The 576,716-nt window shown below is 44.2% G+C and overlaps 1 protein-coding gene across 1 annotated transcript; it reads left to right on the forward strand.

Moving 5' to 3' along the window:
* The first annotated feature begins 40,650 nt into the window (after positions 1–40,650).
* On the forward strand, positions 40,651–311,861 carry BRINP1 (BMP/retinoic acid inducible neural specific 1). The gene is made up of 7 exons (XM_044268412.1): positions 40,651–40,856; positions 128,516–128,706; positions 191,805–191,974; positions 199,068–199,173; positions 219,303–219,539; positions 288,021–288,243; positions 310,721–311,861. The coding sequence occupies exons 1-7, from the start codon at positions 40,651–40,653 to the stop codon at positions 311,859–311,861; spliced, it is 2,274 nt and encodes a 757-aa protein (XP_044124347.1).
* Positions 311,862–576,716: the final 264,855 nt, after the last annotated feature.

The following is a 576,716-nucleotide window of genomic DNA, read 5'->3' on the forward strand; positions in this document are numbered from 1 at the left end:
TGCTTGGGTTTTGTACTTCCTCTTCTTTCAGCTCTATTTCTTCTAGTGCTGGTGGGCCCCCTTAAGGTCTGGTTTTCTCCACCTCCTGATGTTGTAGGTGTTATGACCTGTTTTGTTTCTTCCATTACAGACTATGGCTTCCCCTAAGGAGGATCAGCGGAAGGCTGGGGCCAAGAGGAAGCATTTGGCATGTTACGAATGTAACACACCCCTAGTTGACAGCTGTCCTTACTCCAGATGTGAGAGTTGTCGCACGGCATCCACGGAACCCACGATGCAGGAGATGTTCCAATGGACCAAGACATACGTGGATGATTCCATCAAGGGAGTAGTTCAGCTACTTAATGAGAGGCTACCAGGTCCCTCTCAGACTCCCATGGAGGTGGTCGCACCGGTCGAAAGACCTACCCCCTGTTCAGTGGGGTCTTCTTCTTCTGAGGAAGAAGAATCTACTTCTTGCTTTTTTCCTCCAGAAAAGACGCAGAAGTTACTCAAGTCCATCAGGTCGGGGGACCAGGATGTTGACATGGGGGAGTCCTCCGATCCCGCCGGTCGGACACAGCGTGTCTTTAGAGCGGATGAGACCCTCCTCTCTGTGATGCGCACAGAGTGGAAGAAGCCTGAGAAGGGTCCAGTGCTTAGCAGAAAATTCAGACTCATGTACCCGATGGCTAAACCCTTGGTGGAATCGTGGGGTTCCGTTCCCAAGGTGGACATGGCTATAGCCAAGTTGTCCCGGCGCACTCTAGTCCCTGCAGACGATGGGTCTAGCCTGCAGGACCCCCTAGACCGGAGGGCAGAGTGCACCCTTAGGAGGGGTTACGCGGCGGCCGCCGCCTCCGCATCTACTTCCATTGCGGCCACTGAGGTAGCCACCTATCTATGCTCTAGGCTTAATCAAATCCAGACGGATGTGGACCAGAGCGTATCAAGAGACGACATCCTGGCAGCCTTCAAGTCAGCCAACCTGGCTATGGACTTTTTAGTTGATTCCTCCCAGATGCAGCTAAAGCTGGCCGCCAAAACTATGGCCCTAGTTTCAGCTGCCCGCAGACCACTCTGGCTGAAACCGTGGATTGCGGATAACGCATCCAAGTTTAACCTTTGTGGGCTCCCCTTCGAACCAGATAGGTTATTCGGGTCCGAATTGGACAAAATAATGGAGGGGCTCTCCGATAAAAAAGGGAAGAGCCTCCCCCAGCAGCCCTTTCGGGGACGCCCCAGACAGGAAAAGAAGGGTGGAGGTCGTTCTGGGCAGCAGTCTAGGCGCAGAGATTGGGGGGGGCCATCTCGTAAATATCCGAGACGCCCCCGCAAACCCACCAGGGAGGCAAAACCCTCCTGACTATGGGCCTCCTCGAGGCTCTTGGATAAGCCCTGCTGCCCCTGCAGTGTCTCCTCTAGATTTTCCCGTACCCCTCCCCCAGATTCCCGTGGGGGGCCGTCTTACCCATTTCAAAGACTCTTGGAGCCGGTTGATTGCAGACCCCTGGGTCCAGGACATAGTTTCCGCCGGGTACCGGGTAGATCTTATCTCTCTCCCCCCAGAGAGATTCATCGCCACACGAAGCTCCGGGTCTGCCAAACAGGTGGTCCTAGAATCTTACATTCAGGACTATATTTCCAAGGGAGCCCTGGAGGAGGTACCGGCAGGGGAGAGGGGCCTAGGGATTTATTCACCAGTGTTCCTGGTTCCCAAGAAGACAGGAGATCTCCGGATGATCATCGATTTGAGATTCTTCAATCGATTTATAAGGAAAACAAGGTTTCGCATGGAAACCATAAGGTCAGTCAGCCATATCCTCAATTCTGGGGACGTCATGGCTACTCTGGACCTCAAGGATGCATACCTTCACATTCCGATCCATTCCGCTTCCCGGAAACTCCTCAGGATCGCGGTCCAGATCTCAGGGGTTTGCAGGCACTTTCAGTTCGCCGTGCTTCCCTTCGGAATCTCTTCTGCCCCCCTCATCTTCACCAAGGTGGTGGTTTCGGTGGTGGCAGCTTTGAGACTCCAAGGACTGACTATTATTCCTTATCTGGACGATTGGCTTTTCATAGCCTCTTCAGTTCCGATCCTTACCCACCATCTTCAGGTCGCAGTCTCCTTTCTCTTCCGCCTAGGCTGGATTATCAACTGGCAGAAGTCGAATGTGAGCCCATCGACTTCAATCCATTACTTAGGATTCGTGGTCGACTCTGTGGAGATGTCCCTCCGGTTGACTCCAGAAAGGAGAGCGCGGATTCAGGACCTGGCAAAGGTCCTTTATGTCCCTCGTCGAGTCTCTATCCGGACTCTCATGAAGATGCTGGGGCTCATGTCAGCGGCTGCGGATGCGGTCCCTTGGGCGTTATGGCACCTCCGTCCTCTTCAGTCGGAGGTCTTACACCTATGGAACGGCAGCCCTGCGGGGCTAGATTCCCTGTGCTCCCTGTCCGGTCAAACCCGAAATTCCCTCAGATGGTGGTTTCAGCTACCAGCAGGGAAGTCTATGACCCAACCAGCTTGGGTCATATTGACTACAGACGCGTCCCTTGTAGGCTGGGGCGCTCACCTGGACGGATCCCCAATTCAGGGATCTTGGTCTCCTCTGGAGCGGCATCTTTCCTCCAATCTTCGCGAGATGCGAGCTATCCGGCTAGCCCTCCTTCACTTTGCGCCTCAGATCCGGGGCAAAGCAGTGAAAGTCCAGTCAGACAATATGACTGCTGTCCTCTATATAAACAAACAGGGAGGCACAAGATCATTGCCCCTTCTGTCAGAGATCGGGGTAATTCTTCGGTGGGCAGAGCTGAACCTTTCCCATCTATCTGCCGTTCATATTCGAGGCTCCCTCAATATGATAGCGGACCGCTTAAGTCGAGGATTACCGACCATGGAGTGGTCTCTGCATCCGGAGATCTTCAGGCAGCTAGTTCACAGATGGGGTATGCCAGAAGTGGATCTCATGGCAACCAGGTTCAATGCCAAGGTGATGAGGTTCTGTTCCCTCTACAGGGAAGACAACCCCCTGGCGATAGATGCTCTGTCAATACCGTGGAGGTTCAGGCTGGCTTACATCTTCCCTCCCTTTTCCATGATACCGAGGGTATTGATGAAAATCCGTCAGGATCAGGCCTCGGTAATAGCCATCATACCGTTTTGGCCCAGAAGATCCTGGTTTACCCAGCTCATTCAGATGAGTCGGGGACAATACTGGAGACTCCCCCCGGAGCAGACCCTGGTGTCGTGGGACACTCACCTCTGCCCAGATCTGCACAGGTTCAACCTGACAGCCTGGAGGTTGATCAGTCCCTTCCCAACATAGAAGGGCTTTCCGAGTCGGTCCTGAGAACTTTGTCGCATTCCCGAGCAGAGTCTACAAAGAAGGCCTACTCCAGGATCATGAGAATCTTCGAGGCATGGTGTGATTCCAGACAGGTGGCGTCTGCAGATCCGCCCCTTCCTGCGATACTTCAATTTCTTCAGGATGGATTAGATAGAGGCCTATCTCCAGCTACCTTGAAGGTACAGGTTTATGCCATCTCGGCCTGTCTCAACAGGCCACATTCTCGGGACCCACTCATCAAACGCTTCCTGAAGGGAGCTGAAAGACTAAAGCCTACTATACTGAAACCTATCCCCCAGTGGGATCTTTCAGTAGTGCTCAGGGGGCTAGCATCTCCCCCCTTCGAGCCCTTGGAGGAGGTAAATTTTAAATTTCTGACTTTAAAGATGGTCTTTCTTCTGGCTATAGCTTCAGCCAAAAGAGTTTCTGAATTGCAGGCTTTTTCCGCAAATCACCCGTACATTATTTTTCTACAGGATAGAGTACTCCTGAAGTTTTTACCTTACTTCAGGCCTAAGGTGCCTACTTTCCAGAACATCAATCAGGTAATATCTTTACCAGTTTTGTTTACAGCCTCCTCCTCTGATACTCCAGCTAGAGACCCGCTGGATATTTCAAGATGCCTCCAGATCTATGTGGATAGATCTAGTGAGTTCAGGAAAGATGAGAATCTTCTTATCCTGTTTGCCGGTAAGTCTAAAGGCCGTAAAGCGTCTAAAGCCACCATTAGTCGCTGGATCAAGGAGGCCATTTTGGAAGCTTTCGTCTCCCAATCCTTAGATCCTCCCGAGTTTGTGAGGGCCCATTCTACTAGGGCGGTCTCCACCTCGGTTGCGGAGAGAAGACTCCTCCCCTTAGAGTTGATCTGTAAGGCGGCCTCCTGGAGCTCTGAGTCAACCTTCATCTCCCATTATAGGATAGATGCTAGGATGGCAGAGTTTTCGGCTTTTGGGCAGACTGTTCTTAGTTCTGCCAGGCATGAGGACCCTCCCTAGGGGATTCTTCTTGCTATCTCCCCATCTGTGCTGCTGTTGAGGACGTAAGGGAATCGTTAATTTCTAACGATAATTTGTTTTCCCTTAGTCCTAACAGCAGCACACAAATATCCCACCCTAAATACATTATGCTTGTTAAAAACACGGTGGGCTGGGGGGTGATCTCCTCCCTTTCAGGGAGCTGAAGATCGTTTATTGGTTCTTGGGCTCATTAAAATTCCGCCGGTCCTACCAGTCCACAGGGGCAGTTAACCCCATCTGTGCTGCTGTTAGGACTAAGGGAAAACAAATTATCGTTAGAAATTAACGATTTATAAATGTACCTGTAATTTTGTACTGTATTTCTTTTACCTTTATTGCTTGTATCTTCCATTGTAGGCTATGGTCACATGACCATATCCATGCGACTCTTTCTTATTTCATGTGATGTTTTGTCCATGAACTTGTCAAACTGGAAATAAGGACATTAATAGGGGAGCATTTATTTAACTCACTGGGTGGGAGGTAGTTATAAACTAGCTAGGCATTGTTAGCTGAAGTGATAGGGGAGTGTCTGTGTAACTAGCTGGGTGGAGGGAGCTATAAACTAACTGGATGCTGTTAGGGGCACTGCTGGAGCTTTGCCAGAGAAAGGAGAAGTGCAGCATACAGTTGTGGCCAAAAGTTTTGAGAATGACACAAATATTAGTTTTCACAAAGTTTGTTGCTAAACTGCTTTTAGATCTTTGTTTCAGTTGTTTCTGTGATGTAGTGAAATATAATTACATGCACTTCATACGTTTCAAAGGCTTTTATCGACAATTACATGACATTTATGCAAAGAGTCAGTATTTGCAGTGTTGGCCCTTCTTTTTCAGGACCTCTGCAATTCGACTGGGCATGCTTTCAATCAACTTCTGGGCGAATTCCTGACTGATAGCAACCCATTCTTTCATAATCACTTCTTGGAGTTTGTCAGAATTAGTGGGTTTTTGTTTGTCCACCCGCCTCTTGAGGATTGACCACAAGTTCTCAATGGGATTAAGATCTGGGGAGTTTCCAGGCCATGGACCCAAAATGTCAATGTTTTGGTCCCGAGCCACTTAGTTATCACTTTTGCCTTATGGCATGGTGCTCCATCGTGCTGGAAAATGCATTGTTCTTCACCAAACTGTTGTTGGATTGTTGGAAGAAGTTGCTGTTGGAGGGTGTTTTGGTACCATTCATTATTCATGGCTGTGTTTTTGGGCAGAATTGTGAGTGAGCCCACTCCCTTGGATGAGAAGCAAACCCACACATGAATGGTCTCAGGATGCTTTACTGTTGGCATGACACAGGACTGATGGTAGCGCTCATCTTTTCTTCTCCGGACAATACTTTTTCCTGATGCCCCAAACAATCGGGAAGAGGCTTCATCGGAGAATATGACTTTGCTCCAGTCCTCAGCAGTCCATTTACCATATTTTCTACAGAAGATCAATCTGTTTCTGATGTTTCTTTTGGAGAGAAGGGGCTTCTTTGCTGCCCTTCTTGATACCAGGCCATCTTCTAAAAGTCTTCGCCTCACTGTGTGTGCAGATGCGCTCACACCTGCCTGCTGCCATTCCTGAGCAAGCTCTGCACTGGTGGCACTCCGATCCCGCAGCTGAATCCTCTTTAGGAGACGATCCTGGCGCTTGCTGGACTTTCTTGGACGCCCTGAAGCCTTCTTAACAATAATTGAACCTCTTTCCTTGAAGTTCTTGATGATCCTATAAATTGTTGATTGAGGTTGCAATCTTAGTAGCCACAACATCCTTGCCTGTGAAGCCATTATTATGCAATGCAATGATGGCTGCACGCGTTCCTTTGCAGGTCACCATGGTTAACAATGGAAGAACAATGATTTCAAACATCACCCTCCTTTTAACAGGTCAAGTCTGCCATTTTAACCCAATCAGCCTGACATAATGATCTCCAGCCTTGTGCTCGTCAACATTCTCACCTGAGTTAACTAGACGATTACTGAAATGATCTCAGCTGTTTCTTTAATGACAGCAATGAAATGCAGTGGAAAGGTTTTTGGGGGATTAAGTTAATTTTCATGGCAAAGAAGGACTATGCAAGTCATCCGATCACTCTTCATAACATTCTGGAGTATATGTAAATTGCTATTATAAAAACTTAAGCAGCAACTTTTCCAATTTTCAATATTTATGTAATTCTCTAAACTTTTGGCCACAACTGTAGACAGATAAGAAGAGTCTAAGAGCCAGTGGAATAGTGTTAGTATAAGGCATCATGGGTTTGGTTGTTAAGAGCAACAGGAAGTGCTACATACATGATAGAAGCAAATCAGAGTGATTTGTGTACATGTGAAAGCAGGTCAGGAGAGTTATATACATGCGGTAAACATGGCAATCCTGAAAGACCCACTTAATAGCTTGTATGCTGTCTGTTCTTATGATTTGGAATGGAAAAACAAAATCATCAACTTTTATTGAGTCTTGTCTTGTCTTATCACATATCTTCCCACCTATGTTGAGGTAAAGAATGGTTAGACAGCTTAAGGAGCTTTTAAACTAGGATCTGGGGGGAAGGGTGGTTATACCAATATGGGGGAGGGGGTAGATAGCATAGATAGAGAGAGGAATATAGGAGGGGACAATGGGGATTTAGTAGGCACTGGGATTAGATAGGAAATCTATCTAACTGAGCATAACTGTATACCCATGGAAAACTGCTTTTGATAAAGCTCTTACAAACCAACAATATAAGTCAAGGTAACTGAAAAATCTCAGATATTCACATTCCAGGAACTTAATGTGGAAAATTAAATAGTACCATAAAATGTACTGTATGTACACAAATGGCAAAGGTCTAGCAACCAAAATGGGGGGGGGGGGGGGGAAGAGGGGGGGTTGGAGTATATGGTAATAGACGAATACATAGATGTAGTTGGTGTGGCTGAGACATTGCTGCACCCTTCAGACAACTGGACTGTTAATATTCAGGGTTTAATACTCTTTAGGAGAGACAGGGCCAATAAAAAAGGTGGTGGCATGTACTTGTATGTGAGGAATGATATGAAGATGAGTGTGAGAGGCAACTATGAGGATATTGAAACCTTATGGGTGGAATTACAAAGGGAAATTAACATCATGGAGAAGTTCCACTATATGACCAAACACAGTAATCTGCAGAGGCTGGGAGAGTGGTCATAATGGAAGATTTTAACTTTCCAGATATTGACTGTGGTCATGGTTCTGCCCTAACTTGTTGCAGGACCACTTTATGGGCCAGTTTGTAGAAGATCTGGTAAGTTCTAATGTTGCAAAGTGTGTGTAATGTTATTATTCATGAAACAATTGGTAATAATGACCACAAGATAATTACCGTATGTTTCTCAGGAACTAAAAAAAATCTGTCTGGGAAGGCAAAAACACTTACTGTAAAAAGGGAAAAAAATGACCAAAGAGGACATTTAAAAAATTCAAATCTGAGGGTCAGCTGTAGTCTTTGAAATTTACAAAGAGCCTAATAAAAGCTGTAAAAAAGAGAGAAAATCTGCAAGAATACAAAATGAACAGCCGGTGGACAAAAAGAGCAAAACCAATCCCCAAAAAATCTTTATATAAATTCTGGAAAACCAAGGGCAAGAGGTAGGTCCCTTAAATAATAGAAAACTGTGAGGGGTTCACGAAAGATAAGGAAATGGCAAAAGCTACTAAATGTGATTTATTTTTATTTTTTTAGCTCTGCATATACAAAAGAAGAGAAAAGAGCTGATATTGGTGGTGCTAGTGCTGTTAGTACATACAGTAAAATACTCAGTTGATTCAGTATTAGTGATGAGCGGCAGAGGCAATATTCGAATTCGCGATATTTCGCGAATATTTGGGCGAATATTCGCCATATATTCGAGAATTCGCGAATTCATGATCTCCAGGCATTATTTTCTTGATTGCGAAAATTCGCATAAAATTCGCATACAATTTTCGCATAAAAATTCGCATGAACTGGTATTTCCACAAAAATCGAATATTCGCAATTACGAATATATTTAGCGAAATTCGAAATATTTGCGAATTCTCGAAGTGCCGATATTCGCGATTAAAATTCGCAATTCGAATATTCGTGATCAACACTATTCAGTATGTGATATGGTGCAAGCTAATTAAAATAAGTTAAATGTGAACAATGCTCCAGGCCCAGATGGATTACACCAAAGAGTTCTTAAAGAACTCAGTTCAGTTATTGCTGTGCCCCTGTTCATAATTTTTAGACATACTATGGGGACTGGTACAGTACCAAGTGACTGGCACAAGGCAAATGCGGTGTCAATATTCAAAAAGGGCTCTAGGTTTTCCACAGGTAATTATAGACTAGTAAGCTTAACGTCTGTTGTGGGATAAATGTATGAAGGACAATTAAGGAACTATATAAAGGAATATGTAATATCATGTGTGATAACCAGCATGGGTTTACCAAGGAGAGAAGTTGACAGACTAACTGTTTTGTTTTTAAGAGAAGGTGAGTAGAAGCCTGGACAGACGGGCAGCTGTGGGTGTAGTGTTCTTGGATTTTACAAAGGCATTTCATACTGTCACTCATAGACGTTTAATAGGTAAACTAAGGTCTATAGGACTAGAAAGTATAGTTTGTAATTGGATTGAAAACTGGTTGAAGGACCGTGTCCTGAGAGTTATGGTCAAGGATTCCTATTCTGAATGGTCCCCGATTATAAGTGGTGTACTCCATGGCTCAGTACTGGATCCCCTATTATTTAATGTATTTAATAATTATATAGAAGATGGGATTAATAGCACTGTTTATATTTTTGTGGATGATAAACTATGTAGGACCATGTAGTTTATGGAAGATGTACATAAACTAAAAGCTGACTTTGGCAGGTTCAATATGGATAAATATAAAGCTATGCATCTTGGTAGTAGTAATCTCTGTCCATCATATGTCCTAGGGGATGTAACACTGGGGGAGTCACTTGTAGAGAAGTACTTGGGTGTACTTGTAGATTCATCATGTTTAAATCTGACGAGAGCATGCCCAGAAGGGTTTAGCCAGTGTTGAAAGGCAAGTGGATTTACAAAATATGTACAAAATAATAAAAATAAAAAATTAGAATTTTAGGAGCAAAACAGCAACAAAGCAGTTATATGACAAGACGCTGCATAAGTAATCATATTCTAAATAGTTGCAAGTCCAATTTATGTATCAGATAGCCAAGATAATTGTCTATAAAATGATGGCAATCTCACGTTCAAAGCTGTAGTGGATGTTGAGATATGGAGCCTGAAAGTCAAAAGTTCAAAACATTGTTACTAGAGTTGAGTGACTCGAAGCTGACGAAGTGGAATTTGTTCCAAATTTCAGGAAAAATTAGATTTGCACTGAAGCCAAATTTCCTCGCGATTCGTGGTAATGAATAGCATTTTTTCCTAAAATGGCTGCTGCACGCGTGAGGACATGGAGCAAGGAACTCTGGGATGGCGGGATCACCCATAATGCCTTGTATGCATCCAATCAGCAGCCAGCCAGTCCTGTGATGTCACAGCCATATAAATATCCTCAGCCATCTTGGATTCTGCCATTTTCCAGTGTACTTAGTGCAGGGAGAGACATCAGCAGGTGCTAGGGACAGTGCTAGAAAAAATTTAATTGTGCTAAAAAAAAAAAACGATTTACGAGTGCAGGGAAAGATTATTCAAGGTGTAGGGAAAGTAAATAGAGGAATCATTCCACAGCATTTATGTTGAACAGGGTTCTGTAGGGGAGGTTACAGCCTGGCTAATAGGAACAATCCTAATACACCTTGCTGCACTGACTGGGGATCCAAATTGCCATTATACATCTCTGTAATTCCAGCAAACCGTTCTTATTAGGGTGTAAGTGCTGTTTGATACATGCATTAACAGGGTTTATTACAAGGAAATATTTCCACGTCTTATTTGCCCTTGTTTGGTGCAGTTATATGTTCTAAAGTATTTTTTGTTTTGTATTAGTGGGAAAAAAGGGCTTATTAGCCATTGTGTGGCGAAGTGCTAAAATTACAGCCCTTCTTTTAGTAAAAGAAAACATATATTTGCCATTCAGCGGTGCAGTTATATGTTCTAAAGCCTTTTGTAGCGTGTATTAGTGGAAAAAGAAAAAATATATTTGCCGTTCAGCGGTGCAGTTATATGTTCTAAAGCCTTTTGTAGCGTGTATTAGTGGAAAAAGAAAAAAAATATTTGCCGTTCAGCGGTGCAGTTCTATGTCCTAAAGCCCTTTTTGTCTTGTAATAGTGGCAAAATAAAAATATATTTGCCATTCAGCGGTGCAGTTATGTTTTGAAGCCCTTTTTATCATGTAATAGTGGCAAAAAATGTATATATTTGCCGTTCAGCAGTGCAGTTATTTGTCCTAAAGCCCTTTTTGTCGTGTAATAGTGGCAAAATAAAAATATACTGTATTTGCCATTCAGCGGTGCAGTTATATGTTCTGAAGCCCTTTTTGTCATGTAATAGTGGCAAAATAAAAATATATTTGTTTTTCACCAGTGCAGTTATATGTTTCTAAAGCCTTTTGTGGCTTGTATTAGTGGAAAAAGACAAACTATATTTGCCGTTCAGCGGTGCAGTTATATATTTGAAAGCCCTTTTTGGCACGTAATAGTGGGGGGAAAGAAAAAGGGCTTATTAGCTGTTGTGTTGTGAAGTGAGAAAATTACAGCCCTTTTTGGTGTGTATTAGTGGCAAAAAAAAATAATTCAACGGTGAAGTTCCATTGTACTACAGCCATTTACAGGGTGTATTAATAGGATAGATACGTACGTCCTATTAGCCGTTCTGCAGTGAATTGTGATTGTTATATTATTATTTTTTGGGGGGGTATTAATAGGAAAAAGAATACTTCTTATCAGCCGGTCTGCAGTGAACCGACATTGTTATACTGCCATTATTGGGGTGTATTAATGATTAAAAATAAGTATGTGTTATTAGCCATTTTGCGTTGAATTTACATTGTCATTCAGTGGTGAAATTTGTTTGTGAAACAGCTTTTTGGGGGGAAAATTGATGGGTGACTTCCTTTTGCTGTACGGACCGAAATATGTCGCTTAGCCATTCGTTGGGAATTTTTTGGGGTGAAACGGCCTTTTTTGCGAATATTGATGGGTGATTGGAGATTTTCTTCTGTATGAACCGAATTATATTGATAAGCCATTCAGTGGTAATTATTTTTTGGTGAAACAGACTTTTTTGAGAATATTGGTCGGTAGCTGTAACTACATTCAAGGACAATATATGTCCTTTACGGCCCACTGGGTAAATGTAGTTCCTGCCCAGCCACACCAGCAACTATGCCAGGTGACGCCACTTCCGCCTCCACGTTCTCACGCCGTTGGTCCTGCAACAATGTCCTCATCCTGCACAATGTCCTCAGCCTCCACTGCAAGGACAATTGAATACTGATGGATTACTGACCAAATGCTGACCGAGTGAAGGTGGATGCTCAACAGACAGGATCCATTTTTTGTGGGTTATTGTTCTGACGGATCAGAGGAAGGGCAAAATAATCAGTGATGTCAACACAAACTCACTGCTGACACACTCTTCACTCTGTTTGGGGGCTGTACTTGTATAAGCGTTTAATAGAACAGGTTCTGTAGACATCAGTTGACAACGTTGTAAAAGGAGTGCGCTTCTTCTTGGCGCTAACATCGACATGAAAGGCTGAGTGCATACTTAAGTTATTTGGTCCATTTTGGCCCTGCGAAATAAGTGAAGTGTGCAGTGATTCTAAGAGCGACACGCCTGTCATCTGCATGTCACACTGACTCTCACAGTATAATTTCGCTAAAACAGCAGACTCCCTATGCGTGTTACTGCAAGGCACAGTGTTCTACACCACTATAAAGGCTCTCTGCAGCCAGAAAATATTAGTTTTTAATTAGAGTTGAGCGAACACCTGGATGTTCGGGTTCGAGAAGTTCGGCCGAACATCCCGGAAATGTTCGGGTTCGGGATCCGAACCCGATCCGAACTTCGTCCCGAACCCGAACCCCATTGAAGTCAATGGGGACCCGAACTTTTCGGCACTAAAACGGCTGTAAAACAGCCCAGGAAAGGGCTAGAGGGCTGCAAAAGGCAGCAACATGTAGGTAAATCCCCTGCAAACAAATGTGGATAGGGAAATTAATTAAAATAAAAATTAAATAAATAAAAATTAACCAAAATCAATTGGAGAGAGGTTCCATAGCAGAGAATCTGGCTTCCCGTCACCCACCACTGGAACAGTCCATTCTCAGATATTTAGGCCCCGGCACCCAGGCAGAGGAGAGAGGTCCCGTAACAGACAATCTGGCTTCATGTCAGCAGAGAATCAGTCTTCATGTCATAGCAGAGAATCAGGCTTCACGTCACCCACCACTGTAAGAGTCCATTTTCATAAATTTAGGCCCAGCACCCAGGCAGAGGAGAGAGGTCCCGTAACAGACAATCTGGCTTCATGTCAGCAGAGAATCAGTCTTCATATCATAGCAGAGAATCTGGCTTCCCGTTACCCACCACTGGAACAGTCCATTCTCAGATATTTAGGCCCCGGCACCCAGGCAGAGGAGAGAGGTCCCGTAACAGACAATCTGGCTTCATGTCAGCAGAGAATCAGTCTTCATGTCATAGCAGAGAATCAGGCTTCACGTCACCCACCACTGTAAGAGTCCATTTTCATAAATTTAGGCCCAGCACCCAGGCAGAGGAGAGAGGTCCCGTAACAGACAATCTGGCTTCATGTCAGCAGAGAATCAGTCTTCATATCATAGCAGAGAATCTGGCTTCCCGTTACCCACCACTGGAACAGTCCATTCTCAGATATTTAGGCCCCGGCACCCAGGCAGAGGAGAGAGGTCCCGTAACAGACAATCTGGCTTCATGTCAGCAGAGAATCAGTCTTCATATAATAGCAGAGAATCAGGCTTCACGTCAGCCACCACTGCAACAGTCCATTGTCATAAATTCAGGCCCAGCACCCAGGCAGAGGAGAGAGGTCCCGTAACAGACAATCTGGCTTCATGTCAGCAGAGAATCAGTCTGCATGTCATAGCAGAGAATGAGGCTTCACGTCACCCACCACTGCAACAGTCCATTTTCATAAATTTAGGCCCAGCACCCAGGCAGAGGAGAGAGGTCCCGTAACAGAGGATCTGGCTTCATGTCACCAGAGAATCAGTCTGCATGTCATAGCAGAGAATCAGGCTTCACGTCACCCACCACTGCAACAGTCCATTTTCATAAATTTAGGCCCAGCACCCAGGCAGAGGAGAGAGGTCCCGTAACAGAGGATCTGGCTTCATGTCACCAGAGAATCAGTCTGCATGTCATAGCAGAGAATCAGGCTTCACGTCAGCCACCACTGCAACAATCCATTGGCATATATTTAGGCCTAGCACACAGGCAGAGGAGAGAGGTCCCGTAACAGACAATCTGGCTTCATGTCAGCAGAGAATCAGTCTTCATATCATAGCAGAGAATCAGGCTTCACGTCAGCCACCAATGCAACAGTCCATTGTCAGATATTTAGGCCCAGCACCCAGGCAGAGGAGAGAGGTCCCGTAACAGAGGATCTGGCTTCATGTCAGCAGAGAATCAGTCTTCATGTCATAGCAGAGAATCAGGCTTCACGTCACCCACCACTGTAAGAGTCCATTTTCATAAATTTAGGCCCAGCACCCAGGCAGAGGAGAGAGGTCCCGTAACAGACGATCTGGCTTCATGTCAGCAGAGAATCAGTCTGCATGTCATAGCAGAGAATGAGGCTTCACGTCACCCACCACTGCAACAGTCCATTTTCATAAATTTAGGCCCAGCACCCAGGCAGAGGAGAGAGGTCCCGCAACAGAGGATCTGGCTTCATGTCAGCAGAGAATCAGTCTGCATGTCATAGCAGAGAATCAGGCTTCACGTCAGCCACCACTGCAACAGTCCATTGTCATAAATTCAGGCCCAGCACCCAGGCAGAGGAGAGAGGTCCCGTAACAGACAATCTGGCTTCATGTCACCAGAGAATCAGTCTGCATGTCATAGCAGAGAATGAGGCTTCACGTCAGCCACCACTGCAACAATCCATTGGCATATATTTAGGCCTAGCACACAGGCAGAGGAGAGGTTCATTCAACTTTGGGTAGCCTTGCAATATAATGGTAAAATGAAAATAAAAATAGGATTGAATGAGGAAGTGCCCTGGAGTCCAATAATATATGGTTATGGGGAGGTAGTTAATGTCTAATCTGGACAAGGGACGGACAGGTCCTGTGGGATCCATGCCTGGTTCATTTTTATGAACGTCAGCTTGTCCACATTGGCTGTAGACAGGCGGCTGCGTTTGTCTGTAATGACGCCCCCTGCCGTGCTGAATACACGTTCAGACAAAACGCTGGCTGCCGGGCAGGCCAGCACCTCCAAGGCATAAAAGGCTAGCTCTGGCCACGTGGACAATTTAGAGACCCAGAAGTTGAATGGGGCCGAACCATCAGTCAGTACGTGGAGGGGTGTGCACACGTACTGTTCCACCATGTTAGTGAAATGTTGCCTCCTGCTAACACGTTGCGTATCAGGTGGTGGTGCAGTTAGCTGTGGCGTGTTGACAAAAGTTTTCCACATCTCTGCCATGCTAACCCTGCCCTCAGAGGAGCTGGCCGTGACACAGCTGCCTTGGCGACCTCTTGCTCCTCCTCTGCCTTGGCCTTGGGCTTCCACTTGTTCCCCTGTGACATTTGGGAATGCTCTCAGTAGCGCGTCTACCAACGTGCGCTTGTACTCGCGCATCTTCCTATCACGCTCCAGTGCAGGAAGTAAGGTGGGCACATTGTCTTTGTAGCGTGGATCCAGCAGGGTGGCAACCCAGTAGTCCGCACAGGTTAAAATGTGGGCAACTCTGCTGTCGTTGCGCAGGCACTGCAGCATGTAGTCGCTCATGTGTGCCAGGCTGCCCAGGGGTAAGGACAAGCTGTCCTCTGTGGGAGGCGTATCGTCATCGTCCTGCCTTTCCCCCCAGCCACGCACCAGTGATGGACCCGAGCTGCGTTGGGTGCCACCCCGCTGTGACCATGCTTCATCCTCATCCTCCTCCACCTCCTCCTCATCCTCGTCCTCCTCGTCCTCCAGTAGTGGGCCCTGGCTGGCCACATTTGTACCTGGCCTCTGCTGTTGCCAAAAACCTCCCTCTGAGTCACTTCGAAGAGACTGGCCTGAAAGTGCTAAAAATGACCCCTCTTCCTCCTCCTCCTCCTCCTCCTCCTGGGCCACCTCCTCTTCCATCATCGCCCTAAGTGTTTTCTCAAGGAGACATAGAAGTGGTATTGTAACGCTGATAACGGTGTCATCGCCACTGGCCATGTTGGTGGAGTACTCGAAACAGCGCAACAGGGCACACAGGTCTCGCATGGAGGCCCAGTCATTGGTGGTGAAGTGGTGCTGTTCTGTAGTGCGACTGACCCGTGCGTGCTGCAGCTGAAACTCCACTATGGCCTGCTGCTGCTCGCACAGTCTGTCCAGCATGTGCAAGGTGGAGTTCCACCTGGTGGGCACGTCGCATATGAGGCGGTGAGCGGGAAGGCCGAAGTTACGCTGTAGCGCAGACAGGCGAGCAGCGGCAGGATGTGAACGCCGGAAGCGCGAACAGACGGCCCGCACTTTATGCAGCAGCTCTGACATGTCGGGGTAGTTGTGAATGAACTTCTGCACCACCAAATTCAGCACATGCGCCAAGCAAGGGATGTGCGTCAAATTGGCTAGTCCCAGAGCTGCAACGAGATTTCGCCCATTATCACACACCACCAGGCCGGGCTTGAGGCTCACCGGCAGCAACCACTCGTCAGTCTGTTGTTCAATACCCCGCCACAACTCCTGTGCGGTGTGGGGCCTGTCCCCCAAACATATGAGTTTCAGAATGGCCTGCTGACGTTTACCCCGGGCTGTGCTGAAGTTGGTGGTGAAGGTGTGTGGCTGACTGGATGAGCAGGTGGAAGAAGAGGAGGAGGAAGCCGAGAAGGAGGAGGTGGCAACAGGAGGCAAAGAATGTTGCCCTGCGATCCTTGGCGGCGGAAGGACGTGCGCCAAACAGCTCTCCGCCTGGGGCCCAGCTGCCACTACATTTACCCAGTGTGCAGTTAGGGAGATATAGCGTCCCTGGCCGTGCTTACTGGTCCACGTATCTGTGGTTAGGTGGACCTTGCTACAGATGGCGTTGCGCAGTGCACACTTGATTTTATCGGATACTTGGTTGTGCAGGGAAGGCACGGCTCTCTTGGAGAAGTAGTGCCGGCTGGGAACAACATACTGTGGGACAGCAAGCGACATGAGCTGTTTGAAGCTGTCTGTGTCCACCAGCCTAAATGACAGCATTTCATAGGCCAGTAGTTTAGAAATGCTGGCATTCAGGGCCAGGGATCGAGGGTGGCTAGGTGGGAATTTACGCTTTCTATCAAATGTTTGTGAGATGGAGAGCTGAACGCTGGCGTGTGACATGGTTGAGACGCTTGGTGACGGAGGTGGTGGTGGTGGTGTTGGTGGTACATCCCCTGTTTGCTGGGCGGCAGGTGCCAACGTTCCTCCAGAGGCGGAGGAAGAGGCCGAGGCGGCAGCAGCAGAATAGGCCGAGGCGGCAGCAGCAGAAGAGGTAGCAGGGGGAGCCTGAGTGACTTCCTTGGTTTTAAGGTGTTTACTCCACTGCAGTTCATGCTTTGCATGCAGGTGCCTGGTCATGCAGGTTGTGCTCAGGTTCAGAACGTTAATGCCTCGCTTCAGGCTCTGATGGCACAGCGTGCAAACCACTCGGGTCTTGTCGTCAGCACATTGTTTGAAGAAGTGCCATGCCAGGGAACTCCTTGAAGCTGCCTTTGGGGTGCTCGGTCCCAGATGGCGGCGGTCAGTAGCAGGCGGAGTCTCTTGGCGGCGGGTGTTCTGCTTTTGCCCACTGCTCCCTCTTTTGCTACGCTGTTGGCTCGGTCTCACCACTGCCTCTTCCTCCGAACTGTGAAAGTCAGTGGCACGACCTTCATTCCATGTGGGGTCTAGGACCTCATCGTCCCCTGCATCGTCTTCCACCCAGTCTTGATCCCTGACCTCCTGTTCAGTCTGCACACTGCAGAAAGACGCAGCAGTTGGCACCTGTGTTTCGTCATCATCAGAGACATGCTGAGGTGGTATTCCCATGTCCTCATCATCAGGAAACATAAGTGGTTGTGCGTCAGTGCATTCTATGTCTTTCACCGCTGGGGAAGGGCTAGGTGGATGCCCTTGGGAAACCCTGCCAGCGGAGTCTTCAAACAGCATAAGAGACTGCTGCATAACTTGAGGCTGAGACAGTTTCCCTGGTATGCATGGGGGTGATGTGACAGACTGATGGGGTTGGTTTTCAGGCGCCATCTGTGCGCTTTCTGCAGAAGACTGGGTGGGAGATAATGTGAACGTGCTGGATCCACTGTCGGCCACCCAATTGACTAATGCCTGTACCTGCTCAGGCCTTACCATCCTTAGAACGGCATTGGGCCCCACCATATATCGCTGTAAATTCTGGCGGCTACTGGGACCTGAGGTAGTTGGTACACTAGGACGTGTGGATGTGGCAGAACGGCCACGTCCTCTCCCAGCACCAGAGGGTCCACTAACACCACCACGACCATGTCCACGTCCGCGTCCCTTACTAGATGTTTTTCTCATTGTTATGGTTCACCACAACAACAAATATATTATTTGGCCCAATGTATTGTATTCAAATTCAGCGGGATATAAATTTGAGGCCTAGTATTTAGGCGCTGGGTGACCGGTATGGATTTAGTGACAGAATTAGACTTGGAAATGCACAGAAGCGTGTGTGTGAAGTTATTCTGAATGACCCTATGTGCACCTTGAATATTATATACCCTTTTTGGGATAGATTTCAAATAGCTCTGATATAGCAGGAACCACTAAATTATGAAATTGCTAAATTGGGAATTGTATTTCAACCCAGAACAAAAAATGTGCTTTGACGGACACTAAATATCTTGCCCAGCAACAACAGTACAGCGGTAACGAGAGATTTAGCAGGATATAAATTTGAGGCCTAGTATTTAGGCGCTGGGTGACAGGTATGGGTTTAGTGACAGAATTAGACTTGGAAATACACAGTAGCGGGTGTGTGTGAAGTTATTCTGAATGACCCAATGTGCACCTTGAATATTATATACCCTTTTAGGGATAGATTTCAAATAGCTCTGATATAGCAGAAACCACTAAATTATGAAATTGCTAAATTGGGAATTGTATTTCAACCCAGAACAAAAAATGTGCTTTGACGGACACTAAATATCTTGCCCAGCAACAACAGTACAGCGGTAACGAGAGATTTAGCAGGATATAAATTTGAGGCCTAGTATTTAGGCGCTGGGTGACAGGTATGGGTTTAGTGACAGAATTAGACTTGAAATACACAGTAGCGGGTGTGTGTGAAGTTATTCTGAATGACCCAATGTGCACCTTGAATATTATATACCCTTTTAGGGATAGATTTCAAATAGCTCTGATATAGCAGAAACCACTAAATTATGAAATTGCTAAATTGGGAATTGTACTTCAACCCAGAACAAAAAATGTGCTTTGACGGACACTAAATATCTTTCCAAGCAACAACAGTACAGCGGTAACGAGAGATTTAGCAGGATATAAATTTGAGGCCTAGTATTTAGGCGCTGGGTGACAGGTATGGGTTTAGTGACAGAATTAGACTTGGAAATACACAGTAGCGGGTGTGTGTGAAGTTATTCTGAATGACCCAATGTGCACCTTGAATATTATATACCCTTTTAGGGATAGATTTCAAATAGCTCTGATATAGCAGAAACCACTAAATTATGAAATTGCTAAATTGGGAATTGTACTTCAACCCAGAACAAAAAATGTGCTTTGACGGACACTAAATAACTTTCCCAGCTACAACAGGACAGCGGTAACGAGAGATTTAGCGGGATATAAATTTGAGGCCTAGTATTTAGGCGCTGGGTGACAGGTATGGGTTTAGTGACAGAATTAGACTTGGAAATACACAGTAGCGGGTGTGTGTGAAGTTATTCTGAATGACCCAATGTGCACCTTGAATATTATATACCCTTTTAGGGATAGATTTCAAATAGCTCTGATATAGCAGAAACCACTAAATTATGAAATTGCTAAATTGGGAATTGTACTTCAACCCAGAACAAAAAATGTGCTTTGACGGACACTAAATATCTTTCCAAGCAACAACAGTACAGCGGTAACGAGAGATTTAGCAGGATATAAATTTGAGGCCTAGTATTTAGGCGCTGGGTGACAGGTATGGGTTTAGTGACAGAATTAGACTTGGAAATACACAGTAGCGGGTGTGTGTGAAGTTATTCTGAATGACCCAATGTGCACCTTGAATATTATATACCCTTTTAGGGATAGATTTCAAATAGCTCTGATATAGCAGAAACCACTAAATTATGAAATTGCTAAATTGGGAATTGTACTTCAACCCAGAACAAAAAATGTGCTTTGACGGACACTAAATAACTTTCCCAGCTACAACAGGACAGCGGTAACGAGAGATTTAGCGGGATATAAATTTGAGGCCTAGTATTTAGGCGCTGGGTGACAGGTATGGGTTTAGTGACAGAATTAGACTTGGAAATACACAGTAGCGGGTGTGTGTGAAGTTATTCTGAATGACCCTATGTGCACCTTCAATATTATCTACCCTTTTAGGGATAGATTTCAAATAGCTCTGATATAGCAGAAACCACTAAATTATGAAATTGCTAAATTGGGAATTGTATTTCAACCCAGAACAAAAAATGTGCTTTGACGGACACTAAATAACTTTCCCAGCTACAACAGGACAGCGGTAACGAGAGATTTAGCAGGATATAAATTTGAGGCCTAGTATTTAGGCGCTGGGTGACAGGTATGGGTTTAGTGACAGAATTAGACTTGAAAATACACAGTAGCGGGTGTGTGTGAAGTTATTCTGAATGACCCAATGTGCACCTTGAATATTATATACCCTTTTAGGGATAGATTTCAAATAGCTCTGATATAGCAGAAACCACTAAATTATGAAATTGCTAAATTGGGAATTGTACTTCAACCCAGAACAAAAAATGTGCTTTGACGGACACTAAATAACTTTCCCAGCTACAACAGGACAGCGGTAACGAGAGATTTAGCGGGATATAAATTTGAGGCCTAGTATTTAGGCGCTGGGTGACCGGTATGGATTTAGTGACAGAATTAGACTGGGATATGGCCAAAAAATAACCACACTATTGCTGGTTAAATGCACTTGGTGACGGGCGCAGCTTGCCCCTGATGTAGTATATGGCCAAAAAATGAACAGACTATTGCTGGTTAAATGCACTTGGTGTCACAGCTTGACCAACCACACTACTGAGGGTTAAATGCACTTGGTGACGGGCGCAGCTTGCCCCTGATGTAGTATATGGCCAAAAAATAAACAGACTATTGCTGGTTAAATGCACTTGGTGTGACAGCTTCACCCTGATGTAGGCTTTAGCCAGAAAACAACCACACCATTGAGGGTTAAATGCACTTGGTGACAGGCGCAGCTTGCCCCTGATTTTGTATATGGCCAAAAAATGAACAGACTATTGCTGGTTAAATGCACTTGGTGTGACAGCTTCACCCTGATGTAGGCTTTAGCCAAAAAACAACCACACCATTGAGGGTTAAATGCACTTGGTGACAGGCGCAGCTTGCCCCTGATTTTGTATATGGCCAAAAAATGAACAGACTATTGCTGGTTAAATGCACTTGGTGTGACAGCTTCACCCTGATGTAGGCTTTAGCCAAAAAACAACCACACCATTGAGGGTTAAATGCACTTGGTGACAGGCGCAGCTTGCCCCTGATTTTGTATATGGCCAAAAAATGAACAGACTATTGCTGGTTAAATGCACTTGGTGTGACAGCTTCACCCTGATGTAGGCTTTAGCCAAAAAACAACCACACCATTGAGGGTTAAATGCACTTGGTGACAGGCGCAGCTTGCCCCTGATTTTGTATATGGCCAAAAAATGAACAGACTATTGCTGGTTAAATGCACTTGGTGTGACAGCTTCACCCTGATGTAGGCTTTAGCCAAAAAACAACCACACCATTGAGGGTTAAATGCACTTGGTCGCAGCTTGTGCTGGCGCACCACAAGACACAAAATGGCCGCCGATCACCCCAGAAAAATGTGACTGACAAACGGTCTGGGCAGCCTAAAAACAGTGAGCAATTGAGGATCAGCAGCTCAATGATCCACAGCTGCAGATCGATCAGTTAATCAAGTCCTTTGGAGGAGTTAATCTGCCTAATCTCGCCCTACTGTCGCAGCCGCAACCTCTCCCTACGCTAATCAGAGCAGAGTGACGGGCGGCGCTATGTGACTCCAGCTTAAATAGAGGCTGGGTCACATGGTGCTCTGGCCAATCACAGCCATGCCAATAGTAGGCATGGCTGTGATGGCCTCTTGGGGCAAGTAGTATGACGCTTGTTGATTGGCTGCTTTGCAGCCTTTCAAAAAGCGCCAAGAAAGCGTCACAAAAGCGCCAAGAAAGCGACGAACACCGAACCCGAACCCGGACTTTTACGAAAATGTCCGGGTTCGGGTCCGTGTCACGGACACCCCAAAATTCGGTACGAACCCGAACTATACAGTTCGAGTTCGCTCATCCCTATTTTTAATGCGATTCGCCACAAATAAATTTGGATCGGAACAAATTTTTTCACAGAATTCAGTGAACCGGCCGAATCAGATTTTTGATGAATGCCTGCTTACAGTAGTGGTTTTTATAAAATAATAAAGTAACACTCTCCCAACGCTACCTCTCTAAATAAAGGAGCTTATCGTTCCCCAGCTTGTCCTCTCTACTGCTTAACTTAGGAGGTGTGATGATGTCACTGCATTATGCCTGTCTGCTAGGGAAAGCAAAGGCTGGTGAATGGGGGAGCAAGGCGCTGATGGATCTCTGCTTCATCATTGTATTCATCTGTATATGTATCTTCAGATTCTGCAGAATGCCGATACAGTTGAAATCGGGACATGCTGCAGCCCTCCTGGAACTATAGGACAGTGGCTGAAATCCGGGACTGTCCCACCAGATACAGGACAGTAGCAATGCATGTTATCAGCCTTAGAACTGTGTAAACAACTGCATGAAACCACTTTGCAGGATGGACAACAGGATTAGTCTTTGATGGCTTCTTTGGTTCTGAGGAACATGAGGAAAAGTGAAAACCATGTATTAGTTAAGTAGAAAATTGCTGTCTAACTCCATATTAGGAACAAACCAGGCACTTTTTGAATGAACACGCCAAATAAATGTAGCTTTTTATAGTCTGCTTTATTAAAAAAATAAACATCTAACATCCATACACAATAATTTTTTTGTTGTCTGTCAATGCTAATGACTGAGGAGAGTATTCCATAACTTTACAGGTCTAGCACTTCTCAGCTGGCATATATTATCAGTGTTACAAGCCAAATATTACATTCCGATCAAAGTCTGAGCTGATTTTTATTCACTACTCAAATCAATAAAGTAACTATTGATAGCTTCTTGGTTAGAGCAGCCAAATCAATTAATGGTGTAAAGTGATATTCAGAAAGGGTGTATTTTTTTACCCTATAAGACGCACTGGTCCATAAGATGCACCTAGGTTTTAGAGGAGGACAATAAGAAAAAAATATTTTTCATTAGACCTCAGGTCAGACCACCATTCAGATTACCAATGTTAATCAGACCTCAGATGACAGCCACACTCAGACCCCCAATGTTAATAAGACCCCAATAAGACCTCATATTAGACCCCCAATCAGAGATCAGCTCAGACCCCAATGTGAATGAGCCCCAATCAGACCTCAGATAAGAGCCCCATACCTCTCATAAACCCCCATATGCCTCTCATTATCCTCCTATATCAGCCCCCATGCCTCACATCATCCACCATATCAGCCCCCATGCCTCTCATCAGCCCCCATATCAGCCACCTTTGCCATATTTCAGCCCCCATAATAGCCCCCATTGCCATATTTCAGCCCCAATGGCCATATTTCATCCCCCATTACCATAATTAAGCCTCATATCTGCCCCCATTGCCATATATCAGCTCCCATATCAGCCCCTATGGCCATATTTCAGCCCCAATTGCCACATTTCAGCCCCATTACCATATTTCGGCCCCCATTGCCATATTTCAGCCCCATATCAGCCCCCATGGCATATTTCAGCCCCCATATCTGCCCCCATTGCCATATTTCAGCCCCTGTTTCTTATCAGCCACAGAATACATAAAACAGCTGCAGCTCCTCATCTCCAACACTCTTCCTGCCACTGGCCGTGCTATGAACCAACACACACAGCGTGAGGTCACAGGGCGCCCTCACGCTGTGCGCAACCACAGTGCAGCCGACAGCCAAGGACCAGAAAGCGTTCAGTACAGAGCTTTCACCACTTCCCAGTCCTCCGATACTATTGAGCGCTTCCATAATGGAAGCACTCATTAGTATTCACCCCATAAGACGCAGGGACATTTTCCCCCTACTTGGGGGGGGGGGGGGGGATGCGTCTTATGGGGCGAAAAATATTGTAATTAATATTAAGGCCAATGTGTACATTTTATCAAATATATTCTTGCATTCTTAAAATGTAGCTTCTGATGGTTTAAGGTGAAGCAGTTTGACTTCATCTTTAAGGGTGTATAGGAGGTACAGGGTGACATTGTTTATTATATCATCATATAACGATTAATATCAAAAGATAATCCTGGACTGTAGTGTAGAAAACAGTCAACTGATGGCAAACCTACTTTTTATGTTTTCTCTTTAGCATTATGCTTGATATAGTTTTAATACATGTAATTCCTATGTGCATAAAGTAATGTTAAAAAAATCTAGCAGTGAGTAAAAAAAAATGAAGCTAATAAATTGCAAAATCATTATAATAACTTATTTCCATACATGCAAATGCACTGGAAATTCTACACATTCAATTCCAGTAACAATATTTATCCAGTTTGAGGTAATCCTTTATAGAAAGTAAAGAGAAAGGAATATTAGGCTGTTCAAAACCTTTAGTGGTACAACCATTTTTTCTGATAACTGCTTGACATCTGTGTTGCATGGAGTTGACCAACTTCTGGCACCTCTGAACAGGTATTCCAGTCCAGGACGATTAGACTACATTTCACAAGTCTTCTGCATTTTTGAGTTTTGCTTCATAAATTAAATTTTTTTATGTCACCCCACAAGTTCTCTATGGGGCTGAGTTTAAGGGATTTGGCTGGCCATTCCATTAACTCAATCCTGTTTGTCTGTAACCAAGATGTTGTTCGATTACTGGTGTGTTTTGGGTCATTGTCATGTTAACACCATTTCCAAGGGCATTTCTTCTTCTGCATAAGACAACATGATCTTCTCAAGTATTTTCATGTATTCAAACTGATCCATGATCCCTGGTATGCGATAAATAGGCCCAAAATATGTCATGATTTTTGCTATATCTGCCTTCATAGTTTACTGCGGCTTGAATTCAGTGCTCAGGGGCTGTCTGACATACTGTCTGAGGCCACTAGACCCCAAAAGAACCATTTGGCTTTCATCAGTCCACAAAATGTGGCGCCATTCCTCTTGGGAATAGTCAATGTGTTCCTTTGCAAAATTTTACCTATTTAGGATGTCCTTTTTCAGCAACAGGACTTTATATGGATTTCTTGCTGGTAACTTTAGTTCAAATAACATGGGGATAGGCGCTAAAACAAAATAATAATGTCTTTATTAATTGTCTGATTAAGAAATAAGGGGTATCAACCGTCAGTATAATGTGCAAAACTGACTTTAACAATTGTGAAAACACTGATACATACCAAATAGCACCACCATCTGGATTGCCAGTGTAATCTCACAAGCTACTAGCATAAGGGGCTCATTCAACCACAGGGTTCAAGATGTGTATCCCAGGGTGAAAGGTATCAAGGGGATGTATTGGTATGGGAATTTCACCAAACACCACTCCAAAACAGTGAGAGCCAGCGCGCAGACTCTCACTGCACTAATAATCACAGGTGCTGGACTATGGCAGAGCAATAGCATTCACTCCAGGTGGATTAAAGGAGCAATGGTTGCCCTGACATGTCCATTATTTGCAACAGCTCAACGCTGCGTTTCCATGCATTGGGAATGCATTTCATCAGGAGCTATGTGCACCAGGTTAATACTAGAGCCCAGAGCCTCAGTGTTGTTTTAATAACCGAGGTAATGGACAAACAAACAGTCAGTGATAGAGATCCCTGCCTAGCACCGTTTTCCTCTAGTGTGAGGTACGGAGCTTTACAAACAGTCACTATCCTGCCTGAGCTAGCAACCTCTAGGCTGAGGTGCTGCGTGCTAGTGTGCATGTAATCCGGCACTGTGATGGCCGCAAAGCGGCCCACAGAACACCGAGCTTTACAGGGTGAAACCCCGCCCTGTTAGACACGCCTCCGTCAATCAGCCAATCCGGCTAGGAGGCACGGCACAAGGCAAACTAAAGGCTGAAGGGTGGAGGAACAAGGTGAGTCACAGGGAAAGCGCAGCAAGCGCCACATAAACAAAGCAAGGAATTTACAAAGCGGCTTTGTATATTTATCGCAGCATGGACATCTTTATTGTAATTATACAGTAAAGGAGAGTCACTCCAAGAGAAGTGTGTAAAAACGGACAGACACATAGATTCATGTGTGTAGCCACTTGTATCAATGTAAAAACGGACAGACACATAGATTCATGTGTATAGCCACTTGTATCAATGATCACACACATGAATCCACTTCTCATAGTGCATTGTACAGTAACACAAAGAAATCAGCCTGGTCACTAGATGAACGGGACGTATGAGATCGCATCATTGAGGCCGGATGGTTTGATGGTATTCAGAGAAAAAATCCATCTCGCCTCTTTTTGCAACAATATGCGATCATAATCACCGCCCCTTGGTGACGGCTTCACAGAGTCGATCACTTGAAATTTGACCGAAGATGTATCCCCCCTGTGAAGGTCAAGAACATGACGAGCAATTGGCGTATCTTTGAGATTGGTAATATCCAAAATATGCTCCCCAATCCGTCTTCTTAGCTCTCTGATGGTTTTACCCACATATTTGATGCTGCATATACATGTCATTAAATACACAACACCAACTGACTTGCAATTGTGGAAAGACTTAATGAAGAACGTTTTATCCGCAGTGCTGTTAGTGAAGCTTTTGGATTTTTTAATGAACCCACAAAATTTACAGGATCCACAAGGAAACGTACCTGTAAGTGGGTTTCGCAGCCATGACTGCGGACGGGGGCTGATGTACAGACTATGTGTCAACATATCACGTAAATTATTGTTGCGGCGATAAGTGACTGAAGGGTTGGCTGAAATCATCCCACCAATATCCGGATCGGATTTCAAAATGTCCCAGTGCTCGTTAAGGACATGGCGCACCTCGTCATGGGCGCCGTCAAAAGTCCCAATGATCCTCACAATATTCTCACTATTGTCCCTCTTTTTCGGAGACAACAACCGATCCCTGTTAGTACTCATTGAGTGCTGGTAAGCCTGCTTTAGACACTGCTGAGGATAACCACGACACTGAAACCTCTGCTGGAGATCTTTAGCAGCCACCCTAAAATCACTGAGATGAGAACAATTCCTCCTAACCCTCAAGTATTGGCCCTTAGGGATTCCTCTCCTAAGGGCCACAGGGTGCGCACTGTCCCATTTCAAAAGGTTATTGGTAGCTGTGGGCTTTCTGAAAACGTTGGTACTAATATGCCCATCAGCAGACAATGAAATGGACAGATCCAGGAAGGAAATGTTCTTCAAATCCATTTCTGAGGTGAAAAAAAGTCCCACGGTGTTGTTGTTGAGGACCGCAACAAATTCACGGAACAATTCACTATCGCCCCCCCACAGGATCAGCACATCATCGATGTACCTGATCCAGAGGGGGACAACATCCGTGAATCGCTCCATATCTTCACAAAACACTACCTCCCTCTCCCACCAGCCCAGGTAGAGGTTCGCAAAAGTCGGGGCACAGGGACTGCCCATTGCGACCCCCCTGAGCTGGTGGAAGATAGAGCCATCAAACAAAAATACATTGTGTGTGAGTATGAAACTCAACAATTCCATTACAAAGGCATTATGGGCCCTATATTGTTCACCCCTCTGCTGAAGGAATGTTAGGATCGCTCCACAGCCCAATCCGTGAGGGATTGAGCTGTAGAGCGCCTCCACATCCAAACTGGCCAGATAGGTACCACTGTCACATTGGACACCATCCAAGCGTCCCAGCACATCCATAGTATCCCTTACATGTGAGGGCAAGCTGTTAACAAATGGACGCAGGATGGTATCAACATAAGTACTGATATTGGCTGTCAAACAATTGTTTCCAGACACTATCGGCCTCCCCTTTAGAGGTTCATACCCCTTATGAACTTTGGGGAGACAATAAAAGGCCGCAGTGACTGGGTGTGAAGGTAACAAAAAGGCCAATTCAGTCTTGTCAATGAGTTTCTTCTCAAGGGCTTGGTTCAAAATACAGGACAATTCCACCTTATAAGTTGGCGTGGGATCAGACGGAAGTAGTTCATATGTAAGCTTGTCCCTGAGCACGCTCATACACATATTACGATATTGTTCGTGCCCAAGGACAACAATATTTCCGCCTTTGTCTGATGATTTAATCACCACTTCTTTGTCCTGTTGCAATAACCACAAGGCCCCTCTTTCTTGGTCATTCAAATTGTCACTGTTAAGTCCATGCATGTCAATCTGACTCAACTTATTAGACACTATGGACACAAAAGTATCAATTGGGGTGCAATCACCAATAGGTGGCATTTTTGTTGAGGGTAATCTAAGCTTGGTGAACGGACCATCACCTGGATCCCTTTGTCCCTCAGCCAGAAGATCTGATAAGATTTGGACATCTGGCAAGTCTGATATATCAATTCCTAGCTCTTCGCATTTCCTGCGGTCATTATTGACAAAAAAATTTTTTCGCCACTTGAGCTTACGCGCAAATAAATTCAGGTCTTTGACCCACCCAAAACAATCAAACCTGCGCATCGGGACAAATGAAAGGCCCTTTTGTAGAACATGGGTCTCCATGGTAGTTAGAGTCCGTGAAGACAAGTTAATAACTTGTAACTCGTCCTTCATTGATCTAGATGGAAATAGGGAGGTAGTTTGGGACGTACAGGGGGATGTCAATGTTTGTTCCTCAGTAAGTATTGGGAAATCAGCGGGGTATCGTCTAAAAAACCCCCCCTACCGTATTGACCTCTACCTCCTCGTCCTCTTCTACTACCCCTACCTCTATTCCTACCACCATACGGTCTTCTAGCGGACTGGGACCTTGTTCGCTTATCACCAGTAGCGTCTGAATCTATTTCACCCTCTGAGGAAGAGACTTCGGTATCTAACTCAAGAGCATCCGAATGTTTGATGCTATAATCAAAGATTTTGCCCTCTTTAAAGTCTCTGATATCTCTATTGAAAAGGGAGTGTTTCTTTTCTTTTAACTGGGCAGTGTATTTTTCCACAGAAATTTGGAGGAGTGACTCCTTTTTATTAAAATCAGTGTGACTATTGAATTTTTTTGTTGCCTCAATAGCTTCCTTCAGGTCACTTTCCAGAGATGTCACAACACTCTTTTCCTCCTCCAATAGGAGTTTCATCAATCTCAGAGAGGAATCTACGGACTCCTTCTCCCACTTTTTCAGGAAGTCCGCAGATCTCAATCGGACTGATGGTGTGATAGGATTCCTCAGGCCACGTGGGACAATTTTATTCCCAATATACGTTTCCAAAGACTGCACCTCCCACCAAGATCTAACAAAATTTTTGTAGATCTTAGTGACTTGTTTGAAAGCAGAAGAGATGGTAATTGTCTGAGAGGCAAAAGATATGTCTCGCTCAGAAAACACCTCACTAGGATCTCCCATCCACTGTGCGGTGTCAATGCCGCTAGATAAAAAGCCTGCCATTCCTTGTATAATAATTAAATGGAATAAATTGAAATGATATATTGAATATACGCCTATAAATACAATAGAGCAAATAACATGGGGATAGGCGCTAAAACAAAATAATAATGTCTTTATTAATTGTCTGATTAAGAAATAAGGGGTATCAACCGTCAGTATAATGTGCAAAACTGACTTTAACAATTGTGAAAACACTGATACATACCAAATAGCACCACCATCTGGATTGCCAGTGTAATCTCACAAGCTACTAGCATAAGGGGCTCATTCAACCACAGGGTTCAAGATGTGTATCCCAGGGTGAAAGGTATCAAGGGGATGTATTGGTATGGGAATTTCACCAAACACCACTCCAAAACAGTGAGAGCCAGCGCGCAGACTCTCACTGCACTAATAATCACAGGTGCTGGACTATGGCAGAGCAATAGCATTCACTCCAGGTGGATTAAAGGAGCAATGGTTGCCCTGACATGTCCATTATTTGCAACAGCTCAACGCTGCGTTTCCATGCATTGGGAATGCATTTCATCAGGAGCTATGTGCACCAGGTTAATACTAGAGCCCAGAGCCTCAGTGTTGTTTTAATAACCGAGGTAATGGACAAACAAACAGTCAGTGATAGAGATCCCTGCCTAGCACCGTTTTCCTCTAGTGTGAGGTACGGAGCTTTACAAACAGTCACTATCCTGCCTGAGCTAGCAACCTCTAGGCTGAGGTGCTGCGTGCTAGTGTGCATGTAATCCGGCACTGTGATGGCCGCAAAGCGGCCCACAGAACACCGAGCTTTACAGGGTGAAACCCCGCCCTGTTAGACACGCCTCCGTCAATCAGCCAATCCGGCTAGGAGGCACGGCACAAGGCAAACTAAAGGCTGAAGGGTGGAGGAACAAGGTGAGTCACAGGGAAAGCGCAGCAAGCGCCACATAAACAAAGCAAGGAATTTACAAAGCGGCTTTGTATATTTATCGCAGCATGGACATCTTTATTGTAATATACAGTGAAGGAGAGTCACTCCAAGAGAAGTGTGTAAAAACGGACAGACACATAGATTCATGTGTGTAGCCACTTGTATCAATGTAAAAACGGACAGACACATAGATTCATGTGTATAGCCACTTGTATCAATGATCACACACATGAATCCACTTCTCATAGTGCATTGTACAGTAACACAAAGAAATCAGCCTGGTCACTAGATGAACGGGACGTATGAGATCGCATCATTGAGGCCGGATGGTTTGATGGTATTCAGAGAAAAAATCCATCTCGCCTCTTTTTGCAACAATATGCGATCATAATCACCGCCCCTTGGTGACGGCTTCACAGAGTCGATCACTTGAAATTTGACCGAAGATGTATCCCCCCTGTGAAGGTCAAGAACATGACGAGCAATTGGCGTATCTTTGAGATTGGTAATATCCAAAATATGCTCCCCAATCCGTCTTCTTAGCTCTCTGATGGTTTTACCCACATATTTGATGCTGCATATACATGTCATTAAATACACAACACCAACTGACTTGCAATTGTGGAAAGACTTAATGAAGAACGTTTTATCCGCAGTGCTGTTAGTGAAGCTTTTGGATTTTTTAATGAACCCACAAAATTTACAGGATCCACAAGGAAACGTACCTGTAAGTGGGTTTCGCAGCCATGACTGCGGACGGGGGCTGATGTACAGACTATGTGTCAACATATCACGTAAATTATTGTTGCGGCGATAAGTGACTGAAGGGTTGGCTGAAATCATCCCACCAATATCCGGATCGGATTTCAAAATGTCCCAGTGCTCGTTAAGGACATGGCGCACCTCGTCATGGGCGCCGTCAAAAGTCCCAATGATCCTCACAATATTCTCACTATTGTCCCTCTTTTTCGGAGACAACAACCGATCCCTGTTAGTACTCATTGAGTGCTGGTAAGCCTGCTTTAGACACTGCTGAGGATAACCACGACACTGAAACCTCTGCTGGAGATCTTTAGCAGCCACCCTAAAATCACTGAGATGAGAACAATTCCTCCTAACCCTCAAGTATTGGCCCTTAGGGATTCCTCTCCTAAGGGCCACAGGGTGCGCACTGTCCCATTTCAAAAGGTTATTGGTAGCTGTGGGCTTTCTGAAAACGTTGGTACTAATATGCCCATCAGCAGACAATGAAATGGACAGATCCAGGAAGGAAATGTTCTTCAAATCCATTTCTGAGGTGAAAAAAAGTCCCACGGTGTTGTTGTTGAGGACCGCAACAAATTCACGGAACAATTCACTATCGCCCCCCCACAGGATCAGCACATCATCGATGTACCTGATCCAGAGGGGGACAACATCCGTGAATCGCTCCATATCTTCACAAAACACTACCTCCCTCTCCCACCAGCCCAGGTAGAGGTTCGCAAAAGTCGGGGCACAGGGACTGCCCATTGCGACCCCCCTGAGCTGGTGGAAGATAGAGCCATCAAACAAAAATACATTGTGTGTGAGTATGAAACTCAACAATTCCATTACAAAGGCATTATGGGCCCTATATTGTTCACCCCTCTGCTGAAGGAATGTTAGGATCGCTCCACAGCCCAATCCGTGAGGGATTGAGCTGTAGAGCGCCTCCACATCCAAACTGGCCAGATAGGTACCACTGTCACATTGGACACCATCCAAGCGTCCCAGCACATCCATAGTATCCCTTACATGTGAGGGCAAGCTGTTAACAAATGGACGCAGGATGGTATCAACATAAGTACTGATATTGGCTGTCAAACAATTGTTTCCAGACACTATCGGCCTCCCCTTTAGAGGTTCATACCCCTTATGAACTTTGGGGAGACAATAAAAGGCCGCAGTGACTGGGTGTGAAGGTAACAAAAAGGCCAATTCAGTCTTGTCAATGAGTTTCTTCTCAAGGGCTTGGTTCAAAATACAGGACAATTCCACCTTATAAGTTGGCGTGGGATCAGACGGAAGTAGTTCATATGTAAGCTTGTCCCTGAGCACGCTCATACACATATTACGATATTGTTCGTGCCCAAGGACAACAATATTTCCGCCTTTGTCTGATGATTTAATCACCACTTCTTTGTCCTGTTGCAATAACCACAAGGCCCCTCTTTCTTGGTCATTCAAATTGTCACTGTTAAGTCCATGCATGTCAATCTGACTCAACTTATTAGACACTATGGACACAAAAGTATCAATTGGGGTGCAATCACCAATAGGTGGCATTTTTGTTGAGGGTAATCTAAGCTTGGTGAACGGACCATCACCTGGATCCCTTTGTCCCTCAGCCAGAAGATCTGATAAGATTTGGACATCTGGCAAGTCTGATATATCAATTCCTAGCTCTTCGCATTTCCTGCGGTCATTATTGACAAAAAAAATTTTTCGCCACTTGAGCTTACGCGCAAATAAATTCAGGTCTTTGACCCACCCAAAACAATCAAACCTGCGCATCGGGACAAATGAAAGGCCCTTTTGTAGAACATGGGTCTCCATGGTAGTTAGAGTCCATGAAGACAAGTTAATAACTTGTAACTCGTCCTTCATTGATCTAGATGGAAATAGGGAGGTAGTTTGGGACGTACAGGGGGATGTCAATGTTTGTTCCTCAGTAAGTATTGGGAAATCAGCGGGGTATCGTCTAAAAAACCCCCCCTACCGTATTGACCTCTACCTCCTCGTCCTCTTCTACTACCCCTACCTCTATTCCTACCACCATACGGTCTTCTAGCGGACTGGGACCTTGTTCGCTTATCACCAGTAGCGTCTGAATCTATTTCACCCTCTGAGGAAGAGACTTCGGTATCTAACTCAAGAGCATCCGAATGTTTGATGCTATAATCAAAGATTTTGCCCTCTTTAAAGTCTCTGATATCTCTATTGAAAAGGGAGTGTTTCTTTTCTTTTAACTGGGCAGTGTATTTTTCCACAGAAATTTGGAGGAGTGACTCCTTTTTATTAAAATCAGTGTGACTATTGAATTTTTTTGTTGCCTCAATAGCTTCCTTCAGGTCACTTTCCAGAGATGTCACAACACTCTTTTCCTCCTCCAATAGGAGTTTCATCAATCTCAGAGAGGAATCTACGGACTCCTTCTCCCACTTTTTCAGGAAGTCCGCAGATCTCAATCGGACTGATGGTGTGATAGGATTCCTCAGGCCACGTGGGACAATTTTATTCCCAATATACGTTTCCAAAGACTGCACCTCCCACCAAGATCTAACAAAATTTTTGTAGATCTTAGTGACTTGTTTGAAAGCAGAAGAGATGGTAATTGTCTGAGAGGCAAAAGATATGTCTCGCTCAGAAAACACCTCACTAGGATCTCCCATCCACTGTGCGGTGTCAATGCCGCTAGATAAAAAGCCTGCCATTCCTTGTATAATAATTAAATGGAATAAATTGAAATGATATATTGAATATACGCCTATAAATACAATAGAGCAAATAACATGGGGATAGGCGCTAAAACAAAATAATAATGTCTTTATTAATTGTCTGATTAAGAAATAAGGGGTATCAACCGTCAGTATAATGTGCAAAACTGACTTTAACAATTGTGAAAACACTGATACATACCAAATAGCACCACCATCTGGATTGCCAGTGTAATCTCACAAGCTACTAGCATAAGGGGCTCATTCAACCACAGGGTTCAAGATGTGTATCCCAGGGTGAAAGGTATCAAGGGGATGTATTGGTATGGGAATTTCACCAAACACCACTCCAAAACAGTGAGAGCCAGCGCGCAGACTCTCACTGCACTAATAATCACAGGTGCTGGACTATGGCAGAGCAATAGCATTCACTCCAGGTGGATTAAAGGAGCAATGGTTGCCCTGACATGTCCATTATTTGCAACAGCTCAACGCTGCGTTTCCATGCATTGGGAATGCATTTCATCAGGAGCTATGTGCACCAGGTTAATACTAGAGCCCAGAGCCTCAGTGTTGTTTTAATAACCGAGGTAATGGACAAACAAACAGTCAGTGATAGAGATCCCTGCCTAGCACCGTTTTCCTCTAGTGTGAGGTACGGAGCTTTACAAACAGTCACTATCCTGCCTGAGCTAGCAACCTCTAGGCTGAGGTGCTGCGTGCTAGTGTGCATGTAATCCGGCACTGTGATGGCCGCAAAGCGGCCCACAGAACACCGAGCTTTACAGGGTGAAACCCCGCCCTGTTAGACACGCCTCCGTCAATCAGCCAATCCGGCTAGGAGGCACGGCACAAGGCAAACTAAAGGCTGAAGGGTGGAGGAACAAGGTGAGTCACAGGGAAAGCGCAGCAAGCGCCACATAAACAAAGCAAGGAATTTACAAAGCGGCTTTGTATATTTATCGCAGCATGGACATCTTTATTGTAATATACAGTGAAGGAGAGTCACTCCAAGAGAAGTGTGTAAAAACGGACAGACACATAGATTCATGTGTGTAGCCACTTGTATCAATGTAAAAACGGACAGACACATAGATTCATGTGTATAGCCACTTGTATCAATGATCACACACATGAATCCACTTCTCATAGTGCATTGTACAGTAACACAAAGAAATCAGCCTGGTCACTAGATGAACGGGACGTATGAGATCGCATCATTGAGGCCGGATGGTTTGATGGTATTCAGAGAAAAAATCCATCTCGCCTCTTTTTGCAACAATATGCGATCATAATCACCGCCCCTTGGTGACGGCTTCACAGAGTCGATCACTTGAAATTTGACCGAAGATGTATCCCCCCTGTGAAGGTCAAGAACATGACGAGCAATTGGCGTATCTTTGAGATTGGTAATATCCAAAATATGCTCCCCAATCCGTCTTCTTAGCTCTCTGATGGTTTTACCCACATATTTGATGCTGCATATACATGTCATTAAATACACAACACCAACTGACTTGCAATTGTGGAAAGACTTAATGAAGAACGTTTTATCCGCAGTGCTGTTAGTGAAGCTTTTGGATTTTTTAATGAACCCACAAAATTTACAGGATCCACAAGGAAACGTACCTGTAAGTGGGTTTCGCAGCCATGACTGCGGACGGGGGCTGATGTACAGACTATGTGTCAACATATCACGTAAATTATTGTTGCGGCGATAAGTGACTGAAGGGTTGGCTGAAATCATCCCACCAATATCCGGATCGGATTTCAAAATGTCCCAGTGCTCGTTAAGGACATGGCGCACCTCGTCATGGGCGCCGTCAAAAGTCCCAATGATCCTCACAATATTCTCACTATTGTCCCTCTTTTTCGGAGACAACAACCGATCCCTGTTAGTACTCATTGAGTGCTGGTAAGCCTGCTTTAGACACTGCTGAGGATAACCACGACACTGAAACCTCTGCTGGAGATCTTTAGCAGCCACCCTAAAATCACTGAGATGAGAACAATTCCTCCTAACCCTCAAGTATTGGCCCTTAGGGATTCCTCTCCTAAGGGCCACAGGGTGCGCACTGTCCCATTTCAAAAGGTTATTGGTAGCTGTGGGCTTTCTGAAAACGTTGGTACTAATATGCCCATCAGCAGACAATGAAATGGACAGATCCAGGAAGGAAATGTTCTTCAAATCCATTTCTGAGGTGAAAAAAAGTCCCACGGTGTTGTTGTTGAGGACCGCAACAAATTCACGGAACAATTCACTATCGCCCCCCCACAGGATCAGCACATCATCGATGTACCTGATCCAGAGGGGGACAACATCCGTGAATCGCTCCATATCTTCACAAAACACTACCTCCCTCTCCCACCAGCCCAGGTAGAGGTTCGCAAAAGTCGGGGCACAGGGACTGCCCATTGCGACCCCCCTGAGCTGGTGGAAGATAGAGCCATCAAACAAAAATACATTGTGTGTGAGTATGAAACTCAACAATTCCATTACAAAGGCATTATGGGCCCTATATTGTTCACCCCTCTGCTGAAGGAATGTTAGGATCGCTCCACAGCCCAATCCGTGAGGGATTGAGCTGTAGAGCGCCTCCACATCCAAACTGGCCAGATAGGTACCACTGTCACATTGGACACCATCCAAGCGTCCCAGCACATCCATAGTATCCCTTACATGTGAGGGCAAGCTGTTAACAAATGGACGCAGGATGGTATCAACATAAGTACTGATATTGGCTGTCAAACAATTGTTTCCAGACACTATCGGCCTCCCCTTTAGAGGTTCATACCCCTTATAAGTTATGAACTTTGGGGAGACAATAAAAGGCCGCAGTGACTGGGTGTGAAGGTAACAAAAAGGCCAATTCAGTCTTGTCAATGAGTTTCTTCTCAAGGGCTTGGTTCAAAATACAGGACAATTCCACCTTATAAGTTGGCGTGGGATCAGACGGAAGTAGTTCATATGTAAGCTTGTCCCTGAGCACGCTCATACACATATTACGATATTGTTCGTGCCCAAGGACAACAATATTTCCGCCTTTGTCTGATGATTTAATCACCACTTCTTTGTCCTGTTGCAATAACCACAAGGCCCCTCTTTCTTGGTCATTCAAATTGTCACTGTTAAGTCCATGCATGTCAATCTGACTCAACTTATTAGACACTATGGACACAAAAGTATCAATTGGGGTGCAATCACCAATAGGTGGCATTTTTGTTGAGGGTAATCTAAGCTTGGTGAACGGACCATCACCTGGATCCCTTTGTCCCTCAGCCAGAAGATCTGATAAGATTTGGACATCTGGCAAGTCTGATATATCAATTCCTAGCTCTTCGCATTTCCTGCGGTCATTATTGACAAAAAATTTTCGCCACTTGAGCTTACGCGCAAATAAATTCAGGTCTTTGACCCACCCAAAACAATCAAACCTGCGCATCGGGACAAATGAAAGGCCCTTTTGTAGAACATGGGTCTCCATGGTAGTTAGAGTCCGTGAAGACAAGTTAATAACTTGTAACTCGTCCTTCATTGATCTAGATGGAAATAGGGAGGTAGTTTGGGACGTACAGGGGGATGTCAATGTTTGTTCCTCAGTAAGTATTGGGAAATATAGGTCCCATAATGCCTTTGTAATGGAATTGTTGAGTTTCATACTCACACACAATGTATTTTTGTTTGATGGCTCTATCTTCCACCAGCTCAGGGGGGTCGCAATGGGCAGTCCCTGTGCCCCGACTTTTGCGAACCTCTACCTGGGCTGGTGGGAGAGGGAGGTAGTGTTTTGTGAAGATATGGAGCGATTCACAGATGTTGTCCCCCTCTGGATCAGGTACATCGATGATGTGCTGATCCTGTGGGGGGGCGATAGTGAATTGTTGCGATAGTGAATTGTTCCGTGAATTTGTTGCGGTCCTCAACAACAACACCGTGGGACTTTTTTTCACCTCAGAAATGGATTTGAAGAACATTTCCTTCCTGGATCTGTCCATTTCATTGTCTGCTGATGGGCATATTAGTACCAATGTTTTCAGAAAGCCCACAGCTACCAATAACCTTTTGAAATGGGACAGTGCGCACCCTGTGGCCCTTAGGAGAGGAATCCCTAAGGGCCAATACTTGAGGGTTAGGAGGAATTGTTCTCATCTCAGTGATTTTAGGGTGGCTGCTAAAGATCTCCAGCAGAGGTTTCAGTGTCGTGGTTATCCTCAGCAGTGTCTAAAGCAGGCTTACCAGCACTCAATGAGTACTAACAGGGATCGGTTGTTGTCTCCGAAAAAGAGGGACAATAGTGAGAATATTGTGAGGATCATTGGGACTTTTGACGGCGCCCATGACGAGGTGCGCCATGTCCTTAACGAGCACTGGGACATTTTGAAATCCGATCCGGATATTGGTGGGATGATTTCAGCCAACCCTTCAGTCACTTATCGCCGCAACAATAATTTACGTGATATGTTGACACATAGTCTGTACATCAGCCCCCGTCCGCAGTCATGGCTGCGAAACCCACTTACAGGTACGTTTCCTTGTGGATCCTGTAAATTTTGTGGGTTCATTAAAAAATCCAAAAGCTTCACTAACAGCACTGCGGATAAAACGTTCTTCATTAAGTCTTTCCACAATTGCAAGTCAGTTGGTGTTGTGTATTTAATGACATGTATATGCAGCATCAAATATGTGGGTAAAACCATCAGAGAGCTAAGAAGACGGATTGGGGAGCATATTTTGGATATTACCAATCTCAAAGATACGCCAATTGCTCGTCATGTTCTTGACCTTCACAGGGGGGATACATCTTCGGTCAAATTTCAAGTGATCGACTCTGTGAAGCCGTCACCAAGGGGCGGTGATTATGATCGCATATTGTTGCAAAAAGAGGCGAGATGGATTTTTTCTCTGAATACCATCAAACCATCCGGCCTCAATGATGCGATCTCATACGTCCCGTTCATCTAGTGACCAGGCTGATTTCTTTGTGTTACTGTACAATGCACTATGAGAAGTGGATTCATGTGTGTGATCATTGATACAAGTGGCTATACACATGAATCTATGTGTCTGTCCGTTTTTACATTGATACAAGTGGCTACACACATGAATCTATGTGTCTGTCCGTTTTTACACACTTCTCTTGGAGTGACTCTCCTTCACTGTATATTACAATAAAGATGTCCATGCTGCGATAAATATACAAAGCCGCTTTGTAAATTCCTTGCTTTGTTTATGTGGCGCTTGCTGCGCTTTCCCTGTGACTCACCTTGTTCCTCCACCCTTCAGCCTTTAGTTTGCCTTGTGCCGTGCCTCCTAGCCGGATTGGCTGATTGACGGAGGCGTGTCTAACAGGGCGGGGTTTCACCCTGTAAAGCTCGGTGTTCTGTGGGCCGCTTTGCGGCCATCACAGTGCCGGATTACATGCACACTAGCACGCAGCACCTCAGCCTAGAGGTTGCTAGCTCAGGCAGGATAGTGACTGTTTGTAAAGCTCCGTACCTCACACTAGAGGAAAACGGTGCTAGGCAGGGATCTCTATCACTGACTGTTTGTTTGTCCATTACCTCGGTTATTAAAACAACACTGAGGCTCTGGGCTCTAGTATTAACCTGGTGCACATAGCTCCTGATGAAATGCATTCCCAATGCATGGAAACGCAGTGTTGAGCTGTTGCAAATAATGGACATGTCAGGGCAACCATTGCTCCTTTAATCCACCTGGAGTGAATGCTATTGCTCTGCCATAGTCCAGCACCTGTGATTATTAGTGCAGTGAGAGTCTGCGCGCTGGCTCTCACTGTTTTGGAGTGGTGTTTGGTGAAATTCCCATACCAATACATCCCCTTGATACCTTTCACCCTGGGATACACATCTTGAACCCTGTGGTTGAATGAGCCCCTTATGCTAGTAGCTTGTGAGATTACACTGGCAATCCAGATGGTGGTGCTATTTGGTATGTATCAGTGTTTTCACAATTGTTAAAGTCAGTTTTGCACATTATACTGACGGTTGATACCCCTTATTTCTTAATCAGACAATTAATAAAGACATTATTATTTTGTTTTAGCGCCTATCCCCATGTTATTTGCTCTATTGTATTTATAGGCGTATATTCAATATATCATTTCAATTTATTCCTGGTAACTTTAGTTCACTTAATCGTTGGCTGAGCCTTTGCCTTTTTGGCTATTTTTCGATCCATTTGAACAGCAGTTCCCTGCTTTCTTCCGCACCTTTCCGGTTTTGTTTGTCTCTTCAAGGCATTTGAGATTATTTTAGCTAAGCAGCCTATAATTTGCTGCATTTCCCTATGCTTTCCCTCTACAATCAACTTTTTAATGAAAGTATGTTTTTCATCAGAACAATGTCTGGAATGACCCATTTTCCCTAGTAATTTAAAAGTAAATGCGCTATAAACATGTAGAACATTTTCCATTCTTCAACAGTACCTTAAATAAAAGCCAAACGTGACACAATATACTGTACAGCAGAAATGAATGACTTCACCAATTTGGCTCTTCACTGCTATTATTTTGAGCACCCCACTTTCAATGCTTAATAATTCATTTACTTAGAATGAGGGACATGCATGTGCTAATTGTTGGGTGTTTTTTTTCTATTACTCTACTACACTCACAAGTACATTATTTGCTATGTAGAAATATCACTTCTTCCTAAAACAGTGATTTATCAGGTTAATGGTGTTTGACAGCTTTTTTTTAACACTACTGTATCGTTTATTGTTGCTTTAAGTTTTTGATTTGTGTCTGTATATATACAGCATCAATGAGAAAAATATGGGGTAGTGTGCAAATGAGTAGACAATGCAGCTGTAATAAATTGTTTATAATTCTCTTCTTTCTTCTAACAGGACTCCAGAAAATGGAGCAAGAATGAGAGGGGAGAAGCAGAGAGAGAAGCATGAGCTGGCGTCTAGTCAAGTTGCTCTCTTTCCTGTTTGTTTGGGAGCAGATCGCTGTACAGGAATCATTCCAATCCCAGGAACATGTCTCCAAAGAGTTTGACTGGCTCATCTCTGATCGAGGTCCATTTCACCATTCTAAGAGTTACCTGTCCTTTGTGGAGAGGCATCGGCAGGGCTACTCAACTAGATACAAGATTTACAGGTTAAAATTTCCACCTTTTCTATGAACACACTCTTGTCTTTAGGGGGGCAGAGTAAATTGAAAATGATGCATGTTGAATGTTGGTGGTCATACTTGAGGGAGTCACATGTTGGTTGGGCAGATCATATTAAGGGCTCGTTCACACGAACATGTGAAGCCTGTCCGGTCCGCAATGCACGGGCACCTTCCGTGGGGCAGGAGCATTGGGATCGCATACATATTCACTTGATTGGGTCCGCGATTCCTCCGTTACGCAAAAAGATAGAGCATGTTCTATCTTTTTGCGGTGCGGAGGCATGGAACGGAAACCCCAGAAAATGGAAACGAATGGGTCCGCATCCGTGATGCGGAATGACAACGGAACGGTGCCCGTGTATTGTGGATCTGCAAATGCAGTCTGCAATACGGGAACGGGACACCAACGTTCGTGTGAACAAGCCCTAAACTTGATACATGCAGTGGAGGATTGCTAGGAAACGCATGTGCTGAATGTTTTTTTTTTTTTAACAAATGAGTACTGAGATCCATGTCTTCAGTTTGTGTTTGTGACAAATAAATAGTAATCCAAAACAGGAGTCCAAATACTAGCTGGTAGAAGAGACCATGGAAGGGAAAGGACTTGTACAATGCGAAAAGAAATCCTCTGAAAATGGTGTCCCTTATTTGGAACTAAATAATTTTTGTCAAGCCATAACAGTCAGTGCAAACTCAGGTGTTTAAATAGCATACATAATTACTGTGTAAATTACATGATTATACAAAAAATTACATGATTATACAAAAAATGTTTATAAGAAATTTCTATATAACATACAGAAAATTGAATGTTTCACATGTTATATTACTTCATATCACATGAGGTGAGAACACATAATCTACATTTCAAATATAATTAATGATGCATGTATCAGAATAAATTGCAGTAAAATAAAATAAACATATACACAAAAGCGCCTTCTTAAATCTTTGTTAACTTTAACATTAAATGAATAAAGAAAAGTGAATCTTTATTACATATACATTGAGAACATATAAATATATGGATATTTAAATAGTAAAATACAACTCTGTGCCCCAACACAGTTGTAAAAACATGAATGAAGCCTTTGAACCTTTTTGAGCATGCATTCACCCAATCATTCCTATGTGTAAACACTATCTTGATCAGCCAACAAACCAGCAAACTTACTTGTTGGCTGATCTCATCTTTTATGTAAGCATAAAAGTGCCCCTTTTGCCAGTATGATATCTTTCTGTGTATACTGGACCGTCCTAGCGACAATCATGTTAACCAATGATCAAAAGTAGTGAACTATGTGGTCATTCATTCAAGTAGTATTTAACCTTTGTAAAAAATCCTAAAGGAGCTCCAATTGATTTGCTATATCGTTGTTCTGTGCTAGTTAGAGTGTTTATACTATGTCACATTTTCTGACCATTAACAATTGATAAGAATGTCAGTTGAATGGTTCTTGTTAAGTGTCCTTTACATGCAGCAATAATTGTTAGTATAGGGTAGGACAATCATTAATATCATTGTTCTTCACTTGTTGCCAGCACACCCTTTGTGTACCCAGGCCACTGTGCTGCTTACAAAAAATGATTTTTACCGGTGCATAAAAAAATCTTATAACTCGACAATTGTCTAATTGACTAATTTGTCAGGTGATTGTGGCATATTTACAGAGAGCAATGATCATGTGCCTAATCATCAGCCATTGTAAAACTGCTCTCACACCTTATAGTAAATCTTCATGGTAAGGTTACATAGTTACATAGTTAATATGGTTGAAAAAAGACATGAGTCCATCAAGTTCAACCAAGGGATAGGTGGAGACACGAATCCCAGAAGAAAGTGAGAAGGTATGACAAGCTATGGTAAATAACCAATGCCTGTTCATGCCCCCTGTTAGGGCATATGGATGTCATCCTTCATCCTTTTTATAGCTGAGGTTTCATATGTGGTAATATATTTTCTTTGTAGGCCCCTGGCCAAACGTGATAGGAAATGCGTAAAAAAGCCACCGAGAGATGTCTTTCAGCCTCAGTCAGAACTGTGCCGACTTTCTTTCTAATATTGCATCTGAAATGGAAAGAAAACAGAGGTATAATTAAATATCAGCAGAAAATACCGAAACTGAGAAACGAGTGGGGCTGAATGGGCTCATCATATTGCTCACTTGACTGTAAAAGATGAAGCCAACCTTATGTCATTTCTAATAGACATATCTAACCATTTTCACCAACGTGCCAAGTGAAAAGTAATATGCATCCTGTATATTAGAACAACTCTGTTTTATGGGGATACATTAAAATATTTAATTATGATAAAAAACAAAGTCTCATAGCTGGAAAAATAGAAAAGAAACGCATCCTGCATGCATTATTTTTACATGACATCTTTCCACGCATTGTCGCTTTTGATATTCTCTTTCATGAAGATGATGCGACTCGTAGGCTCCATCCAGCTATGATGCAGCTTGATAAAACTATGACTGGTTTGCATGTTTAAAGCAGATCTGTCACACGGAACATACTGCCCTATATACTGTACAGCAGGGGTCAAGTCCTGGGAAAAAAAGTGTGGGAACTCACCCAAGATCCACTGCAACCCCCCCCCCCCTCCAAAAAAAAAAAAAAAGCACAGAAAATCTAGCACGCTGTAATTTGTGTAGCTGCGGACTGAGCCAAATGTACACATTGTGATCAAAACACAATATCATAGTGCCATCCTCTCCCCCTGTCCCCTAATGTGCCAGTATCAAGTTCCTCTCTCCTACCCCCTTCATGTGCCAGTATCATGGCGCCAATAGCCCGCCTCCCCCGTGGCAGTAAAGTAACAGTCCGGTATTTAAAAAAAAAAAAAAACACTTTTAGAAAAGTTTGTCATGGGATTCAAACTCATGACCCCTACACATCAGATGCAAGGCATATGCCCTCACAGCTATGAAAGCTATCTAGCTAATAACTTAAAAAAAATATATATAAGACTTCTACTGTAGGTAACTTTGCCCACTGTGTATGGATGTAGCAGAGCTGGGTGTGTTGGGGCAGCTGTCATGTGTATGGTTGTACACTAGGTATCAGTACACTAGGTATCAGTAGGAGTCTTAAAAAAAAAAAAAACTTTTAGAAAAGTTTGTCCTGGGATTTGAACTCATGACCTCTACACATCAGAGGCAAGGCATTTACCCCCACAGCCATGAAAGCTGTCTAGGTAGTTGCTTAAAAAAAAAAAAAATAAGACTTCTACTTATACCTAGTGTACTGATACCTAGTGTACAACCATACACATGACAGCTGCCCCAACACACCCAGCTCTGCTACATCCATACACAGTGGGCAGCTGTCATGTGTATGGTTGTACACTAGGTATCAGTACACTAGGTATAAGTAGAAGTCTTATTTATTTATTTATTTTTTTTAAAGCAACTACCTAGACAGCTTTCATGGCTGTGAGGGTAAATGCCTTGCCTCTGATGTGTAGAGGTCGTGAGTTAGAATCCCAGGGACAAACTTTTCTTAAAGACATTCTAAATGATCTCCTATGTGTCAGCTGCGAAGTGACTGAACATACTCGCAGCGTATTAGGCCGACAGAAGAAGTGAAGGAGATGATGTCAGTAGGGGGCGGGGCGCCATGAGAGGAGTCACAGACAGCAGCAGCACCGCACAGACAGCTGTGAAGCCGCTTAGCCTGCCCTGCACAGTGCGCTTCACCCCCTGATTTCAGCCGCGTTGAAAGGGAACGGCGTTCCTGCCATGAAAAAAGTGCAGGAACGCCGTTCCCACGCGTTCCCCCTCCACTCGACCCCTGCTGTACAGGCAGAACAGCAGGAACTAAGCGGATGTGTGGGGTTGATTCAACATACCTTTTACATAAGGATGCTCATAGAATCGTTCTCTGCTGACTTACAGGAGTCAAATTGAGAAGTTACTGTATTTTGTGTTCAGAAAGAACTTAAGGGGCTTGTCTGGTTTACAAGACCCATCTTCAGAGAACCCTGCCTTCAGAAAGTTCTCTTTTTTGGGACTTCCACCAGTTATATGGAGCAGGGAGCAGCTGCAAAGTCTGTCTCTTGGAACATCAGGTTTTTTTTATGGTATCTCTGTACTACCTCATTTCCCCTCTGACAATCTCCACTGTAGGGGAAGTAGACACTTGCTGTGACGTTGTCTTGCAATTTACAGCTGATTTCTGGGAGTCCCAATCAATGTTAGAATGTGATCCACATAGTTTTTGGGGAACCCCTTCAAGAAAAATACAATGTGATAAGCTGAAACCCCCTTAAATGATGTACTAAAGTAATAGCATTTTATTAGAACACATCTGAGCTTATGAAGGTAGGTTTATGTAAAGGGGATATTAATTATTGATATTTATGCAAATCTCAATAATTAATATTCATAAATAGGCGTGAGTCATCTAGTGATAACTCTGCCTATTTATGCCTAAATCATATATATATATATATATATATATATATATATATATACCTAGCAAGGTTAACTAGCTAACTACCTCTGTTACCTATACACTCCACTGAACTACCTGTGGCTATTTCTGCAGCTCCTTACTACTACAAAAGACTACACACTGTGCTTAAATAAAAGGTATTTATTAACACACTACATGTTACAGTCTAATATTTGCTTTTATATATATATATATATATATATATATATATATATATATCAGAAAAGGAGATTTGGCGGCACCAGTCTGTTGGCTCAGGTGCTATGTCCAAAGGAATGAGCTTTCCACCTTCTAATATATGCAGAGAATCGGACAGCACTCCAAGACTTGAAAAAAGTAGAAATCTTTATTCACCCATGTGAAAAATAATTGCAACGTTTCAGCTCACAATCGAGCCTTTCTCAAGCAATGAAACACAAGACTGTGCATGTCTTATACAGCTTTTTCAAAAATCAGACAACCAATGAATTTTACAAATCAAGACATGTGACTGGTAAACATGTGAAAGTAGTTCACCTCATTAGATCATGTGAACAATTATTTATGCAAAGTACCATACTGCTGGATACACAGGGATGTGTCCATTAGTGTTGCATCCAAGCTTGTAACATTTAAATAATGTATACTACAAAGTGCATATGTGCATAAATAAAGTGCATAAAGATACAAAAGAATTAAATCATGTATTAATGTTTAAAATCATACACCACAGAGGCTGAGGGAAAACAGCGAAGGTCTGATCATGTTCGACAAAACCGCATGTTCATGTGAATACTGGCCAAAAACAGCCCTGTTAACTAATACTGTCAAAACCACAGCATGTCAAAGACAAACCTCCACCCACAGTGTGCGCTCGCAACTGCGCTCCAATATATCCTCGGCAGCCAGATATCATACTATTGCCGTGTGGGAGCTATTGCATACGCACAATGTGACATTATTAAAGGCATCGTCTTTGTAGCAAGGCGCTTGACACTGTATATGCTTCACTGTCAGGACCAATTAGAGAGGGATCCAACCTCCCGGGTAGATCAACCCCTCCAAAGTTATGGTCAGGTAAGGGGGACACCACATGCAAATGTAGTGCACCCCGAACCGTCCCATTATAACGGTCCATAGACAGTGTAATGGGGATCTCCCATATAAATCACTTGATAGCAGAAAATTGATTTTGACACATCGTGGATACAGTAACAGAAAAAATTCTATCCAGTTAAATTCATATACATAGAACATCGCAGGTTGTCGCATGTGTCCAGACTTCTATATTCACTGTTTCCGCATCAGTCTGTGTGGTGTCTAAAAAACAAATAAGAGAAAATTACTCATGTGCTTGTGAATCTTATCTAAATTCCATCATCACAACAGGTATCATGTCAGAAAGCATAAGAAGTGGGGTATCAGGCAAACAGTAATCTAGAAGCATCCAGGATTGTATTCCACATTTAACCCTTTAGGTTTTAGGCTATCTAAAGTGTAGATCCACCACATTTCTTTGTTTTTCAATATATTTATTCGATTGCCCCCTCTCCTGGGGGGAGGTACATGATCTACAATCCAGCATGTTAATTCACGTTCTGAATGTTTCTGCTCAGAAAAATGCTTTGGTACTGGTAAATCATGTCGTTTTTGGCGAATTGAAAATCTATGGTTATTTAACCTGGTTTTCAAATCAGTGGAGGTTTCTCCCACATACAGAATTTTACATGGGCAGGTTAACACATAGATTACAAAATTAGAATTGCACGTCAAATGAAAATTAATAGGATAAGTTTTACCAGTGGCAGGATGTAGAAAGCTGCGTCCCTTGCCTATGTATTTGCAATTTACGCAGCTTAAACATGGGAAGCTGCCCAATCCATATTTTGACAATTTCATTTGACGTGCTCGCTGCCTTGAGCCACAATCTGCTCTCACCAATTGGTCTTTCAGACTGCTAGCTCTCCGGTATGAAAACAGGGGAGGCAGTCTAAATTCTTGGATATCACTGAAAGTATTGCCCAGTATACTCCAGTGTTTTCTAATAATCTTGCTGATGGCTGCACTTTCCTCCGTATGAGTAGAGATAAAAGGAATCCGACGTTGGGGATTTTCCTTATCTTTCCTCACTAAGGTCAAATCTCTGTCCATCTCCAGAGCCTTATATTTATGTGTCTGTAGCAACTTTGGCGGATAACCCCTGTCTTTAAACTTCCTTGACATATCCTCAAGGGCCTCCGTCAAGTTGCTCTCCTCTGATGTTATTCTACGCACCCGCAAAAATTGCGAGTACGGTAAATGCCTAACCATATTTTTCGGGTGATTACTATCATACCTTAATATGGTATTCTTGTCAGTAGGTTTAGTGTATAGTTTAGTAAGGAACTTTTCCCCAGACCAGACAACCGTGGTATCAAGGAACTGTACCTCAGTGTGTGAAAAAATCAAAGTGAATTGGAGATCACTATCAATGCTATTCAAATACATATGGAAGTCAATTAATTCCTTCTCCGTGCCGGTCCAAATGAGGAAGACGTCATCGATATAACGCCACCACCGCAGAACATGTCTGAAGTGGTGTGAAACATAGATGACGTCTTCCTCAAATTTTCGCATAAAAATATTTGCGAACGTTGGGGCCACATTCGACCCCATCGCTACTCCCCTTAATTGCTTATAAAAGGAATCTTGAAACAGAAAATAGTTCCAATGTAGAACAATGCGCAAGAGAGATAAAATGAAATGTATAGCTGATTCTGTCATTGAGGAGAGTGCCAACATACATTCAACAGCCGTTATGCCCAACGTGTGGTCAATTGAGGTGTAGAGAGAGACTACATCGAAAGATGCAAGAATATATGTCTGCTCTCTATCCACCTCAATTGCGTTGAGTTTACACAAAAAATCGGTCGTGTCTTGAATGTATGAGACCGCCCCTGTCGCAAAATTGCGAAGTATCTTGTCCAAAAAAATGGCAATGTTGCTGAATATTGACTCAGAGCCAGATACTATCGGCCGGCCAGGGGGATCAACCAGAGATTTGTGGACCTTGGGAAGCACATACATCACTGGTGTGACTGGATGTGTCACCACAAGGTGCTCACAAAGATCCCGGTCGATCACCCCTGCCGCCAATGCATCAGTAAGACACTGTCCAATAATCCTGGCAATCTCAAATTTTGGGTCATAATTAATCAACAAATACACATTTGTGTCACCAAGCTGACGTTCTATTTCCGCAATATATTTATGTTTATCCAGGATGACTACCCCCCCACCCTTATCGGCAGGTTTAATTACCAAATGGGGATCATTCCTTAATTGATCTAAGGCGGCTATTTCAAATTTCGTCATGTTAGGACGGGTAAATCTATGAGTAACAGATGATTTCAGAGCGGACAAATCCTTTTTAACCACGTTCATAAAGGCCTCCAACGCAGGGTTGTCAACCACTGGTGTAAAGGTACTTTTCCCTGGTAGACTGAGTCTCCTCATGCAAAACTCGCTCGCAGGAGGGGAGTCAGTCAACACTTTATTGTGAAACCATATTTTTAATTTTATAGATCTAAAAAAACCACACATATCTGTCTCAAGATTAAACCAATTAACATGTGCATTTGGACAATATGATAATCCCTTAAAAAGTACACTCACTTGAAACGGTGTGAGTAACTTGGAAGATAAATTAATGACAGTCATTTCTTCCTTTGCTGCGGTTTGTTCTGTGGTCGTAGCTTGCTGTTCCGGGTTTTTATGCCGTCTGTGTCTACGTCCTCCTCTTCGGGTCCGGTTCCGTTTACAGGTGCTGTTTCCTTCCCTAAAAAAGGGGCGCGAGAAGATGTGGATGTGGACAACTGTGGCAATCTCTTCTTTCTTTTATTATCATTATAATTCACATTAGGATTTCTGGTATCCGTCTGCCAGGTATAAATATTCCCTTTCTTATAGTCGTCCAAATCTCTGTTCCATTTGGAACGCTTGATTTCCTCCGCCTCGACTTGGGTTTTTAGTAGCCATGCGGCTGATCTTTCAAAAAATGCAGTGGATTCTTCAGATGTCAGAAGAGTTTTCAAGCGTTCTTCTGTCTCACTAATTTCTACCGACAAGATGGAAAGTTCGGTTTGCAAAAACTGTATATTCAACAAAATAAAGTCCAGTGAGTATCTGGTGGAGAGTGCCTCAAACTTTTTGCAAAAAATAGAGTCATTTGTAAACAGATTGGGGCGTAGGTTGGATCTCATGCCCCGAGGTATGCGTTTGACTTTATAATATTCGCCCAATGTAGTCATATGAAGACGTAATGCAGTAGATTTCTTTGTTAAAGGGTCATACCTTTTCTTCAGCTCCTTAGTGGAAGGGATGTTTAGAAAGGCTGCATCTCCATCAATCCCACGTATAATGCTCTCGGCCTCCTCCTGTGTGAAGGTGGATCCACATGTTGGATCAAGTTCCATGGTGAAAAATTAGAATATAAAAAATTGTTGTATAAATAATTCGCTGTGCTCTGCCAAAGAAGCTGTATACGTATAGCAGAAAAGGAGATTTGGCGGCACCAGTCTGTTGGCTCAGGTGCTATGTCCAAAGGAATGAGCTTTCCACCTTCTAATATATGCAGAGAATCGGACAGCACTCCAAGACTTGAAAAAAGTAGAAATCTTTATTCACCCATGTGAAAAATAATTGCAACGTTTCAGCTCACAATCGAGCCTTTCTCAAGCAATGAAACACAAGACTGTGCATGTCTTATACAGCTTTTTCAAAAATCAGACAACCAATGAATTTTACAAATCAAGACATGTGACTGGTAAACATGTGAAAGTAGTTCACCTCATTAGATCATGTGAACAATTATTTATGCAAAGTACCATACTGCTGGATACACAGGGATGTGTCCATTAGTGTTGCATCCAAGCTTGTAACATTTAAATAATGTATACTACAAAGTGCATATGTGCATAAATAAAGTGCATAAAGATACAAAAGAATTAAATCATGTATTAATGTTTAAAATCATACACCACAGAGGCTGAGGGAAAACAGCGAAGGTCTGATCATGTTCGACAAAACCGCATGTTCATGTGAATACTGGCCAAAAACAGCCCTGTTAACTAATACTGTCAAAACCACAGCATGTCAAAGACAAACCTCCACCCACAGGCACTCTCCACCAGATACTCACTGGACTTTATTTTGTTGAATATACAGTTTTTGCAAACCGAACTTTCCATCTTGTCGGTAGAAATTAGTGAGACAGAAGAACGCTTGAAAACTCTTCTGACATCTGAAGAATCCACTGCATTTTTTGAAAGATCAGCCGCATGGCTACTAAAAACCCAAGTCGAGGCGGAGGAAATCAAGCGTTCCAAATGGAACAGAGATTTGGACGACTATAAGAAAGGGAATATTTATACCTGGCAGACGGATACCAGAAATCCTAATGTGAATTATAATGATAATAAAAGAAAGAAGAGATTGCCACAGTTGTCCACATCCACATCTTCTCGCGCCCCTTTTTTAGGGAAGGAAACAGCACCTGTAAACGGAACCGGACCCGAAGAGGAGGACGTAGACACAGACGGCATAAAAACCCGGAACAGCAAGCTACGACCACAGAACAAACCGCAGCAAAGGAAGAAATGACTGTCATTAATTTATCTTCCAAGTTACTCACACCGTTTCAAGTGAGTGTACTTTTTAAGGGATTATCATATTGTCCAAATGCACATGTTAATTGGTTTAATCTTGAGACAGATATGTGTGGTTTTTTTAGATCTATAAAATTAAAAATATGGTTTCACAATAAAGTGTTGACTGACTCCCCTCCTGCGAGCGAGTTTTGCATGAGGAGACTCAGTCTACCAGGGAAAAGTACCTTTACACCAGTGGTTGACAACCCTGCGTTGGAGGCCTTTATGAACGTGGTTAAAAAGGATTTGTCCGCTCTGAAATCATCTGTTACTCATAGATTTACCCGTCCTAACATGACGAAATTTGAAATAGCCGCCTTAGATCAATTAAGGAATGATCCCCATTTGGTAATTAAACCTGCCGATAAGGGTGGGGGGGTAGTCATCCTGGATAAACATAAATATATTGCGGAAATAGAACGTCAGCTTGGTGACACAAATGTGTATTTGTTGATTAATTATGACTAGGGATGAGCGAACTCGAACTGTATAGTTCGGGTTCGTACCGAATTTTGGGGTGTCCGTGACACGGACCCGAACCCGGACATTTTCGTAAAAGTCCGGGTTCGGGTTCGGTGTTCGTCGCTTTCTTCGCGCTTTTGTGACGCTTTCTTGGCGCTTTTTGAAAGGCTGCAAAGCAGCCAATCAACAAGCGTCATACTACTTGCCCCAAGAGGCCATCACAGCCATGCCTACTATTGGCATGGCTGTGATTGGCCAGAGCACCATGTGACCCAGCCTCTATTTAAGCTGGAGTCACATAGCGCCGCCCGTCACTCTGCTCTGATTAGCGTAGGGAGAGGTTGCGGCTGCGACAGTAGGGCGAGATTAGGCAGATTAACTCCTCCAAAGGACTTGATTAACTGATCGATCTGCAGCTGTGGATCATTGAGCTGCTGATCCTCAATTGCTCACTGTTTTTAGGCTGCCCAGACCGTTTGTCAGTCACATTTTTCTGGGGTGATCGGCGGCCATTTTGTGTCTTGTGGTGCGCCAGCACAAGCTGCGACCAAGTGCATTTAACCCTCAATGGTGTGGTTGTTTTTTGGCTAAAGCCTACATCAGGGTGAAGCTGTCACACCAAGTGCATTTAACCAGCAATAGTCTGTTCATTTTTTGGCCATATACAAAATCAGGGGCAAGCTGCGCCTGTCACCAAGTGCATTTAACCCTCAATGGTGTGGTTGTTTTTTGGCTAAAGCCTACATCAGGGTGAAGCTGTCACACCAAGTGCATTTAACCAGCAATAGTCTGTTCATTTTTTGGCCATATACTAAATCAGGGGCAAGCTGCGCCTGTCACCAAGTGCATTTAACCCTCAATGGTGTGGTTGTTTTTTGGCTAAAGCCTACATCAGGGTGAAGCTGTCACACCAAGTGCATTTAACCAGCAATAGTCTGTTTATTTTTTGGCCATATCCCAGTCTAATTCTGTCACTAAATCCATACCGGTCACCCAGCGCCTAAATACTAGGCCTCAAATTTATATCCCGCTAAATCTGTCCTTAGTGCTGTAGCTGGGCGAGTTATTTAGTGTCCGTTCAAGCACATTTCTTGTTCTGGGTTGAAATACAATTCCCAATTTAGCAATTTCATAATTTAGTGGTTTCTGCTATATCAGAGCTATTTGAAATCTATCCCTAAAAGGGTATATAATATTCAAGGTGCACATTGGGTCATTCAGAATAACTTCACACACACCCGCTACTGTGTATTTCCAAGTCTAATTCTGGCACTAAACCCATACCTGTCACCCAGCGCCTAAATACTAGGCCTCAAATTTATATCCCGCTAAATCTGTCCTTAGTGCTGTAGCTGGGCGAGTTATTTAGTGTCCGTTCAAGCACATTTCTTGTTCTGGGTTGAAATACAATTCCCAATTTAGCAATTTCATAATTTAGTGGTTTCTGCTATATCAGAGCTATTTGAAATCTATCCCTAAAAGGGTATATAATATTCAAGGTGCACATTGGGTCATTCAGAATAACTTCACACACACCCGCTACTGTGTATTTCCAAGTCTAATTCTGGCACTAAACCCATACCTGTCACCCAGCGCCTAAATACTAGGCCTCAAATTTATATCCCGCTAAATCTGTCCTTAGTGCTGTAGCTGGGCGAGTTATTTAGTGTCCGTTCAAGCACATTTCTTGTTCTGGGTTGAAATACAATTCCCAATTTAGCAATTTCATAATTTAGTGGTTTCTGCTATATCAGAGCTATTTGAAATCTATCCCTAAAAGGGTATATAATATTCAAGGTGCACATTGGGTCATTCAGAATAACTTCACACACACCCGCTACTGTGTATTTCCAAGTCTAATTCTGGCACTAAACCCATACCTGTCACCCAGCGCCTAAATACTAGGCCTCAAATTTATATCCCGCTAAATCTGTCCTTAGTGCTGTAGCTGGGCGAGTTATTTAGTGTCCGTTCAAGCACATTTCTTGTTCTGGGTTGAAATACAATTCCCAATTTAGCAATTTCATAATTTAGTGGTTTCTGCTATATCAGAGCTATTTGAAATCTATCCCTAAAAGGGTATATAATATTCAAGGTGCACATTGGGTCATTCAGAATAACTTCACACACACCCGCTACTGTGTATTTCCAAGTCTAATTCTGGCACTAAACCCATACCTGTCACCCAGCGCCTAAATACTAGGCCTCAAATTTATATCCCGCTAAATCTGTCCTTAGTGCTGTAGCTGGGCGAGTTATTTAGTGTCCGTTCAAGCACATTTCTTGTTCTGGGTTGAAATACAATTCCCAATTTAGCAATTTCATAATTTAGTGGTTTCTGCTATATCAGAGCTATTTGAAATCTATCCCTAAAAGGGTATATAATATTCAAGGTGCACATTGGGTCATTCAGAATAACTTCACACACACCCGCTACTGTGTATTTCCAAGTCTAATTCTGGCACTAAACCCATACCTGTCACCCAGCTCCTAAATACTAGGCCTCAAATTTATATCCAGCTAAATCTGTCCCTAGTGCTGTAGCTGGGCGAGTTATTTAGTGTCCGTTCAAGCACATTTCTTGTTCTGGGTTGAAATACAATTCCCAATTTAGCAATTTCATAATTTAGTGGTTTCTGCTATATCAGAGCTATTTGAAATCTATCCCTAAAAGGGTATATAATATTCAAGGTGCACATTGGGTCATTCAGAATAACTTCACACACACCCGCTACTGTGTATTTCCAAGTCTAATTCTGGCACTAAACCCATACCTGTCACCCAGCGCCTAAATACTAGGCCTCAAATTTATATCCCGCTAAATCTGTCCCTAGTGCTGTAGCTGGGCGAGTTATTTAGTGTCCGTTCAAGCACATTTCTTGTTCTGGGTTGAAATACAATTCCCAATTTAGCAATTTCATAATTTAGTGGTTTCTGCTATATCAGAGCTATTTGAAATCTATCCCTAAAAGGGTATATAATATTCAAGGTGCACATAGGGTCATTCAGAATAACTTCACACACCCGCTACTGTGCATTTCCAAATCTAATTCTGTCACTAAACCCATACCTGTCACCCAGCGCCTAAATACTAGGCCTCAAATTTATATCCCGCTAAATCTCTCGTTACCGCTGTCCTGTTGTGGCTGGGAAAGTTATTTAGTGTCCGTCAAAGCACATTTTTTGTTCTGGGTTGAAATACAATTCCCAATTTAGCAATTTCATAATTTAGTCGTTTCTGCTATATCAGAGCTATTTGAAATCTATCCCTAAAAGGGTAGATCATATTGAAGGTGCACATAGGGTCATTCAGAATAACTTCACACACACGCTTCTGTGCATTTCCAAGTCTAATTCTGTCACTAAATCCATACCGGTCACCCAGCGCCTAAATACTAGGCCTCAAATTTATATCCCGCTGAATTTGAATACAATACATTGGGCCAAATAATATATTTGTTGTTGTGGTGAACCATAACAATGAGAAAAACATCTAGTAAGGGACGCGGACGTGGACATGGTCGTGGTGGTGTTAGTGGACCCTCTGGTGCTGGGAGAGGACGTGGCCGTTCTGCCACATCCACACGTCCTAGTGTACCAACTACCTCAGGTCCCAGTAGCCGCCAGAATTTACAGCGATATATGGTGGGGCCCAATGCCGTTCTAAGGATGGTAAGGCCTGAGCAGGTACAGGCATTAGTCAATTGGGTGGCCGACAGTGGATCCAGCACGTTCACATTATCTCCCACCCAGTCTTCTGCAGAAAGCGCACAGATGGCGCCTGAAAACCAACCCCATCAGTCTGTCACATCACCCCCATGCATACCAGGGAAACTGTCTCAGCCTCAAGTTATGCAGCAGTCTCTTATGCTGTTTGAAGACTCCGCTGGCAGGGTTTCCCAAGGGCATCCACCTAGCCCTTCCCCAGCGGTGAAAGACATAGAATGCACTGACGCACAACCACTTATGTTTCCTGATGATGAGGACATGGGAATACCACCTCAGCATGTCTCTGATGATGACGAAACACAGGTGCCAACTGCTGCGTCTTTCTGCAGTGTGCAGACTGAACAGGAGGTCAGGGATCAAGACTGGGTGGAAGACGATGCAGGGGACGATGAGGTCCTAGACCCCACATGGAATGAAGGTCGTGCCACTGACTTTCACAGTTCGGAGGAAGAGGCAGTGGTGAGACCGAGCCAACAGCGTAGCAAAAGAGGGAGCAGTGGGCAAAAGCAGAACACCCGCCGCCAAGAGACTCCGCCTGCTACTGACCGCCGCCATCTGGGACCGAGCACCCCAAAGGCAGCTTCAAGGAGTTCCCTGGCATGGCACTTCTTCAAACAATGTGCTGACGACAAGACCCGAGTGGTTTGCACGCTGTGCCATCAGAGCCTGAAGCGAGGCATTAACGTTCTGAACCTGAGCACAACCTGCATGACCAGGCACCTGCATGCAAAGCATGAACTGCAGTGGAGTAAACACCTTAAAACCAAGGAAGTCACTCAGGCTCCCCCTGCTACCTCTTCTGCTGCTGCCGCCTCGGCCTATTCTGCTGCTGCCGCCTCGGCCTCTTCCTCCGCCTCTGGAGGAACGTTGGCACCTGCCGCCCAGCAAACAGGGGATGTACCACCAACACCACCACCACCACCTCCGTCACCAAGCGTCTCAACCATGTCACACGCCAGCGTTCAGCTCTCCATCTCACAAACATTTGATAGAAAGCGTAAATTCCCACCTAGCCACCCTCGATCCCTGGCCCTGAATGCCAGCATTTCTAAACTACTGGCCTATGAAATGCTGTCATTTAGGCTGGTGGACACAGACAGCTTCAAACAGCTCATGTCGCTTGCTGTCCCACAGTATGTTGTTCCCAGCCGGCACTACTTCTCCAAGAGAGCCGTGCCTTCCCTGCACAACCAAGTATCCGATAAAATCAAGTGTGCACTGCGCAACGCCATCTGTGGCAAGGTCCACCTAACCACAGATACGTGGACCAGTAAGCACGGCCAGGGACGCTATATCTCCCTAACTGCACACTGGGTAAATGTAGTGGCAGCTGGGCCCCAGGCGGAGAGCTGTTTGGCGCACGTCCTTCCGCCGCCAAGGATCGCAGGGCAACATTCTTTGCCTCCTGTTGCCACCTCCTCCTTCTCGGCTTCCTCCTCCTCTTCTTCCACCTGCTCATCCAGTCAGCCACACACCTTCACCACCAACTTCAGCACAGCCCGGGGTAAACGTCAGCAGGCCATTCTGAAACTCATATGTTTGGGGGACAGGCCCCACACCGCACAGGAGTTGTGGCGGGGTATAGAACAACAGACCGACGAGTGGTTGCTGCCGGTGAGCCTCAAGCCCGGCCTGGTGGTGTGTGATAATGGGCGAAATCTCGTTGCAGCTCTGGGACTAGCCAATTTGACGCACATCCCTTGCTTGGCGCATGTGCTGAATTTGGTGGTGCAGAAGTTCATTCACAACTACCCCGACATGTCAGAGCTGCTGCATAAAGTGCGGGCCGTCTGTTCGCGCTTCCGGCGTTCACATCCTGCTGCTGCTCGCCTGTCTGCGCTACAGCGTAACTTCGGCCTTCCCGCTCACCGCCTCATATGCGACGTGCCCACCAGGTGGAACTCCACCTTGCACATGCTGGACAGACTGTGCGAGCAGCAGCAGGCCATAGTGGAGTTTCAGCTGCAGCACGCACGGGTCAGTCGCACTACAGAACAGCACCACTTCACCACCAATGACTGGGCCTCCATGCGAGACCTGTGTGCCCTGTTGCGCTGTTTCGAGTACTCCACCAACATGGCCAGTGGCGATGACACCGTTATCAGCGTTACAATACCACTTCTATGTCTCCTTGAGAAAACACTTAGGGCGATGATGGAAGAGGAGGTGGCCCAGGAGGAGGAGGAGGAGGAGGAGGAAGAGGGGTCATTTTTAGCACTTTCAGGCCAGTCTCTTCGAAGTGACTCAGAGGGAGGTTTTTGGCAACAGCAGAGGCCAGGTACAAATGTGGCCAGCCAGGGCCCACTACTGGAGGACGAGGAGGACGAGGATGAGGAGGAGGTGGAGGAGGATGAGGATGAAGCATGGTCACAGCGGGGTGGCACCCAACGCAGCTCGGGTCCATCACTGGTGCGTGGCTGGGGGGAAAGGCAGGACGATGACGATACGCCTCCCACAGAGGACAGCTTGTCCTTACCCCTGGGCAGCCTGGCACACATGAGCGACTACATGCTGCAGTGCCTGCGCAACGACAGCAGAGTTGCCCACATTTTAACCTGTGCGGACTACTGGGTTGCCACCCTGCTGGATCCACGCTACAAAGACAATGTGCCCACCTTACTTCCTGCACTGGAGCGTGATAGGAAGATGCGCGAGTACAAGCGCACGTTGGTAGACGCGCTACTGAGAGCATTCCCAAATGTCACAGGGGAACAAGTGGAAGCCCAAGGCCAAGGCAGAGGAGGAGCAAGAGGTCGCCAAGGCAGCTGTGTCACGGCCAGCTCCTCTGAGGGCAGGGTTAGCATGGCAGAGATGTGGAAAACTTTTGTCAACACGCCACAGCTAACTGCACCACCACCTGATACGCAACGTGTTAGCAGGAGGCAACATTTCACTAACATGGTGGAACAGTACGTGTGCACACCCCTCCACGTACTGACTGATGGTTCGGCCCCATTCAACTTCTGGGTCTCTAAATTGTCCACGTGGCCAGAGCTAGCCTTTTATGCCTTGGAGGTGCTGGCCTGCCCGGCAGCCAGCGTTTTGTCTGAACGTGTATTCAGCACGGCAGGGGGCGTCATTACAGACAAACGCAGCCGCCTGTCTACAGCCAATGTGGACAAGCTGACGTTCATAAAAATGAACCAGGCATGGATCCCACAGGACCTGTCCGTCCCTTGTCCAGATTAGACATTAACTACCTCCCCATAACCATATATTATTGGACTCCAGGGCACTTCCTCATTCAATCCTATTTTTATTTTCATTTTACCATTATATTGCGAGGCTACCCAAAGTTGAATGAACCTCTCCTCTGCCTGTGTGCTAGGCCTAAATATATGCCAATGGACTGTTGCAGTGGTGGCTGACGTGAAGCCTCATTCTCTGCTATGACATGCAGACTGATTCTCTGCTGACATGAAGACAGATTCTCTGTTACGGGACCTCCCTCCTCTGCCTGGGTGCTGGGCCTAAATATATGCCAATGGACTGTTGCAGTGGTGGCTGACATGAAGCCTGATTCTCTGCTATGACATGCAGACTAATTCTCTGCTGACATGAAGCCAGATTGTCTGTTACGGGACCTCTCTCCTCTGCCTGGGTGCTGGGCCTAAATTTATGACAATGGACTGTTGCAGTGGTGGCTGACGTGAAGCCTGATTCTCTGCTATGACATGCAGACTGATTCTCTGCTGACATGAAGCCAGATTGTCTGTTACGGGACCTCTCTGCTCTGCCTGTGTGCTAGGCCTAAATATATGCCAATGGACTGTTGCAGTGGTGGCTGACGTGAAGCCTCATTCTCTGCTATGACATGCAGACTGATTCTCTGCTGACATGAAGCCAGATTGTCTGTTACGGGACCTCTCTGCTCTGCCTGTGTGCTAGGCCTAAATATATGCCAATGGACTGTTGCAGTGGTGGCTGACGTGAAGCCTGATTCTCTGCTATGACATGCAGACTGATTCTCTGCTGACATGAAGCCAGATTGTCTGTTACGGGACCTCTCTGCTCTGCCTGTGTGCTAGGCCTAAATATATGCCAATGGACTGTTGCAGTGGTGGGTGACGTGAAGCCTCATTCTCTGCTATGACATGCAGACTGATTCTCTGCTGACATGAAGACAGATTCTCTGTTACGGGACCTCCCTCCTCTGCCTGGGTGCTGGGCCTAAATATATGCCAATGGACTGTTGCAGTGGTGGCTGACATGAAGCCTGATTCTCTGCTATGACATGCAGACTAATTCTCTGCTGACATGAAGCCAGATTGTCTGTTACGGGACCTCTCTCCTCTGCCTGGGTGCTGGGCCTAAATTTATGACAATGGACTGTTGCAGTGGTGGCTGACGTGAAGCCTGATTCTCTGCTATGACATGCAGACTGATTCTCTGCTGACATGAAGCCAGATTGTCTGTTACGGGACCTCTCTGCTCTGCCTGTGTGCTAGGCCTAAATATATGCCAATGGACTGTTGCAGTGGTGGCTGACGTGAAGCCTCATTCTCTGCTATGACATGCAGACTGATTCTCTGCTGACATGAAGCCAGATTGTCTGTTACGGGACCTCTCTGCTCTGCCTGTGTGCTAGGCCTAAATATATGCCAATGGACTGTTGCAGTGGTGGGTGACGTGAAGCCTCATTCTCTGCTATGACATGCAGACTGATTCTCTGCTGACATGAAGCCAGATTCTCTGTTACGGGACCTCTCTCCTCTGCCTGTGTGTGTGCTGGGCCTAAATATATGCCAATGGACTGTTGCAGTGGTGGCTGACGTGAAGCCTGATTCTCTGCTATGACATGCAGACTGATTCTCTGCTGACATGAAGCCAGATTGTCTGTTACGGGACCTCTCTCCTCTGCCTGTGTGTGTGCTGGGCCTAAATATATGCCAATGGACTGTTGCAGTGGTGGCTGACGTGAAGCCTCATTCTCTGCTATGACATGCAGACTAATTCTCTGCTGACATGAAGACAGATTCTCTGTTACGGGACCTCTCTCCTCTGCCTGGGTGCCGGGGCCTAAATATCTGAGAATGGACTGTTCCAGTGGTGGGTGACGGGAAGCCAGATTCTCTGCTATGGAACCTCTCTCCAATTGATTTTGGTTAATTTTTATTTATTTAATTTTTATTTTAATTCATTTCCCTATCCACATTTGTTTGCAGGGGATTTACCTACATGTTGCTGCCTTTTGCAGCCCTCTAGCTCTTTCCTGGGCTGTTTTACAGCCTTTTTAGTGCCGAAAAGTTCGGGTCCCCATTGACTTCAATGGGGTTCGGGTTCGGGACGAAGTTCGGATCGGGTTCGGATCCCGAACCCGAACATTTCCGGGATGTTCGGCCGAACTTCTCGAACCCGAACATCCAGGTGTTCGCTCAACTCTAATTATGACCCAAAATTTGAGATTGCCAGGATTATTGGACAGTGTCTTACTGATGCATTGGCGGCAGGGGTGATCGACCGGGATCTTTGTGAGTACCTTGTGGTGACACATCCAGTCACACCAGTGATGTATGTGCTTCCCAAGGTCCACAAATCTCTGGTTGATCCCCCTGGCCGGCCGATAGTATCTGGCTCTGAGTCAATATTCAGCAACATTGCCATTTTTTTGGACAAGATACTTCGCAATTTTGCGACAGGGGCGGTCTCATACATTCAAGACACGACCGATTTTTTGTGTAAACTCAACGCAATTGAGGTGGATAGAGAGCAGACATATATTCTTGCATCTTTCGATGTAGTCTCTCTCTACACCTCAATTGACCACACGTTGGGCATAACGGCTGTTGAATGTATGTTGGCACTCTCCTCAATGACAGAATCAGCTATACATTTCATTTTATCTCTCTTGCGCATTGTTCTACATTGGAACTATTTTCTGTTTCAAGATTCCTTTTATAAGCAATTAAGGGGAGTAGCGATGGGGTCGAATGTGGCCCCAACGTTCGCAAATATTTTTATGCGAAAATTTGAGGAAGACGTCATCTATGTTTCACACCACTTCAGACATGTTCTGCGGTGGTGGCGTTATATCGATGACGTCTTCCTCATTTGGACCGGCACGGAGAAGGAATTAATTGACTTCCATATGTATTTGAATAGCATTGATAGTGATCTCCAATTCACTTTGATTTTTTCACACACTGAGGTACAGTTCCTTGATACCACGGTTGTCTGGTCTGGGGAAAAGTTCCTTACTAAACTATACACTAAACCTACTGACAAGAATACCATATTAAGGTATGATAGTAATCACCCGAAAAATATGGTTAGGCATTTACCGTACTCGCAATTTTTGCGGGTGCGTAGAATAACATCAGAGGAGAGCAACTTGACGGAGGCCCTTGAGGATATGTCAAGGAAGTTTAAAGACAGGGGTTATCCGCCAAAGTTGCTACAGACACATAAATATAAGGCTATGGAGATGGACAGAGATTTGACCTTAGTGAGGAAAGATAAGGAAAATCCCCAACGTCGGATTCCTTTTATCTCTACTCATACGGAGGAAAGTGCAGCCATCAGCAAGATTATTAGAAAACACTGGAGTATACTGGGCAATACTTTCAGTGATATCCAAGAATTTAGACTGCCTCCCCTGTTTTCATACCGGAGAGCTAGCAGTCTGAAAGACCAATTGGTGAGAGCAGATTGTGGCTCAAGGCAGCGAGCACGTCAAATGAAATTGTCAAAATATGGATTGGGCAGCTTCCCATGTTTAAGCTGCGTAAATTGCAAATACATAGGCAAGGGACGCAGCTTTCTACATCCTGCCACTGGTAAAACTTATCCTATTAATTTTCATTTGACGTGCAATTCTAATTTTGTAATCTATGTGTTAACCTGCCCATGTAAAATTCTGTATGTGGGAGAAACCTCCACTGATTTGAAAACCAGGTTAAATAACCATAGATTTTCAATTCGCCAAAAACGACATGATTTACCAGTACCAAAGCATTTTTCTGAGCAGAAACATTCAGAACGTGAATTAACATGCTGGATTGTAGATCATGTACCTCCCCCCAGGAGAGGGGGCAATCGAATAAAAATATTGAAAAACAAAGAAATGTGGTGGATCTACACTTTAGATAGCCTAAAACCTAAAGGGTTAAATGTGGAATACAATCCTGGATGCTTCTAGATTACTGTTTGCCTGATACCCCACTTCTTATGCTTTCTGACATGATCCCTGTTGTGATGATGGAATTTAGATAAGATTCACAAGCATATGAGTAATTTTCTCTTATTTGTTTTTTAGACACCACACAGACTGATGCGGAAACAGTGAATATAGAAGTCTGGACACATGCGACAACCTGCGATGTTCTATGTATATGAATTTAACTGGATAGAATTTTTTCTGTTACTGTATCCACGATGTGTCAAAATCAATTTTCTGCTATCAAGTGATTTATATGGGAGATCCCCATTACACTGTCTATGGACCGTTATAATGGGACGGTTCGGGGTGCACTACATTTGCATGTGGTGTCCCCCTTACCTGACCATAACTTTGGAGGGGTTGATCTACCCGGGAGGTTGGATCCCTCTCTAATTGGTCCTGACAGTGAAGCATATACAGTGTCAAGCGCCTTGCTACAAAGACGATGCCTTTAATAATGTCACATTGTGCGTATGCAATAGCTCCCACACGGCAATAGTATGATATCTGGCTGCCGAGGATATATTGGAGCGCAGTTGCGAGCGCACACTGTGGGTGGAGGTTTGTCTTTGACATGCTGTGGTTTTGACAGTATTAGTTAACAGGGCTGTTTTTGGCCAGTATTCACATGAACATGCGGTTTTGTCGAACATGATCAGACCTTCGCTGTTTTCCCTCAGCCTCTGTGGTGTATGATTTTAAACATTAATACATGATTTAATTCTTTTGTATCTTTATGCACTTTATTTATGCACATATGCACTTTGTAGTATACATTATTTAAATGTTACAAGCTTGGATGCAACACTAATGGACACATCCCTGTGTATCCAGCAGTATGGTACTTTGCATAAATAATTGTTCACATGATCTAATGAGGTGAACTACTTTCACATGTTTACCAGTCACATGTCTTGATTTGTAAAATTCATTGGTTGTCTGATTTTTGAAAAAGCTGTATAAGACATGCACAGTCTTGTGTTTCATTGCTTGAGAAAGGCTCGATTGTGAGCTGAAACGTTGCAATTATTTTTCACATGGGTGAATAAAGATTTCTACTTTTTTCAAGTCTTGGAGTGCTGTCCGATTCTCTGCATATATATATATATATATATATATATATATATATCTATATCAATGGAATAGACATATATAGTTATAGCAGCACACAGCAATATAAGTAAACACACTATAACAACACTCTAATACAGTCCTAACTACGCTAACACAGTCCCAAGTCCTCCCCAGGATCTAACTACAATTACAATAATACAAGTCTAATTATACGCTATATCTATATATATTTATAATCAATGGTTATAAATATATATACATATAGATGCACACACCACAGTACAGCAATAACACTACAGTAAAACACAATACAAACCTAACTACACTAGACAATACACAATTCCCAATTCCACCCGACACACTAGCTATACAATACACTTACATACATTTATTAGAAGCTACCCACCCGCCTGGCTACTCACTGTCCCTACAGGGTAGACAAAGGGTTAACACACACTCAGCTGCTGCTGGGGTCAGCAGGCAGCAGTGAAGGGGTAAAAGATAACAGGGCAGCTATAGGGATAACTGGGGCTGCCTCAAGGGTACAGGGCTGAGGGTAATGCTGCAGGAGGTCAGCAGCCAGGGTTAGGGGATGGTTGGTGGGGCAAGGGTAATGCAAGGGTTATCCAGTGCTGGAGGGAAAAGATTACTCAGCCATCTCCAGGGGCATGTGGCCTCTCTTCCTTCAGGGAGCTGTTCCCATGTGTCTCTGTTTGTAGTCCAGTTCCAAGAGAGCGTGCCTTTGTCCTGGCTTGTGCTAATATAGCCCAAAAGCAGCCCCCTCCTCCTTCAACAGGAGGGTGGTGACCTCATCGTGGGTGTGTGATGGAATCCTTGAACTGCCAGTTGCCTTCCCCTGAGGCTAGCTCAGGAATCAAAAGACTTCCTGCCCAAGGTGTAGATAAGAGCATCCCCCCAGATGCCACAACATAGCACCTCACACGCCTACGTCATAACAATCCCTAAATAGAACTAGACTGATATATACAGTACAGACCAAAAGTTTTCTTTATTTTCATGACTATGAAAATTGTAGATTCACACTGAAGGCATCAAAACTATGAATTAACACATGTGGACTTATATACATAACAAAAAAGTGTGAAACAACAGAAAATATGTCATATTCTAAGTTCTTCAAAGTAGCCACCTTTTGCTTTGATTACTGCTTTGCACACTCTTGGCGAGCTTCAAGAGGTAGTCACCTGAAATGGTCTTTCAACAGTCTTGAAGGAGTTCCCAGAGATGCTTAGCACTTGTTGGCCCTTTTGCCTTCACTCTGCGGTCCAGCTCACCCCAAACCATTTCGATTGGGTTCAGGTCCAGTGACTGTGGAGGCCAGGTCATCTGGCGCAGCACCCCATCACTCTCCTTCATGGTCAAATAGCCCTTACACAGCCTGGAGGTGTGTTTGGGGTCATTGTCCTGTTGAAAAAAAAATGATGGTCCAACTAAACACAAACCGGATGGAATAGCATGCCGCTGCAAGATGCTGTGGTTGCCATGTTGGTTCAGTATGCCTTCAATTTTGAATAAATCCTCAACAGTATCACCAGCAAAGCACCCCCACACCATCACACCTCCTCCTCCATGCTTCACGGTGGGAACCAGGCATGTAAAGTCCATCTGTTCACCTTTTCTGCGTCGCACAAAGACATGGTGGTTGGAACCAAAGATCTCAAATTTGGACTCATCAGACCAAAGCACAGATTTCCACTGGTCTGAAGTCAATTCCTTGTATTCTTTAGCCCAAACAAGTCTCTTTTGCTTGTTGCCTGTCCTTAGCAGTGGTTTCCTAGCAGATATTCTACCATGAAGGCCTGATTCACAAAGTCTCATCTTAACAGTTGTTCTAGAGATGTGTCTGCTGCTAGAACTCTGTGTGGCATTGACCTGGTCTCTAATTTGAGCTGCTGTTAACCTGCAATTTCTTTGTAGCGCTTGATGGTTTTTGTGACTGCACTTGGGGACACTTTCAAGTTTTCCCAATTTTTCGGACCGACTGACCTTCATTTCATAAAGTAATGATGGCCACTAATGATGTTTTTTTCTTGCCATAATACAAATTCTAACAGTCTATTCAGTAGGACTATCAGCTGTGTATCCACCTGACTTCTCCACAACGCAACTGATGGTCCCAACCCCATTTATAAGGCAAGAAATCCCACTTATTAAACCTGACAGGGCACACCTGTGAAGTGAAAACCATTTCAGGTGACTACCTCTTGAAGCTCATCAAGAGAATGCCAAGAGTGTGCAAAGCAGTAATCAAAGCAAAAGGTGGCTACTTTGAAGAACATAGAATATGACATATTTTCAGTTGTTTCACACTTTTTTGTTATGTATATAATTCCACATGTGTTAATTCATAGTTTTGATGCCTTCAGTGTGAATCTACAATTTTCATAGTCATGAAAATAAAGCAAACGCTTTGAATGAGAAGGTGTGTCCAAACTTTTGGTCTGTACTGTAGATGTTTGGGGCACATCTACCTGCATGTATATATACACAATATAATTCTGGGGCATAAATGGGCAGTAATAAGCCCACCTGCATATGGATATATTATACATAGAGATGTATGCTGACAAGGGGGCATACATACATCTCCATGTATACACCCATACCACCTGGACCGCCCCATGCAAAAGGGCCAATACATATGCATATATGTAAGGGCATATATATTTAAATCCAACACTTCCCTTAACAGTTTACCTATAACATACAGTACTAGCACTCAAGGCATTGACAGTGTTTTATCCGCACACTGAACCAGTATTAAAATCGTTAAAGGGGCACTCTGTCTCAGGAAATCCTTCCTGGGGCTTGTAATGCAAGGCAGCAAGGCCCGGAAATGCTGCATTCTGACAGCCCTCTGTGATGCTGGTAACATGTCCGCCATTTTGTGTTTGTACCAGGGGTCTAACTATGTTGCCACCCAGTACAGGTCCTTGATCTTTATGCTTTTTATACGGGTGTCCCTCTTCAAACACTAGAGCATGAAGGCCCCCATTTGGACTAAATTGGAAGTGGTGTAGCGCCCTGGCTCCTGCTCATCGCCCAGGAGAATGTCATCCTTGGTCTCTACCCCCCCCAGCCACGGACAACACCAGGAATCCCCAAAAGCCCCCCTGGGAATTCATTCAGCATTGCGTCTTTCTCATCTTCCAGCTCCTGCTCCTCAACGGCTTGATTAATAACACGACGCAATGCACGCTCCAGAAAGAAGGCGTAAGGTACAATGTCACTGATGGCACCCTGGCTGCGACTGACCAGTAGTGATAAGCGGCAGGGGCTATATTCAAATTTGCAATATTTCACAAATATTTTGTTGAATATTCGTCATATATTCGCAAATTTCGAGAATGTAAAAATTGTGTAATGCAAATTCGTAATGCGAACTACAGGCGTGGGTCACTTTGGTTAAATTTTTGAAGCTGCTAGAAGTTTCATGAGTTTCTCCTGAGACTGGAGAAAATAGTTGGCATGGCAGAACATTACAATAGCTTTTTATGCAGATAGAGTCAAGTGCTCGAATATATTTGCGATTGCTCTAATCGGCAGTGACTAGAATAATTTTTCGCAACTTACGTGCAACTTCACATTTAAGCAGGTCTGACAACAGATTAGTGATTGGTGCACTAAGTACTGTTGTGAACTTGAAATTGCTTCCTTCTAATTGGCCCACAAGCAAGAAGCAGAGAGGCATCATGTGTTCAGATGGAAAAAAATGCCAAATATTCGATATAACAAATATATAGCGCTATATTCGAAGTATTTGCGAATTCTCGAAGTAGCGATATTCACGATAAAAATGCGCTATTCCAATATTCGTGCTCAACACTATTGACCAGTTTGGTGATCTCATGAAATGGCCGCAGAAGTCTGCATGCGTCGCACATGAGCAGCCACTGGCGTGGGTCAAAAGAAGCCAAGCTCCCCAGAACCTGTCCCGCCGGGGTTGCACACCACTTTACCAACTGTAAAATTGAGCTGGGTTAGGCACTGATCGACCTTTGACCACAGAGCTGAAAGCAGTGCAGGACCTGTGTGGCTCTTGGCTTCCAGGCACAACAGCCGCAGCACAGCATTGCAACGTCTCAACTGGCACGTTGAATAGGTTCTGGGGAGCTTGGGGAGTGCAGGGGAAGAGGCGGTAGCAGTGCAAAAGGAGGAGTCAGCCGAGGAGGAGACGGAGGATGAAGTAGGAGGAAGAGAAGAAGAGGTCAGCCTGCAAGCAATCCATGGTGGTAACGCCAAATCCACACAGGTGCCACAGGTTACATGCTTGATGGTTGTCAGAAGTTTCATGTCTGTGGACAAATGTAGCTTGGCTCCGACACTGTGTGCCAGAGATATATTAATTTGCCGCTGAACGTGGCCATATAGTTCAGGGATGCTCTTTTGGGAGAAATATTTCCTTCTGTGGACCTTCCATTGTGGTGTGCCAATAGCCACAAATCTTCTAAAGGCCTCCGAGTCCACCAATTTATATGGCAGTAGTTGGCTGGCTAGCAGTTCAGACAAGCCAGCGGTCAGCCGTTGGGTAAGAGGATTATCCAGCGTCATCATTTTTTTACGCTCGAACATTTCGGCCATGAAAGCCTACCTTGTGCCAGATGAATGCGACGACGGCACGGTGGAAGGTGGAGTGGAGGACAAATGGGATCAGAGAGGAGAAGAAGAGGCAGAATGTGGAGTGTTGGGAGTGTGGCTTTGTGGGTTCTGACGGCATTGCTCCCACTGGGCTTAGTGATGGGAAGCCATGTGCCTTCTTAAGGCGGTCGTCCCTAGGATGAGTGTTGAGCTCACCCCGACTTATGCGCTGACAGCACAGGGTGCAGATGGAAACACCATTGTCATCAGCTGACACATTAAAAAAAAGCCCACACTGTGGAGCCATGTGCCGGCGTCCTGTGAGCGCAAGATTTGACCGTGCATGGTGAATGGCTCCCTCCAGATACAGAAGCAGTCTGCTTTTTGCCTCCTGTGCACTGAAAGTTCTTCCTGCTTCTCCTCCTTCTCCTCCCTATCTACTGCTCTGTCTCTCCTTGAACTCCCCTCCTCTTCCTCTCTTGTGGGCACCCATGTGACTTCCATCGACATGTCATCATCGTCACCTTCACCACCACTGACATTAGAGATCTCGGAGTAGGCAGCAACAGCGGGAACCACCCTACTTGGGCTGATCTGGGTACTGTCGCCAAACCGTTGGTTGGCGGCCTTTGCTACCTTTTCATCCGATGCCAAGAATGGCTGCGCATCGGTAAGGTCTGGGAATGTATTAGAAAATACTTCCTCTGACTCAAGAAGTGGAGGGGCTATGGTGGTGGTGATGTCTTTGAGGGTGCACAGAGCAGAGAGTGAAGAGTGTGCAGATGCAGAGGATGAAAACGAAAGGCTGAGTGAGCCACTCAACCAACTCTGGTGCGCTCTTTGAAGTTATAGTATGCGTCTTCTCCAACTTTCCACTTAGTCTCCGGCCTGGTGCACCTGCACGACCCCTACCATCCCTGTGGAACGGTCTGCCTCTGCCTGTCATTTTTTAAATGAACCTTTGCCTAAGTCTGTAGAGAAGAGCAGTATTGGTGGAAGAAGGTATATTGCAGCCCTCAATCAGTATTTGGTGGAAAAAGGTACATATCAATAGCACCCCTCAATTTGTATTTTGTGGAAGAAGTTATATGGCACACCTCAATCAGTATTTGGAAGAAACAGGTATATAGCACCCCTCAATCAGTATTGTGTGGAAGCAGGTGTATCACAGCCCTCAATCAGTATTTGGTGGAAGAAGGTATATAGCAATAGCACCCCTCAATTAGTTTTTGTGGAAGAAGGTATATGACACGCCTCAATCAGTATTTGGCTAAAACAGGTTTATAACAACCCTCAATCAGGATTTTGTGGAAGAAGGTATATCGCAGCCTTCAAGCAGTTTTTTTTTGTGTTATATCACACCCATTGCAATTAGTTACTCCAATAGTGTTTGTCCCTCTATCTAGCTGTGGTATCACAGCAGAACCGCACACAACTGCTGCACAGTACAAATACACTATAATATAATTTCTATGTTAGAAAGTATATTGTAAGTATATCACACCCCTCTACACCTATCAATAGCACACCAATACCAATCCTTAAAAGGACTTTTGTGGCCCTATTAGCTAGCATTTGGTGTCCCTAACTGCCCCTGCTCCAAAATGCAACCTCTCCCTACACTGGCAAAACACATAATGTAAAATAGTAGAATTAAATTAACTGGGCACTCTCAGGATATCTGAACCAATTGAAATTTATTAGCATATACTACAATAGCAATGAGAAACAGTATATATTGGCGGTGATGATAAAAACTAAATATCAATATATAAACCACACAACATGCAGTAAAATCATGTAAAACACCTGGAAAATAGAGATCTAAAACGTAATAATAAATTTGAGGAATAAAATTGGAATGCTCGATAGTAAAATGTTCATATGAATATTCAGCCGAATATTTATATGGAAAAGGCACCTCGGATAATGGTAGCAATAAACAGTGTCCTCTGATATTGTCCTATTCGATTTAGTTACAGGGGTATCCAAAACTACGGTCCCAATACGCAGTCCACTGAACCAACTTTAAGCGGCGTCCCGCTTATGACATCCACCAGCAGCGTCTCACTGGACTAAGAGTCATATGAATAAAAGTGCTGGATAAAATCGCTGGATAAAATCAAACGGTCTTACCGTCTCCCTTGATAGGTCAACGAAGGAAATAATATGGTCCTCTAAGTCTGTAGACTGATGGTTCGTCAGTAAGTTTACTCACTGGCAATTGTTTGGCACATGTATTCAGGCCTTCCCCATGGCCTCAGGCCTTACAGGTTATATTCCAAGTGAGCCATTCGTGTGACAGACGTTTCCTTCTTAGCGACAATCCAGGGCTACTGAGGAAGGGGTAATGTGATACCCCAAAACGCGTCTAGCTTAGACAGGACCCCAGAAACTTGGACCACTTGGGAAGCTGGAGAATCGACTGGATTGTCGCTAAGAAGGAATCGTCTGTCACACGAATGGCTCACTTGGAATATAACTTGTAAGGCCTGAGTCCATGGGGAAGGCCTGAATACATGTGCCAAACAATTACCAGTGTGTAAACTTACTGACGAACCATCGGTCTACAGACTCAGAGGACCATATTATTTCCTTCGTTGACCTATCAAGGGAGACGGTAAGACCGTTTGATTTTATCCAGCACTTTTATCCAGCACTTTTATTCATATGACTCTTAGTCCAGTGGGACGCTGCTGGTGGATGTCATAAGCGGGACGCCGCTTAAAGTTGGTTCAGTGGACTACGTATTGGGACCATACAGGTCCTTCTAAAAAAATTGCATATTATGATAAAGTTCGTTATTTTCTGTAACGTACTGATAAACATTAGACTTTCATATATTTTAGATTCATTACACACAACTGAAGTAGTTCAAGCTTTTTATTGTTTTAATATTGATGATTTTGGCATACAGCTCATGAAAACCCAAAATTCCTATCTCAAAAAATTAGCATATTTTATCCGACCATTAAAAGAAAAGTGTTTTTAATACAAAAAAAGTCAACCTTCAAATAATGTTCAGTTATGCACTCAATACTTGGTCGGGAATCCTTTTGCAGAAATGACTGCTTCAATGCGGCGTGGCATGGAGGCAATCAGCCTGTAGCACTGCTGAGGTGTTATGGAGGCCCAGGATGCTTCGATAGCGGCCTTAAGCTCATCCAGAGTGTTGGGTCTTGCGTCTCTCAACTTTCTCTTCCCAATATCCCACAGATTCTCTATGGGGTTCAGGTCAGGAGAGTTGGCAGGCCAATTGAGCACAGTAATACCATGGTTAGTAAACCATTTACCAGTGGTTTTGGCACTGTGAGCAGGTGCCAGGTCGTGCTGAAAAATGAAATCTTCATCTCCATAAAGCTGGACCAACACCAGCAGCTGACATGGCACCCCAGACCATCACTGACTGTGGGTACTTGACACTGGACTTCAGGCATTTTGGCATTTCCCTCTCCCCAGTCTTCCTCCAGACTCTGGCACCTTGATTTCCGAATGACATGCAAAATTTGCTTTCATCCGAAAAAAGTACTTTGGACCACTAAGCAACAGTCCAGTGCTGCTTCTCTGCAGAAGCCCAGGTCAGGCGCTTCTGCTGCTGTTTCTGGTTCAAAAGTGGCTTGACCTGGGGAATGCGGCACCTGTAGCCCATTTCCTGCACACGCCTGTACACGGTGGCTCTGGATGTTTCTACTCCAGACTCAGTCCACTGCTTCCGCGGGTCCCCCAAGGTCTGGAATCGGTCCTTCTCCACAATCTTCCTCAGGGTCCGGTCACCTCTTCTCGTTGTGCAGCGTTTTCTGTCACACTTTTTCCTTCCCACAGACTTCCCACTGAGGTGCCTTGATACAGCACTCTGGGAACAGCCTATTCGTTCAGAAATGTCTTTCTGTGTCTTACCCTCTTGCTTGAGGTTGTCAATGATGGCCTTCTGGACAGCAGTCAGGTCGGCAGTCTTACCCATGATTGCGGTTTTGAGTAATGAACCAGGCTGGGAGTTTTTAAAAGCCTCAGGAATCTTTTGCAGGTGTTTAGAGTTAATTAGTTGATTCAGATGATTAGGTTAATAGCTCGTTTAGAGAACCTTTTCATGATATGCTAATTTTTTTAGATAGGAATTTTGGGTTTTCATGAGCTGTATGCCAAAATCATCAATATTAAAACAATAAAAGGCTTGAACTACTTCAGTTGTGTGTAATGAATCTAAAATATATGAAAGTCTAATGTTTATCAGTACATTACAGAAAATAATGAACTTTATCACAATATGCAATTTTTTTTAGAAGGACCTGTAGTTTTGAATACCCCTGTAACGAAATCGAATAGGACAATATCAGAGGACACTGCTTATTGCTACCATTATCCGAGGTGCCTTTTCCATATAAATATTCGGCTGAATATTCATACAAACATTTTACTATGGAGCATTCCAATTTTATTCCTCGAATTTTATTACGTTTTAGATCTCTATTTTCCAGGTGTTTTACATGATTTTACTGCATGTTGTGTGGTTTATATATTGATATTTAGTTTTTATCATCACCGTCAATATATACTGTTGCTCATTGTTATTGTAGTATATGCTAATAAATTTCAATTGGTTCAGATATCCTGAGAGTGCCCAGTTAATTTAATTCTACTATATTTTCTCTGGGAGTAGACAGGGTGAGTCCACCCGACTGAGTGCACCTCTTGGGGCTGTAGTTACTCTTGTGCGTTACATTTATCTTTCTATTCCTACATAATGTAAAATGGCTGCCAGATCGGGTTCTGTTATAGGGTGTTCCTATGTGCTGAAATGTATTAATTGGCTGTCCAGTCCCACCTGATGGATATGTCATGGGTCAAAGTTCACTTTGGTGTAAAAAATGAAAAATAATTTTTTTTGCCTGCTTAGCATTAATTTCTACAAAAAACTAGGGGTCTAAAAGCTCAGTACACCCCTAGATGAATACCTTAGGGGGTCTAGTTTTTAAAATGGGGTCATTTATAGAGGTTTTCTATTGTTTTGGCAGCTCAATGCCATTACAAGTGTTCATTGGGGCCTAAAACATTTTCAAGTAAATTTTGTGTTCTGAAAGCCACTGGGTGCTCCTTTATGTTTGGGCCCTGCGGTGTGTCAAGACATAAGATTAGGGCCACAATGGGGATATTTCTGAAGACAGGATAAATGTGGTGAAACATTTTCGGGTCTACTTCTTTATTTTCATGTGCTTTGTAAAGAAAAAAAAAAAGTTTTTAAATTGACACTTTTTTCACCTTCTTAGCTGGGGGGGTCAATAAACTCATTACACTCATAGATGAATATGTTAAGGGGTCTAGTTTTCAAAATGGGGTCACTTTTGGGGGGTTATATTATTCTGACACTTATAAGCCTCTGCAAACTTGGCTTGTTGCAGAAGAAAATATGTACTTAAATTTTTTTTTAATTAATGTTAAAATGTTAGGTCTCCTAAACTGAAACAGAAAAAAAAGGTAAAGTTTTTTGTAAGTGCAGCCAAAATAAAGTAAAGATGTTGAAATATATTTCTGATAAAAATATTGAATAGTTTTTATGTATGTATGTGAAATATTGCAGTTGAAAATAGGCTAATTTCAAGTTTTTTAATAAAGATACGCATATTTTATCGGTAAAATTTTACCACCTAAGTAAAGTACAATATGTGACAACAAAACAATGTCAGAATTACTTTGATGTGCAAAACCTTTACAAAGTTATTCTCTGCTAAAGTGACACATGTCAGATTTCCAAAATCTAGCTTGGTCATTAAGGCCCAAACAGACTTGGCCACTAAGGGGTTAAATATTTTTTTATTCATATTAGGTATCCATATGACTGTAAATATCTGAAATTTTCAGGTACCGGTATTTTAGTTTGAAACATGAATGCTGGTAAAGTTATATTTCTATGTATTTCTATATTTCAGCAGCAAAAACAATTATACCAAATTCATAAATTACACCAAATATATATGTAATAAGTTCTCAGACAGTTACTTCAATGAAAAGATAAAAGGTATGGCTGTTAAAAAACGGAGAGGCAAAAACACAAAACATTACTGGTCATTAAAGGGGTTGTCTCACCAGTAAGTGGCATTTATTATGGAGAGAAAGTTAATACCAGACACTTATGAATGTATTGTTATTACCCATATTGTTTTCTTTGCTGGCTGGATTCATTTTTCTATCACATTATACACAGCTCATTTCCATAGTTACAGTATGACCACCCTGTGATCCAGCAGCGGTCGTCATACTTGCACACTATAGGAAAAAAGCACCAGCATATGTGCACAACCCGCTGTCCCGGCCACCAGAGAGGCCAGCGCACTTTCCTATAGTGTGCAGGCACGACCATCACTGATGGATTGCAAGCTGGTCATAACCATGGAAACGAGCATTGCATAATGTGATGGAAAAATGAATCCAGCCAGCAAAGGAGACAATATGGATAATAACAATGCATTAGTAAGTGCCTTGTATTAACTTTCTCTACATGATAAATGCTATTTGCTGAAGTGAGACAACCCCTTTAAGGCCGTTATCAGGCCTGGTCATTTACGGGTTAATAATTAAACAACTTAAAACAAAAGTCAAATAGTACTTAAAAGGTTTTCTCTTTTTCTCTTACCAGAGCAGAATTCATATATTATAGAATTACAGTTCACGGATTATATAACCGGTGACTTTGCAATCGAAGTTTAAATTGCTTTCACAACTATTAAAGTGTGTTCTACCTATTCGACATAGAAATGCTTTTTGCAAAAGCATATTCAGTATGTTAAAAACAAATCAAATTGAAAAGGAAGCTTTTTGAGAAAGTCAGCTGTAGGTCATTCCTTAGCTGAAACTTGAATGAATTGAATGGAATTAGAACAATGTACTGTAGGTGCTGTCATGACTCATGACCTAAAAAATTAATGTCTATAAGAACATAAATAGAAATTTGTTCTCACCAAATCAAAATCTATTCTTTTTAAGATCAGAATAAAAAAAGAGCAGTTAAGTAAGTCAGGAAATGTTCTTCATCAGACTGTGGCCTACTTTCAGGAGAAGAAGGTGGGCTGGTAATTAGTTCTATATTCAAAGTTCTGGAGAATGTTCGAAATCCTAATGAATACTAGCATTATAAAGGGAAGCAAACTAGGATTTCCAGGCTGTACCCAACAATTTCTAGTAGACTGGAATAAGGTTAAATCAAATGTATGGCTTATCTATCAAATCATGCTGTCAAACAGTTTTATACAAAGGGCAATTTAAAGGTCACAAAGCATAAAGTGCTCTGATAATTCCATTTTTGAACTAATTTTAAACATCATTCTCAATTTATTATTATTATTTGAGAAAATAGTGACTTTTTCTGGTGTTTAGGCAGATACTGTATGCTGAGTCTAGTCACTCAAGTCTCCTGGAAGTTACTTTTCAGGCAAGGACAAAACATATATTCAACTTATGGTGTTGTGCAGGGGCCTTGCATGTGCAGAGAGCCTCTGGTACGCTGGTGCAGAGGAGGGGAGTAGTAGTGGCCCTGATGAAGTACTGTTTCACTGTGTACCCCTTCAGGTCTTCGCTCTATGGGGCTTGGTGCAGTAAATAAGTGAATTCAAGGAACCAGGCAAAGAGTATAGAACAAAAAATGTATTACTTTACTGAGTGCCAAAAACAAATAGCAGCAGATCTAACAGCAGTCCGTACAAATTCCGATTTTTCCTGTCAGATAATGGTGTATGGTGGCAATGTGGCAGAAATCAGAAGTTGGTTAGCTGATAGTGTCTCTCTGCTGATTCCCTTAATTATGGCAGTACTCTGAAACCTGTCTCTGTAGGTGTCCAATGTTTGATGCAGGCTTCTAGCTTTTCCTGAACTGCTGTGATGGTATCTTAACATGTTTGCCCTCACCTTGCAGCGGAGTATATATAGCTTGTTTGCCTGATCACACCTGACAAAAATATCCCATAGTTTACAGATCTTCTGTGGCCTGGGACCCTGCAGACTCTCTTAAGTAGTAGTCCTCCCAGATGAGCTGACTCTTTGGTCCTCATGGCCTGGAGGAGTGGGAGCTGGATTACATGCTCTCTTACTCCTCACTCTCTTCCAGACTCTCCTCTAAATAACTCTACCCTTCCCTTGGCAGAAAGTCGTACTAGCCCACCCTTACCAGTAAGTCCCATTCCTTTTGCCAACTGCTGCCAACTGTACCCCATCTACTGGCATACAAAGTGTATAACAAGGCATTACAATACATTACACTACAAACCATTTACAATAATAGTATCCCCAGGTCTAGGGTTCTACACATCTACTCTTCCTCCACATATTGTCAGGAAGCCAAGTGGTATTTGTACATGGTACCTTCTGAGTAAGCAAATTACAGTTTACTATCAGGTCAATGGAAGGCAGTGAAATTATATTATAAACAGGTTAGAAATAAACACACTGTTGTAGAATTAAGAGATAAATATTGTCCCATTTATACAACAAGGCCAAGATAACCAGTGGCTTTCTATACAAATTTATGTAAGGAAGTAGGTACTTGCAGAAGTTCTGAAATTAAAAATATATATTTTTTTGTAACTTTCATTTTTATTGAAGATAATTGTTACAATTACAAAATACATAGACAATCGTTTGATATATTTTGTAGTAATAAAGTGGAACAAAAAGAATAAAAAAAAGTCAAATAAAATAAAATACGGTAGTTCTTACTATCTAAAAGTACAAAGTAGGGAATCAAGAATTGCTGGTCCAGGTAATCAAATGAAATGTTGCAAAGGAGATATTGCAATACAGAACTGTCTAACCATTCGTATCACATACTTCTTATGATGAATTGAAGTATGTATTGATTCTCCTAAAAAAAAGAGAGAGTTATATTTACATGATAAACATACATCCCATGTATTTTTGAAAGCCACAATGTTATCCAGCAAAGAAGCAATCATGAACTCATGCCAGCAATTATTGTTCACTCCTTGTATTACTCTAGCCATTGATGGTATGGCTGGAGTTCTCAAGTTATGTGCAATTTATTCACTCACTACAGTAAGCACATGGAGAATAATAGTTTTGTAGAATAAAGAAAATTGTCCGGAGTTGATGTTCAGTAATCCCAATGGGGCCTCAATAATTATTAGAAAACCACATATAAATGATAAAAGTCTCCCAATCCCTTTCCAGAACCTCAAAATACCCACCATATATGTAAAAAGGATCCAATTTCCCGACATCTCCAGCATGTACTGGGAACGTCGCTAAACAGGGATATCATTGTAGGCACCATAAACCATTGATATAGCAGTTTCCTAGATATTTCATTATGATTTGAGCATCTAGAGATCTTGGGAATTACAGCGTATGCTTCCTGCCATTCATTCTCTGAAAAAGTAGTTTTAAGAGCAGATTCCCATTTTGCTTTATATTTTGCAAGGGAATCAGGGCCTGAGTTTATAAGGATCCTATAACAGTAAGATATTCCCTTATGTGTGGTTAAGAGAGAAGTAAGGGTGATAGTGAAAATTTGTTCTTTAAACTCTCAAAGCTGACCAGTCGGTTGTCTGAGATTTGATCTGATAATTTATATATGCCTTTTGATCTCCAATTAGACAAATCAGTGTTCAGCATAATGGATTCAAGCAATTCAATACCTGCATCCAGAAAATTCATGGAAAACTGTTTGTCTTTAATGACAACTGTCCACCAAGAATCCACGATTGCTCCTATAGTCAGATGAAAGCTAATAAGTGGTATGTGGAATAATGTGGCAGCCTCTAATTTCGCAGATATACCTAGTCCGCCTAGACTGTATGTTTCAATGTTAACCCAGTGTTTAGCTGTATCTCGTAGCCAGAGAGGTTTTAATTTATCTAATATGACAGCTCTATAATAGTAGCTACAGTAATAGAAGGACATCCCATACCGCCCATCTTAACCTCCATATAAAGTATATCCGCACTAAACCTTGGGGGTTTATTGTTCCAAATAAATCTCATTAATAAAGGGGTCTTTGTTAGAAAGGAGTTAGATAGGCAAATTGGGATGTTTCTAAACATATATAATATTTTGGGAAATATTAACATTTTAACAGCTGTTATCTTTCCAAACCAAGAGATTTAACCAGTTCTAAAACTAGTCAGTTCCTTATTAAGTTCACCAAAAAGGGGTAAGTAGTTGGTCTTGAATAGCTTAGAGACAGGGTATGTGAGTTTTTTGCTTAAATATGAAAGAGCGGAAGTTTGCCATCCAAAAGAGTACCCAGATTTTAGTTGTGATACTGTCTTAGATGGAAAACCCAAATTCAGGATACCGTAGCTGATTTGGATTGATTCACTTTATTATAATACTTACTAAAGTTGGTGAGTACCTTGATAATAGCTGGGAGTGACTCTGCAGGTTATTGCATATGAGAATAATGTCATCCACACACAAGCCTATATGGTGCTCAGTTTGGCCTACTTGTATACTATTTATAGAGGGGTCAGCTCTTATTGTTTCAGCTATGGTTTCAATCATAAGGGCCAAAACACAAGGGGGATAAGGGGCAACCCTGCCTTGTATCATTTGTAATTGTGAAACTTTGAGATAAAAACCTGATGAAAAAACAGATGTGGATGGGCTGGAATAGAGTGCCATTACAGCAGAAAGAAAGGGGCAATTGATTCGAAATTTACAAAGCACCTCTGCCAAATAGCCCCAGTGGACTCTGACGAACACCTTTTCTGCATCTAAAGATGTTCCAGTCTGCTCCACATAGTGAATTAGATCTACAAATCTTCTGGTGCCATCAATTGTTTGTCTATGTTTTATAAAGCCCATCTGATGTTTTTTTTTATTAATCTTGGGAGGATGTTAAGCAATCTATTAGCCAATATTTGGGAGTAGATCTTCAGATCTCCATTTAGTAGGGATATTGGATGGAAATTTTCCACTTTATCTGGTGTTTTCCCTGGCTTGGGGAGAGTGACAATTAAAGCATGAAGCATTTCTCTCGGTATGTTGCCCATGTCCATTATATTTAGAGATGAGCAAATCGAAGCTGACGATGTCCAATTCGTTCTGAATTTCAGGAAAAATTTGATTCTGAATGAATCGCAATTTTTCCTAACATGACAGCTAGCAGGCTACAATGGCAGCTAAAATGGCGGCTACAAGTGTGAGGACATGGGGCAAGGGACTCTGGGAAGGCGAGATGACCCACAATGCCATGCATGCAGCCAATCAGCAGCCAGCCCGGTGATGTCACAGCCCCATAAATACGGCTGCCATCTTAGAGTCTGCCATTCACTATCGTACTTTGTTCAGGGACAGACGTGTATACAGGCGCTAGGGAAAATGAAAGAAAAACTAATTGTAAAAAAAATAAGGAAAGAAGCGATTTACTAGTGCAGGGAAAGGATAGTAAGAGGAATCATTTCACAGGCAGGGAGAGACATGTGCAGATGCTAAGAAGAGTCATAGGAAAATCCTCATTGTGAAAAAAAAACGATTTACAAGTGCAGGGAAACATTACTTGGGGATCCAGATAGTCTCATAATAAAGCTCTGTCATTCCAGCAATTAGTTATTGTTGTGCAAGTGTTATGTTGAAAAGACTTTAGTGGCTTTTGTCTGTGGAAAAAGATAAATATATACGTAGGTCACTTTTGCTGTTAACTGTGCTGATATCATTTAGTGGCCTATTTCAATACAATACGAGAAATATTTTATGCAGGTCATTTTTGTTGTTATTTGCGCTAAAAGCGTTTATTGCCATATTTATAGAGAAAAGGAGAAAAATAGACTTAGTTCATATTTGGTGTTATTTGCGCTAAGAGCGTTTCTTGTCATATTTCACTCCAATACGAGAAAAATAGACGCAGTTCACATTTGGTGTTATTTGCGCTAAAAGCCTTTATTGCCATATTTCAGTAGAAAAAGATAAAAATATACGCAGTTCACTATTTCTGTTATTTACTCAGAAATTGTTTAGTGGCCTATTTTAGTCCAATACGAGAAAAATATACGCAGGTCACATTTGCTTATATTTGTTCAAAAAAATTAAGTGGCTTATTTCAGTACAATATAAGAAAAAGTTCAGCTACAAGTATATCAGGCAGAGAAGTGGCAGGCCATGCACAGAGGAGTGGCAGAGGCATGAATGTTTCTGGCGTAAGCAGAGGTTGTAGCAGAGTAAGGGGTCATGGCAGCAGTAGTAGCAGTGAGAGACATGAGCTCCCGGTGTCATCTACCGGTCGTGTCTTGACCAGCAACCCAGCGGGTCTTGATTGGTTAACTCGGTCATCCACATCATCCCAAGTGACATCAGACACCCCCAACCAACAGTCTGTGAGTTTGTCAGACACAACCCTTAGTTGGCATGGCCCAGGAGCTGGCCCTATGCCCTCACCTATCCTCAACAGCTACTAGAGGACAGTCAGCAGCTACTGCTCAGCCAAAATCTGGAGGAGACATCCACTGCTTCCTCTGCTAGTCAGAAAAGTAGTGATGAGGAGAGTGGCACGGGAGCTTGTGATGCGAGTGGTCAGGCTCCTGACCCAGAGGCCATTGAGGAGGACATAAGTGATGTGCAGACACTAATTGATGATGATGAAGCCGATCGCAATTAGGAGACGGGCGCAGAAGGGGCTTTATTATCATCAGGAGAAGAGGGTGTCAGCTTGCCCATGAGGCAGCGGTGGAGCCAGCAAAGTAGTAGCATGGCTGGGAGTCAGCAGGGTGGAAACAGTGGGAGGTCGGGAGCCAAATGTGCCCAGGGTAGACCATCTGCTTCGCAGCAGCCTACCTGCCCGTTGGGGGGAAAATCACCTACTCTACGGTGTGGCAGTTTCTTTTCAAAGCGCCAGAGGAGGTGAACGTGGACATATGTCGCATCTGTGGGCAGAAAGTGAAGCGTGGCCAGAGTGCCAATGTTGGCACTGCGGCCCTGCGTCAACATATGCACCGTCGCCATACAGTGGCCTGGGAGAACTGTGGCTCCAATGTGGTGGTCTAGCCTGCCGCAGCAACCGCTATATCACCCAGGGGAACGCACCCAGTTTCAGCCATTCAAGGCTCCGGCACCTTAGCTGAAGGGAGCTGTCTGTCAATCCCATCTTCTGCTGGTCCAGATGCTCCTGCTCCTACTCTTCGTCAGTAATTCCATCAGCAATCGATCACCGAAGCGATTGCCAAGAGACAACAGTATGCGTGCATGCATCCAACGGCGCAGAAGCTGAACGCGCTCCTGTCCAAATTGCTGGTGCTTCAGTTCCTCCCATTCCAAGTGGTGTACTCTGCACTTTTCAGAGAACTGATGGCTTGTTCCGAGCCGAGATGTATAGTCCCAAGCCGTCATTTCTTTGCAAAAAAAGGCAGTACCATCCCTGCACAAATACTGTATGTACAACAGAAGGTGGGCCAGTCCTTGAGCCTGTCGGTGTCTGCCAAAGTGCACGGCAGCACCGACATGTGGAACTGTAACTACGGCCAGGGACAATACATGTCCTTTACGGCCCACTGGGTGACTGTGGTTCCTGCACAGCCACACCAGCAACTTGGACAGGTCACACCGCTTCCTCCTCCACGTTGCCACGCCGCTGGTCCTGCGACAATATCTGCCTCAGCCTCCTCATCCTCCACCATGTCCTCAGCCTCCACTGCAGGGACAAATCACAGTGCCCCTCCAGCATACCACATGTGCAGGGCTCGGCGGTGTCACGGTGTTCTGCACCTGGCTTGCCTTGGCGAACGGAGTACCAGAGTACGGAGAACGGAGCAACTGATCCACGTCCTTTATCAAGAAATCGAATCCTGGCTTTATCCTCAACAACTCAAAATGGGAACTATGGTGACTGACAACGAGAAGAACATTCTGTCGGCGCTGCGTCAAGGAATGCTGAGCCTTGCGCCCTGCATGGCATATGTGTTCAATCTGGTTGTCCAGCGGTTCCTGAAGTCTTCCACCCATCTGCAAGACATCCTAAAAATGGCCAGGAAACTGTGCATGCACTTCAGCCACTCGTATACCGCAAAGCACACCCTCCTTGAGTTGCAGCGACAGAACGGCATCCCCCAACATAGGCTGATCTGCGACGTTTCCACCTGTTGGAATTCCACCCTCCATATGTTGGACCGACTATATGAACAGAGAAAGGCCATCAATGATGATGAAAGCAGATAGGAGTACTCCCCTGTAACTTCGATGTCAGCCATTGGCAGCTCATGCGTGACACCTGCCGTTTGCTCAGGCCATTTGAGGACGCCACGTTATTTGTCAGTCGCCAGGACTACGGGATGAACGTCGTCATTCCACTGCGGAATCAGCTGACGAGGGTGTAAAAGGAGTGCACTTCTTCTTGGCGCTAACATCGACCTGTAAGGCTGAGTTCCTAGGTCTTAGGCTTGAGTTATTTGATCGGTTTTGGCCCCGTGTGACTGCCCAAATAAGTAAAGTGTGCAGTGATTCTAAGTGCAACGCCTGTCATCTGCATATCATACGGACTCACAGTATTATTTCACTACCAAAGCAGACTCCCTATGCATGTTACTGTAAGGCACAGTGTTCTACACCCATATACAGGTTCTATGCAGCCCGGAAATATATATATTTGGATCAAAGCAAATTTTTCAGGAAAATTCGGCGAACTGGCTGAATTGAATTTTTGGGAAATTTGCTCACCTCTAATTATAGTGTTAAACTCTAATAGTAAATGAGGAATAAGGAGGTGGTTCATTTTTTTAATAAAACTCAGGAGATTTATTTAAAGTTTCTGAATAACTGATCCGATTTCTAATGCCAAGATAGGGGCACTAAGGTATATTTTTTCTTTCATTGAGAGAGATGGTAAACTTAAAGCACTCAGAAAAGCTTGTATAGCTTTTTCATCTGGTTGAGGGATCTGAGAATAATGCTTCAGGTTATATAGCTCTGAATAGTACTCCGCAAAGGCATTGGTTATGCCCTGAGGATTAACTAGTTTGTTCCCTTTTTTATCTTAAGCTACTTTCACACTGACGTTTTAGTTTCCGTTTGTGAGAGCCGTTCAGGGATCTCACAAGCCGTCCAAAACGGATCAGTTTTGCCCTTAATGCATTCTGAATCGATAAGGATCCGTTCAGAATGCATCAGTTTGGCTCCGTTCCGCCTCCATTCCGCTTTAGTGTCCGTCTGACGAAACGGAGCCAAACGGATCCGTTCTGACACACAATGTAAGTAAATGGGGACGGATTTTCGCTATGTTAAATATAATACAAACCGATCAGTTCTGAACGGATGCATGCGGTTATATTATCTGAATGGATGCGTTTGTGCAGATCTATGACGGATCCGCACCAAACGCGAGTGTGAAAGTAGCCTTAAAGATAAGGGATTTTAGCTTTTGCCATTTTGTTTTTAAATTTACTGGCTAACAAGCGTCCCACTTTATTGCCCTGTTAATGAAAGAGCACCCTGTTCCTCCTATACAAATATTCATAGTGATCATGATACAATCTGTATAGCTTGGTTCGTAGGTCTTTGAGTTCACCTACTAAGGAGACATCTGAGGTTTGTTTTTAGATTCAAGCACTTTAATGCTTTTTAAAAGCTCCTCTATTTTTTTCCTTTTAGTTTTTTCTTCATAGCTGCCAATTGTATACACTTGCCTCTTATCACTGCTTTGTAGGCGCACAAGTTAGTAAGAAAAGATGTATCCTCATGGTGGTTAAAGGTAAAGAACTCAGATGTCTCTTTTTCCATTCTCGTGCATGCTTCCCTATCAGATAAGAAGGAGTTGTAAATTCTCTATGGAGATTGGGAAAAAAAGTTGAATTGCTCCTCTATTGATATGGATATTGGTACATGATCCGACCAGGTAATGCTTCCTATAGTTGATTTAGATACTCTCTGCAACAGTTTCTTGTCAACGATTGCCATATATATTTTGGAATATGCCTTATGAGGGTGAGAAAAAAGCTAGTAATCTCTTTCTGACGCATTTAAGATTTAGTGTTGATCGCAAAATTTGTGAAATATGAAAATGAATATTGCCTATGCTGCTCATCACTAGTGAGATTCTCCATGTCTCATAGAGATCTTCTTTATGGAGAATATTATATAAATCTGTGGGGTTTTTTTTTGTTAGGTTTAGATGGGAATTTATCTAATGTGGGAATTAATACCTTATTGAAGTCTCCTATGAGAATCAAAGCTACATTTCCCTCTCTCCAGAAAATACCCAAGAGGCGCCTAAAAAACCTACTCTGCTTTTTGTTTGGTGTGTACAGTGATATAATGCAATATGGTAGATTATTGATTAAGCAATTTAAAATAATGTAACGCCCGTTCTTATCAGAGTTGACATTGACCATAGAGAATGCTACTGAGTCTCTTATAGTTATTAATACTCCTTTTTTTTTTTTTACATGAGTTAGGTGTAGTATATAGTGATGAGCGGCAGGGGCAATATTCGAATTTGCGATATTAATATTCGCAAATTTGAATATTCGTTATATTCTACATTCATTTTTTTTTACTCGAAAATCGGCAAGGTAATGATCGCGTAATATGCAAATATTACATAATCAATACAAGCGTGGGTCAAAAACTAATATATAGCACTATAGAATATAGTGCTATATATTAGTTTTTAGAATATTCGTCATTTTTAACATCTGAACACTTGATTGGCCCAAAAGCAATTTAAGCAGGGAGGAATCATGAGTTCAGATGGAAAAAAATGACGAATATTCTAAAAAAAGAATATATAGCACTATATTCAATATAGTTTTTTTCAATCTGTACAGTTGTTCCACTTCGGCATACTCCTCCCTGAAAAGCGTCCCCATCACCATGGGAATGCCTGGGGGTTAGAATATACCATCGGATCTGAGTTTTCACGATCTCAGTGAGATTGTGAAAACTCAGATCCGATGGTACAGTGGATATAAAAAGTCTACACACCCCTGTTAAAATGGCAGGTTTCTGTGATGTAAAAAAAATGAGACACAGATCAGAACTTTTTCCACCTTTAATGTGACTTATAAACTGTACAACTCAATTGAAAAACCAACTGAAATCTTTTAGATAGAGGGAAGAAAAAATATAAAAATAAAAAAATATGGTTGCATAAGTGTGAACACCCTTAAACTAATACTTTTTTGAAGCACCTTTTGATTTTATTACAGCACTTTGCGAAAACACTCCAAATCTGTCGGATTGCAAGGGCATCTCCTGTACATAGCCCTCTTCAGATCACCCCACAGATTTTTAATCGTATTCAGGTCTGGGCCATTCCAAAACTTTAATCTTCTTCTGGTGAAGCCATTCCATTGTTGATCTGGATGTATGCTTTGGGTCGTTGTCATGCTGAAAGATGAAGTTCCTCTTCATGTTCAGCTTTCTAGCAGAAGCCTCAAGGTTTTGTGCCAATATTGACTGGTATTTGGAACTGTTCATAATTCACTCTAGCTTAACTAAGGCCCCAGTTCCAGCTGAAGAAAAATAGCCCCAAAGCATGATGATGCCAACACCATGCTTCACTGTGGGTATGGTGTTCTTTCGGTGATGTGCAGTGTTGTTTTTGGGCCAAACATATCTTTTGGAATTATGGCCAAAAAGTTCAACCTTGGTTTCATCAGACCATAACACCTTTTCCTACATGCTTTTGGGAGACCTCAGATGTGTTTTTGCAAAATGTAGCCTGCCTTGGATGTTTTTCTTCGTAAGAAAAGGCTTTCATCCTGCCACTCTACCCCATAACCCAGACATATGAAGAATACGGTAGATTGTTGTCACATGTGCCACACAGCCAGTACTTGCCAGATATTCCTACAGCTCCTTTAATGTTGCTGTAGGCCTCTTGGTAGCCTCCCAGACCAGTTTTCTTCTCGTCTTTTCATTAATTTTGGAGGGACGCCCAGTTATTGGTAATGTCACTGTTGTGCCATATTTTCTCCACTTGATGATGACAGTCTTCACTGTGTTCCATGGTATATCTAATGCCTTGGAAATTCTTTTGTACCCTTTTCCTGACTGATACCTTTTAACAATGAGATCCCTCTGATGCTTTGGAAGCTCTCTGTGGGCCATGGATTTTGCTGTGGGATGTGACTAAGAAAATTTCAGGAAAGACCAACTGGAGCAGCTGAACTTTATTTGGAGTTAATCAGAGGCACTTTAAATAATGGCAGGTGTATGCTGACTCCTATTTAACATGATTTTGAATGTTATTGCTTAATTCTGGACACAGCTACACCCCCAGTTATAAAAGGGTGTGCACAGTGGTGCAGTTTATAGGTCACATTAAAGGTGGAAAAAGTTCTGAAATGATTTATCTTTGTCTAATTTTTTTACATCACAGAAACCTGCCATTTTAACAGGGGTGTGTAGACTTTTTACATCCACTGTATATTCTAACCCACAGGCATTCCCATGGTGACAGGGACGCTTGTCAGGGAGGAGTATGCCGAAGTGGAGCAACTGTACAGATGGGGAAAAAAAATAAGTCAAATATTCTAAAAAACAAATATATTCGATATAGTGTTATATATTAGTTTTTTTTTAAATATTTGTCATTTTTTCCATCTAAAGTCATGATTCCTCCCTGCTTAAGTTGCTTGTGGGCCAATGACTCAATGGCCCACAAGCAGGAAGCAGTGAGGAATCATCTGTTCAGATGGGAAAAAAATTACGAATATTAGCTATAAAAAATATATAGCACTATATTCTAAATATTAGAAAATTCTTGAAATTGCGATATTCGAGATAAAAATTCTCTACACTAATAGTATGTATATGCATGAAATTTTTATTCTTTAGTCTATGGGAGTCCTTCTGGTGCAAATGGGTTTCTTGTGCACACATCACATCACACTTAAAGGGAGCCCCCCTGACTTGAGCAGTTCATGCTCCAATGCTCTCCTTTGCCCTGCGCTAAATCGTGCAGGGCAAAGGCATTTTCAAGAGTTCCGGTGACGTACTGGGCTCTCCATGGGGCTGTCAGGAAGCCCGTTGGTATTGATGGGCAGGCTTTAGTGCTGCCATTGCCAGTAAAACGTCTAGGGCAGCACTAAAGCATGCCCATCAGAGCCGGTGATGCCACCGAACACACTGCCTGGCGGAAGCTTCCGCCAGGCAGTGTATTATTGTAAACAAAAGAAACCGTGCCCTGCGGGATCTATCGCAGGGCAAGAGAGGGCATCGGAGCATAAGATGCTCCGATGCCAACCTCAGGGGTGCTGCCTGGGTGAAAATAAGGGTATGTTCGGGTTCAGCTCTTAACCCGGACAAAGATTTGGCCTTTTTTCACAAGAAGGACCTTTTAATTGGGCTATTCAGGCCCTTAACATTCAATGACGCTATAGTTACTACCATGTTTAATGATACAAATGGTTGGCATTAGTGTATCTCCTAAGCTAAGGGATAAACTTACATATCTCCCATACGTTCTATTAAAAAGCGAAAAGTATGCTGGACCAGTAATAACTAACAAAAACAATATGCAAATAGGTCCTAAACCATGACCTGTTTAAAACTTACAAAACATGTGTTTTTATCAAGCCACCCTGACTCATGTAGTTGGTCTAGTGGTGACATTGGGGGGTTAGATAAAATCTCTGAGTGTTGCCACCCAGGGATCCCACCTAGCCTACTTTAATCAGGCAATGAGAGAGAAGAGTAAACATTATGTGGTGCACAGAAAGAGAACAAAAGCATGTGTTAGACAACTTAGCTAGCAGTCCAAAGGACGTTTCATTCAGGTGGATCCTGGAATTCCAATTTCCGCCATCTTAATCTTTAACTCTTCAATCAGGTGAATGTTTTGGTGACTGTCCACTCTTGCTTTAGGGTTGGTGTTTTCTTGCTTGGCATTGGTGACTTTTCCATCGTTGAGGGAATTTGGAACTAATTGGCCATCAGTTTGGAAGCTGTTTGAGGGGAGTGTAGAGTATGAGATGATCCATTCCTGTATATTATCAGTTTGACTGGGTAACCTCATCTATACTGGTACGTTTTTCTTTCAGAATTTTCGTTACTGCAGAGAATTCTCGCCTTCTATTAAGAGTGGCAACCGACTGGTCTACAAACAAAGAAATGTCAGCATATTTTTCTGGTAAATCAGTAGCATTTCTGGCTGCAGCCAATATTTTTTCTTAAAAATTGCAAAAATGCAGCCTTGTTTTGGTTTGGGGGTTCTTTGTACCCTATCTTTGATCATGTCTCTTGGATCAGAGTCAGGTAGCAGGATGAACACAAAGTCGATTAGGAAGACCCTTAATTGATCAGTTTGTACTCTTTCAGGAATCCCCCTAAATCTAATATTGTTTTGGAGGGATCTATCCTCAAGATCCGCCAGTTTAAGCTTAACTGCCCCCATGTCATCCTACAACTCATTCTGCGCATCCACTAGTGAATTATTTGCATTATAAAATTTGTCCATGTTACCGTCTAAATGGGCTGTTCTGTCCCCTATGTCCTTTATTTCTTTATAGATATTTTGTACTGTTGTTTGAAAGTGAGCTTGAATAGAGCTGCGTAGCTCTTAGCCCTCATGCTGGTTTTAGTGATGGCAGTGCCAATATTTGCTAACTGCATTCGGTTGTTGAGCCTGTTGGTGGCTGCGTTAGGGGATGAGACTGACATGGTTGAAGGATAGCCAAATGGTGTACAGGATCTAGGTGAGCTTTGTGGCTTCTGGTAATCAGGATTCGCTGCTCTTGTAAGCGATGAGGCATGTGGCAAACTTTCTTCAGCAGCTGCGTCATCCTCTCTCTGTGTGGTGCGGGCGACATCTTGAGAATTTCTCGCCGGCTGAAAGAAGGACGTCATCTTTGTAGGTTCAGCCTTTTACTACCTCCCTTTTACTATCTCTGCAGGCCCGGGATGTTTAGCCAGCTGAGTAGGAGTCAAATCGCTAAATTAGCCGTCTTTTCTCTCTGCTTTGAGATGCTTTTAGAGTAGGCTAGTGGGGGGAAGATTCTCACACAGCCGTCCTGCTCGGCATCTGGCCACGCCCCACCAAAAATATGTTTAATTTATGAATGAGCAAATTAATTCAAAATTATTTAGATGTGTTACAAACTTCACAAAAATTCATCCTCTAAATGGATAAAAAGCTATTGTGCTTCGCTTCAGATAAATCATGTAAAAGAGGTGCCCATCGCCATTTTACTGTCAATTGTGGTAAAGAAAAATGTCTGAAAAAAACTATTACAGAGTCACCAGCAACTATTGTAATATCAAAGATGAAAAATAGGGCGAGCACTCAACACTTGGACCACAATAGCAGTGTGAATAAAATTTAACTAAATCACTATAGTATAACACGTGTATATTATACAATAAACTAAAAACTACAATTGACATATAAAATCTATAAGGTTAAAATAAATAATATAGAATTCCACAGAATAGAGTTGTTATAAATCAATCCCTTGTCTTCAAAAACGCTGGAATACAAATGTGTCTGGATCATATGATTTGTTAGTAGTATTGCACTTCAATGTCCAATGCGCACACTCAAGTTGTTAATGAGGTTACAAGTTCTTGCGCACTAGTCCAGTGTTAGTATAGTCTGGCAATTGACATAAGAACCATACAACTCCTGCTTGTATAGCAGCACGTACCTTGATGTCCTTAAGTACAGATTGTGCAAAATTGAATTATGGCGCTTGTTCAGGTAATGTGCCCGTCACATAAAATTCACAAACGGAGTCTTCCTACCTTCCCAATAGTAAGTTCAGTAGGCGCCTCTATGGACGTGAGAGGTAGGTAAGCGGCGTGGAACGCTTCCGGCGTCTCGCTTGTAGCTCCTATAGTTTGCTAGTCCCAGATCTCGCGGGATTTCGGGCGTGATCTGTGTCCGGACAGTGAATAGAGATAAGTATCAAATTCTATGCATGGCGTCCTGGATATCCGAATTTTCGTATATTACGATATTCTTAGCATGGCCATGCATAAGGTGCGGGGGTGCTTCTTTCACAGGTATGCAGCCCAGACGCGTTTCGGGAACTCTCTTTCCCTTCGTCAGTGGTACAGCATCACCTGTCTGCCTCCGCCTTTTATATCCTGGATGAGCACCAAATCCTGAATCACTGGATTCACTTCAAACATGGAATATCGCATGCATTTTTTATGTGCGTTTTCAATGCGGTTATTTTGCAAACATGCGTTTTTTCATAATATAGATTCCTTCCTACATTCTATACAGCTTGTATGAACCAAATTTGTTATTACAAGTTGCATATATGAATTATTGTTATTTTTCTGAATCTCCAGCATAAAATAATGCAGGTGAATTATAATCCACCTTACTTTATAGATATATATATATTTTTGACCTGATTGATCATTTATATCTCCATTATAGTATGGCATATCAATACAAATATAAAATGATACATATGAATATAAATATAACAATAAAAAATGGTCTATTTTGCACATCAGCATCAATATGGAATTATGATGCCGATATACACCTTTTATAATACACATAAAATTCTTAAAATTGTCAATATATAAAATATGTAAAAATGTGTAAAAATAAGATGGTTGAGAGCCAGACTCAAAATGCACAATCTGGTTTAGTTCGAGATATACAGATATTGGGGTTTAAACTGTATTGAATTTGCTCATGGTGTATAAGACTGGGGGCCCACGTCCGAGTCCACGACTTAGTGTCGATAAACGGCCTGACTGAGTCGCAAGTGTCGGAACGGGGGCACAGAGTCTATAAGAACCCAAAAATTTCCAGTTCGGCATTCAAACCCACTGGCAACATTGATCCAAACTGATATATGTGTCTGGATTCTGTCCTGGACATCTGTTTGATGAAGTTGCCCCCCCCGCCAGTGTCTATCTACCTTTTCCAGTGCCATAAACACCAGGCCAGAGGGATCTTTATTGTGTATGTCTTTATAATGTTTAGATAGACAATGTTTGTCGTACCCCTTTCTTATGTTGGCTATGTGTTCAGCCATCCTGGTTTTCATAGGACGTTTGGTTCTGCCTATGTACTGTCTCCTGCAAGGGCACTGAATCAGGTAGATAACTCCTGCCGTGTTGCAAGTTAAACAGTCCTTAATATCCCATATATAATTATTTTGTGTTGAAGAGATTGTGGTAGTCTTCCTAAATAAGGGATTGACCTTACATGCCATACATTTCCCACATTTAAAAAAACCTTTCAGATTCACCCAGGTGCCCAGAATTGTATTCTCATTTTTCGATATTTTTGATGTTTTGATCGATGGGGCTATTTTTAAACCTAAATTAGGTGCCTTGGTGAATACTAAAGCCGGCTTGGTTGGTAGGAGATGGCCTATCCTTTTATCGCTTAAAATATGGTGCCAGTGGGTTTTAATGATTTTTTGTAGCCGTTTATGCTTCATCCATTGTCCCATCTCTTCTTAATTGTTCCCTAATTAGCAGTAGGGGAACAATTAAGAAGAGATGGGACAATGGATGAAGCATGTATAGAATTTATCCTAGAAGGTATAAGCTATATTTTGACCCACAATTATTTTTACTTCGAGGGTGATTTTTACCTGCAGAAGTGTGGGACCGCCATGGGGACCAGATTCGCCCCCAGCTATGCAAATTTGTTTCTGGCAGAATGGGAACACAATACCATTGAGCCCAGGCTGGGGGTGGATCTGGTCCTATGGCGGAGATTTATAGATGATGTCATCTTCATTTGGAACAAAAGTAGAGAGGAATTGGATCTATTCCTGGAAGAAATAAATCAAAATCTGTTAAATCTGAGATTTACTGCAAATATTGTAGAGGAGACAGAATTTTTGGATTTGAAAATAGAAACAATAGAACAAAGATATATATGCAATACATTTTCAAAGCCCACATCTAAAAACAGTTTCATACAGTTTTCTAGCTGCCATTTGCCGATCTGGCTGATAAATTTCCCATATGGCCAGTTTCGAAGAAAAAAAAGAAACTGTATACAGGATCAAGACTTTGAGGTGGAAGCGGCCAAAATGAGGGATCAGTTTATAGAGAGGCAATATCCCGAAAAAGTGATTAATACAGCATTAGAGAAAACCAGGAAATTAGATAGAAGTACCTTCTTCACAAGCAAGGAATCAATGACTGCAACAATACAAGATAGTGAGGCTATTAATAACAAAATTATCCTCCCATTCAATAACAGTCATAAACGGCTACAAAAAATCATTAAAACCCACTGGCACCATATTTTAAGCGATAAAAGGATAGGCCATCTCCTACCAACCAAGCCGGCTTTAGTGTTCACCAAGGCACCTAATTTAGGTTTAAAAATGGCCCCATAGATCAAAACATCAAAAATATCAAAAAATGAGAATACAATTCTGGGCACCTGGGTGAATCTGAAAGGTTTCTTTAAATGTGGGAAATGTATGGCATGTAAGGTCAATCCCTTATCTAGGAAGACTACCACAATCTCTTCAACACAAAATAATTATATATGGGATATTAAGGACTGTTTAACTTGCAACACGGCAGGAGTTATCTACCTGATTCAGTGCCCTTGCAGGAGACAGTACATAGGTAGAACCAAACGTCCTATGAAAACCAGGATGGCTGAACACATAGCCAACATAAGAAAGGGGTATGACAAACATTGTCTATCTAAACATTATAAAGACATACACAATAAAGATCCCTCTGGCCTGGTGTTTATGGCACTGGAAAAGGTAGATAGACACTGGCGGGGGGGCAACTTCATCAAACAGATGTCCAGGACAGAATCCAGACACATATATCAGTTTGGATCAATGATGCCAGTGGGTTTGAATGCCGAACTGGAAATTTTTGGGTTCTTATAGACTGGGTGCCCCCGTTCCGACTCTTGCGACTCAGTCAGGCCGTTTATCGACACTAAGTCGTGGACTCAGACGTGGGCCCCCAGTCTTATACACCATGAGCAAATTCAATACAGTTTAAACATGCAAATTGTAATAACAAATTTGGTTCATACAAGCTGTATAGAATGTAAGAAGGAATCTATATTATGAAAAACGCATGTTTGCAAAATAACCGCATTGAAAACGCACATAAAAAACGCATGCGATATTCCATGTTTGAAGTGAATCCAGTGATTCAGGATTTGGTGCTCATCCAGGATATAAAAGGCGGAGGCAGACAGGTGATGCTGTACCACTGACGAAGGGAAAGAGAGTTCCCGAAACGCGTCTGGGCTGCATACCTGTGAAAGAAGCGCCTCCGCACCTTATGCATGGCCATGCTAAGAATATCGTAATATACGAAAATTCGGATATCCAGGACGCAGAGCATAGAATTTGATACTTATCGCTATTCACTGTCCGGACACAGGGCTATATCAGGGCTAGAAGCACCTAATCCAGAACCCTGCCTGAAGTGAGCCACCATCTTGAGTTTATACATTAACTATTGTAATATGATAGGCACATAATAGGGAAAAAATAGAAAGATATAATTGTGTAGATTTTAGGGAATATGATCAGAGGAATCTTTGAGGCAAAGTTTTGAGGGATTTGGTCACAGGAGAGTGGTCACACTTTGCTTCAAGCTGCTTGCTTGATATGAACAGAGAGAAAGCTTTTTTATTCAAAACTTCCCATTCTATAGTTCATTATTGTCAGCACAGCAAACCAATATCATTCTGCTGCAAATGCTGAGCAATTGCACTTATTTTTTTTATAGCATTATGTCCGTCCATGTTATTAAATGCATTGCATTATAGCAAAGGCATGTTATGGCAATAATGTCATTTTTATACCAGTGATATTAAACTCAGAGATCAAAGACATTTTACCACCAACACTGCATTGTTTTATAGCAAATTAATTTCACTGCAAACACTACATCGTTATATTGGTAGTAGCGGACACATTATTGCATGCTAGGAGTTGTAATTCTCTTCTCTTATATCTCCACCTATAATGTATTCAAATATCACATAATAGTATGGTTATGCTGGGGGTTGTAGTTCTCTCCTCTTATAGCTATATTATATAATAGCCTGGACATGTTGTGAATTCCAGTTCACTTCTCTTATACCTCCTCCTGTAATGTCCTCACATAATAGCATCATAATAATAATGACATCCCATAATAGCTTGGAAATGCTGGTATTTGTAGTCCCTGGATTCAAATGGAGCCATTTTAGCACCACACAGATATAAACCAAAAGGGGCCCAGCATGCATGTGGGACCTACACTTCCTGAATTTCATGGTCGCTGTCATGGCACATAACAGGTGAGTTTAGTGTTAGGACCCGTCTTATAGAGATCGCCTTGGCGTGCGGCAGATGGGCTCAAATGATTTTGTACAAAATGTATTTGCTAAGCATCTCTAATTTATTAGCATAGCATTTTCAATATAATATACCTTTGTACTTTATTTGGTTTCTATAGTGCTGTTGTTCATTGCTGCATTGTGCCTGCTTGGGTGAGAGGGATGTGCTCTGTTCATTGGGAGAAGGTGAGTAGGGTTTGCCGGGAAGTTGCTCTTAAAAATATTTGCTGTGAGTCGCAGTTTTTGCAAATTACGCCCTTGTCTGCCTCTATTATGGTCAGCTTGGGAATTGGTGATGCAGCTGATACTGTGGTTGCAGGATGAAACCGTACCAGACTTAAGCCAAGCTCAGCTGCTGCTAGCTCTGCTCATGTATCTCCCATCTGGCAGTTTTTCCCCACTGTTCTGGAAGACATTGCCATGTGCAAAATCTGCAATCTGATTTCAAGTTGTGGGCATTCAAACACAAACATTGACACCACAGCTCTACGGAACCCCATGAAGTGGCATCTCCAGTTGCTGTGGGAAGAAAGAAGTGGCCACCAGCTAGTATAACAAGAGTGTCCTCCTTCTCCTGTTGCCAGGCTGTATCCAGATACAGCACAGCGTCCTTGTGTTTGTCATCATCACTTGCTGCTTCGCCCGCTCAGATTCCTCCTACTCTGTTCCTTTGTCAGCCATCAATAAGTGATTGTGTGACCAGGAAACAAATCTACATGTCACTAGTGAACAAGCTTAACTCCCACCTGGCCAAGTTTCTGGCAGTGCAATCTGTGTTGTACCACTTAATGTATTCTACCGCCTTTAGGGAGCTGATGACATGCATTCAGCATTATTTATTCAAAAAAGCCATCACCACCTTGTACTCTCACATGCAAATCTTGTGTGACAAGGTGCACTCCATGGTGTAGCTGTTACGGACAGGGACAGTACATTTATTTCACAGTCCCCTGGGTCAATGTTTTTTGCTGTGAGGCATCACCACACTAAGAAGACCAGGCCCAACTAACACCTCCACATTTGTGTTAGTCTGGTTTACACATCAGCTGCTTATACACCACCTCCACTTCCTCCACCACCAACAGCAGGGCAGATCATCGCTCCCACTCCCGCTACCTCCTATCATATGTGTAAAGTGAAGCATTGCCATATGGTGTTAGAGCTGATTGGCCTAGGCAAGAGAAGCCACACAGTCGATCATTTGCTAGAGTGCATCAAGCAGCAAACATCCTGATGGCTGTCTCCCCACCAACACCAACTTGGCAAGGTGGTCAGCGACATTGGCAGGAGCATTGTGGCCACACTGCATTTAGGGAAAATAATACATGCTCCCTGGATAGCGCATGTGATAAATATAGTCATGCAACTCTTTGAAAAAGTAGTTTTGAACAAGGTGCTAGCCATGTCTAGCAGGCTATCCTCTAATTTCAGCCATTCTTACGTGGCAAGGATTTTGGACTTGCAACTACAGAGCAGTCTGCCGTTACACTACTTAAACCGCAATGTTCCAATTTACTGGAATTCCACTTTGCATATTTTTAAGCATCTGTACAAAGCAACGTAAAGCATGAATGATTTTATCAAGCACCAGAGAGCAGGGAGCATGTGTTGTTTTGAGATCAGGCAGTGGCAGCTTATCAGAGACACCTGTCACTTACTGAACCACTTCGAAGAGGCCACAAAATTTGTTAGTAGGGATAATTGTGACAAAATCAAAGTCATTCCCCTGATTTTTATCTAAGATCATATGGGCACACTGATGCAACAGGAGATGGCCAAAGAAGAACAGCTTATGCATTTTGCGGGCCACCCTGTAGCTGTTGGGGACCCACATGAAAAAAGTCCAATGAAGGAGGAGGGAAGGCAGGATGAGGAGCTGTCACCACAGGAGGAGTCGGTGGTGGTGGAGCAGAAGGATGATGATGATAACAACACTGTCCATGATGAACAATCATCTCAGTGGGGAGCAGAGCAGAGCAGAGAAAGAACTGCCAGAATGGGCAGCTGTATGTTTTCTTGCTTACATACTGACAGTAGTTTCAAATTAGAGGAATGTTTTTCTTTTGTTGAAAGGGATGCCACAATATTTTATTACAGGGAAACACTTTGTATTGAGCTTGCCACAGCTTTCGGCAAGCAGAAGCATGCCTCCTGCGTGTTTGAGGCCCCTTTTTGCACCCCACACAGTCACCAGCCTTCTGTCATCTCTGCTACCACATGCCCGTAGCCAGTTCAGTGTCATCAACATGATGGAGCAATTTTTTCATGTGCCATGCCAGGCTGAGTTGAATCAGCAAACGGAGACCTACTGCCTCAACATCCAGGTTTAGTCATACATGAACTCTGCATGACCTTTTTTCAGAGAATACTGTGCTCCTGTCATGGTCTTACCTTCTTGCTGTTCTCCTTCATTTGACATGTGCTGGCAGCCATCTTGGTTTCTGGGTTTCTTGTAGCCTCCCACCCTGCGGCTTCTCCTTCCCACTGGGAGGAGCTGGATGCCTAGCTCATATATATAGGAGGTCTGTGGCTTCAGTTCCTTGCTTGGTCCTCCTGTGTTCACATGCTTCTAAGACTGCAGCTGCTTCTGGTTCCTGATCCTGGCTTCGTCTGACTACCCTGCTGGTTCCTGATCCAGGCTTCGTCTGACTACCCTGCTGGTTCCTGATCCTGGCTTCGTCTGACTACCCTTCTGGTTCCTGACCTCTGGCTTCGCAAGACCCTGCTTCGGTTTAGCCATCCATTTGGACTTTTGCCTTACAGCTTGATTTTCAATAAAGCCTTCTTATTTCCACTTATCTCTTGTTGTACGTCTGGTTCATGGTTCCATGACATTAGGACCAAGCCATGAATTCTGACGGTACAGGGCCATCCTCGCTACCTACGCTGGTTGCCAGACTTGATCAGCAGGATCACCTGTTGGGTCGGTTCGCTGTGGCGTTGCAAACCCTGCTTGAACGCACGGCTCATTTAGCTTCCATTGCCGATGGGTCGGTTGTCGCTCCTGGGCCCGCTCCTACTGCCGCTCCGGTTGTTGCGCCAGAGTCTACCCCGACACCTGTTGCTGCGCCTGCGGTGTTTCGGGGTATGACCGGTTCTGCCCCCCTTCCACAGCGCTTTGGGGGAGAGCCAACTCAGTGCCGAGGTTTCCTTAACCAGGTGGGCATCTATTTCGAGTTGCTGCCACATGCCTTTCCTACTGAGAGATCAAAGGTGGGCTTCTTGATCTCGCTGCTCTCGGACAAGGCCTTGGCCTGGGCCAGCCCTTTATGGGAGAACAACAATCCGGTGGTTGCCGAGTTTTCCGGTTTTGTTGCTTCTCTTCGGAAGGTATTCGATGTACCGGCTCGTGCTGCCTCTGCTGCGAAGCTCCTTATGTCCATCAGACAGGGTTCACGATCCGTAGCTGAATACGCCATTGAGTTTCGTACCCTGGCAGCAGAGGTGGGCTGGAATAATGAGGCTCTGGTCGCTGCTTTCTCTCATGGTCTCTCGGATGCCTTGAAGGATGAGGTTGCAGCTAAGGACCTACCAGTGGAGCTCGAGTCTCTTATTTCTTTCCTGATTTTGATTGACACCAGACTCAGGGAGAGACCTTCCTTTAAGGAGAGCCTGCGGAGGCCTTCTAACAGATTGGCGCCTACGTTTGCTGTCCCACCCGTGCCTCCCTCTCCTCCCACGCCTCCTGGGGATGACTTGTCTGGGGGTGAACCCATGCAGCTGGGGTTTGCTCGCCTGTCCGAGGGGGAGAGGGTACTCCGGAGACGCGAGGGCCGATGCATGTACTGTGGTCATTTTCGGTTGGCATGCCCGAACCGTCCGGGAAACGCTCGCACCTGAGATCCTGTCGGGGGCAGATCTTGGGTGGAGTCTCCTCGTCCCCGGTTTCCCATGTTGACAAACCACTGATTACTGTTGTCCTCTCCTGGGTCGGGGGCTCGGTGACGACCCAGGCATTGGTGGACTCTGGTGCTGGTGGTTTGTTCATTGATAGTGTGTTCGCTGCCGCCAATTCCATTCCTCTGCAGCCTCGAGGTTCCCCACTGGCTCTTGAGGCGATAGACGGCAGACCCCTTCTGCCGCCACACGTGACTCAGGAGACCCTTCCAGTGGGGATGGCCATTGGTGCCGTTCACAGAGAGTCGGTCTGTCTCCAGGTTATTTCGTCTCCACACTACTCGGTGGTCTTGGGGTACCCCTGGCTCCAGAAGCATAATCCGACTTTCGATTGGAGATCGGCCGAGATCCTCTCGTGGTCACCGCAGTGTGGGGCTAGTTGCATCCATGGGCCTGTCAAGTTGCTGTGTACTTCCTCGGACTCTCTGTTGCCTCCTGAATACGAGGAGTACCAGGATGTATTCGATAAGGTGCGTGCGGTTGCCCTACCTCCGCACCGCCCATACGATTGTGCCATAGAGTTACAATCTGGTGCCGTTCCTCCTCGTGGCAAAGTCTATCCACTGTCGGTAGCGGAGAATGAGGCCATGGAGGAGTACGTGAGGGAGGCGCTTTCACGCGGACACATTCGCAAATCCTCGTCCCCGGCAGGGGCTGGATTTTTCTTTGTGAAAAAGAAGGGCGGTGAGTTGAGGCCTTGCATCGATTACAGGGGTCTCAATCGCATCACGATCAAGAACGCTTACCCGATACCCTTGATTTCCGAGCTGTTCGATCGCCTCAAAGGGGCCACGGTCTTTACCAAACTCGACCTGAGGGCGGCATATAACCTGGTAAGGATCAAGGCGGGCGATGAGTGGAAGACCGCGTTTAACACCAGGACCGGTCATTATGAATCCTTGGTTATGCCCTTTGGGTTGTGCAATGCGCCCGCAGTCTTCCAGGAATTCATCAACGATGTTTTCCGTGACCTGTTGCAGCAGTGTGTGGTGGTCTATTTGGATGACATCTTGGTATATTCTGAATCCATGGAGGCCCACATTCTGGATGTCAGACGAGTGTTGCAACGGTTACGAGAGAACAAGCTGTTCGGTAAGCTTGAGAAATGCGAATTTCACCGATCCCAGGTAACCTTCTTAGGTTACATCATTTCCGCTGAGGGGTTCTCCATGGATCCTGAGAAGGTTTCGGCTGTCTTACAGTGGCCCCAGCCCAGTGGTCTTCGTGCCCTGCAGAGCTTTTTGGGCTTCGCCAATTATTATCGGAAGTTCATCAGGGACTTTTCCATGCTAGCCAAGCCTCTCACGGATCTGACCAGGAAGGGCAGTAATCCCCAGGTCTGGCCGCTCGAGGCCATCCGAGCTTTTGAGGCTCTAAAGTCCGCCTTTGTGTCGGCTCCGATTCTGTCGCATCCCAACCCTGGGTTGCCTTTTGTCCTCGAGGTGGACGCGTCTGAGACGGGAGTAGGCGCCCTTCTGTCTCAGCGTAGAACACCAGAGGGTCCTCTGCTTCCTTGTGGGTTTTACTCCCGGAAACTGTCTTCCGCGGAGTGCAACTATCAGATTGGTGACAGGGAGTTATTGGCCATCGTGCAGGCCCTTAAAGAATGGAGGCACTTGCTCGAGGGCTCGGTGGTTCCGGTTCTCATCCTGACGGACCACAAGAATCTGACCTACCTCTCTGAGGCCAAGAGATTGACACCACGTCAGGCCAGGTGGGCTCTGTTCCAAGAACATCAGAGCGGATGCCTTATCACGGCAGTACTCCGAGCTGTCCGGGGAGGAGTCGATTCCGACTTCGGTCATACCTCCGAATCAGATCCTGGCCGCCATTCGTACCAGCCTGACCTCTCCCCTGGGTGAGCAGATTTTGGCGGCTCAATCTGGTGCTCCCTCTGGGAGACCCAACGGCAGATGTTTTGTGCCTGAGGAGTTGCGCACTCGGTTGTTGCGAACCTACCATAACTCCAAGGCCGCGGGGCATCCTGGAAAGAATCAGCTGTCCTGGGCTGTTTCACGTCTGTTCTGGTGGCCTTCTCTACGTTCCGACATCGCCGCATATGTAGCGGCATGCTCCGTTTGTGCCCAGAGTAAGTCCCCTCGGCACCTTCCGTTGGGCCTTTTGCAACCCATAGCCACCGGGGAGCGTCCATGGTCACACCTGGGGATGGATTTCATTGTGGACCTCCCTGCATCCCGAGGCCATACGGTCATTCTCATGATTGTGGATCGGTTTTCCAAAATGTGCCACTGTGTTCCTCTCAAGAAGTTACCCTCTGCACAAGAGTTGGCCTCGATTTTTGCCAGGGAGGTCTTCCGGTTGCACGGTTTGCCCAAGGAGATTGTGTCGGATCGAGGGAGTCAGTTTGTTTCCAGGTTCTGGCGCGCCTTTTGCTCCCAGTTGGGGATTCATCTCTCTTTCTCCTCGGCCTACCATCCTCAGTCCAATGGGGCCGCAGAACGATACAATCAGGCCTTGGAGCAATTCCTTCGTTGCTATGTCTCCGATCACCAAGACAATTGGGTTGACCTCCTGCCTTGGGCTGAGTTTGCCAGGAACACTTCCTCTGGGACGTCTCCCTTCATGGCCAATTATGGGTTCCAACCTGCCGTGTTACCGGAGGTATTCTCTCCCCAGGATATTCCGGCTGTGGAGGATCACCTTTCCGTCCTACGTGCTTCTTGGGTACAGATCCAGAGGTCCCTTGAGGTCTCTGCGCAGCGCCAGAGACTCCAGGCTGATCGCAGACGAGCGCCCGCTCCTTCCTACCAGGTCGGAGACCGCGTATGGTTGTCCACCCGCAACCTCAACCTTCGAGTGCCCACTCCCAAGCTGGCGCCTCGCTTTGTTGGTCCCTTCCGAGTGCTTCGCAGGGTAAACCCGGTAGCCTATGCCCTTGAGCTTCCTCCTGGCATGCGGATCTCCAACGTGTTTCATGTCTCCCTGTTGAAGCCACTGGTGTGTAATCGTTTCACTTCCTCGGTTCCTCGGCCTCGTCCGGTCCAAGTGGGCAATCGTGAGGAGTATGAGGTGAGCAATATCCTGGACTCACGCCTGGTCCGCGGTCGGGTGCAGTTTTTGGTCCATTGGCGTGGTTATGGTCCAGAGGAGCGTTCCTGGGTTCCCTCCGCAGATGTCCATGCTCCTGCCTTGCTCCGAGCCTTCCACGCACGCTTCCCTCAGAAACCGTTCTTTACTCCGCGGAGGAGGGGCCCTTGAGGGGGAGGTACTGTCATGGTCTTACCTTCTTGCTGTTCTCCTTCGTTTGACATGTGCTGGCGGCCATCTTGGTTTCTGGGTTTCTTGTAGCCTCCCACCCTGCGGCTTCTCCTTCCCACTGGGAGGAGCTGGATGCCTAGCTCATATATATAGGAGGTCTGTGGCTTCAGTTCCTTGCTTGGTCCTCCTGTGTTCACATGCTTCTAAGACTGCAGCTGCTTCTGGTTCCTGATCCTGGCTTCGTCTGACTACCCTGCTGGTTCCTGATCCAGGCTTCGTCTGACTACCCTGCTGGTTCCTGATCCTGGCTTCGTCTGACTACCCTTCTGGTTCCTGACCTCTGGCTTCGCAAGACCCTGCTTCGGTTTAGCCATCCGTTTGGACTTTTGCCTTACAGCTTGATTTTCAATAAAGCCTTCTTATTTCCACTTATCTCTTGTTGTACGTCTGGTTCATGGTTCCATGACAGCGCCTTGACCCCAAAGACTTCTTTGCAGGCAGACAGGAACAGAGGTCCAAACTGGCCCAGTATGCTTCCTCTGTTCTTTCTTGCCCAGCCTCCAGTGTCATCTCAGAGAGGGTTTTTAGAGCAACAGGGCGCATAGTGATACCCAAATGGACATAGTTGCCCTCTGACAGTGTATAAAACATGACCTTGGTCAAAATGGATGAGGCATGGTCCCTTGAGGATTTTCACACACCTCTAGCTGAGGCCAATGAATAAATCTGCCCTAGCTGACAGTGCCCCATCATACCTCCACTGCTGTCTACCTGTCTACTATCATGTTCTGTACTGTATGGCTGCAGCCACTGCCGCCATCATGCCACTGTCTGCCTGCCTACCATCATCTTTGTGTCACGACCATGTTTATGGCCGTGACTCCTTGAGAGCCGCATACAGTTGCCCGCGGTTTGGGTTGTTGTGTCAACCGCAGCTGGAGGCATAATGTTGTTTGCCTCAAGTGCGGTTGCCGCGGACAACAGGAGTGTGTGCGGTTGCCTTGGAGTTGTGTGCGTGTATGTATGCACTTTTGTATGTTTGGTGTGCACTCTGTTTTATGTGTGGTGTGCACTGACATCTTCCCTTCACTGTGGTTGCCCGTGGCAACGTTTGGTTGTATTGTGTACATGTGGTGGCAGTGTCCCGGCCTTCGGGCTGACTCCCAGGACATGGTTGCCACCCATGTTGTTGCCTGCGGCAACAGCCACAGTGTGTTCTTGGGTTGGACACTTTCCCTTTAAGTTTGTTTTTCCCTTCCCTGGTGCTGGAAGGGTTAACGCCCTTCCCAGTGTGTGTGTGAGTCACTGGGTGTGTCTGACTGTTGGGTGTGGCTTCTTGGCCTATATAGCCTCAGTGCTTAACACATGTCTGAGGGTTGCTTCAGCCATGCTTAGCTGGAGCAGCCTCCTGTGTTTTAAACCTGCCAGTGGGGGCCACCCTTGTGGTCATAAAGATTATGTCACATAAAGATTTATGTCACATTAAGTTTATCTCATGTTTATGTGTGATGTCTATGTGATGTTCAGTTGGGATTTTCCTTTTGTTGTTTGGTGCAGCTTATGGATCTGGATTCCTGTGTGTGGATATGTGTTTGCTGGGTTCATTTCATGTTCTGTGGACATTAGCTTGCCAGCACAGGGATCCAGTCAGCAAGGCTTTGGCAGGTAGGTGGAACTAGTTAAGTTCACCTGCCATATCCGTAAGACTGTTAGTTTTCCCCTTTTCCCTGCAGCTTGGCCAGTGAGACCCCTGTTCCTCCGTGTCCAGAAGGAACAGGCCATCTTACTCTGACTCCTAGTCCAGGGACCGGTCGGAGGGTGAGTTAGGGATCCGAGGTTCCTGAGCATGGGTCCTCCTACCTTAAAGGTCGGCCCATGCAGCTAGGAGTTAGGGTCAGGTTAGGGACGCTTTAGGAGGTGACGTGCTCCCTAATCCTGTCGTCCTGGCCGAGCAGCCTAACATCTTCTGGCATCGCATGGCTGAGGGTTTTCCCCATCTTCAGCCGTGACACTTTGGCAACCAAATGATTGCTGCTGCAGCCACTGGCACTACCTTCTGCTAATACCCTACTACCACTTCCATTACCTCTACTGCCGCTACCATTTCCAATACACAATATCCACTACTACTAGTACTACTACCCCTAAGCAGCCCTATACACATTTACTGCCTTGTCTGTTCCAGTGCTACTATTGCTGCCGCTACTATTGCGGCCACATGTCACTATTAAACTACCCTTTCTACATCCACACTGTATTGCTGCTGCTCCAAATGAAAAGAAACAACTTTTCCAGGCTCATTCAGAACAAGCCACTCTTCTGACCACATTAATGTGTATATAAATAGTTGCAGTGATATGCCTTGTTGATCCCAACAAGCCACTGTTTTGTTCCCATAATACCGTATGTGTTAATACTCCTACTGCCCCTGATAGGGGACAATTTTTGAAAGCCTTCTAATATGAAAAATTAAGCATAATACATGCAATGGTGCAGTGTGTTTATTAACAAACTGTTTGTTAACACCATCAAACATGCATTTGCCTATAGTTATATCTATCCATGCAACAATTCATAACAAGTTGGAGATAACACCTTTTATAAATAGTCTTAGGAGACTAGATGGTGTTATATATGTTAATTTTCTGGGCAATTGAACCAATCTCAATTTGCAACTAATCGAACCGAACTTTTAGAAAGTATTAGAAACAAAGCAAATTTCAAGTAATTTGCTCATCATTAGTTTAATTGTACAAATCATTTTCATTATATACACTCTCCACAATGGTATGCTAACACATAGTGCCTGCAAGTACATAGCAGATGATTGACATTATCATACTACTCAAAATTGTATGTTTAGTGTAATGTACAGTATTAGATGCTGCCATCCTATTTTGGCCAGGTTATTCTTTTTTACTGCCTCCGGTTAGCCTGTGGCCAGTACTTAAATTGCTTTTTTACAATGCAAAAATAGAATTTACAGAATTTTTATGTGTTCTGATCTCTTGTGGATATCTTTCTCCTCACTATGTATTATAAGTTCTCTGAATGAAGTTCCAAGAGAGACTACATCCTATTTATTGTGAAAACTGAAAACAACTTTTGAAGGACAGTGGACTTCATCCCCCTCTATATCCACTTAGAGAAGATGTGGCAAATGTATTGATGTCTGTTTAGTAAAATGCAAATAAACAATCAACTAGTGTTGATAGAGCACCAAAGTGCTTGTGTGCTCGAGTAGAACACTTTGCAATGCTCAGGTGTTCTACCGAGCACAATGGAAGAACCCCAGGCACCCTGTCATGGTCTTACCTTCTTGCTGTTCTCCTTCGTTTGACATGTGCTGGCGGCCATCTTGGTTTCTGGGTTTCTTGTAGCCTCCCACCCTGCGGCTTCTCCTTCCCACTGGGAGGAGCTGGATGCCTAGCTCATATATATAGGAGGTCTGTGGCTTCAGTTCCTTGCTTGGTCCTCCTGTGTTCACATGCTTCTAAGACTGCTGCTGCTTCTGGTTCCTGATCCTGGCTTCGTCTGACTACCCTGCTGGTTTCTGATCCAGGCTTCGTCTGACTACCCTGCTGGTTCCTGATCCTGGCTTCGTCTGACTACCCTTCTGGTTCCTGACCTCTGGCTTCGCAAGACCCTGCTTCGGTTTAGCTATCCGTTTGGACTTTTGCCTCACGGCTTGATTTTCAATAAAGCCTTCTTATTTCCACTTATCTCTTGTTGTACGTCTGGTTCATGGTTCCATGACATTAGGACCAAGCCATGAATTCTGACGGTACAGGGCCATCCTCGCTACCTACGCTGGTTGCCAGACTTGATCAGCAGGATCACCTGTTGGGTCGGTTCGCTGTGGCGTTGCAAACCCTGCTTGAACGCACGGCTCATTTAGCTTCCGTTGCCGATGGGTCGGTTGTCGCTCCTGGGCCCGCTCCTACTGCCGCTCCGGTTGTTGCGCCAGAGTCTACCCCGACACCTGTTGCTGCGCCTGCGGTGTTTCGGGGTATGACCGGTTCTGCCCCCCTTCCACAGCGCTTTGGGGGAGAGCCAACTCAGTGCCGAGGTTTCCTTAACCAGGTGGGCATTTATTTCGAGTTGCTGACACATGCCTTTCCTACTGAGAGATCAAAGGTGGGCTTCTTGATCTCGCTGCTCTCGGACAAGGCCTTGGCCTGGGCCAGCCCTTTATGGGAGAACAACAATCCGGTGGTTGCCGAGTTTTCCGGTTTTGTTGCTTCTCTTCGGAAGGTATTCGATGTGCCGGCTCGTGCTGCCTCTGCTGCGAAGCTCCTTATGTCCATCAGACAAGGTTCACGATCCGTAGCTGAATACGCCATTGAGTTTCGTACCCTGGCAGCAGAGGTGGGCTGGAATAATGAGGCTCTGGTCGCTGCTTTCTCTCATGGTCTCTCGGATGCCTTGAAGGATGAGGTTGCAGCTAAGGACCTACCAGTGGAGCTCGAGTCTCTTATTTCTTTCCTGATTTTGATTGACACCACACTCAGGGAGAGACCTTCCTTTAAGGAGAGCCTGCGGAGGTCTTCTAACAGATTGGCGCCTATGTTTGCTGTCCCACCCGTGCCTCCCTCTCCTCCCACGCCTCCTGGGGATGACTTGTCTGGGGGTGAACCCATGCAGCTGGGGTTTGCTCGCCTGTCCGAGGGCCGATGCATGTACTGTGGTCTCGGTGGGCATTTTCGGTTGGCATGCCCGAACCATCCGGGAAACGCTCGCACCTGAGATCCTGTCGGGGGCAGATCTTGGGTGGAGTCTCCTCGTCCCCGTTTTCCCGTGTTGACAAACCACTGATTACTGTTGTCCTCTCCTGGGTCGGGGGCTCGGTGACGACCCAGGCGTTGGTGGACTCTGGTGCTGGTGGTTTGTTCATTGATAGTGTGTTCGCTGCCGCCAATTCCATTCCTCTGCAGCCTCGAGGTTCCCCACTGGCTCTTGAGGCGATAGACGGCAGACCCCTTCTGCCGCCACACGTGACTCAGGAGACCCTTCCAGTGGGGATGGCCATTGGTGCCGTTCACAGAGAGTCGGTCTGTCTCCAGGTGATTTCGTCTCCACACTACTCGGTGGTCTTGGGGTACCCCTGGCTCCAGAAGCATAATCCGATTTTCGATTGGAGATCGGCCGAGATCCTCTCGTGGTCACCGCAGTGTGGGGCTAGTTGCATCCATGGGCCTGTCAAGTTGCTGTGTACTTCCTCGGACTCTCTGTTGCCTCCTGAATACGAGGAGTACCGGGATGTATTCGATAAGGTGCGTGCGGTTGCCCTACCTCCGCACCGCCCATACGATTGTGCCATAGAGTTACAATCTGGTGCCGTTCCTCCTCGTGGCAAAGTCTATCCACTGTCGGTAGCGGAGAATGAGGCCATGGAGGAGTACGCGAGGGAGGCGCTTTCACGCGGACACATTCGCAAATCCTCGTCCCCGGCAGGGGCTGGATTTTTCTTTGTGAAAAAGAAGGGCGGTGAGTTGAGGCCTTGCATCGATTACAGGGGTCTCAATCGCATCACGATCAAGAACGCTTACCCGATACCCTTGATTTCCGAGCTGTTCGATCGCCTCAAAGGGGCCACGGTCTTTACCAAACTCGACCTGAGGGCGGCATATAACCTGGTAAGGATCAAGGCGGGCGATGAGTGGAAGACCGCATTTAACACCAGGACCGGTCATTATGAATCCTTGGTTATGCCCTTTGGGTTGTGCAATGCGCCCGCAGTCTTCCAGGAATTCATCAACGATGTTTTCCGTGACCTGTTGCAGCAGTGTGTGGTGGTCTATTTGGATGACATCTTGGTATATTCTGAATCCATGGAGGCCCACATTCTGGATGTCAGACGAGTGTTGCAACGGTTACGAGAGAACAAGCTGTTCGGTAAGCTTGAGAAATGCGAGTTTCACCGATCCCAGGTAACCTTCTTAGGTTACATCATTTCCGCTGAGGGGTTCTCCATGGATCCTGAGAAGGTTTCGGCTGTCTTACAGTGGCCCCAGCCCAGTGGTCTTCGTGCCCTGCAGCGCTTTTTGGGCTTCGCCAATTATTATCGGAAGTTCATCAGGGACTTTTCCATGCTAGCCAAGCCTCTCACGGATCTGACCAGGAAGGGCAGTAATCCCCAGGTCTGGCTGCTCGAGGCCATCCGAGCTTTTGAGGCTCTAAAGTCCGCCTTTGTGTCGGCTCCGATTCTGTCGCATCCCAACCCTGGGTTGCCTTTTGTCCTCGAGGTGGACGTGTCTGAGACGGGAGTAGGCGCCCTTCTGTCTCAGCGTAGAACACCAGAGGGTCCTCTGCTTCCTTGTGGGTTTTACTCCCGGAAACTGTCTTCCGCGGAGTGCAACTATCAGATTGGTGACAGGGAGTTATTGGCCATCGTGCAGGCCCTTAAAGAATGGAGGCACTTGCTCGAGGGCTCGGTGGTTCCGGTTCTCATCCTGACGGACCACAAGAATCTGACCTACCTCTCTGAGGCCAAGAGATTGACACCACGTCAGGCCAGATGGGCGCTGTTCTTGTCACGTTTTAATTACGTGGTCTCCTACCTACCCGGTTCCAAGAACATCAGAGCGGATGCCTTATCACGGCAGTACTCCGAGCTGTCCGGGGAGGAGTTGATTCCGACTTCGGTCATACCTCCGAATCAGATCTTGGCCGCCATTCGCACCAGCCTGACCTCTCCCCTGGGTGAGCAGATTTTGGCGGCTCAATCTGGTGCTCCCTCTGGGAGACCCAACGGCAGATGTTTTGTGCCTGAGGAGTTGCGCACTCGGTTGTTGCGAACCTACCATAACTCCAAGGCCGCGGGGCATCCTGGAAAGAATCAGCTGTCCTGGGCTGTTTCACGTCTGTTCTGGTGGCCTTCTCTACGTTCCGACATCGCCGCATATGTAGCGGCATGCTCCGTTTGTGCCCAGAGTAAGTCCCCTCGGCACCTTCCGTTGGGCCTTTTGCAACCCATAGCCACCGGGGAGCGTCCATGGTCACACCTGGGGATGGATTTCATTGTGGACCTCCCTGCATCCCGAGGCCATACGGTCATTCTCATGATTGTGGATCGGTTTTCCAAAATGTGCCACTGTGTTCCTCTCAAGAAGTTACCCTCTGCACAAGAGTTGGCCTTGATTTTTGCCAGGGAGGTCTTCCGGTTGCACGGTTTGCCCAAGGAGATTGTGTCGGATCGGGGGAGTCAGTTTGTGTCCAGGTTCTGGCGCGCCTTTTGCTCCCAGTTGGGGATTCATCTCTCTTTCTCCTCGGCCTACCACCCTCAGTCCAATGGGGCCGCAGAACGATCCAATCAGGCCTTGGAGCAATTCCTTGCTATGCTTCGTTGCTATGTCTCCGATCACCAAGACAATTGGGTTGACCTCCTGCCTTGGGCTGAGTTTGCCAGGAACACGGCGGTGAACTCTTCCTCTGGGACGTCTCCCTTCATGGCCAATTATGGGTTCCAACCTGCCGTGTTACCGGAGGTATTCTCTCCCCAGGATATTCCGGCTGTGGAGGATCACCTTTCCGTCCTACGTGCTTCTTGGGTACAGATCCAGAGGTCCCTTGAGGTCTCTGCGCAGCGCCAGAGACTCCAGGCTGATCGCAGACGAGCGCCCGCTCCTTCCTACCAGGTCGGAGACCGCGTATGGTTGTCCACCCGCAACCTCAACCTTCGAGTGCCCACTCCCAAGCTGGCGCCTCGCTTTGTTGGTCCCTTCCGAGTGCTTCGCAGCGTAAACCTGGTAGCCTATGCCCTTGCGCTTCCTCCTGGCATGCGGATCTCCAACGTGTTTCATGTCTCCCTGTTGAAGCCACTGGTGTGTAATCGTTTCACTTCCTCGGTTCCTCGGCCTCGTCCGGTCCAAGTGGGCAATCGTGAGGAGTATGAGGTGAGCAATATCCTGGACTCACGCCTGGTCCGCGGTCGGGTGCAGTTTTAGGTCCATTGGCGTGGTTATGGTCCAGAGGAGCGTTCCTGGGTTCCCTCCGCAGATGTCCATGCTCCTGCCTTGCTCCGAGCCTTCCACGCACGCTTCCCTCAGAAACCGTTCTTCACTCCGCGGAGGAGGGGCCCTTGAGGGGGAGGTACTGTCATGGTCTTACCTTCTTGCTGTTCTCCTTCGTTTGACATGTGCTGGCGGCCATCTTGGTTTCTGGGTTTCTTGTAGCCTCCCACCCTGCGGCTTCTCCTTCCCACTGGGAGGAGCTGGATGCCTAGCTCATATATATAGGAGGTCTGTGGCTTCAGTTCCTTGCTTGGTCCTCCTGTGTTCACATGCTTCTAAGACTGCTGCTGCTTCTGGTTCCTGATCCTGGCTTCGTCTGACTACCCTGCTGGTTCCTGATCCTGGCTTCGTCTGACTACCCTTCTGGTTCCTGACCTCTGGCTTCGCAAGACCCTGCTTCGGTTTAGCCATCCGTTTGGACTTTTGCCTCACGGCTTGATTTTCAATAAAGCCTTCTTATTTCCACTTATCTCTTGTTGTACGTCTGGTTCATGGTTCCATGACACACCCCCTGCTCTGAGGAGGGGAAGGTTTCAGGACTCTAGTTTGACTAAGGAGTCCCTGCTCTGACTCCATATATAGCTATGTCAATATATGGAGTCACTGCTTGCGGACACCCCAGTGTATTTAAATATTCAGTCATATGACGTATGACGGCACAACTACACTGCTACATGCATGAGGGACAGGGGCCACTATTAAACGGACGGGCGCTGTGGAGTTCACTGTTAAAAAGGCTGGCACTGTGGAGGTCACTGTTAAAGGGGCAGGCACTGCGGAGGTCAATGTTAAAAGAGCGGGCACTGTGGAAGTCACTGTTAAAGGGCCGGGTTCTGTGGAGGTCACAGTCAAAGGGACGGCCATTATGAAGGTCAATAATAAAGGGGTGGTCAATGTTAAAGGGGCGGCCACTGTGGAAGTCACTGTTAAAGGGATGAGCTCTGTGGAGGTCACTGTTAAAAGGGCAGCCACTATGAAGGCCACTGTTAATGGGGTGGTCAATGTTAAAGGGGCGGCACTTTGAAGAGATATATATATATATATATATATATAAAGATATATATATCTTTTTTTCTAGTAATTACACATTTATTTTGTGCCATACATTTTTTTAAATTACAAAAAAAAAAATATAAATCTAATTTAACCTCTATTTATGAAATAGTTTGTGACGAAATTTGAACTCATAGCTTCTGTATCATAGCCCGGAACTTTAACCACTACTCTATAAAGCTGCATAGCCAGTCACAAAAAAAAAAAAAAAAAAAAAAATATATATATATATATATATATATATGTATACTTGTTCTTTTCTTTGGAGTGCCGCCCATTTTTCTGGACTATATATATATATATGAGACTTTTTCTACTGTATAGGTCTTAGTAGAAGTACAGTACAGTATAATTTTTTTTTTAAGTAACTGGCTATGTAGCCGTTATAGCTGAGTGGTTAAGTGCCTTGCCTCTAATACAGAAGGTTGTGAGTTCGATACCTGGCATTAACTTTTCTGAAGTACAGGCTAAATTAGATTTAAATACACTGAGGTGTCCCCAAGCACTGACTCCATATATGGACATAGCTATATACCGAGTCAGAGCAGGAACTCATAAGCCACAGACTCACACTGAGGGATTCCCAGTGATCTTCTGCATAGAAATAGAGACTAAATTAGATTTAAATACACTGACTCGATCGCACGTTGTGTTTGGCCAAACTCTGCGATGTGTCGAGCATAGCGATGCTTGAGCCGAACTGGTGTTCAGCTAAGCATGCTTGCTGAACACTACAATCAACCCCTAATAGTTTGCCGGATAATCAGTCAGTGTAAAAAGACCATGATTTGTGGAACTTTGTTGATTTTTGCAGTATATATCAGTAGACAAACAACAGACAAAGGTGCCCTTTAATATGAAAATAATATATAAACAAGAACAATTTTTTCTAAATTGCTTTCAAGTAAGGAAAACTAGGATCCAAGAATAACATTCATTTCTATTGTTTTTTCTACATAAGTCTACAGCAATTACACAACTAAAAATCATTGCATTGCATTATGTTTATTTTCCTTGCTCTTTAATGGTCAACTACTATTTAATAGAACATTTAACATAGTGACATAGTATATAAGGCCGAAAAAAGACATTTGTCCATACAGCTCGGCCTGTTATCCTGCAGGTTGATCCAGAGGAAGGCAAAAAAAAGGTAGAAGACAATTTTTCCCTTTTAAGGCTGGATTCACACGTCCGTGGAACATGGTCCATGTGATACCGGCCTGGATTTCTTCTGAGTGCAGGAGTGCACGGCGTCATTGGTTGCTATGACGCCATGCGCTGAATTACTCCCTGGATCAACGACCCATCTCTAGTAGCTATAGCCTGTAATAGTATTACACTCCAGAAATACATCCAGGCCCCTCTTGAATTCCTTTATTGTACTCACCATCACCACCTCCTCCGGCAGAGAGTTCCATAATCTCAATTTCTTAAAGAATCCTCTTCTATGTTTGTGTACAAACCTTCTTTCCTCCAGACGCAGAGGATGTCCCCTTGTCACAGTCCTGGGGATAAATAGATGATGGGAGAGACCCTTGATATATTTATACATAGTAATTAGTTCTCCCCTCAGTTGCCTTTCAGTCATGAATAATACTAATGTTGATAATCTTTCAGGGCACTGTAGTCCCCCCATTCCAGTTATTACTTTAGTTTCCCTCCTCTGTACCCTCTACAGCTCTGCTATGTCTGCCTTGTTCACAGGAGCCCAGAACTGTACACAGTGCTCCATGTGTGGTCTGACTTGTGATTTGTAAAGTGGTAGGGCTATGTTCTCATCACGGGCATCTATGCCCCTTTTCATGCAACCCATTATCTTATTGGCCTTGGCAGCAGCTGCCTGACACTGGTTTTTACAGCTCAATTTGCTGTTCACTAACATTCCTAGGTCCTTTTCCATGTCAGTGTTACCCAGTGTTTTACCATTCAGTATGTACGGGTGACTTGCATTATTCCTTCCCATGTGCATAACCTTACATTTGTCAGTGTTAAACCTCATCTGCCACTTCCCTGCTCAAGCTACCAATCTATCCAAGATCCATTTGTAGCAGTATACTGTCCTCTTCAGTTTCAATTACTTTACACAGTTTAGTGTCATCTGCAAAAATTGATATTTTACTGTGCAAACCTTCTACAAGATCATTAATAAATATATTAAAGAGAATAGGGCCCAATAGGTACCCCACTAGTGACAGTGACCTAATCTGTGTGTACCGTTAATAACCACCTTCTGTTTTCTATTACTTACCCACATACAGACATTTACTCCCAGTCCAAGCATTCTTACTTTATATACTAACCTTTTATGTGGTACAGTGTAAAATGCTTTGGAGAAGTCCAGAAATATTACATCCATTGATTCGCTGATGTCAAGTCTAGAACTTACCTCCTCATAGAAACTGATTAAATTAGTTTGACATGACCGATCCCTCATAAAGTCATGCTGATATGGCGTTATTTGCTTATTTTCCTTGAGGTAATCCAAGATAGCATCTCTTACAAAACCTTTAAACAGTTTACCCATGACAGATGTTAACGTTACTGGCCTATAGTTTCCGGGCTCATGTTTTTTTTACCCTTTTTGAATATTGGCACTATATTTGCTATGTACAAATCCTGTGGAACAGGAACACTCCCTGTCAGTATAGAGTCTGTAAATATCAGAAATAAGGGTCTGGCTATGACATTATTTAATTCTCTTAGGAGACAGGGGTGTATGCCATCTGGTCCTGGCGACTTGTCTATTTTAATATTTTTAAGACGCCACTGTTCTTCTTTCTGAGTCAGACAGGGCACTTTTAATGGGGAATTAACTTTTACATTCTGCATTTCATCTGGCAGTTTATTTTTCTTCAGTGAATACAGTGGAGAAAAAAAATGTTTAATAACTTTTCTTTCTCCTCATCGCTCTCTGCAACTCCCCCCTCATTACTCTGTGGAGGTCCTACACCTTCAGATTTATACCTTTTACCATTTATAAAATGAAAAAACATTTTAGGGTTAGTTTTGCTCTCTTTGGCAATTAATCTCTCAGTCTCTAGTTTGGCTGCTTTTATTTGTTTTTTACATATTCTAATTTTTTCCTTAGTTTTTCAGTGCTTCCTTGCTACCCTCCTGTTTTAGTGTATTAAATACTTTCTTTTTGTCATTCATTTCTTTCTTTACAGTTCTATTTATCCACATATTTTTTTTCTTGTTCCTTCACCTTTTATTCCCATAAGGTATGTACCTCTCACAATTTTTGAGGACTTTTTCCCAGTTAGTTAGGCCTATGGCTTCTCTATTTGGTTTGGGATTTAGACAGGATTAGCGGATGCAGTATAGAGGTGACAACAAGTTCTTTGGATTAAACAGTTCAGTGTTTTATTCACACTTTAGGCAAGTGACAAAACAAGCAGTCATAATAAAACAAAAAGTCACCCTGAGGTGTTGGTGGTAATTCACACCATGCGGCAATTCTACCTGAAAGAGTCCTTCACCATAGCAGCACCAACCTGTTTTCACGCCAAACAGGTAGCAAGTCTTCATCCAGACATGAGGCTCCCAGATCCCAACACAGAGTCCTGGCTTCTGAGCCCAACTGCCTATTTAAGGACAGCTAGGAGCTGCAAAAACATGGGCCGGCACTTAAAGTCCGGTATTTGACCTAACCTGGCTGTAAATCAGCCCAGCAGCACATGCTGGGAAAAAATACCTGTTTTCCCAGACAAAACCTCTCACTGTGTCACATTGGCTAAATTTAGCCTTTTTGAAGTTTGGTATTTTTGTTTCTCCCTGAAGAAACACTCTTTTGAATTATAATTGGAAGGTTATTACTTTATGGTCACTATTTCCCAGGTGTCCCCTGACCTGCACATCTGTTGTTCTGTCAGGTCTATTGGTTAATACTAAGTCTAAGTATGGTCGGGTCCTGAACCAGTTGGGAAAGGTAATTGTCTTTGGTTATTGCCAAGAACCTGTTTCCTTTATGAGATATACAAGTTTCAGATTCTCATTCTATATCTGGGTAGTTGAAGTCACTCATTGTAACGGATCTCCTGGCACCCCGACCGGGTACCTCCGTCAATAGATGCTCCTAGTGCTTTCCGAGGACTCCAAGCACTCCACTTGACACCGTATGCACTGCAGACCCCACGAACCGCCGAAGCTTGGTTGAGGTCTCACCGTCTCCTACCCACCCTGGACCTACGACAAGGCTCCAGTAGGTGAACCGCTCCTAAATCCCGAGAGCAGGAACAGCTCTTATAAGAGCTAGTAGTTATGCCAGGGGAGTATAGCAAATCTTCAGCGTATAGCAATCCCGCAGTGTTGATCAGTTATCTAAACACCAGCCTCAACATGATGAAGGATAAAACAGGCACTCTTCATTGAGGGCTACTCACCCGTATTTATGCAGGTCCCCATCTGGTGGACACGCCCCTAGGGGACCAGAAGGGAGACTGTGACACAGGACAGATATGCAGCAATTCAGGATACACAGACACAACACATCCTTACAATGCATTATGGTTTCCTCCTCTCTGCCCTGGAGACACCCAAGGAGCAATTCAATTATCTCTCAGGACAAAGGGAAATCGCCAATACACATGTGGAGACAACAGGACAGAAATCACTATTTAAACACACAATGGGACAATGGCACAATGGGACAATAGAAACACACCCAGCATATTCCTCCCCTCTGTCTAGGAGATAATTGAGTCAATTTCTGTATCTACTCAACTATCTCCTATGATGAAAAGTTACACTTCTTATAAATTGTTACAACTTTGTGAGTTTACATTGTACATACATATAACTTATATCAATTTAACCAGTATAACTTGGGGACAAACCTATCCAAAATTCACTTGAATAGGTTAAGGGGTTTAAAAGTTAGTAAAAGTATCTTAAAGGGCTGTAATCCTGAGGCAAGAGGCTGGTAAACAGGCCTCTCCAAAAGCCAGTGGGGAGGTTGGTTTCGCCACACTCATAATAACCACCTCATTATGATTTGCCGCCTCATCTATCTCATTTAGTAGCAGATTTAATGTGGACTCTTGTATATTAGGTGGTTTATAATAAATTCCTATTAGTAATTTATTTTATTTTTTTGCCTCCATGTATTTCTACCCACAGTGACTCCACATCTTCATGTCCCTCACGTATATAATCCCGGAGTGTGGGGCTTTAGACAGGATTTAACATAAAGGCAGACCCCTTCCCCTCTCCGGTTTTGGTGATCCTTTCTAAACAGACTGTAACCCTGTACATTAACAGCCCAGTCATAGCTATTATCTAGCCATGTCTCAGTTATTCCCACTATGTCATAGTCCTCCTCACACATCACTGATTCCAGTTCCCCAGTTTTATTAGCTTCTGGCATTAGTATACATTCATTTAAGAGGTTATGTATATTTTGTACCCTACACTTTTCCGTCTGAGCTGTTCTAGTCCCTCCTTCCATTTCTCCCCTAGTCCCATTACCTTGCTCCCGGTCTCTATCTGCACTATCTTCCCATACTATAACATAATTACCCTCCCCCCTAGTCCCTAGTTTAAACACTCCTCCAACCTTCTAGCCCCCTTCTCCCCAACACACCTGCCCCTTCCCCATTGAGGTGCAGCATATCCGTACGATAGAGCCTGTAACCAACAGAGAAGTTTCAGTTCTCCAGGAACCCAACACACTGTTTGACGATCCCGATCTTTGTGACAAATTGCCCTATCTGTACCCCTAATAATTGAGTCTCCCACTACCAGCACCTGTCTGGCCTGGCCTGCTCTTCTGGTCCTCTACTTACTGGAGCTGACCTTCCCCTGACTGGCAGAGGAAGTGTCTGGTTGAAGCAGTGCTCTCCCTGAACTGACTTCCCCCTCATCTGCCAACCGTGCAAAATTGTTGGGGTGTGTCAGATCAGGGCTAGCCTCCCTGGCACTCTTCCCTCTACCCGCTTTCTAACTGTTACCCAGCTAGCTACCTCTCTTTCCTGAGCCTCCTCTCCACCACCCTCCCCCACATGTACCCCATAGAGTGCTTGCTCAGTGAGCAACAAACTCTTTTCCAAATTGTCAACGCTTCTCAGTGTTGAAATTCGCCCGTTTAGATAATTAATGTGCGATTTCAAACAGGCATTTGCTAACATTTTGAACAAAGAATTTTTGAACAAAATCACTTTTATCCATCTGTTAGGTGGGCGACGGCGGCGGCCATTTTATGAGCACTGCATTGCATGCACCACCAGCACTGCATCTGAGCTTTTGTAACATTCAAATCCAAGCTTGAAATACTGAACTAATAATCTGGTTTTAAAAAAAACACCCTTTTTTTGGCAATATACAACATCTGGTGCATTTGCAGGATTAGTCAGTGTGCAATTCAAGCTAGAAATAGAGCCATAATTTTCTGGGTTTTTAAAACACCCTTTTTTGTGCAAAATACACTATTTTACAGCCCTAGCTGCAACTGCACGTTTGAAATTCAATCGTTTTATACAGCTTTTATATTCTGTTATAAAAAAAATAAACTTTTTTAAAAAAAAATCCTTAATATTGTTGCCCTTGCTGCATCTGTGATTGTTAAAAACAAGTTTTAAAAATTTAAATAATTTTCTGGCTTTGAAAAAACACAAATTTTGGGCATTATCCAACATCTGGATTATTCAGTGTGCAATTTAAACTAGAAATACAGCCATAATTTTCTAGGTTTTTAAAAACACACTTTTTTTGCCAAAATACACAATTTTACAGCCCTTGCAGCATCAGCTCGTGTGAAATTCAAGGGTTATATACTGCTGTCATATTCAGTTATTAAACAAACTCCCGTTTTGGTGAAAAAAAAGTTTATTTTGCAGCCTTTGCTGCATATGTCATTGTGAGATACACCATTTAGATACTGTGGTTATATTCAATAATTTGTAAAATTTTGTGGCATTCCCACCTGACAGCGGGGGCACAGTGGAAGCACAAGGCGAAGGAAGAGGTCACCAACGCAGCTGGGGCACCGTCAGCACCTCAGAAGGCAGGATTAGCATGGCCGAAATGTGGAAAAGTTTTGTCAGCACGCCACAACAACCAGCACCACCAGCTGATATGGAACGTCTTAGCAGGAGGAAGCATTTCACCAACATGGTGGAGCAGTATGTGTGCACACGGCTACATGTACTGAATGACGGGTCTGCCCCCTTCAACTTCTGGGTCTCCAAATTGGGCACATGGCTTGAGCTTGCCTTTTACCCCTTGGAGGTGCTGGCCTGCCCTGCAGCAAGTTTATTGCCTGAACGTGTGTTTAGCACGACTGGAGGGGGTTATCACTGGTTATATTTCCCAATGTTTTAGGGTGTACTCTAATTTAAAAAAATAAAAATAAATTTAAAACCAAAAAGCAGTGTAGGCTACCTCCTCCTCCTCCTCCACTGCCGCTTCCACCTACACCGCCACATCCACCGCCTCTTCAACCTCCTACTCCAAATGGACCTCGTCCTCCTAGATCAAGATTTTTTTGTTTTTACATATTTTATGTAATTTAAAGTCATTTCCCTATCCACTTTTGTTTGCAGAGCACTTGCCGTGCTCTTAACCACATTTTGACGACATTTGCAGCCCTCTAGCCCTTTCCATGACATTTTTACAGCCATTTTAGTGCTCAAAAGTTCAGGTCCCCATTGACTTCAATGGGGTTCGAGGTCAAGTTCGGTTCCCGAACTCGAACTTTTTGTGAAGTTCGGCCGAACCTGTTGAACCCGAACATCCAGGTGTCCGCTCAACTCTAGTCACCACTGGTCATGTCCCTAATCCTATACATCATGCCTGAACCTATGATAAGGCATCTGCACAGAATAGAACTTAATGACCTAGTTTATTAATTGTGCAGTAGAGATGGCCTTGCGGTTCGCCCGGCGGTCATTTCGTGGCGAACTTTGCATGTTCGCGATTCGCGATATGCGAACATATGGAGAAATTTGCGCCCACCATATTCTTTTGTATTGTGAAGAACTTTGACCCATGACACATCTATCAGGTGGTACAGGACAGCCAATTGAGACATTTCAGCACATGAACATACCCCCTACCTTATAAATAAACCTGATCTGGCCGCCATTTTACATTCAGTGTTTTGCCAGTGTAGGGAGAGGTTGCTGTGTGGAGCAGGGACAGACTGTTAGGGACACCAAATGCTAGCTAATAGGGCCACAAAAGTCATTTTAAGCACTAGTGTAGGTGTGTTATCGATATGTGTGATACACAGAGGGGTGCAATATACTTATAATATACTGTTATAATGAGTCAAAAACACATAGATCTATATAGTGAGAGTGATCACCTGGAAGTCAGGGGCCTAGGGGCTAGGGGCTTACTAGGGCCATTTTTATATAGGGTAAGGTTCCGGACAGGGTCGCTCTTATCAGGTCCGTGGTTAGGCTATCAGGGCCAGAATAGCACCCCCCTGTAGGGCAATATCAGGAACAGTTCTTTGCCCACCCTGTCCTTCAATACCACATCATCATCTAGCCCATGGATTTATGTTTTTTTGCTTTCCCTCCTGGATTTATCGATGTGCACTGGAACCCCCTGGATTGTTGTAGGACATATGGTTTCTGAATTGGTGCCGCCGAGCACCTGATTTTGTGCCGCTGAGTACTTGTTATTGCCTACCACATCTATGCTTTTTGCTTAACTTTAATAATTTAATTTATTTTTATTTTGAGGGATATCTTTTCCATTCACACGTTCGCAAAATGGGTCCGCATCCGTTCTGCAATTTTGCGGAATCGGTGCAGACCCATTAATTTTCGATGGGTCCGGAATGTGCTGTCCGCATCCGCATTTGCAGATCCGCACTTCTACATTTGTGCTTCCATTTCCGCAAAAGAATAGAACATGTCCTATTCTTGTCCACAATTGCAGACAAGATTAGGCATTTTCTATTATAGTGCCGGCGATGAGCGGTCCACAAATTGCGGAATGCACATTGCCGGTGTCCGTGTTTTGCGGATCCGGAAAACACTTACGGACGTGTGAATGGGCCCTCATAGTAAAATTATTAAAGGTTACATTTTATAGATTGAAGCAGGGTGTTATACCATAGTGCAGGGCTGGCCAACCTGCGCCTCTCCAGCTGTTGCAAAACTACAACTCCCAGCATGCTTAGACTGCTTACAACTATCAGCCTACAGCAGGACATGGTGGGAATTTTAGTTTTACAACAGCTGGAGAGCCGCAGGTTGGCCAGCCCTGCCATAGTGCATTTGGGTACTGTATAGCGCATTTGCGCATGCGCGTACGCAAAAATTATATTGCAGATATTTTGCACTCTTGGGTGTAATCCATCTGGACCCAGAGCCTTGTTCACATTTACCCTATTTAACTTCTCTTGGACCATATCTACAGTTAGCCAATTGAGTATACCTCGTTTATAGTACAGACCGACGCCAGTGATTTTGGCCTCAGTGCCGTGCTCAGCCAGGTCGACACTACGGGCCAGAAGCACCCCGTTTTTTACCTGAGTCGGAAGCTCCTGCCGAGGGAGGTGGCCTACTCCACGATGGAGAAGGAGTGCGGTTGCAGCCGCACTTGTATGGGTGCCGCTTCACTGTGGAGACCGACCACAACCCCCTCAGCTGGTTAAACACAGTGTAAGGCCTCATGCACACGACCGTTGTGTGCATCCGTGGCCGTTGTGCCGTTTTCCGTTTTTTTTCACGGACCCATTGACTTTCAATGGGTCCGTGGAAAAATCGGAAAATGCACCGTTTGGCAGCCGCATCCGTGAGCCGTGTTTCCTGGCCGTGAAAAAAATATGACCTGTCCTATTTTTTTCACGGCCAACGGTTCACGGGCCCATTCAAGTCAATGGGTCCGTGAAAGAACACGGATGCACACAAGATTGGCATCCGTGTCCGTGATCCGTGGCCGTAGGTTTTAGTTTCATACAGACGGATCCGAAGATCCGTCTGCATAAAAGCTTTTTCTGATCTAAGTTTTCACTTCGTGAAAACTCATTTCCGACAGTATATTCTAACACAGAAGCGTTCCCATGGTGATGGGGACGCTTCTAGTTAGAATACACTGCAAACTTTGTACAAGACTGCCCCCTGCTGCCTGGCAGCACCCGATCTCTTACAGGGGGATATGATAGTACAATTAACCCCATCATATCCCCCTGTAAGAGATCAGGGCTGCCAGGCAGCAGGGGGCAGACCCCCCCCCCCCCTCCCCAGTTTGAATATCATTGTGCGGCCCCCCCCCTCCCCTGTTGTTAACTCGTTGGTGGCCAGTGTGCGCACCCCCCTCCCTCCCTCCCTCTATTGTTTTAATACATTGGGGCCAGTGTGCGCGCCCCCCCCCCCAACCCCCCCCTCCCTCCCTCTATTGTTTTAATACATTGGGGCCAGTGTGCGCGCGCCCCCCCAACCCCCCCTCCCTCCCTCTATTGTTTTAATACATTGGGGCCAGTGTGCGCGCGCCCCCCCAACCCCCCCTCCCTCCCTCTATTGTTTTAATACATTGGGGCCAGTGTGCGCACCCCCCCAACCCCCAACCCCCCCTCCCTCCCTCTATTGTAATCATCATCGGTGGCAGCGGAGTAGAAGATTTTCATACTTACCTGCTTCTTGCTGCTGCGATGTCTGCGTCCGGCCGGGAGCTCCTCCTACTGGTAAGTGACAGGTCTGTGCGGCGCATTGCTGTCACTTACCAGTAGGAGGAGCTCCCGGCCGGACGCAGACATCGCAGCAGCAAGAAGCAGGTAAGTATGAAAATCTTCTACTCCGCTGCCACCGATGATGATTACAATAGAGGGAGGGAGGGGGGGGGGGGTTGGGGGGGTGCGCACACTGGCCCCAATGTATTAAAACAATAGAGAGAGGGAGGGAGGGGGGGTTGGGGGGGCGCGCGCACACTGGCCCCAATGTATTAAAACAATAGAGGGAGGGAGGGGGGGGGGTTGTGGGGGCGCGCGCACACTGGCCCCAATGTATTAAAATAATAGAGGGGGGGTTGGGGGGCGCGCGCACACTGGCCCCAATGTATTAAAACAATAGAGGGAGGGAGGGGGGTGCGCACACTGGCCACCAACGAGTTAACAACAGGGGAGGGGGGGCCCACTGGCCACCAATGAGTTAAAAACAGGGGGGGGGGGTCTGCCCCCTGCTGCCTGGCAGCACCTGCCAGGCAGCAGGGGGCAGTCATGTACACAGTTTTTTTGTATATTCTAACCTGAAGCGTCTCCATCACCATGGGAACGCCTCTGTGTTAGAATATACTGTCGGAAATGAGTTTCACGATGTAGCTCATATCCGACAGTATATTCTAACATAGAGGCGTTCCCATGGTGATGGGGACGCTACAAGTTAAAATATACCATCGGATTGGAGAAAACTCCAATCCGATGGTATAACAGAACTCCAGACTTTACATTGAAAGTCAATGGGGACGGATCCGTTTGAAATGGCACCATATTGTGTCAACTTCAAACGGATCCGTCCCTATTGACTTGCATTGTAATTCAGGACGGATCCGTTTGGCTCCGCACGGCCAGGCGGACGCCAAAACGACTTTTTTTTCATGTCCGTGGATCCTCCAAAAATCAAGGAAGACCCACGGACGAAAAAACGGTCACGGATCACGGACCCACGGACCCAGTTTTTGCGGGCCGTGAAAAAAAACTGTCGTGTGCATGAGGCCTAAGGAATGAATGGGAGATTGCTATGCTGGAGCCTCGCTCTCCAGCAGTATCACTTTACCACTTGCCACAAGAAGGGCCGTGACGGGGGGACACAGAAATGGCCCTATGTATTTCACGGCAGTCGGGGTAGGGTATTCTTCACAATGGGCAAGTTTTTTTGTTTTGTTGATTAGTTGTGCTCCAAAGTCACAACATAACTTTGATGCCACCGTCTGTATTGTTGGACTAAATAAATGCAAGTTGGACCTTTTGGAGCTTGGGAAGCTTTGTCATTGTCAACCCCATATATATACAGTATAGTTTAATCTACTTAATCCATGCATCTGCTTAGTGGTGGCTTTCTGGTAAAATCAGATCTTAGGAATGACAGTGTGGGTCAACCAAGAGGCATAACGAAAATGGGACCTACTAGTAGAGTGCATGAAGAATACATACCCTTTTCATGTCAACTACATGATACATTTGAAAATAGAAGAAATGCAAATAGCCAGTAGAAAGAATTGGGTACAGGGAGAAACTTTTATTATGAGGATAATTTTTAAAGCCCAATTTGCAGAAGTCTACATTGATGAGAGCGAGATTTATCAAATGTTGCATGATGTTTGATAAATTTGGTGCATCTTACCACTTCTGTCTTGAAATGTTACTCCAGATTGGGACAATTTTTGTGACTCCTGAAAAAATTGCAGTTACTAAATCTGGCTTAAATCAGCTCAACAGGCAAACTGTGAATAAAAATGCAAAATGTCTCAAATGTTTTGCTCAAATAATAATCCTAAATGTTACAAAGCCCTATATTTTTTGAAACTAGCCAGAATTCTATAACACAAGGCTTGAAACATTTCCTTCTATTTTATTTATCTAATGGCAAACCCTGCTCGTGTCAGTTATGAAATATATTGTATCATATTTAATATATGAAATTTGAATATAGAGCCATGCATAGATTCTCTGTGTTAAAGTCATAAATTCTGCAGTGGCAGTGAAAAACAAGTGCTTACAGTATACACAGACTACTAGTTATATGACTTTACCTCTATATGACATAAAAACACTAAAAATCATATATAGGGGCCAGCTAGAACTGTGAAAATATAAAAATAACTGGGAAAAAATCAGAAAAACAGTACAGTTGAATTTGCAAAGTACAAAGGATTAACTTGTCACAAATACACAGGAGGATTAATGCAGCCTCCACAGATATTACGCAGCTTTTGTTCTCCAATAGTCATGAGAAAGATTACCATGGAAACATTTAATAACACAAAACAAAGCAGTATGAAATGGCAACAAGTGTACAATTCAGATAAACATACCAAGGTCATGTACGGCGCTGGTCGGGTCTTTAAAGATGGCGCAGACACCCGTGGCTCATGTCCTCAACTGGCAGTAATGCCGATCACAGACATTTAACCCCCTTAGATGCCGTGGTCAATCCTGACCACGGCATCTGAGCGCGTGAAACACCGGAAATGCTTGCTTCCGGTGGCGCTCTGGCTCCCCTGTGCGGCGATTGGTGAAGCTGTAGCATGTGTGCAGCAGCGCCTGTCTTTGTTAATGCCAGGAGGCTGCTGCATAGTATTTCCTATAAAGCCCTTGCCTGTAATAGGGCTGCATAGGAAACAAGTGATTTTCTCATAGACTGCAATGCTTGTGCATTGGAGTCTACGAGAATAGCAATCTAATGATTGCATGTTATAATTCCCTATGGGAACTATAAAAAAAGTTTAAAATAAATAAATAAAAGTTTTTTAAAAAATAATAAAAAATAAAATAAAATTCAAACCACCCCCCTTTTTCCCAAAATAAAAATAAAAGAACTAAAATAAATAGAAATACACATCATGGGTGTCGCAATATGCGAAAACACCCATAGTATAAAAATATTAAAATATATTCCCCATACAGCAAACATCAAAATGGAAAAAAAAAAATTCCAAATGGCAGATTTGCTGTTTTTGGTCGCTTCATTCTCTAAAAAAAAAATAATAAAAAGTGATCAAAAAGTCATTTACACCCCAGAATGGTATCAATGAAAAGTTCAGATCAACCCGCAAAAAAATGAGCCCCCCAATCAGCTCCATATACATAATTACAAAAAAGTTATAGGGGTCAAAATATGGTGACAAAAAAGAAAACAGATTTTTTCGCACTTTTTAATTTTTTATCACTATCAAAACGCTAAAAAACTATACATATAAGGTATTGCCAGATTCGTACTGACCTGTAGAATAAAAGTAACCAGTCAGTTTTATCATACATCGAACGTCGTAAATTAAAACTGTGGTGGAATTGCTTTTTTTTGTCATTTCACCCCATTTGTAACTTTTTCCCGCTTCCCACTACATCATATGCAATATTAAATGGTGGCATTGGAAAGTAAAACTTGTCCTGCACAAATCAAGCCCTCCTATGGCTATGTGAACAGATAAATAAAAAAGTTATGGCTTTGGGAGGGCAGGGAGTGCAAAACGAAAATGCAAAAACAAAATAAAAAAATCCGGTCCTGAAAGGGTTAAACATAAGAGAAATTTACTTTCTTGCTTCACTGTGTGCATTTCCTGTCTTCACATTAGTAACAAGTGACCAATCCATGGAAGGTGTATGTTGGTCTACATTCACACTTTTTATTGGTACTGTTTGAAACGGCCTACATCACATTTAACATATGCAGCTGTATGCCAATATGCTGCTATTGACTCCCATTACAAAAAAATTAATGTTTTTTGCATACAGTTTTATTAAAAACCATTATCAATAATTTTAATATTGTTGAGGCAAAGACCAAGGGGATAATTTTTTGAACAGAAAGCCACCTAAAATAGGCATATTTCTGGTGCAGATTGCGGTGCAAAGGTCCTTTGTGCCACAATCTGCGCCTTTTTCCTGCTCACTCCAGGTCTTAAAAAAAATGGGCATGGCGTGGGTAAGGTAAGGGATCTCATTCATAATTCTCTGCACCTTTTTTAGGCATAGAAAATTGTCTAAATGTAGCACAGCTAGGAAGCTGTCTTACATTTAAAAGCCGCAGGGGATTCACCAAAGTTATGTAGAGGTTCTGCCAGTACAGGGCTTTATTAAGACCGGCATCTAAAACGCCATTTTCTGAAAGCCATTTTTTTTGTTTTTCTGTTGATGGTCTGCTCTGAGGGCTCATTTATTGCTGGATGAGCTGACATTTTATTGGTACCATTTTGAGGAACATAAAACTTTTTGATTGCTTGATACTGTATTATGCTTGTACCACAATACCTAATATATCTATTTTATTTTTTTAAGTAAAACCATTTGAAACAAAAATGTCTTTCTGTTGTCATTTTCTGAGATACATATTTTTTTTATTGTTCTGGCGATGGTCTGGTGTGGGAACTCGTTTTTTGCTGGATGAGGTGACGGTTTTGATTGATACCATTTTGGTGTACGTATGACTTTTAAAATCGCTTGATATTAGTTTTTTTGGGAGGTGAGGTGACCAAAAAAATGGATGTTCTACTATAGTTTTTATGGCATTTACACTGATGAGCAAAAGGGTAACAATATTTAGAATTTTTTGACTTTCAAGCGTTTCTCTTTAATTGCCTCACATAATGCCCTCATTGTTGAAGCATAGGTGTCTTCAGCAATTGTTGTATTGTGTGACATGAATTCTAGTAATAAAGCGCCTTCTGATTCACAAAAAAATGTTGCCATGATCTTTCCAGCTGATTGTTGCACAAAAAATGTCTGGAGTTGGTGACCACTTATGCTTCCATTGCATGGACTTTATGGCATATTTCCTCAGAAGATGCTTCAACAGGTCACCCTCAACAGGGCTCATCATCAATGTATTCCCTACTCCATTTAAACTGCTTGGCCCAAAACTTTATTTGGTAGTAGGAAGGTGCATCTTCACCATTTACAGCAGTTATCCTTTCATGGATTTCTTTAGGCTTCTTTTCTTCCTTTGTAAGGAATTTGATCACATAACAAAGCTCCAAATCCCTGACTTTCTTTGTAGACCTGCACTTGCCATCCTGACACTTCCAGTGCTTTCATCAGACTAAACTGCTACTGTGTGTGTTGCATGTCCAGTCATGTCTCAACCTACACAGACAAGCCCAGCTCTCTAAGGCCTCATGCACACGACCGTTGTTTTGGTTCGCATCCGAGCCGCAGTATTTGCAGCTTGGATGTGGACCAATTCACTTCAATAGGGCCGCAAAAGATGAGGACAGCACTCCGTGTTCTGTCCGCATCCATTGCTCCGTTCCGTGGTTCGCAAAAAAAAAAAAAAACCTTTCCTATTCTTGTCCGTTTTGCGGACAAGAATAGGCAATTATATTAATGGCTGTCCACGCCGTTCAGGAAATTTCGGAACACACACGGACGCCATCCGTGTTTTGCGGATCCGCAATTTGTGGACCGCAAAACACACAATGGTCATGTGCATGAGGCCTAAGGCTACTTTCACACTAACACTTTTTGCGGATCCATCATGGATCTGCAAAAATGCTTCCATTACAATAATACAACTGCATGCATCGGTCATGAACGGATCCGGTTTTATTATGTGTTATATAGCCATGACGGATCTGTCATGAACACCATTGAAAGTCAATGGGGGTGGATCAGTTTTCTATTGTGTCAGAGAAAACTGATCCATCCCCATTGACTTACATCGTGTGTCAGGACGGATCCATCTCACTCTGCACCACATCGTGGACAGAAAAACGATGCTTGCAGCGTTATTCTGTCCGCGATGGGAGCGCAACCAAATGGAACGGAATGCATTTTGGTGCATTCCGTTTTGTTAGGTTCAGTTTTGTCCACATTGACAATGAATGGGGACAAAACTAAAGCATTTTCATCCTCTCTTGAGATCCTATGACGGATCTCAATAGACGAATTGAAAACGCTACTGTGAAAGTAGCCTTAGACTGACAGAACATGCTGAGGTAGACAATTTATTGAACACCCTATATAAAGATATTCAAACACATCAGGATTCAAGATCAAACATTATATAGACATACCCTGTGAAACGGCTGTTACAAGTGTATACAGCCCAAAGCACTAACAACTCAACGTGCGTTTCACCTTGGTTAGCTCTGTTAATAGGTTTCACTCTCAAAGTTGCAATCTCACTCCAGTAGGAGGGAAACTGGAGTAACCTTTCTAGACAAGTGTTTTTGATTTTTAGGATAAGATAATTATTTATCAAGCAACCTGAGACATGTGATAAATGAGGCATAAAGTACAACACAAACTCTGACTTTGAAGCTGTGGAGCCTCTACTTTCAGATGAACTGACATGGCAGGTGGCTTCACAGACAATGGAGGAGAGCAGCTTCTGGGAGGATGGAAAGGACAGTAAGTAGTCCCTTCTCCCCCTATTGTGCTCGCTCCCTTCTCCAGAGGCTCCGCTGCCACTAATGAGAACAGGCCTCCACATATTGGCCACAGCATAATATTTAAATCATGCATTTCTAGGGGAATGCATGATTTTTCTAAAACACACTGACACCAACAACTGTTTTTACGCCATATTAACTCTGGACCACCAATGACTAAATTAACCACAATGCAGGCACCACAGACAGGGCTAGACAAGATGTCTATCCCTGTCAATCAAAGGCGAGGGAAAGTACACAGAGCACCAAGGGGCATAGCAGTAACTGTGCTCCAAGAGGTATGGCTACCAATACATTTTGTAATTTGGATAAATATAAAATGTTAAATAGCTTAAAGGGAACCTGTCATGTGGATATTTGATTATAATCGAACTAATTATATACAATTATTAACTACTAAAAAGTACCTTAGATGTATTCACTTACTGGTGTGACAGATGGTTACCTCATAATATACACACAAAGATGCCGCATACTAATGAGCTGATTTGAGTCCAGCGTGATGTCATTGAGTCCAGCGTATATTTAATTAACAGCTATAGCCACTCCCCTGCCCACCTGCTGCTGATTCCTATGGAAACAAACTGTCATTCAGCAGCAGGTGGGCGGGGAGAGTCAGGAGCTCATGAATATTTATGACTCATTATTATCAGCTGGAGCTTTTCAATACAAGATGTTGGCAGATTGACTGGGTCAATTAAAGAAAGTGACCCTTTCACTTATTTATGTTGCCCTTAGTTAGGACACCATAAAACTGGTGACAGGTTCCCTGTGCCTGGTTAATAGGGTTGATCACGCTGACAGATGCTCTTTAGGTGTGAAGTTAACATTAGATCTGTATAATGGTCTGAAAACAAGAATTACAACAATAATTACAACAGAAGAGTCTCATATACAGTAGTTAGAAACATACTTTTATTACTAATTTGAAAGACCTACCTGTTCAGATTGCTTGTTATTTTTACATCTTATTGAATTCCTATAAATTAAGCATTTTCTCACTCGCATTTTTAATGTATATTCTTTTAAAGAGAGTTTGCCCGCTGGAAGGTGAGGAACGTGGCAGTGGACCGTAAGGACCCTCTTAAAAGTATTCTGCCCTTGATGCCTGAATTCCAGCGAAGTTTGAGACTTCTTGGACGGAGGCCAAGTTCTCAACAAATTATAGAGACCATCATCAAGAAATACGGGACTCATCTTGTAGTCTCTGCCACTCTTGGAGGTAACAAACTTAAGTTTTTCTTCTAATGTGTACAAACCCATCTGTACAAAAAACGTATATTTGTCATGTACTTACTTATTGTATGACCTGTTCAGCTATGGGTGGTAGGAAATGCCCATGCTTTTTCCCCATCTATAAAAATTGCCCTGACACAAAGTGTTACCCTTAAGAACCTGTCAGATTCCAACTCAAATTTTTCCACAGAATGTTTTAACTAAATGTCAATATGAACATTATGTGCAAATGTATGCAAAGAGGCAAAGAGAAGGCAGATCAGGAAGTCTGCGTGCTGCAGCTATAGCTAATGTTGTGTCAGAGAGTGGGGGAATCATTTTAGCTACTTCTACTGTACAACCCAATAACATGTGGCATTTGTTTCCGTTGACTGTGATGTTAAAGACCTATAGTCTAGTGTACAGAGCATCTTGGAATTTGGGTGACCAGAGTGAAAGAACAAATATCCCATGTAGGCTGAATGCCCCTTATTAACATATCGAGATAACCGAAATGTGTGAATTCCTATGCACTGAGCTCGCCCTAGTGCAAGCAGCCAGCTTTGTAATAAAAGATAAGCCAGTTGTCTGGTGTGAATACATTGAGAAATACGGTGGTCACAATGAGTGTCATATTTATGAAGCACCTGTTCCACTTCCTAGGTGTCAGATAAATTGGGTGAGAGGAGGTAGACTTTTGTTTTACTATTTTTTTTCATTAAAATTTCTTCTGCTTAAAAGAAAAAAGTAAAATTTTCACAAATCTGGGGCTTGATAGTTGCACTTATATTGGGAAACTGGGTGGAGTAGGGGCACCTATACTTAATTTTTCTATAGGATAGTGATGGACGAACATCGGCCGGGACTTTTCGCAAACACGGCTGGCCCCATTGACTTTAGTGGCAGGCGAACCTGAAAAACCTTCAGGTCATATTTGCAGCCACCAAATACTTACTAGAAGTGCACAAATAGTCCCACAACATGGACAGTGGCATACCAGAAAGGAATCATTGGCAAAAATTCCCACAAAAAATATGTATTTTAGTCAGAGGCCATTTTTATGCGTCTTAAAGGGAAACTTTCAAAAATCTGCCCTGCTGGAGCCTAGAAAGATGTTATTTTAGGCCACGGGAGTACAGGCCCCAAAAATTAGGCATTTACCTGATATAAAATAAAATTGTAATGATGTTGCTGGAGGTACATTAGGCGGTCACTAGATACAAATTTTACTGTAGGCCAGTACAGGCCCCAAAAATTAGGCATTCACCTGACAGAAAAGAACTTGTGATGATGTGTCTGGAGGTACATTAGGCAGTTAGGATGCAAATTTTATTGTAGGCCACTGGAGTACAGGCTCCAAAAATTGGGCATTCACCTGACAGAAAATAATTTGTGATGATGTGGCTGGAGATACTTTAGGCGGTCATTGGATACAAATGTTACTGTAGGCCAGTACAAGCCCCACAAATTTGACATTCACCTGACAGAAAAGAAGTTGTGATGATGTGGCTGTAAGAACATTAGGCGGCCACTGGATACAAATTTTACTGTCGGTCAGTACAGGCCCCAAAATTTAGGCATTCACTAGTGTTGAGCGAGCATGCTTAGCCGAACTGCTGTTCGGCTCGAGCATCGCTATGCTCGGCACATAGCGGTACTCGGCCGAGTACCGCATGTGCTCGAGAGCCATGTTCGAGTCTCCTCCCCGCACGTTTCACGGCTGCTATGCAGCCAATTAACATGCAGGTAAGTGCTGCCCTCACTGTAATGCCAGTAGCCATGTTGGCTACTGGCATTACAGTGATTGGCTGGCCGGAACACGTCATTGGGTGCTATATAGCACCCGGTGACGCATGTTCGGCTCATTTGTAGTCAGGAAGAGCTGCGCTTAGAAAGGGACAGAGAGTGTAGGGAGTGTGATCACAATCTATTTAGTAGAAAAACATTTCAAAGACCCAAAAGTCCTTTTAATAAGGACTATTGTTTGTGGTGGCAGGCTGGCAGCAATATAATATAGCCATAATTTTTTTTCCCAGCCTTTTTAATACTTTTTCTATAGAGGGTGTCTGCGGTGACTTGTGACATCTGTCCAATACCTTCTGTGTGTCAGGGCCAGAGATAGGAAAAATATAAGTGAAAACTAGTATACTTTTTCCATAATTTTCAAAACTTTTTCTATAGAGGGTGTCTGCAGTGACTTGTGACATCTGTCCAATATCTGTGTGTCAGGGCCAGAAATAAGAAAAATATAAGTCTTAGTAGCCAAGAGTCTGGTCAACAGAATCCTCTCCCTGATGCTCCTTTCTCTCACCATGAAGAGTGTGGCCAAACAAGTGATCCCACACTCGGAATTTCCGAGGAGCTCTTTTCATCGCCATTACTTGATTTGGCCCTCTCGCCAAGCACGCTTGAAGAGGGACATGAGATCTTATGCCCTGATTCCCAACCTCTTGAGCATCCACAGTCACAAGAACATGACGGTGGGGAATGGCAATTACTGTTTAATGAGGTGGATGATAATGAGACACAGCTGCCAATGAGTCAACCACAATTACTGTCTCAAGAGGTTGATGGAGAGGATGAGACACAGTTGTCAATCACTGAGGTTGTGGTTAGGTTAAAAAAAATCAAGAGGATGATCAGAGTGAGGAAGTGGAAGAGGAGATGGGGGACGATGAGGTCACTGACCCAACCTGGGAAGGTGGAAAGCCAAGCGAGGACAGCAGTACAGAGGGGGAAGGATCTGCAGCACCGCAACAGGCTGGAAGAGGCAGTGGGGTGACAAAAGGGAGAAGGCGGGCCACACCAAACAGGCCCACAACTGTTCCACGGAGCACCCCCTTGCGTAAATCTCCCTTGCCAAGGTGTAGTTGTTCTGCAGTATGGAGATTTTTTGAGGAAAGTGCAGACGACAAAATAATAGTAGTTTGCAACCTATGCCACACCAAAATGAGCCGGGACATAAACACTAGCAACCTCACCACCACCAGCATGATCCGCCACATGGTATCCAAACACCGTAATAAGAAGAACTCCTGGGTCCACAATCTGTGTCTGCGGGTCACACCACTGCCTCCACTTCCCCTATGGTACGTGCTGGCCAATCGCCTGTTGAAGGCGCAGGCAAGGATGCCTCCTGCCCTGCACCTGGACCTTTGCAAGCACCATCAGCGACCACATCCACTTCCCTGTCCCAGCGCAGTGTCAAAATGTCCTTACCCCAGAGATTTGAATGCAATTGCAAATACCCAGCCATCCACCCACAGGTCATAGCACTAAATGCGCACCCTTGAAAATTATTGGCTCTGGAAATGTTGCCATTTAGGCTTGTGGACACTGAGGCCTTTCCGCAGCCTGATGTCAGCGGCCGTCCCGCGGTATTCCGTCCCCAGCCGCCACTTTTTTTCAAGGTGTGCCGTGCCAGCCTTAGACCAACATGTGTCCCGAAACATCACACGTGCCCTGACAAACTCAGTTACTGGGAGGGTCCACTTAACCACGGACACATGGAAAAGTGCATTTGGCCAGGGATGCTACATTTCCCTGACGGCACACTGGGTGAACATTGTGGAGGCCAGGTGAGAGTCATACCCTGGGATGGCACAGGTGTTACCGACGCCGAGGATTGCGACCCCTAATTCCATCAGGGTTTCGGCCAGCACCTACATTAGTGGCTCCAACCCCAAATTCTCCTACTCCGCCTCCTCCTCCACTTCCATCTCTGAATTATCTGCGTGCAACACCAGTAAGCCATCGGCCGGTAGCTGGAAGCAGTAGCACTGCAGTGGGGAAGCGTCAACAGGCCGTGCTGAAGCTGATATGCTTAGGGGACAAACAGCACACATCCGCAGAGCTGTTGCAGGGGATAAGAGACCAGACTGAGTTGTGGCTCTCACCACTTAACCTACAACCTGGCATGGTTGGGTGTGATAGGGCCGTAACTTGGTGGCAGATTTGGAGCTCGGCAAGCTCACACACATCCCATAACTAGCCCACATCTTAAACTTAATGGTTCAGCGGTTTCTCAAAACCTACCCCAATTTGCCTGAGCTATTGGTGAAGGTGCACCGCATGTGTGCACATTTTTGCAAGTCATCGACAGCTTCAGCCAGTCTGTCAATGCTGCAGCAGCACTTTAACTTGCCAGCTAACCCGCTGTTGTGCGACGTGAGCATGCGCTGGAACTCCACGTTCCACATTTTGGCCAGGCTTTGTGAGCAGCAGAGTGCAGTAGTGGAATACCAGCTGCAACATGGTCATCGCCTTTCCAGTCAGCTTCCGCTAATCCAAAGCGAGGAGTGGGCATGGATATCTGACCCCTGTGACATAAGGTGATAGTCAGACCACCATCCGTCCGTATTCTTAGCGCAAATTGGACGATGAAGAGGAGGAGGAGCAGGAGACGGTTGCCTCCGCTACAGAGTGTAGTACCCATGGAAGTTTAATTGCATCTGATCAGCGTGGGTGGACAGAAGAGGAGGAAGAGGATGAGAAGATTGAGAGTGATCCTCCTGATGACGACAGCGAAGTCTTGCCTGTTGGTACTCTGGCACACATGGCTGACTTCATGTTAGGCTGCCTTTCCTACGACCTGCGCGTTCTACGAATTTTTAGACAACTTGGATTATTGAATGTTCACCCTTCTCGACCACCATTACAAAGAGAACTTCTCATCTCTCATTCCTCAGGTGGAGAGCATGAGCAAAACGATGCAATATCAGGAGGTGCTTCAAACATTTCCATCTGACAACACTGGCAACAGAGTCCGTACTTCCTTGGGCAACCGAGGAGGGGAGACAAGGGGAAAACACAGCAGTTCCAACAGAAGCAGGGCAACACTCTCCAAGGCCTGGGACAGTTTCATAACAACCGGCCAGCACCCTCACACTGATGCGCAGCCTAGTGTCACAAGGAGGGAAAAGTTTTGGAAGATGGTGAAGGAGTACGTAGCAGACCATGTCAGCATCCTCAGTGATCCCACAGTGCCTTACAACTACTGGGTGTCCAAGCTGGACATGTGGCACGAATTGGTGCTCTACGCCTTGGAGGTGCTGGCCTGCCCTGCCGCCAGCGTTTTGCCTGAGCAGGTATTTAGTGCTGCTGGTGGCATTATAACAGATAAGCGTATCCGCCTGTCAACTGAAAATGCTGACAGGTTGACTCTTATAAAAATGAACAAGGCCTGGATTGCTCCAGACTTCTCGACTCCACCAGAGGAAAGCGGATGAACAAAGGCACTTTAAATGTGTTGTTTAATGTACTCAATACACTGTATTCCCATGCACCCTTTCCACCACAAAAAAAGGGTATATGTTTAAATCTTCCTTTTCTCATCCTCCTCCTCCTCTTCCATTATATCAACATGCTTATTCATCACATATAATGCCCTTGCATATATGCCTTTGCATATAATTTTTTAGAGGGTCAGCTCACCAGCAGGCCCTCACCTACATTTTTTTACATGGTGAGCTCACCTGAAGGCTTCCTGCCTTTCTTGGACCCTTGTGCTTTAAAGAGATTCTGTCATGAGATTTTAGCCTTATAAGCTAAACATATGCCCATGTCTGTACTAATAACATGAATCTTAAACTGGCTTTATTAAACCCGCATCAGGCTGAGCCCAGTGAGCTGGCGCTGGATCTGGCAGAGGGACGGGAGGATTGCGGAGGTGGCGCTGAGGTAAGGAAGGCGGCACTGTAGGCAGGTAGGGCGGCGATTAAGACTGGGAAGGAGGAGCTGGGCACCAGACGGCCGGGCACACTGTATTAACGGACGTCCCCTTGGGCACCTTAGGTAGGTGATTGACAGGTTATAAAAAACAGTTTTTTGGTCTAATAGAGCCACAAGCAGGTTTAATAAGGCCAGTTTAGGATTTATGTTATTAGTACGGACGTGGGCATATGTTTAGCTTATAGGGCTAAAATCTCATGACAAAATCCCTTTAATAACTTGTCCCACCCTCTCTGGGTGGTTCACAATTAGGGAAAAAAAAGGGGCAAGGCAAAAACAGCCAATCAGAATTCAGCCATATACCTCCATTGGATGTAATAGCCCTTTCTCAGGCTCCCTCTCTGGCATCGAACCCTGATTCCCCATTACCCGTGATCACCATGGTAGGCACAGAAAAGAACATCAAAAGTTGATAGGGCAGACATTCGAATGGATCATTGCCGTCACGGGGACGTGCAATCGCCCAGAGGTTATCTAGAGTCACCAGTGCGGCAGCAGGCCCTCGCCCCTAATGTTTTAGATGGTCAGATCAGCAAGCCCTTGCTCCAAATGTTTTTGAGGGTCAACACCAGGCCATCAATCATAATTTTTCAAGGGTGCGTATGATGCCCTCTTTATGTATAACAAAGGGTGTTTTGGAGTGCCTGTTCCTTGTAATTTTTGGCAGCCCTTTCACTTAGTGCATAGGCTTTATGAGTGTAGGAGTCCCACTACCTGAACTATTGTACCACAATGTGATTGAGGCCCTCCATTATGTGATATACAAGTTGTTTCGGAGTACCTCTTCCTTGTAATTTTTGGCAGCACTTGCACTTTAATACAAGGAAATATACAGGAAAGAATGTTTCTTAACAATTTTTCCTCTAAAACTGATTTTATCTTTGGTTTTGTGCATATAATTGTCAGTCTGTAAACGTGACATACTACTCAGACAACATGGTTCCCAGCAGTGACCTGGGAGTCCATGATGCAGCGAGACATCCTCCCCATGCTGTTCCCGATTAGTTTCCATCAATTTCTGACCTTTTCCTATGAACCAGGCACCCTCCCCTCTTCTGAGCAGGGGGTGCCTGGTTTAATGCTCGGGTTCTTCCATTGACTTCCATTATACTTGAGTGCTCGATAGAGCACCCGAGCATCCAGATGTGTTCGGCCTTAGCACCCGAGCACCTGAGCACTTTGGCGCTTGATCAACACTAGCATTCACCTGACAGAAAAGGTATTTTATGCCACAGTATATACATAAGACAAGGACCATTCTTTGTTCAGGGTGTTGGCAGATATGTGTGGGCTGACTTGAGGAAATTCAATTACATAAGGTTGTCACAGGTGTTGAACTCCTCAGAGATCCATGCCTTATTCGTTTTTTGGAAATGTGAGGTAGTCTACACTGTCGTAAGCTAGGCGAGTGCGCTTATTGGTCACGATCCCCCCTGCTGCGCTTAACGTCCTTTCGTAACGGACACTCGACTCAACGAGGGGCAAGCCATGGCAAATTGTACCAGCTATGGCCATGGGTCAAGCCTGGACACTCAGTAGTCCAGGGGTTCCTCGCTTTTCAGAGTGTCAACAGTGGCCATTAACCCGATGTAGTCGGACACCTATCGGTATCAGCGTTACCTGAGGCTGGATTCGGAGAGCGGCTGTCGATGGGTTGGCTGAAAGAATGATCTCATATCCAAAGTGAACAACCCATCTTCAAACCGCCCTCTTCTTGCAGACGCGGTAGGATTGGTACCCATACCTGTTTTGCTGTGGGTGGAAATTCATTTGCCAGCGCCACGCAAGAATGCAGCATCTCTCGCAGAAAGGCCTGGAAATGCTGCATTTTGACAGCCCTCTGTGATGGTAGTAACATGTCTGCCATTTTGTGTTTGTACCGGGGTCTAAGTATGTTGCCACTCAGTACTGGTCCTTGCCCTTTATGCTTTTTGTACGGGGTCCCTCTTCAAACATGTCTGTGGTCAGATGTATCTTGGCACCGACACTATGTGCCAGAGATATATTCAATTGTCGCTAAACGTCGCCATATAGCGCTGGGATGCCCTTCTGGGAGATATATTTCCTTCCGGGGACCTTCCATTGCGGTGTGCCAATGCCCACAAATTTTTTAAAGGCCTCTGAGCCTACCAGTTTATATGGCAGTAGTTGTCAGGCTAGCAGTTCCGACAAGCCAGCGGTCAGCCATTGGGCAAGAAGGTTATCTGGCGCCATCAACTTTTTACGCTCAAACATTTTGGCCATGGAAGCCTGCCTTCTTCCAGATGAAAGCGACGACGACACGGTGAAAGGTGGAGTGGGGGACAAATAGGAGGAGAGGGGAGAAGGAGAAGGGGCAGGACGTGGAGCACTGGGAGTGTGACTTTGTGGGTTCTGACTTTGTTGCTCCCACTGGTCTCAGTGATGGGACAGGCTGTAAATAGCAACACTATTGTCAGCAGCTGACATATTAATAAAAGCCCACACTGCAGAGCCATGTGCTGGTGTCCTGGGAGCTCCAGAAGTGACCGTGCATGGTGGATGGATTGCTCCAGATACATTTGCAGTCTGCTTTTTGCCTCCTGTGCCCTGCGAGCTCTGCCTGCTTCTCTTCTTTCTCCTCACTCTCTGCTGCTCCGTCTCTCCCTCTGAACTCCCCTCCTCTTCCTCTTGTGGGCACCCATATGACGTCCATCAAAACGTCATCATCGTTAACTTCACCACCACTGACATTTCAGATCTTAGAGTAGACAGCAACAGCGGGGACCTCCCTCCTTGGGCTGATCTGGGTACTGTTGTCACACCGCTGGGTGGCGGCCATTGCTACCGCATCTTCCTCATCCTATGTCAATAATGGCTGTGCATTGGTAAGGTCTGGAAATGGATGGGAAAATAATTCCTCTGACTCAAGTGGACGGGCTATTGTGGTGGTGGTGGTGGTGTCTTTGGGGGTGAATATAGCAGAGAGTGAGGAGGGTGCAGATACAGAGGATGAGGAGGGTGCAGAAGTGGAAGGCTGAATGTGCCACTCAACCAACTCTGGTGTATCCTTTGAAGTAATCGCACGTGCCTTCTCCAACTTCCCACTTAGGCTCCGGCCTAGTGCACCTGCCCAACCCCTACCAACCCTGTGGAACGGCCTGCCTCTTCCTCTGCCTGTTATTTTCAAAATTACTCTGTGCCTAAGTCCCTAGAAAAGAGCAGTATTTGTAGAAGCAGGTATATCTCACCCCTCAATCAATATTTAGTGGAAACTGGTATATCAAACCTCTTAATCAGTATTTTATGGAAGTAGGTATATTGCAGGTCTCAATCAATATTTTGTGGAAGCAGATATATTAAACCCCTTAATCTGTATTTTGTGGAAGCAGGTATCTCGCAGGCCTCAATCAATACTTTGTGGAAGTAGGTATATCAATCCCTTTAATCAGTATTTTATGTATTGTTCTGAGGTCACACAGCACTAGCTCATTAGAGACACATGTCGCACACTAAGGCCCTTCAAAAAAGGCCACCCACTTTGTCAATAGGGAGAACTGTGGCATCAACAATGCCATAGCCCCTGATATTTATCTTAGAGCAGACACTCACGCTGATGCAATGGATGGCAGGAGAAGAACAGCTCACAAATTTAGCTGGACGCCCTGTAGCTGTTGGGAACTGACATGAAAAAAAGTCCCATGGACGAGGAAGAGGAGGATTTGGATGAGAAGATGTCACTGGAGGAGGAGCAGGAAGAGTGCTCAAAAACTGTTATGTACCCCAAAATGGTACCAATGAAAATGTGTGCTGCTTTAGTACAGTGGATTGTGGGAAGTCACTTCCTGCTGAGTTGTAATAGAACAGAGTATTTTGGTAAGGGGTTAAACACACTGTTAACATTACCAACCATGTGTTTACCCATAGCTATATATGTCAGTATCACTCTGTGATTATTTGCTCTTCCTGTCATTGTGCTCAAGAATTTAAAAGGGGCTAGAGAAGGAGAGAAAGAGCAAAAGTTTGTTAAAAAAATAAAAAAAATAAAGGGATAATGAAAATATATAAAAACTGAGTACTAGAAGACTTTGGAATGTCATATACCAATTAGGGCTTCTTCACATCACCATTATGTATTCCGTTATGGCGTTAATAATAATGGAATCCATAAGATGGAAATAAAAACTGAAACCTTTAAAGGCATTCTGTTATGATCCGTTATAGTAGAAGTATATGGGCAAGCATAACAGATCCGTCTGGTTTCCATTATGCTGGACAGAAAACAGAGCTCTGTCCACAGAACTTTGTTTTCCGTCCAACATAACGGAAACCAGATGAATCCGTTATGCTTGCCCATATACTTCTATTATGACGGATCAAAACTGAATGCCTTTAAAGGTTTTCGTCTTGATTTTTGTCTTATGGATTCCGTTATAACCATGTTATAACGGAAAGCCATAATGGAATACATAACAGTGATGTGAACAAGCCCTTATCAGGGCAATTGGAAAATTGTAGCAACTTTGATTTGTGTAGAATAGATTAGTACACAAATCAAAATGTTTGAAAAATTTGATAAATTAGACAGAAAATGAATTTTCATGAAGTTTGCTTATCTCTAGTTAAGAGCATTACTTCTGTGTTCAGAATATAGGGACATTATTTATGTGTACTGTGGTGATGTGAATGCTAAAGTGAATAAGGATCCTGGAAGAGGGGTATATCTCACCCAGGTTCCTCAACTGGGTGAGATAAGTAAAGTTCCAGAGTGGTGCTGGCTTCAGCAAGGCATAGTTGCTGGAGCTATTTTGTTTAGTATTTAAGGCAGGCATCCTCAAACTGCGGCCCTCCAGCTGTTGCAAAACTACAACTCCCACAATGCCCTGCTGTAGGCTGCTACCTGTAGGCTGTTTGGGCATGCTGGGAGTTGTAGTTTTGAAACAGCTAGAGGGCCGCAGTTTGAGGATGCCTGATTTAAGGGCTGGATTTTACTTGAATTGGGAGCTAGGTTGGTAGTGGGATCTCTCAATCCACCCCTACCATTCCAGCATGAGGGATCCCCAGGTGTAATTACCTGGGATCATTGCTGGGGAGTAAAAGCCCATCCCAGACTGTCAGTCGGGGGAGCAGTTGCAAACAGAGGCCGGGTGAGGCTCTGGGTGTGTGATTTCAGCTGGGCTTGGCAGAGAAACCACGAGGCTGGGACAGAGCCTGGACTGACCGTGTTACAGCCTGGGGGGCTGGTATACGCTTGGCTGAGGAAGCCGGACCTGACACTGTATCTGAACAGCACTGTATAGGTGAATCAGGGATTGTATCATATGTTTAGTTAGAGCCCAGCCGGGCAGGTGTTTGTTTTGTATTATTTATGTTTTTCTGGAGCGAGATTAAAGCGCAAGTTTGGCCCTGTAACCCGGATGTTTGTGGAGATAATTGTGAGAGTGACCCCTGAAAGAGAGCTAATCCCTCACAGTACATTATACTGTATAAAAGGACCTTTGATGACATCACTGCGCTCATCACATGGTCCATCACATGATCCATCACCATGGTGATGGATCATGTGACGTACCATGTGATGAGTCCAGTGAGTCACCACAGGTCCTTTTCCTACTGCACAGCAAAGATGAAGACAGAAGAGAAGCCGGGCTGCGCGAACAAGTGGATTAACCACCTCTGGACCACCTAACGCAGATCTGCGGTCCGGAGGTGGCAGCTGTGTGCTCAACGACGCATATAAGCGTCATCTCGCGAGTGGATCGTTCGCTGGCAGGCTGGAGATGTGATTTTTTTAACCCCTAACAGGTATATTAGACGCTAATATACCTGCTACCTGGTCCAAACACCACACTACACTACACCCCCCCTGTCACTTATTAACCCCTTATGAACCCCTGATCACTTCATATACACTCCCTGATCACCTCCTCCCCCCCCCGTCATTGATCACCCCCCTGTCATTGATCACCCCCCTGTAAGGCTCCATTCAGACGTCCGTATGATTTTTACGGATCCACGGATACATGGATCGGATCTGCAAAACACATACGGACGTCTGAATGGAGCCTTACAGGGGGGTGATCAATGACAAGGGGGTGATCACCCATATAGACTTCCTGATCACCCCCCTGTCATTGATCACCCCCCTGTCATTGATCACCCCCCTGTAAGGCTCCATTCAGACGTCCATATGATTTTTACGGATCCACGGATACATGGATCGGATCAGCAAAACACATACGGACGTCTGAATGGAGACTTACAGGGGGGTGATCAATGACAGGGGGGTGATCAGGAAGTCTATATGGGTGATCACCCCCTTGTCATTGATCAACCCCCTGTAAGGCTCCATTCAGACGTCCGTATGCATTTTGCGGATCCAATCCATGTATCCGTGGATCCGTAAAAATCATACAGACATCTCAATGGAGCCTTACAGGGCAGTGATTAATTACCAGGCGGGTGATCAGGAAGTCTATATGGGTGATCACCCCCTTGTCATTGATCACACCCTGTAAGGCTCCATTCAGACATTTTTTTTGGCCCAAGTTAGCGGAAATTGTTTTGTTTTTTTCTTACTAAGTCTCATATTCCACTAACTTGTGTCAAAAAATTAAATCTCACATGTACTCACCATACCCCTCACGGAATCCAAATGCGTAACATTTTTTATATTCCAGACTTCTTCTCACGCTTTAGGGCCCCTAAATTGCCAGGGCAGTATAAATACCCCACATGTGACCCCATTTCGGAAAGAAGACACCCCAAGGTATTCCGTGAGGGGCATATTGAGTCCATGAAAGATTTAAATTTTTGTCCCAAGTTAGCGGAAAAGGGAGACTTTGTGAGAAAATACAAAATAAATCATTTTCCGCTAACTTGTGCCAAAAAAATAAATAAATCTAGGAACTCGCCATGCCCCTCACGGAATACCTTGGGGTGTCTTCTTTCCAAAATGGGGTCACATGTGAGGTATTTATACTGCCCTGACATTTTAGGGGCACATGGAGAGAAAATGCACCAAACAGATATAACACTGACTATGCTGGCAAGACATAAGTAAAGGTATTAAAAGCTGAGACTTTTGCCATTATATTCCAGGCATGGAGATATCGGAGCCCATCATGCACCACGTCACGGTTCTTAGCATGGCAAGGGGTCCTAACTGCTGCTCTAACTATGGTGTGAACACGGTCTAAAGGTGATATAGTTCAGCTCGCAGCCAAGCTCCCCCACAAATGCCCAGCATGGATACTGAGTAGTACTATGTGAATGGAACCAGGCCGCGAGCCACACCCACACCAGACCATGTGATGGAGGTTACCAGGTGCAAAAAAGTGTTAGAATGCCAAGTAGGGCAAACGCACTCAAATCTAACAAGTCAGAAGCAAAAAAACAAAAAAATATATAGTGGCAATTCTGGAGGAGCTGCCAAACCCCTGACACTGTGGCGTGTCTTCAATTGGGGGAGCAGCCCGACCGCATGTGGACCGCAATGATCGACTAACCCCAGCAAAATATGCATACAATGGAGGATATCGGCGCGGTCCACATGCACCACAAGAGCAAACTACACAGAATGTAGCAATCATATAATACACGGAGAGAAAATGCACCAAACAGATATAACACTGACTATGCTGGCAAGACATAAGTAAAGGTATTAAAAGCTGAGACTTTTGCCAATATATTCCAGTCATGGAGATATCGGAGCCCATCATGCACCACGTCACGGTTCTCAGCATGGCAAGGGGTCCTAACCGCTGCTCTAACTATGGTGTGAACACGGTCTAAAGGTGATATAGTTCAGCTCGCAGCCAAGCCCAGCATGGATACTGAGTAGTACTATGTGAATGGAACCAGGCCGCGAGCTTTTAATACCTTTACTTATGTCTTGCCAGCATAGTCAGTGTTATATCTGTTTGGTGCATTTTCTCTCCGTGTAGAATACCTTAGGGTGTCTCCTTTCCGAAATGGGGTCATTTGTGGGGTGTTTGTACTGTCTGGGCATTGTAGAACCTCAGGAAACATGACAGGTGCTCAGAAAGTCAGAGCTGCTTCAAAAAGCAGAAATTCACATTTTTGTACCATAGTTTGTAAACGCTATAACTTTTACCCAAACCATTTTTTTTACCCAAACATTTTTTTTTATCAAAGACATGTAAAACAATAAATTTAGCAAAAAATTGATATATGGATGTCGTTTTTTTTGCAAAATTTTACAACTGAAAGTGAAAAATGTCATTTTTTTGCAAAAAAATCGTTAAATTTCGATTAATAACAAAAAAAGTTAAAATGTCAGCAGCAATGAAATACCACCAAATGAAATCTCTATTAGTAAGAAGAAAAGGAGGTAAAATTCATTTGGGTGGTAAGTTGCATGACCGAGCAATAAACGGTGAAAGTAGTGTAGTTCCGAAGTGTAAAAAGTGGCCTGGTCATTAAGGGGGTTTCAGCTAGCGGGGTTGAAGTGGTTAAGGTGAGTTAATTATTTTATTAATTTTTTTAACCCCTCCAGCCCTATTGTACTAAGCATTCTGTATTAAGAATGCTATTATTTTCCCTTATAACCATGTTATAGGGGAAAATAATAATGATAGGGTCCCCATCCCGATCATCTCCTAGCAACCGTGCGTGAAAATCGCACCGCATCTGCACTTGCTGAACGATACCGAAATATACGATTTTTGTTACCCAGACCCGAACTTTGCCGGAAAAGTTTGAGTTCGGTGTTCAGGCATTTAATAAAGCTTGTTGAAAGGCTGCAGGGCAGCCAATCAACAAGCATTTAAGCTGTGTGCCCTTAGAAGCCATCACAGCCATGCCTGCCTTCATGGCTGTGCTTTGCCGGTGCATCATGTGACCCAGCCTCTATATAAGCTGGAGTCACGTGTAGCACCGTCCATCAGCTATGAGTAGTGAAGGGACAGAAAGCAGGCAGCTGAAGTGATGGAGAGTGTTAGTGCGATTTTTTTTTTTTGTGGGTGCAATACACCATCTTTGCACCCCTGACACAGAAAGATAATCATACATCTGGCTGTTAATTCTGTGGGTGACCTACAGCGATAAAAAAAAAAAAAATTGTGGGTGCAATGCAACATTGCACTTTGTATCCTTGACTCACAAATATAATAGTTAATCTGTCTGTTAGTTAGGTGCACGTCATATACCCATTTATTGAGTTAAGTACACCTGCACTGCATACGTGACAGGGAAATTTATATAGTTAATCTGTCTGTTAGTTCAGTGGGTGACCTCAAAGAATGAGGAGAGCATTAAATAAGGGACGTGGCCCTAGTCGTGGTGCTGCTGGGGTTGGTGGAGCTCCTGTTGCAGGGAGAGGACGTGGTCTATCTGTGCCAGCTGCACGCACAAATGAAACACCTTCCTCAGGTGCACGTAGGAGTCAGAACGTTCAGTGTTATTTTGTAGGCCCGAATACCAGTGTACGAATGGTGAGGCCAGAACAAGTAGAGGCGATAGTAGATTGGGTGGCTGACAGTGCCTCCAATTCCTTCACATTGTCTTCCACCCGGTCCCCTGCTGAAACCGCAGAGTTGGCATCTGCAGCCCATTGGCATCTGTCTTTCACCTCACCGCCTTGCAAATCAGCCAAGCAGTCTGAGCCCGAAGTCATGCAGCAGTCCCTCATGCTTTTTGATGACTCTGCTGGCAGGGTTTCCGAGGGCCGTCCACATAGCCCTGCCCCAGAAGTGAAAGAGATTTAGTGCACCGATGCCCAAACAATTATGTTTCAGGATGAGTACATGGCAGGACCACCGCAGCACATTTCTGAAGATGACAAAACACAGGTGTCAACTGCTCCGGCTTTGTGCAGTGTACAGACTGGCAAGGAGGGCAGGGGTGAAGAGTGGGTGAAATATGATGTGGAAGATGATGAGGTCATAGACCCCACATGGAGTCAAGGTGATGCGAGTGACGTGTGCAGTTCGGAGGAAGAAGTGGTGGTCACACAGCACCAGCCGCACAGCAAAAGAGGGAGCAGTGTGCAAAAGTAGAGTGGCCGTCCCCTAGCCAGTAAGCCTGCTACTGCCCACTGCACCCTGGGACTAAGCACACCAAAGCCACCGCACTCTGGCATTGCAGTTCTTCAGACAATGTGCTGATGACAAAACGCGAGTGGTTAGAGCCTGAAGTGAGGCATAAATGTTCTAAACCTGAGCACTACCTGCATGACCAGGCATCTAAATTCAAAACACGAGCTGCAGTGGAGTAAACACCTCAAAAACTACGAAAGATCTCAGGCTCCTCCTAATCCCTCTTCTGCTGCAGTCTCGGCCTCTTCCTTCCCCTCTAGAGTGACAGTGGCACCTGCCACCCCGCAAGCAGAGGATGTGGCAGCAACACCACTACGTCCGTCACTGTCACCAAGCATCTCCACAATGTCCAGTGGAAGCGTTCAGCTATCCATCTCCCAAAGACTGGAGAGGAAGAGGAAGTACCCCCCTACCCACCCGCGATCCCTGGATCTGAATGCCAGCATTTTAAAATGCCTGGCCTTTGAAATGCTGTCATTCCGTATGGTGGATATGGAGACTTTAAAAAAAACTTATGGCGATGGCTGTCCCACAGTACGTGGTTCCCAGCCACCACTACTTTTCCAGGCGAGCCATCCCCGTCCTACACAACCAAGTGGTGGACAAAATTAAGTCTGCACTGCGCAAAGCCAACTGTGGCAAGGTCCACATAAGCACCGATAAGTGGACCAGTAAGCACCGGCAGGGACATTATATCTCCCTAACTGCAAACTGGGTGAATGCAGGCGGCTGGGCCTGAAGCGGATAGCAGTTTGGTGCATGTCCTTCTGCCAGAGAGGATTGCAGGATGTTTCGCTTTGCCTCCTGTTGCCTCCTCCTCCTATACCGCCTCCTCATTTGGTCAGCGTATTACCTTCACCACCAACTTCAGCACAGCCAGGGGGAAATGACAGCAGGCTATTTTGAAACTTATCTGTTTGGCGGAAAAAACCCACACCGACCAGGAGCTGTGGACGGGCATGGAACAACAGACCGATGAGTGGTTGGTGCCAGTGAGCCTCAAGCCCAGCCTGGTGGTGTGTGATAATGGGCGAAATCTGGTACCAGCTCTGGACCTAGCTGGTTTGATGCACATCCCTTGCCTGGCGCATGTGCTGAAATTGGTGGTGCAGAGATTCCTGAAAAATTACCCCGATATGTCAGAGCTGTTGCAGAAAGTGAGATTAGTCTGTGTGCGCTTTCGGTGTTCTCACACTGCTGCTGCTCGCCTGTCTGTGCTGCAGCGTAACTTTGGCCTTCCCGCTCACCGCCTCATGTGCGACGTGCCCACAAAGTTGAACTCCACCTTGCACATGCTGAAGAAACTGTGCAAGCAGCAGCAGGCGATAGTGGAGTTTCAGCTGCAGCACGCACGGGTGAGTTGCTGTGCGGAACAGCACCACTTCACCACAAACGAGTGGGCCTCCATGCGGGACGTGTGTGCTGTGTTGCGCAATTTAGAGTACTCCACCAACATGGCCAGTGCCGATGACGCCGTCCTCAGTGTTACTATCCCACTTTTATGTCTTCTTGAACAAACGCTTTGGGCGATGATGGAAGAGGATGTGGCGAAGGAGGAAGAGGGATAATTTCCACGGTTTTCAGGCCAATCATTCACAAGTGGCTTGGAGGGTGGGTTTCTGCACCAACAGAGGCCAGGTACACAATTGTCCATCCACAGCATAGTTCTGGAGGATGAGGAGGATGATGAGGAAGAGGAACCGTGTTCACTACAGGGTGGCACCCAAAGCAGCTCATGGATATCACTGGAGAGTGGCTGGGGGGATACAGAGGACACAGACGATACACCTACCACAGAGGACAGCTTGTCGTTGCCTCTGGGCAGCCTGGCACACATGAGCGACTACATACTGCAGTGCCTGCGCAACGACCGCCGAGTTGCCCACATTCTAACCAGTGCTGATTACTGGGTGGCCACTCTGCTGGATCCCCACTACAAGGACAACGTGCCATCCTTAATTCCGTCACTGGAGCGTGATCGGAAGATGCGCGAGTACAAGTGCACGCTGGTAGACATGCTGCTGATGGCTTTCCCACCTGACACCGAAGGCTCAATGGAAAAGCAAAGCAAAGACAGAGGAGGAGGAAGAAGTCGCCAACACAGCTGGGGCACCGCCAGCACCTCTGAAGGGAGGGTGAGCATGGCCAAAATGTGGAAAAGCTTTGTCAGCACGCCACAGCAACCAGCACCACGAGCTGATATGGAATGTCTTAGCAGGAGGCAGCATTTCAGAAGCATTTCAGCAACATGGTGGAACAGTATGTGTGCACACGCCTACACGTACTGACTGATGGGTCTGCCCCTTTCAACTTCTGGGTCTCCAAATTAGGCACATGGCCTGAGCTTGCCCTTTACGCCTTGAAGGTGCTGGCCTGCCCTGCCCTGCGATCAGTGTATTGTCCGAACACGTGTTTAGCATGGCAGGGGGGTGATCACAGACAAGCGCAGCCGCCTGTCCACAGCCAATGTGAACAAGCTTACAGTCATTAAAATGAACCAGCCATGGATCCCACAGGACTTGTCCTTACCTTGTGCAGAATATACAAGTATACCGGCCTCACCCAGCCATTGTTATACTCCAGCACACTTTCTCTTTGTTTTCTTTTTTATCTTTCCCAATATTTTGGGGTCTTCCCAAATTTATAAAGATAAAAAAAAAAAAATACAAAAATTGTGTTGGCTCCTCCACCACCGCCACGTCCACCATCTCCTCAACCTCCTACTCCACTTTGACCTCTGCCTCCTAGTTCAAGATCATAATTGTTTACTTTTTTTTAAATTCTATGTTATTTTAATTCATTTTCCTATCCACATTTGTTTGCAGGGCAATTGTACTGCTCTTACACCTATTTTGCTTCCTTTTGCAGCCCTCTAGCCCTTTCTATGACTTTTTTAGAGCCATTTTAGTGCCCCAAAGTTCGGGTCCCTATTGACTTCAATGGAGTTAGGGTCAGGTTTGGGTCCCGAACCCAAACTTTGTGGCCAAGTTCGGGTGAACCCAAACTTCCAGATGTTCACTCAACCCTACTAGGGACCCAATGGGAAGCAGTGCATATTCTATCAGATTTCTTCCATCCCTTCTATCCCATAATATGAATTAAATATTGGATCCCTGCTATCCAATATTTGACTAATATTTTGAGAAGCATCATGTTTTGATGGTCCCTGCTGTTTCATCATTTATGTCAGTACTTCATTGTGTGCGCTACTTATAGACTAAAAGCTCAGGTTTTTAAAATCCACTGGATATAAGTGCATTTTTCTTGTAAAGATCAAGAACATGTATAGATTAGGAATGAATGGCCAAGGTCGCAGGAGCGCTGCTGTTTCTACGTTGCTTGACAAATAATTATCTTAACCATCTAATTGGCACACTGGCAGTGCTGGCCCTGCTGCTCAAAAGCTGACGGATAGAAAACGCCATTGTGCAGATGTTCTATGACTCACTTGAATATGCACACAGTGGAAATAAAGCTCATGTTTGCTGTCAACTTCTAATCCCAGTTTAATCCATTTCTAATGTGTTATGCAATATTTACCTTGTGTTTATATAAATTAGCAAAGTGTGGCTTTCTCCAATGTGGACCTGAGCTCATGATTCAAGACTTTATAGCAGGGATGCTATCATTAATGAGTATCACAATACTATTTACAGGGGTATCATCTGAGACAGTTATGGCATAAAAATCTGATAAGTGACAAATGCAGTTCAAGGACTCCCTCTGTTAGGAAAAAGAGTCCTCGTTCTCCCCTGTTCACACTCCATAGACCATGAATGCTTGTAATGTCTTTTTATTGTAGTTTATGCGAGTTGTTGAATCAAGTGAGTACAGTATTTCACTACTCCCATAAATTGCAATGAAGGAAGCCAGATTTACGTGTGGCTTTCCACTTCATCTACTCCTTTCTGGCTTGTAACAGAGTGGTTAGAGGACCCCTACTTTGTTCATATATGGGGGTCCCAGAGATGGCAACACCATCATTTGTTACTCTGCTCCCACGAAATGCACAATTTTTCTTTCTAACCTAGAAAACAAACATATATAAATATATATATATATATATATATATATATATATATTTAGAGAGAGAGAGAGAGAAGCAGTGAGGTCAACAGTCAGTGTGGAGTGTGTCTTCCCAGCTAAGTAACCAGATGGCGTTGCTAAGACACAAAATGGGCCACTTTAGAGCTATTTTTCTAATAGAAATGTACAATTTCAATAATTAAAGGTTATTACAAGAATAAGATCACTGACTCTATAGATTACAACCCAAAAAAAAAAAAGAATGGAGACTTTAAAAGCAGACTCTGTATTGGTTCTAACTTAGGTGAAAGCTCGCTTTTCTATTATACTTACAGACTCTTGGGGACATTTACTAAGCATGATGCACCAGAATTATGGCCAAATATATCAACAGTTTTCTCCCAAATTTTTACCATAATGGATGCATCACACCAGAAATGAGTTATAAATCTCAAAGTGGGCCGGGCTATCAAATTGGTGCATATTACACCTCATTTATCATCCTGTTATCGACAGAAATGGCTCAAATTGTTGGGGACAATTAAGCCACATCAATGGCAGAAAAATGCAACTTTTTGTCAAAAAGTCACATTTATGAAAAGAAAACCAACAGATCCTGGGAACAAGTGATAGGTAAGTATTAAAGCAGGGTGCATTTATTTTTATCCAATAGAAATGAGCGTAACAACAGGGTTTTGACATTCAACAAGACAATAACAAAAACGTCCTGAGTCTGAGACAAAAATCACAATTTACTAGTGGAAATGCTGAATATATAGTTCAAAAGTCGCAAATATGTTTCAAAAGTTGCAAGGGCGGTCTGGCAGGGTTGGCTGAAATGGCACATTTCTGTTTAAAAAACTCTCTTTTCATGATATTGGCATCTAAAGAAATAGTTGGATAATCAAGTTTACATTTAAAAAAGTCACATTTTAAAAGGGGCGTGCGATTTTTGATATACACTGCCCGTCCAAAAAAAAAAAAAATTGTTGTACCGCCTTTAGCTTTGATTATGGCATGCATTCGCTGTGACATTGTTTAGATAAGCTTCTGCAATGTCACAAGATTTATTTCCATCCAGTGTTGCATTAATCTTTCACCAAGATCTTGCATTGATGATGGTAGAGTCTGACTGCTCCGCAAAGCCTTCTCCAGCACATCCCAAAAATTCTCAATGGGGTTAAGGTCTGGACTCTGTGGTGGACAATCCATGTGTGAAAATGATGTCTCATGCTCCCTGAACCACTTTTTCACAATTTTGAGCCCGATGAATCCTGGCATTGTCATCTTGGAATATACCCGTGCCATCAGGGAAGAACAAATCCATTGATGGAATAACCTGGTCATTCAATGTGTTCAGGTAGTCAGCTGTCCTCATTCTTGGAGCACATACTGTTGTGACCAACTGCAGCAACCCCAGATCATAGCACTGCCCCCACAGGCTTGTACAGTAGGCACTAGGCATGATGGGTGCATCACTTCATCTGCCTCTCTTCTAACCCTGATGCGCCCATCACTCTGGAACAGGGTTAATCTGGACTCATCAGACCACATGACCTTCTTCCATTGCTCCAGAGTCCAATCTTTATGCTCCCTAGCAAATTGAAGCCTTTTTTTCTGGTTTGCCTCACTGATTAGTGGTTTTCTTACAGCTACACAGCTGTTCAGTCCCAATCTCTTGAGTTCCCTTCACATTGTGCATGTGGAAATGCTCTTGCTTTCACTATTAAACATAACCCTGAGTTTACAGTTTTTCTTCAATTTGATTTCATCAAATGTTTAAGTGATCGCCGATCACGATCATCAAGGATTTTTTCCTGCCACATTTCTTTGTCGAATACCATGGGTCCCCCACTATCCTTCTAGTTTTTAATAATGCGTTGGACAGTTCTTAACCTAATTTTAGTAGTTTCTGCAATCTCCTTAGATGTTTTCTCTGCCTGATGCATGCCAATCATTTGACCCTTCACAAACAGACTAACATGTTTTCCACGACCACGAGATGTGTCTTTCGACATAGTTGTTTAAGAAATGAGAAGCAACTGAAAGATAATTGCCCATGCAGTAATTATCCAATAGGAGGCTCATAACTATTGGCAACTTTTTTTTTTTTTGGGACAGGCAGTGTATGAGGTGAAACCAATCACCACTTTTAATTTGTAATGTTAGTATTTTTTTGGTGCAAATTATGCCATTATTGATAAATGTCCCCCTCTGTGTCTTCTAACAATACTTATCAAGTTAACTGACTGTACCTGACCATTTTAGACTTCCAGGTTCATCAGGTTATATTGTCTAAGTACACAAGGGGCAAATTTACTAATCCTGTAAAATGCATAAACTTAGACGGGTATTCTAAAACTGCACCAAAAGTTTTGACACGTGTCTAACCATTTGCTACCTATTAGCTGTCTTACTTTGTGACAGAATTTTGAGCCAAAATGTAACTCTTTTTCTGTAAGCCATGCCCCTTTCATGAACAAGACATAGTGAATTTTTCTAAAACTAGACTCACCAAATGTTGCCAAATTGCAACAAATTTGGGAGCTTTTTACGACAAGGTCTAGGTGCAATTGCATTAGGAAATGTGGACCAGTGTCTATATTGAAATTCACATGTATATAAATATAGCATCTCTGTTTTTTGTCTTCCATGTGTAATACATATTCCATGTGTACTGCTATTCAGAAAAGGAGATTTCCAGAGCCTCTTCTACCAATGGTCTTTGAAAACCACTGAGAGCAAAGATGGCATCCATGGTCTGTGGTTTTGCTCACTTGCCGAAACTTCAATGGGAAAGTTTGGATTGCACCCCCGTATGCAGTGTACGGATTCTGACTTCTACAATATGCGTTGCAGTGGGCACTGTACTGGTAGGAGCACACATTGCTGCTCTTGTCTCTGCCCTCTTCTCAGCTGAAACCTCTACAACAGAACATCAGTGCAGGATATCCTACGACAGGCTTTACCGGAGCAATAGCAGGCAGGAATAGCAATGTGCTATGCAGAAGCCGGGCACAGCACATCAGTGCAGGGTATTCTGTACCGATGTTGTATGGCAGAGGTTTCAGTGGAGTGGATGGCACAGGCAGGATCAGCTATTTTACATTACTCTCTACATTTCATAAGGCATGCCCCCTTGTTGGCCAACTTTTTTGTGCTGATGGAGGGTTATGTAAATATAGGGTCAATTAAAATATTCTGCACTTGCCATCTGCACTTGCTCCATTGTGAATTGAATGCAGGTGCAGTGTGTTTGAATGGAAACATGACCCTCCATCAGCAGCCATCTAATGAACAGTAGTCAGAACCTCTATATCATCAGTACAGAAGTTCTGCCCAACTAGGACACATGGCAAGAATCCACAAAGACTATGGGGGCCATTTATTAAGACTGGTGTTAAGAGTCTACATGTCCACCGCCTATCTAAATGTATGCCAGCTCCTTTGCTGGCGTCAATTTAGAACATTTTGTACACAAAAAACAGGCATAGAAAATGATAAATGAGACAGGCCTGCCTGCCCGTACTCTTCCCTGACCATGCCGTGTCCCCCTTTTTTTAGGCCTGGCATGAGTGGGGAATAGTCGCAGATTGGGGCACAATTAACCTTTGCACCGCAATCTGCACCAGATATATGCAAAAAATTGGTGTATATCTGATAATAAATAACCCCCTATAATAGTAAGTGCCATCTAGTGATCTAACATACATGTTGGTGAACAGTAGCTAGAAAGTGGCCAACCCCAGCTAGTTTCAAACCCCCCTCCCAGACACTCAGATACCCTCTGTCTCATTTTTTTTTTTTTTAAAGCCACTCTAGTGGATTAACTGGTATGTTTCGGGTCATTGTCATGCTAGAAGGTCTGCCTTTGGCTAAGCTTCAATAGCTTTACATTTTCTTCAAGCACCTTCCGGTGTAATCAAGCATTTATAGCCAGACCATCAAATTTCAAACACCATGCTTAACATTTCTTCTGGTAGTGCGGCTCAATATATGTTTTTTTTTTTTTTTTTTTAAATATTTATTAAGTAATAATAATTCCATACAAATTAATAGATCAAAATTATAGCTTCTATACCCTTAAACCCTTCCCCCCCCAATTTTCTCCCAAACTCCCACCCCTTTGCAATGCGTCTCCCACAGCCACAACAGAGAAAGAACGGAATGGGAATAGTGAGAAAATTGAAGTTGAAAAAAAAAAGAATTCCATTCTCCCTATACCTTAAACCATTTATCCTCAGAATTTCTTTGTTTGCATAAGATACTAGCAGAAGGACCTGGCTTTGCACGGGTATATTTAATCTATTTTATGTAATGTTTGTGTGTGTCGTTAATAAATATCAACAGTATCCCCCATAGCAGTAACCTCTACAGCACCCCGCCCCATTAACAGTGAACTCCACAGTTCCCCACCCCTTAACACTAACCCCCCCACAGTGCCCTGCCACTTTAAAATGGGCCCTCCACAGCAGCCCATCACCTTAACTTTGACCTTCACAGCAGCCCGCCCCTTTAACAGTGTGTTTTCGAAGCACCTGACCTCCTCAGGGGCACTCCACCTTAACAATGACCTCCACAGTACCCCACTGCCTTAACAGTGACATCACAGTACCCTGGCGCATTAACAGTGACCTCCAAAGCAGTTGCCCCTTTGATAGTGGCCCCTGCCCCCTTAACAGTGACCTCCACAGTGTCTGCCCCTTTAATAGTGACCTCCATAGCTCCCTGCCCCTTTAATAGTAACATCCACAGTGCTCGCCTCTTTAACATTGACCTCCACAGTGCCCGCCCCTTTAACAGTGACCTCCACAGTGCCCACCCCTTTAACAGTGACCTCCACGGTGCCTGCTGCTTTAACAGTGACCTCACCAGTGCCCGCCTCTTTATCAGTGACCTCCACAGTGCCCACCCGTTTAACAGTGACCTCCACATTGCCCACCCCTTTAACAGTGACCTCTATGGTGCCTGCTGCTTTAACAGTGACCTCCACAGCGCCCGCCCATTTAACAGTAACCTCCACAACGCCCTGCCCTTTTAATGCTAGGGCTATTTGACGACATGTGTCATGGAACATTTTGTCTCAACAATTTTTATAATGATAGGCTATGGTGTCGCACTGCGATTTATGTCTCACTAAGAACAAGGTATTGGATAAAAATAATGAACGCTTCAATATGAATTTTTGGATAAAATTTGGTGATAATCATAATGCCGTCAGAAACATATTGTCTCAACACTGGTACATATTGAAGAGGGACCCCCATCTGAAGAAATTATTACCAGCACAACCACGTCTAACTTTTAGGAGAGCTAAATCCCTCAAGAATATTTTGGCACCCAGCAGACTTAGATCTACCCCTTCACAGAAATTGAAGCTGACTGTAAGTGGGCTAGTTTCACGCCCAACAGATAAATAAAGACTGCCATAATGTAATTCAGATCAATGTTTTGGATTTTAAGCTCAATTGTCTTAACCCGAACAGCTTGAATGAAGTGTTCAAAATTAATTTTTAGCCCTTATGGCATATCATTGGTTTTAAATATGATATATAGGATTTATTATATTATGCAATATATATATTTATATATATATATATATATATATATATATATACATATATATTTTTTTTTATACATTATTTATCATAATTAAATATCTACTTTTATATCATTATATTTTATTTAATTTATAACTTTTCATAATTAATTATTTCTAATTAATATTTTTAAATATTTTTTATTCACTTTGATATTGTGAAATATATATATATATATATATATACACTTTTAGATATATATCGTTTTTTGGGGTATATTATGTTTTTTATTAATACATATATATCAATTAATATTTTTTGTGTGCAGTACACATTATATTTCTTTATTTATGTGCAATTCATTTGCCTTTTCCATTTTTTCCATAGTTGCATTCTGTACACTTTTTCTGGGGTTGTATACATTCCCCTTGAGTTTACTTGTTTTGTGTCCACTTCTCCATTGTATTATAGAATCCTTGCCCATATTTTTTTTCCTTGCTGAGTGCCTCTCTGCGCGCTACTGCGCTGCTGGCAGCCCCTAGGTGGTCACGTGACGCTCGCTCTCCCTAAGTCCTGAGCGTTCCTTCATGCCGGTGTTCTGGAATTTTCTGCTACCAGGAATTTTTTGCTACCCACGTTACTTCCGGTAGTGATGTGGGAGGTGTGTCTCTCACCTCGGCTTCTCATTGGCTCATCCGGGGGTTTGTCGGCGCAGGCGCGGAGGATTCACCCATAGCGTGAACGCGCCGAGGGTAGCAAAAAATTTCGTCCCACTGCACATGCGCGAAAAAGACGGCCGAAGGTAGCAGAAAATTCCGGCCCACTGCGCATGCGCAAAGAAGACTGACCGAAGGTAGCAGAAAATTTCGGCCCACTGCGCATGCGCAGTGGGCCATAATTTTCTGCTACCTTCGGCTCCTACTGCGCCTGCGCCGAGCCGTCTTTATTTAGCGAGCCGAAGGTAGCAGAACATTCTGGCCCACTATGCATGTGCGAAAAAAGACGGCTTGGCGCAGTGGCGCCTAGTCCAGTTAACAGTAAAGTTTAACAAAATGCAAATATCTAGACCTCTTCAGTAGAGTTGAGCGAACACCTGGATGTTCGGGTTCGAGAAGTTCGGCCGAACATCCCGGAAATGTTCGGGTTCGGGATCCGAACCCGATCCGAACTTCGTCCCGAACCCGAACCCCATTGAAGTCAATGGGGACCCGAACTTTTCGGCACTAAAAAGGCTGTAAAACAGCCCAGGAAAGAGCTAGAGGGCTGCAAAAGGCAGCAACATGTAGGTAAATCCCCTGCAAACAAATGTGGATAGGGAAATGAATTAAATTAAAAATTAAATAAATAAAAATTAACCAAAATCAATTGGAGAGAGGTTCCATAGCAGAGAATCTGGCTTCCCGTCACCCACCACTGGAACAGTCCATTCTCAGATATTTAGGCCCCGGCACCCAGGCAGAGGAGAGAGGTCCCGTAACAGAGAATCTGTCTTCATGTCAGCAGAGAATTAGTCTGCATGTCATAGCAGAGAATGAGGCTTCACGTCAGCCACCACTGCAACAGTCCATTGGCATATATTTAGGCCCAGCACACACACAGGCAGAGGAGAGAGGTCCCGTAACAGAGAATCTGTCTTCATGTCAGCAGAGAATTAGTCTGCATGTCATAGCAGAGAATGAGGCTTCACGTCAGCCACCACTGCAACAGTCCATTGGCATATATTTAGGCCCAGCACACACACAGGCAGAGGAGAGAGGTCCCGTAACAGAGAATCTGGCTTCATGTCAGCAGAGAATCAGTCTGCATGTCATAGCAGAGAATGAGGCTTCACGTCAGCCACCACTGCAACAGTCCATTGGCATATATTTAGGCCCAGCACACACACAGGCAGAGGAGAGAGGTCCCGTAACAGAGGATCTGGCTTCATGTCAGCAGAGAATCAGTCTGCATGTCATAGCAGAGAATCAGGCTTCACGTCAGCCACCACTGCAACAGTCCATTGTCATAAATTTAGGCCCAGCACCCAGGCAGAGGAGAGAGGTCCCGTAACAGACAATCTGGCTTCATGTCAGCAGAGAATTAGTCTGCATGTCATAGCAGAGAATGAGGCTTCACGTCAGCCACCACTGCAACAGTCCATTGGCATATATTTAGGCCTAGCACACAGGCAGAGGAGAGAGGTCCCGTAACAGACAATCTGGCTTCATGTCAGCAGAGAATCAGTCTGCATGTCATAGCAGAGAATGAGGCTTCACGTCACCCACCACTGCAACAGTCCATTGGCATATATTTAGGCCTAGCACACAGGCAGAGCAGAGAGGTCCCGTAACAGACAATCTGGCTTCATGACAGCAGAGAATCAGTCTGCATGTCATAGCAGAGAATGAGGCTTCACGTCACCCACCACTGCAACAGTCCATTGGCATATATTTAGGCCTAGCACACAGGCAGAGCAGAGAGGTCCCGTAACAGACAATCTGGCTTCATGACAGCAGAGAATCAGTCTGCATGTCATAGCAGAGAATGAGGCTTCACGTCACCCACCACTGCAACAGTCCATTGGCATATATTTAGGCCTAGCACACAGGCAGAGCAGAGAGGTCCCGTAACAGACGATCTGGCTTCATGTCAGCAGAGAATCAGTCTGCATGTCATAGCAGAGAATGAGGCTTCACGTCAGCCACCACTGCAACAGTCCATTGGCATATATTTAGGCCCAGCACCCAGGCAGAGGAGGGAGGTCCCGTAACAGAGAATCTGTCTTCATGTCAGCAGAGAATTAGTCTGCATGTCATAGTAGAGAATGAGGCTTCACGTCAGCCACCACTGCAACAGTCCATTGGCATATATTTAGGCCCAGCACACACACAGGCAGAGGAGAGAGGTCCCGTAACAGAGAATCTGTCTTCATGTCAGCAGAGAATTAGTCTGCATGTCATAGCAGAGAATCAGGCTTCACGTCACCCACCACTGCAACAGTCCATTGGCATATATTTAGGCCCAGCACCCAGGCAGAGGAGGGAGGTCCCGTAACAGAGAATCTGTCTTCATGTCAGCAGAGAATTAGTCTGCATGTCATAGCAGAGAATGAGGCTTCACGTCAGCCACCACTGCAACAGTCCATTGGCATATATTTAGGCCCAGCACACACACAGGCAGAGGAGAGAGGTCCCGTAACAGAGAATCTGTCTTCATGTCAGCAGAGAATTAGTCTGCATGTCATAGCAGAGAATGAGGCTTCACGTCAGCCACCACTGCAACAGTCCATTGGCATATATTTAGGCCCAGCACACACACAGGCAGAGGAGAGAGGTCCCGTAACAGACAATCTGGCTTCATGTCAGCAGAGAATTAGTCTGCATGTCATAGCAGAGAATGAGGCTTCACGTCACCCACCACTGCAACAGTCCATTGGCATATATTTAGGCCCAGCACCCAGGCAGAGGAGGGAGGTCCCGTAACAGAGAATCTGTCTTCATGTCAGCAGAGAATTAGTCTGCATGTCATAGCAGAGAATGAGGCTTCACGTCACCCACCACTGCAACAGTCCATTGGCATATATTTAGGCCTAGCACACAGGCAGAGCAGAGAGGTCCCGTAACAGACAATCTGGCTTCATGACAGCAGAGAATCAGTCTGCATGTCATAGCAGAGAATGAGGCTTCACGTCACCCACCACTGCAACAGTCCATTGGCATATATTTAGGCCTAGCACACAGGCAGAGCAGAGAGGTCCCGTAACAGACGATCTGGCTTCATGTCAGCAGAGAATCAGTCTGCATGTCATAGCAGAGAATGAGGCTTCACGTCAGCCACCACTGCAACAGTCCATTGGCATATATTTAGGCCCAGCACCCAGGCAGAGGAGGGAGGTCCCGTAACAGAGAATCTGTCTTCATGTCAGCAGAGAATTAGTCTGCATGTCATAGCAGAGAATGAGGCTTCACGTCAGCCACCACTGCAACAGTCCATTGGCATATATTTAGGCCCAGCACACACACAGGCAGAGGAGAGAGGTCCCGTAACAGAGAATCTGTCTTCATGTCAGCAGAGAATTAGTCTGCATGTCATAGCAGAGAATCAGGCTTCACGTCACCCACCACTGCAACAGTCCATTGGCATATATTTAGGCCCAGCACCCAGGCAGAGGAGGGAGGTCCCGTAACAGAGAATCTGTCTTCATGTCAGCAGAGAATTAGTCTGCATGTCATAGCAGAGAATGAGGCTTCACGTCAGCCACCACTGCAACAGTCCATTGGCATATATTTAGGCCCAGCACACACACAGGCAGAGGAGAGAGGTCCCGTAACAGAGAATCTGTCTTCATGTCAGCAGAGAATTAGTCTGCATGTCATAGCAGAGAATGAGGCTTCACGTCAGCCACCACTGCAACAGTCCATTGGCATATATTTAGGCCCAGCACACACACAGGCAGAGGAGAGAGGTCCCGTAACAGACAATCTGGCTTCATGTCAGCAGAGAATTAGTCTGCATGTCATAGCAGAGAATGAGGCTTCACGTCACCCACCACTGCAACAGTCCATTGGCATATATTTAGGCCCAGCACCCAGGCAGAGGAGGGAGGTCCCGTAACAGAGAATCTGTCTTCATGTCAGCAGAGAATTAGTCTGCATGTCATAGCAGAGAATGAGGCTTCACGTCAGCCACCACTGCAACAGTCCATTGGCATATATTTAGGCCCAGCACACACACAGGCAGAGGAGAGAGGTCCCGTAACAGAGGATCTGGCTTCATGTCAGCAGAGAATCAGTCTGCATGTCATAGCAGAGAATCAGGCTTCACGTCAGCCACCACTGCAACAGTCCATTGGCATATATTTAGGCCTAGCACACAGGCAGAGGAGAGAGGTCCCGTAACAGACAATCTGGCTTCATGTCAGCAGAGAATCAGTCTGCATGTCATAGCAGAGAATGAGGCTTCACGTCAGCCACCACTGCAACAGTCCATTGTCATAAATTTAGGCCCAGCACCCAGGCAGAGGAGAGAGGTCCCGTAACAGACAATCTGGCTTCATGTCAGCAGAGAATTAGTCTGCATGTCATAGCAGAGAATCAGGCTTCATGTCAGCCACCACTGCAACAGTCCATTGGCATATATTTAGGCCTAGCACACAGGCAGAGGAGAGGTTCATTCAACTTTGGGTAGCATCGCAATATAATGGTAAAATGAAAATAAAAATAGGATTGAATGAGGAAGTGCCCTGGAGTCCAATAATATATGGTTATGGGGAGGTAGTTAATGTCTAATCTGGACAAGGGACGGACAGGTCCTGTGGGATCCATGCCTGGTTCATTTTTATGAACGTCAGCTTGTCCACATTGGCTGTAGACAGGCGGCTGCGTTTGTCTGTAATGACGCCCCCTGCCGTGCTGAATACACGTTCAGACAAAACGCTGGCTGCCGGGCAGGCCAGCACCTCCAAGGCATAAAAGGCTAGCTCTGGCCACGTGGACAATTTAGAGACCCAGAAGTTGAATGGGGCCGAACCATCAGTCAGTACGTGGAGGGGTGTGCACACGTACTGTTCCACCATGTTAGTGAAATGTTGCCTCCTGCTAACACGTTGCGTATCAGGTGGTGGTGCAGTTAGCTGTGGCGTGTTGACAAAAGTTTTCCACATCTCTGCCATGCTAACCCTGCCCTCAGAGGAGCTGGCCGTGACACAGCTGCCTTGGCGACCTCTTGCTCCTCCTCTGCCTTGGCCTTGGGCTTCCACTTGTTCCCCTGTGACATTTGGGAATGCTCTCAGTAGCGCGTCTACCAACGTGCGCTTGTACTCGCGCATCTTCCTATCACGCTCCAGTGCAGGAAGTAAGGTGGGCACATTGTCTTTGTAGCGTGGATCCAGCAGGGTGGCAACCCAGTAGTCCGCACAGGTTAAAATGTGGGCAACTCTGCTGTCGTTGCGCAGGCACTGCAGCATGTAGTCGCTCATGTGTGCCAGGCTGCCCAGGGATAAGGACAAGCTGTCCTCTGTGGGAGGCGTATCGTCATCGTCCTGCCTTTCCCCCCAGCCACGCACCAGTGATGGACCCGAGCTGCGTTGGGTGCCACCCCGCTGTGACCATGCTTCATCCTCATCCTCCTCCACCTCCTCCTCATCCTCGTCCTCCTCGTCCTCCAGTAGTGGGCCCTGGCTGGCCACATTTGTACCTGGCCTCTGCTGTTGCCAAAAACCTCCCTCTGAGTCACTTCGAAGAGACTGGCCTGAAAGTGCTAAAAATGACCCCTCTTCCTCCTCCTCCTCCTCCTCCTGGGCCACCTCCTCTTCCATCATCGCCCTAAGTGTTTTCTCAAGGAGACATAGAAGTGGTATTGTAACGCTGATAACGGTGTCATCGCCACTGGCCATGTTGGTGGAGTACTCGAAACAGCGCAACAGGGCACACAGGTCTCGCATGGAGGCCCAGTCATTGGTGGTGAAGTGGTGCTGTTCTGTAGTGCGACTGACCCGTGCGTGCTGCAGCTGAAACTCCACTATGGCCTGCTGCTGCTCGCACAGTCTGTCCAGCATGTGCAAGGTGGAGTTCCACCTGGTGGGCACGTCGCATATGAGGCGGTGAGCGGGAAGGCCGAAGTTACGCTGTAGCGCAGACAGGCGAGCAGCAGCAGGATGTGAACGCCGGAAGCGCGAACAGACGGCCCGCACTTTATGCAGCAGCTCTGACATGTCGGGGTAGTTGTGAATGAACTTCTGCACCACCAAATTCAGCACATGCGCCAAGCAAGGGATGTGCGTCAAATTGGCTAGTCCCAGAGCTGCAACGAGATTTCGCCCATTATCACACACCACCAGGCCGGGCTTGAGGCTCACCGGCAGCAACCACTCGTCGGTCTGTTGTTCTATACCCCGCCACAACTCCTGTGCGGTGTGGGGCCTGTCCCCCAAACATATGAGTTTCAGAATGGCCTGCTGACGTTTACCCCGGGCTGTGCTGAAGTTGGTGGTGAAGGTGTGTGGCTGACTGGATGAGCAGGTGGAAGAAGAGGAGGAGGAAGCCGAGAAGGAGGAGGTGGCAACAGGAGGCAAAGAATGTTGCCCTGCGATCCTTGGCGGCGGAAGGACGTGCGCCAAACAGCTCTCCGCCTGGGGCCCAGCTGCCACTACATTTACCCAGTGTGCAGTTAGGGAGATATAGCGTCCCTGGCCGTGCTTACTGGTCCACGTATCTGTGGTTAGGTGGACCTTGCCACAGATGGCGTTGCGCAGTGCACACTTGATTTTATCGGATACTTGGTTGTGCAGGGAAGGCACGGCTCTCTTGGAGAAGTAGTGCCGGCTGGGAACAACATACTGTGGGACAGCAAGCGACATGAGCTGTTTGAAGCTGTCTGTGTCCACCAGCCTAAATGACAGCATTTCATAGGCCAGTAGTTTAGAAATGCTGGCATTCAGGGCCAGGGATCGAGGGTGGCTAGGTGGGAATTTACGCTTTCTATCAAATGTTTGTGAGATGGAGAGCTGAACGCTGGCGTGTGACATGGTTGAGACGCTTGGTGACGGAGGTGGTGGTGGTGGTGTTGGTGGTACATCCCCTGTTTGCTGGGCGGCAGGTGCCAACGTTCCTCCAGAGGCGGAGGAAGAGGCCGAGGCGGCAGCAGCAGAATAGGCCGAGGCGGCAGCAGCAGAAGAGGTAGCAGGGGGAGCCTGAGTGACTTCCTTGGTTTTAAGGTGTTTACTCCACTGCAGTTCATGCTTTGCATGCAGGTGCCTGGTCATGCAGGTTGTGCTCAGGTTCAGAACGTTAATGCCTCGCTTCAGGCTCTGATGGCACAGCGTGCAAACCACTCGGGTCTTGTCGTCAGCACATTGTTTGAAGAAGTGCCATGCCAGGGAACTCCTTGAAGCTGCCTTTGGGGTGCTCGGTCCCAGATGGCGGCGGTCAGTAGCAGGCGGAGTCTCTTGGCGGCGGGTGTTCTGCTTTTGCCCACTGCTCCCTCTTTTGCTACGCTGTTGGCTCGGTCTCACCACTGCCTCTTCCTCCGAACTGTGAAAGTCAGTGGCACGACCTTCATTCCATGTGGGGTCTAGGACCTCATCGTCCCCTGCATCGTCTTCCACCCAGTCTTGATCCCTGACCTCCTGTTCAGTCTGCACACTGCAGAAAGACGCAGCAGTTGGCACCTGTGTTTCGTCATCATCAGAGACATGCTGAGGTGGTATTCCCATGTCCTCATCATCAGGAAACATAAGTGGTTGTGCGTCAGTGCATTCTATGTCTTTCACCGCTGGGGAAGGGCTAGGTGGATGCCCTTGGGAAACCCTGCCAGCGGAGTCTTCAAACAGCATAAGAGACTGCTGCATAACTTGAGGCTGAGACAGTTTCCCTGGTATGCATGGGGGTGATGTGACAGACTGATGGGGTTGGTTTTCAGGCGCCATCTGTGCGCTTTCTGCAGAAGACTGGGTGGGAGATAATGTGAACGTGCTGGATCCACTGTCGGCCACCCAATTGACTAATGCCTGTACCTGCTCAGGCCTTACCATCCTTAGAACGGCATTGGGCCCCACCATATATCGCTGTAAATTCTGGCGGCTACTGGGACCTGAGGTAGTTGGTACACTAGGACGTGTGGATGTGGCAGAACGGCCACGTCCTCTCCCAGCACCAGAGGGTCCACTAACACCACCACGACCATGTCCACGTCCGCGTCCCTTACTAGATGTTTTTCTCATTGTTATGGTTCACCACAACAACAAATATATTATTTGGCCCAATGTATTGTATTCAAATTCAGCGGGATATAAATTTGAGGCCTAGTATTTAGGCGCTGGGTGACCGGTATGGATTTAGTGACAGAATTAGACTTGGAAATGCACAGAAGCGTGTGTGTGAAGTTATTCTGAATGACCCTATGTGCACCTTCAATATGATCTACCCTTTTAGGGATAGATTTCAAATAGCTCTGATATAGCAGAAACGACTAAATTATGAAATTGCTAAATTGGGAATTGTATTTCAACCCAGAACAAAAAATGTGCTTTGACGGACACTAAATAACTTTCCCAGCCACAACAGGACAGCGGTAACGAGAGATTTAGCGGGATATAAATTTGAGGCCTAGTATTTAGGCGCTGGGTGACAGGTATGGGTTTAGTGACAGAATTAGATTTGGAAATGCACAGTAGCGGGTGTGTGAAGTTATTCTGAATGACCCTATGTGCACCTTGAATATTATATACCCTTTTAGGGATAGATTTCAAATAGCTCTGATATAGCAGAAACCACTAAATTATGAAATTGCTAAATTGGGAATTGTATTTCAACCCAGAACAAGAAATGTGCTTGAACGGACACTAAATAACTCGCCCAGCTACAGCACTAAGGACAGATTTAGCGGGATATAAATTTGAGGCCTAGTATTTAGGCGCTGGGTGACAGGTATGGGTTTAGTGCCAGAATTAGACTTGGAAATACACAGTAGCGGGTGTGTGTGAAGTTATTCTGAATGACCCAATGTGCACCTTGAATATTATATACCCTTTTAGGGATAGATTTCAAATAGCTCTGATATAGCAGAAACCACTAAATTATGAAATTGCTAAATTGGGAATTGTATTTCAACCCAGAACAAGAAATGTGCTTGAACGGACACTAAATAACTCGCCCAGCTACAGCACTAAGGACAGATTTAGCGGGATATAAATTTGAGGCCTAGTATTTAGGCGCTGGGTGACAGGTATGGGTTTAGTGCCAGAATTAGACTTGGAAATACACAGTAGCGGGTGTGTGTGAAGTTATTCTGAATGACCCAATGTGCACCTTGAATATTATATACCCTTTTAGGGATAGATTTCAAATAGCTCTGATATAGCAGAAACCACTAAATTATGAAATTGCTAAATTGGGAATTGTATTTCAACCCAGAACAAGAAATGTGCTTGAACGGACACTAAATAACTCGCCCAGCTACAGCACTAAGGACAGATTTAGCGGGATATAAATTTGAGGCCTAGTATTTAGGCGCTGGGTGACAGGTATGGGTTTAGTGCCAGAATTAGACTTGGAAATACACAGTAGCGGGTGTGTGTGAAGTTATTCTGAATGACCCAATGTGCACCTTGAATATTATATACCCTTTTAGGGATAGATTTCAAATAGCTCTGATATAGCAGAAACCACTAAATTATGAAATTGCTAAATTGGGAATTGTATTTCAACCCAGAACAAGAAATGTGCTTGAACGGACACTAAATAACTCGCCCAGCTACAGCACTAAGGACAGATTTAGCGGGATATAAATTTGAGGCCTAGTATTTAGGCGCTGGGTGACAGGTATGGGTTTAGTGCCAGAATTAGACTTGGAAATACACAGTAGCGGGTGTGTGTGAAGTTATTCTGAATGACCCAATGTGCACCTTGAATATTATATACCCTTTTAGGGATAGATTTCAAATAGCTCTGATATAGCAGAAACCACTAAATTATGAAATTGCTAAATTGGGAATTGTATTTCAACCCAGAACAAGAAATGTGCTTGAACGGACACTAAATAACTCGCCCAGCTACAGCACTAAGGACAGATTTAGCGGGATATAAATTTGAGGCCTAGTATTTAGGCGCTGGGTGACAGGTATGGGTTTAGTGCCAGAATTAGACTTGGAAATACACAGTAGCGGGTGTGTGTGAAGTTATTCTGAATGACCCAATGTGCACCTTGAATATTATATACCCTTTTAGGGATAGATTTCAAATAGCTCTGATATAGCAGAAACCACTAAATTATGAAATTGCTAAATTGGGAATTGTATTTCAACCCAGAACAAGAAATGTGCTTGAACGGACACTAAATAACTCGCCCAGCTACAGCACTAAGGACAGATTTAGCGGGATATAAATTTGAGGCCTAGTATTTAGGCGCTGGGTGACAGGTATGGGTTTAGTGCCAGAATTAGACTTGGAAATACACAGTAGCGGGTGTGTGTGAAGTTATTCTGAATGACCCAATGTGCACCTTGAATATTATATACCCTTTTAGGGATAGATTTCAAATAGCTCTGATATAGCAGAAACCACTAAATTATGAAATTGCTAAATTGGGAATTGTATTTCAACCCAGAACAAGAAATGTGCTTGAACGGACACTAAATAACTCGCCCAGCTACAGCACTAAGGACAGATTTAGCGGGATATAAATTTGAGGCCTAGTATTTAGGCGCTGGGTGACAGGTATGGGTTTAGTGCCAGAATTAGACTTGGAAATACACAGTAGCGGGTGTGTGTGAAGTTATTCTGAATGACCCAATGTGCACCTTGAATATTATATACCCTTTTAGGGATAGATTTCAAATAGCTCTGATATAGCAGAAACCACTAAATTATGAAATTGCTAAATTGGGAATTGTATTTCAACCCAGAACAAGAAATGTGCTTGAACGGACACTAAATAACTCGCCCAGCTACAGCACTAAGGACAGATTTAGCGGGATATAAATTTGAGGCCTAGTATTTAGGCGCTGGGTGACAGGTATGGGTTTAGTGCCAGAATTAGACTTGGAAATACACAGTAGCGGGTGTGTGTGAAGTTATTCTGAATGACCCAATGTGCACCTTGAATATTATATACCCTTTTAGGGATAGATTTCAAATAGCTCTGATATAGCAGAAACCACTAAATTATGAAATTGCTAAATTGGGAATTGTATTTCAACCCAGAACAAGAAATGTGCTTGAACGGACACTAAATAACTCGCCCAGCTACAGCACTAGGGACAGATTTAGCTGGATATAAATTTGAGGCCTAGTATTTAGGCGCTGCGTGACAGGTATGGGTTTAGTGACAGAATTAGACTTGGAAATACACAGTAGCGGGTGTGTGTGAAGTTATTCTGAATGACCCAATGTGCACCTTGAATATTATATACCCTTTTAGGGATAGATTTCAAATAGCTCTGATATAGCAGAAACCACTAAATTATGAAATTGCTAAATTGGGAATTGTATTTCAACCCAGAACAAGAAATGTGCTTGAACGGACACTAAATAACTCGCCCAGCTACAGCACTAGGGACAGATTTAGCTGGATATAAATTTGAGGCCTAGTATTTAGGCGCTGGGTGACCGGTATGGATTTAGTGACAGAATTAGACTGGGATATGGCCAAAAAATAAACAGACTATTGCTGGTTAAATGCACTTGGTGTGACAGCTTCACCCTGATGTAGGCTTTAGCCAAAAAACAACCACACCATTGAGGGTTAAATGCACTTGGTGACAGGCGCAGCTTGCCCCTGATTTAGTATATGGCCAAAAAATGAACAGACTATTGCTGGTTAAATGCACTTGGTGTGACAGCTTCACCCTGATGTAGGCTTTAGCCAAAAAACAACCACACCATTGAGGGTTAAATGCACTTGGTGACAGGCGCAGCTTGCCCCTGATTTTGTATATGGCCAAAAAATGAACAGACTATTGCTGGTTAAATGCACTTGGTGTGACAGCTTCACCCTGATGTAGGCTTTAGCCAAAAAACAACCACACCATTGAGGGTTAAATGCACTTGGTCGCAGCTTGTGCTGGCGCACCACAAGACACAAAATGGCCGCCGATCACCCCAGAAAAATGTGACTGACAAACGGTCTGTGCAGCCTAAAAACAGTGAGCAATTGAGGATCAGCAGCTCAATGATCCACAGCTGCAGATCGATCAGTTAATCAAGTCCTTTGGAGGAGTTAATCTGCCTAATCTCGCCCTACTGTCGCAGCCGCAACCTCTCCCTACGCTAATCAGAGCAGAGTGACGGGCGGCGCTATGTGACTCCAGCTTAAATAGAGGCTGGGTCACATGGTGCTCTGGCCAATCACAGCCATGCCAATAGTAGGCATGGCTGTGATGGCCTCTTGGGGCAAGTAGTATGACGCTTGTTGATTGGCTGCTTTGCAGCCTTTCAAAAAGCGCCAAGAAAGCGTCACAAAAGCGCGAAGAAAGCGACGAACACCGAACCCGAACCCGGACTTTTACGAAAATGTCCGGGTTCGGGTCCGTGTCACGGACACCCCAAAATTCGGTACGAACCCGAACTATACAGTTCGAGTTCGCTCATCCCTACTCTTCAGCACCTCTGTGACGTTTACTTGACAGTATTTTTATTACCTGGACTGTGGCATGCCGGAGGGGGATCCATGGCAAAACTCCCATGGAAAATTACGTAGTTGACGCAGAGTGTGGTAAGTTGAATTCGCAAATCGATTAATATAACCAGCATTAATCGCATTGCGATTACAACTTAGATGTGAGTTCCTAATGGTTGTATTGTTAGAATTGACATATATAACGAATATAGCACTATATTCTCAATCTTCGTTATATTCTAGCAATACAACCATTAGGAACCCAGATCTAAGTGGAATTCGCAATGCGATTAATATAACCTGTATTAATCGCATTGCGATTACAACTTAGGTCTGAGTTCATAATGGTTGTATTGGTCGCACCGTCACGTGGTAAAGGGGGCAGGGTTTTGACTCACTGCAGCCTGGTGAGCGGTGGGGCGCCACGGCAGCTGCCCTGCAGGAGTCTCTGGTGCCGGGAGGAGGAGGTAGGTAGAGCGGCTCTGACTTTATAGACCAAATAATTGTAATAATACTCCAATAATAATAAGTTAATAACCTAACCCCATTCATAAATTACTGTGGATTATTATAGAGCTGCAGCCGCGCTACACACACACAGGACCCAACACCAAGCAATTGGATCAGTCGTGCCAGTTGTGTATACCCGGCTCCAAAGACTTGATAAAGGAGTATTTTTACTCCGAAACGCGTTGTCACCTGAACAAATAAATATTTATTAAAAAAGTCGTCGCTCGCAATTGTGGTTTTGCGCCAAAAGGTATAACAGTGTGTACAAGCTAGTACACAGTCCTTTCACAGTATTCTACATCACTCCTTTGGAGTGCTGGCAACTCCTAGGATTGAGAAGATACTGGCAGCATACCTCATCCGGATTGAACCCTTATTCCTAAATCCAATAACCAAAAATGACTACCCTATGAGCACCTTGTCTCCAGTTTATTTTGCCAAATTTGCAACAAGAAGAAATGGGAGTAAGACAAAACATTTTTTGAGCATTCAATTTTATAAAAACAACAAATAAACTGAAACATTTTAAGACCATACCTCCCAAAAAAAACTAAATCCCACCAAAACAGAAATCCAACTTCCAAACATGAACTCATTAATGAGTAGCTCCGCCGTTTTTGTTTATCACTTCCAAAATTAATTTTGTCATGCTTGATGCAAGCATTTCTATGAGGTGAGTGGGAACATTTCTCCAAGTGGTGAAGACGGCCGCACGAAGGCCATCTACTGTCTGGAACTGTTGTCCATTTTTGTAAACTTCCCTTGCCATCCATCCCCAAAGGTTCTCAATTGGATTTAGATCAGGGGAACACACAGGATGGGCCAAAAGAGTAATGTTATTCTCCTGGAAGAAGTCCCTTGTCCTGCGGGCTTTGTGTACTGTAGCGTCGTCCTGTTGAAAAACCCAGTTGTTACCACACAGACGAGGGCCCTCAGTCATGAGGAATGCTCTCTGCAACATCTGGACATAGCCAGCGGCCATTTGACACCCCAGCACTTCCTGAAGCTTCATTGTTCCACTGAAGGAAAAAGCACCCCAGACCATTATGGCACCCCCTCCACTGTGGCGCGTAGAAAACATCTCCGGTGGGATCTGCTTGTCATGCCAGTAACGTTGGAAACCATCAGGACCATCAAGGTAAAAAAAATTCTCATCAGAAAATAAAACTTTCTTCCACTTTTGAATGTCCCATGTTTGGTGCTCTCTTGCAAAGTACAAACAAGCAGTTCTGTGGCATTCAAGGATACAAGGTCTTTGAAGACATTTTTTATTTTTGAAGCCCTTCAATCTCAGATGCCGTCTGATGGTTATGGGGCTGCAGTCAGCACCAGTAAGGGCCTTAATTTGAGTCGAGGATCTTCTAGTGTCTTGACGGACAGCCAATTGGATCTTCCGGTTCAGTGCTGATGACATTTTTTGGGTTCTTCCACTTGACTTTTATATTCCATAACCCTCAGGATCATTTAAGAAATTCCAAATGACTGTCTTACTGCGTTCCACCTCAGCAGCGATGGCGAGCTGTGAGAGACCCTGCTTATGCAGTTCAACAACCCGACCACGTTTAAAAAGGGAAAGTTTTTTTGCCTTTGCCATTACAACGTGTGACTACCTGACAGAAAATGACAATGAATTCACATCTTTGCGCAGATTTGGCCTTTTAAAAACATGTGGTCCTAAAATTTGGATCAGTTGAAAAACAGCCTGTTTCAGTTTAATCGTTATTTTCAATTAATTGAATGCTCAAAAAATGTTTTGTCTCACTGTTATTTCTTCTTGTTGCATGTTAAAGCTCTACTTGGAACCTTGTTTAGATCCAACAATGTAAAATAAGATTTTTTGCCATTTTTCAAGTAGTCTTAAACTTTTTATCAGGACTGTGTGTATATATATATATATATATATATATAATATATATATATATATATATATATATATATATATATATACAGTATATATAATGATGCATGTATGTATGAATGCATAATCTGTGGGAAAGTACTACTGATGTTTTAGCCATAATATATTTACATATATTATGATATATTATATATTCAAAATATATAATATGCACATTTTTTATGGCTAAAAATTTGAATATGTTTAAATTAAGTTTAGCCTCGCATTCTGACGGGATTCAAACTCACAACCTTCTACATTATAGCCCAGAATGTTAACCACTACACTATAGAGTTGCATGACTAATGGCTTAAAAACAAAAATATAAGACTTCTGCTGTATGTGAATACTTACTAATAGTAAGTATTCCTATACAGCAGAAGTGTATATATATATATATATATATATATATATATATATATAGAAGAAAAAATCCTGAGGGAGCACCACCCTCAATGTGGGTGCAAAATCCACAAGGGCAGCGGCAAAGCCCCAATATTATAGTCAAAAAAAGATTGGACTGCACTCCGGATAAAAGTGAAAATATGTGAAGATTTATTCACCCATGGTATGGCAACTCTGCGACGTTTCGGCTCACAAGAGCCTTCTTCCAGCATAGAAACAGTGAAAATGACGACATATAAAGGCATGTCTAAGATGACTAACCAATCGTATTGTGGTTACAATCATGAATAAATTAAACACATGTGATACATATAAATAAAGTGCAAGTGCATGATTATATAAGTGCTTGAGAGATATACATCACAGGAACTTTCTCCCTGTGTGCTAATCATATATATAAATAATATATAAATTATACAGTGTGTACAAAGTAAGTAGTACATTGGATAGAGATCGTAGATATCGCACCTCTCGATGAAATGGCGTCCGCTTACAGCATCGTGTTTCCTTGAGCGTCTCTATTCATTCACTGCGCATGCCCAGGTTCGCGTCATCATCTCTGTCATACAGCTCTCGGGTGACGCATGCGCTATAGCCCAGTTGCATCAGAGGCACCATTTTAGCAAAGGGCAACATTGCCCAACTAGTATATAATACATAAGTGCCTACGGTGTGCAAAATGCTTTCCTATATGATATATTATATGTTAAGCCGCAGTAGGTGCATCCTACTAGATCAGTATGTAAGGAAGGAGCCAACTTTGTCAAGATGGATCCCACCCACTACGCGGCATGTGTCAGAGGGGGACACGTCAATGTACCCGACCGGCACCGCCAGCGTAATTACTGAAAAGTCGCAGCCATAAGAGGAATTCCTAGAGGAAAACATTTGCAAATAAAACAAAGAGAAAATATTTTTCTTTTATCTCTGGAGATACGCAGTGCGAATTTTTTTTTGATGTTGCAGCATAATTCCATTATCATCGAAGAGGGCCAGTTCCACGATCTCAATCCAAACTTCTTATAAAATTGCAAAATAGTTCTAAAAGGCAAAGAAAAATTAACAAATTAATAACAGAATTGAATACTCCGTATAATATACTTTTTCAGTATTATCACTGTTTCAAGGCACAAAAATACTAAGCAGAGGAGGAAGAACAACACATGCAGAGAAAATATGGTTCAGCTTCATTACAGGCTTTTTATCTAAATTCTGCATTGAGTCCTATTGGATGCAAGCTATCCAAGATATAAATCCATCTTAATTCTCGCTTTTTTAAGATAGTCAGACGGTCCCCACCTCTCCTGGGCATTGCAACATGATCGATTATCCAGCATCTTAGATCCCGTTCACCATGATGAAGGGATGCAAAATGTCTGGAAACCGGTAAATCGGTGCGGCTTTTCCTAATTGAATTTCTGTGATTATTTAACCTAACTTTCAGTTCAGTAGATGTTTCTCCTACATATAGTAGATTACATGGACATGATAAAACATAAATTACATATGATGACGCACAGGTCAAATGAAATTTAATAGGGTATTCTTTATTTGTAAATGGATGTACAAAAGATTTTGACTTGCAAATATAGCGACAGTTGACGCAGTTGAGACAAGGGAAGCATCCCAGTCCCGCCTGCGTCAACGGTCGCTGAATGACATGTCTTTTTGGACCTACATCTGCTTTAACCAGATAGTCTCTCAAATTTTTGTTTTTTCGATAAGATAACAGAGGAGGATTTTTAAATTCAGGGACATCTTTAATTCCTTTACTAAGAATATTCCAATTCCTTTTTAGAATTTGTCCTATCTCTACACTATGATTTGAATATGTAGACATGAATGGTATCCTCTGAGTTTTTGAAAGAGTAGATTGTACACATTCTGTATCACTATCAAGGATTTTATTTTTCTGTTCATTTAACAATTTACGTGGATAGCCACGTTCCCTGAATTTACCAACCATCATGTCTAGTGTGGTCGGCAATTCAGTGTGGTCAGATACAATGCGTTTTGCCCTCAAAAATTGGGATTGTGGAAGATGTTTGATAAGACTACGTGGGTGATTGCTTTCAAAGCGTAGAATTGTATTTCTGTCCGTCGATTTGACGAACAGACCCGTACTAATTCTACCTTCGTCTAGTTTAACATTAGTGTCTAAAAATGACAAATAGGTGGCAGAGTAGGATATAGTGTACTGAAGATCGGCATCCATACTATTCAAGTACTCATGAAATTGAATCAACTGTATTTCGGTGCCAGTCCATAGGAGGAAGACGTCATCTATGTATCTCCACCACCTATATATACAGGTGAAACTCCAAAAATTAGAATATTGTGCAAAGTTCATTTATTTCATTAATCCAACTTAAAAGGTGAAACTAACATATGAGAGACTCATTACATGCAAAGCGAGATATTTCAAGCCTTCATTTGTTATAATTTGGATGATTATGGCTTTTAGCTTATGAAACCCCAAAGTCTCAATTTTGAGGTACCCTTTGCTCAGGGGGTATGGAATAATTTGCTGACTAGAGTGTGACACTTTGAGCCTAGTATATTGAACCTTTTCATAAAATTCTAATTTTAAGCTGCATTAATGCAATTCCTTTTTATTTGCATTACTGAAATACCATATTTTTCGCCCTATAAGACGCACCGGCCCATAAGACGCACCTAGGTTTTTGGGGAGGAAAATAAGAAAAAAAAATGTTTTAACCAAAAGGTGTGCTTTTGGTGGGTTTGGAACTAATGGTGGTCTGTGGGTGGCACTATTACTGAGGATCTGTGAAGGACACCGTTATGGGGGGGGATCTGTGGATGACGGACACTGTTATGGGGGGGATCTGTGCATGACGGACACTGTTATGGGGGGATCTGTGCATGACGGACACTGTTATGGGGGGATCTGTGCATGACGGACACTGTTATGGGGGGGATCTGTGGATGACGGACACTGTTATGGGGGGGGATCTGTGGATGACTGACACACTGTTACAGGGGGGGATCTGTGGATGGCACTGTTACAGGGGGGGGTCTGTGGATGGCACTGTTACAGGGGGGGGGATCTGTGGATGGCACTGTTACAGGGGGGGATCTGTGGATGGCACTGTTACAGGGGGGGGATCTGTGGATGGCACTGTTACAGGGGGGAGATCTGTGGATGGCACTGTTACAGGGGGGATCTGTGGATGGCACTGTTATATATGTGCCATCCACAGACCCCCCCACCCCATAACAGTGCCATCCACAGCCCCCCAGCCCAAAACAGTGGCATCCACAGCCCCCCAGCCCATAACAGTGGCATCCACAGACCCCCCCCCCTTAACTGTGCCATCCACGGATCAGCTCGCCCGCCCACCTCCGCCCCCGTCTCTGCCGCCCCCAGTATACTAATATTACATGTCTTATTCGATTAAAATGTATTAGATATGCCCCCTCACTCCTATATTGCTAATCGTACCTTACATTCTATTCCTAGCTTCTGTAATGCAGGCCGGGCGGCCGGCGCGTCACTCGCTGACGTCACTTGCCTGCGCCGCCTGATTCATTCATAAAGTAGGCGGCGCAGGCACGTGACATCAGGGAGTTACGCTGCCGCCCGCCCGGCCTGCATTACAGCACCTAGGAATAGGATTTAAGGTACGATTAGCAATTTATGAGTGAGGGGGCATATCTAATATATTTTAATCGAATAAGACATTTAATATTAGTATATCGGAGCGGCGGGGCGGGGCTACAGTACATTGATTGCACCGCCCCGCCGCTATTCCCGGCCCCCAGCTCCTCCTCCAGTCCCTCCCCCGGCCCCCGCTCACGCTACATCGCATCCAGCGATGTTAAATTGTCCGCATTCGCCCCATAAGACGCAGGGGCATTTCCCCCCGATTTTTTGGGGGGAAAAAGTGCGTCTTATGGGGCAAAAAATACGGTAAATGGACTTTAGCACAATATTCAAATTTTTCGAGTTTCACGTGTGTGTGTGTGTGGGTGGGGGGGTGTATATATGTGTGTGTATGTGTATATATATATATATATATATATATATATAATTTTTTTTTAAGTAGTGTAGTGGTTAAGATTTTGGGCTGTAATGCAGAAGGTTGTGAGTTTGAATCCTGACAGAAACTTTTCAGAAATAGAGGCTAAATTTGATTTAAATACACTGGGGTGTCCCCAAGCACTGACTCCATATATGGCAGGGATGGACAACCTGTGTCTCTCCAGCTGTTGCAAAACTACAACTCCCAGCATGCCCAGACAGCCTACAGCTATCAGCCTATAGCAGGGCATGGTGGGAATTGTAGTTTCACAACAGCTGGAGAGCCGCAGGTTGGCCAGCCCTGATATATAGACATAGCTATATATGGAGTCAGTGCAGGGACTCCTAAGCACTGTTGAGTGGACACCTGGATGTTCAGGTTCGACGGGTTCGGACGAACTTCACAAAAAAGTTCCAGTTCGGAACCCGAACTTGACCCCGAACCCCATTGAAGTCAATAGGGACCCGAAATTGTGAGCACTAAAATGGCTGTAAAAATGTCATGGAAAGGGCTAGAGGGCTGAAAATTGCATCAAAATGTGGTTAAGAGCATGGCAAGTGCTCTGCCAACACATGTGGATAGGGAAATTAATTTAAATAATATAAAATACATAAAAATAAAAAATAATTATCTTTATCTAAGAGGACCAGGTCCATATGGAGTAGGAGGTTGAGGAGGCGGTGAATGTGGCGGTGGCGGTGTAGGTGGAAGTGGCGGTGGAGGAGGTAGCACACATTGCTTTTTAATTTAAAATTTATTTATATTTTTTTAAATTAGGGTACACCCCAAAACATTGGGAAATATAGCCCTCCAGTCGTGCTAAACACACGTTCAGGCAATACACTGGCTGCAGGGCAGGCCAGCACCTCCAAGGCGTAAAGGGCAAGCTTAGGCCATGTGCCCAATTTGGAGACCCAGAAGTTGAAGGGGCTGACCGCTGTCAGTTAGTTCGTGTAGGCATGTGCATACTTACTGCCCCACCATATCACACGTCCCCGTGATGTTCACAATCCAATTTGATATCTGCTCTATCAAGTTTGGATGTTCTTTTATGCGCCTACCATGGTGATCACGGGTGGCGGGGAATCAGGGTTCCAGACTGGAGAGGGAGCGTGAGAAAAAGAGACCAAATTTAAGGGAAATAAATTTATTTGAAAAATTTGGGATTGAGCAGAAATGTGGGAGAAGCTATTAAGCCCGCAATTGTGGGACAAATTTCAGAAGTTCAAATGTGGGCCAAAAGAGTCAAGCGGAAATGTGGGAAAAGCTATTAAGATGCAAATGTTGTACAAATTACAGAAGCCCAAATGTGAGCCAAAAGAGTCAAGCGGAAATGTGGGAGAAGCTATTTAGGTGCAAATGTTGGCCAAAAGAGTATAGCAGAAATGTGGGAAAAATTATTGAAGTGCAAATGTGGTACAAATTGTTTAAGTTTATACATTGAATCAAAGGAGGTGGCGCGCATCAATTAACCACCTCCCGACCGCCGTACGCGTATATGCGTCCGGGAGGTGGTTGCTTTATTCCTCCTGGACGCATATACGCGTCTTCTCGCGAGACGCAAGATTTCCTGTGAACGCGCGCGCACAGGCGCGCGCGCTCACAGGAACAGAAGGTAAGCGAGTGGATCTCCAGCCTGCCAGCGGCGATCGCTCGCTGGCAGGCTGGAGATCCGAATTTTTTAACCCCTAACAGGTATATTAGACGCTGTTTTCATAACAGCGTCTAATATACCTCCTACCTGGTCCTCTGGTGGTCCCTTTTGTTAGGATCGACCACCAGAGGACTCAGGTAGGTCAGTACAGTCCCACCAAACACCACACTACACTACACTACACCCCCCCCCCGTCACTTATTAACCCCTTATAAACCCCTGATCACCCCATATAAACTCCCTGATCACCCCCCTGTCATTGATCACCGCCCTGTCATTGATCACCCCCCTGTCAGGCTCCGTTCAGACGTCCGCATGATTTTTACGGATCCGATCCATGTATCCATGGATCCGTAAAAATCATGCGGACGTCTGAATGGAGCCTTACAGGGGGGTGATCAATGACAGGCGGGTGATCACCCATATACACTCCCTAAACACCCCCTGTCATTGATCACCGCCCTGTCAGGCTCCATTCAGATGTCCGCATGATTTTTACGGATCCGATCCATGTATCCATGGATCCGTAAAAATCATGCGGACGTCTGAATGGAGCCTTACAGGGGGGTGATCAATGACAGGCGGGTGATCACCCATATACACTCCCTGATCACCCCCTGTCATTGATCACCGCCCTGTCAGGCTCCATTCAGACGTCCGCATGATTTTTACGGATCCGATCCATGTATCCATGGATCCGTAAAAATCATGCGGACGTCTGAATGGAGCCTTACAGGGGGGTGATCAATGACAGGCGGGTGATCACCCATATACACTCCCTGATCACCCCCTGTCATTGATCACCCCCCTGTCATTGATCACCCCCCTGTAAGGCTCCATTCAGACGTCCGCATGATTTTTACGGATCCGATCCATGTATCCATGGATCCGTAAAAATCATGCGGACGTCTGAATGGAGCCTTACAGGGGGGTGATCAATGACAGGCGGGTGATCACCCATATACACTCCCTGATCACCCCCTGTCATTGATCACCCCCCTGTCATTGATCACCCCCCTGTCAGGCTCCATTCAGACGTCCGCATGATTTTTACGGATCCGATCCATGTATCCATGGATCCGTAAAAATCATGCGGACGTCTGAATGGAGCCTTACAGGGGGGGGTGATCAGTGACAGGGGGGTGATCACCCTGATTACCCTGATCACCCCCTGTCATTGATAACCCCCCTGTAAGGCTCCATTCAGACGTCCGCATGCGTTCTGTGGATCCGATCCATGTATCCATGGATCCGTAAAAAATCATGCGGATGTCTGAATGGAGCCTTACAGGGGGGGTGATCAGTGACAGGGGGGTGATCACCCTGATTACCCTGATCACCCCCTGTCATTGATAACCCCCCTGTAAGGCTCCATTCAGACGTCCGCATGCGTTCTGTGGATCCGATCCATGTATCCATGGATCCGTAAAAAATCATGCGGATGTCTGAATGGAGCCTTACAGGGGGGGTGATCAGTGACAGGGGGGTGATCACCCTGATTACCCTGATCACCCCCTGTCATTGATAACCCCCCTGTAAGGCTCCATTCAGACGTCCGCATGCGTTCTGTGGATCCGATCCATGTATCCATGGATCCGTAAAAAATCATGCAGATATCTGAATGGAGCCTTACAGGGGGGGTGATCAGTGACAGGGGGGTGATCACCCTGATTACCCTGATCACCCCCTGTCATTGATAACCCCCCTGTAAGGCTCCATTCAGACGTCCGCATGCGTTCTGTGGATCCATGTATCCATGGATCCGTAAAAATCATGCGGACGTCTGAATGGAGCCTTACAGGGGGGGTGATCAGTGACAGGGGGGTGATCACCCTGATTACCCTGATCACCCCCTGTCATTGATAACCCCCCTGTAAGGCTCCATTCAGACGTCCGCATGCGTTCTGTGGATCCGATCCATGTATCCATGGATCCGTAAAAATCATGCGGACGTCTGAATGGAGCCTTACAGGGGGGGTGATCAATGACAGGGGGGTGATCAGGGAGTCTATATGGGTGATCAACCCCCTGTCATTGATCACCCCCCTGTCATTGATCACTCCCCCCCCTGGTAAGGCTCCATTCAGCCATTTTTTTTGGCACAAGTTAGCGGACATTTTTTGTTTGTTTTTGTTTTTTCTTACAAAGTCTCATATTCCACTAACTTGTGTCAAAAAATAAAATCTCACATGGACGCACCATACCCCTCACGGAATCCAAATGCGTAAACATTTTTAGACATTTATATTCCAGACTTCTCACGCTTTAGGGCCCCTAAAAAGCCTGGGCAGTATAAATACCCCACATGTGACCCCATTTCGGAAAGAAGACACCCCAAGGTATTCCGTGAGGGGCATATTGAGTCCATGAAAGATTGAAATTTTTGTCCTAAGTTAGCGGAAAGTGAGACTTTGTGAGAAAAAAAACAAAAAAAATCAATATCCGCTAACTTATGCAAAAAAAAAAAAAATTCGAGGAACTCGCCATGCCCCTCATTGAATACCTCGGGGTGTCTTCTTTCCAAAGTGGGGTCACATGTGGGGTATTTATACTGCCCTGGCTTTTTAGGGGCCCGAAAGTGTGAGAAGAAGTCTGGGATCCAAATGTCTAAAAATGCCCTCCTAAAAGGAATTTGGGCCCCTTTGCGCATCTAGGCTGCAAAAAAGTGTCACACATGTGGTATCGCCGTACTCAGGAGAAGTTGGGGAATGTGTTTTGGGGTGTCATTTTACATATACCCATGCTGGGTGAGAAAAATATCTTGGTCAAATGCCAACTTTGTATAAAAAAATGGGAAAAGTTGTCTTTTGCCAAGATATTTCTCTCACCCAGCATGGGTATATGTAAAATGACCCCCCAAAACACATTGCCCAACTTCTCCTGAGTACGGCGATACCAGATGTGTGACACTTTTTTGCAGCCAAGGTGGGCAAAGGGGCACCTTTCGGATTTCGCAGGCCATTTTTTACACATTTTGATTTCAAGGTACTTCTTACACATTTGGGCCCCTAAATTGCCAGGGCAGTATAACTACGCCACAAGTGACCCCATTTTGGAAAGAAGACACCCCAAGGTATTCCGTGGGGGGCACGGCGAGTTCCTAGAATTTTTTATTTTTTGTCACAATTTAGCGGAAAATGATGATTTTTCTTTTTTTTTCTTTTTTCCTTACAAAGTCTCATATTCCACTAACTTGCGACAAAAAATAAAAAATTCTAGGAACTCGCCATGCCCCTCACGGAATACCTTGGGGTGTCTTCTTTCCAAAATGGGGTCACTTGTGGCGTAGTTATACTGCCCTGGCAATTTAGGGGCCCAAATGTGTGAGAAGAACTTTGCAATCAAAATGTGTAAAAAATGCCCTGCAAAATCCGAAAGGTGCACTTTGGAATATGTGCCCCTTTGCCCACCTTGGCAGCAAAAAAGTGTGACACATCTGGTATCGCCGTACTCAGGAGAAGTGTGGGCAATGTGTTTTGGGGTGTCATTTTACATATACCCATGCTGGGTGAGAAAAATTTCTTGGTCAAATGCCAACTTTGTATAAAAAAATTGGAAAAGTTGTCTTTTGCCAAGATATTTCTCTCACCCAGCATGGGTATATGTAAAATGACAGCCCAAAACACATTCCCCAACTTCTCCTGAGTACGGCGATACCAGATGTGTGACACTTTTTTGATGCCAAAGTGGGCAAAGGGGCACATATTCCAAAGTGCACCTTTCGGATTTCACCGGTCATTTTTTACAGATTTTGATTGCAAAGTACTTCTCACACATTTGGGCCCCTAAATTGCCAGGGCAGTATAACTACGCCACAAGTGACCCCATTTTGGAAAGAAGACACCCCAAGGTATTCCGTGAGGGGCATGGCGAGTTCCTAGAATTTTTTATTTTTTGTCGCAAGTTAGTGGAATATGAGACTTTGTAAGGAAAAAAGAGAAAAAAAAAAATCATCATTTTCCGCTAACTTGTGACAAAAAATAAAAAATTCTAGGAACTCACCATGCCCCTCACGGAATACCTTAGGGTGTCTTCTTTCCAAAATGGGGTCACTTGTGGCGTAGTTATACTGCCCTGGCAATTTAGGGGCCCAAATGTGTGAGAAGAACTTTGCAATCAAAATGTGTAAAAAATGCCCTGCAAAATCCGAAAGGTGCACTTTGGAATATGTGCCCCTTTGCCCACCTTGGCAGCAAAAAAGTGTGACACATCTGGTATCGCCGTACTCAGGAGAAGTTGGGGAATGTGTTTTGGGGTGTCATTTTACATATACCCATGCTGGGTGAGAAAAATATCTTGGTCAAATGCCAACTTTGTATAAAAAATTGGAAAAGTTGTCTTTTGCCAAGATATTTCTCTCACCCTGCATGGGTATATGTAAAATGACACCCCAAAACACATTGCCCAACTTCTCCTGAGTACGGCGATACCACATGTGTGACACTTTTTTGCTGCCAAGGTGGGCAAAGGGGCGCATATTCCAAAGTGCACCTTTCGGATTTCACCGGTCATTTCTTACACATTTTGATTGCAAAGTTCTTCTCACACATTTGGGCCCCTAAATTGCCAGGGCAGTATAACTACCCCACAAGTGACCCCATTTTGGAAAGAAGACACCCCAAGGTATTCTGTGAGGGGCATGGTGAGTTCCTAGAATTTTTTATTTTTTGTCGCAAGTTAGTGGAATATGAGACTTTGTAAGAAAAAAAAAAATATATAAAATCATCATCATTTTCCGCTAACTTGTGACAAAAAATAAAAAGTTCTATGAACTCACTATGCCCATCAGCGAATACCTTAGGGTGTCTACTTTCCGAAATGGGGTCATTTGTGGGGTTTTTCTACTGTTTGGGCATTGTAGAACCTCAGGAAACATGACAGGTGCTCAGAAAATCAGAGCCGTTTCAAAAAGCGGAAATTCACATTTTTGTACCATAGTTTGTAAATGCTATAACTTTTACCCAAACCATATTTTTTTTGCCCAAATATTTTTTTTTTATCAAAGACATGTAGAACTATAAATTTAGCGAAAAATTTATATATGGATGTCTTTTTTTTCGCAAAATTTCACAGCTGAAAGTGAAAAATGTCATTTTTTTGCAAAAAAATCGTTACATTTTGATTAATAACAAAAAAAGTAAAAATGTCAGCAGCAATAAAATACCACCAAATGAAAGCTCTATTAGTTAGAAGAAAAGGAGGTAAAATTCATTTGGGTGGTAAGTTGCATGACCGAGCGATAAACGGTGAAAGTAGTGTAGTGCCGAAGTGTAAAAAGTGGCCTGGTCATGAAGGGGGTTTCACCTAGCGGGGCTGAAGTGGTTAAAGAAGCATTTTCAGAAATTTTATTCCCTGTCACCTATGCAGAGCAGGGGTTTATTCACGTCTAAAATTGTATAATTTCAACCCAAGAATGTAACAGAAAAATTACAGAAATGTATTAACCTGTCTACTTGGTAGAGCAGGGGTCTATGACAGAAAACAATTGTTTATTGTCACCTGAAAATTGTAAAATAAAAATTATTGAAATTTATTAAGCTGTCAACTAGGTAGAGGAGGGGTATATTACACACAAAAATTTGTGAATTTGACCCTAAAATGTAACTGACAAATGTTATTTTTTTTTACCGGTCTACTAGGTATAACGGTGGTACTTCACACCCAAAAATTGCTGAATTTTACCAGAAAATGTAACTGACAATTTTTAAATATTTTTTGTAACTGGTCTACTAGAGTATAGCATGGTACTTCACACCTAAAAATTTTTGAATTTCACCAGAAAATTTAACTGACAATTATAATATATATATATTTTTCTACCGGTCTACTAGGTATAGCAGTGGAACTTCACACCCAAAAATTTTTGAATTTCAACTGAAAATGTAACGGACAAATTTTTATTTTTTTTAACCGGCCTACTAGGTATAGCAGTGGTACATCACACCAAAAATTTGTGAATTTCACCCGAAAATGTAAATGACAATTTTTTTGTTTAACCTGTCTACTAGGTATAGCAGTGGTACTATACACCCAAAAATTGGTGAATTTCATCAGAAAATGTTACTGACAATTTTCTTTTTTAACCTGTCTACTAGTTATAGCAGTGGTACTATACCCCAATAAATTGGTGAATTTAACCCGAAAATGTAACTGACAAAGTAGTGAAATGATATAAAATAAAATTCGTACAAATAAATTAAAATAAATTGATTTATGAGGTGGAGTTCCAAATGGAGTAGGAGTTTGAGGAGGTGGTGGACGAAGTGGTGTAGTTGGAAGCGGCGGTGGAAGAGAACGAGGTAGCCAACACAGGTTTTAATTTTTTTTTTTTTAGAATTAGGGTATACTCTAAAAGAGTGTGAAATCCAAATACAAGAATGAGCAATTGCGTTGCAGTATAGCAATGGCTGGTTAGTGCCGGTATACATGTCTATTCTGCACAAGGTATGGACAAGTTCTGAGGGATCCATGCCTGGTTCATTTTAATGAACACGATCTTGTCCACATTGGCTGTAGACAGGCAGCTGCGCTTGTCTGTGATGACGCCCCCTGCTGTGCTAAACACACGTTCAGATAATACACTGGCTGCAGGGCAGACCAGCACCTCCAAGGCATAAAGGGCAAGCTCAGGCCATGTGCCCAATTTGGAGACCCAGAAGTTGAAGGGGGCAGACCAGTCATTCAGTACGTGTAGGCATGTGCACACATACTGCTCCACCATGTTGGTGAAATGCTGCCTCCTGCTAAGATGTTCCAGCTGGTGGTGCTGGTTGTTGTGGCAGGCTGACAAAGCTTTTCCACATTTTGGCCATGCTAACCCTGCCTTCTGAGGTGCTGGTGGTGGCCCAGCTGCGTTGGCGACCTCTTCCTCATCCTCTGCCTTCGCTTGATCTTCCACTGTGCCCCCGCTGTCAGGTGGGAATGCCACCAGCAGCGCGTCTACCAGCGTGGGCTTGTACTCGCGCATCTTACGCACATGGTTCCTCCTCCTCCATCTCCTCCTCCTCATACTCCACCTCCGCATCCTCCAGAACTGTGCCCTGGCTGGACAATTGTGTACCTTGGGTTTGTGGGTGCAGGAACCGACTTTCGGAGCCACTTGGGAATGACTGACCGGAAACCCTATGAATTGATCCCTCTTCCTCCTCCTCCTCCTGTGCCACATCCTCTTCCATCATCGCCAGGAGCGTTTTTTCAAGGAGGCATAGAAGTAGGATAGTAACGCGGACAACGGCGTTATCGGCACTGGCCATGTTGGTGGAGTACTTGAAACAGCACAACAAGGAACACAGGTCTTGCATGGAGGCCCAGTCATTGGTGGTGAAGTGGTGCTGTTCCGCCGAGCGACTCACCCATGCGTGCTGCAGCTGAAACTCTACTATCGCCTGCTGCTGCTCGTACAGTCTGGCCAGCATGTGCAAGGTGGAGTTGTAGGCATGTCGCATAAGAGGCGGTGAGCGGGAAGGCCGAAGTTACGCTGCAGCACTGATAGCAGGGTGAGAACGCCGAAAGCGCGCACAGACAGCCCGCACTTTATGCAACAGCTCTGACATATCGGGGTAATTTTAAAGAAATCTCTGCACCACCAAATTCAGCACATGCGCCAGGCAAGGGATATGCGTTAAACCGGCTAGTCCCAGAGCTGCTACGAGATTTTGCCCATTATCGCACACCACCAGGCCAGGCTTGAGGCTCACTGGCACCAACCACTTATCAGTCTGTTGTTCAAGGCCCCTCCACAGCTCCTGCCTCGGTGTGGGGTTTGTCCCCCAAACAGAAAAGTTTTAAAACTGCCTGCTGTCGTTTACCCCTGGCTGTGCTGAAGTTGGTGGTGAAGGTGTTACGCTGACCGGATGAGGATCCGGTAGAGGATGAGGAAGCGGAGTAGGAGGATGAAGCAACAGGAGGCAAACTGAAGCGCCCTGGAATCCTCTGTGGTGGAAGGACATGCGCCAAACTGCTATCCGCCTCAGGCCCAGCCGCCACTGCATTTACCCAGTGTGCTGTTAGGGAGATATAACGTCCCTGACCGTGCTTACTGGTCCGCATATCCGTAGTGGGGTGCACCTTGCCCCAGATGGCGTTGCGCAGTGCACACCTGATTTTGTCCCCTACTTGGTTGTGCAGGGAAGGGATTGCTCTCCTGGAAAAGTAGTAGCGGCTGGGCACGACATACTGTGGGACAGCCACTGCCATAAGGCCTTTAAAACTATCCGTCTCCACCAGACGGAATGACAGCATTTCAAAGGCCAGTAATTTAGAAATGCTGACATTCAGCGCTAGGGATCGGGGGTGGATAGGGGGTACTTCCTCTTCCTCTACAGAGTTTGGGAGATGGACATGTGGAGATGCTTGGTGACCCAGATGTTGGTGTTGCTGGCAGATCCTCTGTTTGTGGGGTGGCAGGTGGCACTGTCACTCCAGAGGTGGATGAAGAGGCCAAGACTGCAGCACAAGAGGAAGCAGGAGGAGCCACATACCTTTCTTGGTTTTGAGGTGTCTACTCCACCACAGCTCGTGCTTTGCACTTAAATGCCTGGTCATGCAGGTGTGCTCAGGTTGAGAAAGTTTATGCCTCGCTTCAGGCTCTGATTGCACAGCGTGCAAACCACTCATGTCTTGTCGTTAGCACATTGTCTGAAGAACTGCCATGCCAGGGTACTCCTTGGAGCTGGCTTTGGTGTGCTCGGTCCCTCACTGCGGTTGGCAGTACGAGTCGTACTGTCTAGAGAACGACCGCTCCGCTTTTGCACCCTGCTTCCTCTTCTGCTGTGCTGGTGGCTCTGTGCGACCACCGCCTCTTCCTCCGAACTACATAGGTCACTCGCATGACCTTGATTCCATGTGGGATCGAGGACCTTATAGTCCTCCACATCATCTTCCACCCAGTCTTCACCCATGCCTTCCTTGTCGGTCTGCACACTTTCCCCTGGGGTTATTCGTCTACATACCTAAAAAAATGGTATACATATATATACCACGATGGGTGCATTTACTTTAATGAGTTGAACAAAATTCAAGTGATTCATCTTGATTTTTTTTCCATTGCTTTCTGGCTTTTTTGCTGGACAGTATTGCGCAGTCTATCTCACTGTTCTGTCCCGCCAAAATCTCAGAAAGGAACAGAAAACAAACCAATGTTCAAAGATGAATGCTTTGAATTCTGTTTAACTTATTAAAATTAACGTACCAGTCACAGTATTCATCTGAATAATGTTTTCAGGTATTCAGAGATATGTGCCCAATAAAAAGCCCAGCGGAAGGCTAAAACACAATGTGAACGGTCTCAAATACATAGCCATGACTCTACTGGTGCGCGAGTGCTGTCCTCCAACAGATATTTTGTAGCCACAAAATATTTTTTTTATATTGTATATCTACAAAGTAATATAACTAGAGTTGAGCGAACACCTGGATGTTCGGGTTCGAGAAGTTCGGCCGAACATCCCGGAAATGTTCGGGTTCGGGATCCGAACCCGATCCGAACTTCGTCCCGAACCCGAACCCCATTGAAGTCAATGGGGACCCGAACTTTTCGGCACTAAAAAGGCTGTAAAACAGCCCAGGAAAGAGCTAGAGGGCTGCAAAAGGCAGCAACATGTAGGTAAATCCCCTGCAAACAAATGTGGATAGGGAAATGAATAAAAATAAAAATTAAATAAATAAAAATTAACCAAAAGCAATTGTAGAGAGGTCCCATAGCAGAGAATCTGGCTTCACGTCACCCACCACTGTAAGAGTCCATTTTCATAAATTTAGGCCCAGCACCCAGGCAGAGGAGAGAGGTCCCGTAACAGAGAATCTGGCTTCATGTCAGCAGAGAATTAGTCTGCATGTCATAGCAGAGAATGAGGCTTCACGTCAGCCACCACTGCAACAGTCCATTGGCATATATTTAGGCCCAGCACACAGGCAGAGGAGAGAGGTCCCGTAACAGACAATCTGGCTTCATGTCAGCAGAGAATCATTCTGCATGTCATAGCAGAGAATCAGGCTTCACGTCACCCAACATTGGAACAGTCCATTGGCATATATTTAGGCCCCGGCACCCAGACACAGGAGAGGTTCATTCAACTTTGGGTAGCCTCGCAATATAATGGTAAAATGAAAATAAAAATAGGATTGAATGAGGAAGTGCCCTGGAGTCCAATAATATATGGTTAAGGGGAGGTAGTTAATGTCTAATCTGGACAAGGGACGGACAGATCCTGTGGGATCCATGCCTGGTTCATTTTTATGAACGTCAGCTTGTCCACATTGGCTGTAGACAGGCGGCTGCGTTTGTCTGTAATGACGCCCCCTGCCGTGCTGAATACACGTTCAGACAAAACGCTGGCCGCCGGGCAGGCCAGCACCTCCAAGGCATAAAAGGCTAGCTCTGGCCACGTGGACAATTTAGAGACCCAGAAGTTGAATGGGGCCGAACCATCAGTCAGTACGTGGAGGGGTGTGCACACGTACTGTTCCACCATGTTAGTGAAATGTTGCCTCCTGCTAACACGTTGCGTATCAGGTGGTGGTGCAGTTAGCTGTGGCGTGTTGACAAAAGTTTTCCACATCTCTGCCATGCTAACCCTGCCCTCAAAGGAGCTGGCATTGACACAGCTGCCTTGGCGACCTCTTGCTCCTCCTCTGCCTTGGCCTTGGGCTTCCACTTGTTCCCCTGTGACATTTGGGAATGCTCTCAGTAGCGCGTCTACCAACGTGCGCTTGTACTCGCGCATCTTCCTATCACGCTCCAGTGCAGGAAGTAAGGTGGGCACATTGTCTTTGTAGCGTGGATCCAGCAGGGTGGCAACCCAGTAGTCCGCACAGGTTAAAATGTGGGCAACTCTGCTGTCGTTGCGCAGGCACTGCAGCATCTAGTCGCTCATGTGTGCCAGGCTGCCCAGGGGTAAGGACAAGCTGTCCTCTGTGGGAGGCGTATCGTCATCGTCCTGCCTTTCCCCCCAGCCACGCACCAGTGATGGACCCGAGCTGCGTTGGGTGCCACCCCGCTGTGACCATGCTTCATCCTCATCCTCCTCCACCTCCTCCTCATCCTCGTCCTCCTCGTCCTCCAGTAGTGGGCCCTGTCTGGCCACATTTGTACCTGGCCTCTGCTGTTGCCAAAAACCTCCCTCTGAGTCACTTCGAAGAGACTGGCCTGAAAGTGCTAAAAATGACCCCTCTTCCTCCTCCTCCTCCTCCTCCTCCTCCTCCTGGGCCACCTCCTCTTCCATCATCGCCCTAAGTGTTTTCTCAAGGAGACATAGAAGTGGTATTGTAACGCTGATAACGGTGTCATCGCCACTGGCCATGTTGGTGGAGTACTCGAAACAGCGCAACAGGGCACACAGGTCTCGCATGGAGGCCCAGTCATTGGTGGTGAAGTGGTGCTGTTCTGTAGTGCGACTGACCCGTGCGTGCTGCAGCTGAAACTCCACTATGGCCTGCTGCTGCTCGCGCAGTCTGTCCAGCATGTGCAAGGTGGAGTTCCACCTGGTGGGCACGTCGCATATGAGGCGGTGAGCGGGAAGGCCGAAGTTACGCTGTAGCGCAGGCAGGCGAGCTGCAGCAGGATGTGAACGCCGGAAGCGCGAACAGACGGCCCGCACTTTATGCAGCAGCTCTGACATGTCGGGGTAGTTGTGAATGAACTTCTGCACCACCAAATTCAGCACATGCGCCAAGCAAGGGATGTGCGTCAAATTGGCTAGTCCCAGAGCTGCAACGAGATTTCGCCCATTATCGCACACCACCAGGCCGGGCTTGAGGCTCACCGGCAGCAACCACTCGTCGGTCTGTTGTTCTATACCCCGCCACAACTCCTGTGCGGTGTGGGGCCTGTCCCCCAAACATATGAGTTTCAGAATGGCCTGCTGACGTTTACCCCGGGCTGTGCTGAAGTTGGTGGTGAAGGTGTGTGGCTGACTGGATGAGCAGGTGGAAGAAGAGGAGGAGGAAGCCGAGAAGGAGGAGGTGGCAACAGGAGGCAAAGAATGTTGCCCTGCGATCCTTGGCGGCGGAAGGACGTGCGCCAAACAGCTCTCCGCCTGGGGCCCAGCTGCCACTACATTTACCCAGTGTGCAGTTAGGAAGATATAGCGTCCCTGGCCGTGCTTACTGGTCCACGTATCTGTGGTTAGGTGGACCTTGCCACAGATGGCGTTGCGCAGTGCACACTTGATTTTATCAGATACTTGGTTGTGCAGGGAAGGCACGGCTCTCTTGGAGAAGTAGTGGCGGCTGGGAACAACATACTGTGGGACAGCAAGCGACATGAGCTGTTTGAAGCTGTCTGTGTCCACCAGCCTAAATGACAGCATTTCATAGGCCAGTAGTTTAGAAATGCTGGCATTCAGGGCCAGGGATCGAGGGTGGCTAGGTGGGAATTTACGCTTTCTCTCAAATGTTTGTGAGATGGAGAGCTGAACGCTGCCGTGTGACATGGTTGAGACGCTTGGTGACGGAGGTGGTGGTGGTGGTGTTGGTGGTACATCCCCTGTTTGCTGGGCGGCAGGTGCCAACGTTCCTCCAGAGGCGGAGGAAGAGGCCGAGGCGGCAGCAGCAGAAGAGGCCGAGGCGGCAGCAGCAGAAGAGGTAGCAGGGGGAGCCTGAGTGACTTCCTTGGTTTTAAGGTGTTTACTCCACTGCAGTTCATGCTTTGCATGCAGGTGCCTGGTCATGCAGGTTGTGCTCAGGTTCAGAACGTTAATGCCTCGCTTAAGGCTCTGATGGCACAGCGTGCAAACCACTCGGGTCTTGTCGTCAGCACATTGTTTGAAGAAGTGCCATGCCAGGGAACTCCTTGAAGCTGCCTTTGGGGTGCTCGGTCCCAGATGGCGGCGGGCAGTAGCAGGCGGAGTCTCTTGGCGGCGGGTGTTCTGCTTTTGCCCACTGCTCCCTCTTTTGCTACGCTGTTGGCTCGGTCTCACCACTGCCTCTTCCTCCGAACTGTGAAAGTCAGTGGCACGACCTTCATTCCATGTGGGGTCTAGGACCTCATCATCCCCTGCATCGTCTTCCACCCAGTCTTGATCCCTGACCTCCTGTTCAGTCTGCACACTGCAGAAAGACGCAGCAGTTGGCACCTGTGTTTCGTCATCATCAGAGACATGCTGAGGTGGTATTCCCATGTCCTCATCATCAGGAAACATAAGTGGTTGTGCGTCAGTGCATTCTATATCTTTCACCGCTGGGGAAGGGCTAGGTGGATGCCCTTGGGAAACCCTGCCAGCGGAGTCTTCAAACAGCATAAGAGACTGCTGCATAACTTGAGGCTGAGACAGTTTCCCTGGTATGCATGGGGGTGATGTGACAGACTGATGGGGTTGGTTTTCAGGCGCCATCTGTGCGCTTTCTGCAGAAGACTGGGTGGGAGATAATGTGAACGTGCTGGATCCACTGTCGGCCACCCAATTGACTAATGCCTGTACCTGCTCAGGCCTTACCATCCTTAGAACGGCATTGGGCCCCACCATATATCGCTGTAAATTCTGGCGGCTACTGGGACCTGAGGTAGTTGGTACACTAGGATGTGTGGATGTGGCAGAACGGCCACGTCCTCTCCCAGCACCAGAGGGTCCACTAACACCACCACGACCATGTCCACGTCCGCGTCCCTTACTAGATGTTTTTCTCATTGTTATGGTTCACCACAACAACAAAAATATTATTTGGCCCAATGTATTGTATTCAAATTCAGCGGGATATAAATTTGAGGCCTAGTATTTAGGCGCTGGGTGACCGGTATGGATTTAGTGACAGAATTAGACTTGGAAATGCACAGTAGCGTGTGTGTGAAGTTATTCTGAATGACCCTATGTGCACCTTGAATATTATATACCCTTTTAGGGATAGATTTCAAATAGCTCTGATACAGCAGGAACCACTAAATTATGAAATTGCTAAATTGGGAATTGTACTTCAACCCAGAACAAAAAATGTGCTTTGACGGACACTAAATAACTTTCCCAGCCACAACAGGACAGCGGTAACGAGAGATTTAGCGGGATATAAATTTGAGGCCTAGTATTTAGGCGCTGGGTGACCGGTATGGATTTAGTGACAGAATTAGACTTGGAAATGCACAGTAGCGTGTGTGTGAAGTTATTCTGAATGACCCTATGTGCTCCTTGAATATTATATACCCTTTTAGGGATAGATTTCAAATAGCTCTGATATAGCAGAAACCACTAAATTATGAAATTGCTAAATTGGGAATTGTATTTCAACCCAGAACAAAAAATGTGCTTTGACGGACACTAAATAACTTTCCCAGCCACAACAGGACAGCGGTAACGAGAGATTTAGCGGGATATAAATTTGAGGCCTAGTATTTAGGCGCTGGGTGACCGGTATGGATTTAGTGACAGAATTAGACTTGGAAATGCACAGTAGCGTGTGTGTGAAGTTATTCTGAATGACCCTATGTGCACCTTGAATATTATATACCCTTTTAGGGATAGATTTCAAATAGCTCTGATATAGCAGGAACCACTAAATTATGAAATTGCTAAATTGGGAATTGTACTTCAACCCAGAACAAAAAATGTGCTTTGACGGACACTAAATAACTTTCCCAGCCACAACAGGACAGCGGTAACGAGAGATTTAGCGGGATATAAATTTGAGGCCTAGTATTTAGGCGCTGGGTGACCGGTATGGATTTAGTGACAGAATTAGACTGGGATATGGCCAAAAAATAACCACACTATTGCTGGTTAAATGCACTTGGTGACGGGCGCAGCTTGCCCCTGATGTAGTATATGGCCAAAAAATGAACAGACTATTGCTGGTTAAATGCACTTGGTGTCACAGCTTGACGAACCACACTACTGAGGGTTAAATGCACTTGGTGACGGGCGCAGCTTGCCCCTGATGTAGTATATGGCCAAAAAATGAACAGACTATTGCTGGTTAAATGCACTTGGTGACGGGCGCAGCTTGCCCCTGATTTAGTATATGGCCAAAAAATGAACAGACTATTGCTGGTTAAATGCACTTGGTGTGATAGCTTGACCAACCACACTACTGAGGGTTAAATGCACTTGGTGACGGGCGCAGCTTGCCCCTGATGTAGTATATGGCCAAAAAATAAACAGACTATTGCTGGTTAAATGCACTTGGTGTGACAGCTTCACCCTGATGTAGGCTTTAGCCAAAAAACAACCACACCATTGAGGGTTAAATGCACTTGGTGACAGGCGCAGCTTGCCCCTGATTTAGTATATGGCCAAAAAATGAACAGACTATTGCTGGTTAAATGCACTTGGTGTGACAGCTTCACCCTGATGTAGGCTTTAGCCAAAAAACAACCACACCATTGAGGGTTAAATGCACTTGGTCGCAGCTTGGATGCACTTGGTCGCAGCACCGCACAAGACACAAAATGGCCGCCGATCACCCCAGAAAAAAGTGACTGACAAACGGTCTGGGCAGCCTAAAAACAGTGAGTGAGCATTTGAATTTCAGCAGCTCAATGATGCACAGCTGCAGATCGATCGATTAATCAAGTGAAGTCCTTTGGAGGAGTTAATCTGCCTAATCTCGCCCTACTGTCGCAGCCGCAACCTCTCCCTATGCTAATCAGAGCAGAGTGACGGGCGGCGCTATGTGACTCCAGCTTAAATAGAGGCTGGGTCACATGGTGCTCTGGCCAATCACAGCCATGCCAATAGTAGGCATGGCTGTGACGGCCTCTTGGGGCAAGTAGTATGACGCTTGTTGATTGGCTGCTTTGCAGCCTTTCAAAAAGCGCCAAGAAAGCGTCACAAAAGCGCCAAGAAAGCGACGAACACCGAACCCGAACCCGGACTTTTACGAAAATGTCCGGGTTTGGGTCCGTGTCACGGACACCCCAAAATTCGGTACGAACCCGAACTATACAGTTCGAGTTCGCTCATCCCTAAATATAACGCTAAGCATTCAAGATGATTCTAATTTCCATTAATTGTATAATCCATTTTGTCACAAAGAAGTTAGTATCAGACAGAATGATTTAAGGGCATCTTAGAAAAGAACATTTTCTTTCGTTAACTGATTGAATTAAGTACATAAAACAGAATAAAATGATCATTTCTGTGCCTTAATTGCTTATTATGCATCGACTGCTGTGCTGCCATGTATAAAGGATAAAATGAAGGCATTATAACTAGAATCACAGATTGATGGCAGTTTAACCATAGTCACCGTTTTCTATTCTGTGCAGGTGAGGAGGCATTGACAATGTATATGGACAAGAGTCGCTTGGATCGTCATGCAGGGAATGGAAACCAGAGTGTAGAGTCTCTGCATCATTTGGCATCATCTTATTTTGTAGACAGGGATGGAACTATGAGAAAACTTCATGAGATTCAAATATCAACAGGAGCCATTAAGGTACTTTCAGGTTTGATTGCTGAAATATTTCAGTTTAAGTCTACAGCCACTCTTGAATGTAATATTTTGTTAACTTGAATGCTGTGCTGTTGTATTTCTTTTTTCAGAAAGGAATCCAAGTTCTTAGGCTAGTTTCACACTAGCTCTTGTTGGATTTCGGCAGGCTGTTCCGTTGCCGGAAGTGCCTGCCGGATCCGGAAATACGTATGCAAACGGATATCATTTATTTCTGGAACCGGATGCGGATCCATCTGACAAATGCATTGCAATACTGGATCCGTCTCTTTGGTGTAATTCGGAAAAACGGATCCGATATTTATCGTTTTCCCATATTTAAGGGTCTGCGCCTGTGCAGACCGGGAAACCAGATCCGTTTTTCCAGAACACTTGGTACCGTATCCAGCATTAATACATTTCAATGGAAATTAATTCCATTCAGAATGCATTGGGACAAAAGTTTAGCATTTTTTTCTGGTATTGAGCCCCTAGGCTGGAACTCAATACAGGAAAACTTTAATGCTAGTGTAAAAGTGCCCTAAGCCTAAGTATACATTTTAAACAAAATATCTTTCTGCAGACACCACTAGGGGGAGCTTACTGTAGAAGTTTATTGCATAATTTTGATATTTCTATTCGGCTTTTGGTGTGGCCTCATGGAGCAAAAAAAAAAATTGAAAATTTGGAGTTTTGCATCAGAAAAATACAACTGTACCATATACCATGTACATATATAAAAACAGTAATCAGCAGAAAATTTTAGACCTAAAAACGTGATATTAAAACCCCTTAAGGACTACAGAAAAAAAAAATGTTTTTGCATTTTTGTTTTTTCCTACCTCCCAAAAGCCATAGGCTTACTTTTTAATGTATTTTTAATTTACCATATCTCGTACTGGAAAATGGGAAAAAAAAATCTGTGTGGTTTGAAACACAATTCGTCAAGCTTTTGGGGATTTGTATTACAGTGTACTATATATTGACTTGATTGTGAAAGTCAATGGAATTGCAGTGATGCCAAATGTGCGTAGTTTTTATTTTGATTTATTACTTTAAAAAATAAAAACCTTTGAAAAATAAAAAATTTCTTTGCATCACCATTTTCTGACAACTATAAGTTTTTTATATTTCCATCTACAGAGTGAGGGCTTTTTTGTGTGTGTGTGTGTGTATTGTAGTTTTATTGGTATCATTTTGGGATATGTACAACTTTCTAATCACTTTTTATTCAAATATGGGGAGCAAGGGTAGTAGATGTGAGTGAAGTTATTGAAAATTCGATTTGGCTGCTTCGCCAAATTTCACAAATAAATTTACTTCATGACAAATTACTTCGTCACGAAGCACATTTCTTTGTGAGTAGCGGTTGCAATGACGGGGGAACGTTGATGGCGCTGCACCCCGTCATTGAACCCCTTAGATGCTGCGTTTATCGCCGATCGCGGCAACTGAGATTAACATTGAGGGCTTTCGGGGGTCAATCCGGTAAAAAAAAAACTTACCATATCTATTTGATTGCGTAGAGGCCTCCGTGGCCATCTTGATTGAAGAGATCGTGCAAAATCATGCGTGTAGGGATGAACGAAATTGTGGTTTCATGTTCGGCGTACAAGGTTTGGTAGCGGAATTCTTATATAACCTGAACCTTGTACTCCAAACGTGAAAATACAAGTTTGCTCAACACTACTCAAGCGTTGACGTCATAATGCTGGCTGGCATGGTGACATCATACGTCACTGCACAGTATCTTGAATCAAGATGGCCGCAGCAGTCTTTTCGTGCGTAAATGAATGAGATGAGTATTTTTCTGGAAATTTGAATAGAAGTCTACTTAGGATACTACGACTCGCTCAACACTAAAGGTAACAGAAAAATGGTGAATCATGAATTTTATATTCTATTTTTTATAATGGCATTTACCTCTGAGAAAAAAATATTTTGATACCTGTTGTGTTTATTTTTTACTTATTTTTATATGTAAAATTAAGAAAAGTGATTTAAATTGTTAATATTTTTTTCATTTTTTTACATTTTTACTGCAATATGTTTTCTGATCACTTTTACCATAGACTGCAAATGAATACTATTGCAGTCTATAGGATTTTCATAGGCTGCCTGTCAGGCCATGCCTCAGGCATGTCTTTTCAGGCAGCCTACTGTGACAGCACTGGGAGCCTTTACAAGGCTGCAAGCTGTCATATCAAATGATCGGAGCCCCCTCCTCTGTCTAAATATTTACAGTGGCATCTGAGGGGTTAAATGACTGACATTATGCATTAAGGGGTTAATTATATGACAACATAGATACTATATGTTGGAATTCCATGGAAATATGCTCTGTATTGCAAAGGGTGAAATCAGCAGAGAAAACTTGCAACAAAAACTGAGCCCACAGGTTAAGCTATGTATGGGCTGTGGAAATTCTCTCTAGTGTGTGGAAGAGATTTGTTAACATCTTATCCACTTTTCTACTACTTTAAACTGCTAAATATTTTCTGCTTGTAACCACATCACCACTGAAGCCAGTGATTGGCTGCAGTGGTGCATGTGATTATGCCCATAGCCAGCTGGATGTAAACAGCGCCAGGACCCGAAGATGGAAAGAGCAGAGGCAGCATGGAGGACTGGAACAACGTGAAGAAGGTAAGTATGAATTTTATTTCGCAGGAGGCAGATTGAGGCATTACTTGAAATATAATTATAACCAGGAAACCTCTTTAAAAGGGTTGTGCACTTTGCGAGGGGGGCGGCAAATCCCCCCTCTTGTTTCTCCACTTTGACACCACAGCAGCAATCACTGACTGAACTGTTCCCTTGCATTATGTCAAATGTAGATGTGATGCAAGGGAAGCAGGTCATTGATGTGGCCAGTGATTGGCTGCAGCGGTGTCAAAATGGAATGTGACATTCTGGGAGCCCAGCGGAGCAGCTGGGGCTGGGGTGAGGAGGGGGGTAGCGGAATAAGTAGGCTTCCCTTCTCAGGTCTGCCCAAGATGGGTTGTTTGCCCCCCTTCCACCCCAATGTGCACATACCCTTTAAGACCGGCCGTTTCGTGCATTGAGGACCACAATTTGTGGTCCCCAATGCACGGGTAACATCCATGCAGCGGCCGGAATAGATCAAGACCCATTCATCTTAAATGGGTCTGTGATCCGTCCACACTATAAAAAAAATAGAACATGTTCTCCTTTTTGCGGTCCATAGTGCTTCCGTGGGCTTCCGATCCCTGCTTGGGTCCACATCCGTGATGCGGGGTGCACACAGCCGATGCCCATGTATTAATACGGCCACAGGCGAGCAACGCGGCCGTGTGCATGAGGCCTAAGGCTGTGTTACTAGGGATGAGTTTATGAGCTGCTTGAAGTTGTGCAATACCATATCTAGTAAATGTACAAATCTATATGTTGTGCTATGTACGACATGTGATGTGTGAAATGAATATTATAATGTTGCATTGCCAGTGGTGTAACTAGAAATGACTGGGCCCCACAGAACATTTTTGAATAGGGCCCCCTCAGCAACCTCTTTGCATTCACCATTCTGCTATGTAACCCCCAATCCTGTGACTCTCAGACCAGGCCTGGCAACCTCTCCGTCTGTTTCCTATACACATATACTGTATGTCATTTCAATGTATACACTTTTACTATAAATAAGGACATTGTACAATATTGTTGGGTGAGTCCTAAGAAAAACTTCTAGTTCTCCTCCTGGGTGGGCTCCTTCTGAGGTCGGGCCCCAAAGCAACAGCTTCCCCTTCTACACCTTTAGCTACGCCCTGTGCATTGCCTTTAGGCTCAATTCCACAGCACATTGATTGTCAGGCTGCTTCACTGCTCATTTTGGGACTTTTATTCCTCCTTATTGTTTTTATGATGAGGATATTGATTTATCTTGCATTTGATGTCACATTATTGTTGTTTTCTGGCACTTTATGAATTCAACACTTTCTAGGCACTAGCACTTTGTGGGTTACTTTGGTGGAATTCAGCCTTAGGCCTCTTGCACACGACCATATGCCCTCCGAGACAGGCCTAAGGCTGAATTCCACCAAAGTATAAAGGACAGATATCACTTCTCCTCCTAGTTCCAAAACTGCATACAGAAACCTGACTCTGTGGCCATACCCTAAGGCGTCTTTCACACGACCGTGACAGATTGGCCCCGGAAGTTTCTTGCACCATTTGGCAAGCAATTTCAGTCAGTTTTGTCTGCGATTGCGTTCAGTTAAGCCCCTTTCACAAAAGTCAGTTTTCCGTGCGGGTGCAATGTGTTTTGATGCCTTTTTTTAACTCGCGTGATAAAAAACTAAAGGTTTACAAACAACGTTCACGTCACGCATTGCACCCGCGCAGAAAACTCGTTTGTGTGAAAGGGGCCTAATAATTTCTTTTATTGCTAGGGTCCTTCAAGAAAAACATGCAAAACAAAGAACTGTGCACAATCTGAAAGGGCTGTATGGACATGATTATGAGATGTCTGGAAAAAGCTTAGACTGACGAGTATTGACAGTACTGAGTCTGCAAAACGGAAGTTGTTGTGCAAAGAGTCCTTGGAGTGTCCTCTTGGATATTCGCTCTGTCATCTGTTCCTGTCACTCTGCTATTACAGTATCTTGACTATCTGTCCTTGCTAGTAATCCTTTTTTTTACGTCCATGCTGTGAAGATTCTGTAAGGTTACTTTCACATATGCGTTTTGGCATTCCAGTTTTGAGATCTGGCAGAGGATCTAAAAATGGGGTCAAAATGGTTCCATTTTGTCCCCATGCATTCTGAATGGAAAAAGATCCGTTCAGGATGCATCACGATGACTTCAGTTTCATCAGCATTTTGTTTTGTGACCGGACACAAAACCGCTGAAAGCTGCGGTTTTGTTTCCGCTCATCGAAACGGAATAAACCAGATCCGGCACTGAAAACAATGTAAATCGATGGTGACAGATCTGTTTTTTTAGGATCCTAAAAAAACAGATCCATCACCCATTGACTTTCAATGTATTTGGTGATGGATCCGGTTTGCCCCATTTCTATTTCACACAACCGCGTCCTAACAGAACAGATGTATACTGATGTGTAATCAAAAATGAACTGTTTTGGTCAGGTTTTTAGATCCTCTGCCAGATCTCAAAACCTGAAACCTAAACTCGTATGTGAAATTAGCCTAAATTTGGTTAAATCCATATTTAAAAAAACTAACAAAAAAACCCCATTGGCCATCATTTGAACAGATGTCAGATCTAATATGTGAGCTTGCCCATCTCTAGCCATCAAGATTTGTTTCCTGGTTTTAAAGAAAACCTATCACTTCTACTGACAAAACTACTTTCGTTCCACATGTAATAATTCTGGGGAATCTATGCTTATCACTCTGTGTTATGCCATTCCTCAGTTATTCTTGTTAGAAGTTTATAGGGGTTGGTGTTCCTGCTGCACTCCCAGTCTGTATGACACTCCAGCATTATGTTATACTGGTATACTACTATATGGTTGCCTTGTTTGTGGTTTGAACATTAGATATTGCATTACTAAATGTGCAATATGTAGGTTCCTTGGTGGACCTGGATCCGTTTGGATCAACCATATGGGCACTAATACTATTATTGTGTATTAGTTGGGTTTGGGCATTGTGTTCTTTATTATATAGTGTACTTTATACCGGTGCTTTGTGACGATATATGTCCCTGTTGTGTCATTTCTGACCTTGTGGGTTCAAGGGGAACATCTAGTGTAATAACACCTGTAACATTGCTGCAAATTTTTGTATAATTGCTTTATGTGTATTGTGAAATTTGTGCAATAAAATATGGCATTATATTATATGTGTGTTTTGATTTTGTTTATAGATTTAGTGCCATACATATCCAATTATTATTGGTCATTTAACTGTATTGAATCCGCAAAGTTTATGAATGCATTGCCAGCAGTTTGCAATAAAAATCCCATGTAGAGATCATGAAAATTGACTATGCTAATTAGGTCTTGCAAGTGCCCAGGGCGACGTTGTGGCTGCAAATGCCCAAGCCACTCGCCGATGTGCCCAGATAACCGCTCCCCTTTCAGTCTTCTGGCCCGCCCCGACCTCCTACTTAGTCATTCTTCTCCGGCTCAGAGACCGCATAGCGTAAGCGCTTAATCTCCAAGCCAGGGGAGGATGATGAAGTAGGAGGGCAGGGTGGGCCTGAGGACTGCAAGGGGAGCGGTTATCTGGGGTTATTGGTGAGGGGTCTGCGCACTTGCGGCCATAACCAAGTCCCTGGGCACTTGCAAGGCCTAATTAGCATAACTCTATAAAGTAATTTTTTCCTAATCTCTACATGGGACAGACACAATACAGGTACTCTTGTAATGGTGGCCAACTGTTCTATAACATGATAAGAGCAGAGCAGTCTAAAACACTCAAAGTAGGTGACAGACTCCCTTTAAGAATAGTGATGAGCGGCAGGGGCAATTTTCAAATTCACAATATTTTGCTAATATTTGGGTGAATATTCGTCATAAATTTGCGAATTCGTGATTATTTTCTTGATAGTGAAAATCGGCAAAAAATCTAGAATATTCACAATTACGAATATATAGCCCTATATTGTACATCTTCACGAATTCTCAAAGTGCCGATATTCGCTATAAAAATTTGGGTATCAGAATATTCGCGATCAACACTATCAGCTATGAACACATCTGAGGGATACAATGAAGGGGAGCAGTGCAATCGCAGCTCCCCGTCATTGCATCCACTACTTACAAAGAAATGCGCTTTGTGACAAAGTAATTCATCACAAAGCAAATTTTCTTGGTAAACTTCGACGAAGCAGCCGAATCTAATTTTTCAATACTTCGCTTATCTCTACTCACTTTAATGAGTAAAAACCAAACAACTGAGAAAATGAATCTCCTGCGGCAGCATACATTGAGCTTCAGTATCAGTGTTTGTCCTAACAGTTGACCACACACAGATTAAATATTTATGGAAAGATTTAGAAAAAGCAAGACATTTCTTTGAAAGAAGAAGCTATTGTTAGTGTATCAGAAAATGTAAAAAAAAAATACCGCTGTTATCCTACTGTATATTGTTACAATCATTTTGCGCTTTTATAGGTCACTGAAACTCGTACCGGACCATTGGGGTGTAGCAGCTATGACAATCTCGATTCAGTCAGTTCGGTGCTATTGCAGAGCACAGAAAGCAAACTCCATCTTCAGGGTGAGTATAGAAATGGTACCAGTATGAGTATGCATAAGATATACATTATTATTTATTGTATTATACATTATTTTGCGGGTTACCTACATTTGCCTCTTAAACATATTTATACAAGTGTGAATTGGTCTGGCAATCTCTATTTAAAATTTATAGTACCCAGGACCAGTCAACATTTACTGCATGTGGACCAGGTATAGCAGCTAAAAAAGGATAGAAGAGGCAATTAGGTGTCAAATGTAAACCAGTAAGTTTCTCATGCTTAGAGACTGTATTAATGCTTTCCATGAAAAACTGTTATATCACGATACTTATAAAGATAATATACAGTACGGTACTTAAAGAGGAGTTGAGAATTCTTGGTTCATGGAGAAAATTGGAAGTGAAGCTGTAACCAAGTGACAAGATAATCTTCTAGCAACCAGTCATTTTAATTTGATCAGTTCCTTTTCAAATTCCTACATATAGATGTAGTGAACATTAACTTGACATTGAATGTGTTACATACTGTGCATGCTCAGTGGAGGAGGCCGAATGATATGTATGGTCACATGCCCCTCCATTTGCTTCTGTCTTGTGGATAGGTGTACAACCCTGATAGGATTGATGGCTGGCCGAACAAGAGGGCGCAGGTTCACTAATAAAGAAAACAGGACACAACTTAAAGGGGTTGGCCACTTTCTGGCCGCTGTTGACCAATGTGTCTGTGAGATGATTATATGGCACTTAGTTACTAATATAGTCTTTGTTGAAATTCTGCACCATTTTCTATATTTCATAATTTATTCTCCCTTGTCTTTTTGCTGTCCACACAGAGGTCCTGTCCATAAGATGGCCACTGATTGAGGGTCATGTGACCAGGCAAATCACCTCCATGTGATGTCTCATCCATTCAGATAGCCTGCACTTGCCATCTGCACCTGTTCTGTTGGGAATTCAGTGCAAGTGCAGTGTGTTTGAATGGAGGAGACATCACGTGGAGGTAATTTGCCTGGTCACATGATTCTTCATCAGCAGCCATTTTATGGACAGGACCTCTGTGTGGACAGCAAGAAGACTTTGCAAACAAGGGAGCATACCTTATAAAATATAGAAGACGGTGCAGAATTTAAACATAGACTATATTAGTAAGTGTCTTATAATCATCTCACAAACACATTGGTCAACAGTAACCTAAAGGTGACCAACCCCTTTAAACAATTTTTATTGAAAACACATTTACAGATTCTTCTTTCCTTGCCTGTCCACTTAGTGACACGTTGACGTGTTATAATGTGTGTCCTAAGATGACCTGCTTTTTAAAACAGCATGATTCAGTAGTATTGTGTCACAAGGTTTCTATCCCACAGTATATGTTCATATGTGGCCACTGAGCGGATGTTTTGTGTATCACAGTCTTTCACAGATTTTTCTACCATGACGTGATATTGTATTGAAATGGTTTCAGGAGTCCTTAACCAAATTAGAGCAAAAGGGTGAACACCTTTGTATAAATATCTTGTGGGGATTCATGCTGGTATACAGGGTGTGTGGATGCAGTACAGAGGCAAATTACCAGTTCTTAAATCCAAATTCCGTGTTTATTCACACACAAAGCAAAACAAAGTGTCACTTTGCAGTCTTGGTGTTAATTCACACATAATGGAAAGTCCACATAGCAAGAAATCACCTTGTTGGCAGTTCTGCCTCCAGCAGTCCATTGCAGGCTTTTATGGGGCCCGTTTCCCTTACAGATGGGTCTCAGCCCTTGAGCACGGCACAAGCCTAAGGTCCCAGCTAGTGTTGATCGAGTACCATAGTGCTTAGGTGCTCAGGGGCTTGGTCCGAACACATCGGGATGCACCCAAGTATTTTAGAGGAAAAATTAATAGGAAACATTCTTTCCTGTATATTTACTTGTATATAAAGTGCAACTTCTGCCAAAAATTACAAGGAAGAGGCACTCCAATACAACCTGTATATCACATAAAGGAGGGCCTCATTCACATTGTGGTACAATTGTTCATGTAGTGGGACTCCTACACACATTTAGCCTATGCACTAAGTGAAAGGGCCGCCAAAAATTACAAGGAATCGGCACTCCAATACACCCTTTGTTACACATAAAGGAGGGCATCATACACATCCTTGAAAAATTATGATTGATGACTTGCTGGTGACCCTCAAAAATATTTGGAGCAAGGGCCTGCTGATCTGACCATCTAAAACAATATGGGCGAGGACCTGCTGCCGCTTTGGTGACTCTAAAAATCTGGGGACGATTGCACGTCCCCGTGATGGCGACGGTCTATTTGGATGCTTGCCCTATCAACTTTCATTGTAATTTTCAGCCCAAACCATGTAGACCATGGGTAACGGGGGAATCATAGTTAGATTCCGGAGAGGGAGCCTGAGAAACACCTTTGGCTACCACATCCAAGAAAGGCAGCATGCGTGCAAATTACCTATTAGGTATAATTAGGTGAGGGCCTGCAGGTGAGCTGACCCTGTAAAAGATTTTAGGTGCGGGCCTGCTGGTGAGCTGACCCTGTAAAAGATTGTAGGAGAAGGCCTGCTGGTGAGTTGACCCTCTAAAACATTATATGCGAAGGCCTTCAGGTGAGCTGACCCTGTAAAAGGTTTGAGGTGCGGGCATACTGGTGAGCTGACCCTGTAAAAGATTTTAAGTGCGGGCCTGCTGGTGAGCTGACCCTCAAAAAAATTATATGCAAGGGCCTGCAGCTGAGCTGACCCTCTAAAAAAAAATACATGCGAGGGCTTGCATGTGAGTTGACCCTCTAAAACATTATCTGCGAAGGTGCAGGCAGGGTGTCATGAAACTGTCCCAGGCTTTGGAGAGTGTTGCCCTGCCTCTGTTGGAAGTGCTGTGTGTTCCCCTTGTCTCCCCTCCTCAGTTGGCCAAGGAACTACGGAAATTTTTCAACAAGGATCTTCTGGTATTGCACCGTTTTACTCGTCCTCTCCACCAGAGAAATGAGAGATGAGAAGTTCTTTTTGGAGCGGGGGTCGAGAAGGGTAAACAACCAGTAATTCTTGTTGTCTAAAATGCGTATAACGCGCGGGTCACTGGTAAGGCAGTCTAACATGAAGTCAGCCATGTGTGCCAGAGTACCAACAGTCAAGACTTCGCTGTTTTCATTAGGAGGATCACTTTCAATCTCCTCATCCTCTTCTTCCCACCTACGCTGAACAGATAGAATTAAACTTCCATGGGTACTACTCTCTGTAGCGGAGGCAACCTTCTCCTGCTCCTCCTTCTCCTCCTCCTCTTCATCATCATCCTATTCGCGCTGAGAAGACGAACTGAGGGTATCACCCTGTGTAATGTCTTTCCCCATTTCCACCTCTTCCACATGCAAAGTGTCGTCCTTAATTGTGAGCAGTGAGCATTTGAGTAGACACAGAAGTGGGATGGTTATGCTAATAATAGCGTTTTTGCTGCTCATAATCTGTATTGATTCCTCAAAGTTTCTTAAAACCTCAGAGAGGTCAGACATCCATACCCACTTCTCACTTGAAATGCTGACGGAAGCTGATGACCATGTTACAGCTAATATTCCACTACTGCCCTCTGCTGCTCACAAAACCTGGCCGACATGTGGAATGTGGAGTTCCAGCGCATGCCCATGTCACACAACAGCCGGTGAGCTGGCAATTTTAAGCGCTGCTGTAGTGTTGACAGACCGGCTAAAGCTGTCGGTGACTAGCGGAAATGTGCACACCCGCGGAGCACCTTCACCAGTAGCTCAGGCAAATTGGGGTAGGAGAAACCGCTGAACCACAAGGTTGAACATGTGGTCTCAGCTTGCCGAACTCCAAAGCCGCCACCAAGTTACGGCCATCATCAGACTCAACCATGCCTGGTTCTAGGTTGAGTGGCGAGAGCCACAGCTCAGTCTGGTCTCTTATCCCCTTCCAAAGCTAAGGTACGACTCACTCCCGGCCTCCACAATGTTCGCCCAGTGTGCCGTCAGGGAAATGTAGCATTCCTGGCCGAATGCACTTGTCCATGTGTCCATGGATAAGTGGACCTTCCCAGTAACTGCGTTGGTCAGGGTTAAGGGCATTTGGATTCTGCGCTGGGACACTGAAGTGGATGTGGTCACTGATGGTGCTTGTGAAGGTCTAGGTGCAGGGTGGGAGGCATCCAGGCCTGCACCTTCGACAGGGGATTGGCAAACACATAACACAGGGGAAGAGGAGGCAGTGGTCTGACCCGCAGACACAGATTGTGGACCCAGGCGTTCGGCCCACCTATTAGGATGCTTTGATGCCATGTGGCGGATCATGCTGGTGGTGGTGAGGTTGCTAGTGTTCATGTCCCCGCTCATTTTTGTATGGCACAGGTTGCAAATTAAAATTATTTTGTTGTCCGCACTTTCCTCAAAAAAGCACCAGACTGCGGAACACCTACCCCTTGGCAAGGGAGATTTCCACAAGGGGGTGCTCCGGGGAACAGTTGCGGGCCCGCCTTCTCCCTTTTACCACCCCACTGCCTCTTCCAGCCTGTTGCGGTGCAGCAGATCCCTCTCCCTCTGTACTGCTGTCCTCGCTTGTCTTTCCATCTTCCCAGGTTGGGTCAGTGACTTCATCGTCCACCACTTTCTCTTCCACTTCCTCACTCTGCTCATCCTCCTGACTTTTTGACCTAACCACAACCTCAGTGATTAACAACTGTTTCTTATCCTCTTCCTCAACCTCTTGAGACAGTAATTGCGGTTGAGTTATTGGCAACTGTGTCTCATTATCATCATCATCCACCTCATTAAAAAGTAATGGCCTTTCTCCACCGTCATATTTTTATGACTGTGGATGCTCAATAGTTTGGGAATCAGGGCACAAGATCTGTCCCTCTTCAAGCGTGCTTGGCGAGAGGGCCAAATCAAGGACTGGCAAGAAAAGAGGTCCTCGGATTGTGGGATTACTTGTTTGGCCAGACTCTTCAAGGTGGGAGGAAGGAGGATCAGATTGAGGATTGTGTTGACCAGATTCTTGGCTACTGAGACTGGACTTGGTGGAAGACAGGGTGGAAGACTGTATGTCACAGATATTTTTTGGATGCGCACACTTTACACAGGAGATGTGATGCAGCTAATGTCACTGTCCACAGCGGACACCGTCTATGGAAAAAGTACATTGGATGTCAGATATTTTTGGGACGCGTACACTTTACACATGAGATGTGGCGCAGCTAATGTCACTGTCCACAGCGGAAACTGTCTACGGAAAAAGTACATTGGATGTCAAATATTTTTGGGATGCCCACACTTTACACAGGAGATGTGGCGCAGCCAATGTCACTGTCCGCAGCAGACACCATCAACGGAAAAAGTACACTGGATGTCAGATATTTTTGGGATGTGCACACTTTACACTGGAGATGTGGAGCAGCTAATGTCACTGTCCGCAGCGGACACCGTCTACGGAAAAAGTGCATTGGATTTCAATTTTTTTTGGATGCGCACACTTTACACAGGAGATGTGGCGCAGCTAATTTCTCTGTCCGCAGTGGACACCATCAACGGAAAAAGTACACTGGATGTCGCAGATATTTTTGGATGCGCACACTTTACACTGGAGATGTGGCGCAGCTAATGTCGCTGTCTGCAGAGGCCTAACTGTTGTATGCTATTTAGCGCAGGATGCGCTAAAAATAGATATTGCTGCCACACACAATAGTCCTTAGAAGGACTTTTGGGTCTGTAAAGTTTTAGCTATTTAGCGCAGGTTGCACTAAAAATATAGATTGCTGCTGCCACACACAATAGTCTTCAAAAGGACTTTTGTATCTCTGAAAAGTTTTGGTGGTAATAATATTCTTAAATCACTCCCTACACTGTCTGTCCCTTCCTCAGCACAGCTCTCCCTGACTAAGTATGAGCCGAACATGCGTCATCGGTGGCTATATAGCACCCGATGACGTGTTCCGGACAGCCAATCACTGTAATGCCATCAGCCAACATGGCTACGGCATTACAGAGAGGGCAGTTACTTATTTGCACGTTTACAGCCAAGAAACGTGCGTGGCGGAGACTCCGCATTGCTCTCGAGCACATGCGCTATTTGGACGGATACCGCAATGTGCCAAGCATCGAGATGCTCGAGCCGAACAGGTGTACGGCTGAGCATGCTTGATCATCACTAATAATTCCAGGGTGCCGTTCATATGAAAATACGCGAAGCAGTAAAAATGACAAGGACAATAAAGTTCTAAGAATCATCTAAGTATCATCTTGTTTTTTGTGTTGTTGCTTATTTATTTATTTTTTTATTACAAATTACTGTGCAGTCACAATTTCAATCACATCCAGGTACACATTTTCCAACTCATACAATCTAAACTATGTATAGTTGATTTATAATGTTGATTGGAATTAACATAATGTTTCCTACACATGGAAAGTGTGCATAATTCAGTCTGTAATTGCAACATTTGTGGGTACCTTTATAGAGGTGATTGTGATGATGGCACCAACATAAGCAGCATTATACATATATAAACATATTATTCTACATAAAAAGCATGAGCTTTGTGTCTTGGTGCTCACCTTGTATCAAGACTAAGAACATTTTTATCTTACTATGAATGTGACATGAAAAAAACCTTGAAAAAAAAATCAGGTTTATAAAAGTAAATGAATAATATATGGTATTTGTGATGTTTCAACTTTTGTATCACTAGTTTGAAGGAGAAAATAGTTGTTTAATTGTCAGAAGTATGAAAAAGGTTTGCACAGAAGGAATGTAGTTGTGAGAAAGACTAACATAATTAAACACTTGATGGACGTTTGAGGGCTGAATAGTGCTTTATTGTGGTATAGGCATATGCAGTTTGAAGTTTGAGGGCTGAATAGTGCTTTATTGTGGTACAGGCATATGCAGTTTCAAAAACATTTTAGGAGTACAGATGGAGTAGTTCTAAACTTGAGCATAATTTCACATCCCACCATGACATTACATACCAAATCCCATTGAAAACCATTGAAAAAGTCATTTAAGTCATTAAGAGTCAAGTTGGGGGTTGGTACATCTGTATAGAAGAAAAAGTTTTAAAATAAATTGAGTTCAAATAAAATGTTCTTAGATAGAATGAACACATTAAAGTGGTTGTCTGGCATGATATTTTTTTTTATATATATGAGGCAAAAAGCTTTAAAAGAAGCATTACTTACCTCACAGATCCCCTGCATCCCTCATTCCGCTGTTTATCAGGTCCCCACTGGTCTCTGCTTCCTGGTCCAGGCTTAACCCACATTGCAGGAGATGTCTGCTCAGTCAATCACTGACCACGGAGGTGATCCTCCTCAGCTACAGGTATTTCCTGCTTCTTGAGTCGGGACCAGGAAACAGTGAGCAATGGACACCTGGTAAGCATCAGAATAGTAGTGGTAGGGGATCATTGAGGTGAGTAATGTCTCTTTTTTAACATATAACAAATATAGGGGCACATTTATTAAGACCAGTGTTATGTAAAGGCACCGGTCTCTACATAACTTTTTCGGATCCACCTCCGCTTCTAAATGTAAGATAGCTTCCTCAAACAGATGTAGAAAATGGTAAATGATGGCATTACTCCTTCCCTATCCAAACCACGCCAACTTATTTAGACCTGGTGTGAGCGGGGAAAAGTAGCAGATTGTGGCGCAAAGGTTCTTTATACCACAATCTTCACCAGAAATACACCTGAATATACACCTATTTCTGTTTAATGAATTACCCCCAAAATACTTCCAGACAACCCTTTTAGAAAAATACTATTGTATGGAACCATGCACCAACAGACTTATATGGGGCTCTACTGTACCTCTGTATGCCATATAGAGTTTTTCCTATTTGGATTCTCAAAAAATCATGGCATGAGCCAATAGATGTCATATTATGGTACTGTTCTTACCTATGTGCATTGTGTCAAGAGCAGAACAACCCTGTAATACCCTGTGTTCCGCTCTCAAAAAACTTTGACTATGTGTTCTAAACGGACAGCTAAACACTTGTCCGAGACTCCAGTAAACAGAAGCCCACTGCTTTTGTTGTCTACCAAAGGAATCAAACTTTATTAAATTTTATTTTTGTGAAACTGAAATACAATACAATAACAACATATTAGTATACATAGAATAAACTAGTATAGCATAACTAACATATAGCACCACAGAAAGGCACGTACAGGTGATAATGTCTCAAGTCCCTTGGGAGAGAAGCAGACAGGCTGCATCCATAGAGAATAGCAATCTAAAATGGCTGAAGACACTTCCTAGACCAAGGGTCATTTCATGCCTAAGTGATTTTGTTAACCTGGTTAAAGGGCTTCTGTCACCCCCCAAAACTCATTTTTCAGTTTTGGGCATATTAAAATCTTTATTGGACGACTATTTCCTATATAGGGCTCTTACCTTGTTCTGTGGCTTGGTTTCACAAAAAATCGAGCTTTTAAAATATGTAAATTACTTCACTACCAGCAAGTAGGGCGTCTACTTGCTAGTAGCCACCACATCCTCCTTTCAAAAATACGCCCCCTCCTCCTGTTGATTGACAGGGCCAGCGAGCGCTCTCCTCCCCCGGCTGGCCCTGTCTGCAATTCAAATCCCACGCCTGCACCTTACGTGTCTCTTTTCGGCGCAGGCGCTCTGAGAGAAGGATGCTTGCTTCCTCAGCACTTCCTCAGTGCGCCTGCGCCGATGACGTCTTCTCTTTCGGGTTTAGAGGTGACATCATCGGTGCAGGCCAAGCCACAGAACAAGGTAAGAGCCCAATATAGGGAATAGTCATCCAATAAGGATTTTAATATGCCCAAAAATGAAAAATGAGTTTTGGGGGGTGAGTCCACAATATCAGTGTCTCTTGGCTGTGGTACTTCAAGCTGATAGCCCACATGAAGAAATAGCTTTGTCCATAAACCCATCTTCAGATTGGAAAAGCCACACTGGGCCAAACTATCTCCAATGCCAATTGTAATCCACAGGATGGAATTTAACTCATGGAGAATGTCATGCCTGAATGCTATCAGTGATAAGCTCTATGTTATGTATTGTGCCAGTAACATAATAGAAATACCTATTTAAAGGAGAACAATGACATCTGAAACTGGTCTGGAGTACACTTTAGCAGTCCCTTGTTTTGTGACTTTGACTTCAACCTTTCTGACATTACCATATTTACTTGCCAATGTATTTGTGACAATTCCAATAGTTGTTTCTGTTTTCTTGACTATCTTTCAACAACTCAACATCTCCAACTCTTGATGCTCGGCACATGGCGGTATTTAGCCGAATACCGCATGTGCACGAGCTTAATGCTCGAGTCTCCGCCACGCACGTTTATTGGCTGCTACGCAGCCAATAAATGTGCAAGTGAGTACTGCCCTCACTGTAATGCTGTAGCCATGTTGGATGATGGCATTACAGTGATTGGCTGGCCGGAAAGTGTGCACATCCCAAAAATATCTGTGACATCAAGAGTACTTTTTCCGTAGACGGTGTCCGCTGCGGACAGTGACATTAGCTGCGCCACATCTCCAGTGTAAAGTGTGCACATCCAAAAATATCTGTGACATACAATGTACTTTTTCCGTAGATGGTGTCTGCTGCAGACAGTGAAATTAGCTGCGCCACATCTTCACTGTAGAGTGTGCGCATCCGAAAAATATCTGACATACAGTGTACTTTTTCAATAGTTGTCTGCTGCTGACAGGGACATTAGCTGCGCTACATCTCCAGTGTAACGTGTGCGCTTCTAAAATTTATCTGTGACATACAATATAATTTTTCCATAGACGGTGTCTGCTCCGGACAGTGACATTACCAGGGCCACATCTGCAGTGTAACGTGTGCGCATCCAAAAATACAGTGTACTTTGTCAATAGACAGTGTCTGTCTGTTTCTGACAGTGATATTATTGGGGTCACATCTGCAGTGCACTTCAATAATTTATCTGTGACATACAGTGTACTTTTTTGCGTAGATGCTGCGTACAGTGACATTACCAGTGATATCTCTCCTGTATAACGTTTCCTCATCCCAAACACCTGTGATATTCCCTGTAATTTTTCATTAGCCGCTGATGACAGCATTGATATTATCTGCGGGATACCTCCTGTGTGATGTTTCCACATCCCAAATACCTTTTTAAATTTGTTTGCGCATACACTTTCAAATCCTACGCTAATGTACGTGTGACAGACTTTCAATCATATATAACATTTAATATGAAAAAGGCGAGCAATAAGGGAAGGGGCAGTGGCCGTGATGCTGATGGTGCACGCAGAGGGCTTGGTCCTGGGCGCAGTGAAACTGTGCCTGCTGCCAGAGCACAAGAAAAGCAGTCATACACGATACCTAGCTTCATGTCTCAGTTTGCAGGACAGTGAGGGACAACACTCTTGAAGTCAGACCAGAGCGACCAGGTGGTCGGTTGGGTTGCAGCAGATAATGCTTTCAGTCGGTTAAGGACCACCCTGTCTTCAACCAAGTCCAGTCTTGATACTCTTTCCTCCCACCATGGAGAGTCTGGCCAAACAAGTGATCCCACACTTGGATATTCCGAGGACCTCTTTTCCTCGCCATTCCTTGATTTGGCCCTCTCGCCAAGCACGCTTGAAGAGGGACGGATTCTGTGCCCTGATTCCCTAACTCTTGAACATCCACAGTCACAAGAAGATGATGGTGGGGAACAGCAATTACTCTTTCATGAGGTGGATGATGATGATGAGACACAGTTGCCAATAACTCAACAGCAATTACTGTCTCAAGAGGTTGAGGAAGAGGATGAGACACAATTGTCAATCACTGAGGTTGCGGTTAGGTGAACAAGTCAGGAGGATGAGCAGAGTGAGGAAGTGGAAGAGGAAGTGGTGGACGACGAAGTCACTGACCAAACCTGGGAAGGTGGAAAGCTGAGCAAGGACGGCAGTACAGAGGGGGAGGGATCTGCTGCACCGCAACAGGCTAGAAGAGGCAGTGGGGTGGCAAAAGGGAGAAGGCAGGCCACACCAAACAGGCCCACAACTGTTCCTTGGAGCACCCCCTTGCGGAAATCTCCCTTGCCAAGGGGTAGGTGTTCCGCAGTCTGGCGCTTTTTTTAGGAAAGTGCGGACGACAAAATAATTTTAATTTGCAACCTGTGCCATAAAAAAATAAGCAGGGGTGTGAACACTAGCAACCTCACCAGCATGATCTGCCACATGGCATTAAAACACCGTAATAGGTCAGCCAAATGCCTATCCCCTGTCCAAGACGCAAACCCAAATGCCCTCGCGCCCTGCAGCTGGACCTTTGCAAGCACCATCAATGACCACATCCACTTCTGTGTCCCAGTGCAGGGTCCAAATGTCTTTACCCCAGGCATTTGAACGCAAGAGCAAATACCCAGCCACCGATCCATAGGCCATAGCACTAAATGCGCAGCTTTCCAAATTACTGGCCCTGGAAATGTTGCCATTTTGGCATGTGGACACTAAGGCCCCTTTCACACAGGCGAGTTGCACCCATGCAGAATCCGGACCTATTCATTTCTATGTGTTGTGTGACATCACACGTGCCCTGACCAACGCAGTTACTGGGAAGGTCCACTTAACCATGAACACATGGACAAGTGCATTTTGCCAGGGACGCTACATTTCCTGATGGCACACTGGGTGAATGTTGTGGAGGCTGAGAGCAAGTCATACCCTGGGATGGCACAGGTGCTACTGAGGCCAAGGATTGCAGGGTTTCCACCAGCAATTACATTAGTAGCTCCAACCCCCACTTCTCCTCCTCTGCTTTATATTGGCATTATAGCAGATAAACGTATTCACCTGTCAACTAAAAAAGCTGACAGGTTGACTCTTATAAAAATGAACAAAACCTGGATTGACCATGACTTCTCAACTCCACCAGTGGAAAGCTGATGAACATAAAGACACTTTAAATGTGTTGTTTATAATGTAATGATTACACTCTATTCCCATGCACCCCTTCCACCACAAACAATGGTATATGGTTAAATCTTCCTTTTCTCATTCTCCTTCTCCTCTTCTATCAAATCAACTTGCTTATTTGTCGCATATATGCCCTTCACATATAATGTTTTACAGGGTCAGCTCAGCTGCAGGCCCTCGTATCTAATTTTTTAGAGGGTCAGCTCACCAGCAGGCCCTCACCTACACTGTTTTACAGGGTCAGCTCACCAGCAGGCCCTCACCTACAATGTTTTAAAGGTCAGCTCACTAGCAGGCCCTTGCATATAATATTTTAGAGGGCTAGCTCACCAGCAGGCCCTCGCATATAATGTTTTACAGCATCAGCTCACCAGCAGGCCTTCATCTACAATCTTTTACAGGGTCAGCTCACCTAAAGGCCTTCACATTTAATTTTTTAGAGGGTCAGCTCACCAGCAGGCCCTCACCTATAATGTTTTACTGGGCCAGCTCACCTGAAGGCCCTCGCATATCATTTTTAGAGGGTCAGCTCACCAGCAGGCCCTCGCATATAATTTTTTACAGGGTCAGCTCACTAGCAGGTTCTCACTTACAAACTTTTACAGGGTCAGCTCAGCTACAGGCCAACTCATATGTTTCACAGGGTCAACTCACCAGCAGGCCCTCACCTACATGTCCAGTCTCACTATCCAAGAGTCTGGTCAACACAATCCTCCCCGCCGGGGGTCATGTAACTAGGTATAACAGAGGAGTCTTGTTCGTTATCGGAATTAACCAGACTAACCGCTCCACCAACTAAGAACGTCCATGCACCACCACCAACAGAATTGAGAAAGAGCTATCAATCTGTCAATCCTTTCTGTGTCCGGGCTGGGTGAGGTTTCCCGTGTTGAGTCAAATTAAGCCACAGGCTCCACTCCTGGTGGTGCCTTTCTGTCAATTGCTTTAAGTTTCAGCTTTGCAACCATACTCCCCCCGGAACCCAAAGACTTTGGTTTTCTGGAAGCTGCTCAGCGGGTCATTGGAATAACACCACCAGATCGCCGGACGTCATTGTTTATGGTCGGAACTTTGATGGTATCTGATTGTCTTCGAACCTCCGACTTTCGTTTTTGATTAATGAAAACATTCTTGGCAAATGCTTTTGCTTTGGTTCGTCTTGCGCCGGTCCAATATTTTCACCTCTAGCGGCGTAATATGGATGCCCCCGGCCGTCCCTCTTAGTCACGCTTAAGTATTCAGTCGACCCGGCCTGCTTTAAACACTGTAAATTTTTACACTGATCAGGTATATAGCAGTCACTCTCCCATAATTTTTTAAATGGTCAGCTCAGCAGTAGTCCCTCAACCATAATGTTTTAGAGTGTCAGCTCAGCAGCAGGCCCTCGCACATAATTTTTTAGAGGATCAGCTCACCAGCAGGCCCTCACCTACAATCTTATACAGGGTCAGCTCACCTGCAGACCCTCACCTAATTATACCTAATAGGTAATTTGCGCGCATGTTGCCTTGCTTGGAGGTGGTAGCCGTAGCTATTTCTCAAGCTCCCTCTCTGGAATCAAACCCTGATTCCCCATTACCCATGGTCACCGTTGTTTCGGACCCAGGTTACCTAGAGTCACCATTGCAGCAGCAGGCCTTCGCTCATGTTTTAGATGGTCAGATCAGCAGGCCCTTGCTTCAAATGTTTTTGAAGGTCACCAGCAGGCCATCAATCATAATTTTTCAAGGCTGTGTATGATGCCCTCCTTTATGTGTAACAAAAGGTGTATTGGAATGCCGGTTCCTTGTGATTTTTGGTAGCCCTTTCACTTAGTGCATAGGCTTTATAAGTGTAGGAGGTTTTAGGGTTTCTTTAACAACAAAGCTGTTCTGGCATGGACTAAGAAGAGACGTGCGCCCATTCATTAGCACAAATGTCTTTAAAGTGTTGACACTGTCAGGCCGATGTGCTGCCCCCAGACAAACTTCTCCCACTATAACCCACTCTAGATCAAGTCTTTGAGCATAGGGGGCGTTAAAGGGTCCATTGATTTGTTGGCATAACTTATGTACCTGTAGAATGTCTCTTCCGAGAAGTAGAAGAATAGAGACACCTGTCTGGATAGCTGGAATGAGGTGAGATATTAAATTGAGATGAGGATGATGAAGGGCCACTTCTGGTGAATGGATCTCTAATTTATCATCTGGTATCATATTACACTCTATCAAAATGGGAAGTGAGAGATGGACTCTATTTTCAAGAGACTCAATAGTAAAGTCAGTAGCTCTTCTTCCTGAAGTTTTTATCACTGCTGCACATGTCTTTAGGGTGTATGGAACTGCACATGATGTAATGTTGAAGGCATCAAAAAAGTCTGACTTTGCAAGGGACCTGTTACTCTGTTCATCAAGAACCACATACATTTTAACTGCCATTTCCTTTTTCCCTGTGGGGTACACTGTTGCTAGGCAGATTTTGGAACATGAAGGTGGATTTTTACTGTCACCACAGATTTCGGTGCATTTGGACATTACTGGGGTAGATGATGTATGTTTTTGCTCCCTGCCCTCATCTTTTGGGGTTTACGTGACCTCTAGTGGTTGATGGAAAGTATCAGGGTATAAAGCTGTGATGTGTCTGTAACTGCCACATTCGGAGCAATGCGCTTATATTTTGCAGTATTTGGCTATATGCTTAGTGGATTCACAACATGCCATTTTGTCTAAGAAAGGCTAACCTTTCCTTGATAGGTTTACTTTTAAACCCTTTGCACTTTAGAGGATGGGGCATTTTTGGGTCCTCAGAGGGTACTGTTCTTTTATGGGTGATCACTGAAGTCCTATTGTAGGATCTAGGTTGCTTCCCTGCCTTTGGCAGTTGACTGCTGGTGATGTAGGAAAAGTTGGGATCATACCTGATCTTTGCTTGCTGCTGCACAAACCTAGAAAACACAAAGAAAGGGGGGGAAGGGAACATCTTGTTCTTCTTTGTATTTGGCTCCAGCACTCACCCATTTTTCTTGTAGGTTGTGAGTTAGTTTCTCCACTATAGACTTAGTACCGCTGCAGGTATCTAAGTGTGCAAGTCCTCTTAAAAAGCCTTCTTCTTTGGCACACTGGACTTCCCAAAGAATATCACCCAGCACTTGCAGTTTCAAATTGTCTTTTCTGTTTAGCTTAGGGAAAGACTCAAGTCTTTTCATTAGAGAACCTCCAATTGCCTCTGGTGATTCATATCTTTCCTCTAGTCTTTGCCAGGTCATATCAAGTCCTGCAGAAGGGCTAAATATGTGTATCCAGTGCATCTTTATTGCATGCTCTGCTGACTCAGTCCCAGGCCATTTTATCATCAGGTCTAGCATATCAGCTGCTGTTAAGTCTAAGTCTTTGACTGCATTCAGAAAAGAAGACTTCCATGTCCAGTAATTCTCGGGGCAGTCATCAAACTTGAGAAAGCCTTGGGTTTCTGTAGTAAGGATTCACCATACCTGTTCCTATATGTCTCTAAGGGTTCATCTTTTATTGTTCTGGTACTGCAGACCTTATGGGTATGTTTTCGTACACTCAGGGATTTTGCTGGTTCTGGTTTAAATTCAGCTGACTCTGGATTAGGGAACTGTTTTGTTGCATTGCTGTTTGAATGTTCTTGGACATACTCTTTTGTGCGTTCTACTGAGGAAAGGGGTTTCTCAGGCAAATCTGGGACTTTGTAGATAGACCCACTTCTAGACCGCTCAATATCAGCAGCTGCTGCAGTGGCGGCTGCACACTGACGCTGAAGAATATACAACCTTGCTTCCTGTTCTGATTTCTCTTTTTCTTTCTCTGCTCTTTTCTTCATAATGGCGGCATCTTTTTCAGCAAATTCTAGCTGAACACGAGCTGCCTCTGCTTTGGCACGATCCCTGACTAAAAGGGCACTTGCTGATGAAATCTGACTGGACCTTGCTGATCTAGACGAGTGTGAGCGTGTATCATCTTGCTGGACAGTTGGCATGCTCTCCCTGCCTTGATGTGTCTCGGGTAGCTGATCTTCAGCCTTATACTGTCTTCCTGAACTTAGACTCATTCTGTCTGTGCAGTGACTATTATCTCCAGGCTTGTTGAGTTACACCTTTTCACTGTTCCGCTCTCAAAACACTGACTATGTGTGGTTCTAAACGGACAGCTAAACACTTGTCCGAGACTCCAGTAAACAGAAGCCCACTGCTTGTGTTGTCTACCAAAGGAATTGAACTTTATTCCATTTTATTTTTGTGAAACTGAAATACAATACAATAACAACATATCAGTATACGTAGCATAAACTAGTATAGCATAACTAACTGCACCACAGAAAGGCACTTACAGGTGATGATGTCTCAAGCCCCTTGGGAGAGAAACACAGGCTGCATCCATAGAGAATAGCAATCTAAAATGGCTGAAGACACTTCCTAGACCAAGGGTCTTTTCCTGCCTAAGTGATTTTCTTAACCTGGTTAACGCTGCCATTCACTTTTGACACTAGATGGCAGTGATAAACTAAACCTATATAGATAACTAAAACCTAATTAACCTGTAAAGGCAGCACACCCTGCACAAGCCCTACACATGGATTTGCCATATACATGGGACTTCAGGTTCAGTTTCAGTCCTACAGATTTAAAGAAAGAAAGAAATATGTTCAGGTAATTATTCACCCCATCATATCTGCAAATCTTTGAGCATAAACAACAGAAGATCAAAATATCAAAAATTATTAAAATGGTGACATAAGACAAGACATTTAAAATCTATAGAAATACAATGGGACCATATTTACTAACATTAAGACAGACAGTCTAGCCTTGCACCAAAAATGTTGCACTGAAATTTTGACAGATATTCGCAAATCTTAAATTGCACCTGTCTACAGGATCATTACTAATCAGGCATATCACCAGGTAGGGTTGACCCTCTTGATTAAAATGATACTTGACTTGTCAGCATTTTTAACAGGAAAGGGGCATGGTTTTGAGGGCATGACTCAAAGAGCACCTGTCAGAAGGATTAACTCTCTTCACTCAGGCATGCTGCATGGTAGGGTTGATCCTGTTGATTATGACAATACCTAAAAATGGGTTGCGGCATTCCCGAGAAAAAATACTTGCATTCATTATGCAAATTAGGGCTTTAGTGCACCAAAGGGCTGGCCAGCATTGGAAAGCTGAGAAGCTGAGGTGCAGTATTTTTTTGGGGAATACTGCAACCAATTTTCACAACTCAGTTATTATCTTAATGAACAGGAGCAACCCTACCAGGCAGCATAAAAGTCCAAATGGATCCTTCAAGTAAATTCAATGATTCTTTATTTCTTCATTTAAAAAAATGTATAAAAAAGTAATCCTCCTGCATAAAATCAACGCGTCTCCACCATAAGACAGGTCTTCTTCATGGATTCATAGTATAAAGCAGGGATGGCCAACTTGCGGCTCTCCAGCTGTTGCAAAACTACAACTCCCAACATGCCCAGACTGTCTACATCTATCAGTCTACAGCAGGGCAAGGTGGGAATTGGAGTTTTACAACAGCTGGAGAGCCGCAGGTTGGCCATCCCTGGTATAAAGTATCAACCTGAAGAAGGGGAAGTATTCCCCGAAATGCGTTGTGTGAAGTGTTTGTGAAAATAATAAAGAAACGTTTACTGAAGACATCTGCTACCTCTGACTGGTTGGTTCGTTCGCGCCGAAGGATGGCTTTTGCTGACCAAGGCACACAAAGTATCTGAAAAATGCAATAAATGCATGTTACGCATATACGCCAGACTCTTGGTGCATGCTAAGCCACATTGCTGGCACATTTAGCTTAGGAAATCTCCCCTAATTATCAGTGCAGAGAAGAATATAAGATCAAAAAGATCTAGAGATGTCTAAATACAGTATAATAGACCTATTAGGAAATATATATAGTATATATCTGGTATATAGTTTATTTATCAAATCAATATACCGTACCAAAACAGTAATATATACGTATGCATTAAATAAGAGGGGAATAGAGGCACAACAAGTATTTAACCATGCAGCTTTGTCTTTTTTGTAGAATTGAATTATATACATATAGGTTAACACATGCTTAACTAGAAGTGTTAACTAAACTAATAGTGTTAAGCCGAGACCTTCAATTGCTGTTCAATGGCTTTAGTTTCATGATGAGTTAAGAAATTTGAGTTAAAAGAGTGAGTGTTACCCCTGCTACATGCAGTACATACCTCCATGGATATTTTTGCCTCTTTAAATCCATAGAATTAATACTTTATTTTTGGAGACGTCAACACTAACTTTAACTAGTTCTTACATTAGATTATTATTATTGCAAAGTTATGCCACTTTGTGCATGGCTTTGTACCATAATGCAATATGGTTCCATACTGGAGACATATCCAAGGGAATATGAAATATGTCTTTCCAATGTGACACAATTGACATAAAATATTAACCTAAGGACAAAAAGTGTGGCCCATAGAGAACTTTAAATTTCGTATAACCACCACTTAATGTAATAGAAATAAAATTAAATACAAGTAGTGGATATTTATGTACTGTCATTCTTTTAAGGTAGAACATAAACAGAATTGTATTCCTTAGTGCTCTCTTACTAGTCTTCAATTATATCAAAAGGGATCTTCCACCAAGTCAAAATCATTTTGAAAACTACAGCAATAAAAGTGTATATTACCACAAAGACAAATACACTGACATAATAAAATAATTATAAAAACTAAAACATTTAAGTGCTATATTATAAAATATGAGTTCAGTCACAGTACACTGGTGCTCAGAAAAGAGACATATATTATATTAGGCCTTGTATGGGGAACACATTTGGGTAGGTTAGAAATCATCAATATTGTCAGTCTAAATTCTGAAAATGTACTGGGCAAAACTGGGATAAGGAGCTTGCAGGCTTCTAAAGAGAATGTTGGCTAAGTGGGCTTTTGTGAACAGAATTCTGAAAAACAATCCAAAACTTGATGATGACCTTGTGTATAATAGATACACAACAAAATGCATTCTCTGTTAACCATTATAATTGGCGGCAAACCGAGAAAAAAATACGAGATAAATTGCTCCATACTACTCATTGTTTAATGGACATTACATTTATAAATCCTTCACAGTAGTAACCATGGGAATCTACAATGCTAATTCTTATTATAGTTGAATGGTTTCTCCATTAAAACATTGAATGAAATGATACTCACTTCTGTCCATTGGTCATTACATTAAAGAAAATGTACCCTCTGCTCTTGACCATCCATGATACATGGCCAAGTTTAAGCCATGCAGGATACATTTTAAGCTTTGATGAACATCATTACTAAACAAGCACTAAAAATATTGCTTATTTGCCTGTTTAACAACTGTCCAACAAATATTCATGGCCATAGCATATTTATGGGCCAGGTGATGGGGCGGCCGAATGTCAGGTACTCTGCTGGAAGACCTGGCGAGAAAACCAATTCTATCCACTATTCTAATATACACAGAACTCAATGAACACAGACAATGGGGTTAATCCCCAACAGAAATCTAAGGGTCAGCTTAAATTGACCCTGTGAACAGAGCTGAGTGAGGCTGGCACTGCTCCTTCATTATGTTAATAGGGGAAGGGGGGGTTCCCAGGAGTCTGAACCTTTCCAGTCATTTATTGAGGTACTTTTATGTCATTTATTTGAGTAGAGAGTCACAAAAACCTTTTCGGGTTGGCATCATAATTTATCTAATATGCATCAAGACTCATTTATTTCACCAATTCTCAGTATTTTGCTGTTTATCCATTTTTGTGTATATTATGTTTATGCTACACATATATTTAGAATGCTCTGTAACACCTTCTACTTGACAGTTTTCTCTTGGTACAAGCATTCTGTGCAGCACATTTTTCCACTCTGATTAAACTTCCAGTCCAGCACCTTTCACAACTTGATAATAGCCACCTTCTGTTTTTACCACTTATTTGTCAAAGCAAGTAGCTTGGGTTTGCTAAGGTCTGTAACGGAGGTTTCTTTTCGTGATAATTCATTCTGCAATATTTTGCAATTGATAAATAAGTGAGACTTTCAGGGGCATACTCTTATCATCCTGTGAAAAGGGGTAAGGTCTGCAGGTATGTGAATCTGTGAGCACTTCTATGATATCCTGTATGTGTATATGCCATATATTCCCCCAACACCTTTCTTTGTTTAATTTCCTCTATCATGTCATTGTCTTCAGGTCTACAGATCATTATGCCTCAGTACTTACAGGAGAAGTTTGTTCAGGCTGCATTGAGTTATATCATGTGTAATGGGGAAGGCGACTATGTGTGCAGGAACAGTCAGTGCTCCTGTTTGTGCTCTGAATCCTTCCCCCAGTGTAACTGTCCCTTCACTGACATCCAGATCATGGAGAACACGCTGAGCAACCAGGGCAAAGCCTGGGCACAGGCATACAAAGATTTTGAAAGCTCAGGTGAGGATTCACATTAGTCAATATCCATAATGTCCTTTGTGTAACAAATCATGTTGTATGTTTTTATCATTGCAGTTTATGATTGTTTTCACCTGACTCTGTGTATTTCAATCACATTACCATGATTTATGTGCCATATGAATCACTTTTTAACAATTTTTCTGTGTTGTATGTTTGCGTCTCAACTCTTGAAATGCATTATAGTAATATAATTGTGTCACATGGATCAATTATATCCAATACAGTTACAAGTTGCATGCATATATATATATTGTAGCTACAGATGTCTAATGGTTTGTGGTTTCAGTACTCTATTATTTTACAAACATCTCTGCAGTTTTCTTTATTATATTAGATTTTCTCTGGCTTTACTTGAAATCATAGCCGGTGTCTTTTTTCTAAGGATCTACCAGATTGGATATTGTTAGGGGATGATTTTACTCTACACGTTGACAATTACCTTGCCTGAGCCATTAGTTCTTCAATTGTTTTATTACAATATGTCATAGCATCACATCAACATGAACCTATTAAATAATCACATTAGAAAAACTATCTGTAAATCTGTAATGAACACAGAACCTATGGAGTGAACAAAATGGTCATAGGGTGGAGCAAACAAAAGCAGGAGCTCAAGGTTCTGTCCAAAGGAAGGAGAGTTGATGGACAGAAGGGGCAGAAATACCTAATGGCAGGTTTAGTTAGATCTTGGTGGGGTGGGGATGACATGATCTAGATGCTCCTTATTTATAGGAATTCTCCAGAGCACCCTGTGATGTTCATCTTGAACTCCAGGAGTATCAAGGATCCTACTGTTTCCAGGCATAATGTAAAGTTAGATTGTTGCATTGATAACTAATAAAATGTGGTCTGCTGTCTGAACAGTGAGAGGCAATGGAATTGAGAAGGTTGTCTCACAGTAATTTGCTGCAAGGGAGAACCAACTAGACGTAAACTAAAAGAGAAGTAAGTAGTGATTACATAGGATTCTATTACTAAGCATAAGCTTTTAGAAATGTTACATGTGCTACATTATTTCACTCACAATTTCTGTTGCTGGCTTGTAGGGATATACAGTATTTTCTTATCCCAATAAAGAAGTTTACCTTTCACAAGCTCAGTAGAGTTGAGATCTGATAATCATGCTGGAAAGTCCATTAAAAATAGTACTCTAGTTCCCACCTTACAAGCGCCAAAGAAGCTCCCATACCATTAAGCTGAGGCTACACTGCAATCTTGACCATGAGAACCAAAGATCATTGTGCAGGAGTGCAACCATTGAAGTGAAAGGAGTCACAGTGCAATTAATTTCTGTGACCTCAGACTCATTGGGCATCAGGTAACATCCGGCAATGCCGCAACCAGAGAGCTCAGGAAAGCAGTTCCCTGCTGGAAAATCCTGCCGGATCTCTTTAACACTAGTGTGAAACTAGCCTTAGATCACTAATCTCCTCTTTTCTGTCTGTAACACATAGCTATGCTCATAACCAGGGAGCTTGTCAGGATTCATGCTTCCCATCGTTTGAACAGGATGATTTTCCTGACAGGTTCCCCTTATCCTTTTTATTTGCCATTATGCCTACAATAAGTCCCTTTTAGCAGTCTGTCATTCAGACAGTGGAGCAGTTGCTGGTTTGCAATATGAATAATACATTATAAATCAGTCATTTCAGGTAATAATTATTTGTACCATTAGTTAAGTCTTAACTCCTTCTATCATCCACCTACAGTTACTGATCTGTAGCTATTTCAATTTTAATCACAGTTTGCTTGTTTTTTGCTAGGCATATACTGTACTGTAGCTTAGCAACTAATAAGACTGAACACACAATAATCTTCAAGAAACTTGATTATAAGGTTTCCCCTATGTGAGTTTCAGTTGGACTCTTAGAGACTATAATCAGCAAGCTCAATTTGTAATTTATATTCTTGGTTCCCAATATGTAATGCTTGGCAGTTAAAATTCCAGGTTGCAATATACAGTCCACTTGAGATGCATTTTCTGGACCTCCTAAATCCACTTGCAGGAGGTGTAAAGTTTTTCCTGGATGGCGTCCAGTTTCAGAGAAATTAATAATCCTAACTGGAGTATTGTAAGATGGATTTTAGCTTTTGGCTTACATCCACGGTTCAGGTACAATACCAGTTTTTGAGTAATATGTTAATTTCTGTGTATGTCCTATTAGCCTTAACAGCTACAATATTTGGAAAGTTGTTCAACGTTCATTTTTGCTTAAGTTTGATCTTAATATGTTTGTTTTCTACAACTCTCTGATAGCTACTACTTATCTGACATGTTGATATTAAAGCAGTTGGCCACTATCATTACTAGCTGCATATGTGCTAGGAACATCAATTGCATGTAGCTAGTAATAGGCATTATTAAACTATCCAGATGTCCAGATGTAAGGGGCTGTCTCACTTCAGCAAATCAAAGTGAAAAGCAGTCGGCACTCGACTTATTCTCAGTCCGCACGAGAAGGAAATGCTTCCAGACAATATATAATAATGAATCTCAGCAGACGTTCTCTCCTTTTTTCAATATGCTTGTTTTTATTCCATCAATTCAAAGTTTATAATATAAGGACACGTTGCGGCTCATATAGCCTTCATCAGCTCAATGTATAATACATTCTTACACACCTTTATAGCAAAACTAATCAGACACATGGAATGATGTCAGACGCCATTGGCGGCGCTTAGACACATGTCAATCAAATAGCAACATATATACAAACAATAATTAACACGATTAAATCAAATAGAGTAAAAGTAAACCGATTGACGATACCACTCAGGAGATCAGTCATCTGAGTTTCCAGTCTGCAAAAAGAAATATTCATTTAGTTACATGCATTGACGGGTAATGCTATTATAACTGGGTAATCTCATAATCTCTGTTCAACCCCCTGGGCTGTAATGTGCCCAGGGTGTGAATCCAGTAAGCTTCCCTGCGGAGCAACTCTTTTTTAATATCACCCGCTCTCCTAGGTCTTTTAACCTGTTCTATCACCTGAAATCGCAGCTGTGAAATTGAATGCCGAGAATCATGAAAATGTGCTGGTATCGGAAGCAACAAATTGCCAGTTCGTATCGTCGATTTATGTTTGCAAATGCGATCTCTCACAGTTTGCATAGTTTCCCCAATGTAAATTAAACCACAAGGGCATTTTATTAGATAAATAACATTAGTGGAGTCGCATGTAAAGTACCCTTGGACATGGAAAGCCCTACCTGCATATGGATGGTAGAAAGTTCCCCTTTGATAATATGTGAACATTGCGCACAATATATACAGGGGTATGTCCCCATCTTCAGATTTTTTTAAAAGATCTGTCACAAAACATCTCTCAGGGGGCCAATGTCTGCGTGAACTAGCTGATCACGAAAGGTCTTGTTGCGTTTGTTGCAGATCAATGGAGGGTTATTAAATTCCACAATTTGTGGATAGGATTTCTTTAACAACGGCCAGTGTTTACGAATAATGTAATCAAACCGCTTATTGAAAGGGTGAAATTTATGTGAGAAGACTATCCTAGGATTTTTCTCTTTTCTCTGATCCCTTACAGGGGTACTCACTGCCTCCTTTAGAATTTTCTCAGGATAGCCCCTCACTCTAAACCTCTCAACCATTTCACCTATTCTCTGTACCTGTGTCTCTGGATTAGATACTATCTGTCTCACTCGCTGGATCTGTGATTTTCGGAATCGCCTTTTTTGAAGGTAAAGGATGAGCACTATCAAAATTCAGTACACTATTCTTATCAGTTTCCTTCCTAAAAAGATCAGTATATATGAATCCATCCTCATCTTTGATCACCAAAGTATCCAAAACACTGACCTGCACCTGATCAAGGGTCATAGTAAATTTTAAACCATATACTGAGTTATTCAAATGCTCATGGAAGACCACGAGGGACTCGAGTGGCCCCACCCATATGGCACAAAAAATGATAATGCCGGATATTACTCTTGCCCAACGGCTGACCGCTGGCTTGTCGTAACTGCTATCCCGCCAACTACTGCCATATAAATTGGCGGACTTGAAGGCCTTTAGAAAATTTGTGGCCATTGGCACACTGCAATGGAAGGTCCCCGGAAGGAAATTTTTCTCCCAGAAGGGCATCCCTGAACTATATGGCCACGTTCAGCGGCAAGTTAATATATCTCTGGCACACAGTGTCGGTGCCAAGATACATCTGACCACAGACACATGGACTAGCAAACACGGTCAGGGAAAGTACATAAATTTTACTGCCCACTGGGTGAACCTTCTGACGGCCATCAAGCATGTAACCAGTGGCACCCATGTGGATTTGGTGTTACCACCACGGATTGCATGCAGGCCTGCCTCTTCTTTTCCTCCTTCTCCATCCTCCATCTCCTCCTCAGCTGACTTCTCCTTTTCCACTGCTACCACCTCTTCCGCTGCACCCCCCAAGCTCCCAGAACCTAATGAACGTGCCAGGTGAGACGTTACCATGCTATGCTGCGGCTGTTGTGCCTTGGAGCCAAGAGTCACACCGGTCCTGCACTGCTTTCAGCTCTGCGGTAACAGGCCGATCAGCGGCTAACCCCGCTCAATTTGACAGTTGGTAAAATCTGCTGAGCGCACAGAAACAGGGCAACATGACGCACGTGCGTGAATGGCGCATGTCCTGAACTTAGTCGTGCAGCGATTTGTTGCCAAATACCCCAGGGTCCAGGACGTCTTGCGGCAGGCTAGGAAAATGTCTGGCCATTTTAGAAGATCTTACACTGCCATGGCTTGCCTTGCTGACGTTCAACGGCATCACCACTTGCCCTTCCGATGTCTGATTTGTGACTGCCCGATGCGCTAGAACTCCACCTTGTATATGCTTTATAGGCTGCTCCTGTTAATGACTACCTGTACAAACTCTGAGGCAGGACAGGTTCTGGGGAGCTTGGTTTCTTTTCACAGCGCCAGTGGCTACTCATGCGCGACGCATGCAGACTTCTGCGGCCATTTGATGAGATCACTAAACTGGTAAGTCGCATTCAGGGCGCCATCAGTGACATTGTACCTTACGCCTTCTTTCTGGAGCGTGCATTGTGTCGTGTCATTGATCAAGCCGTCGAGGACCAGGAGCTGGAAGATGAGGAAGTAGCAATGCTGAATGAATTCCCAGGGGGGCTACTCCATCTGAGACAAGTCAGCAGGAGTCAGAAAAGGAGTCAGAGAAGGAAGGTGGCTGGGGGAGGAGGAGGAGCAATAAGAGCAGGTTTTAAACTTTTTGGGATCCCAGGTGTTGTCTGTGGCTGGGGGTTGGAGACAGAGGATGGCATTCTCCTGGGTATGAGCAGGAGCCAGGGCGTTCCACTGCTTCCAATTGAGTGCAAATGGGGGCCTTCATGCTCAAGTGTTTTAAGAGGGACCCCCGTATAAAATGCATAAAAGGCAAGGACCTGTACTGGGTGGCAACGTACTTAGACCCCTGGTACAAACACAAAATGGCGGGTACATTACCAGCATCAAAGAGGGCTGTCAGAATTCAGCATTTTCAGGCCTTGATGCAAGAGATGCTGCATTCTGCTGTTGCGGGCACTGACAGAGGAATTTCCACCCACAGCAAAACAGGTGCGGGTACCAATCCTACTGCTCCTGCAAGAAGAGGAAAATGTGTTGGTCACTTTAGATATGAGATCATTCTTGCAGCCAACCCATCAACAGCCTTCCTCCAAATCCAGCCTCAGGGAACGTCTAGACCGACAGGTGTCCAACTAGATCGGGTTAACGGCCGATGTGGACTCTCTGAGAAGTGAGAAACCCCTTGACTACTGGGTGTGCAGGCTTGATATGTGGCCAGAGCTGGCACAATTTGCGATGGAACTCTTGTCTTGCCTCTTGTTGAGTGTCCTGTCCGAAAGGATGTTCAGCGCAGCAGGGGGGATCATGACCGATAAGCACACTCACCTAGCTTATGACAGTTAGACATTCACATTTTTTAAAATGAATGAGGCATGGATCTCGGAAGAATTCAACACCTGTGATGACCATGTGTAATTGAATTCCCTAATGCCAGCCTACACATATCCGCCACCACCCAGAACAAAGAGAGGTTTTTGCCTTATGTATATACAGCGGCATAAAAGGACTTTTTTGTCAGATGAATGCCTAATTTTTTGGGCCTGTACTAGCCGACAGTTACATATTTATCCTGTGACCGCCTAATGTACCTCCAGCCACAGAATCCAAAGTTCTTTGCTGTCAGGTGAATGCCTATTGGCTAATTTTTGGGGCCTGTACTGGCCGACAGTTACAGATTTATCCTATGACTGCCTAATGTACTTCCAGCCATATAATCCAAAGTTCTTTGCTGTCAGGTGAATGCCTATTGCCTAATTTTTTGGGCCTATACTGGACGACATTTACATATTTATCCTGTGACCCCCTAATGCACCTCCAGCCACAGAATACACAGTTCTTTTCTGTCAGGTGAATGCCTATTGCCTAATTTTTGGGGCCTGTACTAGCCCACAGTTACATTTTTTATCTCTAGCCACATAATCACACCCATGTCTCACTCCTCTGCCTCTCATTATGGTGGTGTATGAACCACATTCACTATAAAGACCTTCTAATGTCACAGGGTCATGTGACTGTGCCCCCCACCCCGTACTGTGCCCCCTTATACCCTGCATTGTGCCCTCTTACCACACCCTGTGCAGTGCCCCTAGTTATTCCCTGTACTCTGCTCTCTTATACCCTTTTATCCGGTCACGGTATGGCGGTGTTATCCGGTCACTGTACTGCCACTTTAATTGCATTATTATTCGGGGATAGGCATAATATCTTTACATTATATAGATTCTAGTGTATTATATTGTGCCCTGTATTTCCCAGTAGAAAATGATCCTTAGGAAACACAGTCCTCATCCCTGACCACCAGGACCAGGTAGCGCTGTCAGTACATGGCGACCTCCCCTCTCCGCCACCCTGCTCCGCTGTGTACTGGTGCTTATTCTGACACTAGGGCTGGGTTCACATCCTATTTTTGCCATCCATTTAATGCATACCAAAAATGTATGCGTTAACAGATGCCTCAGACTGATGCCCTACAGTGGCGTCCATCCACTATACAGTTCCATGGTAGAAAAAAAAATGTACATTAACGTATGCATTATTTTAATTGACTCTGCAGGATACAAAAACGTGGAGTGCTGCATATTTATACATCAAACTGATAGGAAATAAAAAAAAATTTGGCTCCAGCAGGGCACATTTTTTGGAGTTTCCCTTTAAGATGCATAAAAATGGCCCCTGATTAAAATACATATTTTTTTTGTGGGAATTTTTGCCATTGATCCTCCTCTGGTGTATCACTGTCCAAGTTTGGGACTATTTGTGTACTTCTAGTAAGTGTTTGCTGGCTGCAAATATGACCTGAAGGTTTTTCAGGTTCGCCTGCCATTAAAGTGAATGAGGCCAGCTGCGAACACAAACAATGTTCGTCCATCACTAGTGGAGAGCAAGAAAACAGAGCAGAGAAGGCACTTGTACGAACACTGCCTTCTCTTCAAACACCTGATTGGTGGGGGTTCCGGATGCTGGACACCCGCCGATCTGATATTGATGACCTATTCTGAGGATTATGAAGCTGTCTCTGGTTCTTACTTCATTATTTAATATTTGCATCAATCTGTCACAAGGATCAGGGTTTCTTTTCTGCAGGCAGCATTTTATAGAGCAGAAGATGCTGAACAGATTGATATGCAGGTTTTTTTTTCCGGGAGAGCCTTGATCGCGCACGTCTTCTTTCTTCAGGACCTGCAAAAGGAACTGCGGTGACTTAACCGCAGGTTCTTTTGCAGGTCCTGAAGAAAGAAGACGTGTGCGATCAAGGCTGCGCGATCAAGGGATGAGGTGAGGTTTTTAATTATTTTTAACCCCTCAATGTCCATTTTATTTAGCATTCTGTCTTAAGAATGCTATTATTTTCTGTTATAACCATTCTGTTAAAACCAAACCCGAACTTCAGTGGAAAAGTCCGGGTTTGGGTTCTCTCAACCCTATTCATCAATTATTCCTGGTCTTTCTAAGCTTAGGAGTACTATCAATGATTGACAGTTATCATTGTATGCACACTGATACAGGAAAGGCTGCACACTGAAACATTGTCATGAATCTATTCCCCAAAAATGGATATCAGCATTGGAGTCTGTGAAAATTATACTAAGTTCCTATGGAGCCCTGCCACACACTCTCCATAGGAACTAATGTACTGCAGTCTCGTATCATTCAGGTGGAACCGAGGCTGCCACACACTACATACAGCTCCCCAGATCCTTGGCAGAGTGAGCCGGTGCACGGCCAGGAGCACGTGCTCCTGGTTTTTAATCTCACACATGAGATTAAAATCTGTGGTCACATTCAAAAATGGCATCTTAGGGGTTAAAAGTATGCGATCAATGTTATCGTCGATTGCATACATTAGTCCAGGGTGTCTGCTGTTTAGAACAGCAGGCACCCGGTGGCTATGATGCCCACTCTACTAGTGAGCAGACGCCATATTTAAAGTCCCGACCGCCGACATTTATAGTCAAAAGGCGGGAACAGTTTAATAACAACATCATATACTGTATATAGGATTTACATTATTGACCTATTAATAACATTGGCAACACTAGCGCCAGGAGTATTCAGCTGTTCAGAGATGGTCTTTTTGATAATACAGTGACCGTGCTTCACCATTATCTTCTTTCTTTTTTCCATGTGAGACTTACAGAAGGACACTAAAGCAAAGAGTATTTTGCTATGTTTAAACAGACTTAGTAAATGAATATAAAACTGCAGACACCTTTGATAGCAGTTAAGAAGTTTGCTTGAAGTAGAACTGCAAGACATTTGAACCTTTCACATCCTAAAGAACACCAATGGTGTTATCCAGGACACTTTGAAGTGTCATCAAATGAGCAAACTGATGCTTGTACAGTAACAGAGTTTTTTATGCTGAAAAAATAGATTTGTCCATCCAGTTCTCCCTGTTATCCTGCAACTAAAACTGTGAGGTAGAAGCAAATTTTACTCATTTTAGGGGGAAAAAAGTTACTTCCCGACTCCAATCAGGCAATCAGAATAACTCTACTGTCCCTCTCTAGTAACTATAACCTGTAATATTATTACACTCCAGAAATATATCCAGGCCCCTCTTGAATAGAGTTGAGCGAACACCTGGATGTTCGGGTTCGAGAAGTTCGGCCGAAGTTCCCGGAAATGTTCGGGTTCGGGATCCGAACCCGATCCGAACTTCGTCCCGAACCCGAACCCCATTGAAGTCAATGGGGACCCGAACTTTTCGGTACTAAAAAGGCTGTAAAACAGCCCAGGAAAGGGCTAGAGGACTGCAAAAGGCAGCAACATGTAGGTAAATCCCCTGCAAACAAATGTGGATAGGGAAATGAATTAAAATAAAAATTAAATAAATAAAAATTAACCAAAATCAGTTGGAGAGAGGTCCCATAGCAGAGAATCTGGCTTCACGTCACCCACCACTGGAACAGTCCATTCTCAGATATTTAGGCCCCGGCACCCAGGCAGAGGAGAGAGGTCCCGTAACAGAGAATCTGTCTTCATGTCAGCAGAGAATCAGTCTGCATGTCATAGCAGAGAATCAGGCTTCACGTCAGCCACCACTGCAACAGTCCATTGTCATAAATTTAGGCCCAGCACCCAGGCAGAGGAGAGAGGTCCCGTAACAGACAATCTGGCTTCATGTCAGCAGAGAATCAGTCTTCATGTCATAGCAGAGAATCAGGCTTCACGTCACCCACCACTGTAACAGTCCATTTTCATAAATTTAGGCCAAGCACCCAGGCAGAGGAGAGAGGTCCCGTAACAGACAATCTGGCTTCATGTCAGCAGAGAATCAGTCTGCATGTCATAGCAGAGAATCAGGCTTCACGTCAGCCACCACTGTAACAGTCCATTTTCATAAATTTAGGCCAAGCACCCAGGCAGAGGAGAGAGGTCCCGTAACAGAGAATCTGGCTTCATGTCAGCAGAGAATCAGTCTGCATGTCATAGCAGAGAATCAGGCTTCACGTCAGCCACCACTGCAACAGTCCATTTTCATAAATTTAGGCCCAGCACCCAGGCAGAGGAGAGAGGTCCCGTAACAGACAATCTGGCTTCATGTCAGCAGAGAATCAGTCTGCATGTCATAGCAGAGAATCAGGCTTCACGTCAGCCACCAATGCAACAGTCCATTGTCATAAATTTAGGCCAAGCACCCAGGCAGAGGAGAGAGGTCCCGTAACAGACAATCTGGCTTCATGTCAGCAGAGAATCAGTCTTCATATCATAGCAGAGAATCAGGCTTCACGTCAGCCACCAATGCAACAGTCCATTGTCAGATATTTAGGCCCAGCACCCAGGCAGAGGAGAGAGGTCCCGTAACAGACAATCAGGCTTCACGTCAGCCACCAGTGCAACAGTCCATTGGCATATATTTAGGCCCAGCACCCAGGCAGAGGAGAGAGGTCCCTTAACAGAGAATCTGGCTTCATGTCAGCAGAGAATCAGTCTGCATGTCATAGCAGAGAATCAGGCTTCACGTCACCCACCATTGTAAGAGTCCATTTTCATAAATTTAGGCCCAGCACCCAGATAGAGGAGAGAGGTCCCGTAACAGACAATCTGGCTTCATGTCAGCAGAGAATCAGTCTTCATGTCATAGCAGAGAATCAGGCTTCACGTCAGCCACCACTGCAACAGTCCATTGTCATAAATTTAGGCCCAGCACCCAGGCAGAGGAGCGAGGTCCCGTAACAGACAATCTGGCTTCATGTCAGCAGAGAATCAGTCTTCATGTCATAGCAGAGAATCAGGCTTCACGTCACCCACCACTGTAACAGTCCATTTTCATAAATTTAGGCCAAGCACCCAGGCAGAGGAGAGAGGTCCCGTAACAGACAATCTGGCTTCATGTCAGCAGAGAATCAGTCTGCATGTCATAGCAGAGAATCAGGCTTCACGTCAGCCACCAATGCAACAGTCCATTGTCAGATATTTAGGCCCAGCACCCAGGCAGAGGAGAGAGGTCCCGTAACAGACAATCAGGCTTCACGTCAGCCACCAGTGCAACAGTCCATTGGCATATATTTAGGCCCAGCACCCAGGCAGAGGAGAGAGGTCCCTTAACAGAGAATCTGGCTTCATGTCAGCAGAGAATCAGTCTGCATGTCATAGCAGAGAATCAGGCTTCACGTCACCCACCACTGTAAGAGTCCATTTTCATAAATTTAGGCCCAGCACCCAGGCAGAGGAGAGAGGTCCCGTAACAGACAATCTGGCTTCATGTCAGCAGAGAATCAGTCTGCATGTCATAGCAGAGAATCAGGCTTCACGTCAGCCACCACTGCAACAGTCCATTGTCATAAATTTAGGCCAAGCACCCAGGCAGAGGAGAGAGGTCCCGTAACAGACAATCTGGCTTCATGTCAGCAGAGAATCAGTCTTCATATCATAGCAGAGAATCAGGCTTCACGTCACCCAACATTGGAACAGTCCATTGGCATATATTTAGGCCCCGGCACCCAGACAGAGGAGAGGTTCATTCAAATTTGGGTAGCCTCGCAATATAATGGTAAAATGAAAATAAAAATAGGATTGAATGAGGAAGTGCCCTGGAGTACAATAATATATGGTTAAGGGGAGGTAGTTAATGTCTAATCTGGACAAGGGACGGACAGGTCCTGTGGGATCCATGCCTGGTTCATTTTTATGAACGTCAGCTTGTCCACATTGGCTGTAGACAGGCGGCTGCGTTTGTCTGTAATGACACCCCCTGCCGTGCTGAATACACGTTCAGACAAAACGCTGGCCGCCGGGCAGGCCAGCACCTCCAAGGCATAAAAGGCTAGCTCTGGCCACGTGGACAATTTAGAGACCCAGTAGTTGAATGGGGCCGAACCATCAGTCAGTACGTGGAGGGGTGTGCACACGTACTGTTCCACCATGTTAGTGAAATGTTGCCTCCTGCTAACACGTTGCGTATCAGGTGGTGGTGCAGTTAGCTGTGGCGTGTTGACAAAAATTTTCCACATCTCTGCCATGCTAACCCTGCCCTCAGAGGAGCTGGCCGTGACACAGCTGCCTTGGCGACCTCTTGCTCCTCCTCTGCCTTGGCCTTGGGCTTCCACTTGTTCCCCTATGACATTTGGGAATTCTCTCAGTAGCGCGTCTACCAACGCGTGCTTGTACTCGCGCATCTTCCTATCACGCTCCAGTGCAGGAAGTAAGGTGGGCACAATGTCTTTGTAGCGTGGATACAGCAGGGTGGCAACCCAGTAGTCCGCACACGTTAAAATGTGGGCAACTCTGCTGTCGTTGCGCAGGCACTGCAGCATGTAGTCGCTCATGTGTGCCAGGCTGCCCAGGGGTAAGGACAAGCTGTCCTCTGTGGGAGGCGTATCGTCATCGTCCTGCCTTTCCCCCCAGCCACGCACCAGTGATGGACCCGAGCTGCGTTGGGTGCCACCCCGCTGTGACCATGCTTCATCCTCATCCTCCTCCACCTCCTCCTTATCCTCCTCGTCCTCCAGTAGTGGGCCCTGGCTGGCCACATTTGTACCTGGCCTCTGCTGTTGCCAAAAACCTCCCTCTGAGTCACTTCGAAGAGACTGGCCTGAAAGTGATACAAATGACCCCTCTTCCTCCTCCTCCTCCTCCTCCTGGGCCACCTCCTCTTTTATCATCGCCCTAAGTGTTTTCTCAAGGAGACATAGAAGTGGTATTTTAACGCTGATAACGGCGTCATCGCCACTGGCCATGTTGGTGGAGTACTCGAAACAGCGCAACAGGGCACACAGGTCTCGCATGGTAAATTTGAGGCCTAGTATTTAGGCGCTGGGTGACCGGTATGGATTTACTGACAGAATTAGACTTGGAAATGCACAGTAGCGTGTGTGTGAAGTTATTCTGAATGACCCTATGTGCACCTTGAATATTATATACCCTTTTAGGGATAGATTTCAAATAGCTCTGATATAGCAGAAACCACTAAATTAGGAAATTGCTAAATTGGGAATTGTATTTCAACCCAGAACAAAAAATGTGCTTTGACGGACACTAAATAACTTGCCCAGCCAGAACAGTACAGCGGTAACGACAGATTTAGCGGGAAGTAAATTTGAGGCCTAGTATTTAGGCGCTGGGTGACCGGTATGGATTTACTGACAGAATTAGACTGGGATATGGCCAAAAAATAACCACACTATTGCTGGTTAAATGCACTTGGTGTGACAGCTTGACCAACCACACTACTGAGGGTTAAATGCACTTGGTGACAGGCGCAGCTTGCCCCTGATGTAGTATATGGCCAAAAAATGAACAGACTATTGCTGGTTAAATGCACTTGGTGTGACAGCTTGACCAACCACACTACTGAGGGTTAAATGCACTTGGTGACGGGCGCAGCTTGCCCCTGATGTAGTATATGGCCAAAAAATGAACAGACTATTGCTGGTTAAATGCACTTGGTGTGACAGCTTGACCAACCACACTACTGAGGGTTAAATGCACATTGGTGACGGGCGCAGCTTGCCCCTGATGTAGTATATGGCCAAAAAATGAACAGACTATTGCTGGTTAAATGCACTTGGTGTGACAGCTTCACCCTGATGTAGGCTTTAGCCAAAAAACAACCACACCATTGAGGGTTAAATGCACTTGGTGACAGGCGCAGCTTGCCCCTGATGTAGTATATGGCCAAAAAATAAACAGACTATTGCTGGTTAAATGCACTTGGTGTAGGCTTTAGCCAAAAAACAACCACACCATTGAGGGTTAAATGCACTTGGTGACAGGCGCAGCTTGCCCCTGATGTAGTATATGGCCAAAAAATGAACAGACTATCGCTGGTTAAATGCACTTGGTGTGACAGCTTCACCCTGATGTAGGCTTTAGCCAAAAAACAACCACACCATTGAGGGTTAAATGCACTTGGTCGCAGCTTGTGCTGGCGCACCACAAGACACAAAATGGCTGCTGATCACCCCAGAAAAAAGTGACTGACAAACGGTCTGGGCAGCCTAAAAACAGTGAGCAATTGAGTATCAGCAGCTCAATGATCCACAGCTGCAGATCAATCAATTAATCAAGTCCTTTGGAGGAGTTAATCTGCCTAATCTCGCCCTACTGTCGCAGCCGCAACCTATCCCTATGCTGATCAGAGCAGAGTGACGGGCGGCGCTATGTGACTCCAGCTTAAATAGAGGCTGGGTCACATGGTGCTCTGGCCAATCACAGCCATGCCAATAGTAGGCATGGCTGTGACGGCCTCTTGGGGCAAGTAGTATGACGCTTGTTGATTGGCTGCCTTTCAAAAAGCTTATCAAAGCTTTGCAGCCTTTCAAAAAGCGCCAAGAAAGCGTCACAAAAGCGCCAAGAAAGCGTCGAACACCGAACCCGAACCCGGACTTTTACGAAAATGGCCGGGTTCGGGTCCGTGTCACGGACACCCCAAAATTCGGTACGAACCCGAACTATACAGTTCGAGTTCGCTCATCCCTACTCTTGAACTCTTGTTTAGTGAACTCACCATCACACCTCCTCAGGCAGAGAGTTCAATAGTCTCACTGCTCTTACCGTAAAGAATCCTCTTCTATGTTTGTGTAGAACCCTTCTTTTCTCCAGACGCAGAGGATGTCCCCTCGTCACAGTCACAGTCCTGGGGATAAATAGATGATGGGAGAGATCTCAGTACTAACCCTAATATATTTATACATAGTTATTAGATCACCCCTTAGTCGTCTTTTTTCTAACGTGAATAACCCTAATCTTTCTGGGTACTGTGGATACTATAGTCCACCCATTCCAGTTATTACTTTGTAATGCTGAAATAGTACTTCTGTCCATCCAGTTCAGCCTGTTATCCTGCAAGATGATCCAGATGACAACAGCATCTGTGAGGATAAAAACCAGAACCAGTGTCTGAATCCTCTCTAGTGATTTGTAAAGTGGCTTGACTATGTTCTCATCACGGCCATCTATGCCTCTTTTGATACAACCCATTATCTTATTGGCCTTGGCAGCAGCTATTTGACACTGGTTTCTTGAGCCTAGTTTTCTGTTCCTTAAAATTCCTAATTCCTTTTCCATGTCAGTATTAACCAGTGTTTAACCATTTAGTATGTACGGGTGACTTGCATTATTCCTTCCCATGTGCATAACCTTACATTTATCAGTGTTAAACCTCATCTGACACTTTTGTACCTAAGTCTCCAATCTATCCAGATCCATTTGTAGCAGTATACTGTCCTCTTCTGTGTTAATTACTTTACACAGTTTAGCGTCATCAGTTTAGTGTCAAAAATTTATATTTTACTGTACAAGCCTTCTACAAGATCATTAATAAAAATATTGAAGAGACTAGGGCCCAATACTGACCCCCTGTGGTACCCCAGTAATGATGGTTACCCAATCGGAGTATGTACCATTAATAATCGCCCTCTGTTTTCTATCACTGAGACAGTTACTTACCCACATTCAGAAATTTTCTCCCAGTCCAAACATTCTCATTTTATATACTAACCTTTTATATTGCACAGTATCAAATACTTTGGAGAAGTCAGGATATACGACATCCATTGACTCACCCCAGTCAAGTCTAGAACTTACCTCCTCATGAAGCCATGCAGATACTGCATTATTCCTTTATTTTCATTGAGGTACTCCAATATAACATCTGTTAGAAAACATTCAAACAGTTTACCCACAACAAATGTTAAACTTACCGGTCTGTAGTTTCCGGTCTCTGTTTTTGCCCCCTTTTTGAATATTGGCACCACATTTACAGAACGCTAAAATTGTGGAACGGTCCCTGTCAATATAGAGCCCTTAAAAGGGTTATTCAATACTATAAACTCACAGGGAATATACTTACCCCACTTCCTGCGTCGCTCCTGGTCTGTCTTTGACATTACTTAATTATATTAGGATACGGAGATGTATGCCATATGGTCCGGCGATTTGTTTATTTTAACTGCTGAATTTTAACGTGGAATTTTCTCAGTTAATGCAATGGAAACAATATTTAATAGCTTTTCTACTCACTCTCTGCAGCTCCCCCTCATCACTCTGTAAAGGGTCAACACTTTTAGATTTTAACTTTTTACCATTTATATAATTGAAGAACATTTTAGGATTAGTCCTTTGGCTGCTTTTATGTGTCTTTTAAATATTCAATTTTTTCCTTATAATTTTTCAATGCTTCCTTCCTACTGTCCTGTTTTAGTGATTGAATAGTTTTTAGTTTTTTTTTTTCATTTATTGCATCCTTTACATTTCTATTTATACACATTTTTTTTTTTGTTCCTCATCCTTTTATTCCCATAAGGTATATACCTCTCACAATTAGAGTTTAGGTTGGTTTTAAAAATATAAAATTTTTGGCAGCATTTTTATTTTTGAAGCCATTGTCCAAGTTAGTGAGGCCAATGACCTCTCTTAGTTGGTCAAATTTAGCTTTTTTGAAGTTCAGTTTTTGTGCCTCCCTGAAGAAACACTCTTTTGAATGACAATTGGAAGGTTATTATTTTATAGTCACTATTTCCCAGGTGTCCACCAACCTGCACATTTGTTGTTCTCTCAGGTCAATTAATTAGTACTACGTCTAGTATGGCCGTCCCTGTAGTCAAGTTCTTAACCAGTTTGGAAAAGTAATAGTCTTTGGCTATTGCCAAGAACCTGTTTCTTTCATGAGATCTACAGCTTTCCGTTTCCCAGTCTATATCTGGGTAGTTGAAGTCCCCCATAATAATAACCTCATTATGATTTGCCTCCTCATCTATTTCCCTTAGTAGTAGATTTTCTGTGGACTCAGTTATATTAGGTGGCTTATAACAAACTCCTATCTATTTTATTATAGTTTTTGCCTTCTTGTGTTTCTACCCCCAGTGACTCCATATGTTAATTTCCCTCACTTATCTACTCATCTTTAGTCAGGACTTTACCTACAGGCAGACCCCTCCCCCTCTCCGGTTTTGACGATCCTTTCTAAACAGACTGTAATCCTGTATGTTAACTGCCCAGGCATAGCTATCATTCAGCCATGTCTCAGTTATTCCCACTATGTCATAGTCCTGCTCAGACATTACCACTTCCAGCAGGGGCGTAGCTAGAAATGACTGGGCCCCATAGCAAAAAAAATTTATGGGCCACCCCCCCCCCCCCTTTAAATAATGCAGCTCATATGGATTAGGGAAGATACTGAGATCTGGCTGTACCTACAACCGGATCTCAGCATCTTCCCTATTCACACATATACCTGCTCAAGCCTGGCAGGCGCAGCTGCATTATTTAATAGTGTGGTGTGGTAATGGTTAATGGCATTTTGGCGAAGAAACAGCCACCTAGGCTACTTTCACACTTGCGGCAGTGTGATCCGGTGGGCAGTTCCGTCATCGGAACTGCCCGCCGGATCCGCTGATTTTAATGTGACTGAAAGCATTTGTGAGACGGATCCAGATGCGGATCCATCTCACAAATGCATTGCAAGAACGGATCCGTTATTTTCACATTTTTACCGGTCTGCGCAGGCCGGAAGGACAGATCCGACACTAATACATTCCTATGGGGAAAAATGCCGTATCCGTCCTTGTGGGCCCTTGGGCAATAAAGTCTCAGTGGGCCCCCTTACATAGTGATAACTCTCTGAGTATAGATAATGTAGTAGATATCACCTGCAGCCCTATGTAACAACACAGATAACACAGTACTGGCTATCTAAGTACAGAAAATGTAGTAGTGTTACCTGCAGTCCTATGTAAAACTACAGATAACACTAGAGCTGATAATGTGGTAGTGTTACCTGCAGTCCTATGTAAAAACCACAGATAACGCTAGAGCTGATAATGTGGTAGTGTTACCTGCAGTCCTATGTAAAACCACAGATAACACTAGTGTAGATCGTGTGGTAGTGTTACCTGCAGTCCTATGTAAAACCACAGATAACACTAGTGTAGATCGTGTGGTAGTGTTACCTACGTCCTTAATGTGCCTCCCTGTGCCTCTCCCATGGGACTCCATGCTGGCGGCGCTGCCTCCTCTTCCATCTTCTTCTTGCCCCGCACAGAACGTCTGATGCAGCTGCGTCAAGACATAGGAACACTGTGGGCGTAGTGATGGTGACACACACAGGGAGAGACACACAGGGACAGACACACAGGTGACAGACACACACACACACACACAGGTGACAGACACACACACACACACAGGGACAGACACATACATATGGACAGACACTTATACGATGGTGAGATGGTCACAGCACCTGCTGTGTATGGGGCAGGCTCACCGCCGCAGTCCGCTCCACACATTGTCTCAGCACCGCATAGTGAGTGGAGCACAACACTGCCTGCATGGCCCGGCTTATTATAGGCCCGGCTTATCATCAGCTGGGCCATGCAGGCAGCCGCCTGAGACAGCGGTGAAAACCCAGTGACAGCTCAGGCTTCTTTCACATCACCGTTCAGCCTTTCCGCTCTCCTGCTCCATTTAGGACCAGGAGAATGGAAAGGACGGATTCGGCACATAACTGAGCCTAACCGATCCTAAGGACCCCATAGACTATAATGGGGTCCATTAGGTGTTCGCTCAGAAGAAGATTTTTGAAGCGGAGACAAAAGTCTTGCATGCACTACTTTTGTTTCTGCTCCAAAATCATGTTCTGAGCAGAAACCTAACAGACTTTATTATAGTCTATGGGGTCCGTAGGCTCCGTTATGTTCCGAATCTGTCCTTTCCATTCTCCTGCTCCTAAACTGAGCAGGAGAACGGAATGGCTGAACGGTGATGTGAACGAAGCCTCATATTGATCCTTTCTATACGGGCCCCCTTCTCTCTGTACAGGGAACACTGACAACTGTTGCGGTCTGCATCCTTTGCAGCCCGATTGAAATGAATGGGTCCGCAAACATTACGCAAAATTGTGGCACGGAGGCGGACCCAGTATTACGGTCGTGTGACTGGACCCTAAAGGTGGGTCATCAGCGATACCTGGTGGTGACAGCAGCGCTGAGTGACAGTAACTACTAAGGACACGCTCTAAAGATTTAGCATGACAGGTACTACTTCTCCATGCTAAATCTTACAACGTGTCCTAATTATAAGTAAATGGGACATCATGGGAGTGGAGTGGTGCTGGCTGAGACTCACTATTTGGCTAATGGAAAAAGCTCAGTCACTGTCACATGGATGAGCCTCAAGGGGTTAAAATTAAACAACTGGACAAAAGAAGGAGAAAAAAAAAGAAAAAAGGACCTTACTAGCTTACTAGTTTGAAGACAGGCCAGCAGCAAGCAGGACAGGAAGCAACTCTGCAGTGATGGTAGCCACACTGAGTGGTCACCCTCTGGTGATCACAGAAAAACGTGGGGCATGTCAGGAGCACAGAGGACTGCAGAAGGAGGAGGCAATGATCGGGCTATTTTCCTGGGGCCCCTCCTTCTGCAAGTCTCACTCAAGGCTGAGGCTCCCGAGCTCTTTTCCCTGGCTGTGTGAGGAGGCATAGGAGGAAATAATCTTTCCTGCCCTGTGGTGCTGGTGCCTGGCTCCGCCTTCGAGTGACATCACCACAGGTCCTCCACTCAGTCTTTACTATCCTCTCCGGGCTCCGCCTCCACACTAAACTCCGCCCCTCTTGTAATGGATCACATGACTGTGACCTCATCGCAGGTCCTTCATACTAGTGACTAGTCTACAGCAGACCAGCTCACAGAGTGGCTAACCCACAGGTACGCCCCCGTTGCGGCCCCCTTTCCACCGCCTACCTCATCATCTGCTTGTGAGGCAGTGCGCCCCGGGCCCCCCGCCTCCAGTCCTGACAGTGACTACTCCCCTCAGTAAGGCCCGAGCCGCGGACCGCCCAAGCCCCGCCCACTACACTGGGCGGGCGGGCCTGGCTGCCTGTCTGTGTTAATAAAAAAAAATAAATGAATGCAGTCCGGACGGGCCCCCAGTGGCGTAGGGCCCCATAGCCACTGCTATGGTTGCTATGGCGATCCCTACGCCACTGACTTCCAGTTCACCAGTTTTATTAGTCAGGCTTCTTGCATTAGTATGCAATATATAAAATGAACAGGTTTTTTGTTTATTTTTTACCCTATACCTTTCATTATGATATGTTCTAGACCCTCTTCTGATCCTCCCCCCATCTTTCACTCCTATAACGTAATTACTCTCCCCCGCAGTCCCTATTTTGAACACTCCTCCAAACTTCTAGCCCCCTTCTCACCCAGCACAGCTGCACCTTCCCCATTGAGGTGGAGCTGATCCCTACGATAGAGCCTGTAGCCAACAGAGAAGTCGACTCAGTTCTCCAGGAATCCAAACCCCTCCTTCCTACACCAGTTCTTGAGCCACTTAATCTCCCTAATCACCGGCTGCCTTTCTTTTGTGGCTCGTGGTGCATGTAGTATTTTGGAAAATACTACCTTTAAGGTCCTTGCCCTAAGATTGCAACCTAAATTCTTAAAATCATTTTAGGAATGCTCCACCTACCTCTAATAGTGTTGAGCGCAAATATTCGAATTCGAAAAATTAGTGAATATTTAGAATATAGTGCTAATATTCGTATTCGCAAATATTTTAATCGCAAATTTATCACAAATTTATAGCGAATATATTACAAGGCCAATTTTACGCAATCAAGTAAACAATGACTAGAGATCACGAATTCTCGAATTTGCTAATTTATGGCGAATTTGACATTGGCTCCAATGTGGCTCATAACCACTGGATCTTTGCCAGCCCCTTCAAGTAATATGCCAACCCGATCTGCAATATGTCTAAGTCAGGCATGTCTAAGTCAAGCACCAGGAAGACAACATAACGTTCTGTACCCCTAATAATTGAGTCTCCCACTAGCATCACCTGTTTGTCTGTCCTGCTCTTCTGACCCCCTGTTTACTGGAGCTGACATTCCCCTGACTGACAGAGGAAGCGTCTTGCTGTAGCAGTGCTATCCCTGAACTGACATCTCCCTCATCTGCCAACCTTGCAAAGTATAGGCTAATTTATTGTAAGAATTGTAATGGTGCAGGGAGGAAACGGTCAATTGGTGAACTATATGATTTAGCATGTCTAATGCATCTCTATTTGAATCATATTGGGCTTAATGTCTCAAAAATGTCTTACGAAAAATAATCAGATAAGAGTAAATGGTGGGTGTACATTTAGTTCAGTGCCCATTTTTAGATGGCAGTAAGTTAGCCATTATTTTTCGTTATTACTTGTACTGTACTTGTACTAAGTTAAAACTAACTATGAGTCCAAAACTTGGAACAGGTACAAATCTTTGCATTATACTTTTTTTTTTTTCTCTGTAGATGCATCTCCTGATTTTTCATTACAAATATTGAAGTACGGTAAAATGCTGCCGTATAAGGGGGATCACATCTGAATTCTGATTCACTGTTATGTGACTCAGGGGAGGCACGTACACAACTGAATTTAGCTCAGGGACTTGGGGCTCATGGAAGAAAATTTCCATAGTGCCAGCAATGGCACTTAATTAACCCCTTAAGGACCGGGCCATTTTTCACCTTAAAGGGCTTCTGTCACCCCACTAAACAGTTTTTTTTTTTGTGAACTTATAATCCCTATACAGCGATTTATCCATACATAATGTGATTAATCATTTTGGTTCAGTAGATTTTGCTAAAAACGTACTTTTATAATATGTAAATTCCATGTCTACCAGCAAGTAGGGCGGCTACTTGCTGGTAGCAGCCGTATCCTCCTATCATAATGACGCCCTCTCTGCATGTTTATTGACAGGGCCAGGGAACGGGATCGTTCTCTGCTGGCCCTGTTTGCATTCAAAATCTGGCGCCTGCGCCGTACGGGTCTTCAATCGGCGCAGGCGTATTGAGAGGCGGCCGCTCGTTCGGCCGCTCCATCCTCAATGTGCCTGCGCCGATGACGTCACATCTACACCCGGCGCAGGCGCATTGAGGATGGAGCGGCGGAGCGAGCGTCCGCCTCTTATTGCGCCTGCGCCGATTGAAGACAGGTACGGCGCAGGCGCGAGATTTTAAATGCAAACAGGGCCAGCAGAGAACGATCCCGTTCGCTGGCCCTGTCAATCAACATGCGGAGGGGGCGTCATTATGATAGGAAGATGCGGCTGCTACCAGCAAGTAGCCGCCCTACTTGCTGGTAGACAGGTAATTTACATATTATAAAAGTACGTTTTTAGCAAAATCAGCTGAAACAAAATGATTAATCACTCTATGTATGGATAAATCGCAGTATAGGGATTAGAAGTACACACAAAAAAAAGCAAAAAACAGTTTAGTGGGGTGACAGAAGCCCTTTAAAGACCAGACTGATTTTTGCAAATCTGACATGTGTTACTTTATGTGGTGATAACTTTAAAACACTTTTACTTATCCAAGCCAGTCTGAGAATGTTTTCTCATCACATATTGTACTTCATGACAGTGGTAAATTTGAATCAAAATAATTAATTAATAAAAAAAAAATACCAACTTTACCAAAAAATTTGAAAAATTTGCAACTTTCCAAATTTCAATTTCCAAATTTATTGCGCTGATTCTGTCGTTTACAGAAACACCCCATATGTGGTTGTAAACTGCTGTACGGGCACACGGCAGGGCACAGAAGGAAAGGAACACCATATGGTTTTTGAAGGGCAGATTTCACTGGGATAATTTTAACTTGCCATGTCACATTTGAAGACCCCTTGATGCACCCCTAGTAGAAACTACTAAAAAGTGACCCCATTTTGGAAACTTTGGGATAAGGTGGCAGTTTTATTGGTACTATTTTAGGGTACAGATGATTTTTGGTTGCTCTATATTCCAGTTTTTGTAAATTCAAGGTAACAAATAAATTGCTGTTTTGGCACTGTTTTTATGTTTTGTCATTTACAACAATCATCTGACAGGTTAGATCATGAGCTATTTTTATAGACCAGGTTGTCTATAAAATAAGTCAAATAAGACTTTTTTGGGTTGGTTGTTTCTGTTTTACATAATAAAGCATTTAAAAAAAATAAAAAAAATGGTGTCTCCATATTCTGAAAGCCATTGTTTTTTTTTGTTAGTTTTTTTTTGGGTGACTGTCTTATGAAGGAGCAAATTTATTTTCAGTATGAGATGGCGGTTTGATTGGTACAATCTTGGGGTGCACATGACTTTTTGATCGCTTGCTATTACTTTTTTGTGATGCAAGGTGACAAAATGGCTATCTGACATAATTATATATTTTTTTTTATGGTGTTCACTTGAGGGGTTAAATCATGTGATATTTTTATATAGAATGTTGTTAAGGACACGGAGATACCTAATATGTATACTTTTTTTATTATTTAAGTTTTATACACTAATATCATTTTTGAAATAAAAAAAAATCATATTTTAGTGTCACCATAGTCAGAGAACCAAAGTTTTTTTTTTTTGGGCTATTCTCTTAAATAGGGTATCATTTTTGCGGGATAGGATGACGGCTTGATTGGTACAATTTTGGGGTGCATATGACTCTTTGATCGCTTGCTATTACACTTTTTGTGATGTAAGGTGACAAAATGACTTTTTGACATCATATATATATATATTTTTTTTTTTTATGGTGTTCCCCTGAGGGGTTAAATCATGTGATATTTTTGTAGAGAAGGTTGTTACGGACGCAGCGATACCTAATATGTATACTTTTTTTATTTGAGTTTTATACACTAATATGATTTTTTAAACAAAAAAAAAATCTTGTTTTTGTGTCATCATAGTCTGAGAGCCATAGTTTTTTTTTTTTTTGGGCGATTCTCTTAGGCCCCTTTCACACAGGCGAGTATTCCGCGCGGGTGCAATGCGTGAGTTGAACGCATTTCACCCACACTGAATCCTGACCCATTCATTTATATGGGGCTGTCCACATGAGCTGTGATTTTCACGCATCACTTGTGCGTTGCGTGAAAATCGCAGCATGCTCTATATTCTGCGTTTTTCACGCAACTTAGGCCCCATAGAAATAAATGGGGCCGCGTGAAAATCGCAAGCATCCGCAAGCAAGTGCGGATGCGGTGCAAATTTCGAGCATGGTTGCTAGGTGACGATCGGGCTGGGGACCCGATCTGTATTATTTTCCCTTATAACATGGTTATAAGGGAAAATAATAGCATTCTGAATACAGAATGCAAAGTAAAATAGTGAGGGAGAGGTTACGGGTCTTCAATCGGCGCAGGCGTATTGAGAGGCGGCCGCTCGTTCGGCCGCTCCATCCTCAAAGTGCCTGCGCCGATGACGTCACATCTACACCCGGCGCAGGCGCATTGAGGATGGAGCGGCGGAGCGAGCGTCCGCCTCTTATTGCGCCTGCGCCGATTGAAGACAGGTACCGCGCAGGCGCGAGATTTTAAATGCAAACAGGGCCAGCAGAGAACGATCCCGTTCGCTGGCCCTGTCAATCAACATGCGGAGGGGGCGTCATTATGATAGGAAGATGCGGCTGCTACCAGCAAGTAGCCACCCTACTTGCTGGTAGACAGGTAATTTACATATTATAAAAGTAAGTTTTTAGCAAAATCAGCTGAAACAAAATGATTAATCACTCTATGTATGGATAAATCGCAGTATAGGGATTAGAAGTACACACAAAAAAAAGCAAAAAACAGTTTAGTGGGGTGACAGAAGCCCTTTAAAGACCAGACTGATTTTTGCAAATCTGATATGTGTTACTTTATGTGGTGATAACCTTAAAACACTTTTACTTATCCAAGCCATTCTGAGAATGTTTTCTCATCACATATTGTACTTCATGACAGTGGTAAATTTGAATCAAAATAATTAATTTATAAAAAAAAAAAACTTTACCAAAAAATTTGAAAAATTTGCAACTTTCCAAATTTCAATTTCTCTGCTTTTAAAATAGATAGTGGTACCTCATATAATAGTTATTACTTTACATTTCCCAAATGTCTACTTTATGTTTGGATCATTTTGTGAATCCCATTTTATTTTTTGGGGACATTAGAAGGCTTAGGCTACTTTCACACTAGCGTTCGAGCGGATCCGTTCTGAACGGATCCGCTCATATTAATGCAGACGGTGGCTCCGTTCAGAACAGATCCGTCTGCATTATAACTTGTGTGAAAGTAGCCTGAGCGGATCCGTTCAGACTTTACATTGAAAGTCAATGGGGGACGGATCCGCTTGAAGATTGAGCCATATGGTGTCATCTTCAAGCGGATCCGTCCCCATTGACTTCCATTATAAGTCGGAACGGATCCGCTCGCCTCCGCACGGCCAGGCGGACACCCGAACGCTGCTTGCAGCGTTCAGGTGTCCGCTCACTGAGCGGAGCGGAGGCTGAGCGCTGGCAGACGGATGCATTCTCAGTGAATCCGCATCCACTGAGAATGCATTAGGGCCAGACGGCTGCGTTCAGGGCCGCTTGTGAGCCCCTTCAAACGGAACTCATGAGCGGACACCTGAACGCAGGTGTGAAAGTAGCCTTATAAGTAAAGTTTAGAAGCAAATCTTGAAATTTTTCTGAAAGCTTCCAAAACCCACTTTTTAAGGACCAGTTCAGGTCTGAAGTCACTTTGTGAGGCTTACATGATAGAAACCACCCAAAAATGACCCAATTTTAGAAACTACACCCTCAAGGTATTGGAAACTGATTTTACAAACGTTGTTAACCCTTTTGGTGTTCCACAAGAATTAATGGAAAATGGAGATGTTATTACTTCGCAAAGACTTCAAGAGACTTTGCATAATAACTTCAGAAATTGATTTATACTGTAAAAAAAAACATTTCCCGAACTCGGGTTTGGTTCGGTCCTAAGTGGCAAGCACTGACATGTCCAAGTGGAGGAGGGCACCTACTTGATACTGGACATATCAAATAATTGGAGGAATAAACGTATTCGTGTCAATGTCATGAATGTTGAGCAACTCAAAGAGCATATTGTAAAGGTTGCACCTAGTGTTTGCTAGTATTTAGCAGTTAAATCCCTGCAAAATGTCTATAAAAAGGGCAAATGTTCATAGAAATAAAGCTTGCTCTTGTTCAATTTTCAAAGGTCATATGAAATTGTTTGCCACAAAACTCTTCTACATTGTTATGTCAAACAGCCCAACCATAGTTGGAAATATCTTTCTAAACAAAACTAGACCGAATATTTTGAACAAAATTATTGATTTATGCTGACAATTTACAGTGAATTAGGAAAGTATCACCCCCTGGTGCTTTTTCTGTTTTGTTCCATTACAATCTGGAATTAAAATTGATTTTTTAGATTTTATGCAATGAAAATGGCAAAATAGTTACAGTGGAATAAAAAAAAACATTGTTTAAAAATAAATAAACACAAACTGAAACATTGTTAGTACAAACTGGATTCCCAAAAAGTTGGGACACTAATATTTTATTCAGAATAGAACATAAATCACGGAACAAAAGTTTAAACTGAGAAAATGTACCATTTTAAGGGAAAAAATATGTTGAATCTGAATTTCATGGTGTCAACAAATCCCCAAAAAGTTGGGACAAGGCCATTTTCATCACTGTGTGGCATCTCCCCTTCTTCTTACAACACTCAACAGACGTCTGGGGACCGAGGAGACCAGTTTCTCAAGTTTAGAAATAGGAATGCTCTCCCATTCTTGTCTAATACAGGTCTCTAACTGTTCAATCGTCTTGGGCCTTCTTTGTTGCACCTTCCTCTTTATGATGCGCCAAATGTTCTCTATAGGTGAAAGATCTGGACTGCAGACTGGCCATTTCAGTACCCGGGTCCTTCTCCTACGCAGCCATGATGTTGTGATTGATGCAGAATGTGGTCTGGCATTATCTTGTTGAAAAATGCAGGGTCTTCCCTGAAAGAGATGACGTCTGGATGGGAGCATATGTTGTTCTAGAACCTGAATATATTTTTCTGCATTGATGGTGCCTTTCCAGACATGCAAGCTGCCCATGCCACACGCACTCATGCAACCCCATACCATCAGAGATGCAGGCTTCTGAACTGAGCGTTGATAACAACTTGGGTTGTCCTTGTCCTCTTTGGTCCGGATGACATGGCGTCCCAGATTTCCAAAAAGAACTTTGAATCGTGACTCGTCTGACCACAGAACAGTCTTCCATTTTGCCACACTCCATTTTAAATGATCCCTGGCCCAGTGAAAACGCCTGAGCTTGTGGATCTTGCTTAGAAATGGCTTCTTCTTTGCACTGTAGAGTTTCAGCTGGCAACGGCGGATGGGACGGTGGATTGTGTTCACTGACAATGGTTTCTGGAAGTATTCCTGAGCCCATTCTGTGATTTCCTTTACAGTAGCCATCCTGTTTGTGGTGCAGTGTCTTTTAAGGGCCCGGAGATCACGGGCATCCAGTATGGTTTTACGGCCTTGACCCTTACGCACAGAGATTGTTCCAGATTCTCTGAATCTTTGGATGATGTTATGCACAGTTGATGATGATAGATGCAAAGTCTTTGCAATTTTTCGCTGGGTAACACCTTTCTGATATTGCTCCACTATCTTTCTGCGCAACATTGTGGGAATTGGTGATCCTCTACCCATCTTGGCTTCTGAGAGACACTGCCACTCTGAGAAGCTCTTTTTATACCCAATCATGTTGCCAATTGACCTAATTAGTGTTAATTGGTCTTCCAGCTCTTCGTTATGCTCAAATTGACTTTTTCCAGCCTCTTATTGCTACTTGTCCCAACTTTTTGGGGATTTGTTGACACCGTGAAAATTTTAATCAACGTATTTTTCCTTTAAAATGATACATTTACTCGGATTAAACGTTTGATCTGTCATCTACGTTCTATTACAAATAAAATATTGACATTTGCCATCTCCACATCATTGCATTCAGTTTTTATTCACAATTTGTTTAGTGTCCCAACTTTTTTGGAATCCGGTTTGTAAAAACAATGGAGAAAAATTATATTTTCCAAAATTATCTAAAATAAGCGTTTGTAGAAATTGAGTAGGATTCTTGTCCTCAGCTCCCTCTGGTAACCTCAAGATTCTCACATTGCATCTTCTTGACCTGTCCTCCAGGTCTACCACTTTTTTCTGAGGGTATTAAGATCCATCTTTAAGGTAGATATCTAAGTTTTTTTTTTTTTTATTCATTCTGTATAGCACCCATGGAGTTCTCAACATTATTAACTTTGTATCTGAATCCTTGATACGTCCTCCCTGATCAGGACTACATCATTCTGAATTGATCAAAGTTGGATTGAAATGTCCTGTATTAGATCCCCATTTTGCTTTATTGCCAGCAATATTTCTTTAACTGGGAGGAATTAGATAATTCTTCTTCCTCCACTCTCTCTATACCCTGGGATTGAGCGGATTCTTTTATTACTTTCTCCTCCATAGCGTCAAAATTATTATTTCTTCTAGAGCTAATGTCCTGGGGCTCTTTGTGTCCTGCTCTCGTAGTGACCTTTTGAGACTTCAGGAAATGGTCTATTTTTGCCCCTTCCAGGGATCTGATTTTTGCCCACAAAAGTCCTCCGCTGAGCGCCTATTTTGCTTAGGACCCATATATATATATTTTCCTTCTTCTTTACTCCCTTTTTTCTTCTCTTTTTTTTTTTCTTTCCTCTTCACTTTTCTTTTTTTCTTCTCCCCCCCCCCCCCTTCTCTTCCTTCTTTCTTTTCTTCTTTCCCCCTAGATAGGATGTTTATATTATCTAAATAATCTGTTATATTAAGGGGAAAAAAACCAAAGTAGGGAAAAACTGTCCAAAGAGAAAAAAAAAAACTCAAGGCAAGATAACCAGCAGAGAAAAAAAAAAAGCAAAAAGGAGCTACAGCAAACGGTCAAACCAAACAGAACACTTGTGAGTTAGCTTGCTAGTTTGTTGCAATTAATTATGAGTTCTTAGTTATAAGATGTTAATTTGTTGTAAACTCATGAACAATGAGAGGAGGAAAGCAGATTTAAAACAGAGCGATCTCACCAATCTTCTGAGAAAGCAGCAGCAGGGCCCAGCAAAGGACACGAGTCGCGGGAGAGCAGGAAACAGGGCAGAGGGAAGACGCTGGCAGAGGAGCCCACGTGGCAGCAAGCAAAGTGGAGGGAATTGGAGCCGCAACTCAAGCGGCACTAAACTCAGCCGGCATGGTTTCAGAACAGACCCCGACAATTAGAAGGAGGACCGCTTCATCGGGGAGGAGGTCCGGTCCGAAACTCTGAAGCTTGGGAGCAGCTCAACACCGGGTGGGAAAGAGAGCAGGAGACGCGATAAAACGGTGGAGTGGAACAGGAGGGGAGGTAGAGGGCGCAACAAGATTGAGGATATAGATCTGGAAGTCAGATCAGAAAAGTTACATCTGGGTTATATATAAAAAAGAGTCCCTGTGACTGTTAGGGACAGGACTTTACAGGATAATTTTCTGAGTGGACAAGTTACTGCACTAAAATGTGTTAACAGTCAACATGTTCATGCAGCCATTTCTGAATAATGGACAGCCCCTTAAAGTCGTTATCCCATGATTAAAGTTAAAAATGAAAATCAGACATCATATAGTACATGACAATCTCCAACAATGCTAGAACCAGCCTTGTAGTTAACATGGATGCAGGGATGGCTACCTTGGCTTCTCCAAGTCACTATTCCAGTGACAAAACTGCCTGCCGGAATCTTCTGCCGCAAGTGTGAAAGTACCCCAAGTATGATGTTTTTTGTTTTTTTACACTATTCGGGTAATATCGATTTCTTACTATGAATCATGAAGAAATTTGGCTTCGCGGTTAATCGAATTTATCCTGAAATTCGGATCGAAGTTTACTTCATGGACTTCGATTCGCTCAACACTAGTCATTATCTGTATTAAAAACTAATTCTGAAAACTAAATTTTAACAAAGACCACTGACCCATGCAGAATAGACTAATACTATATGATTATGGAGATCATTTCTCAACAATCATCTCAATATCAACATAGGCACAATTACAGCGAAAGGTATCATCTTTATTATAAGGTAAAAGTAGATGACACAGAATCTACAATTGACAATTGGTGATGGTCACATCTTGGATCCTCTACAGGGTCCCGATGCAAAATAATAAAACAAAGTCAACATTCACCTTATCGATCTCTTGGTCTCTTTTTGATATCTCCTTGATATGTGTCAACACGCAGGAAATGACCACTCACCAATCAATGGCTGAAGATTGGCTAAGTAGGCATTTCCTGCCTATTAAGAGGGACCAAGAAGCAGAGATCAGCAGGGGACCATGAAAAGTTGGAATGAGCGTAACACCAGCATGGTGAGCGTTTATAAAGAAAATAAATGGTTGAATATCTCCTGTAAGGTTTTAGGTCACGGTTACAGGTATTATATTTTTAATAAGATAAAAAGTAGATATACAGAATGACAAAGATGCTGTTTACAAGTAATGGATTTTCTATAGCACAGAAGAATGTTGTGAACATAGTTTCTAACACTTTCTGAGTAGAAATATGTTAAAATGAACTTAATTCTTGAAATACTGTAAACTATTTTAACACATGGCTTCCCCTAATTGTAATGAGGCTTAGATTGTTCACTAATGAAAACCAAATAAGATTCCAGAAATAATTTCTTTGTATTGCTCATTATCCTTATTGAATGAAATTTTTGACGTAAGTTGCTAACAGATTGCAGTTTTCTTTCCAAAGATTCTTACACAGCATTAATTAGGTTTTATATGCAATTGTAACTGTACGAGTGAATTTGATCTGCCCTTAATGCATTTATTCATTTTTAAATAACTCTCACTAGTAAAATAATGCCACGGTTCGACTAGATGCTAAAATATCACCAATTATGGTTAGTTAACACTTGATTAAAGTTCTCTGAATGTGAAAACTTATCAAAATATATTGTTTATTTGTTTTTAAATGTTTTGTGAAATGTGAGTGCAAATGATAAAGCATTGCAGAAATTGGTATTCTTTATTCTGCAATTTTATTTTGGTTCTACTCATATAAAAAGAATTGTAATGCAAATTTGAAACTACTGTCTTTATAATCACCTTTAGGCCTCATTGCCAGCGGTGGCCCGTATTGTGGCCCGCAAACAGCATGTCCGCAATATGCAGGCACTAGTCGTGTGCTCCCCGCATCACGGATGCAGACCCATTCACTTGAAAGGGGTCCGTAATCCAGAGCTGCGGTGCGGAACAGAGGCACTGAACCCCACAGAAGCACTACACAGCACTACGCAGTTCTGTCCGTGCCTCCTCACCACAAAAAAAAATAGAACTTGTTCTATTTTTTTTATGGTGCGGACGGATCACAGACCCAGCCAAGTTGAATGGGTCTGGATCTGTCGTAGCTGCCGCACGGATGGGGCCCGTGCATTGGGGACCAGAAATTGCGGGCCCCTAATGCACGGAACGGCCGCACAACGGCCGTATGCAAGAGGACTTAAGCTGAATTCGCACAGCTAGAACTCACCTATTTTCTAGATTACTTTAGGGTTCTCTTTTTGATTCAGTAGCTAATGTATATCTATAGTTCTTGCAATTCAAATATACTGTATTAAACCATACCTAATCACTTGTGTAGATTTTCCATACCTGTCTAACCAAGACCAGGGATCAGCAACCTCTGGCACTCCAGCTATTCTGAAACTACAACTCCTAGAATCCTCCTTACACTTCCGTGGGAGTTACAAGAACAGCAGAGTAAGGGCTCATGCACACAACCATATGTGTTTTGCAATCTGCAAAACACGGATCCGCAAAAATACAACGTCTGTGTGCATTCCATATTTTGCAAAACAGCTGGCCCCTAATAAAACAGTCCTATCCTTGTCCATAATAGGACATGTTCTATTATTTTGCGGAATGGACATATGTAAACGTAATGCAGAGTAACTTCCTTTTATTTTTGCAGACCCATTGAAATGACTAGTTACGCATATGGTCCTAAAAAAAAAATGAATGGACACAGAAAGAAAATACATTTGTGTACATGGGCCTTAAGTGTGCATGCTGGGTTGTATTTTCATAGCAGCATAAGTGCTAAAGTTTGCTGATCCCTGCTCTAGATAATTTGATGATAACTTCAGTGCCTCTTTAGATAATCTTGTTTAACTTTAAACTATCTACTGATTGACTTACTTTGCCCCCAAAATTTGCAACAAAATTTCTGTACAATTTTGATACAGGTTCGCTCATTTAGGCGTTGACCTAGAGATATGCAAACCAGTCAAGATTCGCTTTAGGTCTGGTTTGCCGAATTTACACAAACCAGTGTACTTATTGTATTTTTCGCTTTATAAGATGCCGTGCTTCTCTCTATTTTACACACCACACACAAGTCTTCTTAGGAGTCCTAGACTTCCCCTTCACTTCCCCTGTCAATAAGTTGGATTGATAGGTGTCTGACTGTCCCAGATTGATTTTTCATTGTCCCTGACTCCTAAGGATCTCAGGGCACTGTGAAGTTTTTATTTTCTATTATATAATAATGGTGTGGTGCTCCAGACATATATTTCAAGAATATGCAATTTAATTAGATAAAAACAGTAAAAACAATCTGACTGATTAAATTGTATATTTTTATATATATGTCTGGAGAACCCCACCATGATATATTTTAACCTTTTTTTTATCTGCAGGCACCAGATAGGTGCAAGTGTTCGACATTATTTCTTTTATATGTTGTTTATGTTGATCCAACTTTAATCGGGTGAGCCATTCATTTTATCTATTTCTAGCTGCTTTATTTTCTTTTGTAGCTCCAAATTATCAGAATTCCATTGTAGGTCCAAATTATCCCTACCACCAAATTTGTCTGCTCTGCCCTGGACCTAGCCATTGATATTAGACATATAGCAGCATTGCACATTAGACAATTTCACCTATAGTATATACCCTCTTTGTATTCTATGGTTTAGATTAATAATACCTCAGAAGAACAATACAAGAAAAATTAACCATTACATTATTTATTTAACATAAAAAAGGCAAAAGTGCAAAACCTATTTGTGAAAAAGTTGGTATATCCTAACTGCTTTCACAGGAATTGAGTGGGGAAGGAGCAACCATGCGCTACTAATGAAATGCCCTTGATTAATTGATCATCAGCAAGTGGGACCACTAGAGATGAGAGATGAGTGAAGTTTTGTAAAAATTTGATTTAGCCACTTCGAAGTTCCCCAAGAAGATTGATTAATTCCAAATTAATTTGTCACGAATCGCTATATATCAGGTATACTCAAGCCACCCTGCCTTATGGTACAGCCAAGTGATGTGGGTGGGTTGTGGCCATGCTGCGATGAGGAAGCATGTGGCTACTTAGTTCGTAGCTGCCTTTCATTTAATAATGAAGACCACACTGTATAATCAGTCTTCATTGTTAATGGCCGTGCAGCACCTTTATTGCACCTTTAAACAGGGTCTGTTGCTTGTATGGGATTTGTCTGGTTCGGTGGGGGCACAATATGCAAATTATTGCTGTTCTGGCCTGCAATCTCCTGCAGGTTGACTGCAAATGCAGAATATTAATCAGCTCCGGCATACCTACTTCTCCAACCCCAGCGCTCTCCTGCCCTACAGGAACAGACTGGATGGTATTGGTTGGCATGCTGGCAGTGGAATAATAAAGGCTTTTATCTTATTGGTATTGAATTACATATCTTAGGTTATGGCTGAAGTAGGAATATTCTTCTGTTAATCATTTTCAGCAACACTGTCCATAGCACATGAGTGCTTGCCACATCTCTCCCTATGCTCAGCTCACAGGACAATGGCGGAGACCTATGCAGGATTAGTGTTTTATAGGGCTGTTACATCACAGGGGATGGATATCTGTGAATTGGCTGGCTGCACAGCATTGTGGGTGTTCTTGTGTTCCTGGGCTGGTCTCCTTTACACTTAGTTTTGCTTTCTAAAATGTGCAGCTGCCATTTTAGTAAAACTGATTTGTTACTGCGAAATGCAAGGAAATTCAGATTAGTTTAGAATTGTTCTCCTAAACTTTGGACCGAATTCTACTTCGGATGCTTTGTTTCGTCCAACACTCGTGACCACCTCTATAAAAGCAGAAGTTTTGTCAGTGTGCCAGCCCTGTCATTCAAGCATGTGTTAACACAATGCCAAGGATGAAAGATGTCAGTAATGATACTAGAGAAACAATTGCCTATGCTCATCAATCTGGGAAAGGTTATAAGGTCATTTCCAAACAATTTAAAATCTATCAGTCTACATTTACAAAATAAGGCATGTTTGGAAGGGTTGCCAGTAGGAATCTTCTTCTTTCTAAAAACATGGCAGCACACCTTAAGTTTTCAAAGTTGCATCTGAACAAACCACATCAAAACAGGCAATATGAATACACAGCACATCATTGATCAAAATAAATATTTTATTAATTTCATATCAAATAACATTTAAAATCTAGTAGCAGTGCATTACATATAATTTAAAAAAAAGAACCACAATGGATATGTCGGGTTTGGAAAAGTACCCAGAATTGCATAGTGCAAACCCTTTCATATAAAGATCTATATAGGGGGAATAATCTGATTATTACAACAAATAACATCAAACAAAGTGCCTAACCCCGATGCGCATTTTGCATATCACTTCCTCAGGGGATGAATACACTGTGTGCTCACTAGCTATATATACCCTACTCATCACTATAAAATAAAATAAAAATGTGGGAATAACTTACTCAAATGCAAGCACATGTGCTTCCTGGATGTCCATGGCGTGTATTTCACTCTGGAACGCATGACATCACATCCTTTCCATTGCAAGGGACCTCCCACACCCTAGCCTGCTTATTTTCTCAATATCATACAGAGAAATCCAACATATCAAAACCTCAGAGGGGATTAAAACCAGACAAAAAGGAAGATTCTTTCACCTTTCTTATAATAGAAGCAGCGATTGCTTTGTGCTCACCACAGAGGAACGCACCTCAGCGCTCCTGGATATCCAGTATGAGCTCCACCCTGGAATGCACCGCGTCGCCACCAATCTATACAGAGAAGCAGCAATCTCATTGTACCTTCCACTGTGAAATGCACACCAACAAACCCGGACATCCGGCATGTGTGCCACGCCAGAACGCACCACGTTGCCGCCAACCTATACAACAATAACCCAAGCCATTTTATATCAAGTGCATGTACCAAAGATATCCTCTATACAAATAATAATGCGTGCCAAACAGTGGCTAAGTAACATATGGAAGCAGCCCAGCGAGCCCAGAGTAGGGTCTACAATCACCAGGCTCGGTTTCGGAATTTTAACTCGGGAGATCGGGTTTTGGTTCTGGTGCCGACGGTGGACAGTAAGTTCCTGGCTAGGTGGCAGGGTCCCTATTAAGTGCTTGAAAAAGTTGGGGAGGTAACCTACAGGGTATACCAGCCAGGGCGGAGAAAGACGGAGCAGGTGTACCATTTAAACTTATAAATTACTGAAACCGTAGAAAGATAGGTAAACCTGTACTAAAGACAGCCTGCGGCCGGGTTTTCTAGGGGAAGCGTCCCACAGTCTGATACGAGGGAAGCAGTTGCCACAGTAAAGATTGCTGACAACCTTTCCTCTAAACAAACTCAGGAGGCCAGGTAGTTAGTAGTGTTAGCAGAAATACGGATGTGTTTTCGGACCTCCCTGGACACACTTCTATCATCTGACATGACATTGTCACTGAGCCTCAGGCCAGAATCCGGTTGAAACCATACCGGGTACCTGAGTCACGGCGACAAGCCATCTATCACGACCGGCGTGCCTATCACATACGTGACACAGAGGGAGGGAAAGAGGAAGGACCTGTCCAAAGGAGAGGGAAAGGTGGTGACCCCTATCTCACCTTGAGGCTGGCACCTGACTGCCCTGACGTCCCTAGACGGGTTCCTCACCCGTACGCCGATCACGTGCCTAAAACCCTGGCTTTCCCTAAGATGAGCCCTAGATAGTGAATAGGGCGGTGGGAACACTAGTCCGCACCACTAGCTCTAAAGGAAAACACCAAGGGGAGGACAGACAATACAGACTAAACATATAATCCCAGGTGGGCGACAACAGAAGACAACAAAAAGCCCAACAGGGATCCGGAGGATTACACTCTGGAACAACAACCAGGATTCACAGCTCCAGTGGGTCAGTATAGAAGTCCAGGCAGGAAGCTCTATATCTGGCAACCAGAGAAGTGAGAGAGGAGAATATAAGGAGGTTGGGAGTGACAGACAAGAAAAAGCTGAGGAGGAGAAGCTACGGATCCCTGAGTGAGACAAAAAGGATTGCAAGGCAAACACAGAAAACTATCATTAAGAAACAACGTGATCTTTAGACATAGAGCGCGCAGCCACCCGCTGCGACTTCCTGACCCCGGGTATAACGGAGTCAGACGTGGCTCTTGACACCCTCGTGACACCATCTGAAGAAGTGTAGCTGATGTTACAGATAGGTGTCATCGAGGAGTCAAAAAGAGAATGGGCCAGTCTGATAGTCTTAATACCCAAGCGGGACAGGATGTTACCATTCTGTAACGATTTCTACAAACGTAATGAGGTTTCCAATTTTGACGGATATCCCATGCCCCGAGTGGTTCAGCTTATTGAGTAGTTAGACCAAGCCCGGTATTTTTCTATTTTGGAGCTCACCAAAGGGTACTGGCAGGTACCCTTGATGGAGGCTGCCAAGGATAAAATGGCTTTCATAACACCAGAGGGGCTGTATTAGTACAAGGTATTACCCTTTGGTCTACATGGCGCTCCTACCACGTTTCAAAGGCTAATGGACATTGTACTCCGTCCACATCATCGGTATGCTTCGGCGTACCTGGACGATATCGTTATTTACAGCACCGACTGGGAAAGTCACCTACCTAAAGTTCAGGCTGTAGTTTAGGCTGGCTTAACCGATAACCCAAAAAAGTGCGCGATAGGGTTAGAAGAGACCAAGTACCTGGTGTATGTGATTGGGTGCGGAATTATCAAACCTCAGGTGAACAAAATTAAGGCAATTAGGAATTGGACCCGACCTGTCACTACTCGGCAAGTAAAGTCGTTCCTGGGAATGGTGGTATACTATATGAAATTTGCCCCCCACTTTGCTACAGTAGCCGCACCATTTACAGGCCTTTTGAAGGGACGCAAGTCAGTGACGGTCCACTGCAATGAGCAGGCGGAAAAGGCTTTCTTCGCTTTGAAGTCGGCCCTGTGTGGGTCCCCGGTTTTGGCGCTAAGGTAGGTGACTCCCCGGTTTTGGCGCTTTGGCACTAAGGTGACTTTGTTTATATTGTGTTAACCTGCCAAGTGTGACTAAACACTAAACTGTTTAAGTTAAAGACTTTGTTGTTGCCTGTACACTGCGTCTGCTAACCTGCCTAACAGAGTGAATCCCCACAATATATATATATACATATTGTAAGAGATCGTTTACTCTTAGGGGGTCACCAACACAGATTACTTCACCAGACAAGGGTAGACTTGTGCTTTATTTTGGACACTTCAGCAAAAACAGGTAATGAAGTTGCAGCTTCAATTCATCACGTGTGACATCCACACAAAATAATAAACACTTGACCGTCTAAGCTCTGATTAAAACACATGACGTGTTTCTCTGACTCACCTATACATCACAGTTCACACACTGTCTCAGGTGCAGCTTTCTGAGCCCAATAGTCCAGCAGCCTCCAAGCTGTAGCAAATAAGAGTCCCTTTAGGACTCTTATTTGCTACCTGGTGACACTTGTGCTGCAGGCATCACTGTGTCCCCCAAACTTAACGCTATCTCCCAGCCTCGTGGCCCCTCAGCCTAGCCTGGCTGAGACCACACACACAGAGCCTCTGCAGGTCTCTGTTCTAAATTATTCTCTCACTGACTGACATTCTTGGAGGTGTTTTATCCTAGCCTGATTAGAGCAGGCTTCACCTGGGGATCCCTTCCTGCTAGGGAAAAACCTGCCCTGGAATGGGGGTGGATTGGGAGGTCCCACTACAAAACCTGCCATCCCAATCCAAATAAAACCCCGCTCTGAATAAATAAACAAAATAGCTCCAGCAACTATATTTACTGAAGCCAGCGTCATTATGGATTTCACCCACGTCAGACAGTTGAGGAACCTGGGAGAGATATACTCCACTTCCGGGACTTCCCCATGCATTTTACTGTTCACATCGCCACTATATATATATATATATATATATATATATATATATATCACGGTAATCAGTACATATTGACTTTTTATGGTTTTTATGATTGATTATATATAATAACTGTTTGGAACGCATTATTATTTGTATTGAGGATATCTTTGGTACATGCACTTGATATAAAATGGCTCGGGTTATTGTTGTATAGGTTGGCGGCGGCGATGCAGTGCGTTCCTGCGTGGCATGCATGCCGGATGTCTGAGTGTGCTGAGGTGCGTTACTCTGTGGTGAGCACTGCTTCTATTATAAGGAAGGTGAAAGAATCTTCCTTTTTGTCTGGTGTTAACTCCGTCTGAGGTTTTGATATGTCGGATTTGTCAGTATCATATTGAATAAATAAACAGGCTAGGGTGTGGGAGGTCCCTTGCAATGGAAAGGATGTGATGTCATGCGTTTCAGAGTGAAACAATGGGTTTCCTTTTTGGTATATGATGTATCCATTGTGGTTCTTTTCTTTTTTTTCTGTATATGTAATGCACTGCTACTAGATTTGAAATGTTATTTGATATGAAATTAATAAAAAAAACTGGGATCAATTATGTGCTGTGTATTCATAATGCCTGTTTTGGTGTGGAGATTCTAATTAGTTATACACAGCAATTATTTGGTTTGGAGAGGATCTGAACAAACCACAAGACTTTTGGAATAATATTATTTGAACAAACAAGATAAAAATGGAGGTGTCTGACTCTAATCTCATGTTTGGAGAAATTCAAACACAGCATATGACCATGAACTCTTCTGTGTACCAAAGTATTCTAGAGTCAAATGTCATGCCATCTATCCAACAGCTAAAGTTTGTCCAAAATTAGGTCATGCAAAAGAGGAAAATGATCTCCAACACACTGTTATGTTGGTATCACTTGCCTTCTGCCATTCTGTTCCTCTGGGCAGGCATGGGCACCTAGCCACTCACCCTCCTGCTGCTGCCACTGTCCAATAACCTGGCCCCTATGGTCCTCCTCTGCCCTTCAGCAGCAGGTCTGGCCGCCGGTCTGTGCTGTACTACTAGGCCTCTGGTGTTTTCCCGTAAATCACATGCATATGCACTCCCCGGCTTTTTAAAGGCAAGTGCAGGTAAGCCCTAATATGTTCACTAGTGTGCTAGCTTCTGCTATAGGTGATCTGTTTCATTTGTCTGCCTGTGTACCAATTTCTGCCAGATTCCTGACTCTGACTCTCCACAGACTGACTTAACCTGTACCTGATTACTATTTTGTCCCTCCACTGCCTGCCTTGACCTCAGACCTGTTTCACATATTTGCATGAACTCTGCCTGTCCTGACCTTGACCTGTTACTGACTACAAGTTTTACTGATCCACCAATTCCCTGCACCGGTGTCTCTGACCCCCATTGACCAGCTGTTAACCACACTGTGACTATTTTAAGAGGAAGTCACCTGGTGGCTCCCCTGCAGTGAAGTCTAGATCTCTGAACAGGTGTTTAAGGGTAAATAGCAAGGGACTGGCAGGATAACGCCCTTAGGTTTAGTCCAAAGACAAAATGTTTGGTTGACACAGTTTTTCCACACCCACTGATCATCGCATAGACCAGAAAATCTACAAGAGAATGGCTGAAAAAGAAGAGAATCAACGTGTTGAAATGGCCTTGTCAAAGTCCAGACCTTAACCCAATTGAAATGATGTAGTGAGATCTTAAGAGTGCTATTCATAAGTTAATGCCCAAAAATGTCATTAAACTGATTCAGCATTGTAAAGAGGAGTGAGGCTAATGTAAATAGGCCACCATTCCTCCAAAATGAAAGTGACTGATAAAGTCACACAGAAAATTATAACTTCTAATTATTGTGGCTAAAGGTTGTTCTGCAAGCTATTGATTCATGAGGTGAATTCCATTTTTCACACATGGCTTTAAGATTTTTCACACATGGCTTAATTTTAAGACCTTCTAAGAATCAGATGTTTTTTGTTATGTCCTGTCTGTGGCGTAGCATGGGGGGGCAGGGGGGCCGTTGCCCCGGGCGCCAAATTGCAGGGGGAGCGAGGCAGCAGGCAGTAAAATGAGAGCAATGGAAGCCTATGGCTCGTGTCCCCTCTGTTGTGCCTGATAGAGGCAGTTGAACGGTGGAGGAGAACACAATTACCTCACTGTGACCTCCTGCGTTGGGTCTCGTGAGATTATGTGCAGGAGGGCACGGTGATTTGTTTGTGCCCAATCCGGAACGCCCGAACACAGGCCACAAGCGATGACGAAGTGAGGAAAAGAGGTGAGTATTTATTCATTTTTTTTATGTATGCAGCCTAAGGCAGGCAGCACTGGGGGCACTATGAAGGTAGTGAGGATTACTATATATATATTTATATATATATATATAGAGAGAGAGAGAGAGAGAGGGCATAATAATAAAGAGGGGGCCAATACTTCATATACAGAAGGGGCCAATACTTCATATACAGAGGGGGCCAATACTTCATATACAGAAGGGGCCAATACTTCATATACAGAAGGGGCCAATACGTCATATACAGAGGGGGCCAATACATAATATACAGAGGGGGGCGATACTTCTAAGGGTACTCCGGCACTAGTTCGGCCGTGAAGAGGCGGCCGAACAAGCTGCTTTATAAAGGGGAGGTCCCTTCTTTTTACAGGGTTTGACCCTCCCTCCTCCTTATTTTAGTAAATATTTAATAAAGTCGTAGTTTTAGCGTCTCCAATTCAGTCCGTGATTGTCTTCTCATCATTGAGATGTATTATTGATCCAATTTCTTGGCCCATGAATGTTGATTCCACATAGATGTCTACAGAACCTGTTCTATTAAATGGAGTGGAGAGGGTGTCAGCAGTAAGTTTGTGTTGACATCACTGATTATTTTGCCCTTCCTCTGATCCGTCAGAACAATAACCCCCAAAAACAGATCCTGTATGTTGAGTATCTGCCTTCACTCGGTCAGCATTTGGTCAGTAATCCATCAGTATTGCTAATGCAAAAAAAAACTGGCGTGGATCCAACACAGAGATGACACGTGAATGGAATATTTGTATGTCTTCTGTGTTTTGTACCCACTCCTGCTTTTGGCTACCAAATCACAAGACAATTCTGATGGGACCATACAGGCCTTACAGCTGCTACACTGACAGGATCCTGTCACGGATGAAGTTAGCAGATAGCTGAAACATATAAATAAATGAGGGACTGGCTTGATCCCAAACTAAGGAGCTTATAGGTGAGCCCTATAAAACCCTAAGGGCTCTCCCTGACTGCTATGCACATGCAAGGGTCTGTATGGTAGACAATTGCATGCCCGCGTACCTAATACTGTGTGACACCTGAAAACCCTATAATAGTGAGGGGACACGACCACCGGCTCCCTGCACTTAATACGGACAGAATCAGGGTCACCTAGAATCAAGCCAGAAAGGAAACACAATAAAGTAAATGACTTATCTGAACAAACAGCAGAAGCAGCCTCCAGCAGTGAACACCTCATCCAGGAAGTAGTATAAACCGCAAAGTTAGGCTGTATGGGAGGGATTATAAAGGAAGACAATTAGTCGAAATAAGTGACACCTGGCAGAAGGAAAGGAGATGAGAAAGTGAAACCAAAACAAAGAACATCATACAAGAGGTAGAGAAGAACGTCTGCCAGATCTTCTCACAGAACAGGCACAGATCCGTTTTGCGTCTGTTTTTTATTTCCTTCTGACAGATCAGAAGAGTCAAATAAATGATGATGTCAGCCAGGCTGAAAGGCAAAATAGTGGCCCAGTCATGAAATGGGGAGGGTGGGAACAGCATGAGAAGTCCACAGAGTGGCCCTATGACATAGTGGTGAGGTGGAAGCAGCATGAGGAGACCGCAGAGTGGCCCAATGACCGAGTCTGGAGGTGGCGGCAGCATCAGGAGGCCACAGAGTGGCAAGGTGACATAGTGTGGAGGTTGCAGCAGCATGAGGAGACCACAGAGTGGCAAGGTGACATAGTGTGGAGGTCACATCAGCATCAGGAGGCCACAGAGAGGCAAGGTGACAGAGTGGAGGTGGAAGCAGCATATGGAGACCACAGAGTGACCCGGTGACAGAGTGGTAAGGTGGGTGGCAATACAAGTACCAGCTGAAGATGGTGGGTGAAAGAAGGAGCACTTGGCATCAGATGTGTGGCATCGGGCGGGTGGCAGCATCAAAATAGTAGCTGAAGCAGGTAGCCAGAAGAAACCGGTCTCTTTTGTCAAAGTGTAGGTGTTGCACCCTGGATGATCTAGTCGGATGCATCGCGCATCGGTGGGTGGAAATCCTGGCTGATCCATGCCTGATTCATCTTGACAAAGCTCAGTCTCTCCACATTTTGTGGAGAGTTCTTCTTGGGGTAACTATGGCCCCCGCCGCACTAAACACCCACTCTGATGCCACACTACTGGCCGGGCAGGATAGTTTTTCCAGGGCAAACTCTGCCAGTTGCGGCCACAAATCCAGTTTGGCTGCCCAGTAGTCCAGCGGATCTTCAATGTGGGGTGGCAGGGTGCTGTCCAAGTATGCCACCACCTGCTGGTTTAGGTCCTGCTCCAGGTCTAGCAGCTGCTGGAGAGTAGTTTCTTCACTAGGCAGGTGAAGAAAGCTGCTCATCAGCGACTCTAAACTCACGTTGCTGCTGATGGAGCTCGAACTGCTCCTACCCCCCACCCTGCCACAGCAGTCATGGCAAAGGAAGGTAAGAGCAGAGGGCACTCACGGTCAGACCTGCGAGAGAATGGACAATGGCGAAGATAGGCAGCGGCCAACTGACTACATAGGATGTCGCTATAGTAGTTGAGTTTGTCCTCCCTCTCAGTGGGTGTAATGAAGGCCTCCATTTTGGACCTGTAGCGAGGGTCCAACAAGGTGGATAGCCAGAAGTCATCCCTCTGCTGAATGGTGACAATTCGGCTGTCACTACTCAAGCAAGTGAGCATGCATCGGGCCATTTGTGCAAGTGACTTGGAGGGACTCCCTGCCTCCATCTCCACTGCATACTGCCACAGTTTGTCTGGGTGCTCTGCCTCCTCTTCCTCATCGCCCTGTAGCTCCTTTGGCTGATCCTGCTCCTCCTCTCCTGTGACCTTTGTATAAAAACCACCTGACCAGTCAGATTTACCAGCACCTGTTCCAGGACATTAAGCAGTGGAATGACGTTGTTCATCCTGTAGTCCTGGCGACTGAAAAATAACGTGGCCTCCTCAAAGGGCCTGAGCAAATTGCAGGTGTGACACGCATGAGCTGACACTGGCTGACATCGAAGTTACGCAGGGAATACTCCTGTCTGCTTGGATCATCAAGAAATCGTTTATGGCCTTTCTCAGGTCGTATAGTTGGTCTAAAATTTGGAGGGTGGAATACTAACGGGTGGAAACGTCGCATGTCAGCCTATGTTGGGGGATGCCGTTCTTCAGCTCAAGGAGGGTGCGTATTGCAGTGTACTAGTGGCTGAAGTGCATGCAAAGTTTCCTGGCCATTTTTAGTATGTCTTGCGGATGGGTGGAAGACTTCAGAAACAGTTTGGCAACCAGATTGAACACATGTGCCATGCAGGGAGCATGGCTCAGCCCTCCTTGACGCAGCACCGACACCATGTACTTCCCTTTTTCGGTCATCATGGTTACGATTGTGAGTTGTAGCAAAGAAAGCCAGGATTTGATCTCTTGATGAAGGACAGGGAGCAGTTCCTCCCCTGTGTGACTCCGTTTGCCCAGGCAAATGAGGTGCAGAACAGCATGACACCACCATGCCGGGCACATGTGGTATGCTGGTGGGGAACTGTGAATTGTCCCTGCAGTGGAGGCTGAGGAAAAGGTGGAGGATGAGGAGGCAGAGGCGGACATTGTTGCAGGACCAAAGGCGTGAGAACGTGGAGGCGGAAACGACATCACCTGGCCAAGTTGCTGGTGTGGTTGTGCAGGAAACACATTTACCCAGTGGGCCATGAAGGACATGTATAGTCCCTGACCGTAGTTACAGCTCCACATGTCGGCGCTGTCGTGCACTTTGGCAGTCACTGACAAGCTCAAGAACTGGCCCACCTTCTGCTCTACATGTGTGTGCAGGGCTGGTACTGCCTTTTTGGCAAAGAAATGACAACTTGGGACTCTCCACCTCAGCTCCGCACAAGCCATTAGTATTCTGAAAGTTGCAGAGTCCACCACTTGGAAAGGTAGGGACTGAAGCACCAGCAACTTGGACAGGAGCACATTCAGCTTCTGCACCGTTGGATGAGTGCACGCACACTGTTGTCTCTTGGCAATTACTTTGGTGATCGATTGCTGACGGAATGATCGACAGGGAGTAGGAGGGTGAGGAGCAGGAGCATCAGGACCAGCAGATGATGGGAAGGATGGACAGCTCCCTTCGGCTGAGGTGGTGGAGCCTTGACTTGCTGAAATTGCGTGTGTGCCACTGGGTGATGCAGCTGTTGCTGCAGCAGGCTGGACCACCACATCGGAGCCACGGTTCTCCCAGGCCACTTTATGGTAATGCTGCATATGTTGACGCAGGGCCGTGGTGCCAACATTTACACCCTGGCCATGCTTCACCTTCTGCCCATAGATCCTACATATGGCCATGTTCACCTCCTCCGGATGCTTAAAAAGCTGCCACACCGCCGAGTAGGTGATTTTACCCCCAACACTAGGCAGTGACTGACTGCTACCGCAGCTGCCTCTGTGAACCCGTGCACCGCTACTTCCCGGGTGGGTAGGCTCCCGCGAAGCGGATGGTTTACCCCGGGCACATTTAGCTCCCGACCTCCCTCTGCTACCACCATGCTGACTCCCTGCCACGCTAGCGACTTGGTGTCTCCACTGCTGCCTCCCGATGATGATAAAGCCCCTTCATCACACGGCTCCCAAGTGCGATCAGCTACATCACCATCATCGGGTACTGTCTGCTAGTCACTGATGCCCTCCTTAACCGTCTCTGGGTCAGGAACCTGACCGCTCGCAACACCAGCTCCCACGCCACTCTCCTCATAACTACTTACCCGCCTAGTGGAGGAAGCGGCGGATGTCTCCTCCACATCTTGGCTTGCCAGTAGCTTTTTACTGTCTTCTAGTAGCTCTTCCTCACTGTATACTGTAGTAGAGCTGAGCTCCCAGCATACAATACTTCTTTGGCTGAGGGAACAGAAAAGGACAGAGGCAGGTTGAGGACAGGTGAGGGCACAGGGCCTGGTCCTGGGCCATTCAAACTAAGGGTTGTGTCTGACGAACCCACTGACTTTTGCCTGGGGGTGTCTAATGTCACTTGCAACAAAGTCGAAGATAGAGTCAACCATTCAAGAACTGCTGTGTTGCTGGTCAAGACACCACCGTTAGCTGAAACTGGGAGCTCAGGCCTCTCAAAGTGACCCATGCTGCCATGGCTCCTTACTCTGCTGTGACCTCTGCCTGCGCCAGAAACATTTAGGCCTCTGCCACTCTCCTGTGCAGGGTCTGACATTTCTCTGTCTGACATACTGTTAGATCAAATAAATAAATAAAAAGGAAATTAAAACACCCCAACAAAGTCTGTAATTTTTTCACTTTACCACACAACAGCAAAAAGCCCTTTTCACACTAATACACACAAAAAAGGGCTTTAGAACCTCTGAACGGCAAATATATTTTTCTTTTGCCACTAATACAGTTGTGTTCAAAATAATAGCAGTCAGACATCACTAACCTGCTCAATCACTGTTTTTGGTAGAAATTATATGTTCCACATGGCAAATAATTTGCTAGCAGGTGGAAGACGTGGAAGAAAGCGAAAAACTGCCATTTGAATGGATAGAAGATTAGCCAAAATGGGAAGGACTCAGCCAACAATTATCTCCAGGAAGATCAAAGAAGGTCTACAGTTACCTGTGAGTACTGTTAGGTCTCTTTTACACGGGCGTCATGTTTTTGGGCCTGATAAGATGCGGGTGCGTCGCGGGAAAATGCACGATTTTTCCGCGCGAGTGCAAAACATTGTAATGAGTTTTTCTTCACAGAAGTTCGGGTTTGGGATCGGTGTTGTGTAGATTGCTATTATTTTCCCTTATAACCATGTTATAAGGGAAAATAATACATTCTTAATACAGAATGCATAGTAAATTAGGGTTGGAGGGGTTAAAAATAAATAAATAATAATTTAACTCACCTTAATCCACTTGTTCGCGCCACCCGGCTTCTCTTCTGTCTTATTTCTTCAGGAGCTGGGTAAAGGACCTTTTGATGACATCACTGCGCTCATCACATGGTCCATCACATGATCCATCACCATGGTGATGGATCATGTGACGGACCATGTGATTAGCGCAGTGACGTCACCACAGGTCCTTTTCCTACTGCACAGCAAAGACGAAGATAGAAGAGAAGCCGGGCTGCGCGAACAAGTGGATTAAGGTGAGTTAAATTATTTTTATATATTTTTTAACCCCTCCAGCCCTATTGTACTATGCATTCTGTATTAAGAATGCTATTATTTTCCCTTATAACCATGTTATAAGGGAAAATAATAATGATCGGGTCCCCATCCCAATCGTCTTCTAGCAACCGTTGCTGAAAATCGCACCGCAGCCCCAGTCACTTCTATGGGGCCTGCGTTGCGTCAAAAATGCACAAAGAGGAGCATGCTGCGATTTTCACGCAACGCAAAAGTGATGCGTGAAAAATCACCGCTCATGTGCACAGCCCCATAGAAATAAATAGGTCCAGATTCTGTGCGGGTGCAATGCGTTCACCTCACCTATTGCACCCGCGTGGAAAACTCACCCATGTGAAAGAGGCCTTACAATTAGAAGACATCTATGTGAAGCCAAGCTATCTGCAAGAATCCTTCACAAAATCCCACTGTTGAAAAAAAGACATGTGCTGAAGAACAATTTTCCAAAGAGCACATTGACTGTCCTAAAGAGACATTTTGTGGACTGATGAAAGTAAGATTGGTCTTTTTGGGTCTAGTGGCCAGAGACAGTTTGTCAGACGACCCCCAAACACTGAATCCAAGCCACAGTACACTGTGAAGACAGTGAAGCATGGTGGCGCAAGCATCATGATATGGGGATGTTTCTCATACTACGGTGTTGGGCCTATTTATCGCATACCAGGGATCATGGATCAGTTTGAATACATCATAATACTTGAAGAGGTCATGATACCTTATGCTGAAGATGAAATGCTCTTGAAATGGGTATTCAAACAAGGCAACGACCCCAAACACACCAGTAAACGTGCAACATCTTGGTTCCAGACCAACAAGATTTACGTTATGGAGTGGCCAGTCCAATCCCCGTATCTTAATCCAATAGAAAACTTGTGGGGTGACATCAAAAATGCAGTTTCTGAGGCAAAACCAAGAAATAGAGAAGAACTGTGGAATGTAGTCCAATAATCCTGGGCTGGAAGGTGCCAGAAGTTGGTTGACTCCATGCAACACAGATGTACAGCAGTTCTCAGAAACAGTGGTTATAGAACTAAATATTAGTTAAGTGATTCAAAGGAAAGCAAAATCTTCAAACATTTTTCAGTTTATATAGTGATGTTTGAGTTTGTAAAGAAGAATACAAACACTGCAATTTTTTTGAAAAAGTCTAATATTCACTTTTCTTAAATTATTTTAGAGGAACAACACAAATTTTATATATTTTTCTTCATGTTTTGATTTGGAATAGAATGTGTAGTGTTCCCAATGCATTTGTGTGTATGGAAATAAAAGCTATTAGAAGGATTTTGAGCTTTATTCACTTTTTAAACTACATCACACAACGGCTAATAAGCCCTTTTTTTCTCACTAATTAAAGTATAAAAATGCTTTAGAACATATAAATGCACCGCACAAGGGCAAATAAGACATAGAAATATTTCCTTGTATTAAACCCTGTTAATAGCTGTAACACCCCAATAACAAGAACGGTTTGCTGGAATTACAGAGCTGTATAATGGCAATTTGGGTCCCCAGTCAGTGCAGCAAGGTGCAATGGGATTGTTCCTATTACCTAGGCTGTATCCTCCCCTACTGAACCCTGTTCAACATAAATGCTCTCCCTACACTAATTACTCTGGAAAATGGCAGAATCTAAGTTGGCTGAGGCTATTTATAGGGCCATGACATCAGAGGTCTGGCTGGCTGCTGATTGGCTGCATGCATGGCTTTATGGATGATCCTGAGTTTCCAGAGTTCCTTGCTCCATGTCCTTACACGTGCCGCAGCCATGTTAGGAAAAAATGTGATTCGTTACCACGAAGCGTGAGGAAATTCGGATTTGGTGCAAATCAAATTTTTCCTGAAATTCGGATCGAATTCCACTACGTCAACTTCGATTCACTCATCTCTAGTTATAACTATATATCTTGAGTGCACTTATATATTTAAAAAATAGCTAAATCTAGTGTGTAACTTAGCAATGAGGTATTGTCTTGTGGCATTGAACCCGACCTGTGCTTTCAGTCTACCCCTTTCACAGATTATGTCTACATTTTACGCTTAAGAGAGTAATTTTAAAGAATTCAATTTGAAGCATTTCTAGAATGGAGAGGAAAGCAGTTGTAAGCAAGTCGTCTGTAAATCAAAGCATAAATGGAGATAATTATCCTTCCATGCTGTAACAAAATCCCTGCTTCTTCTGAAGATTTGCAGGGTTTGATAAATATAATCCCACAGGGAAGAGAATTCAAGGAAGAGAAGATAGTTTGCCAAGTCAAATGGCAGAATGTCAATAGAACAATTTTACATTTTATGAGAAGGCAGGATATTGCAATTATTTTTCTCAATTGCATCTGTATATTCATGCTGTCATTCAGACACTCAGATGCCAATACTTTTTCACAGTGGACACCATAAAGGACATTTAGCAAAACTGGTGTAAAGGAAAACTTGATTAATTGGCCATTTCCAAAGCAGCTCTGAAAATTGAAAGTTTTGCTTTTACATCAGTTTTGATAGATGTTCCCTGATATGTTTCTTCAAAACAAAAAATAATAAGATATATTTATACCATAGCTTTACTGTAGAGGGCATATTGTTTCTTTATATTTTGCATACAGTGCCTTGAAAAAGACATTCCTTGAACTTTTCCACAGTTTTTCACGTTACACCCACAAACTTTGATGTATTTTACTGGGATGTTATGTGCTAGACGAACACTAAGTAGCAATTATAAATGAAGTGAAAAGAAAATGATACATGGTTTTCAACATTTTTAATAAATACAAATCTGACAAGTGTGGCCTGCATTTGTATTCAGCCCCCTGTACTCTGATATCCATAAATAAAATCCAGTTTGACCAATTGCATTCAAAAGTCAGAACATTTGTAAATAGAGTCCACTTGTGTAATATATTGTCAGTATAAAGGCCTCATGCACACGACAGTATTTTTTCACGGTCCGCAAAAACGGGGCTAGTAGGTCCGTGATCCGTGATCGTTTTTTCGTCCGTGGGATTTTTGGAGGATCCACGGACATGAAAAAAAAGTCGTTTTGGGGTCCGCCTGGCCGTGCGGAGCCAAACGGATCCGTCCTGAATTACAATGCAAGTCAATGGGGACAGATCCGTTTGACGTTGACACAATATGGTGTAATTTCAAACAGATCCGTCCCCATTGACTTTCAATGTAAAGTCTGGAGTTCTTTTATACCATCGGATTGGAGTTTTCTCCAATCCGATGGTATATTTTAACTTGAAGCGTCCCCATCACCATGGGAACGCCTCTATGTTAGAATATACTGTCGGATATGAGCTACATCGTGAAACTCAGATCCGACAGTATATTCTAACACAGAGGCGTTCCCATGGAGATGGGGACGCTTCAGGTTAGAATATACAAAAAAACTGTGTACATGACTGCCCCCTGCTGCCTGGCAGGTGCTGCCAGGCAGCAGGGGGCAGACCCCCCCCCTGTTTTTAACTCATTGGTGGCCAGTGGGCCCCCCCCTCCCTCCCCTGTAGTTAACTTGTTGGTGGCCAGTGTGCGCACCCCCACCCGCCCCCCCTCCCTCCCTCTATTGTAATAATAGCATTGGTGGCAGTGTGCGCCCCCGCCCCCCCCCCCTCCCTCCCTCTTTTGTAATAATAGCATTGGTGGCAGTGTGCGCCCCCCCACCCTCCCTCTATTGTAATAGCATTGGTGGCAGTGTGCGCCCCCCCCCGCCCCCCCTCCCTCCCTCTATTGTAATAATAGCATTGGTGGCAGTGTGCGCCCCCGCCCCCCCCTCCCTCCCTATATTGTAATAGCATTGGTGGCAGTGTGCGCCCCCCCCCCCCCGATCATTGGATCATTGGTGGCAGCGGAGTAGAAGCATCATACTTACCTGGCTGCTGGCTGCTGCGATCTCTGTGTCCGGCCGGGAGCTCCTCCTACTGGTAAGTGACAGGTCTGTGCGGCGCATTGCTGTCACTTACCAGTAGGAGGAGCTCCCGGCCGGACGCAGCAGCCAGCAGGTAAGTATGAATCTTCTACTATTGCTAAGGCTAAGTAACCATGGCAACCAGGACTGCAGTAGCGTCCTCGTTGACATGGTTACTGATCGGAGCCCCAGCGATTAAACTGGGACTCCGATTGGAACTCCGCTGCCACCAATGATCTGGGGGGGGGGGGGAGAGGGGAGGCCGCACACAGCCACCAATGTATTAAAAGAATAGAGGGAGGAGGGGGGGGCGGGGGGGGGGGGTGCACACTGCTACCAATGTTAATGCAATAGAGGGAGGGAGGGGAGGCTGCACACTGTGCCACCAATGCTATTATTACAATAGAGGGAGGGAAGGGGCGGGGGGGCCACACACTGTGCCACCAATGCTATTATTACAATAGAGGGAGGGAGGGGGGGCGCACTGGCCACCAATGAAATTTAAACTGGGGAGGGAAGGGGGTCTGCCCCCTGCTGCCTGGCAGCCCGGATCTCTTACAGGGGGCTATGATAGCACAATTAACCCCTTCAGGTGCAGCACCTGAGGGGTTAATTGTACGGATCACGGCCCCCTGTAAGAGATCGGGTGCTGCCAGGCAGCAGGGGGCAGTCATGTACACAGTTCGTTGTATATTCTAACTAGAAGCGTCCCCATCACCATGGGAACGCCTCTGTGTTAGAATATACTGTCGGATCTGAGTTTTCACGAAGTGAAAACTCAGCTATGAAAAAGCTTTTATGCAGACAGATCTTCTGTATGAAAGTAACCTACGGCCACGGATCACGGACACGGATGCCAATCTTGTGTGCATCCGTGTTCTTTCACGGACCCATTGACTTGAATGGGTCCGTGAACCGTTGTCCGTCAAAAAAATAGGACAGGTCATATTTTTTTGACGGACAGGATACACGGATCGCGGTCTCGGCTGCAAAACGGAGCATTTTCCGATTTTTCCACGGACCCATTAAAAGTCAATGGGTCCGCGAAAAAAAAACTGAAAACGGCACAACGGCCACGGATGCACACAACGGTCGTGTGCATGAGGCCTTACTACAACTGTTCTGAGAAGGCCTCAGAGGTTTGTTAGAGAACAATAGTGATTAAACAGCATCATCAAAAACCAAGGAACACACCAGACAGGTCAGGTATAAAGTTGTGGAGAAGTATAACGCAGTGTTAGGTTATAAAAAATATCCCTAAATCAGAACATCTCGCAGAGCACTATTCAATTCATCATCTGAAAATTAAAGGAATATGGCACAGCTGCAGGCCTACCAAGACATGGCAGTCCACCTAAACTGATAGCCCAAGCAAGGAGAGCACTAATTAGAGAAGCAGCCAAGAGGCCCATGGTCATTCTGGATTTGCTGCAAATATCCATAGCTCAGATGAGAGAATCTACCCACAGGGCAACTGTTAGGCCTCTTTTACATGGCCGTCGCGCGTGAGGGCCGAATAGGATGCGGGTGCGTTGCAGGAAATGCACAATTTTTCTGCAAAGCATTTTTATGTGCTTTGCACATGCGTGAGAAAAATCGTCATGTTTGGTACCCAGACCCAAACTTCTTCACAGTGTAAATGTGTACATTTTATTATTTTCCCTTATAACATGGTGGTGGCAGCATCATGCTATGGGGATACTTTTCTTTAGCAGTTTAAAGTTGAAGGGACAATGGATGTAGCTAAATACAGGGAAATCCTGGAGGCAGAAAAAGACTTGAGACTGGGACGGAGGTTCAATTTCCAACAGAACAACGACCCTAAACATATAGCCAGAAATACAATGGAATAGTTTAGATTAGGCATGCTCAACCTGTGGCCCTACAGCTGTTTCAAAACTACAACTCCCAGCATTCCCAAACAGCCTACAGCAGGGCATTGTGGGAGTTGTAGTTTTACAACAGCTGGAGGGCCACAGGTTGAGCATGCCTGGTTTAGATCAAGGCATATTCATGTGCTAGAATTGACCAGTCAAAGTTAAGACCTAAATCCCATTGAAAATATGTGGAAAGACTTGAAAATGGCTTTTGCCAAATGCTCTCCATCCAATCTGACTGGGTTTGGGCTATTTTGAGCTATTGTGCATTGCTGGTAGAGAGATACTCTAAAAGACTTGCGGTAGCAATTACAGCGAAAGGTGGTCCTACAAAGTATTGACTCAGGGGGGCTGAATACAAATGCTCACCACACTTTACAGATTTTTAGTTATAAAAAATGTTGAAAACCATATATCATTTTCTTTTTACTCAACACATACTTGCTAATTTGTGTTGGTCTATCACATAAAATGTCAATTAAATAAATTTAAAGGTGGTCGTGCTTGCACACTATAAGACTGTGAGCTCCCACAGTCCCAGCCACCAGAAAGGCCAGTGCCATTTCTATAGTGTGCAAGCACGACCACCACTGCTGAATTCAGGGTGGTCGTGTCCATGGAAAAGAGCAGTAAATAATGTGATGGAAAAATTAATCCGGCCAGCAAAAAAGGCAATGTGGACAATCACAATACATTAGTAAGTGCCTTGTATTAGCTTTGTGATAAATGCAATTTGCTGAAGTGAGACAACCCCTTTAAGTTTGTAGACGTAACATGAAAAAATTTGAACGTTCCAAGGGTATGAATACTTTTCCAAGGCACTGTATATGCCTAGAGATTAAATGGATTTTGCAACCAAAGAAAATATATTTAACCACTTCATTACCAGGCAATTACCTGCCTTTTTTATTCCCTACATTTTTTCCGAGCCATAACTTTCTTATTTTTACATTTACCTAGACGAATGAGGGCTTGTTCTTTGCAGGATAAATTGCACTTTAATATTGCATATGTTTCACTCCTCTCTGCTAATAGCCTGTGCCAATTTGCAGGATATCAGCAGAGCGGAATGAGCACAGGGCAGCAGCTCGGATAAGATATCGCTCTCCTACATGTGCCGGAGCTCCTACAGACTGACATTGCACATTTATGCCAGGCTTTAGTGGAGCAGGGGAAGTATAAGCCAAAGAGCCATGTGCTATAGAGCGCCTGCCTGTACAGCACTCAATGTGGCCACAGGGGAATCCATACCCCCATACACAGCATGGTACAGGAGTATGGATTCTAAAGTGCAATAGGAACCTGAGCTTTAGGTGCCTATTTTGCTAGGAAAAAGTATTAAAGCATATTAGAAGAGTTACTTTCAAAACATTTAGAACACATTGAATATTATTATGAATGTTTAGGTACACTTTTTGTTGCCTGGAAAACTCTTTTAAACAATTATTGTCAAAAATATTCACAAGCTCATCCTCAGGTTGCACTCTCAGAAACGTTTCTAAGGCTGCCTGCACAAAAATGTGGTTGAAAGCACAAAAGACCAGCACACATTTCCTTGTGGATTTATGTTCATTTTTGCAACATATCTAAACAAAAATCTACAATTTCTAATTGTGGATTTTGGTGTGGATTAGATGTGATTGTGTTGCAGATCTCACCCTTCATTGGAAAAGGGTGAAATCCACAGCTTAAACTGCAAATAATTGACATTGTGGATGGGGAAATCTACATCTTCGCACAGAAAAAAAATCTAAGTGTGGTTTTTCTGCACATATTCCGTAACATGTACAGGTGGCCCAAGGGTTTCAGATTTTCAGTTGCAGTAATGTCTGCAACAAAATCGGCAGCATGTGAAGGCTTCCTCAGGTAGAAGGCACCGATGGTGTTTTTCATGAGGCACAGTTGTAATGTACTGAGGTGTTTAAGGAAATTAGACCTCTATCTGAGCTCTGTTATTTTTGTGGGGTCTTAGTGTCTCTTCTTTTTGCCCCCAGGTAATGACCATAGTTTCTGAATGTGTGCCTTCCTATTTTTCCTTTAGAATACCTGAAACTGACCATTCAAGAGGGAACTAGTTCAGTTATGTGAATTCCTTCTGTCAAGAAATGTCTGGCCACCATGTAGACACATTTTGCATTTATAGAAGCAGTTTATTTTTGTTCTGAAAATGCTGTAGTTTGAAGTCATTCCTGAATACTACTAAATAGGTCAATACAATAGTACATATACCTACTCAACATTTTTTATATTTTTTATATAGAACCCAGTAGCTGGCATCATTTTAGTCTATGGTTTCCTTCTTTTTTAGTAAAAGCATATCAAGCCTTAAACTTTTAAGATACTTATTTGCAACCACATTACACTTCACCTTTTGATTACACAAAATCTAAGTGTTGTTTAGAACAGGCATGCTCAACCTGCGGCCCTCCAGCTGTTGTAAAACTACAACTCCCAGCATGCCTGAACAGCCTACAGCTATCAACCTACAGCAGGGCATTGTGGGAGTTGTAGTTTTACAACAGCTGGAGGGCCGCAGGTTAAGCATGCCTGGTTTAGAATATTCACATGGTTTTCCCACAATTGACATTTATTACCTATAAATGTGATCTCACTGCTGTTCCCAGCCGATCACCAGAATCGGGATTCTGAGACCCCCTATTCCTCCTAACTGCACTACCACAATGAGGAGGAGACCAGTAGTCACGTATGCATCCTGCTGCCCCATTTAATGTTTATGGGGCTGGGGAAAACAACTGAGCTCTGTGCTGTTATCTACATCAGCCTCATAGACTTTGACTGGAGTGAGCAGATGTCAGGCAAAACAAAAAAAGGGTTGAATTACTCACAAAAATGAATTTGAAATTGAAAACAGTTATTAAATGCACAAGCCAACTACTATAATTAGATAATATAAAAAAAAAACACTGCTTGTAAATCTTTGTAATAACATCACATGGTAAATAGTTCTACAAGCTATTGTTTCATGGGGTGTACTTAGTTTTCTCACATGGCTTTTCTATTTTGGCATCATTTCTACTGAATAATTAATGAAATGGTGGAACATGAATTTTACAAAATATTACATTAATGATCTGATAACAGTAACCCCAATAGTAAGACCACATACACTATGATATAAGCGACTTTTATCATAACAAGGTACCTGTAGAAAGCAAATGGCTCAGTGGTATACATGTTCATGCATCACTTAATATCTCTGTTATAACCTCAGTCATTTGTGTGGTTCTGCAAACCCTTTGTGTGCATTACCCTTGGATGTTAACATCCTTTGGTCTGCTGTTTAAAAGGTAACAAAGATATTTCTTCAATAAGTCATTGATTGTAGAGATGTAGTCCATGAGACTTGGATCCCCATCCTTTGTGAGTCATTTTATTTCAATCTCCAATGAAGGTGAAAACAATGTAAAAAGAATTTCTGGTGAAATGTTGGAAAGGTTTGGATTAGAGGGTAAAATTTCCAATTTTTAAAGATGATACTCAAATAGAGTATGCATATAAATGCAGAAGAGGATAATATTATACCATGGGAAGATTAAGATAAATTGAAGAGTTGGACAGAGAAGATGCTCTTTAAAGATGGATGTGGATAAACAAAAGGCGATAAATGTAAGGTCTTTAACATACTGTAGTATGTGATAGCAAATGCCCTAATTACATACATGGCATGCTACATCTGAGTTTATCTGATATAGAAAATATCTTAGGGTGTGATCATACTGCTGTGTCCGTTTTACAAACCACAAATCGTGTGTCCTGTTCTCAACAAGCGTTCCGAAAATGATGTTTAAGTCCAAACAGAAAGGTGTTCTGCTAGCACTGTTAAAAAATATCTCTTTTATTGGACACGCTGTTAAAAATATTGCATATTCGGCCAGATAGATGCTCACATGTTTTAAACAATAAAATACAAATTCTTAGTCATAGTGTGGTCTAAAAACAAATTGACTTTCTTTAAATAGCACCACACAACAGTTTGGAATTCAAGTGTTATATAATTATCATTAGAATTAACACTACAACAGACATTGGTTGTAAGCATGGTGTGTTTACATTAGGAGGAAAAAGACACATCATAACATAACATAATCATAAAAAACATACAATATACAAAAATTACAAAAGTATTCAAACAGAAACAATCCCTCAATAGAAGTAAGTAAGACAGTGTCTATTCTTTTATTCATGTCAGCAATAGATCTTGTATCTTAAAGATAAAATTCTGTATGCTTCTCTGAAGTACACATTTTGGTACCAGTTACTTTCTCCTTTGGGACAAAAAATCTTTTCTAACCCTATTACCTGTAAACTATCTACATTACCTGCCTGCTGAAAACCCTCTCTGAGATAACGCTGGAGAAGACAGTATAGAGAGAGCAAACTAGGTCACTCCTGGACACCATTCCAATCTGGCTGCCCAGAAGTCCATGAAAACATTCACCTATTTTGCTTAGCTAACGATGGTTTAAAAGCATGGCTATCTAGTAATCAGGGGCGTAGCTATAGGGGAAGCAGGGAAAGCGGCTAATTTGGCCCAAAAGGGGCCCATCCAAGAGGAGGAGGACTAAAAGATTTTGTCAGGGCCCCCTCAACAGAATTACACAATGAAATGATATACAGTGACAGTATAGATAGTGTAGGAAATGGATGGAACAGCTGCCGGGCCTGGTCTTAGAGAGCGATCTTTACTAGCCACAGGAATGGGGGCAGCATGAAAGGAAGGGGTTGCGAAAAAATTACTGGGGGACGGGGGCCCCATTGAAAAATTTGCTGTGGGGCCCAGTCATTTCTAGCTACACCACTGCTAGTAATCATCAGATTGTTTGATGGTAAGGATATACCTGTCAGTACTTAAGCAGCAAACATATAGCTCGCCATGCTCGCCAATGTGCCTGAGCATCCAGTTCTCTCCAGCTTCGCCCCACACTGCAATGATTGGTAGTGTCTTTCTCATCATCATTATCAGCCTCATGTTTTCTCACCAACTCTTCCTCCTCTAGTTTCTCCTCCATAAGACTTTTTGCATCAGTGTGAGAATCTGCTCTAAGATAAATTCCAGGGGGATGAGAATGTGGCATATGTCTCTATCGAGCTGCCATTGCCAAGTCTTAAAACAACACATGCTTCCTGCTGAGCTGGTCTGATGCATGACAAAATTATTCACTGCTTTAGGCCCCATGCACACGGCCGTTGTTCACGGCCGTGTGCGGGCCGTGGAACCGCGGCCTGGATCCCTTCCTGTGAGCTGGAGCGCACGGCGTCACTGGTTGCTATGACGCCGTGCGCCCCCTGCTGCCGGCACAGTACAGTAATACACTGGTATAGATCATACCAGTGTAGTACTGTATTGCGGCGGCAGCAGGGAGCGCACGGCATCATAGCAACCAGTGACGCCGTGCGCTCCAGCTCACAGGAAGGGATCCAGGCCGCGGTTCCACGGCCCGCACACGGCCGTGAACAACGGCCGTGTGCATGGGGCCTTACACTGCTTGTACAGATACTCCAGAATATGCAAGGTGAAATTCCAGTGAGTTGGAACATTGCTTATCAAGCGATTCAATGGCAGACCATTTTGTTGCTGCAAGTATAGAAGGGAGTTCCTTGCCACAAAAGAATGGCTGAAATATGAGGACAATCTCCTGGACATGGCAAGCAGCTTCTTCAAGCCACAGTACTTTTTCAAGAAGTGTTGCACCACAAAATTTATCTTGTGCAACATGAAGAGTGCATGACGTTACCCAAAATCCAGTGTAATCACAATGTTCCTGCCATTGTTTCTGATCAGCTTGGAGTCGGTAGGGGGACATCCAGTGGGATTTTTGCTATGCGGCTACTCTCTCCCAGGCTGATCAACTTAACACAGCATGGCATTGCTTCACTTCACACACATGGTAAGTGGGAGGAAGAGTGGAAGCAACACTGTGCCCTGCTTCTGGTGAGGATGACATGATGTAAATTGAGGAGGATATAGAAGAGGCAGATAAGCGGCTGGTGTGGGAGCCAGATCAACACAGAAATGGTGGTGTCAATTGGACCTGACCTCTCTAATGTGGTGCTGTGTTTCCACTGCTTCAAAACAACATTAACCTAGTGGCAATGAAAGCTATGAACTGTTACAGCTGCTCCAGGTGTCCATGATGATGTGCACCTTGCCACACATTGAGAATTGTAAGGATTAGCCCATGTTTCTCTACCATATGACAATATAAAAACAGCAGATTGCAAGGGACATAGAGTTGTTTCCTGGCAACACCGAATCACATTTTTTTCTAAAATGACTGCTGCACGAGTGAAGACATGGAGAAAGGAACTCTGGGAAGGTGGGATCACCGATAATGTCATGCATGCAGCCAATCAGCAGCCAGGCAGCCCTGTGATGTCACAGCCCTATAAATAGCATCAGCCATCTTAGATTCTGCCTTTTTTCAGTGTTATTAGTGCAGAAAGAGACATCAGCAGGCGCTAGGGACAGTGTTAGAAAAAAATGTAATTGTGCTAAAAAAAGATTTAGAAGTGCAGAGCAAGATTATTCAAGATGTAGGGAAAGTAAAGGGAGGAATCATTCCACAGCATTTATGTTGAACAGGGTTCAGTAGGGGATGTTACAGCCTGGGTAATAGGAACAATCCTATTAAACCTTGCTGCACTGACTGGGCATCCAGATTGCCATTATACAGCTCTGTAATTCCATCAAACCATTCTTATTAGGGTGCAAGTGCTGTTTGAAACAGGCATTAACAGGGTTTATTACAAGGAAATATTTCTATATCTTATATGCCCTTGTGAGGTGCAGTTATGTTCTAAAGCATTTTTTGGCTTGTATTAGTGGAAAAAAAGGGCTTATTAGCCGTTGTGTGGTGAAGTGCTAAAATTACAGCCCTTTTTGTCCTATATTAGTGAAAAAGAAAAAATATATTTGCAGTTCAGCGGTGCAGTCATCTGTTCTAAAGCCTTTTGTGGCGTGTATTAGTGAAAAAGGAAAAAATATATTTGCCGGTCAGCAGTGCAGTTATATGTTTTGAAGCCTTTTGTGGCGTGTATTAGTAGAAATAGAAAAAAATATGTATTTGCCGATCAGCAGTGCAGTTAAATGTTCTAAAGCCATTTGTTGCATGTATTAGTGGAAAAATTTCAATATATTTGCTGGTCAGCAGTGCAGTTAAATGTTTTAAAGCCTTTTGTGGCCTGTATTAGTGGCAAAATAAAAATATATTTGCCGGTCAGCGGTGCAGTTATATGTTTAAAAACATTTTGTGGCGTTTATTAGTTGAAAAAGAAAAAATATATTTGCTGGTCAGCGGTGTAGTTATATGTTTTAAATCCCTTTTTGTCATGTATTAGTAGCAAAAAAAATAATAATTATTTGCCGCTCAGCGGTGTAGTTATCTGTTCTAAAGGCTTTTGTGGTGTGTATTAGTGTCCAAAAATATATATTTTTGCCATTCAGCAGTGCAGTTATATTTTTTAACAAATTTTGTGGATTGTATTATTGGAAAAAGAAAAAATATATTTGCCATTCAGCGGTGCAGTTATCTGTTCTAAAGCCTTTTGTAGTGTGTATTAGTGGAAAAAGAAAAAATATATTTGCTTGTCAGCGGTGCAGTTATCTGTTTTAAAGCTTTTTGTGTCTTGTATAAGTGGAAAAAAATAAAGGCCTATTTGCCGTTCAGCCGTGCAGTTATATGTTCCAAAGCCCTTTTTGGTGTGTATTAGTGGCACAAAAAAGTATTTTCTGTTGTGTAGTGAAGTGAGAAAATTGGAAGAGGCCTAAGTGTTTCTGGCACAGCTAGAGGTCACAGCAGGGTAAAGGGGACATGGCAGCTGGGGTCATAGCGAGAGGCCTTAGCTCCTGGTGTCATCTAGCGGTGGTGTCTTGACCAGCAACCAAGTGGTTCTTGATTGGTTGACTCGGTCATTCACTTCGTCCCAAGTGACATCAGACACCCCCAGTCAAGAGTTGGTGGGTCCCTCTGACATGACTCTTAGTGGGCATGGCCCAGGAGCAGGCCCTGTGCCCCCACCTGTCCTCAACCTGCCTCTGTCCTTTTTCTGTTCCCTCAGCCAAAGAAGTATTGTATGCTGTGGGCTCAGCTCCACTATACAGTGAGGACGAGCTACTAGAACACGGTCAGCAGTTACTAGCAAGCCAAGATGTGGAGGAGACATCTGCTGCTTCCTCCACTAGGCGGTCAAGTAGTGATGACGAGAGTGGTGTGGGAGCAGGTGTTGCGAGGGGTCAGGATCCTGACACAGAGACGGTTGAGGAGGACATCAGTGATCTGTAGATATTACTTGATGATGATGTAGCTGATCGCACTTGGGAGCCAGGTGACGAAGGGGTTTAAATCATCATCGGGAGAAAACGGTGGCAGCTTGTTCGTTAGGCAGCGGCGGAGCCAGCAATTCCCTAGCATGGCCGGGAGTCAGCAGGGTGGCAGCAGTGGCAGGTCGGTAGCCAAACGTGCCCAGGGTACACCACCCGCTTCGCGTGAGCCTATCTGCCCAGGAAATGGCGGTGCACAGTTTACGGAGGCAGCGGCGGTAGCAGTCAGTCCGGAGTGTTGCGGGTAAACATGGCTATATGTAGAATCTGTGGGCAGAAGGTGAAGCGTGGCCAGGGTGCCAAAGTTGGCACTATGGCCCTGCGTCAACATATGCATCGTTGCCATAAAGTGGCCTGGGAGAACTGTGGCTCCAATTTGGTGGTCCAGCCTGCTGCAACAGCTGCATCACCCAGTGGCACACACCAAATTTCAGGCAGTCAAGGCTCCACCACCTCAGCCGAAGGGAGCTGTCTGTCCTTCCCATCATCTGCTGGTTATCTGCATCAAATGCAGCGTGCGCAGGGTACTGTTGCAGGGCCCTTTAAGGTGTTGTAACTCACATACCAGGTTAGGAATGCCAGAGTGGTGTAATGTCTCTGTATGGTAGTGGTAATAGTGTCAATGGTGTCTCCTACCTGGGTACGGCTGGACTCCTGGAGCCTGGCTCACTTGCAATAAAATGAGTGTGTTGCTAGTAGGAGTAATTGAGGGATTTGGTAGCAGTAATTGAGATCCAGACTTTTGGTAAAGTTCAAACTTGTCTTTACTAAATGCAGCTTTCATCCATGCGAGATACTGCATTAGTTTTGGGTCCCAGCAGGGATTTGTGAGAATATTACATGAAATTACACAAGATGACAATGTAGATGCTCTTAACAGGTTGTAGCAGGGTAAAAGAGTTTCATAACATAACTCTGGGATGTTACACCAATATCATTAATACTGGCTGGATGGCTGCTGCTGCTGCTACTTGTCACGACCCTTGGACATGGTCGTGACTCTTAGAGCCACGACCATGTCAGGATGACAGGATGCAGGGCTATGGGTGAAGCAGTACGGCAGGTAAGTCACAAAGCAAAATAACAATGTTATCTACTCTTACCTGCCGCAGCCAAGATGGAAAGAGGCTCCAGACTGGGAAACCCATGGTCTTGCCTTTGCTTACATACTACTGGGCCGTTGGAGACGCCTGTCATCCGTGTCGTGGATGCACAGGCATTCTCTGCCCTGTCATCAGGCCTAGGGCGTAGCAGGGATAGCAGGGTCCTAGGTTGGTGAGCATGAGCCCCCTTACCTTATGAGGCGGCTCATGCGCTAGGAGTCTAGGGAGAGTGTTTAGGGTTACGTTAGGAGGTGACCTGCTCCCTGTTCCCTGCTATCTGGCGTTGCGGCCTCAGCTATTGCACGGTGGGGGGTTTTCCCCACTCCCCGCCGTGACATAATAATAAATAAGGGTGACTCACACAGACATAATCCCAAGCAGCCCAGGAGCAGAGCTCCACACCAAGCTGACAACAAAATCTGACCTTCAGGCTCCGCCACACCAACATATAAGGAGGCCTGAGGTCACACCCACCACACCTACCAGACACACCTAGGAAGGAAGTTAACCCTTCCAACACCAGGGAAGGTAAAACATCAACTTAAAGGGGAAGTGCATACAACTCAAACCCTGTGCACACCAAACAGGGAATGTGCACACATAAACACACGTTGCCCGAGGCAACCGCATGCATTGACAGTGAGCCGCCTAGCAACAAGCTCAGGCTGCTACACTGCCAACAACACCACGTTGCCAGCGGCAACCGCGCATGAGGCTACCAACTAACAGCCCTCACCTGTGGTAAACAACCAACCTGGCCGCTGGCAACTGCATGCGGCTCTAAGAGTCACGACCATGTCCAAGGGTCGTGAAACTACTGCTGTTTGTACCTCCACAGGCACCCACATTATGACTTTTGGATCATGAGGCCTGGGTCATTTATTTCCCACTTTTTCCATTTACCAGACATTTTTTTCTGTGGCCAATATAAATATATAAAGTCACAGGTTCGGGTACACAGATTATTTAATGGTACTAGCAAAATTGCAAGTGTTATTTTCTGTAATTTGCAGACAGAGGTGCAATTAAACATTAATCCCCTTCTACAAACACACTGCACATCGATATTGACCATTTAAAATGGTAATACAATGTGTGGAATAAAAAATGTTCAGTATATAAATGCTGTCACTGCAGCATAACAAGTTCACTAATAATGTATGGTGTATCTTCACACAATACAATGGATGGAATAAAGCAGGTATATAAACACTGTTATTGCAGCACTATACATTCATTAATATGCATAATATCTTAATGTAATACAATGTGTTAACGGTCAACTGGTATATACATACTGTTATTGCAGCACATTGAATTCACCAGTGCACATTTTCTTAATGTAATGTGTGAACTTAATACATGTAGTTAGGACGTTAAAACAAAAAACAATTAAGGTTTATTAGTCACCAGTATTAAAAATACATACGGGGGTGTATGACCTACAGAACAAAATATATAATATGTTTTAACCTTATAACTACATGTATTCAGTTCACTAATAGATTGGACGTATATGCCCTATATATTTTTTCCTAGTTTTAATGTAATGGGTGGAACGAAATAGGTATATGAATGTTGTTATTAGAGCAAAACGTGTTTACTAATACTGCACGGTATCTTGACACAATGTAATGTGTTAAAGTTTAACTGGCATGTAAATGCTGTTTTTTCAGTCGAACGCATTTATTAAAAAAATGTTGTTTTCAGAAAAACAAAAGGGGCAATTGCTCAGCGTTTGCAGCAGAATATATTGCTATTGATGCTGGATGTGCTGACAATAAGTCTATAAAACACTTATGAAATGTAGAAACTTGTTTTTTAAAGGCTGGCTGTCCACTTACAGAAAATATGAGATTGTTGCGGAATTTTGTTGATTCTATTGCAGACTTTTCAGAACTTTTCACTATCTAGCAGCAGTGTGAAACCATTCTGAGTGACCAGTCCCTCCCTAATTACTTTCCTTGATAAAACTCAAAATCTACCTTATTATGTCCTTATTATCGCCCTACCACACCTAGTGTCTTGTGTCTGTAATTTGTCAGACACACCTAACACACATGCTATCAGATCAAAAGCTGTACACAGAATGGCATCTCTTCAGCCCAGTTGCTGAAGGACCTTTCCAAATCCTGCCCCTGATTGGCTAATAGGTAGAGATGTCACGAACATAAAATTTTCCGTTCGCCATTGACTTCAATAGGCAGGCGAATTTTAAAACCCACAGGGACTCTTTCTAGCCACAGTAGTGATGGAAAAGTTGTTTCAAGGGGACTAACACCTGGACTGTGGCATGCTGGAGGGGGATCCATGGCAAAACTCCCATGGAAAATTACATAGTTCACGCAGAGTTGGGTTTTAATCCATAAAGGGCATAAATCACCTAACAATCCAATATTTTTTTTTTAACAACGTGGTTTAAAACATCCAGTGTGTGTATACGATCAAGTATGATGTTGTATCGATCATCTAGTGTAAGGGTTACACCCACTTCACAGACATTGACAGACCAAACTCCCCTTTTAATGCACCGCAAACAGTCCATTTGCCCAACCGCAAACTCCCCATTTGCACAAGGTTGGAAACCAAGCTAGCCATGTCCCATTGATGTCATTGAAGGTTTCTTCCTCCACCCAGCCACGTACAACACCAAGGTTCCCCGAAAGGTGAATTGAATTGATTTTTCGAACGGGGAGATGGTTAAAAAAAACGCTGGCTCCCTCCCCTTTGTTTGAATCCACAGTCACTGCGTGTGCACCGTGCAATTTACTGTCACACCTGATATGAGTGCTATTGTCTGTAGTTCTCTTCTCATCAGTTTAATCCCTGTTATGTCCCCAATCTGGGGTCCATTTATTGAATTGATTTTTCGAACGGGGAGATGGTTAAAAAAAACGCTGGATCCCTCCCCTTTGTTTGAATCCACGGTCACTCCGTCTGCGCCGTGCAATTTACTGTCACACCCGATATGAGTGGTATTTTCTGTACCCTGTAACGGTATGAGTGGTGGCCTAGCAGCAAGTGGCCACAGTACAGTCTGTGGGCCAGACACACACTGGCTTGCAACTGGGATTATATCACAGAAAAATAATAAATATTTTTTTTTATCTGCAAGGTATTTGTGAGTGACACCCTGTAACGGTATGATTGGTGGTCTAGCAGCAAGTGGCCACAGTACAGTCTGTGGGCCAGACACACACTGGCTTGCAACTGGGATTATATCACATAAAAATAATAAATAGATTTTTTTTATCTGCAAGGTATTTCTGAGTGACACCCTGTAACGGTATGAGTGGTGGCCTAGCCAGTGGCCACAGTACAGTCTGTGGGCCAGACACACACTGGCTTGCAACTGGGATTATATCACAGAAAAATAATAAATTGATTTTTTTTTATCTGCAAGGTATTTGTGAGTGACACCCTGTAACGGTATGAGTGGTGGCTTAGCAGCAAGTGGCCACAGTACAGTCTGTGGGCCAGACACACACTGGCTTGCAACTGGGATTATATCACAGAAAAATTAGAAAATATATTTTTTTTATCTGCAAGTTATTTGTGAGTGACACCCTGTAACGGTATGAGTGGTGGCCTAGCCAGTGGCCACAGTACAGTCTGTGGGCCAGACACACACTGGCTTGCAACTGAGATAATATCACAGAAAAAAAAAAATATATATTTTTATCTGCAAGGTAATTGTGAGTAACACCCGGTAACGGTATGAGTGGTGGCCTAGCCAGTGGCCACAGTACAGTCTGTGGGCCAGACACACACTGGCTTGCAACTGGGATTATATCACAGAAAAATAATAAATTGAATTCTTTTTTATCTGCAAGGTCTTTGTGAGTGACACCCTGTAACGGTAACAGTGGTGGCCTAGCAGCAAGTGGCCACAGTACAGTCTGTGGGCCAGACACACACTGGCTTGCAACTGGGATTATATCACAGAAAAATAATACATTATTTTTTTTTATCTGCAAGGTATTGTGACACCCTGTATGAATGATGTGCACACAGTACTGTCTCTGGGCCACACAGTCACTCACTGGCTTGCAAATGCGATTATATCACAGAAAAATTATATAAATAGAATTTTTTTTATCTGCAAGGTATTGTCTGTGACACCCTGTATGAATGGTGTGCACACAGTACTGTCTGTGACTGAGCCTGCAGCCTCTCACACACGGGTAGTGATGTCGCGAACATAAAATTTTTCGTTTGCGGACGGCGAACGCAAATTTCCACAAATGTTTGCGAACGGGCGAACCACCATAGATTTCGATAGGCAGGCGAATTTTAAAACCCACAGGGACTCTTTCTGGCCACAATAGTGATGGAAAAGTTGTTTTAAGGGGACTAACACCTGGACTGTGGCATGCCGGAGGGGGATCCATGGCAAAACTCCCATGGAAAATTACGTAGCTGACGCAGAGTGTGGTAAGTTGAATTCGCAAAGCGATTAATATAACCTGCATTAATCGCATTGCGATTACAACTTAGATCTGAGTTCCTAATGGTTGCATTGCTAGAATTGACGAATATAATGAATATAGCACTATATTCTCAATCTTCGTTATATTCTAGCAATACAACCATTAGGAACCCAGATCTAAGTTGAATTCGCAATGCGATTAATAAACCCTGTATTAATCGCATTGCGATTACAACTTAGGTCTGAGTTCATAATGGTTGTATTGGTTGCACTGTCACGTGGTAAAGGGGGACGGGGGTGTGACTCACTGTAGCCTGGCGAGTGGCGGGGCGCCACGGCAGCTGCCCTGCAGGAGTCTCTGGTGCCGGGAGGAGGAGGTAGGTAGAACGGCTCTGACTTTATAGACCAAATTATTTTAATAATACCCCAATAATAATAAGTTAATAACCTAACCCCATTCATAAATTACTGTGGATTATTATAGAGACAGCCCCAGGCCAGGAGACATAAGGGGTTGGGTTGAACTGTGGGCTGGGGCCAATCGGCCACATTTAATAATCTTTGCTCAGGGGGACCCTCATAAATATAGACCCACATGGTGTGGACTGGTCATTTTTACTAAGGAATATAGTTGAAACATTTATGTGCAAAAGAGAAAATAAGAAGTCAGCTCCAATCAGATATCTGCACATAGACCAAGACTCTGGGTCTATGCAGATATCTGATTGGAGCTGACTTAGTGGCTTCTTTTTTTTTCTCTTTATCTCTTTATTATGGCTTCGGGGGGGGGGGGGGGAGGGGGGGCAGGGGTGACACTATTTTCTACCGTACCGGGTGACACCAGCCATAGCAACGCCACTGTAACCATTAGGAACCCAGCTCTAAGTTGAATTCGCAATGCGATTAATATAACCTGTATTAATTGCATTGCGATTACAACTTAGTCAAATTTTTGACACTGCAGCTTCAGAATGAATCTAAGATGGATGCTGTCTCTAAGATGGATGCTGTCCTTGCTATTTGATAGGAGGTGGGAGGGTATGCTGATTGGCTGGAATGTGTCTGCTGACTGTGAGGTAGAGGGTCAAAGTTTGCTCAATGATGATGTATAGGGGGCGGACCGAACATCGCATATGTTCGCCCGCCGCGGCGAACGCAAACAAGCTATGTTCGCCGGCGAATAGTTCGGGGCATCACTACTAATAGGCTGTCTGTCAGCCTCTGAGCAAATCAGGGCAAGCGTCCCCCCTTGTCAGGATCATGTGATCTTACATTTTCATCCAGCTCCCGTTTATCCCCTCCAATTTCCATAGTAAAATGGCACTGGGGACATTTTTATCTTATTCGTCCAAAGCCAGTTGCAAAACCTTGGATTCGTTTGGCAACAGAATTTTTTTTTAATTAATAACAAATTTGGTTTGTTCAGAACAGGTTTACTCATCTCTTCCCAGAAATGTTTTATTTTTCTGATAACCATGTGAGGGTTGATATATTAATCTCTAGTGATAATCCTTATCGCTATTACTGTAGCGTGTAAAGGTTATCTCTACAGAAGCACTCTGCATATGATAGGATATGGACAGGAGGAACTGTGTGAAATGGAAACTGTATTAAAGCTTGTGTGCATAAGGTATGTGTTTGGTGTCACTTATTTGACACTGTGATCCTAATGCTGGTAAATGTCTGGTCATAGCATCAATTAATGGCCTAATTTTCCCAGAGGGTGATAATATGAGCAATTGGTAATCTTCTCATTTCATTCCTGTATAAAACAAAACAAAACACATGTGAAAGAGAGAAAGTATGCTTTGTGATTGATGAAGGAGAGAGGGATAGTTAGCATGCCTAGAAGTCCATATTACCTTCCTCCTGCAGCCTGTCAACTCCCCCGCTGCCCCCTCCTGGCTGGCTGAGATCAAAGCCAGTATCTCAGGATCTGTAGCAGATAGTCATATGGGCCGGGTCTTGTTTGAAAGCTGATAATCTAAGCTCAGATTCTGCTGTATCATACGAAAAATGCTAAGTAGATATCATTATTATTATCATCATAATTATACTCACTGTTTTCTTGTTGGCTTGATACTGTATGACTACAAATAAATGTTTCCTGTTTTTCTTCCTGCCATTTTCATACCTCATGGCTCTCCAATGTCGCTTGTGTTTCCAAAACCTGGCTTACAAATTTTGAATATCCTACCTATTTCTTTGTATTGCTTTGTTTTTTTTTTCGCTACTAAATTGATCTTTTCTACCTCCACAGATGAGTTTAAGTCCTTCATGAGACGCTTACCCAACAGTCACTTTTTAAGCATTGGAGCCATTCACCAGCACTGGGGAAATGATTGGGAATTGCAAAACCATTATAAACTGTTACAAAGTTCACTGGAAATACAACGTCAAAAGATGCAGCATACAGCACGAAAGTTATTTGGCCTTAGCTTACGCTGTCGACACAATCCAAATCACCAGCTACCCAGAGAAAGGTAAATAGTTCCTACTACTACACACAATCTTTGTATAATATTAAATAAATCATTTGGTTGCAATCAGAAGCAATCAGTAGTATACATCATTTAGTATTCAAATTAATGTGCGACCATGTGATACATTGAAGACTGTCAGAGCAAGAGTTATTTGCTAATGTAGGAAATCCCTCTATGATTTCAATATGCCATAAAAGTGATATGGAAAAAGGTTAAAGGAGTTTTCCAGTGGGGAAATTTTTTTGATAAAGGGCTAAAAGTTAGTTAAAATGGTAATACTCACCACACCAATCTACCACGGCTCCAGTGCTGCTTCCCAGATCCTTCTTGATCTTTAATGTTAAAAAATATATTACCGAGGCTCACGTTCCTTGATATACAGATCGAGGTGCACTGCCTTTGGCACACCTACTGCCAAGTACGTATTTAATCTAGTGACAGGAACTCTACCATCCAGAAAAGCATGAAAAACTATGTAAACTGTATCATTACTTCTCTAACAATACTTTACTATATCATACATTAAAAAACAATTAAAAAGTGAAAAAATAAAAATAATAATAATAAAAAATTTGGAGATCTAGTAGTTACTCTAATCATCAAAATTCCTATATGTGCATATGCAGCATCAATGAATAATAGTGTTGATCGAGCATTCTCGAATGAACACCAGTTCGGCTTCCTGACGAAGCTGAGGCGAAACATGCGTCGGGGTTCCAGCCAGCCCTGTGTCCGTTGTCTCTGCCCTCCATCATGTCTTTGGGTATGTTCTGACTTTTTAGCAGGTGCCTGTGGGCGAGTTTTTTGTTTATAGCCTCTATTCGATGGTTTGGTGGATGGGGACTTATCTATTTGAGGACTTCAGATAGATATTGTTATATCTGTTTTGCCACTATTTATGTATTATTTAGGGTCCCACACCTATATAGACTCACTTTATGGCTATGCAATGGAGTGATGATCACAGTTACTCGTAGTGGTTTTGTACCAGATACTACTCACTTGTAAATCACCCCACTGCATACCACACATACACCAGACATGTGTTCCATCTGTTTGATGGGTTATTGAGACACCGGCGGGGGGGACTACGGCATCCAGGTTGTTTGCTGACTTTTTCCAATTAATTCTGTGTAATAATGTCTTATATTTGTGAATTTTGATCTATTTATGAGATAATAAAGTATATATATTTTTAAATATACTGGGCATTCCATGGTTGTTTTTTAACATTTTTACGTTTGTAATCTTTTAGAGGGTCAGCTCACCTACAGGCCCTCACATGTAATGTTTTAGATGGTCAGTTCACCAGTAGGCCCTCAACTACAATCTTTTAGAGGGTCATCTCACCTGCAGGCCTTCGCATATAATGTTTTAGAGGGTCAGATCACCAGCAGGCCCTCATCTACAATCTTTTAGAGGGTTAGCTCACCTGCAGGCCCTCGCATATAATGATTTAGAGGGTCCGCTCACCAGCAGGCCCTCACCTACAAACTTTTAGAGGTTTAGCTCACCTACAGGCCCTCGCATATAATGTTTTAGAGGGTAAGCTCACCAGCAGGCTCTCACCTACAATCTTTTAGAGGGTAATCTCAACTGTAGGCCCTCACCTACAATCTTTTAGAGAGTCATCTCACCTGCAGGCCCTCGCATATAATGTTTTAGAGGGTCAGATCATCAGCAGGCCCTCACCTACAATCTTTTAGAGGGTTAGCTCACCTGCAGGCCCTCGCATGTAATGTTTTTGAGGGTCACCAGCAGGCCATCAATCATAATTTTTTAAGGGTGTATAATGCAAACCTAAACCTAAAGGGTGTATTGTTGTGCCGATTCTTTTGTAATTTTTGGAAGCCGTTTCATTTGGTGCATAGTGCATAGGCTTTATGAGTAGGAGTCCCACTACCTGAACAATTGTACCACATTATGTGATATACAGGTTGTATCGGAGTGCCTCTTCCTTGTAACTTTTGGTAGCACTTGCACTTTATATACAAGTAAATATACAGTAAAGAATGTTTCCTAACAATTTTTCTTCTAAAATCGATTTTATCTTTGGTTTTGTGCATATTATTGTCAGTATGTAAATGTGGTGTACTACTCGGACAATATCGTTCCCAGCAGCGACCTGGGAGTTCAAGATGCATCCAGACATCCTCCCCATGCTGTTCCCGAACCGTTTCAGTGGTGTTTCCATCAATTTCTGACCTTTTCCTATGAACCAGACACTCTCCCCTCTTCAGAGCAGGGGGTGGCTGGTTTAATGCTCAGGTTCTCCCATTGACTTCCATACCGAGGTATTCGACCCGAGCACCCAAACACCCAAGAACTTTGGTGCTTGATCAACACTAATTAATAATCATTATTTACAAATGTGCATAAAAAAGTAAAAAGAAAAAAAAAAGTGATTAATTAATGAATCATGATTCATATAAAAAAAAAAATTCTTGTAAATTGATCATTAATTATTCAGATTAGAGAGTATTTCATGTTCTTTTGTAAAATACTGAAAATAATGAATTGTTCCTGTACACAAAAAATTGGATGCTGATGGTTCCTCTTTATAATAATGAATTATGTAAACATTATTGTATACAATCCATACCAGTAAATCATTGGTTAATAGTCATCAATAGTCATTGGTAATTAATCCTCTTGTATTATGTATATATCTTCAGTAATTAATAGTTCATATATAAAACACATGAAATTGATTGATAATTCATAATAAAATGCTCAATGATTAATAATACATGACCACCCCAGCGATCTTTCTTTGGAGGTATTCTAGGTAATATCTTAGTGTCTCCTTAGACTGCCGTGTTGCTGGCTATATCGGAGTTTCCTTTGTTGTAACTTCTCCCACGATCTGGCTCGGATTAGTTTAGTGTTACACGTGGTTGGTAATGCTTCTGTTGCCGGCTTCGTCTTGCCCTTAGTATGCAGAGCTCTGCTTTTGGGACGGCGCTTTGGGGAGATCGTATTTGCTTTCACTGTGGGAAACACATCGATGGCTTCAGGGGTAACGAAAAATTGTTGCAGCTAAGATCGCTATTATGTCTCCATCTAGTGTATCAGATTGATTAAAGCAAACGCGTTTCGGGGCTGCGTGCTAACTGGATTCATCTCAATCTGTTTCTTTTATATCATCCCTTATTATGGGGGTGGCGTTTTTTTCATGACCATGCAGTCTTAAATATCTGGACCGGAATTGTTTTTACTTCGATGCCTTCTAACTAGCACATATTTGCAATACGACATTCTGTATAATGATATAAATTACAATACAAAACATCCCCATAAATTTATCATATTGAGTGCTAAAAGATATATGTAAAATGAAACCGACTTCAGAATTAATTATTCCATAAAGGAGTGTTCATATACATTGTTTAGCATATTTATATACAATGGCTTGCAAAAGTATTCACCTCCTTGACTTTTTTCGTGTTTTGTTACATTATAGCCTTAATTTAAATTCACTGTTTTGTTAATCTTAATTTTATGTGATGGATCAGAAGAATAGTCTAAGTTGGTGAAGTGAAATGAGAAAAATATATAAATAAAACTATTCTTTAGAAAACAGAAAATTGGCATGTGCGTATTTTGTTAGGAAGCCCATAAAAAGCTCTGGTGCAACCAATTACCTTCAGAAGTCACATAATTAGTGAAATGATGTCCACCTGTGTGCAATCTAAGTGTAACATGATGTGTCATTACATATACATATCTTTTTTGAAAGGTCTCAGAGGCTGCAAGTCAGGGTTAGGTTATAAAAAAATATCCAAATATTTGATGAATCCCAGGATCACCATGAAATCTATCATAGCCAAATGGAAAGAACATGGCACAACAGCAAACCCGCCAAGAGACGGCCGCCCACCAAAACGCAAAGCCCAGATCTCAATCCAATAGAAAATCTGTGGTCAGACTTAGATTGCTGTTCACAAGCGCAAACCATCCAACTTGAAGGAGCTGGAGCAGTTTTGAAAAGAGGAATGGGCAAAAATCCCAGTGGTAAGATGTGGCAAGCTCATAGAGACTTATCCAAAGCGACTTGAAGCTGTGATTGTCGCAAAAGGTGGCTCTACAAAGTATTGACTTTAGGGGGGTGAATAGTTATGCACATTAACTTTTTATGTTATTTTGTCCTATTTGTTGTTTGCTTCAAAATAAATAAATAAAATCTTCATAGTTATGAGCATGTTCTGTAAATTAAATGATGCAAATCCTAAAAAATCTATGTTAATTCCAAGTGGGAGGCACCAAAACACTAAAAAAGTCAAGGGGGTGAATACTTTTGCAAGGCACTGTATATACCGAACATATTTCAAACTCTATTAAGCTTTTTCAGGTCACCTAATATCTTAGTCTAATTATCTATCCCCAAATACTCTTCACTTTGATAATTATTTTAACCATGTTCAATAAAACAGTAATTAGTAGGGATACCAATATATAAGTGCCATGCTATAAAAGCTAACATACAGTACAATAATGCAAAAGACACATTGGGGGGAGAAGCTCACAATAATATATAAAAAGGGACCAGATGCATGCCACAATATGAACAAAATAATAGTATTAATCTACTGTAATGCTGCCTTCACTTTATAATAAATAGCTGTAAGACAACCACTGATATTTATAATGACTTGTACCCTCAAGAAAACAAATCTAGCAATTTATAACATACCATGTGGTGGAAGTATAGAATGGCGCTTGCCCCTCAACGCGTGTTTTGTGTTCTCGCTTCTTCAGGAGGAGAAGGTGAGGGAAGTGACGAGGTGTATTTTAAAGGAATACTAGCCTATCCAATGTTACGGAAGATTGCATGTGACACTTATATAGTTGTGGTCATATGAGCGGCGCATGACCAATCCTTACCTGCCACGTAACTGCCACTTCCTCCCTTCCCCTGATATGAACGCCAAGGAGGGCATCCCGCAGCATATCAGTGCGGAAGGCAGATATCTCCGGCGTCCTGTCTTTATTTTTCGTGATTATTCCTTAATTAATGTAATGTGATTTTAATAATAAACTTTATATAAATATATATGATAAATAAATTGATTAATTAATATATACACTGGATATAAAAAGTCTGCACACCTCTGTTAAAATGTCAGGTTTCTGTGATATAAAAAAATGAGACAAAGATAAATCATTTCAGAACTTTTTCCACCTTTAATGTGACCTATAGACTGTACCACTCAATTGAAAAACAAACTGAAATCTATTAGGTGGAGGGAAGAAAAAGAAAAAAACTAAAATAATGTGGTTGCATAAGTGTGCATACCCTCTTATAACTGGGGATGTAGCTGTGTTCAGAATTAAGCAATCACATTCAAAATCATGTTAAATAGGAGTCAGCATACACCTGTCATCATTTAAAGTGCCTCTGATTAACCCCAAATAAAGTTCACAGCAAAAGCCATGGTCCACAGAGAGCTTCCAAAGTATCAGAGGGATCGCATTGTTAAAAGGTATCAATCAGGAGAAGGGTACAAAAGAATTTCCAAAGCATTAGATATACCATGGAACACAGTGAAAACAGTCATCATCAAGTGGAGAAAATATGGCACAACAGTGACATTACCAAGAACTGGACGTCCCTCCTAAATTGATGAAAAGACGAGAAGAAAACTGGTCTGGGAGGCTACCAAGAGGCCTACAGCAACATTAAAGGAGCTGCAGGAATATCTGGCAAGTACTGGCTCTGTGGTACATGTGACAACAATCTCCCGTATTCTTCATATGTCTGGGCTATGGGGTAGAGTGGCAAGACGAAAGCCTTTTCTTACGAAGAAAACATCCAAGACAGGCTACAGTTTGCAAAAACACATCTGAAGTCTCCCAAAAGCATGTGGGAAAAGGTGTTATGGTCTGATGAAACCAAGGTTAAACTTTGTGGCCATAATTCCAAAAGATATGTTTGGCGCAAGAACAACACTGCACATCACCAAAAGAACACCATACCCACAGTGAAGCATGGTGGTGGCAGCATCATGCTTTGAGGCTTCTTCAGCTGGAACTGGGGCCTTAGTTAAGCTAGAGGGAATTATGAACAGTTCTAAATATCAGTCAATATTGGCACAAAACCTTCAGGCTTCTGCTAGAAAGCTGAACATGAAGAAGAACTTCATCTTTCAGCATTACAACGACCCAAAGCATACATCCAAATCAACCAAGGAATGGCTTCACCAGAAAAAGATTAAAATTTTGGAATGGCCCAGCCAGAGCCCAGACCTGAATCCGATTACAAATCTGTGTGAAGAGGGCTGTGCACAGGAGATGCCCTCACAATCTGACAGATTTGGAGTGATTTTGCAAAGAAGAGTGGGCAAATCTTGCCAAGTCAAAAAGTGCCATGCTGAAAGACTCATACCCAAAAAGACTGAGTGCTGTAATAAAATCAAAAGGTGCTTTAACAAAGTATTAGTTTAAGGGTGTGCACACTTATGCAACCATATTATTTTATTTTTATATTTTTCTTCCCTCTACCTAAAAGATTTCAGTTTGTTTTTCAATTGAGTTGTACAGTTTATAGGTCACATTAAAGGTGGAAAAAGTTCTGAAATGATTTATCTTTGTCAAAAAATTTTACATCACAGAAACCTGACATTTTAACGGGGGTGTGCAGACTTTTTATATCCACTGTGTAGCTAAACTTTTTATAATGTGAAAATAAGATATTATTCAATTATATATTGAAAACCAATTACGTGTGTAAGTGCCAAAATATGTTAAGTGCCATCAATTCATATGAACATAATCATATATATAAAATAATATAAAAAGTGAAGTGCATCCAACCAACTGTGCAAAGTCTTTATTTTATCTTCTTAGATCCACATTTCTTTACTTGTGACATTAATATACTTTTCAATTTCCCACTCCATAATGTCGCTGCTGGACTCCCCACATTTTTTATAGCTTTTTGTCATTCTGAATGATATTCAACAAAAAAACAAAGAATTAAAATCACATATATTAAAACCAGAAACCAACATATAAAATATTCACCATTTCTCAGAATAAATTCCCCTATATCGATACTACTACTCTATAGGAAGGCACTGAAACCGAGATTTCCATTTAAACCTCTTGGTGCAATAGTTCCTAGAGTAAATATCCACCTACTTTCCATCTGGGTGAACTTTTTCCCTTGGTCTCCTCCTCTTGATCCCAGCCTGATGGTATCAATACCTTTAAATCTCAATAGGGTGGAGTTGCTTTTTGGAACATCTTAAAATGTTTGGGGATAGTTTCAAATTCTTCATATCATCATCATCTTTGACTTTTTCTATGTCTCTTACATGTTCCCTAATCCTTTTCCTCAATTCTCTTGTTGTCAGACCCACATAAATGTTGTCACAGGGACAAGTGGCATAGTATATCACTCCTGTAGATGAGCAGGAAATATATTGTGTGATGTCATAATTTTGTTTTACTTTTGTGCATCTGTAAACTTCATGGATCTCTCCATATTCCTACAGGCTTTACAAGATCCACATGGGTATGAACCCACCTTCCGTTCTCCCACTCTCCATTTTTCTATTGTTTCTGGACTATAGTGACTGTGGACCAATATATCTTTTAGGTTCTTTGACCTTCTTGCTTTCATAAGAGGTCTATCTGTAATACATTTTCTGAGATTTATAGCTGTGTTCAAAATTCCCCAATGTTTATTTAATAATTCATTTATTTGTCCCCACTGTTTGTTGAATCCTGTTATGAACCATATATTTTGTTCACTTGGGTCTTTGACTGTTTCATCAGGGCATAAGGCCCCTTTCACACGGGCGAGAATTCCACGCGGGTGTAATGAGTGAGGTGAACTCATTGCACCCATTCACTGCAATGGGGCTGTGCAGATGAGCGGTGATTTTCACGCATCACTTGTTCGTTAAGTGAAAATCACAGCATGTTCTATATTCAGCGTTTTTCACGCAACGCAGGCCCCATAGAAATGAATGTGCGGATGCGACGAGATTTTCACGCATAGTTGCTAGGAGATGATAGGGATGAGCAACCCAATTAAAGTCTCTTCACTGTATTATTTTCCCTTATAACATAGAAGGACCAACTTCATACCAGTGCATGATATTACTACCTTTCAAGTAACTCATTAGAACTGCTCGATACCACAAAAAACGTATATAATCCCCCAAAAAAACAATGTGTTATTGAGGCGTTTTATATGCGCTCTTATTCAGAAAAGCTTCTTTATCCATAATAATAACCGTTTTGAACTATAGGTATCATATTTTAGTAACAATCCTGAACATTGGATATCCTTCAATAGCTACAAAAGGTTACAATAACCACAAAAAAATTCTATACAAATAAAAAAATAAAAAACAACAATCTCAAGAATACAAAAAGATACAAGATACATACAACATTAGAATCTATACATATTAGTGTACAGAAGGTTTTGTGGTTATTGTAACCTTTTGTAGCTATTGAAGGATACCTAATGTTCAGGATTATTACTAAAATTGATACCCATAGTTCAGAATGGTTCTTATAGATAAAGAAGCTTTTCTAAAAATAAATGCATAGAAATGCATCGATAACACACATGCGTTTTTGGAGATTATATGCGTTTCTTGTGGTATCGAGCAGTTCTAATGAGTTACTTGATAGGTAGTAATATCATGCACTGATATGAAGTTGATATATATATACCAAAAAACATTCTTCTATAGAATAATTTATTCTCTAGTCAGTTTCATTTTACATATATCTTTTAGCACTCAATATGATAAATTTATAGGGATGTTTTGTATTGTAGTTTTTATCATTATACAGAATGTTGTATTGCAAATATGTGCTATCGAGAAGGCATCGAAGTAAAAACAATTCCGGTCCAGATATTTAAGACTGCATGGTCATGAAAAAAACGCCACCCCCATAATAAGGGATGGTATAAAATAATCAGATTGAGATCAATCCAGTTAGCACGTAGCTCTGAAACGTGTTTGGTTTAATCAATCTGATACATTAGATGGAGACATACAGTCATGTGAAAAAATTAGGACACCCTTTGAAAGCATGTGGTTTTTTGTAACATTTTTAATAAAAGGTTATTTCATCTCCGTTTCAACAATACAGAGAGATTAAAGTAATCCAACTAAACAAAGAAAACTGAAGAAAAGTCTTTTCAAGATCTTCTGTAAATGTCATTCTACAAAAATGCCTATTCTAACTGAGGAAAAAGATAGGACACCCTCACATGTATTCCCTCTTAAATTGGCTCAGATCTCACACAGGTATATCACACCAGGTGCACATAATTAGTAGATCGTTACTCTGCATGTTGAATGAGGCTTGCCCTATTTAAACCTCAGACATTTAGTTTGGTGTGCTCCTGACTGTTGAAGTGAGAGTGAGCACCATGGTGAGAGCAAAAGAGCTGTCAGAGGACTTCAGAAAAAAGATTGTAGCAGCCTATGAGTCTGGGAAGGGATTTAAAAAGATCTCAAAAGATTTTGAAATCAGCCATTCCACTGTCCGGAAGATAGTCTACAAGTGGAGGGCTTTCAAAACAACTGCCAACATGCCCAGGACTGGTCGCCCCAGCAAGTTCACCCCAAGAGCAGACCGCAAGATGCTAAAAGAGGTCTCCAAAAACCCTAAAGTGTCATCTCGAGAACTACAGCAGGCTCTGGCTACTGTTGATGTAGAAGTACATGCCTCTACAATCAGAAAGAGACTGTACAAGTTTAACTTGCATGGGAGGTGTGCAAGGAGGAAACCTTTGCTTTCCAAGAGAAACATCGAGGCCAGACTGACATTTGCCAGAGATAAAGTTGACAAAGACCAGGACTTCTGGAATAATGTTCTTTGGACAGATGAGTCCAAAATTGAATTATTTGGACACAACAGCAGAGGACATGTTTGGCGTAAACCAAACACAGCATTCCAAGAAAAGAACCTCATACCAACTGTGAAGCATGGAGGTGGAAGTGTCATGGTTTGGGGCTGCTTTGCTGCAGCACGACCTGGTCAGCTCACCATCATAGAATCCACGATGAATTCTACTGTGTATCAGAAGGTGCTTGAAGAACATGTGAGACCATCAGTTAGAAAATTAAAGCTGAAGCGGAACTGGACCATGCAACATGACAATGACCCAAAACATACTAGTAAATCAACCAAAGATTGGCTGAAAAAGAAGAAATGGAGAGTCCTGGAATGGCCAAGTCAAAGTCCAGATTTGAATCCCATTGAGATGCTGTGGGGTGACTTGAAAAGGGCTGTACGTGCAAGAAACCCCTCAAACATCTCACAGCTGAAAAAGTTCTGCATTGAGGAGTGGGGTAAAATTTCCTCAGACCGATGTCGAAGACTGGTAGATGGCTACAAGAACCGTCTCACTGCAGTTATTTCAGCCAAAGGAGGTAACACTCGCTATTAGGGGCAAGGGTGTCCTATCTTTTTCCTCAGTTAGAATAGGCATTTTTGTAGAATGACATTTACAGAAGATCTTGAAAAGACTTTTCTTCAGTTTTCTTTGTTTAGTCGGATTACTTTAATCTCTCTGTATTGTTGAAACGGAGATGAAATAACCTTTTATTAAAAATGTTACAAAAAACCACATGCTTTCAAAGGGTGTCCTAATTTTTTCACATGACTGTAATAGCGATCTTAGCTGAAGCAATTTTTTGTTACCCCCTGAAGCCATCAATGTGTTCCCCACAGCAGTGGCGTACATACAGGGGTCGCAGGGGTCGCAGTTGCAACCGGGCCCGGCACTCCAGGGGGCCCGGCCGCCTGTGGACACCCCTGGCCCCTGCAGTCAGTGTTCCCTCTAACTAAGCTGCGCGTGTGGGCGGCCGCGCAGCAATTATTTGTGGCCCGCTGAAGCTGCTGGCAGCAGTCAATGTCAGAAAAATCTCCGTCATGCGCCTCCTGCCCTGTCTGCCTGCTCCTCCCACTTTATGAATAAAGCAGGCAAGCGGGGCAGGAGGTGCATGACAGAGGGAGCTCAGGGAGAGATGCCGGCTCGTGGATCCCCCCCCCCCCGCAGTGCAGCATGGACGATGTGCCCGCCCCGCTGCCCTGACAGCCGCCGCCCCGTGCTCTGGATCTCAGCAGCAGAAGAAGCGCGGGGAGGAGCTGGGCCATGATCCTGCAGGCTGCAGCAGTACTCCCAGAACTTCCAGAAGGTAGGAGCTGCCCCCGGTGTGTGCACAGCGCCGGGCACTGCACCGGCCCTGCCGCCAGTGTCCCCACCTCCTCGCTCCCCACTGATAAATTACTAGAAGCCAGGCACTTATGGGGGATCTGTGGAGGGCACTTATGGGGGAACTGTAGAGGGCACGTATAAGTGCCCTCCACGGATCCCCCATAAGTGCCCTCCACGGATCCCCCATAAGTGCCCTCCACGGATCCCCCATAAGTGCCCTCCACGGTTCCCCCATAAGTGCCCTCCACAGATCCCCCATAACAGTGTCCTCCACAGATCCCCCATAACAGTGTCCTCCACAGATCCCCCATAACAGTGTCCTCCACAGATCCCCCATAACAGTGTCCTCCACAGATCCCCCATAACAGTGTCCTCCACAGATCCCCCATAACAGTGTCCTCCACAGATATCCCATAACAGTGTCCTCCACAGATATCCCATAACAGTGTCCTCCACAGATATCCCATAACAGTGTCCTCCACAGATATCCCATAACAGTGTCCTCCACAGATATCCCATAACAGTGTCCTCCACAGATATCCCATAACAGTGTCCTCCACAGATATCCCATAACAGTGTCCTCCACAGATATCCCATAACAGTGTCCTCCACAGACGGCAGTACAGCAGGATTTTCATCCAAAATCAGCCTGTCCCGCACAAAGCGGTACTGTTGGGAGGCAATTTGGGTGAATGGTAGGAGAGGTAGTGGGGACGGGGTGGAGGCAGGTTGGGGGGTTGCGGCAGCGGGTTGGGGGGGATGGAGGCAGGTTGGGGGGGTAGCGGCAGCGGGTTGGGGGTGGGGACGGGGCACCATGGATCAGTTTTGCACCGGGGCCCCATGGATTGTGTGTACGCCACTGCCCCACAGTGAAGGCAAATACGATCTCCCCAAAGCGCAGTCCCAAAAGAAGAGCTCTGCATACTAAGGGAAAGACGAGGCCGGCAACAGAAGCATTACCAACCACGTGGGATGCCAAACTAATCCGAGCCAGATCGTGGGAGAAGTTACAACAAAGGAAACTCCGATATAGCCAGCAACACGGCAGTCTATGGAGACACTAAGATATTACCTAGAATACCTCCAAAGAAAGATCGCTGGGGTGGTCATGTATTATTAATCATTGAGCATTTTTTATGAATTATTAATCAATTCCATGTGTTTTATATATAAACTATTAATCACTGAAGATATATACATAATACAAGAGGATTAATTACTAACGACTATTGATGAACTATTAACCAATGATTGAATGGTATGGATTTTATACAATAATGTTTACATAATTCATCATTATAAAGAGGAACCATCAGCATCCAATTATTTGTGTACAGGAACAATTCATTATTTTCAGTCTTTTACAAAAGAACATGAAATACTCTCTAATCTGAATAATCCATGATTGATTTATAGGAATGGAACAGTTTTTTATAAGAATCATGATTCATTAATTACTCACTAATTCTTTAACTTTTTTATGCACATTTGTAAATATTGATTATTGATTAATGCTGCATATGTACATGAATTTTGAATGATTAGAGTAACTACTAGATCTCCAAATTTTTTAATATTATTATTTATATTTGTTCCCTTTTTCATTGTTTTTTTAATATATGATATATTAAAGTATTGTTAGAGAACTACTGATATGGTTTACTTTGTTTCTCATGCTATTCTGGATGGTAGAGTGTCTTGTTGATCTTTACTTTCTGTTTCTGGTCTCGACACACCGAAAGCCAGTCACTGGTTTGAGGTGGGTTGCTGCTGCAGCTAGTAATTGGCTGGTGGGCATTTCCTATGTGCCAAAATGGGACAAGGAAACAGACACCAGCGATGACCTATTAAGCATTAGAAAGTTAGTGGTGCTAGATCCCTGAGGTGAGTATTGCTTTTTTAAAAAATTTTAACCCACTCTCATTAAAGTGAATGGTTCTGCATATGGACTGCAAAAAACCCCCCACCAAAATGGCCACGGACAAAAAATATGTTTATGTGCAGCCCTAACACTCACCTTGGCTTCTAGTACTGCAGTATGAATACAATTCTCAAACCATTTTGGTTATTAGTACACAACAATATTTGATGACTGCTATAAAATATAATTTACATATGAGTATGTCAAAAGGACACCAAAAATAGTTGTCAAAATCTTGTTCACTGATGGCTTACTACAGTGTTCCTCAACTCCAGTTCTTAAGTTCCCTAACAGATCATGTATGGAGGATTTCCTTAATTCTGCAAAGGATTCTTGCTATGAGAAATAAAACTTTCCAAATTAAGCATAATCATGTGTGTATATAAAACTATTTCTGATCATAACATTACCTGTATCCTGCATTTATTGTCAGTTTACCTTTCTACAGGCTTCAGCTCTAATTGTTAGTTTTCATTGAGCTCAGCAATAGGAGATATTTTGATTATAATAATAATTAGTGATGAGCAAAGTTTTTCAAAAATTTGATTCGGACAATTCACCAAAGATCTTCAAGAAATTTGATTAGTTCCAAATTAATTCATCACGTATCGAGATAAATATGGTATACCCAGGCCACACTGCCTAATTATATGCATATGCATTCGGTGGCCGAATCTCTCTGTGAAAGCATGAAACTTAAAGAGTAACTAAACTTTTATAATAATTTTTTATATGTTGTCCCTAATTCCCTAAGTAAAATGTTTTAATATACTTCATTTATTAATTTTCTATTTTTACTGTACTTTTACATCCCTAAAGTGCACCATTCAGTGTGCGCTTAAAACTCAGTTCTCCCTACACTGCTGACAGCTCAACGGTGTACAGAGTACTCATTATATGAATGGGGAGCAGCAGCGCATTGAGTACGGGCAGGAGCACTCCCTGCGCTGCTGCTGCCTATTTATAAAATGATTACTCCGTACATCGCTGAGCTGTCCGCAGTGTAGGGAGAACTGAGCTTTAAGAGCACACTGAATGGTGCACTTTAGGGATGTAAAAGTACAGTAAAAATAGAAAATTAATAAGTAAAGTATATTCGAAAACATTTATTTAGGGGATTAGGGACAACATATTAAAAATTATTATAAATTTTAAAAGATCAGAAGCACATTATCAGAGGTTATATTAAAAATGTTCTTAATTTTGTGTTTACAGTAAGGATAAGTGAATTTCTTGAAATTCACTGAATGTAAAAATTTTAGTTCTGTCCAAATCGATTGTACACATATCAAAGTTGCTCCAGTTGTCCTGGAAATTGTTATATAACACATTCTAATCTCCTAGGATAAAAAAATAAAAGATGTTATCTCATTTTGTTAATTTGTTCCGATTTTACAAATTGCTCTTTCTTTCTCTCTCTCCTTCCTAAGCTTTTGAATGTAATGATAGCAATAGCAAATACTGTCAGAGTAACACTCATATTAGTACACTTCCAAAAATTGTCTCTTAATAGGAGCAGATAATGGTTCAACACACACGGTGTTATGGAAAAAAAACTGTGGTCTGTTGGAAAAAAGTTTACAAAAATTATGCCTCAATAGGGTAGATCCCTGCTCCATTTACACATATGTTAATATCAGAAGAAAGAATGTCTCATTCTCTACAAGCACCCAAAATATGTCTTAATGGGGCAGAATGTCTGCTTGTATTTTTACACTCTCAAGTATTAATTGTAAGAAGAAAAAGTGGCTCGTTCTATGCAAGCAACCAAAAATTATGCATTAACAGGGGCAGAAAACCAGCTCGTATTTATACATGCACTAGTATTAATTGTCAGAAGAAAGAGATTTTTGTTCTGAACTAGCTTGGAAAAATTCTCCATTTTAAGTGGGAACAGCAGCAGTACAGTGTGGATGTGGAAATGGTGGGGTAATAGTGGCATGTGGCCACAATAGTAGCAGCAACAAAAGCAGCACAGCATGGAACAGACAAGACAGTCGATATGTGTGGCTGTTTAGGAGTTGTAGCTGTAGTATTAGTGGTTATTGTAAAGCAGTAATGGTAGCAACAGTATTGGCAATATAGGTGGCAGTAGAGAATTAGCAGCAGGGAATAACAGCTGTGGCAGGGTGGCAATGGCAGCAGCAGCAACTATATTATACAGAATATGATGGCAGCTTTAGCAGCCATGCAATATGGAACATGATGGTAGACAGGCAAACAGTGGTACTGTCATAAAGGAGTAGAAACAGTGAGGGCAGATCAATTTATTGGCCCCAGCCAGAGGTGTGTGAAAATCCTCATGTATCAATGCTTCATTTATTTAGACAAAAATGATGTTTTTTACACTGGTCTGTTTGGGTGTCACAACAATCTCTGCTGAACTGAAAACCTTCTCTGAGATGACACTGGAGACTGCACAAGAGTTAGCATACTACACCAGTTTGGGCCACTCTTTTAGTCTGCCACCCTAGTATTGTATGGGTTCAGGGAACACAGTATATTACAGGTAAAGGACATGACCATTTGGAGAATGAGACAATTTTAAACAGTTTTTTAATTTAAAAAAATGGACAGTCAGAAGTACAAATACCATACAGCACAGTTACATTTTGGTGATGGCATCAAAATGTACCACATTTTCATACTGACAAATTTTGCAAGGTGGTGTGGCAGTGGAAAAAAATGTTTTTGCTCATGCTTGCCTGGCCAGAAGTCCAACAAATGGCATGTGGCCAAATGTGGCCCAGAAAAAGTTAATCTTGTTATAGTTGCGGATGTGCCCCACATTTTCATAGCGAGACAATTTTTACTCATGTTTGCCTGGCCAGAAGTCCAACAAACAGAATGTTGTGAGTCTGTGCCCACAGTATCAGCAAAATCACCAGTTTCTAATTTAACCACAATAGAAGTAGATCTGTCCCTGCCAGTTTTTTGGGAGGTTCTGGCTGTATAATGAGTTGGTTTTTATTCCTTCCGCTTCCACCACCATCCTCCTCTGATGTCACCTCCTCCTCAGCACCCCAATTCAGCTCCCACATCCTGTCTAATACACAATCATCATTATAATCCTCACCCTTCCCGCCACTTTTATCAGACTGTACTATGACATTGTGGGCTTCTTGGTCCCCCTCCCTATTCCCATCTCTGTATTTGCCGAGAGTTCCATTGTTGCTACCACTGCCTCTACTACTACTGGCTGGATTACTGGTGCTGCCACCACCCACATTATTCATTTGGGAGTACGAGGCATGTGTCTTTGATTTTGCACTCTTCTGTTTTCTAGACATTTTATTATGAGGCCTATGAAAAGTAACTGGTTTGGTACACAAAGATTGTGAAATGGCACTAACAAAATCCCAAGTGCTTTTTCTGTAATTTAAAGACAGAGGTGCAATTAAATGTCCAAAATCCCTCTGCTTCCACAAACAACACAACTTTTGCAGTGAAACATGTTTGAACTGCATGTTCTGAAGCAGTAATACTGGCCAGTCACTAAAAATTCCATTTTTTTGCAGTGATGCCTGGCAAACTAGACGCTATGATGCAGATTCATTCAATAACACTTTAAAAATTTGCATTACTAATGCTAAATACTTCTCCTGTACCTTATGCACCCCTTATGTTGCAGCAATGTAAGCGTTCAGTAACATGGCTATAGTAATGTAATGATTGCCATATTTTTATCATTTTTATTGCAGTCAAATTATTGAATGCTTTAAAATAAATAACACTTATTTACGTGTTTTGTGAGTGCATTTGTTTAGCAGTGATGCCAGACACCTTTCAAACTAGACGCTGTGATGCAGTTACCCTTAGTAACACAGTTATATAATACCCTATCCACCCCTTATCTTACAGCCATTTACATTAGGGTGTTTCATTTTTCCAAAGATATGATTTTCATATGACTTTGCTTATGCCCCGAGTCTCAGTGACGTAAAAGATATATATGCCAAAATTTAAGAAGATTGGATAATATTTAGGGGTGCACACATTGATTACTTTTATTGCTACTCTCACTCCTTTACCTAGGAGGTTGGTCTAAAAACGACTTCAGTTTCAGGATACTAGGGGCTCTGCATCAAGCAAAGTGGATGGCAAATGCAATATATGCACTTAAAATTGTCCTCTTCTCTAAACATTTGATTATTCCTCAACGAGAATTGAAATGAATGAAATGGGTTGCACATTTTGTCAGCCTCATATATGTGAGCTTTTTGCACGAGGCAATTGTAAGTCGATGGGCTCCAAAGAATTATTTGGATATGCTACAGCTTCTGAGCACTTACCCAGATGTAGGCGTCAAAAAAAGTGCTCTCACAGTTGCTAGGAGACACCTTTGGTGTCTGTCAGAAACAAACATAGGATTGGCTTGTTTGGACGAACGTATTACTCAGGCTGTTAAGGAAAATATGTCTAAAAATATAGAAACCAAATCTGCAAAGAAAAAGGAAATTAAAACATTAGAGGGTAAAAACCTAGTTTTTTTTTAAGAAAAAGACCTAAGCCATTTTGTTACTAATAAAACAGAGACGTTCTTTGAATTGTTTGGGATCCACAACGTGACAGAATACTGCAGTGATTTTCTAAGAAGCCATGTGAACACTCTTAAGGTGATAAATGATACCGCAGAAAGAGGAATTGCTCTGATGACAAAGTTTAACAAATCAGTCAGGAACGAAAATAATTCTTGTTGAGGGTAGTCGAGCATCACAGAAAAGTCGTCACCAAGCTAACAAAAGAAGAGATTGCATCATTCAAAGTTGATTAATATAACACATGTTTTGCCTATCATACTACCTATTGATCTTAGTGTCTAGTTTTAATATTATTTTAAGTTTGTGATTTCTAGTTTTCCCAATAAAAGTAATTAACATTGAAAAATCTTATTTTTTGCCTACTTTTACAAACGGTGCAACCTCTAAATATTATCCAATCTTCTTGGCATATATGTCTTTTACATCACTGAGACTCGGTGCGTAAGCAAAGTATGCAAAAATTTAACATTTTATTTTTGGGCTCCAATCCTGGATATGGCTCAAAATCAATATTCTGAAAAACAAATATATAGCAATATATAGAATATTATGTAATAATTATGTAGTACGTCAGTGATAATATCTAACACTGGAAAAGCTGGGTACTAACTCAGTGTAGATCGCGAGTTATTACCCAGCTTTCCCACTGTCAGATTTTATCACTGAGTTATTACCCAGCCTTCCCAGTGTCAGATATCATTCTAGTGTAGATCGTGAATATTCTAATCGCAAATTTGTATTTCAAATTTTCCATTTAAAAGGCTACACTAATAAGCTTGTCATAAGAATCAGTCTAATATTCTTGTCAGAAGACTATGAAACCAATAGATGGCGCTATTGAGTTATGAAATGAAACCTTTATTGGTTTCATAGTCTTCTGACAAGAATATTTGTCTTGTCATAATGCTCGATGCTCGAGCCGAACAGCAGTTCAGCCCAGCATGCTCACTCATCACTAATTAATACCCAAATTAAAGTTGCTTTAATTAAACAATAAAAAGTGTCTGCAAATGATACATAACCGATAATACAATGTTGGTGCTCTGCTATATAATTATTAGTATTGAGCAAAGCTAACTTTGAATGCTTCAATTAAAGTTGCTTCGTTCAAAACTTCAGAATAATACTGTACGGAGATGCATTGTTAGAATGTATGGGTTCCGATATATCAGTTTGAAGTCGCGCGTGACTTAGTTGAATAACTTCGGTAGTTGAAAACCACCAATTTAAAACTTGAAACCGAACTCTGCTTTGGTTACGATTAGTACCTTGGAACCAAAGCCGAGTTCAGTTTCGGTTCATGGGAGCCCATACATTCTAATCAGAGATGAGCGAATTTCTTGAAAATTTGATTTGGCTGCTTCGCCGAACTTTACAGAAAAATTTGCTTTGTTACAAATTACTTTGTCACAAAGTGCATTTTTTTGTAAGTAGCGGGTGCAATGACAGGGAACTGCAATAGTGCCACCCCATCATTGTACCCCTCAGATGCCGCGTTCATACATGATTGGGGCATCTGAGTGTAAAATTAAGTATAAAAAAATAAAAATAGAATATTACCACCTCCATTTGCTCGCGACGGGCCGGCCACCACCATCTCTTTTGAAGCCGAAATCCTGCGCGGAGCAAGATTATGTCATCACGCCGAGCAGCGTGATGTGGAATTTCGTGCCGCTCGGGATTTCGGCCGAGATCTTCAAGCAAGATGGAGGCTGACGGCCCGTCGCGAGAAAATGGCGGTGGTACGTTTGAATTTTTTTAGTTTTTATGCGATTTCAGGTTAAATCGATTTGCTGACACAAAGAACGAGGAAATTTGGCCTTTAGGCAAATTAAATTTAACCTGAAATTCGGATCGAATTCCATTTCGTGGGATTTGATTAGCTCATTTCTAATTCTAATACTGTACGGAGACGAATCTCCGTACAGTATTATTCCGAAGTTTTGAATGAAGCGACTTTGGATGTAGCATCCGTAGCTCGCTTTGCTCAACACTAATAATTATGTTTTCAGTAAGCTCCTAGCTTTTTTTTTGTAGTGGCAGTAAGCAGCCTATATTTTTATCTCCATCACCATGTGAAGGTAAGCAAAGAATGTAAAGCTTTGAAAAATAAAAACAGAACTTAATTTTGAGGATATATTATTAAGGATGGGTTCACTTCACTGTTATAAATTCTGTGATTGCTTTCCATTATGACATGGCTATAATGGAAAATAACAGAATTCATAAGACGGAATTCAAAATGGAAACCTTTAGAGGCATTCTATTTTGATCGGTATAGAGCTCTATGGGCAAGCATAACTGAACCATCTGGTTTCCATTATGCAGGACACAAAAAAAAGTCCTACTTCGACACAAAATGCATTTCTTTATAAGTAGTAAAGAGGGAAACTAACTCTCCTTAGGGAGAGGACCTTAATCAGTGTGAGGAGACTTATAGGCCATACATGCGCCTCTGGAATTCTGGGAGGGAAGGGATGCATATGAGATCTTAACAAGCTCTGCCTCTAATGCCACCAGATGTAAGGCACCTATCCTATAAGTCAATGTTCAGCTCTTAAAACAACACAGGCCTCTCACCCAGTTAAGCCAGTACTCTCTGCTCTGCACTGATGAGGGGAAATAACCCCTAAACAGCTGTCTGCAGATGAGGTGCTGGCTTATTTAATATCCAAGTCATGTCTCAAAGCTTGTTTTAAGAGCTGAACATTAACTTATAGGATAGCTGCTTTACATCTGGTGGCATTAGAGGCAGAGCTTGTTAAGAGCTCATATGCATCTCTTTTTAAGTAGTGGCACAATGACAGGAAACAGAGATAGTGCTGCCCCATCATTGAACGTTTCGGATGCCGTGTTCATCTGAGAATAAAAAATAAATAAATAATACTCACCTTATCTATTTAAGCATGAAGAGGCCGCCGCAGCCTTCTTGATTGAAGATCCCATGCGAAATCTCATGTGGTGCGTGATGACATCATCATGCTGGCAGCATGATGACATCCTACGTCACCATGCACAAGATTTTGTGCAGGATCTTCAAGCAAGATGGCCGCGGCGGTCTCTTCTCGCTCAAATCGATGAGGTGAGTATGTTTTTTTTAATGCCATTTCAGGAATTTAACAAATTGATTTGTTGTCAAGAAGCACAAGGAAATTCGGCTTAGCAGCAAATCAAATTCTCCCTGAAATTCTGATCGAAGTCCACTTTAGATACTTTGATTTGCTCAACCTTAGTAATAAATATGTGACTGGTGGGGATCAAACCTTTGTGAACTCCACAATCACAATAATGTTGCCAAGAATGAATGACCGGCCTGTACTGCATCACCACTACATTTCTTTTTAATGTGGTTGTCAAGCAGCACATACCTAGAATTAAACTGTCTAACATTAGTGAAGAGCAGCAGGGGCAATATTCAAATTTGCGATATTTCATGAATATTTGGTAGAATATTCGTCATATATTCGCAATTTCAAATTTGAGATTACTTTTATTGATCGCGAAAAATTGGCAATATTCGCTTAATGCGCGCAAAACGCAGGCGTGTATCACTATACTGTAGCTACATTTTTCAAGCTGCTAGAAGTTTCCTGAGACTGGAGGAAATGGTTGGCACGGTAGAATATTACAATAGCTTTATATGCAGATAGAGTGCTCCAATATATTTGCGATTGTGAAATTGGCACTAGATGTTGCAAATATTTTGGTGCAATACGTGCAACTTCACATTTTAACAGGTCTGACTACTTATTAGTGATTGGTGCACTAAGTATTGTTGTGAACTTGTGACATCACAGCACTATGTCTGTAGCATGTATGTATGGACAGCAGAACCTATCAGCTACGCTATATCACTATCTAACCTACACTGACTATCTCCCACTATCTGTTTATATATATATATATATATATATATGCTAACTCAGTAACTATCTAATGTAATGACACAGGAAAGCAGACAGCACAGTAATAACACTGCTGTCTCTCTCAGATCTGTAAAATACTGCATACAAGGGCTGTTGGGGAGGTTCTTATATAGTAAGGGGTAGGCAACTTTCCTATTGGTTGCTAGGGATGTTGCTAAGCTCAGACAAAGACATTGCAGCCTTCTCATTGGCCCACAAGCAAGAAGGGAGGTTACTGATGAAAAAAAAATCTAGACTATTCGAAATTACGTATATATATATATATATCACTATATTCTAAATATTGGCGAATTCTCGAAGTGTCAATATTCGCGATTAATATTCGCTATTCGAATATTCGCGCCCATCACTATCTAACATGTCTCAAATTACCCTTCTTTGGAAACCGGAGACTGGGCAACATTATTTCATGATTAATGCTGGTCCCTGTGGCAAATCTGCACCTAACAGATTTTCTTATGTATCCTATGTATTTAACTCATGCATTTTCTCTGCATAATTAACTAGATTTTGTTTAGAAATAGAAATGTGCAGATTTCTTGAAATTCATTTTGGAACTGATTTGCATGAATCAGTCTTCAGGTTCAATTTTGCTCTGAATAAGTTTGACCCAAATCAAAAGTGCCCCAATTGCCCTTATGTTATGAATGATACACTGTGGTCTCCTAGGACTATATTCAGCCACTTTGAAGCTATTTTATTGCAAAAGAGCATTAGTAATATCAAAGTGACAGCTATGGATCCGAAACCAAATTGCAGTATCCAAATAAAAAAATGGAATTCATTTAAAATCTATTCACTCATCCCTTTGTGGAAATAAACACAGGCAGAGATCTTTTTTTGTAATTTCATGTTGTCTCCAGTATTTGACTATGTATCTGTTTTCTTGTTTTAGATCAATTCAACAGTGGCTGTCCCGGGTGCAGTCTCTCCTTTACTGCAATGAAAACGGCTTCTGGGGCACATTTTTGGAAAGTCAGCGTAGTTGTGTTTGTCATGGAGGCAGCATGCTTTGCCAGCGACCCATTCCTTGCATTATAGGAGGAAACCAAAGCTGTGCAATGTGCAGTATGGCTAACATCTCACTATGTGGCTCCTGTAATAAGGGTTACAAATTATACCGTGGTCGGTGCGAGGCACAGAATGTAGATTCAGAGCGTAGTGAGCAGTTCATAAGTCTGGAAACAGAGCTGGATTTCCAAGACCAAGAGCTGCGTTACTTATTGCAGAAGATGGACTCCCGCCTTCATGTGCATACAACTTTCATTAGTAATGAGATTCGCTTAGACACCTACTTTGACCCACGCTGGAGAAAAAGAATGTCACTTACCCTAAAAAGCAACAAAAACCGAGTTGAGTTCCTCCATATGGTCATTGGAATGTCTATGCGTATCTGTCAGGCCAGGAATACCACTCTGGATCCAAGCTTCTTTGTATATGTCAACCCATTTAGTGGCAGCCATTCTGAAGGTTGGAGTATGCCATTTGGAGAACATGGTTACCCAAGATGGGAGAAGACACGTCTTCAAAACAGTCAGTGTTTTAATTGGACTCTACTCCTGGGAAACCGCTGGAAGACCTTTTTTGAAACTGTACACATTTACCTTCGCAGTCGTACACGTCTACCTTCACTCCTTCGCAATGACACAGGACAAGGCCCAGTGGACTTGTCAGATCCTACAAAAAGGCAGTTTTATGTGAAAATATCTGAAGTCCAGTTATATGGTTACAGCTTAAGATTTAACCCAGATCTTTTGCGTAGTGCAGTTCAACAAGTTAATCAGTCTTACTCCCAAGGTGGGCAATTTTATTCTTCATCCTCGGTTATGTTGCTTATGTTAGACATCCGGGAAAGGATCAACCGCTTAGCTCCCCCAGCTGGACCAGGAAAACCCCAACTGGACCTCTTTTCCTGTATGCTGAAGCATCGCTTGAAGTTGACCAATAGTGAAATCATACGGGTCAATCATGCACTGGACTTGTACACCACTGAGATTCTGAAGCAACCTGATCATATGACAGTCAAATTATGTTAACCCTCCCATGCCTTCCTCTGAGTTGAAACATTTATTTTGAAATCCAGAGGTGAAAACTCTGAGGGAATTAGAACTTTAATTACCTTAGAATCTACCTTATGACCTGACTATGATTATGCTGCAGACTATAAAAATGGAGTATATTACATACTTCCTTTTATTACATTTCTTGGGCGTGATCAGTTTTCATCCATTCGGTGGCTTCAGATTCTGAATCCTTTACATAATCATTGAGTTATAACCATTTATCAAGTGTAAAACAACTATATGGAAATACAGATACTATATGTTAGGCTTACTTATGCTATATTTTAAATCATTAGGCTATTCTGCTATTACTATTTTGATGTTAGTGCAGCTATTTAGTACAGATTTTTATTACACAAGTAGGCTACCATGTTATACATTTACTGTACATACACAAAATACATTAGAAACAAATCTTTGGATCCTTGGATGATTACTTTGTGGCCTACTGCCTTCCCAAGGAATCCAATACAGAACTGCAGCTGCTTTTTCTTGAATGAGAGCCATATCAAACCTTAAGTTTCATGCACATGGCAGAGGCATCTCTATGCCTATGTATGAACATGAACTATGAGTTATATAGAGGTGAAGTAAAGCCCATCAATTTCTACAGGTGCAATTTTCAGTTGGATTAAATCCGTAGTAGCAGGTTGCCAGAGGTTCAATGCTCTGTGTTAAAAAGATGCTGGAAAAAAAATATAATATTTATTATTTCATTTCTTTAAAGGGATTTTCCAGCAAAACAAAAATGTATGGCAGAGTTGGTTAAAAAGAAGCGATACTCACCTTCATGAATCCCCTGTCTCTGCTGTTCTGCTTCGGTACTATACTAGGTCCAGGGCACAGTCAGAATAGTGAGAGATCTGTGGAAGAGAAAATAGATTCTTTCATTTTTTAAGTCTGACCTTGCAACCACCAATTTTTGCTGTACTGGAAAACTCCTTTAAAAGTACAAAATGTACAATTTGACACTTTAAAATGTCTTCTCTTTAAATGAATTAGTTATTGATAATTCAGTCATTACATTGGTAAGCATAATAGGTCAGATATATAAAGGTTTATTTTGTGCCAGAATATTGTGGTCGCACCATTTTTATTTAGTGTCAAATTTATCACCAACATTGTTAAATGTGTCTATGGCTACATTTACACAACCCTATCCATTTTGCAAAATGCACATCTGCAAAATAAGGATGTGGTCGTGTGCATCCTTTACTTTTTGCTGGCCCCTTTATAAAAATGGTTATTCTTGGCCACAAAACAGACAAAACAGATGTGGAAAGCACACAGGTGATGTCTGAATTTTTTGCAGGCCCATCGAAATTAATGGGTGATTGTGTGATCCACCAAAAATGTGGATGGGACGTTGACTGAAAATATAGTCATGTAAATGTAGCCTAAATCTGTGATTTTGTCTTTATGGCAGTCTGAAGGAAAGATATGACATAATGTGCCATAAATATTCCTACTTACCACACGATGCACCATAGGACTTCATAATATCAGACTTTTACAACACTTCCTATACCACCTTGGAGCAGGTATAGTTTTTGTCCAAAAGATTAACCAAAATCTGTCCAAGACTACAACAAAACAAGGCCCAAAATCAGACTACACAAAAAGTAGGTGCAAAAGTTGTCAACTCAGTCGTGTCTAGTATGTCGGAAACTAAACAAAATTTAGTGCAAACACTTCATATATTCTGTGCTTGGTGTGCCACAAATTCTGGCACAAATTAGGACACTTTTCATGAGCAGAGACACTGATTTCCTCCGATGTTTCCAGTCTTAGTATGCAAGTCTTTATAATAACTGATATCACGGTAAACTGGGCAGTGAACAGTGTTTTATATAAGAATAGCTGCAATAATATCCTATGGCCAGAACCTCACAGTTGCTGAATATTATTTTATTAGAAACAGCCAAGCTGTTGCTGATTTGTTCATTAAATGTACAGAACAGGGCTATTTCATTCTACAATGATAATATAATAATCTAATGAATAGTTTGCAAATACTATTTATTTTAGACCTCATCATTTATTTATCTTGATAATTAAATATATTTTATATTGATTATATTTTTACTTCTAGTCCAAGACTTGTTTTAAAGTCCATAGTGTCGTAGTCCGTAGCAGATCCTTTTCATATATGGTCCAAACAACATTGTCTAGGTCTTCCATCCAACACGTTCATAAAATATCCCTTAATGTAACTTTAAAGGGAGCCTTTCTGCAGGGCATCATGTTATAGAGCAGGATTGATATATAATTTGTGAGAAAAGATTCAGTAGAACATGTAATTTATTCATTGTGCTCTATGGACGTAAGAGTCCAGTGGGTGGTCCTCTCACTGATTATGAATGAGTTTACACACAAAGATAGGTGTCAGTTGCTGAATAGAACTATCCACTGGACTAAGCCCAAGATTACAGGGAATCTAATTGAGTAAATTACAAGGTCTACATAATCTTTCCCACAGAACTATATCAATCTACTCAGCAAATCCTTTTCTATAAGATGCTGCCTGCAGATTAGACTGCATGTTCAACCTCTCAGGTTTCCTTTAATTCTGTGTGAGGATAGATGTTTTTCTGTAATGTTCAGTCTTATCACTCCCCGGTATTACTTCATCCACATAAATAGGTCCACAATCCCTGACATTAGGCACAATAATACTATTAAGGTTCAAAAGTATTATGGTTTCTGATGGCTAGGGAAGATTATGTTTTGTGTTTTGGGACCAACATAAGTATTTGTGGCTGTTTCTACAATTCTTGATTATAATGTGATACTTTTTGCAGCCATTTACATGGATTTTTGACAAATGATAGTAAATCAGATACACCAGCATCTGTGTGTTTATATAAAGCAAACAATGTGGAGATCATCTTAAAATGGATGGAAGTATGTAGTCATACTCTATGTTAGCATGCTCATTTTCAGGCAGTGCCAAATATGTACTGATGTTCTAAAAAGAAAGGCACAGTACAAAAATATTATAGACGTTTACAAGATGCACAATCCTTTTCGCTACATAAGTGTTATGCATTATGTTGCTTTGCTGTCCTTTTTTATCTAGATGAATTCAGCTTAAAGACATTTGACATTCAACAAGCAGTCCTCCAATCACCCCCATGGCAGTTACCCATGAGTTTGGTCCACTGACAAAGCCTCGAACAAGTCTATCAATCCCATAACTGTATTCATCAAATGGGTTAAACCATACCAGAGTCAGACAATCACTGCCCTAGGAGGGGGAAGACGTGAGAGAAGCACACAGCTGTGTTCATATCATAACACAGCAAGTAGGACTGGGGAGAGATGCTTCAGAAATTTAGTGACCTCCTGCATGAGCCTTGAAAATACCAGCAGTAAAGGGAGTAAACTGCCATAAAAAAACAAACATTTACCCCCCTACAAGGGAGAGAATCTTTCTTTTCTGTATATTAAACTTGTAAAATGTAAAATATAAAATGATAATGATGATAATTATAAACCAAAAAGGAGGATGACAAGCTACTAATTCTGCAAATGCCAGCATGTTCCTCCTTAATTATATAAAATATTGACACACCAAGCTGAGACCTGACTGCATGGGATACTGAATGGCGTTCTGGGTGGCAGATGTGCATTTGAGTATGATGGAGGATGCACAAGCACATACAGTACATACTCTACATGGATAAATGAGTAGAGTGTAATGTTGAATGAAATGTGAAAAAAATAATATGATCTACAAGAATGGTTTGTCCCATACATGGGCATCTTTCAAGAAGGTATGAACCCCACATGCATTATTTTGGATGAAAATACGTATTGTGTGGCAGGTTAATGTACCAATTGACTGTTGTGGCATTTGAATATTCCCATGTCAGATCAGCTTGATGCGTTCAGGTAAAAGAATGTCATCAAATTTGGGAAGATTGGTTATTTTTTTTTACTAATACTTTTTGGGATCTTTTATTAAGCCAACAATCAGTCGTATTCATATTTGTTTGATATTAGTTTCTTGACGGGAGTTAAAATGTAAAGCATACTGTACACAATATTGTACACATTTGCAGGTCAATGGCTTTTAAAATCACAAAGATGATTTCCTGGGAACATTTCCTGGGATCAAGAAAAATTCATGGGAGGTCTGTATTCGACCAGTGTGGTGTCTGATGACTTGGTGTCTGCATTGTACAAGATAAATAATGACATTATGCAATGAAAAATGAGTTCTCACAGTATGTTAATGAAAACTCAAAGCAACACATGTTATTGTGAAGGACATTAAAACATGAAAAGAAGGAAGTTAGCAAATGGAATACTGTTTTTTGTTAATGATTGGCTCATTGGTTCATTGTTTCTATTAAAAATGTTTTATATCTCAGCCAGAGAAATAAATAATCCCACCACAGATACAAAGGAGAAATGAAAACAATTGATCTGTTATGATGAATAAAAACAGATTTAATATAAAAAAGAAGCAACATTAAATAAACTAATTTCAAGTATATATTGTATGAAAAAGTATTTAGAAAATATTATTTAAAGAGAACCTGTCACCACAAAATGCAGTGCAATCTGCAGGCAACATGGAATAGAGCAGAAAGGGCTGAGCAGATTGATGTACAGTTTTGTGGGAAAAGATTTAATTAAGATATTAATGTTTCATAAATTTACAACTCTACTCTTTCTGATCTTAAGACTGCTATTATTAGTGACTGATGGCAATTCCTGTCTAAAGCGCCTTTACACAAGTACATAACTGATTTGAGTTGTTAACCCCTTAAGGACCCACGACGTACATGTACGTCATTTCTTTGCGGGACTTAAAGACCTATGACGTACATTTACTTCATGGGGATCAGGCGGGTGCAGGAGCTGAGCCCGCCTGCTCAGCGGCAGAGGTCTGCCAGACACTGATAGCTGGAACCCTGCTGCATGCGCCGGCATCGGTGAAATCACCGATGCCAGCGCAATAACCCTTCATGTGCCACGGTCAGCGCTGACCGCGGCATGTGCGATGTCGGGCGGGGATTGGAGCTGCCATCGGATCCCCGTGCTGCTGGGATCCAATGGCATGGAAGGCAGCACAATGCCTTCCTTAGGCATCAGGGCTGCCTTACAGTAGAGAGCCTGTATTACTCATACAGCCAATGCATTCCAATACAAAAGTATTGGAATGCATTGTAAAGGGGATCAGATCCCCAAAAGTTGAAGTCCCAAAGTGGGACAAAAAATAAAGTTTTCCCTCCCAAACATTAAACGTTTCAAGTAAAAAAACAACATAATTTTCCACAAATAAAGTAAATATATTTTTTTTTAATTAGGGAAAAAAAGAAAAGTAGACATATTAGGTATCGCCGCGTCCGTATCGACTGGCTCTATAAACATATCACATGACCTAATCCCTCAGATTAACACCATAAAAAAAACCTGTGCTAAATAAACAATTTTTTTGTCACCTTACATCACTAAAAGTACAACACCAAGCGATCAAAAAGGTGTATGCCCAACAATATTGTACCAATCTAACCATCACCTCATCCCGCAAAAAAATTAGCCCCACCTAAGACAATAGCCAAAAAAATTAAGAAAATATGGCTCAGAATATGGAGACACTAAAACATTGTTTGTTTTATTTGTTTTAAAAATGCTGTTATTGTGTAAAACTTAAGTAAGTAAAAAAGTATACATATTAGGTATCGCCACGTCCGTAAGAACCTGCTCTATAGAAATATCACATTACCTAACCCCTCAGATGAACACCTAAATTTTTTTTTTTTATAAAAACGGTGTAAACATTTTTTTGTCACCTTGTATCACAAAAAGTGTAATAGCAAGCGATCAAAATGTCATATGCACCCCCAGAATAGTGCCAATCAAACCATCATGTCATTACGCAAAAATGGTACCCTACCTAAAATAATCGCCCAAAAACGGAAAAAACTATGGCTCTCAGAATATGGAGACACTAAAACATGATTTTTATTTTTGTTTAAAAAATGATATTATTGTGTAAAACTTAAATAAATAAAAAAAGTATACATATTAGGTATTGCCACGTCCGTAATGGCCAGCTCTATAAAAGTACCACATGACCTAACCCCTCGGGTGAAAATTTAAATAAAAATGGTGTAAAAAAAGCCATTTTTTGTCACCTTAAATCACAAAAAGTGTAATGGCAAGCAATCAAAATTTCATATGCACCCTATAATAGTACCAATCAAACCGTCATCTCATCCCTAAAAAAATGAGCCCCTACATAAGACAGTCGCCCAAAAAATAAATAAAACTACGGCTTTCAGAATGTGGAGATACTAAAATTTTTTTTTTTTTTTTTTAAATGCTTTGTTATGTACAAACAACCAAAAAATATTTGGCATTGTCACGTCTGTGACAACCTGCTCTATAAAAATACCACATGATCTAACCTGTCAGATGAATGTTGTAAATAACAAAAAATACAAACGGTGACAAAACAGCTATTTATTACCTCACAAAAAGTGTAATATATAGCAACCAAAAATCATATGTACCCTAAAATAGTAACAACAAAACTGTCACACCAAAATGGGGTCACTTTTTTGGAGTTTCTACTCTAGGGGTGCATCAAGGGGGCTTCGAATAGGACATGGTGTCAGAAATCTAGTCCAGCAAAATCTGCCTTCCAAAAACTGTATGGCATTCCTTTCCTTCTGCGCCCTGCCGTGTGCTCGTACAGCAGTTTACGACCACATATGGGGTGTTTCTGTAAACTACAGAATCAGGTCCAAAAATATTGAGTTTTGTTGGGTTGTTAACCCTTGCTTTGTAACTGGAAAAAATGGCTTAAAATGGAAAATCTGCCAAAAAAGTGAAATTCTGAAAATTCATCTTTATTTTCCATTAATTCTTGTGGAACACCTAAAGGGTTAACAAAGTTTGTAAAACCAGTTTTGTATACCTTGAAGGGTGTAGTTTCTAAAATGGGTTCACTTTTTTGGAGTTTCTCCTCTAGGGGACATCAGGGGGGCTTCGAATGAGACATGGTGTCAAAAAAACAGTCCAGCAAAAGCTGCCTTCCAAAAACTGTATGGCATTCCTTTCCTTCTGCGCAATGCCGTGTGCCCGTACAGACGTTTACGACCACATATGGGGTGTTTCTGTAAAATACTGAATCAGGGCCATAAATATGGAGTTTTGTTTGGCTGTTAACCGTTGCTTTGTAACTGGAAAAAATGGATTCAATTGAAAAATCTGCCAAAAAAGTGAAATTTTGAAATGTTATCTCTATTTTCCATTAATTCTTGTGGAACACCTAAAGGGTTAACAAAGTTTATAAAATCTGTTTTGAATACCTTGAGGGACGTAGTTTGTAAAATGGGGTAATTTTTCGGTGGTTTCTATTATGTAAGCCTCACAAAGTGACTTCAGACCTGAACTGGCCCTGAAAAAGTGGGTTTTAGAAATTTTCTGAAAAATTTTATGATTTGCTTCTAAACTTCTAAGCCTTTTAATGTCCCCCAAAAATAAAATGGCATTCACAAAATGATCCAAACATGAAGTAGAGATATGGGGAATGTAAAGTAATAACTATTTTTGGAGGTATTACTATCTACTATAAAAGTAGAGAAATAGAAATTTGGAAATTTGCTAATTTTTCAAAATTTTGGGTAAATTTGGAATTCTTTTTATAAATAAAAATACTTTTTTTTTTACTAAATTTTTACCACTTTTATGAAGTACAATACTTGACGAGATAACGATCTCAGAATGGCCTGGATAAGTAAAAGCGTTTTAGTGTCAGATTTGCAAAAAAATGGCCGGGTCCTTAAGGTAAAATATGGCAGGGTCCTTAAGGGGTTAATGTTTGAATGACAAACCTTTAGATACGCAAAGTATCATGTAACATTTTGTGAGTGTGATTGTTTGTGTAGTATAATAGATTGTTTGTCAGGCAAACAATTGCATTTACACTAAAAGATAATTGCCTGAGTGGGTGGCATTTGGGAAAAAAGGTATTGAGGGATTCATTAAGTCCCTTGTGCAATATGGAGCATGGCATGGCTTAGCAGAAGGGGGTGTGGCTTTGGGTTGCCACCCCACTTACTATAGCTTTCGCCAAAAAGTGGTGAAAGTTATAGCTAAAGTCTTCACTAGCTGGTGTAGACTTGAGTTTCTGGCGCATGGCAGGGCAGGCTTCTGACTATTAACAAATCAGGTGCATCTCACACCAGCGCAGGTAGATTAAGACTGGTAGATGGATCCACCAGTCTTGATATATCTCCTCCAATGTGTTATACCCTTAAAGCTGTGTAGACACTTTATTCCATCTTCTTTACCACCAAAAACAAACTTCACTCCAAGAAGATAGAAAGTAACAAATATTCTAACCTACATGATAGTAAAAATAGAGACACATGTATTCAATGCGTTTGTTCCCCGGTGGATTTTGGTGTTCGATGTCTGGTGAGTAAATATTCATTCGGGGTTCAGAATCCGGAAGATTGAAATCCAATGTTCGAAGTGCTTTATCACACTTCAATTTGACCAACAGAAGAACACGTGAAGGAGCAAACAAATTTTGAATTCACAATTTTTTGTGGTTCGGGCCCATATCTGTGGCCGAAGTAATTAACATGACTGGTGAATGCACATCTACTGTGGAATCGTCCATGATATAAACATTACTGATTTACACTTGTGGAACCAGTTTACACTTCTGGACGATGAATAATAATTGAGGGGTCTTCATCAGTGATTGCAAGAACTACAACTTTCACTTGATTTTATAATTTTTTTGAAAAACAATTATCTACTTTTGTAAAGGGGCCTTAAGTTTGTATATGTATCATTCACTGATTAAACAGTCCCTGTGTACAAATTAACTCAAAAATCGCAGATATATTTACAAGCTTTAACAAGCTGAAACTTTTTCCACAAAACTACTGTATCATGTACAAAACAGCTTCTCCTGCTCTGTATCATGCTGACTGTAGTTTGTACCAAATTTGTTGTTGACAGGTTATTTTCAAGGCTATGTCCACATCCATGGTCGGAATTAGTGTTGAGCGTGAATATTCGAATATCGAATTTTTTTACCGAATATCCGCACTTCGCTAATTCGCGAATATTTCGAATATAGTGCTATAAATTCGATATTTCGAATATTCTTTTATTTTTTATTTTTTTTATTGTTATATTTTTTCCTTTCCCACTTCCCTAAAGTTGTTCTTACCTGTCCTTTGGATTCCTGGCTTCCTGGCTGCTCCAGTCAGTGCCCGTTGCTGCTTCTGCCGACTTCCGTGCTCATGGAGCGTCCCCATCACCATGGGAACGTCTCCATATACTAGAATGTACTGTCGGATTTGAGAATTACGTTGAAATCGCAATTCGATTATTTCAAGTTATAATAATCGAATTGCGATTTCAACTTAACACTGCTATATTCCATATTCGTTAATTCTATCCTAATATGGAATATAGCAGTGCTAAGTTGAAATCGCAATTCAATTATTATAACTTGAAATAATCGAATTGCGATTTCAACGTAATTCTCAAATCCGACAGTACATTCTAGTATATGGAGTCGTTCCCATGGTGAACCAGGTCCAAGTAAACCAGGTCCAAGTTTACCATATAGTAAACCAGGTCCAAGTTGAAATCGCCATGCGATTATTATAACTCGAAGGAATCGCATGGCGATTTCAACTTAGTAATGCTATATTCCATATTCGTTAATTCTAGCCTAATATGGAATATAGCAGTGCTAAGTTGAAATCGCAATTCGATTAATCCAAGTTATAATAATCGAATTGCGATTTCAACTTGGACCTGCTATATTCCATATTAGGCTGGAATTAACGAATATGGAATATAGCAGTGCTAAGTTTAAATCGAAAGTCGATTATTATAACTTGAATTAATCGCATTGCTATTACAATAGCAGAGTAGCCTTAAGTTAAAATCGCAATACGCGATTATTTAAATCGCATATTAATCGCGATAACTAGAATGACGAATATTCGATTTCAACGAATATTCTATCAAATATTTGCGAATTTTGTCGAAATCGAATATGGCACCTGCCGCTCATCACTAGTCGGAATTCCAGTGCTCTGTGCTGGCATAAGAACAGAATAGTAAAATTGCTTATACCAGAAACTAGAGATGAGCAAAGTTTTAAAATTTTTTATTTGGCAGCTTCACTGAACTTCATCAAGAAATTTGATTTGTTATGAATTACTTCATTGCAAATTGCTTTTCATTGAATGGAGCGGATGCAATGAGGGGAACAGTAATTGTACCACCCCCATCATTTAACCCCTCAGATGCCACATTCAATGCTGACTGTGGCATATGGGATTTACATTCAGGTGCTCAGGGGGTTAATATGGGGTTAAAATAAATATACTCACCACATCCACTTGATCGCAGAGAGGCAGCTAGCTCCCACCTTGATTGAAGAAAACCTGCCAAAGGGCCTTCAACGTGCGTGATGATGTCACCACGTGATCACCTGGGTGAGCACGGTGATTAGTGATGATGTCACCACGCACAGCCGGCATGATCTCATGGTGATGCCTTCACGCTTGGTGCCTGTTCTTTTGGCAGGTTTTCTTTAATCAAGATGGGAGCCGACAGCCTCTCAGTGATCTAGTGAAAGAGGTGAGAATCTTTTTTTTTTTTTCAGACACTATTTTAGAAAAAAAACTAATTTGTTACTAAGAAGTGCAAGGAAATTTGGCTTTGTGGCAAATAAAATTTTTCCTAAACTATGGATCGAATTCCACTTCGGATGCTTTAACTTGTTCAACACTACAGAAGACCATCAGATCCCATTCACTGTAATAGGTTTGCTGGATTTCCAGCAAAAATAAAACATTTCTATAGGAAAAATACAGCTGCATGCAGCATTATTTTTCTGGCAGAAAGACGATATTTATACTGGAAACCCAGCAGACCTCTTAATAGGGCATGGGATCCATCAGGCCCTGGTCATTTCCAGCATATAAAGGATAATGCAATTCCAGAATTCTGTGCTAGAACAGAATACCAGAATTCTGACTACAGACATGGACATAACCTACAGATTTTCAGAGAGGGTTTAAACTACTAAGCTATAATGTGTTACTTTTCATCTACAATATGCATAAAACTACACATACTATTTTTGTACTTGGCATTATCAAAAGGGTCTTTTGCAACTGGCCAATTACTAACCAAAAAGTATGTTTCTTAACAACCACTGGGTCATATAAAAGGCCTTCTGATCAGACACTTGTTTGACAGCTGATAAGCTCTTTTCTGCTGACAACACATTATCCTTTGTGTATACAGGGGGTATGCTGCCGACAATAGTGTAAATAAGCGGTCACACAAACGTTCATGCTGATATAAATTTGAGCAATTACTTGTTCTTGTGAGGGCCCTTAAACAAGTGCTGGTCAACATGCTACAGTATACATTGATCAGAGTTTGTTACATGGGGGCTATCTGCCCATGGAAAAGAACCCTTCTGCAGGGCAATAACCAAAGGGAGTACAGAGGTAGCTGTTGTGTTAGGGCCCTGGTGCCAAGGGGACTTAATTGTAGTATAAATATCAAAAAGTAGGTGAATGACCCAAATTTTCCATTGGGGCCAGGAACTTCAAGATGCACCTCTGATAGCAGGCATGAAATTGGATATAAACAGTCTCCACAGTACATTGATGGTTTGAATAATACATCCCTACTAGTGTTGAGCGAACCCGGAACTGCAAAGTTCAGCAAAAGTTCGGGTTTCAGTTTGATGTTCAGGCATTTAATAAAGCTTGTTAAAAGGCTGCAGGCAGCCAATCAACAAGCTTTTAAGCCATCACAGCCATGCCTAGTAATGGCATGGCTATAATTGGCCCGTGCATCATGTGACCCAGACACTATACAGGCTGGATCACGTGTAGCACCGCCCACCAGCTCTGAGTAGTGCAGGGACAGGAAGCAGGCAGCTGAAGTGAGGGAGAGTGTTAGGAATCTCATCTGGCGATTTATTCTGTGGGTGACCTATAGCGATTTTTTTGTTTTTGGTGCAATGCACCATCTTTGTACTCCTGACACAAATATATAATAGTTAATCTGTCTGTTAGTTTGGTGGGCGACATATTATCATTTTTGGTGTAAGGTACACCTGCACTGCCTACGTGACAGGGAAATTAATATAGTTAATCTGTCTGTTAGTTTGGTGGGTGACTTATACCCATTTTTGGTGTGAGGTACACCTGCACTGCAAAAGTGACAGGGAAATTAATATAGTTAATCCATCTGTTAGATCGGTGGGTGACATATACCCATTTTTGATGTGAGGTACACCTGCACTGTATACGTGACAGGGAAATTAATATAGTTAATCTGTCTGTTAGTTCGGTGGGTGACCTCAAAGAATGAGGAGAGCATCAAATAAGGGACGTGGCCCTAGTCGTGGTGCTGCTGGGGTTGGTGGAGCTCCTGTTGCAGGGAGAGCACGTGGTCGATCTGTGCAGGCTACACGCCCAAATGAAACACCTCCCTCAGGTGCACGTAGGAGCAGGGCCGTCTTTAATATTGATTGGACCCTGGGCAAGAATTTACTTGAGCCCCCTGGATCCCGCCTTCACACACCCTAGCATGCAATAACGCCCTCCACCACAACACACAGTGAATGGGTCCGCATCCGAGCCGCCAACCGGCGGCTCCGATGCGGACCCAAACAACGGCCGTGTGCATGAGGCCTAAGCACATGCAGTATCAGGAGTGTTCCACACATCACCCCTGCCTTGCAGCCTCACAGGAGTACAGGACCAGTATCTGCACACGTATGTATGGCATAATTGGGATGCACATCGCACATGACATGACACAGGTCTTTACCAGGCTGCAGGCCAGCAGACACATTATTATTGCCATATGTGTCACATGCCACTACTTCAGAGTTCAGACAGTTCACAGTTCCACTTCCTTCAGAAAAGCTAGCCTGCCGTGCACTCCAGCGACTTACAGATGGAGGCAATGGTGTTGCTATGGCTGGTGTCACCCTTTGCTCAGGGGGGCCCTCATGGTGTGGACTGGTCATTCTTTTCTAATGAATATAGTTTAACCGTTTATGTTCAAAAGAGAAAAAAAGAGGTCACTAAGTCAGCTCCAATCAGATATCTGCATAGACCCAGAGTCTTGGTCTATGTGCAGATATCTGATTGGAGCTGACTTCTTATTTTCTCTTTTGCACATAAATGGTTAAACTATAACTATTCCTTAGTGAAAATGACCAGTCCAGTCCACACCATGAGGACCCCCCTGAGCAAAGGTTAGTAAATGTGGCAAGTGATGGCCCCAGGCCACAGTTCAGCAGCAGAGTCAGACAGAGAGAAGAACCCAACCCCTGCCCTTATGTCGCCTGGGGCTCTCTATAATAATCCCCCACAAATTTATGAATGGTCGGATCTGGTGACCTGACCGGTTTCTTCTAATATAAAATAAAGTCAATATATATATGCCTATGCGCAGAGTGCCACTGCTTTTTGCTTACCTCCTCCTCAGTCCTGTCCTTCCCTCCTGGCACGGCAGTGGCAGGTCGACTCTGGCTGCCTGATTGACTGTACTATTATTAGGTAGGTCAGGTCAGCAGGTCAGTGACTTGAGACTGGTCTGGTTCTTGTCTGGTTAGTGGTCACATCACGTGAGGCTGTGACTCACTCACCACCGCCACCCAATCCCTTTAGCCTCCGGACCGGAGGCGGGGACTTAGTCCCTGCTGATGCCTGCTCCGCCGTGGCGCTTCACCAGGCTGCGGTGACTCACTGCTGCGCTCAGCTGATCACCCGGAGTGACAGCTTAAATATGCGATCGGAGTCTCGGTCGGTCGGACCACACTGCAGTTAGTTTGAATGAATAATCCTGTGCCCGGCTCTGCTGCATATTAGATGCGATACATAGAGTCAGAGTCGCGAGTTGGGCCAGGGCCCCCATCAGCAACTGGGCCCGGAGCAGCTGCCCCTTTTGCCCTGCGACAAAGACGGCCCTGCGTAGGAGACAGAACGTTCATTGTCATTTTGTAGGCCCGAATACTGGTGTACGAATGGTGAGGCCAGAACAAGTAGAGGCAGTAGTAGATTGGGTTGCTGACAGTGCCTCCAGTTCCCTTACATTGTCTCCCACCGGGTCCTCTGCTGAAAGCTCAGAGTTGGCACCTGCAGCCAATGGGCATCTGTCTTTCACCTCACTCCCTTGCAAATCAGCCAGGCAATCTGAGCGCCAAGTCATGCAGCAGTCTCATGCTTTTTAATGACTCTGCTAGTGGGATTTCCATGGGCAATCCACCTAGCCCTGCCCCATAAGTGGAAGAGATTGAGTGCACTGATGCCTAAAAACTTATGTTTTAGGATATGGACAAGGGAGGGCCACCGCAGCACATCTCTGATGATGACAAAACACAGTTACTAATTGCTGCGGCTTTCTGCAGTGTGCAGACCGGCAAGAAGGGCAGGGGTGAAGTGGGGTGGGAGATGATGTGGAGAATGATGAGGTACTAGACCCCACATAGAATCAAGATCATGTGAGTGACATGTGCAGTTCGGAGGAAGAGGTGGTGTCACACAACGCCAGCCGCACAGCAAAAGAGGGAGCAGTGTGCAAAAACAGAGTGGCCGTGCCTTAGCCAATATGCCTGCTACTGCCCATCACACCAAAGCTAGCTCCAAGGAGTTCCCTGGCATGGCAGTTCTTCAGACAATGTGCTGACGACAAGACACGAGTGGTTTGCACACTGTGTAATCGGAGCCTGAAGCTAGGCATCAATGTTTTAAACCTGAGTACTACCTGCATGACCAGGCATCTAAATGCAAAGCATGAGCTGCAGGAGAGTACAGACCTCAAAAACCACGAAAATAAATCAGGCTCCTCCTGCTCCCTCTTCTGCTGCGGTCTTGGCCTCTTCCTCCCCCTCTGGAAAAACAGTGGCACCCCGTAAACAGAGAATGTGGCAGCAACACCATCCCCTCCACCACCATCACCAAGAATCTCCACACTGTCCCATTGAAGGGTTCAGCTGTCCATCCCCCAAACACTGGAGAGAAAGAGGAAGTACTCCCCTACCCACCAGCGATCACTGGCCCTGAATGACAGCATTTCAAAATGTCTAGCCCTTGAAATCCTGTCATTCCGTCTGGTGGAGACAGAGACTTTTAAAAACCTTATGGTGGTGGCTGTCCCACCGTACGTGGTTCCCAGCCACCACTGCTTCTCTAGGCGAGCTATCCCTGCCCTGCACAACAAAGTGGCGGACAAAATCAGGTGTGCACTACGCAATTCCATCTGTGGCATAGTCCGCATAACCACCGATACGTGGACCAGTAAGCATGAGCAGGGACATAATATCTCCTTAACAGCACACTGGGTAAATGCAGTGGTGGCTGGGCCTGAGGCGGATAGCAGTTTGGCGCATGTCCTTCCGGCATTGAGAATTGCAGGACGTTTCTCATTGCCTCCTGTTGCCTCCTCCTTCTACTCAGCTTCCTCCTCGACCGCCTCCTTATCAGGTCAGCGTAACACCTGCACCAACTTCAGCACAGAGGGAAACAACAGCAGGCTGTTTTGAAACTCAACTGTTTGGGGGAAAAATCCTAACATCACGCAGTTGCTGTGGACGGGCATGGAACAACAGACAAATGAGTGGTAAGATAGCATAAAATCTAATGTAATACAGGTTAGCGAGACCAATTTAGAGTCAGTTTTGGTTACCTTGCAGCTTGATAATTATAAGGTAAATCGTGTAGGTGTGATATATAGATCACCTAGCCAAGTCAAAGAATTAGATGATCTACTAGTTGAGGAAATAGCTAAAATGACATTGATAGGGGAAGTTATCATTATTGGAGACTTTAATCTTCTGGATGTAAACTGGAAAACCAAAATAGCTAGTTCTCCTAGGAGTACAGATATTTTAAATTCCCTACTGGGATTATCTCTACAGCAAGAAGTTGAGGAGCCAACCCAGAATGAGGCCATTTTAGATTTAGTATTCACAAATGGGAATTTGGTATCTGATATTACTGTAGGGGAAAGCTTGGGATCTAGTAATCACCAGTCAGTGTGGTTTACTATAAGTACAGTGACTGAGTCACACCACACAAAAACTAAATTTTTAGATTTTAGAAAAACAGACTTTTCTAAAATTAGATTAGTGGTATACGAGTCCCTATCAGAATGGAACAGTTTCAATGGAGTCCAGGAGAAATGGGACTACTTAAAAGTGGCACTATTGAATGCAACAGATAATTGCTTTAGGCTTGTCAGAAACCAAACAAGTTATAAGAGCTTCTAAAGCACAGGCAGAAGAGAAATGTGCTTAGTCAGTAAAAAAAAGGCAATAAGACATTCTTCAGATACATAAATTATAAAAGGAAACTAAAACAAGGAATTACCAAATTAAAAACAAAAGAAGTAAGGTATATGGAAGAAGATAAAGAACTAGCTGACTGCCTCAATGAATACTTATGTTCTGTTTTTACAAAGGAAAATGAAGGAAAATTACCTCAGTTAGGAAGGAAGACTAATGAATCTGTTAAAGCATGTGTCTTTACAGAGGAAGAGGTTCTAAGTCTACCGTCTAAAATTAATACAAATAAGTCACAGGCCTGATGGGCTGCACCCAAAGCTATTAAAAGAGCTTAGCGGTGAACTAGCAAAACCATTAACAGATTTATTTAACCAATCACTGGTAACCGGAGTCGTCCCAGAAGATTGGAAGTTTGGAAATGGTGTGCTCATTCACAATAAAGGTAGTAGGGAGGAATCTGGCAACTATAGGCCAGAAAGCCTGACATCAATAGTGGGGAAATTAATGGAAACCATACTTAAGGAGAGGATTGTGGAACATCTAAAATCCCATGGATTGAAAGATGAAAAACAGCATGGGTTTACTTCAGGGAGATAATGTCAAACTAATCTTATAGATTTTTATGATTGGGTGACTAAAATAATAGATGGGAGAGGTGCAGTAGACATTGCATATCTAGATTTAAGTAAGACCTTTGATACTGTCCCACATAGAAGGCTTATCAATAAATTGCAGTCGTTGTGCTTGGACTCCCATATTGTTGAATGGATTAGGCAGTGGCTGAGGGACAGACAACAGAGGGTTGTAGTCAACGGAGTATATTCAGACCATGGTTTTGTTACCAGTGGGGTACCTCAGGGATCTGTTCTGGGACCCATATTGTTTAATATCTTTATCAACAAAATTGCAGAAGGCCTCGATGGTAAGGTGTGTCTTTTTGCTGATGACACAAAGATTTGTAACAGGGTTTATGTTTCTGGAGGAATACAACAAATGGAAGAGGATTTAGGAAAACTAGATGAATGGTCAAAAATCTGGCAACTAAAAATTGATGTTGAAAAGTGCTAGATAATACACCTGGGGTGTAAAAACCCAAGAGCAGAATATAAAATTAGTGATACAGTCCTAACCTCAGTATCTGAGGAAAAGGATTTAGGGGGTCATTACTTCAGAAGACTTAAAGGTAGCAGACAATGCCATAGAGCAGCAGGGAATGCTAGCAGAATGCTTGCGTGTATAGGGAGAGGCATTACCACTAGAAAAAGGGAGGTGCTCATGCTGCTCTACAGAGCACTAGTGAGACCTCATTTGGAGTATTGTGCTCAGTACTGGAGACTAGAGTTGAGCGAACACCTGGATGTTCGGGTTCGAGAACTTTGGCCGAACTTCCCGGAAATGTTCGGGTTCGGATCCGAACTTCATCCCGAACCCGAACCCCATTGAAGTCAATGGGGACCCGAACTTTTCGGCACTAAAAAGGCTGTAAAACAGCCCAGGAAAGGGCTAGAGGGCTGCAAAAGGCAGCAAAATGTAGTTAAATCTCCTGCAAACAAATGTGGATAGGGAAATGAATAAAAATAAAAATAAAATAAAAATTAACCAATATCAATTGGAGAGAGGTCCATAGCAGAGAATCAGGCTTCATGTCACCCACCACTGGAACAGGCCACTGTCAGATATTTAGACCCTGGCACCCAGAGAGAGGAGAGAGGTCCCATAGCAGAGAATCAGGCTTCATGTCATAGCAGAGAATCAGGCTTCATGTCACCCACCACTGGAACAGGCCATTGTCAGATATTTTTAAGCCCCGGCACCCAGACAGAGGAGAGAGGTCCCATAGCAGAGAATCAGGCTTCATGTCATAGCAGAGAATCATGCTTCATGTCATATCAGAGAATCAGGCTTCATGTCACCCACCACTGGAACAGGCCACTGTCAGATATTTTTAGGCCCCGGCACCCAGACAGAGGAGAGAGGTCCCATAGCAGAGAATCAGGCATCATGTCATAGCAGAGAATCATGCTCCACGTCATAGCAGAGAATCAGGCTTCATGTCATAGCAGAGAATCAGGCTTCATGTCATAGCAGAGAATCAGGCTTCATGTCATAGCAGAGAATCAGGCTTCATGTCACCCACCACTGGAAAAGGCCATTGTCAGATATTTTTAGGCCCCGGCACCCAGACAGAGGAGAGAGGTCCCATAGCAGAGAATCAAGCTTTATGTCATAGCAGAGAATTAGGCTTCATGTCACTCACCACTGGAACAGGCCACTGTCAGATATTTTTAGGCCCCGGCACCCAGAGGAGAGAGGTCCCATAGCAGAGAATCAGGCTTCATGTCATAGCAGAGAATCAGGCTTCACGTCACCCACCACTGGAACAGGCCATTGTCAGATATTTAGGCCCCGGCACCCAGACACAGGAGAGAGGTCCCATAGCAGAGAATCAGGCTTCATGTCATAGCAGAGAATCAGGCTTCATGTCATAGCAGAGAATCAGGCTTCATGTCATAGCAGAGAATCAGGCTTCATGTCATAGCAGAGAATCAGGCTTTATGTCACCCAACACTGGAACAGGCCACTGTCAGATATTTTTAGGCCCCGGCACCCAGACAGAGGAGAGAGGTCCCATAGCAGAGAATCACGCTTCATGTCATAGCAGAGAATCAGGCTTCATGTCACCCACCACTGGAACAGGCCACTGTCAGATATTTAGACCCTGGCACCCAGAGAGAGGAGAGAGGTCCCATAGCAGAGAATCAGGCTTCATGTCATAGCAGAGAATCAGGCTTCATGTCACCCACCACTGGAACAGGCCATTGTCAGATATTTTTAAGCCCCGGCACCCAGACAGAGGAGAGAGGTCCCATAGCAGAGAATCAGGCTTCATGTCATAGCAGAGAATCATGCTTCATGTCATATCAGAGAATCAGGCTTCATGTCACCCACCACTGGAACAGGCCACTGTCAGATATTTTTAGGCCCCGGCACCCAGACAGAGGAGAGAGGTCCCATAGCAGAGAATCAGGCATCATGTCATAGCAGAGAATCATGCTCCACGTCATAGCAGAGAATCAGGCTTCATGTCATAGCAGAGAATCAGGCTTCATGTCATAGCAGAGAATCAGGCTTCATGTCATAGCAGAGAATCAGGCTTCATGTCACCCACCACTGGAAAAGGCCATTGTCAGATATTTTTAGGCCCCGGCACCCAGACAGAGGAGAGAGGTCCCATAGCAGAGAATCAAGCTTTATGTCATAGCAGAGAATTAGGCTTCATGTCACTCACCACTGGAACAGGCCACTGTCAGATATTTTTAGGCCCCGGCACCCAGAGGAGAGAGGTCCCATAGCAGAGAATCAGGCTTCATGTCATAGCAGAGAATCAGGCTTCACGTCACCCACCACTGGAACAGGCCATTGTCAGATATTTAGGCCCCGGCACCCAGACACAGGAGAGAGGTCCCATAGCAGAGAATCAGGCTTCATGTCATAGCAGAGAATCAGGCTTCATGTCATAGCAGAGAATCAGGCTTCATGTCATAGCAGAGAATCAGGCTTCATGTCATAGCAGAGAATCAGGCTTTATGTCACCCAACACTGGAACAGGCCACTGTCAGATATTTTTAGGCCCCGGCACCCAGACAGAGGAGAGAGGTCCCATAGCAGAGAATCACGCTTCATGTCATAGCAGAGAATCAGGCTTCATGTCACCCACCACTGGAACAGGCCACTGTCAGATATTTAGACCCTGGCACCCAGAGAGAGGAGAGAGGTCCCATAGCAGAGAATCAGGCTTCATGTCATAGCAGAGAATCAGGCTTCATGTCACCCACCACTGGAACAGGCCACTGTCAGATATTTTTAGGCCCCGGCACCCAGACAGAGGAGAGAGGTCCCATAGCAGAGAATCAGGCATCATGTCATAGCAGAGAATCATGCTCCACGTCATAGCAGAGAATCAGGCTTCATGTCATAGCAGAGAATCAGGCTTCATGTCATAGCAGAGAATCAGGCTTCATGTCATAGCAGAGAATCAGGCTTCATGTCACCCACCACTGGAAAAGGCCATTGTCAGATATTTTTAGGCCCCGGCACCCAGACAGAGGAGAGAGGTCCCATAGCAGAGAATCAAGCTTTATGTCATAGCAGAGAATTAGGCTTCATGTCACTCACCACTGGAACAAGCCACTGTCAGATATTTTTAGGCCCCGGCACCCAGAGGAGAGAGGTCCCATAGCAGAGAATCAGGCTTCATGTCATAGCAGGAATCAGGCTTCACGTCACCCACCACTGGAACAGGCATTGTCAGATATTTAGGCCCCGGCACCCAGACACAGGAGAGGGTCCCATAGCAGAGAATCAGGCTTCATGTCATAGCAGAGATCAGGCTTCATGGTCATAGCAGAGAATCAGGCTTCATGTCATAGCAGAGAATCATGCTTCATGTCATATCAGAGAATCAGGCTTCATGTCACCACCACTGGAACAGGCCACTGTCAGATATTTTTAGGCCCCGGCACCCAGACAGAGGAGAGAGGTCCCATACAGAGACTCAGGCATCATGTCATAGCAGAGAATCATGCTCCACGTCATAGCAGAGAATCAGGCTTCATGTCATAGCAGAGAATCAGGCTTCTGTCATAGCAGAGAATCAGGCTTCATGTCATAGCAGAGAATCAGGCTTCATGTCACCCACCACTGGAAAAGGCCATTGTCAGATATTTTTAGGCCCCGGCACCCAGACAGAGGAGAGAGGTCCCATAGCAGAGAATCAAGCTTTATGTCATAGCAGAGAATTAGGCTTCATGTCACTCACCACTGGAACAGGCCACTGTCAGATATTTTTAGGCCCCGGCACCCAGAGGAGAGAGGTCCCATAGCAGAGAATCAGGCTTCATGTCATAGCAGAGAATCAGGCTTCACGTCACCCACCACTGGAACAGGCCATTGTCAGATATTTAGGCCCCGGCACCCAGACACAGGAGAGAGGTCCCATAGCAGAGAATCAGGCTTCATGTCATAGCAGAGAATCAGGCTTCATGTCATAGCAGAGAATCAGGCTTCATGTCATAGCAGAGAATCAGGCTTCATGTCATAGCAGAGAATCAGGCTTTATGTCACCCAACACTGGAACAGGCCACTGTCAGATATTTTTAGGCCCCGGCACCCAGACAGAGGAGAGAGGTCCCATAGCAGAGAATCACGCTTCATGTCATAGCAGAGAATCAGGCTTCATGTCACCCACCACTGGAACAGGCCACTGTCAGATATTTAGACCCTGGCACCCAGAGAGAGGAGAGAGGTCCCATAGCAGAGAATCAGGCTTCATGTCATAGCAGAGAATCAGGCTTCATGTCACCCACCACTGGAACAGGCCACTGTCAGATATTTTTAGGCCCCGGCACCCAGACAGAGGAGAGAGGTCCCATAGCAGAGAATCAGGCATCATGTCATAGCAGAGAATCATGCTCCACGTCATAGCAGAGAATCAGGCTTCATGTCATAGCAGAGAATCAGGCTTCATGTCATAGCAGAGAATCAGGCTTCATGTCATAGCAGAGAATCAGGCTTCATGTCACCCACCACTGGAAAAGGCCATTGTCAGATATTTTTAGGCCCCGGCACCCAGACAGAGGAGAGAGGTCCCATAGCAGAGAATCAAGCTTTATGTCATAGCAGAGAATTAGGCTTCATGTCACTCACCACTGGAACAGGCCACTGTCAGATATTTTTAGGCCCCGGCACCCAGAGGAGAGAGGTCCCATAGCAGAGAATCAGGCTTCATGTCATAGCAGAGAATCAGGCTTCACGTCACCCACCACTGGAACAGGCCATTGTCAGATATTTAGGCCCCGGCACCCAGACACAGGAGAGAGGTCCCATAGCAGAGAATCAGGCTTCATGTCATAGCAGAGAATCAGGCTTCATGTCATAGCAGAGAATCAGGCTTCATGTCATAGCAGAGAATCAGGCTTCATGTCATAGCAGAGAATCAGGCTTTATGTCACCCAACACTGGAACAGGCCACTGTCAGATATTTTTAGGCCCCGCCACCCAGACAGAGGAGAGAGGTCCCATAGCAGAGAATCACGCTTCATGTCATAGCAGAGAATCAGGCTTCATGTCACCCACCACTGGAACAGGCCACTGTCAGATATTTAGACCCTGGCACCCAGAGAGAGGAGAGAGGTCCCATAGCAGAGAATCAGGCTTCATGTCATAGCAGAGAATCAGGCTTCATGTCACCCACCACTGGAACAGGCCATTGTCAGATATTTTTAAGCCCCGGCACCCAGACAGAGGAGAGAGGTCCCATAGCAGAGAATCAGGCTTCATGTCATAGCAGAGAATCATGCTTCATGTCATATCAGAGAATCAGGCTTCATGTCACCCACCACTGGAACAGGCCACTGTCAGATATTTTTAGGCCCCGGCACCCAGACAGAGGAGAGAGGTCCCATAGCAGAGAATCAGGCATCATGTCATAGCAGAGAATCATGCTCCACGTCATAGCAGAGAATCAGGCTTCATGTCATAGCAGAGAATCAGGCTTCATGTCATAGCAGAGAATCAGGCTTCATGTCATAGCAGAGAATCAGGCTTCATGTCACCCACCACTGGAAAAGGCCATTGTCAGATATTTTTAGGCCCCGGCACCCAGACAGAGGAGAGAGGTCCCATAGCAGAGAATCAAGCTTTATGTCATAGCAGAGAATTAGGCTTCATGTCACTCACCACTGGAACAGGCCACTGTCAGATATTTTTAGGCCCCGGCACCCAGAGGAGAGAGGTCCCATAGCAGAGAATCAGGCTTCATGTCATAGCAGAGAATCAGGCTTCACGTCACCCACCACTGGAACAGGCCATTGTCAGATATTTAGGCCCCGGCACCCAGACAGAGGAGAGAGGTCCCATAGCAGAGAATCAGGCTTCATGTCATAGCAGAGAATCAGGCTTCATGTCATAGCAGAGAATCAGGCTTCATGTCATAGCAGAGAATCAGGCTTTATGTCACCCAACACTGGAACAGGCCACTGTCAGATATTTTTAGGCCCCGGCACCCAGACAGAGGAGAGAGGTCCCATAGCAGAGAATCACGCTTCATGTCATAGCAGAGAATCACGCTTCATGTCACCCACCACTGGAACAGGCCATTGTCAGATATTTTTAGGCCCCGGCACCCAGACAGAGGAGAGAGGTCCCATAGCAGAGAATCAGGCTTCATGTCACCCAACACTGGAACAGGCCACTGTCAGATATTTTTAGGCCCCGGCACCCAGACAGAGGAGAGAGGTCCCATAGCAGAGAATCAGGCGTCATGTCACCCACCACTGGAACAGGCCACTGTCAGATATTTTTAGGCCCCGGCACCCAGACAGAGGAGAGAGGTCCCATAGCAGAGAATCAGGCTTCATGTCATAGCAGAGAATCAGGTTTCATGTCACCCACCACTGGAACAGGTCATTGTCAGATATTTTTAGGCCCCGGCACCCAGACAGAGGAGAGGTTCATTCAACTTTGGGTTGCCCCGCAATATAATGGTAAAATGAAAATAAAAATAGGATTGAATGAGGAAGTGCCCTGGAGTACAATAATATATGGTTAAGGGGAGGTAGTTATAAATGTCTAATCTGCACAAGGGATGGACAGGTCCTGTGGGATCCATGCCTGGTTCATTTTTATGAACGTCAGCTCGTCCACATTGGCTGTAGACAGGCGGCTGCGTTTGTCTGTAATGACACCCCCTGCCGTGCTGAATACACGTTCAGACAAAACGCTGGCCGCCGGGCAGGCCAGCACCTCCAAGGCATAAAAGGCTAGCTCTGGCCACGTGTACAATTTGGAAACCCAGAAGTTGAATGGGGCCGAACCATCAGTCAGTACGTGGAGGGTTGTGCACACGTAGTGTTCAATCATGTTAGTGAAATGTTGCCTCCTGCTAACACGTTCCGTATCAGGTGGTGGTGCAGTTAGCTGTGGCGTGTTGACAAAACTTTTCCACATCTCTGCCATGCTAACCCTGCCCTCAGAGGAGATGGCCGTGACACAGCTGCGTTATAGACCTCTTGCTCCTCCTCTGCCTTCGCCTTGGGCTTCCACTTATTCCCCTGTGACATTTGGGAATGCTCTCAGTAGCGCGTCTACCAATGTGCGCTTGTACTCGCACATCTTCCTATCACGCTCCAGTGCAGGAAGTAAGGTGGGCACATTGTCGTTGAACCGGGGATCCAGCAGGGTGGCAACCCAGTAGTCCGCACACATTAAAATGTGGGCAACTCTGCTGTCGTTGCGCAGGCACTGCAGCATGTAGTCGCTCATGTGTGCCAGGCTGCCCAGAGGTAAGGACAAGCTGTCCTCTGTGGGAGGCGTATTGTCATCGTCCTGCGTTTCCCCCCAGCCACGCACCAGTGATAGGCCCGAGCTGCGTTGGGTGTCACCCCGCTGTGAACATGCTTCATCCTCATCCTCCTCCACCTCCTCCTCATCCTCATCCTCCTCATCCTCCAGTAGTGGGCCCTGACTGGCCACATTTGTACCTGGCCTCTGCTGTTGCAAAAAACCGCCTGAAAGTGCTAAAAATGACCCCTCTTCCTCCTCCTCCTCCTCCTCCTCCTCCTGGGCCACCTCCTCTTCCATCATCGCCCTAAGTGTTTTCTCAAGGAGACATAGAAGTGGTATTGTAATGCTGATAACGGCATCATCGCCACTGGCCATGTTGGTGGAGTACTCGAAACAGCGCAACAGGGCACACAGGTCTCGCATGGAGGCCCAATCATTGGCGGTGAAGTGGTGCTGTTCCGCAGTGCGACTGACCCGAGCGTGCTGCAGCTGAAACTCCACTATGGCCTGCTGCTGCTCGCACAGTCTGTCCAGCATGTGCAAGGTGGAGTTCCACCTGGTGGGCACGTCGCATATGAGGCGGTGAGCGGGAATGCCGAAGTTACGCTGTAGCGCAGACAGGCGAGCAGCGGCAGGATCTGAACGCCGGAAGCGCGAACAGACGGCCTGCACTTTATGCAGCAGCTCTGACATGGGGTAGTTGTGAATGAACTTCTGCACCACCAAATTCAGCACATGCGCCAGGCAAGAGATGTGCGTCAAACCGGCTAGTTCCAGAGCTGCAACGAGATTTCGCCCATTATCGAACACCACCAGGCCAGGCTTGAGGCTCACCGGCAGCAACCACTCGTCAGTCTGTTGTTCTATACCCTGCCACAACTCCTGTGCGGTGTGGGGCCTGTCCCCCAAACATATGAGTTTCAGAATGGCCTGCTGGCCTGCTGACGTTTACCCCGGGCTGTGCTGAAGTTGGTGGTGAAGGTGTGTGGCTGACTGGATGAGCAGGTGGAAGAAGAGGAGGAGGAAGCCGTGTAGGAGGAGGAGGCAACAGGAGGCAAAGAATGTTGCCCTGCGATCCTTAGCAGCGGAAGGACGTGCGCCAAACAGCTCTCTGCCTGGGGCCCAGCCACAACTACATTTACCCAGTGTGCAGTTAGAGAGACATAGCGTCCCTGGCCGTGCTTACTGGTCCACGTATCTGTGGTTAGGTGGACCTTGCCACAGATGGCGTTTCGTAGTGCACACTTGATTTTATCGGATACTTGGTTGTGCAGGGAAGGCACGGCTCTCTTGGAGAAGTAGTGCCAGCTGGGAACAACATACTGTGGGACAGCAAGCGACATGAGCTGTTTGAAGCTGTCTGTGTCCACCAGCCTAAATGACAGCATTTCATAGGCCAGTAGTTTAGAAATGCTGGCATTCAAGGCCAGAGATCGAGGGTGGCTAGGTGGGAATTTACGCTTTCTCTCAAATGTTTGTGAGATGGAGAGCTGAACGCTACCATGTGACATGGTTGAGATGCTTGGTGACGGAGGTGGTGGTGTTGGTGGAACATCCCCTGTTTGCTGGGCGGCAGATGCCAACGTTCCTCCAGAGGCGGAGGAAAAGGCGGAGGCGGTAGCAGCAGAAGAGGTAGCAGGGGGAGCCTGAGTGAGTTCCTTGTTTTTAAGGTGTTTACTCCACTGCAGTTCATGCTTTGCATGCAGGTGCCTGGTCATGCAGGTTGTGCTAAGGTTCAGAACATTAATGCCTCGCTTCAGGCTCTGATGGCACAGCGTGCAAACCACTCGGGTCTTGTCGTCAGCACATTGTTTAAAGAAGTGCCATGCCAGGGAACTCCTTGAAGCTGCCTTTAGGGTGCTCGGTCCCAGATGGCGGCGGTCAGTAGCAGGCGGAGTCTCTTGGCAGCGGGTGTTCTGCTTTTGCCCACTGCTCCCTCTTTTGCTACGCCCTTAATTACATAAAACTTATACTTTTATTATATTCTCATTAAAATATCCTATTATTCTCAGAGATAACACATTATTAAAATTCCTCGAGATCTAGAGTGGGATTCTTTATTTGGTACTGTCCAGTGCTTTCACTTTTTGCTAGAATAAAGCCTATTATGGAGGTGCCTGATACTTCTCAGGTAACCCTCCTAACTCCACTTCTCCATCCACTAAGCTTATGTTTTTTTTATTTATTACAGTTATATGTTTAGCTGTGTGGGCTTCCTGCCTCTTCCCTATCTCTCAGATCTCGAACTAAAATCTAACTACTGCTGCCCTACATGTTTCGCCGTACCACGGCGTCTTCAGGGGATATGCAGTACAGGAATCCAGGGGGCAGCAGTAGTTAGATTTTAGTTCGAGATCTGAGAGATAGGGAAGAGGCAGGAAGCCCACACAGCTAAACATATAACTGTAATAAATAAAAAACATAAGCTTAGTGGATGGAGAAGTGGAGTTAGGAGGGTTACCTGAGAAGTATCAGGCACCGATCACCCCAGAAAAAAGTGACTGAAAAACACTCTGGGCAGCCTAAAAACAGTGAGCAATTGAATAGCAGAAGATGAATGATTCACAGCTGTAGATCGATCACTTCATTACGTGTTTTTGCTGAGTAAATCCCTGTCTAGTGCCTAATCTCACCCTAACAGCAGCAGCTGCATCCTCTCCCTACACTAATCAGAGCAGAGTGACGGGCGGCGCTATGTGACTCCAGCTTAAATAGAGGCTGGGTCACATGCTGCACTGGCCAATCACAGCCATGCCAATAGTAGGCATGGCTGTGATGGCCTCTTGGGGCAAGTAGTATGACGCTTGTTGATTGGCTGCTTTGCAGCCTTTCAAAAAGCGCCAAGAAAGCGCCAAACACCGAACCCGAACGCGGACTTTTACGAAAATGTTTAAAAAATTTGCGAAAAAATTGATACAGTGAGGGGTCAGATGAAACACCTGAAGGAAAGCATCTCATTGAGGCCCAGTGGGTTCACAGTTTTTAGTCTGTGAGTCCACTCTGCCTCTTTCTGTAATATCCTCCACACTGAAAGGTGCCATTGGGGACCATTTGGGAGACATAAGGAATAAAAGAGACACAGCTATCTCTAGACACATACAACTTCCATGATGGAAATGAAACAGCATTGAAGTTTTGCGTTGTTGAAGTCATGCGTCCCTCCCCTAAAGGTGGGGATCTAAGCAGGAGGATATTACACAAAGAGGCAGAGTGGACTCACAGACTAAAAGCTGTGAACCCAATGGGCCTCAATGAGATGCTTTCCTTCGGGTGTTTCATCTGACTCCTCACTGTATCAATTTTTTCTCGATTTTTTTTTTCTTTATTTATAGATTTAGTGTATTTAGTATATCTTGACCTGTAAGAATTAATAATAAGTATCCGACCGAGAAAGGTCCAACAAGTATAATCTATCTTCGGTGGATAAGGTTTTGTGATTTTGAGAAACTAATATCCCTATCCCCGTAAGCACCCCTTTCCCATATATATGTATTAAGATAGCGGATACACCATGTTTAACCCTTTCACAACTGCAATCTGTATATATACGTGATAGCTCCACATACCCCGTGCAGCTACCACGTATATATACGTTCTGGCAGCTCTTTAATCCAAGCGCTGCAAAGCACTTGGATTAAAGCTTCTGCCCCTGCCCTGTATGCTGTCACGGACAGCATACAGTGCAGTAATGCTGGCAAGGGACCAATCAGAGTGGCCCCTTGCCGGCAATCGATCCGATTGGTTAGTCTGTGCAGACTAACCAATCGGATCGCGGCAGTGTTAAAATGCCGGTTTCAGGCTCTGATCTGCGCTCTGCAGATCAGAGCCTGAAATCGGTAATGTGTCCTGAAGCCCCCGATCTGTGTCCCCTTCTTGAAGCCCCCGATCTGTGCCACCTTCTTGTTCTTGTCCTTATCCTGCCCCCAATTCGGTCTGCCCCCTCGTGCCCCGATCGGTGCCCCCTTCTTGTCCTTCTTCTTATCCTGACCCCGATGCCGTCCGCCCCCTCCTGCAATTTGTAAAATTCTGCCCCCCCTTCCCCGTTTCCAGCGCTGCCCCCGATGCGGTCCCCCTTCTGTGTGTGATGGCGGCAGCTCCATTCCTGAGCCGCCACCATCAGCAGCGTGTGTCAGCTCTATGCTGACACTGCTGTAGCCCCATAGATGCCGCAGTAGCGGCAGCCATGGGGTTAATAGAGGGAGGGGGCTTTAAGTAACTTGAGGGGTGTAGTTTCTACAATGGGGTCATTTATGGGGGGTTTCCACTATGTAAGCCCCACAAAGTGACTTCAGACCTGAACTAGTCCTTAAAAAGTGGGTTTTGGAAATGTTCTTAAAAATGTTAAGAATTGCTTCTAAAATTCTAAGCCTTGTAACGTCCTAAAAAAATAAAATAACATTTCCAAAATGATGCCAACATAAAGTAGACATATGGGGAATGTTATGTAATAAATATTTTATGAGGTATCACTTTCTGTTTTAGAAGCAGAGAAATTGAAATTTAGAAAATAATTTTTAAAATTTTTTGGCAAATTTGGGATTTTTTTATAAATAAAGGTGATATATATTAACTCAAATTTATGACTGTCATGAAGTACAATGTGACATGAGAAAACAATCTCAGAATGGCTTGGATAAGTAAAAGTGTTCCAAAGCTATTACCACTTAAAGTGACGCATGTCAGATTTGTAAATTTTGACCTGAACACTGGGGCATCAATGACCTTTGGTCATGAAAGGGTTAATATACCCTAATATCTATTCCATAGTCATAACTTTGGCCTTTGCTGGAGTAATAGTGCCTAGATGGCGAAATATTAATTATTACTGAATATAAATCATAATCCATTGTCATATAATTCTTGTGGCCCCTTTATCATCAATGGATAATGTAATAATAGTATGGAACATTAATAAATATATATAGGCATGCGTAGGAGACCCCTTTCCCTACCCTTATTTGAATGAGCGGCGCAGGCGGGGAATATATTATTGTCTGCGCCCGCGCCTTGGCAGGTGCTCCACATGCATTCCACCGACGGCATCAGGTATACGCACTTCCGGGGGACGCACTTCGGGACGCACTATACTGATGGTGTCCTTCCAGCGGATGTTCTTTTCCGGACTGGCGGCATGAAGATGGAACGCACGCCATCCGACCTCAGCATGTCGCCCACCGTATTGGATTTTCATTTAATCACTTAGGGTATTTTAGGTAGCATTTCCAGATATTATTCTGGACTGCATATCAACATTTGGAGTACCAGCAAGTTATCCAGCTTTGAGCTATTAGGCCACATTTTCATCCTTTTATCCCCTGATCAATCTGCCATAATATTTTGGATAGAGAAAAGGCGTTGGAAATTTGTTCTTTGGGAGCTATCTATTTAGGGCAAGTTGTCTCTAGGGTCAGCCACCGATAAGTGGGGTTGCTCTCCTAGGGGGTGATTCTCCCGCATTTAGGTGGGAGACCTCTTCGCTTTTAGGTAGGGCTTTACTAGAACTACAGGGATATTACCTCCCCTTCCCATCTTAATCTCTGGACCATTTCCTATAACACATATCAATTTTTGTGGGACTTATTTTACTGAATATCCTATATAAAAGTTAAGTTTTAAGTAGGTTTAATTTTTCAGTGACTTACATTAGGTGGTCACAGGATAAAAATTTAACTGTCGGCCAGTACAGGCCCCATAAATTAGCCAATTTAAATTCACTTGACAGCAAAGAACTTTGGATTCTGTGGCTGGAGGTACATTAGGCAGTCACAGGATAAAAATGTAACTGTCGGCCAGTACAGGCCCCAAAAATGAGCCAATTTAAATTCACCTGACAGCAAAGAACTTTGGATTCTGTTGCTGGAGGTACATTAGGTGGTCACAGGATAAAAATGGAACTATGGCCAGTACAGGCCCCAAAAATTAGGCAATAGGCATTCACCTGATAGCAAAGAACTTTGGATTCTGTGGCTGAAGGTACATTAGGTGGTCACAGGTAGAGTTGAGCGAACACCTGGATGTTCGGGTTCGAGAAGTTCGGCCGAACATCCCGGAAATGTTCGGGTTCGGGATCCGAACCCGATCCGAACTTCGTCCCGAACCCGAACCCCATTGAAGTCAATGGGGACCCGAACTTTTCGGCACTAAAAAGGCTGTAAAACAGCCCAGGAAAGAGCTAGAGGGCTGCAAAAGGCAGCAACATGTAGGTAAATCCCCTGCAAACAAATGTGGATAGGGAAATGAATTAAAATAAAAATTAAATAAATAAAAATTAACCAAAATCAATTGGAGAGAGGTTCCATAGCAGAGAATCTGGCTTCCCGTCACCCACCACTGGAACAATTCTAGTAAGAAGCAGGGCGGCAATACCAGAGGGTTAGACGGATCGTTAGTGATAGGGATATGTGTCAAACAAGATTAGACGATATGACCAATAAATTTAGAGAGCGAGGCTACCCCCCTGATCTATTGAAAATACAGCGTAATAAAGCTGAGATTACACCACCAGATAGAACTAAGAAAGAAACAAGGATCCCCTTAGTGATTAAATACCATCCCTGGTCCCAGCGCCTTAGGACTATTGTTAATCAACATTGGCACATATTATCTAAGTCCTATCCACGGATAGGAGAGTTCCAGAGGCCACCCATGATATGCTATAAACGGGCAGAAAATATTAGGGATAAAATAGTCCGGGCGGATGTGGGAAGTAATAAAATAGAAAGAGGACAGAGTACTTTATCTACACCTAGACGGGGCACTTTTCCTTGTTTAAACTGTGTCAATTGTTCCAGCGTTATAAAGGGTTCATGTTTCTCCCACCCTCACTCAGGTGAAAATATTCCAATAAGGGGCACGTTCACTTGTGATAGTAGATTTGTGGTTTACATTCTTAAATGTCCATGTGGATTACTATATGTGGGGGAAACCTCAATGAGAATGAAGGACAGACTAAGTAAACACAAATCTACTATCCGTAAACAGAATTTATTACTCCCAATACCCCTTCATTTTTATGATAAAAAACACAACATCTCGCAGTTGAGGTATCAGATTATTGAAGGTGTATCATTACCCCGTCGAGGGGGTGACAGAAATAAATTGTTATTGAAAAGGGAGGCTTACTGGATCCATCGTCTTCAGACAATGGAGCCCAGGGGCCTCAATCGTGAGTACAATGTGTCCTGCTTCCTATAAGGCATTCGGCCTTATGCAATCTGATAAATATATTTCTTTTTTTCTTCAGCGTGATTAATCACTGCAAGAATGGACTATGTGACTGAAAATCTTCGCCAGTATAGAGTGGATATGTTTTTTGCGAATTTTCAATTGCGAATTTTCAGTTGCGAATTTTTAGTTGCGAATTTTCAATTGCGAATTTTCAATTTTCAATTGCGAATTTTCAGTTGCGAATTTTCAATTGCGAATTTTTCAATGCAAATTTTTCATTGCGATTATTTGATATGCGAATTTTATTTAATGAGGGAGGCGGAGCTTCTTTGATGATGTCAGTTCCTTTGTGTTTCATTTATGTATAAATAGCTGGAGTGTAAGATGTTTTATGCAGTCTGATGAAAGCACATCTGTGCTGAAACGCGTCACTATGCCATTTTGAATATGTGACTGAATAAATCTACATTGTGATCTACATCAGCGAAGTGCCGGTCCTTTCCTTTGAAACCACCACTGGAACAGTCCATTCTCAGATATTTAGGCCCCGGCACCCAGGCAGAGGAGAGAGGTCCCGTAACAGAGAATCTGTCTTCATGTCAGCAGAGAATTAGTCTGCATGTCATAGCAGAGAATGAGGCTTCACGTCAGCCACCACTGCAACAGTCCATTGGCATATATTTAGGCCCAGCACCCAGGCAGAGGAGGGAGGTCCCGTAACAGAGAATCTGTCTTCATGTCAGCAGAGAATTAGTCTGCATGTCATAGCAGAGAATGAGGCTTCACGTCAGCCACCACTGCAACAGTCCATTGGCATATATTTAGGCCCAGCACACACACAGGCAGAGGAGAGAGGTCCCGTAACAGAGAATCTGGCTTCATGTCAGCAGAGAATCAGTCTGCATGTCATAGCAGAGAATGAGGCTTCACGTCAGCCACCACTGCAACAGTCCATTGGCATATATTTAGGCCCAGCACACACACAGGCAGAGGAGAGAGGTCCCGTAACAGAGGATCTGGCTTCATGTCAGCAGAGAATCAGTCTGCATGTCATAGCAGAGAATCAGGCTTCACGTCAGCCACCACTGCAACAGTCCATTGTCATAAATTTAGGCCCAGCACCCAGGCAGAGGAGAGAGGTCCCGTAACAGACAATCTGGCTTCATGTCAGCAGAGAATTAGTCTGCATGTCATAGCAGAGAATGAGGCTTCACGTCAGCCACCACTGCAACAGTCCATTGGCATATATTTAGGCCTAGCACACAGGCAGAGGAGAGAGGTCCCGTAACAGACAATCTGGCTTCATGTCAGCAGAGAATCAGTCTGCATGTCATAGCAGAGAATGAGGCTTCACGTCAGCCACCACTGCAACAGTCCATTGGCATATATTTAGGCCCAGCACACACACAGGCAGAGGAGAGAGGTCCCGTAACAGAGGATCTGGCTTCATGTCAGCAGAGAATCAGTCTGCATGTCATAGCAGAGAATCAGGCTTCACGTCAGCCACCACTGCAACAGTCCATTGTCATAAATTTAGGCCCAGCACCCAGGCAGAGGAGAGAGGTCCCGTAACAGACAATCTGGCTTCATGTCAGCAGAGAATTAGTCTGCATGTCATAGCAGAGAATGAGGCTTCACGTCAGCCACCACTGCAACAGTCCATTGGCATATATTTAGGCCTAGCACACAGGCAGAGGAGAGAGGTCCCGTAACAGACAATCTGGCTTCATGACAGCAGAGAATCAGTCTGCATGTCATAGCAGAGAATGAGGCTTCACGTCACCCACCACTGCAACAGTCCATTGGCATATATTTAGGCCTAGCACACAGGCAGAGGAGAGGTTCATTCAACTTTGGGTAGCCTCGCAATATAATGGTAAAATGAAAATAAAAATAGGATTGAATGAGGAAGTGCCCTGGAGTCCAATAATATATGGTTATGGGGAGGTAGTTAACCACTTCAGCCCCGCTAGGTGAAACCCCCTTCATGACCAGGCCACTTTTTACACTTCGGCACTACACTCCTTTCACCGTTTATCGCTCGGTCATGCAACTTACCACCCAAATGAATTTTACCTCCTTTTCTTCTCACTAATAGAGCTTTCATTTGGTGGTATTTTATTGCTGCTGACATTTTTACTTTTTTTGTTATTAATCAAAATGTAACGATTTTTTTGCAAAAAAATGACATTTTTCACTTTCAGCTGTGAAATTTTGCAAAAAAAACGACATCCATATATAAATTTTTCGCTAAATTTATAGTTCTACATGTCTTTGATAAAAAAAAAATGTTTGGGCAAAAAAAAAATGGTTTGGGTAAAAGTTATAGCATTTACAAACTATGGTACAAAAATGTGAATTTCCGCTTTTTGAAACGGCTCTGATTTTCTGAGCACCTGTCATGTTTCCTGAGGTTCTACAATGCCCAGACAGTAGAAACACCCCACAAATGACCCCATTTCGGAAAGTAGACACCCTAAGGTATTCGCTGATGGGCATAGTGAGTTCATAGAACTTTTTATTTTTTGTCACAAGTTAGCGGAAAATGATGATGTTTTTTTCTTTTTTTTTTTTTCTTACAAAGTCTCATATTCCACTAACTTGCGACAAAAAATAAAAAATTCTAGGAACTCACCATGCCCCTCACAGAATACCTTGGGGTGTCTTCTTTCCAAAATGGGGTCACTTGTGGCGTAGTTATACTGCCCTGGCAATTTAGGGGCCCAAATGTGTGAGAAGAACTTTGCAATCAAAATGTGTAAGAAATGACCGGTGAAATCCGAAAGGTGCACTTTGGAATATGCGCCCCTTTGCCCACCTTGGCAGCAAAAAAGTGTCACACATCTGGTATCGCCGTACTCAGGAGAAGTTGGGGAATGTGTTTTGGGGTGTCATTTTACATATACCCATGCTGGGTGAGAGAAATATCTTGGCAAAAGATAACTTTTCCCATTTTTTTATACAAAGTTGGCATTTGACCAAGATATTTTTCTCACCCAGCATGGGTATATGTAAAATGACACCCCAAAACACATTCCCCAACTTTTCCTGAGTACGGCGATACCAGATGTGTCACACTTTTTTGCTGCCAAGGTGGGCAAAGGGGCACATATTCCAAAGTGCACCTTTCGGATTTTGCAGGGCATTTTTTACACATTTTGATTGCAAAGTTCTTCTCACACATTTGGGCCCCTAAATTGCCAGGGCAGTATAACTACGCCACAAGTGACCCCATTTTGGAAAGAAGACACCCTAAGGTATTCCGTGAGGGGCACTGCGAGTTCCTAGAATTTTTTATTTTTTGTCACAAGTTAGCGGAAAATGATGATTTTTTTTTTTTTTTCTTTTTTCCTTACAAAGTCTCATATTCCACTAACTTGCGACAAAAAATAAAAAATTCTAGGAACTCGCCATGCCCCTCACGGAATACCTTGGGGTGTCTTCTTTCCAAAATGGGGTCACTTGTGGCGTAGTTATACTGCCCTGGCAATTTAGGGGCCCAAATGTGTGAGAAGTACTTTGCAATCAAAATCTGTAAAAAATGACCGGTGAAATCCGAAAGGTGCACTTTGGAATATGTGCCCCTTTGCCCACCTTGGCATCAAAAAAGTGTGACACATCTGGTATCGCCGTACTCAGGAGAAGTTGGGGAATGTGTTTTGGGCTGTCATTTTACATATACCCATGCTGGGTGAGAGAAATATCTTGGCAAAAGACAACTTTTCCAATTTTTTTATACAAAGTTGGCATTTGACCAAGATATTTTTCTCACCCAGCATGGGTATATGTAAAATGACACCCCAAAACACATTGCCCAACTTCTCCTGAGTACGGCGATACCAGATGTGTCACACTTTTTTGCTGCCAAGGTGGGCAAAGGGGCACATATTCCAAAGTGCACCTTTCGGATTTTGCAGGGCATTTTTTACACATTTTGATTGCAAAGTACTTCTCACACATATGGGCCCCTAAATTGCCAGGGCAGTATAACTACGCCACAAGTGACCCCATTTTGGAAAGAAGACACCCCAAGGTATTCCGTGAGGGGCATGGCGAGTTCCTAGAATTTTTTATTTTTTGTCGCAAGTTAGTGGAATATGAGACTTTGTAAGGAAAAAAGAAAAAAAAAGAAAAATCATCATTTTCCGCTAAATTGTGACAAAAAATAAAAAATTCTAGGAACTCGCCGTGCCCCCCACGGAATACCTTGGGGTGTCTTCTTTCCAAAATGGGGTCACTTGTGGCGTAGTTATACTGCCCTGGCAATTTAGGGGCCCAAATGTGTAAGAAGTACCTTGAAATCAAAATGTGTAAAAAATGGCCTGCGAAATCCGAAAGGTGCCCCTTTGCCCACCTTGGCTGCAAAAAAGTGTCACACATCTGGTATCGCCGTACTCAGGAGAAGTTGGGCAATGTGTTTTGGGGTGTCATTTTACATATACCCATGCTGGGTGAGAGAAATATCTTGGCAAAAGACAACTTTTCCCATTTTTTTATACAAAGTTGGCATTTGACCAAGATATTTCTCTCACCCAGCATGGGTATATGTAGAAAGACACCCCAAAACACATTCCCCAACTTCTCCTGAGTACGGCGATACCACATGTGTGACACTTTTTTGCAGCCTAGATGCGCAAAGGGCCCCAAATTCCTTTTAGGAGGGCATTTTTAGACATTTGGATCCCAGACTTCTTCTCACACTTTCGGGCCCCTAAAAAGCCAGGGCAGTATAAATACCCCACATGTGACCCCACTTTGGAAAGAAGACACCCCGAGGTATTCAATGAGGGGCATGGCGAGTTCCTAGAATTTTTTTTTTTTTTGCATAAGTTAGCGGATATTGATTTTTTTTTTTTTTTTTCTCACAAAGTCTCACTTTCCGCTAACTTAGGACAAAAATTTCAATCTTTCATGGACTCAATATGCCCCTCACGGAATACCTTGGGGTGTCTTCTTTCCGAAATGGGGTCACATGTGGGGTATTTATACTGCCCTGGCTTTTTAGGGGCCCTAAAGCGTGAGAAGAAGTCTGGAATATAAATGTCTAAAAAATTTTACGCATTTGGATTCCGTGAGGGGTATGGTGCGTCCATGTGAGATTTTATTTTTTGACACAAGTTAGTGGAATATGAGACTTTGTAAGAAAAAACAAAAACAAACAAAAAATGTCCGCTAACTTGTGCCAAAAAAAATGGCTGAATGGAGCCTTACCAGGGGGGGAGTGATCAATGACAGGGGGGTGATCAATGACAGGGGAGTGATCAATGACAGGGGGGTGATCAATGACAGGGGGGTGATCACCCATATAGACTCCCTGATCACCCCCCTGTCATTGATCACCCCCCCTGTAAGGCTCCATTCAGACGTCCGCATGATTTTTACGGATCCATGGATACATGGATCGGATCCACAGAACGCATGCGGACGTCTGAATGGAGCCTTACAGGGGGGTTATCAATGACAGGGGGTGATCAGGGTAATCAGGGTGATCACCCCCCTGTCACTGATCACCCCCCCTGTAAGGCTCCATTCAGACATCCGCATGATTTTTTACGGATCCATGGATACATGGATCGGATCCACAGAACGCATGCGGACGTCAGAATGGAGCCTTACAGGGGGGTTATCAATGACAGGGGGTGATCAGGGTAATCAGGGTGATCACCCCCCTGTCACTGATCACACCCCCTGTAAGGCTCCATTCAGACATCCGCATGATTTTTTACGGATCCATGGATACATGGATCGGATCCACAGAACGCATGCGGACGTCTGAATGGAGCCTTACAGGGGGGTTATCAATGACAGGAGGTGATCAGGGTAATCAGGGTGATCACCCCCCTGTCACTGATCACCCCCCCTGTAAGGCTCCATTCAGACGTCCGCATGATTTTTTACGGATCCATGGATCGGATCCACAGAACGCATGCGGACGTCTGAATGGAGCCTTACAGGGGGGTTATCAATGACAGGGGGTGATCAGGGTAATCAGGGTGATCACCCCCCTGTCACTGATCACCCCCCCTGTAAGGCTCCATTCAGACATCCGCATGATTTTTTACGGATCCATGGATACATGGATCGGATCCACAGAACGCATGCGGACGTCTGAATGGAGCCTTACAGGGGGGTTATCAATGACAGGGGGTGATCAGGGTAATCAGGGTGATCACCCCCCTGTCACTGATCACCCCCCCTGTAAGGCTCCATTCAGACATCCGCATGATTTTTTACGGATCCATGGATACATGGATCGGATCCACAGAACGCATGCGGACGTCTGAATGGAGCCTTACAGGGGGGTTATCAATGACAGGGGGTGATCAGGGTAATCAGGGTGATCACCCCCCTGTCACTGATCACCCCCCCTGTAAGGCTCCATTCAGACATCCGCATGATTTTTTACGGATCCATGGATACATGGATCGGATCCACAGAACGCATGCGGACGTCTGAATGGAGCCTTACAGGGGGGTTATCAATGACAGGGGGTGATCAGGGTAATCAGGGTGATCACCCCCCTGTCACTGATCACCCCCCCTGTAAGGCTCCATTCAGACGTCCGCATGATTTTTTACGGATCCATGGATACATGGATCGGATCCACAGAACGCATGCGGACGTCTGAATGGAGCCTTACAGGGGGGTTATCAATGACAGGGGGTGATCAGGGTAATCAGGGTGATCACCCCCCTGTCACTGATCACCCCCCCTGTAAGGCTCCATTCAGACATCCGCATGATTTTTTACGGATCCATGGATACATGGATCGGATCCACAGAACGCATGCGGACGTCTGAATGGAGCCTTACAGGGGGGTTATCAATGACAGGGGGTGATCAGGGTAATCAGGGTGATCACCCCCCTGTCACTGATCACCCCCCCTGTAAGGCTCCATTCAGACGTCCGCATGATTTTTTACGGATCCATGGATACATGGATCGGATCCACAGAACGCATGCGGACGTCTGAATGGAGCCTTACAGGGGGGTTATCAATGACAGGGGGTGATCAGGGTAATCACCCCCCTGTCACTGATCACCCCCCCTGTAAGGCTCCATTCAGACGTCCGCATGATTTTTACGGATCCATGGATACATGGATCGGATCCGTAAAAATCATGCGGACGTCTGAATGGAGCCTGACAGGGGGGTGATCAATGACAGGGGGTGATCAGGGAGTGTATATGGGTGATCACCCGCCTGTCATTGATCACCCCCCTGTAAGGCTCCATTCAGACGTCCGCATGATTTTTACGGATCCATGGATACATGGATCGGATCCGTAAAAATCATGCGGACGTCTGAACGGAGCCTGACAGGGGGGTGATCAATGACAGGGCGGTGATCAATGACAGGGGGGTGATCAGGGAGTTTATATGGGGTGATCAGGGGTTTATAAGGGGTTAATAAGTGACGGGGGGGGGGGTGTAGTGTAGTGTGGTGTTTGGTGGGACTGTACTGACCTACCTGAGTCCTCTGGTGGTCGATCCTAACAAAAGGGACCACCAGAGGACCAGGTAGGAGGTATATTAGACGCTGTTATGAAAACAGCGTCTAATATACCTGTTAGGGGTTAAAAAATTCGGATCTCCAGCCTGCCAGCGAGCGATCGCTGCTGGCAGGCTGGAGATCCACTCGCTTACCTTCCGTTCCTGTGAGCGCGCGCGCCTGTGTGCGCGCGTTCACAGGAAATCCCGGCCCTCGCGAGATGACGCGTATATGCGTCGTCGTGCGCAGGGCTGCCACCTCCGGACCGCACATCTGCGTTAGGCGGTCCGGAGGTGGTTAATGTCCAATCTGGACAAGGGACGGACAGGTCCTGTGGGATCCATGCCTGGTTCATTTTTATGAACGTCAGCTTGTCCACATTGGCTGTAGACAGGCGGCTGCGTTTGTCTGTAATGACGCCCCCTGCCGTGCTGAATACACGTTCAGACAAAACGCTGGCTGCCGGGCAGGCCAGCACCTCCAAGGCATAAAAGGCTAGCTCTGGCCACGTGGACAATTTAGAGACCCAGAAGTTGAATGGGGCCGAACCATCAGTCAGTACGTGGAGGGGTGTGCACACGTACTGTTCCACCATGTTAGTGAAATGTTGCCTCCTGCTAACACGTTGCGTATCAGGTGGTGGTGCAGTTAGCTGTGGCGTGTTGACAAAAGTTTTCCACATCTCTGCCATGCTAACCCTGCCCTCAGAGGAGCTGGCCGTGACACAGCTGCCTTGGCGACCTCTTGCTCCTCCTCTGCCTTGGCCTTGGGCTTCCACTTGTTCCCCTGTGACATTTGGGAATGCTCTCAGTAGCGCGTCTACCAACTGTGCGCTTGTACTCGCGCATCTTCCTATCACGCTCCAGTGCAGGAAGTAAGGTGGGCACATTGTCTTTGTAGCGTGGATCCAGCAGGGTGGCAACCCAGTAGTCCGCACAGGTTAAAATGTGGGCAACTCTGCTGTCGTTGCGCAGGCACTGCAGCATGTAGTCGCTCATGTGTGCCAGGCTGCCCAGGGGTAAGGACAAGCTGTCCTCTGTGGGAGGCGTATCGTCATCGTCCTGCCTTTCCCCCCAGCCACGCACCAGTGATGGACCCGAGCTGCGTTGGGTGCCACCCCGCTGTGACCATGCTTCATCCTCATCCTCCTCCACCTCCTCCTCATCCTCGTCCTCCTCGTCCTCCAGTAGTGGGCCCTGGCTGGCCACATTTGTACCTGGCCTCTGCTGTTGCCAAAAACCTCCCTCTGAGTCACTTCGAAGAGACTGGCCTGAAAGTGCTAAAAATGACCCCTCTTCCTCCTCCTCCTCCTCCTGGGCCACCTCCTCTTCCATCATCGCCCTAAGTGTTTTCTCAAGGAGACATAGAAGTGGTATTGTAACGCTGATAACGGTGTCATCGCCACTGGCCATGTTGGTGGAGTACTCGAAACAGCGCAACAGGGCACACAGGTCTCGCATGGAGGCCCAGTCATTGGTGGTGAAGTGGTGCTGTTCTGTAGTGCGACTGACCCGTGCGTGCTGCAGCTGAAACTCCACTATGGCCTGCTGCTGCTCGCACAGTCTGTCCAGCATGTGCAAGGTGGAGTTCCACCTGGTGGGCACGTCGCATATGAGGCGGTGAGCGGGAAGGCCGAAGTTACGCTGTAGCGCAGACAGGCGAGCAGCAGCAGGATGTGAACGCCGGAAGCGCGAACAGACGGCCCGCACTTTATGCAGCAGCTCTGACATGTCGGGGTAGTTGTGAATGAACTTCTGCACCACCAAATTCAGCACATGCGCCAAGCAAGGGATGTGCGTCAAATTGGCTAGTCCCAGAGCTGCAACGAGATTTCGCCCATTATCACACACCACCAGGCCGGGCTTGAGGCTCACCGGCAGCAACCACTCGTCGGTCTGTTGTTCAATACCCCGCCACAACTCCTGTGCGGTGTGGGGCCTGTCCCCCAAACATATGAGTTTCAGAATGGCCTGCTGACGTTTACCCCGGGCTGTGCTGAAGTTGGTGGTGAAGGTGTGTGGCTGACTGGATGAGCAGGTGGAAGAAGAGGAGGAGGAAGCCGAGAAGGAGGAGGTGGCAACAGGAGGCAAAGAATGTTGCCCTGCGATCCTTGGCGGCGGAAGGACGTGCGCCAAACAGCTCTCCGCCTGGGGCCCAGCTGCCACTACATTTACCCAGTGTGCAGTTAGGGAGATATAGCGTCCCTGGCCGTGCTTACTGGCCACGTATTTGTGGTTAGGTGGACCTTGCTACAGATGGCGTTGCGCAGTGCACACTTGATTTTATAGGATACTTGGTTGTGCAGGGAAGGCACGGCTCTCTTGGAGAAGTAGTGCCGGCTGGGAACAACATACTGTGGGACAGCAAGCGACATGAGCTGTTTGAAGCTGTCTGTGTCCACCAGCCTAAATGACAGCATTTCATAGGCCAGTAGTTTAGAAATGCTGGCATTCAGGGCCAGGGATCGAGGGTGGCTAGGTGGGAATTTACGCTTTCTATCAAATGTTTGTGAGATGGAGAGCTGAACGCTGGCGTGTGACATGGTTGAGACGCTTGGTGACGGAGGTGGTGGTGGTGGTGTTGGTGGTACATCCCCTGTTTGCTGGGCGGCAGGTGCCAACGTTCCTCCAGAGGCGGAGGAAGAGGCCGAGGCGGCAGCAGCAGAATAGGCCGAGGCGGCAGCAGCAGAAGAGGTAGCAGGGGGAGCCTGAGTGACTTCCTTGGTTTTAAGGTGTTTACTCCACTGCAGTTCATGCTTTGCATGCAGGTGCCTGGTCATGCAGGTTGTGCTCAGGTTCAGAACGTTAATGCCTCGCTTCAGGCTCTGATGGCACAGCGTGCAAACCACTCGGGTCTTGTCGTCAGCACATTGTTTGAAGAAGTGCCATGCCAGGGAACTCCTTGAAGCTGCCTTTGTGGTGCTCGGTCCCAGATGGCGGCGGTCAGTAGCAGGCGGAGTCTCTTGGCGGCGGGTGTTCTGCTTTTGCCCACTGCTCCCTCTTTTGCTACGCTGTTGGCTCGGTCTCACCACTGCCTCTTCCTCCGAACTGTGAAAGTCAGTGGCACGACCTTCATTCCATGTGGGGTCTAGGACCTCATCGTCCCCTGCATCGTCTTCCACCCAGTCTTGATCCCTGACCTCCTGTTCAGTCTGCACACTGCAGAAAGACGCAGCAGTTGGCACCTGTGTTTCGTCATCATCAGAGACATGCTGAGGTGGTATTCCCATGTCCTCATCATCAGGAAACATAAGTGGTTGTGCGTCAGTGCATTCTATGTCTTTCACCGCTGGGGAAGGGCTAGGTGGATGCCCTTGGGAAACCCTGCCAGCGGAGTCTTCAAACAGCATAAGAGACTGCTGCATAACTTGAGGCTGAGACAGTTTCCCTGGTATGCATGGGGGTGATGTGACAGACTGATGGGGTTGGTTTTCAGGCGCCATCTGTGCGCTTTCTGCAGAAGACTGGGTGGGAGATAATGTGAACGTGCTGGATCCACTGTCGGCCACCCAATTGACTAATGCCTGTACCTGCTCAGGCCTTACCATCCTTAGAACGGCATTGGGCCCCACCATATATCGCTGTAAATTCTGGCGGCTACTGGGACCTGAGGTAGTTGGTACACTAGGACGTGTGGATGTGGCAGAACGGCCACGTCCTCTCCCAGCACCAGAGGGTCCACTAACACCACCACGACCATGTCCACGTCCGCGTCCCTTACTAGATGTTTTTCTCATTGTTATGGTTCACCACAACAACAAATATATTATTTGGCCCAATGTATTGTATTCAAATTCAGCGGGATATAAATTTGAGGCCTAGTATTTAGGCGCTGGGTGACCGGTATGGATTTAGTGACAGAATTAGACTTGGAAATGCACAGAAGCGTGTGTGTGTGAAGTTATTCTGAATGACCCAATGTGCACCTTGAATATTATATACCCTTTTAGGGATAGATTTCAAATAGCTCTGATATAGCAGAAACCACTAAATTATGAAATTGCTAAATTGGGAATTGTATTTCAACCCAGAACAAGAAATGTGCTTGAACGGACACTAAATAACTCGCCCAGCTACAGCACTAACGAGAGATTTAGCAGGATATAAATTTGAGGCCTAGTATTTAGGCGCTGGGTGACAGGTATGGGTTTAGTGACAGAATTAGACTTGGAAATACACAGTAGCGGGTGTGTGTGAAGTTATTCTGAATGACCCAATGTGCACCTTGAATATTATATACCCTTTTAGGGATAGATTTCAAATAGCTCTGATATAGCAGAAACCACTAAATTATGAAATTGCTAAATTGGGAATTGTATTTCAACCCAGAACAAGAAATGTGCTTGAACGGACACTAAATAACTCGCCCAGCTACAGCACTAACGAGAGATTTAGCAGGATATAAATTTGAGGCCTAGTATTTAGGCGCTGGGTGACAGGTATGGGTTTAGTGACAGAATTAAACTTGGAAATGCACAGAAGCGTGTGTGTGTGAAGTTATTCTGAATGACCCAATGTGCACCTTGAATATTATATACCCTTTTAGGGATAGATTTCAAATAGCTCTGATATAGCAGAAACCACTAAATTATGAAATTGCTAAATTGGGAATTGTATTTCAACCCAGAACAAAAAATGTGCTTTGACGGACACTAAATAACTTTCCCAGCCACAACAGGACAGCGTTAACGAGAGATTTAGCAGGATATAAATTTGAGGCCTAGTATTTAGGCGCTGGGTGACAGGTATGGGTTTAGTGACAGAATTAGACTTGGAAATACACAGTAGCGGGTGTGTGTGAAGTTATTCTGAATGACCCAATGTGCACCTTGAATATTATATACCCTTTTAGGGATAGATTTCAAATAGCTCTGATATAGCAGAAACCACTAAATTATGAAATTGCTAAATTGGGAATTGTATTTCAACCCAGAACAAGAAATGTGCTTGAACGGACACTAAATAACTCGCCCAGCTACAGCACTAACGAGAGATTTAGCAGGATATAAATTTGAGGCCTAGTATTTAGGCGCTGGGTGACAGGTATGGGTTTAGTGACAGAATTAGACTTGGAAATGCACAGAAGCGTGTGTGTGTGAAGTTATTCTGAATGACCCAATGTGCACCTTGAATATTATATACCCTTTTAGGGATAGATTTCAAATAGCTCTGATATAGCAGAAACCACTAAATTATGAAATTGCTAAATTGGGAATTGTATTTCAACCCAGAACAAGAAATGTGCTTGAACGGACACTAAATAACTCGCCCAGCTACAGCACTAACGAGAGATTTAGCAGGATATAAATTTGAGGCCTAGTATTTAGGCGCTGGGTGACAGGTATGGGTTTAGTGACAGAATTAGACTTGGAAATACACAGTAGCGGGTGTGTGTGAAGTTATTCTGAATGACCCAATGTGCACCTTGAATATTATATACCCTTTTAGGGATAGATTTCAAATAGCTCTGATATAGCAGAAACCACTAAATTATGAAATTGCTAAATTGGGAATTGTATTTCAACCCAGAACAAGAAATGTGCTTGAACGGACACTAAATAACTCGCCCAGCTACAGCACTAACGAGAGATTTAGCAGGATATAAATTTGAGGCCTAGTATTTAGGCGCTGGGTGACAGGTATGGGTTTAGTGACAGAATTAGACTTAGAAATACACAGTAGCGGGTGTGTGTGAAGTTATTCTGAATGACCCAATGTGCACCTTGAATATTATATACCCTTTTAGGGATAGATTTCAAATAGCTCTGATATAGCAGAAACCACTAAATTATGAAATTGCTAAATTGGGAATTGTATTTCAACCCAGAACAAAAAATGTGCTTTGACGGACACTAAATAACTTTCCCAGCCACAACAGGACAGCGTTAACGAGAGATTTAGCAGGATATAAATTTGAGGCCTAGTATTTAGGCGCTGGGTGACAGGTATGGGTTTAGTGACAGAATTAGACTTAGAAATACACAGTAGCGGGTGTGTGTGAAGTTATTCTGAATGACCCAATGTGCACCTTGAATATTATATACCCTTTTAGGGATAGATTTCAAATAGCTCTGATATAGCAGAAACCACTAAATTATGAAATTGCTAAATTGGGAATTGTATTTCAACCCAGAACAAGAAATGTGCTTGAACGGACACTAAATAACTCGCCCAGCTACAGCACTAACGAGAGATTTAGCAGGATATAAATTTGAGGCCTAGTATTTAGGCGCTGGGTGACAGGTATGGGTTTAGTGACAGAATTAGACTTAGAAATACACAGTAGCGGGTGTGTGTGAAGTTATTCTGAATGACCCAATGTGCACCTTGAATATTATATACCCTTTTAGGGATAGATTTCAAATAGCTCTGATATAGCAGAAACCACTAAATTATGAAATTGCTAAATTGGGAATTGTATTTCAACCCAGAACAAAAAATGTGCTTTGACGGACACTAAATAACTTTCCCAGCCACAACAGGACAGCGTTAACGAGAGATTTAGCAGGATATAAATTTGAGGCCTAGTATTTAGGCGCTGGGTGACAGGTATGGGTTTAGTGACAGAATTAGACTTGGAAATACACAGTAGCGGGTGTGTGTGAAGTTATTCTGAATGACCCAATGTGCACCTTGAATATTATATACCCTTTTAGGGATAGATTTCAAATAGCTCTGATATAGCAGAAACCACTAAATTATGAAATTGCTAAATTGGGAATTGTATTTCAACCCAGAACAAGAAATGTGCTTGAACGGACACTAAATAACTCGCCCAGCTACAGCACTAACGAGAGATTTAGCGGGATATAAATTTGAGGCCTAGTATTTAGGCGCTGGGTGACAGGTATGGGTTTAGTGCCAGAATTAGACTTGGAAATACACAGTAGCGGGTGTGTGTGAAGTTATTCTGAATGACCCAATGTGCACCTTGAATATTATATACCCTTTTAGGGATAGATTTCAAATAGCTCTGATATAGCAGAAACCACTAAATTACGAAATTGCTAAATTGGGAATTGTATTTCAACCCAGAACAAGAAATGTGCTTGAACGGACACTAAATAACTCGCCCAGCTACAGCACTAAGGACAGATTTAGCGGGATATAAATTTGAGGCCTAGTATTTAGGCGCTGGGTGACAGGTATGGGTTTAGTGCCAGAATTAGACTTGGAAATACACAGTAGCGGGTGTGTGTGAAGTTATTCTGAATGTCCCTATGTGCACCTTCAATATGATCTACCCTTTTAGGGATAGATTTCAAATAGCTCTGATATAGCAGAAACCACTAAATTATGAAATTGCTAAATTGGGAATTGTATTTCAACCCAGAACAAGAAATGTGCTTGAACGGACACTAAATAACTCGCCCAGCTACAGCACTAACGAGAGATTTAGCAGGATATAAATTTGAGGCCTAGTATTTAGGCGCTGGGTGACAGGTATGGGTTTAGTGACAGAATTAGACTTGGAAATACACAGTAGCGGGTGTGTGTGAAGTTATTCTGAATGACCCAATGTGCACCTTGAATATTATATACCCTTTTAGGGATAGATTTCAAATAGCTCTGATATAGCAGAAACCACTAAGTTATGAAATTGCTAAATTGGGAATTGTATTTCAACCCAGAACAAGAAATGTGCTTGAACGGACACTAAATAACTCGCCCAGCTACAGCACTAAGGACAGATTTAGCTGGATATAAATTTGAGGCCTAGTATTTAGGCGCTGGGTGACAGGTATGGGTTTAGTGACAGAATTAGACTTGGAAATGCACAGTAGCGGGTGTGTGAAGTTATTCTGAATGACCCTATGTGCACCTTGAATATTATATACCCTTTTAGGGATAGATTTCAAATAGATCTGATACAGCAGAAACCACTAAATTTTTAAATTGCTAAATTGGGAATTGTATTTCAACCCAGAACAAAAAATGTGCTTTGACGGACACTAAATAACTTTCCCAGCCACAACAGGACAGCGGTAACGAGAGATTTAGCGGGATATAAATTTGAGGCCTAGTATTTAGGCGCTGGGTGACCGGTATGGATTTAGTGACAGAATTAGACTGGGATATGGCCAAAAAATAACCACACTATTGCTGGTTAAATGCACTTGGTGATGGGCGCAGCTTGCCCCTGATGTAGTATATGGCCAAAAAATGAACAGACTATTGCTGGTTAAATGCACTTGGTGTCACAGCTTGACCAACCACACTACTGAGGGTTAAATGCACTTGGTGACGCGCGCAGCTTGCCCCTGATTTAGTATATGGCCAAAAAATGAACAGACTATTGCTGGTTAAATGCACTTGGTGTGATAGCTTGACCAACCACACTACTGAGGGTTAAATGCACTTGGTGTGACAGCTTCACCCTGATGTAGGCTTTAGCCAAAAAACAACCACACCATTGAGGGTTAAATGCACTTGGTCGCAGCTTGTGCTGGCGCACCACAAGACACAAAATGGCCGCCGATCACCCCAGAAAAATGTGACTGACAAACGGTCTGGGCAGCCTAAAAACAGTGAGCAATTGAGGATCAGCAGCTCAATGATCCACAGCTGCAGATCGATCAGTTAATCAAGTCCTTTGGAGGAGTTAATCTGCCTAATCTAGCCCTACTGTCGCAGCCGCAACCTCTCCCTACGCTAATCAGAGCAGAGTGACGGGCGGCGCTATGTGACTCCAGCTTAAATAGAGGCTGGGTCACATGGTGCTCTGGCCAATCACAGCCATGCCAATAGTAGGCATGGCTGTGATGGCCTCTTGGGGCAAGTAGTATGACGCTTGTTGATTGGCTGCTTAGCAGCCTTTCAAAAAGCGCCAAGAAAGCGTCACAAAAGCGCGAAGAAAGCGACGAACACCGAACCCGAACCCGGACTTTTACAAAAATGTCCGGGTTCGGGTCCGTGTCACGGACACCCCAAAATTCGGTACGAACCCGAACTATACAGTTCGAGTTCGCTCATCCCTAGTCACAGGATAAAACTGGAACTATCGGCCAGTACAGGCCCCAAAAATTAGTTAATAGGCATTCACCTGACAGCAAAGAACTTTGGATTCTGTGGCTGGAGGTACATTAGGCATTCACAGGATAAATGTGTAACTGTCGGCCAGTACAGGCCCCAAAAATTAGACAATAGGCATTCACCTTTTAGCAAATAACTTAGGATTCTGTGGCTGCAGGTACATTAGGCAGTCACAGGATAAAACTGGAGCTGTCGGCCAGTACAGGCCCCAAAAATTTGGCAATAGGTATTCACCTGACAGCAAAGAACTTTGGATTCTGTGGCTGGAGGTACATTAGGCGGTCATAGGATAAATATGTAACTGTCGGCCAGTACAGGCCCCAAAAATTAGGCATTCAACGGACATAAGAGGCCTTTTATGCCGCTGTATTTCCCTGGTCGACTCGTCACATGTGTTGAATTCCTCCGAGATCCATGCCTCATTCATTTTTTGAAAAGGGAGGTAGTCGACACTGTCGTGAGCTAGGCAAGTGCGCTTATCGGTCACGATCCCCCCTGCTTCGCTGAAGGTCTTTTTCGGACAGGACACTGGCAAATTGTGCGAGCTCTGGCAACAGGTCAAGCCTGCATACCCAGTAGTCCAGGGGTTCATCGCTCTCAGAGCATCCACATTGGCTGTTATCATGATGTAGTCGGACAACTATTGGTTTAGGCGTTCCCTGAGGCTGGATACAGAGGACGGCTGTCAATGGGTTGGCTGCAAGAATGATCTCATATCCGAAGTCACCAACACATCTTCAAACCGCCCTCTTCTTGCATGCTCAGAAGGATTGGTACCCATAACTGTTTCTCTGTGAGTAGAAATTCCTCTGCCAGCGCCCGCAAAAGCAGAATGCAGCATTTCTCAAAGCAAGGCCTGGAAGTGCTGCATTCTGACAGCCCTCTGTGATGCTGGTAACATTTCCGCCATTTTGTGTTTGTAATGGGGGTCTAAGTACGTTGCCACCCAGTACTGGTCCTTACCCTTTATGCTTTTTATACGGGGTCCCTCTTCAAACACTGGAGCATAAAGGCCCCTATTTGCACTAAACTGGAAGCAGTGGAGTGGCCTGGCTCCTGCTCATCATCCAGGATAATGTCGTCCTCGTTCTCCTCCCCCCAGCCACGGACAACAGGACCAGGGATCCCAGAAACGTTTAAAGCATGCTCTTCTTGCTCCTCCTCCGCCCCAGCACCATCCTCCTCTGACTCCTCTTTAGACTCCTGTTGTTGGCTTGTCTCAGATAGAGTAGCCCCCATGGGAATTCATCCAGCATTGCAACTTCCTCCTCTTCCTGCTCCTCGACGGCTTGATCAATGACACAACGCAATGCATGCTCCAGAAAGAAGGCGTAAAGTACGATGTCACTGATGGCGCCCTGGCTGCGAATGACCAGTTTGGTGATCTCATCAAATGGCCGCAGAAGTCTGCATGCATCGCGCATTAGCAGCCACTGGCGCAGTGAAATCTCCCCAGAACCTGTTCTGCCGCAGAGTTCATACAGGTAGTCGTTAACTGCATGTTTCTGCTGTAGCAGCCTATCAAGCATATCCAAGGTGGAGTTCAATCGCGTTGGGCAGTCACAAATCAGACATCTGATAGGCATGTGGTGTTGCCGCTGAATGTCAGCAAGGCGAGCCATGGCCGTGTAAGATCTCCTAAAATGGCCAGAGATATTCCTGGCCTGCCGCAAGACATCCTGGACCCCGGGGTATTTGACAATGAATCGCTGCACGACTAAGTTTAAAACGTGTGCCATGCACAACACGTGTGTCATTTTGCCCTGTTTCGGCGCACTTAGCATATTGGCACCGCTGTCGCACACCACTTTACCAACTGTCAAATTGAGCGGGGTTAACCACTGAACGGCCTGTGATCACAAAGCTGAAAGGAGTGCAGGACCGGTGTGGCTCTTGGCTTCCAGGCACAACAGATGCAGCACAGCATGGCAACGTCTCACCTGGCACGTCAAATAGGTTCTGGGGAGCTTGGGGCGGCGCAGCAGAAGAGATGGTAGCAGCATAAAAGGAGGACTCATGCAATCTGTGGTGGTAACACCAAATCTACACTGTGCCACGGGTTGCATGCTTGACGGCCGTCATAAGGTTCACCCAGTGGGCAGTAAAAGTTATGTGCCTTCCCTGTCTATCGACACGTCATCATCGGATTTGTCACCTTCACCACCACTGACATTAGAGTAGGCAGCAACAGCGGGGACCACCCTCCTTGGGCTAATCTGGGTACTGTCGTCAGACTGCTAGGTGGCGACCGTTGATACCTCCTCTTCCTGATCTGATGCCAATAATTGCATAATAATGATTAGGACCTAACCTGGGTAAGGTTTATTAACAAATAATTTTACAAATGCCTAGGAAGGCAATATGACCTATCTTGACCCAGGTGAAAATTAATACTTCACTTTTATTATTATATATACAGGGAGTGCAGAATTATTAGGCAAATGAGTATTTTGACCACATCATCCTCTTTATGCATGTTGTCTTACTCCAAGCTGTATAGGCTCGAAAGCCTACTACCAATTAAGCATATTAGGTGATGTGCATCTCTGTAATGAGAAGGGGTGTGGTCTAATGACATCAACACCCTATATCAGGTGTGCATAATTATTAGGCAACTTCCTTTCCTTTGGCAAAATGGGTCAAAAAAGGACTTGACAGGCTCGGAAAAGTCAAAAATAGTGAGATATCTTGCAGAGGGATGCAGCACTCTTAAAATTGCAAAGCTTCTGAAGCGTGATCATCGAAAAATCAAGCGTTTCATTCAAAATAGTCAACAGGGTCGCAAGAAGCGTGTGGAAAAACCAAGGCGCAAAATAACTGCCCATGAACTGAGAAAAGTCAAGCGTGCAGCTGTCAAGATGCCACTTGCCACACGTTTGGCCATATTTCAGAGCTGCAACATCACTGGAGTGCCCAAAAGCACAAGGTGTGCAATACTCAGAGACATGGCCAAGGTAAGAAAGGCTGAAAGACGACCACCACTGAACAAGACACACAAGATGAAACGTCAAGACTGGGCCAAGAAATATCTCAAGACTGATTTTTCTAAGGTTTTATGGACTGATGAAATGAGAGTGAGTCTTGATGGGCCAGATGGATGGGCCCGTGGCTGTATTGGTAAAGGGCAGAGAGCTCCAGTCCGACTCAGACGCCAGCAAGGTGGAGGTGGAGTACTGGTTTGGGCTGGTATCATCAAAGATGAGCTTGTGGGGCCTTTTCGGGTTGAGGATGGAGTCAAGCTCAACTCCCAGTCCTACTGCCAGTTTCTGGAAGACACCTTCTTCAAGCAGTGGTACAGGAAGAAGTCTGCATCCTTCAAGAAAAACATGATTTTCATGCAGGACAATGCTCCATCACACGCGTCCAAGTACTCCACAACGTGGCTGGCAAGAAAGGGTATAAAAGAAGAAAATCTAATGACATGGCCTTGTTCACCTGATCTGAACCCCATTGAGAACCTGTGGTCCATCATCAAATGTGAGATTTACAAGGAGGGAAAACAGTACACCTCTCTGAACAGTGTCTGGGAGGCTGTGGTTGCTGCTGCACGCAATGTTGATGGTGAACAGATCAAAACACTGACAGAATCCATGGATGGCAGGCTTTTGAGTGTCCTTGCAAAGAAAGGTGGCTATATTGGTCACTGATTTGTTTTTGTTTTGTTTTTGAATGTCAGAAATGTATATTTGTGAATGTTGAGATGTTATATTGGTTTCACTGGTAAAAATAAATAATTGAAATGGGTATATATTTGTTTTTTGTTAAGTTGCCTAATAATTATGCACAGTAATAGTCAAAATTAGCTAAAACTAAAATAGCTAAAACTAAAAACAAACTAAAAACTAAAAACTACTTCCAAAAATATTCAGCTTTGATATTAATGAGTTTTTTGGGTTCATTGAGAACATGGTTGTTGTTCAATAATAAAATTAATCCTCAAAAATACAACTTGCCTAATAATTCTGCACTCCCTGTATTAAAATCTGAATTACTAAATGAGTGCTCATTTTATTCACCTTTATTAACTATTTTACAAACTCAAAAATACTATATTAAAAATACAGTCAGCACTCCATTAATGAATTGAGATGTTAAACGGCAATGATGGGCCGTGGTGGGGTGCACTACCTCCCACCCTATTACTTGTAATGCAGGGCAATGCTGTATTACTTAGTGCAGGGCTGTTGCCAACTGAATGTTGTTGTCAGTATGGCAGTGTAAAGCAGTGGGGAACAGGCGACATCAACCCACTGTCAGAGGGATGCTAATGACCCCCTTATACACGTAAGGCCAGCTAAATGCCAGACCACAGATAGCCCTACAAGCTATAGTACACACCATGAACTTGTGTTTGAACTGAATAGCTTGATTGTTATCTCTATTGAGATGTAGTCCAGCCGGACTGAACACAGTTGGATCACAATGGAGTGGAAGACTGAATCTAAAACTGCAAACTACAACTGCCCCCCAACATGTTTCACCAGTATTTTGGCTTCATCAGGGGAAATGAGCAGCAAAGCCAGAATTTGCCCAAAAATTAAAATTCAGAAATTTCATCTCCATTTGCCAATAACTCTTGTGGAACACCTAAAGGGTTAACGATGTTTGTAAAATCAGTTTTGAATACCTTGAGGGGTTTAGTTTCTTAGATGGGGTACATTTATGGAGTTTCTACTCTAGGGTTGCATCAGGGGGGCTACAAATGGGACATGGTGTAAGAAAAAAACAGTCCAGCAAAATCTGCCTTCCAAAAACCGTGTGGCATTCCTTTCCTTCTGCGCCCTGCCATGTGCCCGTACAGCGGTTTACGACCACATATGGGGTGTTTCTGTAAACTACAGAATCAGGGCCATAAATATTGAGTTTTCTTTGGCTGTTAACCCTTGCTTTGTAAAAGTAAAAAAAATTATTAAAATGGAAAATCTGCCAGAAAAGTGAAATTCTGAAATTGTATCTCTATTTTCCATTAATTCTTGTGGAACACCTAAAGGGTTAACAACGTTTGTAAAATCAGTTTTGGATACCTTGAGGGGTGTAGTTTCTTAGATGGGGTCACTTTTATGGAGTTTCTACTCTAGTGGTCCATCAGGGGGGCTTCAAATGGTACATGGTGTTAAAAAAAAAAAACAGTCCAACAAAATCTGCATTCCAAAAAATGTATAGCATACCTTTCCTTCTGCGCCCTGCCGTGTGCCCGAACAGTAGTTTACGACCACATATGGGGTGTTTCTGTAAACTTTAGAATCAGGGCCATAAATATTGAGTTTTCTTTTTCTGTTAACCCTCGCTTTGTAAAAGTAAGAAAATTATTAAAATGGAAAATCTGCCAAAAAAAGTGAAAATTTGAAATTGTATCTCTATTTTCCATTAATTCTTGTGGAACACCGAAAAGGTTAACAAAGTTTGTAAAATCTGTTTTGAATACCATGAGAGGTGTAGTTTCTTAGATGGAGTCACTTTTATGGAGTTTCTACTCTAGGGGTGCATCAGGGGGGCTTCAAATGGGACATGGTGTAAAAAAAAACAGTCCAGCAAAATCTGCCTTCCAAAAACCGTATGGCATTCCTTTCCTTCTGCGCCCTGCCGTGTGCCCGTACAGCGGTTTACGACCACATATGGGGTGTTTTTGTAAACTGCAGAATCAGGGCCATAAATATTGAGTTTGGTTTGGCTGTTAACCCTTGCTTTGTAACTGAAAAAAATTATTAAAATGGAAAATCTGCCAAAAAAGTGAAATTTTGGAATTGTATCTCTATTTTCCCTTAATTCTTGTGGAACACCTAAAGGGTTACCAAAGTTTGTAAAATCAGTTTTGAATACCTTGAGGGGTGTAGTTTCTAGAATAGGGGCATTTTTGGGTGGTTTCTATTATGTAAGCCTCACAAAGTGACTTCAGACCTGAACTGGTCCCTAAAAATTGGGTTTTTGAGAATTTCTGGAAAATTTCAAGATTTGCTTCTAAACTTATAAGCCTTGTAACATCACCAAAAAAGAAAATATCATTCTTAAAATGATCCAGACATGAAGTAGACATATGTGGAATGTAAAGTAATAACTATTTTTGGAGGTATTACTATGTATTATAGAAGTAGAGAAATTGAATTTTGGAAATTTGCAATTTTTTAAAACTTTTTGCTAATTTTGGTATTTTTTATAAATAAAAATAAATTTTTATTACTCCATTTTACCAGTGTCATGAAGTACAATATGTGACGAAAAAACAATCTCAGAATGGCCTGGATAAATCAAAGCGTTTTAAAGTTATCACCACTTAAAGTGACACTGGTCAGATTTGCAAAAAATGGCCAAGTCCTTAAGGTGAAATAAGGCTGTGCCCTAAAGGAGTTAAAAGGCTTTAAACTGATCACCAGGCCCACAATTTAATTAAGGTTTTGTAATCGATAAATCCAACTTGCTTTTGTGGGCTGCATCAGTGGCGTAGCTAGAAATGACTGTGCCCCACAGCTAATTTTTGAATGGGGCTCATCCCACAGTAATTTTTTAGTGAACCCTTCCTTTCATGCCTCCCCCTTGTAAGAAGCAGTCATATAATGTGTCTAAGTGTGGTAAACTGTGTTAAAATTTAATGTATATAATGTATAATGCTATTCTAGTAATACAGATAAATGTAAATGCCTGCAGTATTCGTTTGGTCAGTAGATGGCAGCATAGGACCAATTTGCATTGAAGTTTGCCATAGAGAAAGTGTATTAATATTGTAGTGGCTCTTTAAAACAGCAGTTAAGTGTTGAAGTGACACGCCCCTTATGATGTCAGCCTGCCTCAGTGTGAGCAGGAAGAATGAGGAAGAGGGACTGAAACTATAACGGCTGCCATCTTGGCTAGATAGAAAGCAAGTTCTGTGCTGTGTAAGACGTGTGTGGAGATACTAAAGGACGTTCCTGTGCAGCCAAGCTGTGTGAACTTCAGTCTAGAGACGGACGGAGTATAAAGAGACCGTGCATTTAGTGAAGCCAAGCTAAAAGGACTGTGTGCAGCAGCTAACCTGTGGAGCCGACATTGGGCTGAGTGGATTACCCCAAACAGTAAAGAGACTCACAGTGCTGTCGAGGTACCGGACAGTCACTGTAAAATTCTGGATTATATCCATCTGGTTTTCCGGCCTGCTGAGGAGGACTTCTTTGTTGCGGATCCTGCGCTGGTTATAAAGGAAAAGGACGACATCGGGCCCCACCGTGCACTTCCACAAACAGTAAGAGGTCCACTTGGACCACTGGGATAAGGGGGGGTGCGCACCCGCTTGAAAGTTAGGGTCAGTTAGGGATAGTTCCTGGGACTGCTATTCCTTAGTGTCCGCACCGCGAACACGGACACAGCAAAGGTGGAGATTGTTGTAGTATTTGATTTGAATTGTTCATACTGTTTTATTGTTAACCTGCTTTTATTAATTGATAGTAAATGCAATTTTCTTAATCTTGACTTCTGCGTACGCACTCTTTTCTGGTTGCGGAATCAAACCACCTGCCTTGCTCTCGGTTCACAAATTGGCGTAGTCGGCAGGATCCGCCTACCAGAATGGACGGCGACGCACCCGTTAGGAGAGATGGTGCTGGAGGAAGAATGCCAGCAGGGGCTGTAATGAGTCAGTTAGCAAAGTTTGATGGCAATAATATGTCTGTGAGTGTGTGGGCAGAGCAGATACGAATGGTACAGCGCATGTACCAGACCGCACCAGAAGTACTAGTAGATCTAGCCATTTTGACGTTACAAGGAGATGCTAAGACTACAGTGATATTGCGGCCATTTGAACAAAGACAGACATTTGAGCAAGTTGTCCAGATTCTAGAAACTATTTATGGAGAAACCGCATTGCTGGGGTCCCTGCAGGCACGGTTCTTTCAGAGGGTACAAAAGGAGAATGAAAGTCTCCCTCAGTATGCAAATGCCCTACAAGAACTGCTCCGAGATATTCAAGGGAAGGAAAGAGGGGGCTCACCAGCCTTCTGTAACCCTGATCGGACACTCCGTGACCAGTTTGTTCTGGGGATCCGTGATGGCAGTTTGACTGTTGCTATGCAGGACTTTATACGACGGGAGACTGATGCTAAATTTCATGACGTACAGGTGGAGGCCATCTCACGTGCCAATAGTATGGTTCAGAAGCCTCAGACCGCAGTTGGAGTTACATTGTCGCAGGGGGCTAGCTCTGGCCCAAAAACAGTGGAAAAAGGGACAGTTAAAGAGATACTTACAGTAATGCAGAAATTGCAAGAGCAAATGGAACACCTACAAACCAATTGTAATGAGAATTCTATGAGAATTGCAGGCCTCCAGAAAACTAGAGATGAAGGGGTGGGCCGTTCATACCAAGAAGGTCAGAATCACCCACAACCCTACTGGAGGGATGAGGATAGGACCTACCGAAGGGGTCCCAATAATGTAGTACAACTCTCAGGAGAGAACGATGGAGCTTACCGAAGGGGCCCAAACCGATGGCCAGAGCGACGGGAAATACGCTGCTGGGATTGTGGACGCGTGGGCCACATTGCTGCTAGATGTCCAGAGCAGCGACAAGCTTATGAGAGACCGCCGTTAAACTGAAATCCCCTGCTGCAGTAGGGCGGGCAGCAGGGGAAACTGAGGAGACTATGAGAGGAGAATGCCCTGAAGAGGATCTGATCGCTGCAAGTCCCATCATACAGATGGAATTGGAAGGTATTCCGGTTACCGGGATGATTGACACGGGTTCCCAAGTAACAACCCTGAGTAGAGACTGTTACGAACGGTATTTTCAGCGACATGTGAAATATGATCCCCGTACATTTATACGAGTGGTCGCAGCTAATCAGTTACCAGTACCGGTGGTGGGAGTGGCCTGGATGAATGTCAGATTATGTGGCCAAGATCTAGGCAAGAAAGGCATTGTGGTAGTACAGGAGTCACATGAAGTAAAGGTCCCTGTCATCTTGGGGATGAATGTGTTAAAAGAATTGGATCAGATTCTCTTTGAAAAGAAAGGTCACGGTTATTGGAGAGAAACCACTAGCCATCGGCCTACTCAAACGGCCTTCCAGCGGCTGGTCCGAACATGTGGCTTACAGAAAAGTTCAGATGCACAGTGTCCTCTTGCTCGAATTTCGGTCCCTCTGCATACAAAAGTTACGTTGCCACCCAGACGGGAGATGATAGTGTCCATGCCTGTAGGCACCTGTAGGAAACTAGAGGGCATAGCTGTGTTGATAGAACCACTGCCGGCAGCCGGAAGAAGTGTTGATCCGCTAGTAGCCCGTTCCTTGGCAGTAGTCCGCAATGGGAGAGTACCCCTCCGATGTGTGAACACTCAGGATCGGAGTGTAGACCTAGCCCCAGGAAGGCTGCTGGCTAACCTCTATGTGACTCCGGAGGAAGTGAGGAAAGTGACCCCGATGCAGTTGAGGCCGGCTGAACGAGGTGAATGGGCCGTAACCGTGTCTATGGGGGAAGGCGAGAACCCCACCCCTAAATGGAATGGCGGTGCAATTCGAGAACAGATGAAGATAGAGACTTCTTTGTGTTCTCTGGAACAGATTCGGAAGGTAGATGAACTGTTATGGGAAAACCGCACAACCTTTGCACATCATGCTGAAGATTTTGGATGTACGACAGGGATCTACCATGAGATTCCCACAGGAGACACCCCTCCAATCAGAGAGCGCTACCGACAAATTCCTCCACAGATGTATCAGGAGGTGAAAGAACTGTTGACCCAGATGCTGCAGAATGGGATCATTCAAGAAAGCCAAAGTCCCTGGGCAGCTCCAGTGGTACTAGTAAGGAAGAAAGATGGGTCAATTCGGTTTTGTGTAGACTATCGAAAGTTGAATACCTGCACCGTACGAGATTCCTACCCCTTACCTCGGATTGAGGAGTCCCTTTCGGCACTAGGAAGAGCCCGGTACTTCTCCTCATTAGACCTGGCTAGTGGGTATTGGCAGGTGCCAATGGCCGAGAAAGATAAGGAAAATACAGCCTTTATCTTGCCCATGGGACTATACGAATTTAACCGGATGCCCTTTGGATTGACAAATGCACCTGGAACGTTTCAACGATTGATGGAGAAATGTCTTGGCGACTTCAACTTTGAATTCACTCTCATCTACTTGGATGACATTATAGTGTACTCTGCAACCTTTGAGGACCATCTCCGCCAGTTGGGACAAGTATTTCAACGATTGCGGGAACATGGGCTCAAACTGAAACCCAGTAAATGTCGGTTGTTCCAATCTGAAATTGATTACTTGGGTCATTGTGTATCAGGAGAAGGGGTGAGGCCGTCAAGGGACAAGATAGCGGCTGTTCAAGACTGGCCGACACCGACTACCCTGCGAGAAGTGAGGGCGTTCCTGGGAGTAGCCGGCTACTATCGACGGTTTATTAAGGACTTTGCTAGAGTAGCAGCGCCACTTAATGCTCTCCTACGAGGCACCGCCGGGGGTCCAAAGAACCGGTCCGTGAAATGGGGCCCTGAACAGGAACACGCCTTCCAGGCATTGAAGGATGCTCTTACAACGGCCCCAATCTTGGCGTATGCTGATTATCACTTGCCCTTCCAGCTATATACCGATGCAAGCCTGTATGGTCTCGGAGCGGTGCTATCTCAGTTCCAGGATGGCCAAGAGCGTGTCATAGCGTATGCCAGCCGATCCTTGCGAGATTCTGAGAGAAACCCTGACAATTATAGTTCATTCAAGTTAGAACTGTTGGCACTGGTATGGGCCATGACTGAGAAATTCTCTGAGTATTTGACCGGAGCTGAAGTCTTAGTACTGACTGACAATAACCCATTGGCTCACCTGGAAAATGCCAAGCTCGGGGCTTTGGAGCAGAGGTGGATAGCCCGAATGTCTAAGTTCAATTACCGCATTAAGTATCGGTCCAAGACAGAGAACCAAAATGCCGATGGACTTTCTAGGGTAACTACCCAGGCCCCCAGCGGAGACGTGGATCATGAGTTGGAGCATGTGGAGATGCCTGACTTCAGCAGATTTTCACAAGCCTTGGTCACTGCTATGCAGTGTGCAGTGGAAGGGACCGAAACGGCTCCTTTCTTTGGCCCCTCACTACAGGAATGGGTGCAAATACAGCAGGCCCATGAGGGGCTGGCGAAAATGATCAAGTGTGTTGAGAAAGGCAAGAAGCCCTGTAAAGAGGAAAGAGAACGACTGACCCGTGAAATGCTATTAGTCCTGAGTCAGTGGGAAAAGTTAGAGATGAAAAATGGAGTGCTATGCCGAAAGGTATATCTGCCTTCTGAAATCGACATTTGTTACCAAATCGTAGTGCCTAGTGAACTGGCTCAATCATTGGCTCTTGAGGCTCATAATAAGAATGGACATTTTGGTCATGAGAAGACCTTTCGGTGGCTACAGCGACTGATTTACTGTCCAGCTCTCCGTCAAATGGTCGAAGAAGTATGTCATAGATGTCGAACTTGTGAGATCCATAAGGCAATAGAACAAAGAGCTCCCCTGCAAACTATAGTGACCCAGGAACCTTTAGAGATCGTCATGATAGACTACCTAATGGTGGGCCCATCCAACAGTGGGCACCAGTACTGCCTCGTAATGGTGGACCACTTCACCAAATTTGCGGTGGTGACCGCCACCAAGGACCAGACCGATGAGTCAGCAGCTCGAGCCCTATGCCAAGATTTCATCCGAGTGTACGGGTGTCCACAACGCATCCACTCTGACCAAGGGGCTTGCTTTGAGGGACATGTAATGAAAGAAGTTCAACGTATCTACGGGATAAAGAAGTCGCACACGACTCCATACCATCCCCAAGGAAACGGAGCCTGCAAACGATTTAATAGAACTCTGCTACAGATGGTGCGGACTTTGGAGGAGGACAAGAAGTTACAGTGGCCTCAGTTCTTGTCTGAGATGGTGTGGGCCTATAACAATCAGGTCCATTCTACAACGGGGTATTCTCCTTATACTCTCCTCTTTGGACGGTCTGGGCGAAGTGTCGGAGAGTTACAGTTAAATGATGTGGATGGGTTCCCTCCAAGAGATCCAGCCTCCTGGGTGCGAGCACACCGGCAGAGACTTGAGACAGTTCATCGATTGGTGCGACAGCGTCTGCAAGAAAATTCTCATCCTGATAAGACCCCGGTGCAAAGGGCACCATTGCAGCCAGGTGACCTGGTGCTGGTACGTGTCAAGAAGCCTCAAGGAAAATTGGAAAGCAGGTGGGAGGCTGTGCCATATCGTGTAGTTGCCCGCAAGTATGCAAATGGGCCTGTGTACGAAGTTCAGAAGGAAGGAACTGATTGTGTCCGAGTACTTCACAGAAGTTGCGCCTGTGTCAATCTGAAGAAGCAAATTGTGATGGAACTGATAATGTCAACGAGCTCCCACAGTCCGAGACTGGTGGTGTGGAATGGGCTTACGATGATGAGGATGATTGTTGGCCAATCCCCGCTCCTGAGGACGTTCCACCTGTGACTAGTGTGCCCCCAGCCTGTGCCCCCTCTGGTGCGGAGTCTGCTGGTCCTTCTCAGCCTATGGCTACAGTACCCCAGAGTATACCAGTGGTTCTCAGACGCACCACTAGACCAAATGCTGGCATTCCCCCTGTTCGGTATGCGCAGGACGAGTTTATTTGGCCTGCCATACAACGGTACATTACCACTCTACATATAAGAGTACAGCCCTCTGGATATTCAGTCATTGGCAGGGACTGCCAATCTTAAAGTGGGGGGGAATATGTAAGAAGCAGTCATATAATGTGTCTAAGTTTCATTATCCTGGTAAACTGTGTTAAAATTTAATGTATATAATGTATAATGCTATTCTAGTAATACAGATAAATGTAAATGCCTGCAGTATTCGTTTGGTCAGTAGATGGCAGCATAGGACCAATTTGCATTGAAGTTTGCCATAGAGAAAGTGTATTAATATCGTAGTGGCTCTTTAAAACAGCAGTTAAGTGTTGAAGTGACACGCCCCTTATGATGTCAGCCTGCCTCAGTGTGAGCAGGAAGAATGAGGAAGAGGGACTGAAACTATAACGGCTGCCATCTTGGCTAGATAGAAAGCAAGTTCTGTGCTGTGTAAGACGTGTGTGGAGATACTAAAGGACGTTCCTGTGCAGCCAAGCTGTGTGAACTTCAGTCTAGAGACGGACGGAGTATAAAGAGACCGTGCATTTAGTGAAGCCAAGCTAAAAGGACTGTGTGCAGCAGCTAACCTGTGGAGCCGACATTGGGCTGAGTGGATTGCCCCAAACAGTAAAGAGACTCACAGTGCTGTCGAGGTACCGGACAGTCACTGTAAAATTCTGGATTATATCCATCTGGTTTTCCGGCCTGCTGAGGAGGACTTCTTTGTTGCGGATCCTGCGCTGGTTATAAAGGAAAAGGACGACATCGGGCCCCACCGTGCACTTCCACAAACAGTAAGAGGTCCACTTGGACCACTGGGATAAGGGGGGGTGCGCACCCGCTTGAAAGTTAGGGTCAGTTAGGGATAGTTCCTGGGACTGCTATTCCTTAGTGTCCGCACCGCGAACACGGACACAGCAAAGGTGGAGATTGTTGTAGTATTTGATTTGAATTGTTCATACTGTTTTATTGTTAACCTGCTTTTATTAATTGATAGTAAATGCAATTTTCTTAATCTTGACTTCTGCGTACGCACTCTTTTCTGGTTGCGGAATCAAACCACCTGCCTTGCTCTCGGTTCACACCCTTTCCTGTGCCTCGTAAAAATTATTCTCTCAGACAAGGTTCGGCAGCTGTTCTATCCGTTTTACACACTGTCTATACTGTCACTGTATGTAATTTTATTGTGTAATACTGTTGAAGGGGTCCTGACCAAAATCTTTAGTCCTCCTCCTCCTGGGTGGGCCCCTTCTGGGTCAGGGCCCCAAAGCTGCAACTTCTTCTGCTTCCCCTATAGCTTCGCCCCTGGTCTGCACTAATCTGCAGGTGAACGACAGTTCCACAGATTTGTTTCCATCTGCATCTTTCTAAACAAACTCTGGCCTTAGTCTTTTCTCCAGACTCAATCTGCCAATGTGCCACTATGTGATCTCCTCATGCTGCAATCTCCACAGTATGTCCCCTTGCCACAAATTTTTATCACCATGCTGTTGCTGATGCTGCTTAAAAGGCCTTAAACTGATTGCCAGGCCCACCACAGTAAAAAATCAATTTTATAGGAAAAATTTATTGAAAACATTATTTCCTGCACTCCAATACAAACTGTATATTACATAAAGGAGGGCTTCTTTCACATTGAGTTGCGGGCCTGCAGGTGAGCTGACCTAAACCAGTGTAGGCCTGAATTCAATATTGGTGCACCAAATGGCGGTATTTCAAATCTCTTAAAGGGTTTCTACCACCAGAAATACTGTTATGTAGCGGACTGACATTAGCGATGCGCCCATGTCAGCACTACATAACAGTATGTTTCTAATGTTAGTCCCGCGCCTGCGCCGTTCATTCCGGTCTTCGGCGCAGGCGCAGTGAGTGAATGATGCGATCCTGGTGCCGGCTTCCTCACTGCGCCTGCGCCGACTACGTCACAGTGAGGAAGCCGGCACCAGGATCGCATCATTCACTCACTGCGCCTGCTCGAAGACCGAAGTGAACGGCGCAGGCGCGGGATTTTGCCAATGATGCAGGGAACAGTGGCATCAATCAAGAGGAGCTGGGCGGGCACAACACAGGACCTGGGCGGAATACAGGGTGAGTGGACGGAGCCTCTAGGTGCTGAATTTATGCCCATATAGCACCTAGAGGCTCATTAGCATATAATAAAAGTGCATTTTTAACAAAAACGGCCGCAGGGACTAACATTAGAAACATACTGTTATGTAGTGCTGACATGGGCGCATCGCTAATGTCAGTCAGCTACATAACAGTATTTCTGGTGGTAGAAACCCTTTAAGAGATTTGAAATACCGCCATTTGGTGCACCAATATTGAATTCAGGCCTACACTGGTTTAGGCCACGTCAGATACACCCTCTACATACAGGGATTAGATTCAGGCATTTGAAATACAGCCATTTTGATCACAGAAATCTTTATATTAGGCCTACACTAGTTCAGACAGTGTGAGATACACCATCTACATACAGGAGTTTGATTCAGCCATTTGAAATACAGCCATTTTGGGCAAAGAAATCTTTAAATCAGGCCTACACTGATTCAGGCCCTGTGAGATACACCCTCTACATACAGGGGTTTGATTCAGGCATTTGAAATACCGCCATTTGGTGCACCAATATTGAATTCAGGCCTACACTGGTTCAGGCCGTGTGAGATACACCCTCTACATACAGGGATTTGATTCGGGCATTTAGAATTCAGCCATTTGAAATACAGCCATTTTGGGCAGAGAAATATTTAATTTAGGCCTACACTGGTTCAGGCTCTGTGAGATACACCCTCTACATACAGGAGTTTGATTCAGGCATTTGAAATACAGCCATTTAAAATACAGTCATTTTGGGCAAAGAAATCTTAAATTCGGGCCTACACTGGTTCAGACAGTGTGAGATACACCCTCTACATACAGGGGTTTGATTCAGGGATTTGAAATACAGCCATTTGGTGCTCCAATATTGAGTTCAGGTCTACACTGGTTCAGGCCGTGTGAGATACACACTCTACACACAGGGGTTTGATTCAGGCATTTGAAATAAAGCCATTTGAAATACAGCTATTTTGAGCAAAGAAATATTGAATTCAGACCTACACTGGTTCAGACCGTGTAAGATACACCCTTTACATACTGTTGTTCTATTCTACTATTAATTAAACACCCATTTAGGACAAGAACCTAAATTCAAAAAATATGAGGAGAGCGTCAAATAAGGGACATGGCCCAGGTCGTGGTGCTGCTGGTGGAGCTCCTGTTGCAGGGAGAGGACGTGATCGATCTGTGCTAGCTACAACGCACAAGTGAAAACAGGTGCGAGTAGGCAACAAAACCTGCAGCGGTATTTGGTCGGGCCTAATGCTGATCTACGAAGTACAGGCTATATTAGATTAGGTTGCTGACAGTGCCTCCAGTTCCTTCACATTGTCTCCCACCCAGTCTCCTGCTGAAAGACCACAGTTGGCACCTGCAGCCGATGTCCATCAGTCTTTCACCTCACCCCCTTGCAAATCAGCCAAGCAGTCTGAGCCCCAAGTCATGCAGCAGTCTCTGCTTTTTGATGACTCTGTTAGCAGGGTTTCCCAGGGCCATCCACCTAGCCCGCCCCAGAAGTGGAATAGATTGAGTGTACCGATGTCCAACCACTTATTTTTCAAGATGAGTACATGGGAGGACCATGGGAGGACCATCGCAGCACGTCTTGGATGATGACCAACTGCTGGGGCTTTCGAAAATGTGCAGACCGACAAGAAAGTCAGTAGTGAAGACTGGGTGGAAGATGATGTGGAGGACGATGAGGTCTTCGACCCCACATGGAATCAAGGTCATGCGAGTGACCAATGTAGTTCGGAGGAAGAGGCGGTGGTCGCACAGAGCCACCAGCACAGCAGAAGAGGGAGCAGGGTGCAAAAGTGGAGCTGCCGTCCTCTAGACAGTACGCCTGCTACTGCCCACCGCAGCTTTTATTGAAAGCCCACCATGTTTTTATTGAACACACCATGTAAACATTCACTGTGTAGGTGGAAAAAGTATGTGAACCCTTGGATTTAATAACTAGTTGAACCTCCTTTGGCAGCAATAACTTCAACCAAACATTTCCTGTAGTTGCAGATCAGATGTGCACAACGGTCAGGAGTAATTCTTGACCATTCCTCTTTACAGAACTGTTTCAGTTCAGCAATATTATTGGGATGTCTGGTGTGAATCGCTTTCTTGAGGTCATGCCACGGCATCTCAATCGGGTCGAGGTCAGGATTCTGACTGGGCCACTCCAGAAGGCATATTTTCTTCTGTTTAAGCCATTCTGTTGTTGATTTACTTCTATGCTTTGGATCGTTGTCCTGTTGCAACACCCATCTTCTGTTGAGATTCAGCTGGTAGACAGATGGCCCTAAGTTAAGTCTTTTGCTGATCCTCTAGGATTCTTCTTCACCTTATTGAGCAGTCTGTGCTGTGCTCTTGCAGACATCTTTACAGGACGGCCACTCCTAGTTGGAGTAGCAGCAGTGCTGAACTTTCTCCATTTAAAGACAATTTGTCTTACAGTGGACTGATAACCAGCAGGGCTTTTGGAGATACTTTTATAACCCTTTCCAGCTTTATGCAAGTCAACAATTCTTAATCATAGGTCTTCTGAAAGCTCTTTTGGGCGAGGCATCATTTACATCAGGCAATGCTTCTTGTAAAAAGCAAACCCAGAACTGGTGTGTGTTTTTTATAGGGCAGGGCAGCTGTAACCAACACCTCCAATCTCATCTCATTGATTGGATTCCAGTTGGTTGACACCTCACTCCAATTAGCTCTTGGGGATGTCAGTAGTCTAGGGGTTCACATACTTTTTCCACCTGCACTGTAAATGTTTACTTGGTGTGTTCCATAAAAACATGGTAACATTTAATTCCTTGTGTGTTAATAGTTTAAGCAGACTGTGATTGTCTATTGTGACTTAGATGAAGCTCAGATCACATTTTATGACCAATTTGTGCAAAAATCCATATCATTCCAAAGGGTTCACATACTTTTTCTTGCAACTGTATTTCCCCTTTAAAGACATAACTACTTTTTGCTTTTTGTTGTGGATATTTCTTTAAATATTTTTATAATAAAAAAAAATGTGATTATATGCTTTCATCTTTATCCTTCAGCGCTTTCTGGAAAGGGGCTATCCATGGTCCTGGAAAAGGCTAGAGAAAGAGGCAATAGTACGGTTGGTATGGGACGAATTAACTAAAAAGCGGCATATGGCACGACCCCAAGGCCATTTAAAAAAAGTGGTGTGACCTGAAACGCCTACACCACGATTGGGTCGAAGAGTATAGTAGGCGATTATGCCCAGGTACAATGCTTACATGATTTTTGTATCTCTCTCTACAACACTCAGTAATGTATATATTCAGTTATGCTGCTAATCCGTACAGATGTAGTAGGGTTAACACACAACCTCTTAACTCACATTTCTTAACGCATCATCTAATCTTGAAACACAAGCCATTTTATAAAATATCTTAACGTATTTAATTGCATTAAGTTTACATAACATCTCATAAAGCATGTGTGTTAACTCTACTACATTTACTACATTCGTATTTCATCCCTTTTCAAATGATTACTTAATACCTGTTGTGACATGTACAAAATCGTCCGGTTACATCATACATCTCTACCTTGCTGAGATTGTATATATATTGTTATACACACACTGCAGTACTGATGTATGATGTCACCTGATGATTTCATACGTTTCACACACACACAAATATATATAGGTATTTTTGTTTATATCTACATAAACTGCAAACATCATTAAGTATTCCGGTCAAAGTCCCCGACCATAACATACATCCCCCACCTAATTTGCATATGATTCAGGATAACATATATATATACAGTACAGACCAAAAGTTTGGACACACCTCATTCAAAGAGTTTTCTTTATTTTCATGACTATGAAAATTGGAGATTCACACTGAAGGCATCAAAACTATGAATTAACACATGTGGAATTATATACATAACAAAAAAGTGTGAAACAACTGAAAATATGTCATATTCTAGGTTCTTCAAAGTAGCCACCTTTTGCTTTGATTACTGCTTTGCATGCTTTTGGCATTCTCTTGATGAGCTTCAACAGGTAGTCACCTGAAATGGTCTTCCAACAGTCTTGAAGGAGTTCCCAGAGATGCTTAGCACTTGTTGGCCCTTTTGCCTTCACTCTGCGGTCCAGCTCACCCCAAACCATCTCAATTGGGTTCAGGTCCGGTAACTGTGGAGGCCAGGTCATCTGGCGCACCACCCCATCACTCTCCTTAATGGTCAAATAGCCCTTACACAGCCTGGAGGTGTGTTTGGGGTCATTGTCCTGTTGAAAAATAAATGATGGTCCAACTAAACGCAAACCGGATGGAATAGCATGCCGCTGCAAGATGCTGTGGTAGCCATGCTGGTTCAGTATGCCTTCAATTTTGAATAAATCCCCAACAGTGTCACCAGCAAAGCACCCCCAAACCATCACACCTCCTCCTCCATGCTTCACAATGGGAACCAGGCATGTAGAGTCTATCTGTTCACCTTTTCTGCGTCGCACAAAGACATGGTGGTTGGAACCAAAGATCTCAAATTTGGACTCATCAGACCAAAGCACAGATTTCCACTGGTCTAATGTCCATTCCTTGTGTTCTTTAGCCCAAACAAGTCTCTTCTGCTTGTTGCCTGTCCTTAGCAGTGGTTTCCTAGCAGATATTCTACCGTGAAGGCTTGATTCACACAGTCTCCTCTTAACAGTTTTTCTAGAGATGTGTCTGCTGCTAGAACTCTGTGTGGCATTGACCTGGTCTCTAATCTGAGCTGCTGTTAACCTGCGATTTCTGAGGCTGGTGACTCGGATGAACTTATCCTCTGCAGCAGAGGTGACTCTTGGTCTTCCTTTCCTGGGGCGGTCCGCATGTGAGCCAGTTTCTTTGTAGCGCTTGATGGTTTTTGTGACTGCACTTGGGGACACTTTCAAAGTTTTCCCAAATTTTCGGACTGACTGACCTTCATTTCTTAAAGTAATGATGGCCACTCGTTTTTCTTTACTTAGCTGTTTTTTTCTTGCCATAATACAAATTCTAACAGTCTATTCAGTAGGACTATCAGCTGTGTATCCACCTGACTTCTCCACAATGCAACTGATGGTCCCAACCCCATTCATAAGGCAAGAAATCCCACTTATTAAAGGGGTTGTCCGGGTTCAGAGCTGAACCCGGACATACCCTTATTTTCACCCCGGCAGCCCTCCTGAGCCTGGCATCGGAGCATCTCATGCTCCGATGCGCTCCCGTGCCCTGCGCTAGATTGCGCAGGGCACAGGCTCTTGTGTTTACAATAACACACTGCCGGGCGGTAACTTCCGCCCAGCAGTGTGTTCGGTGACGTCACCGGCTCTGAGGGGCGGGCTTTAGCTCTGCCCTAGCCATTTTACTGGCTAGGGCAGAGCCAAATCCCGCCCATCAGTGCCGGTGACGTCACCGGGGTTCCTGTCAGCCCCATAGAGAGCCCCGGTACGTCACCGGAACTCAGAAAAATGCCTTTGCCCTGCGCGATTTAGCGCAGGGCAAAGGAGAGCATCGGAGCATGAACTGCTCCGATGCTCATGTCAGGGGGGCTGCCGGGGTGAAAATGGAGGGATGTACAGGTTCAGCTCTGAACCTGGACAACCCCTTTAAACCTGACAGGGCACACCTGTGAAGTGAAAACCATTTCAGGTGACTACCTCTTGAAGCTCATCAAGAGAATGCCAAGAGTGTGCAAAGCAGTAATCAAAGCAAAAGGTGGCTACTTTGAAGAACCTAGAATATGACATATTTTCAGTTGTTTCACACTTTTTTGTTATGTATATAATTCCACATGTGTTAATTCATAGTTTTGATGCCTTCAGTGTGAACCTACAATTTTCATAGTCATGAAAATAAAGAAAACTCTTTGAATGAGAAGGTGTGTCCAAACTTTTGGTCTGTACTGTATATATATATATATATATATATATATATTCCAGAAAAAGGACGGCACTCCAGTAAAATGAAATCAATGTTACCTTTATTCAACCATCCGGTGCAACGTTTCGGCTCTGAATGAGCCTTTTTCAAGCAGAGGATATATATATATATATATATATATATATATACATACAGTATATAAAGGATGTATGTGTGTATGTATGTATGTTCCGCAAAAACTCAAACGCAACCATCGATTTAAACTAAACTTGGTATACACATCCCTTGCTACCTGGAAAGAAATCTTGAGGGGTCTTGGCTCTCTACGATGTACCGTTCACGAGATAAACTAAAAAAATGACCTGTATTATCCAATAGAAGCCTGCCAGCCTTTCACCTAAATCCTAACGGCCAATTGACAGGAGCTGTGGAGTTCACAGTTAAAGGGGTGTTCACCGTGAAAGTCACTGTTAAAGGGTCGGTCACCATCAAAGTCACTGCTAAAGGGGCGGTCACCGTCAAAGTGACAGTTAAAGGGGAGACTTTAAGCCTCCTTCTAATTATAAAGTTACTGTGACAACTAAATCAACAGGGAGGGAGGGCGGGTTGGCAGCAGATCTTCAAAATGCGGTTTGGCAGACAGTCTAACACTGGCAGCCACAAAAATTATATACCCAACATAACACCATCCAATAACCTCTTATCTAATTTCCGAACTGTTTGGTTTACCTAAACATCCATTAGCCAGTCACAATACCCTATAGGGCACCTTCCTAACAAATCCCATGTTACCTCATCCTACCTTGTAACTAACTTAGACTAGTTTTACTCATCTATAACCTTTATTTATTTATTTATTTTTTTAAATAAGGTAAATCCACTATTGGTATAATTCCTAATCCCATGCAGATTCCACCATATAGGAATTTCTTGATCCTTACCTTTGTTATGATTTATGAGTTGTTTGTGTAAATTCTTAACATTTTGTCCTTATTACAGGTAATGTCACCGCCACTTCTGTGAGAAGGTCTGGCAGACGTTTTTCTCTACCTCTTGTATGATGTTCTTTGTTTTGGTTTCACTTTCTCATCTCCTTTCCTTCTGCCAGGTGTCACTTATTTAGACATAATCGTCTTCCTTTATATTCCCTCCCATTCTGCCTCACTTTGCGGTTTATACTACTGCCTGGATGAAGTGTTCACTGCTGGAGGCTGCGTCTGCTGTTTTCTGAGATAAGTCCTTTACTTTATTGTGTTTCCTTGCTGGCTTAATTCTAGGTGACCCTGACTCCCTCCGTATTAAGTGCATGGAGCCAGTGGTCGTGTCCCCTTACTATTATAGGGTTTTCAGGTGTCACACAGGCTTAGGTACGTGGGCATGCAATCGTCTACCATTGAGACCCTTGTATGTGCAAAGCAGTCAGGGAGAGCTCTTAGGGTTTTATAGGGCTCACCTAATAGCTCATTAGTTTGGGATCAAACCAGTCGCTCATTTATTTATAAGTTTCAGCCTTCTGCTATGACAGGTAAACTCGTTCCCTCGGTCCGCCACCACAAACCCCCCCCAGAAAAAGGAGACGCCCATGGAGGAGGAGGGAGAAAATGTGGAGGTGCCCATGGAGGAGGAGGGAGAAAATGTGGAGGCGCCCATGGAGGAGGAGGGAGAAAATGCGGAGGCCACTTCACCCCCAGATGTTGGCAAGACAGAGGTGACTGAGGAGGAGGCCGGACCTTCCCAGCCACCTGATTCTGCCCCCCAGCTCCAGAAGAGGAGGAAGAGGTGGGCTACACCACCCACCGGGAGGGTACATATGTGCACACATTACTATAATTTGATATACATAACATATTCACAAGTATCCCACGATCCCCCCACCACCCTGCATCTCTGGAGCTGTAATGCACATGTGTAATGAATCTGAAAAATAACAGCCGTTAGTTAACATCGCTGGCTGTTTAGCTGAGTTGCATTTGCACCCCGGTTCACAAACGGTTATGCCTGGCAGTAGGGTGTCTGTTGGTCCGTAATAGACTGTCCCTCTGCATCAAGTCACGTCCTGTTGAGGCCTACTCTTAATGGCCAGCTGTGAAGTGGTTAAAAGTGGCAACAATGAGGGGACAACAGAAACTAGTGTTATAGGAAGAAAAAAAAATGTGACTTACTATGTAAACTACAGAAAAACTATTAACTAACAAAATAAATAACATTATACTCTGTCAGAACTATCACTAAGAAAACCAAAATATAATTAACGTAAATATCAATATTTATTGTATTAAGATGTAAATAGGCAGTGTTTAAACACATACTACTCACAATGCCCTAATTGTCTTGTAAGTAACCCTAATTTTATTATTATTATTTTTTTCCAGTAGTGTACAAGGCCATAAAGGAATTGGAGGCCAGCAAAAAAAAAATCCTAAACGATGTTGTGGAGCTAAAAAAAAATGCAGCATCGTTTCAATCTGTGGTTTCGGAAAATGGAGGAAAAACACTTTCTTCAGTTTCAAAAATAGGCAAAATATTATTGGAGCTAAAAAAGTCGCCTAGAGGCTTGCTTTCCTTTTTTTTTTAGAATCACATTTTTTCAGTTTGATAACGTGTGCTTTTTTTAAATATAATGTTACAGTGTAATTTTAGAAATTTGTTGTTAGGCCCTTTTATTCCAGGGTTAGGACAGACAGCAGAACAGACAGCATTAGTAACATAGTAACATACTACATAAGGCAGAAAAAAGACATTTGTCCATCCAGTTCGGCCTGTCATCCTGCAAGTTGATCCAGAGGAAGGCAAAAAAAACCTGTGAGGTAGAAGCCAATTTTCCTCACTTTAGGGGAATAAAAATTCCTTCCCGACTCCAATCAGGCAATCTGAATAAATCCCTGGATCAATGATCTCTCTCTAGTAGCTATATCCTGTAATATTTTTGCACTCCAGAAATACATCCAGGCCCCTCTTGAATACCTTTATTGTACTTAAAAGTTTGTAATGGGGGTCACTCAATATAGGGCAAACACACGGCGATTGGTATCCATATAAATTCTTTATATATTATATATAGGCTTCAAACTATGCAAATAAAACAATATACATAAAACATTTCATAAAAATTGAATGAATAAAATATACTATACGTTTAAAACGCCGCACAAAAGACCTTTAGCTCTGTGATTCAATATATGGAGTCTCTCAAGAGCTATTTTCTAATGACTCTGATTCATGTCCAGGGACTATAAATATTAGCAGGTAGGTACGGGTTCAATATCAATGTTCCAGAGATGGCAATGATGATAAGAACATTGGATTTCCCAATTGTGCTAAAATGTACTTTACCACTCCTGCAGTAGATCCACATAAGCGTCCGATTTCAGCAGAATGTGTTGTTGTAAGCTGTAAGGACCTGTAGGTAGGCTCTGTATATGAAGTTCCCCACGCCGTTAGTAGCGATGCAGCTTGGTGTTGCCGCTCTGACCTTCCAGGACCTAGGTGGCGTCCCACGTGGTTTACTGGGCGGTCACGTGATCTGTATTTCCAGGCGGGGTTTTCAAACTTCTTTAGCGCGAATTCATGTAGATATGCGTTTGTAGAGTCTTTTCTTTAGTTGTCCCTCACTGTCATTCACCAGACGCGTTTCGGGGTAAAAGGGACCCCTTCCTCAGTGGTTTTCACTGCTCTTACCGTAAAGAATTAGGTACATGGTAACACTGTAGTATACGCCCCACACATAACTCAGCAGTGTCAGGACCTACAACATCAAGTATCGGTAATGGTGGAGTATAAGGCCCACACATAAGTCATCAGGGTCAGAACAGACTTCAGCATCAGCAGCAGGTAGATGTTAAGGGTCCAGTATGAGGCCTACACATAGCTCGGCCTAACTAAACACTACAGCCAGCAGCATGTTTGAAGTGTGCAGCAGATATTTCTTCCCAGGAATGCGCCCCTACCAGACCAGGACAACAGTAAAAATAAACCAAGACACTTCTGACAGCATCATGTTGTAAGTGTGCAGCAGAAATGGGCTAACATGAAAAAAATTACACTATTTGACTTTCCAAATTTTTTGTTTAAATAAATAATTATTTTTTTAAACAAAAAGAAAAAGAAGTGCAAAATTAGCTACACACGACACAACGCGTTCCTCCGACTACTAGAACTTTCAAGATCAGGCACATCAAGTCTATGGCAGATAAATATTTTTAATAACATTTTAACAATTAATTTAACCTTATGTACTATGTTACTATGTTACTATGTAACAATAACAATTTCCAATATTTTAACAATAACAGTCCTTTCTGGCTTATTTTGAATTTTTTGCATGGAAAGCAACTATATCTCTAATTATTTGACGGTTCCTTTTATCCATCCTCCGAACCTTCGTTGAAACCCACCGCAGCAGCTTATGAAGAGCCACTTGATCCTTTTCATGCTCCTTCTGTTACTTGGCCATTTGTTGATGGCATTTATAGATTACTGCATGTTTAAAAGAAAAGAAAATATTAATGCAATTTAGTTTAGCAGACAATTAGTGCATTGTGTGGAGTAGGTGTATAAACACTTAAGATTTACATCAAAATCCAGAAGTTACACATGTTTATGGTCATTATAGTGTTGTTTGGATTAGAGATAGTTCGGATACAGTTTAATGTTATTTTTTTGGGGTAGTTTATATTTATTAGCTACTTTAGACACTTATGCCCCTTGCACAAGACCGTATGCCCTTAGAGACATACGGTCCATGAGCATGCCATATGTCCCGGAGCGGCATACTACATCCTGCACATGGGAGCGCACAGCAGCAGAGGTTACTATGATAATCTCCACATCATCCGCCCATGGGACTATAGCCTGTGTTCATATGAGTGCAGGACAATCGACCTGCGGGTGGCCGATGTGCACAGCATCAATAGTAACCTATAGTTAATATACATTATTGGCATAGTAACCTATTATGCTGCGCGCTCCCGTGTGCACGTTGTATGCCGCTCCGGGACATATAGCATGCTCAAGGGGCCTTAGGCTACATGCACACGGCCATTGTGTGTTTTGCATTGCGCGTTAATGGTGTATCTGAAAAACCCTTAAGGCTTCCCTGTGCGTTATGCAATTAGCATAACTGCCCAGACAGCCATTTCAATAACTGCATATTCTTGTCCGCAAAACGGACAACAATAGGACAGGTAATATTTTTTCGAGGCACCACATAATGGAGCTACGGATGGGGACATCACACGGATTTCAGACCGCATCTTTTTCGGCACCATGGAATTGAATGGGTCCATATCAAAGCTGTAAAAACTGCGGCTCAGATGCAGAGCTAAACAACAGTCTTGCGCCTAATGGACGGGTGCATTTCTGTTTCTTTATAGTAAGGTAGTTTATGTTGACCCCCTCATTGTAGGGACTTCTTAACAATTACCAACCGGCTAATTTACTAGTAAGCCGGGGAGGGAAGTGACTGGACGCACAGGGACGTACTATTAGGTAACAACAAATCCCCGGGCCCCAGGCGTAGTTACTTGCTAACCGGGGTGCAAAGGCTGCTCAGGTAAACAGTCAGCCATGTTAACTAAGGTCGGCTATAGTTTAGATTTCTTACACATGTGCATTTTTGTTCCAGAGTTGAAAGGGGGTGGGGAGATCATGTGATGCATGTGAACATCTTATGTATACAGAATTATTTTGATGTGTGCACATATTTACCCTCCTGGTGTGGGGTGTAGACCACCTATTCCTCCTCCTCTTCTTCTTGACCTGAGTGGTTCAAGTCTGGTGGATGAGAAGGTCCGGCCTCCTCCGCCTCAACTTCCACAATTTCGCATACATCAGGGGGGGGGGGGAGTGCAGACATCAGGGAATGAAGTGCAGACATTAGGGGGGTAGTGCAGACATCGGGGGGGGGGGGGGGAACTGCAGACATCAGGGGGGGGAGTGGCCCAGACACTTGAAGAGGGTCCAGCCTGCTCCCCCTCCGACTGCCCCTCCGACTCATCGGGGAAGAAGTGCAGACATCAGAGGGGTAACTGCAGACATCAGGGGTGGAACTGCAGACATCAGAGGGGGAATTGCAGACATCAGGGAAGGAACTGCAAACATCAGGGGGGGAAGTGTATAAGACAGTTGCAGAGGGCCCGGCCTGCTCGCCCTCCGACTGCTCCACCGACTCTTTGTCCATCGAGACCTGCACCACGTTCAGAACAGGCCTTTTGCATCTTCGTCGTTTTGTCAATGAAACGGGAAGCCCTGTAAATAATCACACAATGTTAAGAATTTAGACCAAAAACTCAGAATTCATAACAAAGTAATAGATCAAGAAATTCTGAGATGTATTGATCTCCTTGGGACTATGATTATACACATGGTGTATTTTCCTCAATTTGTGGTTTTATAATATGCGAAAACAAGTGTTATAGATGGATAGAACAAGTCGAAGTTACAAGGTACGATGAGCTAACACAGGGATTTGTTAGGAGGATGTGCTATAGGGCAGCGTTCCCAACTGCCAGGCCCTGGAAGATTGTTTGCTGGGCCGCGGCAATTAGGGCCATCTTTAACGCGATACTAATGAAGCGCTTCCATTATGAAAGCGCTTCATTAGTACAGGAGGAACAGGAAGCGATGAAGGATCTGTACTCACCGCTTCCTGGTCCTCGGCTATCGGCTGTGCAGGGCTGCGCACAGCGTGCGGTCGCTCTGTGACCTGACACTGTGTGCTGCGATACACAGCCTACAGCAGAATGAGGAGGATCGCAATGGTGACCAGGAGCAGGAGTGGTAAGTGTTTTTTGTATTTTATTTTATTTGCACTGGGGGCTAACATAAGGGCTGATGGCTGACACAGGGGGCTGATGGCTGACATGGGGGGCTTCAGGCTGACATGGGGGCCTTATGGCTGACATGGGGGCTTATGGCTGACATGAGGGGCTGATGGCTGACATGGGGGGGCTGATGGCTGACATGGGGGCTGATAGATGGCTAAAGGTTGGGGGGTTGATCTGAGGCATTGGGGGTCTGATCTGAGGTCTGATTAACATTGGGGGTCTGATTGCTGGTCTGACCTGAGGTGTAATGAAAAATATGGTTTTCTTATTGTTCTACTCTAAAACCTAGGTGCATCTTATATAGGGCGAAAAATTTGGTACAGTGCTGCAGAGACCAGTACAGCAGAGACTAGTGCAGCAGAGACCCTAGTCAGTTTATATAGTCTTTATATAGTGTTATATATTTTAATATGCACCTTGTGTTTTGTTATGCGCATTAATCACTCAGCGCCGACTAGCACCCCCATGCAATCCCATGCAATCCCATGCAAATTACTAAGGGGATGTATGTAATGGATGGGTCCTTTCACCGGAATACTGAAATATGTTTGCTGTTGATGTATATATAAACAACACAACTTATATATATTTATGTGTATGTGAAATGTATGAAATCATCCGGTGACATCATAATGGGTCCCACTTTTTGTGTATAACTCTATATATGTATACAATCACAGCGAGGGAGAGATGTATGACGTAACCGGATGATTTTTTACATGTCAAAACCGGTATTAAGTAATCATTTGTAAACAAATTGCGACAAAACCCCTGTTTAGGAATGCCCAGACTCTTGTATTTCGTCTGCTGTTCATTTATTTAACTCTATTTCACCCTTTAAATGTACAAAAACCACCTTATCTGCCTGTGACGCAGTTAGCGAACACAATGGACATTAGCAAACACAATGGATATTGCCTATGACACAATCCACAAACACAATGGATATTGCCTGTGACACAATCCACAAACACAATGGATATTGCCTGTGACGCAATCCGCAAACACAATGGATATTGCCTGTGATACATTTAGCAAACACAATGGTCTTAGTCATTGACTGCATGGAACTATGTTCGGCCCCTTTATCGAATTATCTCCAGGATAGAGAGGAGAGATTTTACTGTTCATGTGGGAGTGTGTTATATGTTAATGTATATTGATTGGTCACTGTATTTTGTGTGCCTGTTCCCCACAAGGGCCCCGTGTGAGTAAACCCTTGCCGGAGGTTAACCCTACTACATCTGTACGGATTAGCAGCATTACTGTATATATACATTATAGAGTGTTGTAGAGAGAGGGACCAAATTCATGTAAGCATTGTACCTGGGCATAATCTTCAACTGTACTCTACTACTCGATCGTACTTTAGCCTCTTGATGTCACACAATTTTTTTGGATGGCTGGTATTTCATGCCGCACTCCATAGTTGGCATATAACTCTGATTGAAGAGACAGTTCTATCTCCATTTTTTCCTTTCTTTTCGTGGTCCGGTCATATCCCCGAAGAAGAAATTGCTGATGGATAAAGATGAAAGCATATATTCCAAACATTTTTAGTATACCACATATTAAACATATATCTGGGGGAAAAAAATAAAACATTGAAAGCCAAATTAAAATTCTCATGTTACTGTTAAGAATCCTGATTCTATTGAGATTATATGTGTGTGGGCTCTGACAAGTCAGATATTGGCCAAGTAAGCTGTCTTATTAAGGCACGGTATCGTATGTATAGCTGGGTCACCTTGCCGTGGTGCACGTTTACTTTGCCCGTTTTATTTAAATTAGGGAGAGCGATAGCGAATATAATAAATCGAATATTATTCAATTTTTTTTTATCTAAATCACGATTTCGATTATTGCACCCCGCTGTTGCCGTACTGCTGCTTCTTCCTGCTTGGCCTGCCTGACCCGTCTAGACAATTTTCTTTTAGCAAACTATTAGAGATCGGCTGAATATTGCCATATATTATTTTTATTGGAATATCCACGAATATTCGAAAAAATTAATATATAGCAATATAGCGAATATATTCGTTTTTCAATCAACTTCGGCATACTCGTGCCCGACAAGTGTCCCCGTCACCATGGGAACGCCTGTGGGTTAGAAAATACCATCGGATCTGAGTTTTCACAGAGATCGTGAAAACTCAGATCCGATGGTATATTCTAACCCACAGGTGTTTCCATGGTGACGGGGATGCTTGTCGGGAAGCAGCATGCCAAAGTGGAATAACAGTGGGAAAAAAAAGACGAATTTTCTAAATAACGAATATATTCGCTATATTGCTATAACTTTGTTTTTTTGAATATTCGTAATATTCTAAAAAACTAAGTTATAGCAATATAGAGAATATTCGTAAAATACACAAATAGACTGCAATTTACCTAATATAGTGATATAATATTTTTTTTAAATAGTGCAATTTTTTTTCCAAAACTGAAGTTCAGAAGTCAGTTAGACTATAAAAAAAAGATTAGAGCACAATATTATCAAAATTACAGTCTATATGTGTATTTTACGAATATTCACTATATTGCTATAACTTCATTTTTTAGACTATTCGTAATATTCCAAAAAATGAAGTTATAGCAATACAGTGAATATTCATAAAATACACATATTAGCTATAGCCATAGCCAACCTAAAGTTGCCTTATACAGTTAAAAGAAAATCGCAATATGTGAATAATTAAATCGTTTTCAGTCTTTTAGCATGGTCTGTGGGTACGTGTTTTTAGAATGGAAGCATGCTCTATTTGTCTGTGTTCATTGATCTATCACGCCCATTATAGTCTATGGGTCCATTAAAACCATGGATGCAGCACAGCTGCCATCTGTGTTTCATCTGTGTTCACAGATCATTAGGAAGAGATGCTTTGAAAATTATTTTTCAGCTGTGTAGCCTCCGTGAAACACGGATGACACACAGACAGCAAAAAACTGATCCAAGGACCCAACATGGATCCGTCACGGAGATCTTCAATGAGGTATAGCTGACCTACCTTTTCATGGTTTTAAGCATGGACGTGTGAATCAGGCTGAAATGTTTAGTATATGAAAATTGCATACCATATAAATTTACTTAGCATTTCAGGGAGATCCCCTATGTCATCACGGGGCAACAAATACTGTATGAAAAAACCCTCAGTGGCTGACAGGTTTATTTATGCATTTTTATATTTGTAGTAATTAGTTGCTTAGAGAACTCTAACAAAAGCATTGCCTGGTATGACTGCAATTACTTTAGATGCAAATCAAGCTAATATGTGTGTTAAAAGCTGTAAGAAAAGAAATATATTTAGTATTGCTTCTCTCTGAAACAGAAAATTACCTCATTCAGACTATATAATTTTAGAAATACCACAGAAATATAAAACTCCAAGTGATATACAATTCTTTATATATAAAAAAAAACAAGTGTAAAACTTCTAGTCTTAAATATATCTCAAATATATGAATCCCATATTCACGCCATAACAATGAGCAAACTCGTGAATGTGATTTTAGGAACCTCATCGTTTTTCAAGAATAAATCTTACATAATACAGTTGCATATATACAGAACGTAAAAACTTCAGCAGAATTAAAGATGTTTTGCAGGAAAAAAGTCTATAATAGTCAAAAAAATTAAAATAAATCATGGTCACCATCTTAAAGGGGTTCTCCAGGAATTTAAAAAAATTTAAATACTTAAATATTACTTTATTATAAATGTATTCCCAATTACCTTTCATTAGTTTAATGGCTAATTTTGTTTAGGGAGCAATCATTAGCAGAAACAAAATGGCCGCCATCCTATTTGTACACACAAAACCTGTCCTAATCACACAGCAGGGCAAGTTATTTCACAACATTGAGATAGAGGAGGCTGAGACAGCTCTTTCCTACTTGTTAGGGATTATGATCCTGAATACAGATGATAAGATCTTCAGCTGAATCTCTGTAGGAATGGAGTCCATGAGGAGACATGATGTACAAAAAGGACAGACTATAGAGCAGTGTTGTGAAGTAACTTGTCCTGCTGTATAATTAGGACAGGTTTGGTGTGTACTAATAGGACAGCAGCCATTTTATTTCCCCTAATGATTGCTCCCTAGAACAAATGAGCCATTATAACTAATGAAAGGTATTTGGGAATATATTTATAATAAAGTAATATTTAAGTATTTTCATTTTCTTAATTCCTGGAGAAGCCCTTTAATTCCTGTTGCTGGTCTATGCTGCTCTTTACTTCCTGGTCCCAGCTTAACATGCCAGAAATGCCAGGACATTGCATCAGATGAGCCAATCACTGGCTGTGGCAGGTTACCTGGCAATTTGCTTTAAAAAATATATAATTTGTTGCATATTTTGAAGTTCTTCAATTACTTTTAGGGCTCATCAACTTGATATAGCTAGTGCATGGATCTTGTACCAACAGCATAGGTCAGTACTACATTGTTGTAAGCACTTTGGTTTGCCAGCACATAATAAATTCAGCAGGCTGAGAATTCAGCGTGCATTTGTGGGAGGTGCATAGGGTTTATATACTTCTCGGAGTGCGATCGTGTCTCACGTGCACTTCCGGTGTGAGCGTTCCAGAACTGAATCTGCATGCAGCTACAATTCTCAAGGAGCTGCTTGGGTAAGTATCTTTACCTCACCGCGGTGCGATCCGGCCTGTCACCAGCATACGTGTAAGTGCCGCTACAAACACCACGGGCATCTTACACACTGTTTTGGGCAAGAACTCGCAGTTACACAGTTTACGTTTGCTGAATGGGTAAGTCCACTTTTTTCCCGACCACCTTCAGGTCTCCAGCCCACCTGCTTCATGTTTCGGGGTGCCTGCTACCCACGTGGGATGCCAGATCCTTACTGGCAGCCAGCGCTCGAAATATCGCGAGATTGGTCGCCAGGTTCGTGAGCGCTATCCGACAATGCGCCACTTCTACCACGGGAGGAGTGGTGGTGCGGTGTGCTGCTCAGACGTCCAGCACAGAAGTGATATTGGTCCGCAGCTCTGGGGGCTAGTAAGGTCCTTTTAAGGACAGGGTTCACTGTGCTGTTTTTTTTTCTGGGGGGGAAATGCTTCTATTTATTTGGTAAGCAGAAATGTGATCCTAGGTTCCAGAGGCATTCCCTAGTTTTGTTATTTGTCACTACAGGTCCCATTTGCCATCGCTGGGGTTTGCACTCAGTCACGGTCCAGACGCCATAGTTTACCCACATAAGTTATGCGGGGGTGCCAGGGTCGCATCGGCATGCTCCATACCGATGTATAACTTATTCCATCGGCACATTTACTTCTGCATCACAAAGGGATCTAAGATGCAAAAAAAACAAACAAAAAAAACGTTCTGAACCAAAGAGTATTGCTATTGAAGGGCCCAACAGAAAATCTATTGTTCACTTTTAACTGCTTATATTTGTTCTAATGTTTTCAGGTCCTGCTGGTGCAATAGGTCTTTGTCTCATTGTCTTTCATCTGTTGCGTCCAGGCTACGTCAGCCTCACAGTTTCTGTTCACCTTGCAATCAGTTTCAGGTCCAAGGTATGGGTTGCCAAGTCTTTTCTTTCAGTTAAGTGTATTTGTTTCTTCAGCCAAGTATGTATGTCCATGCATGCTGTCAATCTTCATGACGGTCCCATCTGACGGTTTGTTCATTATATCCATTCAGCACTGGACGTAAACAGATTAGGGTCACCTGCCACGTCGATCAGGTTACGTCTTTAACATAAATCGCCTGTCACATTATTCAGGCCACGTAGCAAGCCATTCAGGGTCTCCTGCCACGACGGTCAGGTTACGTTTGTTAATTTTATTGGCCGGACCTCCCAGCCACGTAGATATTTCTTATTAAGAACACCTACCACATCGGTAGGTCAGGTTCTCCTCCACATCTGTCTGTCTTATTATTACAGGTCACATTGTTCTGTTAAGGTTTCAACCATCCGATTAAGCTCCCGTTCATCTCGCCTGTATCCGATTCAGGCCACACTTTGTTAATCGTTTATCTTGTTAGTTACAGCATGTACATTCTCTGGTCCAGGTAACAAAGGCTTCATAATCTGTTTTCTTTCTGGTCTTCTCTTGTCCACTTCGTCATAATCTCTCATCTCACTCTCTACCGTTCGTTCCTTTCCATTGACTGTACGTTCATCGTCTCGATCTTTTCTATCTGGTCACCAGTCCTCTTCACTTCTTCATACATTCACAGGGGGAGGGAGCTCCATCCAGGTTCGTCTAAGTTATTTTGTTTTGCCCCGCACCTGCAAATATGTCACACGTATATGAACATAGAAGATGCTCTATCGGTTCCGGAAACCCAGGTGTCTGAGCAGACTGGCGATATGTCACTAAGAAATTGGACAGTTCCCAAGTTAATTGCGGAGTTAAATCATCGGGGGATTCTTTTAATCACTGAGCCTACAGCTTCAGACAGGGAACAAGTATAAATGTCCACAATCCAGCTCTCCCTGACACAATTGCATGCCACGATAAAGAACATCTCCACTACGGTTTTGGATATGCAGTCTAGACTGCTTGCGGTGGAAGCCCGGGCTTCCACGACCAGCCAACCAGGCCCACAGTTGTCAGTTCCCTCCACTCCTCGGTGGCCATCACCAGGTAGGGTTGTAAGTTCAACTGACATAGGACATCCTGGCTGGGAGGGATGTCAATTTGGCCTCCATTCTTATTGCCACACATGATTCCCTAGAAAATAAGACAATCGCCTTTGGTGACGTATCCATCATCTTAAAATCCAAAGATGCCCGCCTCAATAAGAAATTGTCCATTACAGAGTTTGCCCTGGCTTTCAGCCTATTCAGGGACATTATATACTCTGCTCAGCCAGGGAGACGAGAGGAATTAGACACGTAACTCTACAGGGTTACCGATCTGGGGCACAAATACGGTGGTTTCTCATTCTATGATTATCATCGTTCCTTTTCAGCGAAAGCAGCTGCTTCCCTAGCCCAGTTCCAGTATGTGACAAATTGGGCTGTTCTTGACATCAAACTCTTTTGCGGTCATTTTGCAGGGCTTAAGGCTCCAACCTGCGCTTCATGCCAATCCATTCTTCACTCCTCTGAATGGTGCCCTAATCCAGCTCCTAATCCACCACAACAGGTATCTTTCCGGTCCATCCGGCATACAAAAACAGATCCCGGAGGTAGAGAAATTAGGTAGGCCCATAGTTCTCTTGGGTAAGAGCCACGTTTGCAATAATTACAACATGGCTGTTTGCAATTATAATAAGTGCAGAGCTTAGCACTCCTGACTAGCTGGGATCAACGTTGATCTACTGGCTACCCTTCTGCAAGATCATCAGCAACCCCAGTTCATTCAGTTTCGAGTCTCCGGGTTCACAGGGGGTTTCCATACAGGTCTGGTTGCCCTACAACAGTCCACCTGGGAGGGCGAAAATCTCCTGTCAGCTCTCAAGGATCCTGATTCTGTTGATGCTCTGATTTCGTCCGAGTGTCATAAGGGTTTTTTAATTGGTCCTTTTGTTACAGTTCCTTTTGATTCCTGGAGAGTTAGTCCCATTGGAGTGGTGTCCAAAAAATGTTCTAATAAAAAACGTCTAATCTATGATATTTCAGCTCCTCATGGTTCATGCTTACCTAGTTTAAACTCCTTGATTCCCTCCGAAGAGTTTTCCATGCTCTATTCTTTGGTAGATGAAGCTATTCAGCTCATCCTTCGGGCAGGTACAGGGGCATGGTTGGCTAAAGCTGACATTGAAGATGCTTTCAAGCTGTTGCTGGTCCAGGCACAGCTTTGGAAATTTTACGGGATCAAATGGAGGGATGTGTATTATTTCGCGAATAGACTAACATTCGGATCTAAAAGCAGTCCCTGGCTGTTTGATCAATTCGCACAAGCACTACATTGCATCTTGGTCAACCATTGTGCCTGCCCGATGGTCATCCATTATCTGGATGATTTCCTCTTTCCCTGCTGGATTTATTGAGTATTTGTTTACATTGACTATTTCACCCCTGTATCTGGTCCTCCTTGATTAGGCCAAATGTAGCCCCCTCCCCTCTTGTTCACATCTGATTAAACACTGAGTGATAGAAATCTACGTTCCTAGGTCTTCCAGACCTTGGTCTTTCCAAATGCAACATCTCTCAAGTGCAACTCTTAAGTGCACATACTGAATTATACCAGAATTGGGCCAAAAGGGGACCACAGGTAATTACAGACATAGTTAATGCAAACAATGTTTCCATTTTTCATCTTACTCTTCCCACTTTTCCACAGCCTCCTGAAATACCCCCACACCCATTCATCCAGCAAGGAACTATTCATCTCTTCCTCCATCTTAGCTTCTCATCTGAGCGCTTGCACAAACCTGTTTGATAGCATAAAACACTTCCTTCCCAAACACATATGCAAAAAAAGTCCAGCTCACCCACAATCCAAGAACACCTGCGTGCACGGAAAATGGCTGGTGAGCCTCTGTAGCGTTAATACTTGAAAGCAAGGAGTTCCAGCCCTTACGTTTTTGGTAGCTAAAATGTTGTCTTTTATTCAGGCAGTAGACAAATTGTACAGGACATCCACCCACAAGTGTAGCAAACTTGACGCGTTTCGAACAAAAGTTCTTATTCTTAGCAATGAAATGTGGCTTCCTGTGGAAAAGCATAAGATCTCCTTCCACTTGGAGGGCAGGGAATGTAGGAGGAGGGAAACACATTAACCCTCTCTTTTCCAAAGGAAGCCCAGTTCATATGTTTTACAATATAAAATTACGCATCTATATAACCTCACTGGGTTTACATGATCATACATCTAAAGTGAAAATAACCACAAGTAAACACAAGTAAAACAGTGAACATAGTTAAAAAGTTGCGATCATATGTAGAAAAAAATATATATTTGTAACACTGAGCATGGATTAAAGAATTTAGTAACTATGAATTCATATGTGTTGAACAATATAAATTTCAACATTAGACCTTTTCTCTCAATTTCTTTTAGGACAGAATGGAACAGAGTAGAAAGAAAAAAATTTGACTGAAAATAAGAGGCTATGAAAATAGCTATAAAAATTGAGAATAGAAAAATCGGATTTTCTTTGATTATTTTTTCTTAGAAAAATCGGATTTTCTTTGATTATTACGACTTAGAAAAAATGCATGAATTCGTTTTTCATATTGAGACATTTGGATGTCTGGTATTTAATTTAAAGATCCAAAAGGCCTCTCTAAGTCTCACTATATGTTTGAGATCTCCTCCTCTTTTTGGTAATCTCACTTGTTCGATTGCATAGGCTTTAAAATTTCGCACTTGTCGTTCATGTTTGTTAATGAAGTGTTTGGCCGCGTTCGATGTATTCACACTATGCAGATTTTTTATGTAATTGAGATGCTCCAAAATTCGAATTTTGAATTTTCTGGTGGTGCAACCCACATACATCATGTCACAGGTTATACATTTAATGATATATACAGTGGCGGAAATAATTATTTGACCCCTCACTGATTTTGTAAGTTTGTCCAATGACAAAGAAATGAAAAGTCTCAGAACAGTATCATTTCAATGGTAGGTTTATTGTAACAGTGGCAGATAGCACATCAAAAGGAAAATCGAAAAAATAACTTTAAATAAAAGATAGCAACTGATTTGCATTTCATTGAGTGAAATAAGTATTTGAACCCTCTAACAAAAAAAGACTTAATACTTGGTGGAAAAACCCTTGTTTGCAAGCACAGAGGTCAAACGTTTCTTGTAATTGATGACCAAGTTTGCGCACATTTTAGGAGGAATGTTGGTCCACTCCTCTTTGCAGATCATCTCTAAATCCCTAAGGTTTCGAGGCTGTCTCTGTGCAACTCTGAGCTTGAGCTCCCTCCATAGGTTTTCGATTGGATTAAGGTCCGGAGACTGACTAGGCCACTCCATGACCTTAATGTGCTTCTTCTTGAGCCACTCCTTTGTTGCCTTTGCTGTATGTTTTGGGTCATTGTCGTGCTGGAACACCCATCCACGACCCATTTTCAGTTTCCTGGCAGAGGGAAGGAGGTTGTCGCTCAGGATTTCACGATACATGGCTCCGTCCATTTTCCCGTTTATGCGAATAAGTTGTCCTGTGCCCTTAGCAGAAAAACACCCCCAAAGCAAAATGTTTCCACCCCCATGCTTGACGGTGGGGACGGTGTTTTGGGGGTCATAGGCAGCATTTTTCTTCCTCCAAACACAGCGAGTTGAGTTAATGCCAAAGAGCTCTATTTTGGCCTCATCAGACCACAGCACCTTCTCCCAGTCACTCTCTGAATCATTCAGGTGTTCATTGGCAAACTTCAGACGGGCCTGCACATGTGCCTTCCTGAGCAGGGGGACCTTGCGAGCCTTGCAGGATTTTAATCCATTGCGGTGTAATGTGTTTCCAATGGTTTTCTTGGTGACTGTGGTCCCTGCTAATTTGAGGTCATTAACTAACTCCTCCCGTGTAGTTCTAGGATGCTTTTTCACCTTTCTCAGAACCATTGACACCCCACGAGGTGAGATCTTGCGTGGAGCCCCAGAGCGAGGTCGATTGATGGTCATTTTGTGCTCCTTCCATTTTCGAACAATCGCACCAACAGTTGTCACCTTCTCTCCCAGCTTCTTGCTAATGGTTTTGTAGCCCATTCCAGCCTTGTGCAGGTCTACAATTTTGTCTCTGACATCCTTGGACAGCTCTTTGGTCTTTCCCATGTTGGAGAGTTTGGAGTCTGCTTGATTGATTGATTCTGTGGACAGGTGTCTTTTATACAGGTGACTAGTTAAGACAGGTGTCCTTAATGAGGGTGACTAATTGAGTAGAAGTGTCTAACCACTCTGTGGGAGCCAGAACTCTTAATGGTTGGTAGGGGTTCAAATACTTATTTCACTCAATGAAATGCAAATCAGTTGCTATCTTTTATTTAAAGTTATTTTTTCGATTTTCCTTTTGATGTGCTATCTGCCACTGTTACAATAAACCTACCATTGAAATGATACTGTTCTGAGACTTTTCATTTCTTTGTCATTGGACAAACTTACAAAATCAGTGAGGGGTCAAATAATTATTTCCGCCACTGTATATTACCCCTGTTGAATTACAATTAATATAAGATTTAATTGGATATGTATGCGAGTTATTAGCATCATGAAAAGTTTTTGTATTAAATGCAAATGAACAAGTGCGGCAGCAGGGGCCTCCGTATTTTGTAAAACCTTTGTATATAAACCAAGGATCACTCCTTTGTTTAACCCTTTGAGTATATAAAGAAGGGGATAAATCATTACCCAAAGTCTTGGGTCTTCTAGACACCATTTTACAACCTTGTTTTAGCATACAGTGCAATTGCTCGTCATCATAAAGAATAGGCAGATATTTCTAAATTGTTTGTTGAATTATTTTGAACTGTTTACTGTATGTCACCAAGGAAGCCACATTTCATTGTTAAGAATAAGAACTTTTGTTCGAAACGCGTCAAGTTTGCTACACTTGTGGGTGGATGTCCTGTACAATTTGTCTACTGCCTGAATAAAAGACGAAATTTTAGCTACCAAAAACGTAAGTGCTGGAACTTTTTGCTTTCAAGTATTAACTTCCCAAACACACACAGATACCTCATGCCCTCTCCTATTCTCACCTATTAACACTTTCTCTGCTTCTCCTTATTGCTGGTGATATCTCTCCAAATCCAGGCCCCCCCTTAGCAAATCCGCACTATCACTTCCATGTCCCACTACAAATCTCCTTCTACAAATTTCTGCAACCCCTTAAACCTAAAAAACATTCCTCTGCCCCCTGCTCATTTGGTTCCTCTTGAAGGAGCATTATGGAATGCACGCTCTGTCTGTAACAAACTGTCCTACATTCATGAATTTTTCATTTCTCAAAACCTTTCCTTTCTGGGTCTCACAGAAACATGGCGGACACCCTCTGACACCTCCTATCCTGCTGCACTCTCTTATAGTGGATTTCAATTCACTCACACCCCGCCCCGGCTGCAAACATGGTGGAGGAGTTGGTCCTCTCCTATCAGACACCTGCTCATACAGACCAACTCCACTGCCACCCTCCCTTACGCTCATCTCATTTGAAGTACACTCTGTTTGCATCTACTCTCCCTCCAACCTTCAAGTAGCCATCATTTACCGCCCCGCAGGCCCAGCCACCATCTTTCTTGACCACTTTAACACCTGGGTACTACACTTTCTTTCTGCCAACATCCCCGCTATCATCATGCGTGACATCAACATCCCTATTGACACCTGCCACTCGGCCGCCTCTAAACTCCTATCACTCTCTTACTCCTTCAGCCGATCACAATGGTCTTCAGCTCCCACCCACAGAGATGGTCACACTCTGGATCTTATCTTTACCCGCCTCTGCTCCGTATCGAACCTTTCTAATTCGCCTCTCCCCTATCCGACCACAACCTACTCATCTTCTCTTCATTGGTCTCTTCTGCTGCTCCCCCGGTCCACACACTAGCACACCCCCGCAGGAACCTTAAATATCTCGACTTTCACTTGCTTTCTGACTCTCTTTTCCCACTCTCTACCATCTGTTCCCTCCAAGACCCAGATGCTGCTACCACCCTATATAACACCACAATAAGTACAAGTCTATACATTGTTGCCCCCCTCACACACAACAAAACCCGAAAAATTAACAGACAACCCTTGCACACCAAACTGACCAAAAAGACAAGCTTCCAGGGCTGCTGAGCGGCGATGGAAGAAATCCCATTCTAAAGATCATTTTATCGCATACAAGCAATACCTCCTCATATTCAAATCCTCACTCACTGATGAAAAACAGGCCTACTTCTCATCTCTCATATCTTCCCTGTCCCACAGCCCTAAACAACTTTTCAACACTTTTAACTCCCTTCTCAATCTCCCAGCGCCCCCACCCTCTCCTCTCTTCTCAGCTGAGGACTTTGCCAAATATTTCAAACAAAAGATAGTCGACATCAGAGAAAGCTTCAGTACACAGTCCCCACAGACCCTCTACACAACTGCTCAGTCCTCTTCTCCCAAAACCCGCTTCTCCGTCATTACAGAAGAAAAACTTTCAACTCTACTCTCCAAATCTCATCTGACCACCTGTGCACTTGATCCAATCCCATCCCACCTCATTCCTAACCTCACCACAGTGTTTATCCCAGCCCTAACTAATTTCTTCAACCTATCACTAACCTCTAGTGTCTTCCCCTCTGCTTTTAAACATGCTACCATTACACCCATCCTCAAAAAGCCTTCACTTGACCCATATTCTTTGTCCAGTTATGGCCCCATATCACTTCTTCCGTATGCCTCAAAGCTACTTGAACATGTCCATTCTGAACTGTCCTCTCACCTCTCCTCCTGCTCCCTCTTTGACCGCCTACAATCTGGCTTCCGACCCCACCACTCGACTGAGACTGCCCTTACCAAAGTCACTAATGACCTACTAACCAAGAAACAATACTCTGTCTTCCTTCTCCTTGACCTCTCCTCTGCCTTCAAAACTGTTGACCACTCCCTTCTGTTGAAAACTCTCTCATCTCTTGGCATCACTGACCTGGCCCTTTCCTAGATCACATTATACCTCACAGACTGGACGTTTAGTGTCTATCTATCATGATTAGAGTTGAGCGGACACCTGGATGTTCGGGTTCGACGAGTTCAGCCGAACTTGAAAAAAAAGTTCGGGTTTGGGACCTGAAAATGACCCCGAACCCCATTAAAGTCAATGGGGACCCGAACTTTTGGGCACTAAAATGGCTCTAAAATAGTCCTGGAAAGGGCTAGAGGGCTGAAAAGGGCATCAAAATGTGCTTAAGAGCATGGCAACTGTTCTGCAAACAAATGTAGATAGGGAAATGACTTAAAATAACATAAAATACTGAAAAAATAAAAATAACAATCTGGATCTAGGAGTAGGAGGTTGAGGAGGCGGTGGATGTGGCGGTGTCGGTTGATGTGGCGGTGTAGGTGGAAGCAACGGTGTAGGAGGAATAGGTAGCCAACACTGATTTGTGTTATTCTTTATTTTTAAAATGTAAAATATTGGGAAATAAAATAAAACAAAGAATAAGTGCACTTGAGTACAAAAATGGATGGTTGAGGATGGTATAAATGTCTACTGCACAAGGTACGGACAAGTCCTGTGGGATCCATGCCAGTTCATTTTAATAAACGTAAGCTTGTCCACATTGGCTGCGGCCTGTGATAATGCTCTCTGCCATGCTAAACACACGTTCACACTATACACTGGCTGCAGGGCAGGTCAGCACCTCCAAGGCTGACAAAGCTTTTCCACATTTTGGCCATGCTAACCCTGCCTTCTCAGGTGCTGGTGGTGCCCCAGCTGCGTTGGCGACCTCTTCCTCCTCCTCTGTCTTCGCCTTGTGCTTCCACTGTGCCCCCGCTATCAGGTGGGAATGCTATCATCAGCATGGGCTTGTAGTTGCACATCTTCCGATTAGTAACCGATTTTTTCACTAAATTTAGTTCCCTGTCAGCAATGCAGAGCAGCAGTTCATTCACGGGAAAAGTGGGTTCTTGTCACCCAGCAATACAACAGACGATTTTGAGAGATTTAGGCCCCTGTCACCCAGGCACAGCAGGGGTTCATTCACGGCAAAAGGGGGTTCATGTCACCCAGCAATAGAACAGAGGATTTTGAGAGATTTAGGCCCCTGTCACCCAGGCACAGCAGGAGTATATTCATGGCAAAAGGGAGTTCATGTCACCCAGCAATAGAACAGAGGATTTTGAGAGATTTTGGCCCCTGTCACCCAGGCACAGCAGGGGTTCATTCACGGCAAAAGTGGGTTCTTGTCACCCAGCAATACAACAAATGATTTTGAGAGATTTAGGCCCCTGTCACCCAGGCACAGCAGGAGTTCATTCATGGCAAAAGTGGGTTCTTGTCACCCAGCAATAGAACAGAGGATTTTGAGAGATTTAGGCCCCTGTCACCCAGGCACAGCAGGGGTTCATTCACGACAAAAGGGGGTTCATGTCACCCAGGAATAGAACAGCGGATTTTGAGAGATTTAGGCCCCTGTCACCCAGGCACAGCAGGGGTTTATTTACGGCAAAAGGGGGTTCATAATATGTAGAGAGGCTGAGCACTCTCCCAATGGACCACACGGAAACTGTTCAAAGATTATTATATTTATTACACCAATATATAGATCTAAAATTCGCAATTACAATAAAACTAAATGTACGATAAAAATACTCTATAAAAATACACTTTAAAAATATGATACAAGGTTATACAGATTAAGAGCATAAATGGTTAAGTAGCGTTGGCTTACAAGAGCATAATATATCTAACTTTGAATGAAGAGGTATGTCCTGGTTATACAAGAAAATCGATGATAATTTGATGGTAATTCGATGTTTAAATATTCGACAATATGAAGACAAATAATCAACTGTATGATGATATTTTCGAATAAATATTCGAATGAATGTCCAGACTGGAATTAAATGTTTGCTTGCGATAATTAATGTTCAGTCTGTATTCCCTGTGTGGCAATTTAAAAGAAACACTTACTCTTGCAGACAGCCGTCTGACTATAGCACACGGTGGCGTCCCACGTGGCTAATGGAGTTGGATTCGGCGGTGTCTGTTACTTGCAGTTCAGCAGGAGCAGTGTGAGCGATATGGCCCTCCGTATAGAGATTCTTTGGTGAAGAAATTCTAATTATAGCTCTACTTCAAGGGTCTAGATATTCGCTTTATGCCATAAAGTTCCTCAGGGTGAAAGGATCGATTCAAATTGTTCAAATCAGGACGTCCATCAGCTGATGTGCGGGTCTTTTGAAACCAGACTGAGGAAGGGGCTAGGAAAAGACCCCGAAACCAGGACATACCTCTTCATTCAAAGTTAGATATATTATGCTCTTGTAAGCCAACGCTACTTAACCATTTATGCTCTTAATCTGTATAACCTTGTATCATATTTTTAAAGTGTATTTTTATAGAGTATTTTTATCGTACATTTAGTTTTATTGTAATTGCGTTTGAATTTTAGATCTATATATTGGTGTAATAAATATAATAATCTTTGAACAGTTTCCGTGTGGTCCATTGGGAGAGTGCTCAGCCTCTCTACATATTATATTTACTCCTTTTTGACTGGGTGAGTCATTAGGCTTAGTAGCACCCATTCATAGTTATAGGCGATAGAGAGCCACCATACTCTGTATTCTAAAAGGGGGTTCATGTCACCCAGCAATACAACAGAAGATTTTGAGAGATTTGGGCCCCTGTCGCCCAGGCACAGCAGGGGTTCATTCACGGCAAAAGTGGGTTCTTGTCACCCAGCAATACAACAGAGGATTTTGAGAGATTTAGGCCCCTGTCGCCCAGGCACAGCAGGGGTTCATTAACGGCAAAAGTGGGTTCTTGTCACCCAGCAATACAACAAACGATTTTGAGAGATTTAGGCCCCTGTCACCCAGGAACAGCAGTGGTTTACTCACGACAAAAGGGGGTTCATGTCACCCAGCAATACAACAAACGATTTTGAGAGATTTGGGCCCCTGTCACCCAGGCACAGCAGGGGTTCATTCACGACAAAAGGGGGTTCATGTCAACCAGCAATAGAACAGCGGATTTTGAGAGATTTAGGCCCCTGTCACCCAGGCACAGCAGGAGTTTATTCACGGCAAAAGGGAGTTCATGTCACCCAGCAATAGAACAGAGGATTTTGAGAGATTTAGGCCCCTGTCACCCAGGCACAGCAGGGGTTTATTTACGGCAAAAGGGGGTTCATGTCACCCAGCAATACAACAGAGGATTTTGAGATATTTAGGCCCCTGTCACCCAGGCACAGCAGGGGTTTATTCACGGCAAAAGGGGGTTCTTGTCACCCAGCAATACTACAAAAGATTTTGAGAGATTTAGGCCCCTGTCACCCAGGCACAGCAGGGGTTCATTCACAACAAAAGGGGGTTCATGTCACCCAATAATACAACAGACGATTTTGAGAGATTTAGGCCCCTGTCACCCAGGCACAGCAGGGGTTTATTCACGGCAAAAGGGGGTTCTTGTCACCCAGTAATACAACAGACGATTTTGAGAGAATTAGGCCCCTGTCACCCAGGCACAGCAGAGGTTCATTCACGACAAAAGGGGGTTCATGTCACCCAGCAATAGAACAGAGGATTTTGAGATATTTAGGCCCCTGTCACCCAGGCACAGCAGGCGTTTATTCACGGCAAAAGGGGGTTCATGTGACCCAGCAATAGAACAGAGGATTTTGAGATATTTAGGCCCCTGTCACCCAGGCACAGCAGGGGTTTATTCACGGCAAAAGGGGGTTCATGTCACCCAGCAATAGAACAGAGGATTTTGAGATATTTAGGCCCCTGTCACCCAGGCACAGCAGGGGTTTATTCACGGCAAAAGGGGGTTCATGTCACCCAGCAATAGAACAGACGATTTTGAGAGATTTACGCTCCTGTCACCCAGGCACAGCAGGGGTTTATTCATGGCAAAGGGGGTTCATTTCACCCAGCAATAGAGCAATAGAACAGACGATTTTGAGAGATTTAGGCCCCTGTCACCCAGGCACAGCAGGGGTTTATTCACGGCAAAAGGGGGTTCATGTCACCCAGCAATAGAACAGACGATTTTGAGATATTTAGGCCCCTGTCACCCAGGCACAGCAGGGGTTTATTCACGGCAAAAGGGGGTTCATGTCACCCAGCAATAGAACAGACGATTTTGAGAGATTTACGCCCCTGTCACCCAGGCACAGCAGGGGTTTATTCATGGCAAAGGGGGTTCATTTCACCCAGCAATAGAACAGATGATTTTGAGAGATTTTAGGCCCCTGTCACCCAGGCACAGCAGGGGTTTATTCACGGCAAAAGGGGGTTCTTGTCACCCAGCAATACAACAGAGGATTTTGAGAGATTTAGGCCCCTGTCACTTAGGCACAGCAGGGGTTCACTCACGGTAAAGGGGAGTTCATGTCACCCAGCAATAAAAGAGAGGATTTTGAGAGATTTAGGCCCCTGTCACCCAGGCACAGCAGGGGTTTATTCACGGCAAAATGGGGTTCATGTCACCCACCAATACAACAGGGGATTTTGAGGGATTTAGGCCCCTGTCACCCAGGCTCAGCAGGGGTTTGTATACGCCAAAAATTTTTAAATTTCACCCGACAATTGAAAATAAGATTTTTTTTCAATTTAGGGCACTAAATAATATAAAATAGTCCTTGAAAAGGTTAGAGGGATGTAAAAGGCAGTAAAATTTGCTTAAGAGCATGGCAACTGCTCTGCAAACAAAAGTGGATAGGAAAATAACTTAAAATAAAATAACTAAAAATTACTAATTATTAAACTGCAAATCAGAGAAGGAGGTGGATATGGAGTCGGAGGTTGAGGAGGCGGTGAATGTGGTGTTGTAGGTGGAGGCAACAATGGAGGAAGAGGAGGTAGCCAACAATGTTTTTTTATTTATTTTTGTTGGGGTAGGTAGCCCCCAAAATTTTGTGACAAATAAAAAAGAGAAAAAAAATGAATCATTGCTCTTGACTTGAGTACAAGAACGAATGTTTGATGGTGGTATAAATGTTTATTCTGCACAAGGTACAGACAAGTCTTGTGGGATCCAAGCCTGGTTCATTTTAATGAACGTGAGCTTGTCCACGTTGGCTGTGGACAGGCGCCTGCGCTTGTCTGTGATGACCCCCCCTGTTGTGCTAAACACACGTTCAGATAATACACTGGCTGCAGGGCAGGCCAGCACCTCCAAGGCGTAAAAGGCAAGCTCAGGCAATGTGCCCAATTTGGAGACCCAGAAGTTAAACGGGGCAGACCCGTCATTCAGTACGTGTAGGCGTGTGCACACATACGGCTCCAACATGTTGGTGAAATGCTGCCTCCTGCTAAGACGCTCCATTTCAGCTGGTGGTGCTGGTTGTTGTGGCATACTGACAAAGCTTTTCCACATGTCGGCCATGCTAACCCTGCCTTCTGAGGTGCTGGCAGTGCCCCAGCTGCGTTGGTGACCTCTTCCTCGTACTCTTCCTTCGCCTTGTGCTTCCACTGTGCCCCCACTGTCAGGTGGGTATGCCACCAGCAGCATGTCTACCAGCGTGCGCTTGTACTCGCGCATCTTACGATCATGATCCAGTGACAGAATTAAGGACAGTACGTTATCCTTGTAACGGGGATCCAGCAGCGTGGCCACCCAGTAATCAGCACAAGTTAGAATGTGGGCAACTATGCGGTCGTTGCACACACACTTCAGCATGTAATCGCTTATGTGTGCAAGGCTGCCCAGAGGCAACGAAAAGCTGTCCTCTGTGGGAGGTGTATCGTCTGTGTCCTCTGTATCCCCCATCCACGCACAAGTGATGGCCATGAGCTGGTCTGGGTGCTACCCTGCTGTGAACATGGTTCCTCCTCCTGCATCTCCTCCTCCTCATCCTCCAGAACTGTGCCCCGGCAGGACAATTGTGTACCTTGGGTTTGTGGGTGCAGGAACCCACCATCGGAGCCACTTGGGAATGACTGGCCAGAAACCCTATGAAATGATCCCTCTTCCTCCTCCTCCTCCTCCTGTGCCACATCCTCTTCCATCATCGCCAGGAGCATTTTTTCAAGGAGGCATTGAAGTGGGATAGTAACGCTGAGAACAGCGTTATCGGCACTGGCCATGTTGGTGGAGTACTCAAAACAGCGCAACAAGAAACACAGGTCTCGCATAGAGGCCCAGTCATTGGTGGTGAAGTGGTGCTGTTCCGCCGAGCGACTCACCCGTGCATGCTGCAGCTGAAACTCCACTATCGCCTGCTGCTGCTCGCACAGTCCGGCCAGCATGTGCAAGGTGGAGTTCCACCTTGTGGGCACGTAGCATATGAGGCGGTGAGGGGGGAAGGCCGAAGTTACGCTGCAGCGCTGACAGGCGAGCAGCAGCAGGGTGAAAACGCCAAAAGCGCGCACAGATGGCCCGCACTTTATGCAGCAGCTCTGACATGTGGGGTAATTTTTAATGAATCTCTGCACCACCAAATTCAGCACATGCGCCAGGCAAGGGATGTGCGTCAAACCGGCTAGTCTCAGAGTTGCTACGAGATGTCGCCCATTATCGCACACCACCAGGCCGGGCTTGATGAAGCTGACTGGCACAAACTACTCATCGGTCTGTTGTTTAATGCCCGTCCACAGCTCCTGCTCGGTGTGGGGTTTGTCCCCCAAACAGATAAGTTTTAAAATGGCCTGCTGTCGTTTACCCCTGGCCATGCTGAAGTTGGTGGTGAAGGTGTTACGCTGACCGGATGAGTTGCTGGTAGAGGATGAGGAAGCAACAGGAGGCAAACTGAAGCGCCCTGCAATCCTAGGTGGTGGAAGGACATGCGCCAAAATGTATCCGCCTCAGGCCCAGCCGCCACTGCATTTACCCAGTGTGCTGTTATGGAGATATACCGGCCCTTACCGTGCTTACTGGTCCACGTATCTGTAGTCAGGTGCACCTTGCCACAGATGGCGTTGCACAGTGCACACCTGATTTTGTACCCTACTTTATTGTGAAGGGAAGGGATGGCTCGCCTTGAAAAGTAGTGGCGGCTGGGCAGGACGTACTGTGGGACAGCCACCGCCATAAGGCCTTTAAAACTATCCGTCTCCACCAGACGGAATGACAGCATTTCAAAGGCAAGTAATTTCGAAATGCTGGCATTCAGGGCTAGGGATCGCGGGTGGGTAGGGGGGTACTTCCTCTTCCTCTCCAGCCTTTGGGATATGGAGAGCTGAACGCTTCCGTGGGACATTGTGGAGATGCTTGGTGACCCAGGTGTTGGTGTTGCTGGCAGATGCTCTGTTTGTGGGGTGCCAGGTGGCACTGTCACTCCAGAGGTGGATGAAGAGGCCGCAACTGCAGCAGAAGAGGAAGCAGGAGGAACCAGAGACCTTTCTTGGTTTTTGCAGTGTCTACTGCACTGCAGCTCATGCTTTGCACTTAGATGCCTGGTTATGCAGATTGTGCTCAGGTTGAGAACGTTTATGCCTCGCTTCAGGCTCTGATTGCACAGTGTGCAAACCACTTGTGTCTTGTCGTCAGAACATTGTCTGAAGAACTGCCACGCCAGGGAACTCCTTGGAGCTGGCTTTGGTGTGCTCAGTCCCTTGGTGCGGTGGGCAGTAGCAGGCGTACTTTCTAGGGGACGGCCGCTCCGCTTTTGTACTCTGCTCCCTCTTCTGCTGTGCTGATGGCTCTGTGCAACCACCGCCTCTTCCTCCGAACTAGACAGGTCACTCACATGACCTTGATTCCATGTGGGGTTGAGGACCTCATCATCCTCCACATCATCTTCCACCCAATCTTCACCCCTGCCCTCCTTGGCAGTTGGCACCTGTGTTTCGTCATCATCCAAGACATGCTGCGGTGGTCATCCCATGTACTCATCCTGAAACATAAGTGGTTGGGCATCGGTGCACTCAATCTCTTCCACTTCTGGGGCAGGGCTATGTGGATGGCCCAGGAAACCCTGCTATCAAAGTCATAAAAAAGCAGAAGAGACTGCTGCATGACTTGGGGCTTAGACTGCTTGGCTGATTTGCAAGGTTAGTATATAAAATGACCACATAAAAGGTTAGTATATAAAATGAGAATGCTCGGACTGGGAGAAAATGTCTTTAAGTGGGTAAGTAACTGGCTCAATGATAGAAAACAGAGGGTGGTTATTACCGGTACACACTCAGATTGGGTCACTGTCACTAGTGGGGTACCTCAGGGGTCAGTATTGGGCCCTATTCTCTTCAATATATTTATTAATGATCTTGTAGAAGGCTTGCATAGCAAAATATCAATTTTCGCAGATGACACTAAACTGTGTAAAGTAATTAACAGTGATGAGGACAGTATACTACTACAGAGCGATATGGATAGATTGGAGGCTTGGGCAGATAAGTGGCAGATGAGGTTTAACACTGATAAATGTAAAGTTATGCACATGGGAAGGAATAATGCAAGTCACCCGTACTTATTAAATGGTAAAACACTCGGTAACACTGACATGGAAAAAGATCTAGGAATTTTAATAAACAGCAAACTAAGCTGCAAAAAACAGTGTCAGGCAGCTGCTGCCAAGGCCAATAAGATAATGGGTTGCATCAAAAGGGGCATAGATGCCCGTGATGAGAACATAGTCCTACCACTTTACAAATCATTAGTCAGACCACACATGGAGGACTGTGTACAGTTCTGGGCTCCAGTGAACAAAGCAGACATAGCAGAGCTGGAGAGGGTCCAGAGGAGGGCAACTAAAGTAATAACTGGAATGGGGCAACTACAGTACCCTGAAAGATTATCAAAATTAGGGCTATTCACTTTAGAAAAAAGACGACTGAGGGGAGATCTAATTACTATGTATAAATATATCAGGGGTCAGTACAGAGATCTATCCCATCATCTATTCATTCCCAGGACGGTGACTGTGACGAGGGGACATCCTCTGCGTCTGGAGGAAAGAAGGTTTGTACACAAACATAGAAGAGGATTCTTTACGGTAAGAGCAGTGAGACTATGGAACTCTCTGCCTGAGGAGGTGGTGATGGTGAGTACAATAAAGGAATTCAAGAGGGGCCTGGATGTATTTCTGGAGTGTAGTAATATTACAGGCTATAGCTACTAGAGAGAGATCGTTGATCCAGGGATTTATTCTGATTGCCTGATTGGAGTCGGGAAGGAATTTTTATTCCCCTAAAGTGAGGAAAATTGGCTTCTACCTTACAGGGTTTTTTTGCCTTCCTCTGGATCAACTTGCAGGATGACAGGCCGAACTGGATGGACAAATGTCTTTTTTCGGCCTTATGTACTATGTTACTATGTTACTATGACATGGGCTGTAGGTGCCAACTTGGATCTTTTAGCAGGAGACTGGGTGGGAGACTATGTGAAGAAACTGGAGGCAATGTCAGACACTCAATCTACTATAACTTGTACTTGTTCTGGCCTTACCAATCCATTCATAGAGCCACATTAGCCCGACCAAATAACGCTGAACATTCTGTCGCCTACTCTCACCTGAGGAAGGTGTTTCACTTGTGGGTGTAGCTGGAACAGATCTACCACATCCTCTCCCTGCAACAGGCGCTCCACCAACACCAGCAGCACTATGACGGGGGCCACGTCCCTTATTTGACGCTCTACTAATTCTTTGCATTCACCAACCAAACTAACAGATAGTTTATGTCAGGCGACTATGTAATAGCCAATAGTCAACAATTAAGTTTACTGACAAGTAAGGCAGTGCCGCTGCCATAAAGAGGAAAACTTTCTTGAGGTCACACAACAGTGTGACAGGCGAACTTTATACAATGACTTCACGGTCACAATTTTATTTTATTTTTTCAACCAACAATATAACTGCAGTATTTTAAGCTTGTATTTGACTCTCAGAAATGCAGCAAAGGCCCCAGATGTAGTGTCTTGCACAAAATGGGTGTTTTTTTCAAACCCCAATATAACAGCAGTATTTAAAGCTTGTATTGGACTGCCTGAAATGCAACAAAGGCCACAAATGCAGGGTCTTGCATAAAATGGGTCTTTTTTTAAACCCAGAATATAATTGCAGTATTCAAAGCTTGTATTTGACTGTCACAAATGCAGCAAAGGCCCCAGATGTAGAGTCTTGCACAAAATAGGTGTTTTATTTTAAACCAGAATATAACAACGATATTTAATGCTTGTATTGGACTGTCAGAAATGCAGTGCAGGCCACAAATTTTCTTTTTAGCAAAAAAAAATCTAAAATTGTCCCCACAGAATCTAACAGATGGATTTACTTGGATTGTACTTTACAGAAAAACTCCCTGGGTCCCTGAACTCACAGAACAATTCCCTATTTTATTTTGCCTTCCCCTGGCAGATCTGCAGTGCAGGTGCACTTAAAAAATGGGTATATATTGCCCACTGAACTAAAAGAACAGGGTTAAATTATTGTCCCTAGCATATATGCTGTGCTGGTGCACTGAACTTGCACAAAATGGCCACCGACACCCACCTATCTAACAGACGGATAAAAGTTATTTTTCTGTGTCACTGGCATCAAGGCAGGGTAAAAAAAAATTGATGAGTTAACAAGTTCTATTAACAGATTCTTTCCTTTTCTCTCCGTCACAGCAGCAGCATCCTATCACTACACTAGTAAGAGCAGAATGACGTGCAGCACTACGTGACTTCAGCTTATATAGAGGCCGGGTCACAGGCATGGCTGTGATGGCTTCTAAGGGCACAAGAGTTAAACGCTTGTTGATTGGCTGCTCTGCAGCCTTTCAAAAAGCGCCATTAAATTGCCAAACATCGAACTTGAACCCAAACTTTTACTGAAAAGTTCAGATTCAGGTCCAAAAATCCTAAAATTCGGTATGAACCCGAACTTTACTGTTCGGGTTCGCTCAACCCTACTTAGTACTGCTCCAAGTCCAAAAGCAGAGGCATTTGTGTGAACACAAAACCGTTTGGTGGGGTCAGGTGCAGTCAGTACGGGTGCAGTAACCAGAGCGTGTTTGAGTTTATGGAAGGCAGCTTCACACTCCGGAGACCACAAGACTTGTTTAGGCAGATTTTTCTTTGTCAGGTCAGTCAGGGGCTTGGCTATGGAGCTGTTCTCGGATATGAATTTGCGGTAATAGCGTTCCTGGGTACAGCTGACTAAGACCTGGGTCTTGGTGTGGGGGGGTGGGCCATCGGGCAAATGCCTCTATCTTTGCTGGCTCTGGATGCTGGCACCCACTACCCACTCGGTGCCCGAGGTATGGGACTTCCTCTACCCTAATTACACATTTGTCAGGCCTGAGGGTGAGCCCCGCTGCCTGCACGCAGTCCAATACAGTACCCAAGTGGTCCAAGTGGTCCTCCCAGGTATTGCTGTAGATAGCAATGTCGTCCAGGTATGCACAGGCATACTCCTGGAGGCCATCTAGGAGCCTATATATCATCCACTGGAACGTTGCCGGTCCATTTTTCATCCCAAAAGGCATCACCTTAAATTGGTACAGGCCAAAGGGGGTGACGAACACCGACTTCAGAATAGTTTCCGGGTACAGACAAATCTGCCAGTACCCCTTGCAGAGATCTAAGGTGGTGAGGAACTTGCTCCGGGCAATGCAGTCTAACAACTCATCGATACGGGGCATGGGGTTGGCATCAGTCATGGTCCGGTCATTGAGTCTCCGGTAGTCCACGCAAAAACGGGTCGTCCCATCTTTCTTAGGTACGAGGACTACTGGAGAAGCCCAGGGGCCTCCCAGATGCCTCGATGATCCCTAAATGTAGCATCTCTCTAATCTCTTGCCTCATCCCTGCTCTAACTGTCTCTGGTACCCTATAAGCGGCTTGCTTTAGGGGAGGCTGCCCTGGGGTTTCTACATGGTGCATGGCTAGATCTGTGACTCCTGGGATCATCGAGAACATGTCCCTACGTCGGGCTAGTACTTCTTTGACCTGCCTTTGCCTATTGTCCCCTAACTGCTTGGATATCTGTATGTCCTCTATCCCTAATCGGGGTCCCCCCTGTCTGGGGATTTCGGGAAGTGGTAACTGCTCAGTTTCGTCTGCTTCAGGGCCACAGATGGCATCTACCTCCCCTGCCCTCTCCTCGTATGCCTTTAACATGTTCACATGAAAGGTTTGTTGAATCCTCTCATCTGAACACTTGGCCAAGAGGTACGTGGTGTCGCAGAGCTGCTTCACCACCTGATAAGGTCCTTGCCATTTGGCTTGGAGCTTATATGTTCTTACCAGTTTTAGTGCCAGCACTTTCTGCCCTACTGCTAGGAAACTTATCTGAGTGGTACGATTGTACCAAACTCTTTGTTGACTCTAGTCTGCCCGAAGGTTCGCCGCCACAAAGGCAGTTAGCTCCATCAGCCGGTCCCTGAGATTGAGGACATAATGGGGTCCCGTCTCCCTCCCAGTGGTCTCGAACCAAATCTAGGGGTCCTCTAACTCTTCTCTTGTACAAAAGCTGAAAGAGAGAAAACCCAGTAGACTCCTGCAGAACCTCCCTGTAAGCGAACAGAAGGTGGGGCAGGAACCTCTCCCAGTCCCGGTACTGCAGGGCAAATGTCCGAAGCATTTGCTTCCGGGTCCAATTGAAGTGCTCGCAGAGGTCATGGGGTAATAGGGGGATGTATGCAGACTGTGGATCTTACACAGATCCCAGACCTGCCGGGTCAGTTCAGCACAGAACTGAGACCCATTGCCGGAAAGCACCTCTCAGGGAAAACCCACCCTGGAGAAAATACTAAACAGTGCATCGTTCACTGACTTGGTGGTGATATTATTTAACGGGACAGCCTCGGGGTACCTAGTAGCAAAGTCTACAACTATGAGGATGAACCTTTTCCTGGTGGGACTGGGCTTAGCCAGGGGCCCGATAATATCTACTGCTATGAGGCTAAAGTGCTCCTCGATAACGGGTAAGGAGTGCAGTTTAGCCCTGGGGTTGTAGCCTTTAGAGTTTAATGTAATCTTATTGGTAATGTGACTTTAAAAAAATGTGACTTTTTTTTTAACCTGCAATGGGATGGTTAATGCAATTTGTAATCATCAGCTGTGTAACATGGGGGGAGGGGGTTAAATAACCTCCTGCCCTAGGTGTGTTAGATTCTCGCCCCTGACGAAGCTACATGTTTACAAGCCTTTTCAGATTTTGAGTGGAGAGAGACACGTTGCGGTTCTCATGATGGGGCACATCCAAAATGTGCTTGCGGACCCTGGATTTGAGTTGGCAAGAGGTACAGCCGACATATTGCATGTGACATATTGTACAGGTAATGAAATAAATTATGTATTTAGTGTTTCAATTTAAATAAGAGTTCATCTCAAATTCTTTATTATTCACCTCAGATCTAAAACATTTACTGATGATCATATGCTCACAACATATGAACCTGCCATGTCCGCACTTAAAATTACCCCTGCAATTTAACCATGTTGATTTAGGGTTATTTGAGCTCCGGAATAAACTAAGACTCAAAATATTACCAGGGGTGGGTGCTCTGCGTGCCACACATCTGATGCCACCTCTCACCGTCCAACCATCGTTCATCAATTTTCAGAAGAGGTAAATGTTTCTTTACAATTTTAAACACTTCAGAATATTGTTCACTATATTGTGTGACAAACATGGCCAGTGGATGTTGCTCTATTCTGATTACTCGCAGGAAAGAATAGTATTTTTCTCTCCATGCTTGAAACAACCTTCTGTTCCTCCTTCACCTTTTTAACAGAAAACGCCCTATTCGATAGCCTCTCCAATATGTTACTAGATTCTACATCAAAGGAATCCTTATCAGTACAATTCCTCCTTGCTTTGATGAGCTCACCTTTCAGGATGTTGCGGATGACATGCGGTGGGTGGCAAGAAGTAGCATGAAATATCGTGTTCCCTGCCGTATCCTTCCTATGTGTCCTAGTGTGAACACTGGCCAAACTGACATTTCCGCTCAGGCACAAATCCAAACAGCAAATCGACTCCAGTTCATATTGAACTTCAAAGGAAATAGAGTCCACACATTGATTCAAATAATCAGCAAACAGTGGTATAGCCGCCACATCACCAAACCATACGATCAGCAGGTCATCGAAGTAGCGACCATACCACTGCACGCAATCAAAGAATGGGTGGGTGTCGATGAGGAGGAAGTTTCTCTCCCACCATGCCATAAAAATACTAGCTATGTAGGGAGAGAACTTAGCCCCCATCGACACCCCAGACACCTGTAAATAATATATGTTAGCAAACATAAAAAAATTGTGTCGAAGGAGGAAGTCAGTGACTATGCCCATATACTCTTGGAGCTCCTTTGTGTAGTCACTATATGTGTCTAAAAACCAGGACATTGCCTGTAATGCCAATGTATGAGAAATATTAGTATAAAGGGCCACGACATCTGCCGTGATCCACACAAAATTCTCTCTCCACTCAAAATCTGAAAAGGCTTGTAGAACAGAACGAGTGTCCTTTATGAAACCTGGTATCATTGGAATCAATGGCTGTACAAGTGAATCCAGCCATTTTGACATTCTTTCTGAAAAGGATACAATACCCGCCACTATAGGTCTCAGTGGCGGGGGAAACGAGCCCTTATGGATTTTAGGTAAGGCATGGAAGACAGGGATGACCCCGGATTCAACACGAATATATAATCACATTCATTTTTTAGTCAGAAATCCTGACTCCATTCCTAGGGTTAAAATCCTACCAAGTTCGACTTGAAAAGGGAGGAGGTTTTTTTTTTTCTCCGCTCAGCGTATATTGCGTTATTCTGTAACATAGTAGAGACCTGTGTCTTATACACTGCTCCACCCTTACTCGAGTTTTTTTTATAATAAGGTCATCCCTGTCTTCCAAAAACCGCAATACCTTTTTTTCTTCAGCAGACAAATTTAATCACCGTGTACCTTTGCGAACACCTGATTGTACCTGTCCCATTATCTTGTCATTCAGGACAAAAAGGTCCCTTTCAACAAGTTCATGGAAGCAGTCCAAAGCCGGCGACCTGGACTGCAGGGGATAAAAATCCCTATTGCTAGTTTTGAACAATGGTGATTTATTTACCAGTTCATGGTCAGGCGGCTTGGTGCGCATCTCCTGTAAATAAGCTGAATGCATAAGTTCAATCAAATACATTGAACTACAAATAGGTGCAACATCAGTATCGAATAGAGGGGTAACTGTAGCTGTCTTGCTAAACAGATTGACATCTACCAGACCATCATCGGTGCCAGTTATATGATCACTTATATCTGTGGTTTGTCATGATGGGGACACATCCGGATTGTGTGCACAGGGTATAGAAATAGTGATGGCCCCCGTCAGAGGAGGCGATCATAGAAGGAAATTATTAAACAGGGAGGCTTACTGGATGTTCCAGTTGGCTACATGCTATCTGCAGGGTTTAAACAGAAGATGAGATCTTATTCTGCAATATTAATACCATATTATATTTATGTAATCCATCTTTGTGCTGTACCAATGCATTGTGCTGCTTTAATGATTGATTTTTTACTTATATGTATTTTTATGAAGTTTAAATGAAGCACATTTACTAGTATATTTTTTTCCAGTATTGCATGTGATTTTAAACCATGCCATTTGTGCCTCCCCCTACACCTGTTCCTAATTAGGAGCCTTATTGGCGTGGATGTGGGGGGATGGTATATATATATAGCATGGTCAGTTAAGGACCCCCACTAAACTGGTCCGAAACGCATAACAATTTGTCCTGCTATTTTTACAAAGTCGCTGAAATAATGATACCTTTTTCTACTTTGGCAATTGAAGCTGGACTTTCTCAAGTTGTAGAATTCATGATTGCCAGCACTTTCCAGAGCTGCGTCAATGCTCATTGCAAAGGAACACAGGTGAGAGCTGCAGACACACCTGTTTTGCAGGACTCTCACTCGGACCGCTCCTTGTTGCTGGCCTAACTCACACAAGTTCTCGATCATCACGGCTTTGGTCTTATTACCAGACATTCTTCATCAAGTCTCCAGCAGATCTTTCAGGGTCTCTCCAAGGGGGTACCAGCTGGTGGTTTGAATGTCACTCTAGGGGTGGGATCGATCCCACCGCTGCCACCAAATTGTAATGGGGCCCTCATAATCCAAATGAGTAGCTCCATACTGTCCCAAGATCATGCCATTCGGACATCCAGAACCATGCAATCCTAATGTCCCCTTTTCCTCAGAGAAGACACCACACACCTCTGGTTCATGTGAACTTAGAACATAAACTGATTTATTGAGGTAAAACAACAGTTTTCATATCCCCCTCCCCAAGATGTGAGGGATAACAACAGTTTCGAATCCCCCCTCTCTCATGGCAGGTCACATGAAATTATCACATTCCATTGCCCTTATAAGGCTTTACAGGTAAACAACTGTCACACCGGTGACAGGTTTTAGAAGGTCTAAAAGATTATCTGCACATTAGTGATCTGACAGCCTGTTTTGGTTTTGGTTTCACTTTGTCTGTGTGTTGCTTGTATGTCCACACCTCCTGTTCAGGTGCGGATCATGTGACCTTTACCTCCCCCTATTTAGTCTGACTTTACCCATCACTCCTTGCTCTGGATAGCTTCATTTGGTTTTTGGAAGAGCTGGAGTGTGGTTCTAGTTGAAGTCCTGTTCATCAAAAGTTAAGTGTTCCGTTTGTTGTATATTTCGTATTTCCCCCCACCTTTGTTGTTTACTAGGCCTCAGCGAGACACTGGTTCCTTCACCAGGGAAGGAGCAGGTAGTCTCTGCCCACCATTAGGGCATCCGAGGGCCACCAGGGTTTTCTAGGTTACTGTGTATGGGCATCTCTACCATTGAGAGGTGCCCATACGTATAGGAGTTAGGGCCAGGAGCAGGGTTTTATAGGTGGTGACCCTTTTCCTTCCCTAGCGGTGAGGCCTAGTGTCTTTTCCCTTCCTTCTTGTTGTCTTTTGGTGTTCTCCCCTACTATATCCGTGACAACAACCTTAAGTACAGCTGTTAATCTGTTGTTGCAGGGCAGAGACTACACAGGGGATGGTGGACACAGTAACAGCCCTCATTCTGCGTAGGGGAAGAGATGATAGGATTTCTGCACAGTTCATGACACACAACCATGACACTTGCTCTCCTGATGTAACAATAATCACTTGTTCTTTCTGTACATTGAATGAATAATTTTTAGTGCCTGCACTCCAAAGGCCTGAAGTAAAATTGTTATCCAATGACTGTCCAATATACCTCCAGCCACATAATCACTTGATGTTTCTGTCCGGTAAATGCCTAATGTTTGTGGCCTGTACTCCACTGGCCTGCATTAAAGGGCTTCTGTCACCCCACTAAAGTCTTTTTTTTTTTTTGGGCTAGTTAAATTTCTTATACTGCGATATATGAAAATATAATGGTGTTACTTACTTTCCTTCAGCAGTTTCTTATAAAAACAAACTTTTATAATATGTAAATTAGGTCTCTACCATCAAGTAGGGCGTCTACTTGCTGGTAGCCGCCACAAAACACTGCACCCTCGTCGTGTTGATTGACAGGGCCAGCCACGATCTCCTCCTCCGGCCGGCCCTGTCAGCATTTCAAAAATCGCGCGCCTGTGTTCATTCGGCGCAGGCACTCTGAGATGAGGAGGCTCGCCTCCTCAGCACTCCCTCAGTGCGCCTGCGCCGATGACGTCTTCTCTTTCGGTGATGTCATCGGCGCAGGCGCACTGAGGAAGTTCTGAGGAGCCTCCTCATCTCAGAGCGCCTGCGCTGAATAAACACAGGCGCGCGATTTTTTAAATGCTGACAGGGTCGGCCGGAGGAGGAGATCGCGGCTGGCCCTGTCAATCAACACGACGAGGGGGAGGTTTTCTGCGGCGGCTACCAGCAAGTAGACGCCCTACTTGCTGGTAGAGACCTAATTTACATATTATAAAAGTTTGTTTTTATAAGAAACTGCTGAAGGAAAGTAAGTAACACCATTATATTTTCATATATCGCAGTATAAGGAATTTAACTAGCCCAAAAAAAAATTATGACTCTAGTGGGGTGACAGAAGCCCTTTAAAATTGATATCCATTGACCGTCTAATATACCTCCATCCACATAATCACTTGATGTTTTCTGTCTGATGAATGAATAATTTTTGGGGCCTGTAGTCCACTGGCCTGCAGTAAAATTGATATCCATTGACCGTCTAATATACCTCCAGCCACATAATCACTTGATCTTTTATGTACGGTGAATGCATGATTTTTGGGGCCCGTAATCTACCTGGCCAATAGTAAAATTGTTATACAGTGAACGACTAATGTACTTCCAGCCACATTATCAATTGCTCTTTTCTGTACAGTGAATGAATAATTTTTGGGGCCTGTAGTCCACTGGCCGATAGAAAAATTGATATTCAATGACCGTCTAATATACCTCCAGCCACATAATCACTTGATCTTTTCTGCACGGTGAATGCCTAATTTTAAACTTCGCCAAGGCCTTCTGCATAAACAACCAATCTATACGGTCAAATGCTTTTTCGGCGTCTGTCCCCAACAGTAATAAAGGAACAGAACGGCTACGTGCGTATTGAATAATGTTGAGAAGACGAGTAGTGTTCATCCTACCCTCTCCCCCCGCTACAAACCCAACTTGTTCGCTATTTATAAGGTTTGGTAATAATGGTTTTAGCCTAAGTGCTAAAATTTTGGCAAACATTTTTAAATCATTATTTAATAAAGATATGGGCCTATAACTCGTGCAGCCTTCCCCTCTTTAGGGATGATGGTGATGTGAGCCATCAACATCTGTTCTGGCAATGGCGTCCCTCTGAATGTGTCATTGCATAATTTCAAAAATTGGGGGAGAAGAACTTTCTGGAATTTACGGTAATAGATCATTGGAAGGCTATCAGGGCCCGGACTTTTATGCATCGGGATTGATTTAACTACTTCTATTATCTCCTGTAATGTAATAGGTCTGAGTAGAGAAGCTATCTGTTGATTTCCCAGTGTAGGAAGCTCCAGAGACGCTAACCAATCATCAATCCTTTTTGATCTCTGATCTCTATCCTGTAGTGTATCATTGAACCGGAGATTTTAGAGTGCCTCATAAAATTCTTTGAACCGTACCGCTATTTCTTCTGTATTCCTGGCAAGTGAGGATGTCGTTGTGCGAATCTTTTGTATGAATGATTTAGCTTTCCTCTTTTTAATCTGTGCGAGTAAAAACTTTGAAGCTTTGTCTCCATGCGCATAATATTTAAATCGCGCAGAGAGAAAAAGCTTTGCCGTTTTTTGGTTCCGAATATTTTTGAGGGATAAGCGTGCTAAATTCAACTCTATCAGGTCCTCCTCAGATCTAGTTCTTTTATGAGAAGTTTCTAAAGTCTGTATTTTCTTTGCTAGGGACGACACCTGTTCTTCTCTTTTCTTTTTAAGGAAGGAACCTAAACTTATAAAGTGACCTCTTATTACAGCCTTATGGGCCTAATAAATTCAAAGACTCCAGTCAAGTTTTATGCAAAGTGCAATTTTGTTTATTTAGCAAACAGTGGATGTTGCTACGCAAAGTAAATGGTGACGTTTCGGCACATCCGTGCCTTCATCAGACCAGTGCCGCTTGTGGTGCAGAAGATCTCAGGTGCAGACGTAGGTGTGGACGCAGTAACACGGAAAACGTGCGGTTATACCGCTGAAGAGAGGAGGCGCCATGGGCCTCCCAGATCATTCCTTGTGCAATATCTGGAGTTGCATTTAGCTGGAAATATTCCTCTAGTTTTCCTGAAGCCTTCTGAACATGTTCCGGTGAATCCAATAACATCTCATTGAGCCTCCAATTTGACATAGGTTTAGGCAATGACTCAAAACCCATCTCTAGAAACACCGGGGCATGGTCTGACAACAGCAAAGTACCAATTGAGGCGTTGACACAGGAGGTTAGTTTATAAGTAGGGACAAACAGATAGTCAAGTCTCTGATATGATCTGTGGGCCACCGAATAATGAGAGTAATAAAAAGGAATCTACCCTCTGGGTCTTCTAAGGTAGAGCTGACGTTCAGAGGAAAGTTTTTGTGCAAGGCAATTGAAACCCCCTTTGAGGCTGAGGAGGGCCATGTACCGTGGTACCACCTATTGTAAGTAAGATGGCTTAACCGCGGCACGTGGCCCTTCTTAAAATGTGTCTCTTGTAACATCAAGACGCTCACCTTTTGCTTACGCATAAGCTGTATTATCTGACTTCTTTTGGCAGGTGAGTTTAACCCTCTGACATTGAAGGAACAGATCTTTATGGTAGCCATTTCATGACTTCTCGTAGGTCCAGTGAATGGCCATTAAGGCCTATAAGGGATGAGTGCTGAAACGTCCGCTGCAGGGGGGAAAGTGGGATAGGGAGGGGGAGGGGAATTGGAAAACGCAATTCAAAAATAAAGAAAATAACATTAGTACATGAATCCAAAGATATCTATAGACATGTAACGTACATGGTAGACAGTAATAAGATAACCATCCTAATAACAAAGTCTCCTCACACAAGGAGGTAATCTGGGGGGGGGGAGAGTTGGACCGAGAACACGGCTAGTCCGTTCACACAAGCATGTAGAACTTCCTTATGTCACAAATGGAAATAATAAAGTAAACACAGGCAAACAGGTCTGCAAATATTTGGCTTGTCTAGCAATCCTGACGTATTTATTAGTGATGAGTGGCAGGTGCCATATTCGATTTCGACGAAATTTGCGAATATTCGATAGAATATTCGTTTTATATTCGTTGAAATCGAATATTCGTCATTATTCTAGTTATCGCGATTAATATGCGATTTAAATAATCGCGTATTGCGATTTTAACTTAAAGGCTACTCTGCTATTGTAATAGCAATGCGATTAATTCAAGTTATAATAATCGACTTTCGATTTCAACTTAGCACTGCTATATTCCATATTAGGCTAGAATTAACGAATATGGAATATAGCATTACTAAGTTGAAATCGCCATGCGATTCCTTCGAGTTATATTAATCGCATTGCGATTTCAACTTGGACCTGGTTTACTATGGTTGGCTTGTTAGAATTAGCGAATATCACGAATATATTCGTTATATTCCACAAAACGAATATGGCGAATGTATTCGTTATATTCCACAAAACGAAGATAATAATAAAAATATTCTCCATCTTCGTTTTAGCTACCTATTCATCAACTTCGCTTATTCTAGCAATCATATAGGAAAGTTTACTATAGAGACAGCTAAGTTTAATTCGCTATGCGATTATATGACTGCTTTTTTTTTTATAAATAGATTATAATAATTATCAGGTATTATAATTATTCTATTAGTCATATAATCACATAACGAATTAAACTTAGCTGTCTCTATAGTAAACTTTCCTATATGATTGCTAGAATTAGCGAAGTTGACGAATAGGTAGCTAAAACGAAGATGGAGAATACTTAGTTATCTTCGTTTTGTGGAATATAACGAATATATTCGTCATATTCGCTAATTCTACCAAGCCAACCATAGTAAACCAGGTCCAAGTTGAAATCGCAATGCGATTAATATAACTCGAAGTAATCGCATGGCGATTTCAACTTAGTAATGCTATATTCCATATTCGTTAATTCTAGCCTAATATGGAATATAGCAGTGCTAAGTTGAAATCGCAATTCGATTATTATAACTTGAAATAATCGAATTGCGATTTCAACGTAATTCTCAAATCCGACAGTACATTCTAGTATATGGAGTCGTTCCCATGGTGATGGGGACGCTCCATAAGCATGGAATATAGCATTACTAAGTTGAAATCGCCATGCGATTACTTTGAGTTATATTAATCGCATGGCGATTTCAACTTGGACCTGGTTTACTATATGGTTGGCTTCAATGGCTTGGTAGAATTAGCGAATATGATGAATATATTCGTTATATTCCACAAAACGAAGATAACGAATGTATTCGTCATATTCCACAAAACGAAGATAACAAAATATTCTGCATCTTCGTTTTAGCTACCTATTCATCAACTTCGCTAATTCACGGAAGTCGGCAGAAGCGGCAAACGGCACTGACTGGAGCAGCCAGGAAGCCAGGATTCCAAAGGACAGGTAAGAACAACTTTAGGGAAGTGGGAAATAAAAAAATATAACAATAAAAAATAAAAAAAAATATTCGAAATATCAAATTTATAGCACTATATTCGAAATATTAGCAAATTAGCGAAGTGCCGATATTCTCAAAAAAAAAATGATATTCGAATATTCGCGCTCAACACTAGTATTTATGAAGAATACTACTCCTGAACACCTAACCAAGAGGAACAATACCCTTTATCTTCCACTACATCCCCTCTTCCACCTCCTTCCCCTTCCCTAAAGTGACTTCTAGTCTACAAAGCTCTCTAAACGTGGAGAAGGGGGGGGGGGGGGTAAAGGACAGGGAGAAATGTAAAAGAGCAGTAGAGGAGAGAGGAAATACAAATCCTATAGTCCCTATAATTCCTTAAGACAACCATAGGTTCATCTTTAGTGTAGCCTAACCTAAATAACAGATGAATAACATAATATTAACATCAACAATGGGGATTCGGTATATGATGTCATTGTAGGCGAAACCTTGGGATCTAGTGATCACCAGTCAGTGTGGTTTAATATAAGAACTGTGAAAGAGTCCCACCACACAAAAACAAAAGTTTTATATTTTAGAAAAACAGACTTTTCAAAAATGAAATTAGTCATAAATGAGTCCTTATCAGACTGGAACGGATTACATGGAGTCCAGGAGAAATGGGACTACTTAAAAGGTGCATTATTGAAGGCAACAGAAAATTGCATTAGACTTGTCAATAAAAGCAAAAAAAGGAAGAGACCACTGTGGTACTCAGCAGAAGTGGCCCAAATCATTAAAAATAAAAAGCTAGCATTTTGTAATTATAAAAAAAAACAGAGCAATGAAGATAAGTAAATCTACAAGATTAGGCAGAAAGAGGCCAAGCAAGTTATAAGAACTTCTAAAGCGCAGGCAGAAGAAAAACTAGCTCAGTCTATGAAAAAGGGGATAAGACATTCTTCAGATATATAAATGAAAAAAGGAGATTAAAACAAAGAATAACTAAATTAAAAACAAAGGACGGGAGGTATGTAGAAGAGAATAAAGGGCTAGCCGACTGCCTTAATGAATACTTCTGTTCAGTTTTTACAAAAGAAAAAGAAGAAGGACCTCCACTAGAAAGGATGACTAATAAATCGTTTGATGCATGTGTCTTTACAGAGGAAGATGTTCTAAGTTTGCTGTCTAAAGTGAAGACAAATAAGTCACAGGGGCCTGATGAGATACACCCAAAATTATTAAAAGAGCTTAGTGGTGAGCAAAACCGTTAACAGATTTATTTAACCAATCATTAGTAACAGGAGTCGTCCCGGAAGATTGGAAATTGGCAAATGTCGTGCCCATTCACAAGAAAGGTAGTAGGGAGGAATCGAGCAACTGTAGACCAGTGAGTCTGACATCAATAGTAGGCAAATTAATGGAAACCCTATTAAAGGATAGGATTGTGGAACATCTAAAATCCCATGGATTGCAAGATGAAAAACAACATGGGTTTACTTCAGGGAGATCATGTCAAACAAATCTTATAGATTTTTTTGACTGGGTGACTAAAATAATAGACGGTGGAGGTGCAGTAGACATCGCATATCTAGATTTTAGTAAGGCTTTTGACACTGTCCCACACAGAAGACTTATCAATAAACTGCAGTCATTGAGCATGGACTCCCATATTGTTGAGTGGATTAGGCAGTGACAGACAACAGAGGGTTGTAGTCAATGGAGAACATTCAAAACAAGGTCATGTTACCAGTGGGGTTCCACAGGGATCTGTGCTGGGACCAATTTTGTTTAATATCTTCATAAGTGATATTGCAAAAGGCCTCGATGGTAAGGTTTGTCTTTTTGCTGATGACACAAAGATATGTAACAGGGTTGATGTTCCTGGAGGGAAAACTAGAAGAATGGTCAGAACTCTGGCAACTGAAATTTAATGTGGATAAGTGCAAGATAATGCACCTGGGGCGTAAAAACCCAAGGGCAGAATATAGAATATTTGACACGGTCCTGACCTCAGTATCTGAGGAAAGGGATTTAGGAGTAATTATTTCAGAAGACTTAAAGGTGGGAAGACAATGTAATAGAGCAGCACGAAATGCCAGCAGAATGCTTGGATGTATAGGGAGAGGTATAAGCAGTAGAAAGAGTGAAGTGCTTATGCCGCTGTACAGAACACTGGTGAGACCTCACTTGGAGTATTGTGCGCAGTACTGGAGGCCATATCTCCAGAAGGATATAGATACTCTAGAGAGAGTTCAGAGAAGAGCTACTAAACTAGTACATGGATTGCAGGATAAAACTTACCAGGAAAGGTTAAAGGACCTTAATATGTATAGCTTGGAAGAAAGAAGAGACAGAGGGGATATGATAGAAACTTTTAAATACATAAAGGGAATCAACTCGGTAAAGGAGGAGAGCATATTTAAAAGAAGAAAAACTACCACAAGAGGACACAGTTTTAAATTAGAGGGGCAAAGGTTTAAAAGTAATATAAGGAAGTATTACTTTACTGAGAGAGTAGTGGATGCATGGAATAGCCTTCCTGCAGAAGTGGTAGCTGCAAATACAGTGAAGGAGTTTAAGCATGCATGGGATAGGCATAAGGCTATCCTTCATATAAGATAGGGCCAGGGACTATTCAAAGGATTCAGATATATTGGGCAGACTAGATGGGCCAAATGGTTCTTATCTGCCGACACATTCTATGTTTCTATGTTTCTATGTAACATTTTTCCCCTGATTAAGCTCAAGATCTACCTATATCTCCTAATTACTCCTCTACAAAGATATATAACCCAGCGAAAAAAAAAATAAGCATAGAATCTCAATCTGGATGTAATGTCAGCCGCTTAGGTGTCATCCTGGGCACATTCTTCTTATGCCTTTGAGGTCTGGATGATGAGGCAGGGGTCCAGGCAGTCAGCGTCGGAACAGCAGGGAGATCTGTGAGATTTTTCACAATGGTCCAGTCCTGGATATCTAGTGGGTCTGTCTCCAGGATATTGTAGATCTGGATAAGGTCTGCAGGAGATCTGATCACAACTTTGCGCCCTTGTGTATTCACTAACAGACCAAACGGATGGAGCCAAAGATAAATAATTTTCCTATTTTGTAGGATTTCCAGGAGTGGTTTTAAAGCTCGCCTTTTTTTCAGGGTCATAGGCGACAAATCTTGGAACAAAGCGATTGTGGAGCCAAAACAGGCTACTGGGTGTTTGTCCCTCGCCGCTTTGAGCAGCTTCTCCTTTGTGCTGAAGCTAGTTAGGCGACATATTATGTCTCTTGGTGCTTCTTGAGGTTTAGGGGGAGGACGCAGCGCTCTGTGGGCCCTGTCCATAGTGAAGTCATCCATGGCGTCCGGGCCTAGGATTTTGTGAAAAAGTTCCACCATTCATGCCATGATGGCATCTGAGGGCAGAGTCTCCGGTACTCCTTTTATGCGCAAAGTATTATCCTGATCCTCTATCAGGTTGTATAATTGATTAATATGGGCTTGGGTATGATCGAAGCTATGTGCTACCGCTGAGTTAAAGGCAATAGTTCCTTCCCAGCCTGCTTCAAGGGATTCCACCCTGTCACCAACCTGTTTCAGGTCTGATTTGATATCTTGCAGGTCCTGTCTCAGCGGAGCTAGTGCAGCCCCTAATGCTTGAGTAATAAAGTCTGGGAGGTTGTCTCTGGGACATCTGGCGCATGTTTCGCTGTCCCTACCTCCATCAGAGTCGACCCAGGCGTCCGTTTGCTCTCCTTGTTCGGAGGCTTCTCTCTCTGGCGCCATCTTGGATTCGGCTCTAGTCGGCCCGACTCCTCTTCTTAGGAATTTCTCCATCTCTCCGTGGGTAGGGTGGTTCCCACGTGTGCTCGGAGTATCTTTAGCTCTATCTCTGCCGACTTTACCCATTTCTAGACTCCAGCTTTGTCTTTAAAAGCTTGTGTGAACGTAGCCAGAAGCGGAGCTCACACAGACATGTGCGTCTCGCTCTGCAGCCAAGCTCCGCCCCCCTTCTATTTAGTTTTAATTGTGCTCTAGAACAGGGTTTGGCGCTCTCTTTCTCTCATTTTGTCCTTGGGGTCTATTTTGCAAGTGATTGACCCTGTTCAACACTGTAGATATATCACCCTGCACACCTTTATACTATTCTGCTAAGTGTCTGTAACCACAAACACTTCGTGGAGCTGCCTTCCCCTCCCTTCTCTTTTCCTTTTTGCACTATCCTAATCACCCCTGTCGGGGCCCAGATTTTTTCATTCCATTGGGATATGTTGTGATCCCTAAGGGTCTGAATTAACTTCTGCTTTTTTTCTGTGATATTAAACACTGGCCCCTGGTATTGCTCATACGGCACAGGTAGGTGAGTGTTAGGTCCCGAGCTGCTTGAGGAACCTAGGCGCGGTGCTCGGGCTCAGACATGTCCTACACCGTATGACATGTTGGCTAATTTCTCAATTTTAAAATCAGTTTGAGGGTTTAGTAAGACTGCAGAGTGCACATGTCTTTGCTATTGTTATATTGATTATCACATCCACATAATTGCTATCTTGTGTAGGATGTCTATTGTGGTACTTGTGGTACGCTGTGGGCATCCTCCACTGTATGCATTTTTTCTGGGGATTGCCATTAGCAACGGGCCACAAGTGCAGGATTTGCTCCCCTCTATATATATGCACAACTGCATGTGGGTTTGAGCACTTCCTGCCTGTTTAATACCATGCCATTCTTTTCAGTTTGTCTAATATACCTCCAGCCACATAATCACTTGATGTTTTCTGTACAGTGAATGCATAATGTTTTGGGCTTGTACTCCACTGGCCTGCATTAAAATTGATATCCAATGAACATCTAATATACCTCCAGCCACATAATCACTTGATGTTTTCTGTCCAATGAATGATTTTTGGGGCCTGTAGTCCACTGGCCTACAGTAAAAATTGATATCCATTGACCGTCTAATATACCTCCAGCCACATAATTATTTGATGTTTTCTGTCCGGTAAATGCCTTCAAGACGCATAAAAATGGCCCCTGATTAAAATACATATTTTTTGTGGGATTTTTTGCCATTGATACCCCTCTTTTATGTCACTGTCCATGTTGTAGGATAATTTGTGCACTTCTGGGAAGTATTTTGTGGCTGCAAATATGACCTGAAGGTTTTTTAGGTTCGCCTGCCATTAAAATGAATAGGGCCCACAACGAAATTTTTGCACGATCGCGTACGCGAATCATCCTGGCTGATGTTCGTCCATCACTACCTGTTTCCAACAAATTGTCACGGCCATGGCCATGACCGTGACTCCTTAACCGCATGCGGTTGCCTGCGGTTTGTTTTTGGTTGTTCAACCACAGGTGAGGGCTGCTTGTGTGTTGCCTCACTTGTAGTTGCCGCGGGCAACAAGTGTTTGGAGTTTGTCGCAGATAGCAGCCTGAGCTGGTGCTAGGCAGCTTGCGGCATCTTCATGCGGTTACACCTAGCAACCTTTCTGTTAGGTGTGTGTGTGTATGTATGTCTGGGGTGCACTGTGTTTTATGTTACGTGTGCACTGTGACCCTTCCCTTCACTGTGGTTGTCCGGGGCAACGTTTGGTTGTTGTTGTACATGTGGTGGCAGTGTCCCGGCCTTCGGGCTGACTCCCAGGACATGAGTGCCACCCATGTCGTTGCCTGCGGCAACAGCCACAGTGTGTGTTAGTGAGTTGGACACTTTCCCTTTAATGTGTGTTTCCTTTCTCTGGTGCTGGAAGGGTTAACTCCCTTCCCAGTGTGTGTGTGTGTCACTGGGTGTGTCCGACTGTGGGGTGTGGCTTCTTGGCTATAAAGCCTCACTGTTTTCCCAGGTCTGGAGGTTGCGTCAGCCATGCTTTGCTGGAGCAGCCTCCTGTATTTTCTACCTGCCAGTGAGAGCCCCCCCTGTGGTCATAACCATTATTGTCATTATGTTTATGTCTTCTTGTGTGATGTTGTATGTGATGTTCTGTTGGGACCTTCCTTGTGATTTTGTGCAGCTTACGGTTCTGGATTCCTGTTTGCACAGGGATCCAGTCAGCAAGGCTGTGGCAGGTTGGTGGAACTACTAGTTCGCCTGCCATTCCCGTAAGGCTGTATGTGTTCCCCTTTTCCCAGCAGCTTGGCCATTGAGACTCCTGCTCCTCCGTGCCTAGGAGGAGTAGGTGGTCTTACCCTGACTCCTAGCTAGGGACCGGACGGAGGGTAAGTCAGGGCTCCTAGGTTCCTGCGCATGGGTCCTCCTACCTTTAAGGTCGGCCCATGCAGATAGGAGTTAGGGTCAGGTTAGGGACGCTGTAGGAGGTGACCTGCTCCCTATCCTGTTGTCCTGGCCGAGCAGTCATAACATCATCTGGCATCGCACGGCTGAGGATTTTCCCCCATCCTCAGCCATGACACAAATATTGATTGAGGCCTTCGAGATGCTTACTTTCACAAAATACTGATTAAGGAGTTTGATATACTTGCTTCTACAAAATATTGATTGAGGCCTCTGAAATAGCTGCTTCCACAAAATACTGATCAAGGGGCTTGATATACCTGTTTCCACCAACTATTGATTAAAGCCAGCAATATACCTGCTATCACAAGATACTGGGGGATTGATATTCATGCTTCCACAAAATACTGATTGAGACCTGCAAGATACCCGCTTCCACAAAATCCTGATTAAGGGGATTGATATACCTGCTTCCACAAAATACTGATTGAGGGTTGCGAAATACCTGCTTCCACAAAATACAGATTAAGGTGGATTACTATACCTGCTTCCTCCAAATATTGATTGAGGCCTGCTATATACCTGCTTCCACAAAATACTAATTAAGGGGATTGAAATACCTGCTTCCACCAAATATTGATTGAGGCCTGCGAGATACCTGCTTCCACAAAATATAGATTATGGGGTTTGATATAACTGCTTCGAAAAAATATTGATTGAGGACTGCGTTATACCTGCCTCTACAAAATACTGATTAAGGGGATTGATATTCCTGCTTCCACAAAATACTGATTGAGGTCTGCAATATACCTGCTGCCATAAAATACTGATTAAAGGGGATTGATATTCCTGCTTTAACCAAATATTAATTGAGGACTATGAGATTCCTGCTTCCACAAAATACTGATTAAGGGGTTTTTATATACCTGCTTCCCAAAAATATTTATTGAAGCCTGCAATATACTTGCTTCTACAAAATATTGATTAAGGGAATTAATATACCTGCTTCCACAAAATATTGATTGAGGTCTGCAATATACCTGCTTCCACAAAATACTGATTAAGGGGATTGATAAAGCTGCTTCTGCCAAATATTGATTGAGGCTTACAAGATACGTGCTTCCACAAAATACTGATTAAGTGGATTAATATACCTGCTTACAAAAAATATTAATTGAGGCCTGTGATAAACCTCCTCCCACAAAATACTTTGGGATTGATATTCCTGCTTCAACAAAATACTGATTAGGAGATTGATACACCTGCTTCCACCAAAAAATAATTGAGGGCTGCGATATACCTGCTTCCACAAAATACTGATTAAGGGGATTGATATACCTGCTTCCACAAAATCTTGATTGAGGCCTGCGAGTTACCTGCTTCCATAAAATATTGATTAGGGGGTATTATATACATGCTTCCAAAAAATATTGATTGAGTCCTGCAATATAGTTGCTTCCACAAAATTCTGATTAAGGGGATTGATATATCTGCTTCCACCAAATATTGATTGAGGTCTACGAGATTCCTGCTTCCACAAAATACTGATTAAGGGGATTGATATAACTTCTTCCACAAAATATCAATTTGAGGTCTGCAATATACCTGCTTCCACAAAATACTGATTTAAGGGGATTGATATTCCTGCTTCCAACAAATACTGATTGAGGCCTACCAGATACCTGGTTCCACAAAATACTGTCACTTCTGGCGCTCCCAGGATGCCGGCACATGGCTCAACGCGTCCTGCCTCTTCTCCCTCTACTTCTCCTCAAATTTGTCCCCCACTCCACCTTCCACTGTATCGTCGTCGCGTTCATCTGGCAGAAATCAGGCTTCCGTGGCCCAAGTGTTCGAGCATTAAAAGTTGATGACGCCGGATAACCCTCTTGCCCAACAGCTGACCGCTGGCTTGCCTACTAGTGTCATATAAACTGGTGGACTCGGAGGCCTTTAGAAAATGTGTGGCCTTTGGCACACCACAATGGAAGGTCCCCGGAAGGAAATATTTCTCCCAGAAGGGCATTTCAGAGCTATATGGCCACGTTCAGCGGCAAGTAAATATATCTCTGGTACACAGTGTTGGTGCCAAGATACATCTGACCACAGACTTGTGGTCTAGCAAACACGGGCAGGGAAGGTACATAACTTTTACTGCCCACTGGGTGAACCTTCTGACTGCCATCAAGCATGTAACCCATGGCACCTGTGTGGATTTAGTGCTAACGCCACGGATTGCATGCAGGCCTGCCTCTTCTTCTCCTCCTCCTACTCCATCCTCCGTCTCCTCCTCGGCTGACTCCCTCCTTCTTTTCCACTGCTACCGCCTTTTCCGCTGCACCCCCCCCCCTCGCCCAAGCTGCCCACTGGGTGAACCTTCTGACGGCCGTCAAGGGTGTAACCCGTGGCTCCCGTGTGGCTTTGGTATTACCACCACAGATTGCATGTAGGCCTCCCTCTTCTTCTCCTTCTCCTACTCCATCCTCTGTCTCCTCCTCTGCTGACTCCTCCTTTTCCACTGCTACTGCCTCTTCCGCTGTGCCCCCCCAAGCTCCCTAGAACCTATTCGACTTGCCAGGTGACACGTTGCCATGCTGTGCTGTGGCTGTTGCGCCTGGAAGCCATGAGCCACACCGGTCCTGCACAGCTTTCAGCTCCGCGGTCACAGGTCAATCAGTGGTTATCCCCGCTCAATTTGACAGTTGGTAAAGTAGTGTGCGACAACAGTGCCAATATGCTGAGTGCGCTGAAACAGGGCAAAATTACACACGTGCCATGCATGGCACATGTCCTGTACTTAGCCATGCAGTGATTCGTTGCCAAATACCCCAGGGTCCAGGATGTCTTGCGGCAGCCCAGAAAAATCTCTGGCCATTTTAGAAGAACTTACACGTTCATGGCTCACCTTGCTGACGTTCAGCGTCGACTCCACCTGCCCGTCAGACATCTGATTTGTGAGTGCCCGACGTGCTGGAACTCCACCTTGTATATGCTTGATAGACTGCTCTAGCAGAAATGTGCCGTTAATGACTACCTGCATGAACTCTGCTGCAGGACAGGTTCTGGCGAGCATTGTTTTTTTCACCACGCCAGTGGCGGCTCATGCACGATGCATGCATACTTCTGCGGCCATTTGATTTGATCAACAAGCTGGTCAGCCAGGGTGCCATCAGTGACATCGTACCTTACGCCTTCTTTCTGGAGCATGCATTGCATCATGTCATTGATTAAGCCATCAAGGAGAAGGAGCAGGAAGATGAGGAAGTCACAATGCTGAATGAATTCCCAGAGGAGGCTACTCCATCTGAGACAAGTCAGCAGGAGTCTGAAGAGGAGTCAGAGAAGGATGGTGACTGGGTGGAGGAGGATGAGGTGGAGGAGCAAGAAGTGCAGGCTTTGAGGCGGACTTTAAACTTTTCGGGGATCCTGAAACGTACTTAGACCCCTGGTACAACTACAAAATGGCAGACATGTTACCAGCATTACAGAGGGCTGTCAGAATGCATCATTTCCAGGCCTTGCTGCAAGAGATGCTGCATTTTTCTGTTGTGGGCCCTGGCAGAGGAATTATCACTTTGGGGATTCACTCTGGTATTTAGGATTAGCGGGTGCAGCACAGAGGCAAAGTACAAGTTCTTGGTTCGAAACATCAGTATTTATTCACACGTAAAAGCAAAACAAAAACACAAGTTGCTTGGAGATCGGTCACACACATATAAAGTTCATATACAAAACAGTCACCTTTTCTCCTGGGTGTTGCTTCACACCCTGTCGGAAGTTCTGCTTTGTCAAGTCCATAAACAGGCATTAGGCGGCCTGTTCCCCCTCACAGGGGTCTTAGCCATTCAGCCTGACTCAAGCCACGGATCACAACACAGCCCTCAGATCACAGGACACAGACCACCTGAGCTCCACTGTCAGATAAAGGTAATCCTTCCCACCTGGCAGTGCTGGCTGGTTTATATGCCTGGCAAAACCCGGCATGGAACATGGGGAGTAGTCACCCACCCAGCACTTTGACTACTCCCAGTAAGAGCCGTCCCGGATTAGCTATTACAGCTATACTAAGTATCAAGGTGTCAAACAGAAACATCTGCTGACACATAAAAACCGACTCTTGCTACACCGAGGCCAGGAACCTCGGTGTCACGTACCTATCATCTACGATGATTCTTTGTACCTTCTTACACCACCCACAGCGAAACAGGTGAGGGTCACTTCGGATATGAGATCATTCTTTCAGCCTACCCATCGACAGCCGCCCTCTGGATCCAGCCTCAGGGAACAACTAGACCGACAGGTGTCCGACTACATCGGGTTAACAGCCGATGTGGACGTTCTGAGAAGCAAAGAACCCCCTGGACAACTGGGTGTGCAGGATTGACCTGTGGCCAGAGCTGGCACAATTTGCCATGGAACTCTTGGCTTGACCATCGTCGGGTGTCCTGTCCGAAAAGACGTTCTGCGCAGCAGGGGGGATTGTGACCGATAAGCGCACTTGCTTTGACAGTGTGGACTAACTCACAATGAATGAGGCAGGGATCTCTGAAGAATTCAACACCTGTGACGACCACGTGTAATGCAATTTTCTCATGCCAGTGCACACATATCCGCCACAAACCAGAACAAAGAATGGTCCTTGTCTTATGTATATACAGCGGCATAAAAAAACTTTTCTGTAATGTTAATGCCTAATTTTTGGAGCCTGTACTGGCCGACAGTAAAATTTGTATCAAGTGACCGCCTAATGTACCTCCAGCCATATCATCACAAGTTCTTTTCTTTCAGGTGAGTGCCTAATATTTGGAGCCTGTACTGGCCTACAGTAAAATTTGTATCTAATGAATGGCTAATGTACCTCTAGCCACATCATCACAAGTTCTTTTCTGTCAGGTGAAGGCTTATTTTTGGGGGCTTTTACTGGCCTAAACTAAAATTTTTAGCCTAATTTTTGGGGCCTGTACTGGTCTACAGTAAAATTTTGTATCCAGTGACCGCCTAATGTACCTCTAGCCACATCATCACAAGTTCTTTTCTCTCAGGTGAATGCCTAATTTTTCAAGCCTGTACTGGTCTACAGTAAAGTTTTTAGCCAGTGACCGCCTAATGTACCTCTAGCCACATGATCACAAGTTCTTTTCTGCCAAGTAAATGCCTAATTTTTGGGGCCTGTATTCCAGTGGCCTACAGTAAAATTTGTATCCATTGACGACCTAATGTACCTCCAGCCACATCATCACAAGTACTTTTCTGTAAGGTGAATGACAAATTTTTGGGGACTGTACTGGCCTACAGTAAAAGTTGTATCCAGTGACCGCCTAATGCACCTCCAGCCGCATCATCTCAAGTTCCTTTCTGTTAGGTGAATGTCACATTTTTGGGGTCTGTACTCCCGTGGCCTAAAAAGAAAAAAAAATATTTCTAGGCTCCAGCAGGGCACATTTTAGAGAGTTTTCCTTTAAGACGCATAAAAATGGCCCCTGGTTACAATACATATTTTTTGTGCAAATTTTGCCAGTGATCCCCCTCTGGTATGTTACTGTCCATGTTGTGGGACTATTTGTGCACTTCTAGTAAGTATTTGGTGGCTGCAAATATCTCCTGAAGTTTTTTCAGGTTTGCCTGCCATTAAGGTCAATGGGGCCCACCGCGAACGCGCGGTTAACGAATATTTGATCGCCCCGGACGATGTTCGTACATCACTATTTAGAACATTTTACTGCACCGCACAAGGGCAAATAAGACTTAGAAATAATTCCTTGTATTAAACCCCGTTAATGGCTGTAACACCTGTAGGGGATTAGCTCTTTTCCAGGGGTTGCAAACACACATTTCTTCACAGAAACCAGTATTTAGGGGCCAAACTGTGCTTTATTGTGGCACACGGCATAAAGCAAAAACACACAAAGCCAAAATAAAATACCTTGCCCGTCTGGGCCCTAACTAAACACATAGGGCCAGATTTATCATTAGCTCAGGTCAGAATAATGGAGTGAAAAAGTCTCAAAAAAGTCCCAAAGGCTAAAACTGCGCACAAATTTGCGACTTTTTTCTGCTCTGCACTATGCTCGCCAGTTTTCTGAAAGTGGGCGTGTTTTCTTATGTAAATGAATCTCTAGACAGATTTACTATTGGGACTTTTTTTAAAAGTCGCAAAAAAGTCGCAATTTCACTCCAGTGAGGACCATGCTTATCTTATGAGACTTTTTAATAGAACATGCGACTTTTTCATAAAACGTGCGACTTTTTCATAAAGATGTGCGACTTTTGTAAAGCTGCATACTGACGGATAAACTGCTACCGTCAAACCACATTTATTACAGTCTTAAAAGGCCAATCATAAATCTGACTTGGCTAAAACTGACTTTAGCCATATGTGAAAGTGGAATGAGCTGTCAGAGTCATGATAAATCTGGCCCATAGGTTTCCCTGACTCACCTAAAGCGTAGCACAGTTCACACCCGTGATGAGATGCGGCTTTCCCAGCCCAACCTTCAGCAGCCTCCAGGCTGCTCCCACGCCAGTGTCTCTTGGGGAATCGTGGTCTCTCAGCCCTTCTGGCTCAGACCACACAGAGCCACTCCAGCCTTCTGTGTGCAAGTCCCCCAAAGTCCAGGCTATTGCATAGCCTCGTGGCCCCTCAGCCTGGCTTATCTGAGACCACACTGACAGAGCCTCACCAGGCCTCTGTCTGCACACTCTCCAGAGTGAGACACACCCAAGAACAAGTAGCAGGATTAAATAGGATCCCTGGACATGAGCATGCCCTAAGTCCCGGACCGGAGCCTGGGGAAAACACTTCAATGTTAACATTGCTACACACCCCAATAACAAGAAAGGTTTCCTGGAATAATAAAGCTGTATAATCCAGTCAGTGCAGCACGGTGTAATAGGATTGTTCCTATTTCCCAGGCTGTAACCTCCCCTACTGAACCCTGTTCAACATAAATGCTGTGGAATGATTCCTCCCAGTCCTTCCCCTACTCCTTGAATAAATTTTCCCTGCACTTGTAAATCGTTTTTTTAGCACAATTAAGTTTTTTCTAGCACTGTCCCTAGCGCCTGCTGACGTCTCTCCCTGCACTAAGTACACTGGAAAATGGCAGAATCCAAGATGGCTGAGGCTATTTATAGGGCTGTGACATCACAGGGATTCCTGGCTGCTGATTGGCTGCATGCATCCATTATTGGTGATCCCGCCTTCCCAGAGTTCCTTGCTCCATGTTCTCACACGTGCAGCAACCATTTTAGGAAAAAATGCGATTTGCTACAACAAAGTGTGGAGAAATTTGGATTTGCTGCGAATCAAATTTTTCTTGAAATTCGGATCGAATTCCATTTAGTCAACTTCGATTCGCTCATCTCTAGTCATTATCCATTAGGCTGGCATAATTCTAAGTAACTCCTTCGGTGTCTTTACTAATAGACATGCCTTCTATTTTAAAAGGTTGTTTTATATTAGAATTTTCTGGCTCACATTAATATTCTCTATTTATCTGTCTTTTATCCATCATCCTATTTATCCTCCCTCCCGCTGATATTCTCTTGGTGCTCTTTGCGTTACTGTCTACTGTTGCAGTCATTCGTTATCCAAAAAAAGGAATCATGTATATAGGTAAGGGTATGGCAGATGACCTTTCACCATACACACTTACTTGTTTAATTAGCTGCCTTCAGATGCCAGCAGCAATTTTGCTATCTAATTACAAAGATCGGACATGCTGATTTGTCAGAGTGTAAGGTCAAATATTTAACCAGACTATGTCCAATGATACAGTTGGAAATTTGAGTTTGAAGGTAGTTTTTTTTTTTTTTTACTGTAAATAGCTACAGTAGATGTTTTGTAGGCAGTTCCATTGCTGTTAGGCTCTGTTCACAACTTGGTTGCACTGTCACTTTAGGTGGTAAGAATAGCATTCTTACCTTAAAAAAATAGAAACCTAAAAGTGGATTCTTAATGTCCACTTTTAGTCATATCAAAACAAGTCCTATACCATTTTGCTATTATTTTAGCAGGGAAACCAAACCATGAGGGTGGAAGGAGGTAAAGGGTCACATCTTACTGGGAGGTAGTGGGGTGGGGGGCTAGATATGATTGCCTGAGAGGCTGACAGACAGCATGGATCAGCCGATCAGGGGCAGTAGGCAGGGAGATGCCAAGCTGAACCAGCAGAAGTGCCATAGTGTGTTCAGCTTCTGAACTGGAAAGAGTGTGTATGGCAGTTTTAAAAGTTCAGTACCACAGTACCAGGGGTAACTGTAATTGTTTTGTAATATCATGTTAATGTAATGTTCTGCACTTCATGCAATGTAATGCACTGTATACTGTAATATGTTTAAGCATGAGATAAGTGTGGCCAGGACTTAGAATCCTGACCAGCCCTTTCTGGAGCTTAGGGTGTTTGCAGGCCCATATCTCTTGTTCCAAAAGATTCCAGTAAAAGTAGTTGTAAGAGAGGGGAGGAAGGTAGCAGTCTCTGTGTGCTCCTCTCCTCCAAACTTCAGGTCCAAGCCTTGAACCTCCACAAGCTCCTGGAGGAGGAGGATTTGCATGACTAAAACAAGAGAGACACAGCAAGGTAACTCAGCTTAAAGCATTCCAGACCCTGCTCCTGCAACGGGATTACATTTTAAGACACTATATGCACCCCGGAATTGAGGACACTATACCCACAGATGCCAGATTGTAGTTGCTAGCTAGAGATACCAGACACTAAGACTTTAGCTAGAGAAGGAGTAATTATTGCTACAAACTGCTTGCTCATCTCATGCTTTGACATCTGGGAAGAAAGTTCATTTTTGCAAACTTTTGCTGAATGTACTGATAATTAGATTTTACAGACATTACTTTTGTTACGTTCAACCTGCTGGTCTCATAACACCACACACTGGCCATTGCAATTCCATCACATACCCTGCCACACACGCTTGACCATTAACACCGTGAGCCCTCCAGAAATAACATCAGGCAGGAGGCCCATGGCTGCAGGGAGTGACCTGAGGAAACAGTGTGCCTTTCTATGACTGCACCAATCCTTGAGGTACATTAGGCGGTCACTGGCAATTTTTTTACTATAGGCCAGTACAGGCCCCAAAAATTAGGCATTCATCTGTAAGAAAAGGCCTTTTATGCCGCTGTATATACATGAGACAAGGACCATTCTTTGTTCAGTGTGGTGGCGGATATGTGTGGGCTGGCATGAGAAATTTCAATTACACAAGGTCACCACATGTGTAAAATTCCTCTGAGATTTATGCCTCAATCATTTTTGGAAATGTGAGGTAGTCCACACTGTTGTAAGCTAGGTGTGTGCGTATATCGCTCACGATCCCCCCTGCTGCGCTGAACGTCCTTTCGTACAGGACACTCAACAAGGGGAAAGCCAAGAGTTCCATGGCAAATTGTGCCAGCTGTGGCCACAGGTCAAGCCTGAACACCCATTAGTCCAGGGGATCCTCGCTTCTCAGAGCGTCCACATCGGCCGTTAACCCAATGTAGTCGGATACCTGACGGTCTAGTCGTTCCCGGAGGCTGGATCTGGAGGGGGGCTGTCCATGGGTTTGCTGCAAAAATGATCTCCTATCCAAAGTGTCCAACACATCTTCAAACCGTCCTCTTCTTGAAGGCTCGGTAGGATTGGTACCCGCAGCTATTTTGCTGTGGGTGGAAATTCCTCTGCCAGCGCCCGCAACAGCAGAATGCAGCATCTCTCGCATAAAGAACTGGAAATTCTGCATTCTGACAGACATCTGTGATTCTGGTAACATGTCCGCCATTTTGTGTTTGTACCTGGGGTCTAAGTACGTTGCCACCCAGTACTGGTCCTTGCCATTTAAACTTTTTATATGGGGGTCTCTCTTCAAACACTGGAGCATGAAGGCACCCATTTATGCTAAATTGGAGTCAATGGAGTGCCCTCGCTCCTGCTCATGGCATAGGAGAATGTCGTCCTCGGTCTCCTTCCCCCAGCCACGGACAACACCAGGGAGTAAAGCCTGCTCTACTTTCTCCTCTTTCCCCCAGCCACTATCCTCCTCTGATTCCTTTTTAGACTCCTGCTGACTTGTCTCAGATGGAGTAGCCCCCCTGGGAATTCATTCAGCACTGCTCCTTCTCCTCAACGGCTTGATCAATGACACAGCCCAATGCACGCTCCAGAAAGAAGGCGTGAGGTACAATGGTGCCCTGGCTGCGACTGACCAGTTTGGTGATCTCATCAAATGGTCACAGAAGTTTACATGCGTTGCGCATGAGCAGCCACTGGTGCAGTGAAAAGAAACCAAGCTCCACAGAACCTATCCTGCTGCAGAGTTCGTACAGGTAGTCATTAACGGAACATTCCTGCTGGAGCAGCCTATTAAGAATATACGAAGTGGAGATGCAGCATGTCGGGCTGTCACAAATCAGACATCTGATGGTCAAGTGGTGTCGCCGCTGAATGTCAGCAAGGTGAGCCATGGCCATGTGAGATCTTCTTAAATGGCCATAGATTTTCATGGCCTGCCGCAAGACATACTGGAACCCAAGGTATTTGGCAATGAATCGCTGCACTACTAAGTACAGGACGTGTGCTATGCACAGCACGTGTGTTATTTTGCCCTATTCCAGTAGGGTCAGCAGATTTTCACCATTGTCTCACACCACTTTACCAACTGTCAAATTGAGTGGGGTTAGCCACTGATCGGCATTTGACCACAGAGTAGGGATGAGCGAACTCGAACTGTATAGTTCGGGTTCGTACCGAATTTTGGGGTGTCCGTGACACGGACCCGAACCCGGACATTTTCGTAAAAGTCCGGGTTCGGGTTCGGTGTTCGTCGCTTTCTTCGCGCTTTTGTGACGCTTTCTTGGCGCTTTTTGAAAGGCCAAGAACAAGCCAATCAACAAGCGTCATACTACTTGCCCCAAGAGGCCATCACAGCCATGCCTACTATTGGCATGGCTGTGATTGGCCAGAGCACCATGTGACCCAGCCTCTATTTAAGCTGGAGTCACATAGCGCCGCCCGTCACTCTGCTCTGATTAGCGTAGGGAGAGGTTGCGGCTGCGACAGTAGGGCGAGATTAGGCAGATTAACTCCTCCAAAGGACTTGATTAACTGATCGATCTGCAGCTGTGGATCATTGAGCTGCTGATCCTCAATTGCTCACTGTTTTTAGGCTGCACAGACCGTTTGTCAGTCACATTTTTCTGGGGTGATCGGCGGCCATTTTGTGTCTTGTGGTGCGCCAGCACAAGCTGCGACCAAGTGCATTTAACCCTCAATGGTGTGGTTGTTTTTTGGCTAAAGCCTACATCAGGGTGAAGCTGTCACACCAAGTGCATTTAACCAGCAATAGTCTGTTCATTTTTTGGCCATATACAAAATCAGGGGCAAGCTGCGCCTGTCACCAAGTGCATTTAACCCTCAATGGTGTGGTTGTTTTTTGGCTAAAGCCTACATCAGGGTGAAGCTGTCACACCAAGTGCATTTAACCAGCAATAGTCTGTTCATTTTTTGGCCATATACTAAATCAGGGGCAAGCTGCGCCTGTCACCAAGTGCATTTAACCCTCAATGGTGTGGTTGTTTTTTGGCTAAAGCCTACATCAGGGTGAAGCTGTCACACCAAGTGCATTTAACCAGCAATAGTCTGTTTATTTTTTGGCCATATCCCAGTCTAATTCTGTCACTAAATCCATACCGGTCACCCAGCGCCTAAATACTAGGCCTCAAATTTATATCCAGCTAAATCTGTCCCTAGTGCTGTAGCTGGGCGAGTTATTTAGTGTCCGTTCAAGCACATTTCTTGTTCTGGGTTGAAATACAATTCCCAATTTAGCAATTTCATAATTTAGTGGTTTCTGCTATATCAGAGCTATTTGAAATCTATCCCTAAAAGGGTATATAATATTCAAGGTGCACATTGGGTCATTCAGAATAACTTCACACACACCCGCTACTGTGTATTTCCAAGTCTAATTCTGGCACTAAACCCATACCTGTCACCCAGCGCCTAAATACTAGGCCTCAAATTTATATCCCGCTAAATCTGTCCTTAGTGCTGTAGCTGGGCGAGTTATTTAGTGTCCGTTCAAGCACATTTCTTGTTCTGGGTTGAAATACAATTCCCAATTTAGCAATTTCATAATTTAGTGGTTTCTGCTATATCAGAGCTATTTGAAATCTATCCCTAAAAGGGTATATAATATTCAAGGTGCACATTGGGTCATTCAGAATAACTTCACACACACCCGCTACTGTGTATTTCCAAGTCTAATTCTGGCACTAAACCCATACCTGTCACCCAGCGCCTAAATACTAGGCCTCAAATTTATATCCCGCTAAATCTGTCCTTTGTGCTGTAGCTGGGCGAGTTATTTAGTGTCCGTTCAAGCACATTTCTTGTTCTGGGTTGAAATACAATTCCCAATTTAGCAATTTCATAATTTAGTGGTTTCTGCTATATCAGAGCTATTTGAAATCTATCCCTAAAAGGGTATATAATATTCAAGGTGCACATTGGGTCATTCAGAATAACTTCACACACACCCGCTACTGTGTATTTCCAAGTCTAATTCTGGCACTAAACCCATACCTGTCACCCAGCGCCTAAATACTAGGCCTCAAATTTATATCCCGCTAAATCTGTCCTTAGTGCTGTAGCTGGGCGAGTTATTTAGTGTCCGTTCAAGCACATTTCTTGTTCTGGGTTGAAATACAATTCCCAATTTAGCAATTTCATAATTTAGTGGTTTCTGCTATATCAGAGCTATTTGAAATCTATCCCTAAAAGGGTATATAATATTCAAGGTGCACATTGGGTCATTCAGAATAACTTCACACACACCCGCTACTGTGTATTTCCAAGTCTAATTCTGGCACTAAACCCATACCTGTCACCCAGCGCCTAAATACTAGGCCTCAAATTTATATCCCGCTAAATCTGTCCTTAGTGCTGTAGCTGGGCGAGTTATTTAGTGTCCGTTCAAGCACATTTCTTGTTCTGGGTTGAAATACAATTCCCAATTTAGCAATTTCATAATTTAGTGGTTTCTGCTATATCAGAGCTATTTGAAATCTATCCCTAAAAGGGTATATAATATTCAAGGTGCACATTGGGTCATTCAGAATAACTTCACACACACCCGCTACTGTGTATTTCCAAGTCTAATTCTGGCACTAAACCCATACCTGTCACCCAGCGCCTAAATACTAGGCCTCAAATTTATATCCCGCTAAATCTGTCCTTAGTGCTGTAGCTGGGCGAGTTATTTAGTGTCCGTTCAAGCACATTTCTTGTTCTGGGTTGAAATACAATTCCCAATTTAGCAATTTCATAATTTAGTCGTTTCTGCTATATCAGAGCTATTTGAAATCTATCCCTAAAAGGGTAGATCATATTGAAGGTGCACATAGGGTCATTCAGAATAACTTCACACACACGCTTCTGTGCATTTCCAAGTCTAATTCTGTCACTAAATCCATACCGGTCACCCAGCGCCTAAATACTAGGCCTCAAATTTATATCCCGCTGAATTTGAATACAATACATTGGGCCAAATAATATATTTGTTGTTGTGGTGAACCATAACAATGAGAAAAACATCTAGTAAGGGACGCGGACGTGGACATGGTCGTGGTGGTGTTAGTGGACCCTCTGGTGCTGGGAGAGGACGTGGCCGTTCTGCCACATCCACACGTCCTAGTGTACCAACTACCTCAGGTCCCAGTAGCCGCCAGAATTTACAGCGATATATGGTGGGGCCCAATGCCGTTCTAAGGATGGTAAGGCCTGAGCAGGTACAGGCATTAGTCAATTGGGTGGCCGACAGTGGATCCAGCACGTTCACATTATCTCCCACCCAGTCTTCTGCAGAAAGCGCACAGATGGCGCCTGAAAACCAACCCCATCAGTCTGTCACATCACCCCCATGCATACCAGGGAAACTGTCTCAGCCTCAAGTTATGCAGCAGTCTCTTATGCTGTTTGAAGACTCCGCTGGCAGGGTTTCCCAAGGGCATCCACCTAGCCCTTCCCCAGCGGTGAAAGACATAGAATGCACTGACGCACAACCACTTATGTTTCCTGATGATGAGGACATGGGAATACCACCTCAGCATGTCTCTGATGATGACGAAACACAGGTGCCAACTGCTGCGTCTTTCTGCAGTGTGCAGACTGAACAGGAGGTCAGGGATCAAGACTGGGTGGAAGACGATGCAGGGGACGATGAGGTCCTAGACCCCACATGGAATGAAGGTCGTGCCACTGACTTTCACAGTTCGGAGGAAGAGGCAGTGGTGAGACCGAGCCAACAGCGTAGCAAAAGAGGGAGCAGTGGGCAAAAGCAGAACACCCGCCGCCAAGAGACTCCGCCTGCTACTGACCGCCGCCATCTGGGACCGAGCACCCCAAAGGCAGCTTCAAGGAGTTCCCTGGCATGGCACTTCTTCAAACAATGTGCTGACGACAAGACCCGAGTGGTTTGCACGCTGTGCCATCAGAGCCTGAAGCGAGGCATTAACGTTCTGAACCTGAGCACAACCTGCATGACCAGGCACCTGCATGCAAAGCATGAACTGCAGTGGAGTAAACACCTTAAAACCAAGGAAGTCACTCAGGCTCCCCCTGCTACCTCTTCTGCTGCTGCCGCCTCGGCCTATTCTGCTGCTGCCGCCTCGGCCTCTTCCTCCGCCTCTGGAGGAACGTTGGCACCTGCCGCCCAGCAAACAGGGGATGTACCACCAACACCACCACCACCACCTCCGTCACCAAGCGTCTCAACCATGTCACACGCCAGCGTTCAGCTCTCCATCTCACAAACATTTGATAGAAAGCGTAAATTCCCACCTAGCCACCCTCGATCCCTGGCCCTGAATGCCAGCATTTCTAAACTACTGGCCTATGAAATGCTGTCATTTAGGCTGGTGGACACAGACAGCTTCAAACAGCTCATGTCGCTTGCTGTCCCACAGTATGTTGTTCCCAGCCGGCACTACTTCTCCAAGAGAGCCGTGCCTTCCCTGCACAACCAAGTATCCGATAAAATCAAGTGTGCACTGCGCAACGCCATCTGTGGCAAGGTCCACCTAACCACAGATACGTGGACCAGTAAGCACGGCCAGGGACGCTATATCTCCCTAACTGCACACTGGGTAAATGTAGTGGCAGCTGGGCCCCAGGCGGAGAGCTGTTTGGCGCACGTCCTTCCGCCGCCAAGGATCGCAGGGCAACATTCTTTGCCTCCTGTTGCCACCTCCTCCTTCTCGGCTTCCTCCTCCTCTTCTTCCACCTGCTCATCCAGTCAGCCACACACCTTCACCACCAACTTCAGCACAGCCCGGGGTAAACGTCAGCAGGCCATTCTGAAACTCATATGTTTGGGGGACAGGCCCCACACCGCACAGGAGTTGTGGCGGGGTATAGAACAACAGACCGACGAGTGGTTGCTGCCGGTGAGCCTCAAGCCCGGCCTGGTGGTGTGTGATAATGGGCGAAATCTCGTTGCAGCTCTGGGACTAGCCAATTTGACGCACATCCCTTGCTTGGCGCATGTGCTGAATTTGGTGGTGCAGAAGTTCATTCACAACTACCCCGACATGTCAGAGCTGCTGCATAAAGTGCGGGCCGTCTGTTCGCGCTTCCGGCGTTCACATCCTGCTGCTGCTCGCCTGTCTGCGCTACAGCGTAACTTCGGCCTTCCCGCTCACCGCCTCATATGCGACGTGCCCACCAGGTGGAACTCCACCTTGCACATGCTGGACAGACTGTGCGAGCAGCAGCAGGCCATAGTGGAGTTTCAGCTGCAGCACGCACGGGTCAGTCGCACTACAGAACAGCACCACTTCACCACCAATGACTGGGCCTCCATGCGAGACCTGTGTGCCCTGTTGCGCTGTTTCGAGTACTCCACCAACATGGCCAGTGGCGATGACACCGTTATCAGCGTTACAATACCACTTCTATGTCTCCTTGAGAAAACACTTAGGGCGATGATGGAAGAGGAGGTGGCCCAGGAGGAGGAGGAGGAGGAGGAGGAGGAAGAGGGGTCATTTTTAGCACTTTCAGGCCAGTCTCTTCGAAGTGACTCAGAGGGAGGTTTTTGGCAACAGCAGAGGCCAGGTACAAATGTGGCCAGCCAGGGCCCACTACTGGAGGACGAGGAGGACGAGGATGAGGAGGAGGTGGAGGAGGATGAGGATGAAGCATGGTCACAGCGGGGTGGCACCCAACGCAGCTCGGGTCCATCACTGGTGCGTGGCTGGGGGGAAAGGCAGGACGATGACGATACGCCTCCCACAGAGGACAGCTTGTCCTTATCCCTGGGCAGCCTGGCACACATGAGCGACTACATGCTGCAGTGCCTGCGCAACGACAGCAGAGTTGCCCACATTTTAACCTGTGCGGACTACTGGGTTGCCACCCTGCTGGATCCACGCTACAAAGACAATGTGCCCACCTTACTTCCTGCACTGGAGCGTGATAGGAAGATGCGCGAGTACAAGCGCACGTTGGTAGACGCGCTACTGAGAGCATTCCCAAATGTCACAGGGGAACAAGTGGAAGCCCAAGGCCAAGGCAGAGGAGGAGCAAGAGGTCGCCAAGGCAGCTGTGTCACGGCCAGCTCCTCTGAGGGCAGGGTTAGCATGGCAGAGATGTGGAAAACTTTTGTCAACACGCCACAGCTAACTGCACCACCACCTGATACGCAACGTGTTAGCAGGAGGCAACATTTCACTAACATGGTGGAACAGTACGTGTGCACACCCCTCCACGTACTGACTGATGGTTCGGCCCCATTCAACTTCTGGGTCTCTAAATTGTCCACGTGGCCAGAGCTAGCCTTTTATGCCTTGGAGGTGCTGGCCTGCCCGGCAGCCAGCGTTTTGTCTGAACGTGTATTCAGCACGGCAGGGGGCGTCATTACAGACAAACGCAGCCGCCTGTCTACAGCCAATGTGGACAAGCTGACGTTCATAAAAATGAACCAGGCATGGATCCCACAGGACCTGTCCGTCCCTTGTCCAGATTAGACATTAACTACCTCCCCATAACCATATATTATTGGACTCCAGGGCACTTCCTCATTCAATCCTATTTTTATTTTCATTTTACCATTATATTGCGATGCTACCCAAAGTTGAATGAACCTCTCCTCTGCCTGTGTGCTAGGCCTAAATATATGCCAATGGACTGTTGCAGTGGTGGCTGACATGAAGCCTGATTCTCTGCTATGACATGCAGACTAATTCTCTGCTGACATGAAGCCAGATTGTCTGTTACGGGACCTCCCTCCTCTGCCTGGGTGCTGGGCCTAAATTTATGACAATGGACTGTTGCAGTGGTGGCTGACGTGAAGCCTCATTCTCTGCTATGACATGCAGACTGATTCTCTGCTGACATGAAGCCAGATTGTCTGTTACGGGACCTCTCTCCTCTGCCTGTGTGCTAGGCCTAAATATATGCCAATGGACTGTTGCAGTGGTGGCTGACGTGAAGCCTGATTCTCTGCTATGACATGCAGACTGATTCTCTGCTGACATGAAGCCAGATCCTCTGTTACGGGACCTCTCTCCTCTGCCTGTGTGTGTGCTGGGCCTAAATATATGCCAATGGACTGTTGCAGTGGTGGCTGACGTGAAGCCTCATTCTCTGCTATGACATGCAGACTAATTCTCTGCTGACATGAAGACAGATTCTCTGTTACGGGACCTCCCTCCTCTGCCTGGGTGCTGGGCCTAAATATATGCCAATGGACTGTTGCAGTGGTGGGTGACGTGAAGCCTCATTCTCTGCTATGACATGCAGACTAATTCTCTGCTGACATGAAGCCAGATTGTCTGTTACGGGACCTCTCTCCTCTGCCTGTGTGTGTGCTGGGCCTAAATATATGCCAATGGACTGTTGCAGTGGTGGCTGACGTGAAGCCTCATTCTCTGCTATGACATGCAGACTAATTCTCTGCTGACATGAAGACAGATTCTCTGTTACGGGACCTCCCTCCTCTGCCTGGGTGCTGGGCCTAAATATATGCCAATGGACTGTTGCAGTGGTGGGTGACGTGAAGCCTGATTCTCTGCTATGACATGCAGACTAATTCTCTGCTGACATGAAGACAGATTCTCTGTTACGGGACCTCTCTCCTCTGCCTGTGTGTGTGCTGGGCCTAAATATATGCCAATGGACTGTTGCAGTGGTGGCTGACGTGAAGCCTCATTCTCTGCTATGACATGCAGACTAATTCTCTGCTGACATGAAGACAGATTCTCTGTTACGGGACCTCCCTCCTCTGCCTGGGTGCTGGGCCTAAATATATGCCAATGGACTGTTGCAGTGGTGGCTGACGTGAAGCCTCATTCTCTGCTATGACATGCAGACTGATTCTCTGCTGACATGAAGCCAGATCGTCTGTTACGGGACCTCTCTGCTCTGCCTGTGTGCTAGGCCTAAATATATGCCAATGGACTGTTGCAGTGGTGGGTGACGTGAAGCCTCATTCTCTGCTATGACATGCAGACTGATTCTCTGCTGTCATGAAGCCAGATTGTCTGTTACGGGACCTCTCTGCTCTGCCTGTGTGCTAGGCCTAAATATATGCCAATGGACTGTTGCAGTGGTGGGTGACGTGAAGCCTCATTCTCTGCTATGACATGCAGACTAATTCTCTGCTGACATGAAGACAGATTCTCTGTTACGGGACCTCCCTCCTCTGCCTGGGTGCTGGGCCTAAATATATGCCAATGGACTGTTGCAGTGGTGGGTGACGTGAAGCCTCATTCTCTGCTATGACATGCAGACTAATTCTCTGCTGACATGAAGCCAGATTGTCTGTTACGGGACCTCTCTCCTCTGCCTGTGTGTGTGCTGGGCCTAAATATATGCCAATGGACTGTTGCAGTGGTGGCTGACGTGAAGCCTCATTCTCTGCTATGACATGCAGACTAATTCTCTGCTGACATGAAGACAGATTCTCTGTTACGGGACCTCCCTCCTCTGCCTGGGTGCTGGGCCTAAATATATGCCAATGGACTGTTGCAGTGGTGGCTGACGTGAAGCCTGATTCTCTGCTATGACATGCAGACTAATTCTCTGCTGACATGAAGACAGATTCTCTGTTACGGGACCTCTCTCCTCTGCCTGTGTGTGTGCTGGGCCTAAATATATGCCAATGGACTGTTGCAGTGGTGGCTGACGTGAAGCCTCATTCTCTGCTATGACATGCAGACTAATTCTCTGCTGACATGAAGACAGATTCTCTGTTACGGGACCTCCCTCCTCTGCCTGGGTGCTGGGCCTAAATATATGCCAATGGACTGTTGCAGTGGTGGCTGACGTGAAGCCTCATTCTCTGCTATGACATGCAGACTGATTCTCTGCTGACATGAAGCCAGATCGTCTGTTACGGGACCTCTCTGCTCTGCCTGTGTGCTAGGCCTAAATATATGCCAATGGACTGTTGCAGTGGTGGGTGACGTGAAGCCTCATTCTCTGCTATGACATGCAGACTGATTCTCTGCTGTCATGAAGCCAGATTGTCTGTTACGGGACCTCTCTGCTCTGCCTGTGTGCTAGGCCTAAATATATGCCAATGGACTGTTGCAGTGGTGGGTGACGTGAAGCCTCATTCTCTGCTATGACATGCAGACTGATTCTCTGCTGTCATGAAGCCAGATTGTCTGTTACGGGACCTCTCTGCTCTGCCTGTGTGCTAGGCCTAAATATATGCCAATGGACTGTTGCAGTGGTGGGTGACGTGAAGCCTCATTCTCTGCTATGACATGCAGACTGATTCTCTGCTGACATGAAGCCAGATTGTCTGTTACGGGACCTCTCTCCTCTGCCTGTGTGCTAGGCCTAAATATATGCCAATGGACTGTTGCAGTGGTGGCTGACGTGAAGCCTCATTCTCTGCTATGACATGCAGACTAATTCTCTGCTGACATGAAGCCAGATTGTCTGTTACGGGACCTCTCTCCTCTGCCTGGGTGCTGGGCCTAAATTTATGACAATGGACTGTTGCAGTGGTGGCTGACGTGAAGCCTGATTCTCTGCTATGACATGCAGACTGATTCTCTGCTGACATGAAGCCAGATCCTCTGTTACGGGACCTCTCTCCTCTGCCTGTGTGTGCTGGGCCTAAATATATGCCAATGGACTGTTGCAGTGGTGGCTGACGTGAAGCCTCATTCTCTGCTATGACATGCAGACTGATTCTCTGCTGACATGAAGCCAGATTCTCTGTTACGGGACCTCTCTCCTCTGCCTGTGTGTGTGCTGGGCCTAAATATATGCCAATGGACTGTTGCAGTGGTGGCTGACGTGAAGCCTCATTCTCTGCTATGACATGCAGACTAATTCTCTGCTGACATGAAGCCAGATTCTCTGTTACGGGACCTCTCTCCTCTGCCTGTGTGTGTGCTGGGCCTAAATATATGCCAATGGACTGTTGCAGTGGTGGCTGACGTGAAGCCTCATTCTCTGCTATGACATGCAGACTAATTCTCTGCTGACATGAAGACAGATTGTCTGTTACGGGACCTCTCTCCTCTGCCTGTGTGTGCTGGGCCTAAATATATGCCAATGGACTGTTGCAGTGGTGGCTGACGTGAAGCCTCATTCTCTGCTATGACATGCAGACTAATTCTCTGCTGACATGAAGACAGATTCTCTGTTACGGGACCTCCCTCCTCTGCCTGGGTGCTGGGCCTAAATATATGCCAATGGACTGTTGCAGTGGTGGCTGACGTGAAGCCTGATTCTCTGCTATGACATGCAGACTAATTCTCTGCTGACATGAAGACAGATTCTCTGTTACGGGACCTCTCTCCTCTGCCTGTGTGTGTGCTGGGCCTAAATATATGCCAATGGACTGTTGCAGTGGTGGCTGACGTGAAGCCTCATTCTCTGCTATGACATGCAGACTAATTCTCTGCTGACATGAAGACAGATTCTCTGTTACGGGACCTCCCTCCTCTGCCTGGGTGCTGGGCCTAAATATATGCCAATGGACTGTTGCAGTGGTGGCTGACGTGAAGCCTCATTCTCTGCTATGACATGCAGACTGATTCTCTGCTGACATGAAGCCAGATCGTCTGTTACGGGACCTCTCTGCTCTGCCTGTGTGCTAGGCCTAAATATATGCCAATGGACTGTTGCAGTGGTGGGTGACGTGAAGCCTCATTCTCTGCTATGACATGCAGACTGATTCTCTGCTGTCATGAAGCCAGATTGTCTGTTACGGGACCTCTCTGCTCTGCCTGTGTGCTAGGCCTAAATATATGCCAATGGACTGTTGCAGTGGTGGGTGACGTGAAGCCTCATTCTCTGCTATGACATGCAGACTGATTCTCTGCTGTCATGAAGCCAGATTGTCTGTTACGGGACCTCTCTGCTCTGCCTGTGTGCTAGGCCTAAATATATGCCAATGGACTGTTGCAGTGGTGGGTGACGTGAAGCCTCATTCTCTGCTATGACATGCAGACTGATTCTCTGCTGACATGAAGCCAGATTGTCTGTTACGGGACCTCTCTCCTCTGCCTGTGTGCTAGGCCTAAATATATGCCAATGGACTGTTGCAGTGGTGGCTGACGTGAAGCCTCATTCTCTGCTATGACATGCAGACTAATTCTCTGCTGACATGAAGCCAGATTGTCTGTTACGGGACCTCTCTCCTCTGCCTGGGTGCTGGGCCTAAATTTATGACAATGGACTGTTGCAGTGGTGGCTGACGTGAAGCCTGATTCTCTGCTATGACATGCAGACTGATTCTCTGCTGACATGAAGCCAGATCCTCTGTTACGGGACCTCTCTCCTCTGCCTGTGTGTGTGCTGGGCCTAAATATATGCCAATGGACTGTTGCAGTGGTGGCTGACGTGAAGCCTCATTCTCTGCTATGACATGCAGACTGATTCTCTGCTGACATGAAGCCAGATTCTCTGTTACGGGACCTCTCTCCTCTGCCTGTGTGTGTGCTGGGCCTAAATATATGCCAATGGACTGTTGCAGTGGTGGCTGACGTGAAGCCTCATTCTCTGCTATGACATGCAGACTAATTCTCTGCTGACATGAAGCCAGATTGTCTGTTACGGGACCTCTCTCCTCTGCCTGTGTGTGTGCTGGGCCTAAATATATGCCAATGGACTGTTGCAGTGGTGGCTGACGTGAAGCCTCATTCTCTGCTATGACATGCAGACTAATTCTCTGCTGACATGAAGACAGATTCTCTGTTACGGGACCTCCCTCCTCTGCCTGGGTGCTGGGCCTAAATATATGCCAATGGACTGTTGCAGTGGTGGCTGACGTGAAGCCTGATTCTCTGCTATGACATGCAGACTAATTCTCTGCTGACATGAAGACAGATTCTCTGTTACGGGACCTCTCTCCTCTGCCTGTGTGTGTGCTGGGCCTAAATATATGCCAATGGACTGTTGCAGTGGTGGCTGACGTGAAGCCTCATTCTCTGCTATGACATGCAGACTAATTCTCTGCTGACATGAAGACAGATTCTCTGTTACGGGACCTCCCTCCTCTGCCTGGGTGCTGGGCCTAAATATATGCCAATGGACTGTTGCAGTGGTGGCTGACGTGAAGCCTCATTCTCTGCTATGACATGCAGACTGATTCTCTGCTGACATGAAGCCAGATCGTCTGTTACGGGACCTCTCTGCTCTGCCTGTGTGCTAGGCCTAAATATATGCCAATGGACTGTTGCAGTGGTGGGTGACGTGAAGCCTCATTCTCTGCTATGACATGCAGACTGATTCTCTGCTGTCATGAAGCCAGATTGTCTGTTACGGGACCTCTCTGCTCTGCCTGTGTGCTAGGCCTAAATATATGCCAATGGACTGTTGCAGTGGTGGGTGACGTGAAGCCTCATTCTCTGCTATGACATGCAGACTGATTCTCTGCTGTCATGAAGCCAGATTGTCTGTTACGGGACCTCTCTGCTCTGCCTGTGTGCTAGGCCTAAATATATGCCAATGGACTGTTGCAGTGGTGGGTGACGTGAAGCCTCATTCTCTGCTATGACATGCAGACTGATTCTCTGCTGACATGAAGCCAGATTGTCTGTTACGGGACCTCTCTCCTCTGCCTGTGTGCTAGGCCTAAATATATGCCAATGGACTGTTGCAGTGGTGGCTGACGTGAAGCCTCATTCTCTGCTATGACATGCAGACTAATTCTCTGCTGACATGAAGCCAGATTGTCTGTTACGGGACCTCTCTCCTCTGCCTGGGTGCTGGGCCTAAATTTATGACAATGGACTGTTGCAGTGGTGGCTGACGTGAAGCCTGATTCTCTGCTATGACATGCAGACTGATTCTCTGCTGACATGAAGCCAGATCCTCTGTTACGGGACCTCTCTCCTCTGCCTGTGTGTGTGCTGGGCCTAAATATATGCCAATGGACTGTTGCAGTGGTGGCTGACGTGAAGCCTCATTCTCTGCTATGACATGCAGACTGATTCTCTGCTGACATGAAGCCAGATTCTCTGTTACGGGACCTCTCTCCTCTGCCTGTGTGTGTGCTGGGCCTAAATATATGCCAATGGACTGTTGCAGTGGTGGCTGACGTGAAGCCTCATTCTCTGCTATGACATGCAGACTAATTCTCTGCTGACATGAAGACAGATTCTCTGTTACGGGACCTCCCTCCTCTGCCTGGGTGCTGGGCCTAAATATATGCCAATGGACTGTTGCAGTGGTGGCTGACGTGAAGCCTCATTCTCTGCTATGACATGCAGACTAATTCTCTGCTGACATGAAGACAGATTCTCTGTTACGGGACCTCTCTCCTCTGCCTGGGTGCCGGGGCCTAAATATCTGAGAATGGACTGTTCCAGTGGTGGGTGACGGGAAGCCAGATTCTCTGCTATGGAACCTCTCTCCAATTGATTTTGGTTAATTTTTATTTATTTAATTTTTAATTTAATTCATTTCCCTATCCACATTTGTTTGCAGGGGATTTACCTACATGTTGCTGCCTTTTGCAGCCCTCTAGCTCTTTCCTGGGCTGTTTTACAGCCTTTTTAGTGCCGAAAAGTTCGGGTCCCCATTGACTTCAATGGGGTTCGGGTTCGGGACGAAGTTCGGATCGGGTTCGGATCCCGAACCCGAACATTTCCGGGATGTTCGGCCGAACTTCTCGAACCCGAACATCCAGGTGTTCGCTCAACTCTACCACAGAGCTGAAAGCAGTGCAGGACCGTTGTGGCTCTTCGCTTCCAGGCATAACAGCCGCAGCGCAGTATGGCAAAGTCTCAACTGGGACGTCGAATAGGTTCTAGGGAGCTTTGGTGGCACAGCAGAAGAGGCGGTAGCAGTGGAAAATGAGGATTCAGTCGAGGAGGAGACGAAGGATGGAGTAGGAGAAGGTTAAGAAGAGGAAGGCCTGCATGCAATCCTTGGCCATAACACCAAATCCACACGGGAGCCCCAGGTTACATGCTTGATGGCCGTCAGAAGGTTCACTGAGTGGGCAGTAAAAGTTATGTACCTTCCCTGCCCATGTTTGCTAGACCACGTGTCTGTGGTCAGATGTATCTTGACACCGACACTGTGTGCCAGATATATATCCATTTGCCGCTGAACGTGGCTATATAACTCTGGGCTGCCCTTCTAGGTGAAATATTTTACCTTTAAGGGACTTTCCATTGCGGTGTGCCAATGACCACAAATTTTCTAAAGGCCTCCGAGTCCAGCAGTTTATATGGCAGTAGTTGGTAGGCTAGCAGGTCCAACAAGCCAGCGGTCAGCCGTTGGGAAAGAGGGTTATCCGGCATCATCAACATTTTATGCTCGAACATTTGGGCCACGGAAGCTTGCCTTTTCCCAGATGAACGCGACGACGGCACGGTGGAAGGTGGAGTGGATTGCAAATAGAGGAGAGAGGAGAAGAGGCAGGATGTGGAGCACCGGGAGTGTGGCTTTGTGGGATCTAATGGCGTTGCTCCCACTAGGCTCGGTTATGGGAGATCAGGTGTCTTCTAAAGGCGGTCATCCCTAGGTGAGTGTTGGGCTTACCGCGACTTATGCATTGACAGCACAGACTGCAGATGACAACACTATTGTCAGCAGCTGACATGTTAAAAAAAGCACACACTGTGGAGCCATGTGCCGGCGTTTTGGGAGCGCCAGAAGTGACCATGCATGAGGGATGACTCGCTCCAGATACATTTGCAGTCTGCTTTTTGCCTCCTGTGCCCAGCGAATTCTGTCTGCTTCTCCTCCTTCTCCTCCCTCTCTGCTGCTCTGTCTCTCCCTCTGAACTCCCCTCCTCTTCTTCTCTTGTGGGCACCCACATGACGTCCATCTACACGTCATCATCGTCACCTTCACCACCACTGACATTTGAGATCTCGGGGAAGGCAGCAACAGCAGGGACCACCCTCCTTGGGCTGATCTGGGTACTGTCTTCAGACCGCGGGGTGACGGCTGTTGCTACCTCCTCTTCCTCATCCGATGTCAAGAATGGCTATGCATCGGTAAGGTCTAAAAATCGATCGGAAAATAATTCCTCTGACTCAAGTGGAGGGGCTATGGTGGTGGTGGTGGTGTCTTTGGGGGTGCACACAGCAGAGAGTGAGTGAGGAGGGTGCAGAAGTCTGAATGAGCCACTCAACCAAGTCTGGTGCGTCCTTTGAAGTAATCGCACGTGCCTTTTCCAACTTCCCACTTAGGCTCGAGCCTAGTGCACCAGCCTGACCCTTACCACACCTGTGGAACGCCCTGCCTCTTCCTCTGCCTGTCATTTTCAAAATCACCATGTGCCTAAGTCCCTAGAGAAGAGCAGTATTTTGTGAAAGCAGATATATCGCAGGCCTCAATCACTATTTGGTGGAAACAGGTATATAGAACCCATTAATCAATATTTTGTGGAAGCAGGTATATCAATCCCCTTAATCAGCATTTTGTGGAAACAGGTACATCACAGCCCTCAATCAGTATTTTGTGAAAGCAGGTATATCAAACCCCTCAATCAGAATTTTGTGGAAGAAGGTATATCAAACCCCTTAATCAGTATTTTGTGGAAACGGGTATATCGAACCCCTTAATCAGTATTTTGTGGAAGCAGGTATATTGCAGGCCTCAATCAATATTAGGTGGAAACAGGTATATCAAAACCCTTAATCAGTATTTTGTGGAAGCAGGTATATCGCTTCCCTCAATCAGTATTTTGTGGAAGCAGTTAATTTAAACCCCTCAATCAGTATTCTGTGGAAGCAGGTATATTGTACCCCTTAATCTGTATTTTGTGGAAGCAGGTATATCGTAGCCCTCAATCAGTATTCTGTTGAAGCAGGTATATCAAACCTCTTAATCACTATTTTTTGGAAGCAGGTATATCGCAGGCCTCAATCAATATTAGTTGGAAACAGGTATATCGAACCCCTTAATCAGTATTTTGTGATAGCAGGTATATCGGAGCCTTTAATCAGTATTTTCTGGAAACAGGTATCCTCAATTCCTCAATCAGTATTTTGTGCCCTCAATCAGTATTTTGTGGAAATAGGTATATCAAACCCCTTAATAAGTATTTTGTGGAAGCAGGGATATCGCAGCCCTCAATAAATATTTGGTGGAAACAGGTATATCAACCCCCTTAATCAGTTTTTTATGGAAACAGGTATATCACACGCCTCAATGATTTATTTTTGCCACAACAGTTATATCACACCACCCTGTTTATTTGATTAAGGTAAATGGCAGCCCTCAATCAGTATTTTGTGGAAGAAAGTATATCACACCCCTCAATCCGTTTTTTTTTTTTTGGGGGGGGGGGGCAACAGGAATATTACACCCATTGCAAATAGTTGTCCCTCTATATAGCTGTAGTATCGCAGCAGAACCGCATACAACTGCTTCACAATACAAATGCACTATATACTTTCTATGCTACAAAGTATATTATAGGTATCTCACACCCCTCAATCATTTTTTTTTTTTGTGGCAACTATTATATCACACCCATTGCAATTATTTGTTCCAATAGCTTTTGTCCCTCTGTATAGCTGTGGTATTGCAGCAGAATCGCACACAACTGCTGCACAATACAAATGCACTATAATATATTTTCTATGTTAGAAAGTATATTATAAGTATAACACACCCCTCAGTATATCACACCTATTGATAGCACACCTATATTAAAAGGACTTTTGTGGCCCTATTAGCTAGCATTTGGTGTCCCTAACAGCCTGTCCCTGCTCCACACAGCAACCACTCCCTACACTGGCAAAACACAGAATGTAAAATGGCCGCCAGATCGGGTTCTTAGATAGGGTGGGGGTGTGTCCATGTGCTGAAACGTCTCAATTAGCTGTCCCGTCCCACCTGATGAATGTCTCATGGGTCAAAGTTCAGCGCAACGCAAAAGAATATGGCGCCCGCGGACATCGCCATATTTTTGCATGTTCGGTGAATCGCCAACGCGTAAAGTTAACCGTGAAATGACCACCAGGCGAACTGCAATCTCTAACTACCACTCCCATGCTCTGCTCTGGCATCATCAGGAGCTTACTGCACAAACAACTAATGCAGTGTTGTAAGAAATATGATTATCAACAATATTAATATTAAATAAGATGATAATATTGAGCAATAAAAATATTTCTACATAAGTTTTAGGGGACAGTCAGCAAAGAAAGCACACAAACAAACAAACAAACGTGTATTTTGAAAAATACAAATAAACCAATCATCATGACATAAAAGAAAACCACACTTTAAGCAATAAAATAGATATTTCACAAACCATAACACATCTATATATGTAGGACAGAAACACCATTAAATCACAAAACTATTTCACAGATTCCTGGCCAAAAGAAACCTGGACATACAGTACAGACCAAAAGTTTGGACACACCTTCTCATTCAAAGAGTTTTCATTATTTTCATGACTATGAAAATTGTAGATTCACACTGAAGGCATCAAAACTATGAATTAACACATGTGGAATTATATACATAACAAACAAGTGTGAAACAACTGAAAATATGTCATATTCTAGGTTCAAAGTAGCCACCTTTTGCTTTGATTACTGCTTTGCACACTCTTGGCATTCTCTTCATGAGCTTCAAGAGGTAGTCACCTGAAATGGTTTTCACTTCACAGGTGTGCCCTGTCAGGTTTAACCACTTCAGCCCCGCTAGCTAAAACCCCCTTCATGACCAGAGCACTTTTTACACTTCGGCACTACACTACTTTCACCGTTTATCGCTCGGTCATGCAACTTACCACCCAAATGAATTTTACCTCCTTTTCTTCTCACTAATAGAGCTTTCATTTGGTGGTATTTCATTGCTGCTGACATTTTTACTTTTTTTGTTATTAATCGAAATGTAACGATTTTTTTGCAAAAAAATGTCATTTTTCACTTTCAGCTGTAAAATTTTGCAAAAAAAAACGACATCCATATATAAATTTTTCGCTAAATTTATTGTTCTACATGTCTTTGGCCTCTTTCACACTTGCATTGTCCGGATCCGGCGTGTACTCCACTTGCCAGAATTACACGCCGGATCCGGAAAAACGCAAGTGTACTGAAAGCATTTGAAGACGGATACGTCTTCAAAATGCTTTCAGTGTTACTATGGCACCCAGGACGCTATTAAAGTCCTGGTTGCCATAGTAGGAGCAGGGAGCGGGGGAGCGGTATACTTACAGTCCGCGTGGCTCCCGGGGCGCTCCAGAATGACGTCAGAACGCCCCATGCGCATGGATCATGTGATCCATGCGATCACGTCATCCATGCGCTTGGGGCGCCCTGACGTCACTCTGGAGCGCCCCGGGAGCCGCACGGATGGTAAGTATGCTGCTCCCCACTACACTTTACCATGGCTGCCAGGACTTTAGCGTCCCGGCAGCCATGGTAACCATTGAGAAAAAGCTAAAGGTCGCATCCGGCAATGCGCCGAAACGACGTTTAGCTTAAGGCCGGATCCGGATCAATGCCTTTCAATGGGCATTCATTCCGGATCCGGCCTTGCGGCAAGTGTTCCGGATTTTTGGCCGGAGCAAAAAGCGCAGCATGCTGCGCTATTTGCTGCGGCCAAAAAACGTTCCGTTCCGGAACGGAAGACATCCTGATGCATCCTGAAGGACGGACTGTCCATTCAGAATGCATTAGGATAATCCTGATCAGTATTCTTCCGGCATAGAGCCCGGACGACGGAACTCTATGCCGGAAGACAATAACGCAGATGTGAAAGAGCCCTTAGATAAAAAAAAAATGTTTGGGCAAAAATTATAGCGTTTACAAACTATGGTACAAAAATGTGAATTTCCGCTTTTTGAAGCAGCTCTGACTTTCTGAGCACCTGTCATGTTTCCTGAGGTTCTACAATGCCCAGACAGTAGAAAAACCCCACAAATGACCCCATTTCAGAAAGTAGACACCCTAAGGTATTCGCTGATGGGCATAGTGAGTTCATAGAACTTTTTATTTTTTGTCACAAGTTAGCGGAAAATGATGATTTTTTTTTATTGATTTTTTTCTTACAAAGTCTCATATTCCACTAACTTGCGACAAAAAATAAAAAATTCTAGGAACTCGCCAGGCCCCTCACAGAATACCTTGGGGTGTCTTCTTTCCAAAATGGGGTCACTTGTGGGGTAGTTATACTGCCCTGGCAATTTAGGGGCCCAAATGTGTGAGAAGTACTTTGCAATCAAAATGTGTAAAAAATGGCCTGCGAAATCCGAAAGGTGCACTTTGGAATATGTGCCCCTTTGCCCACCTAGGCTGCAAAAAAGTGTCACACATCTGGTATCGCCGTACTCAGGAGAAGTTGGGGAATGTGTTTTGGGGTGTCATTTTACATATACCCATGCTGGGTGAGAGAAATATCTTGGCAAAAGACAACTTTTCCAATTTTTTTATACAAAGTTGGCATTTGACCAAGATATTTTTCTCACCCAGCATGGGTATATGTAAAATGACACCCCAAAACACATTGCCCAACTTCTCCTGAGTACGGCGATACCACATGTGTGACACTTTTTTGCAGCCAAGGTGGGCAAAGGGGCACATATTCCAAAGTGCACCTTTCGGATTTCGCCGGCCATTTTTTACACATTTTGATTGCAAAGTTCTTCTCATACATTTGGGCCCCTAAATTGCCAGGGCAGTATAACTACGCCACAAGTGACCCCATTTTGGAAAGAAGACACCCCAAGGTATTCCGTGAGGGGCATGGCGAGTTCCTAGAATTTTTTATTTTTTGTCGCAAGTTAGTGGAATATGAGACTTTGTAAGGAAAAAAGAAAAAAAAAGAAAAATCATCATTTTCCGCTAACTTGTGACAAAAAATAAAAAATTCGAGGAACTCGCCGTGCCCCTCACGGAATACCTTGGGGTGTCTTCTTTCCAAAATGGGGTCACTTGTGGCGTAGTTATACTGCCCTGGCAATTTAGGGGCCCAAATGTGTGAGGAGTACCTTGCAATCAAAATCTGTAAAAAATGGCCTGTGAAATCCGAAAGGTGCACTTTGGAATGTGTGCCCCTTTGCCCACCTAGGCTTCAAAAAAGTGTCACACATCTGGTATCGCCGTACTCAGGAGAAGTTGGGGAATGTGTTTTGGGGTGTCATTTTACATATACCCATGCTGGGTGAGAGAAATATCTTGGCAAAAGATAACTTTTCCCATTTTTTTTATACAAAGTTGGCATTTGACCAAGATATTTTTCTCACCCAGCATCTGTATATGTAAAATGTCACCCCAAAACACATTGCCCAACTTCTCCTGAGTACGGCGATACCAGATGTGTGACACTTTTTTGCAGTCTAGATGCGCAAAGGTGCCCAAATTCCTTTTAGGAGGACATTTTTAGACATTTGGATCCCAGACTTCTTCTCACACTTTCGGGGCCCTAAAAAGCCAGGGCAGTATAAATACCCCACATGTGAACCCACTTTGGAAAGAAGACACCCCAAGGTATTCAATGAGGGGCATGGTGAGTTCATAGAAATTATTTTTTTGCATAAGTTAGCGGAAATTGATTTTTTTTAGTTTTTTTCTCACAAAGTCTCACTTTCCACTAACTTAGGACAAAAATTTCAATCTTTCATAGACTCAATATGCCCCTCACGGAATACCTTGGGGTGTCTTCTTTCCAAAATGGGGTCACATGTGGGGTATTTATACTGCCCTGGCTTTTTAGGGGCCCTAAAGCGTGAGAAGAAGTCTGGAATATAAATGTCTAAAAATGTTTATTTATTTGGATTCCGTGAGGGGTATGGCGAGTTCATGTGAGATTTTATTTTTTGACACAAGTTAGTGGAATATGAGACTTTGTAAGAAAAAACAAACAAAAAAATATATATATTTCCGCTAACTTGGGCCAAAAAAATGTCTGAATGGAGCCTTACAGGGGGGGGGGGGTGATCAATGACAGGGGGGTGATCAATGACAGGGGGGGTGATCACCCCATATAGACTCCCTGATCACCTCCCTGTCATTGATCACCCCCCTGGTAAGGCTCGATTCAGACGTCCGTATGATTTTTACGGATCCACTGATACATGGATCGGATCCGCAAAACACATGCGGACGTCTGAATGGAGCCTTACAGGGGGGTGATCAATGACAGGGGGTGATCAGGGTGATCACCCCCCTGTCATTGATCACCCCCCTGGTAAGGCTCCATTCAGACGTCCGTATGATTTTTACGGATCCACTGATACATGGATCGGATCTGCAAAACACATGCGGACGTCTGAATGGAGCCTTACAGGGGGGTGATCAATGACAGGGTGTGGTCAGGGTGATCACCCCCCCTGTGAGGCTCCATTCAGACGTCCGTATGATTTTTACGGATCCATGGATACATGGATCGGATCTGCAAAACACATGCGGACGTCTGAATGGAGCCTTACAGGGGGGTGATCAATGACAGGGGGTGATCACCCCCCCTGTCATTGATCACCCCCCCGTAAGGCTCCATTCAGACGTCCGTATGATTTTTACGGATCCATGGATACATGGATCGGATCTGCAAAACACATGCGGACGTCTGAATGGAGCCTTACAGTGGGGTGATCAATGACAGGGGGTGATCACCCCCCTGTCATTGATCACCCCCCCTGTAAGGCTCCATTCAGACGTCCGTATGATTTTTACGGATCCATGGATACATGGATCGGATCCGCAAAACACATGCGGACGTCTGAATGGAGCCTTACAGGGGGGTGATCAATGACAGGGGGGTGATCAATGACAAGGGGTGATCAGGGAGTGTATATGGGTGATCACCCGCCTGTCATTGATCACCCCCCCTGTAAGGCTCCATTCAGATGTCCGTATGATTTTTACGGATCCATGGATCGGATCCGCAAAACACATGCGGACGTCTGAATGGAGCCTTACAGGGGGGTTATCAATGACAGGGGGTGATCACCCCCCTGTCATTGATCACCCCCCCTGTAAGGCTCCATTCAGACGTCCGTATGATTTTTACGGATCCATGGATACATGGATCGGATCCGCAAAACACATGCGGACGTCTGAATGGAGCCTTACAGGGGGGTGATCAATGACAGGGGGGTGATCAATGACAGGGGGTGATCAGGGAGTGTATATGGGTGATCACCCGCCTGTCATTGATCACCCCCCTGTAAGGCTCCATTCAGACGTCCGCATGTGTTTTGCGGATCCGATCCATGTATCCATGGATCCGTAAAAATCATACGGACGTCTGAATGGAGCCTTACAGGGGGGTGATCAATGACAGGGGGTGATCAGGGAGTGTATATGGGTGATCACCCCCCTGTCATTGATCACCCCCCTGTAAGGCTCCATTCAGACGTCCGTATGATTTTTACGGATACATGGATACATGGATCGGATCCGCAAAACACATGCGGACGTCTGAATGGAGCCTTACAGGGGGTGATCAATGACAGGGGGGTGATCAATGACAGGGGGTGATCAGGGAGTGTATATGGTTGATCACCCGCCTGTCATTGATCACCCCCCTGTAAGGCTCCATTCAGACGTCTGCATGTGTTTTGCGGATCCGATCCATGTATCCGTGGATCCGTAAAAATCATACGGACGTCTGAACGGAGCCTGACAGGGGGGTGATCAATGACAGGGGGGTGATCAATGACAGGGGGGTGATCAGGGAGTTTATATGGGGTGATCATGGGTGATCAGGGGTTTATAAGGGGTTAATAAGTGACGGGGGGGTGTAGTGTAGTGTGGTGTTTGGTGCGACTGTACTGAGCTGCCTTTGTCATCTGGTGGTCGATCCTAACAAAAGGGACCACCAGAGGACCAGGTAGCAGGTATATTAGACGCTGTTATCAAAACAGTGTCTAATATACCTGTTAGGGGTTAAAAAAATCAGATCTCCAGCCTGCCAGCGAGCGATCGCCGCTGGCAGGCTGGAGATCCACTCGCTTACCTTCCGTTCCTGTGAGCACGCGTTCACAGGAAATCCCGGCCCTCGCGAGATGACGCGTATATGCGTCGTCGTGCGCAGGGCTGCCGCCTCCGGACCGCACATCTGCGTTAGGCGGTCCGGAGGCGGTTAATAAGTGGGATTTCTTGCTTTATAAATGGGGTTGGGACCATCAGTTGCGTTGAGGAGAAGTCAGGTGGATACACAGCTGATAGTCCTACTGAATAGACTGTTAGAATTTGTATTATGGCAAGAAAAAAGCAGCTAAGTAAAGAAAAACAAGTCTGAAAAATTGGGAAAACTTTGAAAGTGTCCCCAAGTGCAGTCACAAAAACCATCAAGCGCTACAAAGAAACTGGCTCACATGCGGACCGCCCCAGGAAAGGAAGACCAAGAGTCACTGTGCTGCCACGCAGCTTTTACTGTCTAGCAGTTGTTATTATATGTTATGTTATTATATTATTTGATATGATCCTTACACCCCTGCTGTTTCTGGCTAGTTGGTTGTTCCCACCCTCCATTTCCTGCTGTAACTCCATTTTGTATAGTTGTTGTGAAGAGACTGCAGAGTGAGGGAGCTGTGTAACTTCATTAGAAATTTACCTATGAAAAAGCCTCTATGTTCATATCCTTGCTACCTTGAAGCATAAAGAAGCATTGAAAGTTACCTCTGGAGTCTTTATTCATTGAGTAAGCTATCTGTTAACGTCATCGTTCAACCTGCCGCACACATCCTTACAGACTGGGTCTACAAGAAGCTTGTCGCAGGTACAACCGATGCTGAGACAGAATTGTACATTTCTAGAAGAATCCATCACATGGCTATCTCTGCAGCCTCAGAAACGTGAGTAACCACGCGCCTGTGTGAAGGACTAACTCCCTAAGACAGGAAGCCATCTTCAGGCTGTGCACTGACAGTCCAATGCCTGTGTGTTACTGCCGCAGTCACCAGAAGCATTACTCTGCATATGAAGCCAGCCACCTGCTGAATGCTCCATAACTGTTACAGCCTTTACTGCCAGGGATTGCTGGTCTGTGCTGTGGACCCATTTCTCTAGTAATACCAGCTTATACAAGTTTTGCCTTTATTGGGGAGCCATAAGTACCCTTTGAACTGTGCAAGGACTGTGTACCATAGCTATATCAAGTCCCAAGGATTCATCATTGTCAAGCTGTTTGGGTTGTGAATCCAATACCTGAATCTACTGAAATACTGTATATTCCTGCCTGTATAAAGTGATAGTGAACTGTGCACTGAGCTGAGCTATCCAGTCTGAACCAGTTGCAGCACTAGCTGGCTCATTGTCACAAATATCCAGCTCCTCAGCTCAGCCTGCTTACTAACAGAAGTCACTACCTACAGAGCTGAGCTCTGGCAGATTTCTAACAAGACACCAAAACTACAGCACTTGTCATTATGTCTGACAGAGATCCCACAGAGTTACCTGTATTTAATCAGGATAAAGCAGACTCCTTACTTCATTCTGCTCGTCCTGTTAGAGCCCCTCATCCATCCTTGAAGGCAAGGGAGGCTTATGAAGCAAGTAAGGAAGAAACATCTAGTAACCTGACTGCATTATGGGAAAAGACTTTAAGTTGTATAACAGCCACTAATGAAACTAGCAACAATTCTGAGCAATTCAACACAGCTCTCTCAAGGGTTAAGAAGGCATTTGAGAACTATAAAAGACTTTCTGAGAAGTACTATTCCCTATTGTCTCATTCCAACATAGAGGAAGCTGCATTGGAATTAAAGGACTTTACTTCTACTGACCAGCAGAGTCATAGCACATATCTTGAAGCAAAGGCACAGATAGAAGGTAGATTAGCACAGCTACATGAAACTACATCCTGTAAATCTGCTTCTTCCAGACACTCAGGAAAATCAGCTAGATCTGCCCGCTCCTATCATAAATCCTCTTCTAAGTCACTGCGGTCCTGCTCTGTAAGGTCAATACTGAGCGACCAAATAGTCAAAGCTCGCCAGAAGGTTGCAGCAGCCCAGGTTCAAGCCGCCTGTTCTGAAAGAGAAGCAGCCATCAAAGCAGAAGCTAAACGCATTCAAGCAGAAACAGAGGCTCAGCTAGAAATCCTTCAGAAGAATAAATAAAAAGAAGTAGCCTTAGCTGAATTATCTGTCTTGGAACAAGCCCTATTGAAAGAAGAATGAGCAGCTTGTCCCAGCTTGGCTGCTTGTCAGGACCCTGTTGAAAGGACCCTACAGTTTGTCTTAACCCAGAACCACGACAATACAGTCCCACCTACAGTTGGAGATTCTTTTCATGATCATCCAGCAAATGGATCAGAAGGCAATGTGTTGCCAAATCAAGCTGGTCAACTACACACACCTACTAACAGAGACACTCCACAACTACTGCTTTTCACAAAATCAAGTGACTCAACCTATGCAGCTCATGTGCCACCACAACCCCATGTAAATAGAGATTACAAAGGCACAACAGAAGACTACAGAATGAACTCTATACCCCCTGTGATACAGCTCTCTTCAACTTCAAATGCTCAGAGACCTTCAGACGACAGACCCTTACCTAGATTGAACCCATCTGCAACACCTTTCTCTCCACCTACCAGCCAACATCTGATACCAACCATGGTCCAAGTCGGCACTTCTTCTATCCAGATACAACCACCATTCCTTTAACTACTTCAAGGGGTATTGCCACCAACAGTAAATGTAAGAATTTAAAGCATCATATTGCCGTGAGGAAGACCGCTATAGCATCCAACGTCTTGGCTACAGACATTAAGGCAAGTAATCTTAATCAACAGTGTCCTATTCATAATGCGCCACATTCTCTCTCCAAATGTCGTGCATTCAAGGATAAGCCTATTGAAGAACGCCAGTCATTTCTCAAAGAGCATAATATCTGTTTAAGTGTTGTGCATCCTCCGATCATTTAGCTAGAGACTGTAAGATCGCCATCAGATGTTCCCTGTGTAACAGTGCCAAACATGTGGACGCTCTTCATTCAGACCGGTTCAAAAGGAAACCTTCACCTTGCAGCAACCCCAAGACTACATCAGATGATGGCTGGGAGAGAACTGAGCAACGTGCCAAACCCGTAACCACAAGGTGTACAGAGGTATGTGGAGAAGGGCTTCATTGCAAATCTTGTAGCAAGATATGTCTTGTAAGGGTTTTTCCTGAAGGATGTCCACAAAATTCCATAAAAATGTATGCCATACTCGACGATCAGAGCAATCGCTCATTGGCAGGTACAGAATTCTTTGACCTATTCAACATTCATGGAGAGACCTGGTCCTATACCTTGCAGACATGTGCAGGAAAGATCAATACTTCTGGAAGAAGGGCCCATGGCTCCATAGTGGCATCAGAATATGAGGACATAGAGTTTCCTCTTCCAACTCTAATCGAATGTGATCAGCTACCGAACAATAGAGAAGAAATTCCCACACCAGAGGTTGCACGTCATCTCCCTCATTTGAGCCACATTGCTGACTACATTCCACCTCTTTACAAGGATGTTTAGATTTTGATTCTACTAGGGAGAGACATTCCTAGAGTTCATAAAATAAGAGAGTTATGTAACGGTCCAGATGATGCTCCTCAGGCCCAGAAACTTGATCTTGGAAGGGTGATAATAGGAGAAGTCTGTTTAGATCAATCTCATAAGCTCTTGGATGTAGCTTCCTACAAAAGTAATGTTGCCTATCAGTCGATGAAATGTCCATTGCACTATTATGTGAAGGAAAGACTTGATTTTAAAAATGAATTCCCATATCAAGCACTCCAAGGTATAAACTGCAAGCTCACTTCTCAGAAGGACCTTGGTGATTCAGTGTACCAGACTACCTGTGATGACAACAAGATTGCCTCTTCAGTCGAAGACAAGGAGTTCATCAAGATTATGGATGAAGAGTTCTTCAAGGACAATTCCAACAGTTGGGTAGCTCCATTACCCTTCTGAGTACCAAGGCTTACTCTCCCTAACAATCGACATCAAGCTTTAACCAGATTTGCTGCACTTAAGAAAACTCTCTGTAACAAACCTCAGATGCAAGAGCACTTTCTAGCATTTATGCAGAAGATTTTAGATAACCTTCACGCTGAGCCAGCACCAGACCTTATGGAAGGTGAAGAATGCTGATACCTTCCATCCTTTGGAGTCTACCATCCTCGTAAACCGGGGCAAATCAGAATAGTCTTTGACTCAAGCGCTCAGTTCCAGCGAACCTCTTTAAATAACGTTCTTCTAACTTGTCCAAATCTAACAAACAACCTTGTAGGAGGGTTGATGCGGTTCAGGAAGGAACCAATTGCAGTGACAGCTGACGTCCAACAGATGTTCCACTGTTTCATAGTCAAAGAGGACCACAGAAATTATCTCAGGTTCTTGTGGCACCGTAACAATGATTATCGCATGAGAGTCCATGTCTTTGGAAATAGTCCATCTCCTGCCGTGGCAACTTATGGACTGAGAAGAACAGCGCAGGAAGGTGCAAAGGAATTCGGATCTGACACCAGGCAATTTATTGAGAGAGATTTTTATGTAGACGATGGCCTGAAATTCTTTTCAACACCTGAAGAAGCCGTCAATCTGATAAAAAGAACTCAACAGCTCCTGTTGACTGCTAACTTAAGGCTTCATAAGATTGCATGTAATAGCAGTGAAGTAATGAGGTCTTTAAATCCAGAAGATCATGCTAAGGATTTAAAGGATTTGGACTTGGGAGTAGATGCCCTACCCACTCAAAGGAGTTTTGGTCTTCCAATTGTTAATAGCCTTTACGATCCCCTAGGCTGTGTGACTCCAGTTACCGTCCAAGGGAGATCCATACTTCGCCAGCTTACTGAGAGAGTGACAGATTAGGATGTCCCTCTGCCAGTAGAACTACTGCCTAAATGGGAGAAATGGAGAAGTACTGGAAGACCTTAATATCCCGCGCTGCTATTCACCCACTTCAATTTTAAGAAGTCTGAGGAAAGAGATTCACATCTTTTGTGATGCATCTACCGAGCTATAGCAGCTGTGGCTTATCTCAAGATCATAGATCCCTCCGGAGATCCTATGTCGGTTTTCTACTAGGAAGAGCCAAGTTAGCTCCAAAACCTGCTCACACTATTCCAAGATTAGAATTGTGTGGCGCAACCCTAGCTGTCGAAGTCGCAGAATTCCTGCAAAATGAAATGGGCGCTGAAATTGATCAGGTTAAGTACTACACTGACAGCAAAGTCGTACATGGCTACATATGCAACAGTGTAAGGAGGTTCTATGTACAGTACAGACCAAAAGTTTGGACACACCTTCTCATTCAAAGAGTTTTCTTTATTTTCATGACTATGAAAATTGTAGATTCACACTGAAGGCATCAAAACTATGAATTAACACATGTGAAATTATATACATAACAAAAAAGTGTGAAACAACTGAAAATATGTCATATTCTAGATTCTTCAAAGTAGCCACCTATTGCTTTGATTACTGCTTTGCACACTCTTTGCATTCTCTTGTTGAGTTTCAAGAGGTAGTCACCTGAAATGGTTTTCACTTCACAGGTGTGCCCTGTCAGGTTAAATAAGTGGGATTTCTTGCCTTATAAATGGGGTTGGGACCATCAGTTGCGTTGTGGAGAAGTCAGGTGGATACACAGCTGATAGTCCTACTGAATAGACTGTTAGAATTTGTATTATGGCAAGAAAAAAGCAGCTAAGTAAAGAAAAACGAGTGGCCATCATTACTTTAAGAGATGAAGGTCAGTCAGTCCGAAAAATTGGGAAAACTTTGAAAGTGTCCCCAAGTGCAGTCACAAAAACCATCAAGCGCTACAAAGAAACTGGCTCACATGCGGACCGCCCCAGGAAAGGAAGACCAAGAGTCACCTCTGCTGCGGAAGATAAGTTCATCCGAGTCACCAGCCTCAGAAATCGCAGGTTAACAGCAGCTCAGATTAGAGACCAGGTCAATGCCACACAGAGTTCTAGCAGCAGACACATCTCTAGAACAACTGTTAAGAGGAGACTGTGTGAATCAGGCCTTCATGGTAGAATATCTGCTAGGAAACCACTGCTAAGGACAGGCAACAAGCAGAAGAGACTTGTTTGGGCTAAAGAACACAAGGAATGGACATTAGACCAGTGGAAATCTGTGCTTTGGTCTGATAAGTCCAAATTTGAGATCTTTGGTTCCAACCACCGTATCTTTGTGCGACGCAGAAAAGGTGAACGGATGGACTCTACATGCCTGCTTCCCACCGTGAAGCATGGAGGAGGAGGTGTGATGGTGTGGGGGTGCTTTGCTGGTGACACTGTTGGGGATTTATTCAAAATTGAAGGCATACTGAACCAGCATGTCTACCACAGCATCTTGCAGCGGCATGCTATTCCATCCGGTTTGCGTTTAGTTGAACCATCATTTATTTTTCAACAGGACAATGACCCCAAACACACCTCCAGGCTGTGTAAGGGCTATTTGACCATGAAGGAGAGTGATGGGGTGCTGCGCCAGATGACCTGGCCTCCACAGTCACCGGACCTGAACCCAATCGAGCAGAGTGAAGGCAAAAGGGCCAACAAGTGCTAAGCATCTCTGGGAACTCCTTCAAGACTGTTGGAAGAGCATTTCAGGTGACTACCTCTTGAAGCTCATCAAGAGAATGCCAAGAGTGTGCAAAGCAGTAATCAAAGCAAAAGGTGGCTACTTTGAAGAACCTAGAATATGACATATTTTCAGTTGTGTCACACTTTTATGTTATGTATATAATTCCACATGTGTTAATTCATAGTTTTGATGCCTTCAGTGTGAATCTACAATTTTCATAGTCATGAAAATAAATAAAGTAATCTGTTAACCTGCGATTTCTGAGGCTGGTGACTCGGATGAACTTATCCTCTGCAGCAGAGGTGACTCTTGGTCTTCCTTTCCTGGGGCGGTCCGCATGTGAGCCAGTTTCTTTGCAGCGCTTGATGGTTTTTGTGACTGCACTTGGGGACACTTTCAAAGTTTTCCCAATTTTTCGGACTGACTGACCTTCATCTCTTAAAGTAATGATGGCCACTCGTTTTTCTTTACTTAGCTGCTTTTTTCTTGCCATAATACAAATTCTAACAGTCTATTCAGTAGGACTATCAGCTGTGTATCCACCTGACTTCTCCACAACGCAACTGATGGTCCCAACCCCATTTATAAGGCAAGAAATCCCACTTATTTAACCTGACAGGGCACACCTGTGAAGTGAAAACGATTTCAGGTGACTACCTCTTGAAGCTCAACAAGAGAATGCCAAGAGTGTGCAAAGCAGTAATCAAAGCAATAGGTGGCTACTTTGAAGAACCTAGAATATGACATATTTTCAGTTGTTTCACACTTTTTTGTTATGTATATAATTCCACATGTGTTAATTCATAGTTTTGATGCCTTCAGTGTGAATCTACAATTTTCACAGTCATGAAAATAAAGAAAACTCTTTGAATGAGAAGGTGTGTCCACACTTTTGGTCTGTACTGTATATGTGGCTAACAGGGTAGAACGAAAGGGGAAAATCAGTAGACCTGAACATCGGAACTATGTCCCGACTGATTTGAATCCCGCAGATATTGCTAGGAGGTCAGTGCCAGCAGTTGTCCTCACGCAAACCATTTGGTTTTCAGGACCCAAGTTTTTAACGGACAAGTCTTCTACAAACTCAAAAGAAGATATTGATTTCCACCTGGTGGATCCAGATACTGATCCAGAAATCCGCCCTGAAGTAATAACAATAAGTTACAACATCTGTTCAAGAAGAAACTTGGAAGTGAGACGTTTTGAACGTTTCTCTTCTTGGAAAAGATTGGTGAAGACTATAACAAGATTGAGTCATATTGCGCAGACTTTCTGCAAGTCTAATCAGACATCGTCTTGTCATGGATGGCACACCTGCAAGGAGTCACCCAATGCGTTAGAGTATGAGAATGCAGAGTTATTCGTCATACGTCTTGTGCAAGAAGAAGTATTTGCAGAAGAGATTAAGTGCTTGAGAGGCAATAGACCAGTCTCAAAGATTAGCCCACTATTCAAACTGAACCCAATAATCAACTCAAGACCGTTGACCGCCGTATCTACAGACCCAGAATTTCTGACTATCTTAACTCCAGCTACATTATTGAGCCGGAAGATTGGACAGATTCCAGCGCCAAAGGGTATCTTCGATGAAAAGGACATATATAAACGTCAGTGAAGATACGCTCAATACCTTGCAGATTGTTTCTGGGACAAATGGAGGAAGGAATACCTCACACTTCTTCAAGGACGTAAAAAGTGGCAAACCCAGAAGCCTCACTTAAAGGAAGGGGACCTGGTCCTGCTAAAAGACCAGCAAGCTAACCGGATCCAGTGGCCAGTTGGACTTATTACAAAGGCCATTACCAGTGATGATGGAAGAGTCCGAAGTGTGGAAGTTAGGATCGTAAAGGATGGGGCATCAAAAACCTTCCTGAGACCAGTCACTGAGACAGTCCTAATTATGCCTGCTTCCAAAAATTCTGATTCAGCGTTATGTGAAGGAGTCACTTAAGACCTTTAATATAGCTAGCTTATAGACTTGAGAAGGGTAAATAGCATGTTACTGTATGCAATGTTAATAGTATGTTAAAATTAAATAATGTAGTGTATAGTGGTATCTCACGATACCAGGCAGGGAGTGGGCTGCCACGCAGCTTTTACTGTCTAGCAGTTGTTATTACATGTTATGTTACTATATTATTTGGTATGATCCTTACACCCCTGCTGTTTCTGGCTAGTTGATTTTTCCCACCCTCCATTTCCTGCTGTAACTCTAATTTGTATAGTTGTTGTGAAGAGACTGCAGAGTGAGGGAGCTGTGTAACTTCATTAGAAATGTACCTATGAAAAAGCCTCTATGTTCATATCCTTGCTACCTTGAAGCATAAAGAATCATTGAAAATTACCTCTGGAGTCTTTATTCATTGAGTAAGCTATCTGTTAAAGTGATCATTCAACCTGCCGCACACATCCTTACAGACTGGGTCTACAAGAAGCTTGTCGCAGGTACAACCGATGCTGAGACAAAATAGTCACCTCTGCTGCGGAGGATAAGTTCTTCTGAGTCACCAGCCTCAGAAATCGCAGGTTAACAGCAGCTCAGATTAGAGACCAGGTCAATGCCACACAGAGTTCTAGCAGCAGACACATCTCTAGCACAACTATTAAGAGGAGACTGTGTGAATCAGGCCTTCATGGTAGAATATCTGCTAGGAAACCACTGCTAAGGACAGGCAACAAGCAGAAGAGACTTGTTTGGGCTAAAGAACACAGGGAATGGACATTAGACCAGTGGAAATCTGTGCTTTGGTCTGATGAGTCCAAATTTGAGATCTTTGGTTCCAACCACCATGTCTTTGTGCGACACAGAAAAGGTTAACGGATGGACTCTACATGCCTGGTTCCCACCGTGAAGCATGGAGGAGGAGGTGTGATGGTGTGAGGGTGCTTTGCTGGTGACACTGTTGGGGATTTATTCAAAATTGAAGGCATACTTAACCAGCATGGCTACCACAGCATCTTGCAGCGGCATGCTATTCCATCCGGTTTGCCATCCGGTTTGCGTTTAGTTGGACCATCATTTATTTTTCAACAGGACAATGACCCCAAACACACCTCCAGGCTGTGTAAGGGCAATTTGACCATAATGGAGAGTAATGGGGTGCTGCACCAGATGACCTGGCCTCCACAGTCACCGGACCCGAACCCAATCGAGATAGTTTGGGGTGAGCTGGACCGCAGAGTGAAGGCAAAAGGGCCAACAAGTGCTAAGCATCTCTGGAAACTCCTTCAAGACTGTTGGAAGACCATTTTAGGTGACTACCTCTTGAAGCTCATCAAGAGAATGCCAATAGTGTGCAAAGCAGTAATCAAAGCAAAGGAACCTAGACTATGACATATTTTCAGTTGTTTCACACTTTTTTGTTATGGATATAATTCCATATGTGTTAATTCATAGCTTTGATGCCTTCAGTGTGAATCTACAATTTTCATAGTCATGAAAATAAAGAAAACTCTTTGAATGAGAAGGAGTGTCCAAACTTTTGGTCTGTACTGTATGTGCCAGTTGCCCTTCCCAAAAACAGATTTAGGCAGGGGTGTGATATACCTCTAATATAATTTCTATATAGTGCATTTGTATTGTGCAGCATTTGTGTGCTGTTCTGCTGAGATACCGCAGCTATACAGATGGACAAACACTATTGGAACAACTACCGGTATTTGCAACTGGTTTGATATACCTGTTGTTGCCCCAAAATCAACTAATTAAGGGGTGTGATATACCTGCTTCCAGCAAATACTCATCAAGGGGTTCTATATACTTGCTTCCACAAATACTGCTATTCTAAAGGGACTTTATCACAGGCTTTGTCATTTTGAAAATGACAGGCAGAGGAAGAGGCAGGCCATTCCGCAGGGTTGGTAGGGGTCGGGCACGTGCACCAGGCAGGAGCCTAAGCGGGAAGTTGGAGAAGGTGCGATCACATTAAAGGATGCACCAGAGTTGGTTGAGTGGCTCACTCAGCCTTCCTCTTCTGCACCCTCCTTATCCTCTGTATCAGCACTCTCCTCACTCTCTGCTGTGTGCACACCCAAAGACACCACCACCACCATAGCCCCTCCACTCGAGTCAGAGGAATTATTTTCCCATCAATTTCCAGACCTTACCGATGCGCAGCCATTCTTGGCATCGGATGAGGAAGAGGAGGTCGCAACGGCCGCAACCCAGCGGTCTGACGACAGTACCCAGATCAGCCCAAGGAGGGTGGTGGTCCCCGCTGTTGCTGCCTACTCCGAGATCTCTAATGTCAGTGTTGGTGAAGATGACGATAATGACGTGTCGATGGGCGTCACGTGGGTTCCCTCAAGAGAGGAAGAGGAGGGGAGTTCAGAGGGAGAGATCGAGCAGCAGATAGGGAGGAGAAGGAGGAGAAGCAGGCAGAACTCGCAGTGCATGTATCTGGAGTGAGCCATCCACCATGAATGGCCACATCATGGCTCCGCAGTGTGGGCTTTTTTTAACGTGTCAGCTTCTGACAATAGTGTTGACATCTGTAGCATGTGCTGTCAATGCATAAGTCGCAGTAAACCCAACACTCACCTAGGGATGACCGCCTTAAGAAGGCACCTGGCCTCCCATCACCAAGCCCAGTGGGGGCACAACACCGTCAGAACCCACTAAGCCACACTCCCATCGCTCCACATCCTGCCTCTTCTCCTTCTCCTCTCGCCTCCATTTGTCCTCCACTCCACCTTCCACCGTGCCATTGTTGCGTTCATCTGGAAAAAGGCCAGCCATCATTAGGCTGAAAAAACAAAACAAACCCATCAGAGAGATAGCAAAAACATTAGGCGTGGCCAAGACAACTGTTTGGGACATTCTTAAAAAGAAGGAATGCACCGGTGAGCTCAGCAACACCAAAAGACCCGGAAGACCACGGAAAGTAACTGTGGTGGATGACTAAAGAATTCTTTCCCTGGTGAAGAAAACACCCTTCACAACAGTTGGCCAGATCAAGAACACTCTCCAGGAGGTAGGTGTATGTGTGTCAAAGTCAACAATCAAGAGAAGACTTCACCAGAGTGAATACAGAGGGTTCACCACAAGATGTAAACCATTGGTGAGCCTCAAAAACAGGAAGGCCAGATTACAGTTTGCCAAATGACATCTGAAAAAGCCTTCACAGTTCTATAACAACATCCTATGAACAGATGAGACCAAGATCAACATGTACCAGAGTGATGGGAAGAGAAGAGTATGGAGAAGGAAAGGAACTGCTCATGATCCTAAGCATACCACCTCATCAGTGAAGCATGGTGGTGGTAGTGTCATGGCTTGGGCATGTATGGCTGCCAATGGAACTGGTTCTTTTGTATTTATTGATGATGTGACTGCTGACAAAAGCAGTAGGATGAATTCTGAAGTGTTTCGGACAATATTATCTGCTCATATTCAGCCAAATGCTTCAGAACTCATTGGACGGCTCTTCACAGTGCAGATGGACAATGACCCAAAGCATACTGCAAAAGCAACCAAAGAGTTTTTTAAGGGAAAGAAGTGGAAGTCAATCACCTGACCTGAATCCAATTGAGCATGCATTTCACTTGCTGAAGACAAAACTGAAGGGAAAATGCCCCAAGAACAAGCAGGAACTGAAGACAGTTGCAGTAGCGGCCTTGCAGAGCATGACCAGGGATGAAACCCAGCATCTGGTGATGTCTATGCGTTCCAGACTTCAGGCTGTAATTGACTGCAAAGGATTTGCAACCAAGTATTAAAAACTGAAAGTTTGATTTATGATTTTTATTATGTCCCGTTACTTTTGGTCCCTTAACAAGTGGGAGGCACATATACAAACTGTTGTAATTCATACACCGTTCACCTGATTTGGATGTAAATACCTTCAAATTAAAGCTGACAATCTGCAGTTAAAGCACATTTTGTTTGTTTCATTTCAAATCCATTGTGGTGGTGTATAGAGCCAAAAATGTTAGAATTGTGTCAATGTCCCAATATTTATGGACCTGACTCCCAGAAGGGCATCCCGGAGCTATATGGCCATGGTCATCTGGCACACTGTGTCGGTGCCAAGATACATCTAAACACAGACACGTGGTCTAGCATACACGGACAGGGAAGGTACATAAATTTTACTGCCCACTGGGTGAACCTTCTGACTGCCATCAAGCATGTAACCCATGGCACCTGTGTGGATTTAGTGTTAACGCCACGGATTGCATGCAGGCCTGCCTCTTTTCTCCTCCTTCTACTCCATCCTCCGTCTCCTCCTCGGCTGACACCTTCTTTTCCACTGCTACAGCCTTTTCCGCTGCACCCCTCCAAGCTCCCCAGAACATATTTGATGTGCCAGTTGAGACTTTGCCATGCTGTGCTGTGACTGTTGTGCCTGGAAGCCAAGAGCCACACCGGTCCTGCACTCCTTTCAGCTCTGCGGTCACAGGCCGATGAATGGCTAACCCCACTCAATTTGACAGTTGGTAAAGTGGTGTGCGACAATGGTGCCAATCTGCTGAGCACGCTGAAACAGGCAAAATGACACACGTGCCATGCATGGCACACGTCCTTAACTTAGTCGTGCAGCGATTCGTTGCCAAATACCCCGGGGTCCAGGGTGTCTTGCGGCAGGCCAAGAAAATCTCTGGCCATTTTAGAAGATCTTACACGGCCATGGCTCGCCCTGCTGACGTTCAACGGCGACACCACTTGCCCGTCAAATGTTTGATTTGTGACTGCCCGACGCAATGGAACTTCACCTTGTATATGCTTGATATGCTGTTCCAGCAGAAATGTGCCGTTAAAGACTACTTGTACAAACTCTGCAGCAGGACAGGTTCTGAGGAGCTTGTTTTTTTTTTTTTCACCGCGCCAGTGGCTGCTCATGCGCGACACATGCAGACTTCTGCGGCCATTTGCTGAGATCACCAAACTGGTCAGTTGCAGCCGGGGTGCCATCAGTGACATCGCACCTTACGCCTTCTTTCTGGAGCGTGCATTGCATCGTGTCATTGATCCAGCTGTCAACGAGCAGGAGCAGGAAGATGAGGAAAACGCAATGCGGAATGAATTCCCAGGGGGGGCTACTTCATCTGAGACAAGTCAGCAGGAGTCTGAAGAGGAGTCAGAGGAGGATGGTACCTGAGGAGAGGAGGAGCAAGAAGAGCAGGCTTTAAACTTTTCTGGGATCCCTGGTGTTGCCGTGGATGGGGGTGAGATCGAGGACGACATTCTCCTGGGCGATGAGCAGGAGCCAGGCTGCTCCACCGCTTCCAATTTAGTGCAAATAGGGACCTTCATGCTCCAGTGTTTGAAGAGTGACTCCGGTATAAAAAACATATAGCGCAAAGACGAGTACTGTGTGGCAACGTACTTAGACCCCGGTACAAACACAAAATGGCGGACATGTTATCAGCATCGCAGAAGGCTGGCAGAATGCAGCATTTCCAGGCCTTGCTTCGAGAGATGCTGCATTCTGCTGTTGTGGGCACTGGCAGAGGAATTTCCACCCACAGAGAAACAGTTGCGAGTACCAATCCTACAGCGCATGCAAGAAGAGGACGGTTTGAAGATGTGTTGGTCACTTCGGATATGAGATCATTCTTGCAGCCAACCCATCGATAGCTGCCCTCCGGATCCAGCCTTAGGGAACGCCTATACCGACAGGTGTCCGACGATTTTGTGTTAACAGCCAATCTGAACGCTCTGAGAAGCGATTAACCCCTGGACTACTGGGTTTGCAGGCTTGACCTGTGGCCAGAACTGGCACAATTTGCCATGGAACTGTTAGCTTGCCCCTTGTCTAGTGTCCTGTCCAAAAGGACGTTTAGCGCAGCAGGGGAAATCGTGACTGATAAGCGCACTCACCTAGCTCACGACAGTGTGGCCTACCTCACATTTGTAAAATTATTGAGGCATGGATCTCGGAGGAATTGAACACCTGTGACAACCATGTTTAATTTAATTTCTTTATTCCAGCCCACACATATCCGCCACCACCCAGAACAAATAATGATCTCTGTCTTGTAAATACAACAATTTTCAAGAGGGGGGATTTCGTTAGCTATGTTTTTAATTAAATTTTATATTTTATTTTTTGTTCTTTTAAACATATGTATTTGAAATGTATTTGTACTGGCCTGCAGTAAAATTGATATCCATTAACCGTCTAATATACCTCCTGCCACATAATCACTTGATCTTTTATGTACGGTAAATGCATAATTTTTGGGGCCTGTAATCTAACTGGCCTACAGTAAAATTGTTATATGGTGACCACCTAATGTACCTCCAGCCACATTATCATTTGATGTTTTATGTCCAATGAATGCCTAATGTTTGGGGCCTGTTCAAAAAAAAAAAATACTACGTTCCAGCATGGCACATTTATGAAAGTTTCCCTTTAAGATGCATAAAAATGGCCCCTGGTTAAAATACATATTTTTGGGGGGAATTTTTGCCATTGATCCCCCTTTGTTATGTCACTGTCCATGTGGGATGATGTGTTCACTTTGTGTAAGTATTTGGTGGCTGCAAATATGACCTGAAGGTTTTTCAGGTTCGCCTGCCATTAAAGTGAATGAGGCCTGCCGCGATCTTCCAGTTCCCGAACATTTGATCGCGTTCGCGCGAACCGTCCCGGCCGATGGTTGTCCTTCACTATTTACTACAATGGTACTACAGTGACTGCACTGCCAGCAACGTGGCCAGCTGGGGATTCAGCTTGTAGAGAAGCTAATTGCTGGTGGAAAGTTTTTTCACGGTCAAACATTCCGTTTTGGATGTCTCACGATGGAGCTAAAGACAAGGAGAAGTCTTAGAAGGAGAAAAAGAAGGTGATGATGATGACAAAGATTCCGTACTGCTTGCACACCAACCTTACATAGAAACATAGAATGTGTTGGCAGATAAGAACCATTTGGCCCATCTAGTCTGCCCAATATACTGAATACTATGGATAGCCCCTGGCCCTATCTTATATGAAGGATGGCCTTATGCCTATCCCAAGCATGCTTAAACTCCTTCACTGTATTTACAGCTACCACTTCTGCAGGAAGGCTATTCCATGCATCCACTACTGTCAGTCATACTTCCTGATATTACTTTTAAACCTTTGCCCCTCTAATTTAAAACTATGTCCTCTTGTAGCAGTTTTTCTTCTTTTAAATATTCTCTCCTCTTTTACCTTGTTTATTCCCTGTATGTATTTAAAAGTTTCTATCATATCCCCTCTGTCTCGTCTTTCTTCCAAGCTATACATGTTAAGGTATTTTAACCTTTCCTGGTAAGTTTTATCCTGCAATCCATGTACTAGTTTAGTAGCTCTTCTCTGAACTCTCTCCAAAGTATCAATATCCTTTTAGAGATATGGTCTCCAGTACTCAGCACAATACTCCAAATGAGGTCTCACTAGTGCTCTGTAGAGCGGCATGAGCATCTCCCTCTTTCTACTGGTAATGCCTCTCCCTATACACCCAAGCATTCTGCTAGCATTGCCTGCTGCTCTATGACATTGTCTGCTACCTTTAAAGTCTTCTGAAATAATGACCCATAAATACCTTTCCTCAGATACTGAGGTTCAAACTGTATCAGTGATTTTATATTCTGCTCTTGGGTTTTTACACCCAAAGTACATTATCTTGCACTTATCAACATAAAATTTTAGTTGTCAGATTTTTGACCATTCCTCTAGTTTTCCTAAATCCTTTTCCATTTGGTGTATCCGTCCAGAAACATCAACCCTGTTACAAATCTTTGTGCCATCAGCAAAAAGACACTCTTTACCATCGAGACCTTCTGCAATTTCTCTGATAAAGATATTAAACAATATGGGTCCCAGAACAGATCCCTGAGGTACCCCACTGGTAACAAGACCATGGTCCGAATATACTCCATTGACTACAACCCTCTGTTGTCTGTCCCTCAGCCACTGCCTAATCCATTCAACAATATAGGAGTCCAAGCTGTGGCTTTGTGTGCCCATCTTGTGGGCAGAAAGTGCCATACAGGAGCTGCAGAGCTACAGACAGCCAAGCTGGGTTTAGCTCTGGCACCTTTTGGGCCTAACCCACTCACAGCATCAGCGGCATCACCAGATCCTGAAGGGGACGTGGCCCTGGCTGTTCTTTGGAAGGTACTGTACATTGCCTCTGCTCTTCTATTGGCGTTGATCACCTATATGCTGATTTAATTACTAATGTTAAATTTAAATTGAACATGTCCCCCCCCCCCCCAAAAAAAAAAAAAAAAAAAACATTTAAATTCCAACCGTGTGGAAATAAAATTTACGGAAAAGGACAATTGAGGCCTGAAGCTTAATTTAACATTTTCAATTCCAAAGATTGCTTCCAGACTGTGGGTATTGCTACAGTATTTATATATTATATATAAATATATATATATATATATATAAAAATATATATATACTGTATATATATATCAAACAAATAAAGTAGCAGCACACCACTAAATGCACTAAGACTAAGTGAACAGGTGAATGTGTGAAGAAGCTCTTAGCGCATATTATTGATCAAAAATATGTCGGGCCCACCTACCAGACGACAAGGTAGCTTTTTATCAGGAGGACCTACTCTAACATGGAGGGTCCAGCTCCATTTTCACTCTGATTAAAAACACCAAGGGGTGTGGGATGGGCGGGGAGTGCTGTTCCAAAGAGGATGCGCTAAGAGCTTCTTCACTGTTTGCAGGAGGTATTGGCGTCATGTATTTGACCCCGTTCACACATTCACCTGTTCACTCAGTCTTAGTGCATTTAGTTGTCTGCTGCTACTTTATTTGTTTGATGTATTATTGCCGGGTAGCTTGCACCTGCGATTTGTCTCAGGAGGTGCTGTTCAGTTTTTTGCTTATATGTATAACACACCATCCATGTCAACACGCACAACCCCCCCCCCACTCGCCACCTTCCATCTCCCATGACACCCCGCCATCAGGGGAGGGACAGTGCGGCCTTCCCGCTCGGCCTCTGTCCCTCCTATTTTTGCCCCCCTTCACAGGCACCGCCGCCCCCCCCACCCTTTCTCCTCCCGGGCCGGGTGGTGGCTGCCCGCACGGCCGGGGGGGGGACCCGGCTGCTCCGGGGTCCGCCATCCCAGCACCCGCCAGGCGACTGGCGTCATCCCCCTCCGGGTGGCCAGGTCAAAGGTTAAAAAAAAAAAAAAAAAAAACGTTTTCCAACCCGTCCATCCTCCACCACTCTTCTGTCCGCAGGAACGCCCTGCTCTCTTCTCATCTCTTTCCTCTCTCTCTGTCGCTTGTCGCTCTCCACAGGCAAGGCCTGTTTCCCTCCGTCCATCCGACATCGCCTGTCTGTGTCCTATCTCTCTCTTTGTTTTCCGCTCAGGTCACGCAACCCATGTGTCTTCAAGGTGGTGCGCCCACCTCGCATTCCCACACCTACCCAGGGCCTAACCCGGCCAGGCCCCACTTTGCCCCAACAGTCTTCACAGGTACACCCTTAACCGCTCCTCAATCTCGTCTACCCAGGATCGCCCTGGCACACATTTCTCTCAGCGACCCCTTATCGCAAACTCCATCAGTTCTGCCGGGACGCCATCCCACCCATAGGCGCGCCTTTCCACTCCCTTGCTTGCCACTGCAGCAGTCACACGTGTCATCCCCGGCACCGGCCCGGTCATACCCCAGGAAACCTACGGTTTCCCAAATCAACACGTCCGGTCTTGTTCTTTCAGGTGGTTAAGCTACTCCGTGAGTGCTCCCTTAGAATCTATTCGGTTTTCCAGGTAAGTAGCGGACACGATTCGCTATTCTGGCCGCCCAGCATAGCCAATCGTAGCATCATATACCATTCTTTTTAGGTGAAGTAGTGACAACCTCGGCTTCGCCAGTTTTTCCGTCCCCCTTTGTTCGCGGCATGAACGGTTCCAGTGACTTAAGGTAAGTTGAGAGATCACGCCCAGCAAGGGGACCACGCGTCCTCCGGCCTCGCCCAGACGCAAGGCACCACCATCCCGCTACGCGCTTATTAAGTCACATCGCCCGCACCAATCTCGGTTCCCCCTCCAGCTTCGTCTCCCTCTTCGTTTTTTCAGCTCTACCATGTCCCACGTTTCCGATCTCGAGTACGCTCTATCGACCGTAGAGTCTGCGGTATCAGAACGAGCAAGTCGCTCTTCTTACCGGACATGGACCATCCCCAAGATGATCGCCGAGCTGAACAGGCGAGGGATCCGCCATTCGGCCACAGCCCGGAAAGCCAAATTATACCGCCTCCTGTTTCCTGAGCCATCCACAGGGTCCACGGAACAGGTCTCCATGTCAACCATACAGTTGTCACTGACGCAACTACACACCACTATCAATAACCTGTCCAGTTCCATCTGCGACATCAACACCAGGCTCCAGGCAGTCGAAAGCAGGGACGCGTCGCCTGCCGCTCCCTCCAGTCCTGCCCCAGGTCCTTCCACTTCCCAGCCATCTTCCCCAGGTAGGTTGTCCGGGGCTCCCGAAATGCCACCTTCCTTTTTCGTCCCCAAAAACCTGCGCAGGGACATACTCGCAGGCAAGGACGTGAACCTGGCAGCGGTCCTCATCTCCACGCACGACACGGTGGAAAACCGGACCATCGCTTGCGTAGTCCTGAAGGCCAAATACTCCAGGCTGAACAAAAAACTCTCCATCCCAGAGTTCGTGCTTGCGTTCAGCCTCTACCGCGACATCATCTGCTCGGCACATCCAGCGAGAAGAGAGGAGCTGGACGCATACTTATACAGGGTTACGGAGCTCGGGCACAAATACGGAGGATTCGCTTTCTACGACTATCACCGGTCGTTTTTGGCGAAAGCAGCCGCAGCCCTCGCCCAGTTCCAGCATATCACCAACTGGGCCTCTCTAGATATGGAGCTATTCTGCAGACACTTTGCAGGTCTCAGGTCACCTTTTTGCTCCAACTGCTAGTCAGTTTTGCACGCATCCGACTGGTGCCCACACTCTCATGCCACCTCCCAGCCCAAACAGCAGCCCAGCACTTCTGCCCCCAGAAGCCGGGCCCGCTCCTGGACAAGTTAGGCCGCCCCATCGTGTACCTGGGGAAAAAACAGTTATGTAATAATTTCAATTTCAGCTTCTGCAACTACAGTAAATGCAAGGCGCTCCACATTTGTTCCACTTGCTTCCGGGCCCACCCCCAGTCCTCCTGCTCCCAGCGCTCGGCCAAAAGCTGACTAGCCGACATTAATGTCCCCCTTCTCGTCTCCCTCCTCACTACCCACCACAATCCCGCCTTTGTCGAATTCCTGCATTCCGGTTTTTCAACAGGCTTCCACACCGGTCTTGTCACCCTGCCTCGGGATTCCTGGGAGACCCCCAATCTCATGTCGGCCATGGAGGACCCGGCCTCGGTGGATTCCCTTCTGCAGGTCGAGCTGCAGAAGGGTTTCATCATAGGGCCTTTTTCCACCCCTCCCTTCAGGTCTACAGGGTGAGCCCCATCGGGTTGGTCTGCAGAAAAATACCAATAAAAAACGCTTAATATACGACTTGTCAGCGCCTCATGCATCCAGCGTCCCGAGCCTCAACTCCTTGATATCGTCGGAAGAGTACTCCATGCACTACTCTTCCCTGGATGAGGCCATCCAACTCATCCTACAGGTAGGGGCAGGCGCTTGGCTCTCAAAAGCGGACATTTTGGACGCTTTGGAGCTTCTGCCAATCCAACCCCACCTCTAGAGGTTTCACGGGATCAAATGGAGGGACCAGTACTACTTTACCACCCGCCTCACGTTCAGGTCAGAGAGCAGCCCCTAGCTCTTTGATCAGTTCGCCCAGGCCCTCCATTGGATCCTGGTAAACCACGGCAACTGTCCCAGAGTCATACACTACCTGGACGATTTCTTACTGGTCGAGAACCCCAACCACGTGCCTGACAGATTGGAAAGCCTCCTTAGCATTTTTTCCGCCTTACAGGTCCGAGTGGCGCCATCAAAGGTCGATGGCCCTAACACGGTCCTCACCTTCTTGGGTATCACGTTAGATACCTGCAGAATGGAAGCCAGACTCCCAGAGGACAAACTAGTCAGACTCCAATCATCCATTTCTGCTCACATCGGATCCAGAACCATGTCCAAGGGTGACCTGCAGTCACTTCTGGGCTCTCTCAATTTCGCAACCCGCATCATGCCACAGGGACGATCCTTCACTGCAAGACCCCTCCAATTGTTACCTACAGCCACAACCCAGGACTCGCTGATTCAACTGGACCGCGAAGCCCTGGCCGACCTTGACATGTGGAGGGTCTTTCTGTCAGCATGGAATGGCATCTCCATGTTCGTCCCTCGCTGGAGTCCCACCTGCCCGACAGTGTACTCCGATGCGGCAGCATCCGTCGGGTTCGGCGCCTTATTCGGCCAGCAGTGGTTCGCTGATTCATGGCCCTCCCAGATCCACTCGGACCCTCAAGCCATTCAGTCCTCTCCTCTCCTTGAATTGTACCCCATCGTGGCAGCCGCACAAGTCTGGGGCGAAGAATGGAGCAACATGCCCGTGCGCTTCATCACCGACAACCACACGGTCGTCGACATCATCACCAAAGGCAGATCCAGCTCACCCAAAGTCATGCGCTTCCTACGCAAGCTCACCTGGCTTGCCCTCAAGTACAATTTTCATGTTTCTTGCACCCACATCCAGGGCATCAGGAACGTCGCAGCAGATGCCTTGTCTCGCTTAAACCTAACTCTCTTCTTCCAGGTCATGCCACAAGCCGAGAGAATCGGGATTCCCCCCCCCGGACTTCGGCTCCCTGATCCTGGACTAGACAGGCTCTTATTCACAGCTCAAACTCTCATCCGCAAGTCCCTGTCCGAAAACTCCACAAGGAACTACCAGTCTGGTTGGAAAGCTTTCGAGGTATTTCGTCACCTTCACCCCAGGGGCAATGTAAGCGAAACCACTTTTATCATGGCTTTCCGGGCATACTGCCACAAGGACCTACACCTCTCTTTCAGCACCATCAGATCGTATCTGTCAGGGGTCCAGCATCACCTCATGATCCGTCATCCAGACAGCAACCCAATCTTTTCTTCCCACGCCATCAAAGCCACGCTGCGGGGTATTCAAAAAAGCTCACACAAATCTGGACCCTCCAGGCAACCCGTCTTAGGGGACCTGTTCAGGAAACTCTAATCCTCCCTAGACGGCAGTCCTTTTGGCCCTTTCAGAAGCTGCATTCTCAAAGCCGCCCTCTACTTAAGCTTTTACGGCTTTCTCCGGCCCGGGGAATTCACCAGCACCTCTCCTCACAACATAGGCCCTGTTCTAAACCAACTCACCCGTAGTCACGAGCATTTCACTTTCACCTTGCCAGTCTCCAAAACCTCACAAACCGGGCCCCCAGTGCGCATAGAATACTTCCCTACTACCAACTCATGGTTTCCCGTGGCCGTCCTCAACAGGTTACTAACCACCCTGGGCAATCGGGCTCCCGCCAGCCCTCTCCTTCCTTTCCCGTCACGACCACTCACATCCTCGCAGTTCGTCAAACACATTCGCAGCCTCGCGTCAGGGTTAGGGTTCAACCCCCAGGCCATCACGGGCCATTCATTCAGGATCGGAGCCGCCTCCGCCGCCTCCAAACATGGGGTCCCGGCCCATATCATCCGCAAGATGGGTCGCTGGAAGTCCTCCTGTTTCTCACAATACATCCCGCATCCAAAAGCCGAAATCGCCGCGGCTTTCTCTGACTTAGTTCTGTAGTACCATCATTTACAATAAAGAGTTGCTTCCTAAACCTTTCCTACTCGTATTTTGCCCCCTTTATTTGGCCTACCCTCGTCACGTGGCAACAGGCACACCACCAGCCACTTTAGCTAGTTTAGGTTCAGTCACACTCTCCAGGCTTCGCGCCGTAGCCACGACCACAAATATATATATACAGCACTTACAAAAAGTTAGGGATATTTGGCTTTTGGATGAATTGTATGAAATACATGAGAAGTTTGAGGTACAGTGATATTATATTATGAAAGTAGGGCATTTAAATACTGTACAGGAATGAAATAGTGATTTCCTCATCTCAAACAATTTATTGAAACAAAAGCCTACAACAGTGGTGGGTTATACCCCCACATAAAATTTCAGTGTCTCAATAACTTGTCATGTGGCCTTGAGTATCAATTACAGATTGACAATGACTCATGCTGTTCACAAGTTGAATTGTCTGCTGAGGCATGGCATCACACTCTTCTTGGATGGCAGCCCTCAAGTCATTGAGGTTCTGGTGTACAAAGTTACAAGCCTTTATACGGCGACTTAGCTGATCCCATAGGTTTTCAATGGGATTCAGGTCTGGAGAAAGTGCAGGCCACTCCATTTGAGGTACTCCAGTCTCCAGTAGCCTAATGATGTGACCTCGATGATCTGGTTGTCATTCATGAAGATAAAATTAGGCCAGAGTTGTTCATGTAGATTCACAATGACTGGATTAATGATGGTATTCAATTAGTATGGGCTTGTCAGTGTACCATTCGCAAAGTGTAGGGCAGTTTTGTATTGACTAGACACATCTGCCCACATTGTAACACCACCACCACCAAAGGCTCGTCTGGTGACAACAGTGGATGATGCATAGTGCTCTCCTTTATATCTTCAACATCATTGGCGGCCATCATTTCTGCTCTGAGTGAATCAACTTTCATCAGTGAACAGCACTGAGGCCCACTGGTCCCAGCGGAGCATAGAGCATCACAACTAGGGAGAAACCTTCTCCCTGGCTGTGATGCTTTCTGCTGTGATTGGATCGTGGCACGACCAGGGAGAAGAAGACACCCATTGAGAAACCCTGGCAAAAGATACAGGGGGCACAGTGGGGCACAGGAGCGATATTTTGAACATTCAGGGTGGCAGCATCAGGGTACCTTGCAAGTAAAGGTAATTATCTACAATTTAAAAAAATTGAAAGGTCCTCTTTAAGTGAGAGGGGTATACTCACTTTTGTGAGATACTGTATATACAGTAGTTGTTTTCAGCATTCAGTCAAATATTGCGATGGGAACTCTTTACACACTGTTTTCTAATAAAGTAATATTACAATAATGCTTAAAATCACTATATACTATATTTAAAATAAACTGAAATAAAAGTTTCCCTTCTCTATACAAAATAGTTTCAACTGAATGACAAATGAATGGCAAATGTCACCGTGTTCTAAATAAAATGTGTACTTTTTAAAAAGAACCTCTAACTGTTCATTTGTTTTCTTAAAAGCTATACCTACCTAATGCATGGGTATAGACATTTTTGCATGTGTTAACTTTGCACAGATCCTGCATAACAAGCACTTAGTTTGCCCAGTTCCTAGTATCCTATTATTCAATTCACACATGGAAATGCAAGATAACAAAAATGTTGTCTCCAAACCTTGTAAGAATATTTAGTTTGGTGATTCATGCTGTTGGCACTGACTCTTGAGTTTAAGAGAGGCACTAGACTAGTCTATGCAAAATGTAATATTTTATCCTTGGCAAAATTCTTACAAAATATAGAAATATGGCATATTCTCTCTATAAATATTAAAGGTAAGAACGTTCGAAATAAAGAAATTATTACACTAGGCAGGATAAAATAACTAGTCTGACACTATTATTGAGTGATGTTGAAAGCAAGTGTAAAATGAAACTTTAGGTTGAAAGGAATTTTCAGGTAAAATAAGAGGTTTCACTCTATGAGAGCAGGATATCTAAAGTGGCTACAGTAGAGTTGTGTCAATGCCACTACGAGAGTCACCATAGACTGGTCTTATGCATTCTAATGAAGAGAACTATGGCAGAACGCTGGAGGCATGCTATAAGTCATTTCAAGCAATTTTACTGAACCGTGTTCACTTTCAAATTGGCCATGATTTTTGCTATATTCCTTAATGCTGTAAATTTCATTATTCCAAAAGCTACAAAATCACAATTTGAGATTTTGCCATATTGCTTATGTGAATATATTTCTTATCTTGGCTGAACACTTCTGTTTGCAATAATATGCAATAAATTACATGGAAACGGACAGTGATACCAGTGTAAGTTTTGCTTCCATTGCAAAATCCCTTATGACAGTTGCAGTCACTACAGCAATGGATAAGTATTATTTCTATATATAGACAGCTATTTATACCCAGGCAGAAAACTGAGCTGAATCTGCAATGTGAGCAGGAAGGAACAGAAAATAACTATATGTAGCCAGATGCTCACTGTGTAGCACACTATGATTGCTGATTCATATACGGTATTACTGTGTAAGTTTGTACAGAAATCAGTGATACATAAAATGCATTATGCTAACAAATAAACGACAAAAATAGCCATTACAAAACTAGGACCTTTTTTTTTTTTTTTAATGCATTGTCCCAAAAAATCCAGATTGGCTCCTTATGTGTCTTATGACTACTAACTTGTTTAACTAGACTGTAGAAGGAATAGTCAGACAACCATTTACACCTATTTTTATTGCATTGCATGTACTTTTTAAAGAAAAAAAAACATTTGCAGTTAGTCTTCATTAAGTATTTTCTATGTCATAGTTTGTGATATATGTGAGACAGCCTCTTGGATTGCTCCACCTGCAGTATCTCTCTGATCTCTCCCGAGTCCTAATCTATTTCTTTTTACGTTAGAGCTTAGTTTAGCTTCTAGAAAGGTCACAGAGAGGCTGCAGACTGAGCCACTAGGAAGGCTGTTGGATAGTTTTAGCACAGAATGTCATCAAGTGTTTGCATTGTATTGTGTATAGATGCAAGCTACAGACGACAAACAGTGGAAAAATTTTAATGCAAAAATACAACTTCCCAGGCGGTTGACTGCATGTCCCGCTATTCCTCCCTCACTCAATATATATGTAGTAAGAATGCTCTGCTAATGACGAATAACCATTTGTCACGAGGGTGTCAAGAGCCACGCCTGACTCCGTTGTACCCGGGGTCAGGAGGTCGCAGCGGTTGGCTGCACGCTCTATGTAAGATAGGGATGTTTCCTTATTGTAGCTTTCTGGGAAAGCCAGGGTTTAGGCACGTGATCGCCGCACGGGTGAGGAACCCGTCTAGGGACGTCAGGGCAGTCAGGTGCCAGCCGCAAGGAGAGTTAGGGGTCACCACCTTTCCCTCTCCCTTGGGCAGGACTTTCCCTTTTTCCTCCCTGTGCGTGTTGCCGGTCATTACATTATATCTGGCCCTTATTTTTACTGGCCCTACTTAGAATCCAGTATGGATCAAATTGCTGCTCTGTCCGAACAATTTCATGGCCTGTCTTTGGAGGTGGCAGGATTGAAGGCGTCGGTCCTCCAGCAACAGCAGCAATTACAACAGACCGCAAGCCCAGCGGTTGCTACTGGTAACCAGGTTGTTGCGGAACCCAAGGTCCCTCTCCCTGACAGATTTTCTGGGGGAAGGGACAAGTTTTTGACTTTCCGTGAGGCCTGTAAATTATACTTTAAACTGCGCCCTTACTCCTCTGGTAATAAAGAACAGCAGGTGGGTGTGGTTATTTCCCTGCTGCAGGGGGACCCGCAGTCCTGGGCATTCTCTTTACCTACTGATTCTCAGGCGCTTCGGTCAGTGGATGAGTTTTTCGGGGCCTTGGGTCTCATATATGACGACCCTGACCGAGTCGCACTGGCTGAATCAAAATTACGGAGGCTCCTACAAGGAGAGCGGCCGATAGAGGAGTATTGCTCTGACTTCCGTAGGTGGGCTACGGATACCCAATGGAACGACCCGGCTCTCAGGAGTCAGTTCTGCTCTGGGTTATCCGAAAGGGTTAAGAATGCGCTTGCATTGTATGAGACCCCCTTTTCCCTTGATGCAGTTATGTCCCTTTCTATCCGTATTGATAGACGCCTTAGGGACAGGTTTAAAAAACCGGAGCCATTGGTAACCCCCCCCCAAGCAGCAGTTAGTCTGTACGGACTTAGACGAGCCTATGCAGCTAGGAGGAACTACTCGTCAGGTCCGTCCTCCTGTGGTTCGCCGTAGGCGTGGGGTTTGTTTTTTTTTGTGGGGAGAGGGGTCATTTCATTAATGTCTGTCCTTCTTTCCTCAGAAACAAAAAACGGTCGGAAAACTACTAACCCCAGGCTGTGTGGAGGATGTCAGCCGGGGGGTATACGTTTCCTCCATACGTACATCACAATTTGTGTTGCCAGCGGTTATTGTTTTTGGTGATAAGACAGAGACGATTTCTTTCTTTCTAGACAGTGGAGCAGGGGTAAATTTGATAGATGCCCATTTTGCCCGCACTATGGGTTTGTCTCTCTGTACACTACAGAGACCTATTCCCATATTTGCTATTGATTCTGCTCCTCTGTCTCAGAGAAATCTCACCCACATTGTTCATAATTTACACCTTCGGGTAGGGGATCACCATAATGAGATGCTCTCATGTTTTGTTCTGGAGGGGCTCCCTGCTCCGGTAGTGCTGGGTCTTCCCTGGTTGGTAGCGCACAATCCAGTGGTGGATTGGCAGGCCAGGGAGATATTGGAGTGGAGTGAGCCGTGCAGAGAAAATTGGTTAAATAGCAATTGCTTAGTCGCCTCCATAGCTACCCTACCTACATTTGTTTCGGACTTTGAGGAAGTTTTTTCTGAAAAGGGTTGTCAGAAGTTACCACCTCATTGTCCTTATGATTGCCCGGTTAACCTTATTCCCGGCGCAAAATTACCCAAGACCAGGTTATATAATCTTTCAGGTCCAGAGAGACAAGCCATGAAGGATTATATCTCCGAGAGTTTGGCTAAGGGACACATCTTAAAAAGAAAGATGGGGGCCTGCGTCCTTGCCTAGATTTTCGTGAATTAAATCGGATAACCATCCGAGACCCATACCCTCTTCCTCTCATTCCTGACCTGTTTAACCAGATTGCGGGTGCTAGGTGGTTCTCCAAACTCGATCTTAGGGGGGCCTACAATCTGATTCGTATTAAAGAGGGGGATGAGTGGAAAACAGCTTTTAACACCCCTGAGGGGCATTATGAAAATCTAGTTATGCCTTTCGGCCTGACCAATGCTCCTGCCGTCTTTCAACATTTCGTTAATGACATTTTTAGTCATCTAATCGGCAGGTTTGTGGTAATATACCTAGATGATATCTTAATTTATTCGTCTGATCTGAGAACACATGAGGAGCATGTCAGACAAGTACTACAGGTCCTACGGACGAATGAATTATATGCTAAAATTGAAAAATGTGTTTTTGCCGTTCAGGAGATACAATTCCTAGGTTATTATTTATCTGCGTCAGGTTTCCGTATGGTTCCTAGGAAGGTCCAGGCAATTTTGGATTGGGATCTTCCTGAGAACCTCAAAGCACTACAACGGTTCTTGGGCTTTGCGAATTTCTATAGGAAATTCATTAAAAATTATTCGGTGATCGTAAAACCCCTTACTGACATGACTAGGAAGGGGACTGATTTTTCTAAATGGTCTGACGCCGCTAAAGTTGCTTTTTCCACTCTAAAAGAGAGGTTTACCTCAGCACCTGTACTAGTCCAACCTGATGTCTCTCAGCCTTTTATTGTTGAAGTCGATGCATCAGAGGTGGGAGTGGGGGCTGTACAGTCTCAGGGTCCGTCTCCTGGCAAATGGCATCCTTGTGCTTTCTTTTCTAAAAAACTATCTGCAGCAGAACAGAACTACGATATTGGCAATAGGGAACTGTTAGCTATTAAACTTGCGTTTGAGGAGTGGCGTCACTTCTTAGAGGGGACAGTCCACCCCGTCACTGTGTTTACGGACCACAAAAATCTGCTGTACCTCGAATCAGCTAAGCGTCTCACCCCTAGACAGGCTAGGTGGTCGCTATTTTTTACCAGGTTTAACTTTGTGATTACCTATCGTCCTGGGGCAAAGAATGCCAAGGCTGATGCACTATCTCGTTGTTTCCTTGGAGGGGGTAATATGAGCGATCCGGTGCCCATTCTTCAAAGAGGAGTGGTTGTCTCTGCGGTACACTCTGCTTTGGAGGGGAAGGTGTTAGAGGCCCAGGGGGATGCCCCGGTCTCTTGCCCCTCAGAGAAATTGTTTGTACTGTTGAACCTACTTCTCGAATTATTAAAGGAACATCATAATTCAGCACTTGCTGGGCACCCGGGTGGTAAAGAAACCTTGGAGCTATTGTCTCGTCGTTTTTGGTGGCCAAGGTTGCGTCAGGATGTATTGGATTTTGTGTCTTCTTGTTCTACCTGTGCGCGCGCAAAAGTTTCACATACACGTCCTGCAGGGTCTCTATTACCACTCGTCATTCCCAATAGACCATGGACACATCTGTCTATGGATTTTATCACTGACTTACCTTTGTCTGCGGGTAAAACAGTTATTTTGGTAGTAGTGGACAGGTTTAGCAAAATGGCACACTTCATTGCGTTACCCGCACTACCTAATGCTAAAACTCTTGCTCAGGTTTTCGTCAGTGAGATCGTGAAGCTTCACGGGGTCCCCTCCAATGTTGTTTATTTATTAAACCCAGTTTATTTCTAAATTTTGGAAAGCTTTTTGTTCCCGTTTGGGGGTTCACTTGTCCTTTTCCTCAGCTTTCCATCCTCAGTCGAATGGACAGACTGAGCGTACCAACCAAAACCTGGAGACATATCTAAGATGTTTTGTGTCTGAAAACCAAGAGTTGTGGTCGTCATATTTACCCTTAGCTGAGTTTGCCATAAATAATCGCCGTCAGGAATCCACTGGCAAGTCACCATTTCTTGGTGCATATGGTTTTCTTCCCCAATTCTGTACTTTCAAAGAGGGGGGGGTCTTCTGGGGTTCCCGAAGAGGAAAGATTTTCGTCATCTCTTTCATCGGTATGGCAGAAGGTGCAAGCTAACTTGAAAAATATGGGAGGTAAATACAAATGCATGGCTGATAAGAGACAGTCGCCAGGTCCGGACCTAGGAGTGAATGACTATGTGTGGTTATCTACTAGGAATATCAAATTGAAGGTTCCCTCTTGGAAACTGGGTCCTAGGTTTATTGGTCCTTACAAGATTGTAGCCATCATCAACCCCGTGGCTTTTCGCCTGGAGTTACCTCAGACTTTTAAAATCCATAATGTCTTTCATAAGTCGTTACTCAAAAAATATGTTCCACCTCTAGAACCGTCACCGCTGCCACCTCCTCCTGTTGTCGTGGATGGTAATTTAGAATTTCAGATATCCAAAATTATTAATTCTCGTCGGGTCCGCCGCTCTCTCCAATATCTGGTGCACTGGAGAGGTTACGGTCCCGAGGAAAGAATGTGGGTTCCTGCGTCTGAGGTAAACGCCGACAGGCTAGTTCGGATTTTTCATGCCTCTCATCCTGAGAGACCTGGTCCTGAGTGTCCAGAGGCCCCTCGTAGAGAGGGGGGTACTGTCACGAGGGTGTCAAGAGCCACGCCTGACTCCGTTGTACCCGGGGTCAGGAGGTCGCAGCGGTTGGCTGCACGCTCTATGTAAGATAGGGATGTTTCCTTATTGTAGCTTTCTGGGTTTGCTTTGCAAACCCTTTTGGCTCACTCAGGGATCCGTAGCTCCTTCTCTCAGCTGTTCCTTGTCCAGCACTCCCAATCCTCCTTATATTCCCCTCTCACACTTCTCTGGTTGCCAGATATAGAGCTTCCTGCCTGGACATCTATTCTGACCCACTGGAGCTGTGTTGCTGCGTTCTCTGATTGTTGCTTTAGAACGCTACCCTCCGGATCCCTGTTGGACCTTTGTGGACAGTTGTTGTCGTCCACCTGGGTGTTTGTGTTTGTCTGTGTTTGTCTGTCCTCTCTCTGGTGTTTCCCTCTTAGTGCAGTGGTGAGGACTAGCGATCCCACTGGCCAGTTCATTATCTAGGGTTCATTTCAGGGAAAGCCAGGGTTTAGGCACGTGATCGCCGCACGGGTGAGGAACCCGTCTAGGGACGTCAGGGCAGTCAGGTGCCAGCCGCAAGGAGAGTTAGGGGTCACCACCTTTCCCTCTCCCTTGGGCAGGACTTTCCCCTTTTCCTCCCTGTGCATGTTGCCGGTCATTACACCATTAGTATGAGCTGAAGGACCTGTGATGATATTGCAGTCATGTTATCAGTACAGGATGGGAGTAGCTCAGCAGTGGAGAGAAGTGGTGATGAAGGACCTGTGATGACATCACCATAATGTGATCAGTGCACAGGAGGCAGAGCTTGACAGTGGAGAGACAAAGAGGTGGTGAAGGACCTGTGATGACATACTGTGTGACATGAGGGAACCGAACTTTGTGTGAAGGAAGTGAAGAAGCATGGATTCAATATGAGAGCCATGGAAATGCTTGGAGTTGCAGTTCTCTCCTCTTATACCTCCTCCTGCAATGTCCTCTGATATCACATAATAGCATGGACATGCTGGGAGTTGTAGTTCTCTCTTCCTATTTCTCCCTACTGTGAATAATAACAGTCTGAACATGCTGGGAGTTGTAGTTCTCTCCTCTAATACCTCCTTCCTGTAATGTCCAATAGCAAACACAGGCAGAAAGGAAAGAAGTAAATATCACAAGTAGGTGCCAAGTTTGGTGAGCAAAGCAATGATTTCCTGTATCTTTTAGATTTCTAGTATAATTTGGCTGACGATGTATAGATTATGTTTTCTGTTCTGTGTTTTGTATCATCATCCACCGTCCCCGGTATGATGTCCTCCTCTTCAGGGTTATAAAAGTGGCCACCCAAATGCAAGTACACACACAGTAATAATGACTACAAGTCTGTCATCCATTAGGACCTGGGCCTCAATCCTCAGCCATGATCTTCCCACCAGTAACGATACAAGTTTTTTTCATAGAAACTGGAATCAATGTGCTGCCCATAATATTGCTGTGAGCCCTCTTTGTATAAAAAAATTGACTAACAGCATTGCGATAGACGAGTTTAACCTCTGCAGAGCCCATATATATGGGATATTTTTTTAAAAAAAACTAAAATCTTATTAGCTTTAGCAGCTGCTGCCTTATATTATAAGTACTGCTGATTGGCTTACATGTAACCAGAATACCCACGTCCTTCTCTTGTCTGTTGTCACTCGTTTTTCTATTTAACCCTTTTCCAACCAGCACCGTACAAGTGCAGCGTTGGTCAGGTCTTTAAAGATGGTGACCGCACCAGAGCAGAACGGGCACCATAGCTGTTGGGTTTCTGCTGATAGCAGAGACCTGGGGCTGAAGTCCATAGGCATTGTATACTAAAGCTTTTCGGTGTCTCCCTGTTTATCACCAATGGTTGTAAAAGTTGCAAGCATATTGGTAACACTGCAAGACAAACAGTGAACTATCCTGTGTTACCTCCAACTGTATTTCACAAATGACGTATATATCCATACCTGATCGTAAACTCAAAACAGATCAAGTGTTTTCGATATGTGATCAACAGTCTCAAGATAACCTAGATATGAAAGATAAAATGCAAGAATTGGAGAAATTGATGTCTCAAGAAATCAGACTGTGGTGGGATCATACGACCCTAGTTAAATATCTAGAGAAATCTATGATTCCACAAGGGTTAAGAATAAAAAGAATTCCCACCATGATTTTTTCTGACAATTTTGTTATACAATGGAATAACATACTCTCCAATTTTTCAATGCAATTAATGAATCTCATTGTCGAACACAAAAAAGAAAAACACAACTATTTAAATGGAAATTGATCAATGCAGACAAACATTGAATAAATATGAATCTCTCCCAGATTATACTCTCATGCAACAAAAAATCACTTCTTCGATCAAACTGTTGGAGGAGGGTATTGTGGAAACCAAACATAATTAATTTCAAAGGGACTTGCATGATTATGCTAATAACCAAATTTATGAATGGGGAAGAAGAGAAACCTACAATGTACCCCAGAATCCATTTTGAAAAAATAAAACTATCCAAATCACAAAGAGTGAGCTTCAACTCTTCAGAATTGGCTACATCTGATGTGACCAGTGATTCCCAAGAGTCTATTCAAGAAAAGGTTGCGAGTGATTCAGAGCGTATCGGCACAAAACCAAAAATATCTAATTATAAAAAAACTAAAAATAAAAATAAATCCAATGCAGTAAAATCATCAATAAAATAAACATCAAAAGACCTCACAACATGGCCACCAGGCTACAGGAAAAAAAAAAAAATCGGAAGAATTGAATTAGTGATGATTGACCATGCTCGGTTGAACACCTGTTCAGCTTGCTTGAGTTCGCAATGCTTGAGTCTCCACCCCGCACATTTCTTGCCTGCTACGTGCGAGCCAATAAACGTGCGAGTAAGTACTGACTTCACTGTAATGCCGTAGCAATGTTGGCTGATGTCATTACAGTGATTGGCTGGCCAGAACGCTTCATCGAGTGCTATATAGCACCCGATGACGCAGGTTCGGCTCATTGCGAGTCAGGGAGAGCTGCACTTAGGAAGGGACAGATAGTGTAGAGAGTATGTGATCGCAAATTATTCCATTTTAAAACCCAAAAGTCTTTTTAAGGACTATTGTGTGTGGTGGCAGCAATTTAATCTTGCAAAGTAGTCTTCGATTTTTTTTTCCCCATACTTTGCAATTCTTTTTCTATAGAGGGTGTCTGCAGTGACTTGTGACATCTGTTCAGCAATACCTTCTGTGTGTCAGGGGCAGAGATAGGAAGAATATTATTGATGCATGTTTGGCTCATTCTTAGGCCCCATGCACACGGCCGTGTTTCACAGCCGTGTGCGGGCCGTGGAACCGCGGCCTGGATCCCTCCTGAGAGCAGGAGCGCACGGCGTCACTGGTTGCTATGACGCTGAGCGCTCCCTGCTGCCGGCAAAGTACAGTAATACACTGGTATAGATCATACCAGTGTATTACTGTATTGCGGCAGCAGCAGGGAGCGCTCGGCGTCATAGCAACCAGTGACGCCGTGTGCTCCTGCTCTCAGGAGGGATCCAGGCCGCGGTTCCACGGCCCGCACACGGCTGTGAAACACGGCCGTGTGCATGGGGCCTTAGTCAGGGAGAGCTGTGCTGAGGAAGGGACAGACAGTGTATAGAGTGAAATAGGAATAATTTTATTAGAAACACTTTTCAGAGACCCATAAGTCCTTTTAAGGAATATTGTTGTGTTGCAACAGCAGTATCTTTTTTTAGCGCAAACTGCGCTAAATAGCTAAAATTTACTGACCCAAAAGTCCTTCTAAGGACTATTGTGTGTGGCAGCAATATCTATGTTTAGCACATCCCGCGCTAAATAGTGACATTAGCTGCGCCACATCTCCAATGTAAAGTGTGCATATCCCAAAAATATCTGTGACATCCAGTGTCCTTTTTCCGTAGATGGTGTCTGTTGCGGACAGTGACATTAGCTGCGCCACATCTCCAGTGTAAAGTGTGCGCATCCCAAAAATATCTGTGACATCCAGTGTCCTTTTTCCGTAGATGGTGTCTGTTGCGGACAGTGACATTAGCTGCGCCACATTTCCAGTGTAAAGTGTGCCACATCCAAAAAATATCTGTGACATACAGTGCCTACTTTTTCAATAGACAGTGTCCGCTTCTAACAGTGACATAACCAGTGCCACATCTCCAGTGTAACATGTGCGCTGAAAAAATTATCTGAGACATACAGTGTACTTTTTTAATAGACGGTGTCCGCTTGTGACAGTGACATTACCAGCGCCACATCTGCAGTGCAACGTGTGTGCTGAAATAATTTGTGACACACAGTGTACTTTTTTGCGTAGACGCTGAGGACAGTGACATTACCAGTGGTACCTCTCCTACATAACGTTTCTTCATCTTAAATATCTGTGACATTCCCTGTAATTTTTCATTAGCTGCTGGTGACAGTATTGACATTATCTGTGGGATATCTCCTGTGTGACATTTCCACATCCCAAATACCTTTTTAAATTTGTTTGCGCATACACTTCCAAATCCTACGCTACTGTACGTGTGACAGACTTTCAATCATATATAATATTTAATATGAAGAAAGTGAGAAGTAAGGGACGGGGCAGTGGCCGTGATGCTGATAGTGCATGCAGAGGCCGTGGCCCTGAAACTGTGCCTGCTGCCAGAGCACAAGAAAAACAATTATCCACGATACCTACATGTCCCAGTTTGCAGGGCGTCGCAGGACAAAACTCTTGAAGTGAGACAAGTGTGACCAGGTGGTCGGTTGGATTGCAGCAGACAATGCTTCCAGTCGGTTAAGCACCACCCTGTCTTCCACCAAGTCCAGTCTCAGTAGCCAAGAGTCTGCTCAACACAATCCTCACCCTGATCCGCCTTCCTCCCACCATGGAGAGTCAGAGCAAACAAGTGATCCCACACTCTGATATTCCAAGGAGCTCTTTTCAGCACCATTCCTTTATTTGGCCCTCTCGCCATGCACGCTTGAAGAGGAACAGATCTTGTGCCTTGTTTCCCAACCTCTTGAGCATCTACAATAACAAGAAGATGACGGTGGGGAACGGCAAATACTGTTTAATGAGGTGGATGATGATGAGACACAGTTGCCAATAACTCAACGGCAATTACTGTCTTAAGATGTTAATGAAGAGGATGAGACACAGTTGTCAATCACAGAGGTAGTTGATAGGTTAACAAGTCAAGAGGATGAGCAGAGTGAGGAAGTGGAAGAGGATGTGATGGACAATGAAGTCACTGACCCAAACTGGGAAGGTGGAAAGCCGAGCGAGGACAGCAGTACAGAGGGGGAGGGATCTGCTGCACCACAACAGGCTGGAAGAGGCAGTGGGATGGCAAAACGGAGAAGGCTGGCCACACCAAACAGACCCACAACTGTTCCCTGGAGCACCCCTTGCGGCAATCTCCCTTGCCAAGGGGTCGGTGTTCGGCAGTCTGGCAATTTTTTGAGGAAAGTGCGGATGACAAAAGAATTTAAATTTTCAACCTCTGCCATACAAAATTGAGCAGGGGCGTGAACACTAGAAACCTCACCACCACCAGCATGATTCGCCACATGGCATCAAAGCACCGTAATAGGTGGGCCGAACGCCTGGGTCCGCAATCTGTGTCTGTGGGATACACCACTGCCTCCTCTTCCCCTGTGTTCAATGATGGCCAATGCCCTGTCAAAGGCGCACACCCGGATTCCTCCCGCTCTGCAACTGGACCTTCGCAAGCACCATCAGCGACCACATCCACTTCCTTGTCCCAGCGCAGCATACAAATGTCATTACCCCAGGCATTTTTACGCAAGCGCAAATACCCAGCCACCCACCCACAGCACTAAATGCGCAGCTTTTCAAATTACTGGCCCTGGAAATGTTGCCATTTAGGCTTGTGGACACTGAGGCCTTTCGCAGCCTGATGTCGGTGGCCATCCTGTGTTACGCAGTACATAGTCGCCACAATTTTTAAGGTGCGCCGTGCCCGCCTTACACCAACATGTGTCCCGTAACATCACACATGCCCTGATCAAAGCAGTTCCTGTGAAGATCCATTTATCCATGGACAAGTGCATTCGGCCAGGGATGCTATATTTCACGGCACACTGGGTGACTGTTGTGGAGGCTGGGAGCGAGTTGTACCCTGGAATGGCACAGGTACTACCAATGCCAAAGATTGTGGGCCCTACGTCGATCAGAGTTTCCACCATTAGTAGCTCCAACCCCCACTTCTCCTCCTCCTCCACTTACACCTCCGAATTATCCGCGTGCAGCACCAGTCAGTCATCAGTAGGTAGCTGGAAGCAGTGTAGCACTGCAGTGGGGAAGCAGCAAAAGGCCGCGCTAAAGCTGATATGCTTAGGGGACAAACAGCACACCGCCGCAGAGCTGTGGCAGGGTTGTGTCTGATAATGTCCACCAGAGTAAAGCTGATGACCAAAATGTTTTGTTAATTATGTACTGAATACACTGTATTCCCATGCACCCCTTCCACCACAAACAAGGGTATATGGTTGAATCTTCCTTTTCTCCTCCTCCTCTTCCATCATATCAACATGCCTATTTGTCGCATATAATGCCCTCGCATATATGCCCTTCGCATGTAATGTTTTACAGGGTCAGCTTAGCTGCAGGCCCTCGCATATAATTTTTTAGAGGTTCAGCTCACCAGCAGGCCCTCACCTACAACCTTTTGGAGGGTCAGTTTACCAGCAGGCCTTCACCTACAATCTTTTACAGGGTCAGCTCACCTACATACCCTCTCATATAATCGTTTACAGGGTCAGATCACCTGCAGGCCCTCACCTACAATCTTTTTCAGGGTCAGCTCATCTGCAGGCCTGCACCTACAATCTTTTATAGGGTAAGCTCACCTACAGGCCCTGGCATATCATTTTTTAGAGGTCAGCTCAGCAACAGGCCCACAACCATAATTTTTTTCGATGGTAAGGTCAGCAGCAGACCCACACTCATAATGTTTTAGAGGGTCAGCTCAGCAGCAAGCCCTGCCCCTACTGTTTTAGATGGTGAGATCAGCAGGCCCTTTCTCCATATGTTTTAGAGGGTCACCAGCAGGCCATCAATCATAATTTGTCAAGGGTGTGTATGATGCCCTTCTTTATGTGTAACAAAGGGTGTATTGGAGTGCTGGTTCCTTGTAATTTTTGGCAGCCCTTTTACTTACTGCATATGCTTTATGAATGTCGGAGTCCCACTAAATGAACAATTGCACCACAATATGACATACAGGTTGTATCGGAGTGCCTCTTCCTTGTAATTTGTGGCAGAACTTGCACTTTATATACAAGTAAATATACAGGAAAGAATGTTTCCTAAGAATTTTTTCTCTAAAATCGATTTTATCTTTGGTTTTGTGCATATTATTGTCAGTCTGTAAAAGTAGCGTACTACTCGGACAATATCATTCCCAGCAGCGACCTGGGAGTCCAAGATGCATCCAGACATCCTCCCCATGCTGTTCCAGAACCATTTTGGTGGTGTTTCCATCAATTTCTGACTTTTTCCTATGAACCAGGCACCCTCTCCTCTTCAGAGCAAGGGGTGCCTGGTTTAATGCTCGGGTTCTCCCATTGATTTCCATTATACTCCCGATGTGTTCAGCCAGAGCACCCGAGCACTTTGGTGCTCGATCAACACTAAATTGAATACCACATTGAATTTGTCAAATTTTGTACTTACTGAAGACCAGAAAGAAGTATAATGTTGGGTTTAAATTTTGTGCCTTTTACCGACTTTGACCTATTTACAACTATAGTTGACATCAATAAATTCATCAGAAATCTGACATTAAAAAGACATTTTTGTAACAACGGAGATAGTTCAAAGTCTGTAGTCATACCTGACATTGCTAAAATGATTATGCACATCTATATACAAGTGTCACTGATTTTTCTTGAACATCTTGAATCTAAAAACAGTGATAGCACTGTGGAAATTGCAGGCCAAGAATTTAAAACTGCAAATCCACAGTTCTATCCATTGAAAGCACGTACGCATAGTATGGACATCTTTTAGGAAGTTCTAGAAAAGCAACTTACTTCCATTCCTAATAAAAAAATTCCAGGGAAATTGATATCACAACTTAACTAATAAACAAAAAAAAGCCTTAGATATTTTTGAAAAAACTGATGAGATAATAATAAAAATGACTGATAAAGGAGGAGCAGTAGTAGTCCTTGATGGAGATACCAACAAATAATTGAAATTGTGTCAGATGCCTCTACGTATCAAGGGTTGGACAAAAATCCTATTACTGAATACCAACAAGAATATACCAAGATTCTCTGCAAAGGCAGAGATCTTTTTTTTTTTTCCCTTATAAACAGTTCACCTTTCTTAACATAGAGACTCCTGTCACAACAATTATACAGGCCCTTCCGAAGATACACAAAGGTCTTAACCCTCACCCATTACGTCCAATAATATCAGGCATTGTCTCTCTTATGGAGAGATTGTGAGAATGCTAAGAATATCATCTACACAAATATAGTAAATTTACAATAGAATACATAGATTATTCTGTATATTGGAAGTAACCAAATTTCTGTTGACTAATATTTTTTTTTTTCATTTGATTATACATTTTTTGTTCAAAAACATGGAGTTTCCATGGGAGCTTATTTTTCACTTTCGTTTGCTAATTTGTCCATGTCCTATTGGGAAGAGAGCTATATTTACTGCTACAACAATCCCTTTATACAGGACATAGAGTGGTATGGCAGATACATGGATGATTTACTCCTTATTTGTAGGGGCAATGTATCTGCCATACCCTCTTTCATACTCTACCTCAATGATAATCCCTATAATTTGCGCTTCGTCTGTCTGTATGATGATCACAAAGTTAATTTTTGGGATATAACTTTGATGGGTATTGCAAATGAACTCCTACAAACAAACCGCTGGTAATACTATTCTCAGAGCATATAGCCATCATCCCATCCATACTTTAAAACAATCCCAGTAGAATACATATGTGCCAGAAGAAATTGTAGCACTTACGTTGCCTTCCATAACGAGTGCCAATTAATTGGCACTCATCTATTGGAAAGAAGATATCCACAATGGATGTTAACTAGAGTCTTAAATATTGTTAAAAATAAATCTAGAGAAGCTCTCCTGTTCAAAAACAACAACAGATCAAATAACAAAACAGATTCCCCCGAACAACTAACTTTAGTACTCACATACAGTAGACAAGTTACAGAAATACAGGTTATCACAAAATGTTTATCTATTCTCTATTATATGAGTTACTGAAAGGGGGATGTAAAATAGTCTCTAGACGTCCACCTACCTTTGCCAATTCTTTATCCCCTTCATTTTTTTTCACATACCAGCAAAGCCGCATCCGGTACTTGGATGAAATAAATAGGCTTCACTAAATGTGGAAGCCACTCTTGTAAAACATGCGGTTTTGCAGTACCAATAAAAACTTTTCATAATTCTGATTATTCAGTTACTTTTCCTGTTATATCGTACAGCAATTGCAATACAACAGGAATCATTTATATCATAAAATGTAAATTATGTAACTTGCTATATGTAGGCTGTACATCAAGGAAATTTTAAACAAGAATTCTAGAGCATATTAATTATATTACCAATCCTTTGGGCACAAGTATTTCAAATGTAGCAAGACACTTCATTCATGAACACGATCAATGTTTCAAAGGTTTTCAATGCTATGCCATAGAAAGAGTAGTAGCTCCCCCTAGAGGTGGTGACATTAAAAGAGTCATTTTGCTGAGAGAAGCATATTGGATATTTAGACTCAACACTAGATATCCACTAGGCTTAAACCTTAGGAAAGAATTGATGTACATTTACTAGTTACATTATAAATTAATTTAATACAATTATAATTTTTTGTTAATTTTTTTGTTTATTTCTTATGTAATATAGTCTTTGACTGCACTTGATCAATTATGTGCATAATTTATTTTGTGGTCTCACAATATGTACTATAGAATCATGATTTTAGTTCGTCTTTCTTTCCTGTGTTCATACTATGCGTTTTTATGTCCAACAATATGTCTTGATTTTTATAATACAAATGAATCATAGAATCGACACTTAGTCCTTAATCATAACTGATAAAAAATGCTGAGCTCTGTGGTTTATATAAATGGTTCCAATTTCCTCAAACCCAATTCAAGGAGGAGGGAAGAAAAAAGGGTGGAGAACCACCTAATTAATTAGGCAAGGCATTTGTTATTCTGTTGTGTGACACTCATAGAATTACATAGAGAATGTTTAAAATTATTATACATACTTTCCGTGTAACTAAGCTACTATCAGTAGCTTAGTTACACGGAAAGTATGTATAATAATTTTAAACATTCTCTATGTAATTCTATGAGTGTCACACAACAGAATAACAAATGCCTTGCCTAATTAAATAGGTGGTTCTCCACCCTTTTTTCTTCCCTCCTCCTTGAATTGGGTTTGAGGAAATTGGAACCATTTATATAAACCACAGAGCTCAGCATTTTTTATCAGTTATGATTAAGGACTAAGTGTCTGAAACGCGTAAATGTGTTAGAGTGTGAGGATTTTGTCTACAAGCTTTAATTTTGTTACCAGAAATAAAGAAACAAGCGTTACAACTACATTGGAGTGCTGGAGCTGCGTTTTTTAACTGGGGCTGATGTCTGTGAGGCAGATTTCCCAGGGAGCACTGTGGTCCCAGGGCCCAAACAGCACCCCTTGTGGTTGCCTTGGCCCCTCTGAAGAACCTGAGGCTACCACAGCAATAGCTCCTATAGAGGCCTGCAGGTGGCAGGGCTCCATAGGAACATAGCACAACTCCTGTAATGGTCGGGAACACACTATTACGATCGGCGTAACTGTCACATACGTGACACGGAGGGAGGAAAAGAGGGAGGCCCTGCCCTAGTGAGAGGGAAGGTGGTGACCCCTGACTCACCTTGCGGCTGGCGCCTGGCTGCCCTGTCGTCCCTAGACGGGTTCCTCACCCGTACGCCGATCACGTGCCTAAAACCCTGGCTTTCCCTAGGATGAGCCCTAGATAGTGAACAGGGCGGTGGGAACACTAGTCCGCACCACTAGCTCTAAAGGAAAACACCAAGGGGAGGACAGACAATACAAACTAAACATATAATCCCAGGTGGGCAACAACAGGAGACAACAAAAGCCCAACAGGGATCCGGAGGGTAGCACTCTGGAACAACAACCAGATTCTCAGCTCCAGTGGGTCAGCATAGATGTCCAGGCAGGAAGCTCTATAACTGGCAACAAGAGAAGTGTGAGAGGAGAATATAAGGAGTTTGGGAGTGGCAGACAAGAAACAGCTGAGGAGGAGAAGCTACGGATCCCTGAGTGAGACAAAAAGGATAGCAAGGCAAACACAGAAAACAAACACTAAGAAACACAGTGATCTTTAGACATAGAGCGCGCAGCCACCCGCTGCGACTTCCTGACCCCGGGTATAACGGAGTCAGACGTGGCTCTTGACACCCTCGTGACAGTACCCCCCCTCTCACGAGGGGCCTCCGGACACTCAGGACCAGGTCTCTCCGGATGAGAGACATGGAAAGCCTGAATCAACCTGTTGGCGTTTACCTCTGACGCTGGAACCTACATTCTTTCCTCGGGACCGTAATCCCTCCAATGCACCAGATACTGAAGAGAGCGGCAGACCCGACGAGAATCAACAATTCTGGATATTTGAAACTCCAGATTACCATCCACAACAACAGGAGGAGGTGGCAGCGGTGATGGTTCTAGAGGTGGAACATACTTCTTGAGCAACGACTTATGGAAGACGTTATGGATCTTAAAAGTCTGAGGTAGCTCCAGGCGAAAAGCCACAGGGTTAATGACGGCTACAATTTTATAAGGACCAATGAACCTAGGACCCAGTTTCCAAGAGGAAACCTTCAACTTAATATTCCTAGTAGACAACCACACATAGTCATTCACTCCTAGGTCCGGACCTGGCGACCGTTTCTTATCGGCCATGCTTTTGTATTTACCACTCATATTTTTCAAGTTAGCTTGCACCTTCTGCCATACCGATGAAAGAGATGAAGAAAACCGTTCCTCTTCGGGAACCCCAGAAGACCCCCCCTCTTTGAAAGTACAAAATTGGGGATGAAAACCGTATGCACCAAGAAATGGTGACTTGCCAGTGGATTCCTGACGGCGATTATTTATGGCAAACTCGGCTAACGGTAAATATGATGACCACACCTCTTGGTTTTCAGACGCAAAACACCTTAAATATGTTTCTAGGTTTTGGTTGGTACGCTCAGTCTGTCCATTCGACTGAGGATGGAAAGCTGAGGAAAAGGATAAGTGTACCCCTAAACGGGTACAAAAAGCTTTCCAAAACTTAGAAATAAACTGGGTTCCCCGATCCGAAACCACATCGGAAGGGACCCCGTGAAGCTTCACGATTTCACTGATAAACACCTGAGCAAGAGTCTTAGCATTAGGAAGTGCGGGTAGCGCAATAAAGTGTACCATTTTGCTAAACCTGTCTACTACTACCAAGATAACTGTTTTACCCGCAGACAAAGGTAAGTCAGTGATGAAATCCATTGATAGATGTGTCCATGGTCTATTGGGGATGAAAAGTGGCAATAAAGACCCTGCTGGACGTGTATGAGAGACTTTCGCGCGTGCACAAGTAGACACGAAATCTATTACATCCTGACGCAACCTTGGCCACCAAAAACGACGAGACAATAGCTCCAAGGTTGCTTTACTACCCGGGTGCCCAGCAAGTGCCGAATTATGATGTTCCTTCAATAACTCAAGACGCAGGTTTAACGGTACAAACAATTTCTCTGAGGGGCAAGAGGCCGGGGCGTCCCCCTGGGCCTCTAACACCTTTCCCTCTAGAACAGAGTGTACAGCAGAGACAACCACTCCTCTTTGTAAAATAGGTACCGGATCACTAACATTACCCCCTCCAGGGAAACTACGAGACAATGCGTCTGCCTTGGTATTTTTTGCCCCAGGACGATAGGTGATTACAAAGTTAAATCTGGTAAAGAATAGCGACCACCTAGCTTGTCTAGGGGTGAGACGCTTAGCCGATTCTAGGTACAGAAGGTTTTTGTGATCCGTAATTACCGTGACGGGGTGGATTGCTCCCTCTAAGAAGTGACGCCACTCTTCAAACGCCAGTTTAATCGCCAACAGTTCCCTATTTCCAATATCATAGTTCTTTTCTGCTGCAGATAATTTTTTGGAAAAGAAAGCGCAAGGACGCCATTTGCCAGGAGACGGACCCTGAGACAATACAGCCCCCACTCCCACCTCCGACGCATCAACTTCAACAATAAAAGGCTGGGAGACATCAGGTTGAATTAGGACAGGTGCCGAGGTAAATCTCTCTTTTAGAGAGGAAAATGCAATTTTAGCGGCGTCAGACCATTTAGAAAAATCAGTCCCCTTCCTAGTCATGTCAGTAAGGGGTTTAACGATCAGTGAATAATTTTTAATAAACTTTCTGTAGAAATTTGCGAAACCCAAAAACCGTTGTAGAGCTTTAAGGTTCTCAGGAAGATCCCAATCTAAAATTGCCTGGACCTTCCCAGGATCCATACGGAAACCTGAAGCAGATAATAGATATCCCAGGAATTGTATTTCCTGAACGGCGAAGACACATTTTTCAATTTTCGCATATAATTTATTCGTCCGTAGAACCTGCAGTACTTGCCTGACATGTACTTCATGTGTTTTCAGATCAGCCGAATAAATTAAGATATCATCTAGGTATATGACTACAAACCTGCCGATGAGATGACTAAAAATATCATTAACGAAATGTTGGAAGACAGCAGGGGCATTGGTCAGACCGAAAGGCATGACTAAATTTTCGTAATGCCCCTCAGGGGTGTTAAAAGCTGTCTTCCACTCATCCCCTTCCTTGATACGAATCAGATTGTAGGCCCCCCTAAGATCAAGTTTGGAGAACCACCTAGCACCCGCAATCTGATTAAAAAGGTCAGGAATGAGAGGAAGAGGGTATGGGTCTCGGACGGTTATCCGGTTTAGCTCACGGAAATCTAGGCAAGGACGCAGGCCCCCATCTTTCTTTTTAACAAAGAAAAACCCTGCAGCCACGGGTGAAGAAGAGGGTCTGATGTGTCCCTTGGCCAGACTCTCGGAGATATAATCTTTCATGGCTTGTCTCTCGGGACCCGAAAGATTATACAACCTGGACTTGGGTAATTTTGCACCGGGAATCAGGTTAACCGGGCAATCATAAGGACGATGAGGTGGTAGCTTCTGACAACCCTTTTCAGAAAAAACGTCCTCAAAGTCCGAAATAAATGTAGGTAGGGAAGCTATGGAGGCGATTAAGCAATTGTTATTTAAGCAATTCTCTCTGCGATGCTCACTCCACTCCAATATCTCCCTGGCCTGCCAATCCACCACTGGATTGTGCGCTACCAACCAGGGAAGACCCAATACCACAGGAGAGGGAAGGCCCTCCAGAACGTAACATGAAAGACGCTCCTTATGGTGGTCCCCTACCCGAAGATGTAAGTTATGGACAACGTGAGTGAGGTTTCTCTGAGACAGAGGAGCAGAGTCAATAGCGAATATGGGAATGGGTCTCTGCAGCGTACAGAGAGACAAACCCATAGTGCGGGCAAAATGGGCATCTATCAAATTTACCCCTGCACCACTGTCTAGAAAAAAAGAAATAGACTCCGTCTTAACACCAAAAACAATAACCGCTGGCAACACAAATTGAGATGTTCGTATGGAGGAAACGTATACCCCCCGGCTGACATCCTCCGCACAGCCTGGGGTTAGTAGTTTTCCGACGGTCTTTTGTTTTTGGGAAAGGAGGGACAGACATTAATGAAATGACCCTTCCCCCCACAGAAAAAACAAGCCCCCCACCTACGGCGAACCTCAGGAGGACGGACCTGACGAGAAGTTCCTCCTAGCTGCATAGGCTCATCCAAGTCAGTACAGACTAACTGCTGCTTGGGAGAGGTTACCGATTGCTCAGGAATTTTCGATCTCTCCCTAAGACGTCTATCTATCCTGATAGAGAGGGACATAACAGCATCAAGGGAAAGGGGGGTCTCATACAGCGCCAGCGCATCCTTAACCCTTTCAGATAACCCAGAGCAGAACTGACTCCTGAGAGCCGGGTCGTTCCACTGAGTATCCGTAGCCCACCTGCGGAACTCTGAGCAATATTCCTCTGCTGGCCGATCTCCCTGTAGGAGTCTCCGTAACTTCGACTCAGCCAGGGCGACACGGTCAGGGTCATCATATATGAGACCCAAAGCCCCAAAAAATCCCTCCACTGACCGGAGAGCCTGGTAACCAGGGGGTAACGAGAACGCCCAGGATTGCGGGTCCCCCTGAAGCAGGGAAATAACAATCCCCACCCGCTGTTCTTCATTACCTGAGGAGTAAGGGCGCAGCTTAAAATATAATTTGCAGGCCTCACGGAACAACACAAATTTGTCCCTTCCCCCAGAGAATCTGTCAGGAAGAACAACCTTGGGTTCTGTAACAACCTGGTTACCCATAGCAACCGCTGGGCTTACGGTCTGCTGCATTTGCTGCTGCTGTTGGAGGACAGACGCCTTCAATCCTGCCACCTCCAAAGACAGGCCTTGAAGCTGTTTTGCCAAAGCAGCAATAGGATCCATATTGGATTCTAAGTAGAGAAAAAAAAAAAAAAATTATATATATTTATTTTATTTTTTTTCCTCAAAAAAAAAATAAGGGCCAGTTATAATATCACGATCGGCGTAACTGTCACATACGTGACACGGAGGGAGGAAAAGAGGGAGGCCCTGCCCTAGTGAGAGGGAAGGTGGTGACCCCTGACTCACCTTGCGGCTGGCGCCTGGCTGCCCTGTCGTCCCTAGACGGGTTCCTCACCCGTACGCCGATCACGTGCCTAAAACCCTGGCTTTCCCTAGGATGAGCCCTAGATAGTGAACAGGGCGGTGGGAACACTAGTCCGCACCACTAGCTCTAAAGGAAAACACCAAGGGGAGGACAGACAATACAAACTAAACATATAATCCCAGGTGGGCAACAACAGGAGACAACAAAAGCCCAACAGGGATCCGGAGGGTAGCACTCTGGAACAACAACCAGATTCTCAGCTCCAGTGGGTCAGCATAGATGTCCAGGCAGGAAGCTCTATAACTGGCAACAAGAGAAGTGTGAGAGGAGAATATAAGGAGTTTGGGAGTGGCAGACAAGAAACAGCTGAGGAGGAGAAGCTACGGATCCCTGAGTGAGACAAAAAGGATAGCAAGGCAAACACAGAAAACAAACACTAAGAAACACAGTGATCTTTAGACATAGAGCGCGCAGCCACCCGCTGCGACTTCCTGACCCCGGGTATAACGGAGTCAGACGTGGCTCTTGACACCCTCGTGACACACACACACACAGGGGGGAGGAAAGTGACCACTGAGTGCCCAGCTCGGTGCTCAGACTACCCTGGTTACTGGGGGAAACGAGGATGCTGGCTGCGCGGAGGAGACGTGCGCCGCCGGCTTCGTCCCGCCCCCTATCACCTAAGAGACGAGGACGCTGCATGCGTCTTTGCTCTTGCACAGAGGCGGGATGCCAATGGGGCTGTGGAGAGCAAGTGCCTTGTCGGCGTCCCGCGACAACTCCCTTAGGCTGCAATGGTAATTCATTGCAATCTATAGGACAATATATAGGACACTTAAGGGGACTTAAAATATGTTTAAAAAAAAATATAGAAAATAAAACATTATATACAAATTCAAACCGACCCCATTCCCCTATAATAAAAATAAATGAACAATAAAAAATAAAGGTCATGTTCACTCCCATACTATTAAAATATAAATGTATTTATTCCTAAAGTGAATGGAAAACAAAAAATCTAAATGGCAATTCGCTGCTATTTTAATCCTTTCACCGCCCCCCCCCCCCCCCAAAAAAATAAAAAAAATAAAGAAGGATTAAAAAGTCATACACACTTTAAAAACTACAGATCGTCCCTCAAAAAATGAGCCCTAACTCAGCTTCATAGACATAGACAAAGTATGGGGGGCCAGAATATGGTGATGCAAAGAAACTCTTATTTTCCATATCGTCCTTCAGCAGCACACTAAATGGTTAATCTTCCTTTCTCCCTACTAGTAGAGAAGAAAAATTAACAACATTCAAATTAACCAGAACTGCTCAGGGGCGGACACAATAAGAACCTCATTAACCACTTCAACCCCGCTAGCTGAAACCCCCTTCATGACCAGGCCACTTTTTACACTTCTGCACTACACTACTTTCACCGTTTATCGCTCGGTCATGCAACTTACCACCCAAATGAATTTTACCTCCTTTTCTTCTCACTAAAATAGCTTTCATTTGGTGGTATTTTATTGCTGCTGACATTTTTACTTTTTTTGTTATTAATCAAAATGTAACGATTTTTTTGCAAAAAAATGACATTTTTCACTTTCAGCTGTCACATTTAGCAAAAAAAAACGACATCCATATATAAATTTTTTGCAAAATTTATTGTTCTACATGTCTTTGATAAAAAAAAAATGTTTGGGCAAAAAAAAAAAATGGTTTGGGTAAAAGTTATAGCGTTTACACACTATGGTACAAAAATGTGAATTTCCGCTTTTTGAAACAGCTATGACTTTCTGAGCACCTGTCATGATTCCTGAGGTTCTACAATGCCCAAACAGTAGAAAAACCCCACAAATTACCCCATTTCGGAAAGTAGACACCCTAAGGTATTCGCTGATGGGCATAGAACTTTTTATTTTTTGTCACAAGTTAGCGGAAAATGATGATTTTTTTTTTTCCTTACAAAGTCTCATATTCCACTAACTTGCGACAGAAAATTAAAAATTCTAGGAACTCGCCATGCCCCTCACGGAATACCTTGGGGTGTCTTCTTTCCAAAATGGGGTCACTTGTGGCGTAGTTATACTGCCCTGGCAATTTAAAAAAAATGGCCTGCGAAATCCGATAGGTGCACTTTGGAATGTGGGTCCCTTTGCCCACCTAGGCTGCAAAAAATTGTCACACATCTGGTATCGCCATACTCAGGAGAAGTTGGGGAATGTGTTTTGGGGTGTCATTTTACATATATCCATGCTGGGTGAGAGAAATATCTTGGCAAAAGACAACTTTTCCCATTTTTTTATACAAAGTTGGCATTTGACCAAGATATTTTTCTCACCCAGCATAGGTATATGTAAAATGACACCCCAAAACACATTCCCCAAATTCTCCTGAGTACGGCGATACCAGATGTGTGACACTTTTTTGCAGCCAAGGTGGGCAAAGGGGCACATATTCCAAAGAGCACCTTTCAGATTTTGCAGGCCATTTTTTACACATTTTGATTGCAAAGTACTTCTCACACATTTGGGCCCCTAAATTGCCAGGGCAGTATAACTACCCCACAAGTGACCCCATTTTGGAAAGAAGACACCCCAAGGTATTCCGTGAGGGGCATGGCGAGTTCCTAGAATTTTTAATTTTTTGTCACAAGTTAGCGGAAAATGATGATTTTTTATTTTTATTTTTTTTCCTTACAATGTCTCATATTCCACTAACTTGCGACAAAAAATAAAAAATTCTAGGAACTCGGCATGCCCCTCACGGAATACCTTGGGGTGTCTTCTTTCCAAAATGGGGTCACTTGTGGGGTAGTTATACTGCCCTGGCAATTTAGGGGCCCATATGTGTGAGAAGTAGTTTGCAATCGAAATCTGTAAAAAATGACCGGTGAAATCCGAAAGGTGCACTTTGGAATGTGGGTCCCTTTGCCCACCTAGGCTGCAAAAAAGTGTCACACATCTGGTATCGCCGTACTCAAGAGAAGTTGGGCAATGTGTTTTGGGGTGTCATTTTACATATACCCATGTTGGGTGAGAGAAATATCTTGGCAAAAGACAACTTTTCCCATTTTTTTTATACAAAGTTGGCATTTGACCAAGATATTTATCTCACCCAGCATGGGTATATGTAAAATGACACCCCAAAACACATTCCCCAGCTTCTCCTGAGTACGGCGATACCAGATGTGTGACACTTTTGCGCATCTAGGCTGCAAAAGTGCCCAAATTCCTTTTAGGAGGGCATTTTTAGACATTTGGATCCCAGACTTCTTCTCACGCTTTAGGGCCCCTAAAAAGCCAGGGCAGTATAAATACCCCACATGTGACCCCACTTTGGAAAGAAGACACCCCAAGGTATTCAATGAGGGGCATGGCGAGTTCATAGAAATGTATTTTTTTGGCATAAGTTAGCGGAAATTGATTTTTTTTTGTTTTTTCTCACAAAGTCTCACTTTCTGCTAACTTAGGACAAAAATGTAAATCTTTCATGGACTCAATATGCCCCTCAGCGAATACTTTGGGGTGTCTTCTTTCCAAAATGGGGTCAGTTGTGGGGTGTTTGTACTGCCCTGGCATTTGAGGGTCTCCGCAATCATTACATGTATGGCCAGCATTAGGAGTTTCTGCTATTCTCCTTATATTGAGCATACAGGTAATGAGATTTTTTTTTCCGTTCAGCCTCTGGGCTGAAAGAAAAAAATGAACGGCACAGATTTCTTCATTCGCATCGATCAATGTGGATGAAAAAATCTCTGCCAAGAAAAAAAAAGGAGGGGAAAGGCGTCTGCCAGGACATAGGAGCTCAGCCCAACATCCATACCCACTTAGCTTGTATGCCCTGGCAAACCAGATTTCTCCATTCACATCAATCGATGTGGATGAATAAATCATTGCCGGGATTTTTAATTTTTTTTTTATATACAAAGTGTTTGCTAAAGCATAGGAACGCCGCCTCCTCCTCAGCTCGTATGCATCGGCAAACGTATCTGTTACTGCAGAGTAGAAATCTCGTCTTGCAGCGCCGCATACACCGACTTGCGTGTAATCTGACAGCAGCGCAATGCTTCTGTCAGAATGCACATCAGTGCTGCAGCTAGTAGATCGGTTGGTCCACCTGGAAGGTAAAAAAAAAAAAAAAAAGAAGAAAAAACCAGGCCACAACGCAATAATTTTATTGAAGACGAAAGGAGACGTTTGCAGCAGCTGTGTGAGTGAATGGGCCCTAATAGCCCTGTGTGCCTGTCCTGGTGAGATGATCCCTATGCTAATAGTGTACCTGTGAGTGGTACTTCCGGAAACACTCTCCAAAGCATAGGGCAGGGTGGTCAGGACAGTCAGGACAGAAATAGCGGGTGTCACGCCTTATTCCACTCCTGCTACAGACACAACATCTTTTTCGGGGTGACGGTTGGGTTGAAGTACCAGGAACGACACTGGGGAAATGTCGCTCATGTAGACGGCTAACCACACTGGTGGATGGGGCCACGGAACCTCCTGGATACAGGAGGTTCGCGATGATCTCTTCCTGAAATTTGAGGAAGGATCCAGTTCTCCCAGCCTTACTGTAGAGAACAAAACTATTATACAGAACCAATTTAATTAAATATACAGACACCTTCTTATACCAGCGTCTGGTTCTGCGGGACACTAAATACGGAGCCAACATCTGGTCATTGAAGTCCACCCCTCCCATGTGAAGGTTATAGTCGTGGACTGAGAGGGGCTTTTCAATGACACGGGTTGCTCGCTCAATTTGGATTGTCATGTCTGCGTGAATGGAGGAGAGCATGTAAACGTCACGCTTGTCTCTCCATTTCACCGCGAGCAGTTCTTCGTTACACAGTGCGGCCCTCTGCCCCCTTGCAAGACGGGTGGTAACGAGCCGTTGGGGGAAGCCCGCGCGACTAGTTCACGCGGTGCCACAGGCGCCAATCCGTTCTAGAAACAAATGCCTAAAGAGGGCCACACTTGTGTAAACATTGTCCACATAAAGATGGTACCCCTTGCCGAATAAGGGTGACACCAAGTCCCAAACTGTTTTCCCACTGCTCCCCAGGTAGTCAGGGCAACCAACCGGCTCCAGGGTCTGATCTTTTCCCTCATAGATCCGAAATTTGTGGGTATAGCCTGTGGCCCTTTCACAGAGCTTATACAATTTGACCCCATACTGGGCGCGCTTGCTTGGGATGTATTGTTTGAAGCCAAGGCGCCCGGTAAAATGTATCAGGGACTCGTCTATGCAGATGTTTTGCTCTGGGGTATACAAATCTGCAAATTTCAGGTTGAAATGGTCTATGAGGGGCCGAATTTTGTGGAGCCGGTCAAAAGCAGGGTGGCCTCTGGGACGGGAGGTGCTGTTATCACTAAAGTGCAGGAAACGCAGGATGGTCTCAAATCGTGTCCTGGACATAGCAGCAGAGAACATGGGCATGTGATGAATTGGGTTCGTGGACCAATATGACCGCAATTCATGCTTTTTAGTTAGACCCATGTTGAGGAGGAGGCCCAAAAAAGTTTTAATTTCGGAAACTTGGACTGGTTTCCACCGGAAAGACTGGGCATAAGAGCTTCCCGGGTTGGCGGATATAAATTGTGTGGCATACCGATTTGTTTCGGCCACGACTAAGTCCAAGAGCTCCGCAGTCAAGAACAGCTCAAAAAATCCCAGGGCCGAACCGATCTGAGCTCTCAACCCGAACTCCAGACTGGGCGGTGAAAGGGGGAACTACAGATGCGGCTGAAGTTGGGGACTGCCAATCAGGGTTTTCCAGCACCTCTGGGATTCTAGGGGCTCTACGGGCACGTCTTTGCGGTGGCTGCGACGGGGTCACTACTGCACGTGCCACTGTACCAGCTTCAACTGCCCTTCTGGTGCTCGCTACTTCACCATGTTCTACGGCAGTGCTGGTACTAGGTCCAGGAAGGGCTGGGCTGCTGGTGTATGCCTCACCACGTAATCTGACAGCACCAGCCCCACTCTGCTGCTCTTGAAGCGGATCCTGCGCAACCTGCGGTCTAGCGACACGGGGCCGGGTACGCCTGGTGCTATCAGGGACCTCAGCCTCCTCGTCCGAACTTTGGGTCAGAGAGCCACTGCTTTCTACAGGTTCGTATTCTGACCCGCTGGATTCATCAGATGAGGGTTCCCACTCCTCATCTGACTGGGTCAGAAGCCTGTAGGCCTCTTCAGAGGAATACCCCCTGTTAGACATGTGGGCAACTAAATTTAGGGGTATTCCCTGAGACTACCCAAGAAAAAAAAAGCAAGCCTGTCTTACAAATGGGAGGCTAGCGAAGTACCGGAGGCTGCTGCGGTTGATAAAAAATATCAAAACTGATTTTTTTATCGCCGCAGTGCGTGTAAAGTGAATGTGCAGCGATCAAAAAAAATAATTTTTTTTTGTCACTGCGGTGGGGCGGGCGTGAGCGAACGCACGTGTGGGCGACCGATCAGGCCTGATCGGGCAAACACTGCGTTTTGGGTGGAGGGAGAACTAAAGTGACACTAGTACTATTATAGATCTGACCGTCATCAGTTTTGATCACTTCCAGATACTATAAAAGTACAAATGCTGATTAGCGATACGCTAATCAGCGAATAACGGACTGCGGTGCGGTGGGCTGGGCGCTAACCGATCCCTAAACTACCTAACCAAGGGGCCTAAACTATACTGAAACCTAACGATCAATACCAGTGAAAAAAAAAAGTGACAGTTTGCACTGATCACTTTTTTCCTTTCACTAGTGATTGACAGGGGCGATCAAAGGGGTGATCAAAGGGTTAATTGGGGTGATCTGGGGGCTAAGTGTGGTGTAGTGGGTACTCACAGTGATGTGTGCTCCTCTGCTCCTCTGCTGGAACCAACCGACCAAAAGAAGGAGCAGAGGAGCACAGCAGCCATATAACCACATCATATTTACTAATATGATGGGTTATCTGGCTGCTGATTCGTTTTTTTGAAAATCATCAACCTGCCAGCCAATGATCGTGGCTGGCAGGTTGATGACGAACTTGTTCTTTGAATTTTGCCGGCCTGCGATGCGCATGCGCGGGCCGGCTTCCCCGGAAATCTCGCGAGAGGACGCACCGGTGCGTCCACCCAGAAGAGCACGACCGCCGAGAAGACACAATCCTGCGTACGGCGGTCGTGAGCAGGTTAAGACAAACCACACTCGTGGCATACTTGGGGTTTCCTAAGCTCAGGCCACCCCCCACTCCATTGTTTCTGTGCCTAGGTAAGGCAGGAGTTTTCCTGTCCTGTTACCAAGGGGGGGACACTATTGCTCTTGCCATTTCGGCATCTGGTGCAAATTCCAGCCAAGGCCACTTTTCCTAACCCAAATTTTAAACTTTTTAAATACTTTTTTCTTTTTTCTGCATACTAACACGAGTGTGGGCTGTCTTAATGAGGTTCTTATTGTGTCCACCCCTGAGCGCTTCTGGTTAATTTGAATGTTGTTCTTTTTTCTTCTGCACTAGTAGGGAGAAAGGAATATTAACCCTTTAGTGTGCTGCTTTGGGACTCATGGAAAGAAAACGGGGTCCGTAGGTCCGTGATCTGTGTCAGTTTTTTCTTCCGTGGGTCTTCCTTGATTTTTGGAGGATCCACGGACATGAAGAAAAAATCGTTTTGGTGTCCGCCTGGCCATGCGGACCCAAACGGATCCGTCCTAACTTACAATGCAAGTCAATGGGGACGGATCCGTTTGACGTTGACACAATATGGTGCAGTTGCAAATGGATCTGTCCCCCATTGACTTTCAATGTAAAGACCGGAGTCCCTATTATACCATCGGATCGGAGTTTTCTCCAATCCGATGGTATATTTTAACTTGAAGCGTCCCCATCACCATGGGAACACCTCTATATTAGAATATACTGTCGGATATGAGTTAGATCGTGAAACTCTGATCCGACAGTATTTTCTAACACAGAGGCATTCCCATGGTGATGGGGATGCTTCAAGTTAAAATATACTAAGAACTGTTTACATGACTACCCCCTGCTGCCTGGCAGCACCCGATCTCTTACAGGGGGCTGTGATCAGCACAATTAACCCCTCAGGTGCCGCACCTGAGGGGGGTTAATTGTGCGTATCATAGTCCCCTGTAAGAGATCAGGGGCTGCCAGGCAGCAGGGGGCAGACCCCCTCGGCCCCCCCTCCCTCCCTCTATTGTATTAATTTAATTGGTGGCCAGTATGTGCCCCCCCCAGTTTAATCGCTGGGGCTCCCATCGGTAACCACGGCAACCAGGACGCTACTGCAGTCCTGGTTGCCATGGTTACTTAGCAATATTAGAAGCATCATACTTACCTGCTGCGCTGTCTGTGGCCGGGAGATTCTCCTACTGGTAAGTGACAGGTCTGTGCGGCGCATTGCTTAATGATCTGTCGCTTTCCAGTAGGAGGAGCTCCCGGCCGGTCACAGACAGCGCAGCAGGTAAGTATGATGCTTCTAATATTGCTAAGTAACCATGGCAACCAGGACTGCAGTAGCGTCCTGGTTGCTATGGTTACCAATCGGAGCCCCAGCGATTAAACTGGAACTCCGATCGGAACTCTCCACTGCCACCAATGATCGGGGGGGGGGAGAGGGGAGGCCGCACACTGTGCCACCAATGAAACTAATACAATAGAGGGAAGGAGGGGGGCCAGGGGGGGCCGCACACTGTTCCACCAATGAAACTAATACAATGGAGAGAGGGAGGGGGGGCCGGGGGGGCTGCACACTGGCCACCAATGAAACTAATACAATAGAGGGAGGGAGGGGGGTCCGGGGGGGCCGCACACTGGCCATCAATGAAATTAAAACTGGGGAGGTAGGGGGGTCTGCCCCCTGCTGCCTGGCAGCCCCTGATCTCTTATAGGGGGCTATGATATGCACAATTAACCCCTCAGGTGTGGCACCTGAGGGGTTAATTGTACGGATCACGGCCCCCTGTAAGAGATCGGGTGCTGCCAGGCAGCAGGGGGCAGTCATGTACACAGTTCGTAGTATATTCTAACTAGAAGCGTCCCCATCACTATGGGAACGCCTCTGTGTTAGAATAAACTGTCGGATCTGAGTTTTCACGAAGTGAAAACTCAGCTCTGAAAACGCTTTTATGCAGACAGATCTTCGGATCCGTCTGTATGAAAGTAACCTACGGCCACGGATCACGGACACGGATGCCAATCTTGTGTGCATCCGTGTTCTTTCATGGACCCATTGACTTGAATGGGTCCGTGAACTGTTGTCCGTCAAAAAAATAGGACAGGTCATATTTTTTTGACGGACAGGAAACACGGATCACGGCCGCTGATGAACAACGGTGCATTTCCCGAGTTTTTAACGGACCCATTGAAAGTCAATGGGTCCGCAGAAAATCACAGAAAACGGAACAACGGCCACGGATGCACACAACAGTCGTGTGCATGAGGCCTAAATTAGAACTTTTATTTTTCAACAGTTTTTATTTTTTTTTTAAGTATCAAAACACATGAAAAGTTGTGTGGTATTGTTGTAATTGTACTGACCCAGGGAACAAAGTTATCATGTCATTTCTATTACATAGGGAACACCGAAACCCCAAAAACTCACAATCCAAACCCCCAAAAATTGGCGGAATTGCATTTTTTTATTCCAATTCCACCACATTTGGAATTTTATCTAGCTTCACTACACCATATGCAATATTAAATGGTGCCATTAGAAAACACAACTTACAACAAGCCCTCATACAGCTATGTGAACGTGAAAAAAAAAAGTTACGGCTCAGAGAAGGCAGGGAGTGGAAAACAAAAAAGCCAAAAAAAAATCGAAAATCTCCTGAGGCTGAAAGGGTCATGCATGTCCAGCAATACAATACTGTGGCCTAGGTGCATTACATTTATTCACAGTGATATTAACCTGCCATGTTCATGCCTATACTGCCAGCTTATCTACGCCTTCCTGTAATATCTTACAGCTGGGTTGAAAGTTTAAAGTATTCATAACTTTTTTTTGGGCAGATATGAGGAGTTGTTATGGGGATTCTATTAGCTCTAAGCTGTGCAAACTCTTTATGAGTCCCTGACTTTAGCTACTGTAGGACAGAACAGAAGAGATGGCTTACACTTTTAGAGACATTTATTTGTTTTGCTGAAGGTAATAAAAATAAAATGAACATCCAAGACTTCGCCTACATCATCATGTTATAACAGAATTCAATTTGACTCATGTCTGCGAGAAATCATACCAGAGGATCTACGCATTTTAAGTATAAAACATTGCCGACTGTATTTAACCTATTTCGTTATTTCCAACTCTTTTAAAGGGATTCTGTCAGCTGGATTTTAGTAACAGAGCTTTTGACATCACCACATCAATCTCCTGGATTTGTTTTAAAATATACCAGTATTACTGCCATCTGTCTTGTCATTTTGTAAAAAAATAGCTTTTATTAATATGCTAATTACCTCTGTACTGTCCCTCTGGCCGTTGGTGCCCAGCCGCGCCCATTTCTCTAGGAGCCCAGCACCGCCCCACTGCTAATTATTCACTCCTCTCACCGTCGATGGTGCGCCGTAATTTCACGCATGGGCCCTGGATCCACTGGTCAGCGCTTGCGCAGTGTCCTGGCAGCAGTCTCAGTGAGCGAAGCTTGCATGTGCCAGATGTTTCTGCGGCTAGGTAAGGCAGGTAAGGCAGGAGTTTTCCTGTCCTGTTACCAAGGAGGGACCCTATTGCTCTTGCCATTTCGGCATGTGTGCAAATTCCAGCCTAGGCCACTTTTCCTCACCGAATTTTAAACTTTTTAAATACTTTTTTCTTTTTTCTTCATACTAACACGAGTGTGGGCTGTCTTAATGAGGTTCTTATAGTGTCCACCCTTGAGCGGTTCTGGTTCTTTTTTCTTCTGCACTAGAAGGGAGAAAGGAACATTAACCCTTTATTGTGCTGCTTTGGGACTCATGGAAAGAATACATTTCTGTGAGTAAATTAGAACTTTTTGTTTTTAATAGTTTTTATATTTTTTAAGTATAAAAACACATGGAAAGTTGTGTGGTATTGTTGTAATTGTACTGACCCAGGGAACAAAGTTAACATGTCATTTCTATTACATAGGGAACACCGAAACCCAAAAAAACACAATCAAAACCCATAAAAATATGGCGGAATTGCATTTTTTTTTCCAATTCCACCACATTTGGAATTTTATCCAGCTTCACTACACCATATGCAATATTAAATAGTGCCATTAGAAAACATAACTTGCAACAAGCCCTCTGCGCACTTTGCTGCGTGAGATTATTAATCATAAGCCAAAGTTAATAAAATTAAATGAAACTATAGTAACTCATGTACAATATACTGTATATTTATTGTTTATATTTATAATGCCTTTGAGACTTTGAACATTATCTTAATGATGTGCAAATAGTATGGGATTTCCCTGGGTTTTAACTTACATTTTATATTCAAAGTGTGTGTTTGATGGTGGAGGTCGATGCCTCATGTAGCTCCGCTCTCTCCGGCAGGCATAGCTGCTGCTCAGCAATTCGTTCTAGTTTTCCAGCAAAGGTATGCTGCTTCTATGTTACCTGCCCTGTTACCCACTTATGACTTTTTCTCAGATTTGACCCTTCATTGATCTCTGTTCTGTTCCTAAAATGTCCACTCTGACTGACCATGGACTGTTTATTTAATTGCATGAATTCTGCCTGCTTTGACCTCAGTCGCTGACTATGGTTTTACCTGATCCTTATAGTCCCTGTATAGGAATTAAAGGGGGGCTACTTAGGTAATGTCCTTAGGAGTAGCCCCAAGCCAAATCTGTCCAAGTGACACAACTTATCCACATCTGCTTTAAAACAGTGTGTATGTGTGTGTATGTGTAAGTGTGTGTGATAATCTGTATGCCTTATAATTGTACATTTTATTACTAGTGATGAGCAGCAGGGGCAATATTCGAATTCGCGATATTTTGCGAATATTTGGGTGAATATTCATCATTATTTTCTTGATTGTGAAAATCGCCAATGCAATATGCGCGTATTGCGTGCGAAGTACAGGTGTGTGTCACTTTTGCTACATTTTTCAAGCTGCTAGAAGTTTCCTGAGACTGGAGAAAATGGTTGGCATGGCAGAACATTACGATAGCTTTATATGCAGTGTGGTAATGTGAACAGTGCTGGAAGGTGTGTTGTCCCACTTCAGGTATCTCAGATGGGTGAGACAGATAAAATCCAGAGAGTGGCAGTAGTCTCAGCAAAGCATAGTTTGCTGAGACATTTTTGTATACATTTTCTGGGCTGGATTTTACTTGGACTGGTGGCTAGGCTTGGTAAAGGGAGTTCCCAGTCCACACCCTTCCAGTATGGTTTTTCCTTTCTACCTGAGGTGATCGCAGGTGAGGCCTGCTGTAATCAGGCTTGCATAAAGCGCCTCAGAGTAGGTCAGTCTGAGGAGGGAGAGCAAGACTTTTTTGTGAAGCAGAGGCTCCGTGTGTGGTCTCAGTCAGGAGGACTGAGGGGCCACAAGGCTTTGAATAGCCTGCGGTTTGGAGGACCTAGCGACACCTAGAGAACGAGGGTTGCACACCCAGCGTCTGGAGGACTACTGGACCACACTCCCCCAAAAGGTACTGGAGTTGCCACAGCCTGGAGGCTGCAGTATTGATGTTGGCTGAGGAAAGCCGCATATGTTGTCCATGTGTGAACTGAGCTCTATCAGTGAGGTAGGGACGTATTGTGTTTAGGTAGCGCATATATATATATATATATATATATATATATATAATATAGCAAAAAGAAGGCAGCACTCCAAATGATTGTGAAAAAGTGGACGGTTTATTCACTCATCAGCGACGTTTCAGCTCTCACTATGGAGCCTTTTTCCAGCTGGAAAAAGGCTCCATAGTGAGAGCTGAAACGTCGCTGATGAGTGAATAAACCGTCCACTTTTTCACAATCATTTGGAGTGCTGCCTTCTTTTTGCTATATTATCCATACTTGGGACCTTGGTCACAGGGATTTTTTGCACCCACATCTTTGTGTGCTGCTTCTCTTTTTTCTATTTTTATATATATATATATATATATATATATATATATATATATATATATACTAACTAACTATCTAATGTAATGAAACAGTAAATCACAGAGCACAGCAATGACACTGCTGTCTCTCTCTGAGAACTCCATAAAACTGTAGAAAATGGCTGTTGGGGAGGTTCTTATATAGTAGGGGTAGGCAACTTTCCTATTGGTTGCTAGACATTGCAGCCTTCTCATTGGACCACAAGCAAGAAGGGAGGTTGCTGATAAAAAAAATAAAAAAATAAAATTGAATATTCGAGAATACGAATATATATCACTATATTCTAAATCCACAAATTCTCGAAGTTGCCATATTCGTGATTAAAATTTGCGATTTGAATATTCGCGCCCAACACTATTTATTGCATGTATGAAAAATAAATGAAACCTCACTGCATCAGCGCTGTGTACACAATTCCAGATTTCTTACATACCGTAAGTTAATTTCTAAATGTGAGAATACCCCGAGAGGGGGTGAGGGTGAGTACAGGGAATATAAAGCTTACAATGTTCTGGAAAGGATGACATTGCAGTAGAAATACATATCGGGTGTTCATGGTTAATAATGCTAGTGTTTTGGTTGTAAGCTAAGTTGGCAACAAGAAGGTATTAATAGCGATCATAAATAGTGTTAAGCGGACACCTGGATGTTCAGGTTCGATGGGTTCGGCCGAACATCAACAAAAAGTTAGAATTCAGGACCCGAACTTGACCCGAACTTGACCCAGAACCAAACCCCATTAAAGTCAATGGGGACCCAAACTTTTGAGCACTAAAATGGCTCTAAAAATGTCATGGAAAGGGCTAGAGGGCTGCAAATGCCAGCAAAATGTGGTTAAGCGCATGGCAAGTGCTCTGCAAACAAATGTGGATAGGAAAATTACTTCAAATAACATAAAATACGTAAAATAAAAAAATAATAATCATAATCTAGGAGGATGATGTCCAAATGGATTAGGAGGTTGAGTATGCAGTAAATGTGGCGGTGTAGGTGGAAGCGGCGGTGGAGGAGGATGAGGAGGTAGCCTACACTGCTTTTTGGTTTTACATTTATTTTTATTTTTTTAAATTAGGGTACACCTCAAAACATTGGGAAATATAACCTGTGATAACCCCCTCCAGTTGTGCTAAAAACACGTTCAGACAATACACTGGCTGCAGGGCAGGCCAGCACCTCCAAGGCGTAAAGGGCAAGCTCAGGCCATGTGCCCAATTTGGAGACCCAGAAGTTGAAGGGGGCAGACCCGTCATTCAGTATGTGTAGCCGTGTGCATACATACTGCTCCACCATGTTGCTGAAATGCTGCCTCCTGTTAAGACATTCCATATCAGCTTGTAGTGCTGGTTGTTGTGGAGTGCTGACAAAGCTTATTCACATTTCGGCCATGCTAACCCTGCCTTCTGAGGTGCTGGTGGTGCCCCAGCTGCGTTAGCGACCTCTTCCTCATCCTCTGCCTTCGCCTTGTGCTTCAACTGTGCCCCCTCTGTCAGGTGGGATTGCCACAAGCAGTGCGTCTACCAGCGTGCGCTTCTACTCGCGCATCTTACGATCATGCTCCAGTGACGGAATTAAGGACGGTACGTTGTCCTTGTAACGGGGATCCAGCAGCATGGCCACCCAGTAATCAGCACAAGTTAGAATGTGGGCAACTCGGCAGTCGTTGCAGAGACACTGCAGCATGTAATCACTCATGTGTGCCAGGCTGCCCAGAGGCAACAAAAATTTGCCCTCTGTGGGAGGTGTATCGTCTGTGTCTTCTGTATCCCCACAGCCACTCACCAGTGATGGCCATGAGTTGGTTTGGGTGCCACCCTGCGGTGAACACGGTTCCTCCTCCATCTTCTCCTCCTCCTCATCCTCCACCTCGTCATCCTCCAGAACTGTGCCCTGGCTTGACAATTGTGTTGTTAATGACTGTCCGGAAACCCTATGAAATGATCCCTCTTCCTCCTCCTCCTCCTGTGCCACACCCTCTTCCATCATCACCAGCAGCGTTTTTACAAGGAGAAGTGGGATAGTAACGCTGAGAATGGCATTATCAGCTCTGGCCATGTTGGTGGAGTACTTGAAACAGCGCAACAAGGAACACAGGTCTCGCATGGAGGCCCAGTCATTGATGGTGAAGTGGTGCTGTTCCACAGAGCGACTCACCCGTGCTGCAGCTGAAATTCCACTATTGCCTGCTGCTGCTCGCACAGTATGGCCAGCATGTCCAAGGTGGAGTTCCACGCCTGTCAGTTGCAGTGCTGACAGGCGAGCAGTAGCAGGGTGAGAACGCCAAAAGCGCACACAGACCGGATGACTGCCCATTATCGCACACCACCAGGCCGGGCTTGAGGCTCACTGGCACCAACCACTCATTGGTCTGTTGTTCAAAGCCCGTCCTCAGCTCCTGCGCGATGTGGAGTTTGTACCCCAAACAGAGTTTGTACCCCCGCACTTTATGCAGCAGATCTGACATATCGGGGACATTTTTAAGGAACCTCTGCACCACCAAATTCAGCAGATGCGCTAGGCAAGGAATGTGCGTCAAACCGGCTAGTCCCAGAGCTGCTACGAGATTTCGCCCATTATCGCACACCACCAGGCCGGGCTTGAGGCTCACTGGCACCAACCACTCATGGGTCTGTTGTTCAAAGCCCGTCCTCAGTTCCTGGCCGATGTGGAGTTTGTACCCCAAACATATACGTTTTGAAACTGCCTGCTGTCGTTTACCCCTGGCTGTGCTGAAGTTGGTGGTGAAGGTGTTACGCTGACCGGATGAGAAGCCGGTAGAGGATGAGGAAGTGGAGTAGGAGGAGGAAGCAAGAGGAGGCAAACTGAAGCGCCCTGCAATCCTCGGTGGTGGAAGGACATGCGCCAAACTGCTATCCGCCTGAGGCCCAGCCGCCACTGCATTTACCCAGTGTGCTGTTATGGAGATATAACATCCCTGACCATGATTGCTGGTCCACGTATCCGTAGTTAGGTGGACTTTGCCACAGATGGCGTTGCGCAGTGCACACCTTAATTTGTCCCCCACTTAGTTGTGCAGGGAAGGGATGGCACGCCTGGAAAAGTAGTGGCGGCTTGGCACAAAGTACTGTTGGACAGCCACCGCCATAAGGCTTTTAAAACTCTCCGTCTCCACCAGACGGAATGACAGCATTTCAAAGGACAGTAATTTTGAAATGTTGGCATTCAGGACTAGGGATCGCGGGTGGGTAGAGGGGTACTACCTCTTCCGCTCCAGTGTTTGGGATATGGAGAGCTGAACGCTTCCATGGGACATTGTGGAGATGCTTGGTGACCCAGGTGGTGGTGTTGCTGGCAGATCCTCTGTTTGCGGGGTGGCAGGTGGCGCTGTCACTCCAGAGGTGCATGAAGAGGCAGAGACTGCAGAATAGGAAGCAGGAGGAGCCAGAGACCTTTCTTGGTTTTTGAGGTGTCTACTCCACTGCAGCTCGTGCTTTGCACTTAGATGCCTGGTCATGCAGGTTGTGCTCAGGTTGAGAACGTTTTTGCCTCGCTTCAGGCTCTGATTGCACAGCAAACGTGCAAACCACTCATGTCTTGTCGTCAGCACAGTGTCTGAAGAACTGCCACGCCAGGGAACTCCTTGGAGCTGGCTTTGGTGTGCTCGGTCCCTTGCTGCAGTGGGCAGTATCAGGCGTACTGTCTAGGGGACGGCCGCTCTGCTTTTGCACCCTGCTCCCTCTTCTGCTGTGCTGGTGGCTCTGTGCGACCACTGCCTCTTCCTCCGAACTACACAGGTCGCTCGCATGACCTTGATTCCATGTGGGGTCGAGGACCTCATTGTCCTGCACATCATCTTCCACCCAGTCTTCACCCCTGCCCTCCTGGTCAGTCTGCACACTTTTGAAAGCCACAGCAGTTGCACCTGTGTTTCGTCAACATCCGAGACATGCTGCGGGGGTCCTCCCATGTACTCATCTTGAAACATAAGTGGCTGGGCGTCTGTGCACTCAATATCTTCCATTTCTGCGGCAGGGCTATGTGAATGGCCCTAGGAAACCCTGCTAGCAGTGTCATCAAAAAGCAGAAGAGACTGCTGCATGACTTGGGGCTCAGACTGCTTGGCTGATTTGCAAGGGGGTGAGGTGAAAGACTGATGGACATCGGCTGCAGGTGCCAACTCTGATCTTTTAGCAGGAGACTGGGTGGGAGACAATGTAAAGGAACTGGAGGCACTGGCAGCAACCCAATCTACTATCGCCTGTACTTGTTCAGGCCTCACCATTCGTAGAGCCGCATTAGGCCCGACCAAATACCGCTGAAGGTTCTGTCGCCTACTCGCACCTGAGGAAGGTGTTTCACTTGTGTGTGTAGCTGGCACAGATCGACCACGTCCTCTCCCTGCAACATGAGCTCCACCAGCAGCACCACGACCGGGGCCACGTCACTTATTTCACGCTCTCCTCATATTTCTCAAATTTAGGATCTTGCCCAAATGGGTGATTTTTTAATAACAGAATAGAACAACAGTATATAAAGGATGTATCTCACAATGACAGAAGCAGCAAAGGCTGCAAATTACGTTTTTTGCCCAAAATAGGTGTTTTTTTAATAGCAGAATAGAGCATCAGTATCTAAAGGGTGCATATCATACTGACAGATGCAGACAAGGCCGCAAATTTAGTTTTCGGCCCAAAATGGGTGTTTTTTTAATAACAGAATAGAACAGCAGTATTTAAGGCATGTATCTCACACTGACAGATGCAGCAAAGGCTGCAAAATTAAGTTTTTCCCCCAAATCGGGTGTTTTTTTTAATTAACAGAATAGAACAACAGTATCTAAAGGGTGTATCTCACAATGACAGATCCAGACAAGGCCGCAAACTACGTTTTTTTGCCTAAAATCGTTTTTTTTTAATAGCAGAATAGAACAACAGTATCTAAAGTGTGTATCTCACACTGACAGATGCAGACAAGGCCGCAAATTTAGTTTTTCGGCCCAAAATAGGATTTTTTTTAATAACGAAATAGAACACTAGTATCTAACGTGTGTATCTCACAATGATAAATGCAGCAAGGGCTGCAATATTAATTACTTTGCCCAGAATTTGTGCTTTTTTTAAACCCAGAATATTATTGCTGTATTTGAAGATTGTATCTCACACTGACAGATGCAGACAAAACCGCAAATTAAGTATTTTACCCAAAATGTGTTTTTTTTTAAATACCTGAATAGCACAGCAGTATCTAAAGCGTGTATCTCACACTGACAGATGCAGACAAGGCCTGCAAATTAAGAATTTTGCCCAAAATTTTAGTTTTTTTAATAACAGAAAAGCACAACAGTATCTAAAGCGTGTATCTCACAATGACAGATGCTGCAAGGTCTGTAAAATGTATTATTTTGCCCAAAATGGGTGTTTTTTTAATAACAAAATATGACTGCATTATATAATGCTTTAATTTCACACTGACAGATGCAGACAAGGCGCAAATTAAGTATTTTACCCAAAATGTTTTTTTTTTTAAATACCAGAATAGCACAGCAGTATCTAAAGCGTGTATCTCACACTGACAGATGCAGACAAGGCCTGCAAATTAAGAATTTTGCCCAAAATTTTTGTTTTTTTAATAACAGAAAAGCACAACAGTATCTAAAGCGTGTATCTCACAATGACAGATGCTGCAAGGGCTGTAAAATGTATTATTTTGCCCAAAAAGGGTGTTTTTTTTAAAAACAGAATAGCACAGTAGTATCTGAAGCGTGTATCTCACACTGACAGATGCAGACAAGGCCTGCAAATTAAGAATTTTGCCCAAAATTTTTGTTTTTTTAATAACAGAAAAGCACAACAGTATCTAAAGCGTGTATCTCACAATGAAAAATGCTGCAAGGGCTGTAAAATGTATTATTTTGCCCAAAAAGGGTGTTTTTTTAATAATAGAATATGACAGCAGTATATAATGCTTGAATTTCACACTGACAAATGCAACAAGGGCTGTAAAATTTATTATTTTGCCCAAAAAGGGTGTTTTTTTAAATCCAGAAAATTTAAGTATTTTAAGCTTGTTTTTAACAATCACAGATGCAGCAAAGGCTGCAATATTAAGTACTTTGCCCAAAATGTATGTTTTTTTACTAACAGAATATGACAGCAGTATATAACGCTTGAATTTCACACTGACAGATGCAGACAAGGCGCAAATTAAGTATTTTGCCTAAAATGTGTTGTTTTTGTTAAATACCAGAATAGCACAGCAGTATCTAAAGCGTGTATCTCAAACTGACAGATGCATACAAGGCCTGTAAAATTGAGTATTTTGCCCAAAAAGTGTGTTTTTTAAAACACAGAAAATTATTGCTGTAGTTCAAGCTTCTATTTGACTGTCACAAATGCACATATGCTGGCTGTTGCCTCAGCCGCCGCCCACCTAACTAACAGACGGATAAAAGTTATTTTTCTGGGTCACTGGGCTCAGGGCAGGGTAAAAAGATTGTGCACTGCACCTACAAAACAAAATCTAGGTAGATCGCTGAGTTAACAAGCACTTCTGATTAAAGATTCTGTCCTATTCTCTCCCTCGCAGCAGCAGCATCCTATCCCTACACTAGTCAGAGCAGAGTGACGTGCAGCGCTACGTGACTCCAGCTTATATAGAGGCTGGGTCACATGCTGCACTGGCCAATCACAGCCATTCCATTAGTAGGCATGGCTGTAATAGCTTCTAAGGGCACAGAGTTAAACGCTTGTTGATTGGCTGCTCTGCAGCCTTTCAAAAAGCGCCATAAAATAACCGAACACCGAACCCGAACTTTTACTGAAATGTTCGGGTTCGGGTCCGGGGTCCAAAAATCCTAAAGTTCGGTACGAACCCGAACTTTAAAGTTCGGATTCGCTCAACCCTACCCATGACACATCCATCAGGTGGGACAGGACAGCCAATTGAGACGTTTCAGCACATGGACACACCCCTAACCCTATAACAGAACCCAATCAGGCAGCCATTTTACATTATGTGTTTTGCCAGTGTAGGGAGAGGTTGCATTTTGGAGCAGGGACAGTTAGGGACACCAAACGCTAGCTAATAGGGCCACAAAGGTCCTTTTAAGGACTCGTATAGCTGTGCTATCGATAGGTGTAATATAGAGGAGTGTGATGTAGTTATAATATACTTACTAACATAGAAATTACACTGCCTGTCCAAAAAAAATTGTGCCCATTGGCACACCGCAATGGATGATCCCCAGAAGGAAATACTTCTCTCAGAAGGGCATCCCGAACTATATGGCCACGTTCGGTGGCAAGTGAATATATCTCTGGCATACAGTGTCGGTGCCAAGATACATCTGACCACAGACACGTGGTCTAGCAAACACGGGCAGGGAAGGTACATAACTTTTACTGCCTACTGGGTGAACCTTCTGACCACCATCAAGCATGTAGCGCAAGGCACCCTTGTGGATTTGGTGTTACAGTTGCGGATTGCATGCAGGCCTCCTCTTTTACTCCTCCTCTTACTCCATCCTCCGTCTCCTTCTTGGCTGACCTACTTTTCCATGGCAACCGCCTCTTCCGTTGCACACCCCAAGCTCCCCAGAACCTATTTGACGTGCCAGGTGAGACGTTGGCATCCTGTGCTGCGGCTGTTATGCCTGGAAGCCAAGAGCCACACTGGTCCTGCACTCCTTTCAACTCTGCGGTCACAGGCCGATCAGTGGCGAACCCCGCTCAATTTGACAGTTGGTAAAGTGGTGTGCGATAACGGTGCCAATCTGCTGAGCGTGCCTAAACGGGGCAAAATGACACACGTGCCATGCATGGCACACATCCTGAACTTAGTCATGCAGTCGTGCAGCGCCAAATATCCCGGGATCCAGGACATCTTGTGGCAGGTCAGGAAAATCTTTGGCCATTTTAGAAGATCTTACACAGACATGGCTCACCTTGCTGACGTTCAGTGGCAACATCACTTGCCCGTCAGACATCTGATTTGTGACTGCCCGACGCACTGGAACTCGTTAACGACTACCTGCACGAACTCTTCAGCAGGACAGGTTCTGGGGACCTTAGGTTTTTTTCACCGCGCTAGTGGCTGCTCATGCGCAACTTCTGCGGCCATTTGATGAGATCACCAAACTGGTCAGTCGCAGCCAGGACGACATCAGTGACATCGTACCTTACTCCTTCTTTCTGGAGCGTGCATTGTGTCGTGTCATTGATCAAGCCGTCGAGGAGCAGGAGCTGGAAGATAAGGAAGTCGCAATACTGAATAAATTCCCGGGGGTCTACTCCAACTAAAACAAGTAGGCAGGAGACTGAAGAGAAGTCAGAGCAGGATGGGTGCTGGGGGAGGCGGAGGAGGAGCAAGAAGAGCAGGCTTTAAACTTTTCGGGATCCCTGGTGTTGTCCGTGGCTTGGGGGAGGAGACCGAGGACGACATTCTCCCGGGCGATGAGCAGGAGCCAGGGCGCTCCACCACTTCCAATTTAGCGCAAATGGAGGCCTTTATTCTCTAGTGTTTGAAGAGGGACATCCGTATAAAAAGCATAAAGGTCAAAGACCTGTACTGGGTGGCAATGTACTAAGAACCCCGGTACAAACACAGAATGGCGAACATGTTAGCAGCATCACGGAGGGCTGGTAGAATGCAGTATTTCCAGGCCTTACTGCGAGAGATGCTACATTCTTCTGTTGCCGGCACTGGCAGAGGAATTTCCACCCACAGCGAAACAGGTGCTGGTACCAATCCTACCGCTCCTGCAAAAAGAGGGCAGTTTGAAGATGTGTTGGTCACTTCGGATATGAGATCATTTTTGCATCCAACCCATCGACAGCCGCCCTCCAGTTCCAGCTGCATGTAATACCTAGACCAGTGATGGCTAACCTTGGCACTCCAGCTGTGGTAAAACTACAACTCTGAAGATGCCCCCCCTTGCTTGGCTGCTCTCAGAACTCTGTAGAAATAAATAGAGCATGCTGGGAGTCGTAGTTTCACTACAGCTGGAGTGCCAAGGTTAGCCATCACTAGCCTAGACCGACAGGTGCCCGACGACACGGCTGATGTGGACGCTCTGAGAAGTGAGGAACCCCTTGACTACTAGGTGTGCATGCTTGACCTCTGGCCAGAGCTGGCATAATTTGCCATGGAACTCATGGCTTGCCCCTCGTCGAGTGTCCTGTCTGAAAGGACGTTCAGCGCAGCAGGGGGGATCATGACCAATAAGCGCACTCGCCTAGCTCACGACAGTGCGGACTACCTCACATTTTTTTAAATGAATGAGGCATGGATCTCGGAGGAATTCAACACCTGTGATGACCACGTGTAATTGAATTTCCTCATGCCAGCCCACACATATTCTCCACCACCCAGAACAAAGAATAGTCCTTGCCTTATGTATATACAGCGGCATAAAAGGTCTTTTATGTCAGGTGAATGCCTCATTTTTGGGCCTCTACTGGGCGACAGTTACATATTTATCCTGTGACTGCCTAATACCTAATACACCTCCAGCCACAGAATTCAAAGTTCTGTGCTGTCAGGTAAATGCCTATTGGCTAATTTTTGGGGCCTGTACTGGCCGACAGTTCTATATTTGTCCTGTGACCGCCTAATGTACCTCCAGCCACAGAATCTAAAGTTCTTTGCTGTCAGGTGAATTCCTATTGCCTAATTTTTGGGGCCTGTACTGGCCAACAGTTACATATTTATCCTGTGACAGCCTAATGTACCTCTAGCCACAGAATCCAAAGTTCTTTGCTGTCAGGTGAATGCCTATTGCATAATTTTTGGGGCCTGTACTGGCCGACAGTTAAATTTTTTATCTCTGGCCACATAATCACACCCCTTTCTCACTCCTCTGCCTCTCATTATGGTGGCATATGAACCGCATTCACCATAAGGACCTTCTAATGTCACAAGGGCATGTGACTGTGCCCCCCACCCCGTACTGTGCCCCTTACCCCATACTATGCCCCTTTATACCCTGCCTTGTGCCCTCTTACTACACCCTGTGTAGTGCCCCTAGTCATTCCCTCTACTGTGCCTTCTTATACTCTTTTAACCGGTCACAGTATGGCGGTGTTTTCCGGTCACTGTACAGAGGTGTTATCCGGTCAATGTATGGCGGTGGTATCCAATAACTAGATGGCCATAACTGTATCCCTTTCTCTGCCCACGCCATCCTTTTTTGGATCTGGCATGAACGGGAAAAATATGCAGATTGCAGTGCTAAGGACCTTTGCGCCACAAACTGTGTCAGAAATACGCCTAATATAGACTTATTTCTATATAATAAATGACCACCTTATTGTATTATTATTTGGGGGTAGGGCTAATATCTTTATATTATAGCGATTCTAGTGTATTATACTGTGCCCTGTATTTCCCAGTAGAAAATGATTCTTGGAAAACACAGTCCTCGTCCCTGACCACCAGGACCTTTTAGCGCTCCCATCTCCGCCACACTGCTATGTTGTGTACTGGTGCTTATTCTGACAAAAGTGCTGGGTTCACATCCTATTTTTGCCATACATTTAATGCATACCAAAAATGTATGAGTTAACAGATGCTTCATGACGTACAGTAGCGTCCGTTCACCATACAGTTCCATGGTAGAAAAAATAATTACGTTAACTTATGAATTTTTTTAATGGACTCTGCAGGATAGAAAAATGTGGAGTGCCACACATTTGCATACATCAAACTGATAGGAAATAAAATATTTCTAGGCTCCAGCAGGGCACATTTTTGAGAGTTTCCCTTTAAGACACATAAAAATGGCCCCTGATTAAAATACATATTTTTGGGGGGAATCCCTCTCTGGTATATTACTGTCCATGTTGTGGGACTATTTGTGTACTTCTAGTAAGTGTTTGCTGGCTGCAAATATGAGCTGAAGGTTTTTCAGGTTCGCCTGAGATTAAAGTGAATGGAGCCCGCCGCAAACACGCGGTTCGCGAACATATGATCACGTTCCCACATTCGCGAATCGTCTCGGCAGATGTTCGTCCTTCACTAGTGATGACATCATCACGGGCCGCACAAGATTTTGAGCCAGGTCGTCAATCAAGTTGGCAGCGGCTGGACCATCTCGTGCAAATGGATGAATAAGTATGATTTAATATAATTTTTTATTTACTCCCAATTATGATGCCGCGATCATGTACGAATGTGGCATCTGAGGGGTATAGTGATGGGAAGCGGCACAATCGCAGCTCCCTGTCATTGCACCTACTACTTACAAAGAAATGCACTTCATGACGAAGTTATTTGTTATGAAGCAATTTTTTTTGTAAAATTCGTTGAAGCAGCCAAATCAAATTTATGAATACTTTGTAGCGGTCAGATGAGATAAAGGCCGCAGGGCAGGGTTCAAATACAGTACAGCAGACAAGGATTCTGAAGCAGATACCGGATTAACAGTATTATGCCGATGCACCAGAGGTGCACTCGACAAATGACAGGAACAGTGTTTACAGGTTTATATAAATTTATAGGAAGGATAACTGAACTTTGCATCCACAAAAATGCGCTCCAAACAGCAAACACATAAAAAATGCAGGCTACTTTCCTCTAATATTTTCCTGTCTGCCCCTGCTACCAAGGGCACGTTTATACAACGCACTGACTAAAGTTTCCTGCTCTATGCCCTACCACAGATTAGCACCAGTGCAGTAGGTAGCTGCTTGTCTTGGTCTGGTACGTGTAGGGAGGTGCAATCTGGCTCCTGATCCGGTCGCTTGATTGTCCCAGCATGGTCTTTTCCTCTGTCTGGACTGCAGGTACAGGCATCCACATAATTCAGTTCTGACAGGAGTAATCCGTCCTGTACTGGTCTCTGAATTGCACGATCTCACTACACTCGGACACACTTCACAGTCTCTGTTGATCTGTCCCACAGCAGCCAGGAAACATCACTTTATAGTCCCTGTTGATCTGTCTCACAACAGCCAGTCTCTCTCTGTTCACCTCAGCAAGGTTGCAGCACTCCTGCTCTTTCAGCCCAGGAACTTGAACTCCTCCTACATCCTCTGGGATCAACAACAACATTTCTTTCTTTCTTAAAGATACAGTGGCCTCCTGTGGCTGGAGGAAGGCATTACAGTCTGTGTTAAACCTTATCACTAGCAATACAGCCATGTAACTTGTTGTTTCTAGGGGCTGACCCTTACATCTCTAATTATAACTAGGGATGAGCGAATCGACTTCGGATGAAACATCAGAAGTCCATTCGCATAAAACTTTGTTTCAATACTGTATAGGAATATAATGGCTCAGATGAGCCGAAGTTATTACTTCAAATACTCAGGCATTTGTTTACTAAATAAACAAAAAAAAAGAGGTTGCACCATAGGGTAAAAACGTATGTGGAAAGGTAAAATAAACTCCAAATTAGAGGCTCACCTTAAATGGTTGTGCAATTGATAGGCACAACACTACTGACGGCGTATAGGAAATAAAATCAATCCCAAATAAAGAAGTTGGCATGCAGCCACGGATGCAGGTCTCCCCAGATGAGCATGCCTGGGCCCTCACAGAGAATTAGTACATGGTAAAAGGAAGAAACATCCATCGGCGCGAAAAACCAACCAGGTGCAAATGAAGAATCTTCAAAATGTTTATTGCAGAATCACTACTCGTTTCGGGGACCACTTCCCCTTATTCAGGTGAATAGTGTTGCATAAAAGACTTACCAAACAAGCTGGATATATATACATATACACCCACATACAAACAATCAGGGTCAAAGGGGAGGTGGGAGGTTTCCAAAAGTAACCCCAGGACTTGTTGATGGAGGCAATTAAAAAACTGTTACACAAAAGCAGATATACATTGCCACAAAGGGCCTATGGATCATGAGCTGTGTTTAGTATTAATATAAACAAGGGTGCCATTGCCAGAAGGCACTTGAGTGGCACCCTAAATACCGGAGGATCGCCGACCTCACCGGGGTCACATGACCGCAAACCAGGTTATGTGACTGCAGCGTGATCAAGAGATACAGGTTGGTGCCAAGTAACGTGACACTCCTGGGCTGGCCCAGCAGAGAGGTCGGCGCTCAGGAGAAGCGGGCGCCACGTGATCGCAAAACTGCACATAACGCTGTCAGTAGAGCGCCAGGGAGCTGCTCACCGGAGTTAAAAGCTGGGGATATCACTAAAAAAGCAAAAAGGGGTGTAAATAAAGGGACACTAAGCTCAGCCTTCCCTAACATATCAAATGTTGTGGGTCTTTGAGAGGCTACCCACAGCCACCGCCTGACCTTCTTATACAGAACTTTACAATTAATTTCTCTGTAGGTCCTTCTGACCTCTATGCCCCTGCCTTTCAAAGGCTTCCAAACTCCCATGGCTGCAAAGGTGCTATGTGAATGCCATATTATTTCTTTGTTGCAAATAGTTTCAGAACCAGTGGGGTGATTATACAGTAGTTCTAATCCATTCCACACAACTAAGGGTATCATTTATTTAAGATCCGCATAGGCCTTCAATTTTGTTGCAATACAACATGAAAAATGATCTGTAGATGCAGAGCAATTGCCAGGTTATACATGATGATCCACATAATTGATTCTTAAAACACTTGGGAGGAGAAGAGACGTTTTAAAGAAAGGTTGATTCTGCACTCCCCAGTCCATCGCTCTAGACGGATTCATAGAAGTGTACCTCAGCTCAACCTGAACAGTGAAATTGTAACAGCGGCTGCTGTGCTGTTACCCTGCCTACTGCCGCCGTGTTCAGCAGTGATCTGTAGCCGGTGCTTCCCATTCACCGCTGCAGTCCTGGGCTCTGTCTGTGTAGCGACTATTGTTCTAGGATTCGCTCCACAGCTTCCTCTCAGCCCTGGCCACAGCAAACTTGCTGTTTGTTTCTTGCAGCACTTACCTAAAGGCCGGCCTGAGTCACTTCCTGGGCTTTATGGGTTAGATCATGTGACCTTGCTGGCCAATCCTATCCCTCCTGCACATATATAAGTGGCTCAGCCCCCTTCCCAGATGCTTTAGTGTCAAAGTCCTTGTGCTCTGCTAAGGCTCCTGATAACCATTTGTGTTCCTGTGTTCCTGACTCGTATTTTTGTTTTTGAATTCTGCTACGCTTCTGATCCCTGTCTGCTAGCCTTGACTCTCCTGTTGCCGCCCTGGATTTCCTGACCTGTACCTGTGCCGCCTGCCCTGACCTTTCGCCTGTCTGACTACGCCTCTACCTCATCCTTCAGTCCTGCACTGTTGCTCCTGGTAACGACTCCACCTCCCTGACTATGCCTGTACTTCTGGTATCTCCTGGACCAGCTGCCTTGTGTGCTTATACTTCTCAAGAGGTAGCGACCTGGTATTCCCCATGGGAAAGTCTATCCCCAACATCAGTAGTACTGTGAAGAATCAAGGGGTTCACTTAAACAACACCCCTAGAGGAGGTAGGACACATGGCACATTAGGTTCACACCCGCTGGTTCGTGACAGTAAACTGAGGCCATGGACCCTGCTGGTCACTCCAAGCCTGTCGTTCAGGAATTGTTACATGAAGTGAGATGTCAGAGTGAACATCAGGACAACATGATGTAGTTCATGCAAAACATTGAAGCTCGTCTCTATGCCATCTCTTCTCCAGCTACTGCAGGGTCACCAGAAAGAAAGCTAGTACTTTTCATAACAGGCACACTAATAATAAATATATATCTTTACGTGTATATGATTTATATGAATAATATAAGATAATCCATAAAAAAATCCTAATATAAAAATAAAGACAGTATGAAAGAAAACACATCTATTGTTTATACACAGAATTGATATATCACTATCTCTAGTAACCAGTGAAAAAGAAAGAAAAGAAAAAGAAATACTAACACAGATGTGCTTTGAATATTTTATTGTCACTAAAAGGCTTTTCGGAAAAAAGAACACATATTTTCTTTTGTTTATTTTAAATATAAAAATAAAAGTAATTTTTTTAGAAACATGACAGGCCATAAGCAGAATTAATATAGCTTTTGGCTATTGAAATATGATGATCCACTTTGAGTTGCATGGGCAGAAGTTTCCCACTGAGCGGTCCAAGCTTGTCTTCATTGTGTCCCTGCTGTCTGATGAGGCCCTTGCTTGGGCAAATCCTATTTGAAAACATGGAGGTCCAGAGGCCACTCATCTGCAGTCTTCCCTGGATACCTTCCGGCTGGTCTTTGAAGAGCCCGGCCTCACGTCCTCCACTGCATCAGCTCTGCTGCGTCTATGACAGGGTTCCTTGTCTGTGGGTCAGTACGCCATCCAGTTTCGTACCCTGGCTGCTGAACTTGCATGGAACAATGAGGCTCAACTGGAGGTGTTCTGGGAGGGCCTTTCTGACCGGACTAAGGATGAATTAGCTGGTCGCAACCATCCGTCTACTGTGAATGACCTGATCACCTTGCTGCGCAGTGTCCCACTACGTGTGTGTGGGCACTGCTTAAAGTACTTTTTCATCTTAACAATTGCATACCGTAATGTATAACTTTGCATTTGTGTATCTGCAAAATCCCTGTTAACAGGCCTATTAGGTGCAATTTATACATCCCACCACTATATGGGGATAAAGTTCAGGTCCTATATATACCCAGGTCAGGCCTAGTGAGACAGGTCAGTGGTTAGTGGAGAGTAGTTCAGTTGAGACCACAGGTCAGTGTGAAGATCAGTGTGGATATTGACACTGAGAGAGTGAAAGGTTGCAGATCCAGCACTTCAGCTCTAAAGAGAAGTTTTTAGTCCAGAAAGGGATAAGAGAAAAGGACAGATTCAAATTCATGCAAAGGATAAAAGCCGTAAACCAGGCATAAAGGACCTTTGGGATATTTTAGGTGAAGGATACCATAGCCTCCGGCAACCTCACCAAGATTCCACTGACATTGAAGTAACCCACTGCTCCAAAACCAAGAAACCTGACAAGCCTTAAACAGTGGATTTGCAGAATTAACTCTGTACCATCTAGAGACTGCATAATTGTACTGCTGCAACCAAGAGACATCCAAAGTAAAAGTTGTGAGTTGCTTCTTACCACTGTCTACCTCATTATTACTACCTATGTCGTACTGGCGTCACGACAAAAACCATCAAGGGACTCAGCCGCAACATGCACCCTAAGCACTCCTAACATCAAGGGCACCTCAACCACCATCTTGGCTGATGCTTCCTATCACAGAGTGTGCCCTGGAGGATTTTGTGCTGTCCACCTCAACACTGTTCTGCCAGCCCAGGGAGGCTATCTGGTAATCGTGAGTAAACTGATGAACTGTGTGTTATATTATTTGGCCCCTCATCGGTCCACCGTGCACCTCACGTGTTGCCCCTGCGACTGGCTGGCTGCAGCTGCAAGGATAGATATGCGTTTCAGGGAACATTCTAAGGAGGTTGCATGTACCAGAAGACCACCTTGTTTGCTCCATCCTTCCAGAGGCTGGTTCTTCCTCTAGTGTCCACCCTATCTGAAGAGCCCATGCAAATAGAGCGCCTTCGATTGTCTGACCAGAAACATTTACGCTGCAAAGCAGAGAACCTGTCTGTATTGTGGAGGCAAGGCCCACTTTGTACGTAATTGTCTGCAGAAGCAGGAAAACGAGAATGTCTAGGATCAGTTGGAGAGGTGGTCCTAGACAAGTCCTGCAAAGAAAAATTGGGGGTCAGTCAGCACATCCAGTGCGAAACTTTCAGTTCCGGTGACTTTCTATCACAAGGGAGTCACACTGTCTGTGCCTGAATTCTTGGACTCTGGGTCAGCCGGTAACTTAATTCAGCAAGCTCTGGTCCATCAGTCCTGGCTTCCTACCATCCGTCTAGAAAGGCCTCTGTTAGTGGCTTCCGCAAATGGACTGCCACTTCCCGAACCTGTGCTTTCTATTACTATGACCCTCATGCACACGACTGTTGTTGTTTTCCGTTCCGCAAATTGGGGATCCGTTGTTCCGTTGCGGTTTTTTTTCCGTTGTGTTTCCGTGTGTCTTCCATTTTTTTAGGCGCACCGGCCAAAAAAAGGAAGGTAAAAAAAGTGTAATTTTAATATCCCCACCCAGGATACTGATTCTATAAAAACAGACACGGACGCGGATGACAGACGGTTGTGCATATGCATTTTTTGTGGTCCCATTGACTTGAATGGGTCTGTGAACTGCTTTTCGCGGACAAGAATAGGACAGGTTATATTTTTTTGACGGACTGTAACCACGGACCACGGATGTGGATAACAAACGGTGGACTATCCGCATTTTCAACGGCTCCATAGAAATGAATGGGTCCGCATCAGAAACGCTAAAATCAGCAGAACGGACGCGGAAACAAACAATGGTCGTGTGCATGAGGCCTTAAGTTGCAAATAGGGGTCGGCATTCAGAGATGATCTCCGTGTGCTGCCAGCGTCCGAGAATCCGTTTATCCTTGGTCTTCCCTGGCTGCGTCAGCACACTCCAGTTCTGGACTGGAACTCCGGTCAGATTCTGCGTTGGGGATCATCTTGCCAGTCCACCTGCTTATCTGAGGTCCTTGCCTACTGTACCTGTACACTTGCCTGGACTTCCACAGCAGTATGGCAGTTTTGTGGATGTCTTCAGTAAGAAAGAGTCAGAAACCCTGCCTCCTCATCGTCCTTATGATTGTCCGATTGACCTTCTGCCTGCTGCCACTCCTCCTTGTTGTTGAGTTTACCCATTCTTACTTCCAGAGACCCAAGCGATGTCTGATTACATCAAGGAGAATATCGTGAGGGGGTTTATCTGGTTATTTACTTCACCAGCTGATTCCGGATTCTTCTTTGTGCAGAAAAAAGATGGATCCTTACGGCCCTGTAATGACTATCAAGGTCTGAATAAGGTCACAGTCAAGAATCGATACCCTCTTCCTCTAATCTCCAAACTCTTTGACAGGATCCAGGGAGCTAAGGTCTTCACAAAATTCGACCTGCGCGGCTCATATAACCCTATCCTCATTCGAAAGGGCGATGAGTAGAAGACTGCTTTCAACACTCGTGATGGACACTACGAGTATCTTGCCATGGCCTTCGGTCTGTGCAATGCTCCCACAGTATTCCAGGAGTTGGTAAACAATATCTTCTGGGACCTGCTCTATATCTGCATAATAGTGTACCTGGACAATATATTAATCTATTCTCCAGATTTGATCACTCACTGGAAGCATGTACTTTTAGTTTTACAGCAGTTGAGAGAGAATTGACTTTATGCCAAACTCGAGAAATGCATCTTTGAAAAATCTACAGTACCGTTCCTTGGATACATCATCTCGGATGCCGGGTTGCAGATGGATCCTGAAAATTTTTATGCAGTTATAGACTGGCCCCGCCCACAGGGTCTTGGTGCTATACAGCGCTTCCTTGGATTTGCTAATTTCCATCATCAGTTCATCCCGAATTTTTCATCTCTTAAGTTTCCAATCTCTGCTCTTACTAAGAAAGGAGTGAATGTCAGAGTCTGGACTCCTGAGGCAGAGGCCACCTTCATCCAATTAAAGAGGTCCTTTGCTTCTGCACCTGTTCTGCGTCATCCCGATGTCTCCTGTCAATTCTTTTTAGAAGTGGACGCCTCCTCCATAGGAGCCGGTGCTGTTTTACTACAGAAAGGTTCCAAGGCCAAGATGTTTACATGTGGATGTTTCTCCAAGCTCTTCTCCACTGCTGAGAGGAATTACTGTATAGGAGACAGAGAGCTTCTGGCCATAAAACTTGCCTTGGAAAAGTTGCGTTATTTATTGGAGGGAGCCCAACATCCATTAAAAATCTTCACCGACCACAAGAACCTTACATATCTGCAGATGGCCCAGCGTCTGAACCCTCGCCAAGCCAGATGGGCACTCTTCTTCTCCCATTTTGATTTTGAGCTTCACTTTTGCCTGGCCGAGAAGACCATCAAGGCGGATGCCCTGTCTCGGTTATTTGACTTCTCTGACCAGCAGGAAGAGCCCCAGTACATTGTAGATCCTGCTCGCTTGATCACAGTGGCTCCCGTACTGGTAAAATACATCCTTCCCAGGAGGAAATTCATGTAATCTGCCAAGATAAAACATATTCTAGTTAGGGGGAACAACTCCAAGGTGGCTGGTCACCCAGGGATCCAAAAGACCATAGGACATTTGTCTCGCCACTACTGGTGGCCCACTCTGTCTAAGGATGTGCATGATTATGTGTCTGCCTGCACTGTCTGTGCTCAGAATAAAGTCTCCAGGACCAAACCACCCAGGCTGTTGTTACTTTTTCCTGTTCCTGATGCCCCATGGCAACACATTGACATGGACTTTGTTACAGATCTGCCCTCTTCTGCCGGATGTACAGCTATCTGGGCGGTCATGGACCGGTTCTCCAAGATGGCGCACTTTGTTTGTTTGGCTGGACTGCTTTTGGCTGCTGAACTTGCTAAACTATTCGTGAGACACATATTCTGCTTGCATGGTCTACCTTGGCATATTGTTTCCGATCGCGGAGTCCAGTTTACCTCTAAGCTCTGGAGAGCTCTTTGCCGGCTACTTTAAATTGAGCTGGCCTTATCATCCCCAGACCAATAGGCAAGTAGAGCAGGTCAATCAAATATTAGAGAATTATCTCCAGCATATTGTTTGAGCCTAACACGAAAACTGGGCACAATTGCTACCTTGGGCTGAATTCTCCTATATCAATCACTCTAGTGAATCCACAGGATCCTCTCCATTCTTTGTCATTTATGGACAACACTCCTCCCCCTGTTCCTACATCTTTTGGGGTACCAGCTGCAGATTCCTCTTTTAGGGATTTTTTGAAGATTTGGTGTGACACCAAGGACTGCATCAACAAAGTGGTGACTCGCATGAAAACTAATGCAGACAAGAGGAGAAGAAAACCGCTTCAGTTCTTGTCTGGAGTAAGGTGTGGCTCTCCTCTAAAAACATCCGCTTAAGGCTTCCCAGTTTCCCAAGTTTACTCCTAGGTTCCTTGGACCCTAGTTTAAAGTATTGAGGAGAATCAAGGAAGTGACTTACAAGTTATGTCTGCCTCTCTCTCTCTCTCTGCATTTTCGTAATGCCTTCCATGTATCCTTTTTAAATCCAGTAGTCATTAATCGCTTCTCGATGACTCCTTCCACTCCTATTCTGGTGTCTAAAGATTCTGACGGGATGTTTGAAGTTAGAGACATCCTGGACATCAAGAAGCGTGGCAAGAAGACCTACTATCTTGTGGACTGGAATGGCTTTGGTCCTGAGGAGAGGCCTTGGGAACCAGAAGAGAACATTCATGCTATGCACTTGTTAAAAAGGTTTCTGTCTCATCATGGACTCAAGAAGAGAGGGTGTAAGGGGGGCATTGTATCGCGCCGGCGCATGCGCACTGTGATGACCATTGTGGGCAGCAGCATCATTCCATGCAGTGCGCATGCGCGGGCGGGATATCGGCCAGTACACTCGATGACGTAAGAGGCTTACAGGGTGGGCCAAGCAACAGACTGGGGAGGGGTTATGTGAGAAGAAGGAAGAGTGGCCTGGGCACTTACAGCCCGTACGCCGCCCCTGGGCACTTGCGAGCCCTCATTTACATATGAATAAAACTCAGTTTTTGCCCCTGGTGAACATCCAAACAAAAAGACAAAGCTACCATTTGACTGATCTATAGGGCAAATTGTGGTGACAGACTCCTTTTAAAATTGCTCTATTTTCTAAGTCCCTGAAGATGCACATCAGGTATTTCTTTTGACTAAGGCCTCATCAACATAACTGTGTCTATATTGCTGTCTGCAAACCACAGAGCCGCAAAATATTGATAACTTTCATATATAGTAAGAATTTTTTCACTCCCATCACTAGAAATGCCTATTCTTATCTGCAATATGGACAAGAATAGGACATGTTCTATAATTTGCGGAACACACATACTTAGGGATGTGGACAGCACACAGATGACATCTGTTGTAGACCCATTGAAATGAATGGCTCATTCATGTGCAATCCTCAATAAATCCAGATTGGATATGGAGGCAAAACACGGTCATGTGGATGGGGCCTTAATAAACCACTTAGTAATGTTAAACAAGGTTTGATAAGCTCTGATCATGGCTTTGCCATTGCCCTTATACCAGTGATGATGCTAGCTGATTATGCAAGTTATATTGTAAAATATGTTGGAGGGTGCTTGCATTATGTTTTAAAATGATTTGGTACTGCTTTTTTAGTGGTGCAAACTGCAATCATGTAGCTCTGCATAGTTTTATTCGATGTAGCAGGTGCATCACTGAACAACTCTGTTCAAGCAGAGACCTGTCATATGGTGCAAAATCTACTAAGGAACTCAGGTTGCTACCTCACTAGTTGGTTTTACAGCACATTAATAAAGGTTATGTACTGTACATGATAATGAGCACAATTGTAAATTAAAGTGTAAGTTTTGATAACTTTCTTACATTCTAATATTTTTTGGTCACTTCTTTATTTAGGTCATTGTCTGGTGGCAATATGATGCTTGTCAGTGTTACACTGACAGGTATAATACACTGTAATACAGAAATATTGCAGTGTATTATATCAGTGAACAAGCAATTGCTTGGCAAAGTTCACTCATTGAAAGTGAGCTGTAAAATGAGGATAACTGCAATCAAAACAATGTGTTCAAGTATCAGCATTCTAAACAAATCACAGACACTGGTCAAAAAAGCACTATTTTTAAGGACTATCCAGGAATTTATGGACGCTTGGCAGCCCTGTGGAAGGTTTATTTTATTTAATTTTTTTTCATATACTTTCCTGGTAGATATACTGGGTATACTCTACAGCATGGATGTCAAACTCATGGTCCTCCAGATTTTGCAAAACTACAACTCCCATCATTCCCTGATAGCTGTAGTATGCCCAGGCATGATGGGAGTTGTAGTTTTGCAACAGCTGGAGGGCCACGAGTTTGACATGCCTGCTCTACAGGCATGATTATTTTGGTGCATTTTCATACCAACTACCTCAACGGCCAAGTGTTACGTTGCAGTGAAGATAATTTTTGGGGTTTATAACATGTCTTTTTCATTGTAATGGAATCTATGTTTGTTCATATTTTATGCTGTTCTACCTGTAGATAACAAGGAGAATTTTTTTTTTCATTTCTTTATTTTTTATTAAACTTCTATACAGTATAATAGTACCTCTTAAATACATAAATGTCCACCCATGACGAAAGAAAGAAATCTGAAAAACTATACACTACAGAGTAACTATGCACTACAGAGTAATAATTTCAATGGACCCCAAACCTGGCTAAAATATTCACCATTGTTTTTATATAGATACAGTAATAGATTTTTTTTATCTCTTTAATCTAAATTTGGAAGCCCAATCCTTTAGTGTTGGAATCCTATCAGAATTCCAAAATAGTTTCTCTAGCAACATATAATCCTTTTTTAGCCTAATTTGTACATTCCCAAGTGCTGTAGATTCCATAACTACCCCAAATAAACACAATAAAGGATCAATCATGTTGATTTGAAAGACCCTCTTAAACTGATCCAACACTGAATTACGAAAACTATGTATTGGGACATATCTAAATCAGATGTATAAGATTCCCACAGGCCATTTTACATTTGGGACAAAGAGTTTCATACTTGGCAATATATTTAAATAATTTTGTTGTAGACTTTCATCAGACTATTAATTCTCCATCTCTGCCATTCTCCATTCTGCAGATTGCTGGTGTTCGCTTACTCACCACCGTTGTCCCAGGCTCCATGCTCGGCTAGCACTGCTTTCCCTGGCCGCCTCTGTCCTTGCCTGCATCCAGCTGGATTTACAGGGCAGGTAGCAGCAGTGATCTGCTCCTGTTATTCAGTCGGTGATTTGATTTATGCTTGCACGACCAGTCTTATAACTCAGGAAAGACTGGTCCAGGACATTAGGCTTATAGTCGCTTAATTTTTTTACCCCTATGTGTGCATTGTATGTATGTGCATATTTATCCCTTCTAGGCAGTTTACAGGCAGTGAGTGCGTATCCCATCATGGAATGTATTGAGGCATTGTAAGACACTCTCCTGTTCCACGATCCACTGGGGCCCCCCACAGGGGCCTGCGGGGGACCCCGTTGGAGTAGCAGGACAGGTCACGCATGTGCCTGGGGAATCTTCAGTTCCGAGTCCTTTGCGGGCAGAAGCAGTAGTGCGTCCGCGTGGTCACCGTAGGGGAAGACTGCCGGGGTCTTGGAGGCAGATTGACCAGACTGGTGGCTGCATGCAGTGGCCGGTCCTGTCTCCGGTATCACCTGCTGGTTCCGTTCCGGAATCCGTGCCGACTCGATCGTGTATTTATGCTGGGCCGCTCGAGAGGAGGTTCGCAAAAAGATACGCGGCAAAACGTCCGAGCATCTTTTTCTCTACATCGGACGCTGATGGGAAAAATACCTGTATGTAAATTCTAGTAGATTAGAGGGCAGGCATGGGTTAAGTGACTAAGGACCAGCCTAGGCCGCACAAGTGTCCGGGATTAGGATCATTATATGACCTATGAGGAATAGACACATGGCACTTTGTGATTGGCTATCAGGTGCTTAAAAGGTGATCTCCCTGGCTGGTCAGTCCCCACTGTTTTGACAACCCGGGTGTATGTTGCGGTTCATATTCTCCCAAACTTATCTGTGAAGTATGTGATAACAACCTATATTGAAAGCTGGTCACACCTTTATATATAATGATGCCCAAAATAATTAGAAACTAAATTGAATGGTGGTACATCTTAAAAGATATGTCTTTAATAATTAATATTTAAAATATTTGGCTCAACAATAAACATTGTAACAATAACCTCTCCTGGAGGACAAAATTATTCCCTGCCAACCTCAGTGAACTGGTCAGGTTAGAAAAAATTGTGGAGCCAGGCGGTGTGAACACTGGCCCACTCGGAGGATTGAGTTGTGAATGAAAGGTGATAGAGATAAGGAGAGGTGGACAGATACTGGGTCTCAACCCCTATATGTATCCCTATACTCTATATGAGGACTCCCTCCGTCTGACCCTAGATGGCCCTTAGACCTGTTGTTTGACTGCCCAGCTTCGTCGAAGTTAAAGGACCAGTCACCTCTAAGATCAGATGATTGAAAAAGAAAAAAGAAAAAACAAAGAAACACTATCCCAACGCGTTTCACTGGCAAGCACCAGATCATCAGGGGACTCAGGTATAAACTGGACCACAAGTGAGTAGCGACAGGCAGTATGTGCCTATGTCAGCATTCCATATGAGGCTAAAGCAGCATAAGACACAATCCTAGACAGTTACAATAGGCAGTACTTAGCTTGCTGGAACTTCAACCTGGGTCCATGGTCCGCACCTATCCTGCGTATGGCAGTGGCAGCGGGTTATTCGCGCTGGCGTCCTTTTTAAAGGTGCGCGCGTCAGCTAGGCTCCTCCCCCCCGGGGTCATGTGATCAGCCACGTGACCTGTGACGTATCAGGTCGCGTCACTCGTTACCTTCACGTGATCAGGGGCGGTCCATGCTAATGCGGCCATAACATTCTAAGGTGATTGGTCGCACTGTCGGAGGGGGCTGAGTCATTTGGGTTACTAGAGGTGGCGATGCGGAGGTGAGCCACTCCCACTCCCCACCCTACACCCATATTCCTGACAAGTCAGGTGAGGGTGCGTCACTCCATAATATCGTAGGAGGCGCTACCCAAGGTATTTAAAAACAGGAAACATGTTGCGGTTTGAATGGCCATAAATAGGTGGTATAGAGATGCATGATCCAAACATGCAGTGTGAACAGGAACATAAAGATATATATAAACAGCTCTGCAGCTGTAGTCAGAAGTCGCAATAATCAAGGTCCCCATATGTACATACAAGATGTCGCACAGATGGAGAGACAAGAGAACTGCAAATGTATGTGTGGAATTACAATAAGAGGGGTGACGCTGGACTATACCTACTAACGCTGGACTGCACCTACTAACCAATTATATGTCAGTATACTTGTGGACACATATGTCTAATTTCTCTTGAAAAAATAGGTGTAGAGTGGTTAGTATAGGTATTATAGGTATTATTGGTATATAATAGGGGACTGGAGGTGATAACATACTAGTGCGTGGATCTAGATTCCTCAATGAACGAGCTAAATGAAAGCTGCTCATTGAGGCCTGTAGGATAGGAGGTCTTTAGCTCAAAGATCCACCACGTCTCCCGCTGTAGTATCCTCCTGTCCCAGTTGCCCCCTCTCTTCAGCCGGGGGACTGATTCAATACCCATAAAGGTGATGCCTGTCATGTTGCCTTTATGGCTGATTTCAACGTGTTTGGCGAGGGGGGTATCCCTTTTGTTCCTAATGTCTCCAAGGTGTTTCCCCACCCTCCTACGAAGTTCCCTTGTGGTTTTACCCACGTACTCTAATCCACAATGGCAAGTGGCCTTATAGATGACACCCTGAGATCTACAATTCCAAAAATTCCTGATATTGTAGGTCTTATTGGTGGTATTACTTTTGAAGGTGCCTCCTTTTTTAATGAACGGGCAAGCTACGCAGCCACTGCAGCGAAAGCAACCCACCGGCGGTTTTAACCAGCCATCTTTTTGGTCGTTGGTCTCGCTGAAGTGGCTGCGTATAATTCTGTCTCGTATCGACCGACCCCTACGATAAGTAATGTTAGCACGGGGTGCAACCACATCCTTAACATCTGGATCCAGTAACAAGATGTTCCAATGTTTTGAAATAACATCTTGTACCTCTTTGGCTGCCCCATCAAAAGTTCCAATCAGACGAATCTGCTTGTCGCCCTTGTTTGTCTTATTGGGGTGCAGCAATTCGCATCTACTCCTAGAGCAGGCCTTTTGATATGCTTCCCTCAGGGTCGAGTCGGGATAGCCCTTTTCCTTGAATCTTGTCCGTAGGTCGTCGGCTTGTAGTTTAAAATCTCTCATATTGGAACAGTTCCTCCTCATTCTTAAATACTGTCCTGTAGGGATACCTCTTTTAAGCGGGAGGGGATGATGACTGTTCCAATTGAGAAGAGCATTGGTGGAGGTGGGTTTTCTGTAGGTTTTAGTATGAATCTTCCCTCCTCTCCCTCTCATAATAACCACATCCAAAAAAGGTAAAGTGTCCTTTTGGACCTCTGATGTGAACCGTAGTCCCACTTCATTAATGTTGAGGCTGTCAACAAAGTGTTGTAGCTGATCAGCCTCCCCATTCCACAATAGGAATATATCGTCGATGAACCTGACCCACGTCCCCACCTGTGTGACGACGTGGGCCAGCGAATCACCGAAGACGACATTCTCCTCCCACCAGCCCAGGAACAAGTTGGCGTACGATGGGGCACACGGACTCCCCATCGCCGTGCCCCTGAGCTGGTGGTAGAATACCCCATTGAATAGGAAATAGTTAGATGTCAACGTAAATTCCAAAAGTTTGATGACCAAATCATTATGAGCATAGAATTGTCGGCCCCTAGTCATAAGAAAGGTCTCAACTGCTCTCAAACCCAAACGATGTGGGATTGAGGAGTATAACGCCTCCACGTCTATGGAGGCCAGCCAAGTGTTACCATCAATACACACTCCATCCAGGCGACCAAGAAGGTCGCTAATGTCCCTAATGTAGGACGGTAGGGTCCTCACAAAAGGGGCCAGGATGAAATCCAGGTAGATACCCACATTTTGTCCCAAACTATTTACCCCAGCAACTATGGGTCTCCCCTTGAGAGGTGTTGTTCCCTTGTGGACCTTAGGAAGGCTATAGAAAGTCGGGATTGTGGGATACTTTTTGAAAAGGAAATCAAACTCTTCTCCTGAGATCAAGCCAGTAGATCTGGCCTCACCCAAGATGTTTTTAAGTATTGTTTGATAACCAATAGTGGGATCACCTTTAAGTCTCTCGTATGTGTCTTTGTCTTTCAACAAATCAAGGCATAAGTTTTTATAGTCTGAAGTGTCCAGAATCACCACATTACCCCCTTTATCGGAGGATTTAATTGTGATGGTCTTGTCACTAGCCAGATTTTCTATCGCCTTGTATTCCTCTTTGGAGCAATTGAATCTGGGTTTCGCCAGAGTCATTTTCTCCAAATCTCGCGACACTTGGTTTAAGAATACATCAATGCAGGAGGGGTCCCCAGTTGGTGGTGTTCTAGTACTTCTATTTTTCAAAGTAGTAAAAGGCCCTTTACCCTCATGCATGGTGCAGTCACTCAGGTTAAAGAGCAATTTGACATCCTGTAAAATATCAGAAGGGATTCCCAATTCTTTACTCTCACGTCTACCGATCAAGCAAAAGTGTTTATGCCATTTGAGTTTTCTGGTGAACAAACTCAGATCCTTGATCCAATTGAACAAGTTAAAAAAAGAAGTGCGACCAATCACCTTAGAATGTTATGGCCGCATTAGCATGGACCGCCCCTGATCACGTGAAGGTAACGAGTGACACGACCTGATACGTCACAGGTCACGTGACTGATCACATGACCCCGGGGGGAGGAGCCTAGCTGACGCGCGCGCCTTTAAAAAGGACGCCAGCGCGAATAACCCGCTGCCACTGCCATACGCAGGATAGGTGCGGACCATGGACCCAGGTTGAAGTTCCAGCAAGCTAAGTACTGCCTATTGTAACTGTCTAGGATTGTGTCTTATGCTGCTTTAGCCTCATATGGAATGCTGACATAGGCAGATACTGCCTGTCGCTACTCACTTGTGGTCCAGTTTATACCTGAGTCCCCTGATGATCTGGTGCTTGCCAGTGAAACGCGTTGGGATAGTGTTTCTTTGTTTTTTCTTTTTTCTTTTTCAATCATCTGATCTTAGAGGTGACTGGTCCTTTAACTTCGACGAAGCTGGGCAGTCAAACAGGTCTAAGGGCCATCTAGGGTCAGACGGAGGGAGTCCTCATATAGAGTATAGGGATACATATAGGGGTTGAGACCCAGTATCTGTCCACCTCTCCTTATCTCTATCACCTTTCATTCACAACTCAATCCTCCGAGTGGGCCAGTGTTCACACCGCCTGGCTCCACAATTTTTTCTAACCTGACCAGTTCACTGAGGTTGGCAGGGAATAATTTTGTCCTCCAGGAGAGGTTATTGTTACAATGTTTATTGTTGAGCCAAATATTTTAAATATTAATTATTAAAGACATATCTTTTAAGATGTACCACCATTCAATTTAGTTTCTAATTATTTTGGGCATCATTATATATATAAGTGTGACCAGCTTTCAATATAGGTTGTTATCACATACTTTTCAGATTTTTTAGGGTATGGCAGGTTTCTTGGCGACTGGTTTGGATAGGAATTCCTGGTTAAATGAGGCTAGTGATGTATTTTCCGAAAAAACACTGACTTTGAAAAGATATACTCCCTCCTTCAAAACAGCCTTCAAGGAATTGACAAAAACCTTCAAGGAACAGATTAGCTCTTGGTGGGAGATTCAATCCCTGGAGAATTACCTGAAACATGAGATAGTTCCCAGGGGGCTCAGAATCTCGCTCACTCCAGCCAATAGATGCAGAAGTTCGGCACTAATGGCTAAATGGGAGGAGGAAGCCACAAAGAGCTCCTTGAGGTTTATGACACTCCTATTGGAGGAAGAACGAATTAATCTGAACCAACTGGACAATAAGCTTAAAGAGCAGATTGAAGTGACTAATAAACTTAAACAAGAACCAGATTTTGCGAATAAGGAGGCACAACTTAAGACCACGTTAGAGAAATTTCAGTTTCACCTAAAAGAAAGAAAGCACCGTCAGTTCAATAGGGATCTGCAAGACTTTCGTGAAAACAGGGTCTACATCACTATTGAACGCGGTCCTCAAAAAGGAACAGGAAAACTAGATTCTGACATCTCTTCCAGTGAAACTGACATCTCTGAAGGCGAAAAGGAGGGTGGCCAATCAAATCGAGGGAGAGGTTGCGGACGCAGAAGGGGTAGAGGACCACTGGGTACCTATGAAAATAGTGGGTCACGTGGCTCGTATGACAACAGCGGTGTACGTTTTTTAGATCAAGGAATTCCCTATTACCTGCGAAACCGCAAAGAACCTGTAACCCCAACGACATCGAGCCAAAACAGTGTGGGCAGATATTGAATCTGTCATCACGTAAACTTGAGCAAGCAGAGATGGCCATTCTCTGCAAAGGTTTATCATTTGTACCCACTTCTTTTTTTAACTTGTTCAATTGGATCAAGGATCTGAGTTTATTCACCAGAAAACTCAAATGGCATAAACACTTTTCCTTGATCGGTAGACGTGAGAGTAAAGAATTGGGAATCCCTTCTGATATTTTACAGGATGTCAAATTGCTCTTTAACCTGAGTGACTGCACCATGCATGAGGGTAAAGGGCCTTTTACTACTTTGAAAAATAGAAGTACTAGAACACCACCAACTGTGGACCCCTCCTGCATTGATGTATTCTTAAACCAAGTGTCGCGAGATTTGGAGAAAATGACTCTGGAGAAACCCAGATTCAATTGCTCCAAAGAGGAATACAAGGCGATAGAAAATCTGTCTAGTGACAAGACCATCACAATTAAATCCTCCGATAAAGGGGGTAATGTGGTGATTCTGGACACTTCAGACTATAAAAACTTATGCCTTGATTTGTTGAAAGACAAAGACACATACGAGAGACTTAAAGGTGATCCCACTATTGGTTATCAAACAATACTTAAAAACATCTTGGGTGAGGCCAGATCTACTGGCTTGATCTCAGGAGAAGAGTTTGATTTCCTTTTCAAAAAGTATCCCACAATCCCGACTTTCTATAGCCTTCCCAAGGTCCACAAGGGAACAACACCTCTCAATGGGAGACCCATAGTTGCTGGGGTAAATAGTTTGGGACAAAATGTGGGTATCTACCTGGATTTCATCCTGGCCCCTTTTGTGAGGACCCTACCGTCCTACATTAGGGACACTAGCGACCTTTTTGGTCGCCTGGATGGAGTGTGTATTGATGGTAACACTTGGCTGGCCTCCATAGACGTGGAGGCGTTATACTCCTCAATCCCACATCGTTTGGGTTTGAGAGCAGTTGAGACCTTTCTTATGACTAGGGGCCGACAATTCTATGCTCATAATGATTTGGTCATCAAACTTTTGGAATTTACGTTGACATCTAACTATTTCCTATTCAATGGGGTATTCTACCACCAGCTCAGGGGCACGGCGATGGGGAGTCCGTGTGCCCCATCGTACGCCAACTTGTTCCTGGGCTGGTGGGAGGAGAATGTCGTCTTCGGTGATTCGCTGGCCCACGTCGTCACACAGGTGGGGACGTGGGTCAGGTTCATCGACTATATATTCCTATTGTGGAATGGGGAGGCTGATCAGCTACAACACTTTGTTGACAGCCTCAACATTAATGAAGTGGGACTACGGTTCACATCAGAGGTCCAAAAGGACACTTTACCTTTTTTGGATGTGGTTATTATGAGAGGGAGAGGAGGGGAGATTCATACTAAAACCTACAGAAAACCCACCTCCACCAATGCTCTTCTCAATTGGAACAGACATCATCCCCTCCCGCTTAAAAGAGGTATCCCTACAGGACAGTATTTAAGAATGAGGAGGAACTGTTCCAATATGAGAGATTTTAAACTACAAGCCGACGACCTACGGACAAGATTCAAGGAAAAGGGCTATCCCGACTCGACCCTGAGGGAAGCATATCAAAAGGCCTGCTCTAGGAGTAGATGCGAATTGCTGCACCCCAATAAGACAAACAAGGGCGACAAGCAGATTCGTCTGATTGGAACTTTTGATGGGGCAGCCAAAGAGGTACGAGATGTTATTTCAAAACATTGGAACATCTTGTTACTGGATCCAGATGTTAAGGATGTGGTTGCACCCCGTGCTAACATTACTTATCGTAGGGGTCGGTCGATACGAGACAGAATTATACGCAGCCACTTCAGCGAGACCAACGACCAAAAAGATGGCTGGTTAAAACCGCCGGTGGGTTGCTTTCGCTGCAGTGGCTGCGTAGCTTGCCCGTTCATTAAAAAAGGAGGCACCTTCAAAAGTAATACCACCAATAAGACCTACAATATCAGGAATTCTTTGAATTGTAGATCTCAGGGTGTCATCTATAAGGCCACTTGCCATTGTGGATTAGAGTACGTGGGTAAAACCACAAGGGAACTTCGTAGGAGGGTGGGGGAACACCTTGGAGACATTAGGAACAAAAGGGATACCCCCCTCGCCAAACACGTTGAAATCAGCCATAAAGGCAACTTGCCAGGCATCACCTTTATGGGTATTGAATCAGTCCCCCGGCTGAAGAGAGGGGGCAACTGGGACAGGAGGATACTACAGCGGGAGACGTGGTGGATCTTTGAGCTAAAGACCTCCTATCCTACAGGCCTCAATGAGCAGCTTTCATTTAGCTCGTTCATTGAGGAATCTAGATCCACGCACTAGTATGTTATCACCTCCAGTCCCCTATTATATACCAATAATACCTATAATACCTATACTAACCACTCTACACCTATTTTTTCAAGAGAAATTAGACATATGTGTCCACAAGTATACTGACATATAATTGGTTAGTAGGTGCAGTCCAGCGTTAGTAGGTATAGTCCAGCGTCACCCCTCTTATTGTAATTCCACACATACATTTGCAGTTCTCTTGTCTCTCCATCTGTGCGACATCTTGTATGTACATATGGGGACCTTGATTATTGCGACTTCTGACTACAGCTGCAGAGCTGTTTATATATATCTTTATGTTCCTGTTCACACTGCATGTTTGGATCATGCATCTCTATACCACCTATTTATGGCCATTCAAACCGCAACATGTTTCCTGTTTTTAAATACCTTGGGTAGCGCCTCCTACGATATTATGGAGTGACGCACCCTCACCTGACTTGTCAGGAATATGGGTGTAGGGTGGGGAGTGGGAGTGGCTCACCTCCGCATCGCCACCTCTAGTAACCCAAATGACTCAGCCCCCTCCGACAGTGCGACCAATCACCTTAGAATGTTATGGCCGCATTAGCATGGACCGCCCCTGATCACGTGAAGGTAACGAGTGACGCGACCTGATACGTCACAGGTCACGTGACTGATCACATGACCCCGGGGGGGGAGCCTAGCTGACGCGCGCGCCTTTAAAAAGAACTCCAGCGCGAATAACCCGCTGCCACTGCCATACGCAGGATAGGTGCGGACCATGGACCCAGGTTGAAGTTCCAGCAAGCTAAGTACTGCCTATTGTAACTGTCTAGGATTGTGTCTTATGCTGCTTTAGCCTCATATGGAATGCTAACATAGGCAGATACTGCCTGTCGCTACTCACTTGTGGTCCAGTTTATACCTGAGTCCCCTGATGATCTGGTGCTTGCCAGTGAAACGCGTTGGGATAGTGTTTCTTTGTTTTTTCTTTTTTCTTTTTCAATCATCTGATCTTAGAGGTGACTGGTCCTTTAACTTCGACGAAGCTGGGCAGTCAAACAACAGGTCTAAGGGCCATCTAGGGTCAGACGGAGGGAGTCCTCATATAGAGTATAGGGATACATATAGGGGTTGAGACCCAGTATCTGTCCACCTCTCCTTATCTCTATCACCTTTCATTCACAACTCAATCCTCCGAGTGGGCCAGTGTTCACACCACCTGGCTCCACAATTTTTTCTAACCTGACCAGTTCACTGAGGTTGGCAGGGAATAATTTTGTCCTCCAGGAGAGGTTATTGTTACAATGTTTATTGTTGAGCCAAATATTTTAAATATTAATTATTAAAGACATATCTTTTAAGATGTACCACCATTCAATTTAGTTTCCAAACTTATCTGTGCATGACCTTTGCCTTCCTCGATTTATCTCTAGAGACTGCCTCTGGATTCCTCATCTTTGCTGAACAGTTTGTCTCATGTATGACCTTGGATCGGACCCGGAAAATCCTGAAGTCTCATCCCTAGGTACCACATTACATGGACTAATACTGCGCCTTTGGCCTGGTCATTGGCTTTCCCCTTGGTGTTTCCCTGCACAGGTTATTATTCGGGTTGGTTACCTGTATATGCTTACTGGTTTGGACTGTACTGACGTTTTTTTTTATAAATCCACTATTGTTTAACCTCTGTCTGATTGCTTGGGGGTTCTGCATCATTACAGGCAGCATCCTGTTTGTTTGTTTTTTTGTTAGTTTTTTTCTCCTGTAAACTTGGCTCCAGAGGTGGCATTGGCAGAAGCTTTTTTCAGAAGAGAAGGCTGGTGTGACCAGTTTTCAAAGTGGCCGATCCATACAATTTCAGAACGATAACTATATCACAAATTTACTCCTACAGTCATATTATGTATTATTAAGGTAGGTTTGCTGGATCTTCTAGGTCTTCAAAAACCCAGCATACAGTCACCCCAGAGGTACATTATAGAGTGTCAAAAATACAATAAAATCCAAAAGTAAAAATTTCTGATCTGCATCCAAAAGGTTTATTTATTTTTTGGTCAGACACCTAGGGCTTTCTTATTTGATTTAGGAGCGAATATCAATTAGTGGTCAGTAAGTGGTCCTAAATATATTCATGCTATTTTAGGTAGTTTATTTAATGCACAGAACAGAGCAATGGATGCGGACAGCATGCAGAGTGCTGTCCGCATCTTTTCCGGCCCCATTAAAGTGAATGGGTCCGCATCCGAGCCGCCAAAACTGCGGCTCAGATGGGGACCAAAAGAACGGCCGTGTGCATGAGGCCTAATACTGCAGCACTCTGCAGCTGAATCTCGCTCAATAAATGGCACTGAGTCAATGAAGCTTGAAGTGGCACTTGTCTGAACTCTGTGGCCCCTGCAAACAGTTGGTTTTGGGTTACTGAGAGTTTAACCCCCTCAAGTCTGATATTGATGGACAGTCCAAAGAATTGGTAATAAATATCAAAGTCTTGGAAATCTCTTCACTAGAGATGAGCAAATCAAAGTAGACAGAGTGCAATTGATCCGAATTTCAGGGAAAATTCGATTTGCGCCGAAGCCGAATTTCCTCACTCTTCGTGGTAACGAATCACATCTTTTTCTAAAATGGCTGATGCACATGTTAGGACATGGAGCAAAGAACTCTAGGAATGGGGAATCACCCACAATGCCATGCATGCAGCCAATCAGCAGCCAGACAGCCCCTGTGATGTCACAGCCCTATAAATAACCTCAGCCATCTTGGATTTTGCCATTTTCCAGTGTACTTGGTGCAGAGAGAGACGTCAGCAGGCACTAGGGACAGTGCTAGGAAAGACTTTATTGTGCTGAAAAATCTATAAGATTTAGAAGTTCGGGGAAATATTATTCAAGGTGTAGAGAAAGTATAGGAAGGCATTATCTACACTATAAAAGGATAACAGGATGCAAGAAGAGTGTACAACCTGGGTAATACGAGTGATTCTTTTATGCCTTGATGCACTAATTCGGGATCCAAATGGCAGTTATAATGTTGCTTTTAGGTTGTTTGCACTATATGATACACCAGTAGTAATGGCCTTGTGGTTCACCCGGCGGATGTTTCGCGGCGAACTTTGACCGTTCGTGATCCGCCGAACATGCAAACATATGGATATATTCTCCATAAATTCGCAAATTCGAGAATTTGTGATCTCCAGTCATTGTTTACTTGATTGCGAAAATCGGCAAAGTGCGATAAATTTGCGAAAAATTCGCAATTAGAATGTACAACACCATTTGCGAATACAAATATATAGCACTATATTCTAATTATTCACAAATTCTCGAAGTGGCAATATTCACGATTAAAATTAGCGATTCGAATATTCCCGCTCAACACTAAGAGGGACAACCGCTATTGGAACAACCAATTGCAACGGGTGTGAAATACCAGTTGCCCCCCCCAAAAAAACTGATTGAGGAGTGTGTTATACCTGCTTCCACAAAAGACTGATTAAGGGGTTAGATATTCAGTAAGGCTTTCGATACTGTCCCACACAGAAGGCTTATCAATAAATTGCAGTCTTTGGGCTTGGACTCCCATATTGTTGAATGGATTAGGCAGTGGCTGAGGGACAGGCAACAGAGGGTTGTAGTCAATGGAGTGTATTCAGACCAAGGTCTTGTTACCAGTGGGGTACCTCAGGGATCTGTTCTGGGACCCATATTGTTTAATATCTTTATCAGCGAAATTGCAGAAGGCCTCGATGGTAAGGTGTGTCTTTTTGCTGATGACACAAAGATTTGTAACAGGGTTGATGTTCCTGGAGGGATACACCAAATGGAAAAGGATTTAGGAAAACTAGAGGAATGGCCAAAAATCTGGCAACTCAAATTTAATGTGGATAAGTGCAAAATAATGCACCTGGGGCGTAAAAACCCAAGAGCAGAATATAAAATCAGTGATACAGTCCTAACCTCAGTATCTGAGTAAAGGGATTTAGAGGTCATTATTTCAGAAGACTTAAAGGTAGGCAGACAATGCCATAGAGCAGCAGGAAATGCTAGCAGAATGCTTGGGTGTATAGGGAGAGGCATTACTAGTAGAAAGAGGAGGTGCTCATGCCGCTCTACAGAGCACTAGTGAGACCTCATTTGGAGTATTGTGCTCAGTACTGGAGACCATATCTCCAGAAGGATATTGATACTTTGGAGAGAGTTCAGAGAAGAGCTACTAAACTAGTACATGGATTGCAGGATAAAACTTACCAGGAAAGATTAAAGGACCTTAACATGTATAGCTTGGAAGAAAGACGAGACAGAGGGGATATGATAGAAACTTTTAAATACATAAAGGGAATCAACAAGGTAAAATAGGAGAGAATATTTAAAAGAAGAAAAACTGCTACAAGAGGACATAGTTTTAAATTAGCGGGGCAAAGGTTTAAAGTAATATCAGGAAGTATTACTTTACTGAGAGAGTAGTGGATGCATGGAATAGCCTTCCTGCAGAAGTGGTAGCTGCAAATACAGTGAAGGAGTTTAAGCATGCATGGGATAGGCATAAGGCCATCCTTCATATAAGATAGGGCCAGGGGCTATCCATAGTACTTAGTATATTGGGCAGACTAGATGGGCCAAATGGTTCTTATCTGCCGACACATTCTATGTTTCTATGTTTCTACCTGCTTGCACCAAAAATTGATTGTGGCCTGCAATATACCTGTTTCCACAAAAACTGCTCTTCTCTAGGGACTTAGACACAGGGTCATTTTGAAAATGACAGGCAGAGGAAGAGGCAGGCCATTCCGTAGGGGTGGTAGGGGTCGGGCAGGTGCACCAAGCCGGAGCCTAAGTGAGAAGTTGGAGAAGGCACGTGAGTTGGTTAAGTGGCTTACTCACCCTTCTGCTTCTGCACCTTCCTCATCCTCTGTTTCTTATCCCTTATCCCTCACTCTTAACTGTGTGCACACCCAAATAAGCCTAAGGAGGGAGGTTCCCGCTGTTGCTGCCTACTCCGAGATCTCAAATGTCAGTGGTGGTGAAGGTGAGGATGATGACATGTCGATGGACATCACGTAGGTGCCCACAAGAGAGGAAGAGGAAGGGAGTTCAGAGGGAGAGATGGAGCAGCAGATAGGGAGGAGAAGGAGGAGAAGCATGCAGAACTTAGTGTACAGGAGGCAAAAAGAAGACTGCTAATGTATCTGGAACGAGCCATCCACCATGCACGGTCACATATGATGCTCCCAGGTCGCCGGCATATGGCTCCGCAGTGTGTTTTTTTTTTTTTACATGTCAGCTGCTAACAATAGTGTTGCCATCTGAAGCCTGTGCTGTCATTGCATAAGTCGCAGTAAGCCCAACACTCACCTAGGGATGACCACCTTAAGAAGGCACATGGCCTCCCATCACCAAGCACAGTGGGAGCAACGCCGTCAGAACCCACAAAGCCACACTCATGGTACGCCCTGATGTCCTGGTACTTAAGGACACAGGGCGTACCTGTACGCTCTGTGTATTTCCGATTACCGCCGCACAGCGGGCAGTGATCGGAACTGGGTGCCTGCTAAAATCAATCACCAGGCACCCTGGGACAATGCTGAGGGGGGGCCCGTATCGGCGATAGCTGAAAACCGCAGTTCAATTCAGACCTGCGGTTTGTAGCGCTTTCGGAAGTTTCTGATCAGAATCAGAAACTTCAAAATGACCAGAGGGCTGTGCAAGGGGGGAGGTGCGGGTGGTGTTTGGGGCGGGCGTTCACACGATCATCCTGCCCACCCCTCTCATTTCCAGGATGGCCGAGCGGTTAGCAAGCAGAGTGTCTGCACATTGCTGACACTCTGCTTGAAACGGCTTACATCTGTGCTGTGATAGCAAACGGGGATCACAGCAGCATATCCGGTGTGTCTGTTTATTGGAAGCCAAGAGTGCACACGCAAAAGAGTACGACGTTTCGGGGTTTACGCAGTAGCCGAAATGTCATACTATTTTGTGTGTGCACTCTTGGCTTCCAATAAACAGACACACCGTATATGCTGCTGTGATCCCTGTTTGCTATTTCCTGCTGTTCTTAGGGCTTCTGTGGATCTGTGGTCCTATCGCGGCTGTTGCATTACTGGAGTCGAGAGGTCCATTTGTGCTGCTCTGCAACCTTTTCATTCATCTGTGCTGTGATGTCAGCCGTTTAACCCCTTCCATGCTGCGGTCCATAGGGACCGCTGTATGGAGGAGTTAACACGGAGGGAGCTCCCTTCTTCTCCTATCGGGGGCTGCTGTGCCTTTTCAGCACCCAATTCTTGACGGGATCACAGAGGGAGGGGGGCCCTCTCCCTCCCCATCACCCGCTGCTCTGTTGTGGCAGCAAGTGATGGTTACCATGGCAACTGGACGCCTTCACAGGCAGAAGTCTGATCAGACTTTGTAAAGTGAAAATAGAGTAAAGTACACTATATAGTGTACTGTATTATACAGACATCAGACACACTGGATCTTCAAGAACCAAGTGGGTCTGGGTAAAAAAAAAGTAAAAAAAATTGAAAAAAAGTAAAAAAAAAAAAAAAAACATTTATCACAGATTAAAAATGAAAAATATTTGGTTAATCAGCGTTCGTAATAACCTGCTCTATAAAAAAAGTATTACATGACCTAACCCCTCAGGTGAATATAGTAAAAAATAAATAAAAAAAACGGTGTAAAAAAAGCCATTTTTTTGTCACTTTATATCACAAAAAGTGTAATAGCAAACGATCAAAAAGTCATACACACCCCAAAATAATGCCAATAAAACCGTCATCTCATGCCACAAAAATTATATCCTACCCAAGATAATTGCCCAAAAACTGAAAAAACTAAAAATGAAATAATTGTGTAAAACGTACATAAATAAAGAAAAGTAGACATATTAGGTATCACCGCGTCCGTATTAACCTGCTATATAAAAATACCACATGATCTAACCTGTCAGATGAATTTTGTAAATACCAAAAAATAAAAACTTTTCCAAAACAGCCATTTCTTGTTACCTTGCCTCACAAAAAGTGCCTCACAAAAGCAACCAAAAATCAAATGTACCCTAAAATAGTACCAACAAAACTGCCACCCTATCCTAGTTTCCAAAATGGGGTCACTTTTTTGGAGTTTCTACTCTAGGGGTGCATCAGGGCAGCTTCAAATGGGACATGGTATCAAAAAACCAGTCCAGCAAATTCTGCCTTCCAAAAACCGTATGTCATTCCTTTCCTTCTGCACCCTGTCGTGTGCCCGTACAGCAGTTTACGACCACATATGGCGTGTTTCTGTAAACTACAGAATCAGAGCCATAAATATTGAGTTTTGTTTGGATGTTAACCCTTGCTTTGTTACTGGAAAAAAATTGATTAAAATTGAAAATTTGTCAAAAAATCTAAATTTGTAAATGTTATCTCCATTTGCCATTAACTCTTGTGGAACACCTAAAGGGTTAACAATGTTTGTAAAATCACTTTTGAATACCTTGAGGGGTATAGTTTCTAGAATGGGGTCATTCCTGGGTGGTTTCTATTATGTACTCCTCACAAAGTGACTTCAGACCTGAATGGTCCTTAAAAAGTGGGTTTTTTTTTAAAATTTCTGAAAAATTTCAAGATTTGCTTCTAATCTTCTAAGCCTTGTAACATCCCTAAAAAATAAAATGCCATTCCCAAAATGATTCAAACATGAAGTTGACATATGAGGAATGTAAAGTAATAACTATTTTTGAAAGGTATTACTATGTATTATAGAATTAGAGAAATTGAAACTTGGAAATTTGCAAATGTCAATTTGGTACTTTTTATAAATAATTTTATTTATTTTTTACTCCATTTTACTAGTGTCATGAAGTACAATATGTGACGCAAAAAACAATCTCAGAATGGCCTGGTTAAGTAAAAGCGTTTTAAAGTTATTCACACATAAAATGACACTGGTCAGATTTGCAAAAAATGGCCTGATAAAGGGAACCTATCACCAGTTTTATGGTGTCCTAACTAAGGGCAACATAAATAAGTGACTGATTCTCTTAGCAAAATGCTGGGTCACTTTCTTTAATTGACCCAGTCAATCTGCCAACATCTTGCATTGAAAAGCTCCAGCTGATAATGATGAGTCCTGAATATTCATGAGCTCCTGACTCTTGATTTGTTTTTTTGGGGTGTATAATTAGAATAAAGAATGCAATAAAAAATAGAGATAAAGCCAATGACAGTATCAAAAGCCTTCTCAATATTCAGGGCTAGCAGTGCTAAAATCTTGATTTTATTAGAGGTTTGTATGATGTTCATAATTTTTCTAATATTGTCAGGTGCCTCTATTCCCGGGATAAATCCTACCTGATCTTTGTGGATAAGATCTGGGAGTAGCCTATTGAGTCTCCTTGATAATATTGAGGTAAAAAGTCTGTTGTCTATATTTAGTAATGATATTGGCCTATAGTTAGACGAGAGTAAAGGGTCTTTGTTAGGTTTGGGTATAACCGTAATTGTGGCTTTAAGGAATTCTTCAGGGGGTGCAGATCCTTGCATCAATTAGTAAGTTAATACATCTAAGGTACTTTTTAGTAGTTAATGATTGTATATAATTAGTTAGACTATAATCAAATATCCACATGACAGGTTCCCTTTAAGGTGAAAATGAGCCCAGTCCTTAAGGGGTTAATAGGGAGGAAAAAAAATGTTATATTTGCCTTACATTGTACTGCAGCCATTTACGGGGTGTATTAATAGGAAATATACGTACGTCTTATTAGCCGTTCTGCGGTGAATTTTGATTTTTATATTTCTTTTTTTGGGGTGTATAATTAGAAAAAGAATGCGTCTTAAATGCCGTTCTGCGGTGAAGTTACATTGTACTACAGCCATTTACGGGGTGTATTAAAAGGAAATATACGTATGTCCTATTACCCATTCTGCGGTGAATCGTGATTGTTATATTTTTTCGGGGGGGGGGGGTTATTAATAGGAAACAATATATGTCTTAATTGCCGTTCTGCAGTGAAGTTATATTGTACTACAGCTATATATGGGGTGTATTAAAAGGAAATATACATACGTCCTATTAGCCGCTCTGCGATGAATTGTGATTGTTATGCTTCTTTTTTTTTGGGGTGTATTAAGAGGAAAAAGAATACGTCTGTTTTGGGGTGTATTGTTTTAATTAATTTTTTTATTTTTATTATTATACAATATGTTAGACAGACAGGTGATAGGCCCTTCAACGGGAATGGGCAGTGGCCAAAATGTTTCTGTCGGCTCCAGGTCCATTATTGTGCACCAACAACTGCACCAATGCTGTTTTGGAACTCTCTCCTAGGGCTAAAGGGCCCACAAGATGAGATTTCAGAAGGTGTATATGTTCTATGAAGGATCTTAATTGAGGTTTCTGCTAGTGTGACTTGCCATGATCCTTTTGTGAGGGTCTGAGATCTTTGATACCATCTGGAGGATGAATATTCCTACTGCAAATCCTCCTCCCATGAGCTCATATAAAGTAACTTATCGGGAAGAATGCTGAGAGATCCATGTATCCTTGATAACAAACCTTGCCTATATAGTGAGTAATTAATAGATCGTTCAAACAGGGTAAATGCTACAACTCGATTAGGTGTTTGCATGGTTTTTAAGAAAGAAAACACTTGGTTCATATTAAAGTATTCCCTGAAAGGAGGGGAGTATATTTCTTTAAAATCTGTGAGAGATATTATTTTATCTCTAACTAAGAATCTGTGTAATGTACAGAGACGATTAGTTAGCCACCAGGTAAGGTTGGACTGTTGGAGACCCGGGGGAAATGCAGGGTTTCCTAAAAGGTACACCAGAGGAGATGGTCTTGATTGTAATGCATATTTTAATCTGACCGATCTCCAGAGTATCAGTGAGTAATATGACAGGAGGGAATTAGAGCGTATGGAATGTGGGATATGATCCGTATTCCAAATTTGGGCTCTCTAAGTACAAGGGGCAATATTGGAGTTCTCTATTTCAATCCATAGAGGATGCGTCTTTGGATCCAGGTGAGTTAGGAACATCTGGGCCAATCTAGCTGCCTTATAGTATTTTACAAAGTCTGGGACTGATAGCCCTCCTTGTGATTTATGTCTGCACATGGTTACTTTAGAAATACGTTGACATTTATTTGCCCAAATGAACCTAAGTACCTCTCTTTGGATAGATCTCATATCTTTTATGGAAATTGGTACTGGTAGAGCCCTAAACAGGTAGAGTAGTCTCGGGAGGATTACCATTCTAGTAATGTTTATCCTACCTACCCATGAGATCTGTAATGATTGCCAGGATATCAAATCTTGACAAATCTTACAATATATTGGGTTGTAGTTTGTTTTATAAGTTGCTTCAAGAATATTTGGTAGGAATACCCCTAGATAAGTGATGTGTTGAGGTCTATATTGGAAAGGGAATTTTTGTAATAATAATGATTTAGTTGCGGTGGGAATCTTACATAATAGTATTTTAAACTCGGTATGGTTTATTGCGAGGCCCAAGGTTTTGGTAAAGGCATCTAGCAGTTTTAAAAAGGACGGGAATGAAATGATGGGATTGGTAATGCAAACCGGATTCCCAAAAAGTTGGGACACTATACAAATCGTGAATAAAAACTGAATGCAATGATGTGGAGGTGCCAACTTCTAATATTTTATTCAGAATAGAACATAAATCACGGAACAAAAGTTTAAACTGAGAAAATGTACCATTTTAAGGGAAAAATATGTTGAATCAGAATTTCATGGTGTCAACAAATCCCCAAAAAGTTGGGACAAGGCCATTTTCACCACTGTGTGGCATCTCCCCTTCTTCTTACAACACTCAACAGACGTCTGGGGACCGAGGAGACCAGTTTCTCAAGTTTAGAAATAGGAATGCTCTCCCATTCTTGTCTAATACAGACCTCTAACTGTTCAATCGTCTTGGGCCTTCTTTGTTGCACCTTCCTCTTTATGATGCGCCAAATGTTCTCTATAGGTGAAAGATCTGGACTGCAGACTGGCCATTTCAGTACCCGGATCCTTCTCCTACGCAGCCATGATGTTGTGATTGATGCAGAATGTGGTCTGGCATTATCTTGTTGAAAAATGCAGGGTCTTCCCTGAAAGAGATGACGTCTGGATGGGAGCATATGTTGTTCTAGAACCTGAATATATTTTTCTGCATTGATGGTGCCTTTCCAGACATGCAAGCTGCCCATGCCACACGCACTCATGCAACCCCATACCATCAGAGATGCAGGCTTCTGAACTGAGCGTTGATAACAACTTGGGTTGTCCTTGTCCTCTTTGGTCCGGATGACATGGCGTCCCAGATTTCCAAAAAGAACTTCGAATCGTGACTCGTCTGACCACAGAACAGTCTTCCATTTTGCCACACTCCATTTTAAATTATCCCTGGCCCATTGAAAACGCCTGAGCTTGTGGATCTTGCTTAGAAATGGCTTCTTCTTTGCACTGTAGAGTTTCAGCTGGCAACGGCGGATGGCACGGTGGATTGTGTTCACTGACAATGGTTTCTGGAAGTATTCCTGAGCCCATTCTGTGATTTCCTTTACAGTAGCATTCCTGTTTGTGGTGCAGTGTCGTTTAAGGGCCCGGAGATCACGGGCATCCAGTATGGTTTTACGGCCTTGACCCTTACGCACAGAGATTGTTCCAGATTCTCTGAATCTTCGGATGATGTTATGCACAGTTGATGATGATAGATGCAAAGTCTTTGCAATTTTTCGCTGGGTAACACCTTTCTGATATTGCTCCACTATCTTTCTGCGCAACATTGTTGGAATTGGTGATCCTCTACCCATCTTGGCTTCTGAGAGACACTGCCACTCTGAGAAGCTCTTTTTATACCCAATCATGTTGCCAATTGACCTAATTAGTGTTAATTGGTCTTCCAGCTCTTCGTTATGCTCAAATTTACTTTTTCCAGCCTCTTATTGCTACTTGTCCCAACCTTTTTGGGATTTGTTGACACCGTTAAAATTTTAATCAACATATTTTTCCTTTAAAATTATACATTTACTCGGATTAAACGTTTGATCTGTCATCTACGTTCTATTACAAATAAAATATTGACATTTGCCATCTCCACATCATTGCATTCAGTTTTTATTCACAATATGTTTAGTGTCCCAACTTTTTTGGAATCCGGTTTGTATAAAGCATACCATAGCATGTACTATAACAATTGCATTGACAATAAAAAGCACATGGTAAAATAGCTGGCTATACATATGATTACATGTCTAGCTAACAGTATAAACAACTCCCTGAGTAACAATCACAACCAGCTGAACAGCTCTGCAACACACAATATCCCTGAAATGAAGGTAGATGTCTCACCAGATATGTTTTTACAAGGATAATGGAGTTTAAGAAGGAGATATGCAGAAATACATCTCTACTGATGTGCAATGGAGACTGGAGACTTCTCTTTGCCAGAATGCTTTTTACTCCCACAATGCTCTGCACTACCCACAATGCAGCAGTCTTTGTAACAAGAAAAACAAAGTGTAATACAATTTAACACCGCTGGATGGTGCTACAACCACATTAATCACTTAAGAAATACCACAACTCTGACAGACGTGATCTGTAATGATTCTCCCTAACCCTGCTGGGAAGAACAGCGACAATGTCCACCTTTGCCTCCTCATCTTCCACCGTGTCCCCAGCCTCCAGTGCAGAGACAATTCACAGTGCTCCTACAGCATGTACAGGGCACGGTGGTGTCACGCTGTTCTGCACATAGGGTGCTGGGCGAACAGAGTCACACAGGGGAGGAACTGCTCCGTGTCCTTCATCAAGAAATTAAATCCTGTCTTTCTCCTCGACAACTTAAAATTGGAACCATGGTGACCGACAATGGGAAGAACATGGTGTTATTGCTGCATCAAGGAGGGCTGAGCCATGCGCACTGCATGGCGCATGTGTTTAATCTGGCTATAAAGCGGTTCCTGAAGTCTTCACCCCATCTGCAAGACATTCTGAAAATGGTCAGGAAAATTTGCATGCACTTCAGCCTCTCATACACCACAAAGGACACCCTCCTTGAGATACAGCGGCAGATAGGCATCCCCCAACATAGGCTGATATGCGACGTTTTCACACGTTGGAATTCCACCCTCCAGATTTTGGACAGATTAAATGAACAGAGAAAGGCCTTAAACGATTTATTTATGATACAGGCGGACAGAGGTACTCCCCTATGTAACTGCTATGTTAGCGAGGCAGCTCATGCATGACACCTACTGTTTGCTCAGGCCCTTTGAGGAGGCCACTTTATTTGTCAGTCACCAGGACTACAGGATGAACAACGTCATTCCACTGATTCATGTCCTGGAGCACATGCTGCTAAATATGTCTGGCCAGGGGACAGGAAATGTGGTGACTACATCTCACTTCCACATGAGCCCTGTGGGGGCTGAACTAGAGGAGGAGGAAGAGGACATTCGAGCACAAGCAATTCATACATAAATGGGTGTTTTTTCTACATAGGTGACAGGAGAGGAGGAGCAGGAGCAGCCAGAGGAGCTACAGGGCGATGAGGAAGACAAGGCAGATGACCCAGACACACCATAGCAGTATGCAGTGGAGATAAAGGCGGCAGGACGTCCATCCGAGTCACTTACGCAAATTACCCGATGCATGCTCAGTTGCTTGCGTAGTGACAGCCAAATTGTCACCATTCAGCAGAGGAATAACTACTGGCTCTTCACCATGTTAGACGCTCGCTACCGGTCCAAAATGGGGGCCTTTTTTGCACTCGCTGAGAGGGAGGACAAACAGAACTACGATCGAGACATCCTATGTAGTCAGTTGGCCACTGCCTATGTTCACCATCGCCCATCATCACACAGGTCTGACTGGGGGGGCCCTCTGTGATCACGTTCCACTGCCATGGCTGCTAAAGGGGGTTGGGGGGGCTGGAGCAGTACAAGCTCCATCAGCAGCAACTTAAGTCTAGAGTCGCTAATGAGCAGTTTTTTTTCACCTGCCTACTGAAGAAACTATTCACCAGCAACAGCAGCTAGACATAGAGCAGAACCTGAACCAGCAGGTTGTGGCATACTTGGAGTGCACCCTGCCACCCCACATTTAAGATCTGCTGGACTACTTGGCAGCCAAACTCGATTTGTGCCCACAAATGGAAGAGTTTGCCCTGGACAAACTTTCCTGCTCAGCCAGCATTGTGGTATCAGAGCAGATGTTTAGTGCGGCGGGGGCCATAGTTACCCCAAGGAGAACTTGCCTGTCCACCCAAAATGTGGAGAAATTGACCTTGGTGAAGATAAATCAGGCATGGATCAGCCAGGATTTTAAAACACCAGTGCCTGATGCATCAGACTAGATCATCCATGGTGCCACACCTACACTTTGACAAAAGAGACCTGTTTCTTCTGGCTACCTGCTTCAGCTACTATTCTGATGCTGCCACCTGCCTGATGCCACACCTGCCAGGTGCTCCTACAGCCACCCACCATTTTCAGCTGGTACTGGTATTCCCCCCCCCCCCCACCTCCCTACTATGGCACTGGGCCACTAAGTGGTCTCCTCATGCTGCTGCCAGCTCAATACTATGTCACTGGGCCACTCTGTGGTCTCCTCATGCTATTGCCACCTCCTCACCCTGTCACTGGGCCACTCTGTGGTCTCTTCATGCTGCTGCCACCTCACCACTCTGTGGTCTCCTCATGCTGCTCCCAGCTCACCACTATGTCACTGGGACACTCTGTGGTCTCCTCATGCTGCTGCCACCTCAAAACTATGTCAACAGTCCACTCTGTGGACTTCTCATCCTGTTTCCACCCTCCCCAGTCCATGACTGGCCACTATTTTGCCTTTTTGACCTGGTTGGCATCATCATTTATTTGACCCTTCTTATGATCTGTCAGAAGGAAGTAAAAATGAGACTCACAACGGATCCTGTCTATGTAGCAGCTGTAAGGCTTGTATGACATCATTTATTTGACCCTTCTTATGATCTGTCAGAAGGAAGGAAAAATGAGACGCACAACGGATCCTGTCTATGTAGCAGCGGTAAGGCTTGTATGACATCAGAATTGGCTTATGATTTGGTAGTCAAAAGCAGGAGTGGATACAAAACACAGAACACATGCAAATATTCCATTCACGTGCCTCTCTGTTTTGGATCCACTCCTGTTTTTTTGGGGCTTTTGCAATGATGGATTACTGACCAAATGCTGACCAAGTGAAAGCGGATGCTCAACAGACAGGATCTATTTTTTGGGGGTTATTGTTCTGATGGATCAGAGGAAAGCTAAAATAATCAGTGACGTCAAAACAAACTTACTGCTGACACCCTATCCAATCTGTCAGGGGGGCTTTACTTGTATAAGCGTTTAATAGAATAGGTTCTGTAGACATCGATGTGGAATCAACTGACGACGGTGTAAAAGGAGTGCTCTCTTTCACACTATAGTAAAATCTTGGGCCTCTGCACAGTTCTTTATACCTGATGCTAACATTGACCTGTAAGGCTGAGTTCACACTTGAGTTTTTTGGACAGTTTTGGCCCCATAACAGCCCAAAAAACTGAAGTGTGCAGTGATTCTAAGAGCAACGCACAGCAGACTCCATATGCGTGTTACTGCAAGGTATAGTGTTCTACACCACTATACAGGCTTTTTTCAGCCAGGAAATAGCTGTTTTTTAACACGATTCAACACAAATAAATTAGTATCAAATAGAATCTCTTTGGAAAGTTTGGCGAACTGACTGAATTGAATTTTTTTGAAATTCACTCGTCTCTATATTACATATAGTGTTGAGGTGGCAGCAGCATTAGGAGACCACAGAGTGGCCCAGTGACATAGTAGTGAGCTGGCAGCAGCATGAGGAGACCACTTAGTGGCCCAGTGCCATAGTAGGGAGGTGGGGGGGGGGAATACCAGTACCAGCTGAAAATGGTGGGTGGCTGTAGGAGCACCTGGCAGGTGTGGATTCAGGCGGGTGGCAGCATCAGAATAGTAGCTGAAGCAGGTAGCCAGAAGAAACAAGTCTCTTTTGTCAAAGTGTAGGTGTGGCACCATGGATGATCTAGTCTGATGCATCAGGCACTGGTGTTTGAAAATCCTGGCTGATCATGCCTGATTTATCTTCACAAAGGAAAGTTTCTCCACATTTTGGGTGGAAAGGCGAGTTCTTCTTGGGGTAACTATGGCCCCCACCGCACAAAACATCTGCTCTGATACCACACTGCTGGCCGGGCAGGAAAGTTTGTCCAGGGCAAACTCTTCCATTTGTGGGCACAAATCAAGTTTGGCTGCCAAGTAGTCCAGGGGATCTTCGATGTGGGTTGGCAGGGTGCACTCCAAGTATGCCACAACCTGCATGTCTAGCTGCTGGTAAATAGTTTCTTTAGTAGGCGGGTGAAAAAAACTGCTCATCAGCGACTCTAGACTTAAATTGCTGCTGATGGAGCTTGTACTGCTCCAGCCCCCCAAACCACCTTCAGCAGCCATGGCAGCGGAACGTAATCACAGAGGGCCCCCCCAGTCAGACCTGTGTGATGATGGGCGATGGTGCAACTGACTACATAGGATGTCTCGATTGCAGTTCTGTTTGTCCTCTCTCTCAGCGATTACCTGGAGCACAATATAGGGTGTTATTATTACTGGGGGCACTCTAGGGGATATTATAACTGCTGTAGACACTATAGGGACATTTGGGGTAATTTATCAAACTGGTGTAAAATAGGAAATCCAGTTCTACTTTACACCAGTTTGATAAATTTCCCCAATTATGTCTATTAGGGTCACTATTTTTTTTTAGCAGTATAGTACCTGGGACATTGGGGAGCACCAATGGCACAGTATTGGGAGTGGCAGCAGGATGACACTGTGGGGACACTAGGATGGGGAAGTTGATGGAAAAATTGAGAAATCTAACATGTCTGTGTTACAAATTCTGTAGAGACGAGATGTGGCTGAAAGAATTTGCTATAGCAGTCTGGGTCAAACGAAAGAGAAGAGGAAAGATAAGGAGATGTCCCTGGATGTAGGAGGTATGTGGTGCTGTTGTATTCTCCCCCAAGTCTTTCTTATTATAATTATATGTATTTTAAATTTGTCTACAACTTGTTTCAGTTTAGGAGCCAATTTGGGGTATTTTTTTTAGTCTGAAGATGTCATATGACCTAGGAAATGAAGCATCACAGCCTCTTCATACAAAAAAAAACTAAACTAAAATGGATGGAGGGGCCCAAGTTGGGTAGACAGCCCCAGGCCCATCATGCAATTAATCTGCCCCTGCCTCTTCCCCATATCTAGTAACCGCTCATCACTGTGGGTATGCTCTGAATGCTTCAAGTGGGAATTACATTTTTATATTTCTTATAATGTAAGGATATTTTTGGGAATTATATCAATCTTTAAAATTGTATTTATGCGTCTCTCTTCAGTTTTTTTCCCCCCACAATTCCAGATCATACATTTAACACAATATCCTTCCTTCATCCCAACCTGAATGGTCAGAAAGCATACGGTAATTTAGATACTTAATAATATATAATCTTTTCCACAGTTTCCTTAAAGGCATTTACATATCATTTTAAGAAAATCGTTAAGTATGTTTGCCCTAACAGGTCCCAATGAAGACATGCTCAGCAATAGAAATATTTGCGTCACTGTGCAATACTTCAGAGATATTCTCACTAAGTAATTCATTTTTACATGTCAAGAGCAATCAAATCTGAAGTGTCAAAGAAAGGATCATCAAGACTGACAGATTGCCTAGTATCTTCAAGTAAAACTTTCTTTGTTTTTCATTATGGTGGTTTTGCAAAGGAATTTTTCTTACAGTTTCTTTGTTACTTTCAATGCTGTAAAGACGCATTGCTCTCATTTTAATTGTGTGATATAATACATAATATAATCTATAATGTGAAACATTTTTTATTGTTCGCATGCTGCCCCCTCCTTCCCTCCAGTCCTCAGAATCAGCTTCAGGCACTGAATTTATATATCTTTTATTTTACAAAAAACTGAGCATTACAAGTACCCAAGTTACTCTTCCTTCAAGTAAGTTAACGTGATTTTCAGCGGCAGAATGGGTTTAAAATTAAGACGGGAGCGGACGCCCTCTCCACGAGCAAATGGATGCGGAGAGTATAATTTTATTTTTATTGTCAGCCACCATTCTAGGAAAAATTGATTCGTTATCATGAAGTGTGAGGAAATTTGACTTTGTGGCGTATCGAATTTTCTACTGAAATTCAAATCGAATTTCACTTTGTATACTTCGATTCGCTCAAAACATAGCACGCTCTAGGTGTGGATTTTTTATGCTTTTTGTCTCTATAGGCTACTCTATAGAAATTCAAAAGCACCCGTAAAAAACACTGCATAAAATTTCATAAAGTAGAAAAGACCGTTAAAAATGGCTTAAAAAACTAAAATGAATCAAATTGTTGGTGTTTTTTAAATGCTTTTCAAAATGTTAGAAAAACGTGTATGAAGGAAGCCATAGGGTTAACAAGACAGCAAACGGAGCTCCCTTCTGAATATGAGTCTTTTTGTGCAGGTCAGTCTACATACTGTATGATTATGGAAGCATAATTCCTTTTCTTGGATCCACAAGCTACAGTACTTTATAAATGCAGAAACACAATGTCTGGCTGTAGAATCTCTCTGCATATTATTTCTTACCCTGCATGTTTCTCGAACATGTTCAGATTCTGTTTAATGGAATGGAAAAAATGCTTCAGCCAGCCATACTTCCATTTCAATAAAGGGATGTGTGATGAGCCCTTCAGCAAATAGTGTATGTAGCGGCTTTCAAAAAACACTTTTCTTAATATTTATATTTGATTTTACATTATTTTAACCTATTGCTTACCAGGGAAACTCTCCACAAAAACAATACATTTTTGTACAGTATATATTTCACATTATTAAAGGTAATGGCTCATATACTTAGATTCTTTCTTTGCTGAAAGTGTGCAATAGAGAAATAGAAGGAAACATTGTAAAACAGCCTTTAAGGGAGCCTGTCACTAGAAAATTCCCTGTTAAAGCAGGAACACTACTGTACTATATACCTATACTGTACTATATACCTATACTGTACTATATAGGCAACATGGTGGCTCAGTGGTTGGCACTGGAGCTTTGAAGCTCTGGGGTCCTAGGGTCGAATCCAACCAAGGGCAACATCTACATGGAGTTTATATGTTCTCCCCATGTCTACATGGGTTTCGTCCCACACTAAAGACATACTGTACTGATAGGGAACTTAAATTGTAAGCTCCATTGGTGACAGCAAGTGATGATAATGTGTGTAAAGTGCTGTGGAATATGTCGGCACTTTAGAAGTGTAATGTAATAATAACTTTCACTTAGTGATCAATAGTTTTATTTTGGAGAAGAAGTGCCTTTTAAATAGACTTGAGTGAATTCGTTCTAAACTAATTTGATTAATTCGGCTTTCAAACTAATCAGAAGTTTTGACGATTCACTTGTAAAAGTCTCAGAAAATGGTGGGGAAAGTTAGTGGGGAAAACGGTAGAGAGGATGAATGAAGATTAGAGGATCTCATGGCTTAGAGGCTGACAGGCTGTGAGCCAATCAGGGGAAGGATTTTAGAAGGTCCTTTGTGACAGTCCTTCGCGACGCAATCTGCGACTTTTTCCCGCTCACACTAGGTCTAAAAAAAGTGGGTGTGGTGTGGGCGGGGAAGGGGATGGGCCAGCAAGCCCATCTCATTTAACATTTTCTATGCCTGTGTTAGGCATAGAAAATGGTCTAAATGTAAGACAGATAGGAAACTGTATTACATTTAGAAGCAGTGGTGGATCCAACGAAGTTATGTGGAGGCCTGCGCCTCTACATAACTACGGCGGATCCACCGCCAGTGCAGGGCTTTATTAAAACCAGTGTCTAAAACACCAGTCTTAATAAATGTGCCCCACAGTGCATGGATTTTTTGCTAGCACTACACTATATAGTATACAGCGCTATACTGAGTGTGAACAGAGGATTTATGGTGTCTACGAGGGCCCTGTGGCACACTGTAAAACCAGGATTGCACTGTTGAATGTATAATATTGTACCAGTTTGCAATTTTCTTATAAATTCTTTTAGTTTTTATGAAATTTTTTATTGTTTATATATTTTTACGCTATGACTAGGGTGGAGCGAACCCGAACTGTAAAGTTAGGGTTCGTACTGAACTGTATGATTTTTTGACCCCGGGACCGAACCCGAATATTTCACTAAAAGTTTGGGTTCGAGCTCGGTGTTCAGCGATTTAATGGCACTTTTTGAAAGGCTGCAGAGCAGCCCATCAACAAGCGTTTAACTCGTGTACCCTTGGAAGCCATCACAGCCATGCCTACTAATGGCATAGCTGTGATTGGCCAGTGCAGCATTTGACCCAGCCTCTATATAAGCTAGAGTCACGTAGCGCCGCACGTCACTCAGCTCTTACTAGTGTTGGGATAGGATGCTGATGTTGAGAGGGAGAGAATAGGAAAGAATCAGATATCAGAACTTGTTGTTAACTCTGCGATCTACAGCAATTTTTTTTGTGGGTGCAATGCAACATTTTTGTACCATGCCCTAAACCCAGTGACACAGAAAAATAAATTTTATCCGTCTGTTAGTTAGGTGGGCGGCCATTTTGTGCAAGTTCAGTACACCAGCACTGCATATGTGCCAGGGACAATAATTTAATCCTGTTCTTTTAGTTCAGTAGGCAACATGTACCCATTTTTTTAAGTGCACCTGCACTGCATATGTGCTAGGGGAAGGGAAAATAATATAGGTAATCCGTCTGCATTTCTGACAGTCTAATAAAATCAGTCAATATTGCTGTTACATTGTTGGTTGACAAATTCAAATTTTTTGTGACCCTGAAGTAATTGTATTAAATTCGCCTGTCACACTGTTGTGTGACCTCAAGAAATTCTTTCTCTTTATGTCACCGGCACAGCAGTTAACTTTTGGCGGTTACATTGTCGCCTGACATAAAGTCATGCAGCAGTCTCTTATGCTTTTTGATGACTCTGCTAGCAGGGTTTCCCAGGGCCATCCACATAGCCCTGCCCCAGAAGTGGAAGAGATTGAGTGCACCGATGCCTAAGCACTTATGTTTCAGGATGAGTACATGGGAGGACTACCGCAGCACGTGCTGATGATGACAAAACGCAGGTGCCAACTGTGACAAGGAAGGCAGGGGTAAAGAGTTGGTGGAGGATGATGAGGTACTAGACCCCACATGGAATCAAGATCATGCGAGTGATGTGTGCAGTTTGGAGGAAGAGGCAGTGGTCGCACAGAGGCACCAGCACAGCAAAAGAGGGAGCAGGGTGGAAAAGCGTCTGTTACATTCTCAGGTGACATTTTACCATTTTTGCTGTATAAAAAACCCTGCTCTGCATAGGTGACAGGGATCTATTTTTTGTAAAATCGTAAAATCGTCTGTTCCATTGGTGGGTGACATGAACCCAGTTTTTCAGTGAATAAACCCCTGATCTGCATAGGTGACAGGGACCTAAATTTGTAAAATTCGTCTGTTACATTGATGGTTGACATTAACCCATTTTTGCCTGTAAAAAACACCTGCTCTGAATTGCTGACAGGGAACAAAATTTAGTAAAAACGTCTGTTACTGATTGGAAGATGCGCGACTACAAGCGCACGCTGGTCGATGCGCTGCTGATGGCATTCCCACCTGACAGCGGGGGCTCAGTGGAAGCACAAGGCAAAGGCTAAGGAGGGGGAAGAGGTCGCCAACGCAGCTGGGGCACCGCCAGCACCTCAAAAGGCAGGGTTAACATGGCCGAAATGTGAAAAAGCTTTGTCAGCACGACACAACAACCAGCACCACCAGCTGATATGGAACGTCTTAGCAGGAGGCAGCATTTCACCAACATGGTGGAGCAGTAAGTGTGCACATGCCTACACGTACTGAATGACGGGTCTGCCCCCTTCAACTTCTGGGTCTCCAAATTGGGCACATGGTCTTGGAGGTGCTGGGCTGCCAGTGCATTGTCTGAACGTTTATTTAGCACGGCAGGAGGGGGTTATCACAGACAAGCGCAGCCGCCTGTCCACAGCCAATGTGGACAGGCTCACATTCATTAAAATGAACCAGGCAGGGATCCCACAGGACTTGTCCGTACCTTGTGCAGAATAGACATGTATACAGGCCTCACACAGCCATTAATGTACTCCAGCTGACTTTTTCTTTGTTTTATTTTTTATATTTCCCAATGTTTTGGGGTGTACCCAAGTTTGAAAAAAAACAAAACAGTGTTGGCTCCCTCCTCCTCCTCCACTGCCGCTTCCACCTACACCGCCACATCCACCGACTCCTCAACCTCCTACTCCAGATGGACCTCCTCCTCCTAGATCAAGATAATTCTTTTAACATATTTTATGTTATTTTAAGTCATTTCCCTATTCACATTTGTTTGCAGAGCACTTGCCATGCTCTTAACCACATTTTGCTGCCTTTTGCAGCCCTCTAGGCCATCAATCACTGTTTTAGAGCCATTTTAGTGCTCCAAAGTTTTTTGCGAAGTACGGTCGAACCTGGCGAACCCGAACATCCAGTTGTCCGCTCAACACTAGCTATGATGTCTTAGACTGATGTTCACTCGAGCCAGTGATATTATGAAACTTAACAAACAGTGTAACAGGGCACTCAAGAAATCGTGACCATGTGGTTGATACAATTTAATATCTTTATTACTATTGTAAATAATATTACTCGAACAAATCAATTGTAAAAATCGATGGATTAATCGATAGAATAAAATATTCGATAATATTGAATAAAAATAATCGATTTACACAAAGAATAAGGATAATATAGTGCAAATATCGACAATCTTAAAACACAGTCCAATTTTGGTGTGTACACCTAGGTATCGATAAAGTCCAATCGAATTGTGTTATGTCCCACTTTCAATTACAGCAGCGTCCCGCTGAACACGAAGTAGATAGCGGCGTCCCGCTATAAAATTACTTGCAAGTAAAAGTTACCTTATAATCGACCGAAGGTTCTCCAGACTTTAAACTTTAGATCCTCTCCTCGGAAGTGTCTATGACACGATGTATCAAGAGGTTTTCTTTGACGACTCTGTGTTTCTATTGGATTTTACTGCCAAGTCCACCAGATCTCAATCTTTTGGTGAAAAGTCCGCAGTGGCGTTTATGACAGAGATATTCCGTCGAAAGAGGCATCCCATTGTAGTCTGTAAGCTGGTCGATTTGGGGTACTTTGTTCCTTCAATATAAAGATGGGGGGTGTAGCACCAGACGCGTTTCGGGGTCCAAAGTATTGCCCCTTCCTCAGTGGTATGCAGCACCCCTACCAATACCCCTCTTATATACTGTGTCTTCTGTGGACTCATTGGACACACCTTTGGACGTCAGATCCTGTTTTTCGATTGACTGAGTATAATGGGGACCCATGAGTCGATAACTAACCGCATATTTATTTATTATATTCGGTTTCTTCTCTACACATGGGTCTCCATTTAAATACATCCATTTATCTCATATTTTATTTTGCCTTTTATCTCATCTCATCTCTTTTATTATTTTAATATTTTTACATTTTTAAATGTTATAAGAAGATTTATGATTGGAGTCATACAATGTTTTATGTGTATATTCGTGCCCCTCACTTATTATCACTATTTATGATCAATATTTATAATGTATAAACTATATCAAATGCTTGCTGAATGGAACAGAACAAA

This window comes from Bufo gargarizans, chromosome 9, assembly GCF_014858855.1.
Source record: "Bufo gargarizans isolate SCDJY-AF-19 chromosome 9, ASM1485885v1, whole genome shotgun sequence".
In the NCBI taxonomy this organism is placed as follows: domain Eukaryota; kingdom Metazoa; phylum Chordata; class Amphibia; order Anura; family Bufonidae; genus Bufo; species Bufo gargarizans.

Excerpts from the sequence above, each read along its gene's own strand:
- BRINP1 (XM_044268412.1), top strand. The coding sequence starts at position 40,651 with ATGAGCTGGCGTCTAGTCAAGTTGCTCTCTTTCCTGTTTGTTTGGGAG. Across the intron at positions 191,975-199,067 it reads TATCAACAGGAGCCATTAAG|GTCACTGAAACTCGTACCGG; the intron begins GTACTTTCAGGT and ends GCGCTTTTATAG. Across the intron at positions 219,540-288,020 it reads CAAAGATTTTGAAAGCTCAG|ATGAGTTTAAGTCCTTCATG; the intron begins GTGAGGATTCAC and ends CTACCTCCACAG.